This window comes from Budorcas taxicolor, chromosome 3, assembly GCF_023091745.1.
Source record: "Budorcas taxicolor isolate Tak-1 chromosome 3, Takin1.1, whole genome shotgun sequence".
NCBI lineage: Eukaryota > Metazoa > Chordata > Mammalia > Artiodactyla > Bovidae > Budorcas > Budorcas taxicolor.
The window spans coordinates 70311223-70738279 of record NC_068912.1 but is presented as its reverse complement, the minus strand read 5'-3'; the positions used below and the strand labels follow the sequence as shown (position 1 = coordinate 70738279).

General features: G+C 38.2%; 2 protein-coding genes and 1 pseudogene across 2 annotated transcripts; all 3 read left to right on the top strand.

Annotated features, from left to right (window-relative positions):
• The first annotated feature begins 26628 nt into the window (after positions 1–26628).
• Positions 26629–32955, top strand: FPGT (fucose-1-phosphate guanylyltransferase). Its single transcript, XM_052637005.1, has 4 exons — positions 26629–26788; positions 28043–28210; positions 29352–29444; positions 31511–32955. Exons 1-4 carry the CDS (start codon positions 26629–26631, stop codon positions 32953–32955), a joined length of 1866 nt encoding a protein of 621 aa, XP_052492965.1.
• A 42784-nt stretch (positions 32956–75739) lies between these two features.
• Positions 75740–410838, top strand: TNNI3K (TNNI3 interacting kinase). The gene is made up of 25 exons (XM_052637003.1): positions 75740–75779; positions 76385–76493; positions 89504–89589; positions 90662–90759; positions 113979–114089; positions 171908–172006; positions 174440–174578; positions 180120–180264; positions 180351–180455; positions 184959–185053; positions 185682–185831; positions 200221–200307; positions 200882–200938; positions 201882–201974; positions 202061–202118; positions 202240–202434; positions 203147–203251; positions 288149–288201; positions 288683–288735; positions 292761–292893; positions 311537–311646; positions 344514–344573; positions 349048–349217; positions 407388–407467; positions 410762–410838. The coding sequence occupies exons 1-25, from the start codon at positions 75740–75742 to the stop codon at positions 410836–410838; spliced, it is 2508 nt and encodes an 835-aa protein (XP_052492963.1).
• On the top strand, positions 228917–229667 carry LOC128044651 (transcription factor Spi-C-like; annotated as a pseudogene).
• Positions 410839–427057: the final 16219 nt, after the last annotated feature.

The window sequence follows — 427057 nt, the reverse complement described above, 5'->3', positions numbered from 1 at the left end:
ATCTATTTTATATGCAGTAGTGTGTTTATGTCAGTCTAAATCTCCCAATTTATCCCTAGCCCCTCCTTATCCATTTTCTACAACATAAATGAAACTTGAGGACTTTATATTAAGTGAAATAAGTCAACAGAGAAAGACAAATACTATATTATCTTGCTTAATGTAGAATCTAAAACAGTTGAACTTTATTCAAATAGAAATTAAATTGGTGGTTGCCAGTTGTGGCCAAAATGGGGTGCGAGAAATGGGAAGATGTTAGACAAAGGGAACGAAACTCCAGTTATAAAATGAACAAGTTTGTGGGATACAATGTAGAACACCACAAGGGCGTGTTAGGTTGCTTCAGTCGTGTCTGACTCTTTGTGACCCTGTAGACTGTCCCCCTCCAGGCTCCTGTGTCCACAGGGATTCTCCAGGCAAGAATACTTGAGTGGGTTGTCAGGCCCTCCTCTAGGGGATCTTCCTGACCTAAGGATCAAACTCCTGTCTCTTATGCCTCCTGCAATGGCAAGCAGGTTCTTTACCACCAGTACCACCTGGGAAGCCTACAACACCATGACTATAGTTAAAAAAACTATACTGTATACTTAGTCACTTAGAGAGTAGGTCCTAAATGTCCTCGTACACAATAAACAAGCAAACAAACAAACAAAAAAACAGGTAATGACGTGATAGGTGTGTTAACGAACCTTACCACGGTAATCATTTTGCAATGTATCAGTTCAGTTCAGTTCAGTCGCTCAGTCGTGTCCGACTCTTTGCGACCCCATGAATCGCAGCACGCCAGGCCTCCCTGTCCATCACCAACTCCCGGAGTTCACTCAGACTCACGTCCATTGAGTCAGTGATGCCATCCAGCCATCTCATCCTCTGTCGTCCCCTTCTCCTCCTTTCCCCAATCCCTCCCAGCATCAGAGTCTTTTCCAATGAGTCAACTCTTCGCATGAGGTGGCCAAAGTACTGGAGTTTCAGCTTTAGCATCATTCCTTCCAAAGAAATCCCAGGGCTGATCTCCTTCAGAATGGACTGATTGGATCTCCTTGCAGTCCAAGGGACTCTCAAGAGTCTTCTCCAACAGCACAGTTCAACCACATCAATTCTTCAAAACTCAGTCTTCTTCACAGTCCAACTCTCACATCCATACATGACTAGTGGAAAAACCATAGCCTGGACTAGACGGACCTTAGTCGGCCAAGTAATATCTCTGCTTTTGAATATGCTATCTAGGATGGTCATAACTTTTCTTCCAAGGAGTAAGTGTCTTTTAATTTCTTGGCTGCAGTCACCATCTGCAGTGATTTTGGAGCCCCCCAAAATAAAGTCTGACACTGTTTCCACTGTTTCCCATCTATTTCCCATGAAGTATATGTATATGTGTATCAAATTATCATATTGTATATATTAAACTTGTACAATGTTATATATCAATTATATCACAATAAACCTGAAAGTAAAGATTCCTAATGCGTTTAGCTGATTTAGATTTAAATATGTTAATTCTTTGAAATCCCTGTTTCAATTCTCTACAACCAATATCCAATGTCTTTTTTTAAAGTGCACATTTTTTTCATATATTTCCTCTGCGTAATAAAGCACCCCAAAACCTACTGTGTTTTAAAAAAAATCAACATTTATTCTTGCTTAGATCTGTGGGTTGACTTAGTCAAATGGCAGTTCTTTTCCAAGTGATGTTGACCTGAGAGTCAATCTTGTGGGACTCATTCAAATACCTCCAAGGTGGCTAATTTACATATGTGAAACACTGGCAAGGACAGCAGGAAGGTAGGTTTTGCTAGGATGCTGGGATGTATGGGTCTCTCTCACCATACTATATCAAGGCTTCTCTAACTATAGCAGTACTCATGATGTCATCTTCTCACATGTATATTCATCTGTCTCTGTTAATAAGGAAGCAAGGTTTTCATATGGTTGAATCAGGGCTCCAAAAAGTATAAACATAGAATATGTCAGGCCTTCTAAACGTTTATGTCGAACTTGCACAGCTTTAACTCTTTGACATTCTATTGCTCAGAGGAAGTTATTTTGATGGTTTGAACCAGCTTTAAGGGAGTTAAATAAAGACAAAAATAAAAGTTGTTCTGAGCTTGGTGACCTTAGGCAAGTTAAGTATCTTCTGTTTCATATGTATCAAAATTATGTGCCTCAATTTCCTCATCTATAAAATGTGGATAAGTAACAGTATTTGATGGAAATGATTGTTATGAGGACTAAACGAGTGTGTATAAAGGCTTTAGAACAATGTCTGGCACATAGCAAGCACTATAAGATGAATATTACTTATAAAGCAAATATCTAGTTGAATTAACAATTCAAGATAGAATGTCTACTCAAAAAGTAAGTGAGGGCACTTCTGGTTTTCAGTCCTTCATGTAAGGAGCTGGGAAGGTGTCACCCCATCTTAGCAAGTAAAAGCAGGACAATTAACTGAAAAATCAACAAGTCTTCTTAGATTCACCAAAGAAGGGAGGGTCACAGGGAGAATCAATACCCCCAAAATCAGAGACAGGTAGGCAGATATAGAGATTCAGAACCTATGGGAGTGGAAATTCACCTGCAAAGGTCTCTCGAGAAAACAGTGTCTCCCAATAGGAAAACCTATAACTGACAAGTTACGACATGCTCTGTATTGACATTACACAGCCTCGACGTACTCCTTTTACTATTTGGAACCAGACTGTTGTTCCATGTCCAATTCAAACTGTTGCTTCCTGACCTGTATACAGGTTTGTTAAGAGGTAGGTCAGGTGGTCTGGTATTCCCATCTCCTTCAGAATTTTCCACAGTTTATTATGATCCACACAGTCAAAGGCTTTGGCATAGTCAATAAAACACAAATAGCTGTTTTTCTGGAACTCGCTTGCCTTTTTGATGATCCAGCGGATGTTGGCAATTTGATCTCTGGTTCCTCTGTCTTTTCTAAAACCAGCTTGAACATCTGGAAGTTCACGGTTCAAGAATTGCTGAAGGCTGGCTTGGAGAATTTTGAGCATTACTTTACCAGCATGTGAGATGAGTGCAACTGTGAGGTAGTCTGAGCATTCTTTGATATTGCCTTTTTTTGGGATTGGAGTGACTACTGACCTTTTCCAGTCCTGTGGCCACTGCTGAGTTTTCCAAATTTGTTGACATACTGAGTGCAGCACTTTCACAGCATCATCTTTTAGGATCTGAAATAGCTCAACTGGAATTCCATCATCTCCACTGCTTTGTTTGTAGTCATGATTCCTAAGGCCAACTTGACTTCACATTCCAGGATGTCTGGTCCTAGGTGAGTGTGAGTGATCACATATCATGATTATCTGGGTCATGAAGATATTTTTGTACAGTTCTTCTATGTATTCTTGCCACCTCTTCTTAGTATCTTCTGCTTCTGTTAGGTCTATGCCATTTCTGTCCTTTACTGAGCCCATCTTTGCATGAAATGTTCCCTTGGACATGGTACAACACACTAGTTCCAAACAGAAAAAGGAGTATGTCAAGGCAGTATATTGTCACCCTATTTAACTTAAATGCAGAGTACATCATGTGAAATGCTGGCCTGGAGAAAGCACAAGCTGGAATCAAGATTGCCGGGAGAAATATCAATAACCTCAGATATGCAGATACCACCCTTATGGCAGAAAGTGAAGAAGAACTAAAGAGCCTCTTGATGAAAGTGAAAGAGGAGAGTGAAAAAGTTGGCTTAAAACTCAACATTCAGAAAACGAAGATCATGGCATCCAGTCCCATCACTTCATGACAAATAGATGGGGAAACGGTGGAAACAGTGGCTGACTTTATTTTTCTGGGCTCCAAAATCACTGCAGATGGTGACTGCAGCCATGAAATTAAAAGACACTTACTCCTTGGAAGGAAAGTTATGAGCAACCTAGACAGCATATTCAAAAGCAGAGACATTACTTTGCCAACAAAGGTCTGTCTAGTCCAGGCTATGGTTTTTCCAGTGGTCATGCATAGATGTGAGTGTTGGACTATAAAGAAAGCTTAGCAGCAAAGAATTGATAGTTTTGAACTGTGGTGTTGGAGAAGATTCTTGAGAGTCCCTTGGACTGCGAGGAGATCCAACCAGTCCATCCTAAAGGAGATCAGTCCTGCATGTTCATTGGAAGGACTGATGTGAAGCTGAAACTCCAATACTTTGGCCACCTAACATGAAGACCTGACTCATTTGAAAAGACCTTGATGCTTGGAAAGATTGAGGGCAGAAGGAGAAGGGGATAACAGAGGATGAGATGGTTGGATGGCATCACCGACTCAATGGACATGGGTTTGGGTAGACTCAAGAAGTTGGTGATGGACAGGGAGGCCTAGCGTGCTGTGGTTCAGGGGATTGCAAAGAGTCAGACATGACTGAATGACTGAACTGTATTGACAGGAGATTAAAAACTCCAGGAGTCAATGATGGGAACCCTACTTGCTTTTGTGAGATTAATACCTAGGAGCTCTCACACATCCACAAAGTGAACACTGGAGAAAAATCCATTTATGCTTTCAAAAGGGGGGAGAAAATAAATAATTCTCAAATATACCAGAGCATTCTGCTCTTAATAAGGCCTGTCCTCAAAGAAAACTGTTGAATGGACCTTACATGATTGAGGTTTTATTAAAGTCTCAGAAGAAGAAAAATACTCAATTCCATCCCCCTCTAGCATTCCATTTAGAGGAAGAGGAATATTCGACTCTAGACCACTCCTACCCTCTTGCCCATCTAAGAGGTAGGAAAAGTAAGCAATACTTGTGAAATCCACAACCCAATGGCACAGGCTCACTGAAAGACTAAGACTTAATGATATAACTGGAGAATACTTCTTTCTACCCACACCTTGTCACTACACAACAGCATTATTTTACGAGTTCCTTTCACAAGTATATCATGTCTGTCTTTCAACAAAAAAATTGCAAGATATACTATACTAAAAGACAAAAACACAGAGTAAGCATAAGAACTAGAATCAGCCTTGGCAAAGATGTTGAAAATACCAGACTAGACATTTAAAACATAGAAGATTTACATGCTAATCAACTGAATGAACAAAAAGTAGATCATAAACAAGAACAGATGGATGGTATAAGGCAGAGAGATAGAAATAATACAGAGATGCTAGAGATACAAAATACTACCACAGAATTGATAGATGCCTTTTAAGGGCTCGTTTAGTAGATGGGATATGGCTGAGTGGCTGACGAGAGAATCTCTGAGCTTGAAAATATGTCAATAGAAACTTCAAAAACTGAAAAGCAAACAAAACTAAGACTGAGAAAAGCAGACCAGAATAACCCAAAACTGTGGGATAATTACAGAAAGCATTCAATACGCATACATGAAATACCAGAATGAGAAGAAAGTGCTAAAGGAGAAAGGAACATAAAAATATACTGAAGAAATAATGCTGGTGAATTTATGTAAATTAATGTTAGATACAACCAATGACAAGGAAGCAGAAAACATCAAGCAAGAAAGAGATCCAAAAAAAAATATATATATATATATATATATATAACTAGACATACCATTTTTAAATTTCATGAAGGATACAGAAAGAAATGTGAAAGATGCCATAGGAAGAAAACCCTTTGTTCACAGAAAGGAAAAAATAAGAATTTTATCTAACTTTCCCTAAGAAACCAGGCTAACAAGAAGATAGTGGAGTGAAGTGTTGAGAGGAAGAAATCTATACCTTGTGAAATTATTCTAAAAAAGTAGATGAGAAAAAAAGAATTACAGACAAAAACAAGAAAATTCCTGTCAGCAGACCTGCCTTAAGATTGGTTCTTTAGAGAGAAAGAAAATAGTACAGTTCAGAAGCTCAGATCTATGTAAAAAAAGAGAAAGAACTCTAGGGCAGGAACAACTGAAGGTAAAATAAGAATCTCTTATTTTTCTTATTTTTAGTATATATAACAGATAAAAGTTCATTCAAATATTAATAGTAAAAATGTATTTGATTATATACTCATACCTATGTAGAGCTGATGCTTCTACAACGCGGCTGGAGGTAGGGGTGAAAACACTCACACAGTTAAAAGTCATTTGTCTCTCAGTAGCCACAGAAAATTGGTTCCAAAATCCACCGCAGATAACAAATTCCATGAATGCTCAAGTCACAAAATCAGCCCTCCACACAACTATCCGAGGATCTGCATCTTTGGCTTCAGCTCCGTTCAGTTCAGTCACTCAGTCATGTCCGACTTTTTTGACCCCATGAATTGCAGCACGCCAGGACCCCTGTCCATCACCAATTCCCGGAGTCCACTCAAACCCATGTCCATTGAGTCGGTGATGCCATCCAACCATCTCATCCTCTGTCGTCTGCTTCTCCTCTTGCCCTCAATCTTTCCAAGCATCAAGGTCTTTTCAAATGAGTCAGCTCTTCATATCAGGTGGCCAAAGTATTGGAGTTTCAGCTTCAACATCAGTCCTTCCAATGAACATGCAGGACTGATCTCCTTTAGGATGGACTGGTTGGATCTCCTAGCAGTCCAAGGGACCTTCAACAGTCTTCTCCAACACCACACTTCAAAACCATCAATTCTTCAGCACTCAGCTTTCTTTATAGTCCAACACTCATATCCATACATGACCACTGGAAAAACCACAGCCTTGACTAGATGGACTTTTGTTGGCAAAGTAATGTCTCTGCTTTTCAATATGCTATCTAGGTTGCTCATAACTTTCCTTCCAAGGAGTAAGTGTCTTTTAATTTCATGGCTGCAATCACCATCTGCAGTGATTTTGGAGCCCAGAAAAATAAAGTCAGCCACTGTTTCCACCGTTTCCCCATCTATTTGTCATGAAGTGATGGGACTGGATGCCATGATCTTCGTTTTCTGAATGTTGAGTTTTAAGCCAACTTTTTCACTCTCCTCTTTCACTTTCATCAAGAGGCTCTTTAGTTCTTCTTCACTTTCTGCCATAAGGGTGGTATCTGCATATCTGAGGTTATTGATATTTCTCCTGGCAATCCTGATTCCAGCTTGTACTTCCTCCAGCCCAGTGTTTCTCATGATGTACTCTGTATATAAGTTAAATAAGCAGGGTGACAATATACCACCTTGACATACTCCTTTTTCTATTTGGAACCAGTCTGTTGTTCCATGTCCAGTTTCAATCAACCACAGATTGTGTAAATATAGAAAAGCAGAGACATTACTTTGCCAACAAAGGTCCATCTAGTCAAGGATATGGTTTTTCTAGTGGTTATGTATGGATGTGAGAGTTGGACTGTGAAGAAAGCTGAGCACTGAAGAATTGATCCTTTTGAACTGTTGTGTTGGAGAAGACTCTTGAGAGTCCCTTGGACTGCAAGGAGATCCAACCAGTCCATTGTAAAGGAGATCAGCCCTGGGTGTTCTTTGGAAGGAATGATGCTAAAGCTGAAACTCCAGTACTTTGGCCTCCTCATGTGAAGATTGGACTCACTGGAAAAGACTGATGCTGGGAGGGATTGGGGGCAGGAGGAAAGGGGACAACAGAGGATGAGATGGCTGGATGGCATCACTGACTCGATGGACGTGAGTTTCAGTGAACTCCGGGAGATGGTGATGGACAGGGAGGCCTGGCATGCTGCGATTTATAAGGTCGCCAAGAGTTGGACATGACTGAGCGACTGAACTGAGCTGAGCATTTACTGAAAAAAAAAAAAAAAAGCACAGAAACGGACCCAACAGTTCATACTCATGTTGTTCAAAAGTCAACTGCACAGTTTTGTATCAGTAACTATGTTTATGTATAAATGAATAACAGTAAGGATACAAGGAAATGACAGAGGAATTAGGTATATATTTATAAGATATTTATGCCATAGATGAAGTAGTATAGTGTTAATTGAGACTGAATTGGAATTTTTGATATCTCTAGGGAAATGGTTTAAAAAAAATTTTTTAAGTAAAATGGATATGCTAAGAAAAGATAGAAAACAGAATCATATACAATGTTCTATTGAAAATCATAAAAGGCAGAAAAGAAGAAGGCTATTTGTGTACCAAAAACAATAAATAGATAGATTAACAAATATAGATATTAATCCAACTATGTAATAAATCACTTTAAATTTCAATAGTGTAAGCATCAAAAAAAGACAGAGTGGATCAAACTTAGAGTGGATCAGAAAGTAGTTCAACTATATGTTGTTGTTCATAGGAAAGCCACTTTTTACATAAAGATAAATGTAGAATAAAAGTAAAATGATTGAGGTGAATCCTTAAACATTCAATGAAGAATTAATATAAATTCTTCTCAAATTCTTCCAAAGTATAGAAGATAATGGAACGTTCTGAAACTCATTTTATGAGGCCAGCATGACTGTACCACCTTAAATAAAACAAGATATTACAGAAAAATGTAATATACATCAATATCCCTTATAAACATATATATATAAATACTCAACAAAAAATTATCAAACAGAACTGAACAATACTTTAAAAGGATTATATACCATATTAGGTGATATTTATTCCAGAGAAGCAAGGATGGTTCAACATCCACGAATCAGTCCATGTGATATACCACATTAACAAACTGAACATTACAAATTATATGATCATCTCAATAAATGCAGAAAACGCATTTGACAAAATTCAACATCAGTTTATGATAAAAACTCTCAAAACTTGGTATAGACAGAACATACTTCAACATAATAAAGGCCATAAGCTACAAGCTCACAGTTAACATCATACTCAATGCTGAAAAGCTGAAAGCTTTTACCTCAAGAATAGAAACAACACAAGGATGCCCACTCTTAGCACTTTTACTCATCATGCTTTTGGAAGTCTTAATCAGAACACTGAGGCAAGAATAAAAGGTAAAAGGTATTAAAATTGAAAAAAAAAATTAAGGAAAACTGTCACCATCTGCAAATGACAACATGTTACATATAGAAAATCATGAGGATTTAACATACACACACACCACAAACTGTTAAAGTTTATTAAAGTATCAGTAACATTATAGGATACAGACTCAATACATAAAAGTCTGATGCATTTTTGTACATTAATAGTAACTTACCAGAAACAGAATCAATCGCATTTATAACTGTCTCAAAAGAATAAAATACATAGGAATAAATATTACTGAGGAAGTAAAAACCCTATCCACTAAAAAGTAAACACATTAAATGACAGAAATTGAAGAAGACAAGAAAGATATTCTGTGATCATGGAGTGCAAGAATTAATAATGTTAAAATATCCATGTAGATACTCAGTGTTATCTACAGTTCAGTATCAGTTCAGTTCAGTCGATCAGTCGAGTCCGGCTCTTTGGGACCCCATGGACTGCAGCATGCCAGGCTTTCCTGTCTATCACCAACTCCTGGAGCTTGCTTAAATTCATGTCCAGCAGATTGTTGCAATAACAACCTTATCAAAATTCCAATGGCATTTTTCAAAGATCCTAATATCTGGATGAAACCACAAAAGACCCCAAATAGCCAAAAAGTATTGAGAAAAAAGAACAAAGTTGAAGCCATCATACTCCCTAATTCAAACTGTATTACAAAGCTATAGTAATGAAAACAGTATAGTACTGGCATTAAAAACAAACACATAGATCAATGGAACAGAGTAGATAGTGCAGAAACAAAACCATTCATATATAGTCAATTGGCTTAGAACAAAGAACAAAATAATATACAATGAGAAAAAAGTCTCTTCACTATATAGTGATGAGAAAACTGCACAGACACAAGCCAAAGAATGAAACTTGAGCAGTATTTGACATTATACACAAAAATAAACTGAAAATGGATTAGAGCCTTAAAAGTAATACCTGAAATCATATAACTCCTTGAAGAAAATATATGAGGCAGACTCCTTGACACTGATCTTGGTGATAATATTCAGATCTAACATCAAAAGACAGAGGATAAGATGGCTGGATGGCATCACTGACTCAATGGAAATGAGCTTGAGCAAGCTCCGGGAGTTGGTGATGGACAGGGAAGCCTGGCACACAGCAGTACATGGGGTCGCAAAGCATCAGACACGACTGAGCGACTGAAACGAACTGAACACCAAAAGCAAAGACAAAAAAAGCAAAAAAATAAAAAAAGAGAAATACATCAAATTAAAAATATTTTGTACAGCAAAGAAAACCATCAACAAAATGAAAAGACAACCTATTGGATATTTGCAAATCATATATCTGATGAGGGATTAACAGTCAACGTACATAATCATACAGCTCGACAGCAAAAAACAATTCCAATAAAAAATGAGTAGAAGATTTGAATAGATATTTTTCCAAAGAAGACATAGAGTTGGTTAACAAGTATATGAAAGGATGCTCAACATCACCAATCACCAGGGAAATCCAAATCAAAACCAGAAAGTGGTATCACCTCACACCCATCAAAATTGTTATCATTACAAAGGAAATAACCAGGGTTGGCAAGGACGTGGAGAAAAGGGAATCCTTGTGCACTGTTTGTAGAAATGTAAACTGCTACAATCACTCTGGAAAAGAGTAGGGAGGTTCCTCAAAAACACTAAACATAGAAAAACCATATGATCTAGCAATTTTACCTCAAGGTACTTCTCTAGAGAAACAGAAACACGATCTTGAAAAAATATCTAGATGCCCCCCTTTTTCACTGTAGCATTATTTAAAGAGCAAAGACATGGAAACAGCCTATGTGTCTTGTGATGAATGAATGGATAAAGAAGATGTGGGATGTATTTGTGTGTGGTACAATGGAATATTATTCAGCCATAAAAATGAATGAAATTTGTCATTTGTGAGAACAAGAAAGGAACTTGAAGCTATTATGGCAAGTGAAATAAGTCAGAGAAAGACAAATACTGTATGATTTTAGTTATACATGGAGTCTTAAAAACAAAAGTAAAAATGAAAAACTGGCTCATAAATACAGATAAGATTGGTGTTCCCATAGGTGGATAGTACAAGTTTGGCAAATAGAGTAAAGGGTTCAAAAGGTACTAATTTCCATTTATGAAATAAATAAGTCACAGGAATAATATACAGCATGGCGATTATAGTTAATAATGCTGTTTTACTTTGAAAGTTGTTAATAGATTATACCCTAAAAGTTTTCTCCAAAAACAAAAAATATTTTGAATGGTATGGTGATAGATATTAACTGGACTTATTGTTATGATAATTTTTCAATATATACAAGTATTAAATCATTATTTTTATACTTGAAACTAACATAATGCTATATATCAACTGTACCTCAGTAGGTACTACAATTGATAGCTCCTATTCTACCAAGATAAAAGCCTATGTAACAAGTGCTGCTAATTTTAAATACGAAAATTTAAGAAGTTGTCTTCAGTTCCTTTTAGACTTTAATAATTTTAAAATTATATTGCTAAACATATATACAAATGTGTATATAAAGTTCAAACAATAATATTAGTAAGTTCAAATGTGTATAATATTAATGTCAAATATGTTTAAAAGGCAAATTTAAGTATAGATATACAACAGAGAAAGCATCTGGATCTAGTTACAGTTTCAAAGAAGCTCTGTAATTAAAAAGTAATCAATATCAAATGAACTTATTTACAAAACAGAAACACACCAAAAGATACAGAAAACAAACTTATGGTTAACAAAGAGGAAAAGGGTGGGGGAGGGATAAATTGGGATGTTGGGATTAACATATAAACATTACTCTAAAATAGATAATCAACAAGGACCTACTGTATAGCACAGAGTACTATACTCAATGTTTTCTACTAAACTATAAGGGGGAAATAGTGGAATAGTGGCAGACTTTATTTTCATGGGCTCCTAAATTACTTCAGACAGTAACTACAGCCATGAAATTAAAAAACAGCTTGCTCCTTGGAAGAAAACTTATGACAAACCTAGACAGCATATTAAAATGCAGAGATATCACTTTGCCAACCAAGGTTCACATAGCTAGAGCTACGATTTTTCCAGTAGTCATGTATGAATGTGAGAGTTGGACCATAAAGAAGGTTGAGCACCAAAGAATTCATGCTTTCGAACTGTGGTGCTGGAAAATACTTTTGAAAGTCCCCTGGACAGCAAGGAGATCAAACCAGTCAATCCTAAAGGAAATCAGCCCTGAATATTCATTGAAAGGACTGATGCTGAAGCTGAAGCTCTAATATTCTGGCCACATAACATGGAAAAGACTCTGATGCTGTAGAATATTAAGAGCAAGAGGAGAAGAGGGTGACAGAGGAAAAGATATCGGGATAGTATCACCAACTCATAGACATGAGTTTGAGCAAACTCTGGTAGATGGTAAAGGACGGGGAAGCATGGCATGCTGTAGTTCATGGGGTCACGAAAAGTGTGACATGATTTAGTGACTGAATGACAGCATCAATATAAGGGGGAAAAGAATCAAAAAAAGAATATATTTGAAACACTGTGCTACAGACCTGAAACTAACATATTATTGTAAATCAATTGTTTCAAGGTGGATGAAACTGGAGCCGATTATACAGAGTGAAGTAAGCCAGAAAGAGAAACACCAATACAGTATACTAACACATATATATGGAATTTAGAAACATGGTAATGATAACCCTGTATGCGAGACAGCAAGAGACACAGATGTACAGAACAGACCTTTGGACTCTGTGGGAGAGGGAGAGGGTGGGATGATTTGGGAGAATGGCATTGAAACATGTATACTATCATGTAAGAAATGAATCGCCAGTCTAGGTTCGATACAGGATACAGGGTGCTTGGGGCTGGTGCACTGGGATGACCCAGAGGGATGATATGGGGAGGGAGATGGGGGGGTGGGTTTCAGGATTGCAAACTCATGTATACCCGTGGCAGATTCATGTCAATGTATGGCAAAACCAACACAGTATTGTAAAGTAAAATAAAGTAAAATTTTAAAAAATAATAAAGAACACATTAAAATATATATATATATAGATGTATGTATATATAAAAAGATATCAGTACCACTGTCACTAAGCTTTCACTAGTTTCTATTGATTGCAATACTAACTTTTCAGTTATCATACATTTTAAATTAAAAAATCATGTTTTAAATCAGATAATTATAAAAACCATGTTTTTATACAATAAATATATCAATTATAAATTTCATTTTTATGAAATTTTTCCATTTAAAAAATTGGTGGAAAATACACATAATGAAAGTATAAGTGGTTATGATTGATGAATACCTAAGTTAAAAGCTGAAAAGTAAAAAAAAAAAAGTATATATAAAAATATTTAAGTATTTTTCAAATAAATTATTTGTTAACTGTGTCAACGACCTTTAGACATCACACTTATTCCCTGGAACTTTGAATGCTAGAAATACAGATACATTATTTTAAGTTAAAAGTGTAAGAAAATATAATATTAGTTTTGATGATCTGTGTTGCAGTAACATTTTATAAACATTAGTTATGATATTATAAACAAGTAGAACGCTGGATAATAGATTCTAGAATTTTTACAAGAGCTGATAAGATTCTGTATATAAAAGAAAATCATATAAAAGAAGAAAAACAAAGTTTTTTTGAAAATCAAAATATAAGGATTATAGTTAGCAATATTTTATATATATCATGGCAGCAAACTATTTGCAGGGTAGAATATCTGCGGAAGACTGAAATCCATAACATATATAGCAATTATATTTTAAAATACTTTTTAAATTTAGCTAGTAAATTTACTGAATTTATCTTGTTTTGAAGAAGACTTGCTATAATTGTGCACCACAGATAAAATATACTTTAAAAACTAAAGAGGGGTGTTATTTGAATAGTCAAAATATTCCATCTCTTCTGGGAAATGAAATTTAGCTGGTTTATAAATTAATATAAATACATTCAATTATTTGAAACATTGCATTTTCATTTCAAATGACATAAAATACAATTTGGAGCAAGAAATTAAGACTCACTTGTAATCAGGACATGCTATTTTTCCCCTGTAAATGCATTTGCTTTCTAAAATTTAGGAAGCTACATATATTTCTGTTAGTAAAAAAACTTTTGTGAAAATTTCAGTTTTCAATTTCTATTCCATACTCCCAGACTCTAAACCCATAAACCTGAAAAAAACTAAATTGTGATGAGCCAGAGATAGATATAAAACAAGGAAAATTACTGATAATTAAAATACCCAGAAAAAAATGTAAGAACAAAATAAAAATATAGACGATATTTAGCATAGCAATATTTATTGTAGCTTAAAAAACCTTGGTTAGCATTCGAGAAACAGAGTGTGACTATTCTAAGTTGGGTCATTAACATACTTCTAAAAACATAATAGATAGCATATTTACAAACTGAAATTTAGTTACTGATTCTGCTCATTTATTTCTTTACCACATGCCCTTTCTATGCCCCAGAAAAAAAAAAAAAAAAAAAAAAACTCATGCTAATATTGGGATAGGTATAAGATGATTTTGCTACCCAGGAGTCATTTGAAATAATCTACAAATAAAACTAAGAGAGCTACAGAAAATCAAAGATAAAGAAAAATTCTGGAAAGAGACCAGAAGATAAAATATCTAACATAAGAACACAGATAAGAAGATAAGAATTATAGCTGTCTTCTCCTCAGAACCACACAAGCAAAAAGAGAGTAAAATATTTAAAGTGTTTCCAGAAAAACCTCTCTAACCTAGAATTCTGTACCCTCTGAAATACCTTTCAAAGTGAAGGAGAAATAATTACTTTCACAGACAAGCAAATATTGAAAGAATAAGTTGCCAGAAATTGCCAACATCCATTGTATCAAAGAAAAAACAAGGGAATAAAAAAAAGAAGAAGAATTCTGCTTCACAGACTATACTAAAGCCTTTGACTGTGTGGATCACAACAAACTGTGGAAAATTCTTAAACAGATGCAAATACCAGACCACCTTACCTGCCTCCAGAGAAACCTATATGCAAGACAAGAAACAACAGTTAGAAAAAGACATGGAACAACAGACTGGTTCAAAATTAGGAAAGGAGCATATATTGTCACCCTGCTTAGTTAACTTCTATGCAGAATATATCACGTGAAATGCTGGGCAGGATGAATCACAAGCTGGAATCAAGATTGCCAGGAGAAATACCAACAACCTCCAACATTCAGATGATACTACTTTCATGGCAGAAAGAGAAGAGGAACTAAACAGCCTCTTGATAAGGGCAAAAGTACAGTGAAAAAGCTGGCTTAAAGCTCAACATTCAAAAACAAAAATTATGGTGTCTGGTCCCATCACTTCATGGCAAATAGAAAGGAAAAACTGGAAAAAGTAACAGACTTTATTTTACTAGGTTCCAAAATCACTGCTGACAGTAACTGCAGCCATGAAATTAAGACACCTACTCACTGGAAGAAAACCTATGACAAACATAGACAGCATATTAAAATGCAGAGACATCGCTTTGTCGACAAAAGTCCGTACAGTCAAAGCTAGGCTTTTTCCAGTAGTCATGTACAAATTTAAGAGTAGGAATATAAAGAAGGCTGAGTCCAAAGAATTGATGTTTTCAAACTGTGGTGCTGGAGAAGACTCTTGAGAGTCCCTTGGACTGCAAGGAGATCAAACCTGTCAATCCTAAAGGATATCAGTCCTGAATATTCATTGGAAGGACTGATGCTAAAACTGAAGATCCAGTACTTTGGCCACCTAGTATGGAGAACTAACTCACTGAAAAAGACCCTGATGTTGGGAAAGATTGAGGGCAGAAGAAGGGTGAGACACAGAATGACATGGTGGGATGGCATCACTGAGCCAATGGACATTAACTTGAGGAAACTCTCAGGATATAGTGAAGAACAGGGAAGCCTGGTTTGCTGCAGTTCATGGAGTCACGAAGAGTAGGACATGACTTAGTCACTGAACAACAAAAATTAACTGGCAAGAAATATCAAAAGAAGTTCTTTAGAGAAAGGCAATATACTGTAGTTCAGAAACTCAGTTCTACAAAAAGCAAGGGAAAGCACTGTGAAATAAAAAGGTGTAGGTAAAATAAAACTTTTTAGTTTTGTTCTTCTTAACTGTTCTAATAGATACCAATTTGTCAAAATACTAAAAGCAAACATATGAAATTATGAATCCTTATATATATGAAATTAATCACAGTAATAATAAGAGACAGAAGAAACGAGTTAGGTTTATTTTCTTATTATAAGGTACTCAGACCTCCTTGAAATTGGAATTGGATTAGTTATAAAAGTGTATTGCAAACTTTAGGACAACCACTAGAAAAAGTAAAATAAGAACTATAACAAATATACTAATAATGGAGGAAAATGGATTCATATGCAATGCTCAATTAACACCAGGCCAGAAAAAGTGTGGAAGGCAAAAACAGAAACCAAAAAACAGTGGCAATAAACAAAAAACAGTAGTGAATATGACAGGTATTAATCAAAGTATAGCAATAATCATAATGATTAGTAGTCAAAATGCAATGATGACAAGAAATTGACAAAATGACAGATTCTCAAAGGAGATAAAAAAAGATGAGACTCAACTATATGTTGTCTACAACAAAACCCACTTTAAAGATAAAGACATATAGATTAAAGTGAAGTGATTGAGAAAGATATAAAATGCTAATACTAATCAAAAGAAAGCAGGAGTGGCTTTATTAACTTCAGACAGATTTCAAAGCAAGGAAAGTTAGCAGAGATAATGAAGGGCATTACCCCATGAACTATCCAGTCCATGGAATTCTCCAGGCCAGAATTCTCGAGTGGGTAGCTGTTCCCTTCTCCAAAAAATCTTCACAACTCAGGAATCGAACCAGGGTTTCCAGAATTGCAGGTGATTCTTTACCAGCTAAAAATGAGAAAGCTCAGTCGTGTCCAACTCTTTGCGACCCCATGGACTGTAGCCTACCAGGCTCCTCTGACCATGGAATTTTTCAGGCAATAATACTGGAGTGGATTGCCATTTACCAGCTGAGCTACTGGAGAATCCCAGTGAAGGGCATTACATAATGACAATGGGGTCATTTCTCCAAGAAGACATACTAATTGATAAAGTTTATCCTCCTAAAAGCAGGGTAAAACTATTTGAAGCAAAACTGAAAGAAATGCAAGTAGAAACAGATGAATCCACTATCATGGCAGGAGACTTCAATACCTCTCTACAGAAATGGACTGATCCAGCAGACAGAAAAATCAGTTAAGGATATGGCTGAACTCAAAAAACACTACCAACTGTAATTAACATCCACAGACTACTTAATCACACAAGAGCCGAATATACACTCACCAAAAGATCACATGAAACATCTGTCAAGATAGAACACATTCTGGATCATAAAATAAACTTTAGCAAACTTAAAAAAATTATACAATATCCATTCCATATTTCCATGAAATTAAAGTAGACATCACTAGCAGAAAGATGGCTTGTAAATCCCCAAATAGGTGAACATTAACAACACATTTCTAAATAACTCATATACAATGCAAAGCTCAAAATGATCACATGATAAACCGTTTAATATTTTTTAACCAAATGAAAATAAAAATACAACTTATCAAAATGTGTGAGATGCAGCAAAATTGGTGCTTTAAGGTAATTTTTAGCACTGAATGCATATACTGCAAAAGAAGAAAGATCTAAAAGTAACAATCTAAACATATTAAATTAGAAAAATAAGAGAAAATTAAATCAAAGAGAAGAAAATAAATAATATGAATTAGACTGGAAATCAACAAAATGGAAAATAGGAAATCAATACAGAAAATCCATTAAACTAAAAACTGGTTCTCTGTCAAGATCAATAAAATAAATAAGACTCCAGCCAAGCCAGAGAAAGAGATAGGGGGTGGAAGGGACAGAAATAACCACTATCAGAAATGAGAAATGGAAAAACACTACAGATCCCACAGACAGTACTATGAATAACTGCATGCACACAAATTTGATAACCTTGATGAAATGAACTGATTCTTTAAAAGAAATAATCTGACAAAACTCATACAAGAATAATTCTGAATATGTGTATATCAAAGAAGGAAATTGAGTCAACAATCAATAACCTTCCAAAACAGGAACACCAAGCCCAGAGGGGTTCAATAGGGAATACTAAGGAAGAAGTTATATGAATTCTCTACAATCTCTTTCAGAAGACAGAAGCATAGGGAATACTTTCTAACTCACTCTATGAGCCACCATTATCCTGATACTAAAGCCAGTCAAAAACATTACAAAACTACAGACCAGTATTTCTCATGAAAACAGATATAAAAATCCTTTAAAAAAATTAATAAATCAAACCCAACAATGTACAAAAAGAATCATACACCTACTACTGAGGAAGGTGATTGCAGCCATGAAATTAAAAGACTCTTCGCTCCTTGAAAGAAAATTATGACAAACCTAGCCAGCGTATTCAAAACCAGAGACATTACTTTGCTGACAAAGGGCTGTCTAGTCAAAGCTAGTGTTTCTCCAATAGTCATGTATGGATGTGAACGTTGGACCCTAAGAAAGCTGAGTGCCAAAGAATTGATGCTTTTGAACTGTGGTGCCCTTGGACTGCAAGGAGATCAAACCAGTCAGTTCTAAAGGAAATCAATACTCATTGAATATTGATTATTCAATATTACTGAATATTCATTGAAAGGACTGATGCTCAAGCTGAAGCTTCAGTACTTTGGCCACCTGATGGGAAGAGCTGACTCACTACAAAAGACCCTGATGCTGGGAAAGATTGAAGGCAGGAGAAGGGGATGACAGAGGATGAGATGGTTGGATGCCATCACTGACTCAATGGACTTGAGTTTGAGCAAACTCTGGGAAATGGTGAAGGACAGGGAAGTCTGGCATGCTGCAGTCCATAGGGTTGCAAAGAGTCAGACACTACTGAGCAACTGAACAACAACAAAAACACCAAGCTGGATTTATTCCAGATATACAAGACTCCTACAACATTCAAAACCAACTAATGTCATCTATCACATCAACAGGTAAAAAGAAAAATCACATGATTATATCAACAGATGCAGAAAAAGCATCTGACACAATCCATTACCTTTTCATGATAAAACTCTATGTATACTAGGAACAGAAAAAAGTTCCTCAACTTGATAAACATTGTTTTTTTAAAAAATCTACAGCTAATATCATAATTAGTGATCAGGAAAAAAATAAGCTTTTCGAATAAGAAGTCCAAGACTAGAAATGTCCCATCTCACCATTACTTCCCAACATTGTACTGAAAAGCACTAGCTTATGCAATGAATGACACCAAAAAAAAAAAAAAAGAAAGAAAGAAAAATATGCAGACAAGATCTCTGTTCACAGATAACATGATCATCAGTGTAGGAAATTCAAAAGACTAGACAAATACTCTTGGAACAATTAATACTAAGTGGTTACAGCAAAGTTGTAGATTGAGGGTTAAAACACAAAAGTCAAACACTTCTCTTATACCAGCGAAGAATGAGTTAAAAACACAACATTATTTCCATTTACCACTACCAAAAATAAAATATTTCTGTGTAAATGAAAAAAAAAAAAAACACAAGAAAAACAAACAAAAATGCTAATGAGAAATTCAAAGAATAAATGAATGCAGAAAGACTTAATGTTCATGGATAGAATGATTCAGTACTGTCAAGATGTCAGTTTCCCAATTTATCTTTTCATTCAAGACAACCCCAGTCAAAATCTCAGCAAATTATTTATCAATATTGACAAAATGATTCTAAATTTTATATAAAGTGGCAAGAGATCCCCCAAACACAATATTCAAGGAGAAGAACAAAGTTAGAAAAATGACACTGCCTGACTTTAAGACTCACTATAAGCTATAGTGATCAAAACAAAATAGTACTGCCAAGAAAAGAGGTAGATCAATGGAACCAGAATAGAGAGCTAAGAAACAGACAGACATGAATACAATCAACTGCAATGGAGCAAAGACATATTTCCAACAAATGGTGCTGAAACAGCTGGACATTCACATGGGGGGAAAAAAAAAACAATCTGAACACAGATTTTATACCTTCAAGAAAATTAAATCAAATTGGACTATATTACCTAAATATAAAACATAAAACTATAAAACTCCTAGAAAATCACTTAGGAGAAAACCTAGATGACATTAGGGATGATGATGATTTTGTTAGATAAATCATAAACATAATCCATGAAAGAAATATGTTATAACCTACAGTTCTTTAATATTAAAAACATGATCTGCAAAAGTTAATGCCAAAGGAATGAGAAGACAAGTCACAGACTAGGAGAAAATCTTCTGTAAAAGTCACATGTGATAAAGGACTCACTAAAAATGTACAAAGAACTCAAAATTCAACAATAAGAAAATGAACTAGGTTAAAAATAAAAGGCAAAACCTTAATACAAACTTCAGTAAAGAAGATAGAAAAGTGGCAAATAATCATATGAAAGTTGCTTCTCATCACATGTCATCAGGAACAAGAAAATTAAGACAAGAATGAGTTACCATTACACACCTAATTAGAATGGCCAAAAGTCTAATACTGATAACACAAACTGCTGACAAGGATGCAGAGCAACAGGAACTTTAATTCATTCCTGTAGGAAGGCAAAATCATATAGCCACTCTGGAAATGAGTTTGTTGGTTTCTCAAAAAAACTAAACATACTCTTCCCATAAAATCCAGCAGTGCATTCTTTGGTATTTACCCAGAGAAGTTGAAAACTTATTTAACATATTACCAGGCACATGGATATTTATAGCAGCTTTCAGTACAGTTCAGTAAAGTCGCTCAGTCGTGTCTGACTCTTTGCGACCCCATGAATCGCAGCACGCCAGGCCTCCCTCATCATCAAAATTGGGAAGAATCAAGAAATACTTCAGTAAGTGAATGGATAAATAACCTGTGGTACATCAGACAAGGAAGTATTTATTGAGCACTGAAAATAAATTAGCTATCAAGCAATATGCTCGATATGCCAGTAAATCTGGAAAACTCAGCAGTGGCCACAGGATTGGAAAAGGTCAGTGTTCATTCCAATCCCAAAGAAAGTCAATGCCAATGAATGTTCAAACTACTGCACAACTACACTCATCTCACACGCTGGTAGAGTACTGCTCAAAATTCTCCAAGCCAGGCTTCAGAAATACATGAACCGTGAACTTCCAGATGTTCAAGCTGGTTTTAGAAAAGGCAGAGGAACCAGAGATCAAGTTCCCAACATCCGCCAGATTATCAAAAAAGCGAGAGAGTTCCAGAAAAAGCATCTATTTCTGCTTTATTGACTATGCGAAAGCCTTTGACTGTGTGGATCACAATAAACTGTGGAAAATTCTGAAAAAGATGGGAATACCACACCACCTGACCTGCCTCTTGAGAAACCTGTATGCAGGTCAGGAAGCAACAGTTAGAATAGGACATGGAACAACAGACTGGTTCCAAATAGGAAAAGGAGTATGTATATATACTCAAGGCTGTATATTGTCACCCTACTTATTAAACTTATATACAGAGTACATCATGCTGGGCTAAAGGAAGCACAAGCTGGAATCAAGATTCCTGGGAGAAATATCAATAACCTCAGATATGCAGATGACACCACCCTTATGGCAGAAAAGTGAAGAAGAACTAAAGAGCCTCTTGATGAAAGTGAAAGAGGAGAGTGAAAAAGTTGGCTTAAAGCTCAACATTCAGAAAACTAAGATCATGGCATCTGGTCCCATCACTTCATGGCAAGTAGATGGGGAAACAATGGAAACAGTGGCTGACTTTATTTTTCTGGGCTCCAAAATCACTACAGATGGTGACTTCAACCATGAAATTAAAAGATACTCCTTGGAAGGAAAGTTATGAGCAACCTAGATAGCATATTGAAAAGCAGAGACATTACTTTGCCAACAAAGGTCCGTGTAGTCAAGGCTATGGTTTTTTCAGTGGTCATGCATGGATGTGAGTGTTGGACTCTAAAGAAAGCTGAGCACAGAAGAATTGATGCTTTTAACTGTGGTATTGGAGAAGGCTCTTGAGAGTCCCTTGGACTGCAAGGAGATCCAACGAGTCCGTCCTAAAGGAGATCAGTCCTGGGTGTTCACTGGAAGGACTGATGTTGAAGCTGAAACTCCAATACTTTGGCCACCTGATGCGAAGAGCTGAGTAATTTGAAAAGACCCTGATGCTGGTAAAGATCGAGGTCAGGAGGAGAAGGGGACAACAGAGGATGAGATGGTTGGATGGCATCACCGACTCGAGGGACATGGGTTTAAGTGGTCTCCGGGAGTTGGTGATGGATAGGGAGACCTGGCGTGCAAAGAGTCGCAAAGAGTTGGACACGACTGAGCGACTGAACTGAAGTGAACTGATCAAGCAATGAAAAGACATGGTGTAATCTTAAATGCATATTACTTAGTGAAATAAGCCAATATAAAAGGGCTACATACTTAGAATTCTACCCATATGATATTCTGCAGAAAGCAAAACATGAAAGCACAAATATCAGCAGATGCAGGATTTGGGGAGAGGGAAGAATAGGCAGAGCACAGAGGATTTTTAGGAGAGCTAAACTACTCTGAATAGTATTATAACAATGTATACATGTCCTTATACTGTGTCCAAACCCACAAAATAAAAAGACCAAGAGTGAATTGTAAAGGAAACCACAGACTTTGGGTGACCATGATGTATCATTGTAGGTTCGTCAATTTCAACACATGTACCACTCTGGTAGGTATGCTGACAATAAGGGAGGCTATGCCTGTGTGGGTTATATTGGAAACCTCTGTACCATCTTCTAAATTCTGCCATGAACCTAAAACTGCTTTAAAAAATAAAGAAAGCAAAATACAAGTTAGGGGAGAAGGTTTCCCTTTGCCCTACAGAAAGGGGGTGAAGATTTCTTCAATAGGACACAGTGGGGAAAAAAATAGTGAATAGGTTGAGACCAGACTAGCTGAGTAAAAAAATCCAAAGAAAGAAAACAGTAAAAAAAAAAAAAAAGAGAGAGAGAGAGAGAGAAAGAAAGAGATTTTTTTGCTTTCCACTCCACATCCGGAAGAGTAAGAGGAGGAAGAGTGGTTAAACAGAGAGATGATACTCAAATAATAGAAAAAATAAGAACCCCAGCATAAACGGGCCAAGAACCTGAGCTCCATGGTCCATAATCCAGGACCTCATTTGGATTCAGCTTCTTTTCATGAAGGAGAATAAAAATTTAATGTCTCACGATAATTTTCACACAACCTTCATAGTTTTGCCCATAGTGATAAAAATAAGTAAACTGGTATTATTGTTAATAAGCACAATTCAGTTCAGTCGCTCAGTCGTGTCCGACTCTTTGTGACCCCATGAATCGCAGCATGCCAGGCCTCCCTGTCCATCACCAACTCCCGGAGTTCACTCAAACTCACGTGCATCAAGTCAGTGATGCCATCCAGCCATCTCATCCTCTGTCGTCCCCTTCTCCTCCTGCCCCCAATCCCTCCCATCATCAGGGTCTTTTCCAATAAGTCAACCCTTTGCATGAGGTGGCCAAAGCAAAACATCTTATTTGGATAATGGAACTCTGTACCTGGTACGTGGTCACAGTTACACAACTCTGTACATTTACCGAAAATCATGAAACTTCTCACTTAAAACAGGTAAAGTTAATGGTATGTAAACTGTAACTCAGAAAAGTTCTTCAAAAGTCTATTTCACTTCTTTTTATGGTACTTCTTCACATACTCTCTTCCAATAGGAAAAAAAAAAAAAAAGCCCAAATGCCCCCAAAGAATATCTTTTTTTCAACTTATTATGGTTTGGTTTGTCTGATGTCCCTTTTAAAATATGGAACTCAAGATCAATCACATCATTTCCATTCTATACAGAATAATGGGTTACTACTTACTTTGTCAACTAAGGTCCATCTAGTCAAGGCTATGGTTTTTCCTGTGATCATGTATGGATGTGAGAGTTGGACTGTAAAGAAGCCTGAGTGCCGAAGAATTGATGCTTTTGAAGTGTGGTGTTGGAGAAGACTCTTGAGAGTCCCTTGGACTGCAAGGAGATCCAACCAGTCCATTCTGAAGGAGATCAGCCCTGGGATTTCTTTGGAAGGAATGATGCTAAAGCTGAAACTCCAGTACTTTGGCCACCTCATGCGAAGAGTTGACTCATTGGAAAAGGCTTTGATGATGGGAGGGATTGGGGGCAGGAGGAAAAGGGGACAACCGAGGATGAGATGGCTTGATGGCATCACTGACTCGATGGATGTGAGTCTGAGTGAACTCCCAGAGTTGGTGATGGACAGGGAGGCCTGGCCTGCTGCAATTCATGGGGTTGTGAAGAGTCGGACACGACTGAGCGACTGAACTGAACTGAACTAATCTTTTATCGATTTATTTTATTCTGGTCACTGTAGCTTATGACTGTTCAAACAACTATATCACACTGTCTGATTATATAAAACATAAACTTAAATAAAATCCATTAACTTTTTTTACCAGTATAATCAACTGCCAAAGATATTTATTCCCAATCACACAGTATATAACATTTCTTTTCACTTTTTACTTAAAAATTAATATTAGTAAAAATTTGAAGAAAAAAGAAAAGGCAGAGGAAGGACAAAAACCATAGCTGATATAGTATTAATACAATCCCTCAGCTAATAGGCTCTACTGATTTTCTTTCCTTAGGGCTATAATTATTTAGTTCTATAATTTAAAAATTAACTCCATCTATCTGGTGGCTCAGACGGTAAAGCATCTTGCTTATAATGCGGGAGATCTGGGTTCGATCCCTGGATTGGGAAGATCCTCTGGAGAAGGAAATGGCAACCCACTCCAGTACTCCTGCCTGGAAAATCCCATGGACAGAGGAACATGGTGGGCTACAGTCCACTGGGTCACAAAGAGTCAGACACGACTGAGCGACTTCACTTAAACTTATCTGCTGACAACTCCTCAAATTATATCTCCAGCCCAGATCGGTCTCACAAAGTCCAAATTCATGTACAATGCAAACAAACGCATACACACTCAAGTGCCCATTACATATGCATTGCATACATATACATCTGTGTATTTTATGTGTACAAAACCAAATGTTGAACTCCCCGTGCTATCCCAATAACTGTCTCTAGACTTCCTAATCCATAGCCTTTCCCATTTCACTTGTCCCTCTGGCCTTCAAGCAGTTATCCATGACTCCTCTCTTTCACATTCCACAGCCATTCTGTTAGCAAATTGTATTATTTGTGCTTTCAAACATACATCCTGAATCTAACCAAGTTCTCATCACCCCCATTGTTACTATACTGGCCAAGACTTCACCAGCTCTCACGTGTTTTGCTGGAGAAGCCTCTACACAAGTCTCCCTGTTTCTATCATTGCCTCATCTTCCATTACAGTCTATTTTCAACCATTAAGGAAGTTGCATAAAAACCCAGCAATGGCTTTGTTTCACTCAGTAAAGGAAAATCTTTTACTTAGGCTGTTGTCATCTCTCTGACCTTCTCTCTTGCCATTTTTTTCCTTTCATTCACTCACCTCACTAAGTATTCTATATTTTCTAAACATTCTTAATGCATTTTTTTATTAACAGAAAAGAAAGCTTTTAAACAATAAAACGACAAGAGAGTAATTTCCCTTTTTACTCAAATGCTTTCTAAGTACAGAATTGAATAACAGGGTTAAGACTTTAGAAGAAAAAACTAAGTTAAGTTCGTGGTAGTAACTTGTAAGCCCTTGAATGTTTTAAGTTGCTGATGAAAACTTTAATGAGGACAGTCTTATTAAATTGTACCGTGCAGTGGAATGATTTCTGAGTTTGGAATTGAAATATCCTGCTTAAATCTTCTCTCTATTGCTAATTTTGACACCTGGACTAAGTCACTATTCTTTCCGATTCATAGCTTTCTCATGTATAAAGATGAAAGAAGAATCTGTAAAACTCATCATAAACTCGTGCTTTACAAGAGAATACACTTATTTATCGGTACCTAACAGAAACACGTCCAATAAAACTGATTATTCCCAGGGATGCAACTGAAAGTTCTAGATTAATCTTCGTACACGAAACGATGCCAAAGAAACAGCCAAAAATACCACAAATGTTAAGGGCCTCATTGCATAAGTTTATACAATTTCCAAAAGCTTATTAAGTGATCTCAAAACTGAGAGAGATGGTGAGGCTCACTCTCAAGTAATGCAAGGAGAAAGAAGCCACAAAGCCTCCTGAATAAATATGGATTTTAAAAGTTCAGAATGTATATCTGAACACTGGGGATGGAGCAGATGGCTTCAGATGACGATCCAAGGATTAGGGATTATCTTTCAAGAGATCCTTGGGAACTGCTTCTGGCTAAAAGAAACCACGCGTTAGGACGAATCACCTTTGAGAGAAAGCTACAAGATAGGCTGTAGTTTCGAATTCTCCTTACACTGGTGAATTCTCGAAATTTCGTCGCCCAAACTGAACCACTTACCGGGTCTATCGGGCTGCAATGCCTTATGAGTTGGGAACTAGCGGCCCAGACCCGGCACTGTCCGACAAATCTCTAGGTGGCCATTTCCGTTCCAGAGACCGTTACTAAGGGAACGGGGCGAGGCTCTGCGCTGACCCCATCGTGGTTTTGCCTAGGCGGGCCAGAGAGCTTCGGGGGCGTGGTTACGTAAAGGACGCACGCAGGGGGCGGGACAGACGCGAAACCGGACCAAAGACCGGGTTATGTCCCAAGGCGCATGCGTACGATGCTTGCCTGCGGCATACCTGGAAGTCCTCGGCGGCCTTGGGAAAGGTGAAACTATGGAAGCTGAAAGTGCCCCTGCCGGCCGATCTTTGCGAGAAGCCACCCAGCGAAGGTTGCAGAGGTTTTCAGAGCTTAGAGGTACCAAAGGAGGAACCCTACCACCTCCCCTGCAATGGATAGAAGGAGTGCTTTACGTGCTGGGATATTTGCTGGAATGCCACTTCCTTTTACTAATCACCTGCGGACCTAGGACACTGGCCCAGGCGGAGCTAATGTTCCTGTTTTTTATTCTTCTGTCACTCTCCTTTCTTTACGTTGTGCTTGTTACTTTCCTCCTTTAAGTTTACTTCTTATTGCATATGTGTGAGGAGGATGGAGAAGAAAGACACTGGCCTGACTAGTGAAGCTATAAATACAAGTTAAACATTTGGTTAGTTCATTAACAAAAATTACTTCAAATAAACCTAAAAGATCTAAAGCATAGTGTTTTGACGCTTATAAATACAATTTTAACTTTCTTCCAGTCCCTACCTATTTCACCAATTTGTTCCATAATGTGAACGCTTACTAAGAGAAAAGCCAAACAATATGGTGGAATTATGGACAAAATATTTAAAGGGTTAGAAAAATTTTTTAATTTTTTTAAAAGACTATACCACTTGTCATTTCTTATACAACTATCTAATAGGTTATGTTTTTATCGACATTACTGCTCTTAAAAATACAGAAAATAGTACTTAGATAACCTCACCATCAGCCAAAAGTTCAGCCTATCTTTTGTTGAGTTCAAGGAATTGGGAACTTTTCTGTTATCCGGAATTTGGTATCATTCTCCAATAACCTTTGTAAGCTTGCATGATTCAGCTTAAGGTAATTAAAAATTAATGTGCCCATATTTATAAACACCAGCATTGTAGCAGTAGATCCCTGGGTTTAATCTTTCTTAGCCAACAAACATTAAGTCCTACCCATATGTGAAAATTGATTTTCAAAGCTGGAGATTCATTGATTGCTTTGGCTCCTCTTTTTATTTAAGAATTGAGCTCATCTTTAGCAAGTCAAAAGTGCTTCTCTTAATCAAGAAACATTTTAACTCTCAGAATATCTAAGTAAATGGAATGGTAGACCAAAAAAGGAATAAGTGATCTAAAAGAGAGGAAGAAATAGAATTTGTCAACAGTCCTTACAAGAGAAAAAGAATTTGTCAACAATCGTTATTGGAATTATTTTGAATCCTGCTAGCTGGACACTCATTATTCCCAAATTCTCAAAAGAAGAAGATACATTTTTGGAGATACTGTTGCCTCTTTCTTCCTTTTTTCCAAATAGGTAAAACCTGTAACAGCTAGAGAATTCTAATAATATTTATCTTTTCTTTCTTTTTGCACATAGGCAAATCTATGGCAGCTGGAGAATTCTGGGACATTGTTGCAATTACAGCAGCTGATGAAAAACAGGAACTTGCTTATAAGCAACAGCTTTCAGAAAAACTGAAAAAAAAGGAGTTACCCCTTGGAGTTCAATATCATGTTTTTGTTGATCCTGCTGGAGCCAAAATTGGTATGTGTTTATGGTTAGATTTATATCATAAGTTGTGGGTAGAATAATCATTGAAGAAAAGTTTTCCTGTGGCTTGCAGTTTATGGGCTATGTGTGTTTCCACCTGTAGTCTTTAAAAATATAAAAGTTTTTAATGTAAATTCACTTTTTAAGAAAGATAAAAGGGATGGCAGGTGTTTTTGCACATTGTGGACATAACATGGAAAACTTCCAGAATATTATTCTATGTTAAAATTTATTAGTCTTAGTAAAATTTATTTTGATGGTAAACATTCCTTTGAACCTTATCCATAGTTCTTTTAAGTTCCCTCCAAACTCCACAGTTTGTTCAGAAATTAAATGAAGGGAGCAAGTTAGGAAGAATACATACTGCCTCTTGAGACCACAGTGCACAATGTGAAAGAGTATAGTCTAATTGCATAATTATTGTAAGATGTTTACTTTTAAAAACAAGTTGTCAGCTTTGCCTTTTGACCTTCCCTTATAAATAAAAATACATGCCATTTTTTCTGGGGGCCGTTTTCCATGTGATACTTAAAGCGGAAGCCCCTTGATACCAGATTTAGGGTATTTATATTTAATATTGGCATGTCCTAATTAGCCAATGTTTTAACCTTTGTAAAATGTGGCCAGTACTTCTGTGATTCTGATGTTTGAATGAGATTTAGGCACAAAATGTTAGGTAACTTGTCCAAGGTAACGAGTAAATGGAAGTTACGTTTACTTCCATTTGTAAATTTTTAGGAAACTTACATGATTTTTAGGAAATCAGGTTCTAAAAACCTTTTTGGAGAGTAAATCTAAGGCACATATTTGATCATATGGGAGAATTATTTTAATGAATTTTATGGTTCTTAAGTCCAAATGAATGTGCAAATTTATAGTCTTCTAGTGCCTAATTTATCATTTCTTTCTTTATATTACTATTTTCATGAAAGGATTAACTCAACTTTTATTACCAAGGCCTGATCTCTGGGTTTTATTACTAATTATTTAATTGCCAGGAAATGTGTATTTAATTTGATTCTTTTGCCTGTACCTTTGCTCTCTGCCTAGTTAATTTTAGCCAAAGGATCTTATCCTCAAAGTTATAACACCTAAATTTACTGTAATAAAATAAACCCTGCTTTTTAACTTTAAGGAAATGGAGGATCAACCCTTTGTGCCCTTCGATGTTTGGAAAAGCTTTATGGAGATGAATGGAATTCTTTTACTATCCTATTAATTCACTCTGGTAATGTTATACTTTACTAATATACATTTTCTTTTAGTATTTTACCCATGATATCTCAGGGACGTTTTTTACCCATACCAATACTTCTTTCTTTCATTTTGTTCTTTTGTTTTGAAGTTAATTCTGCTTTGGAAGCAAATATTTCATGTATTTCTTGATATTGTTAGGTTGTTAGTAGCATAATATCTTTCACAAAATTTAACTTTAAAATTATGAATCACGTACATTATCAGCTTTTCATGGACATTGTTCCATTTCCCTAAGATAGAACTCATCGAAATATGAGCATTTCTTGATAATGCTTTAGAAAGGATTCTTGCTTTAGGGGAGAGGCTGCATTAGTACTATGATTACCAGACTTTAGACAAAACCTTCTGTTACACATTTTTATCTAGTTATTGGTGGCCAAAGTCTATAATCCTTAAAGAGTTTAAAAACAAAAGAAAAGGTGTGACAGAACATAGAGTTGACAAAGTATAAAAGAGGGGAAATCCCATACAAATAAGGTGGTAGAAATATAAGAAAGAAATAATCTCAGAATAAAGGATAGTTTTCAGATTGGACAAGCTTGGTTGTATTAAAATTTTGGTTGTATGATAGAAACCTCTGTTACTTTCCCTCTGTGAACTGAGGACTGGTGAAACTTTGTCATGGACCTGCACTGTTCAGTTACAGATATTTTAGAACCATTTGTCCATATGGTTACCAAGGCACTTTTCATTTCTTATGATTCACACACACAACAATTCTTTTTAAAGATGATATCAAGTAAAGCATCCAAGTTCTAATTTTAAGGTTAATTTAAAAGGTTAAAAAAAAAGGCTTAGAGTTTTATTCCAGAACGTTATTATTATTACCAATTTAGTAAAAATTAAGTTAGACACCAGAAAATATATACAATTGATCCTTGAATAACACAGGGTTTAGGGGTGCTGACCCTTACACAGTCTGAAATCTGCATGTAACTTCGTAGTTGAACTTCTATAGAGGTGGTTCCACTCTGCATATCCACAGTTTCTCATCAGGGATTCAACCAACCTGGGGTCATACAGTCTTACAGTATTTATTGAAAAAAATCCTATGTAAAGGAATTGGTATAGTTCAAACCCTTACTCTTCCAGGGTCAAGTATAATTAAAAATAGGTAATTCTTGTAATGCGAAATTTTACTGTTGGTTAGTATTTGGAAAACGAAAAAGAAAGTATTAACTCCTGTTGGTTGAACAATGTACTCTGAGGTGAGTGCTTTACATCTATTATTGATGTAATAATAATAAATATAATAAATATAATTTAATATAATAATAAAGCATTATTCCACATCTGCTGTCTTAGAGTAAATACAAAGATAAACAATTAAAAAATGGTATACCAGAATTTAAACCCATTTTTATGTGACTCTTTCTACTGTCTCTCACTATAATTAGTTACATAGTTACATAAAATGATGTAACCAATTATAATGTATTTAATGTATTTAAGAGAATACACTTTCCAAGGAATTAAGTCATATGGCTCATCATTGTTGGAAAAGCCTTTTTAAATTAAAAACATATATATTGTAAAATGCCTTTATATAAATGAACCTTTACTGCTTTTAAATGTAGGTAATAATTTGATGAAAAATGTTGCAACTGGAAATTAGTCTTTAATAGATAATTATGTATACTGGTTTTTTGGTGACATTTTTCTCCCATGAAGTGGATTTTTAATATGGTAGTTTACACATGGTTGAAATTTACTGTTTAAACTGTAGATACAAGCTCATATTTTTGCTCATTTTCCTTTTTACTTGTTCTATAGTTGATTCAAAAAAGTGTCATAGCCTGTGAAGCTAATTTAGAATTCTTTCCTAGTCTAGAACTGCATTATATCAAATCTTTACAGGAGAATTGCTCTTTGAATTTGAAATTTGAAATTGATCATTCTTTCCTAGGGTATAGTAATGCATATATTTTAAATATCTTTAGAGATATCTTGTGTTGTAACTGATGCTCCTACATTTTTAAATCTTATAAACAATCTTATAAACATTTTAAAACAGTTATTTTGTTTAATTCTATATAGGTGGCTACAGTCAACGCCTTCCAAGTGCAAGCGCTCTGGGGAAAATTTTCACTGCTTTACCTTTTGGTAGCCCCATTTATCAGATGTTGGAATTAAAACTAGCCATGTACATTGATTTCCCCTCACATATGAATCCTGGGATTCTGATTACCTGTGCAGATGATATTGAACTTTATAGTATTGGAGAATCTGAGTTTATTAGGTTTGACAAACCTGGCTTTACTGCTTTAGCTCATCCTTCTAGTTTGACTGTTGGTACAACACATGGAGTGTTTGTCTTAGAACCTTTTAACCATTTAGAATATAGAGACCTCGAATACAGAAGTTGCCATCGTTTCCTTCATAAACCCAGCATAGAAGAAATGTATGAGTTTGATGCTGTGTGTACACCTAGAAATCTTTTTCAACAGGAATTTGCTGGGAGTGACATGCCTTCTCTTAAATTAGAGCCTGAGTATGTCTATACAGACAGCCTATTTTACATGGACCATAAAACAGCAAAAAAGTTACTTGCTTTTTATGAAAAAATAGGTATGCTACACTGTGAAATAGATGCCTATGGAGACTTTCTTCAGGCTTTGGGACCTGGAGCAACTGTGGAGTACACCAAAAACACATCAAATGTTACTAAAGAAGAGTCAGAGTTGGTAGACATGAGGCAGAGAATATTTCATCTTCTTAAAGGAACACCATTAAATGTTGTTGTTCTTAATAACTCCAAATTTTATCACATTGGAACAACAGAAGAATATTTGTTTCATTTTACTGCAGATAGCAGTTTGAAGTCAGAGCTTGGCTTACAGTCTATAGCTTTTAGCCTCTTTCCATCGATACCAGAATATTCTACTAACAAACCCTGTATTATCCAAAGTATACTGGATTCAACATGTTCTGTGACACCTGGCTCAGTTGTGGAGTATTCCAGATTGGGGCCTGATGTTTCAGTTGGGGAAAATTGCATCATTAGTGGTGCTTATGTCAAAACAACAGCTGTCCTGCCTGCATATTCTTTTGTGTGTTCCTTAAGCTTGAAGATGAATGGACACTTAAAGTATTCAACAATGGCATGTGGAGTGCAAGACAACTTGAAAAAGAATGTTAAAACATTGTCAGATGTAAAGTTACTTCAATTCTTTGGGGTCTGTTTCCTGTCATGCTTAGACATTTGGAATCTCAAAGTTACAGAGGAACTATTCTCTGGAAACAAGACATGTTTGAGCTTGTGGAATGCTCGTATTTTCCCAGTTTGTTCTTCTTTGAGTGATTCAGTGACAACATCCCTAAAGATGTTAAATGCTGTACAGAGCAAGTCATCATTCAGCCTGAATAACTATAAGCTGTTGTCCATTGAAGAAATGCTTTTCTACAAAGATGCAGAAGACATGATAACTTATAGGGAACAAATTTTTCTAGAAATTACTTTGAATAGGAAGCAGTCTGATTGAGAGACATCTTATTAAATATTGTATTGGAGAAGGAAATGGCAGCTCACTGAAATATTCTTGCCTGGAAAATCCCATGGACAGAGGAGCCTCATGGGCTATAGTCCATGGGGTTGCAAAGAGTTGGACAAGACTGAAGTTCTGAGCACAAATATTGTATACTTTGCCTTTCTTGATTGAGCAAGATTGCAAATGCAGGAGTTTTCTGTAGACAGTTGGTTTTTAATTGAAGTGAATTAATGAAAATTATATTAACATGATTGATGTAGCACATTAATAACAAAAATATAAACCTTTTTAATAAAAATTAATATTGTAGTGCTGTAAGTTTAGAAAAATGAGTTTTTAAAGTTTTATCACTATTTTAACTTTTCTTATAAAGATGGATTTGTAGAATGTTATTTATTCACAGAGTAGTAGAACAGTCTTAAAGGTGATTTTATAAACCTTTAAAGTTTTTCATCTTCTTTTGGACTTTGGTTCAAATGAAGTTCTAAGTATTCACTGGCAGTTTTCTCCTCAAGTGCATTAATCCTATTCTGGTGAACTATTATAAGCATGCCATACTATAGGGTCTTCAAAACACTGTAGAAATGATGTAGAAGTACGTTTTCAGAAACAAATCTGTGGCAGACAGTCAGATAAAATCAGTGCTTAAACTATTGTGATAGTCTTAAGAAGTACAAACTGTTCTGAAATTGATGATAAAAGTCTCTTTTATTAATCTTATCAAAATGAAACCAAAAGGATATATGTGCTGTTTTATCCTTATAAACTTGAACCCATGTTTGTGTATCTTAAAATTTTTCCCCAAAATTTCATCAATAGGAAAGCATACATACACATAAAACTCAAGAATCTGTATAGGAAAATTTCGGAATAATTGGGATTCCCTGATAATTCATATAAGTTCATTTTGGACATTATCTTCATCCTCCCTCATGAATCCTTTAACAGAACTATTAAAATTACCAGATGGATGGATTTTTACTTTTCATTTTTTAATTTTCTGACCATGCACTAGTAATGACACTGAGAAGCAGTAAATGGCCAAAAGGTAGGCAGCAGGAAGGAGCCAGAAAAATAGAATGACTGTGAAAATATACAGATGATAAACAGCTTCAAGACAATAAAAGTTGGCTGGAACTCTGAGCACTGTGTTCTTATTTTGGTATAGGCACATATTTGAAATGTTTTCATACCAAAATCTAATAATAGAGAAAAGTTTTGTCAAGAGTTTTGTGTTTTAACATGAATAAATTGAAATAGAACTGGTCTGTGCCTGTATTATTTATATGTCAATATGAAATTAGCATATCAATATGAAAATAATTGTTTGATAAACCAGAAGTGATTTATCAGCAAGTCTCAATTATGATATTTATGTGTATTTTTTCCAAGTTTCTTCTCAAGAGGAAAATAAAGATATATGGTAGCTGTTGTTTACCAATTACTGATTTACTTGCAGAGGTTTCACAGGATGTTATGTGTCATTCATTAAAAATTCATTGCTATATTTCTAATCTAATTGATTTAAGGTACCATCAGTTATTAAGAATCATTATATTTCATTGAAAAAGAAAACTGCCAATAAAATAAGATGCAATGCTTTTCTCATTACTTGACATTTTTATTTATTGGAAATCTTTTTGAAAAGCACTTATATAGATTTGTTTTATGTAACCCTTTTGCATATACATGTAAAGAAACAAAAAAGTGAAATATTAAAAAACAGTCAAAACTTTCCATAGCTTCACATCTAGAGACAAACTTTTCTAAAGCAGTATTCAACTTAAAAGTGGTTGATCCATGTGTTTCCACCTAGTACCACCTTTGCTATCAAAGGTATTGATAAAGCTGCATATTCTTCAAGTGCCACCACCACACTCCTGCCTGGATTGACCTGCAAGCCGTGGCCACCAGATACTTGTTCTGCAAGTTGGATGCTGATGCTTCATTACTTGATGAAGTTGTTTCACTTTTGCCTTAATCACATCTCTTGAAGGTGGTCGGCTTCTATTTAATATCAGTGGGAGGTTTCTGAGAAGTTGGCGGTCACCAGGTTAATCATATTTCTGCACGATGTATGAATACTAAATTGCTTTGAAATATTATCTGTTCCGAGAATTTGGCAGTGTCTCCTTTAATATGCACCTCTTGGTGTATAGTACCACACATGTACCACTAGCACTGTACCTAAATCAACCAATGTGATAATCCCATGCATGAATAAGTAAGAAATTGAACATTTTCTCTTCCTTTATCATCTTTACTTCATAAAATCACAGCCTTTAAATCATAGGCTTTCAAGGTTTGTAAAGGACAACTACTATTTGTAAATAAATATATTCTGTAAACTTACTGATGAATTAATAATGACCAAGAAGAGCATAGAAAAAATGCAGCTTTTGATTATGATCTTCTATCTTGGGCATTTATCTTCCAAACTAAACAAAACAGAAGTAAAGAGTGTGTATTAATTATATAAAGTGGAAGTAAATTTTCAAAAATCCAAGTAATGCTGACAGTCACAAAAATTTGATGGAATGAATCCAGAATCACTTCTCACAAGCAATGATCCACTCATCTTCTGAGTCTAGACAATATTACCTCTGTTAAAGATTACCAAATTTAGCACAGAGCCAAAATCAAATTTTGCCTGCTGCAAAATATATGCATGGCTATCATGGCTGATAACTAGCATGCTACACCTGCCATTCACCTACACCAAAATATCCTCTGGACTTGAGCACCTTAGAGACCCAAAATTTAGGAACCTTGATGTAATCTGAAAGAGTTAAAAAAAAAAAAAAGGAAAAGCATTTATCAATTTGCTTAAAATTGTCAAGCATTTCAGGTGCTCTTTTTGTTTAGCTAAATGAAACCCAACTCTTCATCTATGTCAATAACTATTCTTATAGATTAATGTTAAATATTTCAGGAGAAATATTTTAAGCTACCATGAGCTGTATTGTTCATGTTAGTACCTCAGTCATGTTCAATTCTTTGCGACCCCGTGGGCTAACCACCCCCTCCAGGCTCCTCTGTCCATGGAATTCTCCAGGCACGAATATTGAAATGGGTAGCCATTCCTTTCTCCAGGGGATTTTCCCTATCCAGGGGTTGAAGCCAGGTCTCCTGCATTGCAGGCAGATTCTTTACTGTCTGAACCATGAAGGAAGCCCATTATTTTTAAGCATAGTTTAACTTAAATCTTTTGTTCCTATAAAATATGTTTGCTGCTGCTGCTGCTAAGTCGCTTCAGTCGTGTCCGACTCTGTGCGACCCCATAGACAGAAGCCCAGCAGGCTCCCCCATCCCTGGAATTCTCCAGGCAAGAACACTGGAGTGGGTTAGATAAAGCCAATTTGTATTGTGGTTGAGGAATACAACTTTTTTTGTTTATACTTAGTGAAATTATATTATTAATAATTCATGTACAGAACTTCGTCACAAGTCACATTCTCCTTCCTTTCAGTACTGATAAGCTCAATTCCAATAAGCTAGTATTCATGTTCCCATTTGTCAGAATGGGAAATTTCGAGCTCATTTGTTTTTAACGTATTATAAAGAGCAAATTGCATCAGTTTCTGGTGGGAAACAACCAGTTCCTGTCTCTGACAGAGCTATCTACATGAGCCACAACAAGCCAAATATGCCATATCATTCAGACTTGCCAGTTTGGGTGTACTCTAATAGACCACAGTTTTGGATTAAGTTGAAAATTGGAATAAACGATCTAACTGGAAAATGGGCAGAGAATCTGAATAGACCTGTTTCTTTGCTTGTCCTGCATCTTTGGCCTGAGGGGCAGGCTTCAGATTTGTGGCTTTCCAAACTGCTGTTAAGGAACATTGGCTATGGACACAACCTTGGTACTCTGCATTTCCTTGCACCAGCTCTCTGGCATCTCCAAAAAAAATGAGCTCACTCACTTGTCTTGGGCTTCCCAGTTGGCACTAGTGGTAAAGGAACCTGCTTGCTAGAGCAAGAGATGTAAAGAGACATGGGTTCTTTCCCTGGATTGGGAAGATCCCCTGGAGAGGGAAATGACAATCCACTTCAGTATTCTTGCCTGGATAATCCCATGGACAGAGGAGCCTGTCAGGCTACTGTCCATGGGTCACAAAGAGTCGGACATGACTTGTCTAGGGCTCCTATTTTTGCAATTGCTACATATGGGACACCTAGATTACCTGACTCTGATGGCTAGTGGGACTTGGGTTTGTGGTCCCACACAAGAGTATATATTTGCATACTTTTAAAGCTGCTGAGTGAAGGTCTGGCTTCCAGTCAGCCTGAATCTAGATAATGATATCCTCCCCTTTGAGATATTGACAGGTCTTGGAGCATCTTTATCTTCTAGGAGCTATTAAAATATCATAGCTTATTGGACAAACACAAAGATTTGAAGGACAAGAGCTAGGGTGGGTTGAGTGACAAGGTTCATCTCCTACGTGAGATCACTCCTTTAGACAGAGTGAGGTGATGATTTCATCTACTGTGTACAAACCAATACAGAAAGTTAAGCAAAATAAAAGAGAAGTATGGTACAAATGAAAGAATAGTATAAAACCTATACTATACAGTGGTTAAAAGCTGAAAACCTTTCCTCTAACTACAAGAAGTTAAGTATCCCACTTTTGTTAGTTTTATTCAACAGAGTTTTGGAAGTCCCAGCCAGAGCAGTCAGGCTAGAAAAAGAAATATAAGGCATCCAAATTGGAAAGGAAGAAGTAAAACTGTCACTATTGCAGATGGTATAATACTATATATAGAAAACCCTAAAGACTCCACAGAAAAATAAAAATAAAACACAACTAATGGAAAATTAGTAAAGTTGCAGGATACAAAATCAAAGCACAAAAATATGCTGTCTTTCTATAAACTAGTAAGAAACTACCAGAGAAATTAAGAAAATAATTTCACTTACAGTTGCATTGAAAAGAATAAAATGGCTAATGTTAAATTTAAAGAGTTAAAAGTCTTGCATATTGAAAATTATAAGGCATTATTGAAAGAAATTTAAGAAGACACAAATAAATGGAAAGATTCTATGCTAGTGGATTGGAAGAATTAATATTGTTAAAATGCCTGTTCTACCTAAGGCAATCTACAGATTCAGTGCACGCCTTATCAAAATTCCAATGGCATATTTCACAGAAATAAACCAAACAATCCTAAAATTTACATGGAACCACAGAAGATCCCTAGTATTGAGAAAGAAGAACAAAGCTGGAAGCATCACACTCCCTGATTTCAAACTATACTATAAAGCTATAGTAATTAGAATAGCATTGTATTGCATAAAAACCACCACACAGATACAGAATAGAGAGTCTAGAGATAAAACTATATATATATATATATATATATATATATATATATATATATATATATATATATGTTAATATACATTTGTATATGTATATGTTGATTAGCTTATGATAATGGAACCAAGGGTATACAGTGGGAAAAGAACAGCCTCTTAAATGAAGCTGGGAAAACTAGACAACATGCAAAAGAATGTAACTTCTACATTATCCTACACTATACACAAAAATTAACTCAAAATGGGTTAAAGACTTGAAGTAATACCTGAAACCATATAACTTCTAGAAGAAAACATAGACAGTAAGCTTCTTCACATAGGTTTGGTAATGATTTCTTGAATCTGACACCAAAACAAAAGTAACAGAAACAAAAATGAGTAAGAGAGACTACATTAAACTGAAAAACTTCTGCACAGCAAGGGGACCCATCAACAAAATGAAAAAGCAACCTATTGAACAGCAGAAAATATTTGCAAATCATATATCTAATAAGAGCTAACATCCAAAATATATGAATTCATAAAACTAAAGATTTGATTTAAAAATGGGCAGAAGATCTAAATAGATATTTTCCAATAAGACATACAGATGGACAAAAGGTATGTGAAAATATAATCAACATCATTTGTCATTAAAGAAATGCAGATCAAAACCACAATGCAATATCACCTCACATCTGTTAAAATGGTGTATTTTAAAAGACAGGAAATGATAGATGTTGGAAAAGATATGAAGTAAAGAGAACCATTGTGCATTGGTAGGAATGTAAATTGCTGCAGCTACTATGGAAAACAGTATCAAATTTCCTCAAAAAATTAAAAATAGAATTACCACATGATCCAGCAATTCCTTTTGGAGTATTTATTCCCCTAAAATGAAAAGTGAAAGTCACTCAGTCGTGTCTGACTCTTTGCAACCCCAAGGACTATACAGTCCCATGGAATTCTCCAGGCCAGAATAATGGAGTGGGTAGCCTTTCCCTTCTTCAGGGGATCTTCCCAGGTCTCCCGCATTGCAGGTGAATTCTTTACCAACTGAGGTATAAGGGAAGCCCACAATGCTAATTCAGAGATATATGTACCTCCGTGTACATTTCAGCATTATGTTTGCAATACAGTAGTTGATATGGAAACAATGTAAGTCTTCATTCATGGAGGAATAGTTAGAGAAGTAGAATACACACACACACATATAATGAAATGGAGTAATGTGGGATTTAAAAAATATTAGCTTGGTGCGCAAGTGTGGTTTTGCATTGTTGAACTTTGCGATTTGATACATTCTTGGAATACTTTCATGGAATGCATTCTTAAATGTGGTTACATTATGCATCCTTGTAATGCACATTTCTTGCTTTATACTTTTTGCTAATGAATTTTTACTTGCTGTTTATATTATATGTGTTTTAGGCTATGGAAATGATGTTAGACAAAAAGCAAATTTGAGTGATTTTCTTACTTGAGTTCAAAATGAGTCATAAAGTAGCAGAGAGAAACTCACAACAACACATTTGGCCCAGGAATTGCTAATGAATGTACAGTGCAGTGGTGGTTCAAGAAGTTTTGCAAAGGAGATGAGAGCCTTAAAGATGAGCATAGTGTCCAGCCATTGGAAGTTGACAATGACCATTGAGAGAAGCTGGTCCTCTTCCAACTACAGGGGAAGTTGCCCAAGAACTCAGCATCAACCATTCTATGGTTATTTGGTCCAGTTCAGTTCAGTCGCTCAGTAGTGTCTGACTCTGCGACCCCATGGACTGCAGCACACCAGGCCTCCCTGTCCATCACCAACTCACGAAGTATTTGAAGCAAATTGGAAAGGTGAAAAAGCCCGATAAGTGGGTGCCTCATGAGCTAACCAAAAAAAAAAAAAAAAGTCATTTTGAAGTGTCGTCTTTTCTTATTCTGTGCAACAACAACAAACGATTTCTCGATCAGATTGTGACATGAGAGGAGAAGGAGATTTTACGTGAAAACCAGCTCAGTGGCTGAACTGAGATGCAGCTCCAAAGCACTTCCCAAAGCCAAACTTGCACCAAAAAAAAGGGGCTTGGTCACTGTTTGGTAGTCTGCTGCCAGTCTGATCCACTACAACTTTCTGAATTCCAGTGAAACCATTACATCTGACAAGTATGCTCAGCAAATCAATTAGATGCACCAAAAACTGCAATGCCTGCAGCCAACACTAGTAAACAGAAAGGGCCCGGTTCTTCTCTATGACAACGCCTGATCACACGTCACACAACCAACACTTAAAAAGCTCAATGATTGGGCTACGACGTTTTGCCTTATGTCCATGTTCACCTGACTTCTTGCCAACTGACTACCACTTCTTCAAGCATCTTGACTTTTTGCAGGGAAAATGTTTCCACAACCAGCAGGAAGCAGAAAATGCTTTCCAAAAGTTTGTTAAATCCTAAAGCATGGATTTTTATGCTACAAGAATAAACAAACATTTCTCATTGGCAAAAATGTGTTGATTTGTAATGGTTCCTATTTTGATTAATAGAGATTTGTTTGAGCCTAGTTATAATGATTTAAAATTCAGGGTCCAAAATCATAGTTACTTTTGCACCAACCTAATAGCAACACACAATAAAAAAATAAAACCAAGCTCATAGATACTGAGAACAGATTAGTAGTTGCCAAAGGTAGACTGTGAGGTGTGGGCCTCATGGGTGAAAAGATTCAAAAGGTAGAAACTTCCAGTTATAAAATAAGTCATGGGGATGTAATGTACACCATGATGACTGTAAGTAATAATATTATATTGCATATTTGAAAGTCGATAAGTGTGCAAATGTTAAAGGTTCTCATTATGGCGATGAGCTTCCCTGGTGACTCAGATGGTAAAAAATTTTCTTGCAATGCCGGAGACCCAGGTTCAATCCCTGGGTCAGGAAGATCCCCTGGAGGAGGGCATGGCAACCCACACCAGTATTCTTGCCTGGAGAATCCCATGAACAGAGGAACCTGATGAGCTACAATTGATGGGGTCACAAAGGACTAGCACTTTCACTTTTTTTCCTTTTTCATATATGGTGATGTATATTAACTAGACTTACTGTAGTGATCATTTCACAATATATAAAAATTTTAAATCCTCAAGGTTTCTACTGAAACTAATACAATGTTTGTCTATTATACCTCAGTTAAAAATGCCTTCAAAATGGAATAACTATATAATAAATATTGATCCCCTACTGTATCTGTACCTGCAAGAGTTTAAGTTAGAAAATGCCTGTGAATTAGTCATTGCTATCATCTACCTGTACCACATCCTGATTATTGACATTTGTGTCTAAAGATGTGAAACCCATGTAAGTAAATGATTGAAACTAACAGACTTAATGTTCTCTTCTGGGATGGTTGGACAAATAGTCTATCTTTTGAAACCTTTGGCTGTAGGACTCTAGTAGCCTTCCAAAGTGTAAAATTCAATCATTCAAACAGCAGTTCATCCCTGATTGTTGCAGACTGATGCAATCCATCTGCTACTGTCATTTCCTAGCTCTCTGTACCAGGTTTATATTTCTTCAATTGTGCTTCAGTGCATCACTAAGGCAATCAAAACTCTAATGTCTATATTCTTTGGGCACTCTTTTAAGGTGTGTCACCAACCTGGTTATTGAATCTTCAGCCTCCTTAAAGGCTCTTAATATCTTTGCTTACAACCAACACTGTGCCTAAGTAACATGAATGATATTTTAAATTTCTTTTCTTCACTAGTATCAACTCTTTTTCTCTCTGCAGATCATTCAAATGGTTCATATTAGTTTTGCTTTACCATTTCATTGTAAGAGGGTTAAATATTGCCCTGAAAAGAATTAAAGCATTTACATCTTGAGGCAGAAATCTTTTAAAACACAACTCTGGAAATCAAGTAAGTGTTTCTTTTGTTTGCAGATTGACAAACGTTGCACTCAATGAAGTTTTCATGATTGGTTTCTTTCCTATTTATTTTAGCCTTGGGGTCTAAGAAAGTAAATTATACCCACCAATATGCTGTTCTTTGAGAAATTTCACTTTTAATAAAATAGAGAGCTAAAAAACTTTTGCTACACAAAGAAGTAATTATGATCATAGCAAGTGCTCCAAGTACAGATTTAAATGTACAGGTGCACTGACAAGATCATAAATTAACTTATGAAATTCACTGCTTATATATCAATGGGATCTTTCTTAATGAAATTTAACAATAAAGATCATCACTCATTATAATTGGTTAAAGTTAATGCCGTTTATAATTAACCATTATCCAGTCAAATCAGAAACTATTTTTGGAAGCTGGTCTATGAGAAGGAAGGAATAAAGTATGGAAATTCTCTTTTTCCCTGTTACAACTGAATCTGTTTAAATACAAAATAAATATTTGTCCTGAGTTTAGTAGAAAAAGTATACTTTTCAGTTCCCTGAAAAATCCCTTTCCCCCATTATATATGTACATAAATCACATAGATTATCTCCAGGAACTGGAATCCTCTCATTCTAATAAGTTTCCCAGTTCTTCTCTCTCCAGACTGTATTCCAAACACTATGCTGATCTTCACATATTCAGACATGTCAGGATACTTAACAGAACCTAAGGGCCTTTCATTTCCAAGATATACTTTGATAAGGTTTTATATATATAAATAAATATTGTCCTCTGTAATACAGGTGCTTTCTTTAACTTTGAAAGTTGAGTGTAAGGTTCAGTTCAGCTCAGTCACTCAATCATGTCTGACTCTTTGCAGCCTCATGGACTGCAGCATGCCAAGCATCCCTGTCCATCACCAACTTCCATAGCTTGCTCAAACTCATGTCCATCAAGTTGGTGATGACATCCAACTATCTCATCCTCTGTTGCCCGCTTCTCTTCCCACCATCAGTCTTTCCCAGCATCAGAGTCTTTTCAAATGAGTCAGTTCTTCATATCAGGTAGCCAAAGTATTGAAGTTTCAGCTTCAGCATCAGTCCTTCCAATGAAAATTCAGGACTGCTTTCTTTTAGGATGGACTGGTTGGAACTTCTTGCAGTCCAAGGGACTCTCAAGAGTCTTCTCCAACACCACAATTCAAAAGCATCAATTCTTTGGTGCTCAGCTTTCATTATACTCCAAATCTCATATCCATACATGCCTACTGGAAAAACCATAGCTTTGACTAGATGGAGCTTTGTTGGCAAAATAATGTCTCTGCTTTTTAATATGCTTTCTAGTTTGTTCATAGCTTTTCTTTCAAGGAGCAAGCATTTTTTAATTTCATGGCTGCAATCACCATCTGCAGTGATTTTGGAACCCCAAAAATAAAGTCTCTCACTATTTCCATTGTTTCCCCATCTATTTGTCATGAAGTGATGGGACTGGATACCATGATCTCAGTTTTCTGAATGTTGTTTTAAGCCAACTTTTTCATTCTCCTCTTTCACTTTCATCAAGAGGCTCTTTAGTTCTTTGCTTTCTGACATAAGGGTGGTATCATCTGCATATCTGAGGTTATTATATTTCTCCCAGCAATCTTGATTCAGCTTGTGCTTCATCCAGCCTGGCATTTCATATGATGTATTCTGCATGTAAGTTAAATAAGCAGGGTAACAATATACAGCCTTGACATACTCCTTTTCCTATTTGGAACCTGTTGTTGGAGTCTGTTGTTCCATGTCCAATTTTAACTGTTGCTTCTTGGCCTGCATACAGATTTCTCAGGAAGCAGGTCAGGTGGTCTGGTATTCCAATCTCTTGAAGTGTTTTCCATAGTTTGTGGTGATACACACAGTCAAAGGCTTTGGCACAGTCAATAAAGCAGAATAGATGTTTTTCTGGAACTCTCTTGCTTTTTTGATGATCCAATAGAAGTTGGCAATTTGATCTCTGGTTCCTCTGCTTTTTCTAAATCCAGCTTGAACATCTGGATTTTCTCGGTTCACATACTGTTGAAGCCTGGCTTGGAGAATTTTGAGCATTACTTTGCTAGCATGTGAGATGAGTGCAATTGTGCAATAGTTTGAGCATTCTTTGCCATTGCTATTTTTGGGGATTGGAATGAAAACTGACCTTTTCCAGTCCTATACCACTGCTGAGTTTTTCAAATTTGCTGGCATATTGAGTGCAGCACTTTCACAGCATCGTCTTTCAGGATTTGAAATAGCTCAACTGGAATGCCATCACATCTACTAGCATTATTTATAGTGATGCTTCCTAAGGCCCACTTGACTTTGCATTCCAGGATGTCTGGCTCTGGGTGAGTGATCACACTATTCTGCCTATCTGGGTCATGAAGATATTTTTTGTATAGTTCTTCTGTGTATTCTTGCCATCTCTTCTTAATATCTTCTGCTTCTGTTAGGTCCAGACCATTTCTGTCCTTTTTCGAGCCCATCTTTGCATGTAATGTTCCCTTGGTAGCTCTAATTTTCTTGAAGAGCTCTGTAGTCTTTCCCATTCTATTGTTTTCCTCTATTTCTTTGCATTGATCACTGATGAAGGCTTTCTTATCTCTCCTTCCTATTCTTTGTGGTCTTCATTGAAATGGGTATATCTTTCCTTTTCTCCTTTCCTTTTGCTTCTCTTCTTTTCTCAGTTATTTGTAAGGTCTCCTCAGACAACCATTTTGCCTTTTCATTTGCTTTTCTTTGGGATGGTCTTGATCACTGCCTGTTGGACAATTCGTCAGGCACTCTTATCTATCAGCTCTAATCCCTTGAATCTATTTGTCATTTCCACTGTATAATCGTAAGGGGTTTGCTTTTGGTCATACCTGAACGGTCTAATAGTTTTCCCTACTTTCTTCAATTTAAGTCTGAATTTGGCAATAAGGAGTTCATGATCTGAGTCACAGTCAGCTCCCTGTCTTGTTTTTGCTGAATGTATAGAGCTTCTCCATCTTTGAGTGCAAAGAATATAATCAATCTGATTTCAGTACTGACCATCTGGTGATGTCCATGTGTAGAGTCTTCTCTTGTGTTGTTGGAAGAGGGTATTTGCTATGACCAGTGCATTCTCTTGGCAAAAATCTGTTAACCTTTGACCTGCTTCATTTTGTACTCCAAGGCCAGATTTGCCTGTTACTCCAGGTATCTCCTGACCTCCTACTTTTGCATTCCAGTCCCCTATAATGGAAAGGATATCTTTTTTTTTTTTGGTGGGGGGGGGGGGAGGTGTTAGTTCTAGAAGGTCTTATAAGTCTTCATAGAACTGTTCAGCTTCAGCTTCTTCAGCATTACTGGTCAGGTATAGACTTGGATTACTCTTATATTGAATGGTTTGCCTTGGAAACAGAGATCATTGTGTTGTTTTTGCATCCAAGTACTGTATTTCAGACTCTTTTGTTGACTATGATGGCTACTCCATTTCTTCTAAGGGATTCTTGCCCATAGTAGTAGATATAATGGTCACCTGAGTTAAATTCACCCATTCCAGTCCATTTTAGTTCACTGATTCTTAAAATGTCAATGTTCACTCTTGCTATCTCCTGTCTGACTACTTCCAATTTGTCTTGATTCCTGGATCTAACATTCCAGGTTCCTATGTAATATTGCTTTTTACAGCATCAGACTTTACTTCCATCACCAGTCACATCCACAACTGGGTGTTGGTTTTGTTTTGGCTCCATCTCTTAATTTGTTCTGCAGTTATTTCTCCACTGATCTTTAGTAGCATGTTGGGCACCTACTGACCTGGGGATTTCATCTTTCAGTGTCCTATCTTTTGTGACTCTTGGAGGGCACAAACAAAACCTTGTCCACACCAGGACTCAGGAGAAAGGAGCTGTGACTCCACAAGAGACTGACCCAGACTTGCCCATGAGTGTCCAGGAGTTTCCACCAGAGGCGTGGGTCAGCAGTGGCCTGCCACTTAGTGCACCCAGGGGACACTCAGTGCAGCAGTGCATGCATGGGACCTTTTAAAGGAGGTTGCCATTATCTTCATTACCTCCACCATGGTTTGGCCTCAGGTCAAACAACAGGGAGGAAACACAGCCCCGCCTGTCAATAGAAAATTGTATTAAAGATTTACTGAGCATGGCCCTGCCCATCAGAACAAGACCCAGTTTCCCCCTCAGTCAGTCTCTCCCATCTGGAAGCTTCCATAAACTTCTTATCCTTATCCATCAGAGGGCCAACAGAATGAAAACCACAATCACAGAAAATTAACCAAACTGATCACATGGACCACAGCCTTGTCTAACTCAATGAAACTATCAGCCATACCGTAAAGGGCCACCCAAGACAGACGGGTCATGGGGGAGAGTTCTGACAAAATGTGGTCCACTAGAGAAGGGAACGAAAACCACTGCAGTATTCTATCCTTGAGAACCCCATGAACAGTATGAGCATAAGGTAAACTAGTACAACCAAAAAGTCTCCCTGTGCTTAGTGACTGAGTCCGTGTTATTACTATAAAACTTTTAAAAGTAATATACTGCTACATATTTTTGGATATTGATTTACTGTGATTATGGGAGGAGGCTGAAACCTTGTAAGATGGTATAAAAAGTATATAAGGAGAGTTTTTTACTATAAAAACTAATATCTCTTATTCTTATCAACTGAGCTTGAAGCATTTTATTTTCTACTCTCTAGAATGCCCTGTATGGAGAAGGCAATGGCACCCCACTCCAGTACTCTTGCCTGGAAAATCCTATGGATGGAGGAGCCTTGTAAGCTGCAGTCCATGGGGTCGCTAAGAGTTGGATACGACTGAGTGACTTCACTTTCACTTTTCGCTTTCATGCACTGGAGAAGGCAACCCACTCCAGTGTTTTTGCCTGGAGAATCCCAGGGACAGGGGAGCCTGGTGGGCTGCCGTCTATGGGGTCACACAGAGTCAGACACGACTGAAGTGACTTAGCAGCAGAATGTCCTGTAAGGCTCTGTAATCTTGTCTGTGTCTTTTCTGTAGTATTCTAGTGACTCCAAAGAATCTACGACTTCTGAAATGGTTTTAGGAATATAGTATATTATTCCTAAAGTTGCCTACTCTCAAATCAACATATATGTCGAGTTTTCTGAATCACCATCATTTAGCATTAAAATCTTTAAATGTGATTTTCTTTGTAATTTCTTGGACAATGATCAGTTAAGTTCAGTCTCTCAATTGTGTCCGACTCTTTGTGACCCCATGGACTGCAGCACGCCAGGCTTCCCTGTTCATTACCATTCCTGAAATTGCTCAGACTCATGTACATCGAGTCAGTAATGCCATCCAACCATCTCATCCTCTGTTGTCCTCTTCTCCTACCGCCTTCAAGGATACAGAAAGGAGGTGAACAAGGATAGTACACCAGCAGGTGAACAAGGATAGTACACCAGCAATTCTCTCTTCTCTCTTTTTTCAAGGGTTTTCCCTCCCCCCTGGATCATTCTCATCAGATCAGTTCAGTTCAGTCACTCAGTCGTGTCCGACTCTTTGCGACCCCTTGAATCGCAGCACGCCAGGCTTCCCTGTCCATTACCATCTCCCGGAGTTCACTCAGACTCACGTCCATCGAGTCCGTGATGCCATCCAGCCATCTCATCCTTGGTCGTCCCCTTCTCCTCATGCCCCCAATCCCTCCCAGCATCAGAGTCTTTTCCAATGAGTCAACTCTTCGCATGAGGTGTCCAAAGTACTGGAGCTTCAGCTTTAGCATCATTCCTTCCAAAGAAATCCCAGGGTTGATCTCCTTCAGAATGGACTGGTTGGATCTGCTTGCAGTCCAAGGGACCCTCAAGAGTCTTCTCCAACACCACAGTTCAAAAGCATCAATTCTTTGGTGCTCAACCTTCTTCACAGTCCAACTCTCACATCCATACATGACCACAGGAAAAAACATAGCCTTGACAAGACGGACCTTAGTGGGCAAAGTAATGTCTCTTCTTTTGAATATTCTACCTAGGTTAGTCATAACTTTTCTTGCAAGGAGTAAGCGTCTTTTAATTTCATGGCTGCAGTCATCATCTGTAGTGATTTTGGAGCCCCAAAAAATAAAGTCTGACACTACTTCCACTGTTTCCCCATCTATTTCCCATGAAGTGTTGGGGCCAGATGCCATGATCTTCGTTTCCTGAATGTTGAGCTTTAAGCCAACTTTTTCGCTCTCCTCTTTCACTTTCATCAAGAGGCTTTTTAGCTCCTCTTCACTTTCTGCCATAAGGGTGGTGTCATCTGCATATCTGAGGTGATTGATATTTCTCCCAGAAATCTTGATTCCAGCTTGTGTTTCTTCCAGTCCAGTGTTTCTCATGATGTACTCTGCATAGAAGTTAGATAGGCAGGGTGACAATATACAGCCTTGATGTACTCCTTTTCCTATTTGGAACCAGTCTGTTGTTCCATGTCCAGTTCTAACTGTTGCTTCCTGACCTGCATACAGATTTCTCAAGAGGCAGGTTAGGTGGTCTGGTATTCCCATCTCTTTCAGAATTTTCCACAGTTTATTGTGATCCACACAGTCAAAGGCTTTGGCATAGTCAATAAAGCAGAAATAGATGTTTTCCTGGAACTGTCTTGCTTTTTCCATGATCCAGCGGATGTTGGCAATTTGATCTCTGGTTCCTCTGCCTTTTCTAAAACCAGCTTGAACATCAGGGAGTTCATGGTTCACTTATTGCTGAAGCCTGGCTTGGAGAATTTTGAGCATTACTTTACTAGCGTGTGAGATGAGTGTAATTGTGCGGTAGTTTGAGCATTCTTTGGCATTGCCTTTCTTTAGGATTGGGATGAAAACTGACCTTTTCCAGTCCTGTGACCACTGCTGAGTTTTCCAAATTTGCTGGCATATTGAATGCAGCACTTTCACAGCATCATCTTTCAGGATTTGAAACAGCTCAACTGGAATTCCATCACCTCCACTAGCTTTGTTCGTAATGACGCTTTCTAAGGCCCACTTGACTTCACATTCCAAGATGTCTGGCTCTAGATGAGTGATCACATCATCATGATTATCTGGGTCATGAAGATCTTTTTTGTACAGTTCTTCCATGTATTCTTGCCACCTCTTCTTAATATCTTCTGCTTCTGTTAGGTCCATACCATTTCTGTCCTTTATCGAGCCCATATTTGCATGAAATGTTCCCTTGGTATCTCTGATTTTCCTGAAGAGATCTCTAGTCTTTCCCATTCTGTTGTTTTCCTCTATTTCTTTGCATTGATCGCTGAAGAAGGCTTTCTTATCTCTTCTTGCTATTCTTTGGAACTCTGCATTCAGATGCTTATATCTTTCCTTTTCTCCTTTGCTTTTCGCCTCTCTTCTTTTCACAGCTATTTGTAAGGCCTCCCCAGACAGCCGTTTTGCTTTTTTGCATTTCTTTTCCATGGGGATGGTCTTGATCCCTGTCTCCTGTACAATGTCACGAACCTCATTCCATAGTTCATCAGGCACTCTATCTATCAGATCTAGACCCTTAAATCTATTTCTCACTTCCACTGTATAATCATAAGGGATTTGATTGAGGTCATACCTGAATGGTCTAGCGGTTTCCCTACTTTCTTCAATTTAAGTCTGAATTTCGTAATAAGGAGTTCATGATCTGAGCCACAGTCAGCTCCCAGTCTTGTTTTTGTTGACTGTATAGAGCTTCTCCATCTTTGGCTGCAAAGAATATAATCAGTCTGATTTCGGTGTTGACCATCTGGTGATGTCCATGTGTAGAGTCTTCTCTTGTGTTGTTGGAAGAGGGTGTTTGCTATGACCAGTGCATTTTCTTGGCAAAACTCTATGAGTCTTTGCCCTGCTTCATTCGGCATTCCAAGGCCAAATTTGCCTGTTACTCCAGGTGTTTCTTGACTTCCTACTTTTGCATTCCAGTCCCCTATAATGAAAAGAACATCTTTCTTTGGTTATAATGTTAGAAGAACATAATATTGAGTTGGCCAAAAAGTTCATTTGATGTTCTCATTGTACAGAGGAATCTGAACGAACTTTTTGGCCAACCCAATACTTCAAAAAAAACAAAATAAATAAATAAATAAGCTGATAGGAAAAGAGATGAGGTTTGTGGTTACTAAGGGCAAGAGGGCCCCAACTGTATGTCTATATTACCAAGGCAGGTTCTATCTGGTTTCTCACACAACTGCCATGCCATGGAGTTTTAAAGAAAGGTCTTAATAGACTCTTCCTGCACTGTGGGAGACCTGGGTTCGATCTGTGGGTTGGGAAGATCACCTGGAGAAGAGCATGAAAACCAACTCCAGTATTCTTGCCTGGAGAATCCCATGGACAGAGGAGCCAGGTAAATGTCCCTTGAGAACTTGCTGTGGAGTTGTGTGGACTGCTCCTTTCTCTGGCAGAATAGTCCATGGCCTGCCAATGCCTCTGAAGGGAGACAGACTGGACTTGTGGCACTTTTCAGGTTGTTAAAAGTATTTGGTGACAACCCAACAAGTTCCAGAGAAAGACATACCACACAGATTCTCCAGCAACCCAGGAACATAGCCATGAGCTTCAATATAAAGGCTGTCCAAAGTCACTCCAAACCCATTGACATCTCATACCTCATTACTGGACACTTCATTGTACTCCAGAGAGAAGAAATCCAGCTCCACCCACCAGAATACCAACACAAGCTTCCCTAACCAGGAAACCTTGATACATACAAACCATACAAACCCACCCACAACAAGGAAACTCCATAAAAGAGAGAACTCCACAAACTGCCAGAATACAGAAAGGCCACCCCAAACACAGCAATATAAACAAGATGAAGAGACAGAGGAATACCCAGCAGGTAAAGGAACAGGATTAATGCCCACCAAACCAAACAAAAGAGGAAGAGATAGGGAATCTACCTGATAAAGAATTCTGAATAATAATAGTGAAAATGATCCAAAATCTTGAAATCAAAATGGAATCACAGATAAATAGCCTGGAGACAAGGATTGAGAAGATGCAAGAAAGGTTTAACAAAGACCTAGAAGAAATAAAAAAGAGTCAATATATAATGAATAAGGCAATAAATTAGATCAAAAACACTCTGGAGGGAACGAATAGTAGAATAATGGAGGCAGAAGATAGGATTAGTGAGGTAGAATATAGAATGGTAGAAATAAATGAATCAGAGAGGAAAAAGAAAAATGAATTAAAAGAAATGAGGACAATCTCAGAGACCTCTGGGACAATGTTAAATGCCCCCAACATTTGAATCATAGGAGTCCCACAAGAAGAAGACAAAAAGAAAGACCATGAGAAAATACTTGAGGAGATAACAGTTGAAAACTTCCCTAAAATGGGGAAGGAAATAATCACCCAAGTCCAAGAAACCCAGAGAGTCCCAAACAAGATAAACCCAAGGTGAAACACCTCAAGACACATATTAATCAATTAAGAAAGATCAAATACAAAGAACAAATACTAAAAGAAGCAAGGGAAAAACAACAAATAACACACAAGGGGACTCCCATAAGGATAACAGCTGATCTTTCAATAGAAACTCTTCAGGCCAGGAGGGAATCGTAGGACATACTTAAAGTGATGAAAGAAAATAACCTACAGCCCAGATTACTGTACAGAGCAAGGATCTCATTCAAATATGAAGGAGAAATCAAAAGCTTTACAAACAAGCAAAAGCTGAGAGAATTCAACACCACCAAACCAGCTCTCCAACAAATGCTAAAGGATCTTCTCTATACAGGAAACACAAAAAGGGTGTATAAACTCAAACCCAAAACAACAAAGTAAATGGCAACGGGATCATACTTATCAATAATTACCTTAAACGTAAATGGGTTGAATGCTGCAACCAAAAGAAAAAGACTGGCTGAATGGATACAAAAACAAGACCCCTATATATGTTGTCTACAAGAGACCCACCTCAAAACAAGGGACACATACAGACTGAAAGTGAAGGGCTGGAAGAAGATTTTCCATGCAAATAGAGAGCAAAAGAAAGCAGGAGTAGCAATACTCGTATCAGATAAAATAGACTTTAAAATAAAGGCTGTGAAAAGAGACAAAGGACACTACATAATGATCAAAGAATCAATCCAAGAAGAAGATATAACAATTTTATATGCACCCAGCATAGGACCACCGCAATATGTAAGGCAAATGCTAACAAGTATGAAAGGGGAAATTGACAATAACACAATAATAGTGGGAGACTTTAATTCCCCACTCACACCTATGGATAGGCCAACGAAACAGAAAATTAACAAGGAAACACAAACTTTAAGTGATACAATAGACAAGTTAGACCTAATTGATATCTATAGGACATTTTCACCCCAAAACAATGAATTTCACTTTTTTCTCAAGTGCACATGAAACCTTTTCCAGGATAGATCACATCCTGGGCCATAAATCTAGCCTTGGTAAATTTAAAACAGTTGAAGTCATTCCAAGCGTCTTTTCTGAGCACAACGCAGTAAGATTAGATGTCAATTACAGGAGAAAAACTATTAAAAATTCAAACCTATGGAGGCTAAACAACACGCTGCTGGATAATGAACAAATCACAGAAAAAAATCAAAAAAGAAATCAAAATATACATAGAAATGAATGAAAATGAAAACACAACAACTCCAAACCTGTGGGACACTGTAAAAGCAGTGCTAATGGGAAGGTTCATAGCAATACAGACATACCTCAAGAAACAAGAAAAAAGTCAAATAAATAACCTAACTCTACACCTAAAACAACTAGAAAAGCAAGAAATGAAGAACCCCAGGGTTAGTAGAAGGAAAGAAATCTTAAAAATTAGGGCAGAAATAAATGCAAAAGAAACAAAAGACACCATAGCAAAAATCAACAAAGCCAAAAGCTGGTTCTTTGAGAGGATAAATAAAATTGACAAATCATTAGCCAGACTCATCAAGAAACGAAGGGAGAAATATCAAATCAAAAAAATTAAAAATGAAAATTGAAAGATCATAACAGACAACACAGAAATACAAAGGATCATAAGAGACTACCATCAGCAATTATATACCAATAAAATGGACAAATTCTTAGAAAAGTACAACTTTCCAAAACTGAACCAGGAAGAAATAGAAAATCTTAACAGACCCGTCACAAGCAAGGAAATTGAAACAGTAATCAGAAAACTTCCAGCCTACAAAAGCCCAGGTCCAGACGGCTTCACAGCTGAATTCCACCAAAAATTTAGAGAAGAACTAACACCTATCCTACTCAAAGTCTTGCAGAAAATTGCAGAGGAATTCCAAACTCATTCTATGAGGCCACCATCACCCTAACCAAAACCTAACAAAGATCCCACACAAAAAAGAAAATTACAGGCCAATGTCACTGACGAATATAGATGCAAAAATCCTTAACAAAATTTTAGCAATCAGCATCCAACAACACATTAAAAAGATCATACATCATGACCAAGTGGGCTTTATCCCAGGGATGCAAGGATTCTTCAGTATCCACAAATCAATCAATGTAATATACCACATTAAGAAATTGAAAAAAAAATGCCATATGATTATCTCAATAGATTCAGAGAAAGCCTTTGACAAAATTCAACATCCATTCATGTTAAAAACCCTCCAGAAAGCAGGAATAGAAGGAACATACCTCAACATAATAAAAGTTAGATATGACAAACCCACAGCAAACATTATCTTCAATGGTGAAAAATTGAAGGAATTTCTCCTAAAGTCAGGAACAAGACAAGGGTGCCCACTTTCACCACTACTCTTTAACATAGTTTTGGAAGTTTTGGCCACAGCAATCAGAGCAGAAAAAAAGAAATAAAAGGAATCCAAATTGGAAAAGAGGAAATAAAACTCTGCTTGCAGATGACATGATCCTCTACATAGAAATCCAAAAGTCTCCACCAGAAAATTACTAGAGCTAATGAATGAATATAGTAAAGTTGCAGGATATAAAATCAACACAAAGAAATCCCTTGCATTCCTATACACTAATAATGAGAAAATAGAGAAATTAAAGAAACAATTCCAGTCACCATTGCAATGAAAAGAATCAAATACTTAGGAATATATCTACATAAAGAAACAAAAGACCTATATATAGAAAACTATAAAACACTGGTGAAAGAAATCAAAGAGGACACTAATAGATGGAGAAATATACTGTGTTCATTGATTGGAAGAATCAATATAGTGAAAATAAGTATACTACCCAAAGCAATCTATAGATTCAGTGCAATCCCTATCAAGCTACCAACGGTATTTTTCACAGAGCTAGAACAAATAATATCACAATTTGTATGGAAATACGAAAAACCTCGAATAGCCAAAGCAATCTTGAGAAAGAAGAATGGAACTGGAGGAATCAACTTGCCTGACTTCAGGCTCTACTACAAAGCCACAGTCATCAAGACACTATGTTACTGGCACAAAGACAGAAATATAGATCAATGGAAAAAAATAGAAAGCCCAGAGATAAATCTACACACCTATGGACAGCTTATCTTTGACAAAGGAGGCAAGAATATACAATGGAGAAAAGAATATACAATGGAGAAAAGACAGTCTCTTTAACAAGTGGTGCTGGGAAAACTGGTCAACCACTTGTAAAAGAATGAAACTAGATCACTTTCTAACACCATACACAAAAATAAACTCAAAATGGATTAAAGATCTAAATGTAAGACCAGGAACTATAAAACTCCTAGAGGAGAACATAGGCAAAACACTCTCTGACATAAATCACAGCAGGATCCTCTATGACCTACCTCCCAGAGTAATGGAAATAAAAGCAAAAATAAATAAATGGGGCCTAATTAAAATTAAAAGCTTCTGCACAACAAAGGAAACTATAAGCAAGGTGAAAAGACAGCCTTCAGAATGGGAGAAAATAATAGCAAATGAAGCAACTGACAAACAACTAATCTCAAAAATATACAAGCAACTCCTGCAGCTCAATTCCAGAAAAATAAACGACCCAATCAAAAAAAGGGGCCAAAGAACTAAACAGACATTTCTCCTAAGAGACATACAGATGGCTAACAAACACATGAAAAGATGCTCAACATCATTCATTATCAGAGAAATGGAAATCAATACCACAATGAGGTACCATCAGTCAGAATGGCTGTAATCCAAAAGTCGACAAGCAATAAATGCTGGAGAGGGTGTGGAGAAAAGGGAACCCTCTTACACTGTTGGTGGGAATGCAAACTAGGACAGCCACTATGGAAAACAGTGTGGAGATTCCTTAAAAAACTGGAAATAGAACTGCAATCCCACTGCTGGGCATACACACCGAGGAAACCAGAATTGAAAGAGACACGTGTACCCCAGTGTTCATCGCAGTACTGTTTATAATAGCCAGGACATGGAAGCAACCTAGATGTCCATCAGCAGATGAGTGGATAAGAAAGCTGTGGTACATATACACAATGGAGTATTACTCAGCCATTACAAAGAATATGTTTGAATCAGTTCTAATGAGGTGGATGAAACTGGAGTCTTTTAGACTCTCTAGGAGAGGGGGAGGGTGGGATGATTTGGGAGAATGGCATTGAAATATGTTTAATATCATATATGAAATGAATCGCCAGTCCAGGCTCGATGCATGATACAGGATGCTTGGGGCTAGTGCACTGGGATGACCCAGAGGGATGGTATGGGAAGGGAGGTGGGAGGGAGGTTCAGGATGGGGAACTCGTGTACACCCATGGTGGATTCATGTTGATGTTTGGCAAAACCAGTACAATATTGTAAAGTAATTAGCCTCCAATTAAATAAATTTATATTTTAAAAAGTATTTGGGGACATAAATAACAACTACTTTATTATACTTAGAGATTCTGGAGGTCAGGAATTTGAACACAGTACATCCAGATTCTCTGGTTTCTTCCCATGATGTCTGTGGTCTCACCTGGGAATACTGAAATGATTGGTAACTGGAATCCTCTCAAAGGCTTCTGTAACATATCTGGTATGGATACTGGGATGACCTAGAATCTGGACTCAGCTGAGTCTGTTGACTAGATCACCTACACGTGACCTTTCTAGGTGAATATCTTCCTGGTCAGTCTCTATTCCAGCCTCAAGCAAACACTGATCAGCAGTCTGTTATGATAGATTTATCTTTTATAGCATTTAATTAAAAATGGAGCTATAATGTATGTATACTTTTATACCTGGAGTTTTTTTTCTCTGCATAATGTTGAACATGTTTACAGTTTATTAAGTTATATGTTCATGTGTGGATATACTGCATTCTGTTTATCCATTCAACTTGATAGAAATTTGAATTATTTCTTGTTTTTGGTAATTATAAATAATTACCTAAGAACATTTAAATACAAGTCAAAAAACAAAAAGGCAAGAGGTAGGGGGAAAGTGAATAGAATGATGGTGGTCAGAAAAGACTAACTTGCAATTATAAATAAGTACTAGGAATGTAATGTGCACCATAAACAATATAATTAACACTGTTATAAGTTAAGAATGAACGTTTTAACAGAGTAAATCCTAAGAGTTCTTATCAGAAGGAAAAAATATTTTCCCTTTAATTTCATATCTGTATGAGATGATAGATATTTACTAAACTTATTGTGATCATTATTTCTTGATGTATATGTCAAATCATTATGCTGTACACCTTAAACTTATGCAGTAATGTATGTCAATTATGTCTCAATTAAACTAGAAGAAAAACTATACAGTATTCTTTCTAGTTCTCATCTTTATGCCAGGTCAGCAGCACTTGTTTCAAGTGATCATGCCTTTGCAGTACATTCTTCATTTGGCTTCAGGGAATCCCATAGTACTAGTTCTTTTCCTGATTCATTCACTCTCCTTTGAAGTGTCAATAATTTGTTCCTCATCATCACTCTTACCTCATATTACTGGAAGATCACAGGTCATTGTGTTCAGGTTTCTCTACCCGCTTTCATTCCTTTGGGATTTCATTCATTTGTATATCATTTGTGTACTATCACCTCTAGAATCTATATTTCTAATTATCAAAGTATATTTCTCAAAAATGTTAAGAATGTAATTGTTCTATAAATTGTGAACATTCATCAGAATTCTATTTAATTCATTAATGATTAAATCAGTAGACTGATGAAGTTGGTTTTGTATTGTTTGAGAGATTACAAGGAAGAAAGTCTTCATACGATATTAGAAATAATTTTGCCCAATAATACAGTCTTATTAGATAATAAGCTTCCTAATGCCAGAAATATTGAAGCAAAGTGACTGGAAGACAATTTACCCAAGAATTTTCCCATGAAGTACTGTTTTTTGTTTTTTGTTTTTTTTTTTGATAAGAGGTAGGATTAGAAAATGGCTGCTGGTTGAGTGTTCTGGAGAGCAGTATCTGAGATGGAGTCTAGAGAGCAGTGCATTTCTTAAGAAATGCTTTTGAGACTAATAATTGCTCAAGGAATGCCACAGAAGCAGGATTGAGCAGAAGGGAGAAGTCAAGCTGTGATGTAGGCCCAGTGACAGTCTTGTTTGGCTAATCCCAGGAGAAGTTCAGGTGCCAGAATGGCACTTTAGTGCAATCCTGAGTTGGACCTTAGTGGTCACAACTTATAGCACTCACCAACTATCACTGGATATGGCTATCTTGGGAAGGAGCATTTTGGGCAAGATAGCTCTCCGTGGCTGAGGCAATCTTTGAATGGGGTTGACAGCTGAAATATATCTATTGACAGCACTCCCAGTAGCTGAAGTAACCGAAGTGATAAACCCTTCATAGAAGAAAAATGTGGAGGCCACATCACAGTGTCCACAACAGTAACCTATAAAGTTCAACCCAATCCAAGATTCTCTTTTTATATGCAACTATTTTAATAAAACATTGCATGTTCTGATTCAAGTTGAATTACCATGACTTCCAAACTAACCATGCCATATTACACATAGTTTAAGTGGACTCAATTAATGATGAAAAAAAGAAACTATTTACTTTAGTAGATATGCCAATCATTGATTTATAGAAGCAAATTTTTATGATATATGTCACAAATCTACATGATAATCCCAAGTGCCAGATTTTACTTTTGACTCGCTGAGCAAGCTAAAATATTCATAAATTCACATGGAGCCAGATGGCTTCCCACTGAATATGCATTTAAAAGATTCCTCTATATTATTTATTCAAAGAAATATACAAAATACACCATCATTATAGCAGGGACTCCTAATAAGTTTATTTCAGTAAGGAAACGGGGAATAATAGGTGGCCAGTATACTTATCATATTTTAGGTTGAGCTTTGAGTCCATGTGTGTTAAAGAGTTAAAAAGGCAAAATAAATACAGTCACTTCCCAGTGGTCTTTGAAAGATCAGGAATCTGAAATAAAGATATTTCAGCAATAATGGGTAGCATTAGGTACAGAAGAAAGTTGAACTTTGCCAAGATTTTTTAAAAATAATTTGCTAGGGGCTCTAAAAATTCAAACATATAACACTTAATAAAATTGTTAACCATTTTTTGTTAAATTGATCAATATTTTTGTAGGGTGTATTTTTTTTCTTTTCAATATGAAATTCCATATGTGAATGTAAACTGAAAACAAAATTTAGTTGGTTTTTTAAAAATATTTTGAAAAAATGAAATGAAAAATTTCTGATTCTTAAACATTTTTTAATTCATGGATTTCCTTTTCACTGAAGTCTGCTTTTTTCCTTGAGAGCTTCCTATTCTCTAGAGATATGTTTATTGCTGTCATGTCTCATGCTTACTCTTGTTTTTTTCCTTTAAATGTGGTAAGCAAGCACAGTTGTTTTATAGACTGTATTTGATAATTCCACTAGCTTCTAATTCTAGTTTTTCAGCTCATATCACCATGTTTTCTCTTATGTCTGATTAGCATTATCTGTGGCTCATTGTCCTTGGTAAAATATCTGTGGAAGTTCCCCATGGCCTAAGATGAATGGACCCTCCCCCCAGGGCTTTGCATTTGCTTTGGTCAGGAGACTGGAGAGGTATTACAATCTTAAATTATGTTTACCTGAGGTTCTCTAGCCCATGCAGCTCTGCATATCCACAGGAGAAGTCCATATTGAGCATATTTAGGGCCAGAATTTCTCAGGGATATTATTTTACTTTCTTTTTCATTTCCCCTGTTTTGCTCAATGCCAAAGCAGCCTTTTCCACAATTATTTTGGTCTGGAGTATAGTATGACAGATTTTACTTCTAGTTGATTTTTAATCTGAAAGACATATTTGGCAGGTGAGGGAGGAGTTCCTGCTTAATCTATCAATGATCCCATCTAAGAATTTCTAACATGTGGGAATACTGGGCCACCCTCTGATTGAGACTAAATGTGTAGTTTTGGCTATTTCCTCAGGGCAAAAACATATTCCATTTCCCATTTACATTTCTGGGTTCAAACTTTGCCCTAAAATGGTTTTTATATACTCTTCTATTATTTTTATTTCCTCAGATATTTGTGTTTATTACTTAAATATTTTATTTAGAGTTTAGAACTCAGTCATCTCTTATCATCCAATGAAGCATACATTATCATTTTTTATTTATTGACTTATTATTTAACATTTTCCCTAGTCATGGTATGTTTTTAATAGTAGAGTGCATAGTATATAAGTGGAGGGGTTGGCACCAGTAGATATTTTTATAATGAATATCATGGTCATGGAATATAACGATCATTGAAATGCTAAATTTAGGAAAGTATGAAAAGGAAAAAGTGAGATAAGGTAAACATCTAGAATCTCATCCCTTTTTAGGCCATGTTAAGGAAACCGTATATTGAGGCAAACAGCCCAGCGCCTAGCATAGTGTCTCTTATGAGATGGTATGTTAGAGATGATAACTCTTCACAGAGGAAGTCAGAGGATGCATAAGCAAACAAAAATGTGTTCAATGTATGTACTTTAAAGTAGGAAATAAATCTACACAGTTCCTTCAAAAATAAGATTATAGTTTCAAACAGATAAATAATATAGGCCACTGTTAGGCCCTCTCTGACTTCAAAGTATCAAACATATATTGAATGTTAACTATGTGTCAGCACCTTTGCTAGACCCTCAGGATTTTCCAGTTTAGCAAATGATAAGACAGATGGAAAAAGGAATCCATTGCAGTAACTAGTGAGTGAAAGTGAAAGTGAAGTCAGTCTGTTGTGTCCGAGTTTTTGCGACCCCATGGACTGTAGCCTACCAGGCTCCTCCGTCCACAGGATTTTCCAGGCAAGAGTACTGGAGTGCGTTGCCATTTCCTTCTCCAGGGGATCTTCCCAACTCAGGGATCAAACCCAGGTCTCCTGCATTGTAGGCAGATGTTTTACCATCTGAGCCACCAGGGAAGTCTGAAATTTATGATTAGAGCTACAATAAGCAACCAACAGGATGTCATCCAGCTTAAGGGACTGTGTAATTAAGAAAAGCCTCTGAGGACATATGACATTTATACTGAGACCTTGAGAGACAAGTAAGATTGGCCTATTTATATTTCTTTGATTGTTTTTGGAGGGTAGGAGGAGAGAGAATGAGTGCATGAATGTATTTTAGCAGTGGGAGCAGTATTTGTGAAGATTTGGAGGAGGGAGTGCCTGGTCATAGGAGGGTTTAAAAGAGGCCCAGCCTGAAGTGTAGTGTGTGAGAGTAAGATTGGTTTGAGGAAATATCTACTCTTTAGGTTAACTTATACTCGTTTATAAAAGTATCCAGGTGCCTTCTTAGAAATTAAAATGCTGACCAAAAATAAAAGGAAGGAAGTGATGTAGTGGTAGGAGGGGTGGTAGAAGTAGCAGTAATAATAGTACTAGCCGTGCAGTAGTGTGTGTGATGGGTGAGGGTAATCATCCCAGTATTTGACTACCAAGTGACGAAATTGACATGAGATTCTGTTGGACAGTGAAAAATGGAGAAGTTTAAAAAATATCCAGTGTATCCCCACATATCACTTCCTAGTGAAATGATAATGGAAAGTGGTGATTCATGTGATAGTACTGCATGTTGAACTGTGTAGAAATGACACAGAAAAGAAGAAACTGGGGGAAAGAAAAGTTCACAAGCACGTTAACATAGCATATTTCACAGAAGTGTGTTTGCTTTGAACTTGGGGGAAAAAAAAGTTGATCAATTTCAACATTTTTAGTGTTTAATCCTGTATTTTCAGTTCAGTTCAGTCACTCAGTCATGTCTGACTCTTTGCAACCCCATGGACTACAGCATGCCAGGCCTCCCTGTCCATCACCAACTCCCGGAGCCTACCCAGACTCACGTCCATTGAGTCGGTGATGCCATCCAACCATCTCATCCTCTTGTCATCCCCTTCCCCTCCCGCCTTCAATCTTTCCCAGTATCAGGGTCTTTGCAAATGAGTCACTTATTCACATCAGGTGACCAAAGTATTGGAGTTTCAGCTTCAGCATCAGTCCTTCCAATGGATATTCAGGACTGATTTCCTTTAAGATTGGCTGGTTAGATCTCTTTGCAGTCCAAGGGACTCTCAAGAGTCTTCTCCAACACCACAGTTCAAAAGCATCAATTCTTCAACATTCAGCTTTCTTTATAGTCCAACTCTCACATCTGTACATGACTACTGGAAAAACCATAGCTTTGACTAGATGGAGCTTTGTTGGCAAAGTAATGTCTCTGATTTTTAATATGCTGTCTAGATTGTCATAACTTTTCTTCCAAGGAGCAAGCATATTTCAATTTCATGGCTGCAGTCACCATCTGCAGTGATTTTGGAGCCCCCAAAAATAAAGTCTGTCACTGTTTCCACTGTTTCCCCATCTATTTCCCATGAAGTGATGGGACCAGATGCCATGATCTTCGTTTTCTGAATGCTGAGTTTTAAGCCAACTTTTTCACTCTCCTCTTTCACCTTAATCCTGTATATTCTCTTTAAACACATATTTCTGGAGAATATTTTTGTTTAGACACAAATAGCTATCTTTTGTCTTTATAAGATGTTATCATTATTTTTGCTGAACTAAAAATTCAGTATGCAGGTGGCTTTTTTATTAATATAGAAATGATACCACATATGACGGTATTTTATCAATTTGACTTAAAGAGCAAAAAGATTATGTTTCTGTAGTTATATACATTGTAGAAAGCTACACAGTAGAAAAATAGAATCAACAATAATCAAAATACTTACATAATTGCATATTTTATAGTCCATAATCAGATGTCAGTGAAAGCAGTGAAACCATCTTCAAAGTTATCTAGTGAGTAAAAACAGAATGTAATTTTCTATTTAAGCATAAAACTCAGCATAGAGCAAAGTATAAAAATTGGACAGTGCTTTAGATTGGTTCCTAATACTACCCTTAACTCCCTGTGATCTGCATTAAGCCATAAGTTAAGATCTCTGAACCCCAAAGGCCGCTAGGCAGTGTAAGTCTGAAATGGTTTGATATAATTTACTGGAAAGCCTTTTGCAAATTCAAATTTAAAACAAAACACCTTCTAAATGGGTAAAAATGTACATCCTATTCAATTATGATATCTAGGGAAATTTAATGGAATTATTAAAGGACCATTTAGAGAATATGTGCAGTTACTCTCTTGAGCCAGTAATATATTTCATAACCCATTTCTGCATTTCCAAGAAAAATTTTCTTTCTTTGATTGTTCTTTCTTTCATGATCATGAGTAGATATTGAATACTACATTTCAAATGTAATCTCGAGACTTAAACAAGCAAAATGTTATTATCCTCTTTAAGAAATTATGCCAATGTTTAAACCACTCAACTTCCTCAGTATTTCTTGCCATAATGTACCCTGAATTCAAATATAGTTTGCATAATCCTCTCATTGATAGACACTGGTTTATGCTTCTGCCCAGGTGCTGCTCTCCTCTGACCATTAAAGTTGTCTTAGCTTTTCTAAGCTCTCCCCTCTTAAAAATAATTATTTTTAATTGGAGGATAATTGCTGTACAAGATTGTCTTGGTTTCTGCTATGTGTCAACATGAATCAGTCACAGTATATGTATGTCCCCTCCCTCTTGAACCTCCTCTAAGATCTCTTGATTTGACATTTTTTCCTTTTGAAACTTTTATTGTCTTTCCTGTTCCTGTTTTCCACCATTGCTATCACCTTATGTACTTTCTCTATTATTTGGTAATTAAGCAGCAGCAGCAACATGACTTTTCCTAACTTAATCTCATCCATTGTTAGTCTCAAAAAAAAATCAAAATTAAGTTTAAATTACTTTGATCCCTTCATGCATGCCTGCATGCTTAGTCGCTGTCATGTCCAACTCTTTGCAACCACATGAATTGTAGCAAAACAAGCTCCTCTGTTCATTGAATTCTCCAGGCAAGAATACTGGAGTGGGTGGTCTCTTTCCCACCCAGGAATTGAACCCAAATCCTCAACATTTCAGGCAGATTCTTTACTGCCTAAGCCACCAGGGAAGCCCCACTTTGATCCCATCAGTTTTAATTTGTTTTACTCTGTAGAACAATAGTAGATGTTTTAATGAATATATTCTTAACATTTATCTGAATTGTCTCTTGATATAATGATTTAAATTGTGTCCAAGTTCTCAATTTATCATATGCTCAAGCTTAAATAGTTATTTCTGTTCCAAGATGTTAAAAACACCATAAGAAGCAAGACCTATTTAAGTCTTGCTATGTTCAGAAATCCTTCTGTAACGTCCATCTAGTCAAAACTGTGGTTTTTCCAGTAGTCATGTATGGATGTGAGAGTTGGACTATAAAAAAAGCTGAGCACAGAAGAATTGATGCTTTTGAACTGTGGTGTTGGACAAGACTCTTGAGAGTCCCTTGGACTGCAAGGAGATCCAACCAGTCCATTCTAAAGGAGATTAATCCTGTGTGTTCTTTGGAAGGACTGATGTTGAAGCTGAAACTCCAATACTTTGGCCACTTGATATGAAGAGCTGACATATTTGAAAGACCCTGATGCTGGGAAAGATTTACGGCAGGAAGAGAAGGGGACTACAGAGGATGAGATGGTTGTATGGCATCACTGACTCAATGGACATGGGTTTGGGTAGACTCTGGCAGTTGGTGATGGACAGGGAGGCCTGGAGTGCTGCAGTTCATGGGGTTGCAAAGAGTTGGACACAGCTGAGCAACTGAACTGAACTGAACCAGACTGATGTAACCCTTTCCTCTTCTGAATTTATTTATCATGGAGGTAGTTTTGCACCATTCATTAATGTACATCAAAAACTACTTTGTAGGGTAAGTGATACTTTTGAATATAAAATTAGGTTATATTCAGACATATACATGCAGCAGACAGGGACCCTACTGTATACTTATTTTATAGACAAACAGTGTCGTAATCACTTTGGAAGTTTTTTTTTCCCCCTAATTCAAGGGCCTGATCCCAGTGGATTCTGATTTAGTTGATCAGTTCAGTTCAGTCGCTCAGTAGTGTCCAACTCTTTGCAACCCCATGAGCCACACCACGCCAGGCCTCCCTGTCCATCACAAGCTCCCGGGGTTCACTCAAACTCATGTCCATCAAGTCAGTGATGCCATCCAGCCATCTCATCCTCGGCTGTCCCCTTCTCCTCCTGCCCGCAATCCCTCCCAGCATCAAAGCCTTTTCCAATGAGTCAACTCTTCGCATGAGGTGGCCAAAGTACTGGAGTTTCAGCTTTAGCATCATTCCTTCCAAAGAAATCCCACGGCTGATCTCCTTTAGAATGGACTGTTGGATCTCCTTGCAGTCCAGGGGACTCTCAAGAGTCTTCTCCAACACCACAGTTCAAAAGCATCAATTCTTTGGCACTCAGCTTTCTTCACAGTCCAACTCTCACATCCATACATGACCACTGGAAAAAACATAGCCTTGACTATGGGCTTTTGTTGGCAAAGTAACGTCTCTGCTTTTGAATATGCTATCTAGGTTGGTCATAACTTTCCTTCCAAGGAGTAAGCATCTTTTCATTTCATGGCTGCTATCACCGTCTGCAGTGATTTTGGAGCCCCCAAAAATAAAGTCTGACACTGTTTCCACTGTTTCCCCATCTATTTCCCATGAAGTGATGGGGCCAGATGCCATGATCTTTGTTTTCTGAATGTTGAGCTTTAAGCCAACTTTTTCACTCTCCACTTTCACTTTCATCAAGAGGCATTTTAGTTCCTCTTCACTTTCTACCATAAGGGTGTGTCATCTGCATATCTGAGGTGATTGATATTTCTCTCGGCAATCTTAGTTGATCAGTTCCTGGTAATTGTAGGGTTTAGAAACTCTCCATTAAGTCTGATTTGTAAACTTTTGCTAGAACATCGTATATCTTATAAAAATGTTTATTGTTAACAACTCCAAGTAATGCAAAAACTTCTTAAGAAATAGGTAAAATTTTAAAGAGAAGATGAGAAAGCATAAATAGATTAGAATTATTTATCTTTGCATGGAATTTCAAAATGCTGCCATATTTTGTCTGCAGAATTGGCGATGGTTTCATCTCTACTCACTTTACCACTGTTTTAGACCTGAGCAATATTTCCATTACCGAAGAGGTTGAGTCTACTCAATTTAATTGTTTCAGTCTAATACAGGTTGGTTCAGTTTAGTTCAGTTCGATTCAAACCGAAACAATTAAATTTATATTTATATCTGTCTGGCTCTATGCTAGGCTGTTGGGTATGCAAAAGTGAGTAAGACATAATTTCTGCTCTTAAACTGCTCACAGCCTAACAGGAGAGATGAAGGCATTAGTTCTATCATCTGTAATAAGTGCTTTAATAGAAGTAAATGTTGCCTTCATATAGGCTTTACTCAGGGTAGGACTTCACAATGTCAGTTTGTTATATTATTATTTTTGTGAAAAGCGTATACATATATTCGGGCTTTCCAGGTGGCTCAGTGGCAAAGAATCTGCCTGCCAATGCAGGAGAGCAGGTTTGATCCCTGGGTTGGGAAGATCCCCTGTAGGAGAAAACAACAACCCACTCCAATAGTCTTGCCAGGATAATCTACAGTCCATGGAGTTGCAAATAATTGGACACGACTGAGCGACTTTGACTCACACAAGCCCATGGACAGAGGAACCTGTTAGGCTACAATTCATGGGGCCCCAAAAAGTCAGTCATCACTGAGTGACTGAGCACTCACTCTCATATACATATATTATATATGTATGTAATTTATGCTTATGTTTGTATATATAATCTGTATGGATACGCATATATAGTTATAGTACATACTTGTCAAATATAAATATATTTGACCACTGAAAAGGTACAATAACCACCCTTAATAACTTTAAAGGATGCTTCCCTGATCTTAAGATGATTTTGTGAATTAGTACATGTCCAGATTTAATAGAAAATAAATTGTCTTGCAGTTCACAATTACAGTCTATTTTGGATAATCCACATTAAAGAAAAGACATAAAATTATGAAGAAAATGTATATAACTGTTCACAAAGTCTAATTTAAAACATAATTTTTAAATTTATACTTAGATTATTAAATTCTGGATGGGAAGGATATATTATTTGAATGCCAGTAAAATTAGGTATAAGTATATTAGGACATATATTGACTATAAAATTGGAAGCACTGAACTTGGGTTTATTATCAAAAGTCTGCCTGGTATTAAAGGTATACTAAAACATTACTTGTAATAATAGGTCCCCTAATAATTGGCTTCAGAGACAATAGCCCCTGCACGAAGAAATCAGATACTGTGTAGACCTATAAACTGTGACTTTCTGTTGATTCACCCAACCAAAAGTATTGATCTGTTAATGGAGCTGTGGGTAAAAATTGACTTTTTTGTACCCCCAACAATATTACACCAATTTAACCATAACACTGCTTTTAATTTATATTCAAGATTATATGTTGTAAAATTCAACTGTGAAGGGAGCCAGCTTAGTTCTTCTACTATAGTATAATGTGGATAGATTACATTTTGCAATTCAGTCAATGTCAGTTCTGATTGGTGGAATACTGAGGTGAAAATGTAAACAGAAGGGAGATCAGGAACTTTGTGTACATGCCAAAGAAGGTTGCTGTTTCTAACACTGACATGATATCGAATTGAAAGGAAGATGGCATGAAACTGTAAGGCATGGTAACAATTATCACTAGTCTACCACCAAGAAGATACAGTATAGAAGATACATTATTTTTGTAAATAATAATGATAATGATAACTATGTTTGGACAGACTACTTACTGAGATTGTTTCTGCTTGGAGGGTCTAAACAAAGAACTGGTCATATGTAATCACTCAGCAGACTCTTTAACAACCACATGTTACATAGATCCATTGTTTGAAGCTTTAAGTAATTTAACTTACCTACATCAAATTAGTTTTCACTTTGAGACACAGACACAAGTGGATAAATGATAAAGAAAAACTTCAGTAAACCCATTTTTTTTCCTTTGTCCACCTTTTTTCCCTTTGTTTTTAAATGAGGAACCTCAGACATGGAAATGGTATTTGCCCAAAGATAATAAGTAGTTATTAACTGAATTATAATTATAAAACAATAATATTTCCTTAGCAGGCCATCTGACTCTCAGGAGGAGGGAAATAGGATAATGAAAGAATGAAAGTGGTCTAAGTCATGAAGTTTAGATTGGTCTGATGGTTTTAATACCTCAAAGAAATATTTTCCAATTGAAAGCTTGGCTTTATTAGATGTGCCGTCTCATTATGAGTCGTATATATATATCCATCATAAGACAGATACTATATTACAATTTCCTATTTCCATGTCTGTCACAGGCCCCGTGATCTCTTTGGAGTGCTAGGTACTGTTCATCCTTATTGAGTGAATAAACAAATCAATCAACCAATGAAGAGCTGAGCTGACAACTGAAAGAAGTCCTATCAATTTGGGAAAGAAAGTTTTAGACACTGACAGAGATATACTATTTAATTTAGATTCTTTAATTAACTCTATTACATGTTCACTCAGCAACAAAGGAAGGTACAAGAAAAATTAAAATCTTTTCATTTTCAGTTGTAGTATATTGGAAACAAAAATAGTGATTTTTTTTTTTCTCTTTAATATACTCTCACAGTTAGAGATACTGAGAGCACCAGTTAAAATTACTGTGATATTGATTTTTTTTCACATTTGCTTTCATTTTTATACATAGTTACTTTAAATATTATATAGCACGTCCTATTCATTTTTAAGGATTAATCTGAATATTACCTCAACAATGTTCAGATTCCTGATGGTGATTTATAGTTCCACCCAAAATACTGTAAATTTAGATATTCTATTGGAAAAGAAAGGAAATTTGTTTTAAAATAGTAATCTTACAAATTATGCTTGTCTAATATAAAAATATGTTGTTTGAAAATAAGTTAATCAAATAATGTTTTTAATTGAATAGGTATAGACATATTAGTGTTCAGTTTTTATTTTAGATAACATTGTTTCAATATGTATAATGTTTATTAAAAGAAGGCAAAAACCTAATATATATCAGTTAGTAATTCTGGCTTATTATTTTTAAAGCTATGATTCTTTAAATTGCTTGTCAACCAGATGCAACACATCAAAAATTTAAACTTTTAAAACTTGGGCATATCTTAATAAGAACTCATATAAACAATGGATGAGTCATCTAGGTTTAAGTGTAAGTGAATTCACAGTCCTAAATATGATAAAAGTTGTTTTAAGTGCATTGGTTTGATTTCATGAGGTACATGTTCTTTACAATTTCTCTGTTGGAATCATAAAGATAGAAGAAGTGTCAAGGTCAAATTTATATTTTTCATCTTGAAAGCATCCTTTAAAATATTTATGAAGAGACTAGTATAAAATAAAAATAGCAGATGCATAACATAGGTTGGGATAAATAAATCATATAACCAAAAATAAAGGAATTTAAAAAAGAATGTAGATAGGCTTATTGCAGACGTATTAGAATATATATGTATGTGCTAAAGTGTTCTGATGAGTCAGTTGAAAAGATGAAGTCATTAACATTAGACTTAGGCAATTCAGTAGAACATGAATGTTAGTCAAAAAGGAATAGTTGAAGAAATAAGGTATTTACTAAATCTACCCTGACATTTTGAATGAAAAAACACATACATACAAGCAAGTATAAAAGAAAAACAAATACTGTTAGTTATATATTCCTTAGAGATAGTCTTTCTTAATGAGTTATAAACAGACACGCCTGGAAAAATTCAAGTGGTCTTGCTAAGGAGTTACTGTTTTTGTTCGTGTTTATTTATTGTTTTATATTTTCCTGAATTAAAAAAGAATAATAGACCTTTTCTACAAACTTATGGTTACCAGAGGACTAGGGGAAGGGGTTAGGGGTAAATTGTGAGATTGGTCCTGACATATATACACTGCTGCTACTGCTGCTGCTAAGTTGCTGCAGTCGTGTCTGACTCTGTGTGACCCCAGAGACAGCAGCCCATCAGGCTCAAAATTTATAACTAACACTAACCTCCTGTATAGTACAGGGATCTTGACTCAATATTCTGTAATGGCCTACATGGGGGAAAAAAAAAAATCTTTAAAACAAGAGACAAAAACAGAAGAAGTAGAGTTGCATATGTAGAAAGCTGACTTATGATTACCAGGGAGTAAACGGGAAGGGATAAACTGGGAAATTAGGGTTGACATATGCATACCACTATATATAAAATGGATAACTAATAAGTACCCACTATATAGTACAAGAGACTCTTCTCAATACTCTGCAATGGCTTATATGGGAAAAGAATCTAAAAAATAATGCATGAATATTCAGTTGTTTCCAACTCTTTGTGACCCCATGGGCTGTAGCCTGCCAGGCTCCTCTGTCCATGGGGTTTTCCAGGGAACAATACCAGAGTGGGTTGCCATTTTCTCTTCCAGGGTATTTTCCCAACCCAGAAGTCAAAACCACATCTCCTGGATCTCTTATATTGGCAGGCAGATTCTCTGCCACTAAGCCACCTGGGAAGTACCCCCCAGAAAAGGAGTAGATGATTAGATAACATCACTGCCTCAGTGGACGTGAGTTTGAGAAAGTTCTGGGAGATAGAGTAGGACAGGTAAGATTGGTGTGCTGCAGTCTATGGGATCACAAAGAGTTGCACACGACTTAGTGACTGAACAACAACAATAAGTTTATGTATAGTTGATTCACTTTACTGTACAGCTGAAACTAATATAACACGGTAAATCAACTATACTCCCATAAAAATTTTTTAAAATTAATAAAACCCTTTTGTTAAAGCAGTTGTAGATTTACAGGAATTACTGAGCAGAAAGTATAGAGTTTTCATATACTCATTCTTTCCTTTCCCCCAGAACATTTTCCCCTATTATTAATATATTAAATGAGATTGGTACATTTGTTACCATTGATGAACTGATATTGATACATTATTAACTAAAATTCAGAGTTTACATTACTATTTTACAGTTCTGTGGTTTCTTCCAAATATATAATGGCATGTATTTACCATTAGAATATCATGCAGAATAATTTCACTGCCCTCAAGTTTCCCTGTGTTCCACCTATTCCTCCCTCCCCTTCTCACTGCTCCCCTGGCAACCACTTAGCTTTTTACCGTTGCCATAGTTTTGCCTTTCCCAAAATGTAGTTGGAATCATATAGTGTACAGCCTTATCTAACTGGCTTTTTAATTAGCAATACTCATTTAAAGTTTATTCCATGACTTTTCTTGGCTTGGTAGCTCCTTTCTTTAATTGCTGAATAAGTTTCCATTGTATGAATGTCCATTCACATTTGTTTATTCACCTGTAAAAGGCATCTTTGTTGCTTCCACTTTTGTGATTCACTTTTACAGTACAGGAGTATATGCATGTGTGCGTGCTAAGTTGCTTCAGTTGTGTCCGACTCTTTGCGACCCTATGGACCGTAACCCACCAGGCTCCTCCATCTGTGGCAGGCAAGAATACTAGAGTGAGTTACCATGACCTCATCCAGGGGATTGTCCTGTCCCAGAGATTGAACCTGCTTCTCTTATTTCTCTTGTATTGGCAGATAGGTTCTTTACCAATAGCACCACCTGGGAAACCCATGCATCTATAGATGTGTAGCCAAATCACATATTGCCTAACTGATTACCATAGGATACAACTCACTGAAAATCTGAAACAATCTTCTTTTTCTCTTTATCTGAATTTTCTCTTCTCTTTTCCCATACACGGAATTCAGGGACTCAGAAAATTCCTGGTGAGTATGCATCTCACTTTAAGGCATCTTAAAATAGTGCTCCTCAAAGCTTCAAGTAAGCATCTACTTTAGAATCACTAGGGATGCCTATTAAAATTAGATTCTAAGCCCTACTCCTGAATTTCTGGATAAAGAAATTCTACGGTATCAGGATTTCTGGGTAAAGAGTCCTGGTTTCTATGTTTTCATAAAGCTTCTCAGGTAGTGTTCACTCTCACTGAAGTTTGAGAAGTTAAGAAAAATGACTAAAGTCATTTTTTTAATTGGGTTCTATTTTTGATAATATTTGACATTCTGTACTTCTGAAAATTTCAGAACTGGGAAGAGTAAAGTTCAATTTAGAGCATGTTATCAACTCAAGGTAAAAAGAAATAATTTTTACAGAGATATACAGTGCAATGAAGGAAATAGTTCCTGCTTCTGTGTGGATTCCCTCCAGGATTCCTTAGAAAAGAAAAACAGGATTGTTATCCTGGATCATTTGCTTATTCCAGCCTTTTATTCATTGTCCCTGAAGGCGTCTGTATTGCCTTCAACCCATGACCTTGACTCACAGTCACAAAAGGCCTAATAGATAGTGTTCCTTTGGAAGCAGGAAATTCAATAACATTTAATATTTTAGATATTGAGATTATAATTTTCACCATTTTTAGCAAAATTTATTGCCTCAAGGTGTAGAGAAATTCAACTGAGTTGTTGATTGGATTTTAAAACCTACTGCATAGGTGTGTGGATTTATCTCTGGGCTTTCTATTTTGTTCCATTGATCTATATTTCTGTCTTTGTGCCAGTACCATACTGTCTTGATGACTGTGGCTTTGTAGTCTTCGACAAAGGAGGCAAGAATATACAATGGATTAAAGACAGTCTCTTTAACAAGTGGTGCTGGGAAAACTGGTCAACCACTTGTAAAAGAATGAAACTAGATCACTTTCTAACACCATACACAAAAATAAACTCAAAATGGATTAAAAATCTAAACGTAAGACCAGAAACTATAAAACTCCTAGAGGAGAACATAGGCAAAACACTCTCTGACATAAATCACAGCAGGATCCTCTATGACCCACCTCCCAGAATATTGGAAATAAAAGCAAAAATAAACAAATAGGACCTAATTAAACTTAAAAGCTTCTGCACAACAAAGGAAACTATAAGCAAGGTGAAAAGACAGCCTTCGGAATGGGAGAAAATAATAGCAAATGAAGCAACTGACGAACAACTAAGCTCAAAAATATACAAGCAACTCCTGCAGCTCAATTCCAGAAAAATAAATGACCCAATCAAAAAAGGGGCCAAAGAACTAAATAGACATTTCTCCAAAGAAGACATACAGATGGCTAACAAACACATGAAAAGATGCTCAACATCACTCATTATCAGAGAAATGCAAATCAAAACCACAATGACGTACCATTTCACACCAGTCAGAATGGCTGTAATCCAAAAGTCTACAAGCAATAAATGCTGGAGAGGGTGTGGAGAAAAGGGAACCCTCTTACACTGTTGGTGGGAATGCAAACTAGGAGAGCCACTATGGAGAACAGTGTGGAGATTCCTTAAAAAACTGGAAATAGAACTGCCTTATGACCCAGCAATCCCACTGCTGGGCATACACACTGAGGAAACCAGAATTGAAAGAGACACGTGTACCCCAATGTTCATCGCAGCGCTGTTTATAATAGCCAGGACATGGAAGCAACCTAGATGGATGGATAAGAAAGCTGTGGTACATATACACAATGGAGTATTACTCAGCCATCAAAAAGAATACATTGGAATCAGTTCTAACGAGGTGGATGAAACTGGAGCCGATTATACAGAATGAAGTAAGCCAGAAAGAAAAACACCAATACAGTATACTAATGCATATATATGGAGTTTAGAAAGATGGTAATGATAACCCTGTATGTGAGACAGCAAAAGAGACGCAATTGAGAGTCTTTTTGACTCCGTGGGAGAGGGAGAGGGTGGGATTATTTGGGAGAATGGCATTGAAACATGTATAGTATCATATAAGAAACGAATCGCCAGTCTAGGTTTGATGCAGGATGCAGGATGCTTGGGGTTGGTGCATTGGGATAAACCAGAGGGAGGGGGGTTCAGGAGTGGGAACTTATGTACATTGACATGTCAATGTATGGCAAAACCAATACAGTATTGTAAAGTAAAAAAATAAAAATTAAAAAAAAAAGAATTGGACAGCAAAAAATAGATAAATAAATAAAACTCATCTATCTCACATTCTACAAGTAGATGTTCAATGGAAATTTAATTGTTGAATAAATTTTTCTGAGTTTTAAAGAAATAATATGATACTCATTATTGAACTTAGAAAATCAATGCATGTAAAAGTAGTCATTGATTTTGAAATTACAGTATATTTTAAATTATTGTTTATTTTGATGATTTTGGGTTGAGAACTCTATTATAATAAAGTGGATTTTTCCTAGAAGAAAAAAAACCTATTGCAAAAATTGTAGATTTGAAAGTCAAAGCTTTCATTTGTAAGAGCCAAGCTTTCTGAGATAATAAAAATATTTGCAAAAATTAAAAGGAAAAATCCTAAAGATCAATGCATTAAATTTATGTACCAAAGGGGAATTTGAAAAGACAGTGTAAGATGATATAAGTATTAGCTTTTCCTTCATTGGTAGAGGCAATGCACACCCACTTATACACAGAGATGTAAGGTTTGAAATAGTGGGGAGAAAAATAAGAGAGAAGATCAGAAAAAAACAGACAGATTTAGATGTCCTCAAGAAGGTCAAAAGCCCTGGCTCCCATCCCTGTCCCTCTCAATTCAAGGTATGAAAACCATGGAAATCTGAGAGACTGGAACGTGTATATTACATTCTACGATGTAGCTCTGGGAGATTGCCAGCCTCTTTAAAAAGACTATCTAGTTTGGTCTTCAGGACTTCAGGATGGGACTGAATCCTTGGTCACCAAAACCAAGCATTTAGGAAGTCAGGTGCCTAGGCCAGTGAGCCTGAGAAGAGCATGTCTGGGGAAAGCAAGGACTTTCTGACCTAAAGGGATAGGCATCACACAAGTGCTGAAAGCTGGTATAGCTGAAGTCCTCAAACAAGGAAAATACAGAGTGCGTGGATCAAGTAACCAGAGGCCACCATAGTGTAGCAGATATCAATGGCCCTGGCAGCATATACTGAGGGAGGAGAAATCAGAATTATATCCAGGGGAGGACAGAGATGTCCATAAGGTTAGATACCGACTTCTCTAACTATATCTGATCAGTATAGAGACTGTCCCTCTGGAACTTAGATTACCTTTGCTGAGAAAAAGTTGTGGAAAATGATTAATTTGTCTAAGCAGTTGCTTCAAAAATAAGCAGGTATTTGAACATTCAATTTTAATAAATAGGAAATTCATGTGTATTACATTGAAAGTATAGCCTCTAAAGGATTTCAAGATTGACATGTGTGTATTCTAGGTATAAATAATTACATTATCCAAAGGAAATATATAGTTGAAAATCTCTGGGTTTTCCATTTATTCTCCATTATACCCTGAGTTCATTTATATCAATAGAAATATGCATGTACAAAGAGTAATGCCACTGTGAAGTGTAATATCTAACTTGGACTTTAGAATCATATGACTCAGAGTTGATTTCAGATTGCTAGCAAATCTGGATTTTCTCATCTATAAGATGAGAATACTATACACCTTGCAGGATTGTATAAGGTATAAATGAGAAAATGCACATAAAACACTTAGATTAGTGTCTGGCACACTAAGCTTTCCATCTTATTATCTGTAATCTTATTGTTCTTGTCATTGTTATTTTATGAATTGCTATTTATAGAAATCACTGTCTTAGATCCTTATCTGTGACTCATGGTCAATATAATCAACAAGTGGTATAAATTAATCATGGTCTATGTTGAGAATTTCTTCCTGGAAAAATAATTTTGTAGCTCTGCTCTAGGCCAAATTCACATTCATTTCTATTAGTAGCATGCCATAGGATGTTGATTTCCATTATTTATATTCTATCGAGACGAATTCTATCACAAGTCACCCATTTTCCAACAACCTTTACTTTGGCTTAGGAGAAAATGACCCTGAAAGACGATCTAGGCAGTTTTAATAGCTCTTTCTGAACCTCAGATGTAACAGAATGACTTTCTAGATTAAAAGAAATGTCCATCAAGGTACATATGGATAGATAATCAATGGATGGAGGCAAGTAATTGTATGGAAACATTTACTCTTTATCTTTCCTATAGCTCTTTTAAATAGACTGATTAATTCCTTTCATGATTTCACCCTTGAAACCACAAACTATTTTGTTCTTTGTCACTGTTGCATGACATTCCATTTGACAGTCAGCTTATTTTTAGCCAGACTATCAAAGTATTTTTCAACTGGACTGTTACTGCACTTGAACTTGGAATCTTGCAACCTTGGGAACTGCACTGGGGAAAAGAAGAAACTTCTAACAAATGGGAAATTATAAATCCAGACCAACGCAAACTTGTACTGGTAATTATTCCTATATCTTTAAATGTAATATAATTCAGTAGGTATTATATATAGTTAACATTTCACTGGAATATCTACTAATTTTTGCAAGAGGACAAGACAAAATTTATGCAAAAGTGTTAAGATTATCTGAACTCAAATTATTTTTTCTCTGAAAAATCTTTAGAAAAAACCACAAAATTGTTTTATAATACTGTAGTGTTTTAGTTCCTAGGTATAATGCTATAGAAAAAAATTTGGAATACTGTTGAATATAGGGATTTTAGGATTACATCTTAAGTATCTAGTACTTAAAACCTAAAAACTCTAGTCTAGCAACTAGAGATTGCTATAATTATAATGCAATAAAATCAAATGAAATAAGTCAAATATATTCTTCTATATAAATATATTATCCAGTATCAAATGGGTTTTTAACTACTACAATTCTATATGATTGCCTTTTAAATATAAACATCTGCATTTTAAACTCAATCAGTAATTTAAATTAAGTATTGTTTAATTCAGAGTAAGAACAGGGTTTTAATCACTTGTATGTTATGAGCTGTGTCTACATTTTGCAAAGCACAGCTATGAATCAGTCCCTTTTTGTTTTTCTTTACTAGATGAATGGAAGAAAAAAGTCAGTGAATCTTATGTTATTGTAATAGAAAGATTAGAAGATGACCTGCAGATCAAAGAAAAAGAACTTACAGAACTGAGGCATATATTTGGGTAAAGTTGTCAGAGTTATTATTTCTATGTATATATCTTCATTGTTGATCTAGTTTTTAGTTATACCTATGTTTAAAAATGCAACTCATGTAACCTTCAACATTAACCTTAGAATATAAGATTATATTCTAACCTTTCATGTAGTCCCTGACCATTCATATAGTCCCTAAAATACAAATATCTTGCCTCCTTAAAATATGCCTTGCCTGTTCCCATCACTTAAGTTTAAAGAGAGAGGAACCTGAAGGTTAGCCTTTGAAAACTAACTGTTGCTGATCTGAATAATCTCTGGAATTAGGTCACTCTTATAAGCCATGCCATCGACAAACACTAAGACTTCTCTTCTCAAATGGTGATGGAATACTGGCCACATTTTCTTTTTGGACTACCGGAGAACTCCAGATTTATCAAACCCTTTGGTCCCTTGACATTGAAAGGCTGTCCCTTAATGAAACTGAGTATCGCTCTGCCCTTGAACAATCATATAACAATGTGTAATATTGGCTTCAGGCTTTCACTGGGTTTTGTTCCATGATAACAAGATAAAAATAATCTGGCATAGTGTCACAACCTTGTAAGACACAAAATGTTCAGAAAAGAGGAGCAGAGCCCTTATACACACTAGCAACCTTCTGGAGAAATTGAATATGGTATTGAGAAACAATATATTTTGGAGAGTCAATTTGAGTTAGCTGCCTGACTGAGGAAGAGTTCCATGAAGGCCAATTAGCCATGTTCACTTAGAGCTGTGTTAATCATATAATACTTTTATAACAAAGAACTCTATCCATTTTACTTGGAAAATAAAGGTAATAAAGCAATGACCAAATGACATATTTTTAAGAAAAATTTCAGATATAGTAAACATACAAAGCTCACATAACTGGCAAATAAAACTACCCATGTATAATATAGTTTATATAAAATTGTCAGTGGCTTAATAAGGCTTCACAAGTATTCAGTTTATAGTTTGGGAAATAGTTAGTTCTCTATGTTATTTAGCCCAAAATGATTAGCTCCATTTTGACACTTTGATGACATACCCTGGGATGGCTTTTGCAAGTATTATCACATACTGTCTTACGGGAAAACATTTGAAATTCCTAGATGTGACTAACACTGTGGTATAACAGATTTATGCATACATATTAATTTTGTTAGAAAAAAGCTATGAATATAGAACTTAATCATAAGTCCTCTAGTTCTTATTGACTCAGATAAATATGCTGAATAAGATGTGATTAAAGTGGAGATTTTCCTCAACTTTATTTGTCATTTTTTTTTTAATTTGGGAAGTATTATGCAAATATGTCAAGGCTAATTTAAACAGACATATCCTTCTAAAGATTAAGCTTGAAATGTACTTTTTCTCTCAAACCATATCAACAAGAAGTAGCTGTTTCTACAGGTCCTGTTCTGGCCTACTTTTCTCCTATATTTCTACTATATGTGATAAATGTGAACTCCTTTTTGCTGATTAGTATTGTAGGGGGCATAGGTGAAAGACAGGAATCAGTGTAACTTATAGTTCAGAATTTATTGTGCCAGCTATATTCAAGGTACTATTCCAGATACATCGAATATGAACCATTCATTATTAAATCATCACCATGACACTGTGTGATAGGCAATATTCATTCTGGTGGATAATAAACTAAGGAGTAGAGCTGATGGATCTTGTCAAGATCATTTGGTCAAGCATTGGAACTATGATTTGTAGCAAGGTCTACCTAGCTGCATAGACAGAACTTTTCCTACCACATCCTGATTCTTGTTCCAGGAGTTCACAATCTCGTTGAGAGGAAACACATATACAAATAACTCACAGAAGACAGTCTATGACAAGCGCTAAGTGGAAGGAAAAACAGGACAGTTTTCAAATATAAAAAATATGAAGTTTGATGTCTTGATTTATTCATTGGTTTTATAAAGCATTCCAGATAAAAGGTAGAGTTAAGTAAGTATATATAGGCAAGAATGGATGAGTACCATGGAAAGTCTACTACAAAGAAGAAAACTTTATGTCTTGGCCATTTTCTCTAAGTAGAGTAAAAAAGCTGTTTCAGTCAGCATTTACAAGCAATGTATACTTGGTTACATTGCTTTATCTCCTTGAGCCTCATTTACACTGTAAAATGTAATTACAGTCTCACAGGACTTTAAAAAATGATGTCAAATTATGAATACAGGGCCTAATGCACAGTATGCATTGAATAGTTGGAGGTATTGATTATCATTATTAATTGGATAAATAAGGGCCATTTGAAAGACTGAACACCTTATTGACAAGTGGGAGTAACTTTGACAAGTTTATTCAAAGTTAAGAAGTGAGAAAATTAGGGTAAAGTGTTTTTTACATCAAGAAGGCATTTTCAAAAATAAAAATGTAAAATGTTGAAACAATTCAAAATAGTGCCAAAATCTGATATATAACTTTTAAAGATTGCTATCAAGAGGGATTTGAACATTTTTCAGACTAGAATATTAGAAAGTTCATCAAAATGGATGTCAAAGATGGTAGGGCATTTTGAGGAAAGGAAGGTTGGTAGCCTGGTGCTGAAGCTGTTAAAGAAGCTGTAGAAATGTCCCATTATCCAGAAGTAATAATGAGGCTGAGGCCAGGATTATCCACAGCCTAGAATCATATCTCTCCAAGGGCTAAGGACCTCCCATAGTTTTCTAACAAAAGCTTTAGATTCCATCATTCTATCCCATATCAAGTGAATCAGAATCTCTGGGGCTGATTTCAAGAGACCTGAATTTTTAACAAGCTCCCCCAGGTAATACCTTTGCATATGAAAAATGATACTTCAGCTCAAGTTTGGAAATGACACTTCTAGAAAGATAGCTAAGTTGCACTGAGAACTCTGCTTGCTGTGATATTGGTAAAGGGATGAGGAACATGAAAACAGAAAGCAAGGCAACTAGTATAGTCTATAGAGAGACAAGGAAGCAAACAAACAAACAAAACATGAGTACTCTGCTCTGCTATCAAGGCAAACAGCATCAGAGGGAAAGAAAGTCAATCCTGCCTAAGGCAACGTTCTGGGATTTTTTTCTTTTCTCTAGAATAAAATGATAGATGACAAGCAAAGAAAAAAGTGGAGTACTGAGAATATATTATAAACTGTCTTACTCATTGGCTCACACACCAAAATTTTAAAAATAATTAAGTTTAAGCAGAATTACACAGACAGAGGAGTCTGACGGGCTTGCAAAGAGTCAGACACAAATGAGTGAGTGACACCAAATATTGTATGAGATCACATTTTAATTGAGCATCTAGGACATTTTAGCTGTTAAATCTTAGACTCTTTCTCATTTTGATTCATGCCTTATGTAATATAAGGAGTACTTCAGTGATGGGCAACTCTGTTATGCTGCTTGACATCAGGCTTCCTCTGAACAGGTAGATAGCAGGAAAACTATCAAGTGCCTAAAATGAATCATCTAATACTAGAGTCATAGCTGAAGGATCACTAGTGCAAACATAAGTTTGTCTGGTGTTTTTTTTTGTTTTGTTTTGGTTTTTTTTTGGTTTTTTTTTGCAGTTTTTTGGTTGTTTTCATTTGTTCTTTATAGCAACTAATCCCATTCATTAAAAGAGAGTTTCTGCCTCATAAAGCAAGAATTCACTTCAGTTACTGACTTACGTCACATCAAATACACAATCTCCGGTATAGCTTTCACTCACAACATAATACAAAGCAATATAAGTGCTAAACTTAAAAAAGAGCTAAAAGATGATTGATTATACCAATTTATAGCAGCTTTGCAAAGGGAACTTGATGTGGGAAAGAAGAGGAATGGAAATTGAATGTTCCTTCATCTTCCATAATAAAGTTGCATTCACTCTTAATTTTGAACATTTCTTAAGATAATAGATGAGAGACTGGAAAAGATGAGTAAATAGAGAAGCAGAAGAAGGAAAGACAAAAGTGGTACCCTGAAGTACATTGTGTGGTTATGTCCTCCTCTGCACCACCTCTGATCTTTGTGTTTATCAATATAATAATACTTACTGCTTGGTGTTGTCTTTATCAATTTACAGATCTGTCTATTAACTGGTATTAATATATATGTTCACTAAAGACAGCTTCTTTGTCTATTCAGCTTTATAGTTGCATTTATTTGTAATACCTAGTTGTATATCACTTGAAAACAAATTGACAGTTTAATGCCTACCAATATGTGCTAACTCTTATAATTGTAATTGTATACATGTAAGGTGCTTTGAGCACAGTAACTGTCACACGGACAACACTCAAAAATATTAGTTTAAAACTGATCATCATTATTTATGTTCACATCTTTCTGGGGTATGTATTGCATTTACCATTTTATAACTGAAGAAAATGAGGCTAATCAAATTAAACTGGCTTGAACCCAGTTACACATAGTTCTCTCTAACTTAGTACCTTACTTTCACTATCTTTCCCTCTTTTTTCTTCCCTCTGTTCTTCTCTCCCATCCCATACTGGAGGGAAAATAAAAATGGATAATATTATCTTTGAAAACTTTTCACTTTCACAATGCCACTGTACATTTTTGCTATGTCCTGTGTATTAGTACTGTCCCTACATGTGGTAGTGGAGGAAAATAATTTACAATCCCACTTCCACCCCTTGGTGATTCATCGACTTCTTCCATGATCTTTGTAAACCACTTTCAAGTTGGCTTTCCATGTGCAACTTTTGAAAACTTCCAATTTAATTGTTTTGTTTCAATGTTTTTAAGTCTCTAGAAATTTTAAAACTATGTTTTTCTGATTTCATCATCAAATCTATTTTTTACCTGCTTAATCTGTAATATATCTATAAGAGATCCCCAAAGAAGTTATAATTTTTCAGTGCTATCACTTTTCAACATAATCAGAAGTACCCTATTTGTTTTTTTCTCATTTTTAACCTTATTTTGACATTGAATAGATATGCTTTGGTCAATATTGTATTAACACTTTGAAATTGTGAAATGTCTCACTTTGAAATTGATTAGGTTTAAGAAATAAAAATAGTCAAAAGTCTATCCCATAAGAAAGCAGTTGCAATGTTAAGAGGAATTAAAAAAAACAAAAAAGGAAAGGTAAAAATAATTAAGGCATTTTCTGAGTTGTATCTTCCTGCTTCTTTTCTTCCTGAAAAGTTCCTCTGGGCCCAGCTGCAGTCCACCGTACTTATCCAACAAATGAAATATCTCCCCTGAATCTACTTTTTCAGAACTATAAACAATTATGAAATTTAGCTGTTATAAAATGAATAGCTTTAGAAACAATACAGGCTGATCTTGCCTAAAAAGAGTGAAATTCTCTATCAGGGCACTAAATAGAGTGTTGAGGGAGGAAATTACATCTTAATAGAATTGAGTGAAAGATTATTTGGTATGTTTGGTGAGTGCATTTTGTTAATTAACAATGAAACAGAAAACAAACAACAAAAAAAAAAGATGCAAACCAAAAAGCAGAGGATTCACACTGTCCCAAGACTGTTTACCTCTCTATATCTTTTCTTGTTTGTCTACATAAAACTTAGTGGGGTTTCCTGGTGGCTCAGATGGTAAAGAATCTGCTCACAATGCAGGAGACCTGGGTTCAATCCCTGGGTCAGGAAAATACCCTGGAGAAGGGAATGGCAACCCACTCCAGTATTCTTGCCTGGAGAATTCCATGAACAGACAAGCCTGGTGGGCTACAGTCCGTGGGGTTGCAAAGAGTTGGACAGGACTAAACAACTAACACTACTACTACTAAGTAAAACTAGTTATGAATAATAGTTTTACAGGAATATTGTGCAAAAACATTCAAGCAGCTTGATCTCAAACTCTCACTCACTCTCTCTCTCTCTCTGCCTCTTTCTCTTTAACTTAGTACTTCACTCAGTCTTACTGTCTTTCTCCATTTTATCCTCCTTCCGATCTTACCTCTCATCCCACGCTGGCTTCTTCTTTCCTTTCTACTTTCCTATCCCTCTTCTAAAATGCAAAGCAAAATAATAAAAAGGCTAAAATAATTAATACCAATAGTTTCAACACTCTAGTAAAAATAATTATTATAGCACTAGTATTTACAAAAGTCTTAAAAGATCTAACTCATTTAAACCTCAAAATAACCCTATGAGGTGAGAATTCTTATTATATCAATTTTATTTTCCTTAACTACTTTCATTTCACTTCAGTTGCTCAGTCATGTCCAACTCTTTGTGACCCCATGGACTTCAGCATGCCAGCCTTCCCTGTCCATCATAAACTCCCAGAGATTGCTCAAACTAATGTCCATCGAGGTCGTGATGCCATACAACCATTTCATCCTCTGTCATCCCCTTCTCCTTCTGCACTCAGTCTTTCCCAGCATCAGGGTCTTTTCCAATGAGTCATTTCTTCTCATCAGGTGGCCAAAGTATTGGAGTTTCAGCTTCAACATCAGTCCTTCCAATGAACACCCAGGACTAATCTCCTTTAGGATGGACTGGTTGGATCTCCTTGCAGTCCAGGGGACTCTCAAGAGTCTTCTCCAACACCACAGTGCAAAAGCATCAATTCTTCGGCACTCAGCCTTCTATATGGTTCAACTGCCACATCCATATATGATACTGGAAAAACCACAGCTTTGACCTTATGGACATTAGTTGGCAAGTAATGTCTCTGCTTTTTAATATGCTGTCTAGGTTGCTCATAACTTTTCTTTCAAGGAGCAAGTATCTTTTAATTTTGTGGTTGCAGTCACCATCTGCAGTGGTTGTGGACCCAAGAAAATAAAGTCTGCCACTGTTTCCATATCTATTTGCCATGGAGTGATGGGACCAGATGCCATGATCTTAGTTTTTTGAGTGTTGAGTTTGAAGCCAACTTTTTCACTCTCCTCTTTCACCATACAAAAGCCTCTTTAATTCCTCTTCGCTTTCTGCCATAAGGGTGGTGTCATCTGCATATCTGAGGTTATTGATATTTCTCCCAGTGATCTTGATTCCAGCTTGTGCTTCATTCAGCCCAGCATTTTGCATGATGTAGTCTGCATATAAGTTAAATAAGCCAGGTGACAATATACAGCCTTGACATACTCCTTTTCCAGTTTCGACCGGTCCTTTGTCCCATGTCCAGTTCTAACTGTTGCTTCTTGACTGCATATTTCTCAGGAGACAGGTAAGATGGTCTGGTATTCCCGTCTCTTTAAGAATTTTAGACAGTTTGTTATGATCCACACAGTCAAAGGCTTTAGTATAGTCAATAAAGCTGAAGTAGATGTTTTTCTGGAACTTTCTTGCTTTTTCTGTGATCCAACGGATGTTGGCAATTTGATCTCTTGTTCCTCTGCCTTTTCTAAATCCAGCTTGAACATCTGGAATTTCACTGTTCATGTATTGTTGAAGCCTTGCTTGGAGAATTTTGAGCATTACTTTGCTAGCATGTGAGAAGAGTGCAATTATGCAGTAGTTTGAACATTCTTTGGCATTGCCTTTCTTTGGTACTGGAATGAAAATACCTTTTCCAGTCCTGTGACTGCTGCTGCATTTTCCAAATTTGCTGGCATATTGAGTGAAGCAGTTTCATAGCATCATCTTTTAGGATATGAAATAGCTCAGCTGGAATTCCATCACCTCCACTAGCTTTGTTCATCATGATGCTTCCTAAGGCCCACTTGTCTTTGCATTCCAGGGTGTCTGGCCCTAGGTGAGAGATCACACCATCGTGGTTATCTGGTTCATGAAGATTTTTTTTTTTTTTTGTATAGTTCTTCTGTGTATTCTTTCCACCTCGTCTTAATATCTTCTCCTTCTGTTAGATCCATACCATTCTGTCCTTTATTTTTTCTTTGATATCATTTAGCTCCAGGAATACAGTAACATGTCAAAAACTCTTTGCAACCTCATGGACTTTACAGTCCATGGAATTCTCTAGTCCAGAATCCTGGATTGTGTAGCCATTCCCTTCTCCAGAGGATCTTCCCAACCCAGGGATTGAACCCAGGTCTCCCACATTGCAGGCTGATTCTTTACCAGCTGAACCACTAAGGAAGCCCAAGAATACTGGAGCGGGTAGGCTATCCCTTCTCCAGCAAGTCTTCCTGACCCAGGAATCAAACCAGGGTATCCTGCATTGCAGTCAGATTCTTTACCAGCGGAGCTACCATGGAATCCCCAACTCTTCTTTATCTACCACCATATCTCAATAATTTTTTAATGTGTGAATGAAAGAATGAATATGCTTCATAGTGTTAGTTTGCAAGCTTGATCTGGGAGATACTGCAGAAATATGTTTCTGTGTATTTCTTGGGTATACATCCTGGGACTAGGTCTTATGGATGATTTTTCTGTTTGTATTAGGGATTTTTGGGTGGGCGGGTAACAGCAGCATCCATTAAAAACTACACAAGAAGTTACAACCAGCCGTTTGAAACCTAAATGATCAATTTTGGAAACTAGCTGGCCCATAACAAAATTTGGCCTTCTTTCTATCTTCTTCGCCTTTACCTACATTTCAGCCAATAAATTAATTTAAGAAATGTATCTACCTATCTTTAGATTTTGCCTTTGCCAAGTGTTCAAATATTAAATTTTAGTAAGTTTCCATTTGTGATCATGTCACATATTTCCTTGAAAGGATGGGGTCATGAGAAGAAGTTTAATTCGATCACAAAACTGCATACTTTTCAGGATAAAAGATAAAGGCTAAGGAAAGAGTCCATTATGTTACAAGAAAGAAAGTAACCTTTGGACACAAAACAACCATTTTTAATGATTAAGGACAGAATTTACTATTAGAAGTATATTCATAATAGTGACTTCATTTTAATTAGGAACTTCATTCATGCCCCAGCAAGCACTGTGAACTCATTAGGATATGTTAAGTTACAGTGTGGCATGGCAGGTGATGAAAAATGTAAGGGAGAATTAAAAAATAAATTGAGCTTAGAATATTAGAATATGTAAGTGATATTCATTTGGCAGTGAATTTGACATATACAGTTCCTTAGAAGAAGCAGAAGAAGAGAAAAAGAAATATCTATCCCAGGAATGATTGCTTTAAAATCTTGAATACTTTAATTGCATGTGTCAAAACAGAAATATTTGACTATAAGCAAATGGGAAGTAAGAATTAGAATTCAAATATAGCCCCAAAGTTACTCTCATTAAAAAATTACATTCCAGTCATTAAAATTTAGATTAAAATTTTACTATTAAAATTGCACTTGACTGCCACTGTGGGAGTCTATTTTCTGCTTATTTATTTTGTTGGCAATCACAGAAACTGCATGAGTTCAGGGAGAGTAGAATTCAAGAATTCAAGAGGAAAACAAAAGAGACTACAGCTCAGTTTTGACAAAATGCTATTTAGCACTGTATACTGATTCACACCTGTAAGGAAGGATGTGCAGGTTTGATTCCTGGGTCAGTTTGCAGTCCATGGAGTTGCAAGAGTAGGACACAACTTAGTGACTAAACCACCACTACTACTGATTCACTTATGAATGGTCATGTCTAGTATAAGATTTAATAAGTTAAAGAATGATTGTTAAATAAAAAGTCTCTAATTCATATATTCAGTCTTATGTAAATAGACATTCATTTGGTATTTTTAAAAAATAAAACACTGGATGTTAGCACTTTACTTTTCTGTTTATTCAGTATGTACTTCCTTTGCAAAGCTGCTTGAAGCATTAGAGATCAGGATTAATGCTAAGGTCAGTTGCAGGATTCTAGCTAGTATGCATATTCCCAAGACTGATGCACTTAAATGATCTGGGAATTAGTGAGTAGTTTCTATCAAATAGACTGTTGAAAACAGTCTGAAACAAGCATTAAGAACAGAGGTGAAGCACACAGTTGATGTTCAGTAGATGCTGTGCCAGACTGATTGAATATATCATCAAAGCTAGATCATGGAAAAAGAAAGCAATTAAGTCTATCTTCTCAGTAAAATGATTTTCAGCACAACCTTTTTTCTTTTGGATTTTGTTCTTTTAATCGCTTCAGTGTTAATACCTTCCCCATAATAATGATGCTGCTGGACTTGCATCACAAAACCATGATAGTTTGCGCTGTGAATCACTGAGAGTTGCTCTGAATCACTGATAGTTGCTAGCTATCTGTCGCAACAGTGAACTTAGTCAAAATAGGGAAATTTGCAGGTTGTCAAATGTGAGAGGTCAAAGAAGGTCAAACTTGGTTTGAAAACTGTGCTAAAATTCTCTCAAGATTTAGACTACAAAAGGAAAGTCATATATTCACAGTAAACTTGCTAAAAGTCAAAATAATATTTAATAATGTATCATGTACCAAATACTATAGTAAGTACTTAATCTCATTTTCTTCACAATGCAATGTCATATGAATCATTTTAATAATTTTGTAACTGAAGAAAACACGGCTTGAGGAGGTTAAATAACTTGCTCAAATTGGAGGGGGAAAAAATACTGCTTAAAAAAACAGAAACAGGATTTCAATCCTGGTGTATATACAAGGCCCATGATTTAAGTACTTACACTGCTGAAATGATTTCTTCCACTTTTAAAACATCAAACCATGGTAGATATTGCTGCATAATATTAGAGATACACATTGACAAACTAATTTACTCAAGGGTTTATTACTCCAGAGGAGCTCTCAAGTTCTATCTTCTTTCTGCATTTGCCATATATTCCATTATAGTTAGCTCACAAGAAAGTACTTTCTCCCATTCCCTCTTATGCTGAAGATTTTATATAGTTCTTTACATTTAACAGAAGGCTTCCCTCTCCTGCCCCACTCCAATGCTCTGTATTCTGTCTTGTATTCTTATTGTGTGTTTCCTTTGCTGGATGACAGGACCAAGGAAGAAAAGCCAAAGCAGTTCAGAGCAATCTTCAGCTGCTACTTACAGTTTTCTTTTCCTTTTTATTATGGACACCGAAAGTGAAAATGTTAGTCTCTCAGTCTTGTCTGACTCTTTAAGACCCCATAGACTGTAGCCTGCCAGGCTCCTCTGCCATGGAACTTTCCAGGCAAGAATACTGGAGTTATTCATTCCCTTCTCCAGGGGATCTTCCCCACCCAGGGATCGAACCCAGGTCTCCTGCATTGCAGGCAGATTTTTACCATCTGAGCCATCAGGGAAGCCCATTATGGGCACTAATTTCCTACAGATGTTAAGAGAAAAATCCAGTCTACCTAGTTTTAAAAGCTGAGTTCAGCTCTTCAGATAACCTGTGTTATTTGAAATCATAACTATAGAGAAGATGTCTGTGAATGCATTTCCAAGTCTGGGCTACTGAGTGCACTTTTTTAAGGATTACCTATCAATGAAATATCTCCAACACATCTATAATACAATTAACTTTGAGAATTTAGATGTCTGGCTCAGCCTAAGGCCATATATTTCCAAGAACCAAATTATTTCATAAAATTTCCATTCGTACTATGAAATAGGTATACCATTTACAATTAGGCTCATTTGGGTAGACAATTTAAATAGCGGTGTTTTCATTCGATTTTTTTTTTTTTTTTTTTTGCATTGTTCATTGAGGTAGGAGACAGTGCAAATAGAAGCAAGTTAAATTCTTAACTATTTTTCGTGAAATCCTCGGCTCCTTGCTATATTAACAGTTAGCAAAAATGACTTGGAATTTATTGTACTTCTATGTGTGGCATTCCAAAGTGAGTTGAGGTATGTTTCTCAATATGAGTAAATGTGTCTATGGGTTTTGCTACTGATAAGTTGAAGCAAGAAGGCTAAGGGGGTGGGAAAATTCTGGAATATTCTGTCTCTGAAAACAAACCACTGGACTTGCCATTGCTAATTAAAGCATTTTACTGAGATCCTTCAATTTTTCTCGAATTAGAGGCCTCTCTTTTTAGCAACACTCTGGAGAATAGCGCCTTTTCTTTTTCTGTTTTAAAATTTCAATAGCTTTTGAAGTCTTTAACTGGGTGCCTTGATAATAATGTTCTGAATTCATAGTACCTTTCAAGTGTACGTACTTTACGAATGATAATAGAAGGCTTATTCACCAAAGACTTTGCTATCTCACTAAAGCTGCTGGAGATTTAAATGGCAGGAGGCAGCCTGAAAATAACCTGGGAGGCCAAAGATGTGATCTCATATCTACTGAAAAAATGCCCTGGCAGTACCAGTGACCTCAAGAGGTCAAGAATTTTAGCTTTACATTTTTTTCAAAGGCTACCTATGGCTCTCTAGGGCCCTCCTGGGGCAATGGTCTTTGTTCAGACAAAGTCAAGGATTTCATTAATTGAATCAGTAACACTACTTCTCTTCTCACCTGGGACTGTATCATAGTACCCTATCAGAGTTTAGACCTTTTTTATCTGTGAAATCTGACCCAGTCAGAGTATAAGAAAATTTTCCTTCAGGCAGAATTTGTAATACATAGGGACTCTATTCCTGCAGAATCTTACCAAATGCTACTTTTTCTTTTTCTTTTTTTTCTTTTTGGAGAGAATTTCTTGAATTTCTCCATAAGTATTATATAAGGTGTTGATTGTGAGACAAATGAGTTTCCTTTCAAATATCTGTGTTTTCTACTTATACATAAATTTTAATTCATCAGGGTGCCCTGAGAAGTTCAAATTATACATAGAACATACCTTGTATGAGAATCATTAAACTTGATCTCTCAAACTTGTAATATTATTTCTCATGATTTTAATTGTTCTTCAGCTAGTTGTTGTTGGTCACCAAGTCATGTCCGACTCTTTGCGACCCCATGGACTGTAGCTCACTAGGGTCCTCTGTCCATGGCAATTATACTGGAGTGGGTTGCCATTACCTTCTCTAGGGGGTCTTCCCATCCCGGGGATGGAATTCACATCTGCTGCATTGGCATGTGGATCCTTTACTGCTGAACCATTAGGGAAGCCCCTCTTCATCTAGAGGTATAATCAAAATTATTTTTTCTAGGTACATAAGAATCCTAAAAGAGGCATATTTCTGAATTTGTAGTAACAAGACACATAATTTTTCAAATGAGAAAATGATAAACTAAAAGCTGAAATTTGTAATCATATGTACATTTTTTTTTTTAGCTCTGATGATGCCTTCAGTAAAGTCAATTTAAATTATCGCACAGAAAATGGTCTGTCTCTACTTCATTTATGTTGCATTTGTGGAGGTGAGTGCTTGGAACTCAATACTCTGTAAACTAGTTATATGGATACATGGTCAGTGATTTGAGCTGCTTTATAGTTTACAAGAGAATTCTATTCATACTTTTTTTTCTTTTGCTTTGCTTCAGGTGAAGAAGTAACTAACTTCTAGACAGATATTCCAATTGATTTAACTCTGAATTTAAGTTTTATTGTGTTCCTACCTTGAATCCGGTATGCTTGGAAATTTTTTAAAGGCATTTTTTTCAGTATCAGGCATGCTAGTCAGGGATTAGGTTAAATTCAGATGCACTTAAAGCATTCCTCAAAACATCATCAAGCAATCGCTTCACAATCTGCAGTAAAATGTATAGAAGGTAATAAATGCCAAAGACAAAATCCCAAAGTGAAAATTGGTCAAAGTGAAGACTAAGTGAAATTTGGTTCATAACTTGTTCTGTTCCATTCATTAATGTATCCCAAGCATCTAGGATGGTGCCTGGCATATAGTAGGTACTCAGTAAATTTACTGAATTGGTAAATGAATGCTTTTTCTTGTTAATCCAAGCTAGTATGCTTTGGACTCAGTTTTTAAAAGAAAACTAATGTATAAGTATTAACTCTAAATATATCCCATCACCACTCCCCAAACAACATATCTTCCCAAATTTAAACACACCTTTCCAACCTTAGTCATTTCCTCCATATTTCTCTGATCTAAATAAACTAATGATGTAGTGATGTTCTGATTTCTATCTAAGCTTTTTCACAAATATTAAATCATTTACTAGGATGAATGTTTTCATGTTTTTACTTTTTAAAGCATTATTAGAAGAGCACCAAATAAAAATGTAGCATAAATTCATTAAAATACACAGGCACTGATACAAAGTTTTATAAATGTAGTAGCAGAAATGTTCACTAATAAGTAAGGCTGTTGATTAACTGAAAACTTAACAAATGGCCTGCAGAACAGCAGTCTGACATTTTCATACATTGGTGTGATGTTTATCATTCCACTAAAGATTAACTTAAAGATTTTGAAGTCCCTTCGTCTATCTCCACAATTTGACTTTTCTCAATTTTTTTCTCTCTAAGGCAACAAGTCACATATTAGAACCCTTATGTTAAAAGGTCTCCGCCCATCTCGACTGACAAGAAATGGATTTACAGCCTTGCATTTGGCAGTTTACAAGGTACACAAGTTTTGTATTAGAACCTAAGATGATGGGCTTTGTTTTTTGTTTAATTTTTCAAATTAATGATCATGGAAATATGCAGGGTGATGAGAGCATTATGTTACTGGATAGACTTCTAGCTACTTCTTTGTTGAGCAGATATCATCAGAACATATTCGCTTTACAGCTTTCCATCTTTATCTCATTTAATTCTCACAAGAACTCTGGGAATAAATCATATTATTATCTAAGGGTTACATGGTTAGCTAGTGGTTAGCCAGAATTTAAGATCTGACAGCCTGGTTTTCTTGCCAAAGCTCCTTCCAAAGAGACCAAGCTGCCTTAATGTAGAAGATGATGAAGCTGCATTTGAGGATGAAAGAAGCACGTTGAAGCTGCATTTTTCTGTGTGTTTTCCTAATAAACAAAATATCTCTAGGGCTCCCTTTAGTTTCTTTCTTTTATCATATTTGTGCTTCAGGTTTTTTTTTTTCTTCCCCTTTGCATCAGACCTTGGTTTTAACATAACTTCAGTACCTTTAAAAAAAAAAAAGTGGATTGGATAAACTGGGATACTCAGTCGTGGGATAGATCCTTGACACTGTCATAAATATGAATTTATTCAACATATAAATTAAACATAAAAGCTCATTTTCTGATTGTAGTAAGCTTCTACTTATTCTGTACTTATTACAAGCTAAATATCTCACTAGGTTTTATATACATTATTTTTTTAACATTAAAATAACTTAGTGAATTTCCTGTTAGTCCTTATTTTATGGAAAAGGAGATTGAAAAATAAAGTTGGATATCTAAACAGAGAAGCCTGGCATGCTGCTGTTCATGGGGTCACAAAAAGTCAGACGTAACTGAGCGATTGAACAACAACAAATGATTAGTATTAAGTACAGTTGGCTCTTATTGCATATATTGTTCTTTCTCAATGTCATATGAATCTGTAACAGGATTTTATTTCAGTTTTGTATGTGCAGGTGTGGTAGTGGTTTGGGCAGGGGGTGGAGGGGGGCAGCTGTTTGCTTGTATCTGGATCACTTTCACTTTGCTCTGCAACCCTCCCCCAACCTTTAGATAGTTTATCTCAAAGGTGTGGGGGGAGAGAGCTGATATTCCCATGATTCACATTCACATATGTTCTTGTGATTCATCGTGCAAATGTCCTAATCCTCATCCTTTTTCAAGCTCAGTCAATGCTTAGACAGTTTATCCAATTCCTTCTGGAAGAGAGTTTCAGTAAGTGCTAAGTTGTCTGTAACACCAAAATCACTGCAGATGGTGACTGCAGCCATGAAATTAAAAGATGCTTACTCCTTGGAAGGAAGATTATGACCAACCTAGACAGCATATTAAAAAGCAGAGACATTACTTTGTCAACAAAGGTTCATCTAGTCAAGGCTATGGTTTTTCCAGTGATCATGTATGGATGTGAGAGTTGGATTATAAAGAGGACTGAGTGCAGAGGAATTGATGCTTTTGAACAGTGATGTTGGAGAAGACTCTTGAGAGTCCCTTGGACTGCAAGGAGATGCAACCAGTCCATCCTAAAGGAGATCAGTCCTGGGTGTTCATTGGAAGGACTGATGTTGAAGCTGAAACTCCAGGATTTTGGCCACCTCATGCGAAGAGCTGACTCATTTGAAAGACCCTGATGTTGGGAAAGATTGAGGGCAGGAGGAGAAGGGGACAACAGAGGATGAGATGGTTGGATGGCATCAATGGACATCAATGGACATGGGTTTGGGTAGACTCCAGCAGTTGGTGATGGACAGGGAGGCCTGGCGTGCTATGGTTCATGGGGTCGCAAAGAGTCAGACACAACTGAGCAACTGAAATGAACTGAACTGAACTGAATCATCCTACAGAACTTGAATGAAGACTGAGTTGAGGGTATTGGAAACAGTGTCTGATACCAGCTTTTCTGCTAAATGGCAGGATGTGACAGTAGAAGTGCTCCAAGGAATAGGAAGCTGGTGATGGACTGTCAAGTCAGTATTGTGCAACCCTGAATCTGATTGTCTGGGAGAGTCTTTCTATATTAGTCGATTTTCCTAAGACAGCATGACACAACCACCCAAACAGTTTCTGAATGATTTAGTACTACAATCTTAAGAAAATATATTTCTTTCCACCTCTGTTTATGAAACCTAAATTTCCATTTTTAGAGTTTCCCTTGCTCTAGTTGTTCTGTTTTCTTATATTTTACCAAAGGATATATGGACTACAACTTTTCAATAACAAATTCAAACAAATTTAGAATCTTAGGACACAAAGTAGGCAAAAATTTTTAAGAAGCGATAATAGAATGCATGCCACCAGGGAAGCCCAGTTATTTTTTAACAAAGATAAAAACAAATGAAATTTACAATTCCTGTGTAAACATGGAAACAATATAGTCATTCATACTAATGTTGTAGTAAATGTAGTTCTAATTATATCTTCCCTGGACTACTGCAGTAGGCCTCTTGATTCATTTGGGGCTGTAGTTTTCTTCCCCCACATAATTTTTTATTCTATTTTACTATCATTTTAAATAAAATGACTTCTAGACTATTACAAGAAACACTTTATCCAGATGAACTGCTCACATTTTGTCCCATCTCCATCATCAGTCTGTTCTTTCTCTGAATCATTTGAAAATAAATTGAAGACAACATTCCCCATAGCTACTAAAATCTATTGATATCTTTATTTCTGAAGAAAAAGGAAATTCACTTATATAATCACAATGCAGTTATCAAAATCAGAAAATATAAATTGACACTGTACTCTTTATCTAATCTGTACTCCAAATTCAAATCTGGTCAGCTATTCCAATACTGTCATTTATAGCTATTAATTTTTAGTTTTGATTAGCATTCTGTCCAGAATCATATGTTTCTTGTTTTCTTGTCTCTGTAATCTCCTTTAATCTGAAGGAGTTTCTCTGATTTGCCTTGCCTTTCTTGATCTGAGTATTTTTGATATGTACAGAACAATAATTGGTATATGGTTCTTTTGATTTTTAGAAATGTTACAATTGAAATTTATTCTATTCTTAATACTCACAAAAAGAATAATTTAATTTTCAAATCATTTTATTAGCCACATTCAATTATGCATCCTCCAATGCTGGGCCTGCCTCCGAGCTAAGTATTTTTCACAGGTGAGGGCATGTCTGCTTTCATTAGTAAGAACAGAGAAGATGATAAGCTTTTAAAAGCCATATGAATAGTTAGATGCCATACTTTTCTTTCTTTGTTTTTGTTTGGTTGTTTTTTTGAAGGAATCAGATTTATTGAGATATAATTTATGCACAATAAAACTCACAATTTTACGTGTAATAGTTGATGACTTTTGAAAATGTATATATTCATGTACATCATTGTTATCATCATATAGGACTTTTCTATCATAGACAAAAGTCCCCTCCTACCTTTATACAATTAATTCCTTCCTCCATGTCTCATGGCCTCTGGAAACCACTGATGCCTTTTCTACCCCTACAGTTTCCCCCTTTTTAGGATTTTATATGAATGTAGTCCATTCAGTTTATTTCATTTTGTCTATGGTTTATCATGTTACTGTTGTGTGATCAGTAATTCATTTCTTTATTGGAAAGTTGTATTCCCTTATAAGGATATACCACAGTTTAATAATCTACCTGTTGAAGGATTTACTGATAATTGGTTTTATTTTATTTTACTTTATTTTACTTTACAACACTGTATTGGTTTTGCCATACATCAATATGAATCTGCCACGGGTGTACACGTGTTCCCAATCCTGAACCCCCCTCCCACGTCCCTCCCCATAGCATCCCTCTGGGTCATCCCAGTGCACTAGTCCCAAGCATCCTGTATCCTGCATGGAACCTAGCCTGCGATCTGTTTCTTGTATGATATTATACATGTTTCAATGCCATTCTCCCAAATCATCCCACCCTCTCCCTCTCCCACAGAGTCCAAAAGACAGTTCTATACATCTGTGTCTCTTTTGCTGTCTTGCATACAAGGTTATCATTACCATCTCTCTAAATTCCATATATATGTGTTAGTATACTGTATTGGTGTTTTTCTTTCTGGCTTACTTCACTCTGTATAATCGGCTCCAGTTTCATCCATCTCATTAGAACTGATTCAAATGTGTTCTTTTTAACAGCTGAGTAATACTCCATTGTGTATATGTACCACAGCTTTCTTATCCATCCATCTGCTGATGGACATCTAGGTTGCTTCCATGTCCTGGCTATTATAAACAGCGCTGCGATGAACATTGGGGTACATGTGTCTCTTTCAATTCTGGTTTCCTCAGTGTGTATGCCCAGCAGTGGGATTGCTGGGTCATAAGGCAGTTCTATTTCCAGTTTTCTAAGGAATCTCCACACTGTTCTCCATAGTGGCTGTACTAGTTTGCATTCCCACCAACAGTGTAAGAGGGTTCCCTTTTCTCCACACCCTTTCCAGCATTTATTGCTTGTAGACTTTTGGATCACAGCCATTCTGATTAGCATGAAGTGGTACCTCATTGTGGTTTTGATTTGCATTTCTCTAATAATGAGTGATGTTGAGCATCTTTTCATGTGTTTGTTAGCCATCTGTATGTCTTCTTTGGAGAAATGTCTGTTTAGTTCTTTGGCCCCTTTTTTGACTGGGTCATTTATTTTTCTGGAATTGAGCTGCAGGATTTGCTTGTATATTTTTGAGATTAGTTGTCAGTTGCCTCATTTGCTGTTATTTTCTCCCATTCTGAAGGCTGTCTTTTCACCTTGCTTATAGTTTCCTTTGTTGTGCAGAAGCTTTTAATTTTAATTAGGTCCCATTTGTTTATTTTTGCTTTTACTTCCAGTATTCTGGGAGGTGGATCATAGAGGATCCTGCTGTGATTTCTGTCAGAGAGTGTTTTGCCTATGTTCTCCTCTAGGAGTTTTATAGTTTCTGGTATTATGTTTAGATCTTCAATCCATTTTGAGTTTATTTTTGTGTATGGTGTTAGAAAGTGATCTAGTTTCATTCTTTTACAAGTGGTTGACCAGTTTTCCCAAGTTTTAATACCATTTATTTGCCATCACTCATGTGATATTAATCTACTAAGAATTATTCATTTCAGATGTAATTTTCAGTTCCAGAATTTCCACTTAGTGTTAAAATATAATTTCAAATTCTCTGCTATGGTTACACTTCTTTTCATTTATGTTTCCATCAGTTAAGTTCAGTTGCTAAGTCATGTTCAACTCTGTGACCACATGGACTGCAGCACACTAGGATTCCCTGTCCATCACCAACTCTCAGAGCTTGCTCAAACTCATATCCATTGTGTCAGTGATGCCATCCAACCATTTCATCCTCTGGCATCCCCTTTTCCTCCCACCTTCAATCTTTCCTAGTATCAGGGTCTTTTCCAATCAGTTGATTCTTTGCATCAGATGGCCAAGGATTGTATTGGAGTTTTGGCATCAACATCAGCCCTTCCAATGAATATTCAGGACTGATTTCCTTTAGGATTGACTGGTTGGCTCTCTTTTCAATCCAAGGAACTCTCAAGAGTCTTCTCTGACACCACAGTTCAAAAGTATCAATTCTTTGGTGCTCAGCTTTCTTTATAGTCCAACTCTCACAACCATACATGACTACTGGAAAAACCATAACTTTGACTAGACAGACCTCTGTTGGTAAAGTAATATCTCTGCTTTTTAATATGCTGTCTAGGTTGGTCATAGCTCTTCTTCCAAGGAGCAAGCGTCTTTTAATTTCATGGCTGCAGTTACCATCTGCAGTGATTTTGGAGCCCCCCAAAATAAGTCTCTCACTGTTTCCATTGTTTCCCCATCTATTTGCCATGAACTGAGGGGACTGGATGCCATGATATTAGTTTTCTGAATGTTGAGTTTTAAGCCAACTTTTTCACTCTCCTCTTTCACTTTCATCAAGAGGCTCTTTAGTTCTTCGCTTTCTGCCATAAGGATGGCATCATCTGCATATCTGAGGTTATTGACATTTCTCCCAGTAATCTTGATTCCAGCTTGTGCTTCCTCCAGCCCAGCATTTCTCATGATGTACTCTGCATTTAAGTTAAATAATCAGGGTGACAATATACAGCCTTTGTATACTCCTTTCCCCATTTGGGAAATATGTTTCCATATTTTCATTTAAATTCTTGAGCTTTTCATTAATGGCTATTTTAAATGCTTTATATATTGTTTCTAATACCTGGATTATTGCAGTTTTTGTTATATTGAATGCTTTTTCTGTTGACTATGTATTACATTTTTTGTTTTCCTTACATACCAATTTTTATTACATGTTAGGCAGGTGTATTGATTGTTGCAAGAAATCTTCATTATGCCATCTTCCCTTAAAGATGTTGAGTTTTTTTTTTTGTTTCTGGCAGTAAATTTATGTTGGTGGATCCATGTTTTACAGTTAGTCTTGATTTGAGAATGACCTGTGAATATGGTTCTTATTTCTAAGGCCTGGGTTTGTAGTATCTCACCTGAATGCCCAAGAGACTTGATAATACCTCACACTTCTGGCTGAGTGAAACTCTAAAATCTCCTAGCACTACCATAACCTCTGATTTGCTTACCATTCACTTTTTGGTCATAAATCAAGTGGTGATTCCTACATCCTAGATTCTTTCTCTGAAGCCCAACTAAAGAACCTGTATTGAATCTCCGTGCAGACTTCTACAGTCCTCTCTCTGTGCAACTTCTTTTTCTCTTCAGTTTCCCTGTTCCTCAGATTATAGCCATTTTATAATCTTTGAACTCACTCACTCATGTTCAGTCATGTCCAATTCTGCAAGCTTATAGACTGTATCCCACCAGGCTACTCTATCCTTGGGATTTTCTAGGCAAGAATACTGAAGTGAGTTGTGATTTCACCCTCCAGGGGATGTTCCCAACCCAGGGACCATACCCGGGTCTCCTGCAATTCCTGCATTGGTAGGTGGATTCTTTACCACTGAGTAACCTGGGAAACCCATAATCCTGTAAATCTGATCTTTATTCTCAACTCAGTAAATCTACCTTTCTACCTTCTCTTCTGTTACAGGCAGAAAGCCAGGGAGATCATGGAATATTGTGGAGGCTTACTTTGTATCTTTCTCATCTCCCAAGTTCCTTCTTCATGTTCTTTATTGCCTGAGAACAGTTGTGTCTATATTTTGTTCCATTTTATACATTTCACCTTGTCAATAGGGAAAATCCATACAGGTTATACAGTCATGATCACATATATTTTTAGGTTGCCTCTAAAATGATCTCAAGTAAACCTGGAATGTTAGGTCCATGAATCAAGGTAAATTAGAAGTGGTCAAGCAGGAGATGGGAAGAGTGAACATTGACATTTTAGGAATCAGTGAACTAAAATGGACTAGCATGGGTGAATTTAATTCAGATGACCATTATATCTCCTACTGTGGGCAAGAATCCCTTAGAAGAAGTGGAGTAGCTCTCATAGTTAACAAATGAGTCAAAATGCAGTACTTAGGTGCAATCTCAAAAATAACAGAATGATCTCTGTTCATTTCCAAGGCAAACCATTCAATATCACAGTAATCCAAGTCTATGCCCCAAACAGTAATGCTAAAGAAGCTGAATGGTTCTATGAAGACCTACAAAACCTTCTAGAACTAACACCCAAAAAAGATGTCCGTTTCATCATTAGGGACTTGAATGCAAAAGTAGGAGATCAAGAGATATCTGGAGTAACAGGCAAATTTGGCCGTGGAGTACAAAACAAAACAGGGCAAAGGCTAACAGAGTTTTGCCAAGAGAATGCACTGATCATAGCAAACACCCTCTTCCAACAACACAAGAGGAGACTCTTCACATGGACATCACTGGATGGTCAGTACCAAAATCAGATTCATTATATTCTTTGCAGTCAAAGATGGAGAAGCTCTATACAGTCAGCAAAAACAAGACTGGGAGCTGACTGTGGTGACTCAGATCATGAATTCCTTATTGCCAAATTCAGACTGAAATTGAAGAAAGTAGGGAAAACCATTCAAGTATGACCTAAATCAAATCTCTTATGATTATACAGTGGAAGTGACAAACATATTCAAAGGATTAGATCTGATGGCCACCCATTGCCTGTATAATAAAATTCAAACTCCTAAATTAGATATTCAAGATCCCTTAGTTCATCATTTTGCTGATTTCAATTTCCAGTCTCTTCTCTTGCATCCTCTGAATTTCCAAAATTAATGGCTTTCAAATTTAATGGGGGTAACTACAGGTTTAAAATGAATATTTCCCTCTCCACATCACCATAATCTAACTTGATACATCTAATATAAGCTGAGAATATAATTTTCTTTAGCAAATAGTTAAAGCAGTTTTGATGCAAGCAGTCAAAGGCTACATGTTGAGGATTTTAGTTCAAGTCTTGCAACTCACATTGTGGTCTGAGAATCAGCTGCATCTGCCTCAAATGAGAGATTTGGGGGAATGAAGAATCTTACTCCCTATTCAGCCAGAATGTGCTTTTTTTAAAGAAAAGAAAAATCCCACATAACAGGTTTATGAGCTAAAGTTTGAAAAACACTATTTTAGATTACTCCATTCTTTAGATTATGTACTTTCATACTTGTGTTTTTATTGTTGTTATTTCTTCTCCTTGAATATCTTTTTTTATTTCTTTTCCTGATATAAAAGTATTATTTGTGTAAAAACAAGAAAATTGAGCCTTCTTGAGCTTTCTCAAACAGATGTTACTGTACTCTCTTTTGGGTTTCAGTTACAAATTCATGTTTGTTTGTTTGTTTGTTTGTTTGTTTTTGATGACAGCTCTTGTAATTATTAATTTGTTTATTTCACATGTGAACTTTGAGCATTGGTCTTTTTGTTTGTTTGTTTCCTCAATGTGTACAAATTGTGAAGATCCTTGATAAATACTTTTGAGGAATTGATGGGTACTCAAACATTAGTACAAACAATGCTTGATATTTATTTATTCAATAATGTACCTTAATAAATACTGCCAGCTTAAAAGCTACACTATTCTTGTTAATATATCAGTTCTGAGACTAAACAGTGTATATCTTAGACAAATTGCCCTCTTTCTCTGTATCTCTGAAATGGAGGGAATATAATTTCTGATTTCATTGAGTGGTTTACAGCTTTAAAAAGGAAAAACCATGTGCAGTATGACATGCAGCAAAATACCTAGTACATAGTAAGTATTTAATAAAAGCTAATTATTATTGTTGAACTTTTATTTCAAAAACATTTACTAGAGACATACTATATCATTCATACTGTTCAGGGGTTCTCAAGGCAAGAATACTGAAGTGGTTTGCTCTTCCCTTCTCCAGTGGACCCTGTTTTGTCTGCCTCCTGAGAAATCTGTATGCAGGTCAAGAAGCAACACTTACAACTAGACATGTAACAACAGACTGGTTCCAAATCGGGAAAGGAGTATGACAAGGCTGTATATTGACACTCTGCTTATTTAACTTATGTGCAGAGTACATCATGCGAAATGCCAGGCTGGATGAAGCACAGACTGGAATCAAGATTGCTGGGAGACATATCAATAACCTCAGATATACATTTGATACCATCCTTATGGCAGAAAGTGAAGAAGAACTAAAGAGCCTCTTGATGAAAGTGAAAGAGGAGAGTGAAAAAGTTGGCTTAAAACTCAACATTCAGAAAACTAAGATCATGACATCCAGACCCCTCCCTTCATGGTGATGGGGAAACAATGGAAACAGTGAGAGACTTATTTTGGGGGGCTCCAAAATCACTGCAGATGGTGACTGCAGCCATGAAATTAAAAGACGCTTGCTCCTTGGAAGATGAGCTATGACCAACCTAGACAGCATATTAAAAACCAGAGATACTACTTTACCAACAGAGGTCTGTCTAGTCAAAGTTATGCTTTTTCCAGTAGTCATGTATGGTTGTGAGAGTTGGACTATAAAGAAAGCTGAGCCCTGAAGAATTGATGCTTTTGAACTGTGATGTATTTTCATCACACTGAAAGCTTTAATAAATCATATCTTTTGTGAAGATATATTCAGAATTATTTCAGAAAAGCCATGAAAGTATGAACTTTCATGAACAGTTATTATCATAGAATTAAGTCAGTCATGGGGTCAGTACATTAATATGAATATATAAACTTATACTTGTAAGTATATGGTATGTACTCACATTTCTACATACTTATACCATTTTTTACTCATTGCAATTACATATGATATATACAAGAGGCTTGCACATGAAAAACAAATTTTTTCTAGTAGAAAGGTGGTTGGCAGTAGATGTAACATATCTTACCCAGGAGACCTAAGTTCAAATTCCAGATTGGTTTTGATTTAAATACACATTTAAAGAAAATATTCTATGTTATGGTGTGCCGGTTTAATTCTTGGGTAGCAGACCTGAAAATCATCTGGAAGTATAAGAAATTTATGAGGAAGTGACATTTCAAAAGGAAAAAGAAGGGGGGCAGTCCTAAGCTGGCAGAGGAATAGGACGGGGAGACCAATTTCTCACCCACAAATTCATCAAAAGAACATTTGAACGCTGGGTAAGTTCCAAAAAAACAACTTCTGAATGCCAGCAGAGGACATCAGGCACCCAGAAAAGGAGCCCATTGTCTTCAAAAGGAGATTGAGAAGTCTTGAGGCTACTATAAGAAGAAGACTGAAAACCAGAGGCAGGAGGCTTAAGTCCAAATCCTGAGAACACCAGAGAACTCCTGATTCCAGGGAACATTAATTGACAGGAGCTCATCCAAAAGCCTCCATACCTACACTGAAACCAAGCTTCACCCAAGGGCCAACAAGCTCCAGAGCAAGACATACCACACAAATTCTCCACTAGTGCAGGAATATAGCCCTGAGCTTCAATATACAGGCTGCCCAAAGTCACTCCAAACCCATTGACATCTCATAATTCATTACTGGACACTTCATTGCACTCCAGAGAGAAGAAATCCAGCTCGACCCACCAGAACACCCACACAAGCTTCCCTAACCAGGAAACCTTGACAAGCCACCTGTCCAACCCCACCAACAGTGAGAAAACTCCACAAAAGAGAATTCCACAAACTGCCAGAATATGGGAAGCCCACCCAAAACACAGCAATCTAAACAAGATGAAAAGGCAGAGAAATACTCAGGAGTAAAGGAACAGGATAAATGCCCACCAAACCAAACAAAAGAGGAAGGGAGAGGGAATCTAACTGAGAAAGAATTCCGAATAATGATAGTGAAAATGATCCAAAATCTTGAAAACAAAATGGAGTTACAGATAAATAGCCTGGAGACAAGGACTGAGAAGATGCAAAAAAAGGTTTAACAAGGACCAAGAAGAAATAGAAAAGAGTCAACATATAATGAATAATGCAATAAATGAGATCCAAAACACTCTGGAGTGAACCAAAAATAGAATAATGGAGGCAGAAGATAGGATAAGTGAGGTAGAATATAGAATGTTAGAAATAAATGAATCAGAGAGGAAAAAATAAGAAGGAATTAAAAGAAATGAGGAAAATCTGAGAGACCTCCAGGACAGTGTTAAATGCCCCAACATTCGAATCATAGGAGTCCCAGAAGAAGACAAAAAGAAAGACCGTGAGAAAGTACTTGAGGAGAAAATAGTTGAAAAATTCCCTAAAATGGAGATGGACATAATCACTCAAGTCCAAGAAACCCAGAGAGTCCCAAACAGGATAAACCTAAGGTGAAACACCCCAAGACACATAGTAATCAAATTAACAAAGATCAAACACAAAGAACAAATATTAAAAGCAGCAAGGGAAAAACAACAAATAACACACAAGGGGATTCCCATAAGGTTAACAGCTGATCTTTCAATAGAAACTCTTCAAGCCAGGAGGAAATGGCAGTACATACTTAAAGTGATGAAAGAAAATAACCTACAGCCCAGATTACTGTACCCAGCAAGGATCTCATTCAAATACGAAGGAGAAATTGAAAGCTTTACAAACAAGCAAAAGCTGAGAGAATTCAGCACCACCAAACCAGCTCTCCAACAAATGCTAAAGGATCTTCTCTAGACAGGAAACACAAAAAGGGTGTATAACTCAAACCAAAAACAATAAAGTAAATGGCAATGGGATCATACTTATCAATAATTGCCTTAAGCATACATGGGTTGAATGCCACAACCAAAAGACAAAGACTGGCTGAATGGATACAAAAACAAGACCCCTCTATATGCTGCTTACAAGAGACCCACCTCAAAACAAGGGACACATACAGACTGAAAGTGAAGGGCTGGAAAAAGATATTCCATGCAAATGGAGACCAAACAGCAGGAGTAGCAATACTCATATCAGATAAAATAGACTTTAAAACAAAGGCTATGAAAAGAGACAAAGAAGGACACTACATAATGGTCAAAGGATCAATCCAAGAAGAAGATATAACAATTATAAATGTATATGCACCCAACATAGGAGCACTGCAATATGTAAGACAAATGCTAACAAGTATGAAAGGGGAAATTGACAATAACGCAATAATAGTGGGAGACTTTAATACCCCACTCACACCTATGGACAGATCAACTAAACAGAAAACTAACAAGGAAACACAAACTTTAAGTGATACAATAGACAAGTTAGACCTAATCGATATCTATAGGACATTTCACCCCAAAACAATGAATTTCACCTTTTTCTCAAGCGCACACAGGAATCTTCTCCAGGATAGATCACGTCCTGGGCCATAAATCTAACCTTGATAAGTTCAAAAAAATTGAAATCATTCCAAGCATCTTTTCTGACCACAATGCAGTAAGATTAGATCTCAATTACAGGAGAAAAACTATTAAAAAATTCCAACATATGGAGGCTGAACAACACACTGCTGAATAACCAACATATCGCAGAAAAAAATCAAAAAAGAAATCAAAATATGCATAGAAATGAAAGAAAATGAAAACACAACAACCCAAAACCTGTGGGACACTGTAAAAGCAGTGCTAAGGGGAAGGTTCATAGCAATACCAGCATACCTCAAGAAACAAGAAAAAAGTCAAATAAATAACCTAACTCTACACCTAAAGCAACTAGAAAAGCAAGAAATGAAGAACCCCAGGGTTAGTAGACGGAAAAAAATCTTAAAAATTAGGGCAGAAATAAATGCAAAAGAAACAAAAGACACCATAGCAAAAATCAACAAAGCCAAAAGCTGTTTCTTTGAGAGAATAAATAAAATTGACAAACCATTAGCCAGACTCATCAAGAAACAAAAGGGAGAAAAATCAAATCAATAAAATTAGAAATGAAAATGGAGAGATCACAACAGACAACACAGAAATACAAAGGATCATTAGAGACTACTATCAGCAATTATATGCCAATAAAATGGGCAATGTGGAAGAAATGGACAAATTCTTAGAAAAGTACAACTTTCCAAAACTGAACCAGGAAGAAATAGAAAATCTTAACAGACCCATCACAAGCACGGAAATTTAAACTGTAATCAGAAATCTTCCAGCAAACCAAAGTCCAGGTCCAGACGGATTCACAGCTGAATTCTACCAAAAATTTAGAGAAGAACTAACACCTATCCTACTCAAACTCTTCCAGAAAATTGCAGAGGAAGGTAAACTTCCAAACACATTCTATGAGGCCACCATCACCCTAATACCAAAACCTGACAAAGGTGACACAAAAAAAGAAAACTACAGGCCAATATCATTGATGAACATAGATGCAAAAATCCTTAACAAAATTCTAGCAATCAGCATCCAACAACACATTAAAAAGATCATACACGATGACCAAGTGGGCTTTATCCCAAGGATGCAAGGATTCTTCAATATCCACAAATCAATCAATGTAATACACCACATTAACAAATTGAAAAATAAAAGCCAATAGATTCAGAGAGAGCCTTTGACAAAATTCAACATCCATTTATGATAAAAACTCTCCAGAAGCAGGAATAGAAGGAACATACCTCAACATAATGAAAGCTATATATGACAAACCCACAGCAAACATTATCCTAAATGGTAAAAAATTGAAAGCATTTCCCCTAAAGTGAGGTACAAGACAAGGGTGCCCACTTTCACCACTACTATTCAACATAGTTTTGGAAGTTTGGGCCACAGCAATCACAGCAGAAAAAGAAATAAAAGGAATCCAAATTGAAAAAGAAGAAGTAAAACTCTCACTGTTTGCAGATGACATGATCCTCTACATAGAAAACCCAAAAGACTCCACCAGAAAATTACTAGAGCTAATGAATGAACAGATTAAAGTTGCAGGATATAAAATTAACACACAGAAATCCCTTGCATTCCTATACACTAATAATGAGAAAATAGAGAAAGTAAGGAAACAATTTTATTCACCATTACAATGAAAAGAATAAAATACTTAGGAATATATATACCTAAAGACCTATATATAGAAAACTATAAAACTATAAAACACTGGTGAAAGAAATCAAAGAGGACACTAATTGATGGAGAAATATACCGTGTCCATGGATCGAAAGAATCAATATAGTGAAAATGAGTATATTACCCAAAGCAATCTATAGATTCAATGCAATCCCTATCAAGCTACCAGTGGTATTTTTCACAAAGCTAGAACAAATAATTTCAAAATTTGTATGGAAATACAAAAAACCTCGAATAGCCAAAGCAATCTTGAGAAAGAAGAATGGAACTGAAATAATCAACCTGCCTGACTTCAGGCTCTACTACACCCACAGTCATCAAGACAGTATGGTACTGGCACAAAGACAGAAATATAGATCAATGGAACAAAACAGAAAGCCCAGAGATAAATCCATACACCTACGGACACCTTATCTTTGACAAAGGAGGCAAGAATATACAATGGAGAAAAGACAATCTCTTTAATAAATGGTGCTGGGAAAACTGGTCAACTACTTGTAAAAGAATGAAACTAGAACACTTTCTAACACCATACACAAAAATAAACTCAAAATGGATTAAAGATCTAAATGTAAGACCAGAACCTATAAAACTCCTAGAGGAGAACATAGGCAAAACACTCTCCGACATACATCACAGCAGGATCCTCTATGACCCACCTCTCAGAATATTGGAAATAAAAGCAAAAATAAGCAAACGGGACCTAATTAAAAAAAGCTTCTGCACAACAAAGAAAACTATAAGCAAGGTGAAAAAGCCTTCAGAATGGGAGAAAATAATAGCAAATGAAGCAACTGACAAAGAATTATTCTCAAAAATATACAAGAAAATCCTTCAGCTCAATTCCAGAAAAATAAATGACCCAATAAAAAAAGAGGCCAAAAAACTAAACAAATATTTCTCCAAAGAAGACATACAGATGGCTAACAAACACATGAAAAGATGCTCAACATCACTCATTATCAGAGAAATGCAAATCAAAACCACAATGAGGTACCATTTCACACCAGTCAGAATGGCTGTGATCCAAAAGTCTACAAGCAATAAATGCTGGAGAGGGTGTGGAGAAAAGGGAACCCTCTTACACTGTTGGTGGGAATGCAAACTAGTACAGCCACTATGGAGAACAGTGTGGAGATTCCTTAAAACCTGGAAATAGAACTGCCTTATGACCCAGCAATCCCACTGCTGGGCATACACACTGAGGAAACCAGAATTGAAAGAGACACGTGTACCCCAATGTTCATCGCAGCTCTGTTTATAATAGTCAGGACATGGAAGCAACCTAGATGTCCATCAGCAGATGGATGGATAAGAAAGCTGTGGTACATATACACAATGGAGTATTACTCAGCTGTTAAAAAGAACACATTTGAATCAGTTCTAATGAGGTGGATGAAACTGGAGCCTCTTATACAGAGAGAGTGAAGTAAGCCAGAAAGAAAACCACCAATATAGTATACTAATGCACATACATGGAATTTAGAAAGATGGTAATGATAACCCTGTATGCAAGACAGCAAAAGAGACACAGATGTATAGAACAGTCTTTTGAACTCTGTGGGAGAGGTGAGGGTGGGATGATTTCGGAGAATGGCATCGAAACATGTATATTATCATATGTGAAATGAATTGCCAGTCCAGGTTTGATGCAGGATACAGGATGCTTGGGGCTGGTGCCCTGGGATGACCCAGAGGGATGGTATGGGGAGGGAGGTAGGAGGGGGGTTCAGGATGGGGAACACATGTATACCCGTGGTGGATGCATGTCAATGTATGGCAAAACCAATACAATATTTTAAAGTAATTAGCCTCCAATAAAAATAAATAAATTTATACTAAAAACAAGCAAACAATAACAACAACAAAAAACTACCACGAAATAAATAAATAAATAAAATGAAAATGAAAATGATTAGGCTTCCACCTGCTAAATCTGAAACTCTGGTGGTGGAGTCAAGCCAGTTTTGTTTTAATAAGCCCTCAGGGCATCTGATGCACACTCGAATTTGAGAACCACTTTCAGCCCATGGAGTAGCAATGATGGAAGCCATATCACTCTGTATAATTTAAACAAGTTAATAACACCTCTTTGAGCAATGATTTTTTTTCCTACAGTGATAATACTATATGGCACCATTATGGCATTCAGAGATAGTAGCAAGGTTCTTTTTTGTCCTTACTAAAAGTAAAGGGCAGATTTGGAGAATTAGAGTTGTCAAGTGATAAAGTGTTGAAGTAGACTCTAAAATCATCAAGAAAATCTTGGATTATATTCTGAATGTTTTATTTTAAAGATAGGAAAAGGATGAACTTGCTAAGAGAGTAGATCTGAAAAGTTCTCATCACAGACACAGAAGAAGATAACTATGTGAGGATGAATGTTAACTAGACTTACTGTGGTGATCATTTTCCAATATAAGGATATGTCAAATCATTATGTTGTACATCTAAGGCTAATGTTATATGTCATTTCTATCTTAATAAAAAATAAAAGTGACAAATGAAAGCAAAAAATAAAAAAAAAAATTAAAGGAAAAAGAAGGTAGGATTGGTCTGGAGGTACTGTCAGACCACAGTACCTTTCTGGAATCTCTACCAGCCCAGTGGGATCTCCAGAGCAAACTTTGGCCTAGGAGTGTCTCATTGAGTGGAAATAGCTAGGCTCTTTTACTACCACCTTTCTCAGTAATAGACTTGGGGCCACCTTGAAAAAAATCATAATCTCAGCTCAAATGCTACAGAGAATCCTGAAATAGCTAGCTGAGGGAGGCTGCCAGCTAACCACCCTCCTGGCACAATCTTTTTGAAGGGGGATCTGAGCGGTACATCTCTGCATCTGCCAGGCATGGGAAAATGCTCCTGATTTTATGTTAAATGAAAAAGAGATTACTTACCTCTATATGTAATATGAGTTTAATTGTGTACCTAATAATTGATAATAAAAATTATGTTTCAAACATTATGATAAATTTATTACATTGTTTGATTTAATCCACACAACCCTATGAGATTTGTACTGTTATTAACTTCATTTTACAGGAAAAAATTTATCCAGAGCTCCAGAGGTAAAGAAATGCAGGAAGTGCCCTGCAGTATGCAAGCACAGGTTTGTTTGCTGTACTAGTCTGTGCTCTATTTAGTTTTATAGAGGTACATACATAGGGAAAAGAATGAAAGAAAATAAATACACACATAAATGGTGATAGTGATTATATGGTAGGTTTGTTGTTGCTCAGTTGCTAAGTTGTATGCAACTCTTTTATGACCCATTGACTGTGGCCCACCAGGCTCCTCTGTCCATGGGATTTCCCAGGCAAGAATACTGGCATGGGGTGCCAGTTCCTTCTCCAGAGGATGTTCTTGATCCAGGAACCAGACCCATGTCTCCTGCATTGACAGGTGGATTCTTTACCACTGAGGCATTGAGGAAGCCTATATGGTAGGATGCAGGTTATTAAAATTTTTATTCCTTTGTTTTCTACATTTTCTACTATGAGATACTTTGGTTATCTATTGAGGCATAACAAACTACCCCAAACTTATTTTTATCATTCAACAATCATTTCAGGAATTCAGACAAGATATGGTGGTGATGGCTTGATGCTACTCCACCAAGTGTAGGGCCTTAGCTGAAAAGACATGAATGACTGGGAGTTACTCCATCAACTGAGGAATTGGAATCATCTGGAGATTACACATGTCTGGTGCCTGGGCTGGGATGACTAAAAGGCTGGTCTTATGTGGGTCATTTGATTGGAGAACCTTTATATGCTGTGTACACTCATTGGAAAAGACCCTGATGCTGGGAGGGATTGGAAGCAGGAGGAGAAGGGGACGACAGAGGATGAGATGGCTGGATGGCATCACCAACTCGATGGACGTGAGTCTGAGTGAATTCCGGGAGTTGATGGACAGGGAGGCCTGGTGTGCTGTGATTCATGGGGTCGCAAAGAGTCGGACACAACTGAGTGACAGAACTGAACTGAACTGAACTGAATCTTCTCATGTGGCCTTGGATTCCGTACAGCATGACTGCCTCAAGTCAGACTTCTTAAATGGTAGCTCAGAGCTTCAAGAGCAAATTTTCCAGAAAACAAGGAGGAAGCTATGTGGTTTTCTATGACCTAGCCTTGGAAGAAATGTAGCTCATTTCTGCCATATTCTTTTGGTCACAATCCACCCAGATATGAGGGGAAGGAATATAGATTTCACATCTAAATGGAAAGATTGTAAATGAATGCTTACTATATTTAATTAATAAAACTTCCCGAGGATATGGGGCTTCCCAGGTGGCACTAGTGGTAAAGAACCCACATGCCAATGCAGGAGAAGTAAGAGACACGATTTCTATCCCTGGGTCAGGAAGATACCCTAGAGAAGGAAATGACAACCCACTCCAGTATTCTTGCCTGGAGAATTCTAGTACAGAGCAGCCTGGTGGGCTACAGTCTATAGGGTCACAAGAGTCAGACACAATTGAAGTAACTTAGCATGCATGCACCAGAGGACATATTTGCATAATCAGAAGAAAGTAAAATTTAGACATTAAACAATCCCAGTTTAATTTTTATTATGGAATAGATTTGGCAAAAACCTGTGTGTGTGTGTGTGTGTGTGTGTGCCTGTGTGAGTGTGTGTATTTTTAATTTATGTAATTTAGTAGTAGAGAATCTGAGTTCTCTCATACTAATACCTACATTTTCTAGATTTACCTATAATAACTGTAGGGTTAATAAAAGGCAAGATAGTAGATCCTGTATTCAAGTTTTGTGCATAGGAAAATGTTGAGTTGCTACCACTATAAAAAATTTTCATCAGTTTACATACATCTTCAAAGGTCTATTGTACCCTTAATTCTGTTTTTTCAACTAGATAGCTGGACTGATTTTTCTGTCCAAGCCTCACTCTTTCACACAAGGATTTTCCTTTGTTTAAAAATCATAAGTGTTTCACACATGAAAGTGTTACAGAGGCTTATTTATTACATACTTTAGAATGCTTCTGTGTACCCCACTAAATAATAATGATGCAAATTTGGCTGAAAGGGAAAACCTAAGGGAAAGCCTGTCAGTTCCCCAAAATAATATTCCCAAACCACATCTTGAGTCTTTCTTTTTAAACACTTGCCCTCAGACACTTTTTATATATTACAGAATACAAGCAGGAAGTGAGGTCAGCTTTATAATATTTAAAATTTGCCTGATACTTTTATTTTCTATGAATTTCCTTTCCAGGAGATGTGCACCAGATTGCTGAATTTTTAAATTATTTCATCAGGAAAAAATATTCCTGTAGAGTAGGGGAGAAATGTTTGGTATGTGTCAATTAAATACAACAAAATACAATAAAAGTAAATCCTCTCAATTTTTTCCTTGAGATTGAAACCAAGGAAAAATCAGTGAAACCACTATGGATAGTCAAAAGTTAAGTGTGGACTTTGGAATCAGACCTGAATTTGTATTTAGCTGCAACACTTAGACAAAGTGTTTCTGGTTCTGCAAGAACTTTAAATTCTTGAGCCTAACTGTCATCAACTATAAAGCAGTTCAGTTCAGTTCAGTCACTCATTTGTGTTGGACTCTTTGCGACTCCATGGACTACAGCAAGCCAGGCCTCCCTGTCCATCACCAACTCCTGGAGCTTGCTCAAACTCATGTCCATCGAGTTGGTGATGCCATCCAACCATCTCATCCTCCGTCATCCCTTTCTCTGCCTGCCTTCAGTCTTTCCCAACATCAAGGTCTTTTCCAATGAGTGATTTCTTTGCATCAGGTGACCAAAGTAGTGGAGTTTCAGCTTCAACATTAGTCCTTCCAGTGAATATTCAAGACTGATTTCCTTTAGGATTGACTGGTTAGATCTCCTTGCAGTCCAAAGGACCCTCAAGAGTCTTCTTCAACACCACAGTTCAAAAGCATCAATTCTTTATCCCTGTAAAGTAGGGATAATAATATTTTTCTTATAGGTAAATTGTGAGACTTGAAAGAGGTGTAGATTAAACATTTTACTTGGTACTTAGCTCATAGAAAATCATGTAAAAGTAGCAATGATTATTTTATTACATTTTAGCATAACTTGATAGAATTAGAGTTCTATTTTTATAGTATTTAATAAAAATATATTTGGATAAATCAGAAGTCAGCTTGAGAAATCCAGCTGATATATGAAAAGGTGATTTATTACTTTAAAGTTTTAACTTCACTATTTACCTATTCTGAAGGAATCATAATATACTTTCTCTTAAAACCCACAAATTCCAGCTAAGAGGACATACAAAGTCAGCTGAGAAAAAGATGAATGTGTGTTTACAAGAATCTGCCCAATAGATAAATATTTCATATGCTCAATGATTTTCATATAATTTATTTTAATTTAGCTTAGTATGGTACTTGTCATAAGGTATATATCCATTAATAAATATTCACTGAATTAAAGCATATCCATCTTTTTACTGATTTATATGAGTTTTTCATATGTTAAATATACAAACCACTTGTCAGTTTTATATGTTGTGAATATCTTTCTCCAATTTGTCATTTTCTTACAATATTGTTTTCCTCGTGCTTTTATTTGCTTGTGTTCCCTCTATTAAAAAGATTATTTTATGCTTAAAAATGCCACCTTCATCTCTTTACATTTAAATGTTTGTTCATCTGCAAGGAAGCATGTGTTAGGGTGATATGTCTCCCATTTATCTCAGAGACTATTCATGCAAGAAATGAGTGTAACGGGGTTATGTAACTTGCCTTAGTTTATATAGTCATTAGCAGATCTGGGATTCTAACTAGGGAGGCTAATTCTAACACAATCTTAACCCTGCATTGTAAGTATCCCAATTTAATATTTGAAAAACAGAACATTTTATTTCTACCTCAGAAACTGACTTTTCCTGTTCTTCTTTATATCAGTGACATATCATTTTACTGCTATTACATTTGGAAAAATTTGAATACCTAGTACAATGGCCTGCAAACCCTACAGTAAGATCAGATGCCTTTGATCTCATCTTGCACAGTACTCTTTCCTTCTTTTACTTTTTTTAACCTTGTACTCAGCACTGATCTTAAATACTCTAAGCTTATTTCCATCTTATTTCTGTGGAGAGTGATATTAGAAATAAGGAGAAAAAATGTGAGAGGTACTAGTGAGTCAAAACCAGCACAATTCTGAAACTGATTGAGTTGGAGGGACTCAAGGTCATTTGGAATGAGAAAGTGCCATTAATGTAAATAAGGAATGCTAGGAGATGACAGCTGGAAAACACTTGGAAAATTATGAACGGTTTTCACAACAGTATTTTTGAGTTTTTAATTTGAGATGGCATTGGTAGTCAGGATATATGGAATTTGGACTTAGCAGAGAAGTCAGGACTGAAAATGAAGTTATTGGACTGTGTAAGAATAATCAAATGTGGCAGTTAGAATGAGAAAATAGCTTGGGGCTACACTCCAAAATCACTCGATTTTTGGAGACAGAAAGGATATTGATAAAATTAGCTTACTTCAGTGGAAAAAAATGGCGGGGTTTTTTGATTTGTTTTTGTTTTAGAGTGGAAGAAACATGAAGTCTGTTATTTGAGCAGAAGGAGCCAATGGAATAGTAAAGGAAGATGAATTTTTTATTTAACTTTCTTTCTAGAGCAAGTAAACAGTGAAAGATTTGGAAAATATAACATTAATGTTGCTATTTGAAGTACTTTGTCAAAATTTTTTTCTTTTTTCAATTTTTACGACTTCCAGACCTTCACTTATGTGTGACAGCATTAAAAAATCAGACTTTGTTTTCTAATGGGAGGATTTTCTTAACTGACAGTATTTTACATTATATGCATAAATGCACTGGCCTATCCCATGAAGACTTGGCTTTCTTCTCACTGGGTGTGTGACATGTTGATGGCCAAGTATTGTCAAGTTATGGCTTGAATTCTCCCTTTGAGGGAGAGAGTTAAACCTGAAGACCTTTCTTCACATTCCCTTCCAGATCTGGAATTCTGTGAATATGTGCCAGTCCACATTACTCTTTTGAAAGTTCTGAATTATAAAATGAGGTTTATAGTTTTATTTTTCTTGAGATCATTTAGATAAATTTTATTCTTAATGTGTTTCTTGTCAGCAACTATTTTTGAAGTCTCACCATGTATCAGTTTAAGGTTAATTACATAATAAAAATTCAATGAATGTTCATTTCTATTAACATTATTAAAAAGTATCATGTCTCTCCAAAGACAATGGAGAGGAGTATAATGCAAATAATAGTATGAAGAAAATAATTTGCTCATCACATACATTACTCTAACTTAAATGTTCAAACAATGCTTCAAACATTTTCACTGAGTGAAAATATTTTAATGAGTCAAGTTATTAATAAGAAAACCACCACTGATTGATTATATATACAGTCCATGACACTGTGCTTTAATTATGTATTGGACCCATGAAACATATGTGTTAGAGGAGAATCAATTACTGAACTACCATGAAATGGTCCACTGCAGCCAGTTCAATAGTGCAGTTGCTGGAAAAAAACATATTTATTGGAGTGACCTACAAGAAAGATTGAGTTGAGTTTGCAAGTGTCTTACTGTAGGTAAATGTCCTTTCTGTCTTTCATGGTCAAGTGGTAGAAGATTGGTTATAACTGAACAGTCTGTCATCTGTTCCTACATTCCAACCATCTGAGAGCTGCTCTTTGCTTTTTCATGTGCTCTGTTGCTAGAAATCACACTTCAGTTTTCTCTGGGTGCATAAACTGGCTGACAGTCAGGGAATCAATATATCCTGTTGCACAGTGTTCAAACCTGCTATTAAGAGAAAAGTAATGCTAAAGATGTGTTTCCTTGCAGGATAGTGTGGAATTGATCACTTCTCTGCTTCACAGTGGAGCTGATATACAGCAGGTTGGGTATGGTGGCCTCACGGCCCTGCATATTGCTACAATTGCTGGTCACCTAGAGGTAAGTCACACCTTGGTCACCTGCAAAAACAAATCTGCCTCTTTGGAATCTTGTTTTTAACTGTTTTCAAATGCTGACTTTTGAAATTCTAGGAGCTGGTTTAATTTTAGCTAATGAATCCACACATTTTGAGAGAGACCGAAATAAGCTGAATAGATGTTCAGTTTCATAACAGTGTAATCAAATACTTATTAATATAAAGATGGCTAGATACATAGAGGCTATATAGCACTGAGAGACTTCCCAGGTGCTGCAGTGGTAAAGTATCCACCTGTCAAGCAGGAGGCATCAGAGATGCAGGTTTGATTCCTGGGTCAGGAATATCCCCTAAAGAAGGAAATAGCAACCCACTCCAATATTCTTGCCTGGAAAATTCCATGGACACAGTCCATAGAGCAGCAAAGAATTGGACATGACTGAGCAACTAAGTAGCAGCATATAGCAGTTATTAGAAACATAGATACTGGAGTCAGGCAACTGTTGCTACCACTTGCTAGATTTACCTCAAGCAAGTTACTGTATCTTCAAACATCTGTTTTCCTCATTATAAAATAGAAATGATGGGCCCATCATAGGGATTAAATTAGATGATCCATATAAAAGACTTTGCAGATTGTTTCACTCAAGGTAAAGACTCAGTGAAAAATTATTCAGTAATTCATTCACTCATGCATTATTTGATTTATTAATCATCTATTGTATACCAGATATTGTTCTAGTTGCTGAGGTGACTGTAACAAGTAAGACAGGAAATATTTTGGAATTTAGTTTTAGAGAACAAAACAAGCAATAAGGAAAAAAATATTATATAATGTTAGTTGTGAATATAAGAAAAATAATAAAATGAGGTAAAATGAAAACAGCATGAAGAAGTAGGCACCATTTTAAATAAGCTATATAGTGAAGCTATGATTAATATATGTAATAGTACCTGCAAAGCCCTGAGGCAGAGACAGCTAAGTGTATTTGAAGGGCACAAGTAAGCCAAAGTCATTAGTATATATGAGCTGGAAGTAGAGTGATGGACATGAGGTCAGGTGACAGTTACAAATAAGATTGCAAAGTGTTTTAAAGGCCATAGAAGGGACTCTGGCTCTTATCTAAAATTTAATTGTTGAAATATTATTTTATATATGAGGAACACTTTAATTTGAATTATTTAATTTACTGCAGAAATCCTCATGAAATAGTTTTTATCATCACTGCCATTTAATAGATATGAAACCAAGGCTGTTATACAGTAATTATCATTACAGATTACAAAGCCATGGAGAAAAAAAATGCCATGTTTGGAATTCTGGTCATTTTACTCAAACTCCCATGATTTTCACATGCTATTAATTGTGGTACCCACATGTAACGTGTCTGACTCTTTGCAATCCCATGGACTGCCAGGCTCCTCTGTCCATGGGATTCTCCAGGCAAGAATATTGGAGTGAGTTGCCATTTCCTTCTTCAGGGGATCCTCTCGACCCAGGGATCAAACTCGGGTCTCCTGCACTGCAGACAGATTCTTTACCAACTGAGCTATGAGGGAAGCCCAAAGTGAAAGTGAAAGTTACTCAGTCCTGTCTGACTCTTTGCAACCCCAAGGACTATACATATAGTCCATGGAATTCTCCAGGCCAGAATGTTGGAGTGAGTAGCCTTTCCCTTCTCCAGGGGATCTTCTCCACCCAGGGATAGAACCCAGGTCTCCCACATTGCAGGCAGATTCTTTACCAGCTGAGCCACAAGGGAAACCCATGTAAATGCAATATTGTAATAAATGAGCAGTCTTGTGTCTTCATTATTAAGTCATTATCTATTTCTCTCTTTTAATCATTTTGCAAGTTAAGGTATACCTTCCTCACTAACACACAGGCACAACTGTGAACAAACAGAACTGCATGTAAAATCACACATAAAACCTGTAAAAATAGGTGTGTGTCATCCCTCTTAACAGTGTCAATTCAAAGGTCTCTTCATTCAATAAATATTAACATATCTCATTGGGAGTAAAATAATTTCCTTTGTGTTGACATTTCCGCTCCTTACTGTATTTCCCTGAAAATAGATTATCTCATTTCCCAGAATATAAAGCTTTTTTATGATATTCATTATAGATATAAATGAATTTGTATTACTTATTAGGAGAAGAGAAATCCCATTAGAATCACTTAAATATAAATATTATCCAAAAAAGAAACTGACTGATATCAGTGATAAACTAAATGGAAGGTAAATATACAGAAATCTGGGTAGAAGAATTGATGAGGTAGACATTAAGTCCCAGTAAAATACATTCAACCTCTTAATGCCAGGAAACATTTTGCAAAACAAAATCCTTTTTGTTTAACACTTAACTGATTACATTTGTGAGTGATAGAATTATAACAGGGTCAAAAGCAAGATGGTTGAGTTTGGTGTCTTTGTCTACTATTCAAATAACTGTTTTCTTGCTTTCTAAATCATAGTAGGGAAGTAAGAATTATATCGATTCTGCCAGCCATAGGTCAAATTTTACTAAATAATTCCAAATAGACATCTACTCCTCTGGTGCAATTCTCCAAGAGTTTTCCAACTTCCTTCATTAGCTCTGGTGTAATATTTAACGACTTTTATAGTCAATCATGAATACTGCCATAATAAGGTGTATATACATTAATCTTTATTCTCTTATCTATTGGATTAATTTAGTTACAGATCTTATAGGAAGACTGTGTTTAAAAAACCTGAAAGCATCATTTTCAAAATACAGATTTTTTTCTTTGAATTATTTCTTTCACAGTTAGTAATTGCAGTACCAACTTTATATTCATTCATTCATTCATTTAACAAATATTTTTCAGCCTCTACTTTTCCATAGTCTTTTGTTAGAATATGGGAATGATACAAGAAAATATGACTTAGTTTCTCCTCCTAAAGACTTTAAATCATAGCCAAACATAGAAAATGGAAAATGTATATAAAGAATTCAAAAGTAAAATAGCAATATAGTCATATGAATAGGAAAGGAAAGAGTCAAAGAACAGAGCAGGTTTGATATTAGGAATAATTAGAAATATGATCATTGCATAATATGTGCAAAGAACAGAGAAAAGTGTGAGGATTTCACTGGGGATTGAGATCAAGGTAGATTAGAAGATTTTGGGAAGGGTTTCTGAGAAGTTGTTTAAAATCAGGCTGAAAAGTGGTAGAACTGGACAGAGAAAGGAAGAGGAATTATGTCTAAAACTATGAAAGAAAAATGAGTCAAGTACATTTCAGTTCAGTTCAACTCAGTTCAGTCGCTCAGTCATGTCCAACTCTTTGCGACCCCATGAATCACGGCACGCCAGGCCTCCCTGTCCATCACCATCTCCTGGAGTTCACTCAGACTCACGTCCATCAGGTCCTTGATTCCATCCAGCCATCTCATCCTCGGTCGTCCCCTTCTCCTCCTGCCCCCTATCCCTCCCAGCGTCAGAGTCTTTTCCAATGAGTCAACGCTTTGCATGAGGTGGCCAAAGTACTGGAGCTTCAGCTTTAGCATCATTCCTTCCAAAGAAATCCCAGGGTTGATCTCCTTCAGAGTGGATTGGTTGGATCTTCTTGCAGTCCAAGGGACTCTCAAGAGTCTTCTCCAACACCACAGTTCAAAAGCATCAATTCTTCAGCGCTCAGCCTTCTTCACAGTCCAACTCTCACATCCATACATGACCACAGGAAAAACCATAGCCTTGACTAGACGGACCTTAGTCGGCAAAGTAATGTCTCTGCTTTTGAATATACTATCTAGGTTGGTCATAACTTTTCTTCCAAGGAGTAAGCGTCTTTTAATTTCATGGCTGCAGTCACCATCTGCAGTGATTTTGGAGCCCAAACAAATAAAGTGTGACACCATTCCCACTATTTCCCCATCTATTTCCCATGGAGTGATGGGACCGGATGCCATGATCTTCGTTTTCTGAATGTTAAGCTTTAAGCCAACTTTTTCACTCTCCTCTTTCACTTTCATCAAGAGACATTTTAGCTCCTCTTCACTTTCTGCCATAAGGTTGGTGTCATCTGCATATCTGAGGTTATTGATATTTCTCCCAGCAATCTTGATTCCAGCTTGTGTTTCTTCCAGTCCAGTGTTTCTCATGATGTACTCTGCATAGAAGTTAAATAAGCAGGATGACAATACACAGCCTTGATGTACTCTTTTTCCTATTTGGAACCAGTCTGTTGTTCCATGTCTAGTTCTAACTGTTGCTTCCTGACCTGCATACAGATTTCTCAAGAGGCAGGTCAGGTGGTCTGATATTCCCATCTCTTTCAGAATTTTCCACAGTTGATTGTGATCCACACAGTCAAAGGCTTTGGCATAGTCAATAAAGCAGAAATAGATGTTTTCCTGGAACTCTCTTGCTTGTTCCATGATCCAGCGGATGTTGGCAATTTGATCTCTGGTTCCTCTGCCTTTTCTAAAACCAGCTTGAACATTAGGGAGTTCACAGTTCACGTATTGCTGAAGCCTGGCTTGGAGAATTTTGAGCATTCCTTTACTAGCATGTGAGATGAGTGCAATTGTGCAGTAGTGTGAGCATTCTTTGGCATTGCCTTTCTTTGGAATTGGAATGAAAACTGACCTTTTCCAGTCTTGTGGCCACTGCTGAGTTTTCCAAACTTGCTGGCATATTGAGTGCAGCACTTTCGCAGCATCATCTTTCAGGATTTGAAAGAGCTCAACTGGAATTCCATCACCTCCACTAGCTTTGTTCGTAGTGATGCTTTCTAAGGCCCACTTGACTTCACATTCCAAGATGTCTGGCTCTAGATGAGTGATCACATCATTGTGATTATCTGGGTCATGAAGATCTTTTTTGTACAATTTTTCCATGTATTCTTACCACCTCTTCTTAATATCATCTGCTTCTGTTAGGTCCATACCATTTCTGTCCTTTATCGAGCCCATATTTGCATGAAATGTTCCCTTGGTATCTCTAATTTTCTTGAAGAGATCTCTAGTCTTTCCCATTGTGTTGTTTTCCTCTATTTCTTTGCACTGATCACTGAAGAAGGCTTTCTTATCTCTTCTCAAGTACATTTAGGGGAGAGTAAATAGAATGATAGCATGAAACAGATTGTGAAGAGTCCCTTTAAGTAAATCTGGGTGTTAGGAATGGACCAGATTAAGGAAACTAAAAATGGGAGTCCAAGGAGTTTAATTTAATTCAATAAGCAAATATAGTTCATGACGTACTATACGCAAGACCAGATGGTATGGTAGATAAAGAGATGAATAGAACATACAAATTCCCACTCTTCAAGATACTTACAACAAATACGATTGTTTTCCAATAAGAAATGAGAAGACATTAAATCTTTTTGAACAAGAGAATGATTGGATGCATGATATATAGTGTTGAAGAGGATTTCTTTGACCTCAGTGTTTTGTATTGATTCCAGAGTGATAATATGATAATTAAATAGATGAAGACAAACTGGGTAGAGGATTCAATTCTGAGGAAAAACTATTTACCTCCAGACATGTAGATTTGCTGATAATACCCAGTTTTTCAAGTGGAAAAATTTGTTAATAATTTAAAAATATACAGTTAGTATACAGTGAAGAATTTGGGACTTAATGTAAGTTTTAGGAAATTATATGGGATATTTGCAGGCATATCAGTAGCTGAAATGTGGCTGAGAACTAAGCCTATCTACAGAGACTTTAGGAATTACTGAACAGCCTTTGAGGAAGAAAAGAAGGATTGGTTGGAGTGGTATGAGGGAAACAAGCATATTGTAACCTCACAGTCATTAGGGGGATGCAGAGTTTCAATAGATAAAGTATTCTGGGTATCAAATGATGCAGAAAATTTGAGTGTAAGAGAATAAAATATAAATAATAGGAGTGGAATATGCATTAGTTTTAGATACTAGTTTTTACTCTTGGTTATCAGGAATGGTGGCAGTGGATCGCTGGGAGTTTCCTTTCATTAGTAGTCGCTTTCCTTTATTGCCCACTGTTTTTTCTGTGAATCAATGACTGATGCTGTCTGACAGCCCTCTTTGTCTACGCATATCAAATTCAGACCCTCCATTACTGTCTCAAGTGTTTTGGTTCTCCCATAATTGTGAATTCTATTAAACAATTTTGCAATAAAATTTACATTGACTAAGCAGCTGTCCCCTTCAATAACAGAGGAGAACATGTGCTGCAGATTCTGAGACATGCTGACTGCAATTTGAGACTCAGATTTAGATTTACTGTGCTTTGAAAAGCAGGCAAATATTGGTTGTCCTGGGTCTCACTACTGCTCCCTGAGTGATTTATCCATCTATCAGAACCTATGCATGTGCTGCTTTGTACAAGGCTAAGATCCTGTCAGCAATCAATAAACAAGCATTAAGCCCTTTTCTCCTCTTTGAGTCCAGAGGGCACACGAATCATATGCTCTCTCAAGCCTGGAAATTGGAAACTATTGGCTAACATGTGGTAGTGTTTTATCATTCACATATGCTTGTTATTCGGTTCTCTTGAGGTAGCTATCCTTAGAGTCCGCTTACCAGTGAGGAAACTGAGGATTGCAGAAGTTAAGTGACTTCCACAGGATCATGCAGAGAATAAATAAATGAGATGAATAGGACTCAAGCCTGGTTATCTGACTCCAAATCCCTGATTTTGTAAATAAAAAGACAGTTACTCCCTTATGACTCTTGCTCAGTCGCTCAGTTGTCTGACTCTTGGCAACCACATGGACTGCAGCACGCCAGGCCTCCCTGTCCCTCCCATCTCCCAAAGTTCGCCCAAGTTCATGTCCATTGCATCAGTGATGCCATCCAGCCGTCTCATCCTCTGATGCCCTCTTCTCCTTCTGTCCTCAGTCTTTCCCAGAATCAGGGACTTCTCCAATGAGTTGGCTGTTTGTATCAGATGATGACTCTTGTATATATTGCTAAAACAGGGCTTACAGCCATAAGGCACAAAACAAGTATTCAGAAAACAGAATGGAAACTGAATATGTTACTATCTGAGGCCCAGATATTCTATGAGTACAATTAAAGCAATATTAATTGATTCAAGTATAACTTTATATGATGCTGAGTAAATGGTCATAAGAACCCATGGGGATATAATGCATGTATGTGAGCATTCAGTATATACACATCCCCTCACACGCATATGCACACACACACACATACCCCAAGTGAAAACACATTATATTTAGTCAAGTATCTCTTTAAAAAGCTGTTACATTTTGATGTTTCATGCAATTGTTTCTGCAGTTATCAGGAGACAAATCAGTTATGTGTAGCTTTAGAAAACTGAATTGCAATGAGAAAAGCATGTCTGGAATGATGCAATGTATAATGTACAGGAATTGTGGAGTGTTTTATTTTTCACAGAAAGGTATAGTTTCATGTATACTTTGTGCAGATGATATATTATTTTCATAGTTGAATTTATTCTGTCCTACCTTATCCTATTTTGGGACTGTTGAAAACCCTGCTTCAGAAATACTTCTCAGTTTTTTGTAATTTATATCTGATTTCAAGGAAATGTTGTTGATGTTTTTCCAGTTCATTTTTAACTAAATATTCTAAATGCTTCAGGAGAGAGTTTTGTTTGCCAAAAATCTTCTGACTTGTTTCTTTAAAATGGCTGAAGTTTTCTTTCCAAAGGCACAACAAGTGAATGCTTGGAATTATAAAATATGGTTTCTCTCTCTCTAAGAGATATTGCACTCATGAGTTTTATAGCTAAAAACTATCAGATGTGCCTCCAATTTATGACTAGGCAGTAATTCCTTATGAACTTCATTTTCAATCAGGCAATTGACTTAATCTTCATTTGAGATTTTATCTTCATTTTCCAGATTTAAAAAAACCGAGGTACAGAGAAGTTAAGTAGCTTGTCCAAGGTGACAGCGCTAATGATTGGTCGAGTAGATGTTTACATGCTGTGTGGTGTCAGAGCCAGCTCTCACAATGCTATACTACCCTTCTTCTAATCTGTGCAAAAACCTCTCAGTCCACCTGACCAGAATTTAAGCTTCAGAAGCTCAGAATTCAAATGTCAGGGAAATTTCTTATATTCTCAGTTCTGAATTGTCTCAAAGACTAAGCACATCAAGATATTCCAGTCCCTTTTTATATGAACCCCATTCTTCTAAGCTCTATTCCTAATTTCTGATATTTCTGCATTGTATTTCTAAACAGTTCTTTTGACGTATAATTCATATGCCACACAATTCACCTACTTAAAGTGGACATTCAGTGGTTTTCTACCAAATCCACAAAGTTGTATAATAATTACTATAATCTAATTTTAGAAAAATTTTGTCACCTTTAAAGGAAATGTGATATCCAGTAGCATCAGTCCCATCTACCTTTCATGGCCCCTATCTAGACAACCACCAATCTACTGTCCATCTCTACAGATTTGTCTAGTCTGGCTACTTCATATAAATGGAATCATAAAATATGTGATCTTTTGTGATTGACTTCTTTTACTTAGCGTAACATTTTCAAGGTTTATCTAGTTCAACAGGATTGGTTTATATCAGAATCATGTTATAATTATATATGCCTTTATTTAGCAAATTATCAAAATGTATATAGTTCAGTCAATAGTGTAACTGCAGTTCTCTTCAGCTATTCCTCTGTTTTCATTATAAATTGATGCTGGAAGAAAAATTTCAACTAAACTTCAGATTCTCAAACTATATTATGTAGTCAAAAGCATGTGCTCAAGTTGTCAGGCTAGGAACACCTCCATTAAGAAAGCGGTCAAGTAAGGCCTGTTTCTGAATGGGCATACCACCTCTTACATGAGCACTAGACAAGACCCCAGTTCAAGGTGATCAATTCCCCTGTCTAACAGAGGCTCATTCTTTAGATTTTGAAGCACTTGTAAATTTTAAGACATCTCTAACAATGCAAAATTCCCTAATGCTTGAAGTTAGCTCTTGTAGTTAAAATCTTACTAATCAGTTCATACCTTAAAACTTCACTAATTGAAATATGATCCACTGACCAACAAAGTAGGATTATCAGGGAGCTAGTTAAAAAATAGAATCTTAGACGTACCTAAAATCAGCATTTTAACAAGATTCCCAGGTGACTGAGATACATATTCAAACTTAAAAGGCACTTCCCTGAAAAATATTAGAAGTTAGATTTAAAGGAGATATCTGTGAGAGGGTAGCTTGGAAATATCACAAATAATTACAAAGAAGTACTATCTTCATTTGTTTTATAATTTTGCTTCTTGCCAACCCTGACTTGAATTATTTTAGTAACTTTTGCAACATTATCAGAGCTTATTCCAGAGCCCAGGATCATAAACATTCACCATGTATATCATATGCCTAATACTATGACACATAGTAGGTACTCAGTGCATGTTAACTTCTATTTTCCTTTCTGAGATAAAAATCTTATAAGAGCAGTATTTACTATAAGAAAATTTAAAATATAATGGAGATATAACACAATAATTTGAGCTACCAGGGAAGCTATAATTATAAATAATCCAGTTTAAAAATTAACTAGAGATTTAAATTGATGTTTCTCCAAAGAAGATATACAGATGGCCAAGAAGCACATGAAAAGTTGTCCATCATTAGTCATTAGAGAAAGCTAGTCAAAACCACAGTGAGATGCCACATTATATCCAACAGGATAAATATAATTATTAAAAGAGCATAACACGGACTGGTGAGGATATGGAGAAACTGGAACCTTCATACATTGTTGGTGGAAATATAAAATGTTGCAGGTGCTTTGGAAAACAGTTTGGTAGTTCTTCAAGTATGGTATGTTTGGTAGTTCTTTGGTATGGTTTCACCATAGAGTTACTTATCAGTTCAGTTCAGTTCAGTCGCTCAGTCGTGTCCGACTTTTTGCGACCCCGTGAATCGCAGCACACCAGGCCTCCTTGTCCATCACCAACTCCTGAAGTTCACTCAGACCCATGTCCATCGAGTCAGTGATGCCATGCAGCCATCTCATCCTGTGTCGTCCCCTTCTCCTTCCGCCCCCTATCCTTCCCAGCATCAGAGTCTTTTCCAATGAGTCAACTCTTTGCATGAGGTGGCCAAAGTACTGGAGTTTCAGCTTCAGCATCATTCCAAGTTACTTATAGGACCCACTAATTCTGCTCTAGGTATATACCCAAGACTCACAAAAACTTGTACATGAATGTTCATATCATTATTATTTATGATAATCAAAAAGTAGAGACAAATGTATATCAACTGATGAGTGGAATAAGTAAAATTTGGTATAACCTATTATGGAATTTTCTTCATCAGTAAAAAGGAATGAAGTACTGAGATGTGCTACAACATAGATGAACCCTGAAAATGCCATTGAGTTGTGAATGCTGCTACAGTAGGAGAGGTGCAATGGACCTATCTAGCTTTGAACATCCATGATTATTTATGCTTATATGTGTAGCTGAGCAAAAGGGTATGTGAATTTTATATTTTTATAATTGTTGCCAAAAAGCCTTTCAAAAAGTAGATTTATTTACTTTTTACAGTAGGAATACCGTCTTTCCTTTGCATAAAATATCAATATTTATTATCTTTTCCAAATTAAATAATAAAATCTTGTTAAGTATAAGGGATTGAGGTTTTTTTTTAATTGATATACTATTGATTTTTATATTCCTTATTCTATGTGATGTCTATTTTATATTAACTTTTTTCTTACTGACTTGGAAGAATAAAGTATTTTGAGGAATTAAGTTTTGTCATATCTGTTGCAGCCTATTTTATTAGTTTCCCCTTTCAGAATTTTTATGTGTATTTTCAAATTTTTTACGACCAGATTTTTAGTTTTTTGCTTTATGGCCTCTGCTTAGAAAGACTTGGTCCTTTAAATACGGTATAAAAAAAGGAAGTCCTAAATATTTCTTCAAGTACTTTTAATTTTGTTTTTCCTCCCATATGCTGATTTATATCTGTAATGTTTTTCAATATGTGATAATAAATAGGAATCCAGTTTTTAGTTTTCTCCCCCCAAGATTATCCAGGTATTCTAAATCAATGTGTACTGAATTCTTCTTGTTTCCCCCCGTCTTAAATATTTGGGTATATCTGTGTATTCCAATGCTAATAGCAAACACAGCTCTTTTATTAGTCAGTGTATATTTAGGTTATGTTTTAATACCTAGAAGTGCAAGTACTCTCTCCTGGCACCTTTTTCTTCTATTTTTTTTCTCACAGAACTTTTCTGACTTTTCTCCTATTTTTAAATGACCTTCAGAAGCACTCATTTACAATAATAAGAGCATGAACTCCAAAGCTAGATTCTCTGAATTTAAATCTCAGAAAATATCTAATTTTCTAATTTTAGAAAACTGATTATATTATTATGCACCTACCCTATTGGCTGTGTGTATGTGTGTATTATATTGTGACCTAATATATTTTAAATTTTAGGCACTGTCTAGAACATAAAGTGCTAAGAAATTTGGCTATCATGTTTCATTTGTTTCTGATTTAATTGTTACTTGATTTTTCTCTAAGGAAACATATGATGGTATCCTAACTAGGATTAGTTAAATCCTAATATAAATCCTAATTTATAAATTAATTTAAGAAAAATTAATAATCCCATAATATTGGGTCTTCCTATTCAAGAACAATATGTTTCTTTCCATTTATTAAAATTTCTGTAGAATATTTTCCCTGTGGCTTTGTTAAAATTTATTGCTAGGGTTTTTTTTCTTTTTTTTTTGCCACTAATGCAAATGACACTGTATTTTTTAATTTGTTAAAGTTTGTTTATAGGAAACTTATTGATTATTGATTTTTAATTTATAACCATTGAACTTACTGATTTATTTTACTGTTTATAATAGATATCTCAGGTGAATCTTTAGTATATCCCTGATTGACAGTTATATTCTCCAAATGTGATAATAATTTTGGTTCCTTCAGCTATTAAAATCTTGTTTTTCTCTTTCCTAATTTCATTGGCTGAGTCTCCCAGAACAATTGTCATTCTTCTGCTGAATGATTTTGTACTTCCACAGTGACACAACTGGTCATGAAATATTATTCTCTTAGCTTGCTACTGAGCTTGTTTTGCTGATATTCGTAAGTGAGGTTAGTCTGTGGTTTTCTTTTTTGTATTGTTATATTAGTTAGCTAGGTCTTCCATAACAAAATGCCACAAACTATATGGCTTAAATCACAATTTATTTTCTTACAGTTTAGAAGCTAAAAATTTGAGATCGAAGTGTAGGCAGGTTTTGTTTCTTCTGAAGCTTCTCTCCTTGGCTTGCAGGTGGCCTTCTGCACATGTGGACATGGCTGAATCAGTGTACACATACCTGGTGTCTCTCTTTGTGTTTATGTGTGTGTGTGTGTGTGTGTGTGTGTGTGCACATGTGCGTGTCCTAATCTCCTCCTCTTATAAGGATATCAGTTGTATTGAATTAGGGACCACCATAACTTAATTATATCTTTAAAGGTGTTATCTCAGGATAGAATTACATTCTGAAGGACTGAGGTCTGGGGCTTCAATGTATAAATCTGACAGCATTCAGGAGGGGCCCTAATCAATCTATTCCAATTATCTTTGTCAGGCTTTGGAATAAATGCTGGATTTGTAAAATGAGTTTACAAACTTCATTATGTGTGTCTGTTTCTCTTTCTCTGAGATTCTGGTATATAACACTATGTGATTTCATAGTATGCAACACTATTACCTTATCTCTGATTTCACCCCAAATTTTGCAGACAGGAATAAATCCTATGTGAACATCATGGGCTAACCACAATTCAAGTACAAAAACATAAACAAGGGTCAACTATGCCAGTCAATGCACATCATTTTAAATTATTGCTTACATATCACCCTGCTGCTGCTGCTGCTGCTAAGTCGCTTCAGTCGTGTGTGACTCTGTGTGACCCCATAGACGGCAGCCCACCAGGCTCCCCCGTCCCTGGGATTCTCCAGGCAAGAACACTGGAGTGGGTTGCCATTTCCTTCTCCAATACATGAAAGTGAAAAATGAAAGTGAAGTTGCTCAGTCGTGTCTGACTCCTAGCTACCCCATGGACTGCAGCCCACCAGGCTCCTCCATCCATGGGATTCTCCAGGCAAGAGTACTGGAGTGGGGTGCCATTGCCCTCTCCAACATATCACCCTACTGAAGCCATAAATGACTGATAGGTATTCTTATCACCATTCATTGCCATTAACTCTAAACTTTGTCTGAATAGTCATTTGTGGTTCCATGATGCCAAAGTTTGAGAAAGCTTCAAGTCAAATTGGTTAAGACCAAAACTCAACACTGTCTTCAATAACTGAGACTTGATTTAGGAACACTATATCTTATGTGGCATTCAGAAGGTTTTCTCAGAAGCCAAAACTAGAAACTCTATGCTCCAATTACTGAATGTGCCCTGTGTTGCAGAATACTGTTTATTAAAGGCCTGAAGGCAGTCTCCTACTGTCTAGGCTTTTGGTCTGGAGACTAAGACAAGATCATAGATCATGCATCATAATCAGTAATATTATGGTCTCAGAAGCAATGCCTTAAGCGTGTATCAAGTGTCAGAGAGTTGTAAGGGTATACTAGCTGAGTATCACTTTTCTTTCTGGCACTTAAGTCTTTGTCATTGATTCTATAGGGTATTATTAAACATTAAGTATTGTGTTTGGGGATTTGGGGTAAGGTAAAATAGCATAAGCAAGGAAAGCTTTATAAGCTAATAAAAATTTAGATGAGATATTCATCAGCTTGCTACTCTATAAAATGATGCAAGAAACATTACTTGAGAAATTACATTCAAAGATTGTTACTAATCAAATCAATCTGAATTAGAAATCCCATTGTTACCATTCAGTGTTTTTGTGAATTTGCCTCTCTATGCTAACCCTCCTATGCACTGAATTGATTCCAACACCCTAGGTCCTTCACACATTAGAAAAATAGATAGATAGATGGATATAAATATAGCTATGAGGACTTATATGTATCTTGTATCACTCATATATAAATTATGTTATACAGGATATCAGCTATAGAAATTTCTTTGTTAGGCATTTAAGAAACAGCTGTATATTTTGAATACATCTGCATATAAGTTTCTTTTCGCATGCCACACTCCCTAGCAGATATTTGAAAGCTGAGTTTTAAATCAAGGTTTCTATAGCTTGCTCAAGTTATATCCCCAGAGTTTCAGACCCCCAGGCATCCTATGTCTCAGGAGGGCCAAACATTATTATCTCCTCAATTACAGATACATTGGAAGACCAATATTTTCTACCTGACCTTCAAATCCAACAGTAAATAGATACTAGTAAAGTAGACTGTGGATGCTAACTAACTTTCTCTCGGTGATACTTCATTCTCGGATAGCATTTAGGGAGTAGAGCCCTTTAAGTATTTTATCTTCTCTGAATATTGTGTGTTATTTTCCTTGATGACTTCCTTTGGTGGCTCTCAAAAAAACCTTTAGAAATTTGTTGAGATTAATTGGAAGTAAGAGACTAAAAACCCCATGACTGGTTCCAACAATTGCCCTCTCTCATCTCTTTTCTGAGATGCCCCTTAAAGGCACTCAGCAATGCTACTTTTCATCATGTATTCTTGCACAACTATCAGGCCAGTATAGCTATTATAAAGCATGGATAAATTCAGAAAGGCACATAAAGCCTTCAGTAGTTATCCTGAGAAGCAATTCAAGTGGAACCCCTTGAAACAACTTTAACCTCTCTGCCCATTTCCCTGTTTCTGTGCCTGGAGCAGGCTACTAACTAACTCCCAAATCTCTGGGCTGAGCTGCCCCATGATTATTGCAAAGCTCCACACCTGAACATGTTCTGCCAGAAGTCGAAGAATCATTCTCATAATTCCCTCCTGAAAAGGTATATATTGACTGTCTGGGAAACTTGGAGGAAATTCCAAATGAATTAAGACAAAGGGCAATGGATGTACATCATTTGTCTGGAACTATCAAGAATATTCCTAGTAGTGGTCAATATGTTGCTTCAGTCTTCTCTTCATTTGTGCTGTCATCATTCTCCTGGACTTCTTGTGGTAGTACTCTGACTTATAAGGCTGTCCTCCAGTCTTTTACAGTTCACTTTATCCTAAGAATTCCTAAAGATGTACTGGGTTCTCTAAAGCATGACTTTGATAAAGTCATTCCTCTGACCAAGAACCTTGGTGACTCAAGATACACCCTAAAAGGGATTAGATTGGTAATGACCCAGCTCAGCTACATTTTCAGTCATGGATCCTCATATTCTTAATTTTGCAACCCATGCTCTAAATTAAATTAAATGCCCCATTTATATGCCCTATGATTTTTATTACATTACAGCCTCTTTATACACAGCCTATTCCACCCACAAAGATCAGCTAAAATCCCACCTTCATGAAACTCCTGGATCCCTCCAACTTGAGATGGTTCCATGCTCTTAACAACACAGCACTTTATACTTTTTTGTAGCATTTAGTACTGCTTGTTTGATAAACATGGTTTTATTTGATTGCTTTATTATGTATTTTTCTTGTGCATCGGAACTGCATGTTAAAATCTTTACAGCCCTCACAGGTAAAAGTTTGATTTTGCATATAGTATAAATTTTTAATAAATGTTTGTCAAATGACTATATTAATGATAATTCAAGTGTTGTTTTAAAAATTATACAAAATGAGTAAAATTATTCCTACATTCAATAAATGCAGAAGAAATTCTAATGATATCTTCCATAAGAAAAAGAGCTTACAAAGTCACAAACAATCTTTCTGAATAGTTTCATAAAAATTACTTTTATAAATTCTGTAAAATGAAGTATACAGACTATGCAGACACACTAATGATCAAGTTTCATCTTTAAAATTTTTTCTCTGTCCATTCAATACATCTTTTAACCTATTTAACAAATGAATGAGGAATTTGAACTTAATATAATGATTAAGCTTATCCCTAACCAAAAAAAGAAAATTTTACAGAGTTTAAATTTTATTCTACTGCACAAAATGAAATCCAGCATTCCCAAAAGGGAGTGCTCACAGTGGACATGGCTGAATCATGGGTTAGATCTGCATGTCTCTTTCTATGACTTGGCTGAACTTTACTTAATCTCCATTCTAATCGATAATATTTTCTCGAAGCCATCATGTGAATTGTGTTCTCTAGCATACAATCAGTTACTGACGCACTGTCCTGTGCTATCACAGAGCCTCTATATTGATAGTTTGTGATCCACTTGTGAACTGTCAAGATAAATAAAGATCTTTGGATTATTTATATCTAACATTCCCCCCCCCCCTCCCCGCTGCCCCCGAACACTGATCTAATAATTAGAGAATTGCTATTTGCCTAATCCCTATCCAGTTTGGGCTTCCCTGGTAGCTCAGCTGGTAAGGAACCTGCCTGCAATGTAGGAGACCCCAGTTCAATCCCTGGGTCAGGAAGATCCCCTGAAGAAGGGATAGTTTATCTGATCCAGTATTCCTGGGCTTCCCTGGTAATTCAGATGGTGGAATTCACCTGCAATGTGGAAGACTTCGGTTCAATCCCTGGGTTGAGAAGATCTCCTGGAGGAGGGCATGGCAACCCACTCCAGTATTCTTGCCTGGAGAATCTCCATGGACAGAGGAGCCTGGTGGGCTACAGACCATGGGATCGCAAAGTTGGACATGACTAAACAACAAAGTCAACACACTCGCCAGTTCTATTTTATATCTTTTAGTGTAATTTGTAGCCAAAATGAATGTGCAGCTTTTACACTGATGATGCTAAGAAGGGTTGAAATGTGATGTTCCAATAAGTACAGTAAGTTAGTTTAGATGTCGGGAATCCCATGAGCAAGTATGACAGCATAATTCCTTGAAAATCCATTCAAAAGGCTCTGCGTTATAAGATTTTATTGTAAAAGCCTCTGAATGTTTTTAGCTTGTTGTCTTGCTGTTTCTTTAGATAGTTGCTTCTAACTTTTCTGGGTTTACCCTGGAAATCCTCTGTCAACCAAGAAAACTTAGAATTTCTAGCTAAGAAAGCACTTGTTGAACATTTCCACATATGGGGTAATATACCAAGTTTGGGGGTACACGTATGTATTTTGCCATTCTATATTTCTTTTCTTTTTGCAAGAGATCAAGTCTGAGCCCTCCCTGGAGCTGCTGAAATTGTTGCAATGGTGTCTAATTTTGGTAACTAAACCTTTCAAATCTCTCTAAGCTTATATAACATTTGTAATTGAACAAAACACAGGACCAATATGTGAATAATAAATTTATCTTTGAAATACTGCTGTCAAATTATGATGAAAACTTTTTGCATTTTTGGCCTTAAAATTTTTCATGCATTTTGCCTAGCGAATCGACTTCTAGAAATTTGTTTTATGGAATTATAAGTTAAATTATAAGAATACCCCTGAAGATATTATAAAACAAGCTAAATGCCCAGCAATAAACACTGACTAAATCAACAAGGTACATGGGTGCAGTGGGATACCTTGCAACTGTGCAGTACTGTGCAATAAACGTGGCATTGTACAAAATTATACATTGACATGGAAAGAGATAAACAAGGTATTGTCAAGCATATATTCTCATTTAAGCTTGCTTACTACATTTTCTTTGTTTTTTTCTTTTTAGCTTGATACTAGAGTGAAAGATTTTCTTACTAGAGTGAATCAGTTCAGTTCAGTTCAGTCACTCAGTCCTGTCTGACTCTTTGTGACCCCATGAATCGCAGCACACCAGGCCTCCCTGTCCATCACCATCTCCTGGAGTTCACTCAGACTCATGTCCATCGAGTCTGTGATGCCATCCAGCCATCTCATCCTGGGTGGTCCCCTTCTCCTCCTGCCCCCAATCTCTCCCAGCATCCGAGTCTTTTCCAATGAGTCAACTCTTCGCATGAGGTGGCCAAAGTACTGGAGCTTCAGCTTTAGCATCATTCCTTCCAAAGAAATCCCGGGGTTGATCTCCTTCAGAATGGACTGGTTGGATCTCCTTGCAGTCCAAGGGACCCTCAAGAGTCTTCTCCAACACCACAGTTCAAAAGCATCAATTCTTGGGCGCTCAGCCCTCTTCACAGTCCAACTCTCACATCCATACATGACCACAGGAAAAACCATAGCCTTGACTAGACGGACCTTAGTCAACAAAGTAATGTCTCTGGTTTTGAATATACTATCTAGATTGGTCATAACTTTTCTTCCAAGGAGTAAGTGTCTTTTAATTTCATGGCTGCAATTACCATCTGCAGTGATTTTGGAGCCCAAAAAAATAAAGTCTGACACTGTTTCCACTGTTTCCCCATCTATTTCCCATGAAGTGATGGGACCAGATGCCATGATCTTCATTTTCTGAATGTTGAGCTTTAAGCCAACTTTTTCACTCTCCTCTTTCACTTTCATCAAGAGGCTTTTTAGCTCCTCTTCACTTTCTGCCAAAAGGGTGGTGTCATCTGCATATCTGAGGTGATTGATATTTCTCCCAGCAATCTTGATTCCAGCTTGTGCTTCTTCCAGCCCAGCATTTCTCATGATGTACTCTGCATAGAAGTTAAATAATCAGGGTGACAATATACAGCCTTGACGTACTCCTTTTCCTATTTGGAACCAGTCCGTTGTTCCATGTCCAGTTCTAACTGTTGCTTCCTGACCTGCATATAGATTTCTCAAGAGGCAGCTTAGATGATCTGGTATTCCCATCTCTTTTAGAATTTTCCACAGTTTACTGTGAGCCACACAGTTAAAGGCTTTGGCATAGTCAATAAAGCAGAAATAAATGTTTTTCTGGAACTCTCTTGCTTTTTCCATGATCCAGCAGATGTTGGCAATTTGATCTCTGGTTCCTCTGCCTTTTCTAAAACCAGCTTGAACATTAGGGAGTTCACAGTTCACGTATTGCTGAAGGCTGGCTTGGAGAATTTTGAGCATTCCTTTACTAGCAGGTGAGATGAGTACAATTGTGCAGTAGTTTGAGCATTCTTTGGCATTGCCGTTCTTTGGAATTGGAATGAAAACTGACCTTTTCCAGTCCTGTGGCCACTGCTGTTTTCCAAACTTGCTGGCATATTGAGTGCAGCACTTTCACGCATCATCTTTCAGGATTTGAAACAGCTCAACTGGAATTCCATCACCCCACACCAAGGCAAGAGAAACCCAAGTAAGATGGTAAGTGTTGCAAGAGGGCATCAGAGGGCAGACACACTGAAACCATACTCACAGAAAATTAGTCAATCTAATCACACTAGGACCACAGCCTTGTCTAGCTCAATGAAACCAAGCCATGCCTGTGGGGCAACCCAAGATGGGCGGGTCATGGTGGAGAGGCCTGATAGAATGTGGTCCACTGGAGAAGGGAATGGCAAGCCGCTTCAGTATTCTTGCCTTGAGAACCCCATGAACAGCATGAAAAGGCAAAATGATAGGATACCAAAAGAGGAACTCCCCAGGTCATTAGGTGCCCAATATGCTACTGGGGATCAGTGGAGAAATAACTCCAGAAAGAATGAAGGGATGGAGCCAAAGCAAAAAAAAAAAAATCCAGTTGTGCATGTGACTGGTGATAGAAGCAAGATCCGATGCTGTACAGAGCAATATTGCATAGGAACCTGGAATGTTAGGTCCATGAATCAAGGCAAATTGGAAGTGGTCAAACAAGAGATGGCAAGGGTGAACGTTGACATTCTAGGAATCAGTGAACTAAAATGGACTGGAATGGGTGAATTTAACTCAGATGACCATTACATCTACTATTGTGGGCAGGAATCCCTCAGAAGAAATGGAGTAGCCATCATGGTCAACAAAAGAGTCCAAAATGCAATACTTGGATGCAATCTCAAAAACGACAGAATGATCTCTGTTTGTCTCCAAGGCAAACCATTCAGTATCACAGTTATCCAAGTCTATGCCCCAACCAGTAATGCTGAAGAAGCTGAAGTTGAACGGTTTTATGAAGATCTACAAGACCTTTTAGAACTAACCCCCCCAAAAGATATCCTTTTCATTACAGGGGACTGGAATGCAAAAGTAGGAAGTCAAGAAACACCTGGAGTATCAGGCAAATTTGGCCTTGGAATGTGGAATGAAGCAGGGCAAAGACTAATAGAGTTTTGCCAAGAAAATGCACTGGTCATAGCAAACATCCTCTTCCAACAACACAAGAGAAGACTCTACACATGGACATCACCAGATGGTCAACACCGAAATCAGATTGATTATATTCTTTGCAGCCAAAGATGGAGAAGGTCTATACAGTCAACAAAAACAAGGCCAGGAGCTGACTGTGGCTCAGATCATGAACTCCTTATTACTAAATTCAGACTTAAATTGAAGAAAGTAGGGAAACCCACTTGACCATTCAGGTATGACCTAAATCAAATCCCTTATGATTATACAGTGAAAGTGAGAAATAGATTTAAGGGCCTAGATCTGATAGATAGAGTGCCTGATGAACTATGGAATGAGGTTCGTGACATTGTATAGGAGACAGGGATCAAGACCATCCCCATGGGAAAGAAATGTAAAAAAGCAAAATGGCTGTCTGGGGAGGCCTTACAAATAGCTGTGAAAAGAAGAGAGGCGAAAAGCAAAGGAGAAAAGGAAAGATATAAGCATCTGAATGCAGAGTTCCAAAGAATAGCAAGAAGAGATAAGAAAGCCTTCTTCAGCAATCAGTGCAAAGAAATAGAGGAAAACAACACAGTGGGAAAGATTAGAGATCTCTTCAAGAAAATTAGAGATACCAAGGGAACATTTCATGCAAAGATGGGGTCTATGAAGGACAGAAATGGTCTGGACCTAACAGAAGCAGAAGATATTAAGAAGGGGTGGCAAGAATACATGGAAGAACTGTACAAAAAAGATCTTCACGACCCAGATAATCATGATGATGTGATCACTAATCTAGAGTCAGACATCTTGGAATGTGAAGTCAAGTGGGCCTTAGAAAGCATCACTACGAACAAAGCTAGTGGAGGTGATGGAATTCCAGTTGAGCTGTTTCAAATCCTGAAAGAGTCAATAGATTTTCTTAAAAAAAAAAAAAAAAAAAACCTTTACAGAGATAGCTATAAATTAATGACTACATACCTCTCGCACTCATTGTTAGCCAAAGATAACTGCTGTTGATATTTTGATGGGTTTCGTCCAGATTTTTTCACATATATATTTTTTTTTCAAAAATGGAATCATACTAAATACTTCTAAAGCATCTTTTGCATATTTAAAAATACTTTAGACACCTTTCCAACTGTGCAATGCATTGTTTTATTCTTTTAAAATATGTTTTATCGAGAAAAGTATCATGCATATAAAAGGATATATATAGAGATATAAGGGCTTCCTTGTATGAGCTTTATGTGACCATCCAGTTTCATCTCGTTTCCCTAGAGTCATCACTCTTATCTCCTTTGACTTACCGTGGTTATTCTTTTGCTTTCCTAGATATTATGTATATGTATGTGTACATGTATACCATCCTGAGTCATATTGTTTTTGATTTTCGTGTTCTTGAACATTGTGTAAATGGACTCACACACATAAAATTTTTGTGACTTAGTTTATGTTGTTCAACATTAAATTTGTAAGGTCCTTGTTAATTTGTAGAGCTGTAACTCATTTATTATTTTTTTCCACAATTTATTCATCCAGTTTACTCATGAATTGATATTTGGATTAAATAATTTTCTACTACAGACAGGTTATATGATAATTTTTGTATATGTTTCCTGGAATATTATCTTAAGATAGTCCCTGGAATGTAAATCTAAGATTAGAATTGCTAGTTATACAGGATGCAAATATTCAAGGAATTGAACTATCCACCCAGTGGATGACTGAATAAATGAGTGTTTTCTTGCTTTATATTGTCACTGACATTCGTATAGAAGACTTATTTTTCCCCAAAACTGGTGGGTATGGAGTGTTTTGGTTTTAATTTGCATTTATCTGGTTATTTTTGAGATTTAACGTTTCTTACATGTATGTGACTATTGAAGATTCTTCTTTTTTAACATTTTTTTTATTGAAGGATAATTGCTTTACAGAATTTTGTTGTTTTCTGTGAAGTTTCTTCTTTTTGTGAAGTGCCTTTTCGTATTTTTTCATTGAATTGTTAATCTAATTGATTCAGTGGAATTGTTTTCAGTGTTTTATGAATGATAATAATAGCATTTATACATATTATGTGCCAGGAAATGTAAGTACATTATACGAACTGTCTTATTTTATCTAGGGGATAGACTTAATTGTTAGTCTTGTTTTAAAAATTAAGAGCCTCACATGTAGAAAGGTGAAATAACTTTATGTAGGTCACATAAATAGTAAGTGATGTAGGTGGTATTCTATCCTAGATTGTATGACTTCGTAATCCATGACCTTAATCACTGTTTTAAACAGCCTATCCTTTCTTCTTTATGGTCACATGTTCTATAATTGTCTTCTTTGATTTATGGTTAAAGCTTGCATATATGTTCAAGAATCCCCAAAACCCAGTTTCATGAAGCTGTTTTCTTTTATTTTCATTTTAAAGTTCTGTGGTTTGTCTTTAATATTAAGTGATTCACCTATCTAAAATTGATTGCAGTTTATGGTGAGAGATATGGGTCCAGCTTAATTTTTTCTATGTTCAGTTGTCAACATTTATTTAAAAGCCTGTGTTTTCCTTATTGATAATCTATAATGTCAACTCTGTGATATATTAAATATCTATTTCATTGTGAGTTTTTTTCTAGGTTTTATTATGTTCAGTTAGTCAGTTTGTCTATCCATAGAACATTATCATATTATCTTAATTACTATCCATAGGAAAAAATCTTACATTTCATCTAAATATTCAAACATCACATAAAATTGCTTACAATATTCTCTTAGGATTTTTAGTTTTCCACACCGTCAATAGTGCTATATTCATCTTCATTCCTGATACTAGTTATAGTGGTTTCTCTTTTTACGTGTCAGTCTCATCAGAAGCCTAGCAATTTTGTAAGTCTTTTCAAGAATCAACTTCTTGCTTTGCTGTTTATTATGTTTGTTTTCTTTTTCACCAACTTTTTGCTCAAACCTTTCTTTTCTTACCTTTAAATTTATTTTGGTTAACTTTTACTGTTTGTTTTCCAGTTCCTTAAGGTAAGTGCAGGGCTTAGTTCATTGATTTTTAACCTTTTTCCTAATAGCCTTTAAAGCTATACATTTCAGTATTCTATTTTGACATATTTTTCAGCTTTTGATGTGTCATATTTTATTATTCAGTTCAAAGTATTTTCTACTGAGTTCTTTTTGACCAACAAATTATTTAGAAGTAAGTTTCCAACTTTAAACATAGTATTTTTTTTTTAATTTAACCTCTTCTTATTGATTTTTAAATTAATTTGCATCATGGTCATAAAATTTTATCATTAATTTCCCCAATATTTCAAATATAGTAAGTGTTGATATACAGACCAGTATATTTTTAGAGGTATTGTAAATTTGCAGCAGGTGAAGGTTGTCACTCCTTCATGTGTTCTTCAAATGAATATTCATTCTACAGTTGTTTATTACATGTTTTTTATTGCCAGTTAGGTCAAAAGTTTCTGTCCTTCATATCTTTTATATCCTTTTGTGGGAGAGGGGCTTATTCTATCAACTATGTGTTGAAATCTCCCACCGTGACTCTGCATCTGTTTCTTGTTTTAATTCTGTAAGGTTTTACCTAGCTTTCCTGGTAGATCAGGTGGTAAAGCGCCTGCCTACAGTGCGGGAGACCCAGGTTCCATCCCTGGGTCGGGAAGATCCCCTGGAGAAGGAAATGGCAACCCACTCCAGTATTCTTGCCTGGAAAATCCCATGGACTGAGGACCCTGGTAGGCATCGCAAAGAGTCAGACACGACTGAGCGACTTCACTTTCACTTTGGTGCTATGTGCTATTTAGGTATGCAGAAATTTAACATGATTATAGTTTCCTGAAGAAGTGATCCTTTCATTACAATGAAATTGTAAAGGCCATTGCAATGGCCTTTATCTCCAGCAGTGCGTTTTGTTACCTAAAAAGTCTAATTTTTCTCATATCAATATAGCAATACCAACTATTCCTGCTTAGAATTTGTTGCACATATATATTTTTTATCCTTTTAGTTTAAGCCTTTATAAAAACTATACTTTTGAGATATTGTTTACAAATAGCATATGATTGAATTTTATTTTATCCTGCTCAGATATTCATTCTTTTAAAGATTAATCCATTTGCACTGAATGTTATTACTTACATATTCAGCGTTAAATCTGCCAACATTTTTTTGTGCTTCCATTTGTTCTGTCTTGTTTTATGCCAAAAATTAGGTGTCTGTATTCATAACCATCTGTTTCTGGACTCTGTTTTGTCCTACTGATCTAGTTGTTTTACAGATGTCAGAATCACTCTGTCTTCACTGCTGAAGCTTTATGATGAGTTTTCATATCCAGAAGTATAAGTGTGCTAATCTTGTTCTTAAGAATTTTTTGCCATTTTTGGCATTTGACATCCATTATAAATTTAAAAATCAGTTTGTTAATTTCAGTGATATTGTAACTGTATTGTTTTTCGCTTCTTTACTTTAATCCCATATTCATTATTTTCGTTGCAATGGTGAATGGAATTGTTTCCTTAATTTCTTTTTCTACTTTCTCATTATTAGTGTATAGGAATACAAGGGATTTCTGTGTGTTGATTTTATATCCTACAACTTTACTATATTCATTGATTAGCTCTAGTAATTTTCTGGTGGAGTCTTTAGGGTTTTCTATGTAGAGGATCATGTCATCTGCAAACAGTGAGAGTTTTACTTCTTCTTTTCCAATTTGGATTCCTTTTATTTCTTTTTCTGCTCTGATTGTTGTGGCCAAAACTTCCAGAACTATGTTGAATAGTAGCAGTGAAAGTGGGCACCCTTGTCTTGTTTCTGACTTTAGGGGAAATGCTTTCAATTTTTCACCATTGAGGATAATGTTTGCTGTGGGTTTGTCATATATAGCTTTTATTATGTTGAAGTATGTTCCTTCTATTCCTGCTTTCTGGAGAGTTTTTTATCATAAATGGATGTTGAGTTCAAAATATACTTACCTCTCCAACTTCTCTACAAAAGCTATATTTCATTACTTCATCATACTCAGATTCCAGGATCTCATAAAGTAAATTAGGTCCAAGTGTGGATGAAAATCCTTGAGTTCAGTGTCTCTACTATGCTTTATCTCAATCTGAATTCCTGTGAATGAAAGAGACAAATTATCTGTCTCTAAGAAAACACCCAGCATACAGTGGTGAACTAGGCATATATTATCACAGTAGACACCTGTTCAAAAAGTAGAAAATGAAGGTGCACAACAGATAACCCAATATTTGTGTCACAAAGACGCAAACACCACAGTATAGTAAGGGAGTACAAATAATGAATGATTATAGTGAGAACTCGTGTTCATTTATACAATTTTGAAAGTAAACATTAAAGTAATAAATTATTGTGTGTATATTGCATTTAACATAAGTGTACAACTGCAAATTGATAAGTATAATTTTTATGCTATATATTAACTAATATCTCATCATTCAATTTGGAGTTAAATCATCTAAATTTTTAGCGGTATCATAAATCTGCAATAGATCAAGTCCTAGGTATTAGGTTAAGTCATCTTCTACTGTCCTTTTAAATCCTCAAATCATATCATAATTTTATACCTATCAAGTTTAGGCTATGAAAACTGAGGTTCTTCTCTCATATACTGTATAGAACACACTTCCCTCTACCTTATATGAGAGATGCATGAAGTAATAATACTTAAGATTATCAGAATGGTAGACACTTCATGTTTAATGAAAGTCCATAAAATATTTTAGTTGTTTTAATTTAAATTCTAAGAAATCAGAAAGTGTCCATCTTGGCTTATAAAAGAACATTAGTAGCTCCTCTAACAAAGCCATAAATAAGACAGCAACTGGCAGATTTATTATTGATCAATGTTTAATTTAAACTTGTTTTTGGAATATAGGAAGAGTAGTGAAAGGAAACTGACAGCTTTGAAGATATATTTTGTCTGAAACTCTGTGCTACATCACTCATTTTAAATTTAGACTTGATGTTATTTTTTTTTTTTTTGAATTATATTAGAGGTGGAAAGAGATAGAGTGAGGTCCTTTTCTTCAGGGGGAGGGGGAAACAGAAATAAAGAACTCTTGAATTATTGACTCTATGAAACATGTCAAATTATTTGCCACCAAAACGATAGCAGCCTCGAACCTGAAAAGTGCTAACTGGTGGTGACTTTATGTGTTTGGATGCTTATGGTAACTGGCTCTTGCACCTTTATGACAGAACATTGAAGTTTATTTTTCACTTAGATAATTTATCAATATATCTGTATGTAATCCTGTTTATCTTGCTGTTTTATCATGCTGCTAGTGTGAGCCCAATATTTACGGTTACCTAAGTAGAGACTTTAGCAATTTTGAAAGAAAAATCTTGATATAGTAGATTTCCATACTAACAGTATGTCATTGCCTAAACTATTGGGAAGTAAAATATAACACAGATTAAGCCACCTGTCTGAAAACAACTTTTATTGAGTGTTTTCAAAATGCCAGTTATTTTCAAAGCAGTTTACATTGATTATCTCTTTATATTCTTGTAATAACACCATAAGATAGGTGATGGTATTATCCTCATTTTATAGATATGGAAACTAAGTCACCCTTTTTGACATGAGAACATTTAAGGTGGAGCAAACAGTATAAATAAAGTCACAGAGGCAAGAAGCATAATAGGGTATGTAGGTGAATATAAGCAATTCTGTGTCTGGACTTTGAACTTTTTTATATATATAAATTTATTTATTTTAATTGGAGGCTAACTACTTTACAATATTGTATTGGTTTTGCCATACATCAATATGAATCCACCACGGGTGGACACATGTTCCCCAACCTGAACCCCATTCCCACCTCCCTCCCCGTACCATCCCTCTGGGTCATCCCAGTGCACCAGCCCCAAGCATCCTGTATCATGCATCGAACCTGGACTGGCGATTCATTTCATATATGATATTATACATGTTTCAATGCCATTCTCCCAAATCATCCCACCCTCACCCTCTCCCACAGAGTCCAAAAGACTGTTCTATACATCTGTGTCTCTTTTGCTGTCTTGCATACAAGGTTATCCTTACCATCTTTCTAAATTCCATATATATGTGTTAGTATGCTGTATTGGTGTTTTTCTTTCTGCTTACTTCATTCTGAATAATAAGCTCCAGTTTCATCTACCTCATTAGAACTAATTCAAATGTATTCTTTTTAATGGCTGAGTAAGACTCCATTGTGTATATGTACCACAGCTTTCTTATCCATCCATCTGCTGATGGACATCTAGGTTGCTTCCATGTCCTGACTATTATAAACAGTGTTGCAATGAACATTGAGGTACACGTGTCTCTTTCAATTCTGGTTTCCTCAGTGTGTATGCCCAGTAGTGGGATTGCTGGGTCATAAGGCAGTTCTATTTCCAGTTTGTTAAGGAATCTCCACACTGTTCTCCATAGTGGCTGTCCTAGTTTGCATTCCCACCAACAGTGTAAGAAGGTTCCCTCTTCTTCACACCCTCTCCAGCATTTATTGCTTGTAGACTTTTGGATCACAGCCATTCTGACAGGTGTGAAATGGTACCTCATTGTGGTTTAAAATAATTGGGATTTGGAAAGATGATGCTGGAGAGGCAGGCAGTGGCTTTTATGATAGGACTTGAATGTCACCTTATGGAGTGGGAAGTCAATATTGTATTGTATATTGTATTAAATTGAATAATTTGCTGATTTAGGCATATAAATAAACATACAAATATGTGGATGTGAGAGTTGGACTATAAAGAAAACTGAGCGCCGAAGAATTGATGCTTTTGAAGTGTGCTGTTGGAGAAGACTCTCCATTTTCCCTGTACACCAGCCCTGTCGGCCACTGTTGTATTTCTACTTTAGAATTTGACTTTGATACCTCATATAAGAAGAATCATGCAATATTTGTCCTTCTGACTTATTTCACTTAGCATGATCTCTAGATTCAGGCACATTGTTGCATATAGAAAAATTTCTTTCATAAGGCTGAATAATATTTCATTGTAGTATATACCAAATTTTCTTGATCCATTCACCATTTGATGGACCCTTGGGTTATTTCCCTATATCAGCTATCTTGAATAGTGCTACAGTGAACATGGGAGAGCTAATATCTTTTTGAGATACTGATTTCAGTTCTTTTGAATATATATTCAGAAATGGGGATACTAAATCTGACAGTAGTTCCATTTTTAATTTTTAGGAATATCTGTACTTCCATAGCTACTGTGCATTTTATATTCCTGCCAATAGTATACAAGGTTTCTTGTTTTTCCATAAGCTCACCAACACTTGTTCTGTCTCTCTCTTTTTAATAACGGCTAGCCTAACAGGTGTAAGTTGACATCTCATTGTGGCTTTGATCTGCATTTTCTGGATAATGGCATTAAGCAATTTTTACATGCATGTTGGCTCTTTGTATGTCTTCTTTGGAGAAATGTCTGTCCAAGTCCTTTGCCCATTTTTTAATAGAAGAGTATGTATTTTTGCTATTGAGTTAGTACTGGATATATTTATTGCCTTGATTATGGTAACGATACCATGAGTGTTTACATATACACAAACTCATCAAATCATACACATTCAGTTCAGTTCAGTTCAGTTCAGTTTAGTCACTAAGTCATGTCTGACTCTTTGTGACCCCATGAATCGCAGCATGCCAGGCCTCCCTGTTCATCACCAACTCCCAGAGTTCACTCAGACTCACGTCCATCGAGTCAGTGATGCCATCCAGCCATCTCATACACATTAAACATATGCAATTCTTTGTATAAAATTATACTTAAATAAAACTGCTTAAAAATAAAATAGGTACATATTTCTCTCTTGTGTGTGTTAGTAAGGAGTAATATGGAAGATTGTAAGTAACCCAGATACTTCCAGAAAAGAACAGAAAAAAAAAGATTGTAACAGCAACAGTCATATTAAATGCTTAGGTGGAGAAAGTCTAACAGAGACTAGTTCAGATTCACAGGATAGTCACAAGCCCCCAAAACACAATGAAAATTTAGTACAGAAGAGTGATCCCCTTTGTTCTGGGAGTTAAAGTCTTTTGATGATCTTAGAGGGGACCATAAAGAAGGCTGAGTGCCAAAGAATTGATGGTTTCAAACTGTGCTGCTGGAGAAGCCTCTTGAGAGTCCCTTGGACAGCAAGGAGATCAAACCAGTTGATCCTAAAGGAAATCAACCCTGAATATCCATTGGAAGGACTGATGCTGAAGCTGAAGCTCCAATAACTTGCACACCTGATGCAAAGAGCCAACTCATTGTAAAAGACTCTGATTCTGGGAAACATTGAGGGCAGGAGGAGAAGGTGATGACAGAGAATGAGATGGATGGATGACATCATCAACTCAATGGACATAAGATTGAGAAGTTTGAGCAAACTCCAAGAGATAGTGAAGGGCAGGGATGCCTGGTATGCTGCAGTCTATGGGTCACAGAGTCGGACATGACTGAGCTACTGAACAAGTGTTCTTTCGTACAAAATCAGTGTTCTTTCATTTTTTCCTGGATATTCAAAACGACTTCATCTCCCAGTCCTTCTGGCAGTTGAATGTGGCCTCTCAACCGAAGACTCAGTGAAAACAAGGAACACCATTTCTAGGTGTGGACCCAAAACCCTCTCAGCTACTCCTCCATACATTTTGCCCCTTTTAGTTGACTAGAAAGAAGTTAATTCTCATAGGAACCTTGGAAACCACTCAATAAAAATAGTAGAAACATCCAAACAACTGTGTAGAAGAGGGCTATAATGCCAATTTGTTTCTGTATTGATTATTGGTAAATGATTAAGTGTGTACTTCTGTGGGGTTTGAGACGTAAATGTGTTTGTTGCAGGAGCTGATGTTACCATATTATAGTTGTTAATTACAATGCTATGGTGATGGATATAATGAAAGTTACAGCGCACTGAAGTAGGAAATTTGCTGTTCACTTTTGTGGGCCTGCACAGGAGAAGGAGGCATGGAGAGAGGAGCTGAAAGAGGTAAAGGGATGGAAAGAAATTGAAGACTGTAGCTCTGTGTTGTGTCTAAGTCAGATTGTCAACTTTGACATTGATTCTCAGGCAGGGTGCAAGCGGTTAGATGTTCTCTGAGAGCCAGATTAAAGTGAAAGTGCTGTGGAAGCCTATTGCAGGACTCATGAGAAGCAGACTCACACAGACATTAAGTTCAGGGTGTTTATCGGAGCCCACTTTCAGGATCAGCACCTATAGTGAAGGGGAGAAAGTAGGACTGAGCTGGGGAGAAACTGGACTGTGAAATAGTTTCAACAAATGCTCAGTCAATCCGATAGAGAGCTCTGAAGCTGGGATGACCTTTGAGAGTTTTTCAAGTTGGAATGAGTTGGCTCAGCTTTGATACTGGCAGAATAACCTATCATTAGATTCTGGTTACAAGGCAGCTCTCTTTAGCCAAGGGAAATCCCCAGAGAAGGCAGCCAGCTGAGGACTGTGCTGTTGGTCTGGCAGCTTAGGTCATACCTTTTCAGACATTACAAACCTCTTATCTCAGGTGATCAGGACCCAAATTTAATTGATTAATTGAAAACACATTGATTTAAAAGAGAACTTATATTAAAATGCATAGTATATTTGACTATGTTGTTTTAATTTGACATATGAATACACATTTATTCATCATTCGTTTGATATGAGGCCAAGGCCTTTACTTTCAATGCAGATCACTCGGTTGGTGTTCAGAATCCTCTTTCCCGCTTTATCACTATTTTTATCTGGTTAGTTTTCATTAATACTCATATAAATTACATACATAAAATGACAAGTAAACTAGCATTATCAAATTTGGGATGAAATATGACTGATTTGGGGGAAGCAGATGGTTCAGATTGGAGGAAGTCAAGTTCTTGAAAAGACCTACCAGCTGCAAATGTTTGAGAAATATATCACCAGCCTCTGTTTTGCTAGATAAGTAGCAATCACTTTGGGACAGGCTATATAAACTCCCACTCCAGTTCTCATTGGCTGTCCCTATTTTTTATCAACTCTCTTGAGGCATGATGGAAAAATTAAAATTGTATATTTTAAGTTGTACAGCATGATGTTTTTGATATACATATATATTGTGAAACAATTACCACAATCAAGTTATTTAACATAAACGTCACCTCGTATTGTTAAGTTTTTGTGTGTGTGATGAGAACATTTGGAAACTACTCTTTTAGCAATTTCAGATGTACAACACATTATTATTACAGTCATCAAGCTGTACATTAGGTCTCCAGAACTTACTCATATGTGACAGAATTTTGCCCTCTGACCAACATCATATTTCCTCCACCCACTTAGTCTCCTGTTACTACCACCGTACTGTCAGTTTCTATGAGTTTAAGTTTTTTTTTTTTTTTTGAGTTCACATATGTGAGATAAGTATTTGCCTTTTTTGTGTCTGATTTAATTCACTTAGCATGAGTTCAGTTCAGTTCAGTCGCTCAGTCGTGTCCAACTCTTTGCGACCCCATGAATTGCAGCACGCCAGGCCTCCCTGTCCATCACCAGCTCCCGGAGTTCACCCAAAGTCACGTCCATCAAGTCAGTGATGCCATCCAGCCATCTCATCCTCTGTCCCCTTCTCCTCCTGCCCCCAATCCCTCCCAGCATCAGAGTCTTTTCCAATGGGTCAGCCCTTCACATGAGGTGGCCAAAGTACTGGAATTTCAGCTTTAGCATCATTCCTTCCAAAGAACACCCAGGACTGGTCTCCTTTAGAATGGACTGGTTGGATCTCCTTGCAGTCCATGGGACTCTCAAGAGTCTTCTCCATAGTGTTCTCTAAATTCATCCATGTTGTTGCAAAGGGTTGGGTTTCCTTTCCATAAGGCTATATAATACTTCATTATATATATTATATTTTCTCTATCCATTAGTCTGTTGATGGCACTTAGGTTGTTTTCATATTGTGGCTACTTTGTAAATAATGCTGCAATGAACATGAATGTGAAGATACCAGTTTGAGACAATTTGGTTTTATTTTCCTTGGATACATAGTTGGAAGTGGGATTCCTGGATAATATTATAGTTACATTTTAATTTTTTAAGGAACCTCCATGCTGCTTTCAACAGTTGGCGTTCTGATTTACATTAACATCAGCAGTAAACAGGGTTCTGTTTTCTTTACATATACATGAACATTTATTTTTGACTTTTGGTAGTAGCCATACAAACAGGTTGAGGTAATGTCTCATTGTGGTTTTGATTTGCATTTCTTTGATAATTAATGGTATTAAGCATCTTTCATATACCTATTGGCCATTTGTGTATCTTCTTTGTAAAAATTTTGATTCACATCCTTTGCTCATTTTTAAATTGACTTTGTTGTTGCTGTTGTTGTCATTTGCTATTGAGTTGTATGAGCTCCTTATATATTTTGGATATTAGCCCCTGACAAGACATATGCTTTACAAATGTTATGTCCCATTTCTTGAGTTCTCCCTTCATTTTTTTTTTTTTTTCTTGTTGTGTAGAAACTACTAAGTGTGACAGAGTCCCAGTTTGTTTTTACTTTTGTTGGTTGTGCTTTTGGTGTCAAATCCAAAAAATCATTACTATGACCTATGTCAAGGAGCTTTCCCTTATATTTTTAGGTTTATGTCTATGTTTTAAGTCTTTAATACATTTTGAATTGATTTTGTGCATAATATAAAATAAGCATCCTATTTTATTTTTTGCATAAGGATATCCAGCTTTCCTAATATCATTTATTAAAAAGCCTATCCTATCCTTTTGTGTATTCTTGGTACCGTTGTCAAAGATTAGTTGAACATGTATGCTTGGTTTTATTTCTGAGCTCTCTATTCTGTCCCATTGATCCAAATGTCTATTTTTAAACTGCTACCATATTGTTTTAATTTTTATCAAATTAATAATTTGAATTGAGTAAGTGTGATGCCTTTATTTTTGCTCTTACTTAAGATTGCCTTAGCTATTTGGGTTCTTGTGGTCTCCATGTAAATTGTTCTAGTTTTGTGAAAAATGCCATTGGAATTTTGATAGAGGTTGCCTTGAATCTGTATACTGCCTTGAGAGGTATGTACATTTTAGCAATTTTAATACTTCTAATTCATGACCATGAAGTATCTTTCCATTTACATTTCTCTTTGGTTTATTTGTGCAACTGATTTTTAGTTTTCAATTTTATTTTATGTTTTGCATTTTTATTGAATTTACTTACTGACTTTAGCAGGTTTTTGTTTTTTTTTTGGTGGAGTCTTTAAAAGGTTTCTATATATATATGTCCTCTATAGAGCAGGCCACTGGGTCTGTACCAGTGAACACTGCAACACACTCCTCCAGTGAAAGCTGCTATCTATGTAGAGGCTATTGGGCTCTTCAAAGAAAAGGCTGCTGGGATCTTCTGCAGAGCAGGTAACTGAGGACCACGTGGTACCTAGTGTGACTGATACTTATAGTGCTCACCCTCTTTTTCCTAGCCAGCTCCAGACATCTCAGCTATCCACATCTCCCAAGAAATCCTATGAGTGTGGTTATTCTCCATTTTTTGCTCCATTGTATTGCTGCAGGTTCCTATCTGGCCTCTTGGACCCTTCGAGGGCCATCTTCCTTCATGAACTGCAGTTTAATCATTCTTCTATTGACCGAGGGGACAAAGGCTGGTATGTCCTACTCTATCATTTTGCTGATATCACTCCCAGATGATTCTTCATGATGCTGAATCTGGCTTGCTTCTAAAATGTAGCTGACTATATGTAACATGACAGGAAATCAACTCCTTCCTGTCTGACCGGCAAGTACCTGCCATGTCTCCTATTTGCATTTGGTGACATGACACCTTTTGTTCACTTAGTTTCGCTGATGGAATACCTCATTCAAGAGGACAGAGGATGATCCGGTACAGTCATCTCTACCTCTACACTGCGCTTTCCTCCCCACACTTTTAAACAAGGCAGAACTGAACTTCAGACAGCTCTGAGTCACTTCATCCCCAGTTAAACTATTTCTTTCAGGACAGAGATTTCAAGTTATAGTTCTGCGTATTGTTGGATAAGTTTGTTTTTAATTTTTCCACAATTAATTTTAAAGTGAAAGAGTCACTGACTTTGAACTATACTATATGATAAATTTAGAACTGTTTGATATTTTAAAAAATAACTTTTAGTCATTACTTGTGAATCATTATACAAATATGGAGGAATTTAGGAGTTAAACTGAGTTACACTAATAAGATTTTAATTATCATAACCAGACATATTAATTCAGAAGTTGTTGGTTTCTAGCTGTCAGGAAAAAAAAAAAAAAATCTGTCATATACAATGGAGGATTTTTAAAATTTTTAATTAATTTCTCTTTTAGTAAAGATAGTCATTAGTCCAATTATAAATTCCCTTAATTCCAATGAAGTAGGATTAGATATGTTACATCCCCTATTTTTATATGAAAACAGCTCTAACTATATTAACACAGAAGAATATAATACCTGAAACATGACAAAAGCAGATGTAAGCCCTTTTATTCTATAATAGACTCCCAGGGCACATTTATGGTGGTATCAAGAGCAGTGAATTATTTTTAGGAATGACTAGGAAATTTCTGTTATCTGGACCAGACTTGAGATTTCTTTGTTCTTAGAGCATTTTGCCATGTAAATGGGAGTGAGTCTTGCCATGGGTCTGAAGATGAAATTTTGTTCTCTTTGTTCTCTCTGCCTCTCCTCTGAATACTGAAATTTTGTGCAGAGAAAATTCCCTACTTTTTATATAAAGCTATATGCTAAATGATAGATACACTATATTTTGTGTAGGTGTATGTTTTGAGGAACTTACAACTTCACAGCTTTTTGGCCTAATCATGAATGATTAAAATATAAACTATAAATCTTTGTGTTTTGCCTAACTTTGTAAGCTTAATAGGCTGTGATCACCTCTGTGATTTTCACTTCATGTTGTATGTATTAACATTCTATGACTTCCCTGTTCCCTTGATTTTTAAAAGAAAAACAGCTTTTCTGGGGATATCTGATTATTATACTTACTGTGTTGAAATTTGCATATGTTTATTCACTTATTTACTTTTTAATTTATGAAGCATATGGTCATAAAAAGCAAGTCAGGAGGGAGATATAATTACAAAGAAATAGTGGAATGTCTCTTTTATAGATTACCAAAAATAGGATAAATCAACATCAGTCTCCTTTGTTTTATGCAGTCACCTGCCAAAGAAGCCAGCAGGTGGAATTCCTTTTGTCTTCTCAGTGATCCTCTACTCCAAGATTTATGTGTCCAACAGTATATGGCATTGACTGATTTGGGTCTAGGGTAACACAAGATACAAGGTGTATCACAGAATGTGTTCATGAATTTTCAGCAAGGATGAGTCAAGGGAAAACAAAACATAAGGTTAAAAAACCAGGGTGTCTTCTGAAGCTCAGTCTACTGAAGACTGATCTTGTCTTTGCAGATTTACTAGAAGTGGTGATGAGGTCTCTTTTATTTTCAGTCTAAGTAAACATAAAGAATTTAAATTATGAAGAGGACTTAGATCAGGAGGTCAATTCCTTATTATTCTGAACTATTATCTAATTGGTAAAGTGTTCTAGCTAACCTTACCAAATGATCTTTTTGGCCATTTCTGTCTTCATCATCACCTTGATTAGGTGGTTAGGAAAAGAAGAGATTATGACATCTGGCCTTTTCACTAGACACTAATTAAATGTTCCATAGAGGAGAAGGGGTGAATCTTAATGAAAATGAGAATCGGGGAATCCTGGAATAGTTCCCAACTCTGCTATTCTCTCTTCTATTATTCTCTCTGTTCCCCTTGCCCCAATTTCTTAGCCTCAGTCTTCCTGGCTTATCCTATTAGGAAATTGGTTTCTCCTAAGAAGACTCAGTTTTGATTTAAGACCAATCTGAACCTAAGCAGACAATATTCAGAGCCCCAGTCACATTTTACCTGGTCCCTTCCTATGAAATTGAGAATGATTCATTGTCCTGAACTGTAGAACCTGGGATTCCTCTAGTTTTATATGTTTGGAACTTCTTTCACCCTTCTCTTGTATAATTCCCTTGCATCTTTGCAAGCAAGATTATAATACATTATCTTTTTAGGGGAGCCACTTCTCCTATCCAGTGTCTCATCTTTGCCCTATAGCACTACATTTCTTTTCTAGCATACTACTCTCATTATGTTTTTTATCATATATTTATTTGTCTCTCACCCAAGACAATAACCTCATTAATTACAGTATTGGTCATATCTCTCTGTCTCCTGTGCTTGGCACAGAATAGGAATGAGATGCTTGTAAATGAATGACTGGTTGACTCAGTCTGAAATTGCTCTGGAGTCACAATTTTCTCACATGACTTCACAGGTGGCCTCTGTTTGGGTTCCTCCTTTCCTATATTCATCTTATCAGACTTCAGACACGACTGAGTGACTGAACTGAATTGAAGTTAACAGATTGCCCAGAAGATAATTATCGCCCTGCTGAACTATATTAGTGCACTCGGGACCCATAACTATTGGGCTTCCTGCACAGATTCAGCCCTCGGAGTTGCCCCACTGGAACTAAACTTTCTTTGCCTTTAGACATGGCATCAGGCATGATTTGGATCCTATGCCATCTCACTGACTATTCTATCCTGGTTGGAAGCTGCTCTCTCTAAGGTGTCAGTAGAGCTGATGTTCTAACAGGAGAGATGAGGAAATGAACATTTATGAAGGATTTCCTTTAGTCAGATGTTCTTCTTATTTTATTATTACACAGTTCTCACATAACATTATTGATGAGAAAACTAAAGCTCAAAGAGATGAACTAGTTTGCACCAAATGACATAGCTGTTAAGTATCAATAGTTCAAATTCTAACCCACGCTGTCTGCTCTAAAAACTGAGCTCTTAATTTTCTATAGAGCCAAAGAGAGAGGACTTTTGGAAACATTGTCTCAGGGAAACTAATAGGAAAAAGGTATATATTCTTAAGTATTTCTACTTCTAAATTTGGCTCTTTTTAAAAAATGCTTTTCAGAATTCCTCACTAATAAGGTAAATCTTTATTTTTTATTTTTTTTATTTTTTTATTTATTTAAGGTAAATCTTTGAAAATTATACTTCCTATCATCCTTTAACTTTTATTTTTTAACTCAGTTTAAAAGAAAATCTTGTTAAAAAAATTTTCGACAGAGAACATGTCACTTTTTAGTCATTTTTAAAATTACATTTGTTTCTGTATCTTTTGCTTCAGCTGCTATCTGGGAACCTAAAGATTTATGTTTCCACATGTTGCTTTCTTCTTTTTCAGAAAAGCTTCTATTATTGCTCTGCTTAAAGATTGGACTAGTCAGTTTATTTCATATCTTTACTGGCTACATAATTTGCAGATCTCAACGAAAAATATATGAAGTCCCTTGTTTTAAAAATAGGGCTTCATTTCTGGATAGCAGCAGCAGATCATTAAAACGAGTGTGGAGATTATTTTAAGCATGGAATCCTGTGTGACTGCATAGGTTGCACAGCAAGATATGGCCCTACTTCTCATACAATTTATAAATGTTGCTGAAAATATTTCAGCAGGAAAATTATCAAAATTATAATTAAATGGAAGACTGACAGTAGAAAATTACATGTAAAAATGTTTCTGTTCTTAGTTTGATTAGAATTGAGAGGGGGAAAGCATACTTGGTTAATAATAATGATACTCCACAGCCTCTTAAGCTATATGTTGTAGTTTGCTAGAGCTTAGGAAAATTATTTGGGTTATTCATAGTTTATACTTAAGAAATTGGACAAGGGAAATAAAAGCAATTGGAAATTTGTGTTTTAGGTCTCTACCTCATTGCATGTCCAATCATAAAAGAGTCACAAAGTGTCTTTTACTAAACCTCCACTAACTGTGACCAAAACACAAGCATATGGAAATATATTTCTGGAAAGAAGCCACACTCATTGAAATTTCTCTCCATATGAATGCTGCATAGTCCATGATTTGCATACAGAGTGTTTATAGAATGAAATTAGGTTTTGTCTTGATTTAGTCATGGGGATTTGTGACATAGTGAAAGAGAGCTCATAACAGCAATTTTACAAGTTAGGTAACTTTAGAGAGGAAAAAGAAATCAGAGACAGTGAAGACTCTGTTATTGGCCTAGTTTAAATCCTATTTCTAAGCTGGTATTTTAAAAATATATTCTTATATATATATATATATATATTCTGGGTTGTATATATTCAACCCAGCAAAGAATCACTAGAGAATGAATAATGTATTTATTATATATTTCAAATGTATCAAGTATTCCCAAACAAAAATACATTATTTTTGCATACTTCAGTCAACAGATCCTACATTTGTTTATTTCAATGCTAGTAAACTGGACTGAGACTTCATTGGTAAATACTGTAGCTTTGATTTTTCTCAGTGTATTTTTGACAAATAGGACCAAATTTTAGTTTCTTTTTTTTTAATTGGATCTGTAAGAAAACAAGATAGCTTGCCCCAGTATTATTGCTTTCCTAGAGGCAATTTTGCAGCTATGATTATAAATAAATTTCTATTATAAAGTCTTATTTCCCAAAAGACAGGGAAAAAATTCATCATTGGTTCTCCCTTGTGAAAGTTTCATAGTTTCTGGCAATGTGTAAACCTTAAGAGTTCATGTTCCCTGTTTAGGGTTTTCAAAACTTATCTTGGCTTATAGAACTTTTGTTATTCTAAAGATTTTTCTTCAAGGATGTTTATAGTGTAGAAGATGTAAAAATTGACTAGGGAAAAACAATTCAAGTCAGTAAATGGTTATTGAACATTTATACACAAGAATGTAGACTAGTTGTGGTAAAAATTGACAGAAGTATAAAATGTATCTTTAAGTACCATACTAGGAGCTTGCAATCTAGTAAAGAAATAAAAAATTGGAATACAAGAGTGTACCTTCATGCTTACTTCCACTCAATTGTCCAATTACTATCTATTAAGGAAGTAATAGATTCCAAGGTCTGTATTTGACACGGAATTTAATGATGTGTAAAACCTAGCTTCACAGAGCTTGCAGTCTAGTGGAAAACAGGCAATCAAAAAAAATCACACAGTCTAGGTTTGATGCAGGATACAGGATGCTTGGGGCTGGTGCACTGGGATGACCCAGAGAGATGGTATAGGGAGGGAGGTGGGAGGGGGGTTCAGGATTGGGAACTCACGTACACCCGTGGTGGATTCATGTTGATGTATGGCAAAACCAATACAATATTGTAAAGTAAAATAAAATAAAATTTTTTAAAAAAGGAAAAAAAAATCACACAAACAAAATTGCCTCTGTGAGAAGAGCTGTGAATGTCAGCCTGGGTCTCTATCTAAAAGAGGTTAGTTTGATCCCACTCCTTCTGTCCTTTCCCCCTCAGCCTTTTCTGACAAGAAAGCCTGAGTGAGCCTTTTAAAATTTATTTCATTTAGAATTTCAAAAACTATAACTTTCACCATTTTCTTATTTGTTGTTTTTCAACTTTAAGTTCCTTAGACATACCAGGCATGAACTGCCTCAGGTCCTTTGCACTGCTCTGTCAGGTCTAAACTGCTTTTTTTTTTTTTTTTTACTAACCGAATAATTTACTCCCTATCTTCTTAAAATCCTAGTTCAAATGTAATTTTCTCAATAAGGTTTTCCCAGATTATGTGTTTTTGCAAAGCTCTGGCACTCCTTATTTACTCCTTCTTTATTTCTTTCCAGCACTGATCACTATATAATAGCCTATCGTTTATCTCCTTTGCTTTACCAAATGTCTCCTATGCTAAATTATAAGCTCAACAAAGACATAGCCTTTGTAGCTATTCATTTTCTCTCTGTTGTCCTCAATTCCGAGCACAAGGCCTGCCTGGCTTATAGGAGACACATAATTAGCATTTTCTAAATGAATATGCCCATAGTCAATTGAGATTAGGAGAGAATCTCTGAGGAACTGATGATTTGGCTTATAACCCAAGACCTCAGTAAATGTTTAGCAAGTTGTTGTTCAACACTCAGTCGTGTCCAACTCTTTGCAACTTTGTGGACTGCAGTATGGCAGACTTCTCTGACCTTCACTATCTCCCAGAGTTTGCTCAAACTCATGTCCATTGAGTCGACGATGCCATCCAACTGTTTCATCCTCTGTCATCCCCTTCTTATGCTCTCAATCTTTCCCAGAATTAGGGTCTTTTCCATTGAGTCTCCTTAGCAAGTAAAGAGAAGAAACACACCTGACAGTAGCAGTAGTAGCAATAATGGCTACTTCAAGTGTTCAGTTCAGTTGCTCAGTCATGTCCGACTCTTTGCAACACCATGGACTGCAGGATGCCAGAACTCCCTGTTCACCACCAACTCCCAGAGTTTACTCAAATTATTGCGATTGAGTTGGTGATGCCATCCAACCATCTCATCTTCTGTCATCCCCTTCTCCTGCCTTCAGTTTTTCCCAGCCTCAGGGTCTTTTCAAAGCAATCAGTTCTTCACATCAGGTGGCCAAAGTATTGGAGTTTCAGCTTCAGCATCAGTCCTTTTAATGAATATTCTGGACTGATTTCCTTTAGGATGGACTGGTTGAATCTCCTTGCTGTCCAAGGGACTCTCAAGAGTCTTCGCCAACACCACAGTTCAAAAGCATCAATTCTTCTGAGCTCAGCTTTCTTTATAGTTCAACTCTCACATCCATACATGACTACTGGAAAAACCATAGCTTTGACTAGGCGGACCTTTGTTGACAAAGTAATGTTTCTGCTTTTTAATATGCTGTCTAGGTGGGTCATAACTTTTCTTCCAAAGACCAAGCATCTTTTAATTTCATGGCTGCAATCACCATCTGCAGTGATTTTGGAGCCCCAGAAGAGAACGTCTGCCACTGTTTCCCCATCTATTTGCCATGAAGTAATGGGACCAGATGTCATGATCTTAGTTTTCTAATGTTGAGCTTTAAACCAACTTTTTCACTCTCTTCTTTCACTTTCATCAAGAGGCTCTTTAGTTCTTCTTTGCTTTCTGCCATAAGGGTAGTGTCATCTGCATTTCTGAGGTTATTGATATTTCTCCCAGCAATCTTGATTCCAGCCAGTCCAGCAATTCTCATGACGTACTTAATCTCCATATAAGTTAAACAAGTAGGGTGACAATATACGGCCTTGACATACTCCTTTCCCACTTGGGAACCAGTCTGTTTTTCCATGTCCAGTTCCAACTGTTGCTTCTTTACCTGCATACATATTTTTCAGGAAGCAGGTCAGGTGGTCTGGTATTCCCATCTCTTGAAGAATTTCCTGCAGGTTGTTGTAATCCACACCGGCAAAGGTTTTGGCATAGTCAATAAAGTAGAAATAGATGTTTTTTCTGGAACTCTCTTGATTTTTTGATGAACCAGTGAATGTTGGCAATTTGATCTCTGGTTCCTCTGCCTTTTCTAAAACTATCTTGAACATCTGGAAGTTCACAGTTCACAGTTCACATACTATTGAAGCCTGACTTGGATAATTTTGAGCATTACTTCACTAACGTATGAGATGAGTGAAATTCTGTGGAAGTTTGAGCATTCTTTGGCATTGCCTTTCTCTGGGAATAGATGAAAACTGACCTTTTCCAGTCCTGTGGCCACTGCTGAGTTTTCCAAATTTGCTGACATAATGAGTACAGCACTTGCATAGCATCATCTTTTAGGATTTGAAATAGATGGAATTCCATCCCCTCAACTAGCTTTGCTCATAGTGATGCTTCTTAAGGCCCACTGAACTTTGCATTCCAGGATGTCTGGCTCTAGGTGAGTGATCACACCACTGTGATTATCTAAGTCAGGAAATCTTTTTTGTATAGTTCTTCTGTGTATTTTTGCCACCTCTTAATATCCTCCGCTTCTTTTAGGTTCATAATATTTCTGTCCTTCTTTGTGCCCATCTTTGCATAAAAAGTTCCCTTGGTATCTCTAATTTTCTTGAAGATATCTCTAGTCTTTCCCATTCTATTGTTTTCCTCTATTTCTTTGCATTGATCAGTGAGGAAGGCTTTCTTATCTCTGCTTGCTGTTCTTTGGAACTCTGCATTCAAATGCATATATCTTTCATTTTCTCCTTTGCCTTTCACTTTTTTCTTTTCTCAACTATTTGTAAGGCCTCCTCAGACAACCATTTTGCCTTTTTCCATTTCTTTTTCTTGGAGATGGTCTTGATCACTGCCTCCTGTACTGTGTCAGGAACCTCTGTCCATAGTTCTTCAGGCACTCTGTCTATCAGATCTAATCCCTTGAATCTATTTGTCACTTCTACTGTATAGTCCTAAAGGATTTGATTTAGGTCATACCTGAATAGTCCAGTGGTTTTCCCTATTTTCTTCAATTTAACTCTGAATTTGGCAATAATTCTTGATCTGATTTCTTGATTTGAGCCACAGTCAGCTCCTGGTCTTGTTTTTGCTGACTGTTTAGAGCTTCTCCATCTTTGGCTGCAAGCAATATTATCAATCTGATTTTGGTATGGACCATCTGGTGATGTCCATGTGTAGAGTCTCCTCTTGTGTTGTTGGAAGAGGGTGTTTTCTATGACCAGTGCGTTCTCTTGGCAAAACTCTGTTAGCCTTTACCCTGCTTCATTCTGTACTCCAAGGTACATTTGCCCATTGCTCCAGGTATTTCTTTACTTCCTACTTTCAGTGTTACATATATTAACTCTTAATCCTTTAAAAAGCCCTTCAAAATAGGCAAACTCATTTCTACTTTACAGATGAGAAGTTGAGAAACAGAGAGATCTTTCCAGGAAGAGGAAATCGTATATATTAAAACTGTCTGACTATAGAAGTACAGCAACAAGACCATAATGTGTGTGGATGGAGATAAGGGACCTAGGAGATGGGTAGAAAATGAAAAACAAAGAGTAAAAGGTGAGGGGTCCGGTGCCCACTAGACTTATTTGTAGAGTGATATTATATTCCTGGTTCTTCAGGAAAATCCCTGATCATATTTTTGACCTAAGCTCCCTTTATTCTTTAAGCGAATACCTCTTTTACTCTCAAAATCTCCCTGGGTTGGATGATAAACTGTGTTAAGGAGTTTTCTCTCTCCTCTCCTAAAAACAATGAAAAGCCTTTGAGAAGTGATAATATGATCAGCGGAGAAGGCAATGAAAACCCACTCCGGTACTCTTGCCTGGAAAATCCCATGGACAGAGGGGCCTGGTAGGCTGCAGTCCATGGGGTCACTAGGAGTTGGACATGATTGAGCGACTTCACTTTAACTTTTAACTTTCCTGCATTGGAGAAGGAAATGGCAACCCACTCAAGTGTTCTTGCCTGGAAAATCCCAGGGTCGGGGATCCTGGTGGGCTGCCGTCTATGGGGTCACACAGAGTCAGACACAACTGAAGTGACTTAGCAGCAGAAGCAGCAGCAACATGATGAGACTTGCATTATGATAGAATAATTATAGGTACAATGTTTAAAATCAACTGAATTTGAAGAATTTATGCAAGCAAATATATTTGGAGTCAATAATCTATAATGATTGCTTGAGTATGGGTAGTATTAGTAGACATGTCGAGATAAGAGCAGATTTGCAAAATATTTAGAAGGTAAAATTAAATTAATGTGCTGATGGATTATATATGAGGGGGTACAGGAGACGATGATGTCCACAAAAACTCACAGGTTTCTGGTGTCAGCAACTGGATAAAGGATTTCCAATTCATTGTGATGAGGAACAATGGGGGAATATTATGTGTGTGTATAGAATTGGAAGTAGAGGGTTGAAGATCCATAAATGTGAAAAGTTTAAATGTCAATTACATGATAAATGATCAAATAAGATGTCTAGTCAGTAGGTGGTTTTTCTTTGTTTGGATATGCCACAGTGTTTATCTACCTATTGACGGACATCTGAGTGGTTTCCAGTTTTTAGGAATTTCAAATAAAGCTACATGAAGATTTCTGTATACGTCTTCATATGGACATGTGCTTTTCTTTACTTTGAACAAATCTTAAGAGTAGAAAAGCTGGATCATTTGGTAGATTTATGTATAATTTTTTAAGAAGCTGACAAACTGTTTCAGTTCAGTTCAGCTCAGTTCAGTCGCTCAGTTGTGTCTGACTCTTTGCAACCCCGTGAACTGCAGCACGCCAGGCCTCCCTTTCCATCACCAACTCCCAGAGTCTACCCAAACCCATGTCCATCAAGTCGGTGATGCCATCCAACCATCTCATCTTCTGTCCTCCTGTCCTCAATCTTTCCCAGCATCAGGGTCTTTTCAAATGAATCAGCTCTTCGCATCAGGTGGCCAAAGTATTGGAGTTTCAGCTTCAACATCAGTCCTTCCAATGAATACCCAGGACTGATCTCCTTTAGGATGGACTGATTGGATCTCCTTATAGTCCAAGGGACTCTCAGGAGCCTTCTCCAACACCACAGTTCAAAAGCATCAATTCTTCTCTGCTCAGCTTTCTTTATAGTCCAACTCACATCCATACATGACCACTGGAAAAAAAATAGCCTTGATTAGACAGATCTTTGTTGGCAAAGTAATGTCTCTGCTTTTTAATATGCTGTCTAGGTTGGTCAGAACTTTACTTCTAAGGAGTAAGCATCTTTTAATTTCATGGCTGCAATCACCATCTGCAGTGATTTTGGAGCCCAGAAAAATAAAGTCAGCCACTGTTTCCACTATTTCCCCATCTACTTGCCATGAAGTAGAACTGTTTCCTTCTTGCCAAATTCAGACTTAAATTGAATAAAATAGGGAAACCCACAAGATTATTCAGGCACGACCTAAATCAAATCCTTAACAGTTATACAGAGGAAGTGAGACATAGATTCACGGGATTAGATCTGATAGACAGAGTGCCTGATGAACTATGGAAGGAGGTTCGTGACATTGTACAGGAGAAGGATCAAGACCATCCCCAAGAAAAAGAAATGCAAAAAAAAGCAAACTGGCTCTCTAGGCGGCCTTACAAATAGCTGTGAAAAGAAGAGAATCAAAAGACAAAGGAGAAAGGAAAGGTATCCCCATTTGAATGCAGAGTTCCAAAGAATAGCAAGGAGAAAAGAAAGCCTTCCTCAGAGATCAGTGCAAAGAAATAGAGGAAATAGAATGGGAAAGACTAGAGATCGCTTCAAGAAAATTAGAGACACCAAGGCAATATTTCATGCAAAGATGGGCTCAGTAAAGGACAGAAATGATATGGACCTAACAGAAGCAGAAGATGTTAAGAAGTGGCAAGAATACACAGAAGAACTATGTGAAAAAGATCTTCACGACCCAGATAATCCGTGTAAGGCTAATGACCAGCTACTGAGAGAAGTCTCTTGTGAGTATTTTGCTCAATGCCCCATGAATCAGGAGCATTTCCAGTCTGGGTGATGAGCCTATGCATTCTCCCTGGACTTGTGTGAGCACTGGGTGCAATTATCACTAATCTTCATTGGTTCTTTTCCCATTCAGGGGTAGTTGCCTCACAAGCACACACTACTCAGTGCTCAGCTTTATCCTCTAAGGGAACCTTCTCCAGGTCTTTGTATTTCTCTCTTTATTCAACTCTCTGTTTCTGGTACTCTCTCTTATGACCTCTAGCTACCTTAGCTTCTCCAGACTACTCCTTGTTACTCCATATTGGATGCAAGAGAAAGTTTCTAAGAAGCTTTTTTTTAAATGCACATTTTTAGTATCTAGGAATTCTGATTCAGTAATTTGAAAGAGGGTGTCTGTAATACATTCTTATAAAGCCTCAAGGTAATTCTAAAGATACTGGGATACGTTATCGTTTGTCTCAGTGATGAATTCAATGAACCTGGAAGTCTAAAAATATTTCAAGAGGTGCGTAGAATTTGAACTAGATTTTAAGAAATAGTAGAATTTGGCAAACGTATGTTCTGTGCCAGTTACTATTGGATGATCAAATAAGTTTAAGGGATGAATGAATGATCTTCCCTTTTCCACTTAGCAAACTTCTATTTCAGTTTCCATGTACCTTCCCGGCTATAGGTTTCACTGTCTTTACAGAACTAATTTATAACTTCTTTTATTTTGATAGCCTTTCTTTTGTTATGTTAGTCCATGTATTATCACATATCAAATCTATTTTTACTCTATCTTTATATCATAATCATTTTGTTTTGTTTCTTCCACTGACCTATGTAATACTTTTGAAAAATTAATTTATCTTTGATCCCCAGAAACTAGCACAGTGCTTAGAAAACTTAGGCACTCATAAATATTTGCTGATTTGAACTGTTGTTCCTCTTGATATTCAGAAGTGGCCTATTTAACTATTTAATATTAGATGTCAGTTGTGACCTGGATTTTTTAGTAATAAATTGAGTCACAACCATATACGAGCTAACTTTTGCTGCATAAAAAATTTATATCAAAACTTTATGGCTTAAAAACAATAAACATTTTTTAATCTTGCCATTTTTGTAGTCCAACAAAAGGTATCTCAGCTAAGGTATCTCAGGACCTTAGCTGAGTCCCCTGGCTTAGTATCTCTCACAAGGTTTCTAATGGGGCTGCAGTCTTCTTAAGGACTGAATGAAGAGAGTCCTCTTTTGTGCTCACTCTTGTAGCTGTTGGCAGGTTTTGGTCCTCTCTGTCTATTATCTAAAGACACCAGGGCCTTACCATGGGCTGCTATTCTTAGGAAAGTTCATAATGAGACATCTGGTTTCCATCAGAGAGAGTGATAGAGAGATCAAGTCCAAGAGTGATGGAGTGAGATGAAGTCACAGTCTTTTTGTAACCTAATCTTGGAAGTGATATTTCATAACTTTTGTCATTTTCTGTTAATATTCATGAGAAATGTCATTCCGACATTCAAGGGAACTACTTAGCCTCATAGATAGCAATACCACTTACATTTTCTCAAAGATGATAACAAATGTATACGTAGATAGATTTATAGTGGGATTATAAATTATGTCTAGAAGAGAAGAGCTCTATTAACCCAGGAAACTTGGCATGATTCTATACTTATATTATTTGACCCTGTCTTTTTCTTAGAATCGAAGATGACTAGAAGGTAAATGTGGTGACAATTCTGTTTTCCCCAAACTAGCAACTCTTTTGTTGAACAGTTATTTCCAGTACGCACTTTCTGGATGTCTAGCATTCCAGAGGTAACTTGGAGCTTATTTAAGGAGAAAGGAAGGAGTTATAAGCTCATGCCTCCTACATCCAGGAGCCACCCAAGCCAGTTCTATCAGAGTACCCCTGCTGAGTATTTATGCTGAGTTCATTAAGTAAAAGTTTGAAAAATGTTTGAAATGTTAAAGAAACTGGGATTCTAGAGTAATGTTTTTTGGCTACAGCAGTATAATATATGTGGTGGTGATGTAGTTTCTAAGTCATGTCCAACTTTTGCAACCCCATGGACTGTAGCCCTCCAGGCTCCTCCTCTGTCCATGGGATTCTCCAGGCAAGAATGCTGGGATGGGTTTGCCATTTCCTTCTCCAGGGGATTTTCCCAAACAAGTAATCAAACCTGAGTCTTCTGCATTGCAGGAGGACTCCTGCACTGCAAGTGGATTCTTTACCAACTGAGCTTCGAGGAAAATCAATATATAATATATAGACTAGTCATTAGGTATGTGGTCTCTGGCACAAACCTGCCTAGGTTTCTTTGTATCCAGGTTCTGCCATTTACTACCCATGTGAAACAGTTAGAAGTCTGGGCTCGAGTCTCACCCACAGTTATTTCTTAGCCCTTTCTATGTCTGAAGCTGACAGGCATACTTGGTATTGCACTTTTTTTCATTTTCATTGTAGGCTTCAATTATTAGTCTTCCTGTGTTTATCTTAGTTTAACTTACTTTAATAGTTACCAACATTATTCCTTCTGCTTTCTGTCCTGATAATAAGTCTCTGACTGAATGATGGATATTCTTTTAATAAACTTATCGAGAAAGAAAATTATCTATAACTGATCTGTATACCAGTCAATACATACTGTTTCATAATCGGTTATGACTGGATTTACCAATATTATTGTGTCACTTATTCTAAGTTATTGCAGACCAACATTTTTAATTATGTTGTTAAATAAAGAGCCTATAGGATATAACTGATTACTTAAGTTAATATCTTGCAGTTTATCAAATAATGTTTTCTGCCTTATCTAATGAGGAAGCTCAAAAAGAAAAGCCCTAAACATTCTGTATAGTGTGCTTGAAACAGGACTAACCCCTGAACCTGAGACTTAACTGTTGTCTTTTTTGATTTTTAAATCCCTGCTGGTGGAAATAAATTGATCTTTGAAATATTTTTTAGGAAGATTCTTATTAATCATTTTTATCTAAGAGCCAAAATCTTTATGTGGTCCTTTTGAACTGTGGTGTTGGAGAAAACTCTTGAGAGTCCCTTGGACTGCAAGGAGATCCAACTAGTCCATCCTAAAGGAGATCAGCCCTGGGTGTTCTTTGGAAGGACGGATGCTGAAGTTGAAACTCCAATACTTTGGCTACCTCATGCAAAGAGTTGACTCATTGGAAAAGACCCTGATGCTGGGAGGGATTGGAGGCAGGAGGAAAAGGGGAGACAGAGGATGAGATGGCTGGATGACATCTCCGACTCGATGGATATGAGTTTGGGTAAACTCCAGGAACTGGTGATGGACAGGGAGGCATGGCGTGCTGGGATCCATGGGTTCTCAAAGAGTCAGACACGACTGAGCGACTGAACTGTACTGAACTGAACTGAACTATGTTCTATTAGTTGACTGCAACTCACCTTCAAACTGTAATTTAGAAGTTTATTTTTCAAGTAGAGGCAAATTACATGATTTTCAGTAGGTGTCATGGGCTGCAGGACAGGTCATGAGAAAATTCTTTGTCAGGTTACAATGTCTAGGGTATAGGCAGTGTAAGGAAGATCATCCATGAGAGTGAGCCTAACTCGTACTACAATTTTCAAGTCTCTACAATTGCAGTATAGCCGAAAAATGCTGGACCTTTGGCAAGCTATAAAAATAAATCTCATAAGGAAGAAAAAATTGTGGCTTTCGAAATGCATAGAACATGATGTATTCATAACACAGTAAACATAGAAAGCCTGTTTTCTCAGCCAGGGATTTTAAAATAAGACCCTCACATAAGGAAATGCTGCAAAAAAGAATATATATAAGAAAGAAAATAGCACAGCAAGACGACGATTAGCTGGAAGGCTCAGAAAATTTAGCCTGTCTTTTCTTTAAAATTTCTCTTCCATGGGCTTCCTTAACAATCATTCCTTTGTTCTCCTTTTCTTTCATGGATGACTCTTCTCTTCCCTTTGCTGGCTTCATTCTTTCCCACTTTTTAGCCATAAATAGCCCTCAAGTATCTCCTTTTACCTATGGAACGGTTGTTATCACTTAACTTCAATTATTACTTCTCTAAAATGATCCCACTTGTAGCTCCAGCCTTGACCTCACAGCTTCTCATCACTCTTCATCCACCAGCTTTTCTACTTACATTATTATAATTTCCTGAGAAACTATAGGCTTGTATAATCAATGGAATTCTTTTACTTTATGTATATAAGTTGATATACCTTTAAGCTCTATTTCTACAACATAAGAATATGAAGTGTCCCTTTAATTTCTTTGATAATGTTATCTTGTGGAATCATTTTCTGAGTAATTTTCAGACCAGATTTAATTTTAACCTGAGATAATAAGAGAAAGATCACATAAGAGAGCCTCATTTCTGTGACAGCCTGAAGAAACTATTTTCCAGTACGTTTTTGTACTCAAATATTTAATTAGAGCTATGTCAGGTAAAATAAAAAGTCTTTACAAAAATATTCAATATTCATTTAGTTTACAAAAATAAATGAAAAACCTCTGTAACTATATGATAGGGAGTTCTCACTTAACAGTTGTAATGGGTGTAGAGAAGTCAGTATATATACAGTTAAAATTTTTTACAGAAAATAGAGCATAAAATCAAAAGAAGTGCTTATGATAAATCTAAGGCAATGTTATGATCTAAAATGCTAGGTAATGAAGCCTTAAATACAAATGGATAAGCGATTATTGTTTTTTTTAATTGGCATAGCTTTTGGTAGTTGTTTAAAAACTCAGGAATTATGTTTGCATTTTGATTGAGGGATCAACCCCAGCTGAAACAGCTGTGGTGTTGGATAAGCTCACAATGAATTGCTAAAGGGAACTAGAATAAACTAAATATGTTAAGTGATTAACCTGAGAGAAACTATAGGTGATGTTCCTACTTCTTAAATTCGCAAATTAGACACAGTTTTACCCTCATGCTTATTTCTCCTTATAGTCTTCCTCTTTTATAGTCATCATCTGGTAATAACTTCCATCATCTCCCCCTTCCCCCAATATGCTGAGTCATGCAATTGTATCGTCTTAATATCGCTAAAGTCCATTCTCCATCTCTTGGATACTACTACTACGTCATTTTATCTGCTAGACCATTTTTATCCTTATCTTTTTCTTTTTAGCTGGCTGCTGAACCCTGCTAGCTGGTCACTCTGCTTCTAGTTTGCTGTCTTTTCAGTCTATTTGCTATACTATTACCAGAAGGATCTTTTTAAGGTGCAAATCAGAATATATTTTGCTCTGCTGGAAATCTGTTGGTCAAACCCTTCACGGAAAAAATTCAGGAAAAATTCTAAAAGTCTTGTCATAGTATATATGATTCTTCAAGTTCCCTAACATATAATGTCTACTTAGAATAACTTTTTATTTTTTTCAGTTATCTGCAAGCAATTACAAAGTCAGAATCATACTTATTGATATACTGGCTACACAAATGTCCTTGAAAATCCTTGAAGAACATCAACCAAGGCTATATCCTGTATAGAACTGTCTGAGGTGGCAAGCAATTATAGGCTGCCCCCAAACAATAGCACACGTAAGAAGAAAAACACTGTGGAGTAGTATGATTCTTTGGACATCTATAGATTCGAGTTTAAATTTTGGTGCTTTTCCTTAAAACTGTGTAATTCTTAACCTTATTTTTCCTATTTTTAAAATGGGATTATTAGTAACAGTGGCAACCCACTCCAGTATTCTTGCCTGGAGACTCCCAGGGATGGGGGAGCCTGGTTGGCTACCGTCTATGGGGTCTCACAGAGTCAGACACGACTGAAGCGACTTAGCAGCAGCAGCAGCAGCAGCCATGAGATTGTTGTGAGATATCCTTATTTAGCTAAATATGAGCTCATAGGTGGCCTTCCATAGTGATTCGGTCATAAAGGATCTGCCTGCAGTACAGGAGGCGCAGGTTCACTTCCTGGGTTGTGAAGATCCTCTGGAAAAGGAAATGGCAACCCATTCTAGTATTCTTGCCTGGGAAAGCCCATGGACAGAAGAGCCTGCTGGGCTACAGTCCATGGCATTGCAAAAAAAAAAAAAACAGAACTGAGCAACTAAATAACAGCATTCTCAAAGCACACATTCTAATGCTTCATTCACATTACCAAAAATCAAAGGGCAAGTGATAAAGATGAAATCATTGAAATAAACCCAGAGTAAGTAATTGGGAAACAGGGGAAATATATAAACAGTCTGCTGCTGCTGCTCAGTAGCTCAGTTGTGTCCAACTCTTTGCAACCCCATGGACTGTAGCCCAACAGGCTCCTCTCTCCATGAAATTTTCCAGGCAAGAATACTGGAATGCCATTTCCTACTCCAGGGGATTTTCCTGACCCAGGGATCAAACCTGCATCTCCTGCAGTGGCAGGCAGATTCTTTACCACTGAGCCCCCTGAGAAGCCCCCATCTAATCAAATTCTGAGTTGCTAAGTAAGGTAGACCCCATATTGGGGGAATCTGGGTAAAATACATGCATCTGGAGAGAGAAGTGTGTGTGTGTTTGTTTGTGTATGTGTGTTGTAGAAATAGTACCAGTATTAGTAGCAGCAGTGGTAGCAATAGTGATAGACAGAATCAACTAGAGAATGTTTAAGGCAAGATAGTTAATAATTAACACTGAACACGTCCTCTTAGCTTACCAAGTTTTGTCCTAAATGATTTCCGTGTATTATCTTAACTAATTCAAGGCATTTAAAGCAGACAAAGGAAATCAGGAGGCAATCCAATGTTAGTGATAAAAAAGCAACACTGGAGAAATACTCAGTATTGTAAAGTTAAAAAAAATTTTTTTTAATAAAATAAAATAAAATTACATATACAAAAAAAAATCTAAATAAATGTAACAATACATTCCTTAAAAAAAAGAGAGAGATAAACAGAGAGTGACCTCTAGAGGATAATAAAAAGCTGGCAGAGAGGTAGGGATTAAACTCAAAGATCGTTATGTCAGTCAGTCTAAGGAAGGATAGGATCTTAAGGAGAAGACAAATCATAAGAAATGCTGGAGAAATGTTAAAATAAGGGAAAGACCCAAGGATATACATTGGAATTGACAGTTGGGCGATCTTTGATGTCATTTTCCAAAGAAATTTCCCTGAAGTTTGGAAATTCTGGTCTGAAGCCAGACTATAGGTGGGCTGAGCAGTGATTAAGAGGTGAGAATATGTGAATAAAAGATGCAGACTACTCTTGAAGAAAAATGAAAAGTTTAGAAGAGAGGGTAATTGTTCAACGGGACACAATTGGAGTGGGTTATTGAAAGTTAAACACCAGAGATGTGGGTTCTGTCCCCAGGTCAGGAAGATCCCCTGGAGGAGGAAATGACAACCCGATCAGTATTCTTGTCTGGAAAATTCCATGGACAGAAGAACCTTGTAGGCTATAGCCCATGGTGTGGCAAAGAACTGGACACGATTGAGTGACTGAGCACACACACTGAAAGTTAGAACTGGGAGCATTGAAAATTTTCAAATCTAAATCAACTTGCATATTAAAATCTTTGGGATCATTTTGATTTCCTGAGGCATAAACTTTCAAAAACATTTTCTTCTAAAACTTTGTTAATATAGATTTTCTACTAAATGGAAGTGGGTATTATCCCAAAAGAGAGTCATGATTCTGTTCTCTATAAGTCTCAATAGTAAAGGTTAGATAAAGATATATAGAAGAGAAAACTGTGGCTCTAAACAAACTACAAATCCTAAGGAGAACATCAATGTAAGTATGAATTTGAGGGAGACTCCAAAGAAGTCACAAGAAATGAGATATCACTTTAAATAAAGCAAAGAAAAACTTAATTTCAAAGTGTAGATATCTATGGAAAGTCTACTAGGTATAAAACTCTTATATTTAATTTTGGGAATTTCAGCTCTGATTGATTGCCATTTTATCCCATGTAGAATTTACCTTACTTTACTTTCTCTTCCATGAGACATTTAGCTCCTATTGATGTAGTCATTTTTTTCTTCTTCATCATTGTCACTGATTTTCAGAAGATGAAGTTCATAGTCGGAAGCCAGTTGGGTGTAAGTCAATAAGTTAAAGCCATGCTGTAGCAGAAACATTCAGCAAATAAGAACAATGAGGACCTTTCTCTTGTAGGCATTACTTTTTAAATATCTGGAATTTAAAATGATAAGGTATAACTCTTCTAGTTAGAAGGCTTAAATCCCAGTGTCTCAGGTCTCAGGTCTCGGCCTTTAGGCTGGGATCGCAGACGGTAAAGCGTCTGTCTACGATGTGGGAGACTCAGGTTCGATCTCTGGGTCGGAAGATTCCTTGGAGAAGGAAATGGCAGTCCACTCCAGTACTATTGCCTGGAAAATCCCATGAACAGAGGAGCCTGGTAGGCTACAGTCCATGGGGTCGCAAAGAGTCGGACACGACTGAGCAACTTCACGTTCACGTCTCAGGTGAAAAATCCTTCTTAATCTGGAATCAAAACTTCCTACACTTCGCTGAGACAAGTTCAGAACATGATAAAAATAGTTTAATTAATTTTTGTATAATAGTGGTTTACACACAGTGATAATTAATGAAAAGATTGAGTTGTGAGAATAAATAATATAAGCATTTAAAGAAAGAAATGTTTAATACAGTAAAGTATTTGTGAAAGGTTCTCAGAGGACCTGGGAACTGAGCTTGGCCTTGAGACTAGGTATACTACAGTCAGAGAAAGAAAACAGAAACTTTCTAGGAAGAAAGAGCAGAATGTTCGAATAAGTATTTAAATTACAACCTGGAAATTGTAGAGATTCTACTTGGATATTTTGAGAAGTCAACTAGCAAATGAAAATATTTTTAGTGAATAATGTATAGTAATTCTTTTCCTATCAAAACAAAGAGCTCCAACCCATTTTTTGTGCTCATAAAACAATGACTTTGTGACAGACACTTTGTCATGCTTATTCGTTTCATCAATAAAGAATACCCGAACATCAAGGCTGTATATTGTCACCCTGCTTATTTAACTTATATGCAGAGTACATCATGAGAAATGCTGGGCTGGAAGAAGCACAAGCTGGAATCGAGATTGCCAGGAGAAATATCAATAACCTCAGATATGCAGATGACACCACCCTTATGGCAGAAAGTGAAGAGGAAGTAAAGAGCTTCTTGATGAAATTAAAAGAGGAGAGTGAAAAAGCTGGCTTAAAACTCAACATTTAAAGAACTAAGATCATAGCATCTGGTCCTATCACTTTGTGGCAAATAGATGGGGAAACAGTGGAAACAGTGGTGGACATTCTTTTCGGGGGCTCCAAAATCACTGCAGATGGTGATTGCAGCCATGAAATTAAAAGACACTTACTCCTTAGAAGGAAAGTTCTGACCAACCTAGACAGCATATTAAAAAGCAGAGACATTACTTTGCCAACAAAGGTCTGTCTAGTCAAGGCTATTATTTTTCCAGTAGTCATATATGGATGTGACAGTTGGACTATAAAGAAAGCTTAGCACCAAGGAATTGATACTTTTGAACTGTGGTGTTGGAAAAGACTCTTGAGAGTCCCTTGGACTGCAAGGAGATCCAACTAGTCCATCCTAAAGGAGATCAGTCCTGGGTGTTCATTGGAAGGGCTGATATTGAAGCTGAAACTCCAATACTTTGGCCACCAGATGCGAAGACATGACTCCTTTGAAAAGACCCTGATGCTTGGAAAGATTGAGGGCAGGAGGAGAAGGGGAAGACAGGATGAGATGGTTGGATGGCATCACTGACTCAATGGACATGAGTTTGGGTGAACTCCGGGAGTTGGTGATGGAAAGGGAGGCCTAGTGTGCTGCGGTTCATGGGGTCTCAAAGGGTCAAACACGACTGAGCGACTGAACTGAACTGAATGTTTGAATCTTGGTTCTTTAATAATAATAATAATATATATACTCATGTATATGTATATCATTTATACAAATCTAAGTATGATAAAGTTCTTTATTTTAAGGAGTTTAAAGATTATTAAGACATCCTTTCTGTTATAAGATTTTTTTCTAGTATACAGTTTCAGTAGTAGTTTTGTTATTATTTTGGGGGAGAAAAATCAAAACTATGGATTTTCTCAAAATTATTTAATATAACAGAATTTTATGGCCAGCAGAAAACTTAATTCGACATTGTATGTAAAAATGCCAGTGACAGTTCCTGGCATGGAGCAAGCACTTGGGATTTACTAAAGTTTAATTCGGAGTAAAGGATCAATAAATGTGTGTGTTGAACTATTGAAAAATTTCTATCATATATTTGGGTCCTAATTGTTAATGTTTAAATTCCTTTATGACTAATAGATATATATTCCTATTTTTTAACTAGAAATACAGTCCAATTCAATAATTATCTGGATGCCTATTATATATTTAGCATAGTGGTGAATAAAAGCGATTCAGTCTGGGACTTCATGGGACTTCATGTAGTGGAAAGGAGATGAAATTGATCTACCCACTCTTTCAGGTTCTAGATTAGGGGAAGCATGGTTGAAATTATTTAATGGATATATGTTCCAGCCTAAGCATTAATATTAGTGCGTTTATCTTAACCACAATGACAAGCATATTTGTATATCATGATACATTGTATCCCCGTAAAATTGGTAGGAGATATACTCCCTATCATGACTTGAAATATCATAAGAACCAATAGATGCATTAAATGTATATAAATAGCCTGTGAAATTATTCAGATAATTCCAATGTACATTGCTCTCAATGGTTAACTATTTTCTTGAATTTTAAAACAAACTAAAACCTACAGTTCAATAATGACTCTGTGTGGTTTCATTAAATCTTACATTTTGACAGTTTCTCAGAAGGCCAACACTTCATAATTAATGAATATTGAGCCAAAAGATTGACCTTCTGAATAACTGGATAAGTGCAAACTTAGGAAAAAATTACATTGGACTAAGAGCCCTTATCTTTTAGAATGAAAGTAAGTTCTGGAACTATGCCTAAGAAATTGGGTCTATATGTTAACATTTGAGAATCCTTTTTACAATAAAAATTCATGCTGTCTACTTTATTGTATGCTATGTTTAAAATAAGAGAATTTGTAAAAAGCTCCATTTACCTTGATCATATTTGACCTCCTTTAAACGTTCCCAAGATTGAATTCACAGGCATGTGAAGTCTAAGATAGCAGACATTTGATATAAATGGTTCCAGAATTCAATTCCAAGCTGAATCTAACAAGCTTCTACTGACAGAAAGCTTCATTTTACCTGAGGTTGATTCAGTTAGTTCATTTGCTTAAAGGTTAGTGTTAATGCAATCAAGGTCACAGGAAGGAGCTGATGCAAAGAAACTTCAAACAAGCCAAAATTTGAATTCCAGTTCTGCTTCTTATTAACTGTATGACCTCAGATAGGTTAAAAATCCTTCTTGAGGCTCAGTGTCTTTACCTTTAAAATGGGAGAGTGGAACCTATCTTTCTATGTTTTGGGGTGAGACAGAGGCACTCCAGTTACCATTTATGCCCTCGACTTAGGATGAAGGCATAGAAGAGAAAAGAAGAGGTGTGGGAACAGATGTTCCTTGAGCTCTTTGATCTCAGCTTCATGTTCTCTCTTCTAAGACTAACAGACTTTTGAAAATTTCCCCAAATATATATTATTTTACCAGCTAAGGAACAGAGAGTACATTAGAAAAATTTACAGTGAAAAAGAACACATCTGGAGGAAATGACTTCAATCAGTTTTCTAGAGAAAAGAGGCTTGGAGATGAGTCTTTGGTACAATAAATCTAAAGGGTCAGCAGATTTGTTGGCAGTCTGTGCCTTTCCATGAAGGCAGTTGGTCCATAGCTCCTGCTGGTTTTTGTTTGTTTTAATCACTCATTCATTCAACAAATTTTTATTGAATGATTACTATTTTCATGGCAACATGCTAGGGTAGAATTATATAGATGAATTTGGCATACATTTTGTCCTTAAAGAATTTGGTCTTTAATAAGGGTGATAAGGCACGTATATAAATTTGTAAATGTTCTAAATAGTATGAAAGAAAGTTGAGCGAGACGTAAAAGGAAGAAAGACAATTTTAGCAAATAATTTGGCAACAAATAGAGGGAAAGTAAAGAAATATTGGAGGAGATGGCATTTAGCTTGGGTGTAAATATCTGTAGATTGGGCAGAAGAGAACTTCTGACTGAGGAAATAATGTGAACAAAGACTCAGAGAAGTAGGAAATGGAGGCAGTTTGATTGTGCAGTTGGGTTTATGAAAGAGAGTCATGGAAAGTACATTTTCAAGGATACCATCAGATTGAGAGGACCTTGAATACCATAGTAAGGAGCTTGGCTTTTATTTTCTAGGCAGAAGCAAGCCATTGGAGATTTCAAAGAAGGGAGATGGAAAAATACTGTGTTTTAGAATGGTGACTCCTAAAGACGAGTTATATTAATACATTTTAATTGTAAAATGAATTTGTTGGACAGATGCCCCCAGTGAATCTCCTAAGCCAGCTCTTTTTTATCCAGGCTGCCGATGTGCTTCTGCAGCATGGAGCTAATGTCAATGTTCAAGACTCAGTTTTTTTCACTCCACTGCACATTGCAGCACACTATGGGCGTGAACAGGTAAGTGTGTAAGTAAGTGACGAGGTAAGTCCAAAGCCTGGGGCGTCGCTTAAGTGTTCCAGGGTTTTCTTAAAGTGTACTATATTCAAAGAAAGGCTACTTGAGATATCCTTTGAATCATTTTTGCCATCTTCTCATCACTTCCACCCTTGAAAAGCTTTTGTAGAGCCACAGAAAAATAGCAGCTACCAAGTTATTCATTTTGACTGACCATTTTCATTCCTCCTCATTTTATCTCCCTAGATCTCTAGTATTACTCAGTTATGCAGCAGAATTACACCTTTGTAGAGGTCATGCTATTGCACTTCCTGAGGACCCCAAGTTGAAAATCAAACTTATTTTTGTCTCTGTGCTGTTCCAGTCATTGTGCCTTTATTTCTTTGCTGGCTGGCATATGCCTGGACACTCTCAAGCTTGTGAAGCGTGACCTCTAGCTAGGGAAGATTGCTCATTTCATTGATGTGCTGCTCAGAGTGCACTGGAGTGCACTGGAAAGCTGGGTACTGAAAATGCTTCTGAAAGTACAGGGTCCAAAGCTCAAGTGATGAAAAACTCCAAACTTTTTCTGATTTCAGGCACAGGCAGGATATACACAATGCACATTGTTTGTTAAGTCATCCTCTTTGGCGATTAACCTCATCACCCAGCAGAAACATAAAGAGCTTCTCTGCATGTTATGTGGAGTGTTAAATTTGTTTCCTTTCCCTGAATATATAGTCACAGTATTATAAAATTATGCTAAAATGTGGATGGCCCTTTTATGATAAGGGACTCACTTTCTATGTGCAAAGACAGCACATAAGTAATTTATGGATGCTATTGTCACTTACTAAAATATGCTGACATGGAGATGGCACATTTGGTTTATAAATGTGCCTGATATGCCATGTTCCTTGGCCTTTGTTTATTTACTTATTTTTAAGTGGAAGAGTAGATGTTTTGTACCAAGAGCAATATTTCCTAGGTACATAATAACAGTGCTTAATAGACAATCGATTTCAATGATAGTTTAAATCTGTCCATTATAAAGTCACATAATCAGAATTTGTGGAGTCTGTATAAGTGGAAATATCTGCTTAGGAGTGCAAGGTTCCTGAAACTAAATGTCTACTACTGTTCAGCTTTCTCCTGTATTAAACATTGGTGTACCCATTAGCCAACAAATGAATAAAACACACATTCCACACTGGTGCTACCTCTTCTGATATCATTTATTGAGTACCAGGCACTTTTCTAAGTGTTTCATGTGTGATAATTTATTTAATCCTCACAACAACCCTATGAGGTATTCCCATCTTAGCAATGGAGAAACTGAATTTTGAAAAGGCCAAATCATTTACTCAAAGTGACATAACGAAAAAATAGAAGCCCAATTTCACAGCCTTTCTTCTTTACCCACTGCACACAATAAGAAGTTCTCCCACATTCCACCAGCTATTTTTTCCACCTAGATTTCTATCAAATGTATACCATATTCTTGAGAGGCTTCTGCCCAAAATATATTTATTTGCTGCCACAAAATAGTTTCAGAGCTTGAATTCACATTTATGCTGATGCGTCAGTGGTCAAGACTTGTTTTTAGAGATTTTTTTGATATGGACCATTTTTAAAGTCTTTATTGAATTTGTCTCAATACTGCTTCTGTTTTATGTTTCGGTTTTTTGGCTGCAAGGCATGTGGGATCTCAGTTCCCTGACCAGGGATCATACCCACACGCCCTGCATTGGAAGGCAAAGTCTTAACGCCTGGACCACAGTGGAAGGCCCTCAATGGTCAAGAGTTTTGAGGAGTCCTCCCGTAACTGTTATTTTAATGGCACTGGTACAACTTAACTTATCTCTTGGGATCACTGTGATGACTTCTGAAATTCCCAGAGGAAACAATGTCAAGTTTAGAAAAAGTATTTGAAAGAATCCTAAGTGAATGTGTAAATAATTTGAACAAATCCCATAAATTACCAGAAACAACCCCTGGAAGACTCCTGAGCTGTGAATCTCAACCAGTGTGGGAAGATGCTAAAGGCAGGTATGGCTATCTCCTGCTTACTCACAAATCAAAACAGGACCTAGAATCCTGATCACAGGATGACCATTGGTGACCTATGCATGAAGTCGCTATGAAAATGAAGAATCACATAAACACTGCTGACTCTGGCCAGAATTTAAAGGATTGTTCAGAGATGATTATGGGTGACTTTAGAGAAGACTGTTTATGTACAATGAAGACCGAACTCTGAAATTGCTCCAGGTTTTAATTTCTTGCTAGGTGATATAATAATAAATGCCTTATTGTTTAGGCCAATTGAGTTAGGATTTTTTTCAGGCAAAAATTAACCAAAAGAACATCTTAATGATATGTCTCCTTCCATACTGCTGAAAGCATTGCATTATTATTTGACATTTGACACTAATCTCAAATGTTTGGATCCTTTAGGTAACTCGCCTCCTTTTGAAATTTGGTGCTGATGTAAATGTAAGTGGTGAAGTTGGAGATAGGCCCCTCCACCTAGCATCTGCAAAAGGATTCTTTAATATTGCAAAACTCTTGGTGGAAGAAGGCAGCAAAGCAGATGGTAAGATTATGGTTAGAAGAATTTTGAAGTCTTTTACTTTATGTATACTTTTTCTTCTACTTTACTTATTTGCTAGAGAATAATCATGAAGTTGATTGATTCTAGTTTTCAAGTCCTAATTTGTTCCTCAAGTCATAATTTATTTTTTTAATATATTAATTAAACCTATATGTTAATCTTTCTTTGCATATTTTATTTCAACTTAATATATTAGGTATGACCATAAAAGTAAGGGTTTTTTCTAAGTTTTTCCTACTTGTTATTACTCACTAATATTTTCTTTAATTGAGGTAAAACTTACATGTAGCAAAATTCTCAAATCTTAACTGAGTATTAAGTGAATATTTCCTTTTGAATAGACATACACAAAAGCCTCCAGATCAAGATATAGTATTTTTATCTGGAAGGTTGCAAATATTTCACCTGGAAAGATCCTTTGTGCCCACTTCTTAGTAAATAGCTTTCATCACCAAAGATAATCAATATTCTGGCTTCTATTATTGCCATAGGTTAATTTTTCCTGTTTTTTAGAAAATGAAGATATATATATATATATATATATATATATATATATATATAGAGAGAGAGAGAGAGAGAGAGAGAATTGCTGAATCAAAGGTCATATACATGTTTAACTTTGGGAGAAATTTCAGACAGCTTTCCAAAATATTTACACTATTTTTCATTCCCACAGCTATATATGAGCATTCCATGTTACTCCCCACATCCACCTCAGTATTTAAGACTACTATTATTTTAAATGGAAATAGAGTTAGAGTGTGGTCAGTTTTGGAAAAAAGCTTTAGAATACACAGAAATATTTTAGATGCATTTAATAGAATAAAATTTTCTGCAACTTTTTTAGTTTTTAAATTACAAAATGTGTTTTGGAAAACTGAAAGTTTTAAAGAAAAGTTCTTTCTCTCTCTTTTTCTATCTTCCTCACAAACTTTATTTCTTGACACAGATTCACTCAGAGTTACATCTTGTTGTTAAATTCTCTCAGGCATATCCAGCCTTCTTCCACTGACCCTCAAGAGACCTAATTAAAAGCCCAGCTGTAAGAACTGCTGGCCTTTGCAGCAGAAATGATGCACATTTCCAAAAGCACAAGGTTGTCAAAGCTCTAGAACTGCCATTTCCTTGGTCCAAGGTTGAGACTGATATTCAGTTAATAAAACTAATCGATGTTTCCGTCTACTCATAAGGAAAACACAAAGGCTCCCAGGGACAACTGTGGCAAGAGGTTAAGGCAGTTTCATTTCCATGTTGGAAACAGGACCGTTTTATTTGGCAATGTTTGAGAAATGTAGTTTCTATCATTTTCTGAGCCAGTGTACAGAAAATCAGGAATTTTTCTATAGCATTATCATAAACAAACTGTGTTGTCAGGATGCAAGGAGCGCTGTTCCTTGGACCTTATTTAAGCAGTCTCTTTGATTCTGTTGTTTTAGAATAGTCAGAAGTATACTAGTGTGAATCACTGAGCACATAATTGTGTTTGAAACTGCCTCACTTTTCCAAGGGGTCAGGAACTGCTCACATTCTTCCTTTTATTATCAATGCCAACCTCAGCCTTTTATTCCTCTGAACAACTCCAAAGCTCAGTGGTGTCAAAATGAGTGTCATTTATGATCAGCATGTCTCCAGGATCAAAGGACTCTTCTACAAAAGGCATTGAAATGTGTGCTGCACCCGTATTCCCTGTACATACCGGCATCATATGATATAATTTTTAGCATTTCCTTTCTGACTCACAGAAGCACTCTAATGCCTCCTACTCAATCATTTTTTTTAAAAGAATCAAGAGACATGATTCAGATTTTTAAGCATTGTATTTCCTTCTAATACACAATTGATATTTAAGTCCCTTTTGCACTTAAACCAATTGCAAAGAATAAACCAGAAAATCTTTAGTGCTAGTGGATGCTGCACAAGATTTATTATCAGCTAGTTCACTTACTCTAAAATATATCTAAGCCTTCAGATGATTTATTTTAGGTCTGAACCTTGCCTGTGGTTAATGGACATAAGGGGAGGAGTAAATGAATGACCCCAAAAGGAGCACAATTTGAAATCTGGTATTTACATTATGTTTCCATGGTAACAGGACATCACAAATGAAAATAAATTAAGGTTATAAAATTAACCAAAATGTAATTCCGAAAGCATGTTCAGCATGTTTAGGAGACTGACCTATTCAGTCACATATGTTTTAAGTCCCTAGTCTTCTTTATACCTTGTAGGGAAATGAAAAAGGAGACACATAATGCTTGTTGATTGAGATTGAAAAGGTCAAATATTGCTTGACTCCATAAGAAGAAAATAGAGATACAGTTCTTTTTGCATCTGTAAAAATATAGGTACAAAGTTAAATTCTTTTTGTATTTCTAAAAATAGAGATACAGAGTTAAAAACGGAAATTTTTAAGTTTAGAAACTATTAATTTCTGTCATCTGATGAAGATATAATTTTGTTAACATGGACATGGATATCAGAAAAAGTCACAAAAGTTTCTAGGACATGGTCAGTAAAGAGAAGTAATTTATTTAAAAAAATATATCTTGTCAGAGCTATCACACAGATTTGTTACTGAAAATTTATTTAAGATACATTTGGAAGTTGAGTTATTGGGATGTGCTAATATTGCTGGGTTAATATGGAAGCATTTATTCTATCTTTAAGATCAATGAGCAGAATTAAGCAGGAAGTAGCATCCATCTACCTACATATTCATTACTCTTCCTTTCAAAATACACTATTGAACACATATGCTCTTCAAGGTAGAGGACTAGTGACTACATATTTTTCTAATAATGGTTTACACGTATTCCTTTCTTTAAAATTTTCCTTTCCTTAGACCTCTAAATTATGTATTAAGTTAGAACAAACAGACTATCATTCATACATTCAGTTTTCCTCAGATAATAATAATAATAATATATGTTTTTTTATCTTTGCAAATTGGTCTATGACAAAATTAAGGTAGCAGAATGGCTGAAGCAGAAATGGAGTTATATATAATATATAAACTCTGCATCTGATCCAGATTTCTCCTGGCCTGTCCCTTTGGTTGGTATTAATATCTTCTTTGATGGGAATAATGTCCAGGCTACTGCTGATAATTTATCAAGGAAATAATCTGATTTGAAGTTTATTGATTTAACTAGAGAAGAACAATGTTGGGTGGGGCCAGAGCTGGCCAAAGGAAAATCATGAATTAATGGAATATTCTGCTTTATTCTGTTTTACAATGTCCCCTCTGGACCTCAAGAATCCTCATGTGACCTCCTGATTCCCTGGACTCCCTACTGTTCTCAAGCATTGACTCATGGTATTGACTTTCCCTGACTTCCAGCAGAATATGAACAAAGGAAAAGAATCTTAAAAAGGAAGATAATCAAAACAGCCAGGAACATTCTTCTGAAGGAAGAGTGTCCTTCTGAGCCACTCATTAATATAAAAGATTCAAAGATTCATTTTTCAATAACAGCCCTGAGAGGAGGAGTTCAGTAACTTTGTTGAAGATTTCTTTTTGGCTTAAGATCTTACAGAACAATAAAATAAGAATCATTGTCTACAAATATAGCCGCTATAAGGCCTAAATCAATGCTCATTAGATGTTAATGATTATTCTATTTGAACTTTAAAAAAATAAACTAGTATCTTGACTTTCTTTTCCTTCCTATTGCTTATTATTAAAAGAAAATCTTTCCATAAACTTTTTTGGTTCAACGGATGATTTCTATTACATATAATAATGAAAATGAATATTAAAGGCTATTTTTTTTCTATTTTGAATAAAGCCCTCTACACAGATGGACAGAGTAATAAAATAACAAAAAGTGGCTGTAGAGCAGTTGATCTGATTATTTTTAATTTTAAAAATTGTGCTAAAGCAAATCCGCAATTTAGCAGCTTGGTATTGACTTGTGTTTCTTCAGGCCTATAATTATTGACTATTCAACTAGATTGTAAAATATTTGAGGGCATAGACTCTATGCGTTTATACCTTATAGGCCTTAGCATTTGGTAAATTTCTGAGAGGGAAATTAGTAAAAAGGTAAAGTAGACATTTTTATTAGATGTCTAATATGTGGCAGCCATCATGCTAGATACTTTCCCGAAATTATCTCCTTTAATCCTTTCAGCATTTCTGCTGCCCAACAATGTTATTCCATCAACTGATAAGAAATCAATATCCACAACACTTAGCACAGTGCCTGGTGCATATTGATCATTTATTACTTGTTGAGGAATGATTGTGTCAGTCAGGTGTTCTTATTTGCCAGATTTGGAAACTAACACTTGTTGATTTAAGCATGAAGGAAATATATTAAATGATATCAATTATCGTAGAATCTTCCCCAGAACAGAGCAAAAAACTGGATTTGGCATTCTCACAGAGAGAAATGGTATCCAAAATCACACCCCAAAAATTAATCCTTTGGAGGCACACTTCCACCCCTACTAACATACACACCAGCCCTTGTGTTTCTGACACCAACAATGCAGGGTACCCAGTCTGTGGCTGGAAACACTACTACTGGAAATTAGATGGAGCTATTCCACCACTGCTACTTTCCCAAAACAGAAGAGACTCTGCTTTTGTATGTCATCAGCTCTGATGTAAGAGTCTGAAGTAACGTGTTGAATAGAAGAGCCTGCAGATAAGCGTCCAACCATGGCATGGTTGAGAGTGAAAGTGTTGCTATTAAAAACTATGCTAGCATAAGAACACTAAACTGGGACATATGGTCACCCTGTGCTAATCCTGTGCCCTAACTGCAAAGGAGACTTGGAAAGCATTTTTCCAGCTTCTATGATAAAATGTGATTTTGGCATCTAGTTAGTACTTTCAACATAGGGAATTTCCCAAATGTCAGAAGAGGTTATAAGGCTGGACTGGACAAAGAAAAAGTCAAATGATCACTACCAATTGGACAATTTAAAACTGCAGTTAATGTTAAACACTTGTCTTGGGTAACAATTAATGAGGTCTGAATCACTTGTTGTCTTTTCATTATACCATGTTTTGTATATTACAGTATAACATTTTTCAGTTGAGGGAATATCAGAACCTCCTAAATAGCACTATAAACATACAGCATGCTAGGCCTCATGCTAATATATTGGGCCAATATTTGGGAAAATGATGCTCTGTCCAGAGTCTGAACTTTTTAACATCTTCCATGAGGGGTGGAAGTATAATCAGTTTGAACAGTGATACTTGTAGAAATAAGGCCATGAGTACCTTTTAGATACTTACTAGTTTCCTGAACTCTTTCATTGTGCAAGGTAGATTTGATTAGAAGTGTCCCATAGATTTATGAGAGCTAGAAGAAAGCCTGCTTAATGTGGTAATGGGCTATAGAAGAGAAGTATAACTTTTTTAATCGGTTGCACTTAATTTTCTTTATTGTTGTCATTAATTGGCAATTCCCAGGAGTCTCTTAGGTACTTAGAAAAGTCCCTGACACTACACAGGAGGAGGTTGAGAAATAGAGAATTCTAGAAAACATATCTTTCTTTTGATGACAGTAAACGCTCAGGACAATGAAGATCATGTTCCACTCCATTTCTGTTCTCGCTTTGGACATCACAGTATAGTGACGTACCTGCTCCAGAGTGACTTAGAAGTTCAGCCACATGCCGTCAATATCTATGGAGACACCCCTTTGCACCTGTGAGTATTATGTATCATTCCATAGGTACTCCAGGTATAGTGTGTGTTCCTTCCTACTCTTCTCAAAGTATTTTCTTTATCTCTAGGGCATGCTACAATGGCAAATTTGAAGTTGCCAAGGAAATCATTCAAATATCAGGAATAGAAAGTCTGACTAAAGAAAACATCTTCAGTGAAACAGCTTTTCACAGGTAAAGGAATATTTAAGCACAATTGCCACTAAGCGAACACTCCTCAACACCAGAAGTCGTGTACGTAAAGCAAGAATGAATAGTGGCAGATGTTACAGTCCGAGAGTGAGAGCAGAGGGTAGGCGGAGGATAGGAAGTCCAAGCTAGATGCACGGAAGAAAAGGTAGAGGCAGATGTTGCAGTCAGTACAGCAGATGGGGCTGGAGCCAGATGCTGCCTTGCTGGCAGCAGCTACAAAGATAGGGGCTGATGTTGCCAAGGCAACAGGCATGTCAACATCTGTAAGCATATTGCTTCTATTCCATTCCACTCTGCAGAAAGCTGCCAAAAGGAGCAGTGCCCATAATCCTCCTCCGACAAGAATCTCATTACCAGAATTCATCAGCATCAAAAGTGACATTTTTTTCCTTACCACTTAAACCTTATGTGCAAATGTATCTACCTATCTAAGACATCCATCTGTCAGCCTGTAAGAGCTTAGTCAGGGTGGCCACCGAGATACATAAGAAGGCATTAACTCCTTGCTGGGAATACATTAGAGTCCTTTAGAGTGAGCTCTGGAAAAGCACACTGAAGGAACATCTAGGTTTGGAAAAGTTGTGACTAAGAAAGAAAAGAGAAGGAGAGAGGGAAGAAAAGGGCTGATAAAAACTCAAGAGGCATAAGTCCCTAAAATGTGCCAAAGGAAGGCAGATATCCATATAATTTAAAACCCTCATTAACAGGCTACTGTTTTGCTTATTAAATAAAAGTGTAGTCATTCAAATTGAGTAAACCTTGAATATAAGACACATTCACCTACATATTGCAGATCTCTCGGCTGGTTTGTAACACCTAAAACATGTACGTGAGACTAACGTGTTATTTATATAGTGTCTGTACCTTGCTGGTGAATGATAGAAATGAGAGACTAACTACTGATTAACACTGAACTAAAATTAAGCTTATACTTCTGCATCAGGCATCAACGTGTCAAGTTTCACTTGGGTTTTCCAGATTTGTCTTACCAGGCAAAGAGGTCAGCCAAAGGGGAGGTGAAGACAACTTCCGTTTATGGAACAGTGAATATGTGCTGGATGATTTGCATCCATTATTTCATTTAATCCTCATCACCATTGTATGAAGTTGGATTTACTATCCCTTTTTTACCAGTGAGAAAATCGAGGCTCAAGAAAACTAACTTGCCAAAGATTCTTATGGCTAGAAAATTATGTATTAAATGCCTGTTGCTGCTGCTGCTGCTAAGTCACTTCAGTCGTGTCTGACTCTGTGCGACCCCATAGACGGCAGCCCACCAGGGTTCCCACATCCCTGGGATTCTCCTCCAGGCAAGAACACTGGAATGAGTTGCCATTCCCTTCTCCAATGCATGAAAGTGAAAGGTGAAAGTGAAGTCGCTCAGTTGTGTCCGACTCTTAGCAACCGCACGGACTGCAGCGTACCAGGCTCCTCCGTGCATGGGATTTTCCAGGCAAGAGTACTGGAGTGGGGTGCCATTGCCTGCTCTAATTAAATGCCTGACTAATTCCAAATGCTGTGTTTTTATGTATCTTCATGATCTAGTACCAAAATATTTTGCCTATTTTCTACACATTCTGTCACAGAACAGATGCATGAATTCTTTAGATCATGCCTTCAGTCAAAGTGGATCATGGAATTTGTCCCTAAAGGGGGCAATCGGGAGAACTGATATTTGTGAGGTACTCAAGTCCACTTTTTCCAATAGGTCATTTTTATGGAGGCTGACACCCCAGTCTAGTTTTCAAATCATTCTGCTACTCTGTGCACACACTGAAACCAGTTATAATCTGAGGATTATCATCACCTTCAGAAGATTGTCCATAGGAGAATATGAGTGGTGTTATTCAGTTGATCAGTCATGTCTGACTCTTTGTGATCCCATGGACTGCAGCACACCAGGCTTCCCTGTACATAAACAACTCCCAGAGCCTATTCAAACTCATGTTCATCGAGTCGGTGATGCCATCAAACCACCTAGTCCTCTGTCATCCCCTTCTCCTCCTGCCTTCAATCTTTCCCAGCCTCAGGGTCTTTTCTAGTCAGTTGGCTCTTCGCATTAGGCAACCAAAGTATTGGAGCTTGAGCTTCAGCATCAGACCTTCTAATGAATATTCAGGATTGATTTTCTTTAGGATTGGCTGGTTTAATGGCCTTGCAGTCCAAGGGACTCTTAAGAGTCTTCTCCAAAACCACAGTTCAAAAGCATCAATTCTTTGGTGCTCAGCTTTCTTTACAGTCCAGCTCTCACATCCATACATGACTATGGGAAAAACCATAGCTTTGACTAGACAGAACTTTGTCGGCAAAGTATTGTCTCTGCTTTTTAATATGCTGTATAGGTTGATCATAACTTTTCTTCCAAAGAGCAAGTGTCTTTTAATTTTGTGGCTGCAGTCACCATCTGCAATGAGTTTGGAGCCCAAGAAAACGTTCACCACTGTTTTCACTGTTTCCCCATCTATTTCCCATGAAGTGATAGGACCAGATGCCATGATCTTCATTTTTTGAATATTGAGTTTTAAGCCAACTTTTTAACTCTCTCCTCTTTCACCTTCATCAAGAGCCTCTTTAGTTCCTCTTTGCTTTCTGCCATAAGAGTGGTGTCATCTGCATAGCTGAGGTTATTAATATTTCTCCTGGCAGTCTTGATTCCAGCTTGTGCTGCATCCAGCCTGGCATTTCACCATGATGTACTCTGCATATAAGGAGATTAGTGAAGTGAGTTAAAAGTATGTATTCAATTGTTTTATTTTGTACAATCCTGTGGCTACTAGGAACAACATATTAATATTCTATTCATTTTAAGTATATATTTATATGAAATACTCCTTTTACATGAAGAGCTCACTACAATTATGGTTTTTTCTATGTACAAATCACAGTGCTTTGCACATAGCACTCAGTACATTTCTGTTATTGTTTTCATATGCTATATGTACACACATTTGTATACACACTTGCATATATATATATATATATATATGTATGTTCAGAAATTATCATTTCCTGTAAATAGTTACTTTGAAAGGAAACAATGAGGGAATTCAGACAAATATTAAAAGTATAGTGTTAAGAGTCCTATTAACAAATAACTAATGGTGATAGAATCTATTACACTAATAGTGACTTTTTATTCACTCAGCTATTCAAGAGAAACTTATTAAGGAGCTGTATTGTGTTGTCTCTGGTAGGAACATTGACATGACACAATCCCTTCCCTCCTTAAGGAAACTCTGTTGTAAGGCATCAAAGCACAGACAGGTGTATCCATTATCATAACACAATATGAAAAGCGCCATAAAACTGAACTAACAAGGAAGCAGAGGAGATAACAATGAACTCAACATTTGGTTCATGAGAAGACTTCATAGAGGGAACATCAGTTCAACTAGATAAATAGTGGCATTTTATTTAAAGAAAATAATAAGAATCCATGATAAAAAAAGGATTTAGGCAAAGTCATCCCAGGAAGAGGAAATAGTAACACTCAGTGAATGACCTCTTCTGGAACAAACCTGGAAGGAAAAATCCCTGTTTTTCTGTACTGTCCCATAACACACAATACCTCACTTCCAAACACAAGATACCAGCTGCGTATAAGGGTTTTCTACACCAAACAGGTCTCCAGTTCTCTGAAGTCACTGAGTGGGTGTCCTCCAGTTCAAATTATTTTTGACACTACCTACCTGGAATTAGCATCAGATTTCACAGGGCTGTCTCTCCTGCTTCAGAGGTAATCACAAGTGTAATGTTTCATTTAAATTTCTCAGAACCTTCCTGGGTTCCTTCATTCCATTCAGTTTCCCTGCAGAATGCCTAGAAAAGAAGTCATATCATAAGAACTATTTAATAATTAATAAGAAAATCCTAGAAATTTTATACAGCTCTTTTCTTAAAGGCTCATCTTTGAGAATCTTCAGGATTGTATTGCTTTCTGTGCTTTTTTTTACTTATCACCCCTGCTTCTCTCTCCTTTCCTCCTTCTCTCTTTTCTGGCTTTTTGGCACTCTTATGTAAACACCAGCATCTAAAATAGCCTGGGTAAATCAGGGCTGCTTTAATTTTCTAGGGCTACCATAATTAAATACCATGCCTTAGGTGCCTTGAACACCAGAAAGTGATCTTCTTATAGTTCTGGAGTCTGAAAACTCAACATCAAGGTGTCAGGTTTGGTTTCTCCTGAGACCTTTCTCTTTGGATTGCCAATGGTCACCTTCTTTTCTGTCTCTTCATGAGCTGTCCTCCTGTCCCTGTCCTAATCTTCTAATCTTTCCTTCTTGTAAGGACACCAATCATATTTGATGAGGGCCCAGCCCACCCTAATTAATCCACTTTCACTTAATTACCTCTGTAAATTATACCTCTTTAAACTATAGTCACATTGTAAGGTTATGGGAGTCAGAGCTTCAGCATATTAAATTTGGAGGGGACACATTCAGTCCATAAGAGAGGCCTTCTATTTCCCCTGTTATATCTTTGCAGTGCTTGTACTTATGGCAAGAGCATTGACCTGGTTAAATTTCTTCTTGATCAGAATGTCATAAGCATCAACCACCAAGGAAGGGACGGACACACAGGTAAGACTGTTGTGAGAACAACAGTTTCTGATGCATATTAATGCTCAAGAGAAGTATGGTCAAGAGGGAGGGGAGCAGTGGCAGTGGTTAGCCCCAATGATGAGGAATATTTTATCAATGACATTTTTTAAATTGATGGTGCATGGTGATAATAGAAAACAGACTGACTTTTGGTCAGTTTCATTTTGGTGCAAAAGTATTTACAGTCAGTGCATCCATTATGACCTGCATCAGGAACACACTGATCATACTGTCTTACCCTTGGTTTACCGCTGAAAAAAAATTTTTTTGTTTGCTTGAGGTCTTTATTCTCTGATTTATACAAAGATGCTAATGTTTGTTCTGGTAAGTACAGTGGATGTAAAAATACTAAAAAGTGTGCTTAAGCAAAAGGTAGTCTCTCTATATATCAACCAGATGCTTCTTTAAAGTACGTCTTTTTTTCTCAAAGATAGAATTAATTATCTGTCAGAGAACTCAGCTTTGGTTATATATCTCTGGCAACAGTGCTATTATGTGGTAATGACTATCTGGCAACAATGCTATTATGTGTTAATGATTATCTTTTGAAAATTGGGGTTCAGTTTCCCTTTTCTCCTTTCATATTTTCATTCTTATTTTATTATAGGGTTGCACTCTGCTTGCTACCATGGTCACATTCGCCTGGTTCAGTTCTTACTGGATAATGGAGCTGATATGAATCTGGTAGCTTGTGATCCAAGCAGGTCTAGTGGGGAAAAAGATGAGCAAACGTGTTTGATGTGGGCTTATGAAAAAGGTATATGTTTCACCATTGCATTGCTGTAGTGATAACATTGAGCTGTGAGCACTGTTGATGTCATTACATCAGTAGTTCTTCTGCTTCCATGACTTGTATACTCCCATTTCCTTTGGAGATTGTATTTGAATCACTAGGAATGTGGATCAAAGAGTACAGTAGGGAAGGCAACTCCAGGGCTGCAGGTGAGCTGAAGGCACTTTTGGCATTGGCATTTTGAAGAGAGAAGGAGCTGTCACATTTCTAGTGCCTAGAGAAACAAAATTGTGATAGGCAACGTTAATTACTTTGTTGGAAATGTAGGGCTAGTCTTCACCTCTTATATGGAAGAATTTGGATGTGGATTTGAATTATTAAAGTTAAATTAATGCAAAGAAAGAATGAATGCATATTTGTCATATCTAACCCTGCTAACAATGCCTGTATTTGAAAAAGTAAGGGAACCAATGTTCAGTGCTTAAGTATAAACTTATTTGAGCTCAAAGTGGTGAAAGCTTGGATTGGAAGAACATGGAGCTTAAATCAAACTATAATGCTAATCTTGAGCAAATTATTTATACTTGCTGAACTTTAGTTTTTTCATCTGAAAAATGAAGACAGTAGCAACTTCATGAGATTGTAAAGATTAAATGAGATAATATGTGCAAATTGCCTATCACAGTGACTGGCACAAAATAAACACCTAATACTTGGCATATTGGCAATGATAGTAGTGGTTATAGTAGTAGTCCATAAATAAAGAATGAAAATGAAAACTAATAAATTTTCCTTTTAAGGGAAAGGAAACTAGAGACAAACAGAAGGTAAAATATGATTTTGTCATTTTTATTGAGATATATTATACCTCCTAAGCGAGCTCTACATAAATCGCATAAACTCAAACAGAGTTTAAATCTTCAGGTGAGATGGAACAGTATTGAAATCAGAGAGATACAACTAAATACTGTAAAATATATCCAATTTTGATGTCTGCATTGCCTTATTAGTATGTTCAAAGTATGTAAAGAAGTATTCTTATGTTTTTAAGTATTAGAACACCATGCTTACAAGAACAGTTACTAAACTGGAAGATTTCTTAGGCTGTCAAGGTGATCTAAAATATTTTCTGTCTGAAGTAGGACATGAAAGTCCATTAATGAAAGGAGAGGTGAGGTTTGATGGATAGAAATAGAGAGCTATTGTAAGCACATAGACAAGGAGAAAGAAAAGCATATAGGTCTGAAGACTGCTAGTGAGGAAATGATAAACAAGTTACTTTACAAAAAAGAAAAGTGAAAAGACATGGAATAACAAGGCATGAGTTAAGATATAGGCCTGTTATGTTTTTACTTTTTATTTGAGTATTGTATAAATACAGCTACACACACATACACACACATGTCTGCACATTCTAGCTCAAAGAATTTTCACTAACTGAACTCACTAAGCATTCAGATGAAGAAACTGAACATGATCCACACCAAAAAGCCCCACTGACATTGTGTTCAGCTCACTCACCAGAAATGGTATCACTGCCTTCTTGAGGCATAGATTAGCTTTACCTCTTTCTGTACTTAATATGGATGCGGGTTCAATCCCAGGTTTAGGAAGATTGCCTGGAGATCACTTGGCATGGCAACCCATTCTTGCCTGGAGAATCTCACGGAGAGAGGAGCCTGGCAGGCTACAGTTCATAGGGTCACAAAGAGTCAGACACGACTGAAGCAACTGAACATGCACACATGTACTTAATATAGATGACAGGCTGTGATGTGTACGTCTTAATGTCCAACCTGCTTAGCCCAGTGAGTTGCAAGATTCATCCATATTGTTGCATACAGCTCCAGATCATTCATTCTTATTTTATGGTATTGTTTTTAACTATATTACAATTTATTTATTCTGCTGTTTCAGGGTTTTTGGATAATTGAGAACTATTAGGAACATAGCTGTTATACATGTACATATCACATACATATCTTTTGATGAATATCTATGCACATTTCTGTTAGGTATAACTGCCTTCTAATTTGTATAAAGGGAAGTCCAGGTAGTTTTGTATTTGTGTGTCAGTTGAAAAAGTTCACTTGTTCTTAAACCTCAAGAAGCCTTACTAAGTTCTAGTTATGTTGCATTAATTCCAATGATTCTCAGATAACACCTTTCAAGAAATCTGAGTTTCAGAGAAAGATTTTACAAAGCATTAGTCTTCCGGCAGACAGCTCAGAAATAGCTGCTGCAGCCAGCTCTTCACAGGGTTTGGCTTTGTTTGTTTTTAGTTGATTGAGAACGATGGTTGAAAACTGGCTTTACTTTTATTTTCTGTGGAGTTCTACACTTTATAAAACCTTGAATCATTGTGCAAGCTCCTAAGATTTCCTACCAAAAGACAACAGCAAAAATCCTTTAGCTTAGAGGATTTACCCACTGGTCTCTGCAACATATGCCATAGTTGTCACCCTTATTTGTTCAACTAATGTGGCAGGCATCAGTGTTGCATTTCATTATTACTATGAATTTTAACAAATTGAATGTTACCACTCAGGAGACAGATGGATGTTTTGCATATGTTCTAGGGCAAAGCAAGTCAAAGCAACAAAATAAAACTGTTGCTATTTTCTCTTGCTAGAGAAACGTTTCTTTGTTTTCATGTGTTCAGGGAGGATTGAAATTTCATTGCTAAAATATTGTCCTCAGTGCACTGTCCCTGTTTTCTTTGGATAAATAGTTTACATTCTCCTTCAGAGAGGGAGTCACCAAATTAATTGATCTGGCATACCAAGGATTTTCTGAGCTGCTTGGAAATGGAGTTGAAAAAGCACTAAAACTTAACTTGGAGTTCTTTCTTCCTGAAATAGAGATGATGTATAATAGAAGTGACCCCACCATGGTTTGCCTGTACCCTATCCAGTCCTTAAAGGAGAAAACCCAGAAGAGAGCTTTATAACCAGAGTCTATCTGTTTGAAAAGGATTGCTTTTGGATGTGCCCTGTTTGAATAGCTCCTCCTAGTGTACCTTCGAAACAGAAAACTAGGAGACTTTTTCAACAGAACTCATCTATGAATGATTCTAAGGCCAATTTTGCATCTGTCCCAAACAAAATTGTTAGCTGACCCACTCTACTATTCTGTTATCACACATATACAGCTGCTTTGGAGTTCTGAAATAATTATCTACTGTCTTTTAGAATACTTTCAGAAAAGAGTTTGCTCACTATGGCTCCCTGTGGGATCAAGTATAAAGAATATTTTCTATTTACATAGTCCTTTTAACCTAAATATATCAAAATCAATCTTGGAAATAATTTTCCCAGTGACCTTGGTTCTATACAGAAGCCTACTGGTTAAGTTTCAATATTTCTCTGCCAGACTGCTCAGAGCTCCAATTTTGCAGTACTTAGTGTTTCCTCTCCCCAGTCGGTCCTCCCTCTTCTTTTTTACTCTTCTGAGAGTAGCCATATCTGGCTCACTCACTGGGATTTGTTCTGCCCTTCCCCTGGGGTACAAAGGACTTGTATAAATCAATTTAAATTGGCCAGAAGAAATAGCCAGCAGCCTGCTTATGTTCAAATCCTCTGCCCTAATCACCAGTATGGAAAACTCATTGAAAAGAGCCACACATAATCTTACATCCATTGCATTAAAGATGAAACTGCCGAATTGAAAAGATCTCAGCCAATTAGAATTGAACACATAGCTCAATAGTGTGTCTGGCAGTTAGATTTGAAAAGGCTGCTTTTGATAAAGAAAAGCACTCCTTTATGTCAGGCTGTTTATGGTCAGAAAATAACCCAAACCAGAAACAGAACTAAAAACTTCTTATTTGCTTCAGTACTGACACCAGTTAAAGTAATTTACAGAGGCTCCTATTCCAATATCTAATTACCCAGAATACAATATTTGTATATAGCGGAACTACTCTAATTCACAGTGACAGGGAGCTGCAGTTGGAAAATTAGTGAGTAAGTGAGCAAAAACAATAAAAATCAAGGCTCCTCTACCATGATATATACTTTGTTCATTCCTTTTGACAAGTGTAGTATGGTGTGAATTATTTATAGTAAACGTACCATAGTGTATTCTCTAAAAGTAATGAAGTCTTATGGTTGTGAGTTTCTACAGTTTTCAGCCAGTAAAAAATAACCAAGAGATAAGGGTGAGGGAGGAGTAGAAGGAAGGAGAAGTGACTTCATTAAATTTTTTGATAAATCTTCATCCTTGGTTTATAAACTCTCAGTCTTTTTCTATGTTGAATTCTTACCTACTTGGAGTTTAGTTACTTAGTTTAATAAACATAGTTTATTATGCCAGGGTGGATCGGGATGAGGTAAAGGAAGGAATAAACAGAACGTTTAGGTGGTGTTTAAAATTCTATGTGTAATTTTCTGTCTCCTGGTTATCTCTCTACATGTTTAGTTAACTCTGTCTCTTTAAAAAATAAATAAAATAATACCAACTTTCACTTTTCACTTTCATGCATTGAAGAAGGAAATGGCAACCCACTCCAGTGTTCTTGCCTGGAGAATCCCAGGGGCGGGCAGGGGGGCGTGGTGGGCTGCTGTCTATGGGGTCGCACAGAGTCAGACACAACTGAAGCAACTTAGCAGCAGCAGCAGCAGCAGCAGCTCTCATTAGAATAGGAAGAACCTTTATTCTAGTAGGGGGATAATACAAAAAATTTTGAAACATAATAACTATATGTGAAAATGTATACATTAATACAACTAGTAGCAGAGAACTTTACACTCATTAATCACTTATTACATATGCCTATGTACATGCATGCATGCTCAGTTGCTCAGCTGTGTCCAACTCTTTGCAACCCCATGTACTGTAGTCTGCAGGCTCCTCTGTCCATGGGATTCTCCAGGCAAGAATACTGGAGTGGGTTGCCATTTCCTCCTCCAAGGGATCTTCCCAACCCAGGGATCGAACCCAAGTCTCTTGCCTTTCCTGCACTGTCAGGTGGGTTCTTTACCACAGATCCAACTGGGAAGCCCTACATATGCATGCATACATATATATATATATATATATATATATATATATATATATATATATATGTAATTTATTTATCAAAATAACCCTTTAAATTGGTATTACAATTGTATTACAGATAAAATGTTTGTGACTTTGAGGTGTGAAGTCATGCTGGCTCAAACCACATAGCTCTTTGGTGGAAATTTAATACCAAACAGAGGTCTGTCTGATGACACAGATCAACCTAACCACCTTACTCTAGAATCAAGTAAATCTAAGTCCAAATTCCATACTTATTATTGAATGACCTTGGGCAAGTTATTTAATCCCTCTGAGGTTTAATCTTCAAATTTAAATAAATTAATAGCTACTTTACAGAATTCTGCTATGGGTTAGGAATAAGAAATAATGTTTGGATTACAGATTCTCAATAAAAAAAATATTGAGAATTATTAAGTGCACAGAAGAGATACAGTCATGCTCCACAAAACTTTAAAATCTCAAAATCTTTCCTAATTAACAACATGCGCTAGTGTCCAGGAAGAAATATGACGTTAACATATTAGGATAATGGGTATCCTTTTTAAACCTTTTCATGAAGCCAGATATCACTGGCCAAATCCAGAATATAGAAATCACTTGTGTTATTTGGTTGTGTATATATTTCTTATTTATGACAAATAGTAGCATTCACTGAAAACTTAAAATTTAAGGAGTACAGCAGGAAGTTTTGAAGATCACTCATCAAAATGTTAAGCAACTGAAAATCATCGTTCTAATATGTATATGTGCATGCTTAGTCACTCAGTAATTTCCAACTCTTTCTGACCCCACAGACTGTAGCCCTCCAGGCTCCTCTGTCCATGGGATTTTCCAAGCCAGAATACTGGAATAGGTTGCCATTTCCTTTTCCAGGGGATCTTCCTGACCCAGTGACTGAACCTGCATCCCCTGCTTGGCAGGCAGTCTTTGCCACTGACCACCTGGGAAGCCCCCTAATCTGTGTAGTTGCATACAAATAAATATATAACATAATATTTTAAAATTTTAGTACAGATTTCCAAGTCTCTCTGCTCCAGCAGGATTGTCCCCCTTCAGTCATGGAGAATTATAAGATTCGATGGCTATGTTTTCAAACCATTATACCGTCTGATTTGTTGGATCCCTTTACTTAGATATCTGAGGAGCATATAAAACTCAACAAGTCCAAAATTGAACTTAATGTCTTCTTTTTCCTTCATCAGTCAGGGTCTCCTACCATATCCCTTATTCATGATGTCATTGAATGGAATTGCCATTTTCTTAGTCACCTGAGTCAGAGATCTGGATTGATCCTTGACTACTGTTTCTCCTTCCTCCTCACTTTCCCCACATCCATTCAATCAAAAAGTCTTGTCATTTTACTTCATACTTATATGAAGTATAAGTATTGTATGAAGTATAAGTATGAATCTATTCTTTTTTTTACTATCACTGTTTTAGTCCATAACCTTTTCCTTCTTCTCCTGATCCATTTTATTCACCTTATAACTACTTTTTTTCTCTTTTGTCTTCAGCTTTGATTCCATTTTCCAACTGTGATCTAAAAGATGTATCCAAGGTGTAAATAGGACCATATCACTCCCTAGCTTAAACTCCTTCACTGACACACTCTCCCCTATAGAAAAAAGTCCCAGTTTATTATCATTACCTCAGTTTGTTATGATGGCATACTCTGTGCCCTTCCTACCTCTCAAATATCATATCCAGTCATTCCTGTCACATGAGTGATCCACGTGCTACAATTATCATCATATTCTTTAGATCACTAACATTCACTGAGGCTCACTCAACATTCACTGTATGCCAAGCATATTCCAAATTGCATTATCTCATTAAATCTACACAACAACCCTGTAAGACAGTGTCTATTCCCATTATGTTTCTGTTGTTTAGTCGCTAACTTATGTCTGACTTTTTTGCAACCCCATAGACTAGAGCCTGCCAGACTCCTTTGTCCATGGGATTTCCCAGGCAAGAATACTGGAGTGGGTTGCCACTTCCTTCTCCAAGGGATCTTCCCAACCCAGGGATTGAATCTGCATCTCCTGCTTTGTCAGGAGGATGCCTTACCGCTGAGCCACCAGGGAAACCCATTCACACTATAGCTAATGCAAAATTACTTGCTCCTCCCTACACATGTCCTGTTATTACAGTTTTCTAAATCTTTTCTCATGCCATTCTCTCTTTCACTATACCCTTCCACCTTGCCTACTCCACTTCACTTTAAATTTCTGATTTCTGCTTAGCCTTCAAGACTGAGTTTATGGATCCTCTCTTCTAGAAAGTCTCCCCTGACATTCCAGCCTAGTACACATATCCGTTTCTTTTATTGTGCCATACTCATACTTCTGTCTCTGGTTGAAACTTTATTCCCCATAACTTTTTGAGGACAAACATTTGGGCTATTAATCTCTGTCTTCCAAAACCTTAATTCAATGGCTGATTCCTAATAGCTGTTCAATACACATTTGTTGACGTGAAATAGAGAATGAGGGGATATTTCAGTCATAACATTCTATTAGGTATCTCACTACATGGCATACAATCAGTCATAATATAGTTGATATTTTCAAGAGCACTAATTACTGATATCTGTTTTCTCTGTGGGGATTTTTTAAAAATATTGTAGGTTTTTGTATTAACTGCACAATTCTAATACTCAAAGTAATAGGCAAAAGATTTTAAAGAATATTCTAAATAAACTTCCTCTTTCTACTCATTGGAACTGCAAAATTTTTTATCTGGCTAGAATGCTTTTATTCTCCCTTTTTGCTTAATAACTCATGCTTATCTTTCAAGTTCAGCTTAAAAGACAATTCCTCGAGGAACACTTCCCTGACCCCTCCAGCCTATTTTAAAATAACATTGTTATGCATACTCACAGCATCTTCTACCTTTCCTTCCTAAAGAATCCGCCTGCCAATGCAGGAGACACAGATTTGATCCCTGGGTCAGAAAGACCCTTGGAGAAGGAAATGGCAACCCACTCCAGTATTTTTGCCTGGGGAAATCCCATGGACAGAGGAGCCTGGCAGGCTACGGTCCCTGGGGTTGCAAAAGTGTTGGACACGACTTAGTGACTAAACCAAAATATTTGTATTCTAAACCAAATATATAAAAGATATATATATATATATATATACACACACTATACAACACACAAAATTTACAGTGAATATGTATACATATATGTTTTTCTATTACACAACATTACAAGAGTAAAGGGAATTTCTGTTTCAACATGATACTCTTGTACTTTGTGCCATTCATTCATTCATTCAAAAATCTGTGTCACAAAACTAATATGTGATAGACAGTATACTTAGCACTGAGGTAAAATAGTGAGCAAAAGAGATAATATCTCCCTACACTTAAGAAGTTTGCATTTCTAGCAGAAGAGACATGTCATCAGAAGGATAACAAATAGAAACTATCAGATAATAAGTGCTAAGAATAAAATAAAAAGGAAACATAATAGCAAGTATAAAGTTCAAGGACACTATTAAAATGAGAAAGTCGCAGAGGGCTTCCCTGGAAAGATATTGTTTGAGCAGGTCTCTAATGGGCACTCAATAAATATGTGTGGAAGAGAAAGGAAGGGGAAATAAAGGCAAAGTGCAAAGGGAGGAAGAAGAGGAAAGAGGAGTGTTACATGGTTTGAATAAATATTCTTTTGCCAAAGAGTGTTCATCCTTGTGGAGTCTTATCTCAAGATGAAGGAAGACTAGCGACATTCTATCTGGTCCTGGTGAGCAAGGAACAAGAATTCTTGGTAAGGAACAAGAATCATGGGGGAAACAGGGAGTGTGTTCTCTTTCTCATGATATCAAATTAAATCAGTTTTCAGATTTATGTCAGAAGAACATGTCACAAGTCTGAAATTTTTGTTCCATCTGATTTTATTGACAGTGTGAGGAACCAGGACTGTCAGGAGGAAAATGAGCCACTGAAGCGCAAACAAACATCAGGAGCCATCCTCTGATCTCACTTTTCAGTGTTTCTGGAAAATGGGTTTTTAACCTGAATATAAGGGGGAATAGCAAAATATTGAGCAAAGGCCCATCTATATCATTGCTGTGAGAGTTTTATATTTTGAGGCAGGTATAAAGAAGGTCCAAACAGTTCTTTTGATAGCCTGGACATGTGGTATATATGAGATCAATAAGAATTTCTTGGCTTCTTTATCAAGATCAAATCTCCATGTTTTCTACTTAATCTCAGACCCACAGGGCCTCACAGTCAGAAAGTCAGAGAAGGTCTTAACACTGGTGTCATTCACCATTACTCTTTAGATCTAGTTTTTAAAATGATTTTCATGGCAAGCTTTCTTCTGTGTTCTTAAAATAATTTCTCATACCAGTGAACAACATTCATTGTTTCTAGGACGAAATGGTAGGGACTGACAGACAACCTTACAGGGAAGTAATAACATTTGTACTTTCCTTTCTCAAATAATTGCAAATCCTCTTTTGTGTATGTGGCCACAATATAGATACTAAATTGTCCGTGTTCCAGCTCTTTGAATGGACTTGTAGCCTTAAAGGACAACTTAGGTTTTAAAATAAAGAGCTATTCAGAAAGTTGGGGTGTGTGGGGTGTCGGGGGGGGGGGGGGGGAATCACTCCTAATGTAAGGAATAAAGGATCATAAGAAGAAGACATTAAAGGGGAAGCCTGGTGCTTGGGGAATAAAGACAGGAGTGAAAGAGCAGGGAGCTGGAAATGAAAGTGACTGCAAGCCAGCGGGGAAGAGTCCCATATGCCAAAACCCTCAAGGGCACCCGTGAGTAATAGTCTGAAAGTGCAAATCATTATTATAACTGCATTAGGCTAATAACATAGCAACCTCCTATTTGAGTAAAACACTTGGATGTAGATAGTAAATTCTTAGATATGGGAAAACATTTTATTTAATTAGTGACTTCGATTATCTCTGGATGTGTTCCATTAGTGTACCTTGGTTATCTGGGTATATCCATTATCAGGAGTTTGGCTCACAAGTCCATTTAGTGAGTTCCATCAAGGTCTTTTTCTGCTTAATCCCTCACAGCCAAGTATCAGGGTACTGGGCTCTAGTGCTTTTCAGGTTTTTTTGCACACACTGGTAGTTTGTCAGAGCAATGCTAGTAGAGGAGAATTGCCCGTACATGTGGCAGGAGGTGGGAAATCAGGCAGAGATGCCTTCCAGAGCCAAGGGGGCCTCTTGGCATTTCCCTGGCAGCCTCGTGCTTATCATCCGCCAGAACCCAGGCACTCATTAGGCTCTTGATGAAAAGCATCCTAAGGAAAATGCCAGCAAATTGTGCCACTGTGCTGGCAGGAAATTAAAACTGCTCAGAGAAAGTGGAGCCAAGAGAGCTGTTGAGATGAAAGGTAACATCAAGGGTGTGATCACAGACTCACACAGGCATTCAAGATTCAAGATGTGGCTTTCTGCTTCACTAGGGAAAGCAGGAGGCCCTCTCAGCTGTCAGCCACTGTCAGTCCAACAGAGGGGCTGAGACTGGTGAGGAGGTGGGCTCTGTGATTTAAGCTTTGTTGTGCTTGGGTAAGTGCTTATGGTTTGGGTTCTTTTCTTTCCCCACAGGAGCCTCTCTTAGGAAAAACAGAAATAAGAAAAAAAGATTTGTTTTTGATTTGTTCTGTTCTTCCTGGTCCCAAACATTTAAAAATCAAATTAAGTAAAATAACAATTTCAAAAGTAACACAGGTCTTATTTAAGTAGGATCAGATAGTGTGGATAGGAGCAGATAAAACCTTAGAGCCTAAGAATCTAGCAGTGGGACAGATGAAGGGGTGCTTTAATTCTGTGGGAAATTCTTGGTGGTGGTGCTAATTTGCCTGAGGCTCATATGGTCATTAGCAGTGGAGAAGAAAGAAAAGCAGTACCAACATGCAAACATAAGCACACAGAGATTTGATTTGGTAGGCAGAGCAATGGCCCCCAAAGATGCTGAAGTCCTGTTCCCTGGAACCTGAGAGTATGCTGCCTTACATATCAAGTGGCTAAGGGGAATTAAGTTTGCAGATGGAATTAAGGCTGCTGACTAGCTGACTTTGAAAGAGAGAAAATAAACCTGGATCTTCCAGATGGGCCTAATGTAACATCGGGCTCCTAAAATGTAAGCAGAAGCCAGAGTGATAGGATGTGAGAAGGACTCAGCCTGCTGGTGACGGTTTTGAAGATATCGAAAGGGGGCTACAAGCCCAGGAATTTTGGTGGCCTCTAGAGGTTAAAGCGTCTGCCTGCAATGCAGGAGATCCGGGTTTGATCCCTGGGTCAGGAAGATCCCCTGGAGAAGGAAATGGCAACCCACTCCAGTATTCTTGCCTGGAGAATCCCATGGAGGGAGGAGCCTGGTAGGCTACAGTCCATGGGGTTGCAAAGAGTCGGACACAACTGAGCTACTTCACGTTCACTTTCAGAAACTGGAATAGGAAAGGAAATTGATATTCCCTAGGGCCTCTTGGAGGAATGCAGGCCTGCCAAGAGCTTGATTTTAGCCCGGTGAGAATCATGTTGGACTCTGATCTCCAGAACTACAACATAGTAGAGTTGAATTAAACCACTATATCTGTGGTAATTAACAATAGCAAAAAAAAAAAAAAAAAATGAATATACTGGTATTTAAACTGGTATTAAATATTCATTGGAAGGACTGATGCTGAAGCTGAAAGTCCAATACTTTGACCACCTGATGCAAGAACTGACTCATTTGAAAAGATCCTGATGCTGGGAAAAATTGAAGGTGAGAGGAGAAGGGGAAGACAGAGGATGAGATGGTTGGATGGCATCACCGACTCAATGGACATGAGTTTGAGCAAATTCCAGGAGCTGGCAATGGACAGGGAGGCCTGGTGTGCTGCAGTCCATGGGGTCGCAAAGAATCAGATACGACTGTGCAACTGAACTGAACTGATTTATAAAATTTATCTGAAGTTCCAAAAATAGAGTTTCCAAGTTCACTTACAATTCTTGAAGCAAAATAGTAAGGCAAGAAAGCAGTGAAAAAATCCAAAAGGCATATTTATGTGTTAGAACTGTTAGGCATATCACATCTATTATCTCTCTTAATCTTTACGACAGCCTTATGAAAAAGTCTCATCACCTCTAATCTGTAAACAAGTATATTTTTGAAAAGCAAAAACAAATCATGCCCTTCAATTAATCAAAATCTTCCAGCAGTCTCCCATCTTCTCTGCGTTAGTATCCAGACTCCTTATCCTCACCTATAAGCTGTAAAGCTCCACATCAGTAGTATTCAAGTGTGGATTACTGATCAGCCTCACCTGGGACTTTTAGAATAGCAACACTCAGATCCCACTAGAGACCTTTTCAATCGGAATCTCTGAGAATAGGGCTCAGGAATCTGTGGTTTAACATGTCCTCCAGGGGATTCTTGTACACACAGTTAAGTCTGAAAAGCCCTCCTCCACATGATGTACACTAATGTACTTCTCCAGCTAAATCTGGATCACTCATCCTTGCTTGTGATGCTCCAGCCAAACTGGCCGTCTTTCATTTTCTGAACATGTCATGCTTTCTCCCATTTGGGTCTCTTTACCTTATCTCTTCTTTCCGATTAGTAGATCTTTCTTTAGAAATTTACCTGTTGGCTTATACCTTTCATATTTTGCAGTTTCCCTGATTGTGAGCACATGAGAGTCCAGTAAAAGAATACTGATGGTACTAGTTTCCCATTATTTCATCACTCATGTGTGCATGCTACATTGTTTCAGTCGTGTCTGACTCTTTCACAACCCCATGGACCATAGCCCACCAGACTCGTCTGTCCATGGCATTCTCCAGGCAAGAATACTGAAGTGGTTTGCCATGCCCTCCTTACCTGTTTCAATGATTTGAAAAAACCATTGATCTGCTACAGATGATAAAATAATGGACACCAGTTGTTAACTGTAAATATGTTTTTCTACAAGTTTAAACAATCATAGAAAAGAAAACAATTGTTTTCTTTTTTTTTAACTTGAATCTGGATCTGAAATGTTCCATTTTAAAAAGCTTTTAATGCTGATAAATATCTTAATCATTTCATCTCATGATCCTTCATGCTCTATTCATTTTAATTCTCTTTTGAAGGGAGGATTTAATAAGCAGGCACAATTCACAGCATATTCTCTATATTCTAGCTAAATGTATCTGAAGCCATGTTAACTATGAACACTTCATGATAGATAAGCATTTTTACTTTTTCAGTTTCTAAATTTTGCCCTTTATACAGTGAGTTCTGTTGCAATTCACAAGTCTCTTGGCAGGGTCTTTAAGGCTGACTTTGTTTTCTTCTTGTATAAATTAGCTACAGTAGATTATTTTCACAGTTAAAGCATAAAATAGTATCAACGTTTAGTTCTATTGAAAATTGTCTGTCTACTCAAGGAGCATTTGACATTTTATTCTTTGTAATTTTAAGTTCATAGTACAATTAACAAATTCCCAAATTTTGGTGGTATTATGTAATAGAAATTTATTTCTCAGTCATATTGCAGTTCAGGGTAGGCATTTCTGGTCAGTGGATTGCTTTTTCCCCCTCCCATATGGTCTCAGAGCCCTCCACATCCAACTAGCAAATAGGGAGAGGAGAGAAGACTCACTTATTTCTCAAAGTCCAGACCTGGAAATGACATCACTTTTGCTCATATTTACTTGATGGGTATTTGTCACAAAGCCACAGTTAGATACAATGGGGATACAGAGCTTTTGTCCCTGGATGGGCAGCCATTCTTAGTGACAGATTCACTCTGTGAATGGGAACTACAAATATTGGTAGACAGCCAGGTGTCTCCTGCCACAGGAATCTATGGAAATTATCTTAATGCCCTGTTATACTGTACTTGCCAGTCAAATGTAATGCTCGGTCACAGCAAATAAATCTCTCCTTCCTGGTTACCAAATGTACTTTTCACTCTGCTAATCATGATCTTTTTATATACTCCCATTGCACATGATGTTTACTCATTTAGAAATTCTACAATTCTTATTGTTTGTTCAATTACACTAAACTTCGTGAGAGTAGGACCACAGTCGCCTTGTTCATTGCATCCCCCATACCCAACTTAGTGCTTGAAATAGTGCCTCACATATAGCAGTCTTTTTTTTTTAATTAAAGTGTACTTGACTTACAATATTTTATTAGTTTCAGGTAAATGACTTTGTGATTCAATGTTTTTATGTGTTACAAAATGATGGTGGAGTCTTAATGAATTATTTTGAATGAATGCATGAATGAAAGTTCTCAATTCCTATTGCAGTGTATTACTTCCTAAGATTCATCCTGTTTCAAGCTACCTCTGGTTATTTTGCAATTAGATGGTGAGCTGAATAGATCAAATAAGAATTAAGACCCTTTGCCCTTCTTTGTCTTTTCATAAAGGACATGATGCAATTGTCACACTTCTGAAACATTATAAGAGAAGTCAGGATGAATTGCCCTGTAATGAATATTCTCAGCCGGGAGGAGGTACCCTCTTTCTTTTTAAATTTTCATTGTAGTGATATTGTGGCCAAAGGTAAACTTGTGTTTCTGTTAGCAACATTTTAGGGTCTGGGAGGAAGGCCTATCAGATTAGCTTTATTTTAAGAAAATTTATGTCTGAGTAAGGCTGAAAATAAAGAAGCCCCTACTTGGGCTACTTTCTAACTCACCCATCTGCAGTTCCTCCAAGTTTTACATCCCATGGACTGGATGTTTATGAGGCTGGTACATGCCTGGGAAGGCCTAGTAAGCTGAGCAGTCATTTTCCCTTTCAGCAATCTATTAAGATAGGACAGAGAATACTCATATGCAGACACAAATTAAATTTGCTGGAGTCTACTAGACCTTGGATTTTTATTTTTAATCATTTTATGTACACTCTAAATAAATACTTGCTATACAGTTTCAGTGTCCAGAGAAAGACCTGGGCTTAAGTTACACTCTCACTTCTTGTTATTAGCAAGTTTTCTTTTGTTATGTGCTTCTTTGTATAATGTTTAACTTTCATGTAGGAAAAATCATTTGCTACTTTTAACTCTATAATATAATTTGATTTTAGATGGCTCCTATGTGTCTGTTCCATCTCCTTTGGGGAAGATCAAAAGCATGACAAAAGGTACTTTAATATGGGACAATTGTTATATTTTATTACTGAGTAATTACCGCCTCAAATATGATAACTTCATATTTTGTCTTACATATTACAAATGACTATTTTGCAGGCATAAGTAATGTTATTAGTTGATCATTCTTTCAACGATTAACCTCATCTGCTGTTATTTTGCATATGTCCGCTTAGTTCATGAAGGTGTAACAGTGAAAATTCCATATGAATATTAAAAAAGATCAAATTCTCATAGACTTTTGTATTTTTAATGAAAGGTAAGTTGTAACTATTAATATCTTTCATAAGAATTGGTAATAAGTTTGTCATAGGGAAAAAACTGAAAAAAAATTAATTATTTTTCAAGAGATCCCAAATAAGTTATACTTTGGTAACTTTTTGAATGTATACTACATACAGAAATTATTACCACTGAATCAGGGAAGTAAAACACATACAACTGTAAATTTATATGGAACTATTTAGAGTTTGAAATTTAAAAAATATTATTTCTGGCTTTGAATGTGTCTTCTGAATGATTCACATGCTTATTTCCTAATTGATATCTCTTTAAGGTTGAATTTATGGCTATTTGACTAAGCTTTTTGTGATAGGTTGAAGGGATTGACCAGATAAGACTTTATCATGATGTGATGTGAACTGTATTCTAGAGTTACCACATCATACGGACAAGTAGTGGTTGGCCAAATCAGGTATAAACTCTCAACAAAGGTCAGGTAGCAAAGGCATAGAGCTAACATGTTTTTAATGCACAGGGATAGGGATCATTTATGATAAGGTTTTTGTATGTCCAAATAGTCAGTTACAGTTGGAAAATTAAATGGTACTAGGGAAAGATATTTTTGGGTAAGCATATATGTGCATGTGTGTTTAAACATCCACAGGTTTGCTGTTTATTTTTTAAAAAATATAAAATAACAATTCCTGTTTGCAGAGAAGGCAGATGTTCTCCTCTTAAGGGCTGGCTTGCCTTCACATTTCCATCTTCAGCTCTCAGAAATTGAGTTCCATGAGATTATCGGCTCAGGTAACTTAAGAAAATACTAGTCTATTTCAGTTTAATGAGCTCCATATGATAACATGTGTTTACTTGTTTGTCTTACACAATTTTAGGTTCTTTTGGGAAAGTGTATAAAGGACGATGCAGAAATAAAATAGTGGCTATAAAACGGTAAGCAAGCAAATGAGAAATCTTAGCATCTGAGTAGTAAACGTTGAGAAGTATACGCATGGTGAGCCCGTTGTTTTGATTCATCTGGTGACTGAAGACTTCCTGTTGCTGTGTTTTCCAGTTACCGAGCCAATACCTACTGCTCCAAGTCAGATGTGGATATGTTTTGCCGAGAGGTGTCCATTCTCTGCCGGCTTAATCATCCATGTATCATTCAGTTTGTGGGTGCTTGCTTGAATGATCCCAGCCAGTTTGCCATTGTCACTCAGTACATATCAGGGGGTTCCCTATTCTCCCTCCTTCATGAACAGAAGAGGTATGGTCACTGATTTATCATTTTGCATGCCATTGGAATTACAGTTACAAAACCTCATATGCTTTCTGCTTAGATGAGACTTTGCTTTCTGAAATCTCTGAGGTTTAGGAAATGGGGCATTCTAAAGATAGCTAATAATTTATGCCCAATAATTATTTTTGAATGAATAGAAAGACTTCTGTGTTTTCTTAACAAGAATCCAGTTTAAGATAACAAATTCAAGGAATTTAAATTAGTAACTGAATAATTAGGCTAAATTTGACGTACCAGTAAGCTCAAAATAAAATAATTACTAGGGGTCGCAGTATTTATTTTTAAAAGTTTTAAGAAAGAATAATCTTGTACAAGTCTAATTTGAATTAACTTCCTAGATCTATGCATATGATAATTAGAATGTGGTTTTTACTTAGTAATTAGATTTCCTTTTTATGTTATTTTAAAGAAATTAAGTGTAATATTATAAATGTTATAAAATCAAGTTGAATGTTTAAATAAGAGGGGTTGGTATCTGAATTGATCTATAGTTAAGCATTATCAAGCGTAGAAAAGCTATTTTTCCACATATGTTGAGTTTTTAGCTTAACCTTCAATCAAGCAAAAAAAGGCTGAAATTGTACAGAATAACAAATTACACACACTATTGATTTGTTTTAAAAGATGTAGTATTGGATTTGACCATTTCATCCTCATTAAATTTATTTTTAAATTCTAGGATACTTGATTTGCAGTCAAAATTAATCATTGCAGTAGATGTTGCCAAAGGTATGGAGTACCTTCACAACTTGACACAGCCAATTATTCACCGTGACTTAAACAGGTATTTTTCCCCCTAAATAATGAACCTGAAATTGTGTAACTGACCAGGAGTCTAAGATAGATTTCAGTGAAGATACATTTTATATTTATTGTAGGATACAATTTTCTACTCTGTGGGTGAGGGGATGGGCTACCATTAGCTTAGGCAATAGAATGTTGCACCATTGTCTTTTACAGAAATATAAAGCTGTATAACTATTTCTCCGGGGTCTTTCAAATCTATGAAAAATATCCAGAAAGATTATAACATCTGTAAAATTCAACAGCTAGCTAGTTCTCAGGCCACTAGAGTCAGATCAAGCATTGAGATCAATGATAATTATTATAGAATGTCATGTCTCATTCAAAGTTAGGTATTGTAGGAGGACCTGATATAAAATTGTCTGAAATACTACTTTTGTGCTAACATTTTGGTATTTTTCTTATAAGAACAAACTCAGCCAAAACACAGCAGCTCATTTACCTCACTATCACATGAAGATGTTTTCATGTGGAATGGAGACTTGAAACAAATAGAGAATTATTGTGTCTCAGTGGTGGAATCCCAAGGTTTTTTGTTTGTTTGTCTATTTTAGTAGTGAATGCTTTCTCTAAGCAAAGTCTTACAGGGAGGCTGATACACAAAGTGGGACAGCTTTAGTCAGAGGCTAAGTATACAGTAGAGAATTCATTTCTCTACTGTTCATTTCTCACTGCCAAAGAGGGAGCTCCTTGGGCCATCTCTCTGTAATCCCAGAGATGCTAAGGAGAAAAGGTGGAAAAATCTGATAAATCACTAGTTTATGAAAGAAGTCAGATTATTCAAAATCAATATGTTTATTTTATGGTTGTCAATAAGGTTCAAATAGATCCCATGTATGACCCTTTATACAAAGTCCACAGTTCTGAAACTACTAAATATTCATTAATTATGCCAGTCATTTGTTCAACAACTACTTAGGTATCTACTATGTTCAAAGCCTTTGTACTTGGCACAACAGAGCCAGGTAAAACTGCCATAGACTGCAGTACTCAATATACTTTAGGTATAAACCAATAATTTATTTTAAGGAGATAGTGAAATATTTTCTGTAAAATTTCAGAAAGAAGAATAAAAATTACTTCTGAAGAATTTAAAAACAACTTTATGAAATAGGTGACATTCGAGCTTGACCCTAAAGGATGGATAGAGTGTGGAAGAGCATCCCAGGCTTAGGGAAGATGTGAAAAAAATAGATGTTAGATGACCCAGAGAGATGTTATGGGGAGGGAGGTGGGAGGGGGGTTCATGTTTGGGAACGCATGTAAGAATTAAAGATTTTAAAATTAAAAAAAAAAAAAAAAGAAAGTTAAAGGCATATTATAGGAGTACTGAATAGTTTCACTTCAGTGGATGAAATGTATAAACGTATTTAGTGTATGTAATGTATGAAGAGGACTGTTGGGAGAGAAAAATAAATTGAAACAAGAGCACAGAAATTATTAAATGCTAGAGTAAAGCAGTTTAGACCTTGCTTTAAAAGCAAGAAGGAGGCACTGAGAATATTTGAGCAAGGAGTCAGAAATTTGGGACTATATTATGGAAAGATTAATTCAGCATCTTTGTAAAAGATCGCTTGATCAGAAAGTGAAGAAACTGGTGAAGCAGTTGTTGCAGTGATCTAGATAAGTAATGAAAAGCAGAATTTCACTAATGGCAGAGGAAATGAAAGGAAGAGACAGATATGAAATATAGGAGCGATAAAATTAAATATAAGCAGAGGCTGAATCTTAGATATTGGAAGTAAACATATATAGGACTCAATCTATTTATAATTATTTGCTAGTTTTCAAATAAAATTAATTTCTTTCCTGTTATTTTCTTTGTGTGTTAGTAGCTCAGTCGTGTCCAGCTCTTTGTGACCCTGTGGACTGTAGCCTGCAAGGTTCCTCTGTCCATAGAATTATCCAGGCAAGAATACTGAAGTGGGTTGCCATTTCCTTCTCCAGGGGATCTCCCTAACCCAAGGATCAAACCTGAGTCTCCCACAGGCAGGCAGATTCTTTACCATCTGAAGCCCCAGGGAAGCCCATTATTTTCTTTACATCTCTTTCAAAAATATTTATGTTAAGAAGCATATTTTTTCTATGAGTTTTAGTAGCAATAATTAGGAAATTTAGATTTAGGTGATAAATTATCAAATTCAAACTGGTGATTTGTGAGTTTTAGGCATATTATTTTTCATCCCAACCACCGTTGCCATGTGTCATTAAATGAGAGATCACTGAGTTTTTTCTGGCTGCAATTCTTCATTTATGGGGCAGTTGAATGTGTGTTCTGTTGCCCTGAGAGTAAGTGTAAATTGTTACCACCAGGTAATAAAGCAGGACCCAAAATAGAAATGTTGTTGGTTAAAAGTTTCAATAGAACATTTGTTATATAACAGAAGTTTATATTTACCATTTCTTCTGTCTCTAACCTAAATACTTATATTGTACCAAAAAGTCTTATGAAAGCTCATAGGAGCTTTCAATATAAATAGAGTACCAAATTATTATATTTATTATTTGTGGACATTCTTTTCTACTGCTCCCTAGTCTCAGTTCAGTTCAGTTGCTCAGTCATGTCCAACTCTTTGCAACCCCATGAACTGCAGCACGTCAGGCTTCCCTGTCCATCACCAACTCACGGAACTTCCTCAAACTCATGTCCATCAAGTCAGTGATACCATCCAAACATCTCATCCTCTGTCGTCCCCTTCTCATCCTGCGTTCAGTCTTTCCCAGCATCAGAGTCTTCTCCAGTGAGTCAGTTCTTCGCATCAGGTGGTCAAAGTATTGGAGTTTCCACTTCAGCATCAGTCCTTCCAATGAATATTCAGGAATGATTTCCTTTAGGATTAACTCGTTTGACCTCCTTGCAGTCCAAAGGACTCTCAAGAGTCTTCTCCAACACCACAGTTCAAAAGCATCAATTCTTCAGTGCTCAGCTTTCTTTATAGTCCCAACTGTCACATTCATACATGACTATTGGAAAAACCATAGCTTTGTCTAGATGGGCCTTCGTCAGCAAAGTAATGTCGCTGCTTTGCCAACAAGGGTCCATCTGTCTAGTCTAGTTCTTAGTCTAGTGACAATAAAACATTAGCTTTTCAGGTTTATGTAGCATGCATACTGCCCAAAACAGTCCTCTCCTCAGAGGGCTTACTACAATCTGGTTAGGTACATAAAACATATGCTCAGGAAGCAAATTAATTGTCATTTAATGGAGAATGATTAATCAGCCATTTTCAAAGGATTTTTAGTAAATTAAAAATCACAATAGAATGGAAAACTTCCTGGAGGATATAGAGCTAAAACTAGACTTTGAAGGCTAGGTGTATATCATCCCTCAATCTTTTCATAACATAGTGATCCTTGCATTTGCACAGTGCTTACAAATCCTCTCCCACTGAAATAGGTGGAAGGAAAAATATATAAAACAGAATGAAGAACTCAGGCATTGCATTTGTATTGAAATAACCTTCTTCCATGTTTCTCTTCTCTATTCTGGGCAGGTCAGGGCTTCAGGATCAGCAATCCTGCTCTCCTCATCTCAGATTTACAAAACTGAGCATAGCGTCTCACACAGTACTGTTCAGTCAATGCATTTTTAACTGAACCAAATTCCTGAGGCATTTCTATGAACATCATTTCAGAAAGCAGTGATCTAGTTGGTACAAGTATGACTACTTGTAGATAGAGTCCGAATAACTTGCCTAGTACCTTTTACAGTTCTAAAGGAAAGAAGATGTTTGTGGTTATAGATCAATCCACACAGAGGGGAAACTTGTATCTTTGGTTTCATGGTTATTGATTTATTTGAGTGAAAGAAAAAAACTTTGCCTTTCCCTTGTAAATTTCTTACCATATAAATCTGAATGTTATTTTCGATTTTTAGTATATATTAGAAATTCAAGTAGTGCTTAAGGAGGTAGTTCTTCCCAGTGGTTATAATAATTTATTTAGTATTTACAGTGTGAAAAAACTCTGTTACGCCTTTGTCATGTATAGTTTCATTTAATTTCTTAGAAATTCTATAATGTAATTATTATTATGCCATTTTACTGTAAGGAAATTGACTAAAGGTATTATGCCCAGAGCCACATCCTTATAGACATATTGTGCTGTCCCAACAACAACAACAAAACCAAGTCAGTACAGACAGATAGAAAGAAGCTGGTGATATTGGATGAGCATCAGCCATATTTATCAGCCTTGCTCTTTGTATCTCAGTCCTGTAGGCTAAATTCCTGTGACCCAAATCACTTTTCATATCATCTCCTTGTGCTTCTTTATTTCTGCTTTATTTCTTCTTCTACACCCCATGTTCTGCAAGTATGGAGCAGAGGTTGCATATGAGGCACACGGAGCTGTTTTCTTCGTCCCAAAGTGTTCACTGTTGTTGGTCAGTCACCCAGATGTGTCTGATTCTTTGCAACCCCATGGACTGCAGCACACCAAGGCCTCCCTGTCCCTCACCATCTCCCAGAGTTTGCCCAAGTTCATGTCCATTGCATTGGTGGTGCCATCTAGCCACCTCATCCTCTGACACCCTCCTCTCCTTCTGCCCTCAATCTTTCCAAGCATCAGGGACTTTTCCAGTGAGTCAGCTTTTCCCATCAGGTGGCCAAAATGCTGGAGCTTCAGCTTCAGCATCAGTCCTTCTGAAAAGTTGTTGCTGAACCACATGAAGACGCCGGGATTCTTGGCCTCTGGAGGAGAAGAATTCAATCCGGGGCCAGAGACAAGGCTTGATCGCTCAGAGCTTTTGTATAATAAAGTTTTATTAAAGTATAAAGAAGGTAGAGAAAGCTTCTGACATAGGCATCAAAAGGGGGCAGAAAGAGTACCCCCTTGCTAGTGTTAGCCATGTAGTTATATACTCTCTAATTAGTTATTTCTCCCGGCAATCTCAATTCCAGCTTGTGCTTCTTCCAGCCCAGCGTTTCTCATGATGTACTCTGCATATAAGTTAAATAAGCAGGGTGACAATATACAGCCTTGACGTATTCCTTTTCCTATTTGGAACCAGTCTGTCGTTCCATGTCCACAATCAGTCCATTCTGAAGGAGATCGGCCCTGGGTGTTCTTTGGAAGGAATGATGCTAAAGCTGAAACTCCAGTATTTTGGCCACCTCATGCAAAGAGTTGACTCATTGGGAAAGACTCTGATGCTGGGAGGGATTGGGGGCAGGAGGAAAAGGGGATGACAGAGGATGAGATGACTGGATGGCATCACCAACTCGATGGATGTGTTTGAGTGAACTCCGGGAGATGCTGATGGACAGGGAGGCCTGGTGTGCTGCGATTCATGGGGTGGCAAAGAGTCGGATACGACTGAGCAACTGAACTGAACTGAATTAGTTATTACAGTGAATCAAAAGAATGTCTGGAGGTTGTAAAGACCTCACTAGACCTACTCCCATAATTTACACCTTACGATAACAGGATTAGCCAGAAGGTTTTTTCCAGAGACTGTCTTCAAGCAGGATACATTATTGTTCTATAATCCTAAGGACTGTAGAGGGACAAAAACGTTTGTCCTTTCTTCCTCCTTCAGAATTCCAGACCCCTCTGTCCTTGGGGACCCCTAGACTTCTTATCAACCTGCCTAGGAAATGACTCTCTCACTTCCAATGAGCATTCAGGGCTGATTTCCCTTAAGATTGACTGGCTGGATCTCCTTGCTGTCCAAGGGACTCTCAGAAGTCTTCTCCAGCACCACAGTTCAAAGGCATCAATTCTTTGGTTTTCTGCCTTCTTTATGGTCCAGCTCTCACAACCATACATGACCACTGGGAAGACCATAGCCTTGACTATACAGACATTTGTTGGCAGAGTGATGTCTCTACTCTTCAACACACTGTCTGGGTTTGTCATAGATTTCCTGCTAAGAAGCAATCGTCTTCTGATTTCAGGGCTGCAGTCACCATCTGCAGTGTTTAAATATTTTTAAATGTGTAGCTCTAGACAAGAATGTACTTTCCAGTTTATCATGGATCCCACCACCTACCAACTTACCATTATATATCTGGTCCAATTTATATATTCACTTCGTGGCATTGGAGCTTGAAAAATATGGTTTACAGCTACACATTTTAATGTTTATACTTTATACAAGCAGCTATGTTTTCTTGGAAAAGTACATTTTCCAAATTTTTTATGTTGAAACCAAACACCACTGCAAACATCAAATAAATGGTCTTTCCCCTACATAATTATATAGTATCAGTTCAATTTAGTTGCTCAGTCATATCCGACTCTTTGCGACTGCAGCACATCAGGCTTCTCTGTCCATCACCAATTCCCGGAGCTTGTATATAGTATAACAACACGGTAACCAATAAAACAGTGACATTTCCAACAGAGTGGCCATGACGTTCCCAAGAGTGATATAAGTGAAAGCCTCTTGTATCACCACTAGCACTGCCTGGGAAGCCCTGTAAACCGTGAAGCACTACACAGACATCAGCTGTTATTGCAATTCATGTTCCTTTATGAGGATGGAAAGACACTCCTCAATATTCCCATTTATATGAATATGTATTCTTATATAACACAACTAATTAATTGGGACTCTAGGTCTAGATGTGAGGACATTTTTGAGTGTCAGCTTATTCGAGTGACTACAAAGAAAAATAATTAGAGATGATTTAAAAACAGCCAACTTGCTGATGGCAAATGACAGATAATTTAAAATGACAGCACTAGTAAAAGAATTTTAATTTTGAAAATGGATTTAACTAAATTAGTGAAGATTTCAGAAAGTATTAAGAAAATATTGACTATAATTTTTAATAATTATTTTAAGTTGATATATACATTTGCCTTTCTGTTGAATACAGAATATAAAAACCATGCATTAAAAAAACCATAAATTAAGTACACATTAACAAATTATTGTTTTCTAATTACCTATTAGGTACAATTGTATTCCTTGATTAACCTGAATTATAGAGTTCACTCTCAGCTAGTCCTTTCACTTGTGACTTATCTAATAACTGGTTATATGAATAGAATTTAGCATTCACTGGCAGGTACCATCTTGCAGAGAATTCTGAATACTTGAATATAGGCCAAGTAATTGATTACACTTCAATATTTATAGTAAGTCTTAAAAGAGAACCCTTGAAACTCATGAAATTTTTCACAATTCTCCTTGTGTAAATCTCTAGTAAAAAACCAATCACAAGTGGCATTTTTAATTATGTCAAAAGTTTTTCATTTACTTGGACTTAAAAATTAAGGTAATTAATTAATTAATATCCAGTACTTGAATGATTGATATGAGCTAGAGTCTATGCAACGCCTGGAAGAATGGCTGAGAATGAAGGACCAACAGCCCTTTTCCAGCAGAGCTTAGAGCCTAAGTATTATTTCCCAGCATTTCCCTGTCATAAGTATCATCTACTCATTTAAAAAACAAATTCAGAAACCCCCTTCTGAAGGCACAGATTGAGAATATCCTAAATTGGCCTGAGAATCGATACTTAAAAGAAAAAGATTACCAGATAATTCGTATAATCAAGCGAGAAGAAAATGTTGTTGTAGTTGGAGTGGTTCTAAAATTTGGCTGCACATTTCCTGGTGGCTCAGACAGTAAAGGATCTTCCTGCAATGCAAGAGACCTGGGTTCGATCGCTGGGTAGGAAAGATCCCCTGGAGAAGGGAATGGCAACCCACTCCAGTATTCTTGCCTGGAGAATTTCATGGACAAAAGAGCTGGATGGGCTACAGTCTATGTTGTTGCAGAGTTGGACATGACTGAGTGACTAACACTAGAATTTGTAGGAAAAGTTCAAGGAAACGCTGATGCTGCTTCAATCAGAATCTCAGGGTCTATGCCCAAGTGTTATATTTTCAGAGACCACTACAAGCATTCAAACATACAGGCAGCAATGAGAATTACCTTTTAGTCTAATACCAGTTACTCCTCTTAACCAGTTGCTATACAATTTCATCCTTCTCCACTGCCAGGGTGGAGTAGGAATATCGGGGAATCAAGTTACCGTGTAATTCTAAATAGTTTGTGAATCATTGCCCCAAATCCAGTATCATCATTTATTCATTCACTCATTCAACAACTAAGGCAAAAGATCCACATGCTTATGATGCCCTTGCTACAGAGTAAGTTCCAAGATCCAACAGTTAATCATGGGAATTGTGCTGTGTATACTAATGCATTCTAGAGCATCTAATTTCTAATCTGTAGTTAATACTAGAAAGTTCCCAGGAGGGTAGAATCTTCACCAGTAGCCAAAAAGAAGTAAGAGTTTCAATTTTGGACAATTGCAGTGTACACAGTTCATATAGGTATTCAAGGCTATAAAACCCTGGAAGGATACAGACCTACATGTAATAAATTAACATACACATATATAAAGATGTGCATAAATGTGTATGTTAATATTATATATCAGTAAACAAATAAGCATGCACATTTTCATGTTTTTGTGATGCTTCCATTCTTTATCATCTGCAGTCTTGAGGAAATTAAGCCTGGAGGAAAATAATTTGAGAGATATTTTTCTCAGTTTAAGGATGAGACATAGCTGTCACCAGTTGGGATTTATAGAAGGAAAATTAATTCATTACAAGCAAGGGGTGCCTTGGAGCTTAGGGCTTAGGGCCTAAGGGCTTAAGGGGTGCCTGTAGTTGTGAAATGTCCATATCCAAATTTGTAAGGTGACATAAGATTTTCAAAAGGTTTTTTTTTTTTTTAATTATAAGATAATTCCTTTACAATGTTGTGCTGGTTTTCCCTATACAACAATGTGAATTAGCCAGAAGTATAAATATATCCTCTCGCTTTGAGCCTTCCTCTCACCTCCTTCCCATCCCAGTCCTCTAGGCCATCACAGAGCACCAGGCTGAGCTCCTTATGCTCTGCAGTCGCTTCCCATTAGGTATTTCTTTTACACGCGGTAGTGTGCATATATGAGTGCTACTCTCTCAATTCGTCTTACCCTCCCCTCCCCCCACCGAGTCCTCAAGTCCATTTCTACCTCTGCATCTCTATTCCTGCCCTGCAAATAGGTTCATCAGTACCATTCTTATAGATTCCATATATATGTGTTAATATATAATATTTGTTTTTCTCTTTCTGACTTTACTCTGCTTAATAGGCTCTAGGTTCATCCAGCTCACTACAACTGATGCAAATTTGTTTCTTTTTATTGCTGATAATATTCCATTGCATATATGTAGCACAACTTCTTTATCTATTCATCTACCAATTAAGTAATCAGATACAGTCTGTTTCAATTTCATTACTACTCTGAGTAATGAGGAAAAATTCTAAACTATACAGCTTTCCCAGATGAACATTGGATTTGTTTGAGTAGGTTATCTACATTGGGTAGGTTATCTACTGCAATAATAGACCTCAAAATGCATAATGGTTCAAAAGCAATAGAAGTTTGTATCATGACTGTGTGAATGAATAAGTTATTGGGGTTGTCCCTTATCCATGTAGGTGTTCAGGACCCATTTTCAACATGTGGTGTCTGCAGTCTCCTTCGTTTTCAGCTCCATTCAAGTGAGCATCAATGGAACAAGAATATGTGAGATGTGCATGAAATGTTTTACAGACCAGGCATTCATTTCAGTTCAGTCACTCAGTCGTGTCCAACTCTTTGAGACCCCATGAATCGCAGCACACCAGGCCTCCCTGTCCATCACCAACTCCCGGAGTTCACACAGACCCACGTCCATCGAGTCCGTGATGCCATCCAGCCATCTCATCCTCTGTCGTCCCCTTCTTCTCCTGCCCCCAATCCCTCCCAGCATCAAAGTCTTTTCCAATGAGTCAACTCTTCGCATGAGGTGGCCAAAGTACTGGAGTTTCAGCTTCAGCATCATTCCTTCCAAAGAAATCCCAGGGCTGATCTCCTTCAGAATGGACTGGTTGGATCTCCTTGCAGTCCAAGGGACTCTCAAGAGTCTTCTCCAACACCACAGTTCAAAAGCATCAATTCTTCGGCGCTCAGCCTTCTTCACAGTCCAACTCTCACATCCATACTTGACCACAGGAAAAACCATAGCCTCGACTAGACGGACCTTAGTCGGCAAAGAGTGGCATATATCACTTTCAGTCACATGTTATTGGCCACAGCTCAATCAAATAGCCATGCTTGACTGCCAGGAGTTCTTAGAAATGTAGTCTAGCTGTCTGCCCAGAAGAGGAAATGATCTTTGGTAGACAGCCAGCAGTCTGGATTACATTCACCTTCTTTGCACTAGTGATAACAGGTACTAGGGTTTGGGTAGAAAGGTGGTCTAGATTGGCATGAACTAGTTGCACAAACATAATGTTAACTGCATACTAAATATTTTTAGTCTATAAACATATTTTCACAATGTATAAACTAATACCACTAACCGGGAAATGTAGTGAAAGCTACTCAGTAAAGCATATTATATATAAATTAATTTAAAAATAATTTTCTTTCACTTTGTTACATTGAAAATATAAGAATAGCTTTGGAAATGATGGAGCTTGTCCCTGAACCAAAACATGGTTCAAGAGTAACAACATGTACTGTAGTAAGATATAGCAGTATGAAATAGGTTATATAAATTCAAAAACATCTCACAATTCAATTTGCTCTGTGCCAGTGAAAACACACATACATTTTTCTTTAAAGGTGAAAATTAAAACACAGGCTCTGATCATGGTATTCAAAGAACCTTATTATACCATATCCATATGAAAGGATTCTTCAAACATTTAATTCTACAAATTGATCCTATGTCCTAGCTTCACTCAGGGGTTGATATTCAGTCACATTTTCCATTCCCATTTCTGACATGTTTAAAGTCAGTCTGTCTGTCCTCAGCTCCATGAACCTCCAGAAGAAGCAGGCAGTGCCCTCTGACTCTCCACCTGTTATTTAAATAGAATTCATCACCCAGTTCATCCTCCTCTTCTCTGATAGTAGATCTAGCCGTGCCTTCTTACCTGATTCTCACAGTTCCCAGAGGGTCGGCTGTGTCCCAAACATTCTCAGAACATATCATTTTGGTTCCTCATCCTGAACCAAATTAGCAGCCGCCCCCTCCCCTACTCTATCCTATAATATCCCTTAGTCCTGAGTTGTCCTTTCTTTGTACTCCAGTAGAAATAGAAAGTTTCCTCAGAGGGCCAGTTAAAATATTCTTCCTCTCTCAGCTGCCTCCATTAGAACCTCTCATTTAATTTTGGCTGCATCTACTAATTCTAAAAATAGTGTTCATACTTAACACCCCATTAAGCAAATTCCCTTAGGAACATACTTCCTTTAAATTAAAGCAGGTATATTTAAATCAGAGGAAAGCTCTGTTCCTTCTGCCCACACTATCATATTGCTAACACAAACCTAGTGGAACCTGCCATCTTTCACGGTAACTTCCATCAGAATCTTTGCCTTGGTCCTCCCAGTTAGACACAACCCTGAATCTCACATCATAGAGGTAGAATCTAAGCTACCCTACACCATGTGACACAATACACAAGATTATGTGTGCACCCAAAATAATGTATGTGTAAAGAGAATGTAGAAGGTCATGGTTTGGCCAAACAGAAATTCTGTGATACCAAAATTCACTTTTGGTTTGACATAAAAATACTACTGCCCCACGATGAAACCTGGCCTCTGGCTTTCTTACATCAGTGCCTTTTGTGGTAAGCTGGTTCAGTCCACTGCCTCTTTGCTCAATACACAGCCATACCTTGGGAATTCCCAAAGCAGCAGAGCCTGGGGCAGGGTTACCTTCTCTCACCTAGGTTGGAGCTGGAGGAAAAGCAGTACCCCTCTTGACCTGACAAAATCTTTCCAGTGCTTCCCTGTTCTGGGCAGTGAACTTACTGGCCTGCAATTTTCTAGTGTTGCTGGTTCCTCACATTGCCATTTTCTACCCTTCGGGAATACAGCCTATATAAAGTTAGCTTTTGAAAATGTCAAAAAGGCTTTTCTGTGGTCTGTCTCCTTTCTTCTCTGCTCTCATTTCTTGGGAGGCACTGTGAGGGCCCCTCTTGGCACCTTGTCGATTTCCTAAGCAGCTAACCTTTCAATAATATTAATGCCGCCTTGTGGTTATCTGTTTCTCAGTTCATCATTTTCAACCTTTGTTTGCTGAGATTCATTTATGTGGTTGTGTTCTTAAGATCCTGGAGTTTAATAGACACCAACCTAATTCAGAGCCCACAACCAGAATTTCTAGCTAATAAATGAGGAACAAAATAGGTGGATATTTATTTTTCTATTGATTGAATTTCCAATAGCTCTACCTTGAATTTGATCTAGAAAAAGAGATGCAGAAAATCATAAATGTTCTTGCCTTGTTTAATATTTTCTATCTCAAAATCTTCCTTGTCAGCCTTGTGAGAAAGCAACTTTTCCAGTAATATTAGTCTTCTTTTGAGCTTGCAGCATGGAAAGTTTTGGCAATCTGTATTGCTGTGAGTTACCACCCTATTAGAAGGCTATAGGATGAAGTAATTGAGATTTCAGAAAACCAGACTGTGCAGGTTCAAGTACCAACTGTTACATCTTACTTATGTCCTTCTGCAACTTGTTTAGATAACAGTTTTCGAGTTCGCAGGATGGCAATAATACCTATCTTACTGGGTTTTAAGGAGAAAACACATTAGACATTATTGTCATTATTTTTTTTATTTTTTTTTCCTGAGGAATATTTTCACTACTTAATATTCTTAAATGCCCAAATTTCTTTACTTAATTAAATGTTTTTAAAGACCTGGCTCCCTTTTTTTTCACTTTTCACTTTTGTGCATTGGAGAAGGAAATGGCAACCTACTCCAGTGTTCTTGCCTTGAGAATCCCAGGGACAGGGGAGCCTGGTGGGCTTCCGTCTATGGGGTAGCACAGAGTCGGACACGACTGAAGCAACTTAGCAGCAGCAGCAGCAGCAGCAAAGACCCGGCTCCCTTTTTTATTATAGTGCCACAAATTTTTTTTATGATATCTCAGATGCCTTGTTTCTTCTTGTCATAAAGATGTAAGAGCTAACTGGATTCTTTGACTGTAGATCTCTTTATGTATGGAGAAGAAAATGGCAACCCAATCCAGTATTCTTGCCTGGGAAATCTATGGACAGAGGAGCCTAGCAGGCTACAGTCCATGGAGTTGCAAGAGTCAGACATGACTTAGCTACTAAATAACAACTGTTTATATAAGATCATGGCATCTGGTCCCATCACTTCATGGGAAATAGATGGGGGAACAGTGGAAACAGTGTCAGACTTTATTTTTCTGGGCTCCAAAATCACTGCAGGTGGTGACTGCAGCCATGAAATTAAAAGATGCTTACTCCTTGGAAGAAAAGTTATGACCAACCGAGACATCATATTGAAAAACAGAGGCATTAGTTTGCCAACAAAGGTCCATCTAGTCAAGGCTATGGTTTTTCCAGTGGTAATGTATGGATGTGAGAGTTGGACTGTGAAGAAAGCTGAGTGCTGAAGAATTGATGCTTTTGAAGTGTGGTGTTGGAGAAGACTCTTGAGAGTCTCTTGGACTGCAATGAGATCCAACCAGTCCATTCTGAAGGAGATCAGCCCTGGGATTTCTTTGGAAGGAATGATGCTAAAGCTGAAACTCTAGTACTTTGGCCACCTCATGCGAAGAGTTGACTCATTGGAAAAGACTCTGATGCTGGAAGGGATTGGGCGCAGGAGGAAAAGGGGACGACAGAGGATGGATGGCATCACTGACTCGATGGACTTGAGTCTGAGTGAACTCCAGGAGTTGGTGATGGACAGGGAGGCCTGGCGTGCTGCAATTCGTGGGGTCACAAGGGGTCACAAAGAGTCGGACACAACTGAGTGACTGAACTGAACTGAACTGACAATATACAAAGACGGGGCAGGGAAATCTCGTCCCATATTACTTCCTTCATTGAGACCTCTCTATCCCTTCATGGTTCAAACTTGCAGCAGGGATCCAGTCTGTCACACTGGGTTGATGCAGATGTAGAACAGAATTTGGATAAAAACATAGCTAAGGGTTGACAGGGTTATTTGATTTTCTGATACCCTTCTCAGTGATTTTTCTTCCTAGGGCTCATTCACACAATTTAAACATACAGCTTAAATACCTGCCATTCCGTTATTCAACAATCATTGCTTGGGAGCACAATGTCAGAGACGGGGAAGGCACATCCCAGAGTTCATGCAGGTAAAAAGGTCAAGTAAGAAAAACCCGGATTTTGCAGAGGATATATGGGGTGGGGCATCTAGGTAGGTAGGCATCTTTCCTTCCGTGCACCCAGTTAGCTCACCCAGCTACCCAGCTAAGACACTGTCCTTCTCACTCTAAGGAGAAAAGGAGAATGTTTTCAAAGTTACCATTGAGAAGGTTCCCTCTGCTCCTCCTTCAGTAGTAAAAGAAAAGGAAAAAATTCATCCTATCACACCCTCTTGATTCCCAGAAGACCATCATTTTTCTCATTTCTATTTCTGTTCTTATCGTGTCACCCTTGTCATGTCATTTGACTTCTTTCTGCCTCAGGTTCCTCATTTGCAAATGAAGATAATGATGTCTGTGTCTACCTGTTCACAGAGATATCTTTGCAGTTAATAGGGGTGTCAGGACAAAGGTACATGGAGCACTTTAGAGAAATACTCTACAAGAAAAATCAGTATAACATTTTTATTAATCATATGGTACTGGGTTGCCAGAAAGTCTCAGAGAAAGACTCATTTTGCATCCAACTGCTGGATCTCTACTATTTGTAGAGTAGTCTGAATTATCTTCCTCTCACCGAAGGTGAAAGCTGTTGTGGTTAATAAATGGTATGGGAGACAACATAACTCCTTTTCTGAAAGGCTTACTATTACCTTGACCAGCATGGAGAAAAGAGCACATGAGCCTCACAGAATGATTAGAACTCTTTAATCCTGGAGGGATGGTCTTTGTATCAATTACATTTTAAGCCTTGTATGCCAAGAACTGTATTCTCAGTCACTAAACCCTCTTTTAGCGGCTTTAACAACCTACAGAAAGTAAGTGAAAAGCATGCCTGGTGCCATAGATGAAACAGTGTTAGAGCATTGATGATGTCTGGCTTCTTTTCTTTGCGGAGGGAAATCCCCTTCTAAATTCTTAAAATAGCAGTTGGCTTTCATTAAATCTATTCAGAGTTAAGGGTCTGAGGATCTTGAGTGACCCTTTCTTTGGGAATGGAGCACATTTTAATAGGCTTTTTCCTGTCTGTGGTCCCAGAAAGATTTAGTTGCTGGCAGGCCTCCTGAATTGCTGGGATTTGTAAAGGAAAGAATTGATTACAGCCTTCCTCTAATTCTTTCTCTTTCTTTAATTTCTTTTTTCCCATTTCATACAAAGAATGAGAAAGATATTCTGAGTTTCCTTCTATTGAGGTATGGTTGGCCTTTAGGGCAGACATTTTAGCATTGAACTTCTATTAACTTCTACTGGGTTTGACAAAAATTGTTTCTGTTTTTTGTCTTTTGCTTCCTAAATATGAGGCTAAAGAATTTCTTTTTACTAAGCTTCTTCCCAGAATTGTAAGTAGTAGAGAGAAAACAAAAGTTTGGGGATTTATTTTTATTATTTTATTCTGTTTTAGGTTTTTTCTGTTGTTGTTGTTTTGTTGTTTGTTTGTTTGGGGCTTTCTCTTTTTCTGGCTTTGTCCATTGAATTGCATCTATATGCTCTTAAATATAGAACTTAATACAGGAGTTAACACATGCTATTTGTTCTGATGAAAATACCCACCCTTGCCCAAACCTCCTTCCTTTCTTCTTCTTAGTGCCCCTTCTCTCACCTCCTTTCTCCTATCCAATTCCTGCTCCTTCTTCCAGGAAGCACTCCTAGGTGTTCCCCCAGCACATCCTACTTATCTCAGGATAGCACTCTTAAAATTTCTCATGTATTTCAATACCTTTTCTGCTATACACTCAGGACAGGGGCTCTGGATTTTATACCATTTTATTCCCAAATGTTTCACACAGTGCAGTGCTGTGCTTAGTCACTCAGTCATGTCCAACTCTTTGCTACCCTATGGACTGTAGCCCTCCAGGCTTCTCTGTCCAAGGAGATTCTTCAGGCAAGAATACTAGAGTGCCATGCCCTCCTCCAGGGCATCCTCCCAACCCAGGGATCGAATCCAGGTCTCCTACATTGCAGGCAGATTCTTTACCATGCTAGCACAGTGACTGGGTCCTAATAAAAATTCAAATCATATTTATCAACTGCATGAATGAATGAATAACATCTAAAGGTATATGAGAATATCATATATTAATGTTTCTTTGTGCCAGGTACTGAGCTCAGTGTTTCTAGATATTAGCTTATTAAATATTCATAATTCTGTATGATAGCTTTTTAAAAAATATGTTACAGAAATGCTTAAAGAGAGTAAGCGAATTATGAAGGTGATACAGTCAGTAAGCGACAAACTAAGGTTATTCCCCATACTATATACTCATGTAGTCTAATACATAGAGATATATAGTCATAGTCCCTCAAACCAGGAGCAGCCCTGACTGAAGAGCAAAACAGTGTTGAAATATTGCCTTACAGAGGGAGTGTAGTTTATAGAATTCATAGCAGAGATGAGAGGGTAATTTTTAGTTAATATTGAACAATTCAGTAGCATTTAATAAAATGAAAGTCATTCCTGTGCTCAATTAAGACTGCTATCCCACAGGTCACTCACCTAGCTGTTTTGTGCCATAGATAATTATTCTCATGCTAGTCTCTAAAGCTTGTCCAAAAAACAGTAAAGACAGTAAGAAAAGAAAATGTAATCAGCTGTTTGACTGCTCTGATTTTCTAATTTACACAGGTGAAAAGTTAGCCAAACAAAGAACTGAAGACTGTCTGATGATTCTTAAGAAAAATACCATCCCCTGAATTTCTAGTGATTTCTAGTCACTACTGACCATGTAGATTTGTACCAATACCTCCTTTTTGTAAATTGATTGACTTTCCTTCTCATAGGCAACATTTTATTTTCTAACCTGAAGCACTTCTATGCCTGACTGGAATATTTTTGCATTTGATTAATGTTTTCATTTGACTTTCAATGAGGTCTCAAAACAGTTTAGCTTGTCACAGTCAAATTATTTAAATATCCTCTGAAAAGAGTATGTGGAAACTAAATCAGATGCATGTGAACCTGAAAAACCAGTGGTGACATTTCCTGAACTTGTTATATTTTTATCTCTAAATTAATCATTTCACAATTTTTTAAAGTTGATGTTCAGCTTCTTAAATACAGTGATTATTGGATGCCTTAATGGAAAAGTTTTAATTTTTAACTGACTCAGAAGTTGTTTTCTGGTAAGGATTTGTGTTCCTTTTTAAAATATTCTTTGTAATTTCAACAGTACAAATATAGTATGTCATCTACTCATACTAAGACTTGTTTCCTTTGTTTTTTTTAACACAAAAAAATTTACCTAAATTATCCTTTCACCTCTTAGTTACTCTTCACTCCTAACTGATCAGAATTATCCCAAATATGGATTCAAATATGGTCTGCATTCTCTGTCTACATTCAACTTATGCCATATAAAAGAAGGCACACATTAAAGAGTACCTACCATAAGATTTCATTTATATACAATTTTAGAAAATGCAAACTAATCTCCAGTGTCAAAAAGCAGATCAGTGGTTACCTAGGGCTGAGTTGAGAGAGGGATGAATTGCAAAGGGAGTAAGGAATTCTGTCGAGGTGACAGAAATGTTTTGTATCTTCACTGAGACAGTGATTTCACAGGAGCATATGACTCTCAAAATTCATTGAATTGTTATTTTTAAATAGATGAGTTCTTCCTTCTAATATGAATACAAATGAATTCCCTAATGTAAGTGGTAAATATAAAAAGTGAAATCCTTAAAAAGAGATAGGCAAAGTAATATGAATTGTACCTTTCTAATCATGAATAAAAGGTATTTATTCACTCTTTTTAAAACCTTAAAAAGGAGAAATAAACATTTACCAAATAATCTCACTGAGGATATCAAAATCAATTCTGGCTGGAGAAGAAGAATCAACATAACTGAATTGGAAGAAAAAAGGTTTACCCAGATGCCATCACTGAATACAAATCTGTATCACACTGAGGTCAAGTTAGCTGTCTGCAAATGTTAGCGTTCAGTCAGAGGACTGTAGACATTGACAGAAAGGAAGATGAGAGAGCGTCTTTGAGACTGTGCACTTACCCTCTATTTATTCTTGTAGGTTCTGGTCTGATGCAAATGACATTCAGTACCAGAATTTACTCCTGAGCCAAATGTGAAAGTGCATACGTTGAATGGCAAAAAAAAGGCCCTGAGTATTTATATATCATAAAAAAGAACTGATGGGATGAAGACATTAGATCAAAAATTGCAAACTGGCAGATACAATATCTGGAAAGAAAAAAACTACCCTGATATCACTGAGCTGATTAAAAGCAATGTGCTCCTAGATATGCAGCATGAAACTGTGGATCATGGGGAGGCAGCCAACTGGCTTTTTCAGTTTTAAAATGGCATATATGAGAGAAGACATCTAAGATGTCTAATGAAAATTGATGTGATTCAGAAAAGATACAATGAAGGAATTAATTTACAATCAAGATTATGGAAGTGAGGTTGGATAAACAAAATAACTCATGTGAAAGAAATACAATATCAGATTTCTTCAAAATTAGAATTGTTAAACACTTTTATATAAGTGTCAGTAAATGAAAAAGCATATGTCATTTACCTGCTCTGTGAAAAGTGTTCCCATTTGCATTCTGATCTGAGGTCAGTGTAGCCCAAATTCAGAACATTGGGTCAGAAAATTGAAAATTATTTGGGACAAGGGCATTACGTGATCAATGTGAATGTTTAAGCTTCAACAATAAACACAATGAAGGTGTGATAAACAGAATCTTCTCTTTATGACTGTAAATGACTCAGAAATGTATAGTTTGGATGGTTCTCAGTTGAGCAGTAGTTCATTTATGTTGCTAAATTTAGCAGGATACTAAGCTACTCTACTTGTTATGAGAGCAAGGCAAGTTTAGTCACTTCAGCTAGCCATTTGCTTACGTTAAATGTTAAAATTTCTATATATAAGCTACATGGTAATGTATCAACTATATGTATTATTCTAATTTAAAGAATACATTTAACAAATAGTTTTTACTACAAAAAAACAATTACTGAATTACTGAAGGAAACTTAGACTGTCTAGGTTAAAAGTTTAGACGTCTTTGGTCAAATGTCTCAATAAATGTATACTGCAAGTATCTTATTATAAATATATATATTATATATATATATATATTTACTTTGTATTTTTCAGAATGTTTTAAAGGAAAGTATGTTTTTTTGTCTTTGGGGCTTCTTTGGTAAATAAAAAAAAAGCTTCTACTGTAGCAAGAACTAAGAGAATATACTCTTGGTGAAAGTACACCCTCCAAAGAAATCAAGTAATTAATGTAATTAAAATTTATATTTTGAGCATTTGATCAATAAAGTGCTGTTATAACCAGTAAGTTTACAGAACTTTATACACAAGAAGTTTCTGCTCTGAAGGCCGACACTCAGAAGTGTGATTTGTTGCAACAAGGAAACCTTTGATTCTTCTCAAATTAAAGCTCTTCTCTCAAAAGCTGGGATTGGCTTGCCCACACCAGCTTACAATATCATTTCTTATATAAAAAGAAAGTTCCTGTAGGTTTGGGCCAGCAATACAGAAATTAAAAATTAAAGTAGCAGTTTTAAGAGCAGTTTAGTATCAAAGAGAAATATATTCCAGATATGGCAGAAAGACTGTGTATTTTCAAGTCAGAACTATCAAGCCTTAATCTGCCATTCCCTAATAAAGTATTTCTAAGCATCTGTTTCTTCATTTATAAAATAGGCAAGGTACCTACCTTATAGCCAGGTCTTGGCACAACTTGCTCCTTTCTCCTAAAATGGTTTCACATGTAATTTATTTGCCTGGATGTTTACTCAAGTTCCAACTCATATATTTGCTACAAACAAGAGTTGCAAAGAATATTTCTCAAGGAAAAAACTTAGTAACTATTTCTCTGACTTCTTACTCTCTCACTCAACCAAACTTCCTGGTGTTCTTAAGGTAAGAAGAGGGGCGTGAGTGTGGAGAGGGAGAGAGAATGAAGAAGGAGGGGAAGGGGAGGTACAGAAAGAAGAGGAAGAAAAGAGGAGGATGACAATGTTGACAATGAAGGGACTTCCCTGGTGGTCCAGTGGTTGGGACTTAGTCTTCCAATACAGGGAGTGTAGGTTTGATCCCTGGTCAGGGGGCTAAAATCCCACATGTCTCACAGCCAAAGAACCGAAACATTAAACAGAAGCAGTATTGTAACAAATCCAATAACAACTTTAAAATGGTCCATATCAAAAAAAAAAAAAAAAAAAAAAAAAGACAATGAAGTACAGAGGCAAGAGCAACAAGAAGAACTAATAGCCTAAAGCTCATTATTAAAAAGATACCTTCTAAAAGTCAAGCCATAAAGAGTCAGTCTCTTTCTCCTCTCTCTGTAGTGTCAGATCTTACCTTAATAAAGCCCTGAGATGTCAATAGGTAAAACGGAAACATTGGATCACCATAAATAATTGGATAATTCAGAATTAACACTTCCATACTTTTTTGTTTATGTTTTGTTTAATCATAGCTTACATCTTTTGGCTTATCTGAGGAAAAAAAGAACAAAGTAAATGGTTGCCATATTTAGACATTTTCAGGCCTTTTTACTATTATATTTTGTTTCTTGAAAAATCTACCATCAAATCACAGGCACAGAATCCCATTCAGAACTTTCACACTGCCCAGAGAAACATCTCTCAGGGATCTTTCTCCTTTAGGCTTTCAAAAGAGACAAGAGCTGGTAGGTAGGTCCAGGACAGTGCAGAGGCTGCCATTCTTGCTAGGAATCCTCATCCCCTGCATGTAACATTTGCATGCTGCCTGCCAATACAAAAGGTTAGCCACCTCAAAGCACCCGTACCATTGTAAGAGCATTGCAGAGTGGAGAGAGCATATCCAATCTCACTGCTAGCTTAAGTGGGCAAGAAGACAGACCACAGATTCAGGACACCATAAGATAAATTTTCAAACATACCTCTGGCAGTGTTATAGAGGGTGGCTTAGAAAGGAAGTATAGGTTCAGTTCAGTTCAGTTCAGGTGCTCAGTCGTGTCCAACTCTTTGCAACCCCATGAATTGCAGCATGCCAGGCCTCCCTGTCCATCACCAACTCCCGGAGTTCACTCAAACTCATGTCCATCAAGTCGATGATGCCATCCAGCCATCTCATCCTCTGTCATCCCCTTCTCCTCCTGCCCGCAATCCCTTCCAGCATCAGTCTTTTCCAATGAGTGAACTCCTCGGATCAGGTGGCCAAAGTATTGGAGTTTCAGCTTTAGCACCAGTCCTTCCAAAGAACACCCAGGACTGATCTCCTTTAGAATGGACTGGTTGGATCTCCTTGCAGTCCAAGGGACTCTGAAGAGTCTTCTCCAAAACCACAGTTCAAAAGCATCAATTCTTCGGCACTCAGCTTTCTTCACAGTCCAACTCTCACATCCATGAATGACCACTGGAAAAACCATAGCCTTGACTAGACGGACCTTTGTTGGCAAAGTAATGTCTATGCTTTTGAATATACTATCTAGGTTGGTCATAACTTTCCTTCCAAGGACTAAGCATCTTTTAATTTCATGGCTGCAATCGCCATCTGTAGTGATTTTGGAGCTCCCCCCAAAAAAAGTCAGCCACTATTTCCACAGTTTCCCCATCTATTTCCCATGAAGTGATGGGACCAGATGCCATGATCTGAGTATTCTGAATGTTGAGCTTTAAGCCAACTTTTTCACTCTCCTTTTTCACTTTCATCATGAGGCTTTTTAGTTCCTCTTCACATTCTGCCATAAGGGTGATATCATCTGCATATCTGAGGTTATTAATATTTATCCAGGCAATCTGGATTCCAGCTTGTGTTTCTTCCAGCCCAGTGTTTCTCATGATGTACTCTGCATATAAGTTAAATAAGCAGGGTGACAATATACAGCCTTGACGTACTCCTTTTCCTTTTCTGGTTGCTTCCTGACCAACATATAGGTTTTTCAAGAGGCAGGTCAGATGGTCTGGTATTCCCATCTCTTTCAGAATTTTCCACAGTTTATTGTGATCCACACAGTCAAAGGCTTTGGCATAGTCAACAAAGCAGAAATAGATGTTTTTCTGGAACTCTCTTGCTTTTTCAAACATCCAGTGGATGTTGGCAATTTGATCTCTGGTTCCTGTGTTTTTTCCAAAACCAGCTTGAACATCTGGAAGTTCACAGTTCACATATTGCTGAAGCCTAGCTTGGAGAATTTTGAGCATTACTTTACTAGCATGTGAGATGAACGAAATTTTGCTGTAGTTTGAGCATTCTTTGGCATTGCCTTTCTTTGGGATTGGAATGAAAACTGACCTTTTCCAGTCCTGTGACCACTGCTGAGTTTTCCAAATTTGCTGGCATATTGAGTGCAGCACTTTCACAGCATCATTTTCCAGGTTTTGAAATAGCTCAACTGGAATTCCATCACCTCCACTAGCTTTGTTTGTAGTGATACTTTCTAAGGCCCATTTGACTTCACATTCAAGGATGTCTGGCTCTAGATGAGTGATCACACAATTGGGATTATCTTGGTCATGAAGATATTTTTTTTAAGTTCTTCTGTGTATTCTTGACACTTCTTAATATCTTCTGCTTCTGTCAGGTCCATACCATTTCTGTCCTTTATCAAGCCCATCTTTGCATGAAATGTTCCCTTGGTGTCTCTAATTTTCTTGAAGAAATCTCTAGTCTTTCCCATTCTATTATTTTCCTCTATTTCTTTGCATTGATCGCTGAGGAAGGCTTTCTTATCTCTCCTTGCTGTTCTTTGGACTCTGCATTCAAATGCTTATATCTTTCCTTTCTCCTTTGCTTTTTGCTTCCATTCTTTTACAGCTATTTGTAAGGCCTCCCCAGACTGCCATTTTGCTTTTATCATTTCTTTTCCATGGCGATGGTCTTGATCCCTGTCTCCTGTACAATCTCACAAACCTCCATCCATAGTTCATCAGACACTCTATCTATCAGATCTAGTCCCTTAAGTCAATTTCTCACTTCTACTGTATAATCATAAGGGATTTGATTGAGGTCATACCTGAATGGTCTAATGTTTTTCTCTACTTTCTTCAATTTAAGTCTCAATTTGTCAATAAGGAGTTCATGATCTGAGCCACAGTCAGCTCCTGGTCTTGTTTTCGCTGACTGTATGGAGCTTCTCCATCTTTGGCTGCAAAGAATACAATCAATTTGATTTCATTGTTGACCATCTGGTGATGTCTGTGTTTAGTCTTCTCTTGTGTTGTTGGAAGAGGGTGTTTCTATGACCAGTGTGTTCTCTTGGCAAAACTCTATTAGCCTTTGCCCTGCTTCATTCCATATTCCAAGGCCAAATTTGCCTGTTACCCCAGGTGTTTCTTGACTTCCTACTTTTGCATTGCAGTCCCCTATAATGAAAAAGACATCTTTTGGGGGTGTTACTTCTAAAAGGTCTCATAGGTCTTCATAGAACTGTTCAACTTCAGCTTCTTCAGCATTACTCATTGGGGCATAGACTTGGCTAACTGTGATATTGAATGGTTTGCCTTGGAAACGAACAGAGATCATTCTGTTGCATTTGCGATTGCATCCAAGTACTGCATTTCGGACTCTTTTGTTAACAATGATGGCTACTCCATTTCTTCTGAGGAATTCCTGCCTACAGTAATAGATATAATGGTCATCTGAGTTAAATTTACCCATTTCAGTCCATTTTAGTTCGCTGATTTCTAGAATGTTGACGTTCACTCTTGCTATCTCCTGTTTGACCACTTCCAATACCCCACGACCAAGGTAAGAGAAACCCAAATAAGATGGTAGGTGTTGCGAGAGGGCATCAGAGGGCAGACACACTGAAACCATAATCATAGAAAACTAATCAATCTGATCACACAGACCACAGCCTTGTCTAACTCAATGAAACTAAGCCATGCCGTATCAGGCCACCCAAGATGAGAGGGTCCTGGTGGAGAGGTCTGACAGAATGTGGTCCACTGGAGAAGGGAATGGCAAACCACTTCAGTATTCTTGCATTGAGAACCCCATGAACAGTATGAAAAGGCAAAATGATAGGATACTGAAAGAGAAATTCCCCAGGTCAGTAGGTGTCCAATGTGCTACTGGAGATCAGTGGAGAAATAACTCCAGAAAGAATGAAGGGATGGAGCCAAAGCAAAAACAATAGCCAGCTGTGGATGTGACTGGTGATAGAAGCAAGATCTGATGCTGTAAAGAGCAATATTGCGTAAGAACCTGGAATGTTACGTCCATGAATCAAGCATAGGTTACTAGAGAGTTAAAGTAGCCCATGCCAGAAGTAATAAGGGTCTGAATTGAGGCAATGGCAGTGGGGAAGTAAAGGAATAAAAGGATTAAAGATCTATGGTGGAGATAAAATTGACTGGATTTGGTAACTGATCTGAAGTGAGGATCAAGAGGGGAAAAAATGGAAAGATATCAAGATACTATGGGTAACTGGGGAGATGATGATTTGTACATCAAGATACAAGAGTGTTGAAAACAATTTCAGCCATGTATGTTTGAAATGCCAGTGAAATAATCATCAATACTTTATGTAACATTGTGAGACATATGGTATAGGGCATTTGGAAATTGTCAGTAGTCTTACCGTTTTAGATGCAGAATATCCTGTTTCAATTTCTTGCTGTAATGGATTCTCTACCAATAAGGATAATCCTCCATTTCATGTTTACTCACTTGGCTGACTTCCTATATTCCACACTCTTCCCTCAACAGGCTTTCCAGTTTCTATTTTCTGAGACTTCCTAATAAATGTGAGTTTGTGACCAAGTACCTCCTAAAATGCATCATTTTCCTCCTTTATCATTTCTGAAACAAATAGATGAATTGCAAAGGGGCTACCCCGATGAGATGTTTAATTTGAGGCTTTAATTTTGTGAGTGTTGAGAAGCATAACTAAAGTTCAGGCAGTACCTAAATGTCTTCAGGAATACAAATAAACTATTGTGTATCTAGAATTTTGAGAACATTTCCTACTTAAATACAGATCTCTTAGGGCCGCTCTTCTTTGTGACACAAGTGCCTGGCAGAAAAAACACAACATGTAGTCCTCATAGAGGTGGCAAGCAAAATGCACAGTTGATATTGTGACAAATAGGAGAACACAGTGTGTTGGGGGAGAGGTGGAGGTAGACGGGAGTGGGCCCTGGTTTTACATTGCTTTTATTCTCTTAATTGCAAGGCAGTTTTCTTCAATGTCATTCTCGATGATCTCTCAGGTATTTCAAACAGTGAGGAGAGAAAGGAACCCTGAATCAGATGGACATACAAATAGAATAGTAAAGACTTCTGGGGAAAATGTAAGCACAGAGAAGTTTTGAAATCTTAATAAAAAAGTTATTTATAAGCACTTTTCTGGATCAGCATGCCACATAATTATTTTTTAATGGAAAAAAAAAAAAACAATAGGAGAGTGTTGCAGACCTGTGCTTCAGAGGGGAAAGTTGTTTCCACCTGGAGCACTTGTAAACATTGGATTGGCCTCTGATGGACAGAATTGTCAATTTTTTAATGAAGCATGGCTAGTGCTGAACAAGACAAGCTGGGTCAAGCATTTGAAGATGCTTTTGAAGTACTGAGGCAGCATTCAACTGGAGACTTTCAGTACTCCTCAGATTACAAAAATTACCTGGCTTTTATCAACCACCGTTCTCATATCAGAGGAAATTCCAACAGCTATGGTGTGCAGCCTGCAGAGGAACCCATCTATAATTGGAGAACAGTCATAAACAGTGCTGCAGACCTCTGTTTTGAAGGAAATATTCATCAATCTCTGGAGAACGTCCCCGAAAACCAGCTGGTACAACCTGTTCTTCTCCAGCAAAAGGGAGGAAAAGGCAGGAAGAAGCTCCGACTGTTTGAATACCTTCATGAATCCTTATGTAATCCAGAGATGGCATCTTGTATTCAGTGGATAGATCAAACCAAAGGAATCTTTCAGTTTGTATCAAAAAAAAACCAAAGAAAAACTTGCCCAACTCTGGGGAAAAAGAAAAGGCAACCGGAAGACCATGACTTACCAGAAAATGACCAGAGCACTGAGGAATTATGGAAGAACTGGGGAAATCATCAAAATCTGGAGAAAGCTAACTTACCAGTTCAGTGAGGCCATTCTCCAAAGACTGTCTGCATCTTATTTCTTGGAAAAAGAGATCTTCTATTCACAGTATGTTCAACCTGATCAAGGATATCTCAGTTTAAATAACTGGAATGCAAATTATAATTATACATATGCCAATTACCATGAGTTAAGTCACCCTGATTGCTAAATATACTCTTACATTTCATAATTTTCTGACATCAGAAGTCCCTACAAAATTTAGGATTTTTCTCTAAAAGCAAATACTGAAAAAAAAAAACACTTCATGATTGCTATCTTTTATGACATAGCATATAATCTATACTAACTTGGGGAGAAATTTTGCCAGCTCTTTAGAATGATTATCCCATTTGAAAGTATAGACTAAATGTCCTTCCTCTTACTAGTAACTATGCAAGTATTTCTTTCTAGATTAATAATACCAGTGGAGACCATTTGATTTGCATATTGGTTAAACCTTATTTTCTTGTCATACACTCTGACCAAAAAAAAAAAAAAATCACTTTAGGATATGTCCAATAGCTTTAGCAACAGAACAAAAACTGATTGCCTGTGATGGTGTTCCTGCTAAATTATATTCAGGGCCTTAAAAATTTCAGTGGCTAAAACTAGAACTAGTATATGATCCAGCAATTCCACTCCTGGATATATATCCAAAGAAAATGAAAACACTAATTCAAAAAGATACAAATTTTTTTTTTTTTTTTGGCTGCACTGTGTGGCTTGTCAGATATCAGTTTCCCAACCAGGCCTTTGCAGAGACAATGCCAAATCCTAACCACTAGACTACCAGGGAACTCCCATAGTGACATTATTTACAATAGTCAAGATATGGAAGCAACCTTCTAGCCAACAAGTGAATAAAGAAGATGTGGTATACACACACACACACACACACACACACACACACACACACATACACACAGAATATTACTTGGCCAAAAAAGTGAAATCTTGCCATTTGCAACATGGATGGACCTAGAGGATATTAAGCTTACTGCAATAAGTCAGACAGAGAAAGACAAATACTATATGTTTTCATTTATATGTAGAATCTAAAGATTGAAACAAATGAAAATAATGAAATAAAAGCAGACTTAAAGATATAGAGAACAAACTAGTTCTAAGATACAGAGAACAGTAGGGGGAGGGCTGGAGGGAGGGGAGCAAGATAGGCACAGAGGATTAAGAGGTACAGACTACTAAATATAAAACAAAAAAAGACACAAGAATGTAATGTACAGCACAAGGAATGTAGCCAACATTTTAATAGCTTTGAATAAAGTATAACCTAGAAAAATATTGAATCCCTATGTAGTACATCTGAAACTAATGTAAATCGACTATATTTCTGTAAAATAAATAAAGATTAAAAAAAAAACAATACACACACACACACAGAGGTGTGGCTCAACCATCAAGAATGAAGAGGGGGGAAAAAGTGAGTTCACTTTAAATAGTGATGGAGAAACAGCTACTGGTGTTCAGGCCCCTGAAATGGCTATTTCAGACCAAGAAATGCAAATGAAAATTTCCCGGGCACTTTCAGTCTCTTAGACAAAGTCTAAACACAGGCACCTGTTTGAATAAAAATAATATCAATAACCTCAGATATACAGATGACACCACCCTTATGACAGAAAGTGAAGAAGAACAAAAGAGCCTCTTGATGAAAGTGAAAAAGGAGAGTGAAATAGTTGGCTTAAAGCCCAACATTCAGAAAACCAAGATTATGGCATCTGTTCCCATCACTTCATGGCAAATAGATGAGCAAACAGTGGAAACAGTGGCTGACTTTATTTTTAGGGGCTCCAAAATCACTGCAGATGGTGATTGCAGCCATGAAATTAAAATTTAGATGCTTACTTCTTGGAATTAAAAGACGCCTACTCCTTGGAAGGAAAGTTATGACCAACCTAGATAGTATATTCAAAAGCAGAGACATTACTTTGCCAACTAAGGTCTGTCTAGTCAAGGCTATGGTTTTTCCTGTGGTCATGTATGGATGTGAGAGTTGGACTGTGAAGAAGGCTGAGCACCGAAGAATTGATGCTTTTGAACTGTGGTGTTGGAGAAGACTCTTGAGAGTCCCTTGGACTGCAAGGAGATCCAACCAGTCCATTCTGAAGGAGATCAACCCTGTGATTTCTTTGGAAGGAATGATGCTGAAGCTGAAAACTCCAGTACTTTGGCCACCTCATGCGAAGAGTTGACTCGTTGGAAAAGACTCTGATGCTGGGAGAGATTGGGGGCAGGAGGAGAAGGGGACGACAGAGGATGAGATGGCTGGTTGGCATCACGGACTCGATGGATGTGAGTCTGAGTGAACTCCGGGAGATGGTGATGGACGGGGAGGCCTGGCGTGCTGTGATTCATGGGATCACAAAAAGTTGGACACGACTGAACTGAACTGAACTGAACTCCTTGGAAGGAAAGTTATGACCAACCTAGACAGCATAGTAAAAAGCAGAGACATTACTTTGTCAACAAAGGTCCGTCTAGTCAAGGCTATAGTTTTTCCAGTGGTCATGTATGGATGTGAGAGTTGGACTATAAAGAAAGCTGAGCACTGAAGAATTGATGCTTTTGAACTTTGGTGTTGGGGAAGACTCTTGAGAGTCCCTTGGACTGCAAGGAGATGCAACCAGTCCATCCTAAAGGAGATCAGTCCTGGGTGTTCATTGGAAGGACTGATGTTGAAGCTGAAACTCCAATACTTTGGCCACCTGATGCGAAGAGCTGACTCATCTGGAAAGACCCCGAGTCTGGGAAAGATTGAATGCAGAAGAAGGGGACAACAGAGGATAAGATGGTTGGATGGCATCACCAACTCAATGGACATGAGTTTGGGTAAATTCTAAGAGTTGGTGATGGACAAGGAGGCCTGGCATGCTTCAGTTCATGGGGTCGCAAGGAGTCAGACATGACTGAGTGACTGAACTGAACTGAACAGAACAGAACTGAAGGTAAGTCAAGTAGCAAGTACTCACAAAATTGCTTTTTTTCTGCTTTTTTTGGAATGATTGATGCATTCACTCAATAGATACTTACTTATTGGGCTTCTATTAGGTTGAACCATATGAAATTGGTTTTTTTTTTTTTTCTGTCAAAGTGGTTGCAAACTGACAATATCATATGATTCAACGTAATACTATCTTTAATGGTGAAAATGTCTTTTATAATGAAATCAATCAATATATATTTGCTGAACATGGAGTAGAGATTCAGAACCTCCCCAAATGTTCCAAATCAGTGGTAACAATGATTTTGAGTATGATAATCTCTTTGAGTGTTAACAGTTGGACAGACCTCAGGGATGCTGTTCTACCTTTAGAGTCCATCAAGTGGGAAAATGCATAACCAAGTTGGTACAATATCAGTAACCCTTATAAACAATTTTTATCTATTATAGTGATGCTGCATATATTTGAAAAATATTAGCGTATATATACACATATGCAAATTATATATATATACACATATATGTATATGTGTGGAACATGTACATTTATATATTTAATCACTAGACAAGGCTTAGTGCAAATTTGGATTGTTAGGCTATATTAGCCTTTTCTGCCATTAGAGTGGTATCATCCACATATCTGAGGTTGTTGATGTTTCTCCCACCTATCTTGATTCCAGTTTGTAACTCATCCAGCCTGGCATTTCTCGTGATGTGCTCAGCACATAGGTTAAACAAACAGAGTGACAGCAGACAGTTCTGTTCTACTCTTTTCTCAATCTTGAATCTTAATCAGTTGTTCCATATAGGGTTCTAACTGTTCGCTTCTTGACCCGCATGCAGGTTTCTCAGCAGACAGGTCAGATGGTCTGATACTCCCATCTCTTCAAGAGCTTTCCACAGTTTGTTATGGTCCACAAGTCAAAGACTTTAGCATAGTCGATGAAACAGAGGTAGATATTTCTCTGGAATTCCCTTGCTTTCTCTATGATCCAGCAAATGTTGCCATTTAATCTCTGGTTCTTCCTTTTCTAAACCTAGCTTGGACGTCTAGAAGTTCTTGGTTCACATAATGCTGAAGCCTAGCTTGCAATATATTAAGCATGACCTTACTAGCATGGGAGATGAGTGCAATGGTCTGATGGTTAGCACATTATTTAGTACTATCCTTCCTGGGAATTGGGATGAAGATGGACCTTTTCCAGTCCTGTGTCCACTGTTGGGTCTTCCAGATTTGCTGACATAATGAATGCAAAACCTTGACGGCATGATCCTTTAGGGTTTTGAATAGTTCTACTGGAATTCCATTGCATCCACTAGCTTTGTTAGCAGGAGTGCTTCCTAAGGAAGGCCTACTTGAATTCACACCCCAGAATGTCTGGCTCTGGGTGCCTGACCATACCTCAGACATGCAGATGATACCACTCTAATGGCAGAAAGCAAAGAGGAACTAAAGAGCCTCTTGATGAGGGTGAAAGAGGAGAGTGAAGAAGCGGCTTCAAACTACATATTAAAAAAAAAAATACTAAGATCATGGCATCTGGCCCCATTGCTTCATAGCAGATAGACCATGAAAAGGTAGAAATAGTGACAGATTTCTTCTTCTTGGGCTCTAAAATCACTGCGGATGGTGACTGTAGACATGAAATCAGAGGACGATTGTTTCTTGGCAGGAAAGTTACGACAAACCTAGACAGTGCGTTGAAAAGCAGACACATTGTTCTGCTGACAAGGGTCCATATGGACAAGGCTATGTACGGTCTTCCCAGTGGTAACATATGGTTGTGAGAGCTAGATTGTAAGGAAGGCAGAACACCACAAAATCGATACCTTCGAACTGTGATGCTGGAGAAGACTCCTGAAAATCCCTTGGACAGCAAGGAAATAAAACCAATCAATCTTAAGGGAGATCAACCCTGAATACACATTGGAAGGACTGATGCCGAAGCTCCAATATTTTGGTCATCTGATGCGAACAGCTGACTCATTGGAAAAGTCCCTGATGCTAGGGAAGATTGAGGGCAGAAGGAGAAGAGGAGGACAGAGGATGAGATGCTTGGATGGCATCACCAATGCAATGGACATGAACTTGGGCAAACTTCAGGAGATGGTGAGGGACAGGGAGGCCTCGTGTGTTGCAGATCATGGGGTGGCAAAGAGTTGGACACGACTGGGCAACTAAACAACAAGGTTAGCCTTTTAAAGTTACAAATTGCAGAAAACCCAACCTCAGACTGGCTTAAGCAAAACAGGAAATGATTTTTTCTTACATAACTGAAAAGTCCACAAATAGATGTGTTTTAACCATGGCTAGACCAAGGATTTCAAATTATATCATCAGACTTGTTTTTCCCCATGTCTAGGCTTTTTTCCTTACTGACTTACCCATTCTTGGCTTTATTCTTAATCTTCACCTGGTGGCCCCTGCTGCAGGGTAAATTAATCTTCCGGTTCCACATCACAAACACATGTCCTAGAATTGTGTATCATTGGCTCTGACTGGCCTTGCTGTGGCCTCATGCTTATTCCTGAGCCAGTCTCTATAGACAGGAGAATGTAATGTTCTAACTGGCCAGATAATTCATAAACCACTCCTAGAATCCTAGATGTACATGAACCTCATGAACTAAAACTGAAGAGGGAGAGAAATTCCTAAAGGAAAATGAAGCCGTGAGAATGCATGCTAAACAAACAAAAATAACAGTTTTCCAACAATGTAATCCCCATGAAATAACTCCATTGCCACTAGGGACAATGGCATATGTGTTTGACATCACTGCTATAAAGATTATACAGTGAAAGATATTTGTATAGGCTTGCCTTGTTCTTACAGGTAATTGGCTTATTCGTTTGCTGGAGTTAATCGCTTCAGCCATGTCTGAATCTTTGCAAGTCTGTGGATTGTAGCCCACCAGACTCCTCTGTCCATGGGATTTTCCAGGCCAGAATACTGTAGTGGGTTGTCATGCCCTCCTCCAGGGGATATTCCCAACCCAGGGATCAAACCCACGTGTCCTGTGTCTCCTGAACTACAAGTGGAATCTTTACCTCTAAGCCACTGGGGAAGCCCCAGCTTACTCCTTTATCCAGGAAGGATTAATTGAGAGTCTGTTGCGTATTATGTTTTGTACCAAGAAATTCGAATTTGACTAAGATGTAATTTCCATTTCAAGGAGCTCTAGGCCTTGACAAAACTGATGAGCAATCAACCAGTTGTTAGGAAAGTGTAACCAACTCTATACAGAGAATGTGAAAGAGCTCACAGGCACAATGATATTTGAGGTAGGACTTAACAGAATAAGAATTTTCAGCCAGAACAAAAAGTATAACAGCAATGACTAAAATAAGCCAGGGTAATCTGATGCTTAAGAGGGATTCCTAAACTCTTACTGCTGTATGAGTTAAGAGAATAGGTACATGAGGGTCAGAAGGGAAAACTTTGACTGTTTACACATACCACAAACACAAACACCAATGAGATAAGGAAGGTTGGGAGCAGTTTAAAACATCATAAGCATTTATAGAAAAACCTTATACAACATCTCAGACCACTACTTGATAAGACAGCTTTTCTCAAGAGCTATTTAGCAGTGTGGTGTGTGTGTGTGTTTATTCGCTAAGTCATGTCCGACTCTTTGTGACCCCATGGACTGTAGCCCACCAGGCTCCTTTGTCCATGGGATTTTTCAGGCAAGGACACTGGAGTGGGTTGCCATTTCCTCCTCCAGGGGATCTTCCCAACCCAGGAATTGAACCTGTGGCTCTAACCATGTCTCCTGCATTGCAGGCAGGTTCTTTTACCCCTGAGCCAGGAGGGAAGCCCCATTTAGCAATAGAGAAGTCAATTTAAAAAGGGAGGAGTAAAAAGAGTTTACCAGCACCTCTTGGTGAGAGATAGAGGAATAGGAAGAAATTCCGATTACTGCAGCAGTGTCTTTGAGAGCAGAGTACTGAACCATTTCAATTCTCATCTTATGAGGAAATAAGAAAATATCCGAAAAGTTTTGTGTGATTTTTACAATCTAAGATAGAGCTGACCTCAGTAGCACTTAGAGATAGGATGTTGGGAATATTGAAAAGTTTTAAACTCTTAAATTCAAGATTCACTTTCTTTTCAAAGTTGATGATGAGCCTTGTACTAAAAGTAAGTTTTTAAGTAGCTGTTCTGGACCAGCAAAGGGTTCTTTACTTCCATGCAGATATAGCTATGCGAGAGACAAACATATGTTTCCTTCTATAACATATTCAAATCCATTGCATACATATATAGGATACACTACTAAATGCCCATATTTGTTGATTTTTTTTCAGGTCATAGCAATTCTGGTACTTTGTACATTTCTTTGTGATGAGCTAAAGGTTTTTTTAATGCATTCACAGTAGGAAAAAGATTTTCTAAAAACTTGTTATCAGTTTTAATACTTAACTATATAATCCAGCCCTTTGTAATTCACAAGTTGTATTAAATCTTTAATAACACTATCAATGAAAAGGCATGTACCTGTGTGCATTTTGTAACAAAAAGCAAAAATATATAAATAGCTTGACATTGTTTGGTAAATTCTACTGCTCAGTTATGGGAAAGCTAAATAATCCATACTCCATGTGAACAAGTTAGAAAAGAGCATTTAATGAGCTATGGAGGGAGGTATTTTCAGAGTACTACACTCATTTTCATAAATGTTGCTGGAGAGGCAATTGCTCAAATATAATTCTCCCAATAGGGAGTTAAGAGAGATAATAACAGCTAAACACAGAAGGAGATAACAAAAGAAATAAGATGTCAAATATAATCAGATCTGTCTTTGCCATATAAATTCAAATAATAAGATGGCTATGTAATTATTTTAAAACTTTGCTTATTTTATTTTTCAATATTAAATTCTTCAAGCAATGGTTTGCTAGTACATTTGGACTTTGGATCATCCATACTATTTGCATTTTGAGGGGAACTCATTATTTAAGAGGAAAGAATGCAATTTTGGATCTATCCCTGTTATTGCCATCCTAAATGATATTCATAAAGATGATACAAAATTTATATTGGTGTATATTGAACCCTGAATGATAAACTCACAATGGAATAACCTGAGTAGCTGCATCCTTCATGTTTTTAGTTTATTTCTTTCTATTTTAATAACTAACTTTTATTCCATCATAGTCATCCAAATGTATTTAAATCAAAATAGTACTGGATCAAGTGACCAGACTTCTTTTATCAACTCTTGACAGTAATTTTTGTGACTCTTGGAAGTAAAGGAATGGAGCAATATTAAGATGAAATTTCAGTGGGCAATCCAGTAAGCCTAAAGCCTGCCTTAATGGTGATTATATTGCTCTTCCTTTAGAAATCCCTGAGGAAGTTTTAGTACAGAGAACTGTGACAAAGCAAGGAATAGTAAGGAATTGTTAGCTCAGAATTTGGCTCCAAAAACCTACTGAGAAACTTGTTTCTGCTGTGAACCATATGGAAAACTCATTTCTCCCATTCTAAGATATACTCTGAAGTCTTAAACAATGGAGTATCAGATCCAAGGCTGAATGGCTGAGCATCACCCCTTCCCTGCTCCTGATGTGTAACACTGTAAATTAATCTTGCCTGGTTCTTAGCTTTGTATATTAGATTATAGACACTCTTTGAAAACACCTGGCTTCCTTTGTTCCACAGTCTTTTTATGAATTCATCCATTTAAAACAGTAGTATTCTATTCTACAAATATACTTATTTTTCCATTTTAGTGTTGATGGGTATCTGGGCTATTTCCATAGCATGAGTATGCTGTGCTGAACATTCTTTACATGTCTTTTGGTGGTCATATGTGTGTACTTCTGTTGATTATTTATTTGGGAATACAACAGGGAAATTCTCAAAGTGGGAAAATGACCCTTCAATTCTAGTCTCACATCTCTGTGTTTCCTTCTTCCTCCTTATCTTATCCCCTTAATTCTGCACTGATTTTTAACCATTTTATGTCTTCAAATAGATTTTTTTTAATGCTTTGTATAGCTCCTCTCAGGCTTCCCTGGTGGCTCAATGGTAAAAAATCTGCCTGCCAAGCAGTAGACACTGATTCAACCTCTGGGTCAGGAAGATTCCCTGGAGAAGGAAATGGCAATCCATCTAAATAATCTTGCCTGGGACATCCCATGGACAGAGGAGTCTGACTGGCTATAGTCCATAGGGTTGCAAAGAGTTGGACAAAACTGAAACACTAAACAACATAGATCCTATCAGAATGAAGTTTGAGGTGCTATCACCAGAAGTGGAACTCTAAAGACACAGCCTCTTTTAACTGATTTTTAATTTGTTAACATCAAGTTTCACGTTCAATTCCATATAGCAGATAGGATTGTATTTTGTTCTGAATTTTCTTGGTTCTGAAGTAACATTTATTTCTCTCCTCTCCTCTATTACTGCCAAACTTTGGATATCTCACTGCTAATTTAATTAAGCATTGCTGAACATATAGTGGGATTCAATAGACATTTGATCAATAGGCTCAAAACAATAGCAAGTTACCAAAGGGAGTAAAAAACAAGAAACATTGTACCGGCCGTAGCTATCAGAACACCTGCATAACAAGTGAAAATAGATCAGTGGCTTTGTTTATACAACACCAGACATTTAGATTTGAGGAAATTTCTAAATCATCTGCTGGGTTTTCATTCTTATGTGAATCTTTGGCATCACATACACAGCCACATGGAAACTGTTGTTCTTGCTAAGAATTCTTGGGCATAGTTAATGAGAAGCATAGTTGAAAGACTTGGCTAAAGTCCATGCTAATTACATTACTATGAATGATGGAAAACAAGCTGAGTATTTGTTTTCAAGTGTTGTGCTTCATTTTGCCTACATCCTATTCTCATTACCTTCATTTGAGTAAGGAATTGAAAATTGTTTGGTCTTATTTATGTTTAATCTATTTAAGGATGTATATCAGTCAAGAAGCTGGTTCCTACCCCCAATATCCTGCTATATGAACTAGACCCACTGCTTCCTACCCATGCTTATGCTTTAGTTGTGCTCCAAGTCAGGATGTTTGGATAAGGATTATAAGAAGCTAATGCCTCTCACCGAGGAACAAAGGGTAATACATAACTGAGTCACCTAGAAAGATCTTATTAAATATGAATTCTTACTCCTGTGTATTTCATCACCCCCAAGGGTGTATCAGAATCCATACCTACCATTGCCACTAACCTATTGAGACTTACCACCTTAGAAAATATTGGCTTAATATTGCAGTCTTATTTGCTTTCTTTCCCCCTGTAATTATTTCTCTATCTCTCTGTATCTGTTCAATTCCATCACTATTGGTAGCTTAACTTTTTATATCTAGTGTCTCTTAACTCCAACCTTTCTTCCCAGCAATTTTGATCCTTTAGATATTTGACACTGCTTGCTAAGCTCCAAGAGCCCCATCTTATTATCTTGGCCTATGCCAGTGGTTCTCAGACTACTATCATTAAAGTACTGTTTCTAGACTCCATTCTCAGGGCTTCCAGTACAGTAAGTCTGGGTTAGAGCCAAACTTTGCATTTCTAACAAGTTCCCAGGTGAGACTGATGCTGCTAGTTTTTTAACCACACTTTGAGAACCACTGGCCTATGCCAATCCCCTAAACTTTTCCCTTTATATGAATCACTTATGTTTTGGGCTCTAATTCTTATGTGTATTTACAGCCCACTGTATGCCTGCTAACTAAACTCCCAATTCTAACTCAGATTTGTGTGTTTAGTTGGTTGGTTGGCTTTGGTTTTCTTAGACCTGAAGAACAACCAGAGCTCTGTTAACTTATTTAATTCATTATTCATATTATTAATTCATTCCATGATCATCAGTATTACTTCATGCCTAGTATGTGACATTCATTGTCTATGCAAATGAGAAAATGCTTGCTTTATTATAAAGAATGTTATAGTTTAAGAGGGAGAGATCATTAAAAAGCTGATGACAATACAATACAGTAAGTTTTATGATAATGTTAAGATCAAGTTCTACAAAAACACATAAATGAGAGATCTAACCCTGACTACACAGGAGCAGAATAGACTTCTAGATAGAAAAGGTGCCTCAGTTGTGCCCTGAGGTACTAGTTGGAGTTATCCAGTCGACGGATAAAGTCAAGACACACAGAGACGGTGGAGCATCTACAAATAACTGTGAAACACTGAAGAATCTCAGTGTGATTAATCAAAGGGTATTAGATGTGAGTCTAAAAAGAACATGAGGCTAAAGAATTAAGCATGTGCTAAAATATACGAGGTTGCTGAGGTCAAGCAAGGGAGTATGGATCTGTAGGGAGTCGTTGGATTTTAATCAGGTAGATGATCTGATTCTCAAAACCTATTTAGAATTAGAAAGTAGTGGAAAGTACTACTCTTAGGGAAATAAGCAAAGATCTAAGTGAATAACAGTGAGAAAATACACCAAAATAATGAAAACTGATATTCAAAAAACTAAAGAGATTTTTTTAAACTGTTAATGAAATATCCCGTATACAAAAAAGAAAACTCTCAAGGACCATTTCACTGTCTATGGCAGAACCAATAGATACACCAAGAGGAAAAATTGAACAGGTTAGTTAGATAAAAGAATGATGGTTCACTTCAGTTGAGTCGTTCAGTCGTGTCCGATGCTTTGCCACTCCATGAACTGCAGCATGCCAGGCCTCCCTGTCCATCACCAACTCAAACCCGTGTCCACCCAAACCCGTGTCCATTGAGCCAGTGATGCCATCCAACCATCTCATCCTCTGTCGTCCCCTTCTCCTCCTGCCCTGAATCCCTCCAAGCATCAGCTCTTTTCAAGTGAGTCAGCTCTTCACATCAGGTGGCCAAAGTATTGGAGTTTCAGCTTCAACATCAGTCCTTCCAATGAACACCCAGGACTGATCTCCTCTAGGATGGACTGGTTGGATCTTGCTGAAGTCCAAGGGACTCTCAAGAGTCTTCTCCAACACCACAGTTCAAAAGCATCAGTTCTTTGGTGCTCAGCTTTCTCTGTAGTCCAAATGTCACATCCATGCATGACCACTGGAAAAACCATAGCCTTGACTAGACGGACCTTTGTTGGCAAAGTAATGTCTCTGCTTTTTAATATGCTCTCTAGGTTGGTCATAACTTTCCTTCCAAGGAGTAAGCGTCTTTTAATTTCGTGGCTGCAATCACCATCTGTAGTGATTTTGGAACCCAGAAAAATAAAGTCTGACACTGTTTCCACTGTTTTCCCATCTATTTGCCATGAAGTGAGGGGAACAGATGCCATGATCTTCATTTTCTGAATGTTGAGCTTTGAGCCAACTTTTTCACTCACCTCTTTCACTTTCATCAAGAGGCTCTTCAGTTCCTCTTCACTTTCTGCCATAAGGGTGGTGTCATCTGCATATCTGAGGTTATTGATATTTCTCCCAGCAATCTTGATTCCAGCTTGTGCTTCCTCCAGCCCAGCATTTATCATGATGTACTCTGCAATTAAGTTAAATAAGCAGGGTGACAATATACAGCCTTGACGTACTCCTTTTCCTATTTGGAACCAGTCTGATTGTTCCATGTCCTGACCTACATATAGGTTTCTCAAGAGGCAGGTCAGGTGGTCTGGTATTCCCATCTCTTTCAGAATTTTCCACAGTTGATTGTGATCCACACAGTCAAAGGCTTTGGCATAGTCAATAAAGCAGAAATAGATATTTTTCTGGAACTCTCTTCCTTTTTTGATGATCTATCGGATGTTGGCAATTTGATCTCTGGTTCCTCTGCCTCTTCTAAAACCAGCTTGAACATCTGGAAGTTCACAGTTCATGTATTGCTGAAGCCTAGCTTGGAGAATTTTGAGCACTACTTTACTAGCGTGTGAGATGAGTGAAACTTTGCAGTAGTTTGAGCATTCTTTGGCATTGCCTTTCTTTGGGATTGGAATGAAAACTGACCTTTTCCAGTCCTGTGGCCACTGCTGAGTTTTCCAAATTTGCTGGCATATTGAGTGCAGCACTTTGACAGCATCATCTTTCAGGATTTGAAATAGCTCAACTGGAATCCCATCACCTCCATTATCTTTGTTTGTAGTGATGCTTTCTAGGGCCCACTTGACTTCACATTCCAGGATGTCTGGCTCTAGGTGAGTGATCATACCATTATGATTATCTGGGTTGTGAAGATCTTTTTTGTACAGTTCTTCTGTGTGTTCTTGCCACCTCTTCTTAATATCTTCTGCTTCTGTTAGGTCCCTACCATTTCTGTTCTTTATTGAGCCCATCTTTGCATGAAATATTCCATTGGTATCTCTAATTTTCTTAAAGAAATCTCTAGCCTTTCCCATTCTATTGTTTTCCTTTATTTCTTTGCACTGATCACTGAGGAAGGCTTTCTTATCTCTTCTTGCTATTCTTTGGGACTCTGCATTCAAATGGCTATATCTTTCCTTTTCTCCTTTGCTTTTGCTTCCCTTCTTTTCACAGCTATTTGTAAGACCTCCTCAGACAGCCATTTTGCTTTTTTGTATTTCTTTTTCTTGGGGATGGTCTTGATCCCTGTCTCCTGTACAGTGTCACAAAGCTCCATCCATAGTTCATCAGGCACTGTATCAAATCTAGTCCCTTAAATCTATCTCTCACTTCCACTGTATAGTCATAAGTTTACAAAATATTTTTTAAATGAAAAGAAAGAAATGTGATTTTTTGTAATCAACTGTTAAGTTCCCTATAAAGATTTGAGAGTCCCTTGGACTGCAAGGAGATCCAACCAGTCCATTCTGAAGGAGATCAGCCCTGGGATTTCTTTGGAGGGAATGATGCTGAAGCTGAAACTCCAGTACTTTGGCCACCTCATGTGAAGAGTTGACTCACTGGAAAAGACTCTGATGCTGGGAGGGGTTGGGGGCAGGAGGAGAAGGGGATGACAGAGGATGAGATGGCTGGATGGCATCACTGACTCAATGGATGTGAGTCTGAGTGAACTCCGGGAGTTGGTGATGGACAGGGAGGCCTGGCGTGCTGCAATTCATGGGGTTGCAAGGAGTCGGACATGACTGAGTGACTGAACTGAACTGAACTGAACTTAAAGATTTGAGTAATATTAGAGTGAGCCAACTAATGTAGTATTATTCCCTTATGATTTTCAAAAAGTAAACTGAGTGCTAATTTGGATTTTTTACATCTGAATGTTGATATTCTTCTTTTTAATTAATTTATTTTTAATTGAAGAATAATTGCTTTACAATATTGTGTTGGTTTCTACTATACATTGACATCTTCACATTTACTTATATTCATTAATTAGTTTCTGCTAATTAGTTGCCGCTATAACAAATAACCACAAATTTATTAACTTAAATGAATGTAAACTTATTACTTCACAGTTCTATGGGAGAAAATTTGGGTTGGCTTGGCTGAGGCTTTTATTTTTGGAAAAGGAAAAAAAAAGTACAAAAGGGTGCCAGTCAATTAGGCTTTTATTGGGAGGCTCTGGGAAGAACCACTTCCAGAGTCATTCAGACCCAATCCTTGTGGTCATAGGACTAAAGGGCCTGCCAGATAGAAGCTTCCTGTAGCTCCTAGAGACCTCTCTCTAGTCCTGATATGTTGACCACTACATTTCAGAGGCAACAAGGCACATCAAATCCTTCTCATGGATTTGATGAGAAGCTCATCAAATTTGATGGGAGCTCTCTGGCTTCTGCCATATCTCTTCTGCTTCCAACTGAGAAATTTCTGGACTTTTAAGAGCTCTGGTGGCTACATTGAGCTCTTCGAGTCAGTCCAGGATAATATGTCTATTTTAATGTCTGTCATCTTAATTACATCTGCAGAGTCCTTTTTGTCACATATATAATAATTAACATAGTCACAATTAAGGGGATGAGAGTGTGGATATCTTGGGCGGCTTATTCTGCCTACCACAACTCCTATTAGGCCTTTCCATTTACTAAGGTAAATAGAAATTGTGGTCCAGTATGAATGGCTTATGCCATTTACCATTGTCAGTGCAGAATTTCTCTGCTTCTCCACTCTTGACACAAAGAGTTTCCATAAATAGGCTGCATCAGACTAATTGCTTTATAATTACCTTTTTTCTTCTTTCTTTCTTCTCCACTTTTGTCACTCCGTTTGTCAAAGTTAGCATCTTTAGTATCACTGAAAATGCATTTCTGTCAAAGCTGCATACAATAAATCAGTTGTTGATTTGAGCTCTTTTTAAGCTAATGAACACACAAGATTAGTATGTATATTTGAAGGCATGGTATTCGATGAAAACCAAAGTTAATGAGAGAATCAGTGAAGATTATTTGCTCACATTTTTGCCACCCCCTCTCCACTGAAAGTCAATATTGCATGACAAATAATTCAACTATTGATGATGCAGTTAATCTACACTAGAAAGTCTACCAGGGGCTTCTAAATATGCTATTAACTCAGAACTCCTTGGAAGATGTAATTGTATAATATCCTTGATTGCCGTTATTATGTTGCTTTGTCTTCCAGCAGGGATTTCTGCCATATCAGATACACAGAAATGTAATTCTGCGACCTAATGTGAAAAGGAAATGTGATGGCAGGAAGCAATAGGAAATTAAATTAGTATTATATTGTTTTACAATTATAAAATTATAATTTTATAACTGTATAAATTTATAAATTATTAAAGGAACCATTTTTTTAGGTCTTATGATTGTGTGCTAAGTCGCTTCAGTCATGCCCAGCTCTTTGTGACCCCATGGACTATAGCCCACCACGCTTCTCCATCCATGGAATTCTCCAGGCAAAAATACTGGAGTGGGTTGCCATGTCCTCCTCCAGGTTATGAAGAGGTAGACTTGACTGAGTGATTAACATTTTCAAGGTCTTATGATTAAAGATTTGCAACTTTGCATTTGGTACAATCACAGGTTTTATTGTTATTTTGTTTTTTCTGAAAAAATATATTAGAGTAGAGTTTAGCTGGATCCTATGTCTTCTCCAGACTCATGCCCTGTCTTCACTTTGAAATACTTGAATTTTCATTATTTTCTTTTAGTGTTACAGAAAACAAGGAAGCTCAAGCCACATTCCTTGGTGATTTGGAAGAATTCAGCAAGACAAATGATTATCAGAATACTTCTCCCATCTTTGCCAGCATTTTTCTGGTTCTCATTTTTAAATCTCTAGAAGAGAAGAAATCTATTTTCTGTAAACCTAAATCCTCTAGTGTTAGAGATTGAGAGAAATACTTAGCATGCCAGGAAGATGAAAAGTACTATGCCCAACATAAAAAACCATTGTGCTCCAAGTATAGAGACTGTTACAATCCAAGAGGAGATGATGCCTCCTGATACCTGACAACTCTCTCTGGTCTCTAACCTTCATTCCCATTCTGTATTAAGAATTGCACAGGATGGTACAAAATAGAACTCTTCTTAGGTCCCAGTGAGAGAAGATGTTGGAGCTTTTGGCTTCTCTAGATCTGCTAGAGGCTAATATAAGGAGACACCTCTTACGATACCTGAATAGGGAGAAAGATAGAACTCTGGCATTTGGTAGCCACCTACTCATTGTGCAGACCCTGTTGGGTGTGCCCATGGTTATTACCAAGTTTTTGTCTCTATTCCATGATGTCACTTATCCTTGTAGATCTCTTTCACAAATGTGAGCTACTTTGCTCTCTGCCTGTCTCCGCTTGTACCACTACCACCCCCGTGGCCAATGTTATAACCATTCGTCTCCAAGAAATCCCTAGATTCCTAAAAACCCCTCTTTTACCACTTGAAGAACAAGGTGATTTTCTCTCTACCCGCCACACTGTAATGTCTAGACATGAGAGCCTTATACTTCATAGTAACCAGTCAAACTTGCTTCCTACCAAAAAGTTCTGTGGGTATGTGGGTGGGATTCTGAGTACAAAGTTGATGACAATTTTTCAGTATGGCTTGTTTTTCTTATGATGGATTGACTTTAGAAAGGCCCCTTTTTGTTCCGTCACTCAGTCATGTCTGACTCTTTGCAACCCCATGGACTGTACCATGCAGGGCTTCTCTGTCCTTCACCATCTTGCAGAATTTGTTCAAACTCATACCCATTGAGTCAGTGATGCCATCCAGTCATCTCATCCTCTATCATCCCCTTCTCCTCCTGCTCTCAATCTTCCCCAGCATCAAGGCCTTTTCCAGTGAGTCAGCTCTTTGCATCAGGTGGCCAAAGTATTGGAGCTCCAGCTTCAGCATCAGTCCTTTCAATGAATATTCAAATATTCAAATATTTCCTTTAAGACTGACTGATTTGATCTCCTTGCTGTCCAAGGGAGTCTCAAGAGTTTTCTAGCACCACAGTTGGAAAGCATCAATTCCTTGGTACTCAGCCCTCTTTATGGTCCAACTCTCATATCCATACATGACTACTGGAAAAACCATAGCTTCAACTACATGGACCTTCATTGGCAAAGTGATGTCTCTGCTTCTTAATACACTCTCTAGGTTTGTCGTGGCTTTTCTTCCAAGGAGCAAGCGTCTTTTAATTCCATGGCCATTAGCTATCACCAAAATGCTTTTCTCTCTGCCATTTAGTGCTCGTGGGCAATATCAAGTATTCCATTTTATTCACTCCCACTTTCTTCTTCTATAAAAATTGAAATTAATATTGCCATTTGCCCAGCATTCCTGCTTCAGTGAAGACTGATTGAGGATATGTTTCTAAGATACATTTCACACTGCCAAGCATGTAACAGATATAACAAATATGTCTCCTTTTCTCAATTCTCTCTTTCTTACTTTTGTCAAGTATGCATTCTTATTTTTCCAGTCATTCATTCTCTCTAGGCAGTTATACATCTACCCTTCATATTTTATCCTCCCATAAATCAAATTTAGAAAATACAGACCCCTAATTTTGTGTTCCTTATTAATCAAGTAAACTCAAGTTAGTCTCAGGTCATAGGCCTAGAATGTTAAATCCTTCTTTATTTGGTATGTCTTGATAAACAAATCAAAAGTCCCTGCTTCAAATCCAAATGCAGCACAGTGTGAAATTTTGCAGTCCTTCAGGCTAAGGCTGCAGTTTGACATTGAACTTGGCAATTTCATAATGCAAATCTGTGTAAGTTATTTTGTGGTGTTGTACATTTTTGTAGAAAACCTATTTTAACTCATCATGCTGCTGCTGCTGCTAAGTCACTTCAGTCATGTCTGACTCTGTGTGACCCCATAGATGGCAACCCACTAGGCTCCCCCATCCCTGGGATTCTCCAGGCAAGAACACTGGAGTGGGTTGCCATTTCCTTCTCCAACGCATGAAAGTGAAAAGTGAAAGGGAAGTTGCTCAGTCGTGTCTGACTCTTCACAACCCCATCGACCACAGCCTACCAGGCTCCTCTGTCCACGGGATTTTCCAGGCAAGAGTACTGGAGTGGGGTGCCATCGCCTTCTCCGTTAACTCATCATACATACCCATTAATTAGAAAAATTTTTCTCTTCATTATATGTAAATATAGAAGGCTTCAAGAAAGTTGACACTGATCTAATGCCTCTACATAGCAAGAAGAACAAAGGCTCTGCTTAGTGCCAGGTTTAGCTACTGCTCCATCAAATAAAATAACATTGGCAAAGCACTTTGAAATCTATAAATACTTTTCCATCCATTACTCATTTGATCTTCTCAACAACCTGTAAAATAGTCAGGAAAGACACATTTATCACCAGTTTATACCTGAGGAAATTGAGGCTAAGAGAGTTTCAGTTCAGTTCAGTTGCTCAGTCGTATCGGACTCTGCAACCCCATGAATCGCAGCTCACCAGGCCTTCCTGTCCATCACCATCTCCTTCTTGTCCATCACCATCTCCCGGAGTTCACACAAACTCACGTCCATCGAGTCAGTGATGCCATCCAGCCATCTCATCCTCTGTCGTCGCCTTCTCCTCCTGCCCCCAATCCCTCCCAGCACCAGAGTCTTTTCCAATGAGTCAGCTCTTTGCATGAGGTGGCCAAAGTATTGGAGTTTCAGCTTTAGCATCATTCCATCCAAACAAATCCCAGGGCTGATGTCCTTCAGAATGGACTGGTTGGATCTCCTTGCAGTCCAAGGGACTCTCAAGCGTCTTCTCCAACACTACAGTTCAAAAGCATCCATTTTTAGGCGCTCAGCCTTCTTCATATCCATACATGACCACAGGAAAAACCATAGCCTTGACTAGATGGACCTTAGTCGGCAAAGTAATGTCTCTGCTTTTTAATATACTATCTAGGTTGGTCATAACCTTTCTTGCAAGGAGTAAGTGTCTTCTAATTTCATGGCTGCAATCACCATCTGCAGTGATTTTGGAGCTGAAAAAAATAAAGTTTGACAGTTTCCCCTTTTCTCCCATCTATTTGCCATGAAGTGATGGAACCAGATGCCATGATCTTCATTTTCTGAATGTTGAGCTTTGAGCCAACTTTTTCACTCTCCTCTTTCACTTTCATCAAGAGGCTTTTTAGTTCCTCTTCGCTTTCTGCCATAAGGGTGGTGTCATCTGCATATCTGAGGTGATTGATATTTCTCCCGGCAATCTTGATTCCAGCTTGTGCTTCCTCCAGCCCAGCATTTATCATGATGTACTGTGCATATAAGTTAAATAATCAGGGTGACAATATACAGCCTTGACATACTCCTTTTCCTATTTGGAACCAGTCTATTCCATGTAACTGTTGCTTCCTGACCTGCATATAGGTGTCTCGAGAGGCAGGTCAGGTGGCCTGGTATTCCCAGGTTGCTCTAACTTGTTTTTTCCATTTTTTGTCATTATTTTGAAATATATTAAAGGGGTTCTTTATTGCTTTGGTTTTTCTTAAGCTTCCATTCATAATGCTTTGAACTATGTATTCTATGGCATATAAATATTTTATTTCATATTTCTGATTGTATTTGTATATATCTCAAAATTTTATGTAGAACTTTTGAAAATAAGATTTTAGTATTATTGGCACTTGGATAGTATAGTGACTTTACTGTGAAAGCCAGTGAGTAAATCTGAAAGAGCATTCCAACTGATTCAGTGGTTATTCCTAGATACTCTGAAAAACACAGGTTCTTTGGAAATACCTCAACAACTGGCTTCTGTGAAAGATGCCTAAGCATAAAGTTGTCTTAGTAAAAGTAATTTAAAGCACATGTGAAAACGATCTTGTTTTAAAATAATTCTTGACTGATGAATATGATAATGGGATTCTATATGATGAGTTATTTCTAGATGGGTATTAGAGAACCCAAGCTTCTAATCACATCAGTAAAGGCAATTTCTACTTTTTAATCATATATTTCCATCTATAGACTCTCACCTCAAAATATACAATTAGAGTAACAATTAACTTCCAATTACTTATTAGCAGGTGGATTCTTATTCACTTCCCTACCAGCAAAGTCCCATGATGATTATCTTGGCTTCCCAGGTGGAAAAGTGGTAAGTATCCACCTGCCAAAGCAGGAGATGCAGTTTCCAGGAAGATGCCCTGGAGTAGGAAATGGCAACTGGCTCCAGTATTCTTGCCTGGAAAATTCCATGGACAGAGGAGCCTGGTGGGCTAGAGTTCATGGGGTAAGAAAGAGTCAGACATAACTGAGCACACATACACACACACACACACACACACACACACACACACACACAAATTAATACTTCCTAGAGACGTTGTTTTAATCCCCCTCCCAAATCACCCAACAAGTTAATATAAGTGGGAATTATAACTGTGCCTCAAGTCTGACTGTTAATCCTATTTTCTCCCTCCACTACTTTAGTCTCCATCAATATTTGAATTTACCAAATTTCATGAGAGTATAAATGTTGTATCTCTTAAGAAATAGAAAGGTATACTTAATTTCTAGCAGAATAAGAAATTTCTATTTTTATCTGCATTTCACCCTTGACCTCAAGTTATACTATAGTTCTTTCATCAACTGGGTTTTAGACCTTGTCCTGTATTCTCTTAAGAGCTTATCAGCTGTAAAATTAAGCCATGAAAAACCAGATATAAACTTGACATAAGAGGCGAATGGGGGAAAAAAAACATAGTATTCCTTCCAAGATACAGTAGTATAATAGCCAAGATGATGAGATAACCGTCAAATGCCGATAGAGATCTTGAATTGAGATTTATTCTTTGAAGGCCTAACTATCCTCTTAGGGTGCTCTCAAAATCAGCATTATCTTATGAGTGATCACAGCCTGAGACTGGCTTTGAATGATCCCACCACGAGTTTCAAACAGACTGATTTCTTTCAGTGCTCACACATGTCCTGTGGTGATTAAGAGATTGTTATAAAGAAAAGGTTTCTCTCTTTGGCAAATGGTGGGTCATTGTGGAATTGTTTTTTTTGTTTTTGTTTTTTCTTTTTTTTCTTTTGTCTTTATGCAGTTTTACCTTAGAGCATACATTGCATGCTAAGTTTCAGGGCTGGAAGAGTTCTAATGGTCTTCTGCGTTTCAATTTTATAGCATAAAATTGAAGTTTCTGGCAAAATGCATAGCATCACTAACTCTATCAGCTGCTAGGCTTTTATGATAACTATATACTGTAGGTTTTTATATTTGAAGACTTCTCAATGAAGGATAAATGTGTGACCGTTCCATTAAATAATAAGCATGACTGTAAGGCCCCTGAACAGGTAAGGTTCTATTTAAATGCTAATTATCATCATTATAAACCATTTGGGATGCAACTAAGTGTGGATACCCTGAGATAAAAACTTTTTATCTAAAAGAGAGGATAATAACCATGGGTAAAACTCATTGGCTCTTGTACATATCAACCTGAGACAACCCTCAATTAGAAATTCTTGGTACAAATGCAGCATAAAGGGGTCTAATGAGTATGTCAAATAGGTAACAAACACTATGGTGTGCATTGAAGAAAAATTTCCCCTCACTGCACATACACATGTGCAATCCTCTTGTCCAGAAATAATGGCTTTAAAGAACTCTGACTGCTGCCTGAAATTCTGCCAACACACCTATTCACTAAATCATTCTCGATTGCCTATTATGTGTCTTGCACTGAGGGAATAGAAAAATCACTACTCACAAGAAGAGAGTAGGATAGGTAAAGAAAAAACATTCAAAAGAAAGAACATAAGGGATACAAATAAAGTAAGGAAATACTGATATCTAACTGTTGGAGGAGTGGGCGTGAGGGAAGAATTAATAGAGAATGTGTGCTTGAATCTGACCTTAAAGGATGATCAGGATTTGGGCACATAGAATCATGGAGAACAGGCTTTCCAGGTTGAGAGAATTACATAAATTAAGAAACTGTTTCCTATTAATGTCCAAACACCTCTTGAATGTATTCTTATCAATTAATGGCAGGTGATTCTTAAGATTTATTTATACTAGATTCAACAATAAAACAAGGATATGAGTCAAGAAGGGCTCATGCCTTCATCTTTCTTTAAGTTTCTATCTATCTGCGAGAATTTTTAAATGTTCACATTTTCCCTGTCTTCAGAGAATTAGTGAAAAAAACAGTTTGTTACTCCACTTTTCCCTTCAGCTATCTCAATAGGTTCTCTCCCCATCACAAGCAAGCTTCTAATGAAAGTTAGAAACACCAAGCTATCACTATTACTTCTCCCATTACCTACTCTATACTCATTCATCTGAAATTCTACCTTGATTACCCCATTGCAATATTCAAAGCCATGACTTTAATTGTGACTTCAGTTATGATCTCAGTTTTTTCTTTGGCGCCAACTTCTCTTCTATGCTTAAGATCTAAACATCCAGCTATGTACTTGGCCTTCTCACTTGGATAACTGATAGTCTCAAACTCAAGATATCCAGCAACAAACATGTGATCACAGCAGTGTTCTTATCCAATGTTTCTTTTCTCAGAAATGGTACTGCCATTTACCCAAGTACACATACCAAAAGTTTTAGAGTCATCCTGTATAATTCCCTTTTTGTCATTCCCGTATCCCATCCTACCAAGTCCTTTAATTTTTAACTCATAAATAGCTTTCAAATTTACTTGCTATTCTGTGTCCCCATGCCACCCTCTCTGCTTGAGCTAATAATATCTCTCCTTTAGTGGCTGAAATAGGCTCTGAACAGGTCCTTCAAAATTTCATCTTCCTCACATTTATCAGTTCTCTACTTTGTGTCTGGGGTGACTGTTCCAGAATATATAATGAGCTATATTTTGCTTTGGTATGTTGTAATATTAAGCCCACCACCCCAATAAATCATGCCTCCTGGGTATCCATTTCCCTGTGAGGTCTGTTCTTACCCCTATTTAAGGCATGGACAGGTGATTAAATTTGACCAAAGGAAAATCAGGAAACACGACACACACAGAGGTTTGATAAGTGCTTGTTCATTGAGACTTGCCCTTGGGAACACTACTGTAACCATGTAGAGAAACCCACGCTATGAACAGGGAGAAGCTGGATGCAACTAGAACATGGGAGGAGAAAGTGGAGGCAGCCAGTGTTTTATTGTGTTTTTTTTTTTTTTTTTTAAATATTCAGGATATTCAAGATTCCTTCTAAACATTGTCTCACCTTGTCTCAATGATAAAAAGCCACGTGATTTTGTATAGTTTCTTGGTCACACTCAATCTTAATTCCCTGTTCCTCAAATATAGGCCATGCATTCTAAGTGAGTCATAAAAGCAAATGTAGGTAACTCAGGAAAAGATACTCATTATGGCTAGAAGCAATCCAATGCAAGGATTATATCAGTTCAGTTCAGTCACTCAGTCGTGTCCGACTCTTTGAGACCCCGTGAATTGCAGCACACCAGGCCTCCCTGTCCATCACCAACTCCTGGAGTTCACTCAGACTCACATCCATCGAGTCCATGATGCCATCCAGCCATCTCATCCTCTGTTGTCCCCTTCTTCTCCTGCCCCCAGCTCCTCCCAGCATCAGAGTCTTTTCCAATGAGTCAGCTCTTCGCATGAGGTGGCCAAAGTACTGGAGTTTCAGCTTTAGCATCAGTCCTTCCAAAGGAATCCCAGGGCTGATCTCCTTCAGAATGGACTGGTTGGATCTCCTTGCAGTCCAAGGGACTCTCAAGAGTCTTCTCCAACACCACAGTTCAAAAGCATCAATTCTTTGGTGCTCTGTCTTCTTCACAGTCCAACTCTCACATCCATACATGACCACAGGAAAAACCATAGCCTTGACTAGACAGACCTTAGTTGGCAAAGTAATACCTCTGCTTTTGAATATACTATCTAGGTTGGTCATAACTTTTCTTCCAAGGAGAAAGCATCTTTTAATTTCATGGCTGCAATCACCATCTGCAGTGATCTTGGAACCCCCCCCAAAAAAAACAGTCTGACACTGTTTCCACTGTTTCCCCATCTATTTCCCATGAAGTGATGTGACCGGATGCCATGATCTTCGTTTTCTGAATGTTGAGCTTTAAGCCAACTTTTTACTCTCCACTTTCACTTTCATCAAGAGGCTTTTGAGTTCCTCTTCACTTTCTGCCATAAGGGTGGTGTCATCTGCATATTTGAGGTTATTGATATTTCTCCTGGCAATCTTGATTCCAGCTTGTGTTTCTCCCAGTCCAGCATTTCTCATGATGTACTCTGCATATAAGTTAAATAAGCAGAGTGACAATATACAGCCTTGACGTACTCTTTTTCCTATTTGGAACCAGTCTGTTGTTCCATGTTCAGTTCTAACTGTTGCTTCCTGACCTGCATACAGTTTTCTCAAGAGGCAGGTCAGGTGGTCTGGTATTTCCCTCTCTCTCAGAATTTTCCACAGTTTATTGTGATGCACACAATCAAAGGCTTTGGCATAGTCAATAAAGCAGAAATAGATATTTTTCTTGAACTTTCTTGCTTTTTCGATGAACCAGGAGATGTTGGCAATTTGATCTCTGGTTCCTCTGCCTTTTTTAAAACAAGCTTGAACATCAGGAAGTTCATGGTTCACATATTGCTGAAGGCTGGCTTGGAGAATTTTGAGCATTACTTTACTAGCATGTGAGATGAGTGCAATTGTGTGGTAGTTTGAGCATTCTTTGGCATTGCCTTTCTTTAAGATTGGAATGAAAACTGACCTTTTCCAGTCCTGTGGCCACTGCTGAGTTTTCCAGATTTGCTGGCATTTTGAGTGCAGCACTTTCACAGCATCATCTTTCAGGATTTGAAATAGCTCCACTGGAATTCCATCACCTCCACTAGCTTTGTTCGTATTGATGCTTTCTAAGGCCCACTTGACTTCACACTCCAGGATGTCTGGCTCTAGATGAGTGATCACACCATCGTGATTATCCAGGTCATGAAGATCTTTTTTTGTACAGTTCTGTGTATTCTTGCCACCTCTGCTTAATATCTTCTGCTTCTGCTAGGTTCATACCATTTCTTCCTTTATCGAGCCCATCTTTGCATGAAATGTTCCCTTGGTATCTCTAATTTTCTTTTCGAGATCTTTAGTCTTTCCCATTCTGTTGTTTTCCTCTGTTTCTTTGCATTGATCGCTGAAGAAGGCTTTCTTATCTCTTCTTGCTATTCTTTGGAACTCTGCATTCAGATGCTTATATCTTTGCTTTTCTCCTTTGCTTTTTGCCTCTCTTCTTTTCACAGCTATCTGTAAGGCCTCCCCAGACTGCCATTTTGCTTTTTTGCATTTCTTTTCCGTAGGGATTGTCTTGATCCCTGTTTCCTGTACAATGTCACGAACCTTATTCCATAGTTCATCAGGCACTCTGTCTATCAGAGCTAGGCCCTTAAATCTACTTCTCACTTCCACTGTATAATCATAAGGGATTTGATTTAGGTCATACCTGAATGGTCTAGTGGTTTTCCCTGCTTTCTTCAATTTAAGTCTGGATTTGGTAATAAGGAGTTCATGATCTGAGCCACAGTCAGCTCCTGGTCTTGTTTTTGTTGACTGTATAGAGCTTCTCCATCTTTGGCTGCAAAGAATATAATCAGTCTGATTTCGGTGTTGACCATCTGGTGATGTCCATGTGTAGAGTCTTCTCTTGTGTTGTTGGAAGAGGATGTTTGCTATGACCAGTGCATTTTCTTGGCAAAACTATTAGTCTTTGCCCTGCTTCATTCTGCATTCCAAGGCCAAATTTGCCGGTTACTCCAGGTGTTTCTTGACTTCCTACTTTTGCATTCTAGTCCCCTATAATGAAAAGGACATCTTTTCTGGGTGTTCTAAAAGGTCTTGTAGGTCTTCATAGAACCGTTAAACTTCAGCTTCTTCAGCATTACTGGTTGGAGCATAGACTTGGATTACCGTGGTATTGAATGGTTTGCCTTGGAGACAAACAGAGATCATTCTGTCATTTTTGAGATTGCATCCAAGTATTGCATTTTGGACTCTTTTGTTGACCATGATGGCTACTCCATTTCTTCTGAGGGATTCCTGCTTGCAGTAGTAGATGTAATGGTCATCTGAGTTAAATTCACCCATTCCAGTCCATTTTAGTTCGCTGATTCCTATAATGTCGACAATCACTCTTGCCATCTCTTGTTTGACAACTTCCAATTTGCCTTGATTCATGGACCTGACATTCCAGGTTCCTATACAATATTGCTCTTTACAGCATCAGACCTTGCTTCTATCACGTCACATCCACAGCTGGCTATTGTTTTTGCTTTGGCTCCATCCCTTCATTCTTTCTGGAGTTATTTCTCCACTAATCTCCAGTAGCGTGTTGGGCACCTCCTGACCTGGGGAGTTCCTCTTTTGGTATCCTATCATTTTGCCTTTTCATGCTGTTCATGGGGTTCTCAAGGCAAGAATACTGAAGTGGTTTGCCATTCCCTTCTCCAGTGGACCACATTGTGTCAGACCTCTCCACCATGACCCTCCCATCTTGGGTTGCCCTGCAGGCATGGCTTGTTTTCATTGAGTTAGAAAAGGCTGTGGTCCTAGTGTGATTAGATTGACTAGTTATCTGTGAGTATGGTTTCAGTGTGTCTGCCCTCTGATGCTCTCTCGCAACACCTACCATCTTACTTGGGTTTCTCTTACCTTGGGCGTGGGGTATCTCTTCATGGCTGCTGCAGCAAAGTGCAGCCGCTGCTCTTACCTTGGATGAGGGGTATCTCCTCACCGCTGCCCTTCCTGACCTCAGCGTAGGATAGTTCCTCTAGGCCCTCCTGTGCCTGCGCGACCACCGCTCCTTGGACATGGGGTTGCTCCTCCCAGCCATCGCCCCTGGTTTCAGATGAGGGGTTTGTATCAGTGATGTCCAATTAACAATGCCTTGGTTAATCAGTTGGTCAGTTAACTAATTCATTCATCTGTTTATTTTACTTGTATAACTGTCTATTTAAACATTTATTAAATATTTACCATGTGTCAGGCATTGTAGGAGCAGAGAAAGGAATAAGACAGACTCTTCTACAAAGCATTAAATAACAAGTAGATAGCAACTGAATAACAACAGGATAGGAATATTGGTCACATTCATAAGTGTGTTTGTTGGCCCTAGAGGACAGTGCTAGTTAGCGTTAGGTAGTCACTTTGTTGTTCGTCGCTAAGTCGTGTCCGACTCTTTGCCACCCCCGGACTGCAGCATGCCAGGCTTCCCTGTCTTTCACTATTTCCAGGAGTTTGCTCAAATTAATGTACATTAAGCCAGTGATGCCATCCAACCATCTCATCCTCTGTCGCCTCCTTTTCCTCCTGTCCAAAATCTTCCCAGCATCAGGGTCTAGAAGATATACTTTGTTAAACTTTTCTAGCCTCTTCCCAATATACCAACACAATACATTTCACTGTAGAAAGTGTATTTCATACTTCATCCTAAACAATTCTAAGCTATAGTAGTTTCTAACATGTTGTCATTGTTTAGACACTAAGTCACATGTGATTCTTTTGCACTTTTAACTTTTTTGCAACCCCATGGACTGTAGCTCACCAGGCTCCACTGTACATGGGATTTCCCAGACAAGAATTCTGGAGTGGGTTGCCATTTCCTTCTTCAAATGATCTTCCCAACCCAGACATTGACCCCACCTCTCCTGCATTTTGCAGGCGGGTTCTTTGCCACTGAGCCACCTGGGAAGCTCAGTGTCTAACACAGTGATAATCAATTTTGAAGGAGTGGTCACAGGAGAGCCACACATTCTTCCTAAATTTCAGGAGTATTGTAAAATCTGATTTGATAATGTTCAAGAAATTAACTGAGCTTCTCTGATGAAATGTCTTTAATGCAAATTATATGAGTCATTGCATTTAACGTAATTTTGAAGATCCAGATTTAATGGAAATTAATTGGAGGCCCTTTATGTTCTATATGAAGAATATTGAGAGTTCTGCCTAATTTGAATGCAAGGAAGTACCAAAAATGTGTTTATAGTTGGGTAATGTACTTGGTTTTTCAGTGTGCATCCAGACTTACTTTACTTTTTAGTGTTATTTCCTAAATATGCTCAAAATGTTTTTAAAAGAGAATAGAAAAGAATGTGTAAAGTTAGAACAATATATAGATTACAGTGAAATCAGTTGTAATCAGTTGTTTCAGCTGCATAATGGTGAAGGATTTAAAGTGGGTATATTTATTTCACACTTAGACTGCTTTAAGATGTATACCATCTATTGGATTACATAACGATGAGCCCGTCCTTTTCAGTGACTGTTTGCTACATGGTGGTAGAATAGGAACACTCTGCTGGTTTTAGTCCCATCAAAGCCTACTGTAAAAATTTTGAATTAATGGATCATTGAGTGCTCTGAGAGTTAATGATTTTATAATCGAGCTGTTGTGTTTATTATTACTGTACTTGTAACATCTGAATTTACCACTTATTAAAAGTCTTTTGAAGTTTTGACTTGAAAATGTTCCAACTGTGCATAACCATCTATGCTGGCTGTTTTACTTTGATTCTGTAGTGCTAAATGTATTGTGCTTTTTCTCTAAAATTTATGTTTTGACATTATGATGTAAGATTCTAATAGCAGTTCATTTTAAAGAATAAAATATGCATGGAGTTTTGCATGAAAAATTATGTCAATGAATGAAATGTCTGACTGTTTGGTCCAGCGAATGAATCTCAGCCTTTCTTTTAGTTCTACAGTAGATTGTTATTCTTATGATTTACATTGAGTAATGGGCTCATAATTCCTGGGTGACATTGAGTGCATTTTATGTTTTGCTGCCTCTAATATCATCTGACAGTGCTCATTTTAAACGATCTGTATATAAAAATTAAATTAAGTTAAAAATACAGATTGCTTATTATAGGGCAAATACTATGTTAGTGCAAAGGTTATAAGCTAAATAATACATTTATTCTGTCATTGTGAAACTTAAATTCTTGTAAGGAAGACAAACAAGCAAATCAAGAGCTATAAAAGGCATCTAACCAATCTGAAAATTCTATCAACTCTTTCTTGAACACATGTCCAGATTAGACCATTTCTTACTCTGTGCACCACTACTATCCTTATCCCAACCTCTCTCATCTCTCACCTGGACTATCATAGTAAATCTAGAATTTATCTTCCCTTTCCATTCTTGATCCCTTCAACTCTTGATTCTATTTTCAACAAAACAAATAAGGCATTTAAAAAAAAAAAAAAAAGCCAGATCATGTCAATCCTACCCTCAGAATGTTCCAGTAACTCCCCAGGTCACTTGCAATAAAAGTCGAAATGCAATTGCCTAAGAGATCCTACATCTTCTGGTCCCAGCTAATGCTCTGATGTGAACACTAGTACTCTCCCTCTGGTTTACTCCTTTACTGTTCCTTGAACACTCCAAACTCAACCTCAGAACTTTACACTTTCTGCTCCATCTGCCCAGAACCTTCTTCCCCCACTTTTCCTGTTTTCCTTACTCTGCTGGGTTTTCCTACACATCCCTTCTCATACTTTCATGTATTTAAATCAGTGGTTTGCTAAATGTTAATTTACTTATCCCACTGTACATAAATTCATGAGTGTCGGAACTTATATGTTTTATTCACTTAGCACCACCAACACAATGGACATGAATTTGAGCAAACTTTGGGAGATAGCAGAGGACTGAGGAGCCTGGTGTGCTGCAGTCCATGGGTCACAAAGAGTTGGACACAACTTAGTGACTGAAAAATAACAACAAATTATTTCTTGATATAGTATCTATTTTTTTTTAACTTTTACCATCCCTTCTCTCATGACCTGTGCACAGATTGGAAAAGAGTTTCCAAATATGAGGCAGAATAAGAAAATAGAGTTTATTAGTGCAGGAGATGCTATTTGAACATTAGCCTGGCTCGTGGGAGAGCAGACCTCAAACAGGGGTTACTAGCCAATTTTTAGACCCTCAAGACAAAGAAAATTCCAGCTGAAAAGGTGCCATTAGGTGATTGGTTAAGGGGCTATCGGGTGAGTAATAGAGTAGGTATTTTTACCTAGTGTGGGGTCAGGGAACTGGCCAGTTTAGACCTAAGGCGCTCATGGCAATGGTTGCTATGGGACTCAGTCAGTTCTGGAGATGACCTTGGTGTGGGGCTCCACATCTATGGTCTTGGTACAAGGCTTGGAACCTGTGACCTCGCTATAGGGCTCCACACATTCTTTGATTGTTTTTGCTGGTTTTATTTATATGATAAATCTTCCCTTACTTTAAAAAAGTCTTTTTTGTAAAAATCCTTGTCTTTTAGTACTGGCCTTAAGTACAATCACATTTGTTATCATAATCTCTATTAGACTTTACTAAATGGATTGGCCAAAAAGTTTATTCAGATGTTTGTAAGATGTTATGGAAAAACCTGAAAGAACTTCTTGGCCAACCCAATACTTTCTGGTTTCTATTCTTTTGCTGCTTTTGAATTTTTTTTATGTTTCCTTGTTATTTCAGTATGTCTTTTGTATATAGAATGAGATGTCTTTGTATTTCTTTTCCCCAGTGATTTGAACAATATACACCCTGTTCTTGTTTGTAGGTTGTAGTCATCTTTGCTTTTCTACAAACCACTGTTGAACTTTTTCTCTCTGTTTTTTATAGGGGAGGTGGGAGTCCTAGCATTTGGCCAAGTGGTGACTACTACTGATGTGTAGCCATTTCTGGTTTTCCTTTCAGGCAAGATTGTTTTTTAGATGGTTTGCTTGAGGAGTTCTGTGTACAGAAAGAGCACAAAGAAGCATCTGTGTGGAAAGGAGAGAACTAGCATTGATCAAGTTCAGTCTGGTCCCAGACTCCTCTGAGTCTCAGTTCTGAAATCTTTCAGGGGCTCTGCATTACAGTAACAGTTACTCTTTTCATAGCAGCATGTCTGGTTCTCAGATGTCCAATATGGCACATAATTGGGAGAGGGAATTTTTCCTGCTTTGACATGAAACAGCATAGATTAGAATTCAAAGGCCAGAAGAATTCCAAAAGCTGAGTCAGTTTTTCAGTGGATGATTTGCAGGAGCCTCTGGTGATAATTGCCTAGGACGTCACAGTGGGTCCTACCAAAAGGTACCATGGTGTGGTGCCCTGGAAGAGCTGTGCTAATGATAAAGCGTAACAGGCAGAGCTGAAGCAGTAGGGCCTGTTGAGTAGGCATGGAGCAACTGAAAAGAAGAATTTGTTAGCACACATGACATAGTTCTCAGCACCCTAGAAATTATTAGAGTAAATTTTTCCAGGAGATAGACACTTAATAGGTGGGGTTGTGGAAAGAGAGCTTATATAAAGTGAAGAACTGTATTGTAACTTTGGACTGTTTTGAAAACAAGGCCTCTAATATGCTTTTGTTTTTCCACTTCTTAATATTTTCTAACATTATTTGAAATTAGATACACTTATTTTTATTAATACATCTTTCTGCTTGTATTAAATATCTTGTCTTTGAAGAATAATTTTAGCTCTTGCAATTTAATTTTGTTGTATTCCCTACTCTCACTTGGAGAATCGTACCTATTTTTGCTGGTAGCAATGTTTTCTGAAGTTCTGATACACCACAATTGCTCCATTTCTATCTTTTTGTTGTTGTTGTTCTGTTCATTTCTTCTAGAGTATATCTGTGTGAAAGACTGATGTGTGTATAATCTGAACCTTTGAATATCTGATAATCTCCTCCTAGTACTTTTGAAGTGAAGTGAAGTGGCTCAATCGTGTCCAACTCTTTGGCGACCCCATGGACTGTAGCCTGCCAGGCTCTTCTGTTCATGGGATTTTCCAGGCAATAGTCCTGGAGTGGATTGCCATTTCCTTCTCCAGGGGATCTTCCCAACCCAGGGATCGAACCCGGGTCTCCCGCATTGTAGACAGTCGCTTTACCGTCTGAGTCACCAGGGAATATTAATAAAACTTTGGCTAGGTTGCCTCTACCTTTTAACTCCACACTGAACTCCAGAAGCTTATAGTAGTTAACTGTCTACTGGTCATCTCCACTTGAACATTTAAAAAATATCTCAAAATATATTAGATAACTGTGTCAGCATGAAATTTCAGGGGCCTAATAATGACACTGGTAGGAGAATATTTCAGTTCTTAGGAACATAATGAACTATCAGATGTTACAGCAACGGTGAAAATGTGCTGCTCAGATCTTCTATTGTAGGAGCATAGTTTACTGCCCCAGTTGCCGCTTTTATGATTCCACCTCCAAGCAGTGTTCTTAAACCATGACGCAACACATCAGAGAGAGCAGAGCAGAAAAGAAAGGAGTCTGGATTCCTAATGTTTGCAGTTAGCAAGGGAGCCCTAGACTTTCTACTTCCAGGATTCTTTAACAAGAGAGGGAAACAAACTCCTATCTAGTTAAAGAACTTATTTGTTACTGAGTTTCTTTAGACAGCTAATTTAAATTAACATAGCACTCAAAGCTGAAGATTTGATTTCCATCCCCACTCCCAAATCAACATTCTTCTTAGTCCATTCTTCTAGATCCTTAAGACAAATACCTTCTAAAACTCTGTACTTTTTTCCACTGAAATGTAGTTTCAATATTATTGTAGTTTCAGGTAAACAGCATAGTGATTCAATATTTTTATAGATTATACTCTATTTAAATTTATTATAGAATAATGGCTAGTGTTCTTGCCTGGAGAATCCCAGGGATGGGGGAGCCTGGTGGGCTGCTGTCTATGGGATCGCAGAGAGTCTGACACTACTGAAGCGATTTAGCAGCAGCAGCAGCAGTATCCTTGTTGCTTATTTATTTTATACATAGCAGTTTGTATCTCTCACTACCTTACCCTTATTGTGCCCCTTTCCCCTTTCCTCTTCCCGGTGGTAGCCTGTTCTCTCACTAGTCTGTTCTCTTTAATCTATTTTTGTTTGTTTTATTTACATTCATTTTATATTTTAGATTCCACATGTAAGTAATAAAGAATTTGTTTTTCTCTATCTGATTATTTCAATAGGCATAATTTTCTCTAGGTCCATCTGTGGCAGAATTTCATTTTTTCTTATGCTGAGTAATACTCCATTATATATATATATATGTGTGTGTGTGTGTATATATATATGTGTGTGTGTGTGTATACATGTATATATATGTGTGTGTGTAGGGAATGTTTTTCATGTGCCTTTTGGCCATCTGTATATCTCCTTTGGAAAAATGTCTATTTAGTTCTGCACATTTTTTACATGGATTGTTTGTTTTTTGATATTGAGTTGCGTGAGCTGTTCATATATTTTTGCATATGAACCCCTTTTTAGTTATATAATTAGCAAATACTTTCTTCCATTCAGTGGGTTTCTCATTTTGTCTATGGCTTCCTTTGCTGTGTAAAGTCTTTTAAGTTTACTCAGGTCCCATTTGTTTATTTTTGCTTTTATTTCTTTAGCCTTAGGAGAGAGATCTAATAGAATATTGCTATGACTTATGTCAAAGAGTGTTCTTTGACATGTTTTATGTTCATGTCTAGTTTTATGTGTTTAGGTTGCACATTTAGACATTTAATTCATTTTGAGTTTATTTTGTATATAGTGTGAGGAAATATTCTAATCTGATTTTTTCTTACATGTAGCTGTCCAGTTTTTCGAGCACTACTTATTGAAGATAACCAACCTATTATGTCACTTAAGATCTCTGTTCTCTAACTGATTTTCTGTCAGTGACTCTAACTGTGTTTAGCACATAGCAGAGTCTCAAAAAATAATGTTTAGTAAATAGGTGGGGATAGAATTATTTGATTAAAATCCTATTATCCCAGAACACTATGGAACAATATTCTATTGCCTTATGGCCTACAGGTTGTCAAGAAAAAACCTAAAGTAGATATGACTTTTATCCCTTTTTCTTAACTCAGTTTCTTTCTTGGACGCTTATAGGGTATTGTCAATGATCAAATTTTTAATCATTTATCAGGATACATTTAGATACATCAAAATCTGAATGGTCCTACATAATAGATAGGTGATGATCATTAAGGAGAATGTGGATGCCTTCTCCTAGTTCCTCCCTTGTTTCTGGTGGTCCTCTGTGAAAATTTAGCAGGGAATCAATTTCTATCCAGTCCCATCTATGGTAGGTTCCTATGGCTGCCATAACATATTGTCACACTTTCAGTGGCTTCATAGCACAAATGTATTACCTCACAATTCTGGAGACTGGAATTCCAAAATCAATGCTAAAAGTCCAAAATCAGTTTCATTCTCTCCTGAGGATCTAAGGAAAATTCCCTGCATTGCCTCCTCTAGCTTCTGGTGGTTCTTAGCCACATCTTTCGATCTCTGCCTGTCTTTAAATCACCTTACCCTCTCCTTTTCTGCCTCTGACAAAGACACTTGTCATTGGATTTAGGACCCACCCAGATCCAAATAAGATGATGATAATGTAAGATTACCAATAAGGTATTATTCACAGGGTCTGGGGATTAGAAGATGGACATATCTCTTTGAGACCACCATTCAACCCACCATTCAACACTATCCATGCTACAGTTAAGGGGATTTCTTTCAAAAGATTAGCCAATCACTGATTTGTGCTGTTGTGTATTATGTGTATATCACAGTGCTGTTGTAGAATTTGTGTGTGTGTATGTATTTATATATATTTGTGACGTGTGTGGGCACGTGTTTGTGTGTGTGTTTATTCCATAAGGAAGCTCAGGGCTACCCAGTAACAAGTGTATACAAGTTAGGTAATCAGGACCTATATTAAATGATATGGTAGTTTTTCAGGCAAATGTTTCACCCCAGTTTTCTTCCAAAAGGTAGAAATTCTTGATAACCTACATAGAATATTATCAAAGTAGCATAACAGATGGAAACTGATGGCAAAAGCTGTCTTATTTTATTTGTTCATTCAATACACATTTCCTAAATGACTACTAGATACCAAGCACAATGTATACAGGAAGTTAACAAAGACTCCACAATATCTTAGAAGAGTATAATATAATATAAATGTCTATATATCAAAAGAGAAAATAGTAAGTATCCAAGGAGAAATCAAGTGGCATGGGAGTCAAGGACAGAAAAAAGACAAACATTTTAGGAAAGAGGTGCATTAGAAAAAAATAGACTATTTTTAGAGCAGTTTTAGGATCACAGAAAAGTTGAGAGGAAGTCACAGAGACTTCCTCTCCCCACATGTGCATTGACATTCCACATTGTCAACATCCCCTAGCAGAGTGATACCTTGGTTACAGTTGATGAATCTACGCTATACGTCATCATTATCACATATAATACATTAGTTACATCAGGGTTCACGCTTGGTGTTTGCATTCTGTAGGTTTGACCCAATTTATAATGACATGTATCCACTATTATAGTATCATAGAGAGTAGCTGCACTACCCTAAAAATCTCGTGTGCTCTGCTTATTCATCCCTCCCTCTCCACTAACTGAGGCAACTAATCTTTTTACTGTCTCCATAGTTTTGCCTTTTCATATAGTTTATGTCATATAGTTGGACATACAGAGCATCATAGAATGTGCAGTCTTTTCAGATTGACTTCTTTCCCTTAGTAGTATGCACTTCAGTCTCCTCTGTGTCTTTTTACGGCTTGATATTTCATTTCATTTTAGCACTGAAAGTATCCCATTGCCAGGATGAACCACAGTTATTTACCCATGCATCAACTTTCAAATTTTAAAAACTGTGAATAATGTTTTGGAAATTGTGATACACATCCCTGTGCATGTTTTTTGTGTGGGCATAAGCTTTCAGCTCATTTGGGTACATACTAAGGAATGCAATTGCTGGATCTTTTGGTAAGAGTTCTGTTTGATTTGTAAGAATCCGACAAACTGTCTTCTGAAATGGCTGTATTGTTTTGCATTCACACTGGCAATGAATGAGAGTTCCTGTGGCTTCAGCATTTGGTTTGGAGATGTGCGTTTTGTTCTTTTACCACATATGTATGAAATGATTGAATAAATACATTAGCATGCATTTTATGCATGTATAACTACCAGAGATGTAGAAATCTGTGTAAGTGTAAAGCAGAAATTATATGGAAGAAATCCTAATGTAAAACTGCAAATAAACATTTGCTGGATGTTTTCTATGTTTAAAATTTATGCATTTAAAAGCTGCTGTTTGAAAATAAACATTTTGGATCTCATATATTCCATTCTATGCATCTAATTGCTCAAAGAAAAGGAAGAAAAGAACAAGAAAGGATTCTAGCAAGGCTGCCAGAGGCAGGTGCTGGAATTGCTTCCGTGAAGTGTCTTTCTTGACTTTCACTTTGCCTTTGAGGTTAGGCATTGGACTCCAGAAATGCTTCAGAGTTTTCTGTCCATCCATGTTTTGCCAAGCGGTCTTAGCTTTCTCAAAGCTTTCAAAATTATCAAACATCAACATACATCTCCAACACTATTCCTTTATCAGGAAAAGACACTGCAAACAGCATCTCAACTTTCAAAATTCTTTTTCATATAAAGCAGCTGCAGCGAAACTGCAATGCCTCCTCTCAAGCTATAACAAAGCAATGTTGGCATTAAGACATAATGTTCTACAGATGCCAGTTTAAGCAATAGCTGTAATAAGTGTCAGAGGAAACATTATCTCATGGTAGCTCTTTCAAGTTAGCAATGTGACTTTTATCCATCTTTGAAAATAATTGTTTGACTTCAAGTTTACATGCCACCTTAAAATGGGGAAAGATAGTTTGTTCTTACTTGTACTGTCTGTAATTTTAATTAGTTTTCCTCTTTTTCTTATTTTGAATGTATTTTATCTCTATCTATAGTCATTATCAGTTACCTATTAGCTTCTAGATGGGAGAGAAATTACTAGAACTTTCTTAGGAGTTCCTATGAAGTTTAGAGGTTTTTCCTGCTATTTGACAATTCCTACAACACTGCCAGCATGGATATCTATAGAGTGCCCTGTGGGCAGAAAACGAGAACAAAAACTTCACCAACTTCTAATCCCTGAAGATTCAAATACATAAAAAAGAGGGCTCGTGTTGGTAAAGTGCTCATGAAGGATGCAGAAATACACCTATGTGATGAATGGTTACATTTTATAGTGTTTTGCATATTGCTAAAGTCATACAACTTGTTTTTTTATCTTTACCATAACCTGAAAAGATATTAATAGCTCTTAAAGATAAGAGAATTTCAGGTAACATAAATAATTTGAATAATTTTTTTTCAAAAAAGCTTCCTTATTGGGAAACTTGTATTAAAGTCCAAGTCTTGTTTCTCTAAATGTACTGTTCTTTCTATTAATGCTATAGCTGTAAGAGTTTAAACTAGGAACAAAGATGATTATAGGAAGAAGAAATTTGTAGGGACTTCACAGGAGAGGTCTAACTGCTAAGCATAAGAATACTAACATCACCTGAAAGCTGGCAGGAGTAGACATGAGTCATGTCATAGAGGTGGGTGCTCACTGGGCCCACTCTGCAGATTACCACAATAAGCATTCTTATATGGAATGTGCTCCTGACCACCAAACTCTCTATTTAGCAACCTTCTGAAAGAGTCTTCCCCAGATGAACAAAACCTGAAAAATTAAGAGCAACATGAGAGTCAAGGAAAAAACAAGAGATCTAGATTGTTATGCTGTTTAACTTATTCAGTGCAATAGCTTCTTTTTAGGAGCTACTCCTCCTAAAAATGAGTTTTCTAAATCTGGGGGATAAATCAACCCTTCTGAGATATGCAATGACTTGAAATCTTTGGGGCCACTTAATGTCTTAAGTGATTTCAAGGTTATTTGTTCTTTTGCCCACAATTTAAAACTGATCATACATCCCCATTCTCATGGGGATTCTATGAGGAACTGATACCAACCAGGGTTCTTGGCCTTCTCCAATAAATAGAAATTGATTAGTGGTCAGACAAGAAATTCAGGCAAGGCTTTATTGGGGCCCGTGCTAAAGTGGGAGGGGGGGTGAGAACAAACAACAGTTTTCCTTGCTTGCTCACTTCTTGAAGGGGAGCAAGCTTATACCTTAAATGGGGTAAGGGTAGGAGTGTGTCCAGGGATTGGGCCAGAGGGTGGCTTTGGTGGTTTGCCCACCCCTCTGCTGGTGTTGAGTGCAAGGAGCAAACTCAGTACCCTGCTTTTGCTCAGGACAAAAAATAAGTACCCTTTTTTTGCCCCAGGCTCTTCAGAAGTGGCAAGTGGGATTTTGGGTCTTTTTTGTATCTTTTGTCCGGAATTTGCCCAATTGCACATGCATACAGTTTTGTTTTGTTTTGTTTTTTCATTCTGGAGGACAGGTTTGTATTTTCTTACCGGGGGACAAGTTTATGCAGGTTCAAGCATTACAGCACTGCAGCAAAGGGTCCAAGGTCCCCCAACCTGTCTCAGAATGTATCATTTATTTGTTTGCATTGCTGTCTTTGTGTCAGGTTTAGGTTACATGAATTTTTTACAAGTATTATTTCATTTAATCTTTGCTTTCAAGAAACAATGCTAAAGAAGAGAAACTTGAAGTTCAGTAAATTAACTTCTTCACTCAAGTCACTCGGTTGACTAAATGGCAGAGCTGATATTTGGACTCAATTGCTCTGATTCCCAGGGCCTTACTCATCCCATGTTCCATAAATGCCCTCTACCCAAACGTCAAGGGCCTAAATAGAGGTCCACTTCAAGTCATCACATCCTCTGGAAACCAGACATTCAAATAGATGTTTGCATTTGTTTCCTTGGCTACTCAGGGTTTATGGGTAACATTTATAGGATTATTGTTTCCATCATGAAGTTAAATAGAAGGGCTATACACAAATCAAAACCAAAGCCAAAAACAACAAACAAAACAAAAAACCACTAAATACTTTAGGAACAAAATGTTCTGCAGTGCTGGGTAAGTACAGAATACAAAGTATCCACAATATGCTGGATAGCTTGTAGACGTTTTTAGAATACCAATCGTGTCACTTCCACCCTGCATGCAAAGACCGGGTAGATGTTAAACTTGAATAAAATCACTGGGTATATTTTGGCTTTGTTTCAGCTGATAGATTCATGAGTAACCCAGTCACATAAGGCCAGAATCATGAAATATGCATGTCGTTGAACTATTTAGTCACATGTCACATTTTCTATTAACACATTCTCATTAGATTTTCTAAACACTATCAAGGCAGTTCATCCTCTCATGCTCCAGCTTAGCTCCTGCTGCCCCGCTCCTCCACTCTTCCACATTCCCACCTCACCTCTCTGCTTTACCTCTCTGCTCTCCTCCTCTTTCCATTGTCGTCTTTTCTCTTTAGTCATTATTTTCTGTACTGTATTGCACTTACTTTCTTTAATTTATAGACTTTACTATTTTGATGCTCATCCTCTTTGCTTTCATTAAAACAATATTCAAATCAAAGTGAAAGTGAAGTCGCTCAGTCGTGTCTGACCCTTTTGCGACCCTGTGGACTGTAGCCCACCAGGCTCCTTTGTCCATGGGATTCTCCAGGCAAGAATACTGGCGTGGGTTGCCATTTCCTTCTCCAGTGAATCTTCCCAACCCAGGGATCGAACCCAGGTTTCCCTCATTGTAGGCTTTAACCTCTGAGCCACCAGGGATAAATGTTCCTAAATTAATATGACAGATTAAAAATTAGGCTGTACCTTTTAATGTTTCTTGAACTCTTCCATGTGACCTTGTTAAAGCGTGTGTGGAAGACAGTAAACGAATTAGCAAAGCAACTAGATGTGGATTCCAATCATAATTCTGACACTTTTACCAAATATATAGCCTTAAGGAAAATTATTTTGAGTTTCTTAGCATTAATTCCTCAGCTATAAATTGAAATGCTAATACCACCATGTAAGGCTACTACAGAAACATATTGAAATGAGGAATTCAGAGCTCCTAGCTGTGTTACCTTAAGGGAGTTACTTAACCTTTCTATGATTCAATTTCTTCATGTTTAAAATGGTATAATTATTATACCTACCTCAGTGGGTTATGTAACAATCAGATAGGTTAACAAATATTACTTAGAACTATGCCTAGTGCATAGTTATATTTAAGTGTTACTTACTGTTATTACCTAATGCCTGATACCGTGTCTAACATTGAAAGATCTCCTATAGATAGTTCTTTTTTACAAATGGGATGCTGGTAAATATTATTGACTTGTCCAAAGGGAATAAGTGCTCCAGTGTAGAAGGCGTAACTGGGCAGATATGGAACATATTAGAAAGGTAGAATTGATAGGACATGATGACTGACTTTTATGAGGGGACTGAAGGACAGGAAGCAATCAAGGTTGGTTCCCTGGTTTTTAGTTGGGTAGCTCAATTCATGGTGATATCTTTCACTCAGAGAAAAAAAGCCAGTTTGGCCAAAGAGAGCTTAAGATAGCATATGATACAAAGACTAACAGCCCATGGCATTTAGCAGAAGAGAAGTTTACGGTGGAAAAAAGGTTTATTAGAGTGGCAGAGTAAAAGTGAGACCAGTGGATTGAAGAGCGCATAGTCATTAAAAAAGCAGCAGCAGTAAATTTAAGAAAGCCCTTTAAGAATATGTACCATGAAAGGGAGGAGAGAAATAGGATCTTGTCTACAGGGTTACTTTGAAAAAATCAGGATGTTGCATTAGTATTTAGATTGATTATTCACAACCATATATCTTGAACTGCTATAATTTGTCAAGTCCTAGGGAGCAAAGTATAATAAAATGGCTTAAGGATAGTTTTACTATCTCTTAGGGAAATAAGATATAGAAGAAATAAGAAAAGAGCAAATACTAAATGCTAGATGTAGGGAACTGAACAATAGTGTTACAGGCATTCAGTATCAGAGTCACTGATGTGCACTAGAATATTTGGGTAAGCTTGTTCTTGAAGCAGCTAATAAATCAGGGGCATGGAGAAAGGATCAACCGGGTGAAGAACGTGTTAGACAGAGCAGTCAGAGGGATCAAGTGAGAAGTGTTTGTTCAGCTCATCTCCTTATCTTTAACAGAAGGGTGGGTTGTTCTAAAGCTTTGTCTGTGTTCAGCAGTATAGTAGATACCAAATAAATATTGACCAAATATTTGGTAAATGCAGATTTTATAGGAAACTGACAAATAAGAATTTTCCTGGAATAAGGCTAAAAAGTGAAATCAAGGTCTTAAGTCTCGGAGAACTTAATCTGAGTCACAAATTTGGATCTATTATGGAAAATATGCAATGACAATTTGGTCAGAATACCTACAGAATCAATTCTATGAAATTTAGGAAAAGTCACTGCTGAATATAACCACCCCATAAAGTTTCCAATCATTGTAATTCTTTCTTTACCTTTAGTTCTCTAGTATCAAGAAGAAAATGTAATTCAATGAGAGTTTACTGATCACTAGTAATTTCCCTGGTTCATGGATCTTATGCCTGTGGAGTTTATAGTCATACTGGGGTCAGGTGCTAGGAAAGCCAGGATGAGAAAAAAAATCACTGGACTGGATGCTGGAAAATGGGGCTATTTATTTAGAGGAAAAGTTGGAAGTGAATTCAAACCCGAAAGAGACAACAGGAACAAAGTGAAGGAGAGCGGGAGGAAGGGCCAAGGGGTATGTGGGGACAGCCACTCAGCACTGACAAAGGGTTAGAACTAAAATAGCCCCAAACCTTCATGGCTGATGAGTTTTGTGTCTGTGACTAAAGCTCTAACCCACGGGGATAGACCATCTAGTGTCTTGAAAAACACTAACGGCTCCTCTTCTTGCAGAACGATTCAGAGAGTTAAAAAAAATAATAAAAATAGACTCGTTCATTTCTTTTGAATTTTCAAAGTGTCCTTGAAGGAAGGCATGCAGGATTAAGTACATTTTTAACCTGCCCTTTTGCAGAGACGTGGGCATTTAGTCTCTCTGTGCTCACGGAGAGGGATGAAGGAAGATACCACAGTAAAAGCCATAGCGTCCGATTACTCCGGCAGGTCAGAGGTTTCCCTTCCTGACTTAGCTACAAATCCCTGCTTCCTGGAGGACCGCAAACAAGTTCCCCTGGAGCCACGCTTGTTTAAATACTCATCCGTGGCTCATTCTGAGAGTTAGAAAGAGACACTCAGAGGTCGAGCTCCGCAGGAGCGCACCTCTGTTTGTCAGAGATAGCGCCTCTTCCCCTGCTCTCAGGGAGCCTTATTTGTTGATAAAGCCCAGCTCTCCTCTCAGCTGTTATTTTTAAGCTCAGCTCTCCTCTGCTCAACACATGTACACCTACTTCGGGGTATTTTAACAGGAAACTTGGCACATAATCAATGGTGTGTGCATGCCAAAGTCATAGATTTTTCTTCTCACTTTTTCATATATTTCCATTCTTATTCTGCCCTCTCTCTGGCCTTTTCTTTTTCCCCACCAGTGTCTAGGATCTAATTTTAACATGCAGAGATAGAGGGTTTTCACAGATCTTTTGTGTCTGAGTGTTGAATAGATGCTCAGAAGGCCCAACACTCTCAAAGAGTTGGCACTGATCCCCTGGAGGAGGGCATGGCAATTCACTCCAGTATTCTCGCCTGGAAAATTCCAAGGACAGAGGAGACTCACCAGCTGGCAAAGAGTAGGACATGGCTGAGCAACTAGCACTGTCACTTTCACTGCCCTCTTAAATGTGGGTGAGAGGAGCCCTGCGGCACTTCGGGTACACGTGAGTCTGGGTTACCTGTAGTGGTCTACATCTCTGAATTTAACGTGAACTGGGGACTTGCTTGCATCCTTAGAGATCAGGAAGAATGAAGTGAGGCAAGAATATGAATAGTTATTAGTCAGGAGATCCACTAGTGACCTTGACAGAAAACAGCACTTTAACTTCTTCCTCTATGAACAGATCATGTAATAATTTCTAATATCCTTTCAAATTCTAAAATACCGCTTGCTCTATCTCTTGCTTGTCCTAAGTTACCTTTAGTTCTTGTTTCCATATTATAGTCTATGTTTTGTTTTGACAGACTCATGTTCTCTCCTCACAGATAAATAAATGTCCAGTGCACTTCAGAGTTTTCATACAAAGTAGGATTTGCATATGGCCTTACAAGTTTGGGGTATTATTAAATATCAGAGTGTTCACTATTTGCAGAGCAGCAATAGAGACAGAGACATAGAGAATAGACTTACAGACATGGGCAGGAGGAAGGGGAGCGCAGGATGAATGGAAAGAGTATCAGGGAAGCATATACACTACCATATGTATGACAGATAACCAGTGGGAATTTGCTGTGTGACTCAGGGAACTCAAACTGCACTTCTGTAGCAATGTGGAGGGGTGGAAAGGGATGAGAGGGTGGAGGGAGTTTCGAGAGGGAGGGGACATGTGTATTCCTATGGCCGACTACTGTTGATGTATGGCAGAGGCCAGCACAACATTGTGAAGCAATTATCCTTCAATTAAAAATAGATAAACTTTAAAAATCAGAGTGTTCAAAGTGGATAACCAATAAGTTCCTACTGTATAGCACAGGGAACTCTGCTCAATGTTACATAGCAGCTTGAATGGGAGGGGAGTTTGGGGGAGTATGCCTACATGTATATGTATATTTGAGTGGCTGAGTCCCTTTGCTTTCCACAATTATCACAGCATTGTTAATCCACTATATTCCATTATAAAATAAGGTTTAAAAAAAAATCAGTGTGTTCAGAAAAGTGACTGGGAAGCAGCATTTAAATGATAGTAGAAGTAGCAAAAGCTGGAAATTTTTCAATGGTTTTGGTTTTCTGGTTTTATTTTGATAATCAGGTTAGTTAACTATTACTTGTCTAACTCTTTGTTAAGTAATAATTAGCTCTTTTATATCATACATCATTGAATTTTCATCTTTCCTCAAAATTTTGACCATGGGAGAAATTGCCCCCCACTGTCCTGTGACAACCCCCCTCCCCCCAAAAAAAACATAGGTTTCACAACCAATTGTCTGAAGACAAAACCTTCTGCTCATCCATGGCCCCAGTGCATTAGGAAAATGTTAGACTCTGTGGAGAAAATGTAGTCAATATGATGTTTTCCAATTTTCCCTTTCTCAATTTTGAATTAAAATAAAACAAATGATATATAATGAACACACAGCTGTTGATGCTTGTGATATTGATTGTCACTTTCTCATTTAAAAAGGTTCCATTTTGCAGTTTGCATACTTCAGATTCCTCATAAGATTATGCCCTGTTAAGAAGCTGATAAGCATTATGGTTAGCCATACATAGAAATGTAAATCATACTTCATTGTTATTCTAGGGCACTAGCTTGCAGAAACATCACATCAATAGTGTGTGTGTATGTATGTGTGAGTGTTGGGGGGGGGGAGGGGTGTGTGTGTGTCTGTGTCTGTGTCTGTGTGGTTAGATTTATTCAGTCATTCTCCCGGCTCCACTTGTTTTTCATGGTCCTGAGCAAACAGTGAGTGAAAAGTATGGAGTTTTTTTCATGTTACCCTCAATAAATGGGTTTAACTACAATACAAATCTTATAATCCACCTCTTCAATCCCACTGGCAATGGGACAAATCCAGTAGCTTTAGAAGTAAGCCTTCAAATATACTTCTACTGACAGACTGGGGCTTGTTTTAAGAAAAGGCAAGGTTCTGCAGTCCTCTGCGTTTATTGGAGTTTTCTGTTTCCATGGTTTCCAGGAGTTCACTGAAATTAGGCTTTCAGTGTTTAGAAGTTCATGATATGGGACTTTAGTGAAGTCTTTCTCTCTTACCTTGATTATGTTCAAGATCAGCATATTGCTATTCATGAATAAGCTTGAGGGGCTATTGTTCTGTCAACGTGGTTCTTCCCTACATGCCTTTTCCAAAGGATCAAGTGTAGATACAAGTCAGTTTGTATAAAGTCAAACCAGGGTCACTTTTTGGCAGCATGAAAAAATAAAATTACAGTTCTTATTTCTAGTGAAGAACTACCTTCAAAGAGATTAATAGAGAAATATAGGCTTAGACTTCTCTGGCCTTTGGCAAGGAGGGTACCCTGATGAAATAAAATCTTAAAAATTGGGTTTCAGAGGCTTCGTACTTCTTGAAGAAGATTGACAATAGAATTTCATGGTTGTGGTAGGCATCTCAGAATAGTTTCTATTGAGCCCCAGAGTACAAAGAAAGCATAAAAAATATATGTAGAGACTTTATTTGGCTATGAAGCAGAGTATGTGATTTCTGGTTATTGTATGAATGTTACCAGGTTTCTACATGAAGCCTAAATCGTAGGACTCTCAGGTGGTTGGTGAGGGTCCTCTTACCACATAACATACATAGTAAGTGACCATCAGTAATTTCTCTGAACCCAAATGTGCTGTCCCCATTATCTGGAGCTCAAACCCAAGACTTTCAGCAGTTACCACTCATGAAAATAGTGAGTTTTTGATTAGTTGTTGTTATCTAATGAAGTAAGAAGTAGAGGTAGAAAGATATGCCCCCAAAAGGGGAACTGTGAGAGTACGTCTGGACTACAAGAAGCTAATTTAGATGACTTGGAAGTATATTTTTAGGAAAAGGTACAAAGCTCCAAAGCAAGTAAATGTGAGTTGCACTGCATTTCAAGAGTCTAGTTAGTACCTTGGATTACATTTGAAACAAATTGGAAGCAGTTCAAAGTATGGGGGTCACATATTCAGAGGTAAAGCAGCCACACCGAGTTTGGCAGTGGTGAAGGTTCAAGGATGGCTGGTGAGGAGAGAGTAATGATGCGGTTGCCTATGCTGGAGGTCAAGAGGGCAGTGCTCCCCAGAGAGCGGTCTTTAGCAGGAAGAGAGTCCTGGGCCATCACGTAGTACCACCGTACCACTGGCAAAATGTGACAGGAGGCAGTTTCAGGACTCCTCAGCATCAGGTCTGAGTGATTGCTTGTCAAACAGATGTGTTTGTAAACTAATGACTTTCACAGTGTGATGAGACTGAAAATGAAGCCTAATTGCTTCCACTGATTTAACCCTTGGAATGCTTCCAGGCATGCCGATAGCCATGTGTCTTTAATCATGTAAGTTAATCACCTTCAGGCATAGAACAGAAAACAGTGGCTTCTAGGAAGTCTGGGATGCATTTCTGTTCTGTTATTAGATTTACAGTTCTGGGGCTGTCATCTTTTCAAATAAGGACACTGAGAGGTTGGCCATGGTGCCCTTAAACTAGTATTTGTTAGTAGCAACTGACATAGCCAATTACATGGTTCTATAATTCAGAAAAAAATGAATTAATATTTATGCGATTTTTAAAAGTGGCTTAAAAAAACTCTTAATGACAGTGGAGTGAGTGTTGCAAGTCACCTTGATCCTTCTATAGCCACTATGAACCTCAGTCTGGCTCTGGAAGAAAGTCAGAATTGGAAAATGGTCTAATAATCGGGCCAGTCTGATTAATAGTGACAATTAGTATTGGACTATAGTGCATAACCAACTGATTATGAATCATTTGAGCACTTTAGGTAAATTTTCAATACAGGCAATTAAAATGAAAAGACTCATGATGCTTACATAATGACTTCATTAAATTAATTCAGTTATGAAGTTAGAGAAAATTTTCTTTTGTTGCAAGGAACCAGCAAAATTTAACTTCCATTTATTTGTGTTAAAAAGAAAATTGAAGAAAACACTGAAACGATATAAACACATAGACTCAGGCTCACACACATCACATTGAAAACAGCTTATTCTTTTCTAAAAGTGAACTATGTTACTGTAGAAGACAGAACTGAAGGTCAGAGCATCAGTTGTATTCACATCACTTATTTGTATGAAGTAAATCTTGCCCTCAGTTGTATTCTGTATTCTGCTAAGCACATGCGTTGTTAAGGTTAAAAAAACATTATTGTGGAGTGATCTGTAAGGGATAGAACTTCAAAGAGATAAATACTCAGTTCTGTTACATAAACAATTGACCCAAATCATTTGCTTTCTAATGGAAGACAAAGCTAGAGCCAAGTCCAAATATTGCAATATCCACATAGTCAGGGGAACAAAGATGCCTTTATTTGAAATGCAGTCGTTCAGTCAAGAAGTGATAGTCTTGTAGGCTTAGACAATGAGAACGGAAGGAGAAGAGATGCTAGGGCTAAGAGTGAGTTGAAATATTTCATAAGTCAGTTTCTATTGTGGTTTTGATTCAGGGCTCCTATATGGCTGTGTAGTTTGTACAGCACATTTGCCTTTAAGTCATACAAATACTCCGTAAGCTAGGTCTTATGTTTATTAATAATAAACTAAACCTATTTAGAAGTTTACAGTTTACAAAATCCCATGTGTTATCTCTTTTTAATTTCCTCATTCACCTCACAATTTTTAAAGACAGGAAAGGACGACTCAAAAAGTTTAAGTATTATTAAATTTGATGTTATGTATTATAATTTACTCACAGGACTAGAAACAGCAAAACCAGGCATCCTGAATATGGGTCCTTGTCCTACATATTACCTTTTACCCCTCCTCTTCCTAAGCTCCTTTCTTCTCCTTTGTTAACGATCTTTTTCAGAATTAATTCTTACAGTTACTGTATTCTTCTTTGGGTCTTTCACAATGAAAACGGCTTTAAATTCTAGCTTGTGGTGATAAAGTTTATCTCTTTGAGTCTGCATTGCATTTCCAATCAGACTGCCTTCTCTTTGAAAGCAAAGACTGCAGATTCTAGCACAAAAGTCTAAGCCTTTAGAGCAGAAAGAGTGAAGCTGAGCAATGCTCACGGGGGTGACCATCATTACAGCTTATCATTTCTCCTACAACGCAAGATGACCCATGGCAGCTAGGAAGCGTTCTGAGCTGCTGATACTGCCAGGGTGACCTGGCACACTTGTCAGGCAAGCAGCTTGTCACAACAAAATCAAAAGTTAGCAAATAACATGGACTTTAAAATCATACTCACTTAGATTAAATCAAAATGATAAATCCAGAACTGCGAAAAATTACTGTAAGAATTAAGGACTTGTGAACCTCCATCTGAGGTTTCCCAGGTGGCACTAGTGGCAAAGAACCCACCTGCCAATGCAGGAGATGTAAGAGATGCTGGTTCGATCCCTGGGTCAGGAAGATTGCCTAGAGGAGGGTATGGAAACACATTCCAGTGTTATTGCCTAGAGAATCCCATGGACAGAGGAACCTGGTTTGCTATAATCCTTGGGGTCACAAAGAGTCAGACATGACTGAAACGACTTAGCATGGACCTTTATCTATTTGTTTTAGTGGTTTACCAAACTCATGGCTATTTAGAGTGTTCCTTGGTGGCACTTCACTTTAAACCACATGTCTTGAGAATTTAGGAGACAAGCATGTCTATTGGTGGACATGGGTGCTATCATGTGTACAGACTGGTATATTAGAGTGGCTCTTCTCCATTTCCTCCTTCCTCTCAGAGTATCCTGTCTCATGTCCTGCCCCTTACCTGGCCGGGATTACTTTCCCAGGAGGAAGGATTTGAGCTAAGGTGCTAGAGCCAGCAGTTACTGACTGGTTTGTTTATCTATCAAGTTCAAATCAAAAGGGTCTGACTCACAGGGCTCTTTCCACCAGATGTTACCATGTGGTGAAGGTGCTCTATAAAGCATCAACTTAACCACAGACTGCCTCTCCCCAGAACCTTCGGCAAAAGCAAAGAGATAATATCAACCTCCCAAATGGTCTTCTAGGGGAGAGGAAGTCTCAGGATTCCCATCACTGTTATTTTGTTTCTCTCTTCTGATTCTGATGACAGTATCCAAGGCACTGGCATTCTTCCCGTCTGGCTTACTCCCCAGGTCAGATTGCAAGGCCCAGTTCACAGTGGCTATGCTTCATTCCTACATATGACCATCAATCATGCTCTGAAAGGGAGGAAGGTTAGTCTTTGCCTGCTGTGTCTTGGTACAGAGGTTATTAGATTACATTCCATGTAGCCTGTTGGCTTCAGTCTCATTACCTTATAGTCATACATCAAGCACAAGTATTTTGGACACGAGTTGGTAGACCTCTCTCTCTCCCCCCCACCCCCACCACCCCCGGCCATACATAACATATGGCATATGGGATCTTAGTTCCCCAACCAGGGATGGAACCTGCAACTCTTTGCAATGGAAGCATGGTGTCTTAACCACTGGACCACAAGGGATGTCCTCATAGACCTGTGTGTGTGTGTGTGTGTGTGTGTGTGTGTGTGTGTGTGTGTGTATTTAGTCACTCAGTCGTGTCTGACTCTTTGCCACCCCATGGACTGTAGTCCATCAGGCTCCTCTGTCCATGGAATATTTCTGGCAAGAATACTGGAGCAAGTTGTCATTTCCTACTCCAGGGGATCTTCCTGACTCAGGGATCAAACCCAAGTCTCTTGCATCTTGGGCATTGGCAGGCAGGTTCTTTACCTATCAAACAAAATTTCTGGGATTTCTGTCCAGACATCTGGACATAGCAATTTTTGGCTCCTCAGGATCCATCTAGATGCAAGGGTCAGCTTCTCCTAGAAAGTTTATCCTAGAAAATTTCTCCTCAGAGTTTTCTCCTAGAAAACTCAGTGATAAACCTTGAGTTCATCATTAATAATTATCATACCACTTCTATTATAGCAGCTGTGTCACTCCAAGGTCTTTCCTCTCCCTAGGAACCCTTCACTCTGATGCTGGTGACCCATCAGATGACCTCACTGAACTAACACCTACCAGGAGGCCTTGGTGCTCTGACTGATTAGCACAGATCCCATAAATTTCATCCCTACCTGCCCCTCCATTTATTTCACTCCAAATAGGAAGTATGACTTAGCAGTAACTAACTAAAAAATAGATGAATCTTAAAGGAGCAGCCCCCTCAAGATAGTAGGCACTAGAGCAGCAGCTGCACGGCTCTGGAGCAGCTTTGAGGAGATACCCCCACATCTAAGACCAAAGGAGAAGCCCCAGAAAGACTGTAGGAGGGGCGAAATTGTGTTTAGAATCAAACCCCATACCAACCAGAATGTTCAGAGGGCTCAAACAAACCTTGTTTGCACCAGGACCCAGAGACCCCACAGAGACTGAGACAGAGCTGTATTTGAGTGTCTCCTGTGGAGGTACAGGTCAGCAGGGTTCTGCACAGGGGCAGGGTTCTGGGTACAGCAGACCTGGGTGTGGCATAAGCCTTCCTGGAGGAAGTCGCCATTACCCCCACCATAGAGCCACCAGAACTTACACAGGACTAGGGGAACAGACTTTCGGAGGGCGCAAACAGAACCTTGTGTGCACAAGGACCCAGGAGAAAGGAGCAGTGACCCCACGAGAGACTGACCCAGACTTCCCCGTGAATGTCCAGCAGTCTCTGGCGGAGGTGTAAGTCAGCAGTGGCCTGCTGCAGGGCTGGGGGCACTGAGTGTAGCAGTGCATGCATGTGACCTTTTGAATGAGGTCAGCATTATCTTCATTACCTCCACCATAGTTTGGCCCCAGGTAAATAACAGGGAGGGAACACATCTCCACCCATCAACAGAAAATTGGACTAAAGATTTACTGATCATGGCCCTGCCCATCAGAAAAAGACCCAGATTCCCCCTCAGTCAGTCTCTGCCATCAGGAAGCTTCCATAAACCTTCTCCATCAGAGGGCAGACAGACTGAAAACCACATCACAGAAAACTAACCAATCTGATCACATGGATGACAGCCTTGTCTAACTCAATGAAACTATGAGCCATGCCATGTAGGACCAACCAAGATGGACAGGTCATGGTGGAGAGTTCTGACAAAATGTGGTATACTGGAGAAAGGAATGACAAACCACTTCAGATTTCTTGCCTTGAGAACCCCATGAAAATTATGAAAAGGTAAAAATATAGGACATTGAAAGATGAACTCCCCAGGTGAGTGGTGCCCAATATGTTACTGGAGATCAATGGAGAAATGACTCCAGAAAGAATGAAGAGATGGAGCCAAAGCAAAAACACCCAGTTGTGGATGTGACTGGTGATGGAAGTAGAATCTGATACTGTAAAAAGCAATATTGCATAGAAACCTGGAATATTAGATCCATGAATCAAGGCAAATTGGAAGTGGTCAAACAGGAGATGGCAAGAGTGAACATCAATATTTTAGGAATCAGCAAACTAAAATGGACTGGAATGATTTAATTTAACTCAGATGAGCATTATATCTACTACTGTGAGCAGGAATCCCTTAGAAGAAATGGAGTACCCATCATGGTCAACAAAAGAGTCTGAAATGCAGTACTTGGATGCAGTCTCAAAAAGGACAAAATGAACTCTGTTCATTTCCAAGGAAAACCATTCAATATCACAGTAATCCAAGTCTATGTTCTTACCAGTAATGCTGAAGAAGCTGAAGTTGAATGGTTCTATGAAGACCTACAAGGCCTTCTAGTATTATCATCCCCAAAAAGATATCCTTTTCATTATAGGGGACTGGAATGCAAAAATAGGAAGTCAAGAAATAACTGGAGTAATAGGAAAGTTTGGCCTTGGAGTACAGAATGAAGCAGGGCAAAGGCTAATAGAATTCTGCCAAGACAACACACTGGTCATAACAAACACGCTCTTCCAACAACACAAGAGAAGACTGTACACATGGACATCACCAGATGGTCGATAATGAAATCAGACTAACTACATTCTTTGCAGCCAAAGATGGGGAACCTGCATAAGTCAGCAAAAACAAGACCGGGAGCTGACTGTGGCTCATATCGAGAACTCCTTATTGCAAAATTCAGACTTAAGTTGAAGAAAGTAGGGAAAACCACTAACCATTCAAGTATGATCTAAATCAAATCCCTTACAGTGTAAGTGATGAATAGATTCAAGGAATTAGATCTGATAGACAGAGTGCCTGAAACTATGAATGGATGTTTGTGACATTGTACAGGAGACAGGGATCAAGACCATCCTTAAGGAAAAGAAATGCAAAAAGGCAAAATGGTGTCTGAGGAGGCCTTACAAATAGCTGTGAAAAGAGAAGCAAAAAGCAAAGGAGATAAGGAAAGATATACCCATTTGAATGCAGCATTCCAAAGAATAGCAAGGAGAAATAAGAAAGCCTTCCTTAGTGATCAGTGCAAAGAAATAGAAGAAAACAATAGAATGGGAAAGACTAGAGATCTCTTTTAAGAAAATTAGAGATATTAAGGGAACATTTAATGCAAAGATGGGCACCACAAAGGACAGAAATTGTATAGACCTAACAGAAGCAGAAGATATTAAGAAGAGGTGGCAAGAATACACAGAAGAACTATACAAAAAAGATCTTCACGACTCAGATAATCATGATGGTGTGATCACACACCTAAAGCCAGACATCCTGGAATGTGAAGTCAAGTGGGCTGTAGAAAGCATCGCCATGAATAAAGCTAGTGGAGTTGATTGAATTCCAGTTGAGCTATTTCAAATCCTAAAAGCTGATGCTGTGAAAGTGCTACACTCAATATGCCAGCAAATTTGGAAAACTCAGCAGTGACCACAGGACTGGTAAAGGTCAATTTTGATTCCAGTCCCAAAGAAAGGCAATGCCAAAGAATGTTCAAAATTGCACTCATCTCACATACTAGCAAAGTAATGCTTAAAATTCTCCAAGCCAGGCTTCAACAGTATGTGAACCACGAACTTCCAGATCTTCAAGCTGGTTTTAGAAAAGGCAGAGGAACCAGAGATCAAATTGCCAACTTCCATTGGATCATCAAAAAAACAGGAGAGTTCCAGAAGAACATCTATTTCTGCTTTATTGACTATGCCAAAGCCTTTGACTGTGTGGATCACAATAAACTGTGGAAAATTCTGAAAGAGATGGGAATACCAGACCACCTGACCTGCCTCTTGAGAAATCTGTATGCAGGTCAGGAAGCAACAGTTGAAACTGGACATGGAACAACAACTTGTTCCAAACAGGAAAAGTAGTACATCAAGGCTGCATATTGTCACCCTGATTATTTAACTTATATGCAGAGTACATCATGGGAAGTGTTGAGCTGGAAGAAGCACAAGCTGGAATCAGATCGCCGGGAGTAATATCAATAACGTCAGATATGCAGATGATACCACCGTTATGGCAGAAAGTGAAAAACTAAAGAGCCTCTTGATGAAAGTGAAAGAGGAGAGTGAAAAAGTTGGGTTAAAACTCAACATTCAGAAAACTAAGATCATTGCACCTGGTCCCATCACTTCATGGCAAATAGATGGGAAAACAATAGAAACAGTGGCAGATTTTATTTTGGGGGGCTCCAAAATCACTGCCTATGGTCATGTATGGATGTGAGAGTTGGACTGTGAAGAAGGCTGAGCACCGAAGAATTGATGCTTTTGAACTGTGGTGTTGGAGAAGACTCTTGAGAGTCCCTTGGACTGCAAGGAGATCCAACCAGTCCATTCTGAAGGAGATCAGCCCTGGGATTTCTTTGGAGGGAATGATGCTAAAGCTGAAACTCCAGTACTTTGGCCACCTCATGCGAAGAGTTGACTTATTGGAAAAGACTCTGATGCTGGGAGGGATTCAGGGCAGGAGGAGAAGGGGACGACAGAGGATGAGATGGCTGGATGGCATCACTAACTCAATGGACATGAGTCGGAGTGAACTCTGGGAGTTGGTAATGGACAGGGAGGCCTGGCGTGCTGCAATTCATGGGGTCGCAAAGAGTCGGACACGACTGAGCGACTGAACTGAAATGAAAATCACTGCAGATGGTGACTGCAGCCATGAAATTAAAAGACCCTTGGAAGAAAAGCTATGACCAACCTAGACACATATTGAAAAACAGAGACATTACTTTGCCAACAAAGGTCCATCTAGTCTAGGCTATGTTTTTTTCCAGTAGTCATGTATGGATATGAGAGTTGGACTATAAAGAAAGCTGAGCACCGAATAATTGATGCTTTTGAACTGTGGTGTTGGAGAAGACTCTTGAGAATCCCTTGGACTGTAAGGAGATCCAACCAGTCCATCCTAAAGGAAATCAGTCCTGAATATTCACTGGAAGGACTCATGCTGAAGCGGAAACTCCAATACTTTGGCCACCTGATGAGAAGTTCAGACTCATTGTAAAAGACCCTGATGCTGGGAAAGACTGAGTGTAGAAGGAGAAGGGGATGACAGAGGATGAAATGGTTGGATGGCATTTACAACTCAATGGACATGAGTTTGAACAAGCTCCGGAAGACGGTGAAGGACAGGGAAGCCAGGCATGCTGCAGTCCGTGGAGTCACAGTGAGACAATCTGAGCGACTGAACAGCACCCGTATAGTTGTGCTCGTTTCCCCTGCTAGTAAGAATATGCTCAACATCCTTCAAGTTAGGCTTCAGCAGTATGTGAACCAGGAACTTTCAGATGTACAAACTGGGTGTAGAAAAGGCAGAGGAAACAGAGATCAAATTGCCAACATCCATTGGATTATAGAAAAATAGAGAATTCCAGAAAAATATCTACTCTGCTTCATTTACTACACTAAATCCTTTTACTGTTTGGATCACAGCAATCTGTGGAAAAGTCTTAAATAGATGGGAATACCAGATCACATTACGTGTCTCCTGATAAATATGTATGCAGGATAAGAAACAACACTTAGAACTGGACATGAAACAGTGGACTATTTCAAAATCATAAAAGGAGTACATCAAGGCTATATATTGTCACCCTGCTTATTTCACTTATATGCATCATTTCATTGGAAATGCTGGGCTGGAAGACTCACAAGCTAGAATAAAGATTTCTGAGAGAAATATCAACCACCTCAGTTATTTAGATATTACCACTCTAATCGCAAAAAAATGAAGAGGAAACAAAGAACCTCTCAATGAGGGTTAAAGAGGAGAGTGAAAAAGCTGACTTAAAGCTCAATATTCAAAAAATGAAGATCGTGGCATCCTGTTCCAGCATTTCATAGAAAATAGATGGGGAAAAGTGGAAACAATGAGAGATTTTCTTTTCTTAGGCTCCAAAATCATTGCAGAAGGCGATTGTAGCCACAAAATTGAAAGATGCTTGCTCCTTTGAAGAAAACCTATGACAAACCTAGACAGCATATTAAAAAGCAAAGACATAACTTTGTCAGCAAAGATCTGTATAGTCAAAGCTATGATTTTCCCAGTAGCCATGCATAGATATGAGTGTTGGACCAGGAAGAAGACTGAGCATGGAAGAATTGATGCTTTTGAGCTGTGGCTCTGGAGAAGACTCTTGAGAAACCAGTCAATCCTAAAGGAAAGAAACCCTGAATATTAACTGGAAGGACTGATGCTGAAGCTGAACCTCCAGTACTTTGGCCACCTGATTCAAGGAACCAACTCATTACAAAAGACTTTGATGCTGAGAAAGATTGAGGGGAGGAGGGAAAGGGTGACAGCAGATGAGGTGGTTGGATGGCATCATCAACTCAGCAGACATGAATCTGAGTAAACTCCAGGAGATAGTGAAGGTCAAGGAAGCCTGGCGTGATGCAGTTAATGGGGTCGCAAAGAGTGAGACACAACTTAGTATCTAAACAACCACAATTCAATAAGTACTTACCTATTAACTAATATGATCTTTATGCTACCAAACTTGTGACTTTCTAGTTTAAGTTTCTTTTATTTGTTTAAAAAACATTTATGTGTATACTCAAATGTGATAAGGAGTGTAAGCAGCATGCCAAAAATAAGCACATGCTAAAAATGCTGTAGTTACGACTATGAGCATGATCCCTGTATCCTGAGACATCCTGCCCCTCATACCAGGAGGAACAGGGCAGCCCAGTGATCAAATTCATTTCTTTTGCTGTTGTTTAGTCACTTCAGCTGTGTCTGATTCCTTGCAACCCCATAGACTGTACCCGATCAAGCTCCTCTGTCTATGGGATTTTCCAGGCAAGAATACTGGAATGGGTAGACATTTCCTTCTGCAGGAGATCTTCCCAACCCAGGAACTGGACCTGTGTCTCCTGCATTGCAGATGGATTCTTTACTACTGAGCCACCAGGAGCCATTTCTTTTGCTTGAAGACTAAAATTATGCTGCTGCTGCTGCTAAGTCACTTCAGTTGTGTCCGACTCTGTGCGACCCCATGGACAGCAGCCCACCAGGCTCCCCCGTCCCTGGGATTCTCCAGGCAAGAACACTGGAGTTGGTTGCCATTTCCTTCTCCATAATTATGCTAAACTACCCCCAATTCCAGTTACCTGGCATTATCACCCTTATTCTTAGTAACATAAAATATTTAGAAGAAATTTAAACACACAAATGAATAAACAAAATATGCCCAACACTTCTCATGGACAGAGGAGCTTGGTGGATTACCATCCATAGGATTGCAAAGAGTCTGACACAGCTGAAGTGACTTAACAGGCATGCCCACACAACTTCCAAAATTTTAAGCTGTTGCCTCAAGGACCGTGATTTTGAAACAGGTGAAGATTAAGTAGGGTTTCTGTCAGCTTTTTCCAGTGTTCAACTAAGGCAACTTTATTTAGATATCTGTATTTTGTATTGCGAATATGCTGCCAAATATTTTGATAACCATAGTTCTACATTATTAATTTGAATTAAAATTAAATTAATGGATACGATACTATACATATAATCATTTAATTCAATTGGTAATTCATGTTTAGCATGTTTTAATGATATCTATGAACTGTGACCCTCATTATCTTTTGACAGATTAAGGGACTGTGGTATAATAACTCACCTAAATTCTTGAAGTAATCTAGTGGTACAGCATTTTTGATGCATTCTTCTTGTTGCCTTTAAACTTCCAGAGAGCTCCTGATACTGGAGAGTTCTTTATCTTGACAGTGTCATTCTCACAGAATGTATTAATTGGCAATTTACAATTAAAGATAACATCTCAGGGGGCTTTTCATTTTGACATCCTCTTACTTCTCTGGGCTTCCCAGGTGGCAGTGATATAAAAATCTGTCTGCCAAAGCAAGAGACACAGGAGACAGGGGTTCTATCCCTGGGTCAAGAAGATCCCCAGGAGATGGAGATGGCAACCCACTCCAATATTCTTGTCTAGAAAATCCCATGAACAGAGGAGCCTGGCAGGCTACAGTCCAGTCCAGGAGGTCACAGAGAGTTGGACATGAATGAGCAACTGAGCATGTGCTCACTTATTATGTGTTACAAATTAGCAATTAATTAACATTACTTCTGGAGAAGGCAATGGCAGCCCACTCCAGTCCTCTTGCCTGGAAAATCCCATGGACGGAGGAGCCTGGTGGGCTGCAGTCCACCGGGTCGCGAAGAGTTGGACACGACTGAGTGACTTCACTTTGGCTTTTCACTTTCATGCATTGAAGAAGGAAATGGCAACCCACTCCAGTATTCTTGCCTAGAGAATCCCAGGGATAGGGGAGCCTGGTGGGCTGCCGTCTATGGGATCGCACAGAGTCAGACACGACTGAAGTGACTTGGCAGCAACATTACTTCTACACTGGTCTCTTCCAGGCCAAAAAAAAAAAAAAAGCTTGAACACATTCTAGATTTTTGCTAGTTTAAAAGAGAATTAAGTATATACCATAAAAGTAAAATTCATTTATGATACAAGAGAAGTTCAAAGCTAACTTTCTTATAATGTTTAACTCAGTACCTGAAAGCACTTATATAAATGGTTCAATATCATACTGGAGTTATTCAGACTAAAAGATTTTCCTTTTTCGATCATGAAGCAAAACAATGAAAGAAAGAGCAGATAAATTAATGTTGTATGGCCTATGTGCACTAAAAGATAACCCACTAAAAGTGGGTTATCTCCTAATGCTGAAATGACTCATTTAGAAGCTAAACATGAAGTGAGCATAAAGAAAGGCATTCAATAAGAAACACTCAAAGACCATCTTGGGTCACAATATGTTCTTCCATAAGAGATCTCACAACTCAATTCACCAACTTGTGAGAGAAATGGCCTCTAGTTAAACTGTCCCAACCTTGGTTTACTTCTTGAAAAGGACAGCCTTGTTCTAGCTTGAATTCTAGTTTGGAAAGGAGACTTTGAAGACCTTTCTGTGCTTTCCTCTCCAAGAGCTTAAAAAGTGCTTTAACTGGCCTCATTTCACAGGCCTTAAAAACACTTCTTTTTCCTAGGATACCAGCTAGAACATATTGACCAAGACATTTTCCATAAAGAGTCCTTTTCCTGTATTCATGTCAGGTCCTGCCTTGAACTGCCCTTGTACCGAGAGTTCTAGCAAACTTGTTCACTTACTCTGACTCTGATATGCTCACAGATACGTTTTACTATTGCCTGTAACCAAATTTTGTTAGCAACTGAACTTCAAAGAGCTGGAAAACTTATCTTCAGCTAATGGGTCTTTGAGAAGTTTAGAAGGTTTACCTAAAGTAAAATACTTTGAATACTTTCAAAGTCAGATATAAGATGATCACATTATATAAACATTTCTTACAAATAAGCAAACTCAGAAAATCAGAGTCACCAAACTGAGATGTCTGTTAACTTTTGGGGAGTTGTTTAACCTCCAGGTTAAACAAATGATGATTGTCATCCTCTTCCTTGAGAGACCATTCAGACTGAAAATAGTAAGCTTTACTCAAAATCTACTTTTTATTTTTTTACAGTCACAATATTCTTCTCTACGAGGATGGGCATGCTGTGGTGGCAGATTTCGGAGGTGAGATTTCTATGAATAATGCCCCCAGTGACATCAGTTTCTTTCTTCCTTCCTCATTGGTGGAGATATTATATGATAAACCTGGAAATGGATATCACCCTGACAGCTATATTTCTCTAAATTATTCACATTTCAAGTTATCATGGAGGGGTACTGGAAAAAGTTTTCAATTAGCAAGAGGGAGGTGACATGTGTGTACCTATGGCTGATTCATGTTGTTGTATGGCAGAAACCAACACAATATTGTAAAGCAATTATCCTCCAATTAAAAACAAATAAATTTCAAAAATTTTCAATGAATTTAAAAAATATGTCATTTCTTTTCAGCTTTTCCTCTTTTATATCCTCAGCTAAAAAAAAATGGAAGTAAAAATTTAAATAAGACAGAGGTTTCCTTGGGGTTTCAAACTTTTAGCTATGATCTTTGACCTTGGTTTTAAAATATTTCCTTTGACATGAATTTGTTTTCTCTTTTCCCCAGAATCAAGATTTCTGCAGTCTCTGGATGAAGACAACATGACAAAACAACCTGGGGTTTGTTGCTGCTCATGTTCCCTATAATTATGAAACAATTAGAATGTGTAAACTCAGCATGAGAGAAAAGGAGACGAAAGCAGCTTTAACTGGAAGAAATGTCATTGTCCCAGAGGCAGGATAATGTTTTATGTTTTTATTTTTAGTAAGCCCCCAAAAGAACTATTTCAAAGCTCTGTTAGAGAAATAGATTAGATATATATTTGAAAAATGTTACAGAAAAAGTAACAGAATTTGTTTCAAATCTAATTGAAAAGTACATGGCAGGCATGGATAATTGACTTTCATGTTTAGATCTCCTTATTAAGTGGTAGAGTTAAAATTTAATAGCTAACCATAAAGTCCATAGTTTACCTGCATCTATTAACAATTTATAGTTTTCCATTTTAACATTGTAAGGTGATAGGTGATACAGTCAAGCGTTAATGTTTAAGAAAAATATAAATTATAACATCTGAAGCAAACATAAATTACACTTGAAATGTCTGCATTTAGATTCATTATCTGCTTTTCCCTCTCCCCTCCCCATGAAGGAGTGTACTTCTCTTTCTGAGCTAGCTGTGTTATTTAATTACCCAAGCTTGGGCTAATTTTCTGTTCCTTCCTTTTCCTGCTTCTGCTTATACACTGCTCAATCACTTTTTATGTTTGTTTCTATTTCTCTTCTTTTCTAGTTTATCCCAAACTTTCATTTACCGCTGCCTCAGTTCAGGTCTTCCCCATCTCTTTTCTGGACCATTGTTCTAGGCTTTTAATTCCAGTCCTCCCCTCCAGTTCATTCTTTGCAACATCAGCCAAGTGTTGTGTTCTGACAATTCACTTCTTCCTGTAAATCGTCAATGATGCTTCTTACAATGTTGTATGCGTGTGTACACATTCAGTCCTGTCTGACTGTGCGACCACATGGACTATAATCCACAGGCTCTTCTGTCCATGGAATTTTCCAGGCAAGAATACTGGAGTGGGGTGCCATTTCCTCCTCCAGGGAATCTTCCTGATCCAGGGATTAAACTCACTTCTCTTGCATCTCCTGCTTTGGCAGGCAGATTCTTTACCTCTAGCACCACCTAGGAAACATTAAAATGTTATAACACTCTCCCCCCAGTCTGAATCCAAGACTCTTCTACGAGTTCATTTCCCACTAAACATTTTCTCAAGTCCCCTATGCCTCTTGCAACATACATACAAGCCATCTGGCTATTCCCCAAATATTTTATTCACTTTCACAGATTTATGACTCTCCCAGGGTCATATTCTCTGCCCAAAAACCTTTCATTGCATCTCACCTCAAGAAAGTCTAATTATCTTGCATGGCCAAGAAAAGTTTACCCATTTTAAGTACCTTCCATCCTGTAAACTGCCCCTTCGACCTCCTCCCCACACACTTTTCTGTCTGTGCTTTTGTAGCACTTTTTTCACACTGCTAGGTAGTACTCTTACTCACTGGACAAATATTTCTGAAGGGTCTACAATGTGTCAGGCATTGTACAAGGGCCAGGAATACAAAATGTGAATAAGAGCTTGTCTTTGATCTCAAGTAACTCATTTTGTAGTGGGAAAATCCATGTGCAAGTAAGGGTGAAGGCAGTATGGACATTCAATGACAGAGATGTGGCAAAGCCTCATGGGAGCTCAGGCAGAATGAACAGGAATAAATCAGTTCAAACAGAATGAACACATGAGCAAAGGCACAGGGGAAGGAGAAACACCAGCTTTCCTTGGGGACTTTAAATAGCTTGGCATTGTTGCCATGCCCTGTGTGAGAAGACACAGTGAGAGAGGAGTTAAAGAGGAAGGCAGGAACCACATCATGGATTAAGGATTAAGCATGCTGGTTTCCCCAGTTAAATTCCATTCATTCAACAGACATTTATGGAATACCTACTAAGTGTCAGACATTTTCAAGGACCTGGGATTATTACCATGAACAAAGCAAAATTCTTGTGTTTATGGGGCTAATATTTTAATGGAAGAAGATAAACATTGAACAAATTAGTAAAGTATATATCAGGTGGTGATAAGTGTTATGAAGAAAAAGACAAAGCAGAGCAGATGAATGGAACGTGATAGAGGGTGTCATTTAGATGAGTGAAATAGAAAGATAGCATTTGATAAGAGACCTATGTGGGAGTTATCCATAAGAGGAGAGCAGCGTAGAAGAGGGGACAGTAAGCGCAAATGTCCTGCAGCAGGAGAGTCCTTTGTGTGTTCAAGGCCAGATTGACTGAAGTGGAGTAAGAAAGGAGAAGTATGGTAAGATACGAGAGAGGAGGGAAGAGTGGGTCCTTTTTTTGACAGGACATACAGATCTTATCTGGCATCTTTGACATAGAGATAGCTAACTCAGTGGACCTCAACCGTGGCTGCACATTGAAATCACTTTGAAAACTTTTGTAAAAGCATTCAACCTGAATCCAGCCCCAAGAAATTCTGATCTCATTGTCCCAGGGTTCATCTTGAGTACATGTATCTTTTAAAAGTTTCCCCAGGAGATTCTAAAATGTAGCTAGTGGAGACTCTGGTTAAATATTATTTTGTTGAATGAAATTGAATTGAATTTCTGCAAAGCAAGTAACATTCTTCTATCCTAGGAGTGGAGTCTTTAAGCACAGCCCTAGTCAAGATTTATTTTGAAGGTTATTTTATTTCTTACTAGTTATGTGGCCTCATATAAGTTTGCTAATTACTCTATTACCCCCTGTGAAAAAAATGGGCATACTGTATGCTTACTCCTGCTGATGCATTGTTGTGACAAAACTCATAATCTGCTATATAATTGGAGGCTACTTGGAATGTGAAAGCTCATGTGGAAGGATTGCATATAAGCACCATAATTGAAATAAAGACATTCTTGGAAAGCTGCAATTATGCATGACTTCAAAATAATGTAGACACTTCAAAAGAATTATCAGCAGGTAGCACTACACACAGAATATCACCAAGAGTAAGAAGAGAATACTAGTTTCTTTCAGGGGAAATACAAAGACAGAAGGTATTTGGCGAAGTTCATTGATATGATTATGAAGCCACGAGATTTTAGAGCTAGAAGGGCCTGCCTCCTGTGTTACCCTTGAGGAATCTCAGATCCAAGAAGCATCGGAGACTTTCTCAGAACCACCCAAATAGTTGATAGTAGGCCCAGGACTAGAATTTTCCTTCCCTACCTCTAGTATTCTTTTTCCTAAACCACACATAAACCAAATTTATGCAATTGCATCCCGTAATGGAAACTTATATTTAAAAATGAAAAAATATACAATTGCAAATAAAAAGAATGTAAATGATGCTATCAAAACATGAGGGTAGAACTTTGTACGGAGAAACTTGTCATGATTTATGGGCTTGCTTTCAGGAATATTGCACAAACAGCATTTAGAAATAACACCACTGGGCAAACAAAGGAGATATGACAGACCTGATTCCGCCACTGAGACATCTCCTTCAGTGAATATTCTGGGCACTCCCCTGAGACCCTTTCTCTCCTCAGTCATCAGGGCACTATTTATTGATCTAATTTAGTGACTTCCTAAATTACAACCTGAAGCTCTAAAGGAGAGATGCTTCCCCCCAGAGTGCATGATTCACACCCAGGGAGGCATAGAGTTCTTGGATGAATCCATGGATGGCTGTTCAGAAGCTTGCAAGGCTTCCAGGGGAAAGATACTCAGAGATAAGCAAAACAGTACCGCTGCTGTGCTCACCATTTTACTTGGCAATTAATATTGTTGCAGTATATTTGGAAGAATTATGGATTGCATGATCTCCCAATGATTGAAAAAATACCCTTTGAAAAACTAAAAGCAGTAAACATTTCTAAACTAAAACTAAAACTAAAAGCAGTAAACATTTCTGTGTAAATGTGCCAGTTTATTATTGCACATATTGAGGGCAGTATTGATGTTACTTTACGTTTATATTTTTGAGAACATAGAATACTTAACAAATCCTCGCTAAGAAGAACATGGTCCTGCAGTAGAAGAACTAAACACTTGGTCAATGACTTATGAATGTTTCTTGACCCGCAGAACCTCCGCTGGATGGCTCCTGAGGTGTTCACACAGTGTACACGCTACACAATCAAAGCCGACGTCTTCAGCTATGCTCTGTGTCTGTGGGAACTTCTCACTGGAGAAATTCCCTTCGCTCATCTCAAGCCAGGTAAGCCATGCCGCAGTTAAGGCTTCTCTGAGGGAATTCCCTGGTGGTCCAGTAGTCAGGAATGTATGCTTTCACTGCCGAGGGCCCTACTTGGAGAATTAAGATCCCACAAGCTGCAGGGTGCAGCCAGGGGGTGGAAAAAAAAAGATTTCTCTGATTTCCAGAGTTCTCTGTATTTTCACAAATTCAAGAAACATTGTTCCCCAAAAATGACAGTTCTTGGTGGATTGGCAAAGGTATGTGCCCAATCCAGAAGACTTACTGGCCTATAACTATATGATTTTGGACATAGACACACAGAAGCGTAGGTATATTTTATTATTAAAGCTTAAGGTTTTGATTTATCTGTTGTTAATAAAACAAGCAGATGACGATGGCCAAGTGGAATGTGGGTACAAATAATGTAAATAACGCCATATTTACTTTTTGAGATTTGATTTAGAAGTGCCTTTTTGGTGTGCATATAAAGGTGAGCTGAAAGCAACAACACATAAAAGCTATCTGTCAGGTCTGCTTCGGCTTGTCTCACCTTATCAAAGGAGAATGGCTTTTTCTAATTTTGTTTTATATATATAGATGCATTTGAAAATTGGGACTTTGTGAGTGAGCCTATAATTTTGTTGTTGATTATATTTGATAATATACATTATACTCTGTGTAACTGCAGAAGATGGAGGTAGGGAATCTAATCACAGGGAAAAATGTACAAATATTTGAAGTAAATTTGATTTGCATTTCTCTCTATTTTATTTGCTCTGCTCTTTTTGTCTGGTCACATTGTTTACTTACTTGTATTCACCATGAGTCTAAAAACCCCTTGACTTTGCATCCCCAAAACTTACCATGATTCAAAAGTAGTTTTCAAATTAAATCATAAAGAAATTTTATAATGAACTATAGTGTAAGCTCTTTAAGTGGTCACCCTATCAGAATATGTCAGAGGTGAAGTGAATATTACTCAGTTGTGTCCGAACTCTTTGCAACCCCATGGACTGCAGCCTGCCAGGCTCCTCTGTCCATGGGGATTCTCCAGGCAAGAAGACTTAAGTGGGTTGACATGCCCTCCCCCAGATGATCTTCCCAACCCAGGGATCAAACCCAGGTCCCCCTCATTGCAGGCAGATTCTTTACTGTCTGAGCCACCAGGGAAGCACAAATATGTCACAAGGATCAAGTCGAAAGGGATGTTAGGGAAAGACATACCTTACAAATGTGGGTATTCACACAAGTTCAAAGTCTTAACCAGGATCACAATACTTATTAGTACTCATGTGCAAAGTAATAGCCATATCTCATACTGTCTTTTCAAGGTATTTTCCTCCTAATAACCATATGGTCTTTAATTACACTCTGCATACTGTCTAACCAAGAGCTTTTCACAAATTATATGCTCTGTACATAATTGTCCTAATTTTTCTCTATATGCTTTCATAGTTTTAAATGATGGGATCTGGCCCTTATTATAGTGTGGATAAGAGGACTCTATTTTGAACTGGATAAGAATTGCTGTTTATTTCTTTTTCTGATCTGTTATCATCTCTCTACCACTTAGAATATGATTTCTGGTAAGATTTATGAGTATATTAAAAAATCCACTGTAATTCTAGACATATTTTAGTATTTTTATCAGAGCTTCCCTTGTTCTTCCCTTGTGCTTCTCTTGGGCTTCCCTTGTGGCTCAACTGGTAAAGTATCTGCCTGCAATGTGGGAGACCTGAGTTTGATCCTGGGGTTGGGAAGATCCCCTGGAGAAGAGAAAGGCTACCTACTCCAGTATTCTGGCCTAGAGAATTCCATAGACTGTATAGTTCATAGCGTCACAAAGAGTCTGACATAACTGAGCAACTTTCACTGCACATGTCTCCCTTCTCATCTCCTGTATCAATCCGTTCACCTCTTCCTGTGGATTTTACATCCTAAGAACATCTTAGACTTATCCACTACTTATCATCATCTTCCACCATCCTAGCTCAAGCCACCATCTTCGTCATTTAAATTATTGCAACTGTCAAATTTAAAAATTATGTTTAATTTATATAGTATAAGTTGAGATATGTTATATCTCAACTTATACTAAAAGTTATAATATAGTAAAAGTTACCATTTTAGGCTAATAATGCAAGGAGTTTTAACAACTATATACAGCTGTATAATCACAACTACAATCATGATAAACAGTAGTTCCAATACTTTGAAAGTTCCCCCATGCCTCTTTGGAATCAATTCACCTTTCATACCTCCAGCCCCTAGTAATCACTGATCTGAATTATGTCCCTGTAAGTTTGCCTTTTCCAGAATGTCAAATAAATGGAATCATGTTAGTACATTTATCAGTTATTTATTCTTTCACATTCCTGTGTAATATTCCATTGTGTTGATATGTGTGTGTGTGTGTGTGTGTGTGTGTGTGTGTGTGAGACAGTCACAGGCTTCAGAATAGTCAATGAAACAGAAGTAGATATTTTTTCTGGAATTCCCTTGCATTCTCTATGATGCAACGAATGTAGGTAATTTGATCTCTGGTTTCTCTGCCTTTTCTAAACCCAGGTTATACATCTGAAAGTTCTTAGTACATGTACTATTGAAGCCTAGCTTGAAGGATTTTTAGCATTAACTTACTAACATGCAAAATGAGTGCAGTTGTCCAGTAGTTTGAACATTCTTTGAATTGCCATTCTTTGGTATTGGAATGACCCTGTGACCACTGCTGAGTTTTCCAAATATGCTGGCATGTTGACTGCAGTACTTTAAAAGCATCATCCTTTAGGATTTGAAATAACTCGGCTGGAATTCCATCACCTTTACTAGCTTTGTTTGTAGTAATGCTTCCTATGGCCCACTTGACTTCACACTCCAGGATGTCTGGCTCTAGGTGAGTGACCACACCATCGTGGTTATCTAGGTCATTTAGCCCTTTTTTGTACAGTTCTTCTCTGTATTCTTGCCACCTCTTCATAATGTCTTCTACCTCTGTTAGGTCCTTACTATTTCTGTCCTTTGTCATGCCCATCCTCACATGAAAATTTCCCTTGATATCTCCAGTTTTCTTGAAGAGATCTCTGGTCTTTCCCATTCTATTGTTTTTCCTTACTTCTTTGTATTTTGCATTGACAAAAAGCCTTCTTATCTCTTCTTGCTATTCTCTGCAACTCTGCATTCAGTTGAGTATATCTTTCCCTTTCTCCCTTGCTTTTCATTTCTCTTCTTTCCTCAGCTATTTGAGAGCCTCCTCGGACAACCACTTTACCTTCTTGAATTTCTTTTTCTTTGGGATGATTTTGATCACTGACTCCTATACAATGTTATGAACCTCTGTCCATAGTTGTTCAGGCACTCTATCAGATCTAATCCCTTGAATCTATTTACCACTTCCACTATGTAATCATAAGGGATTTGATTTAGGTCATACCTGAATAGTATGCTGGTTTCTCTACTTTCTTCAAATTTGCAATAAGGAGCGCAGGATCTAAGCCACAGTTTCAGCTCCAGGTCTTGTTTTTGCTGACTGTATAGAGCTTCCTCATCTTCAGCTGCAAAGAACATAATCAATCTGATTTTGGTATGGACCATTTGGTGAGAAATGTCCAACTGGATGAATAACAAGCTGGAATCAAAATTTCTGGGAGAAATATCAATAACTTCAGAAACGCAGATGATACCACCCTAATGGCAGAAAGTGAAGAGAAACTGAAGAGCCTCTTGCTGAAAGTGAAAGAGAACAATGAATAAGCTGGGTTAAAACTCAGCATTCAAAAAACTAAGATCATGACATCTGGTCCCATCACTTCATGGCAAATAGATGGGGAAAAAATGGAAACAGAGACAGACTTTGTTTTCTTGGGCTGCAAATTCACTGCAGACAGTGATTGCAGCCATGAAGTTAAAAGACACTTTCTTCTTAGAAGATAAATTATAACAAATCTAGACAGCATATTAAAAAGCAGAGATATCACTTTGCCCACAAAGATCCATATAGTCAAAGCTATGTTTTTTCCAGTAGTCATGTACGGATGTGAGAGTTGGACCATAAAGAAAGCTGAGCACTAAAGAATTGATGCTTTTGAACTGTGGTGCTGGAGAAGACTCTTGAGAGTCCCTTGGACTGCAAGGAGATCAAACCAGTCAATCCTAAAGGAAACCCTAAATATTAATTGGAAGGACTGATGCTGAAGCTGAAGCTTCACTATTTTGGCCCCCTAATGCAAAGAGCTGACTCATTGGAAAAAACCCTGATGCTGGGAAAGATTGAGGGCAGGGGGGAGAAGGAGGTATAGAGGATGAGATGGTTGGATGGCATCATCAACTCAATGGACATGAGTTTGAAGAAACTCCAGGAGACAGTAAAAGACAGGGAAGCCCAGTGTGCTGTAGTCCATGGGGTTGCTCAGTCAGACACGACTGAGTGACTGAACAACAACAATGTGCAAAGTCTTCTCTTACTGTTGAAAAAGATGTTTGCTATGATCGATGTGTTCTCTTGACAAAACTCTGTTAGCCTTTGGCCTGCTTTATTTTGTACTCCAAGACCAAATTTGCCTGTTACTCCAGGTATCTCTTGACTTCCTAATTTTTCATTCCAATCTCCTATGATTAAAAGGACATCTGTGTTTTTTGGTGTTAGTTCTACAACGTCTTGTCAGTCTTCATAGAACTGGTCAACTTCAGCTTCTTTGGCATCAGTGATTGAGGCACAGACTTGGATTACTGTGATATTGAATGGTTTGTCTTGGAAACGAACCGAGATCAATCTGTTTGTTTTGCGATTGGACCCAAGTACTGCATGTCTTGTTAACTATGAGGGCTACTTCATTTCTTCTCAGGGATTCTTGCCTACAGTAGTAGATATAATAGTCATCTGAATTAAATTCACCCATCCCTGTCGATTTTAATTACTGATTCCTACAGTGTCGTTGTTCACTCTTGCCATCTCGTGCTTTACCACCTCAAATTTACCTTGATTCATGGACCTAACATTCCAAGTTCCTATGTAATATTGTCCTTTACAGCATCAGACTTTACTTTCACCACCAGACACATCCACAACTGAGCATCCTTTCTGCTTTAGTGCAGACCTTCATTCCTTCTGGAGCTATTAGTAATTGCCCTTCACTCTTCCCAAGTAGCATATTGGATACCTTCTGACCTGGGAGGTTCATCTTCCAGTGTCGTGCTTTTTGCCTTTTCATACCATTCATATCTGTGGGCTTCTTGCAGCAAGAATACTGGAGTGGCTTGCCATTCCCTCTTCCAGCGGACCATGCTTTGTCCGAACTCTCTCTCCACTATGACTCATCTGTCTTAGGTGGCTCTGCATGGCATGGCTCATAGCTTTATTGAGTTATGCAAGCTTTTTCATCACAAGGCTGTGATCTATGAAGAGGTGTGTTAATGTACCTTGGTTTTATTTATCCATCCACAAGTTGATGATCATCTGAGTTATTCTCAGTTTGGTGCTATTATGAATGTAATTGCCAAAACCATTTAGGTTTTTGTGTGTTTGTTTTAATTACTCTTGGACAAATATATATGATAATTACTAGATATTACAGGAAGATTTTTTCCAAGGCATCTGTACCAGTATGCCTTGTATGAGAAGTGTATGAGAATTTCAGCCGATCCTCGCCAGCACTCTTTTTATTGTCCACTTAAAATAAATTATTAAAAATTTGAGTAGGTATATTATGGTAAATAGTTGTGGTATTATTTTATATTTCTCTAATGACTAATAATATTGATAATTTTGTGTGTTTATTTGCTGTTCATATCTCTTTCTTTGGTGAATTATTTGTTTAAATTATCTTATATACTAATAAGAATATTTAGATTCTAGGTAGACTCTTTCATTTGCTATGTGTTTTGTAAGTAGTTTCCTCTAGTCTGTGACTTGCCTCTTCATAATCTAACCAATGCCTTTCAAACAGCAAAAGTTTTTTTTTTTTTTAATTTCAGTGAAATTTACCTTATCAAACTTATAAATATTTTTATGTATCTTATCTAAAATATTTTTGCTACACTTAAGATCACAGATATTTCCTCCTGTGTTTACTTATAGGAATCTTATAGGTTTAGGTTTTATATTTATAAGATCTATTAGAATTACTTTTTAAAGGTATAAGGTAAGAGTTGAATTTGTATTCTCTAATTTTTTTAAATATAGATGCCTATTTTTTAGCATGATTTATTTAAAACACTTTCTTTATCTATTAAGTTATTTTAGTACTGTTATCAAAAATTAATTGACTACATGTATGGACTTTATTCTGTTCCATCAATATAAGTCTTCCCTTATGCCAATATCACACTGTATTGATGTTATAGTGAATCTAGAAATCATATAATGTGAATCCTCCAACTTTGCTCTTCTTTGTTAAAATTGCTTTTGCTATTGTAAAGTTTTTGTTTTTCCATATAAATTTTAGAACCAGCTTGTCTATTTCTACAAAAAAATTTTGCTGTAATTTTGACTGAATTGCAGTGAATCTGTAGAGCAATTTGGGAAGAACTGACAACTTACACACATTGAATCTTCCAATTGAGAAGCACTATATCTCTCCCTTCATTTAGGTCTTTGATTTCTGTCATCAATATGTTTGTAGTTTTCATCATAGAAACCTTACACATATTTTTTTAGAATTATTTCTATGTATTTTGTGTTTCTTGATGCTATTTTAAAGGTTTATTAATTTCAATGAATAATGGTTTTTTTAAGTATAGAGATATAATTAATTTTTAACAACCTAGTGCCTTATAAATTTGCTAAATTTGCTTATCAGTTCAAGTAGCTTTCTTATACATTTTTGGGGATATTAAACAGATGATTATGTCATCTCAGAATAAAGAATATTTTACTTCTTTCTTTCAAATATGTGTATTTTTCATATATTTTTCTTGCTTTCTCACACAGGCAAGGGTCTCTGGTACAATACTGAATAGAATTAGTGAAGTATATATACCCTATCTTCATCTAAAGTTTTATCCACCACCACCTTAGTTCCAAGTGCCATCTTTATCACTTTGCTGCGATAGCTCTTTGACCATTCTCCCTTTGTTCTTCTTTTCCTCTCCAATCTCTACACATTCACTGCAATGATACTTTAAGAATATAAATGTGACTATGTTACCATTGCTTAAAACCATCCTATGGTTTCCCTTGTTCTTTGGAATAAATCTCAAAATTCTTAATATGTCCTGCAACACTCTACATGATTCAGGATCTCTGACCTTGCTCATATTATCTCACTTTCTGTGCTCCAGCCACTCAAACCTTCTTTTCTTTCTTGAATGTGTTGCAGTTCATCTGGCCTCTAGTATCTTTCACAAGCTCAGTTTCTTCAGTAAATGCAATTAATGATGACTGCACAGAGATTACTCTGAGGATCAAAGGAGATGATTCTGTGACTGAATTTTATAAATTCAAATCTCTCTGAAACTATAAGATAAAAAATGAGGGCAAATTGTAATGCAGGGTCAAGGCTTCCTATGATTCTGTGCTTGAGTGGAATTATCATTTGCCAGGAGCCCATATAAAAACTTTAAAATCATCTTTGACTTTTCTCTTTCCTTCTTTCTTTCCTTTTTCCTTCCTTCCATCCTTCTTTCCTTCCTTCCTTATTTACTTTTGTTTTTCACTTGTTTTCTTATTTTTCAATCCTTCTTTCTAAATATCTTTCAAATATATCCACTTACCTCCCTCTACTGGAGAAGGCAATGGCGCCCCACTCCAGTACTCTTGCCTGGCAAATCCCATGGGCAGAGGAGCCTGATAGGCTGCAGTCCCTGGGGTCACTAAGAGTCGGACACAACTGAGCGACTTGACTTTCACTTTTCACTTTCATGCATTGGAGAAGGAAATGGCAACCCACTCCAGTGTTCTTGCCTGGAGAATCCCAGGGATGGGGGAGCCCGGTGGGCTGCCGTCTATAGGGTCGCACAGAGTTGGACACGACTGAAGCGACTTAGCAGCAGCAGCAGCACCTCCCTCTCCATGGCTACTTCCTTATTTCACAAGTAGAATTCTGCAGAGTATCTTAACTGTCTTAAATGTCTCCAGTTTTTCTCACCATCTTCTTTTCACCAGTTTCCATACTATAACTAGATATAGCTTTCTAAACACTCGAATTTGATCATCTAGCTCCCCTTACTTAGTCTTCAATATGTTCCTTTGTTCTTAAGATTAAAAAAACATTTTTAAAATAATCTATTGGTATACAGGAATGCCAGTGATCATGGCAGGAATAGCAATGCCAGCTATTAAAGCACTGACAAGTGTGCTTAGCTGCCACCATATTTTCTTCTTTGGGCTCCAGCATTTCTTCCCCCAAAAAGTACATCCTGATGGACTAAAGGAAAAAATTACAATGTAAAGTAACTGCTGCAAAACATCACAGTAACAGTTTACTATACAGTCCATGGAACTCTCCAGGCTAGAATACTGGAGTGGGTATCCATTCCTTTCTCCAGGGGATCTTTCCAACCCAGAGATTGAACCCAGGTCTCTAGCATTGCAAGCAGATTCTTTACCAGCTGAGCTACCCAGGAAGCCCAAGAATATTGGAATGGGTAGCCTATCCCTTCTCCAGTGGATCTTCCCAACCCAGGAATCAACCCAGGGTCTCAGGCGGGTTCTTTACCCGCTGAACTCCCAGGGAAGCCCTAGATATAGCTTTCTAGACACTCAAATTTGATCATCTAGCTCCCCTTACTTAAAATCTTCAATAAGTTCCTTTGTTCTTAAGATTAAAAAAAAAATTCTTAAAACAATCTAAAAGGCCCTGTGGTTAGGCTTCTTCTTGCCTCTCCAGGTCCAGCACCTCCCACTCGTAGCCTCTCTATGCTCAGTCATGGTGAACTGTTTCATTTTCTCAATGTGACACATTTCTTCTCACTTCCATGTCCCTGCACATGGGAGTTGTTTGTCAGACACACTCCTCCCCACTTTTCATCATACTAACTCCAGTTTACTGTTAGGTCTTAATTTAAATATTACTTCTTCCAAAAATAGCCTCTTAAATTCTTCAATATTCAGTTAAGTGCAGTCTCTTCCATGCCCTAGGTTGACATTTATTATTGTATTTATCATATTTTATTTATATATTTTTGCAATTTTCTCTACTCTTTTACCCTTTGCTAATTATAAAGTGAATATTTCAAAAAGATAAAGATTCCTGCTCTCATGGGCCCTCAGAAATATTTACTGTTTTTGGAGGGAGAATATTATATAATAAAACAGAAGTCTCACCAAAGATAACTTGAATCCAATATCTCATATATTAGAATTTATAGAACTTTATTGGAAAAAAAGAGTTTGTTTATGATAGATGCTGAATTTTTTAAAGTTAGACAGTTATCATGCATCAAGAACTGAGACTGTTAATATCATTGCAGTGGTTAGGCAGTTTAGCAAATGTTCAGCAATAAATTATGTGAAGGATCAGATTCAATATAAGCTACATATTAGCCATTTACAATAAGGAACAAATCCATGACTACAGTGTGGGACAGCATTATCAATTATGGGAACAGCAACATTACACATGGCTCATCCTCCTGGATTTAACAGAATCCTACTTCCTGGGAGGAATATATAAATAGAATGCAAATATTAGCATTGACTACAAGTGATGTAAGTGATGAGTGTGCCTTTAGAAGAATTTGAAGCTAAAGTCTGTTTTACACAAAATATATTCAAATTAACCTTATAATCTCAGGTTCAGAAAAAACTGAAAAAGCTATCACATCCAGCATCCCACGATCAAATGCCCCCACAATCAGGGGAAGCAAGTAAATGCTTGATGCAGGGCAGTGTGGTGGACAGGAAATCACAAGCTCTGACTCAAGCGGACAGCTGCTACCTAGCTGCAGCCAAACAGTGCCAGGAAAGAAACATAGGGATGCCTGCTCACTGTTGCCATATCAACTAACTTCTGTGTGCTTCTTCAGAAATCGAAAGATTTTTAAACATTGGCAATTAACTCAATTTTTTTCAGGCTAACTCAAATATTTTTCAGGCTAAAGAGACTTGGCATAAGTGTAAAAGCATGAGTCTTGTAATCTTACTCAAAGCTGCTTAAACAAGCTATACTTGAGTACTTCAGTGTCTTTATTTTTAAAATGGGGATAATAGCAGGACTTGCCTCAAAGGGTTGGAATGATGGCTGGTAATAGTAAGCACTCTATAAATATTATCTTAAGTCATCATTAAGTACTCCTCTGGCCAGAAACTGTGCTAAAGTAAGAGGAAGACAAAGAGGAAAACAGCATTGCTCAGGACCTCGTAGTGTAGAGGGAGCATGAGAAAAAGAACAATCAGCAGAGTATATCCCAACTGAGCGAATCAGAAAGTGCCAAGAATGCTCCCTGGAGGGCTCTCCTGCCCAGAATGGTGGTGCAATAGGATATCAGGGAAGGATTCTTAGACAGATGATACCGAACTGCATATTTAAAAGATGAGTACTGTTTAATAGGCAAATAGTGGGGAGATGGAAAAGGTATCCTGGCAGAAGGCAGCCTGGGCAAGGTGCGGGGGCATCTTTCAGGAGGGATAAATCAGAGCATATAAGGGAATCAGCAGCAAGAGACACACTCTAAATAAAAAGCTAGAGCTTCAGGGTAAAGAGCCTTCTTTGTCAATAGTGGAAGTCACTGCAGGATTTTGAGCAGGTCTCTGGTACAACTCTGTTGTCTTAGAATGTTCCTTCTTGCTGCAAAACAATGGGTAAATTGGAGAAGTTTGAAAAAGAAGCAAGGAAACCAGGTAATCCAGAAGAGAATGTATCAAATCTTAACTAAGATTTCACTAGTGAAGAGAAAGGAGAGGCTGGTTTTGAGAGATTTTTAACAGGACTCGTCAACAGATTGAGGTGAGAGCACGAAGGAGGAGAAGTCCTGGACTGCCTCTGGGCCTCTGACTTAGCCAGCTGGAAGATGATGGACACAGAAAGAGAGCAGATCTCTGACAGAAATGATGAGATGGGAGGGAGGAGGAACCAAGCTTTGAAGCCAAGCAGAGAAGAATCAGGCAAAAAGAAAAAGAAGCTGGTATGACCTGGCAAGCAAGACCTGCCCTGGATACATTTTAAAGAAGGAAACCAACACCTGCTTCCCAGATTTTATCTCTCTCCTGGGTCTGTCTCCTCTCATATATCATGAAAACTAAAGGAGAAGAAAAGTTATGACCAACCTAGATAGCATATTCAAAAGCAGAGATATTTCTTTGCCTACTAAGGTCCATCTAGTCAAGGCTATGATTTTTCCAGTGGTCATTTATAGATGTGAGTGGGACTGTGAAGAAGGCTGAGCACCGAAGAATTGATGCTTTTGAACTATGGTGTTGGAGAAGACTCTTGAGAGTCCCTTGGACTGCAAGGAGATCCAATCAGTCCATTCTGAAGGAGATCAGCCCTGGGATTTCTTTGGAAGGAATGATGCTAAAGCTGAAACTCCCGTACTTTGGCCACCTGATGCAAAGAGTTGACTCATTGGAAAAGACTCTGATGCTGGGAGGGATTCGGGGCAGGAGGAGAAGGGGATGACCGAGGATGAGATGGCTGGATGGCATCATGGACTCAATGGACGTGAGTCTGAGTGAACTCCGGGAGTTGGTGATGGACAGGGAGGCCTGGCATGCTGCGATTCATGGGATCGCAAAGAGTCGGACACGACTGAGCGACTGAACTGAACTGAAAGGAGAAGTCTGGGATGAATTAATTCATCAGTCCATATTTTATCAAGTCACATTCCCTTATAACTAGGTACTCAATTCTGCGGGTCATTTTTGGATTATAGTTTGGAGCCAGAGAAAAGAGCCTCTTATTTTCCTTTTGTTGCCATGTATACTGCCATCTGGTTCGCAAGGGGATTCAACTCAGTGTCCTGGGATTCCTTAATGCCAGACTGTTAACTAAGTTTGGGATATGGCAGCAAATTAAGAACAACTGACAATTTATCCAATTTAGCCAAATTTTGGTGAAACTTCATATTGAGGCTTTAAGTCAGAGTTGCAAACCTATAGTCCAGTAGCTAAATATGGCTTGCAAACTTTTTGTGTGTCACATGTGATTTTAAAAAATATGAATAATGTAAATTAGAGACCCAGTTATGTCACAGATCTCATATATTTGTAGCCATTTGCTTTTTCTACCCTTGCTTAATACTAGATGACTATGTTCTGCTCCATATATGCTGCTGCTGCTGCTCCATATATGATTGGGATCCTAAAGGGCATGATACAGAATAACCTCAAAAGGCAGAAGCACGTTGCAGATGTGGCCAGTGCTTTGGCAGTGATAGGAAAATAGGAGTGAACTAAAGTTCTGAAGTCCTATGTTTGCTGTGCTAATCCTATCAGTTTATTACTCAGAAGAGTAATGCCAGCCAGTCACTACACAGATCACAGGAAAGATCAAATCGGTCCAATGGATGGTGATATTTCTATGAATATAGCTGATATTAACATTCCAATACTTCATTACACTGACAAAGATTGCAATGAGAACAGACAATGGTGCAAATTAATCTATTCTTCTGACAGCCTGTAATGAGAATGGGATGTGGTTTAAAAAATTAAGCCATTCTTAGTACAATCTCAAGATTGCAATCTCATGGTCTCTCTCAGATGCTGTATCCTCTGGTGATACATCACTGAGAAGTGTCAGTTTAACAAAGAATGTGTCTTAGCTCTTGCTGGGATGGTAGACTGCCTTTTCTTTGTTTCACCACATCCCTACCCATCAAAAACAATGAAGTAGAATCAGTTGTGTTTTTTATAACACATATACACACAAACCAGAAAAAAAATACTGGCAATTTTATCTTAGTCAAAACTTACAAACAAAATGTTGTACTTTGTTGCTCCTTTTTACTTCTATAAAACATAAGACAGGAAGTGATAGGTTCCTTGAGGAATTCAGAATCTAGTCATCGGAATTAGCTTTACATAAACAATGTAAAGCCAATTAAGTTCATCATGGGTTACTGCATACTCATCCTCTCTGCAATGGCTATGTCATGTTATGAAATCGGGCTGATGACAGATGAGGTGGTTTTTAGCCTTGTGATTTGCAGTAACTCAATGCAATGTGTTGGGGTCTAAAGAGAATAGAAAATATATAATATTTTTTTTTATATCTGGTTCTCTGGGCTCAGACTAAAAAAAAGCAGTAAGAGCCTTAGATCTGTAGGTAATGATTATAGCAACAACAACAACAACTAACTTTTGTTGAGAGTCAACAATGTGACAGGTGCTCTACGTAGACTTTCTTTTATTTGATTCTAACTGTAACCCACAAATCAGGCTCTATCAGGATAAGATGCATGCTCAATATCATCTGCTACCAACAGGTATGGTCAAGACTTAAATTCATGGCTTCTTGCCCCCCAAACCCATGCTTGTCTCCATTACAGTGTGTCCTCCCTGCTTCACCTTACAGTTAGAGAAATTAATACTCACAGAGGCAAACTGGCTTATTTGGGATCTCCCAGAGAATTAAAAGCAAAGCCAGACTGAAAATTAGCTGTCCAGATATTCTGCTGCTGCTGCTGCTAAGTCCCTTCAGTCGTGTCTGACTGTGCAACCCTATGGATTGTGGCCTGCCAGTCTGTGCTGTCCATGGGATTCTCCAGGCAAGAATACTGGAGTGGGTTGCCATTTCCTTCTCCAACAATATGTCATGAGATATCAATAATTTAAGTATGTTTTAATTTCACATCAAACAAAACCTAGTATTCATTCTACATTTCTTGATAGCTAAGCATTATGCTCTGTCCTAAAAACATAATAATAAGCAACATATTAATTGGCATTAATCCATCATCTTCATTCACTTCTAGAATAGATGTGTAGTGAGTCCTATATACCATGATCTATATTTTTTCCAATGAAATCATATTTTGAACTAACACATTTGTTGATTTATCATTACCTGTCTATTGAATGCTGCTAAATGCTAATCATTGTGCACAGAGACAATGGTGAAAAGACACAGTCCTGACCTCAAGAAGCTTGTGATCTATTTGTAGAGAAAAGCAAGTAACTAGGCAATTAAGTTAAGTAATTGCTATTATAGTATAGAGTGCTATGGGAGTCCATAGGAAGGGACCCAGAGAGAGTTTATCTAAGCTAAGACCTAAAGGACAGTAGATGTAATGCAGGGAAAGAGGATAGGGAAAAAGGAATCATAGGCAAAAAGAGTCACATTTCGGAACTTATGGTTGAACTATTAAATCAGTGAAAATTACAGTAATTCATTATTATTCATTTAGTAATTCTTTGAAAAGCATAGCACTTCATTTTCTTCTGCCTGTCGTCACTCACACAGAATGTGCAATACATGTTGAATAAATGAATGAAGGTTAACGCATGTTGTATGGAATGCTTCTTCTGTAACTAGCCTCTCTGGAGAGACAACATTCACAGTCTCCTTTCATATCTTTTCTTTTCTTGGTAACAAAGAACTTGAATCCACAAATCAAACTGCAGTTATGCAAACACCTGAGGTTGACTCACAAATTTGTGTTTAATTTGTCTCACTCAGGATAATGGGAAGTGTGCTCTAGAATTGTGCTGTACAGTATGGAAATCACGAGACATACATGGCTATTTAAATTTAAAATAATAGAAACCAAGTAAAATTAAAAAGATTCTTAGTCACACTAGCCACATTTTAAGTTCTTAATAGACATATGCTACTATATTGAGCAGGACAGAAGGACATTTTCATCATTGCAGAAAGTTCTATTGGACAGTCCTACTCTAGAATCTAGATTATAAATTTGCCAATCTATTGATAACTATATCAGAGCAGTACTGAAGAAATAAAAGGCACTCAATAAAAAGTTATTGATTTTCAAGTGTATCTTTATTCTCTTTTAATAGCAAAGTTTCAGTTGTGAAAGTGGAAACCAATGTTTATGTAAGTCATTTCACATATTTTATGTAGCAATCAAGGTAAAAAATTTGATTAATGGGCCGACAGTTCTCTTTCCTGAATCTGGAATACCAGAAAGTTTTCAGCTGCTAGTGTAGCATGGCCACTTTGGCAAGACTGACAAAGCAAAGCAATCTCAAAGGTGACAAATTTCAATTCCATGACCCTCAAGTTGCATTGCCCATTTTCTGGCAGAGGTGCTAATGAGTAGTATCACTGCCAACAATGCATAAAGCAAAAGGGAGAAGGAGATGCCAAGGCCTTGCAGAATCTACTTTGAATAATGAAGAATTAAATATCATTCATCTTAAACTGATTTTTCAGACACAGTGCCAAGAAGCAAACAAGTAACTTTATATACTTGGTATCAGAGTCTAAAAGAGTTTCAGAGGAGACGTTTGGCACCTGCATCTGAGTTTAACTCACTTTATGAATAGTCCCTCCCCACCCATTAGGAGATGTATAATTAGTTTAAATGTGTTCACTACACTGGTTTGCATGCTTATGGCTGCACCAGCTCAACAATATGCAAATGATCATAAGGTGAAAAAGCAGGGTTAGAAGACCAATGATCATTAAGCATCAGTTTATTTGCTTATTTATTTAGATCATTCTAAAATGAATGAGAAATAGTCAAGAGTAGCCTCTGGAGGAATCTAAAAAGCCTAGTTTTCTGTGACACAAAAGACATATTTTATGTCATGTTTTTAAATTTGCTAAATATGTTATAAGGAGTCTTTTATTTCTTTGTTTTCTTAGTATCAGCAACTGTAAGTTTACTTGATAGTGGCCAGAAATGGATTGAAAATGTAATAAATATATTACAAAGGGCATTGAAGACAAAAGCAGGAATGAAATTGCTGACTCTTCCCTAAGCCTGGAACCACTGTACAGTTAGATGGCTATTGGAAGGAAATATTGAAGTTCCAGGTGGGCAAAGGGAATGAACTTAAGACTTCAAACACAAATAACTAATCAATAAATATTAAGCCTAACTACTTATGAAAGAACAAAATTTAAACAGCAACAAATGAGCAGATATATTTGTGTGTGTGTGCATGCCCAGTCACTCAGTCATATCTGACTCTTTGCGACCCCATGCACTGTAGCCTGCCAGTCTCCTCTGTCCTTGGAATTTTTCAGGCAAGAATACTGGAGTGGGTTGCCATTCCTCACTCCAGGAGATCTTCTCAACTCAGGGATCGAACCTATGTCTCTTGCATCTCCTGCATTGGCAGGTGGATTCTTTACCACTGTGCCACCTGGGATATATTTACCTCTCATATTAGCAAAATCTTTTATAAAATGAGAAAACCTAACTCTGATGCAGGTATAATGACAATGTTCTCACGCAATTCTTATTGAGAGCATAAACTATTACAACTGTTTGGGAAAAGTGTTCATTAGTATGTATCAAAAGTCTCTAAAGTGGTTACAGCCTTTGACATATAAATTCACTCCTCAAAATACCTCAAAAATGATCTATGGAATTGGGAAAGTTATACTGTAAAACATATTCTTTGAAGTGTTTACACCCAAATTTGAACAACCTAAAACTGAGAAATAATTAGATAAATCACATTAAATGCAGTCATTAATGGAGAAGGCGATGGCACCCCACTTCAGTACTCTTGCCTGGAAAATCCCATGGACAGTGGAGCCTGGTGAGCTGTAGTCCATGGGGTTGCTGGGAGTCGGACACAACTGAGCGACTTCACTTTCACTTTTCACTTTCATGCACTGGAGAAGGAAATGGCAACCCCCTCCAGTGTTCTTGCCTGGAGAATCCCAGGGACAGGGGAGCCTGGTGGGCTGCCATCTATGGGGTCACACAGGGTCGGACATGACTGAAGTGACTTAGCAGCAGTCATTAAAAATATGTTAACATAGAATTTTAATAGCATGAGAAAATGCTTATATTTAATTTAGGAGAAAAAATATTCTATAATTTTATATTGGACATGAGCTCAATGATATGAAGAATATATAAGAAATGCTCAAGGTACTTTAACAATTGTTTCCTCTGAATAATAAGATTATAATCTAATTATTTTAATTTTCTAAACTTGTATGAAAAACAAGTATTAATTTTACATTTTGGGAAATTATGTAGTAATTCTGAATGATCCATAAAGCAAAATGTTAAGTGACATTGCATATGATTGCATTACAGCTGTTGGATATAGATCCATACGTGGAATTTAATTTGAGTAAACTTCGGTAAAAGACAGGTAGTGGTTGTGGGTCATATCTCAAAAGTCATTAAGATAGAGACAGATGCTTGTGACATCATAAGCACACAGGAAGCAGTGTCCTGGAACTTTGGCCTCCCATGGGTGCAGAGCAATTTTTCAGAGGAATAAAAGAGCTTCATGTGTTGTTTACTAAGTACTTTCAATGTGAAGTGGCTGAAGAGAGCATGAAGGAAAAAAGAGGCCATGCTAACTACTGGTTATAGTAAAAATTTTTATAAATTAAAAACTACCCACATACACCCCCCTCCCCCACCACATACATGCAATACTGCTGCTGCTGCTGCTAAGTCGCTTCAGTCGTGTCCGACTCTGTGCGACCCCATAGATGGCAGCCCACCAGGCTCCCCCGTCCCTGGGATTCTCCAGGCAAGAACACTGGAGTGGGTTGCCATTTCCTTTTCCAATGCATGAAAGTGAAAAGTGAAAGAGAAGTCTCTCAGTCGTGTCTGACTCCTAGTGACCCCATGGACTGCAGCCTACCAGGCTGCTCCATACATGGGATTTTCCAGGGAAGAGTACTGGAGTGGGCTACCATCGCCTTCTCCATACATGCAATACACATACATGCAAGATACATACACATATATACACGCACACAAACACATGTAACAGTAACACCTACCTTTCATGCATAGTTTTAAAGGATTGAAATAATTTATGTACGTTATCTACTATGATACTTTATATAAAAAATGTTCAATAAAAGTAACTATAAGTTTCATTTCCAAGGGAGTACAGAAATCACTGATTGCACAACAGAAAAAATAATCAGCAATCAGGAATCTACAAAGAAGTCCCAAGAATCACAAAACAGTGATGGGGACTTTGTGATGAGCAATATTCAGAAATCTAAGCAAGCAGGCAACACTAGGGAGTTCAATCAACGAGCAGTATTAGCTAAAATGATGGACTGAAGTATCTGAGTTTAGCAGATAATAACTACTTTATAAATATTAAAAATTAAAATGCCAACGTTCTTGTAACCAGTAACCAGATTTAAGCTTTAAAAAATAACCTATTTTGCCCAAATGATACAAGTGCTCTCAGGGGAGCAAAGATCGGTGGTACCTCGTCTTACTATGTGTAATATAAGTGCTTTAGCCTGGGATTTATGGCATCGTATAGCCTGGTCCAATCTGCCTTTCAGTCTTTACTTCCTGAAACATCATGTACATACCCAGTACTACTTGCTGCTTGTATGCTCCTTTGTTTCTTTGTTCCTGTATAAACCCCTTCTGCTCACCATTTGTTGAATGAATAACTGAAAGAATGAACAACTACCAACTTACAGTAGCAATTTATCCACTATGTTGCTTAAGCACTTAAAAAAACATCACAGAGCCCTCTTTGAATCTCTGCTGATGTTGCACAGATTGATTTTTAATGATTTCTTTGTTGTCTGTTACTATGTTTCTTGCAATAAGTATGTGAATTTCAAAACTGACATGACCATTTGGTTTGCAGCGGCTGCGGCAGCAGACATGGCTTACCACCACATCCGACCTCCCATCGGCTATTCCATCCCAAAGCCCATAGCATCTCTGCTTATGCGAGGATGGAATGCGTGTCCTGAAGTGAGTAATTTTTATTTCCTCTTAGCAAATGTGTTATGGTCAAAATCTGTCACCAATAGTGTAGCTCCAAAGTCTACGTTCCGTGTGTATTTTAAGGCTGTCAAGGCAGAAAGACTGATTTGCCTTCTGCTCTTTAGTCGCTAATTGCCTCGAGAAGTCTGAGCATCTCATATTTCTTTGCCGCCGCTCTCTGGTTCTGAAATGTTTCTCACAACTGATTAGTAAAAGAGAGACCAGGGTATGACAGATGACTCAGTCTCATCTCAGCTGCAATTTTATTAACTACGCTTGAGCCACACTTAGTCATTTTTTTAAGAAGGAAGTTTGGTTCAGGATGGATTTGTGTGGGCCTTTCACCATGAGGCAGGCCTGCAAGCAGACTCCATGACCAGTGGTTGTTTTGTTTTTGGGGTTTTTTAATTTTATTTTTAAAATTTCCTGGCTGTGCTGGGCCTTCCTTGATACACTGGCTTTTCTCTAGTCGCAGTATGCAGGTTTCTCGTTTTTTTGGTGGGTAGGATAGGTGCCCAAGTAACAGTTTGGGAAATGAGAAAGAGAAACCAGAATAGGACCAAAGGAAAATACTATTAAAGATTAAAAATAAAAATACTGAGGCCAAAAATTGAGTGCTTAGTAGAAGACTCTTAACTGCTAAGCAGGGGGCAGTACAAACTCTGGGGTCCGGGGATGTGGTTCTTCTAGAGGAGGATGGAGAAAGAGTATAGTAGGAAAGGCCAAGTCTCGGACTGGCTGGCAAAGTCTGGGCTTCTCAGTCACTCAGTCAGGTGGGTCCTGGCTTGGCTGTGGTATCCATCTCAGTGGTCTAAATTTGAGCTGGCTCTGTATGTGACATGCCTAAGTCATCATTGCATTGCCCAGTAAGGTCTTCAGCTGGTCAGTAAGCTAAGTGGTGAGAAGAAAGGGAACAATGGGCTAGTTTTCACTCTTTCCTTAAATAATTATTTATTGAATCTCTACTGAATACAGCCTCAGGAATGGGTGAGGAGATTCAATGGAGATGTGCCCATCATAGCATTTAAAGGCCTAAGCAGTCATATGGAGATTAATATCATATACACATTTATGGTTTTATAGTTACAAGCAAAAATGAAGGAAATCAGGAATAAATGAGATGAGAGTGGATGCTAAAGGAGTTCCAGCAAGTAGGGAACAAAGAGCAAAGGCAAATTCTTTGTGAGAAAAGACACGAGAGACTTATTAGTCGCTGGAACACTGTATTAATAGCTACTGAGGGACTGTCCCAGACACTCATTTGAAACAAATTCATCTTTAGATCTAAGACACTAATATCACACTGCCTGGTCAGTGTTTGGTAGGTTATCAGCTTTACTTCTCACTCTTTCTTTTATGTCTGACTTTGCTTCATTCCCTAAATTTGAAGCACATTATTGTCTCCTGTGCATGTCTTCTTAGCCAAGGCCATAAAGACAGAAGAGTGCATGGGACTTCCTGGTGGTCCAGTGGTTGAGAATCTGCCTTGCAGTTCAGGGATCATAGGTTTGATCCCTGGTCAGGGAACTAGGGTCCCACATGCTGTGAAGGAACTGAAGACCTCGTGCGACAACTACTAAAGGCCGTGTACTCTGGAACCTGCATGCCACAACTAGAAAGTCCATGCACTGCAAAGAAAAATCCTGCCTGACACAGCAAGGTTCTCACATGCCACAGCTGACACTCAAACAGCCAAATAAATAAATATTTAACAAAACAAGAGGACAATGAAAACATTAGCCTATCAGAGATAGAGGATGCTTGTTGGAAAACAGTGAGAAGGGGGAAAATGTTCTGATTATGAGATGGGATCAGATTTTGGAAAGCTTTGGAAACCAGAATAGAGAATTTGGACATGAAAGTTTAGACAATTATATTTTTTCCCTAAAGTAGTGAAAGATATGACAAAAGTTAATTCTCTGGAAAGTTCACTGGAGTTTAGTATGAAAGATTTGTTCACTTAGAGAATTGTACGTAGTTCCTATGGTGAGGCAGTCACTGAATTATCTCATAGTGTGCACTGGAATAGCTAAGCAGTGTTTCTTAGTATAGGCTATATATTACATTCTCCAGATTACCCTGAAATGTTTGTCAAAATGAAGATTCTGGGACCCTATTCTAAATCTACTGAATCAAAATCGCTGGGATGGAGCCTGCGACTTTGCATTTTAACATGTACCGCAGGTGATTTGCTCCTAATAAAGGCAGAGGACTAGAAACAGAAGCCAAAGGCATTGAAGTCAGAGCCTCTGACTGGGCTGCCATTGCAGTAATAATCCAGTTGATTACAACACAAAGGCAACAATGGTTACCATGGGGATTCAGGAGCAGCGCTAAATCCGAGAACTTCTTCAAAGGAAAGAGAAGGAGGTAAAAGACAGGATTTAGGATGAGATGAAGATGGATGGATGGATGAGAAGAAAGAGTCCAGGAAAACCATCATCCCTGCCCTCTGAGTGAAAGCTAGTGACCAGAGTACTTTAGGCCCTTATGTATCAGGGGCATTATTGGCAGTGACAAGAGAACAAAGTTAAGGGGTCTGCAGTAAGATGAAGGTGTTTTTAAAAGTGGGAAAAGGAAAAAGAAAGATAGCTACAGAGAAAAAGTGTAACCAGCTCTACAAAACTGAGAGAGCTGGCAATTAGAATTGTTTAGTCACTAAGCTGTGTCCAACCCTTTTGCTATCCCATGGACTGTTGCCCACCAGGCGCCTCTGTCCATGGGATTTCCCAAGCAAGAATACCGGAGTGGGTTGTCATTTCCTTCTCCAGGGGATCTTCCTGACCCAGGGGTTGAACCCATGTCTCCTGCATTAGCAGGCAAATTCTTTACCACTCAGCCAGAGAAGCTCAGGAATTAGAATACAGTAAACTTACTGTGCAAGGGGTTTGCGTAGGTGCAAACTTCTCACCTTCAAGGTACTTGACAAAATGAAGTGGGATCAGGTGAGGCAGACAGATGGCGTAGGAGTTGAGCTCAAGCAGAGAGGGGAGAGGAGTAGGAATGAAAGGCAAGAAAATTCTGAAACCCAGGTAAAATGGGAAAGAAAGAGAGAGAATAAGTTTAGGGACTTTTCAGAATAAGAAGTTTGTCATTATCCAGCAATTCTGAATAGGAAAGAAAACGGGAGACAGGTGGCCTTCTAAGCAATATTTACATTGTTCTAAAAGATTTTTAAGCTTTATAATATTGCCACATGTAGATTACAAGGATACAGAGACATATATGGAGATAGGGAAAAGAAAGTTGTCTTTGCAACCTTTTTATCCCACTAGGAAATGTGAAATATTATATTATTCTATACCATGAATATATGGTTTCAACATTTTACTAGGATATCACTAATAAAATTGAGTATATCTCTAGCTTTCAAATAAGTTTGGCCTTGAATAAGAAATGCTTATTCTACCATTGCTTGAAATCTAATATTTATGAAGACATTTAATCCCTGTGCACAAGGAGGAATACACACACCAAACAGTAGTGGCATGCTAAATTCAAGAGCTCAGGCCTTGAAAGCTTACATGCTAATGGGTTATTTAGTTTTCAAAATCTTAAGTTAATAACAACTGGCAATAAAGCCTGTTAAGATGCCTTTTGTTCTGAAGCTATTGTGTTGATTTTGAAGCCCCATTTGTTCTAAAATGATTGAAGTCGAGATCTCCACCTAGTGGATTTATAGGATTTAACAGATTTTACATAAATGGCCTACTACCTCTGGAAACCTGTAATGTTTTTCCCTTTGAGAAATAACAGGTTTTAAAGACTTCTACTTAGGACCTAGCATAATTGTTAACAGAACATTTGCAAATGGTTGAAACATGCCAATATGCATATCAGCTAGACTACAGTTAACAAAGCTCAATTTTTATTTTCATACCATAATTAGGAAAACAGACCAGGCACAAATATGAATATATAATCATCTGTGTAGAAAGCAATATTGTAATACCACTAATTGAGATGTGTATAGTAATTTCCATAAAATAATCATCAAGTGTAAATCTGCTCAAGCACTTTTTCCTTTTTAATCTTTCATTTGCTTAAGGCTTTTTTTTTTTTTTAATGTTTGCTTTCTTTTCCAGGAATAGGCCCAATTCTTCTTTCCCATTTTCCCATTCCTTAGAGAAGCAAACTCAATTAATTGTGTCAAACATATCTTATGGCTCTATCTTTGACTTTTGTGTTATATTCAACTATGTACTTTTATTTTATTGATAACAAAGAGTCACTGAGGAATCTTCCTTCAAAATAGTGCATTTGAAATGCATGCAAAGGCTAGAGGGTGTGTCTTTTTTAAGAAAGCTGAAGTAGAAAAGGATTATTATTTGAGTTATTTTGTTCACTTTGTTCTGCCTCTAAAGGTGATGAATTAACATATTCAGCAGCTGGTGGATACAGTGTGGGTTTAGGAGCAGAGTTTTCAGCTTCATTTATTCTGGCACCTCATTTTCTGCCTCAAAACTAATGTCTTTTAACTCTGGTAATGTCTCCCCTGTCATTGCACCTTCTTCATGTGCACTGCTATCTTTATCTGGTTGAATATTTTGAACTTCTTTCAAATAATGCATATTACTGTTAATTTTAAGATCTATTTCACTACAAGGTAGTCTATTTTGGGTTTCATGGGAACTCATCATTCTTAAATCTTTAGTTGCCTCCACAGAATTTGACTCAAATAATACATGTTTTTCACTTTTTCCATTTTCCCAAGTGTGTTGCTTTTCTTCTCTGGTGCCATTTAAGGTCATCTGTGTGGCCCTAATTAACATACTAGGATTTGCCGTGCTTTCAGCGAGCCTTTTTTTCTCGTCTTTCCCTACTATTTTTGTCTCCAGTGCTTCAGCTCCGTCATCTCTGGGCAACGCATTTATGCTGTCAATTCCTTTTTCACTCCTATTGGTTAGAGGCCAGATGGCTTGAGCACTCAGAGAGGTACTGATATCCTTGGGAAGCGCTATTCTATTTTGGTATGGAATAAAATTTGTCTTCATAAATGTTAAGTTGCCCTTGGATTGTGTCTGGGGAACAGGAGAGCAATCAAAAGTCTCTGTTTTAGGAAGTTTTGTTTCTACATCATTTCCCTCATCCATAACACAGCTTTCCACAATTGGATGTGATATTTTGGGTTTTGTCATTAATGTTTTTTCATTTCCAAGTTGTTCGTGACTTGAGAGTTGCTCTGTATGTTTTAAGGTTTGCTTTTGCTTCAAAGCATGTTTCTCGTAGGTGTCAGTCCTGCAGATGTGATTCCCTAGGGACACAGAAAACTGGCTTAGCTCACTGGTCTTCAGTTTATCCTGCTCCATGTGCTCAGTGGGCTCTGTTGCCCCTTGGTCAGTAGCCCCCCTAGAATGGTGGGATGGTAAAACATCCCTTCCTATGTTTTCCAAAGTTGCTGGTAAATAACTTGGGATGCCCATTACCATGCAAGCTGTACCGCCCACGTGCTCCGTTGAGGAGGAGTGTGAATGTCCGTGTTCAGCAACAGTGGGTGTGGGCTGAGCCAGTGTTAATGGGTCTCCATCAGGAATATGACCAGTAGGGTGACAGGTGCCTTCCATAGAGCTCTGGTTGGCCACAGACAAGTCGTTAACACTGAGCAGAGAAGGCTTTTTCATGTTTTTTCTGTAATACGGGGTCTGCTTAGGGGCATGTTTGAGAGGCAGCCTCTTTGCAGTGAATTTAGCATAGTTGTTAACCTCTGACTGTTGGCGAAAATCTGCAGAGGGCTCAAGGTTTACTCTGGCTTCTTTCTCAGAAGCTGTGAAGAATTTATCAGGAGGTAATGATGCTTGTTTGAGTTTCTTTGAGAGATCTGGCAAGGATTTTTCTGGATGGACTCTGACTTTTCTAAAAGGGCTTACATTTAATTTTATCCTTAAATTTTGTCCTTTAGTTTTCCCTTTGAAGTCAGCTGGATTGGTTCTCTTCTTTCTCAGAATCTGTGGATCAGTAAGCCCCTTTCCTCCTTTGTTTCTCTCACGAGGGTTGCTACATTTTTTGAGATCCAAGTTGGTCAGGTTACTTTCATTTTTCTGCTCTTTCCAATGGCTTGATGTTTTGGATGACATCACCAAACTATTTTTTTCTATTAAATCAGGATGATGGAAGCTAACCCTCTTAGGGGAATATGTTTTCTTGATTTTTGTTGATAACCCTGATAACTCCATGTTGTTCTCACTCACGAGGAATTTTTCTATTGCTCTGTTAATTTGGATTTGCTCTTTCTTAGGCTTTGAACGTTTTCGACGATTTGGCTTCTTTTCTTTCATGTAATCTTGAAATTGATCACAGGGCACATATTTACAGATAAGAGAATTGTTTGGCTGAAAATGCCGAGGACTGCTCTGTGTTAACAGTCTACAAGGATCATCATATTTTGATCTGTGTTTTTGCAAGATCCTTTGTACAGAGTGTTCCTTGGGCTCACAAGCCTTGGATGATGAGCCTGTAATAAAATGTCTCTGCCTGTGAGGTTGTAAGCCATTGTCTCCTTTTTCCATTGGAGGCTGCCATGATTCATTTGTTAAATGCTTTTCAAGACTTTCCCTTGCCAAGGCTGAAGCCGATGTTGCATATCTTCTACTAAATGTGTCACTGCTGATATCTGCTGAACAATAAATGCAGGAATTTAGCACTGAGCATAGTTTTATTACCCCAACCAAACAGATGCTTAGAAACCTTATGAAAGGTACAAAAAGGACTCCTCCAATTATGGCAATTCTTGAATATTTCCTTAATATTTTAGCCAAATACTTAAGGGACATTTGGCAGTTTGGTGTGTTTGCAAAGACACTCTTTATGGACACATTTTAATCAGTTGTGATTGATGCTGATGTAAAAGTTGTGGAATTAGAAATTAAAATATTCATAGTTGTAAATCTTTAGATTAGTTGTCAGTTAGGTTAGCTTTAAATATGAATAATGTTTAAATTCTTTCCAAATAGCTATAGTAACTTTTTCTTAACTCATTTACCACTTGGAACTAAATCATTAAGAAGAACATAATACAATATTGAGTAACAGGTTTCAAGCAGATGATAACCTCAGCAGCAACAGATATACATATATTACTGGCTCCATTCATGTGGAGTCCACATCTATTTTACTTCACTTAAGAGTGTATTCATTAAATATTTGTTAAATGAATGTGTTTTGGACTGTGGCCTGGTCTATGCTGAAGACTTTTAAATGGTTTGCATTAATATAATATTAATGAATCATGTTAAATAATGTTAATAACAAAAATAATAGTAATAGTGCACCATTAATTGAACATGTACTAAGAGGTCAGCATTGTACAAAATAGTGTACATTGATTATTTCATTTAAGAGACCTGATCCATTAGATAAGTCCTATTATCCTATCACATTTACAGAGAAAGAAACAAGTTTAGAGAAGTTGAATATTCTCCCCCAGTCACGTGTCAGCTAAATGATATGGGCAGAGTTTGACACAGATCTTTCTGATGCTAAACCCTATCCTCTTCCACAATGCATATTAAGTTTAAAACTACATCTTTTCAGTGTTCTTCCTCTTGGTCTGTGAAATTGTTTTATCCAAAGAAGTATTTCTTGGAGCAATAGAAAGAAACAGGTGAAATAGCCCCAGCTTGCATCCAGTTCTAATCTAAGATCTGCCTTTGACATTCAGAATGACCTTGGAGAAGTCATTAACTCACTGAATATCAGGAGATTAGACTAGAAGGGAACTTTTGCAGTTATAAAATTATTCTAGGGAGATAATTTCTAGCCTTTGTCATATTCTAAGACAGCTCCATGGCTCAAAGATAAATATTAAAAGCTTTTGGACCAGATCATCTCCAAAGTCTCCTCTACCCCTGAAATACTGTAATTCTGTGTTTCTGACTTAGAAGGCCTAATCAGAGTGACATTGCCTCTTGCAGACTTCTTTAGAGCAGGTGTGGTCTTGACTGTTTTTCTCTTTTTCTGGATGCAGTACAATGCCTGGCATGTAGAATTTCAAGTCTTTCTTAAAGTGATTGTGTTGATTTGAAAAATCACTTTTCTCTGTGTGAAACAAAAGACTGGGTTTTAAATGGTTAAGAGACTACATTCCCTTCAGTATAGGAGTTTCACACAGAGATGCGAAGGCTCTCGACAAAGCTAAAATGAAATATCTGCCTAAGGTATGATTTTATGGAAAGGTTAAGTGCTTATTCCTTTATAAAATAAAACTGATCAGATCAAGTTTCTACAACAGACGTTTCCTTTCTTGGCCATTTCTCTTTTCAATCAAATCATGATGACCCCAAAACTGGTAAGATCTGAAGTCTGGGGGACGCAGTGGCATAAATTCACGCCCTACTTTATATCACATGTGAAACAACATACAATTTCATTCATTTCCAATTGTCCCTAAATCCTTAGGGCCAGATCCCCATGGTAAGAATTTCTTGGTGCAGCACCTCTGTCATTCATGTTCTGAGAGAAAGCTCTGCTTCTTGTAAACCAATTCAAATAAATGACAGGAACCTCTTTACAGAGTGGCTGTCAAAGTTTTCACCACTGAGCCTGAGAGCATTGCCTTACTATTCAGAGAGAAAAAGGAAGACATTTAATTCATTGCTTCCACCTAAATATTGACATCTCCCATGTACAGCGGGTAGTGTCACGGCCAGATTCACTTGGCTCCCAACATGGGACGATGAATTAAGTCCTGACTTTCCCTGAACTGGGAAGTTATCATCCCTGACAGCTCAGCAAGCATAGTGTGTGTCTTGACATCATTCCTGAAATGAATCACTAGCATTAGAAGGCCCATTCTTCTAACATGTCATGCTCTGGGAAGGTTGCTTACTGCAGAACTGGCATTAGAGCTCAACGGATGTTGGAACAGAAGCCAATACTCAGCCTCCCATTAATCTTAACAGTGCTATTGCTATTGAAAAGTCTTCTTTAAAAAAATTTTTTAGGTGTTGGGTCATGAAATTCACTTTCCAAGGGGTACAAGATGTACTCTCAGCTCCTGAGGGTTGGAAGCATCCATGTACACCTCACTGTAAACACACATGTACATACATACACAAAAAAATCCATGTCCAGTATCTTTAGGAGAAGAATAACCTAGTGCCATGGTGATTGTTATGGCATTACTCTTTTGAAGAAATCAAAAGAAATTTAAACCAAATGGGACTTTTCAAACAAGACAACTCACCTGTCGTTCTTGTTACATGCTGTGGCAGAGTTTGAGGTTGACCTTCCCCAGGCTCATGATTCCTCCACCCTTCAACTCTCTGTGGACAATATCTCGTAAGCAAGCCAGCTTCATTAAAAGCTGCCATATTCCCAGAAGGCTCTGAACATCCTGACTGCAGCAATCTGCCACCAAAGCAGAAGAAAGTGCTGTCTGCCCCATGGCCCTTCCCTCTCAGGTTTCTAAATGATCTGTCAAGGGCTGTGGAGCCAGAGGCCTGTACTGCTTGATGGCTGCTTTCCTGTGAAAGTGGCATTTCCTTTCCGGCCCCCACAATGGACATGACCTTTATCTCGTTTTCCTGAGTTAAGTGGCAGTTACAGTATCCCTGAGCGTGGTAATTTCTTGCCTCATGATCACACAGGGATTCATTGAAGGTTCTGCAAGGAAGGTTTTCTGATGTGTGTTCATTTGCTTTGCCTTGTTGAAGTTTCCAGTTAAATACAACTAAACCTAGGCAAGTGAGACCAACAGCTCCTGTGACAAATGGAGAGACTATTAAAAGATAACATCATAGAAAGAAACATAAATCGTCAAATGTGAAATCCACAAGTACCAAGGTTAATGGCTTAGAGGGCATTGAAATGGGTGGGCGATCTATCACCATGTGGAAAATATTAGTTCAGATAGAGGCTATTTAATCAACATTGTTCTGTTTTCCAATTTGGATCTTTCTTTGTATCTATTAAAAATTATAAGAAACAATACCATCTGGAATGTGTTTGACAGAAAAAGTTTTTTCATGGACTGAAATTCATTCAAATTAAAATAATTCCTACATTAAAATTCTTTTCTGCCTAAAGGAAATGAAACTTCCATTTTTTAATCCCATAGTTAATAAAAATAGACAATGTTTAGCATATACCATGAAATTCTCATATACAATAACCTCCTCCCCCAAAGAAAAAGAGATTCTACAAGCTATTGCCATATTTTAATCATCCCTAAAGATTTATCCCCTACCTCAGAATACATCATTGGCTTCTATTAGTATAAAGGTCAAACTCCTTGGCATTCAAGACTCTAATTTGGCTGTAACCTTCCTTCCTAGCCTTATTTTTTTAATTATTTTTCACATTCAAGCACTATGCTTCAGACTCTTCAATTCATTAGTCTTAAAATGTCCTTCGAAGCCTTTGTGTATTCTCTTACTCATGCTTATAATACTTTCTCCTATCTCTGCTTATTTGAATTTCATTTATCCTTTAAAATCTAAACCAATACCTCATGGTTTCTTGATAGTTTTGTGATTTTTTTTTCCATCTTGGAAAGATCACCCCCTTCTATGAACTCCCTTGACATCTAATCTCAGAATTCCTGGTACTGTCATTTCATGTTCTTTGTAGGCTAGCTTATCATCTAAATATAGTAGGAAAGGGCAGTATTTCTCAGACTCGAGTGTAGAGTCTAACCTATTTCTGCCTCACAGTTTTTCATCTTGACAAATGGCATCCTCAGCCACCTAGATGCTCAAACCAAAGTCTCAGTTACACCCAGCTCTTCCTCTGACACAGTGATTCCTTTTTGTTAGCACTTACAATGATATAAAATTTTGTGTTCACTTATTCATTTGCTTGTTCACTGTTTGTCCTCCCCTGTTAGAATTAAGCACTGTGAGGAAATGGACTTTTTCAGTCTTGTCTGACATTGTATCTCCAGTGACCACAACATTGGCAGAGAGGAGGCACTCCAGAAATATTTACTGAATATTTTTAAGTAAACAGAAAGAATTCTGTTTATGAATGCTAATAATGAAAAGCACTGAGTGGTCTAATCTCGCAAATCTCCAGAACGGTAATCAGGAGAACATGTTGTCAGTATAGGCTGAGTTTGGAGCTCTGTGCTCTACATCCAGCTTTATCTATAACTTGCTGTGTGACCTTGGACAAGTCACTTGCCCTGTAAACTCAGTTCCCTGACTCGAGATAAACGCAGTGAATGAGTCCAGAATCAGCTTTCTAGACTCCTTTATAGCACTTTGCCTGGTTCTCTCTATGGCAGATAACTTTAGTGAAAATGTGATGATATCTCTTTAAACTTTCAGGAAAAGAGAAGTTATCAAGCATAGTTGTTCCATTTTTTTCTGTTAAAGATGAAGATTAACCAAATAGAATAGCACTTTCTGGTTAAAAAAAAAAATCCCAAACAAAAATCTGCTCACCTTTGTGTAGCTTACCAGATCTTAATGTTTTGCACCCCATTTTAATTTATTTGATGGCAATACACTCTTGGAGAATGTGATAACATATTGAGATAATGAAATCTCTAATAAAGACACAACATTTTTTTTTTTTAAGTAGTTAAGTTAGGTCAGAACATTTTAATTGCAAGATCTCAGAGTCTGGGCTATTCCAAATAAAAGTTTTGATTTTTAAATGTCAAAAGTATGAAAATAATAAAATTTTAGACACATCTCTATATTTCTTACATGGAGTAAGAAAGCTTAGGACTCAAAGCTCTGTTCTAATACTTTTCTTGGGCACATTTTCTAACCTCTCTAAGCCTTATTGTTTCTCTTCTATCAAATAGGAATAATTAATACCACTCAGAGATAAAGTGAGACAGTATATGTGACATGTTTAACACAGTTCGTTGACATAGTGAGATTCAGTGAGTGGTGATTGTTATGTATTATTGTGGTTATAATTGCTGGTGCTACAAAAGTAGGCTTTGTATTGTTCTATTAGATCCTAGAAGCCTCAGCTATTAGGGGGAAAAGTCCAAACAAATTATTAAGAGAATACTTTGTATGACTGATGCAGTTACTAAACCATAATAAAGAAAGAAAAGACCTCAATTTTATTAAACAGATGACTCAACCATTGAAATGAAAGTACATATAATTTGATTATGGGATAAAGTTTCTCTGTAATTGTGTCCAAACAGCAAGGAACCACTCACTCTCCCACTATTGATGCTAGAGCTATGTCTGTATCATGTTACCACTCAGGTATGGTCGCTTTCTATTAGTACAGAGAGCAAAAGCAGAAAATGAAGCTTGTAGGCAGTTTGAACCTGCTGTCAGGAAGATGGCTGAATTTTCATTGCCATGGGCATTGTTGCTATTTTTAAAAAAGTATTCTAACAATCCTTCTGAGTTAGAAAAATGCAGTATTAATGATAAAAATCTCATCAAAGTATTGGAAATGTTACAGCTTCAGGAAAGCTTTCTTTGTTTATCTTCCAGTTCACAGAAGAGGAAGGGTCAAGAGGTTAGGTACCAATTAGCCACTTATTGGTTTAAATTCACAGGATATGATTTTATATATTCTTTGGAATTCTGATGATTTATCTATAGTCAAAGAAGAAAATAAAATCAGAGGCCAAATTTTAGTCCTAAGTCTTCTTCCCACAATCTAGAGATATAGATTATTGATCACACTTTTGCTTTAGGAGAAATAACACCTTAAAAGGAGTAAATTGATATCAAAAGTCAAGAGTTGTCTTAAAGATGAATCTCTCTTAAAAAGAGCATCTGTAATAGTTAATCAATGAAGGGTACATTTTTCTGCTAATTTCACATGCTATAACTTAATAGGCATATAATAATATTTCTAATGTTTAGCTTCCTATCGTTTTGATAAAACCTTTGGAATCTTCCAGAATTTTTATGTATCTCCACACTAATGCAGAGTTGTTAACTTGGCAAAATCTTTTCTAAAAATATATTTCAAAAATACCTAGGTGATACTAAAAATTGTATCTATTGCAATATTTCCAAAGCAACCTCCTATAAAATACAAGTTTAATGAAAATTTCCTCTGTGGGGGAAAAAAAAGGTTAATGGTCAAATAAGTCTGAGAAATGCTCCACAGTATATCTTCCTCTTAGAGACTCATAATGTTTATTAGAAAAATGAAAGATATAAGAAATGCTGTGATAAAGAAGCCTATTTCACTTTAATCCAGCATTGCTCAAATCTATTTGAACCTGATAACATATTGCTTATATAGGCATCTCTTGGTATTTTTATTGGAATATCTACTAATTTCCCCCTTGAACTAGGATTCTATGATAAGAAACACATTTAAGGAAAAACTCTCTGATGCCCTAGTGTTTTTGCCTTTTGTAGTAAACTGTTTATTAGCACATATAATTACTGAGATGGTTATACATTTTCTAAAACAGTTTATCTTTCTGAAAGGATTTGAACTCACTTTCAAGTGAATTTGATTTCTGCTGGTGGTAGTTTCAGTGTCTAGACCTGACACTGGTTTCCATCTATCCTGATTAAAAGTAGAAGTGTTAGGAGCTAAAAACCACACACACACACACTTTTCATCACCATGGTACCCCCAAGTACAAAGGATCTCACCATGCACTAAAAGTGTACAAACATCTAGATAACTCAACAAATCTCATGCATATTTGACTAATGACAACAAAACATTACACTACATCATAATGATATATAATGAGATGTAATGATGAATAGTTTAAAAAATTTAAAACTACTATAGAAAAATTAAAGGGTTGAATGGCATCCTTTCCTTAGTCAGTTGGGAGTGGGTGTGGTAATGGGCCAAGTTTATGAACAAGTTAGAGAAACAGAAATCTTAAAAAAATTCAAAATCCCCAAATAGGTGGAAACCAAGGCACAGAGCAGCTAAATAACTTGCCCAAGCCACACAGCAAGTAAGAGCAGAAACAAATTTCCAACCTGGGTAATCTAACTGTGGAGGTCATGCCCTTAATCATCACTTATTTGTTTTTGTTTAGTCCCTAGATGTGTCTGACTCTTTTGTGACCCCTTGGACTGTAGCCCACAAAGGCTCCTCTGTCCATGGGATTTCCCAGGCAAAAATACCATAGTGGGTTACCATTTCCTTCTCCAGGGGCTCTTCCCAACCCAGGGATCAAACTTACATCTCCTGCATTAGCAGGTGGATTCTTTACCACTGAGCCAGGAGGGAAGCCCAATCATCACTTATACAAGCACTATAAAGCAGGACACACCAGATTGTCATTATAGCCTCCCCCTTGGCACCCCACTCCAGTACTCTTGCCTGGAAAATCCCATGGATGGAGGAGCCTGGAAGGCTGCAGTCCATGGGGTCGCTGAGGGTCAGACACGACTGAGCGACTTCACTTTCACTTTTCACTTTCATGCATTGGAGAAGGAAATGGCAACCCACTCCAGTGTTCTTGCCTGGAGAGTCCCAGGGACGGTGGAGCCTGGTGGGCTGCCGTCTCTGGGGTCACACAGAGTTGGACACGACTAAAGTGACTTAGCAGCAGTACTTGGTAAAGCCCATTGATTCTTACTACCACAGAGAGGCACACAGATATGAGTACCTTGAAGAAAAAGACTAGGTCTCATGACTTTTTGAAACCCCTAATATCTTAATGAATGTATCAGTACGCATCAGTGAATGGATGACTGAAATATAGGGTATTCCTTCATTACACACAAGAAAACTAAAGTCTGAACTGCAAAGTACTGAATATCACAGTGCTTGTTATACCAGGACCAGAGCTCTTGGGACTTCCCAGGTGGCATCAGTGGTAAAGAACCTGCCTGCCAATGTGGAGAAGTAAGAGATGCCGGTTTGATCTCTGGATTGGAATGATCCCCTGGAGGAGGAAATAGCAACCCACTCCAGTATTCTTGCCTGGAGAATGCCATGGACAGAGGAGCCTGGTGGGCAATAATCCACAGGGTCACAGTCAGACAGGACAGAAGCGACTTAGCACACACCCGCACATCGACACAGAGCTCTTGAATTCTGGCTCAAGGCCGTTTCCTCTGTGTTAGACAGTTTCTTTGCAACAGGAAATTGTTGCAACCTATACCAAATCAGCTAGCATCTTCCTATACTACTGACAATGTCTCTCTTCTACAAGCCCTGAAAAGGCTCCCCAGTTGCCAGAGAAAGGCATCATTTAGTGAATTTCAAGAATATGGAGAAGAGATGGGTATACTTCTCCCTGTCATACCTGCAAAGCCAAGGACAGTCAGCAGGGCCACATCCTGCCCTGGGAAGAGGGTACTTCTGTCCTTTAGAACCAGAGTGAGGTTGGCAGCCTTGGAATCACAGCTGGTCTCAGACAGCCTCAGTACACTGTTTGTAGTGGCTGCAGCCATGGTGGCCAGCGGACCGCTTAGGTCCTTGGCACTTCTGAGCCTGCGAGCAGACTTTATGTAGTTTCTTAAGAATCAGGCGAGCAGGTAGAGATCACAAGTGCAGCTCCACTGGTTCTTATCTAAACTCAGAAGGATTAACTACTTCAGGGGAGTAAAAACGTCCGGCATGTGGGCCAATTTATTTTGAGAAAGGTCTACTTCCTGTAGTTGAGGCAGGGGCCAGAAGGCATCTTTCCCAATAAAGGAAATAAAATTGTTAGATAAATCCAGATGCCTGAGACTGTGGAGACGTGTGCCTCCAAAAGAACTGTCCGTCAGATTAGTGATCTGATTCCCATCCAGCTGGAGCCGGGTCAGGCCCCTGGTGTTTCGAAACCAAGACCCTTGCCGGGTGTGGAGGGCGTTGTGGCTGAGCACAGGCAGTCTGCGAAGCTTGCTGAAGGTGTGATCCGTGAGCGAAGAGCTGGATATTCGGTTGTGCCCCAGCAACAACGACCGCAACTTTGAAAAGCTGTGCAAGGCATCTTCCCGAACATCCTTGATGCCATTTCTGCTCAAAGAGACCAGGGCGAGATTAAACAAGAGGGACAGATTTGTACTCTATAGAGGAGAGATATCCATCAGTGATGATTAAAACCCTCGTGGTCACAGGGCCTGCTGTGGGGAAGAAAATCGCAGACTAGAAGCAAGTACACACACGTGGGAGGGGAGCACCGCGGAGAGCAGAGATAATCAATACCCTCTGAGCAATCTTATCACCTGGGTAAGAACAATAAACAAAATGAAAATGATCCTCTGATTTCTCAGTTTAAGGGGAAGGCAGCTCTTTATCAGAATGATGGATTTTTATATTCTTTGTTACCATGACATGTTTATTTGAGAAACCTAAACCCATCTGTTCCTTTAGATGTCAAATTTAATTCATTGTTTGGGCTTATCATCACGGATTTTTTTTTTTTTGAAAGTGGCTTCTCAGGCTTTTCTGTCTGTGAAGCTGTGTACCAACCTACTCCAGCCCTGCTGGCCCAAGACATTCAGTCAAGAGCTGAGCCTGTGTCTGAGTTCCTAACCAGTTTTCTGCAAGCAGTGTATATTTATACTGTAAAGCCAATCACCTTTTTTCTCAAACATAAAGGTGTGGGTTGGGGTGGGGGAAGTGAGAAGGAGCACTGGTTTCTGCTTTTTAGCTCCAGGCTAAAAGTCGGCATCTTGGTAAGGATCTATATTCTCTCCAGACAAGCCGAGGATCTGTCAGTGGGGTTCTCATTATAGTTTGGGCCATCCTGGCCTCCTGTCTAATATCTGTTCCCTCCAATGAAGTCCATCATGTGATGACAGGTGGTACTCAGGGCTTCCAACTGTTAAATCCCTTCACCATAATCACCCCAGAGCTATCACTGCTCTGTCATTAGAAATCAAAGCATTTTAACTCAATAAAGATGTATTATAATCAAGAGTTATTGTAACACATCTTTATCATGCTAAAATTGTTTTGACTGCCAATGACAGCGTCATAAGGATGGAAGAGTCCGTTGTCCCTGGGAGGTCTACAGGTGATATTAGAACAATCAGCCATGGGGGAAGCAAATCATAATTCCCTTATGAAATTCAGACTATAGCTTTGAAACAAAGAGAGGAAAAAAGAATGTAAAAGACAAAAGATTTCCACAGTGCCTTCTTTTGGAAGAATTGCTCTCATTTCTGTAGCAGTAGCAAGTCTATGTCATGGGGTTTTGTTTGTGGGGTGCTGTTTTTTTGAATTTATTACTGATTATTTGAATTCTGTTAATTCTGGCCAGGCTGGCATTTTGTTCCTTTCATCATTGTTTTTGATATGGATTGAGAGAGGTTTTTTTTTTAAGGATCCTCAGTCCCCTAGAGATTTCTGACTCTGAGGGAGCAAGCTATTGTTTCTGACAGTTACTTCTTGTCTAGGACTAGACAGCCTCCACTCACAAGTCATCCATTTACTTCTCTGTGTTTATGAAATCTAACTTCACAAATGTGGCATTCTATAAATGAGAAGGAAGATATAGAGGTGCAGTGATGCAGATGAGCAATATTTGTTTCTTACAGACATCAGCTATCTCTGATCAAAAAAATATATATATAGTGAAGTTTATTTGAGTGGATGGGAATTTAGTGTTTTTAAAGTGTTTTCTACACAGACTGGAAACAGTGTACAACCTACTAGCCTTGAAACTGTCTCTTCCCTGTCAGGAAGGACCATGCCATTTTCTTCTTAATTCTCATGGAGTCACAGGATTTTAGAAATGAAAGAACTCATTTTCTTCTACTCCATCTTAGACTTGTTTCTGAAATTTTTCGATTGGCAGAGTTTATAGCTTGTTTATCTCTTGTTGGATATAAGGATGTAAATCACATTCTCCTCAAATTTGTTAATAAGGTATCTTATTAAATTGTTGACTTAAGCAAGCAATATGTAATGAATACAGGCAGTGTATCTTGTTAGCATTTCTACAGCTCATTTACCACCAATAAAAAAAAGACTACACTTTCAAAATTAGATGCACTTTGATAATAATCTGTTTTGCTGGTACATCACTTAATCTTACTAATGCTGAACAATTGCAGTTCAGGTTTCTGATTCATTGATATTCCTTTCACCCTGTGGTAGGTTTCAAATCTGCACAAAGTATGGACAAAATATAATTAAAGTGATCTATTTTTATCATTTATTAAATAAGTGTGCAACTGACTGAAATGGTCATATTCTTTTGTGATAGCAAGATATCTCAATTACCTCTAAAGGTCTTAAAATAGTTTGGTTGAGACCACCAGGAACTAACAGGAAGATAAAATAATATTATTAATATATAGTTACTAAAGAAGGCTTGCTCTTTAAAAATGTTTACCTCTTTCAGGCTGAGCCCAGAGATCAGTCAGTACAAAGAAGAGCATAATAATGAATTTTCCAAGTACACTGAACACTGATTTTTAGAGTGATTGGTTTTATTACCTACTGTATAGGTTAGCTGGTGACAGAGAGTTACATCTCTGGTACACACCACACACGATGCAGGGCAGGCTGCCACCAGCCGCAGCATGATGGCAAAGAGTATGAGCCATCCACCTGAAAGGAAAGTAGAGAGCAATGCATGTCATAATGTTGGCATTTATTATCCAAGGATTTCAGTACATTCAGTTCAGGAGGCATTTTGGTGATTTCTCCTTTCTAATGAGCAACATGAGTTCTCATATGGTGCCATATAAATGGCAAGAATCCTTAATTTGAATAGAATTTAAACTGAACCATTATAAGGAACAAGGATATATTGGACAGTGCAGAGAAATATAGCTATGATTTATAATAACTATTTGTAAATTAATTTATTTATTTTAATTGAAGGCTAATTACTTTAGAATTTTGGGGTAGATTTGCCATACATTGACGTGAATCAGCCAAGGGGTGCATGTGTCCCTCATCCCGAAAGCCCCTCCCACCTCCCTCCCCTTCCCATCCCTCTGCTTGTCCCCGTGCACCGGCTTTGAGTGCCCTGTTTCACACATCAAACTTGGACTGGTCGTCTATTTCACATCTGGTAATATACATGTTTCAATGCTATTCTCTCAAGTCATCCTACCCTCACCTTCTCCCACAGAGTCCAAAAGTCTCTTCTTTATATCTGTGTCTCTTTTGCTGTCTTGCATATAGGGTCATCATTACCATCTATCTAAATTCCATATATATGCATTAATATATTGTATTGGTGTTTTCCTTTCTGACTTACCTCACTCTGTATAATAGGCTCCAGTTTCATCCACCTCATTAGAACTGATTCAAATGCATTCTTTTTAATAGCTGAGTAATATTCCATCATGTGTATGTACTGTGTAATAACTTTAAATGGAGTATAATCTTGGTCTTCCCAGGTGGATCTAGTGGTAAACAACCTGCCTGCCAATTCAGGAGACATAAGAAACATGGGTTCAATCCCTGGGTTGGGAAAATCCCCTGGAGAAGGAAATGGAAACTCACTCCAGTACTCTTGCCTGGAGGATCCCCATGGACAGAGGAACCTGGTGGGCTATAGACCATGAGGTCACAAAGAGTTGGACACGAGTGAAGTGACTGAGTGCAAGTAGTTGCTTTACAATTATGTACATGAAGTGAATCATCTATATGTATACATATATCCCTTCCATTTGGCACTCCCTCCCATTCCCATCCCACCCACCTAGGTCATCACAGGGCACTCAGCTGAGCTCCCTGTGCTAGACAGCAAGTTCCCTCCAGCTCTCTCTTTCACACGTTAGTGAGTATCTATCAATGCTACTCTCATCCCACCTATTCCTTTCCCCCACTGTGCCCACCTGTCTGTTCTCCACATCTGCATTTCTATCACTATCTGGTACACTTAAAACTAATATTGTAAATCAACTGTGCTTCAATAAATACGTATTCAATGCAGTTCAGTTCAGTTGCTCAGTCGTGTCCGACTCTTTGCAACCCCATGGACCACAGCATGCCAGGCCTCCCTGGCCATCACCAATGTGCGGAACTTACTCAAACTCATGTCCACTGAGTTGGTGATGCCATCCAACCGTATGATCCTCTGTCTAACCCTTCTCCTCCTGCCTTCAATCTTTCCCATTATAAGTTCATCTCAGTTCAGTTGCTCAGTTGTGTCCAACTCTTTGCAACCAGATGAACCGGAACACACCAGGCCTCCCTGTCATTCACCAACTCCTGGAGTCCACCCAAACCCATGTCCATTGAGTCGGTGATACCATCCAACCATCTCATCCTCTGTCGTTCCCTTATCCTCCTGCCCTCAATCTTTCCCAGCATCAGAGCCTTTTCAAATGAGTCAGCTGTTCGCATTCGGTGGCCAAAGTATTGGGGTTTCAGCTTCAACTTCAGTCCTTCCAATGAACACCCAGGACTGATCTCCTTTAGGATGCACTGGTTAACCTTCTTGCAACCTAAGGGACTCTCAAGAGTCTTCTCCAACGTGACAGTTCAAAAGCATCAATTCTTTGGCACTCAGCTTTATTTATAGTCCAACTCTCACCATCCATACATGACTACTGGAAAAACAATAACTTTGACTAGACAGACCTTTGTTGGTAAAATAATGTCTCTGCTTTTCAATATGCTTTCTAGGTTGGTCATAACTTTCCTCCCAAGGAGTAAACGTCTTTTAATTTCATGGCTGCAATCACCATCTGCAGTGATTTTGGAGCCCCCAAAACCAAAGTCAGCCACTGTTTCCATTGTTTCCCCATCTATTTGCCATGAAGTGATGGGACTGGATGCCATGATCTTAATTTTCTGAATGTTGAGCTTTAAGCCAACTTTTTCACCCTCCACTTTCACTTTCATCAAAAGGCTCTTTCAGTTCACTTCAGTTCAGTCGCTTAGTTGTGTCCGACTCTTTGCGACCCAAGGAATCGCAGCACGCCACGCCTCCCTGTCCATCACCAGCTCCCGGAGTTCACACAGACTCATGTCCATTGAGTCCATGATGCCATCCAGCCCTCTCATCCTCTGTTGTCCCCTTCTCCTCCTGCCCCCAATCCCTCCCAGCATCAGAGTCTTTTCCAATGAGTCAACTCTTCACATCAGGTGGCCAAAGTACTGGAGTTTCAGCTTTAGCATCATTCCCTCCAAAGAAATCCCAGGGCTGATCTCCTTCAGAATGGACTGGTTAGATCTCCTTGCAGTCCAAGGGACTCTCAAGAGTCTTCTCCAACACCACAGTTCAAAAGCATCAATTCTTCAGTGCTCAGCCTTCTTCACAGTCCAACTCTCACATCCATACATGACCACAGGAAAAACCATAGCCTTGACTGGACGGACCTTAGTCGGCAAAGTAATGTCTCTGCTTTTGAATACGCTATCTAGGTTGGTCATAACTTTTCTTCCAAGGAGTAAGTGTCTTTTAATTTCATGGCTGCAGTCACCATCTGCAGTGATTTTGGAACCCCCCAAAATAAAGTCTGACACTGTTTCCACTGTTTCCCCATTTATTTCCCATGAAGTGATGGGACCAGATGCCATGATCTTCATTTTCTGAATGTTGAGCTTTAAGCCAACTTTTTCACCCTCCTCTTTCACTTTCATCGAGAAGCTTTTTAGTTCCTCTTCACTTTCTGCCATAAGGGTGGTGTCATCTGGCAATCTGGATTCCAGCTTGTGTTTCTTCCAGTCTCTTTAGTTGTTCTTCATCTTCTGCCATAGGCTTGGTGTCATCTGCATATCTGAGGTTAGTGATATTTCTCCTGGAAATCTTGATTCCAGCTTGTACTTCATCCAGCCCAGAATTTCTCATAATGTACTCTGCATGTACTCAGCATGTAAGCAGGGTGACAATATACAGCTTTGACATAGTCCTTTTCCTATTTGGAAACAGTCTGTTTTTCCATGTCCAGCTCTAACTGTTGCTTCCTGAGCTGCATACAGATCTCTCAGGAGGCAAGTAAGGTAGTCTGGTATTCCCATCATTTAAAGAATTTTCCACAGTTTGTTGTAATCCACACAGTCAAAGGCTTTGGCATACTTCATAAAGCAGAAATAGATGTTTTTCTGGAATTCTCTTGCTTTTTCCATGATCCAGTGGATGTTGGCAATTTGATCCCTGGTTCCTCTGCCTTTTCTAAAATGAGCTTGAACATCAGGAAGTTCATGGTTCACATATTGTTGAAGCTTGGCTTGGAAAATGTTGAGCATTACTTTACTAGTGTGTGAGATGAGTGCAATTGTGTGGTAGTTTGAACATTCTTTGGCATTGCCTTTCTTTGGGACTGGAATCAAAACTGAACTTTACAGTCCTGTTGCCACTGCTGAGTTTTCCAAATTTGCTGGCATATTGAGTGTAGCACTTTCACAGCATCTTCTTTTAGGGTTTGAAATAGCTCAACTGGAATTCCATCACCTCCACTAGCTTTGTTCGTAGTGATGCTTCCTAAGGCCCACTTGACTTCACATTCCAGGATGTCTGGCTCTAGGTGAGTGATCACACCATCGTGATTATCTGGGTCATGAAGATCTCTTTTGTACAGCTCTTCTGTGTATTCTTGCCACCTCTTCTTAATATTATATGCTTCTGTTGGGTCCCTACCATTTTTGTCCTTTATTGAGTCCATCTTTGCATGAAATGTTCCTTTGGTATTTCTCATTTTCTTGTAGAGATCTCTAGTTTTTCCCATTCTGTTCTTTTCCTCTATTTCTTTGCACTGATCGCTGAGGAAGGCTTTCTTATCTCTTTTTGCTATTCTTTGGAACTCTGCATTCAAATGGGTATAGTTTTCCTTTTCTCCTTTGCTTTTCACTTTTCTTTTCTCTGCTATTTGTAAGGCCTTCTCAGACAGCCATTTTGCTTTTTTGCATTTCTTTTTCTTGATCCCTGTGTCCTGCACATTGTCATGAACCTCCATCCATAGTTCATCAGGCACTCTATCTATCGGATCTAGTCCCTTAAATCTATTTCTCATTTCCACTGTTTAATCATAATGGATTTGATTTAGGTTTTACCTGAATGGTCTAGTGGTTTTCCCTACTTTCTTCAATTTAAGTCTGAATTTGGCAATAAGGATTTCATGTTCTGAGCCACCCTCAGCTCCCAGTCTTGTTTTTGCTGACTGTATAGTGTCCATCTTTGGCTGCAAAGAATATAATCAGTCTGATTTTGGTGTTGGCCAACTTGTGATATCTATATATAGAGTCTTCTTTTGTGTTGTTGGAAGAGGGTGTTTGCTAATTCCCACAATAAACAAATAAACAGAACTGTTAAAGCATTTGACCATAAATTCAGAGAACTCATATCTAAGGCACACCCATTAATACAGATTATTAAAAAATTAAGTTACTTGATAGTTTGTTGAGATTTTGTAAATATATTACCTGATTTAATTCTTTTTATTTGGCAACTCAACTTGAGGCTGAGAAAACTGAATCTCAGAATGGTTAATAAACCATCCAAGGTCACAGAGCCATTACATATTTAATATCAAGTCTTTTCATTCTAAATCCAGTGTTCTTTCTAGTATGGAAAAGCTAATCTCAGGCATTGAATCTTACATAATTTCAACTAAATTCTTCTTTATAGCTATAGATGCCACACATAGAGAGGGAGAATGAAGGAGCATTTAGATCACAAGCTCCACTTACCTTTGAATTCAGCTCTCCTATTTATTGACTATACTATCTTAGATAAATTATTTTTCTAATTTTTTTCCTTTACATGTTTAAAATAGAAATAATAAATGCAAACATTACAGAGTTTTATGAGTTTGATAAAACGTTAAGTGTCTAGTATCATTTGTTGTTGTTCAGTTGCTCAGTTGTGTCAGACTCCTTGCGATCCCGTGGACTGCAGCATGCAGGCTTCCCTGTCCTTCACCATCTCCCAGAGCTTGCTCAAACTAATGTCCATTGAGTTGGTGATGCCATCCAACCATCTTGTCATCTGTTGTCCCCTTCTCCTACGTTTAATCTTTCCCAGCATCTTTCCCAGGGTCTTTTCCAATGAGTCAGCTCTTTACATCAAGTGGCCAAAGTATTGGAGCTTCAGCATCCGTCCTTCAAACAAATATTCAGGGTTGATTTTTCCTTTAAGATTCACTGCTTTGATCTCCTTGCCATCCAAACGACTCTCAAGAATCTTCTCTAACACCACAGTTTGAAAGCATCAGTTCTTCAGTATTCAGCCTTCTTTGTGGTCCAACTCTCACATCCATACAAGACTTCTGGAAAAATCATAGCTTTGACTATACAGACCTTTGTCAGCAAAGTAATGTCTCTGCTTTTCAATATGCTGTGTAGGTTTGTCATAGTTTTTCTTCCAAGAAGCAAGAATCTTTTAATTTCATGGCTACAGTCAACATCTGGAGTGATTTTTGAAGCCCGAGAAAATAAAGACTGTCATTGTTTCCATTGTTTCCCCATCTATTTGCCATGAAGTGATACCATATTTTACCATTATTTTGATACTTTTTTAGTCTCCAATGAAAGAGCACATCATTTGGGTTTAATGTTCAAGAAAAGGCCATTCATTTATGATGCATTTCCTGACTGGTTAAAATATAAAAAGTAAAGGAAATTATAATAAAAATCCTCTCCCATACAAAAAGATAGTTTGAAAATAAAATTTAAAATTAGTAATTCTATCATACTTTCAAGTATTTATTGAATACCTTCTGTTCACCAGCCACTCCTCAAGGCAGTAGGGAGAGAATAATAAATGATAAATCCCTAGCCTCATTGGAGAGTCCCAGGTAGCTCTAGTGGTAAAGAACCTGTCTACCAATGTAGGAGATACAAGAGATGCAGGTTCAATCCCTGGGTCACGAAGATGCCCTGGAGAAGGAAATGGCAACCCACTCCAGTATTGCTAGGAAGGGATGTAAACAACAGACAAAAAGTATGCAATATGTATTAATATGTATTAAGTCATCTAATGGTAAGTTCTATGGAATAAAGGACAATAATGGTAGACAAGAAAAAAAATAACATTTGAACAAAGACCTGGAAAAGGTGATAGCTCTGGTCTGTCCAGGTGGAAAGAATGAAAAAGGCAAAATCCCTGAAGGCATGGTATGCTCTTTTCTCAGGAGGTCAACGTGATCTGATGTACAAGAGGAAGAGGAGTCCAGGAAGTAGCAGGGGCAGGTTGTACATGGCTTAGAGAGGAAAGCAAGGATTATTTTTTAATCACTATAAAATGAGAGTAACTGGAAGCTTTTTGAGTGCCATTACTCCATTTCTAGTATATTTTTAAAATGATGATTTTGGCTACCATGTTGTTTAATACAGCTTTGTAATAATGTTTTATATGAGGGAGCATGATACCTTCTGCTGTGTTCTTTAGATTGCTTTGGCTTTCGGAGTCTTTTGTGTTTTCATAACAATTTTAAGATTGTTTGCTCTATTTCTGTGGAAAATGCCATTGTAATTTTAATGGAGATTGCATTGCATCTGTACATTGCCTTAAGTAGTATGGATATTTCAACATTATTAATTCTTCCTCTCCATGAGCATAGAACATCTTACCATTTATTTCTGTCTTCCATTTCTTTCTTCAGTATTGTATAGTTTTCAGTGTACAGGTCTTTCACCTCCTTGGTTAAATATACTCCTAGGTATTTCATTCTTTTTGATGTAATTATAAAGGAGATAATTTTCTTTATTTCTCTTTCTGATAGCTTGTTAATAGCATAAAAGGCAAAACAAGATTTTATATATTGATTTTTATATCCTGCAACTTTATTGCATTTGTTTATTAGTTCTAATAGTTTTTTGGTGGAGTCTTTAGGGTTTTCTGCATCAAGTCATCCACATATAGTGAGTTATATTTACTTTCTCCTTTCCAAGTAAGAAGCCTTTTATTTCTTTTTCTTGACTAATGGATATGACTAGAACTTCTGATACTATATTGACGAGAATGGGCATCATTGTCATATTCCTAATCTTAAAAAGAAAATCTTTCAATATTTCACTATTGAGTATGATGGTAGCTTTGGATTGGCTACCATGTTGAGAACACATTTTTTTTTAATAGGCAGAGATTAGAAGCAGCAAAAGCAGCTAGAACGAAATTCTAATAATAATAGCAAAAGATGATGGTAAGGATAAGAGGTAGTCAGATTCTGTATAATTCTTTTTATTATCATGATGCAATTTAATGTAACAAATTTAAAGTCAACTAAGCTGTTCTGTGCAATGGAGTAAACAGGAGTAAACAGACTTTTGCTGTTACTGCTAAGTAACTTCAGTCGTGTCCAACCCTGTGCAACCCCGTAGATGGCAGCCCACCAGGCTCCCCCATCCCTGGGATTCTCCAGGCAAGAACACTGGAGTGGGTTGCCATTTCCTTCTCCAATGCATGAAAGTGAAAAGTGAAAGTGAAAGTGAAATTGTGCCCGACTCTTAGCGACCCCATGGACTGCAGCCTACCAGGCTCCTCCATCCATGGGATTTTCCAGGCAAGAGTACTGAAGTGGGGTGCCATTGCCTTCTCCAAAAGAGACCTTTGCTTACCCTCAGATCACGTTTCAGCTAGTGATATAGACATGTAGATATCCAGTTTTAACACAAGAAAGACTTTTAAAAATCTAAGTGAAAGTGAAAAAAATCTAAGTGAAAAATATACGCATTTGAATGCAGAGTTCCAAAGAACAGCAAGGAGAGAGAAGAATGCCTTCTTCAGTGATCATTGCAAAGAAATAGAAGAAAACAATAGAATGGGAAAGACAAGAGATGTCTTCAAGAAAATTAGAGATACCAAGGGAACATTTCATGCAAACAAGGGCATGAATGTTGTCTGTTAGGACCTAAAAGAAGCAGAAAATAATAAGAAGAGGTGGCAAGAATACACAGAAGAACCATACAAAAAAGATCTTCATGACCCAGATAACCACAATGGTGTAATCACTCACTCTTAGAGCCAGACATCCTGGAATGTGAAGTCAAGTGGGCCTTAGGAAGCATCAATAGGAACAGCAAGTGCAGGTGATGAAATTCCAGTTGAGCTATTTCAAATCTTAAAAGATGAGGCTGTGAAAGTGCTACACTCAATATGCCAGCAAATTTGGAAACCTCAGCACTGGCCACAGGACTGGAAAAGGTCAGTTTTCACTCAAATCCCAAAGAAAAGCAATGCCAAAGAATGCTCAAACTACCACATGCTAGCAAAGTAATGCTTAAAATTCTCCAAGCCAGGCTTCAACAGTACATGAACCGTGAACATCCAGATGTTCAAGCTGGATTTAGAACAGGCAGAGGAACCAGAGATCAAATTGCCAACATCCACTGGATCACCGAAAAAGTAAGACAGTTCCAAAAAAACATTTATTTCTGCTTTATTGACTACCTCAGGCCTTTGACTGTGTGGGTCACAACAAACTGTGGAAAATTCTTCAACAGATGGGAACATTAGACCACCTGAGCTGCCTTCTGAGAAACCTGTATGCAGGTCAGGAAGCAGCAGTCAGAACTGGACATGGAACAACAGACTGGTTCCAAATAGGGAAAGGAGTTCATGAAGGCTGTATATTGTCACCCTGCTCATTTAACTTATATGCAGAGCACATCATGAGAAATGCTTGGCTGGATGAAACACAAGCTGGAATCAAGATTGCCAGGAGAAATATCAATAACCTCAGATATGCAGGTGACACCACCCTTATGGCAGAAAGTGAAGAAGAACTAAAGAGCCTTTTGATGAAAGTGAAAGAGGAGAGTGAAAAAATTGGCTTAACGCTCAACATTCAGAAAACTAAGATCATGGCATCCCATCACTTCATGGCAAATAGATGGGGAAACAGTGGGAACAGTGAAAGACTTTATCTTGGGGGGCTCAAAAATCACTGCAAATGGTGACTGCAGCCATGAAATTAAAAGATGCTTGTTCCTTGGAAGAAAAGCTATGACTAACCTAGACAGCAAGTTAAAAAGCAGAGATATTACTTTGCCAACAAAGGTCCATCTAGTCAAAGCTATGGTTTTTCCAGTAGTCATGTATGGATGTGAGAGTTGGACTATAAAGAAAGCTGAGCCCTGAAGAATTGAAGCTTTTGAACTGTGGTGTTGGAGAAGACTCTTGAGAGTCCCTTGGACTGCAAGGAGATCCAACCAGTCCATCCTAAAGGAAATCAGTCTTGAATATTCATTGGAAGGACTCATGCTGAAGCTAAATCTCCAATACTTTGGCTACCTGATGCGAAGAACTGACTTGTTGGAAAAGACCATGATGCTGGGAAAGATTGAAGGCAGGAGGAGAATGGGACAACAGAGGATGAGATGGTTGGATGGTATCACTGACTCTAAGGACGTGAATGAGTAAGCTCCAGGTGTTGGTTATGGACAGGGAAACCTGGAGTGCTGCAGTCCATGGGGTCACAAACAGTCAGACACAACTGAGCAACTGAATTGACTGAACTGAAGTGAAAGTGAAAAATTATTTTGTGAAATCCTTGGATACTTTCAAAAAAGATGTATCTTGTAAGTTGGACTTAGAGAGGGCAAAGGGTTTCCACAGGCAGAGAATAAGAGTTAGATAATTCTAGACTGAAAAAACAGTAAGAACAATGTTCTACACTGAGCAGAAGATCTAAGTTCCCTTCTTTTAGCCTCCCTGGACTGCTTAGAGTCTGCCCTGTGCATATGTGTTTCAGAGGTCAGCCAGAGAATTATGCAGAGTCTATATACAAATGGGCTTCCCAGGTAGCCATAGTGGTATAGAACCCACCTGCCAGTGCAAGAGACATAAGAGGCAGGGTTTCAATCCCTGGGTAGGAAAGATCCCCTGGAGGCAGTCATAGCAATACACTCCAGTATTCTTGCCTGGAGAATTCCATGAACAAATGGAGCCTGGCATGCTACAGCCCATGGGGTCACAAAAAGTTGGACACGACTGAAGAGACTTGCAAATCCGAATAATGGGGCTCCCTCTCCCAGACCATTTTCTTCCAGGATTCCTCCTCATTTTTAGTGCTAATGTTTAATAAAGAGGATTTTTGGTTGCCCCTTCAAGATTCCTGCCCCCTGGTATGCTACTGCTACTGCTAAGTCACTTCAGTCGTGTCCAACTCTGTGCAGCCCCATAGACGGCAGCCCACCAGGCTCCACCATCCCGGGCATTCTCCAGGCAAGAACACGGGAGTGGGTTGCCATTTCCTTCTCCAATGCAGGAAAGTGAAAAGTGAAAGTGAACTCGCTCAGTCGTGTCCGACTCTTAGTGATCCAATGGACTGCAGCCTACCAGGCTCCTCCGTCCATGGGATTTTCCAGGCAAGAGTACTGGAGTGGGGTGCCATTGCCTTCTCCCTGCCCCCTGGTATACATGCCAGGAATAACTCCTTTCATTTGAGTGTGAGCAGAATCTATGCATATGATGAGCAATTAAGCACATAATTATGTTTTCTAATATGGCAAAACAAAGATTATCCTGTGTGGGTGTGCCCTACTCAAATGACCCCTTTCAGTCAGTTCAGTTCAGTTCAGTCACTCAGTCGTGTCCAACTCTTTGCAACCCCATGAACCGCAGCACACCAGGCCTCCCTGTCCATCACCATCTCCCGGAGTTCACTCAAACTCAAACTCAAACTCACCTTTAAAAGCAAAGAATTTTTCTTCAGTTGGTTATAGAGGGCGAGGTTTAGAGTCATGCCCTTGCTTGTCAGGAAGAAAGCAAATGAATATGTTGTGAACTGCTTATAGGGGCTGTGTGGCAGGGAGCTGTGGGCATCCTCTGGAAGCTGACAGTCACTGCTGAACAACAGTTGGCAAGAAAATAAGGACCTGAGTCATACAACCACAGGAAATGAGTTCTTCCTGTACCAGCAAGCTGGGAAGAGATTCAGATTATATTCACGGAGTGCACTGATGCCATAACTTTAATCTGTTGAGGCCCCGAGCAAAGGACCCAGTTAACCTGTACTAAACTCTGACCCACAGAAACTGTGAGCTAATAAATTGGCATTATTTTAAACCATGGCATTTTTGATGATTTGTTAGACAACTTTATGTGTGCTCAGTTGTTTCCAGCTCTGTGCAACCCATGAACTGTAACCTGCCAGGCTCCTCTGACAATCGGATTTTTCAGGCAAGAATACTGGAGGGGGTTGCCATTTCCTACTCCAGGGGATCTTCCCAACCCAGGGATCACTTTCATCTCCTGTGTCTCCTGCATTGGCAGGCAGATTCTTTTTACCACTGAGCCACCTGTGAAGTGAAGCAAAAAACAGAAGGAAGAATTATCCTTAGAGCAATGTCCTTGAGTAGATTAGCAGGGATAAGATCTAGCACAGTTCAGTTCAGTCACTCAGTCGTGTCCGACTCTTTGCAACCCCATGAATCGCAGCACGCCAGGCCTCCCTGTCCATCACCATCTCCCGAAGTTCACACAGACTCATGTCCATCGAGTCCATGATGCCATCCAGCCATCTCATCCTTGGTCGTCCCCTTCTCCTCCTGCCCCCAATCCCTCCAAGCATCAGAGTCTTTTCCAGTGAGTCAACTCTTCACATCAGGTGGCCAAAGTACTGGAGTTTCAGCTTTAGCATCATTCCTTCCAAAGAAATCCCAGGGTTGATCTCCTTCAGAATGGACTGGTTGGATCTCCTTGCAGTCCAAGGGACTCTCAAGAGTCTTCTCCAAAACCACAGTTCAAAAGCATCAATTCTTCGGCACTCAGCCTTCTTCACAGTCCAACTCTCACATCCATACATAACCACTGGAAAAACCATAGCCTTGACTGGAGGGACCTTAGTCGGCAAAGTAATATCTCTGCTTTTGAATATGCTATCTAGGTTGGTCATAACTTTTCTTCCAAGGAGTAAGTGTCTTTTAATTTCATGGCTGCAATCACCATCTGCAGTGATTTTGGAGCCCCAAAAAATGAAGTCTGACACTGTTTCCAGTGTTTCCCCATCTATTTCCCATGAAGTGATGGGGCCGGATGCCATGATCTTCGTTTTCTGAATGTTGAGCTTTAAGCCAACTTTTTCACTCTCCTCTTTCACTTTCATCAAGAGGCTTTTTAGTTCCTCTTCACTTTCTGCCATAAGGGTGAAGGAACTGCCCTCAGATAGAATCGGGCAAAGATCATCTATAGAAAAGGAAGTGAAGGCAGATTATGTGAGTTTAGACATAGTTTAGAAATAGTAGTAGAAGCTATAGGTTTGAGGGAAGAGGAGAAGGTGCAAAATAGCCACCTAGAGTGTAAAAAAGAATGAGCTAGGAATATGAAATAGGCTCTCTGAGCAGTACTAAGGTCCACTTCAGATTAGAGTGTCATAATTTTGAAATAAGACCTGTCAGGATGATTTAATCAAGACTAGGATTTTTCCAATTGTGTACAATTACACAATAGGGCAAGGGAGCTGAGGCTGTGTGGAAGGGAGTGGTTATGATTGCCAATGAAATCCAAGCTAAATCAGGGAGGAAATGCGGTGACCCTGTGACAGTGAAAAGATGGTAACAGGAACAGAAAGTAGGGGAGACAGATTAGATGATAGATAGAAGATAGAGCAATATTGACAAGAATAAGGCTTTTAAAGCTGAGTAATACACACACACACACTATATATATACACACACATATACATGGGTGTTGGTTTATTGCCCTGTTTTCTTCTGCTTTAGGGTACATTCGAAAATCATCACAATAAAAAGCAGGGTTTTCTTAAGTGGTGAGATGGTTTATGTGGTCAAATTTGTTGGAGTCAGGGTTCTGAAAGAAGTGAGCTAGCTAGGAAGGAGACAGAGCCCTGGGAGTGATCTGATGGAAAGTGTGAGGTGGAATAGCTCAGAGAAGTTGCAAGCATTGCTAGTAATAGAGTCTAGGGTATGAATGACCAGCGAGCTGATTAACTAAAGGAAGGTAGAGGATAAGATCAGCAAAGAAGAGGAGACAAAGGAACCCGGAAGTCAGGGGTCACCTTTGTGATTACCTGCTTGGATAATAAAAACACTGAGAGTCATGCTAGAGAACAGGGCAGTGAGCCAGATGCAAAGTCTTTGACCAAAGGAGAGCAGCTCTGTGGAAAAGCTTGACAAACTGGTGGCTTTTCAAGGAGAAACCATTCGGAATTTGCAAAGTCCGTAGGAAAGACACAGACCCCTGCTTACCCCACTATCACGGCACACTCCTGGAGGTACAGGAGCATGCAAGAGAAAACAGCTTCCTCCTGGAGAGCTCCGGGGGACGCAGCGTCCTCAGGGGAGGGCTAGATATTAAGGGAGAAATTGTTCTACTAAGAATCTAAATTAGTTGGTTACAGCACCTGAATGTTAAATTGGGCTATCCACCTCCTGGCAGTGAAAGTTTCATAAAGGGAGAAATGATAGGTTATGTAGTCCTTAGGACCTGACAAAAGGAGGCATATAATTTCTTCAAAAGAGACCGACGTTTTCTAAAATCCCAAGAATTTTTTCCCCAGATCTATACTCGCTTATATATCCCTAGCAACTAGAACAAAGCTTACAATATAATCAGAATACAAGAACTGTTTATTTAACCAAACTCATCTGACAGGAAGATTCATAGTAGACAATACCTTTAATGACAGTTTTTGAAGATAAAAAGCTTATCTTAACCTCTAAAGTAGGGCATAGTCGTGGGGTTGCTATTGATCATAGTTTTGAATCTGAGGTGCTATTTTCAAAAGTTAACCTAATTATAAAATTAGCTGTAGCACTCCTTTCCTTACAGACACATTGTACAGTGTATTATAAGGCACAGAGATAGTTAATAGTTTTTAGCATTCACGTTTATTCTTTCATTTTGAAGAGGAAAACCTGCCATTTAAAAGCATGCAAAGCTAATTAAAGCTTTTCCACTATTTCATTATCTGAATGTAGTTGCAAATGCTGACTTAAAACTCTTATCAGAGGGAGACTCAACATTCCTCCCAGAACAGCAAATGAACATTCAATTAACACTTCAATACAAGTGTATTTTAAATAAAAATATACTTGATGGTTAATCTCATTCTTTATATATGCAAATACTAAATTTTAAAAGCCAAAGAGAGCTGCCTCCCTTTTATTCTTTGGGGGAATAAAAGTCTTTTCTTTATTTACAGGGAAGACCTGAATTTTCTGAAGTTGTTACCAAGTTAGAAGAGTGTCTCTGCAACATCGAGGTAAGAAATTTACCTTCTGAAATATGTCCATTAAAAAGGCTTGGATACACAGAATTCTTGGGGAATGGATGTTGCTGGTACTTCTGGAAATAATATAAGATTGAGTGTCCATAACTCCATTCATATTTTTACCCTGTCACTTAAATTCTAATAACTGCATCTATAGGGACAAAGGCAAATTCAGACTGAATTTGGGCTCTTCCAAGAAATGATCAGGCAAGCAAATGCACATGGGTATGCATAATTTAAAAAATTGATAAGTAAAAATTTTAAAATATAACAAAGATGTTAGAAGATGATTTAAATCAATTTTTTCTATACAAAAATTCTTACATACAATGAAATGTAAGTTAAAACATTAAGCCATTGTCCATTTATGTTCAGTAAGAGTAGAAAACAATTGTTACTAAAATTAGCACTTAAGTTAATCGGGAGGCATTGCTTGTGTACCACACATATGTTGCATAAAGTGATATGTGTTGGTAATGAGGCTAATGGAATTTTCTTTCCTTAATATTAAGGAGCTGTTTGCTTTAATTTTCTCTGTAATTGCCTTAATCTTCTATACACCTGTTCAGGAGATAGCATTTGAAAATAGGCAAGGGAACCAGAACATGAGCACTAATTCAAAAATAATAATGTATTCCCCAATGCAGGTAAGTGCTACAGGAGAGGAAGATGGACGTTACACATACAGGCTCCTGTATAAATGAGTATATGAAGGGTAGGGGCAAAAATGGAAAAAGACAGCATCAACCTGAGATTGCACAACTAAATCCCGGAGTGAAACCATCCAACAAAAGTTTTCTTTTTAAAAAATTTTAGCCAAGAGTGATTGGAATGCAATCTTTTGTAGAAGTGTCCCAGGTCTGCAATTACAGCCTGCAGGGAGTGGCTCTATCTCATGACTCTTTACTGGGATTTACAGAGAGGAAGTTTTTCCTATGGAATGAAACTTTGGTCTTAGACATAAAGCTTCCTTTCCCTTCTCATCAATCCTGAAACATACAAAGTAGAGAGAAGTAAAGGCATATTTGGTAGGGCTACAGTAGCCCCTACAAACAAGAGCATCTACCAGAGGCCTGGGATGTTGAGAAGCACTTTTAAGGTTTCAGTTTCAAGTATCCTCTCACTTTGAACCTTTGTGTTTGACAGAGCAAGGTTGTGCCAAGCATGGGATATATCCAGTTAGATTAGAGAGTGAATTCCAGAAACAGAGATAATGGTAGGATGTACTAAACTGACCAAGCCTCTTAGCACAGTCTCCCCTAGTAGAGAAGATGAGTAACTACAGGCTACCTGCAAAGAGAAGTTGCTGGAGTGGGTTGCACTAAATAATGGACTAGGATCATCTTTAAGGGATATAACTTGTGGAGTTGCATAAGGCTCCATTCTCTCTACTCTTCGACTTTTTGGTCAGTGGTTTAGATCTTGGTCATGAAGTCTCTCTGCTCATCACAGTTGCAGGTGTAATAAAGTTGAGACAGAACAAATATTTGAAAGCAGGATTATAGAGTGTTTTGGAAGAGAAAGTAGTAGGACATATCTAACAAGGATAAGTTTAACAGGAATAAATATATCATCATGCACTGGAGTCAAGGAAACAACAGTAGAAGAATCAAACAATGGAGATAATGGTTTTGGAGCACCGTGAAGATTGGTGGATAAACCTTGGGGGAGTTAGAATATGAAATATCTGCCTTACATCAGAATAAAGAATGTGATCATTCCTCTCTCTTCTGAGATGGCCAAACAAAATAGTACCCAACATATATCTTTATAGTGGAGAGGGAAATGGCAACCCACTCCAGTATTCTTGCTGGGATAATGCCATGGACGGAGGAGCCTGGCATGCTACAATCCATGGTGTCCAAAGAGTTGGACATAGCTGAGTCACTGAGCACATATTCTTATAAAGGGATTATTAAAACTAGAACACAAATTTTAAGGAATAGAAATCAGAATGGTGAATGGATCGACAACCAATTAGAGGAATCAAGGATGCTTATCCTGGAGAAGGCAAAATTAGGATGAGTCAACAGCTGTTTATAAACATCTGAAGAACTATCGTATAGGAAAGGGATTGGCCTAGTTCTCTGTGGGCCAACAGATGGAAATGAAGTAATGATGTGGTTAATTATGAGGAAGAAACTTTCAAATGGTCAGAGCCATCCTAAGATAAATGAATGGATCTGGATGTAGTAGGTTCCCCATCAGACTGCGGTAAGGATGAAAAGGATGAGATTGAATCATTGGAAAGTCTGAAGGTTCATTTCAACATTGCATGATTCTTTACTGAGAAATGTCTTGTCTACTTGAAGAACCTAAAATTTACATATATTATTTTTTAAATAAAAATCTACTGTCTCATGAAATTATTATATCAAAGAATTAATGTTCTTCTCTGATAGTGCTGTTGGTAAAGGATCTGCAGCAGTGCAGGAGACCTGGGTTCAATCCCTAGATCAGGAAGATGCCCTAGAGAAGGAAATGGCAACCCACTCCAGTATTCTTGCCTGGAAAATCTCATGGATCGAGGAGCCTGGTGGGCTACAGTCCAGGGGGTCGCAAGAATTGGACATGACTTCGCGACTAAATCACAACCACAGAGTGCATAAACAGCAAGCTTATAAAAAAATTCAAGAAAACTGTTATCTTATTTTTTGTTTTCTCTGTCTCATTTTCTTTCCTCATACTCTTCTGTACTTCAGTTCAGTTCAGTTCAGTCACTCAGTTGTGTCCGACTCTTTGCGACTCCATGAATCACAGCACGCCAGGCCTCCCTGTTCATCACCAACTCCCGGAGTTCACCCAAACTCATGTGCATTGAGTCGGTGATGCCTTCCAGCCATCTCATCCTCTGTCATCCCCTTCTCCTCCTGCCCCCAATCCCTCCCAGGATCAGGGTCTTTTCCAATGAGTCAACTCTTCGCATGAGGTGGCCAAAGTACTGGAGTTTCAGCCTCAGCATCAGTCCTTCCAATGAACACCCAGGGCTAATCTCCTTTAGGATGGACTGGTTGGATCTCCTTGCAGTCCAAGGGATTCTCAAGAGTCTTCTCCAACACCACAGTTCAAAAGCATCAATTCTTCAGCACTCAGCTTTTTTCACAGTACAACTCTCACCTCGATACATGACTACTGGAAAAACCATAGCCTTGACTAGATGGACCTTTGTTTGCAAAGTAATACCTCTGCTTTTTAATGTGCTATCTGGGTCGGTCATAACTTTCCTTCCAAGGAATAAGCATCTTTTAATTTCATGGCTGCAATCACCATCTGCAGTGATTTTGGAGCCCCCCCAAAAATAAAGTCTGACACTGTTTCCACTGTTTCCCCATCTATTTCCCATGATGTGATGGGACCAGATGCCATAATCTTCGTTTTCTGAATGTTGAGCTTCAAGCCAACTTTTTCACTCTCCTCTTTCACTTTTATCAAGAGGCTTTTTAGTTCCTCTTCACTTTCTGCCATAAGGGTGGTGTCATCTGCATATCTGAGGTGATCGATATTTCTCTCAGCAATCTTGATTCCAGCTTGTGCTTCTTCCAGCCCAGCGTTTCTCATGATGTACTGCTCTGCATAGAAGTTAAATAAGCAAGGTGACAATATACAGCCTTGATGTACTCCTTTTCCTATTTGGAACCAGTCTGTTGTTCCATGTCCAGTTCTAACTGTTGCTTCCTGACCTGCATATAGGTTTCTCAAGAGGCAGGTCAGGTGGTCTGGTATTCCCATCTCTTTCAGAATTTTCCACAGTTTGTTGTGATCCACACAGTCAAAGGCTTTGGCATAGTCAACAAAACAGAAAAAGATGTTTTTCTGAAACTCTTTTGTTTTTTTGGTGATCTACCGGATGTTGGCAATGTGACCTCTGGTTCCTCTGCCTTTTCTAAAACCACCTTGAACATCTGAAAGTTCACGGTTGGTTCACTTAGCTATGTGTAATTATTTTAAAAAACTCTCTACAGTAGCTCTATTTAGTCCTCATCCTTGCTGGACATTAAAGCATCCTTCATTTTATGAAGTGGATGTATCCTTGGAAAAGTATGTAAATTCAGTTCATGTAAAGGGAATCATTTCATATAAAAAGGGAATAATCATAAGTTCCAATTTTAAGGAACTCTGCCATGAATCTTATCACTATAGTGAAAATGTAGAGAATCTTTTAACCATTAAATAATAATCTTCTGTTTTATGAATCTGACTTGAGCCTACTGTGTTTTGAGAAAGAAAAGCATAAGTTTTATGGGTCAGTTCTCAGCATATAACTGGGCCAAAAAAAGTAAATTAAGCTAGTCACGTGTTGCCATCAGAAGCTGAAAGGAAAGGCCTGAAGCAAGCTGAGCTGAATAGAAATTAAAATATGAAAAATCCTAGAATAGAATGCTAAAATAAATCTATATTTTATAATACTATGCCTTTAAGCCTGTTGGATTTATTAAATGATTGAAATGGCCCCTCCTTCATTCAGCTGATGTCTCCTGCTTCAAGCAACAGCAGCGGGTCTCTCTCACCTTCCTCTTCTTCTGATTGTCTGGCGAACCGCGGAGGGCCTGGCCGGAGCCATGTGGCAGCTCTACGAAGTCGTTTTGAACTGGAATATGCTCTAAATGCAAGGTCCTATGCTGCCTGGTCGCAAAGGTACGTGGTAATCTAAGCAACAGTTACACAGTCAAGTCAGATTCCAGGGTCTTCCCAACACAGTCACCTGACTTGATTAATATCTGCAGGAGATTTACCACCCCTGAGGCAGACTTCAAAGGGGATTTTTGAGCCTGTTTTCTTCCAATAGTTTGACCAAAATGTAGAAATGTTGTTGTCTATTAGTTTAGGTTCTCTAAGCTTTAATTCATTGCCAAAGCAAGAATTGTCTAGCTACAGCAGCACAAGGAATTTGTTGAAAGTATTCTGAGAGTTTCTTATGGAATTCAAGGAAGAATTTCTGTGTGGGAATCAGGAAATAGCTCTGAAAATCTGAGCACCAAAATTTCAGTGTTCTGAGAATTACCATACAACCCAGCAATCCCACCCTTAGATATATTCACAAAAGAATTGAAAACAAATACCTGTACTCAAATGTTTATAGCAGCACTATTCACAATAGCCGAAAGAAAAAAAAAAAATAATAACACAAATATCCTTCCACAGAAGAATAGATTAAAAAAAGTGGTATCCATACACTAGAACATTACTCAGTCTTGACAAGAATGATGCAGTGATGCATACTGCGGCATGGAGGAACTCTGAAAACATGCTAAATAAAGGGAAGGGACAAAGATCCTATATTGTATGACTGTATTTATATGAATACCCAAAGTAAAGTGTATTTAGGAGGCTATAGCAAGATACCGTAGATTGGACGGTTTAAACAGCAGAAATTTATTTTCTTACTATGGAGTCTAGAAATCTAAGACAAGGGTACCAGCATGGTTGGGTTCCAACGGGACTTAGAGTTGGCCATTTTCCTAGCTTACAGATGGTCGCCTTCTTACCTCACCCTCATGTGGCAGAGAGAGCTCTGGAGTCTTTTTATCTTTTTATAAGGGCAACAATTCTGTCAGATTAAGGCTTCATTCTTTTGACTTCATTTCACCCTACTCATCTCTGTAAAGGTCCTATTTCAAATACAGTCACATGAGGCGTTAGGGCTTCAACATATGAAATTGGAGGGAGGGGGACACAATTCAGTCAAGAGCAATAGGTAAATCCATAGAAATGAAAATATTGGTGGTTGCCAAGATCTGGGTAGAGAAGGGGAAAATCAGGAAACACTGTTTCTTGGACGCAGGGTTCTATTTGGGGACAATCAAACTATTTTGGAATTAGATAGAGGTGGTGGTTGCAAAATACTGTGAATGTTCTAAATGCCCCTGACTTGTTCACTTTAAAGTGGCGAACTCCACCTCAATGAAAGAAAAAAGCCACAAATAAGTTTAAGCAAAAAGGGCAAGTCAGAAAAAGAGAAAAGGTGAGTTCAGCCTTCTTCCACAACAAACTGCCATTTACATGCCCCAGTCCCCACTAGACAGTCTCCTGTATCCCCTGGCATTCCTTGGGCAAGTCACAGGGCTGAGTCTGACATTGACAGGGAGAGAAAATATACTCACCCTCTAGTGGGAGGTCCTACAAAGTCATATGGCAAAGGGTATAAACACAAAAAGCAGAATGATAAGTACAGTCAGCCATGAGAGAAAACATGATTGGTCCCTTTGGGTCATATGACCACTTCTAGTCTAAACAAATGTGGTTGGAATGGAGATGGGGTCATATTTCATTCTGTAAACATGGTTGACAATGACCTGATTGGGATAGGGACCAATAAAAGCAGTTACAGTGAGCTGGATAGATAGCTTTCAAAGTGTATACTGCAACCTGTGGAGAATCAGAAAAGGCTAGCTTAAAATCTCTGTCTGACTACACGCACCCAAGAGCATTTGCACATAAGCCATTACACACGTGCACTTCCACACACATATGCACATCCACACATTCTGTCAAAATTTTTATCCTAAAGGTGGAGAAAGATTATCTAGTTTTAGCAAGGGTCCTGTACCCTCTACAAATTGCTACTATTGCCTTTTTAGCCATAGTTATTACATTCCTGGTTTGACAAAAGGGTTGCAGCTACAGCTCTGAAGAGGTGGGAACCTTAATCATTTAGACTTTAATCTATGGACTGTCATGAAATTAAGTATCAGGAGGTCTGATTGATAACAAGGCAAACTGGACACAATTCTTTATTGGATTCCAGTCTCACATCATTTCATAAGGAGCTCATAGGCCAATATTAGATTAGGTTGAGTCCCAGCATCATCTTCTAGTTCCATCTGCTCTCCTTTTTCTTTACTTGTGGTTTTAAAATTAATTCTCTGAAGAGCCAGATTTTGGTATTTCTAAAGCATGCTCACCTAATATTTGTCCAGTGAGGCAGAGGTTAAAACAATGAGCTCTTGGGTCAGACAGATCTGAGGTTCAGTCTTGGCTTTGCCTCTTAACAACTCAGTTAAGTGACCTTGGGCAAGTTACCTAAGTCTTACACCTAATGGTGAGTGGCAGTTTAGTCATGAAGTCCTGCCCAACTCTTTGTGACCCCTTGGACTGCAGCCCACAGGTTTCTCTGTCTATGGGGTTCTCCAGGCAAGAATACTGGAGTGAGTTGCAGTTCTTTCTCCAGAGGATCTTCCCAACCCAGGGATCAAACCCCGTCTCTTGCTTGACAGACAGATTCTTTACCACAGGGCAACCTGGGAAGCCCCTTATATGTAATACACAGACAATAATACCAGCTGTTAGGACTGTGATTGGGAGAGGCAGTATTGTCAAAAGAGAAAGTTATTGGCTGAAAAATGCTAACAGACCCAAACAAAAGATGCAAGTTCCCATAATGTAGGAAAGTCACAACTTACAACACATAGATGACTGTGTGGACGGGAGGCACAGCAGCACACCCAACTGGGTGAGCTGGGGGTGGAGGGAACACAGCTTCTCTGGCCTAGGAGAACCCAGAAGGTACCAGAAGGTACACCGCTACTCCCAAAACTGCCCAAACAGTGGGCACAAATCATCAGGTGTTCTGAGATGCTCCCTTTGATATTCTCATAAGGGATTTTATACCTCCCTGGCCCTTCAAGACAGTTATGAAACCCTGATAAAGTGCTTGTCTGTCTGTTTGGTACAAATTTCTTAACGGCCCAGTACACTCTGAATATTTGCTGTGAGGGTATGGTGAAGATCAGTTTGTAGTCATACCACCCCTCTAGAAAGCTCAGTCTTTGGACTACTTGAAATCACCTCCAGAAATAAAGCACTTAGCTGAGTTGTAAGATGTACCAAGATAGGAATCATGTCTGTTTAATTCATATCTGTGTCCCTAGTAGCCAGCAGTATGATTGGAATGAAGTCAGTATGTAATAAATATTCGTTCCATGGATAAATAATTGAATAAATTGGCTCAATAATTTTTAATTATTATTATTTTGGAGCATAGTCAGTGGATAAGCTTTAATTATCTTCTGTATTCTTTCTGTTTAAACAGCTGTAACTATGCACTTCTATGGCATGCTAAGCACTATTTTAGACACTTTGAATAGTCATTTGAGTAAACCTTAGAAAGGAAGTATTCCAATTTTATAGATAAGGAAACTGAGGCTGAGAAAGGGTAAGTAATTTTACTAAGTTTAAGGAAGCAGAATTGGAATTCTCACCCAGGATGCTCCTATGCTTTCTGAATTTCTCTGGCACAAGAGGTGTCACTTTTCAGAAGTTTGATGTATTTTGCCAATACTTATATTTGCTGAACTTCTTCCAGTGCCTCCTGGAAGTTGGTCAGGGAAAGAATTCAACTACTCTTCCCAAACCTGTCTTTTCAGCATGTGTATATGAAAGACAGAGCACATGAGACCAGAGATCAATAGGTTCTTAAAGTCCAAGAGCCCAAGGATCCCGCAGAGCCATGAATTTAGCAGCCTGGAATTCTGTGGCTCTTTGGCTGCACATTAGAATCACCTGGGGGAACTCTGACGAGTACCAGCGCCCAGGACCAATTAAACCAAAATCCATGGCGATGTCACCCAGACATCGGAAGCTTTTAAAGTTTCCCAGTTGAGTACAATATACATCCAAGCATGAGGAACACGCTGGAAGAGAATGCTACAATCTAACCTGCCAGTCACTCTGATGCAACTGATAGGATAAATGAAAGAAGAACCTGAGAGCCAAGGTGAAACAGCAGCTGTTACCAAAGGAGACTGTTCCGAAGGCAAGTGCCTGTGTGTGTGCATAGTTGCTTCAGTTGTGTCCGACTCTTTGTGACCCCATGGACTGTAGCCTGCCAGGCTCCTCTGTCCATGGGAGGGTCTCCAGGCAAGAACACTTGAGTGGGTTGCCATGCCCTCCTCCAGGAGATCTTTCCCACCCAGGGATCAAACTTGCGTTTCCTGTAGCTCCTGCATTAGAGGTGAGGATTCTTCACTGCTGAGCCACCAGTAAAGCCTACATGCCTATGTGGTCTCTCCCAAAAGTCCTTGCAAGGTTCTATCAACCTCTGATCTAAGAGACAGCCTAACTAATTCATTACAGTCACACAAGGTATGATTTTTAGTCCAGCATAATTTTTTTCTTAAGTAACAATAAGGTTTGACCTGTATGTTGACTAATGTACATTCCCAATTTTGGGTTCCAGAGCCCTCAACAATATATTTAAAATGGTGCATTTATTTTTTTTTTGATTTTGGGGTTATAAAGTTTACAGTCTGTAGTTTTGTAATTTTTGATTAGGTGGGGGTTTTGGTTTTTGTTTGTTTCCACATTTGTTTTTAATTATTATCTTCTATTATAAAATATGTATCAAGGTGGGAAACTATGTCAGATATTTTCTCCATGGGTAATAAGCATTCATTAATTCCCAAAGAAACCCCAAACTGATGAAATCTGAGTTTAAGGAAGGCACTCCTGAAGTTCTGCCTCTTTTAAAATATTTTGTGTCTCTCGATATATTTGGAAAACTAAGCATGTGGCACTTGCTCCTCCCACAGGGTATGAAATCTCCCATCTTGTACATGGATCGCATCATGTAAATTTAGAAATGACAAAGTGATACACAACCTTTCAGATGTGAAAACCAATTAGTGTTTGTGTGGGGCTGGGCTCTGAGAATAGAATGCTATGACCTAGTTAGCTGTCCAGGAGAAGAAAAGCAGAGATACAGAGATTGGAACTGTGAAACAGATTCATTTGGAATTAATTTTTCACATTACAAAAGGGTCCATCAGAGGATTCCTTTAAATAGACAGCTTGCCTAGTGCACTTAGAATGCAATTCAATTTATAAAACTTGAATATAAGGTATAAATTTTTAATTTACACAGTTTTTCCAGAATGCAGCAATTGTATAAGATGATAGCACCATGAAACCTCGGAGGAATGAAAAAAAGAAGCAGTGAAGGGCTCATGTCCACTCACCGCTGTGGAGCAAGATGTTTATCCAGTAACAGCCATGGTTGGTGTCTCTTCCTCACTACCGAAGGGCAAATTACCCCCCTTTTTAGTCTACCACCGCTTCTACATGCTTTTTTGTACTGAAATTTTCCCTCAAGCTCCTTAAATGTTCATTTTCTTTCAATCCCTTCTTCATCCTCATTTCTTTCTCCTGCCAGCTCACGACAATCATTTCAACCCATGGTTCCAACTCTTTCTCTTTCTAAACTCTCTCTCTTCCTCTCTCTCTCTCTCTCTCTCTCTCTCTCTTTCACACACACACACACACACACACACACACACACACAACATTAGCCTCCAGTCCCTTTGTCCAAACTTGGGCTTCCTTTGTCATGCATGTCTCTAATTTCTCTCACTCCCATCCCAGCTTCCCCAGGCCCTAATCTACTCAACCTTCTACTGCCAGCACAATCCTCCTTCTGTAGACCTCCTGTTTTATCACTACCCTACTTTACAACCACCAACAATTCCACATGGCCTCTAAAATTAAGTGAAGTCATGTCACCCTGAATCCAGAGTCCAAAATGACCAGTGAGACACGTTTCCAGTTCTACCTTTCCCTGAACATCAGATGTTCCAGTGGTTCTAGACAATGATCCCATCATTTCCCAAAAAATAGTCTAGAGTTTTGGGAACTCTAGGAAGTATTTTTGTGTGTTTTGGTATTTTCTGTATTTCCCAGTGACTAGGGAGGTACTGTTTTTCTTTTCCATGGGGATGGTCTTGATCCCTGTCTCCTATACAATGTCACGAACCTCACTCCATAGTTCATCAGGCACTCTATCTATCAGATCTAGTCCCTTAAATCTATTTCTCACTTACACTGTATAATCATAAGGGATTTGATTGAGGTCATACCTGAATGGTATAGCGGTTTTCCCTACTTTCTTCAATTTAAGTCCGAATTTGGAAATAAGGAGTTCATGATCTGAGCCACAGTCAGCTCCTGGTCTTGTTTTCGTTGACTGTATAGAGCTTCTCCATCTTTGGCTGCAAAGAATATAATCAATCTGATTTCGGTGTTGACCACCTGGTGATGTCCACGTGTAGGGTCTTCTCTTGTGTTGTTGGAAGAGGGTGTTTGCTATGACCAGTGCATTTTCTTAGCAAAACTCTATTAGTCTTTGCCCTGCTTAATTCCACATTCCAAGGCCAAATGTGCCTGTTACTCCAGGTGTTTCTTGAGTTCCTACTTTTGCATTCCAGTCCCCTATAATGAAAAGGACATATTTTTGCATCTTAGTTCTAAAAGGTCTTATAGGTCTTCATAAAACCGTTCAACTTCAGCTTCTTCAGCGCTCCTGGTTGGGGCATAGACTTGGATAACTGTGATATTGAATGGTTTGTCTTGGAGACAAACAGAGATCATTCTGTCGTTTTTGAGATTGCATCCAAGTACTGCATTTCGGACTCTTCTGTTGACCATGATGGCTACTCCATTTCTTCTGAGGGATTCCTGCCTGCAGCAGTAGATATAATGGTCATCTGAGTTAAATTCACCCATTCCAGTCCATTTTAGTTCGCTGATTCCTAGAATGTAGATGTTCACCCTTGCCATCTCTTGTTTGACCACTTCCAATTTGCCTTGATTCATGGACCTGACATTCCAGGTTCCTATGCAATATCGCTCTTTACAGCATTAAACCTTGCTTCTGTCACCAGTGACATCCACAACTGGGTATCGTTTTTGCTTTGGCTCCATCCCTTCATTCTTTCTGGAGTTATTTCTCCACTGATCTCCAGTAGCATATTGGGTACCTACCGACATGGGGAGTTCCTCTTTTGGTATCCTATCATTCTGCCTTTTCACACTGTTCATGGGGTTCTTAAGGCAAGAATACTGAAGTGGCTTGCCATTCCCTTCTCCAGTGGACCAAGCTCTGTCAGACCTCTCCACCATGACCCGCCCGTCTTGGGTTGCCCTGCAGGCATGGCTTGGTTTCATTGAGTTAGACAAGGCTGTGGTCCTAGTGTGATTAGATTGACTAGTTTTCTGTGAGTATGGTTTCAGTGTGTCTGCCCTCTGAAGCCCTCTTGCAACACCTACCAACTTACTTGGGTTTCTCTTACCTTGGACGTGGGGTATCTCTTCACGGCTGCTCCAGCAAAGCACAGCCGCTGCTCCTTACCTTGGACAAGGGGTATCTCCTTACCGCTGCCATTCCTGACCTTCAACGTGGGTCCTCTAGGCCCTCCTGCACCTGTGCAGCCCACTCCTTGGGATGCTCCTCCCAGCCGCTGGCCCTGGCCTCGGGCATGGGTGGCTCCTCAGGGTCACTGCCTTTGGCATCCAGGTGCGAGGTGGCTTCACCCGGCCGCCCCTGACCTCAGACGAAATGGCTGTCTGGGGAGACCCTACAAATAGCTGTGAAAAGAAGAGAGGCAAAAAGCAAAGGAAAAAAGGAAAGATATAAGCATCTGAATGCAGAGTTCCAAAGAATAGCAAGAAGAGATAAGAAAGCCTTCTTCAGCGATCAATGCAAAGAAACAGAGGAAAACAACGGAATGGGAAAGACTAGAGATCTCGAAAAGAAAATTAGAGATACCAAGGGAACATTTCATGCAAAGATGGGCTCGATAAAGGACAGAAATGGTCTGGACCTAACAGAAGCAGAAGATATTAAGAAGAGGTGGCAAGAATACACGGAAGAACTGTACAAAAAAGATCTTCACAACCCAGATAATCATAATGATGTGATCACTAGTCTAGAGCCAGACATCTTGGAATGTGAAGTCAAGTGGGCCTTAGAAAGCATCACTACGAACAAAGCCAGTGGAGGTGATGGAATTCCAGTTGAGCTGTTTCAAATCCTGAAAGATGATGCTGTGGAAGTGCTGCACTCAATATGCCAGCAAATTTGGAAAACTCAGCAGTGGCCACAGGACTGGAAAAGCTCAGTTTTCATTCCAATCCCAAAGAAAGGCAATGGCAAAGAATGCTCAAACTACCAGACAGTTGCACTCATCTCACATGCTAGTAAAGTAATGCTCAAAATTCCCCAAGCCAGGCTTCACCAATACGTGGCCCGTGAACTCCCTGATGTTCAAATTGGTTTTAGAAAAGGCAGAGGAACCAGAGATCAAATCGCCAACATCTGCTGGATCATGGAAAAAGCAAGAGAGTTCCAGAAAAACATCTATTTCTGCTTCATTGACTATGCCAAAGCCTCTGACTGTGTGGATCACAATCAACTGTGGAAAATTCTGAAAAAGATGGGAATACCAGACCACCTGACCTGCCTCTTGAGAAATCTGTATGCAGGTCAGGAAGCAACAGTTAGAACTGGACATGGAACAACAGACTGGTTCCAAATAGGAAAAGGAGTGCGTCAAGGCTGTATATTGTCACCCTGCTTATTTAACTTATATGCAGAGTACATCATGAGAAATGCTGGACTGGAAGAAACACAATCTGGAATCAAGATTGCCGGGAGAAATATCAATAACCTCAGATATGCAGATGACACCACCCTTATGGCAGAAAGTGAAGAGGAACTAAAAAGCCTCTTGATGAAAGTGAAAGAGGAGAGCGAAAAAGTTGGCTTAAAGCCCAACATTCAGAAAACGAAGATCATGGCATCCAGTCCCATCACTTCATGGGAAATAGATGGGGAAACAGTGGAAACAGTGTCAGACTTTATTTTGGGGGGGCTCCAAAATCACTGCAGATGGTGATTGCAGCCATGAAATTAAAAGATGCTTACTCCTTGGAAGAAAAGTTATGACCAACCTAGATAGCATATTCAAAAGCAGAAACATTACTTTGCCAACTAAGGTCCCTCTCGTCAAGGCTATGGTTTTTCCAGTAGTCATGTATGGATGTGAGAGTTGGACTGTGAAGACGGCTGAGCGCCAAAGAATTGATGCTTTTGAACTGTGGTGTTGGAGAAGACTCTTGAGAGTCCCTTGGACTGCAAGAGATCCAACCAGTCCATTCTGAAGGAGATCAACCCTGGGATTTCTTTGGAAGGACTGATGCTAAAGCTGAAACTGCAGTGCTTTGGCCACCTCATGCGAAGAGCTGACTCATTGGAAAAGACTCTGATGCTGGGAGGGATTGGGGGCAGGAGGAGAAGGGGACGACCGAGGATGAGATAGCTGGATGGCGTCACTGACTCGATGGACGTGAGTCTGAGTGAACTCCGGGAGATGGTGATGAACAGGGAGGCCTGGTGTGCTGTGATTCATGGGGTCGCAAAGAGTCGGACACGACTGAGCTACTGAACTGAACTGAGGGAGGTACTGAGTCTTCCCCTGTGGCTCAGATGGTAAGGCGTTTGCTCACAATGCGGGAGACCCGGGTTTGATCCCTGGGTTGGGAAGTTCTCCTGGTGAAGGAAACAGCAACCCACTCCAGTATTCTTGCCTGGAGAATCCCACGGACGGAGGAGCCTGGTAGGCTACACCCCATGGGGTCGCAAAGAGTGGGACAAGACTGAGCAACTTGACTTCACTTTCACTTTAGGGAGGTACTACTGGTGTTTAGTGGGCAGGGCAAGTGTTGAATTTCCTACAATGCTTTAGAAAGTCCCCCAGAATAAAGATGTCATTGAAAGGGATTAACACTTTTATTCCCATTGTGTTTAAAAAGGGGAGATTGCTTTGAGTTGAGGTAGTTGAAAAAGGTTTCACTGAAGAGAGAGGTGATGGAAATATAGTTCAGGTAAAAACAGAACTGGATGAACAAATGTGAAATGATGACCATGAACTTTCTTTTCCTCTTTTTTAAAAAGAATAATCGTCTTTTTCCCAGTAACCTGTAATAATGGTTCTTTCACATATCAAGGATCTATATTTAGATAGGTCTGTTTTCAGTTTGTCTGTTCTTTTCCGTGGGGACATTTGTTTATCCCTGTGTCAGTTATATACAATTTTAATTACAATAGCATTATTAAATTCTTGATATCTGATAAGGTACATCCCATCTTGACTATTCTGGATTATTCTTGACTTTTTCTCTTCCATATAAATTTTATAATCAGCTTGCATTTTTCTCAAAATCATAAGCTTTTGATTATAAGTATTTTAAATCTGTAGATCAATTTGGGACGATATTACATTTTTATGATATTGAGTCTCCGTTGCCCTGAACATGATGTTTTTGCATTTATTTAGATATTCCTTAATATCTTTTAGTTAGGTTTTATAATCTTCTCTGTGAGGTTCGTATACTTTTTACATATTAATTCATTGTTTTTGCTGAAATAATTTGACTTCATTGCTTCCATATTATTTTATTCTCTCTAGGTTTTTTCCTCACTGTATTCTGTTCTTGTTTTCCTTTGGATTATTTGCATAGACACAGTGGTTTTCTATTCCTTAAGGGGTATCCTAGAAACTTAAGCATATTAAATTTAATAAATTTTATGTTAATTTATTTTTCCTACTCTCAAACAAAAGAGAGATCTTAGAGAATTTTAGTCTCATTCATTCCCTCTTGAATTATATATTTCTGTCCATTATTTTATTTTCATCCTGGTTTTTCTGATTCCACAGTCTAAGTATTATTTTGGTTTTTACACAGCTATGGTTTATTTAGATTTGCCAATATATGCTCTTTCACTATTCATTATGCTTACATTTTACATCATCTTCCTAGATAATTTTCCTTTTTCTCCAACACATCTTTAAAAATTCCCTTAACATGACTCTTATTAATAGAAGTAAACATCTGAAAACACCTTTGTTTTCCCTCTCTCCTGAAAGATATTTTAGCAGATACAGGATTTAAGGTGTTTAATTAATTTTCCCCTGCACCTTTAAGATGTGTTTCCACACCTTTGTTGTTGCTGCTGATAAAATATCATCTGTGAACTTAATCATCATTTTTTTATTTTTAATCTGGACTTTCTAATTGCTGTTAGAATTTTTGTCTTTGGTATTGTACAGTGTAACTAAGTTGTATATAGGTATGGATTTTTTTTTTTAATTTATCTTGCTTTGAACTTATTAGGTATCTAGAATATGAAGATTGATATACTGTATAAATTCTGAATAACTCTTATTCACCACTTCTTATATGTCTTTACCCCATCTCCTTATTCTCTCTTTATGGAATTTTAATTAGATGTATTTTAGATCTTCTCACTCTGTTTTCCACATTTCTCACTCTTTTTTAAAATATATTTTCTGCTCTTTATTTTCTCTGTGCTGCTTTCTGGTGACTTCTTCAAATCTATCTAGTACCCTTGGTAGCTGGATCTAACATGCTGCTCTCTTCATTGCAATTCTGATTCAATTCATTTCTAATATCTACTTCAATCCTAGAAATTGTATACTTTTTTCAATTTGACTAGACTGTTTGGAAAATCCGTTTCTTCTGCACACTTCTATTTTTTCATACAGTCTTATTTTATATTCTATCATATATCTGAATATCTTCTGTTTCTATATATGAAGTTTTTAGATATAAGTATGTAGCTTATTGTTTCTGATAATTCTCGCTCTTTATTTTGTCATGTAAACATCATGAGAACATGAACTTCTCTCCTTTTTGATGCTGTGTCTCCAGTACTTAGAACAAGGTCTAATAGGTGCTAAATATCTACTTGTGGAATTAATGAATGATCATGACAGGTCTCACAATATTATTCTGTTTCATCTTTAGAATTATCTTAATAAAGTTGGTCTCCTGGTTTCCATTTTCCATATAAAACAAACTGAGACTCCAATGATTTAGGTAATTTGAATGAAACTGTATAGTGAGAAAATGGTAATTAATAGTTGAACCTGGGTCTGTCTATAGTGTAATGTAGTGTTTCCATTACATCATGCTGTCTCTGAGGCTCTGCTTGGCCAACATGTTTGAACTATCTTCAAGAAGCAGAAACTTCTAACCTCTGGTTTGCACTTTGAGGATGATCAGCAGGGAGCTACCCAGAGTACTGAACTACCTCCCTCAGATGCTCTGCCAGCTTCAACGGAACATAGCACATTCTCAGTCCATGGCCAATACAGCCTTTGAAGGAAAAATTTCCCTTCTCACTCTGACTACCTCTGATAATAGCCACTTTATCTCAGCTTCTGTCTGCTCATAACAATCCTTTATAATCAGCTGCCTGCACTCATACATGCCTAAACTGACCCAAACAAATTCCACATCTGCTGCCTCATTCACCAGCAGGCCATGGCCTAACCCTGCCCTCTATCTTTTTTTAGTCACGTTTCTAGAAGCCAGCCTGACTCCCTGGCCACATTTCTAGAAGCAGCAAAAACTAATCAGAACATACGAAAAGATAAACTCCTTCCTTCTAAATATTTAGGGACCAGTTCTGAAGATAACTCTACTTCAATATGATTTGCTTATTGAATTAAGTATCTTGTAAAAACCATACATTTTCTCTCATTATATGTATTCTCTATTCCAGTAGTCAATTGAATTCACTGTAAAAAAAAAAAAAAAATCTTTTAGCTGACATTTTGTGCCGCAAAAAAACTATTCAGGGATGAGGGTTTTCATGAGTTTTTCAATCCTAGAAATGAAAAGAAATACTGCTGTTTCACTCATGAATATAATGAAGGCCCAGAATCTTTTAGCTGATTCTACACATCAATTTCAAGATTTATAAATTTAAGGAAATAATACAAAGATAACATCTTTGGCTTTCTGAACTGTCTTTTACTTATTAAACATTGTTTATACAAAAGAATTTAGTGTATATCAAAGCATCTCAGTTCACCATCATCTTCTGAGCTTGTAGAAAGTCGCCTAACTAATTTGACTTAATTCTATGGGCCTTGCTCACATTGTATAATGACTAGAGTAAGAAGTTGCTTGCCTAATCTAGGTGCGAGACAAGTTTTTTCCTCAGGATGCTTCTTACCTCTGGGATGTATAATTTTTGTGACACTCACTTGCTGAAGGTCAGATATCAAGCTCATTAAGGGTCTGTGCTGGCAAAATATAAAAGCCAAAGGAGAGCAGCTGGAATCTAAGCACGTGTCATGATGCCTGTCAGTTGCCTTTTATCTCTTTCTTTTTAAGCTCAAAACTGCCCATACATTTTTTTCTAATTAACAAAAGCAGAAAATTTCTTAATGTCATGGGGGTATGGGGTTGAGAGAGGAAATATATAGCTTTGCACATTGATGGGAGGGTGTGAACACACTTGTTATACCTTCTCATTATGTCCCTGAATGTCACGTAATAAGGGAGTAAAATTAAAGAAAGCGGAGAGGTCTTGCAGGAAGTTAAAACTGTTTCCATAAAGGTCAAAAAATAAGCACATCCATCTGTTTATATTTACAGAAAACCTCTTCACCACAGCCCTAGGTGCCACACCCAGAAAACACTAGTGAAATAAGAAAACAATTCCCAGATGAAAACATACACACACAAAATGAAAGATGGAAGACTGTAAATTGATTGCTGGTGTCCTCTGGATCTCTTGCTGCTGCTATCCTACCATCAATCAAAAATGGAAACAGTCTGTTCTGAAATGTGCCCGATCTCGTGTAAGAACTTCCTTTCAGCTTCTGTGGACCTACAGCGGTTGTGTTAGTAGCTCTGTTCTAGTTGCCTTGCTCTTTAGTGCCACCTAGGGGTCGCTGAGGGTCGGACACGACTGAGCGACTTCCCTTTCACTTTTCACTTTCATGCATTGGAGAAGGAAATGGCAACCCACTCTAGAGTTCTTGCCTGGAGAATCCCAGGGACCGGGGAGCCTGACGGGCTGCCGTCTATGGGGTCGCACAGAGTCGGACACGACTGAAGTGACTTAGCAGCAGCAGCATTCAGTTGACAAAGCACGGGTGAGGCCACCGGCCTTCTGACTGCTGTGCTGAAGAGGCTTAGAGATTTCACCAGAGGCATTCAGCTTTAAAGTTAGAAACACGTGAAAAATGTCAGTCCTTCCCTTCAGTTCCTTGACTTTAAACCACCCATAGTTTGAAATAGCCTTTCTTCATAAAAAATGTAAAAGAAAGAACATCAGACAAAATATTCTATTCCAAAGAGGAAGTGATGAAAAACAGGAAATTGATAAAAGTGAAGATATGAGAAGAGCCCTACGTATGTCAAATGGGCATATAAGCTTTTTTTTAAAAAATAAGCTTTAAGGACCTGAATTATTGTCAAGCATAAAAGATTTGCACGAAAAGAGTGAGGGAGTGACATATGTAGGTTACCACATATGCACTGAAGACAGAAAGCTGTAGCTCACACCACGGCAACTCTGATGCTGTAATCTCATTTTCTTTTCTCTCCTGCAGCAGTGCTAGTTAGCAACTTAAGATGGGTTCCCTCTTAACCCAAAGGGCGAGCCAGAGTGCATGTCCCTCTTCAAGCGCTTTGTAATACTAATTAACTAATTCCCAGCCACAGGAAGGGAACCTGTAAAGATTCGCCCGAGGCAAACTGCTAAATAAATGGTGACAGATTTCTCAGTTTTCAATTAGATGAAATGACATATTGGGACAATGAACGGCCTGATTTCTAATGATAAGAGCTTTATGAGTTTCTCATTCCTGGAAATGAAGAGGAACACTTGTTCTTCCTCCATTCATAAACAAAAGGAGGGCCCAGACCCATCCTTGCCTTCATCAAAGCACACAGATCCTGCCTTTGACAATGATGTTTGTGCACAACCGATAGTAAGACCTGGCCTGAAAAAGCTGCTTCTGAGACTGCTGCTGCTCTACTGAAATGTCTGACAGGGCACAGCACAAGGGCCAAAAAGAAAAACCAGCCTAATTAAATCTGCACAGGCAGCTCTGTGCACTGTTCAGCAGCCCTGACTCCAGCTCCAGCCCCGCCCTGCTCTCTCCTGACTCCAGTGTTTGTGCTTCGAATCTCTTGCTAGCATGGCAACTGTTGCTATGTTTGCAGTAATAAGAAGTGGGTGATGCTGGTATCTCAGTAATGATTCAGATACAAGAGCAGTGATTTCTAAATAGATTTCTGAAGCAGCTCTTTCATTGACACTGCACAATTTCACAGGTTTAATTCCTCAGTTTGTCTTTTTTTCTTTTCACCTTTACCTTCTTCCACCTTTACCTACCTTCAGGTGGACTGAATCTAACCCTCATATAATGCAAAAATATCCTTCCTTCTGCTTGCCAGTATTTGAAACAGGAAATTTCTCACTAGAGAAAACATCTCACAGGTCATTGTTTCTTATTATCTCCTTGAAAACCATGAGATTGAGATTTTCTTAGTATTTAGGTAAGCAGTTAACCTGAAAAAATCGTAACCTAGGAAAAGAAAAAGTTCCTGTGTTAACCAAAGTGGAATGAAAAATATCTACCGTTAATATTTGTGATATTATCTAAGCTTTTTTTAATGAGCAGCTCTTTTAAAGACCTTAGTTGCAAAAAAGTACCAAAAATGCACAAGTAGAATATATTTACCCTCTTAATCATTTCACAAAGTGAAGTGAAAGTGAAAATTGCTCAATCGTGTCTGACTCCTTGAGACCCCATGGACTATACTGCTTCTGCTGCTGCTAAGTCGCCTCAGTCGTGTCCGACTCTGTGCGACCCCATAAATGGCAGCCTACCAGGCTCTGCGGTCCCTGGGATTCTCCAGGCAAGAACACTGGAGTGGGTTGCCATTTCCTTCTCCAATGCATGAAAGTGAAAAGTGAAAGGGAAGTCGCTCAGTCGTGTCCGACTCTTAGCGACCCCATGGACTGCAGCCCACCAGGCTCCTCCATCCATGGGATTTTCCAGGCAAGAGTAAAGGAGTGGGGTGCCATTGCCTTCTCTGCATGGACTATACAGTCCTTGGAATTCTCCAGGCCAGAATACTGGAGTGGGTAGCCTTTTCCTTCTTCAAGGGATCTTCCCAACCCAGAAATCGAACCCAGGTCTCCTACATTGCAGGCAGATTCTTTACCAGCTGAGCCACAAGGGAAGAAACAGCAAAAAAAAAAAAAAAAAAAAATTAAATCCTCTGTTTTTGGCCTAATCAGGCATCTATTAGCCAATCTTTGTTAATGGACCCCCTGCATGCACTGGATACTAATACAGCCTAGGCCCCAAGAGAGAGATGATGGAGATAAAGCCAGGTGCACTGATAGCAGTGATAACCTGGTCAAAAAAGCAAGAGAAGACACATTGTGTGCTTTGATCACTGTTCCAGACACTGTTGTACATTTTTTTGTATGCCAGTCACATCACAACTCTTCTACAAGTTAGGAGTTATTTATCAGTATTCTACAAATGAGAAAACCGGAGCACAGAAAACATAAATGATCTTACCAGGGCTTTGCAACAAGTAAACAGCAGGGCCAAGATTAAGCCTAGATCAGTCTGACTCCAAGTCTTATGATCTTTCCACTACTTGCTGAGCTGCTGCAGTGTGAGACAGAGGGCTGCCCTCATACTAATCAGCCGTGTGGCATGGGCAAGTCCCTTCCTGCCCTGAGTTTCAGGATTCTCATCTATTCTATGCATGTGAACTGGACCTTGCTAAGGTATGGGCTACAGACCAGCAGCTTCAGCGTCACCTAACTTGTAAACAGAAAATGAATAAGGTAATAGTGGCTTAAAGAGCGTATTAGACCAGATGGATTTAATATATATAAATCAAATTCCATCTAAAAGCATCAGAATACACATTCTTTTTCAAGTACACATGGAACAGTCTCAAGGATCGATCTCATGCTGGACAAAATAAGCCTCTGTAGACTTAAGATTGAAATCATATCAGGAATCATTTCTGACTATAACATATGATGCTAGAAATCAACCACAAGAGAAAACAAACAAAAAATACCACATGGAGGTTAAACAGTATGCTACTAAATAACCAATGCAGCACTGAAGAAATCAAAAAGCAAATAAAAAATACATGGAGACAAATTTAAATGGAAATACAATGATCTCTGGGACACAGCTAATTCTTAGAGAATTGCAAATCAAAACTATAATGAGTACCTGGTACCTGTCAGAATGGCTATTATCCCAAAATCCACACACAGTAAATACTGGAGGGGCTGTGGAGAGAAGGGAGCCCTGCCATACTGTTGGTGGGAATGTAGATTTATGTAGCCACTATGGGTTTCCCAGGTGGCTCAGTGGTAAAGAATTCACCTGAAAATGCAGAAGATGTGGGTTCAATCCCTGAGTCAGGAAGATATCCTGGAGGAGGAAATGGCAACCCACTCCAGTATTCTTGCCTGCAAAATCCCATGGACAGAGGAGCCTGGAGGGCTACAGTCCAGGGGGTCACAAAAGAGTTGGACATGACCTAGCAACTAAATAACAACTACAGAAAATAATACAGAGGTTCTTCAGAAAATTAAGAGTAGAACTACCACACAGTTTGGCGTTTTCACTTCCGAGTATTTACCTGAAGAAAACAAAGGCACTAATTCAAAAAGGTATATGCACCTGTGTTAATTGCAGCATTATTTCACAACAGCCAACATGTGGAAGCAAGCTAAATGTCCATCGATGACTAGATAAAGAAGACATGGTCCATACATACAATGGCATGTTACTCAGTCACCCCCCAAAAATGTAATCTTGCCATCTACAATACCATGAATGGATCCTGGAGGGTATTATGCTAACAGACATTAAGTCCGACAGAGTAAGACAAATGCTGCATTATCTCCCTTTTATATGGAATTGACAAAAACAACACAAAACAAAATGAAAATACAGATGCAGAGGACAGAGGTATGGTTTTAGAAGGGAGGGGCTGGGAGTTGGGCAAAGTTAGTGAAGAAGATTAAGAGGTACAAGGCTCTAGCTATATAATAAAAGAATGTGGTCAATAATACTAATAACTTTGGATGGGGACAGACAGTTACTAGACTTACCAAGGTGATCATTTTGTAATGTATGCAAAATGCCAAATCATTATGTAGTATACCTGAAAGTAGCATAATATTGTATGTCAATTATATTTCAATGAAAGGAAAAGAAACAGGGCTTGTGGGAAAATATTATAGACAGAGAAGTATCCAAGTGCATAGTCCCTTGAGCTCATGTTATCCCTCAGAATGGTCGACTCTGTAGAAGGATCCTATGCTTTTCCTCTCTGAATATTTAAAAGAAAAATGAAACAGAGAATATCTGGGTGACTATTTAAGGATGAAACTTTCCCTCTCTGACCTGAGAAAAGGTTTTGTTTGAAAGGGTAAGTGCCTGGAGCTGACCACTATCTTGGCCCTAGGAAGATGGCCCTTTCCTAAGCTTCCACACGGGGAAAAGAGAAAAGTCTCAGAACGCACCAGATGTGTCTCTCCTCAAAATGGCGTCTGGATAACGTATAGGAAGTGGGAAGGACAAGAGGTGACATTCTTCCTTGTCCACTCAATGCATCACTGGTTACCTAATATCTAGCTAGTTAGCTTTCTGCTCACACTGATGTATCAAACAGGAAAGCTCTCAACTGAAGATAACAGAAAACTCAGCGATAGTCGTTTAATAAAACAGGGATTCATTTTTACACATAACAAGAAGTCTGAAAGGAGATTGTTATGGGGAATGATACTGCCGCTTGACGGGCCTTCAAAGACCCAGGTTACTTTTTTTCTCCTTCATCATCTTCAGCACGTTTTCATATTTGTGGCCACTTGGTCACAAAATGACTGCGACAGCTCCAGGTTTCATGCCTTCATTTGGGGAGCTAGCTTGTTACCAGCATGTTTTTCTATTCTATACCCTTTTAGAAGGAAATGAAAAGCCTTCTGGGAATATTGACAGTTAGTTCACGGTGAAAATCTGGCCGGGCACAGGTGTCAGGTGGAGGAGACGCTCAGGAGGAAGAGGATGATTTGCTGACAATGGAAGTGGGAGCTGTGTGCTATGCTAGAAAAGGGCAAGCGTTTTAGAGCCAGGGATAGCTGGGTCAAATCTCAGTTCTGCCTCCTAAACACAGTGTGAACCTGGGCCTGGGTTTAGCAAAGTAGTTACCATGATATTACCTTGCCTGGATTTTGCAAGGATAGGAGAAGATACTACAAAACACTTTATATCATCCATGTGAAGTTTGTGTTATTTGTTTAAAACTAGCGATAATTGTTCACTGTTTCATAGTTCTACCCAGGGATGGATAAACCTTTCTGTGGCTGAGAAGAGAAATCCTGTGTTTGCCAGGAATTCAGAATTCTAATTCAAGCACCCTCTTCTCCTTTTTATCACTTATTCTCTTTGAGATAGTAGAACAGTTCTTTTTCTCATTAAATAGCAGCTTTACCCATAAATTTCTCATAGTTTTTCTTCTCCTTCTACACTACTTGTTTGTCAAATTCAACAGTGTTGACCATTTCCTAGTCAAGTTGCCATTTGGATTACAGTCAAGGTTTCTGAATGTTTTCTAGCCAACAGCTATTTACATGAAATGACAGAAATAAGGATTTCAATTTTTCTTTCTTTGAAATCCCTGAAAAGAAAACTGTAGTTAATTGTAAATGTGCCTGCTAAATGCTAGAGTACTACATGAAAATGGAGAAGATTTAAAATGCTTTAAAAACAACACATCTAAATATACTGTTTCTACACAAATGAGCATTTTTCTTTCTATATATAAAAAAAATCTTATTGTTCAGGGGAAGATGAGACTTATTCTTTTTTCTTCAATAATATTTCACCAAATCAACATAGAGAAATACAATTATGGAATCATAAAATAAGTAAAATAAAAATTGATGACAAAACACAAAAAGTTGGTTGTTGTTTTTGATGAATATTAAGGAATAGAGTGCTTGACTGTGAAAGATGCATGTGAACTAGTCTCTGATACTGAGTCGTCTGAACTTCATTTTTTTAAACAATGCTTCTGCTGCTTGTTCATTTAACTATTTTCCTTCTTTTTTAAATGGTGGGCAGTGAGTTTAGAGACCACTTATAAAAGTTAAGCTGCATTATTATCCTCCAGATTTTTACTTCCTGAGATCTTTAGCACAAAGAGCGATAAATTCTCGTCCTTTTCTTATAGCTGGCTGCAAGGAGAAAGGAGAGATAATTGAAATATTATCAGGTTTCTTGTATTGTTTTTCAGTTGCTGACCACTAAATTAGGCCAGCACCTTAAAGTATAATTTGTCCTGAAGTATAAAGACCTATGTGTTACATTTGTTTAAATGCCTCTTTATCTTAGAGAAACAGATAAAGATGCTTGAATAGTGTGCCAGGTTTAATTGAATATGGCTAGAATTGGAAAATTCATGGATTTATTGTTATTCACAAATATGTGTCGGGCCCTTAGTAGGTACACGGAACTACACCTGGTCCTATCTGGAGAACCTGCAGTATTTTGACAGCTAGATTTGTACACAGACGCTTGGCAAATTGAATACATTATCACTTGTTCTTTCCTCCGTCTTTGTCTTTCCCTTTTTTCTTTATTTAAAGGATCAACAATATTTTACACATAGACAAGAAGAACCCAGTGCATGTGTCATGCTCCCTTATTTCTCTAGCCTCTTCATTTGGGGGCTTGACTCTGTTACTCTTTGTCTAGGTTTTCCACTGGAGATGCATTCATCTAACATTTATTAAGCATCTGCTATGTGCCAGATTCTGTAATGGACATTGCAGAAGAAAAGACAGGTAACATATCTTACTAGTCCTGAGAGAATTCAGTCTAATGATGAGGTCAGAGAAACAAATAGGAAGATAAGTACTGAACCAGGAGTAGGATGCCCTGGGAGTCTGGGAAGGGTCAGAGGAGGTTTCCTGAAGCCAATGCTATTGAACTTGAGTTTGGGGGAATCAGTCAAGCAGAGGAGGGAAGAAAATGTGTACTAGGGAAAGGAAGCAGTAGGGACAGAAGTAGCTGTGTGATGCATGTGGAAAATAGCTCAGAATGGGTGTGATTAGAGCAGAAGAGTTACATGGAGAGTTAAATTGAGCAGAAATAGAAATATGAACATTGAGACAAAGAAGTTCATCATCCAAGGAATATTGGAAGGAAAAGAACAGCTTTCCTTTGTGTAGCTTCACTTTCAGTCACTAAGACCTCAGACTCTTCATCCAGACAGTGAGCCTATTTGGCTTTGGGAGGGACTGGATACAGCAACCAGTAGTCTTCATTGAGATTACACTGGAGCATGTCTTTAAATTCCAAGTGACTCTGAATGAACATGATTTCAGTAGCTGTGTATAGAATAGGTCATTGGAAAGCCTCAGGTGGGTAGAGAAAATGTGCTGATACAGATGCTATATGAGTGACGTAGACACAGTAAAGTGCCTCCCTGAACCCAAGAGTGGGCCCTGAGACTATACAAACCAGTCAGCCCTGCAGGAGTGGCTCTTGGCACTCAGCTAGTCGTGTATTGATGACACCACGCACTGAGGCTACCACGCACTGAGGCAGTCTCCTTAAATGGTGAGGAATGGGAAATGACGATGCAAGGATCCAGGCATCATTTTTTAAAAAAGAAAGAAATTAACTTACCCAAAGGTTCCATAGCTTGTAGTTTTCTCATCTCCACATTGAAAAGTGGATGATGAAACTGAGACCTACTAAGTTAGCTGCCCAGCGTCTCAGCCATATGCCTTAGTCCTCTTTATATGCCTCCCTACTCCCACACTGCTTCCATCTGCCTTCATCCTTTCAGTGCCTAGAATAGCACCTGGCACATGGTAGTTCCTCATCAAAAGTTCATTGAGTGAAAGAACCAACACCTACCACTGACTGAGTGCTATTTATACTGTTCTGTGTTCCCTGTTGGGAGCTTCATACTATGTCCTTCAAAATGGGCATTCTGCTGCAGCAGGCCTCACTCCACGTGGAAAACTTTTCTCTTAACAAGCCTTATGACTGGGCAGACTGCAAGAGCCCAGAGTCAGCCTTTTCTGCCTCTCATCCTGGAAGATGGCTCACCGTGGAGCGCCATAGATGACTTTGCCATCTTATGATCATTACTCATCACAAGACACCAGAAGCAGGAAACACTCTTGACTCTTTAAAGTTGATGCTAGTTTGGGGCGGTTAACACAGGCTTTGCCAAAGGATTTTGTTGTTAGATCAACTGGGCAAATGGGTTGCTCTATCAGTATGGTTTGACTGGCCTGAGATCACAGCAGAGGTGCCTGAGATGAGGAACTGGATCTAGAGAAAGAGTTGGCATGACCCTTGGCAGGGCCCCATGTGCTTTTCCAGTGTGTGTACTCAGCCGACATGTATTGAGCACTTATAATGGGATTTGGGAGCCTACTTGACTAACGCCCAATCCTTTCTGTCAATGAACAGAAGACTTTAATCCAATGCATCAAGTACTCTTGTCGGAGTGAGTCCATGACAAGGTGGAGACGCAGGGGCACTGAGGATCTGTGAACCTGACAGAGACTCTCTGACAGCATTCCCTTGGGAGAAAAGGTTTGTTCAGTAGGCACATGCCTCTTCCACACCCTCCGCATCTGCAGAGATTTTTGCATTCTCACTGCAAGAGTAATTCCTTTTCTGTCCCTCCTTCTTCTTTTCTTCCCGCTTTTTTTCTAAACCAAACCTAAGCAAGTCTACATTATCCAGAGGCAGCTGGTGCTACAATGTGGGGATGTTAAATGTTTAACATCTTGTCGCTTGCAAAACTGATGGAGTCATCCTTTTTGTTTCAGAGTTTCGTGTGTAGGGGTTGAAAAGCTAGATTGATGAGCATTACCAGAGAGAAATATTTTTTGAGAAGTAAGTGAAGCTGATGACACGTTACTTTACAGTTTAGTGAAATTCAGCAAATCTAATTCTATTATCCTGTCAAAGTCTCACAAAAGGGAGACCTGAAAGCATATTTAAGATGAATCTTTAAAGATTTCAGAAACCACACCACATCTGCAAAAATCAGATGCATCTGGTGCTGACAGGCCTTTGTTTTTTTATAGACTAAAGGGAGTAAATAATCTTCCAGCAACTAATTAAGTTTAAATAAAGTTATCTTGGTGATACAGCACCTGCCTCTTCTCCCTTGAAAAAGATATTCAAGCAGTAAACCATAACCATGTCTTTTTTTAATTCAAAGACTTTTCAAAGTTTACATGGCCAGATTTACCCAGGCACACCAAAATAGAAGTTTCCTTTCTGAATCAGAGAATGGAGTACTGCAAAGCAAATTTTATAGAGCACATAAAACCAGACCATTTAGGTCCTTGCTGTATTTTCACAATCAAGTATGAGATATGGTCTAATACATGCATTCTTGCCAAAATGTCAGGAGTGAGTGTTTTAAAGCATTTATTCACAACTCTGTTTTCTTGAGGTTCACTGGTTGACAAACTGAAAGGGCTTTATCACACTTTTGACAATTGGTGTGATTGTGTGTATACCTGTACTGAAATGTTCATTATTCATTTTTAATATAAAGTGCTTTTTTTCTCTCTTTGCTATTTAATAATCTGTCACTAAAGAAGGAAATTCTCAACGGAATTTATTGAGAACTTACTATGGACTAATGTAATATTCCTAGCTGCCTTGTATGTGTATCTCCACAGTGAATGACAAAGCTGATTCAAACAGGATATGTGCCCTGAGACAGTAAGTAGGGAAGCTGGGACTGGCCTCGGCCTGTCTGTTCTGACGTCCCAAAGCTCATGTGTGTTCTTTCCAAGGATAGCGTAAGAAATTCCCCTTGAAACTCATGATGAAAACAAGGTCGAGGCTATGGTTTTAAATGTGAGAGGGGTGTCCCAAGTTGAGTTGTGTCCCCAAAAAAGATATGTTGAAATGTTAACCCTCAGTACTTCAGAATGTGATCTTATTTAGGAATAGGATTGTCGCAGATGTAATCATTTAGGATGGGGCCATACTGGAGTGGGGTGAGCCCTTAATACAAAATGAGTTGTGTTGGTATAAGAAGGGGAGAGACTCACACAAGGGAATGCCGTGTGGGGACAACAAGGCACACATGGTGGCATCTTCAAGCTGGAACTCTGAGAAGTGCCAGCAGTCACCAGAGGCTGGACACAGGCATGAGAGTTTTCAGGAGGAACCAATCCTGCCAACACCTTGATTTTGGACTTACAGCCTCCAGAACTATGAGAAAACTAATTTCTGTTGTTTTAAGCTGTTAGTTGGTAGAATTTTGTTATAGGGCCCTAGGACCCTAACACAAGGGATAACAGAGATTTGCCAGCCTAAGATTTGATGTTAGGCTGAGGCACTGCCTGAGAAGTAATAGACTCATTTCCCTTTCATCACTTGTGGTTGTACAGAAAACCCACCCCTAACCCAGGATGAGATTTGAAATACATCCTTTTGGTGACTTCTCAGAAAACAAAAATATATGACTAACTGAAGCTGTGGTTAAATTATAACGTTTTATAATGCCCATGCATGTCCCAAGGCTTCCCAGATGGCTCAGTGGTCAAGAATCCACCTGCCAATGCAGGAGACGTGGGTTAGATCCCTGGGTGGGAAAGATACCCTGGAGTAGGAAATGGCAGCCCACTCCAGTAGTCTTGCTTGGGAAATCCCATGGACAGAGGAGCCTGGGGGGCTACAGTCCATGAGGTCTCGAAGTCTGAGTGACTGAGCATGCATGCACACATGTCTCAAGGACACTGGGAGTGGATGTATTTTAGCTGAAGTTTTACTGGTGTCTCTCTGATGGTTGCTGTTGGCAACCCATCCTACAAGTGAAGGCCTAATTAGGGCAGGAGTCAAGAAGAGATTGCAGGTAATTGAGGTCAAACGCAACCGAGGTCAGGCAGGTGACTGACATCCGATGTAGCCAAACTAAGGGGATCAAGGTTCGAGGCGGGCAGAGACAACAGGTGAGGACTGGAGACAGAACACTGATGGAAATCACTAAAAGCTGGCTCTGACAAGGACATCCGAGCTAAGTCAAACCGTAAATAAGACAGAATCGAAGGTAAGTTCTGAGGTTTGCATCTTCACAAATGCAGCCTCTCTCAACTGGCTTTTTCTTTAGTCTGGAGATCTTTGGTTGTTAAAAGGACTGTACCCCTACCTATGCCAGCCTAATGCTCCATGCAGCCAGTTTACCTCCTTCATTCCCTTGCAATGCTGATTATTAGATTCAGTTGAGAAGGAGGAATTTGCCTTCTGTGGAAAATGTGAATGGAGTGTACAAGTATCGATGTCCTTAGGAGCCTCATGAAGATGAAGGAGAGATCATTCACTTAATTCCTGAGGAAGTCATCCTCTGCGCATCTCTGAGCCAGAACTAGGCTGAGATTGTGGACATCAAGTGCAAATCGTCCACATCTATACCTTTTTTTTTTTGACTGATGATACCTTCGGTATTTCAAGATTTTTTTAAAAATCTGCCCATTTCTGTTTGTTCTAAACTTTCCCATTATTGAGAAACAAATTAGTGAGTTTAAGACTAGTCAGTGAATGCTGCTGTCCACTCATTCATTCGGGCTTTCCTGGTGGCTCAGACGGCAAAGAATCTGCCTGCAATGTGGGAGACCTGGGACAGGAAGATCCCCTGGAGGAGGGCATGGCAACCCACTCCGGTATTCTTGCCTGGAGAATCCCAATGGACAGAGGAGCCTGGCGTGCTTTGCAAAGAATCAGACACGACTGAGTGACTAAGCACACACACATACATACACACTCATTCATTCACGGTTTTGGTTGAGCGAATTTAATGGAATGGGAGAGGGTTCCTAACTTCAGATAAGCTGATAAATGCTGGTTCTTGACTTAAGATGATAACAGTTCGGTCAGAAAGGCATTATCAAATCCATAAACTGCAGAGCAATAAGTGCCTGTAATCAAGACAGCAAATCCTTCCACTGTGGGAATTTGTGTGTGAGGGAAACCATAGGAAAGTTTGCTGGGGGTAGAGCCTCTATGAGGCTGGAAGCTGCTGGGTGGAGAAGTAGCCCCAGTCTGTGCTGGGGACCTGAGCCTTGGGGCCTCAGCAGTAGATGGCATGGTCAGCCGTATTTTATAGGAAGATCTTTTCCACAGTTCTGCTGTGGCCTAGACGGGCTTCCCTGGTGGCTCAGAGGTTAAAGCGTCTGCCTGCAATGTGGGAGACCTGAGTTTCATCCCTGGGTCGGGAAGATCCCCTGGAGAAGGAAATGGCAACCCACTCCAGTATTCTTGCCTGGAGAATCCCATGGATGGAGGAGCCTGGTGGGCTACAGTCCACAGGGTCTCAAAGAGTCAGACACGACTGAGCAACTTCACTTCACTACACTTCAGACTGGGGAAGGGGCTGCCCAGTGGCAGAGAAAATTAGCTATAATATTGTCAGAAACAGACTTTAGTTAAACTTGATGGGTTTTAAAGAGGAAAGATGAGACTTGGGGAGTATTATAGATTACAAATAGAATGGTACCTTTTTTTATATAAGATGGTGTTACTAATTCTAGCATTTTATTTCTTCAGTAGTTTAATAATGGATATGTGCCCTCCATATCTATACTCTTTCCCCAGTTGTTATTATGACAGGTTAAGGCAGCTTATTCCTGGAATTTTCCAGTGTTAGAAGATCCTTAGATGATCTGTCCTTACTGACAATTCACACAAATAATAGCAGTAATTGTTAACCACACAACAGGCAATATTTTTTTAGCATCCTCTTTCCAAATGTGACAGAAGTCCAAAAGAAATACTTGTAGTGTATGTTCCCATAAACAGAATTAAAGGAAATACCGATAACAATTCAAATCAAAAACAGAAACATCATCCCTGGCTCTGCTGATATAGATTATTCATAGCATGTCCCCATTTCAGCACATGGGATTTATTATAATGTATCACAGGACTCATTCGCAACACCTGTGGGCACTTTTCATATGCAGTGTATCTGCAGGGGTAATTCTTTTAAAGGAGATTAGTAGTATTAATCCCATTTTACAGATGGGAATAAAAACAACTGGCTTATATTTTTTTCCGATCAGATAGTAAATCAATTCCTCCTTAATGTTCATTAGAATTTTCACTCCATTCAATTTCAAACTAAGCTCCTTCCCTAAGGCACTCAATTAGTATCAAGAATTTTCTGGCATTTCCTCACTGATACTCATATAAGTTAAGCCCATATATGAGCAAAGCACTGGGTTAGTGGTACAAGACCTGCCAGGAAGTGATGAGTGGGTCAGTGAGCCAGCCTGCAGAAAGTAGTTTAGGATCAATGTAGGGAGTAGCCTTTAATAAAAATAGTTAGCAATGGTGACATTTATGGAGGGTTCCATATGTGTGGACTCTGGGTTGAGCATTGTATGTGATCTGCTGCTTATAACTAACACCTTAATTAGACTCCATGTTTTAAATGAGGAAATGGAGGCTTAGAGAGTGACTTGTGTATGGAATACAGCTACTAAGCAGAAAAAGGATTTGAGAATAGACCATCTGAAGCCAGAGTTCATGGTCTCAATCACTAAGCCCATAGTTCTCAAATTTTAGTATTCATCAGAATCACCTGAAAGGCTTCTTAAAGCACAGATTGCTGGGCTCTCTCCCAGAGTTTATGCTTGGGTAGGTATGATGCGGTGTCAAAGTTTTGCATTTCTAACCATTTCCCAGGGATGCTGAGGCTGATGATCCAGATTCCACACTTTGAAGAACCACTGCTTTAACCAAAATTTGTAAGCATTTTTGACTTTTTATAGCACATAGTGGGAAGCCATTCAAAGTGTTTGGACAAGTCATGACGTGGCCAGAGTTCTGCTTTTAAAAGATTAATCTGGCAGCTGTGTGTGGGCTTCCCAGGTGGCTCAGTGGTAAAGAATCTGCCTGCAATGCAGGAGACCTGGGTTCCAACCCAGATAGATCTCCTGGAGAAGGGAATGGCAAAACACTCCAGTATTCTTGCCTGGGAAATCCCAATGGACAGAGGAGCCTCGCAGGCTACAGTCTCTGTGGTGGCAAAGAGTCAGACACGACTGAGTGACTAAACACACAGAGGACAGATGGCAGACCAGGAGGTTCCCAGCTAAGGCAAGTAGAAGCAGAGAGACAGTAATAAAGGAGTCATCTGAGGTGACCCTCTGCTTTTTTGTCTGAATGGCCAGATGAATTGTTGCATCATTACTAGAAATTGAGAAGACAGAGGGAGATCTCCATGCTGGTTTATTTCATCTCCTACTTCCACATAGCTTCCTACCATTTTCTGTCTATTTACTCTTTTTATTTATGAGATTTCCAAAACATTTTCCTTCCATTTACTATGGGGCCAGTTGATCCAAAGTGCAACTATAGGCTCTTACTCTTCTCTAAGCTGCTATTCTTATTCCAGAAGACCTCAAATTCTCCCACCCACCATCACCTCTTCATTTATAGTGTGGTGGTATAGCTCACACCTTGTGCAAGGATCTTAATAGATTCTACTAATCATGACTGAGTTTATGATTTCTGTGTTTTGCCTGCAACCCATCTTGGGAACAAACGGTCAGTGACAGAGTCCTCATAATCCATCATGAGTGGTGTTCAAAATAATGTCTAAGTTCAAAGAGGTTCAAAGTTATTGTATTGGTTTTAGGGGCTCACATTTTGCTTTTATGTAATTGCTTTTCCACGAATAAAGAATGTATTTTTAAAATCCCATTTATAAATATGCATCCTTGAGGGAATATTTAGTCTTCAATTTAAAACAAATTACCTTACCTTAAAAGTACAATTTTTAAAAGTCCTTAAATTGATTTTTCTAAACTAAAATAATTGAGAAGGTAGAATAATAGGAAAGAAAACTTCTGAGAATCTCTTTATAAAATAAATAATTTTACAAAACAATCTCACAGAGTGTATCTTTAAAAGAAAATTGGATTTTACTAATGGAATTTTTCTAAAGTGAGCCAAAGGTCAACATTTATCGTGTTCACTATCTAGTGTGAAATGCTTGTTGTCTATGTTTTGATTATGAATGGCAATTCATTTTTTCCAAAAATTGACTGAACCAGGATCTTTAACGTGAAAATGTAAATTCATGACATTTAAATACATTCACAGAATTCATCTACTTTTCTTAAAAATCTGAGACCATCTCCCATGATTGCCACCAACTTTCTTCCTTAGTCCCTCCAAACCTCTCCGAAACTTCATGAATACTCCTCTTCACCTTCAGATAGACAGTGCTGCTTTTCTGTAGATGGCACCTCCCACTCTCCCAGGCCTTGCTCCCTGCACCAATGTCCCCTCACCTCCTCTGCCTCTGATTCATTCTCCCACAGCCCCTCCTTATCTTCTCCACCTTCAACTTCTTCCTTTCTCATTAAAACTGATGTCTCGCAACTTTAAAAAAGGGACAATTGTGTTGATCCATCTCCATTTTTGATACAGTGATAGCAAAAGAGTGGGAAGGAGGAAGGGAACTCTGGGATATAATAAGAGATATTTAGGTCTGGTCCAGTTCAGGAAGGGGCTTTCCAAGTTGCTCAGTGGTAAAGAACCTGCCTGCCAATACAGGAGACACAGGAGACTTGGGATAGATCCCTGCATCAGGAAGATCCCCTGGAGAAGGAAATGGCAACCCACTCCAATATTCTTGCCTGGAAAATCCTGTGAACAGAGGAGCCTGGTGGGCTACAGTCCACAGGGTTTCAAAGAGTTGGACATGACTGGCCACTGAGCACACAGATGCGTGCCACTTCAGAGTGACAAAAGGAGGCCCTCTGCAGTGAAGTATATGTCAGCAGCTGTGGTGCGGGGACCTGAGTCAGGCTACCAGAAGGTGTGGGAGCCCCTCACTAAACCAGACCTGGGAGTCCCATGTGTGGCTCGTTCATCTTGGAGCGTTTCCTTGGGGGCTGTAATTTGTTCAGGTGTGAATAGTGGTGATGTGAGACAAGAGATAAAGAGAAACTTGAAGAGTCCCCAGCAGTCACTGGGCAGTGTGGGGCTCCTGCCTGCGGCGTTGCAGATCCACTTTCTGTGTTCTGGCTGAGCCACTGGGACAGCGTTCTTACAGGTATTTCTCCTTTGGGCAATAGCCCAACCCTCAGCTTCAAATCCAGAGCATCTTTAGAAACAGTCCTCTCTCCATCTCTCTAGGGGTTTGCCAAGATGAGGTGATGTATATGGAGGTTGTGTATAGACGTGGTTAAGAACAGACTCTTTCAGTCAGACTGGCTACGTTCATGTTCTGGCGATGGCTTTTCCTCTGTGTGATATTGTCCAAGCTAATTAAAATTAACATTTCTATTTGCTGCCTTATCTAGAAAATGAGGAAATGTTTTCATTTCTTTTCTTTCTTCTTTCCTTTGTTTAGCAAATAACTGGTAGGGACCCATTCTGTTCCAGGCACAGGGGATACAGTGATCATCAAGACCAAATCAATCCCTGTCCTCCAGAGTTGGTGAATGGCCCACTTCAGGATTTTCATAGCTGAAAAGCTTCGTGACTTTTCATGAAGGGAACAGAGTCCAAGAAGTGAATACCTGAATGAATAAATGGAGGATGGATGTTCGAGTTATTTTTTACTTTAATGTTAAGTGTTTTGATCCCAGAGAATAAGTAACAATTTCTTTAAAACCTGGGCTAGTTTCTTCATGCAGGCTTTGCAGGTGGCTCAGTGGTAAGGAACCCGCCTGCCAATGCAGAAGGCGCAGGAGACTCAGGTTCAGTCCAGTCAAGAATATCCTCTGGAGGAGGAAATGCAACCCACTCCAGTACTCTTGCCTGATCCCATGGACAGAGGAGCCTGGGCAGGCAGCAGTCCACCAGGTCTCAGACAGTCAGACACAACTGAACAACTGAGCACACAGGCAGTGTATTTACAATGACATTTCTAAAACTGTTCATCATAACTGTTCCAAAGCCCAGAATGATTTGGGGTCTGTATTCAATTGTTGTTGTATCCCAAGTAGCTGTGATCCAAGTAGAGCAACAAGTTCAGGTAAGGGAAATATTTCAATATCCTTCCAAAGATAGATGTTGGGAAGGAATTACTATCTGCCTCAGTTCCTACACTTCTTGCCTTTTCAGCTCTCTCATGCTGAGATGCTCTGGCCAGGGATTTTTCTTTTTTAACAGCCTGGTTCAGGCTCTATTGGAAACTTATCATAGCAGGTGAAGCATTTAGGCCCATGATGAATCAGTTCAATTCAGTTCAGTCACTCAGTCACGTCCGACTCTGCAACCCCATGGACCACAGCAGACCAGGCCTCCCTGTCCATCACCAACTCCCAGAATTTACTCAAACTCATGTCCATTGAGTCAGTGATGCCATCCAACCATCTCATCCTCTGTCGTCCCCTTCTCCTCCCACCTTCAATCTTTCCTAGCATCAGGGTCTTTTCAAATGAGTCAGTTCTTTACATCAGGAGGCCAAAGTATTGGAGTTTCAGCTTCAACATCAGTCCTTCCAATGAATATTCAGGACTGATTTCCTTTAGGATGGACTGGTTAGATCTCCTTGCAGTCCATGAATCATGGCCAGACACAAATAGAAGGCTGTGGACTCAAGGGTTTCAAAGAGACACATTAAGGGCCATTCTGCACTTGGAGCTGCTGCTTGCATTTGCTAGGGGCCAGACTCCAATGGAGGCTGCTGCTGCTGCTAAGTCGCTTCAGTCCTGTCTGACTGCTGCAAATGCATGTAAATAAAGGGGGCATTCCTATGGGAACCTGAGCAGCTCAGGTTACCCATTCCCCAGAGGCACTCTCCTTTCAGAGTGGCATCTCATATTAAAAGGGGGACCAAAGGATACACTTCCTTAGGAGTTCTTGGGGGATATTTGTAGTGGGAGTGGCCCAACTGATTACAACACAGTATAAAAGACTTACTCTCGACGATATTATACATTTTAAAAGTAGTATGAAATAGAGGGACTCTCTTTTTTTCCACATATTCCAAAAATGTAAGTGGTTGTTTTTCCTAAGTCCCTAAAGTGTGCAAGTGTGTGTGTAAGAGAGAGAGAGAGAAAGATAAATACATAGAGAGAAATATCTAAGGAAGTAATCCCAGAATAACATTATATATTTTCTGACTGGAGTACTGATTGTGTGATTCAAATCTGGATTAAAATTGGTGTTTGTTTCAAGTTCAAAACTCATCTTTTTACCTTAGCCCCTGATGTTAGTGGAAACGTTGCCTGCAGAGGGAATTCAAGATTAGACTGTGAGCACATAAAACCCAGCGCTGCATGATCTAAAGCTTTAGTAGGTTCATGACCAGAAGCCCAAATTTCTAGCACCAAACCCAGTTGTCCACTGGAAACTGAAAAATCCAAATGGTTAATGAGAGGAAGAACTCCATGTGTTCTCACCCCAGCAGATCACAAAGCTCTCTCCAATGCAGCAACATCATAGGGCAGAAAAGCAACGGGCCACAGCATATGTGCCCATCCTTCCCCTCCCTGTTACTGGCCAGGTCACTCACCTCTGCAAACAACCTGACCTTTCTGCCTTTCAGTTTCTTCAAATCACAATAATAGTAACAGTAGGAGCACCCACCCCCATGGTTGCTGGGAAAATGAAGTGAGAAATTAAATATATATGTGAAGTAGATGTTCTAACAAGACATGATGCAAAGAGGCAACTCATTAGAAAAGACCCTGATGCTGGAAAAGATTGAAGGCAGAAGGAGAGGGGGACAACAGAGGATGAGATGGTTGGATGACATCACCAACTCAATGGAGATGAGTTTGCTCTGGGAGATGGTGAAGGATGGAGAAGCCTGGTGTGCTGCAGTCCATGGGGTCACAAAGAATTGCACACAACTGAGCGATTGAACAACAACAAGATTTTTTTAAAGTGCTTTTATAGGTATTATCCTCATTGATACTTCTGTGAAACTTAATAGCTAAAGACATGTATCACAAAATTGTATGATATTTGTGTTTTGCTCTATTCTCTCAGTCATGCGTCTTAATAGAACAAGACAGTTCTCCCAAACCACACTCCCAGAGGCGAGGATGCTTTCAACAGAGAAGTGTTTTTGTAAAACATTGGCATTTGGTAACAGCTCAGCTGTGGCCAGCCACAAACACAGTCAAGTGATTTTTACTGCAGGGTCCACAAAGGCTTCAGTGAATTCTTCTATATGAAAAGTCTTTAAAACACACAGTCACCATGTGGTACTTGGCATTAATACTGTTTGGAAGCATTCAGAAGAGCCTGTTGGGTGTTTCAACAGCCTGGCCTCTGCCCCATTCAGATGGCTATGGAAACCTGCAGAGGGGCTGTCTCTGTGGGCCTGCCTGGAGGAGGGGGATTTGGCCCTTCTAATAGTGAGGTGCCAGCCCTCTGCCCTGGCACTATATGGATGCAGGGCTGCTGCCTAGTCGCAATGGCTGTGACCAGATCTGGGTAGAGCCAACTGGTAACTCCCTACAGGGCCCCCATACAACCCTTCCCTATACAAATATTGTACAGGAAAATGCATTAACAAAAGGTCATGTAATTTTTTTTTTTTTTGTAAGAAGAGTTTCATAAAAGATTTCCCATTTGTCTCAGTTCTGAGGACTATGAGCATTCTTCAATTTAATCATTCATTTAGTAAATGTTTTCCAGGGTTTAGACTTCTAGGCTCTGTGGATACTATGGCAAATAAAATAACCCCCTCCCTTATGGGGCTTTTATTCTAGTGGGGGAGAAGAATGACACATTTTTTTTTTTTTGTAAATTATGTGTTATATTAAAGCAGGGATAGAGAGTGAGAAAGAGATGTGGTTTTTAATTTAAATAGGATGGTCAAGGAAAGCCTCACCTAGGAGGTAACCTTGGAACAAAGCTGCTGAAGCTCCAATTCTTTCGCCACCTGATGTGAAAAGCCAGATCACTGGAAAAGACCCTGATGCAGCGAAGGATTGAGCACAGGAGGAGATGCGGGTGACAGAGTATGAGATGGTTGGATGGCATCACCAACTCAGTGAACAGGAGTTTGAGCAAACTTCGGGAGATAGTGAAGGACAGGGAAGCCTGGCATTCTGCAGCCCCTGTGTTCGCAAAGAGCTGACATGACTTAGCAACTGAACAACAAAGCTGTGAACAGAGTGGACAAGGAAACCACAGGCCCCCACGGAAGAGCATTCCAGATTGTAGGAACAGCAAGTACAAATGCTTTGAGGCAGGATCATGTCTGTGAATTCAGGAAACAGCCAGGAAACCTAAAGGAGCAAATTGTTCATAGGGAAAAGTAGTAGCAGAAAAAGTGGAGACATAATGGGGGCCAGGTCATCACGGGGATGTAGGCCATTATGAGGACTTGGGATTTACTGACGTTAACAGGCCAATGCCAATGCAGGGATTGACCAAAGAAGTATTGTGATTAGGCTGCTTCTTAAAAGGATCACCCTATGTGATGTGCTTTATTGTCCCAAGAGGAATGGTGGTCAATTAATTTGATATTTTATACAAGTAAGTTATTCAGATAAATATATATATATATGTGTGTGTGTGTGTGTGTGTGTGTGTGTATATATATATATATAAAATTCTTTTTTCAGATGCTTTTCCATTATAGTTGATTGCAAGATTTTGAAAATAGCTCCCTGTGGTATACAGTAAATCCTCATTGTTTATTTTATATATAGTGGTACATATCTGTTAACCCATACCCCTAATTTATCCTTCCTTCCTCTCTTTCTTTTTAGTAACCCTTTCTTTTCTATGTCTGTGAGTCCTTTTCTGTTTTGTAAAAAGCTTCATTTGTGTCATTTTTCTTTAGATTCCACATGTAAATGATATCATATCATATTTGCCTTTCTGTCTAATCTTTTTATTCAGTATGATAATCTCTAGGTCCATCCATGTTGCTTCAAATGGCAATATTTTATTCTTTTTATGGTTGTATACTATTCCATTGTATGTCTGTGATATATATACCACATATTCTATATCCATTCATCTGCTGATGGACACTTAGGTACTCCCATGTCTTGGCTATTATAAATAGTGCTGCTATGAACACTGGGGTACCTGTATCTTTTGAAATGAGAGTTTTCATCTTTCCCAAATATATGCCCAGGAGTGGGATTGCTGGATCGTATGGTAACTTTATTTTTTTGCTTTTAAGGAAGCTCCATACTGTTTTCCATGGTGGCTGTAATTAATTTGCTCTTTTGTATCTGCTTTCCATTTATACAGTTATTTAATAAACATTTTATTTAGCACAGGCTGTGAGCTAGGTACCAGGGGAGGCAGACAAGTTTAAAAAGCGATGATAAAAATGTGATAAAGTATGTGACAAAGAGGGCAGCTAACCAAGTGCTGGTGAGGGAAGCCCAGGCTTGAAAGCTGTGTAGCATTATCCAATGGGAGAGGAGAAGGCAAGAATGCTAGAGACAGAGCTGGTCATGAGAATGAAAATGTATGCATCAGGGATTCTTCTACCTCCTTTCACATATAATCCATATATAATCCACACAATGCCCCTATGACTATGATAGTTACTATATCATTATGCTCCATTGCACAGAAGAAAAGTGAGCCACAGGAAGGTGCAGCTACTTGCTGAAGGACCAGAGCTAGGAAGAGGAGGCACTGGGACTGGAAACCTGGCTCTGTTTGACTCAGACCTGAGGCTTCTGACCACTCAGCCCACCTGCACAGAGCACTGAGACTGAGAGATGGAGCCACAGGAGTTCAGTTTTACCAAATTCACTTTTTAAATACATGTTGAGAGCATACTCTCTGCCAGGCCCCGAATGCCAGGACTTCAGAGATAAATAACAAAGCATGGCTCCTGTACTGAAGGGGCGTGCAGTCTGCTGTGTCACACATCAAGGCTTAATAAATAACAATATAAAAATGGCCATGCAGAGCTGGCTGTGCAGATGGCCACCAAGCCTTCCTTACAGAATCCACAGTTGCGTTCCTGCCAACACAGAAGGCAGGAGCAGTGGTTGGCCCAGCAGGAAATGTCAAACCCTGGGCAGCCCTAGGATTCAAAGAAGCACATCACACCAGAGTAGGGGAAGAGCCCCCACATTACTGGCAAGAGAAGAGCTTTTCGATGAGAACAAGGCACCCTAGCAGCCTAACACTATTTTGTTATTCAGGGTCTGACAGCATAGAATACACAGAGGAGGAGAGGAAAGCTTTGGTATTGTGTGATGAGGCAAAAGGTCCCAGAGGTTTGGTGTACATTCACTTAAAACAAAACAAAACAAAACAAAAAAAACATTGCTTGTAATTTTGTAACCTCCTTAGGGTGTTTCAAATGGTTTGTGAAGATCAATGTTCTGCATGTTCAAAGAGTTTAGGGAGTTTTAAAATCGTTCCATTCAGACTGGCCTGTCATAAAGAACAAAGGAACATGGAATTTCTTGCAGGGATCTGAGTTTGTAGGATGAAGCCTAGAGATGTAAAATCAACAAAGATGGCCTTTGAACTTTCCTCAATCCAGAAGGGGAAAAGAATATGTACTGCTCTGTAGGCGCTTGTGTAGTTGGTGCTTTCATCTTCTATCAATAAAATTGGTTTTGTGATTTTTATTTACAAACCCATCCAGTGGCCATTATTATAAAGTAATGGTTAAAAGCCTGGGTTCAGGTGGACCTGAGTTCAAATTCAAGTTCTAACACTTATAGGTTATGTGATCTTGGGCAAGTTAGTTGAGTTCTCCAAGCCTCAAATGTTTTATCTATAGGATGAAAAGAAGAATATCCCCTTCTTCCTGGGTTGCCATGAGGGTTAAGTGAGAATACAATTTATACATGTACAGTAAGCACTGAATAAAAGTAAACTCTATTTTTTTTCTCATTAGCTCATGTATTTTAGTCTTGAACATTCTGCTTCTAAGAGAAGCTATTAAAATGAAAGATGAGTGGATTTTCTACTTTTACTGAGGTTGTGTTGATTGGCCCAAAGGTAGAAGGTAGCTTAGGGGAACAACACATATAGCGCTTCTCTATTGCTCTAAAACAAAGGTTAGGAAATAATGACCCACAAGCCAAATGCAACTTCCTGTCTACTTTTGTAAACTTTGAGTGGAACACTGTCGTATTTGATTTGCTTACATATTGTCTACGTCTGCTTTTTTGCTCTAATAGCAGCAGTAGTTGAATAGTTACAACAGAAACCATGTGGTCTACAAAGCCTCAAATATTTAATATCTGGCCCTTTACAAGAAAACTTTTCTGACCCCTGCTCTAAAAACGTAAAAAATTCAGTTTTTCCAAGTCACATAACTCTGAAACTGCATACATTGGAAACTCATCTCCTCATGGAAAAATGTAAAGGCTGCCTTCAGGAAGCCAGCACATTTACTTCACCTCACCTGGTGCTGTGCAAGGCTCTTGCAAACAGAAGACTCACAAGGAGGGTCCTTCCCCAGGAAGAATCCCAGTGCCCTGATTGGGAATCAGGTGAATATGCAGTGAGACATTTCTGTGCCAATGATCAGAGCAGATGGCTGGGGCAACACTCAGGCCACTGTGGTTTGTTATTCTTTTCCATATGGCCATCAGCTCCATTACACAGAAAGGTGGATTTTGAATAGAGGCCCTCTGTTGTCCTCCATCTCACTTTCCTGTCCACAGGAGAGTACTGAGTGCCACCAAAAGGATGAAATCTACCAGACAGAGGATCATTCTCAGATTTTTCTGGCAATGAGGTGGGGGGTGGGATGGACTGAGCAGGAAATAGAAACTTGGAAGCCTTCTGCAAAGGCTACCACTCTCATACGTGAACTGTCAGGGGAATACAGCTTATCCTTGAGTGGTGGCTAAAGAAATGGAAGGAGATTGGCCCATGAATAAGGTGTGGGCAAACAAAGTTGAAAATGAATGAAATTGCAAGGTAAGCACCATCATTCATTCATTCATTCAATTCTTCATTTTATACTTATTTATTGTCTAGTACATGACAGTGATTTTAAGGCACTACAGATCTAGACAGAGAAAAACCTAAGAACATGCAAGTCCTTGCCTGATGGAATTTACATTCCAGTTGGGTGAGGCAGGCCATCTTAGTTTGCATTTCCCCCAAACAGACCATGAAACAAGGATATGAGTGTAAACTGCTTTTCTTGAACAAAATCTCAAGAAGTACAGTGAAAGAAAGGGAAGGAAGGAAAATAAATAAGGATCGTGTTAATACATAAGTCACTGCTGTGTACAATTATAATGAATAACCTCAAAATTTTCCCAGTGAGCAGCAAGATAGCTAGAGTATAGATCCAACAACTTTTGTTCCTCGTTGACTGAGGGTTATTTGGATGTGTCGGAAGGAACATTAGCTCTCACCTCTACTTTAAAGATAGAGAGACACAGGAGACGATGAGCATGTATAAAAACATCTGAAGGTACTTCCCAGGTAGGTCAAGGCATATTGTAGATACAAGTATTTTATCTGCCTATCCAGGTGACCAACAATGAATAAACATTCAAGAAACCTGAGATGGTGATAAGTGCTATGCAAATGTAACAGGTTGATAGGGTAAAGAATGACTGGAAAAGCTACATTAAATGTAATGCTTAGAATGGCAAATACAAGGAAGACCCTGGGAAACAGCATTAAGCAGAGGTAAAAAGCAAGTGCAGTTTACAAGACAGAAACAAAAAGAGGAATAGAAGCTCTCTGCGGTGGATAGAAGATAGGGTGCATGGGGAGAGTAGTACAAGATGAAGTCCCAGGTTGGCAGAGGTCCGACCATGAAGGCTTTATCAGCAAGGACATGGCACTCGGGTGATCACTGAAGGCTTTTAAGCAAGAACATGACATGATCTGATTAATATTTTTAAATGTTCATCCATGTTATGCTTCTTCTCTATTTTCCCTTCTCTTCCTTTCCTGAATGTTTAATACCAAAAGCCATTAGACAGGACTGAGCAAGGTAAACTTCCCAATGGAGGTGGAGCAAGACATCTGAATCCAAGTAGGTTGCAGAGGATGTCCACGTAGATAGTGAGAGCGGTGAGAAGCAGCTGCCTGGCACAAGGGAAGGAGCCAGAGTGGAAGAACAAGGAGGTTTCCATAGGGGTTGGGGCTGCCCTGCCAACGTGCTGGAGCCCAGGTATGAGGAGGAAGGTGTCCACATAGTAGAGAAATCTAGCATGGGATATCAGAGTCCAAGTCTGAGAGGGAGCAGTCGTGAGAAGGGGCAGTGAAGCAGTGGAGCCGTGTGGAATGTCCCAGCCCATGCACAGTGAGAAGGACATTGACGCAGGGAAGTTGTGGCCACTGTGGTCCCACACAGATTGAAAAGGCTGTCTGCACAGGAAGGGGTCTGGTGTGAAGAAGTTGGGGCATGAGAGGGGTGAGGGTGTAAGTGTAGGCAGGCAGTAACAGTGCCACTGATTGAAATCCAAGCAGAGTGTAGGGGACATGAACTTGGGGCGCCGAGGTGGGGAAATCCCAGAGCAGGGTGTCAGATCACAGGATGGTAAGGAGAGTGTCCTTGTGGGGACAACAGTGAAATGCTGGTGTCCAAATGGGGTAAAAGAGGGTGTCTGTGTGCACTGAGGAGCTAGCATGCCACAGCAGCCAGAGATTTCATACACTAAGGGGCATTGATCAAATAGGTAAAGATATTAAGGGTGATGGGAATCTCTCACTGTCAGAAAAGGGCATTATAGATATGCAAAGGGGGAAAACTAGGAGAGACCCTGTTGATTTGAACTGGAGATATAGGTATCAATTTATTACTTGAGAGTGAGAGTTGAGGGAGGAGAGTCCAAATGTGTATATACATGTGTACAGAAATGTTTTTCTAGTTTGCCTGCTCAGTGACAGGGCATAACAAGCGCCTGAATCTTGATTTCTAAATACGATTCTTCACTTTCCTCCTAAGGAAACAGAATCATTAGGAGAAATGGCAGATTTCAAGGCTGGGACAAGGAGTGTACAAAATATACCTAGCGCATCTTATGCCAGGAAGTAAAGTGGCACTCAAAGAAAGGTGGGTATATGGCAAAGGGGCAGCTTAGGGGCTCCTGCCTATCAACTGTGAGAAAATTTAAGCAACGAAATAAACAGCGATCATAATATTATAATCCAGTGAATGAAACAGCAACTTTAAATCCATACAGATATAAATACATAAAGACAATGAAATTCGGCTGAGATATAGAACATCTCCTCCACAAAGTATCTACTCATTACAAAGAGAAAAAGAGGAATTTTATATTAGATAGTCCTGTCAGACACCACCTTGATCAAATAATCCAAGTTAACAACACAATAATAGGATAAATCAAATACAATGAGATACAGTGAATAGAATACAAGATCATATCTGTGACACCTCCCACCAAAGATGCATAATTTTAAATTAATTATTAGTAAATCTCGAATATAGCCAAATTAAAGGACACTCAGGCTTCCCAGGTGGTGCTAGTGGTACAGAACCCCCTTTCCAATGCAGGAGACATAAGAGACACAGGTTCCATCCCTGGGTCAGGGAGATCCCCTGGAAGAGGGCATAGTAACCCACTCCAGCATCCTTGCCTAAAGAATCCCTTGGACAGAGGAGCCTGGTGTGCTACAGTCGATAGAGTCGCAAAGAGTCAGACACGACTGAAGTGACTATACATGCACACATGCACAAAGGACACTGCAAAATAACTGGCTCACCAGCTTCAGAAAATGTCATGAAATTCAAGTAGAGACTGAGAACTCTTCAAGACTGAAGGAGATTAAAGAAGTATGAGAGTGTTATTCTGAATTGGATCATTTTGCTGTAAAGAGCACTACAGAGATAACAGACAAATGGAGTCTGAGGGTAGATGGTGGAATGAAATGCTTCTATTGTGGCTATGTAAGAGAATGTCTTTATTTTAGGAGTACACTAATATATTGGGGAGATCATGGGTATCAGATTGGCAGTTTACTCTTAAATTGTTCAAGAAAAAATGTTCTGTAGTTGCAACCTTTTTTATTTTGAGATTGCTTCAAAATGAAAAGTTAAAAAATATATATTCACTTTAGCCATTTAGTTTCCTGGGTCTTCACACATACCCCTATTCAGCCCTTTCCCCAGAAGTCCCCTCCCCTTGGAAACCTTTGCTTGTCTGTCATGTCATGTTATTTCCTCTGTGTAGAGAGGGTACTCTCTTGAATATGTACCATGTTCCCAGAATTAACATTTACCTGTCCAAGTTCACATTTCTACCACAGAGGGTAGTGTCCAGGCCCAACACGCTCATATCTGAATCCTCCCTACTCAGCATAGTGCCTGGCATTCTGCTTGATGAACAACCATAGGCAGAGGGATAGAGGCAAGATTATGGTATAAATTTGGGAAACATTCCTAGAGCCAACAAGGTTAAGTGGGGGAAAGCAGGAAATTTGTTGTTGTTCAGTCGCTTGGAGGGCTCACACAAATCTTGTGCTCATCAGAACCCAGAGGCCCCACAGAGACTGAGCCAGCACTGTGTTTGAGTGTCTCCTGTGGAGGCTCTGGTCAGCAGTGGACTGCTGCAGGGGCAGGGGCTCTGGGTGCAGTAGACCTGGGTATGGTATAGGCCCCCTTGGAGGAGTTCACCATTAACCCCACCATAGAGCCACCAGAACTTACACAGGACTGGGGAAACAGACGCTTGGAGGGCACTTACAAAAGCTTGTGCCCAGCAGGACCCAGAGGAAAGGAGATATGACCCCACAAGAGACTGACCCAGACTCGCCCGTGAGGGTCCAGGAGTCTCTGGCGGAAGCATGGGTTGGCAGTGGCCTCCTGCAGGATTGAGGGCACTGAGGGCAGCAGTGCCTGCATGGGACCTTTTGAAGGAGGTCACCGTTATCTTCATTACCTCCACCATAGTTTGGCCTCAGGTCAAACAAAAGGGAGGGAACACAGCCCCGCCCAGCAACAGAAAACTGGATTAAGGATTTACTGAGCATGGCCCTGACCATCAACACAAGACCCAGTTTCCCTCTCAGTCAGTCTCTCCCATCAGGAAGCTTCCATAAGCCTCTTATCCTTTTCCATCAGAGAGCAGACAGACTAAAGACCACAATCACAGAAAACTAACCAATCTAATCACATGGACCACAGGCTTGTCTAACTCAATGAAACTGTGAGCCATGCCATGTAGGGCCATCCAAGACAGACAGGTCATGGTGCAGAGTTCTGACAAAATGTGGTCCACTGGAGAAGGGAATGGCAAATCACTTCAGTATTCTTGCCTTGAGAACCCCATGAACAGCATGGAAAGGCAAAAAGATAGGACACTGAAAGATGAACTCCCTAGGTGGGTAGGTGCCCAATGTGCTACTGGAGATCAGTGGAGAAATAACTCCAGAAAGAATGAAGAGACGAAGCCAAAGCAAAAACAACACCCACTTGTGGATGTGACTGGTGATGGAAGTAAAGTCCAATACTGTAAAGAGCAATATTGCATAGGTACCTGGAATGTCAGGTCCATGAATCAAGGCAAATTAGAAGTGGTCAAACAGGAGATGGCAAGAGTGAATGTTGACATTTTAGGAATCAGCAAACTAAAATGGACTGGAATGGGTACATTTAACTCAGATGACCATTATATCTACTACTGTGGGCAAGAACCCCTTAGAAGAAATAGAGTGCCATCATAGTCAACAAGAGTCCAAAATGCAGTACTTAGATGCAGTCTCAAAAACAACAGAATGATCTGTTTGTTTCCAAGGCAAACCATTCAATATCACAGTTATCCAAGTCTATGCCCCGACTAGTAATCCTGAAGAAGCTGAAGTTGAACAATTCTAAAAGACCTACAAGAGCTTCTAGAACTAACACCCCAAAAAGATATCCTTTTCATTTTAGGAGACTAGAATGCAAAAGTAGGAAGTCAAGAGATACCTGGAGTAACAGGCAAATTCAGCCATGAAGTACAAAAGGAAGAAGGTCAAAGGCTAACTGAGTTTTGCTAGGAGAATGCACCGGTCATAGCAAACACCCTCTTCCAACAACACAAGAGAAGACTACACATGGACATCACCAGATGGTCAGTACTGAAATCAGAATGATTATATTATTTGCAGCCAAATATGGAGACGCTTCATACAGTCAGCAGAAACAAAGACTGGCTCAGATCATGAGCTCCTTATTTCCAAATTCAGACTTAAATTGAAGAAAGTAGGGAAAACCACTAGACTATTAAGGTATGACCTAAATCAAATCCCTTACGATTATACAGTGGAAGTGACAAATAGATTCAAGGAATCAGATCTGATAAAGTGTCTGAAGAACTATGGATGGAGGCACGTGTGAATGTTGTACAAGTGGCAGTGTTCAAAACCATTCCCAAGAAATGCACAAAGGCAAAATGTTTGTCTGACGAGTCCTTACAAATAGCTGAGAAAAGAAAAGACAGAAAGGCAAAGGAGAAAAAGAAAGACATACCCATTGGAATGCAGAGTTCAAAAGAATAGCAAGGAGAGATAAGAAAGCCTTACTCAGTAATCAATGCAAAGAAATAGAGGAAAACAATAGAATGGGAAAGACTAGAGATCTCGAAAAGAAAATTAGAGATACCAAGGGAACATTTCATGCAAAGATGGGCACAATATAGGACAGAAATGGTATGGACCTAACAGAAGCAGAAGATATTAAGAAGAGGTGGCAAGAATACACAGAAGAACTATATAAAAAGATCTTTATGACCCAGATAACCAAGACAATGTGATCACTCACCCAGAGCCAGACATTCTGCAACGCAAAGTCAAATGGGCTTTAGGAAGCATCACTACCAACAAAGCTAGTGGAGGTGATGGGATTCCAGTTGAGCTACTTCAAATCCTAAAAGATAATGGTGTTAAAGTGCTGCACTCAATATGCCAGCAAATTTGGGAAACTCAGCAGTGGCCACAGGACTGGAAAAGGTCAGTTTTCATTAGAATTCCAAAGAAAAGCTATGCAAAGTATGCTCAAACTACCGCAAAATTGCACTCATCTCATATGCTAGCAAAGTAATGCTCAAAATTCTCCAAGCCAGGCTTCAATAGTACATGAACTGTGAACTTCCAGATGTTCAAGGATGGATTTAGAAAAGGCAGAGGAACTGGAGATCAAATTGCCAACATATTAAAAGCAAGACAGTTTCAGAAAAACATCTACTTCTGCTTTATTGACTATGCCAAAGCCTTTGACTGTGTAGATCATAACTGTGGAAAATTCTTCAAGAGATGGGAATACCAGACCACCTAACCTGCCTCCTGAGAAACCTGTATGCAAGTCAGGAAGCAACAGTTAGACTGGACATGAAACAGACTGGTTCCAAATAGGAAAAGGAGTACATCAAGGCTGTATATTGTCACCCTGCTTATTTAACTTATATGCAGAGTACATCATGAGAAATGCCAGGCTGCATGAAGCACAAGCTGGAATCAAGATTGCAGGAAGAAATATCAATAACCTCAGATCTGCAGATGACACCACCATTATGGCAGATAGTGAAGAAGAACTAAAGAGCCTCTTGATGAAAGTGAAAGAGAAGAGTGAAAAAGTTGGCTTAAAGCTCAACATTCAGAAAACGAAGATCATGGCATCTGACCCAATCACTTCATGGCAAATAGATGGAGAAACAATGGAAACAGAGCAGACTTTATTCTTCTGGGCTCCAAAATCACTGTAGATAGTGATTGCAGCCATGAAATTAAAAGACACTTGCTCCTTGGAAGAAAAGCTATGACCAACCTAGACACCATATTAAAAAGCTTTGTCAACAAAGCATTACCAACACCACTTTACCAACAAAGGTCCTTCTAGTCAAAGCTATGGTTTATCTAGTAGTCTGTATGAATGTGAAAACTGGACTATAAAGAAGGCTGAACACCCAAGAATTTATGTTTTTGAATTGTGGTTTTGGAGAAGACTCTTGAGAGTCACTTGGACTGCAAGGATATCAAACCAGTCAATCCTAAAGGAAATCAGTCCTGAATATTCATTGGAAGAACTGATGCTGAAGCTGAAACCCCAATGCTTTGGCCACCTAATATGAAGAGCTGACTCATTTGAAAAGACCCTGATGCTGGGAAAGGTTGAAGGCCAGAGGAGAAAGGGATGACAAAGGATGAGATGGTTGGATGGCATCACGGACTCAATGGACATAAGTTTGAGTAAGCTCCAGAAGTTGGTGATGGACGCTGAGTCCTGGAGTGCTGCAGTCCATGGGGTTGCAAAGAGTCAGACATGACTCAGTGCCTGCTAAGTCGTGTCCAACTATTTTTAACCCCATGAACTGCAGCACACCAGGCTTCCCTGTTCTTCACTATCTCCCAAAGTCTGCTTGAACTCATGTCCATTGCGTCTGTGATACCACTCATCCATCTCATCCTCTGTTCAGTTCAGTTCAGTCACTCAGTCTTGTCTGACTCTTTGCAACCCCATGGACAGCAACACACCAGGCCTCCCTGTCCATCACCAACTCCCAGAGTTTACTCAAACTCATGTTCATTGAGTCAGTGATGCCATCCAACCATCTCATCCTCTGTCGTCCCCTTCTCCTCCAGCCTTCACCCTTTCCCAGCATCAGGGTCTTTTCAAATGAGTCAGCTCTTCACATCAGGTAGCCAAAGTATTGGAGTTTCAGCTTCAACATCAGTCCTTCCAATGAGTATTCAGGACTAATTTCCTTTTAGGATTGACTGGTTTGATATCCTTGCAGTCCAAAGGACTCTCAAGAGCCTTCTCCAACACCATAGTTCAAAAGCATCAATTCTTCGGTGCTCATCTTTCCTTATAATCCAACTCTCATATCCATGGCTTCCCTGGTGGCTCAGAGGTTAAAGCATCTGCCTGCAATGCGGGAGACCCAGGTTCAATCTCTGGAAAAGGAAATGGCAACCCACTCCAGTATTCTTGCCTGGAGAATCCCATGGACGGAGGAGCCTGGTAGGCGACAGTCCATGGGGTCACAAAGATTAGGACACAACTGAGCGACTTCACTCACATCCATACATGACTACTGGAAAAACCATAGCTTTGACTAGATGGACCTTTGCTGTCAAAGTAATGTCTCTGCTTTTTAATATGCTATCCAGGTTGGTCATAACTTTCCTTTCAAGGAGTAAGCATCTTTTAATTTCATGGCTGCAATCACCATCTGCAGTGATTTTGGAGCCCCCCGAAATAAAGTCTGACACTGTTTCCACTGTTTCCCCATCTATTTCCCATGAAGTGATGGGACCGGATGCCATGATCTTCGTTTTCTGAATATTGAGCTTTAAGCCAACTTTTTCACTCTTCTCTTTCACATTCATCAAGAGGCTCTTTAGTTCCTCTTCACTTTCTACCATAAGGGTGGTGTCATCTGCATATCTGAGGTGATTGATATTTCTCCTGGCAATCTTGATTCCAGCTTGTGTTTCTTCCAGTCCAGCATTTCTCATGATGTACTCTGCATATAAGTTACATAAGCAGGGTGACAATATACAGCCTTGACATACTCCTTTTCCTATTTGGAAGCAGTCTGTTGTTCCATGTCCAGTTCTAATTGTTGCTTCCTGACCTGCATACAGATTTCTCAAGAGGCAGGTCAGGTGGTCTGGTATTCCCATCTCTTTCAGAATTTTCCACAGTTTGTTGTGATCCACTCAGTCAAAGGCTTTGGCATAGTTAATAAAGCAGAAATAGATGTTTTTTCTGGAACTCTTGCTTTTTCCATGATCCAGCGGATGTTGGCAATTTGATCTCTGGTTCCTCTGCCTTTTCTATCACCAGCTTGAACATCTAGAAGTTCATGTTTTACGTATTGTTGAAGCCTGGCTTGGAAAATTTTGAACATTACTAGCATGTGAGATGAGAGCAATTGTGTGGTAGTTTGCACATTCTTTGGCATTGTCTTTCTTAGGGACTGGAATGAAAACTGACCTTTTCCAGTCCTATGGCCACTGCTGAATTTTCCAAGTTTGCTGACATATTGAGTGCAATGCTTTCACAGCATCATCTTTTAGGATTGGAAATAGCCTAATTGAAATTTCATCACCTCCACTAGCTTTGTTCATAGTGATGCTTCATACCATCCAATCATCTCATCCTCTGTAACCTGATTTTTCTCATGCCCTCAATCTTTCCCAGCATCAGGGTATTTTCCAATGAATCGGCTCTTGGCATTAGGTGGTCAAAGTATTGGAGCATCAGCATAGGTCCTTCCAGTGAATATTCAGGGTTGATTTCCTTGAGGTTTGAACTACAACTGTGTGACCCTGGACAAGATTTAGACTTTCTAAGCCTTGGTTTCCTTGCATGTAAAATGAATTTTTGGGTGGAGCAAAGATTATAGGGATTGTAAGGCATCTGCTTGTGTTCCTGGTGCTCAGCAGATACACTGCAAATTTTAGTTTCCCTCTCCACTTAAAAATAAGAATAAAAATCATCAAAGAAGACTAGACGTTTACCACTCCAGTTTACATTCTTGACTTCTCTCTAACCTTAGCATATGAACTTGAATACGTTAATTCAATTTACATGGCTTCAGTGTACTTCTCAGTAAAATGGGAGGTAGATAAATGGAGGGATGAGGAGTGGGCTTAATAACTTTCATGCTACCAGGATCTCACCGTTCTGTATTTAACAAGATTTCCCTTTTTTGGATACAAACAGTGAAGGATAAGAAAGAGTCTGCTGTATTTAAAGGATTTTCCTCAGTTTAGCAGGCAAAGTTCACCTCCTGCTAGACTGTACAGCTGATTCATTTACACCTGTTTAAAGCAGAGGTAAACTGAGAGGGGGTAGTGTTGTCAGGTTACTGTTAAGCACATTAATAATTTATAAGCCATCAAGGAATTAATGCACACTTTCAGTTCTCACTGCATTTTTCCTATTCATAATTCTTTACCTAATTGCTTTTTCCTTTAAAATTAAGGGAGCTGAGACCTTGGCTGTTTGCCTAATGGCTCAAACAGAGCCATGACCCATTGCCAAGTCTTTCAGTCTTTTTATAGCCCAGGGACATTTGCCATTGATAGAAAGCGGATGGGCTTGATTTTCCTGAAAAAGATATTTTGCACTGACCTCTGACCCCATTAAATACTTTGGCCATTGCCCATTTACTGTAATAGGTGCAATAAATTTGTTTTAATTTAGGACATTATCAAGTAGGGAATATTAACAAAGACAAAACAATGTTTTCAAAACAGCCAGAGGGAAATCATGAATAAATAAATATGTTGAATCTAGCTGATAAATTAACAAAGGTTTATTCATAGTAATCTGACTGGACTATTTCAAAGTTAGGCCAAAGGTGATTCTGTTTCTAATAGAAATGTCGTCTTTCTCTTTAGGCCAAAGAAAAGGTGTGTGGCATAGAGGGAAATTGCAAAGTGTACAGCGGCATTTATCCCTTCTGACAGATCTGTTTTAAATAGATGTATTTGTTTTCAGCTAAATGCCAAAAGGAATAGCCAGATGACTCTAGTAGCCTTTTCTATGGCAAGGCATTTATTTTCTTTGTGTAAACACCTTTATTAGGGATCTCAGCAGGCTATTTCTTCACTTTTTCTTTGTATTAGTCCTTTAGATTAGTGTCAAAGCTCTGAAATTCTGGTTAAATATTGCCTGTCTTTGTTTCCTTTTGAGTGAAATAAATGACTCCTAACCTGGATATATTCCTCTGGAGGAAGGGGATGAGGGTGCATATGGTGCCAATCCTTGGGCTAATATCCTTAGACAGGTAACAGGGTTCAGACAGACAGCAACAGGATCCAACAACCACCAAGCATATTTGCAAAGCTGTGAGGTCTTAGATGAGGCTATTTAATGCAAAATCCAAATGGCTAAATCTTCCAGGTTACAGGCCAAACTGGAGGGCATTTTTAGCTGCATAAAACTAACTGGAACCACTTGAAAGAAAGAAAATTTGCCAGAAGTGTTTAATCATACTGGTAACCTAATTGTTTTTTATTCAACTTAGGACAGTGTTTAGGAAGTTGAATCCATGTGTGCAGCTTAGGAAACCTTACACAAGCTCAGAGAGTCGGGGAGAATCATAAACATCTCATTTAGAAAGTTTGGTGTGTGTGTCTCATGTTTTGACATCACTGCTCAGGGACGGGAAAGCCATTGTCAGACAGTGGAAAGTATACTTTTTTAAAAGGCCTGACAAAGCAAGACATGAGAAGCTGATTCTGGTCTCCCTATGATGAGGAGGCATATTTTCCATGAGAATTTTCTTGATCACTTTTGTATGCTGCTGCTGCTGCTGCTGCTAAGTCGCTTCAGTCTTGTCTGACTCTGTGCGACCCCAAAGACAGCAGCCCACCAGGCCACCCGTCCCTGGGATTCTCCAGGCAAGAACACTGGAGTGGGTTGCCATTTCTTTCTCCAATGCATGAAAGTGAAAAGTGAAAGTGAAGTCGCTCAGTCATGTCTGACTCTTCACGACCCCATGGACTGTAGCAGTCCAAAACTCTGTAACTCATGACTCATTCAGTGAGCTCCTCATGTGGTAACACATCAACAGTTGACATGTGCTGCTGCTATGTGTGTGTGTGTGCATGCTCAGTCATGTCTGATTCTTTGTGACCCCATGGACTGTAACCTGCCAGCTCCTCTGTCCATGGGATTCTGCAGACAAGGGTACTGGAGTGGGTTGCCAGGCCCTTCTCCAGGGGATCTTCCCAACTAAAGGATGAAACACATGTCTTCTTCTATGGCTCTTGCATTGGCAGAGAGAGTCTTTACCACTAAACTACCTAGGGAGCCCATACTGCTGTTAAATAAAGTGTATTTTAGAAGAAAAAGCATGCACTGGAAGTATAAAGACCTGTTGATCAAGTTCTGGTTCTGCTTCTTGCTAGTTCTGTGAGTTTATACAGGTAATTCAAACTTCTTGAGCCTGACTTTCCACCTGCATGGGACTGATGCCTTCTCAGACACCCATGGAGGTTTTAAGCTAAACTCCATGGAGGTTTTAAACTCTTTAATCAATTGAAAAGTATGTGCAAGCTATAAAGCCCTCTGCAAATATAAGAAATTATTTTTATGTCACTGTGACAGAACTTAATGTTCTAGGTCGCTTTATTTTTATCTGGTTGTTTTAGTTTTACTCTTGCTTGCAAGTCATGTAGACGGTATACGTGTGCTGTAATTCACCAAAGCAAAATCTCCAGCTTGGCGTAAGCCACATTTGGAAGAATATGATAAAAATGGTTTCTTTTGGATTGTATGCCCATCTGAAGTCTTTTTTGGAATGTAATTCCGTGAGAAGCAATTATGGCACTAGCAGATATTCCGAGAATTCATGAATCCCACAGCCAAAGCTATGATTTGCTGCTTCAATACCAGACATATTTGGCAGGCTGTAATTTGGAAGCCACAATGTGGGGTGTGTGTGTGTGTGTGTCTGTGTCTGTGCCTGTGTCTGTGTGCGCGTGCGGGCACCTGCTCAGTGCTGTCCAACTCTTTGTTGACTGTAGCCCTCCAGGTTTCTCTGTCCATGGGATTCTCCAGGCAAGAATACTGAAGTGGATTGCCGTTTCTTCCTCCAGGGAATCTTCCTGACCCAGGGATCCAACCCGCATCTTACATCTCCTGCATTGGCAGGTTGATTCTTTACTACTTGTGCCACCTGGGAAGCCACAATACTGGCTGCTTTTGAGGTTCTAAATGGGAGCATTTGCACTCAGTGAGGCATTGCCTGCTCCCACCACTTGGGAGAGATGGGACCCAGATTCCCGGGGATTTCTTCAGACAGTCTTTTTCTTCCTTCCTCATGGACCTTAACAGTATACCTTTCTGGATTAAGAGATGACAGTGTCTAAGGGTTTTTCCCCACCCCTCAGGTGTTTGATGTGAGTACTCTATAAAAGTGCCTTATATAAAAACCGTTCTGAAGCAGCTCAGAATATTTCAGTGCCAACCTTACACAGCCTGTCATTCAAATCTTTAATGATGGGTTTATGTGAAAGTGACTTCTCTACACTATCCTTTGCTTCATCTTAGATGGCAGCGTGGTTCTTCCTTTGAAGAAAAAAAAGCACTCAAGAAGACGGTTCCTTCAGGCAAATAGCATGGTTCAGTTACTGTATCAAATGAAATGTATATAGACAAAAAGCTACAAACAGCAGCTTGAGCAGAAGTGGTAATGTAGGGCTAGGTATGCGATGGTGTGTGTGTGGGGGGATCAGGCATTCAGCCCTGGCCAAATGTCAGTCAGTGCAGATAAGGAAGATAAAACTCTTCTGCCTCAGTGGGAACTGTGTAATTTCACTCTGCCTTTCCAATACATCAAAGCTAGTTTCAGAGACTACAGCATTCCCAGATACCTTCTAAAGAATCATAGAATGTAAGAAACAGAGGTCATGTGACTTCCAGATAGACACTGGGATCCTTCTGTAACACCCAGTTGGAACCAGATGTTCCAACCACAGCTGGAATATGCCTAGAGATGGGATGGTACCCCCTTCTGGAACAACTCAATCTATTAATGGACAGTTCTAATGTTAGGAAATGAAGTATTTTGTTTTAACTTTTCCCAGTGTCTAAACTATAGGAGATGTCACTACCTGAGGTCTTTGTCGATTCTGAATATTCAACCAGTGACAATCCAATCTAACCATTGTCACCTGGCACAGACCTCCCCTCATTACTCATAAAGCAATCAGGCGAAGTTCTGCCCATGATATGAGTCTAGCTCTATGTTCTAACCTATGGATTACCCCTTTAAGTTTATCCTTACTGAAAAGAAATAAAGCCAATTTAGCATATTTTTTTTCTTACTGATGCCATGCTAGCTTCTAGTGATCAGAACTGTTTTGAAGTGTACAGAAAAACTGTTTTCATATTCCTTTTGGGACTTTTGCCCATAATACACATTAACCTCCCAGTTTAGTTTGTGGACTCTGCCTAAGTCCTGCTTTGGAAAGTTGAATCTATATTTGGGTGTGTTCTCTCTGCTAGTGCTTTTCCCACTCTTCAGGGTTCCTCTGTATCTTATGTATATATTGCTTTACTTCTCCCTGGATAATATTTTTGCTTAATGTGCTTGTCATGAGAGTCATTATCTCTGCATTCATTTCAGCCAACATAGCCTCATATTTTAGTTTTGAATGTCCTTACTGTCTTTGCTCAGGGTACAGGAGTGATTATTTGCAAGCAGGCTGTGTTTGGCTGACAAGCCACAGTCTGAATGATGTGCACACACAAAAATACAAATTGCATTATTTGGATCTGGGTGTGAACTGGCCTCATTAGCGGCCAATCAACTAGTAGTCTATAACATAACATGTGGATTCAGAAGCAAAAAATAACTTCTGAATTTTGGTTCAGGTCTTCCTGTTGGATAAATTATTCATTCCCTAGTGTACGTTTTGGGAATAGTGACTCAGCTGGTAAAGAACCCGCCTGCCAGTGCAGTAGACGCAAGAGACACAGGTTCAATCCCTGGGTCGGAAAGATCCCCTGGAGAAGGAAATGACAACCCACTCCAGTATTCTTGCCTGGGAAATTCCATGGACAGAAGGAACCTGGTAGGCTACAGTCCGTGGGGACCACAAAGAGTCACTCATGACTGATTGACTGAACAGACACACATGCAGTATATCTTTATAAGAGAAAATGACTAATGATTATGCTTATCTTTGCATATCCATCACAGAGCTAATATGGACTATTTATCCTAAAATGACTGAAACTGTTATAGCACTAAAACAAGATATATTGATATAATGTTGTAGTATGCAAAAACTAACCTAAAGACTATCTTATTCTCTTTAAAAGACAAAGTTTCATTCCATTCCCATAAAAGGTATATACAAAATTACCATTATAATATTATATATCATTCATATATATGCCTATATATGATACATATTATCCTGTTAGCATAAAGAAAGCCTCCTAGGTGACCAGTAACATGAAAGCCTGCAAAATTGAGTGTTTTCCTTACCTGCCATTGGTTCAGATTTACTTTCACTGAATTCATGGGGCAGCTGCATCCTGGAAATGCCTATTTACACTGGCCATGACTTCAGCAAACAGAGGTCCCAGTGTGTCTCTGAAACTCTTCTATGAAACTCCCACTGAAGTCTGGATACCCATGGGTTGAGGACAGTTAGTTCCACTGATCAAGGTCTGGTTTCTTCTGCTTTGTTTGCCTTGACTGTGCTTAGCTTCCATCTGTCTGTCATCCTAGAATAGCAGCCAGAGACAGCTTATGTGGTATCTCTTGGGCAGGAAGGTTAAGTCCCCTGGCACGGATTGCATTCAGCAACTAAATAAATAAGACAACTTGGAGATGGGCTTTTATTCATAAGAAACCAGATAGCCTTTTTGATGATAAAATATTTATTCCCTATTATCTTCTTGTTGCCAAGACTACTGCTTATGGCTCATTTCTTAAAAGGACTTGAGTGCTAAAGAGGTCACAGGAATTAGTAAGGTAATTTTGATTTTGAAAAATATCTTGAATGAGATTATGTTGTCTAAAACTGAGTGTGATTTGCCATTTAATGTTGATTGAGATCACGCCATGTCCCACTTTAGTTCAATACTTCCTTTTTTTAATCATTTTTTTTCTCTAAGAAACAGTATCTTCACTTTATAGCTAAAGAAAGTAACCAAACATGTAGTCATTTTTGAGGCAGCTAAGTGAATTAATCTATGTGAATTCATGTAAGTGTTTAGAAAATTCTAAACTTCTCCAAATGAATATTTTGTAATAGTTTAACACACTTTTATTATTTTATCTATTTACAAAGTACCAGCTAGGTCCTGCAGAAGACCAACAGGTATTAGGATCTCAGACCGGCACAGGCATTGTTTAGTGGGGTATTAGTATGGAAATATCCAGTACTCTTGCCTGGAAAATCCCATGGACGGAGGAGCCTGGTAGGCTGCAGTCCATGAGGTCACAAAGAGTTGAACACGACTGAGCGACTTTACTTTTACTTTTCACTTCCATGCATTGGAGAAGGAAATGGCAACCCCCTCCAGTGTTCTGGAGAATCCCAGGGATGGGGGAGCCTGGTGGGCTGCCGTCTATGGGGTCGCACAGAGTCGGACACAACTGAAGCAACTTAGCAGCAGCAGCAGTATGGAAATACAGACCATCCTACAACCAAAGCAGACTCTGATAAGCCCTGTGTCAGGAGTAAAAAGTGCTAGAGGAATATGGTATTCCAACCGGGAGTATCCAAGAAGACTTTGAGGAAATGCTTTCTTTGAGTTGGAACTTGATAAATAATAAAAGTAGGTAACATTTTTGAGTGCTTACTAAATGTTAGAACTGTTCAAAATACTTTAAAACTTATAAATATTTCTTTAATTCTCTAAAATTAACATCACAAGCGAAGTCTTGTTGTAATTCCCATTTTATAGTTGCACAAACTGAGGCACATGCCAGTTAAACAATTTGCCAAAAAGGTCGTAGAACTAATAAATAGTGGCGTGAAGACTCAAATTCAGGAGTCTTGCACCAGAAGGCTTTTTGTCATTCTTAAAGGAGACAAGAATATACAATGGAGAAAAGATAGTCTCTTCAATAAGTGGTTCTGGGAAAATTGGACAGCCACATGTAAAGAATGAAATTAGAACACTCCCTAACACCATACACGAAAATAAACTCAAAATGGATTAAAGACCTAAATGTAAGGACAGACACTATAAAACTCTTAGAGGAAAATGGACAAAACACTCACATAAATTACAACAAGATCTTTTTTGACCCACCTCTTAGAGTAATGAAAATAAAAACAAAAATAAACAAATGGAATCTAAAGCTTTTGCATGGCAAAGAAAATCATAAACAAGACAAAAATACAACCCTCAAAATGGGTGAAAATATTTGCAAACAAAGCAACTGACACGAGATTAATCTCCTAAATATACAAACAACTCATGCAGCTCAATATAAAAAAAAAAATGAACAGCCCAATCAAAAAAATGGGTGAAAGACCCAAATAGACATTTCTCCAAAGAATACATAGAGATGACATAGAAACACATAAAAAGATGCTCAGTGTCACAAATTATTTGTTAAAGAAGTGCAAATCAAAACTACAATGAGATAAGTCCTCACATGATCAGAGTAGCTATAAGCAAAAAAGTCTATGAACAAAAATGCTAGAGAGGATGTGGAGAAAAGAGAGCCCTCCTCTATTGTTGGTGGGAATGTAGATTGGTACAGCTGCTAAGGAGAATTGTACAGCATTTCCTTAAAAAGCTAAAAATACAACTACCATATGGCCCAGCAATCCCATTCCTGGGCATATACCGAGAGAAAACCATTATTCAAAAAGGTACATGCACCCCAGTGTTCATTGTAGCACTGTTTACAATAGCCAGGACACAGAAAGAACCTAAATGTTCATCAACAGAGGAACAGATAAAGAAGACGTGGTGTGCATATACAATGCAATATTACTCAACCATAAAAAGGAATGAAAATTGTGCCACTTGCAGGGACATAGATGGACCTAGAGACTATACAGAGTGAAGTAAATGAGAAAGAAAAGAACAAATATATATTAATACATATATGTGAAATATAAAGAAACTGTACAGATGGACTTATTTGCAAAGAAAAAATAGAAATATCGATATAGAGAACAAATATATGGATACCAAGGGGGGAAAGGAGGAGGTGGGATGAATTGGGAGATTGGAACTGACATAGATGTATATACTACTATGTATAAAATAATGAGAATCTACTATATAGCACCAGGAACTCTACTCAGTCCTGTGTTGACCTAACTGGGAAGGAAATCCCCAAAAGAAGGGATATGTGTATACATATAGCTGATGTATAGCAGAAACTAACACAACATTGTAAAGCAACTACACGCCAATAAAAATTAAAAAAAAAAAAAAAAGAAGAAGAAAAGAAAATGAAAAGCATTCCAAGCAGACTTCACAAATGCAAATTGAGAGAAAGCTTGGAAGGTTCAAAGGACAGAAAGAATGCCAAAAGAAGTGCTTAGCAAAGATGGTGAGAGGGGTATGAAACAAGGTTTGAGAGAGCGTTGTATTTGAGGGAAAAGTATTTGTGTTTTTTTCTAAATGAACTGGGGAGTCATTGGAAGGTTTTAAGTATGTTTTATTTATTTATTTATTCATGTATTTATTTTTGGCTGTGCTGGGTATTTGTCACTGCACGAGCTTTGCTCTAGTTGTGGTGAGCAGGGGCTACTTTCTAGTTGCGGTCCCTGGGCTTGTCATTGCAGTGGCTTCTCTTGTTGTGGAGCATGGGCTCAAGGCATGCAGGCTTTAGTAGCTGCAGCACATGGGTACCGTAACTGCTGCTCCCAGGCTCTAGGGCATACGCTCAGTAATTATGGCACACGGGCTTAGTTGCTCTGTGACATGTGGGACTTTCCAAGATCAGGGATTGAACCCGTGTCTCTTGCATTAGCAGGTGGATTCTTTACCACTGAGCTTCCAGGGAAGCCCTTAAGTATGTCTTAAGTAGGTAAATGACTTCAGTTCAGTTGCTCAGTCGTGTCTGACTCTTTGCGACCCCATGGACTGCAGCATACCAGACCTTCCTATCCATCACCAACTCCCAGAGCTTACTCAAACTCATGTCCTTTGAGTCGGTGTTGCCATCCAAGCATCTCATCCTCTGTCATCCCCTTCTCCTCCCACCTTCAGTCTTTCTTACCATCAGGGTCTTTTCAAATGAGTCATAAAATGGCTTATGCGTTTATATTTTGCAAAGACCACTCTGGGTAATATATGGAGGATGAATTATAAGGGGACAGAAATGAAAGCAGGAAATCAGTTAGGAGGCAAATTGCAGCAGTCTGGACAAGATATATGGCCTAAACCTTGAAGGAGGAGAGATGGATGGATTAGGGTTACATTTTGGATGCAAAGTTAAAAAGATTTGAATTAGGTGGAAGAAAAAAGAAAAGAAAGGCACCAAGAATGACCCCAGAATTTTGGGTTAAGTAACTGAATGGTGTAGTGCCAGTAATGAGCTGGAGAGAACTGGCTTGGGGACAGGGGGAGTTATAAGTTCTACTGTAGACATAGTGGGACAGCTCTGGGGGTGACTTGGGTTGCCTCTTTAAGGATACTAAAGTATGGATGAGAGAAATGGAACAAAGAGGAATTACAGATATATGACTGACAGATGTGATATGTATTAGGTTGAAAGCTCTGATAACTTCAGGTTTTGAGTCTGAAAAAGTAGAAAAGAAGCGATCCCATTAACCTACATGGTACAGTAGAAGTTTGGCAAAGAGCAGGATTAATTTAAGCCAAGGAATCATAAGAAAATTCCCAATTGAATACTGGAAAAGGATATAGGCTTTAGAATATGGAAGACTTGGGTTTGAATCCTAGGTGAGCCATTTACCAAATGTATGTAACAAGTTTCTTAGTTGCCCCAGCCTCTGTTTCTTATCTAGGTATTCAGAGACTCTCAGTCATGTCCAACTCTTTGCAACCCCATGGACTGTAGCCCACCAAGCTCCTCTGTCCATGGGGTTCTCTTGTCAAGAATACTGGAGTGGGGTGCCATTTCATCTTCCAGGGCATCTTCCCCACCCAGGAATGGACTCCAACTCTCTATATCTCCTGCACTGGCAGGCAGATTCTTTACCATTAGCACCACCTGGAAAGCACTTCTGATCTAGAAAATGAGAGAAATAATAATGATAAAGATTAAACATAATGATATATGCAAATGCTTAATACATAAGAATCATTCAATAAATACTATGATCACTATCTCTTATAATTTGTGTTATAATAATATCAATATAAAAATAACATTACCTTTTGGGATGTGTCATTTCTGTTGATTATGACTAAGATGATAACATTCTGGTCATTAGTTCCTTTTAAACAATGATATGAACCCAGATTTTATATTCAACTCTTTTTGCTATATTTAATCATCAAGACAAATTGCATATTATTTATGCACTTTCCCCTACTTACAGATCAATACACTAGGCTCAGAAAGGGAACTATGTCTAAGGTTATACAGCTAGGAATTGGAGCCTACCTGGATCTGACACACTTAGATCAACTTGTTGCAAATAATTCTGAATTCTTCCCCAACAAGTCAGTATAAGATAACAGTACCATTGTATCACATTGCCAGTTCTCTGATATCTATGCTGAGAGAATAAATTCTGTTTTATAAAAATGTTATTAGCAAATGCCACCAGGGTTATCACAGTGTCTCATGGAATTTTCTAGTGCTGGACAATGTTCCACTCAAGGCCTGTCTTTGGATGACATGAAGAAAAGTCTTCAGTTCTCAACCATTGACAAATATGGTAAGTATACAGATTCATCAGATTGACTAAGAAAACTACCCCTGAGAAGGTGATATCTGTTTGCTAATGAGGGAGAGAAGATTCTATTTTGTAATAAGTAGAAATGAAGGGTACTTTTAAAAACATTATAAAAGTGGGAAATTTGCTCTTGTAAGTCAGAAGTCTAGTTGTCTTTGAGTTTAATAATGTGCACATAAGTTTGTAAGTGTATGTACAAGTATATGGGAGTGCATGTACATGTGGAAAAAGTACAACTCTTATGAAAATATTCTACATCTCATGACATCCCAACCACCTTGCTGCCACCTTATTGAGTTCACTGCCTCTAAGCCCCACATCACAGAGATGTAGGGAAGAGGAGAAAACAAGACATGAGTTTCCACAATTGCACCATATCCTAGGGAAGTGTTTCCTCTTTAGCAAGTACCCCAGGGTAAAATGTGAACCCAGCTATTCTCTCAAAAAGCTGGAGAGGAGGTAAGGCTCTCACTGATGGGATCTATTTTGCACAGGACTACTTTAGAAAGAATTAATACAGCTCTTTGAAATAATTAGCACAGTCCTGCGCTTGCCCCTGGAAGCCAAAGGATGGGCAATAACTGTTATCATCAGCTCCCATATTAAAGTGCCAGGCCTGTGACATCCTTTCTCCAACCTCTAAGCCTGAAAGGCTCTATATTTTTTTGGAATTTTAGCACAATGGGTTCATTTATTCATGGGAATTTCCTTTGACAATATGTAGAACTGAAAAATAAAATGTATGTCAGTTAAATAGATCAGATTTATTACAAGAACTGGGTTTGTGGAAGAATAAATCATGTTATGTTCCTAGCTCTGTGTTATTGATGCCAGTAGACCCTGCAGCTTTGGGATCCTCACCAATGCACTTTGTCTGCAGAGTATCAGTACCTAAGGCATTAGGAAGCCTTTAAGAAATGAAGGGGAAAGATGTTCTGGATAGATACGACAAACTACTTGGGAACATTAAAGAAAGAAACCTTTGTGCTTCTGACTCCCAGTACATGTCTAGAATGCAGCTGAGGGCTTTTCATCGTCAACTTTATGACATAATTGGCCACTCCAGTAATGGAGGAAAATATGTGCTAAGTGTCACATCGTCACATTTTTTTATAGATATAATATCAGTTTTTCAAACCTTTACAGATGTGACTGCACAACCACAAAACATAGGGCACCCTTTGAAATGTGTGCTTTGACCAGGAGTCTTTCCTTTCTTGGTGGAGTTTCAAGATGAAGCACTTCTTAATGATCTATGATCTAAAGGGATAATATATTGAACAGAATTCCTCAAGATGGAGAAGTTAGACAAAAAAAGATGTAATCATACAAAAGTAGGTTTTTCTTATGTGTATATGTACCAGGGGTAGAAGAAAACATTAGGGTGTTTAAATAGATGAGAGTTCCAGTTGATGAAAAAGATGTTTTCAATGTCTCCTACAAGGAACATCACATTGTATAAGATAGAACCCTTTAATTGCCCTCCATTTCCACTTCATAAACCACTTGTGGCATATAACAGCAACTTTATGAACTGTTTCTTCCCCAAAGAACAGGGCTAGAGAATGCAGATAAAATTAAGTACATAGCTGTACTTGAGACCTTTCACCCTTAAGAAACAAAACACACAAACATGATTCAGTCTTTTCTTAAAGCCATGGTCAAATTTCATTTGGTCCCTCTTAAGCCAACGGACTGCACAAAGACTGTCCCTTCAACTCTGGTGATGATAGTATCAATAATAAATGTCAGCATCTATGTCCTGCTGATTTTGCTACCCATACCCGAAGGCAAGCCTGGCCACACTAGCAAGAAGGATGCTCACAATCAGATTTCCACTGGAGCCCTATGGAGAGAGAGGCATGGAGCATCGTAGACCAGTAAAATTGCATGTGGTACATTAGACAGTTGATTATACAGTAATGAGAAAATTACGAGCTTATTAAAGCATCTATCTATGCCTGGGATGGATTTTCAGCTTCAGGCTGAACAGAAGGAAATATTTTTTCTCCAAGATACAGATTTTTCGCCCACCCAGAGTTAGGATTCAGTAATGTGACTCCCGCTTCCCCTAACTGCAGCTGGCCAGGGCCAGCCCCACTAGCAAAAGGAACCCTTCAAGCAGCATCAGCAGTGGTGGCTCTGCCTTTCCTGAGAGTTTATGTGCTGCCTAAGAGATGCTGATGGAGACCTTTCTTAGGAAAATAAATATGCCCATTGAACTGTGTATCGCCAGATGTCTTAATGAAAATGTGGATGGCTGAGTTGGTTTTGAAAACTCAGCTATCAAAAGAGAGCAAAAGCAGCATTAGCTACTGACAAATGTGCCCATTTTCATAGAAACAATGAATGGCTTCCCTACTCAGAGTGGAAAGGTAACTAACTGCTTCCCTGTGCACGTCCTGCGTTCTCTAGGACTGCGGCCAGATCCTGAGCCACTAGCTCAATTTTCTGGACACACCCAGGCCTAGTGCTTCACTGAGCATCAGATGCCATTAGAATTCAGACCTACGCATTAATGCACACTTAAAAATTGTAGTCTCAGAGAGAAAAGAAAGAACAATCAGAGCCAATCTGATATAGAGAATACTCTGCTTTTCTCTATTGCTATCTGTATCTCCCCTTTCCAGCAGTCATCATCTGTTTCTCACTCACTATGTGTCAGACACTGCTAATTGTCTTATGTATGTTACCAACATTTTGGCTAAGTACTATTACTTCTCCCTTTAACAATGAAGAAACTGAGGTTCAGAAAGGTTAACAAAAGTCACAGAACTGGTAATAGTGGAGCCAGAGCTCAAACCCAGATTTGCCTGACATGAAGCTCATCCTGTTAGCCATCATGATATACCACCTTCCTGAATTATACCCTTCTTTACTCCAAACTGTCACCTGGCCAGCTTGGGTTCACATCAGACTCCCATCATTGATGTTCCTCTGGTCTCAGCTCTCTGTTATCATAGTAAATTTTGCTTTTGTTTTATAATTGCTTGCCAGCAATGGACAGGCAGACTCTTCACATGAACCAGAAGAAGTTGCTTGGCAGCTGTGTGTTGCATTGGGTGAAGCTGTTAAGAAAAATGGGGAAGGGACTTCCCTGGCAGTTCAGTGGTCAACACTCTGAGCCCCCGATGCAGGGCCTGGGTTCGATCCCTGGTCAGGGAACTAGGATCCCACATGCTGCATGGCCAAAAAATTTAAAACAAAAAAGGAAAGAAAAATGGGAGATGGGCTGAAAGGCTAATAAGTAACATCTGAACTTCTTTCCTGATGCAGGCTACGTGTCTGATCCCATGAGCCCGATGCATTTTCATTCTTGCCGGAATAGTGGCAGCTTTGAGGATAGCAGCTGACAGCATTCCACATTTACCTAAGGAGAGTTTTCCTCCAAACTGACAGTAACAATTCCAACCATGGCAGTCTTGCTTCCAATTATAATATTTTACCCTCTAAAGTCTCCTTAAATTGGCTTGCTCATACTGGTCCTATTTAATTCCCTACCACAAGTTGGGCTTTGGATTTGGGGCTGAGGAATGAAATGAAAGAACCAAAACACAATGTATTTGAAGAATTTTTTTTAATTTTGTAAATTAAAAAAATAAATTCATGTTGTTGCTTGGAGATGGGGCCTCAGTCCATGGTGGGGACTTAACAATTATTATGTCTTCCTAGACTGAATTAAGTAGACTTGTGTTTGAAAACCATATGATCACTTTCTTAGAATTGTCCATTTTCTTATCTCATTATGTTACTTCTAAAGCCCAGTTCTGTGATTAAAGATTTTTAGTGGCATACAAAATTGATTCAGAAGTGTATTTCATTCCAACAAGACTTACACGAGGTACACCTTTCTTTCAGACATCCTGGTAAACAGTAGTAATGATCTTCAGATGAAGAAGCTTGCAAATATATAGCACAATTATTTGGCCTACTCCCTACATGGTACCAAGTGCTCTGTGCTCTGCCTGAGTGCCCTGCTGTTGTCATCACCAAGGTGTCACAAATGCCATCAGTACCGTTATGAAAGCAACCCACAAATGCAAGGCTGTCATTCATACCAGGGTCTGGCACGGTGCACTGGGAGGATAGCTAACATGCCTGCTGCCTTCAGAAAATGAGAAATCTGCCCTTCAGTCTCCCAACCAGGGAGACAGGAATACTTCCACCAAACAAAATAGTTTTGCCATTCAGAGACAGACCTGGCAAAATCAAGCAGGAAACAATGAAAGTTCAGTGTTATAATTACTGCTTTGCACCTTAGTAAGAGAAATAACATTAGTAAAGGAAGATTGGGCACTCTCTCAATCAGGGTTACTGGATCTCAGAATTATTGGAGGAACTGACTCTGTGGGGGTTATCCTATGCACTGGGAGATTTTTAATAGCTTTCTGGCTTCTCCCCGCTGATGCCAGTAAGAGCTCCCTAAGTCACAACAACCAAAAATGTCTCCAGACTTTTTAAAATGTGTTTTGGGGGTCAAAATTGCCCCAGGTTAAGAGCCAATGCCCTCAATCTTGAGATTAGGGGCCTGAAGAGAAATGAGAAGAGGATAGATCCTGACTCTGGCTGGCTGCATTTAGGCAAAACTGCTTTCTCCTCCTCCTTAGTAATGTGCAATCATAGACAAACAGAGCTGAATAAGTACTGATTGCTCCTTCTATGTCTGTGGCAAGCTGCTCCATCCTCCCTGACCCCATAAGAACTAGAAATTATGTTGCTTGCAGGCAATTTCTATCAGAACAGCAACCCCACCTCTAAATCCTTCTGAACATTTTCTTATGACCTGTGGTTGCAAAGTTGAAAGCCCCCACATGTGCTGAAGAGCTTGGTGACAGCCCAATGAGAATCCAGAGGTGGAAGTAAAAACCATGGTATTCCAATTAGATTTATCCTTTTTTAGCCCCCAGCCTTTTCATTTTCCCACCCAATTATTCTGGAGTCTCACATACTCTAACCCACCAACCAAGTTGCCAACGGGCTTACTAATAAGCAGGACCCAAGGAACCTGAAGTGGCCATACAGGCAAAATACTTTCTGGCAAAGACAGAAAAAAAAAAGGAACGAAAGGAAGAGGGTTGGTTAAAAAGCATTTGTCTCCACAGCTCTCCCTCTCGTCCTCGGCTCTAGCTGCTTTAGGAAATGAGCCAGCACCAGCCTGGAAAACTTTGGGGCTTTTATGAGTTGAGTTGAAAGGAGTACCTTTGAAAGTTAAAAAGTTTTGAATATATACATACATACCAATTTTAACTAAAAGATTCGCAGTAGGGGTAATGCCGAATGTGGGTCTGATCAGACCTATGCTGGGTGAAACAGGCATCCTCAGGAATGGAGGCCAGATCCAGAGGAATGACTGTTCACTTCTGAAATACCCCTCTTTCAGAGAAGGATTTTCTAGAACAAATTTGTCAAGCTCCCTTTCTTTGTTTCCTCTAACCACCTCCTGTCTCCAGATTACATCTCATGTTGCTGCTTCCCTCTGGCTCTTGTCTTATCAAGTATCTGCAAATAATGAGACTAATGTGTCTTGATTTCTGAGAAGGGGGACCTTTTCACAGATGCCAGCCTATAACTTACAAAACCTTTTCATTACTGTGCCTTTAATGGGGCCCAGGGATTATCTCAGAGTTGTCTCGAGATCATGGTTTTCTTTTTTTCTCCTCCTTGCTGGAAAAAATGTCTCACTAATTGCTTTCTCTCTATGCTGGTAAAAATGGACTTCTATGATCATGTTTTTGCATGCTTAGCACATTAAAAAAATTTTTCCATGTGCATGCAGCACTGAGCTCACTTAGAAGATGTTCAATTAGCCATGATTGTAAGCCAAATTACAGCAGCACCAGGAGAGAGTTATTCCAACACAGTGATTATTTGGGTTAAATTATTTCCAAAGCTGACATTTCCCTGAGAAAGAGGGAAAAATGGGTGCCAGTAGTAGGGAAAAAGGCTATATCCAATTTCTTTCTCTTTATGCTCTCTGCCTTTCTTTCCTTAATTTTTCTTTCCTTCCTTCTTTCCATCCTCCCTTCCTCCTTCTCTCCCTCCAACAATAAGCATTAAATTTGGAGTCACTCCAACTTTTTACAAAAATTGTGTGACCTTGGGCAAGTCACTTTACCTACCTGAGCTCATTTGTTATCTGTTTGATGGTGATAATACAAATTATGTTGTAAAGTTGCTAGAAGGATTGCAAATAATATAAACTGCATTGCAGAGTTCCTGGCACACCATAGTCAATATTGTAAATGTTGTTTATTGTTATATTTCATCATGCAGCCAAAGAGCTCTTCTACAGTAGAAGAGCATTAGAAGGGTAGAGATTTTTCTCTCTTGTCGATAACCATCGACATTCCTAAAAAAACCCACCTTTGCAGACAGTAAACTGCCAAGCTTAGGCTTCTGAGGCAGTTGGAGTCAAGATCCATCAGCCTTAGACAGTGATGTCTTATTTATACTTGAAATAAAACCTGAAGAGAAATGAAATTCTTTAAATGAAATATAAGAACCAGAAAGAATTTCCCAGACAAGGGGCTGATAATTATAAATCTATTTTTCTGAACCCAATAGTGCAGTGGTTAAGAGTCCTCCTGCTGATGCAGGGGACACAGGTTCACTCCCTGGGAAGATTCCACGTGCCTTGGAGTAACTAAGCCATGCACCACTACTGAAGCCCGAGCTCTCTGGAGCCTGTGCTCCGCAGCAAGAGGAGTCACCACAATGCGAAGCCCGTGCGCCACAGCCAGAGAGTAGCCCCCACTCGCCACAGCTAGAGAAAGCCTGTGCGGAGACACCAAGACCCAGCACATCCATAAATAATCAGTAAAGATCTTTTTAAAAGTAGGAAGAAAATACATTCATTATCTACTGTGTGACAACAACTGGTTTAGATGATTTTAAGGGTATTATTACAATTAGTAGTAGTTCTTGGAATATCTCTGGAAAGGGAGAATGCTCTTCCTTATTTCTGAAGTGGGTAAATAATGAATCCAAGCTTCTATAGAACAGAATCAGGTTTTAGAACTCAGCTTGTCTTGCACGAGTATCCATGAGTTTTTCACTACATAATACTGCCTCCACTGTGATGGAGAAAAAGGAATAAAAATAACAACATTCACAATCCAGAATTGTGGTAAAAAACAAATCTGCAGTTCTGCAGGCCTGAGGAAAATTTGGGAATTACCCAGGAGAAGTTGCAGGGACCCAGAAAAATAAAAAAGCAAACCTTTCTTGATTACTATAGCTCACGATTGCAAAGTAAAGCCAAAAAAAAGAAAAAAAAATCATCATCATTTTCTCTGTTTTAATTATGGGAAAAAGAGGGCTGGAATAATCTCAAGGTTCAAAAAACACACATTGTTATTTTCTAGGCAGAAAGAGCCAGAAATGATTGACAGAAGCAAGACTCTCACCACGATAAGCAGGAACAAAAAAGTTATGAGGGCAAAGCACAGCAATTAGGGAAGCCAAGGAGTTTCACATTTTCCTCTCCTCATTAGCACACTGGGTAGGGAAAGTGAGGCGAGATGGTATGGCCATTACCAGTAAGATTTGAATACTTTATTCCTTCCTAGTTTTGTGTTGCTTGTAGTTACTCAAGCATGCAGACCGCAGAGCTCCCCCTGATCAATTCCCTTCCATATTTCAAGAGCCACAAGGGCAAAGATGAGCCATTTGACATTTGCAATCCCTTCACAGGGGATCAGTTGAAGGCTCAGCTGCTGCTGTAACCGACAGTGGTCCAAGACTGTCAGCTCAATTAGCACCATATGCAAAACATGATGGAGAAGCAAAGTTCCTCTCCCTCCTTGGACATCCTACCTTTTAGAAGGCTAACTAGATATAAAAAAGCAGGGGCTGTACATTTCTCCTCAGGCCCGAGATCCAAGGCAGCAAGCAGCCGACCCAGTGGCAGGGTGTTAATTAAATTAGGCCTCTTGAATTAAAACGCTGCCACGGGTGCCAGGCCCTGCTGATGAGGACAGGTCTCCAAAGCACTCTCAGTCTAACTTTATGTTTAATTAGTGAGATAAAAAGAATACCATCTCAAATATCTATCTTTTAAGCAATGGACTCATATGCAGGAAAAGGTATCTTCACCATCTTTAAAGAAGGTTTTGAAGCTCACTAATTTCACAAACTTCCATCTCTTCTTTTATCTCAACTAATCAGGAAAGGGTGATTCCAGCAAGACCATGAAATGCAATAAAAATAATTTGAATGTTGGTTTGCCCTTCAGTTTTCACTCATAATAATCCATGGTCTGCTTAACAACACTTCAAAAATTAATCCACAGTGGAGAGTGTCAGGTTCTTCTTTCAGAGGAAATTTTTTTTTTTTTTTTTTTTTTGCCTTCCTTAAAACTCAAATTAGTCAAAGGGAAAAGAATCAGTGTCAGAACTGAGGATAATTTGAGATGAGCAGAATAAACATAAATGGGACACTGGATGATGTATATTTACCCTGTACCAGGTATGAAATTGCAGGAACCTGAATAGCACAGAGCATTCTCAAACTTTGGTGTTTGTCAGAATCAGTGGAGGCTTCATTCAAATGCAGATTCCTGGGCCCCACCCCAGAGCTTTAGAATCAGAAGTTTTGGAGTGGGACCCCAAAACATGCATTTCCAAGAAGTTCCCTGGAAACTTGATGCTGCTGGTGCCAGGATGACACTTTGAGAAGCATTGGCATTGTGGTAAAGGGCATGAGCTTTTGAGTCAAGCATAGGTGAAAGTCTAGTTGAATCCCTCACTGTATGTGTGACCTTCCATAGGCAGGTTACTCTGTCCCTCTGATCTTCAAGTTCCCCATCTATAACATGATTATTACCTCATAGAGAGGATTAAATAAAATAATGCAGGAAAATCACACATCACAGTGCCAGGCACATAATAAGTGTTCCATAGCAACTGGTTATGCTTAATATAACATGACTAAGAGAGAAATCAACCAAGCAACAAGGGTGAATCATTTACTTCCTGGATGCTAATTAAAGGATTATGGTTTGAGAGAATTTAAGTGTTTATGAGACAAGTAAGTCCTAAATTAGCATCCTATAATCAAGGCTATATAACAAAAAGAATATGAGAATAATATAAAAAGCACAACATGAGTAAAATTATAACCACATTTGCAGTACAGTTAAGTTAAATGTAAACAATTAATTACTAATGTCTCCAAGGAACATGTATTAGGCTCCTCTTTTGTGTTACCTCAAATCTTGGTCCCACCTGTGCCATTGGCTACTGGGTCATCCATCACCATGGCCAACTTTCTGTAGGCACAACTTGACCACAACTTGCCTTGTACCCCTCAGATCATTGCCATGGCACACTCCTGTTACCCATAGGAGAGATGTTCCAAGTTCTTGAGGTCTTTGCAGGTCACCCTGGCAGTCAACACTTGGGGACATATGGAATAAACTTTTGACTAATAGGGATCAGTGCCAAGGAATAAATTCTCCCTTCTCTACCATGTCACAAATGTCCTGAGGCACTGCCAGTCTTAGAGTCTCAGAGGACAATTCAGTGAGACTGACCATTAGTTGCCCTTGATTGCAGACAGTGTCAGCTCAACACTGTGCTGTAGAATTGGCTCTCCCTCCCAGCTTCCCTTCCTCACTCTTGCTTCCATGGAATTGCATTTCCTAAAGAAACAGTACTACCTGAGGTTTTGGCTTGGGCTCTGCTTTCTGCTTATTTAACTTATGTGCAGAGTACCTTATGTGAAATGTAGGGCTGGATGAGTCACAAGCTAGATTATTACTGGTACTGTGGCCACAGGACTGGAAAAGGTCAGTTTTCATTCCAATCCCAAAGAAAGGCAATGACAAAGAATGTTCAACCTACCACACAATTGCAGTCCTCTCACATGCTAAAAAAGTAATGCTCAAAATTCTCCAAGTGACGCTTCAACAGTACGTGAACGGAGAACTTCCAGATACTCAAGCTGGATTTAGAAAAGGCAGAGGAACCAGAGATCAAATTGCCAACATCCGTTGGATCATTGGAAAAGCAAGACAGTTCCAGAAAAACATCTACTTCTGCTTTACTGACTACACCAAAGCCTTAACTGCATGGATCACAACAAACTGTGGAAAATTCTGAAAGACATGGGAATATCAGACCACCTTACCTACCTCCTGAGAAATCTGTAGGCAGTTCAAGAAGGAACAGTTAGAATTGGACATGGAACAACAGACTGGTTCCAAATTGAGAAAGGAGTACATCAAGGCTGTATATTGTCACCTTGCTTATTTAATTTATATGCAGAATACATCATGCGAAATGCTGGGCTAGATGAAGCACAAACTGGAATCAAGATTGCAGGAAGAAGTATCAGTAACCTCAGATAGGCAGATGACACCACCCTTATGACAGAAAGTGAGGAGGACCTAAAGAGCCTCTTGATGAAAGTGAAAGAGGAAAGTGACAATGCTGGCTTAAAACTCAAAATTAAGAAAACTAACATGATGATATCCGGTCCCATCACTTCATAGCAAATAAACTGGGAAACAATGGAAAGAGTGACAGACTCTTTTTTCTTGGGCTCCAAAATCATTCAGATGGTGGCTCCAGCCATGAAATTAAGAGACACTTGCTCCTTGGAAGAAAACCTCTGACCAACCTAGACAGCATATTAAAAAGCAGAGACATTACCTTAACCACAAAGGTCCATCTAGTCAAAGCTATGGTTTTTCCAGTAGTCATGTGTGGATGTGAGAATTGAACTATAAAGAAAGCTGAGAGCCAAAGAACTGATGCTTTTGAACTGTGGTGTTGGAGAAGACTCTTGAGAGTCCCTTGGACTGCAAGGAGATCCAACCAGTCGATCCTAAAGGGAATCAACCCTGAATCTTTATTGGAAGGACTGAAGCTGAAACAACAATACATTGGCCACCTGATGCAAACAGCCAACTCATTGGAAAAGACTCTGACATTGGGATAGATTGAGGGCAGAAAGGAAAAAAAGGAGACAGAGGATGAGATGATCAGATGGCATCACCAACTCAATGGACATGAGTTTGAGCAAACTCCAGGATATGGTGAAGCTGGTGTGCTGCAGTCCATGGGGTCACAAAGAGTTGAACACAACTTAGTGACTGAACAACAACAATAGCTTTCTAGAGTGACCAAGGGAGGCTAGACAGCAGGCAAATAAATGAATTTTGACTGCTTGTTACTCTTAGTAAGGAGTGGTTTGTGGAATGATGGAGTGAGCAATTGGATAATTAAGTGGGAGTGAGAATGAATTAACAAAGGAGTAAACAGATTCAGATCTTATTACCAAATTCAGACTCAAATTGAAGAAAGTAGGGAAAACCACTAGACCATTCAGGTATGACCTAAATCAAATCCCTTATGATTATACAGTGGAAGTGAGAAATAGATTTAAAGGCCTAGATCTGATAGATAGAGTGCCTGATGAACTATGGAATGAGGTTTGTGACATTGTACAGGAGACAGGGATCAAGACCATCCCCATGGAAAAGAAATGCAAAAAAGCAAAATGGCTGTCTGGGGAGGCCTTACAAATAGCTGTGAAAAGAAGAGAGGTGAAAAGCAAAGGAGAAAAGGAAAGATATAAGCATCTGAATGCAGAGTTCCAAAGAATAGCAAGAAGAGATAAGAAAGCCTTCTTCAGTGATCAGTGCAAAGAAATTGAGGAAAACAACAGAATGGGAAAGACTAGAGATCTCTTCAAGAAAATTAGAGATACCAAGGGAACATTTCATGCAAACATGGGCTCGATAAAGGACAGAAATGGTCTGGACCTAACAGAAGCAGAAGATATTAAGATGAGGTGGCAAGAATACACAGAAGAACTGTACAAAAAAGATCTTCATGACCCAGATAATCATGAAGATGTGATCACTAATCTAGAGCCAGACATTTTGGAATGTGAAGTCAAGTGGGCCTTAGAAAGCATCAATACGAACAAAGCTAGTGGAGGTGATGGAATTCCAGTGCAGCTCTTTCAAATCCTGAAAGATGATGCTGTGGAAGTGCTGCACTCAATATGCCAGCAAATCTGGAAAACTCAGCAGTGGCCACAGGACTGGAAAAGGTCAGTTTTCATTCCAATCCCAAAGAAAGGCAATGCCAAAGAGTGCTCAAACTACCACACAATTGCACTCATCTCACATGCTAGTAAAGTAATGCTCAAAATTCTCCAAGCCAGGCTTCAGCAATATGTGAACTGTGAACTCCCTGATGTTCAAGTTGGTTTTAGAAAAGGCAGAGGAACCAGAGATCAAATTGCCAACATCTGCTGGATCATGGAAAAAGCAAGAGAGTTCCAGAAAAATATCTATTTCTGCTTCATTGACTATGCCAAAGACTTTGACTGTGTGGATCACATAAACTGTGGAAAATTCTGAAACAGATGGGAATACCAGACCACCTGACCTGCCTCTTGAGAAATCTGTATGCAGGTCAGGAAGCAACAATTAGAACTGGACATGGAACAACACACTGGTTCCAAATAGGAAAAGGAGTGCATCAAGGCTGTATATTGTCACCCTGCTTATGTAACTTCTATGCAGAGTACATCATGAGAAACGCTGGACTGGAAGAAACACAAGCTGGAATCAAGATTGCCAGGAGAAATATCAATCACCTCAGATATGCAGATGACACCACCCTTATGGCAGAAAGTGAAGAGGAGCTAAAAAGCCTCTTGATGAAAGTGAAAGAGGAGAGTGAAAAAGTTGGCTTAAAGCTCAACATTCAGAAAACGAAGATCATGGCATCCAGTCCCATCACTTCATGGGAAATAGATGAGGAAACAGTGGAAACAGTGTCAGACTTTATTTTTTTGGGGCTCCAAAATCACTGCAGACGGTGACTGCAGCCATGAAATAAAAAGACACTTACTCCTTGGAAGAAAAGTTATGACCAACCTAGATAGCATATTCAAAAGCAGAGACATTACTTTGCCAACTAAGGTCTGTCTAGTCAAGGCTATGGTTTTTCCTGTGGTCATGTATGGATGTGAGAGTTGGACTATGAAGAAGGCTGAGCACCGAAGAATTGATGCTTTTGAACTGTGGTGTTGGAGAAGACTCTTGAGAGTCCCTTGGACTGCAAGGAGATCCAACCAGTCCATTCTGAAGGAGATCAGCCCTGGGATTTCTTTGGAAGGAATGATGCTAAAGCTGAAACGCCAGTACTTTGGCCACCTCATGCGAAGAGTTGACTCATTGGAAAAGACTCTGATGCTGGGAAGGATTGGGGGCAGGAGGAGAAGGGGATGACAGAGGATGAGATGGCTGGATGGCATCACTGACTCGATGGACGTGAGTCTGAGTGAACTCCGGGAGATGGTGATGGACAGGAAGGCCTGGCGTGCTGCGATTCATGGGGTCTCAAAGAATCAGACACGACTGAGCAACTGAACTGAACTGATAGGGATTCAGTAGTCTGCTGGAGAGAGGTCATTATTTAAGCCTGTTTCTTTCAGCTACTTTGACTCTCCTATTATCTCTGTTAAAAGATAAACCCAGGCATTTAAAAGAATTTTGAGAGAGACTTCTCCAGATGACCAGGGGTTAAGACTCCACCTTCAATGCATGGGCCGTGGGTACAATCCCTGTTTGGGGAACTAAGATCTCACTTGCTGCCAGGTGTGGCTAAAAACATTGAAAAATAAATAAATAAAAATAAAAACAGAGAAATGGCCAACAATACTTTAAAAAAGAATTTAACATTTCTTTGAGCAAAAATGCATTCACAGTGGGCAATGAGCAATTGGGAATAGTTAGGAGTACTCTGGAGAAGGCAATGGCACCCCACTCCAGTACTCTTGCCTGGAAAATCCCATGGATGGAGGAGCCTGTTAGGCTGCAGTCCATGAGGTCGCTAAGAGTCAGGCACGACTGAGAGACTTCACTTTCACTTTTCACTTTCATGCATTGGAGAAGGAAATGGCAACCCACTCCAGTGTTCTTGTCTGGAGAATCCCAGGGATGGGGGAGCCTGGTGGGCTGCCGTCTATGGGGTTGCACAGAGTCGGACATGACTGAAGTGACTTAGCAGGAGTACTCTATCTGCAGGAACCAGAGGTAAGACTTATGGAAAAGAAACAAGAACAAAGAAAAACAGTTGTTTGATTGTCTTCAGCTCAAGTGGCTTAGTTAGGAAAGCCTAGCCAGTTGTTTGTGATAGGTTGTCCTTAGATTTTGATTTCTTAACCTTAAGGCATTTACAGATTTAGGTTTTGGATTGCTTAAGTAGGTTGCTAAGGCGTTAGAACCACCTAAGTCTAGTGGCTTCCTTGTTTAATTAATCTATCACTGTTTTCACTCTCTCACAGTTTCTTTTTTAATGTGTGGGATGTGGTACTTAGCACTACTATGTTTGATTATGCCCTTTGTAAGTAACCCTGTCATCAGCAAAACTAATACTGTGTTGCTAGGGATTTGCTAACTTCCCTCTAAATTTCTATAAGCTGATTTTTTTCCCTTATCCTTTTTTTTTGTTATTATTTCTCTCATTCTACCAATCTGCTTACTAACTTTTCTACTTTATTAGGATATTACTACTTAGCCTTCTCTTCATTATTGCTATTCTTTTTCCTCCCTAGTTGTGTGTTTTGTGTCTCTGCAAGCTGGAAATGACTTTTTACATGACCTTCTGGGACTTCTGTCTTTTACATGAAAATGACCAGCTTCCTGGCATTGCCAGGAGGGTACTAACCTCCAAAACAAACTCTGTCTCTATGATGCTTCTTGTTCTTTCAGTTTAAGCACCTTGTACCCCTTGCTTGGAGATCTAATGAATGAAATGCTCTGTCATTGTTTTTGCTTTTAACTCTTCAGTGCTTATTAAATATGGCCTTCATGTATTTTTTTCAATACCAGTTCCACAAGAATAAGAAAGCAAAACTCAGATTTTTGTTATTGCAGAGTCCCATCTACCATATTATAGTTCCCGCTTAGTACAGTGATTGCCTGCCCATTCTTCAAGCCATAGCTCTTCACATAGACAACATGGAAGTTGAATGAAAAATAAACAAAATAGGGCTGGTTTGGAACGGCACCAGATTAAAGGCAAAGACCAGGATGAATAGCAGTGTAATAAAGACATGGGCTTCTTAGTCTACAGCTCCACTCTGCAGAACCCCAAATGTCCAGGTTTTTTGATATCCACATTTTCACCAAAAATCTTGCATCTCCTTGTTACAAAGGCAATGCATTTTGGGGGCAAATTCAACTTATCAAATCTGTGCAAAGTAAGCACATTTTTTAAAATTCCAGCAATTAAAATAATTGGCTAGCTAAGAAAAGACTGTCCTAGTTAATTGGTCTCCACTGAAGAAACATTAGGCTTAAGGGAAAATGTATGTTTAATAGAAGTAATAAGTTATTAATACAAATGGAAATTCTGCAAAGTGTAAAATAGTGAGTTGTGAAAACTGTTCAAGTTGCTTGTTAAAGCTAAATTAGTTTGTTCTTTTTTCCTGCACTATCCATTAAGCTGTTAATTGATTTAAAATATTAATAGGGTTCAAGAATCACAGAGAAACACTTCCTTATTTGCAATTTTTCTGTCAGATGTCTTACTACTGTATCAAAAATGATTATCCATAGTACAAGCATATGCTGCAATTAATCAAAGCCATATGCACAGCAAACAGGAGTGTTTACAAATGTTCTCAGAGTTCTTGGTTAAAAAACAGATCCTCTATCTCCTTATAATTTTAAATGATCTGCCTTAAAAGTCATGTTTTCTTTCATTTTTACAGACTCCATTTTATAGGGTTTATTTTGCCTGTGGTGCTAATTTATGGTGTTTATTTGTAAACCTGGCATTAATAACTATCAAAAAACCCACTTTGCATAAAGGGAGCTGTTCGTTGTGTCTCCAAGGAGAAGATGACTGCTTTTCTGTGCCCTCATGCAGCTACCTGTCACCCTGCTGGGTCACTCAAGGGTTTTATGATAGAGTATAAAGCAGGCAAATGAGTGTTTGTTTGTTTGTTTTGAATCATTTCTCAGGCTTTGTTGCACATTGCCTATGGAGAACTAGGATAAGCCTTGAGGGTGCCACACGAGCCCCTTTTCCCCAGTCTTTTAAAAAATTTTTATTTAATTGTGCATTTTTGACTGTGCTGGGTCTTCTTTCCTGCACAGGCTTTTCTCTAGTTGTGAAGAGCTGGAGCTGCTCTCTAGCTGTGGTGTGTGTGGACTTCCCATTGCGGTGGCTTCTCTTGTGGGCACAGGCTCTAGGGGGCACAGGCTTCAGCAGTTGCCACACGTGGACGCAGTAGTTGAGGCTCCTGGGCTGTAGAGCAAAGGCTCGATAGTTGTGGTGCACGAGCTCAGTTGTTCGTGGCATGTGGGGAAGAGATGAAACCTGTGTCTCCAGCACTGGCAAGTGGATTCTTTACCACTGAGCCATCCAGGAAGCCCTCCCACTCTTTTAAGGCCTGGTCAGAGACAGCAGCAACATCCTCCTTCTCACCCTGTGATCTCTAGGCCTTACCCTAGTTTCCACTCTATTTTTTTTTTAAACTTATGTTAGATAGTGATCAATTCCTTTGACTTTACACAACAGTGTACAGGGAAGCCCTGTGTATTCTTCACCCAGTCTCCTCCAGTGAAATATCTTGCTAACTACAGTGCAATATCAAAGCTGGAAATAGACATTGGTCTACTCCCCTTTTTGTTTTTAAAATTTTTTAATTTAATTTAATTTTATTTTTTGACAGAAAAGTAGGGTTTATTGATGGGTATAAGTAAGAAGGGGACAGTGCCAAGGCTTTCCTGAGTGCAGGACCTGCCGTTTGACCGGAGGATGTATTTGACCCCAAAGCCATCCAGGTTGAGCCATTTTTCTGCCACCAAGTTTCTGCCACAGAACTTGAACTTGGTCTGGAGAAAACAGCACAGTTGGCTGAATAGGCTGCAAGGTCTACCCCCCTTTTTAAAGGGGCCTGTTACTTAACTCTGAGTAGAAAGAGACCAGAGCTTGTCTCATTTTACCAGCCAGTGGACAAATTACAAGAGAGTGAAAAAAAATTAAAACTGAGGTACTCAAAAGGTAGAATACTTCTTTGCTTCTGTACTAGGAAGTTTTATACAACTTAGTTGTTTCCTTGACCCAACTGTGAACTCTTCCTTGAAGCTGAAATAGGGGGAAAAATACCACTAACAAGAGCATTACAATTTTAAATGCCACTAAAAAGAGCATTACAATGTTAAATGCCAATAACAAGAGCACTGCGATTTAAAAATCTCTTCACAACCATTTTAAGACAATTGTGTTAAGCTATCATTTAAGAAGCTATAGATGTAGAAAATTCAGTCTCAATTGCTAGTATCTTCATAGTCAACCCAAATCTTATTCTTGGGAATTTGTAACTATGCATATTTGAAAAAATATATTATTCTCTTACTTCACAATCAGATGATATAATTATTTGAAGATTATGTCAAAAGTCTGCCTCTTGTAATATAGGGACTTGCTTCTTTAAAGGACTTTCTCACTACAGTACAACTGAAACCTAAATAAGATTAAAATTTTTACTGTAATGCTGAACTTGCAGGGAATAAGGAAACACTTTAGAAAAAGGTGAGCTAAAAACTTCAGTGATCATGGAAGCAAAAGGGGAAAATAAGGATGCCCTGAGAGCAGTGGGATATTAGTACTAAGATTGGTGATTAAGCCTTGTACCAATGAGGGGGAAATTTATTAAAAATTGGCAAGTTAAATTGGACCCTGAAAGAATTATTTTCAAACTAAAATTAACTCAGTACTGACAAATCAATGAGAAATAAACCACCATGAAGGAAAATTAACAGAAATAATAAACTAGTAGTTCCAGATGCTAAAGATATCAGATGTTAGAAGAATCCATTTCAGAATACAAAGTAACTATGTGTATAGTACTCTAAGAAATCTTAAAAATAAAATGACACAAAGAGTGAAAAAATTAGCAAGCAGTATAAGACCATCAAAAATAAATAGACAGATTTGCAGTTTTGTAGTTAAAGGAGAGGGTGTTGAAATAGATAGTACAATCACATGCCTGGTGGTAAAATGAAGAAATAGGTGTAATGTTGGTAGGAAACGTCTGGTGGGTTGGGAGATATGCTGAATAATAAATGACAATATCATTGTGCATCTATCTTTTCATGTATGTTTAAATTTGCCTTGCTGTTATAAAAGAGTTTGCTGTCTTAATACTATTGATGATTATTGCCACTGTAGTATTATCCCAGGGTTTTATCATGGAGTTTCATAGATGCTTTCTCCTCTTTAAATGTTGATAGAGATGACACAGATATATATACCTTAGGTTTTTTGGCATGTTAGGAAATTCAATTTAGTTTCTGTATACGTTGTTTTCATACTTCTTTTTTCCCTGCCCTGTAGTCAATTGCATTTCATTCTTATTTTATGCCTATTACAGAAAACATCAGAATAGTTTTTGTGCATACCAGTGACTTATACTAAATAGTTAGTTTTCACAATTTCATATCACTTTTTAGCTAGCTTTAGCTTAAACAATTCATTTTGAATATTTCAAAATCAGTATCTAATTTTTATAGCTCAATATGTCCCTCAATATGCTTTACTATAGAGATGATTGGACTTCCCTGGTGGTCTAGTGGTTAAGACTCTGTGCTTCCACTGTAGGGGACATAGATTTGATCTCTAGTCAGGGAACTAAGAGGCTTCCCAGGTGGCACAGAGGTAAAGAAACTGCCTTCAACGTGCAAGATGCAGGAGCCTCAGGTTCAGCCCCTGGGTGGGAAAGATCCTTTGGAGGAGGAAATGGCAACCCAGAAAAATTCCATGGACGGAGAACCCTGGTGGGCTACGGTACGTGGGGTGGCAAAGAGTCAGACACAACTGAGTGAATGAGTAGGAATACACAGGAAACAGATCCTGCACACCACGTGGCTCAGCAAAAAAAAAAAAAAAAAAAGATGTAGGAAAAAAACGAGAGAGAGAGATGAATAAAGCTAACTGACGGACTTTACATGGAATATGAAACAAACAGATGGCAAGTTTTTGCGGAAAAAAATGCACAGGTAGACTTGGATTAAAGAGTAAATACAACGTTAAGAAATGAAAAATAAAATTGTTGAATGGACAAGTACAGTGAATGCATTAAATAGAAGATTAGATAAACAGAAAAGAACTGGCAGATAGCTCTGAAGAAATTACACAGAATATAACCTTAAGGAGCAAAAGGTAGAAAAATCTCAAAACTTTTGTGCTCATCTGTAAAATTAAACTGCAGTCATTCCTTGAGTTCCATCCATCCATCCATCCATGTTGCTGCAAATGGCAAGATTTCATCTTTTTATGGCTGGGTAGTATTTCACTGTGTGTGTAAATATACACACACATATATATATATACACATCACCTCTTATTTATCCATTCATGTTGATGGATTCTTAGGTTGTTTCCATATCTTGGCTGTTGTAAGTATAGTGATGAACATAAGAGTGCAGATATCATTTTCAATTAGTGTTTTCATGTTCTTTGAATAAGCACCTAGAAGTGGAATAGCTGGGTCATATGGTAGTTCTATTCTCAATTTTTTGAAGATTCTATACTGTTT

Excerpts from the sequence above, each read along its gene's own strand:
- FPGT (XM_052637005.1), top strand. The coding sequence starts at position 26,629 with ATGTCCCAAGGCGCATGCGTACGATGCTTGCCTGCGGCATACCTGGAA. Across the intron at positions 28,211-29,351 it reads TCCTGCTGGAGCCAAAATTG|GAAATGGAGGATCAACCCTT; the intron begins GTATGTGTTTAT and ends TTTAACTTTAAG. Across the intron at positions 29,445-31,510 it reads TATCCTATTAATTCACTCTG|GTGGCTACAGTCAACGCCTT; the intron begins GTAATGTTATAC and ends AATTCTATATAG.
- TNNI3K (XM_052637003.1), top strand. The coding sequence starts at position 75,740 with ATGGGAAATTATAAATCCAGACCAACGCAAACTTGTACTG. Across the intron at positions 75,780-76,384 it reads ACCAACGCAAACTTGTACTG|ATGAATGGAAGAAAAAAGTC; the intron begins GTAATTATTCCT and ends TTTCTTTACTAG. Across the intron at positions 349,218-407,387 it reads TATGCTGCCTGGTCGCAAAG|TGCTGGACAATGTTCCACTC; the intron begins GTACGTGGTAAT and ends GGAATTTTCTAG.